The sequence below is a fragment of the Pleurodeles waltl genome, chromosome 9, assembly GCF_031143425.1.
Source record: "Pleurodeles waltl isolate 20211129_DDA chromosome 9, aPleWal1.hap1.20221129, whole genome shotgun sequence".
Classification (NCBI taxonomy): domain Eukaryota; kingdom Metazoa; phylum Chordata; class Amphibia; order Caudata; family Salamandridae; genus Pleurodeles; species Pleurodeles waltl.
In genome coordinates, this window is record NC_090448.1 from 614286578 (window position 1) to 614863293 (window position 576716).

The following is a 576716-nucleotide window of genomic DNA, read 5'->3' on the forward strand; positions in this document are numbered from 1 at the left end:
TTAATTAATCATTGTATTATTTTTTTTTTAAAACAGCCATTCATATGTAAATGGTCACATTTCTTCATCATATACTGATTTAATCGAACAACATGGCCTGAGACAGCTGCTATTCTGTCTTTAGTCAAAACAAAGGTAAGTACGTTATTCTTTTGTTGTCCACTTGTTCCGTTATGAGTCTTTATGTCTGTTAGTGCTCATAATTAGCCAAAAATTACTTTAGTGCCAAATCCATGTACTCTTATTTGTACAACAAATGGACAATCATATGTCGACGCGTGTTTCGGTGGGCATACATTTTGATCCATCAGCCACCTTCTTCAGGGCAAATCATGAAGAATAGAATAATAGACCTCCAAGAATATCCAGATAGGAACACGGAAACACATTGATAGCTCCCAGAACAGCGGATAAACACGATACAGCCAATTGGCTGAAAGACCTTAAAATAGATGGAAAAAATATGTTTTATGCCAAATAATGACAGACAGTGATATAAAACAACCACATTCAATCAAAAACATGCTAATGAGACAGCCGAAAAATTGTGAAATACCACAAAAAAGGATGTTTAAAAAACCACCATCACATGTGCTTCACATGTATGTCTTAAAAATATAATCTGCTTCTTCTTACTATATTGCTCAAAGAAATAGAAAAACGGAGACAGATGAAACCTCCTCTACATGGCTGAGGATCTCTGAAAGGCAATCAAAAGCTGCAATATTTGAATAACTCGTACTAGACCAGTCACAAACGGAACCAGCTTCATAACAAAAGCATATGCTGGAAACGTTAAAGCTGTTGACTAGAAAATATATGCTAAGTACATTCCTTATAGGTAAAGAAAGTTAAAGAATAAATAGGTAAATAGGACGTCTCATGGGATGATGTAAAAACGAGAAAGGTTCTCAGGAATTTGCAAGTAAATGTCTCAAAAACTTGATTGGGGTGTAAATAAAGACGTAGTCACCACGTTTATATCGAAAATATATTTCTATGTGTATCAAAAGGCTATAATTCTTTTTCCAGAGTTCTCAAAGACTTTATACACATGATACCGCTGTGGGTTGGAAACAGCATGAAAGAACATCGCTCATCTGAGCAGTCTAGGTGAAAAGTAGACCGTCATTTAAATCCAAACTGGATAATGCTTTAAGCCAACCTCACATGCCTCCAGTGTCAATACCTCTACATTCAAGCATCGAATTACTATGGTGTATGGAATTCTGGCATATACCCTAATTCACCCGAAGAGAAAGCTGATCCCTCAATGATTCAGCCTTTAAAACAATCAGCCCACGTGATAGTTGCGAAATCAAACAGAAAATTTTAAAAAAAGGTCTAATATTGTAAGCTGCAAATAACTTTTCTATATCGGCCATCTTGAAATGTGCCTTGACAGATACCAGTAACCAAAAACGGTCTCTCGTGATCGTCTCAGAGGGACTATGCAATTATGTATATGATAAATATAGTGAGTCTCATATGTAAAGGTGTGTACCATCTAAAATACACAACAATATGAAAATGACATGCTACTATTGTGGGTAAAAGACGTACATATGTTAAACACTCAACACAAACCGGCTAAAGGTGCCCAAAAATGCGATGATCTCAAGGCTTATAAGGAGAGAAACGTGTGTATATGAGTATATACAATCTGAATACACCACAATATCGCAATGCCAAGATTATGTCACTAGAGAAACTATACATATGTTACGAAAACCTTGTAAGCGCCAGCTAAGTATACATCAAAAATACAAAAGCATAGAGTTTCAAACAAACAGGTATAGCTGCAGCCTTCTGAATGGAAAAATGGATAAGGACTAGATGAAAACAAAGGCCCTCATTACGACCCTGGTGGTTAGCGGTAATTTGGTGAAAGGTACTGCCAACAAGCTGGCGGTACCTTTTCCCAAATTATGACATTGGAGGTTTGGCTCAAGTCAAACCGCCAATGTACCACTCCGTCCACCAGGGTGGTAACGGCCGCTGGGCTAGAGACTTCGGTCTCCAGCCAGGCAGCCGTCACAATCCCACCCTCGGGATTATAACCCCGCCTACTGCTATGGTTTTCGGCGCAAGCGTACCGCCACGAAAACCATGGCAGTAGGCACTGTCAGTGCCAGGGAATTCCTTCCCTGGCACTGATAGGGGTCTCCCCCACACCCCCTCCAGAGAGTCCTCCCCCGCACCCCTCTCTCTTGCCCCTGCACATTTACACGCCCACACGCACACACGTTCACACTCATACACACATGCATACCCACATCCACCCACGCATGCACACATACATACCCACACACCACAACACACACCAACATACATTGTCACACACACGCATTCACAACACACAACATACACTCACATTCAGTCATTCACACACTCATTCAACGCATCTCAAACCAGCATGCACCCACACAAAAATAGACACACCATCCCCTCTCCTGTCGGAGAACCCGACTTATCTGCTTGCAGGTGGTCCTTACCTGCTTGCAGATGGTCCTCCGGCAGGAGGCGGGACGTGTCCCTGCTGTCAGCAGCAGCGTCCGCCAGCAAAACACCACCAGGCTGTATCATTGCTCATAATGCGGTCTGCAGTGCTTTGTTGGTGTGGCACTGCTTCTGACAGCAGTGCCGCCGTCCGCCGCCATGACCGTTGATGGTATTCCGCCAGCCTTCTGGTGGAATTCGGTCTACAGTCATAATGCTGGTGGGCAGCTGGTAGCCACGGCAACGGTATGTTGGCTGCCGTCGCCGAGGCGGTAGGCGGTATTTCCCGCCAAGGTCCTAATGAGGGCCAAAGTGTCTAAATGAAAGGAACACCTTTATGGATAATAGTAATTAGAAACCCTATCTCCATATAAACATGGCTCCTAGAATAGCAAAAATGTGTTGATAACCAATAATATTTAGATAGCATTTTGCCAGGGCATTTCCTCATTGAGGCCACTGTTGTATGTATCTAAGTAAAACAGCCAGAATACTTTCCTTTTTTTCCTGATAGCATCAGGATCTTGTCCAGTTTTTATAACAATCCTTTCAAGTATGGTCCATCTAATCTAATGCTCACCATGATTTGTGGACAACCAGTGTGATACTAACAGCGCATTACGTTTGTTATTCTTAATGGCGGATTTGTGTTCATAATATCTTAACCTAAATTCTCTAGCTGTTTCTCCTACATAGCCTAGATTACATGGGCATAGGATCAAATAGAAAACATTTCTAGTTCTGCAATTTGTCATATGTGATAGATGTATCCATATGAGAGTATCAGACACTATGGCTCCCATACATGCTTGCCAATTCCCACATTTATGGTTACCTTTAATAGCCGCTAGGCCAGTGAAAGATGTTTGAACCAATTCCTTTCCAGTGGTCATAATTGACTTAACCAGCACGTTACATACATTTTTATTCCTCTTAAAGGCAAATACGGGTTTTGCTTAAAAGATCAGATTCCATGTCGATGTTAAGGATATGCCATTGAGAGTTAAGAATGTCTCTGATTTTGTCATTCAGATTAGATTGGCGAATGAAACATACCAATCTCTCTTCGTCATTCCTTTTTTCTGTTTTGAAACATCGTGGTACAATCAGAATATTTTGCCCTTTTTAGTGAGTCTTTGATTAATCTCTAAGGGTGACCTCTTTGTATAAGTTTTCTAGGCAAAATGTCAGCATGGTATAAGAAATCTTTCAAATTCATACAGCTACGTCGAAGGCGTAAAAACTGGCTAAAGGGAATTCCTTGTCTTTGGCAACTAGTGTGGTAGCTGTCAAAATGCAGCAACGTATTCCTGGCTGTAGGTTTGGTATACAATGAGACTATTAAGTGTCCTTTTTGATGTTTGATCCAACTATCTAAAAATTCAACTTGCTGACGATCACTTCTAACAGTGAATTTTAAATTAGGGTCATAAAGGTTAAGCCATAAGGTGAATTCTTCCAGTTGTTCTAGCTCCCTTCTCCATATAAAAATATATATTGTCGATGTATCGTGACCATAGTTATACATTCTCAAAGAATGGGGCTACTTAATTTTAGATAAATCTGTTTTCAAATTGACCAACATAGAGATTCGCTACACTAGGGTCACAGGCCGCTCCCATGCTGATGCTTTTTATCTGTTGATAAACATTTTCATTCAATTCAAAGAAATTGTTATTAAGAACTATATCTGGACATTTAAGCTCATATTGGGGATTTGTACCAAAGCCACTTAGAAATTTACTTCTCCATCTTTTTCCCCCAACAAGAAGAGTGTCTGTCAGGCTGAACAAAGGTCAGGCTGACAGACAAAATTCTTGTTAAGGTCAGGCAGCTACACGTGATAAATGTGCAGGTGCCTGTTTGCCTGAGCTGAATTTTACTAGGCTGGTAAAGGTGGGTGTGACCTCCTCATTCTGGCAAAAGTGCCTCAAGGCTCTCCCCTATGTGACAAAGGGGAGCATCACTGATTGTGTCAGACCTGGGTGCTACAGTTTTAAATGCTGAAGTGCCCAGGGCTGAATGTCAATCAGTGTACCTCGTCACAGAATGGGGTGGGGTCAGCAGTCTCACTGACCCCATCCCACCCTGTGATGTGTGAAGGACTGCTGCTTTCTATCAATGGCTGACCTAAGGTGCGTGCATGGCTCCACTACTCCCTACCTTCTGAAAATACCAGCCACCACTGACACAGACCTGGTGTGGAGTGAAATACTGTAGGAGGCCTGGCATATCATTAGGCATCATTGCCTATTATATATGGGATAACGTACCCCCTGCTGTACATTATAAGGATATTGCAAGTCACAAGGGAGGTCCATGGCCATACAGAGGACTGAGGCTTAAGGCTGAGTTCCTTTATAAGGTTACAGAACTCCGAGGTGACCTGTAATATCCTTATTATGTACGGCAGGGGGTACTATACTCCTTATAAAACTTGGTCCTCACAAACCACTTAAATCCTTAGTGCATAGGTCTTTCATTTGAAAGAGAATGAACATTTTGCCAAGATGAAGAATAAATATAGACTCTCTAGTGCAAAAAGAAGCACATCAAAAAGCTGTTAGCTGTTGTTGCAAAAAGATATGAGCATCAATTAAATAAAAGTCAGTTTAAAACAAAAAGGCGCAGTAGCTCAAAATGTGTAGAAACATGCAGAAAGATGCTAACTTTTCTATACTTGCCCAAAGAGTGCAAAAATAAACATGTTGCACGAGTGTCTCCTTTCTGATTGTGATTGTACAGCAGAGCAGATGAAAGAAAAGCAATGTTTTGTGCTTTGTTCCTTAATGAGCTGCTTTAAACATGCTCCATGATCTGGTCTGACCTGCCTTTATCCTCAGCTACTGGCTTTGGCATAAGACAGTGTAACATCAGAACTCAACTGCAATGAGTGTAATTTCTGTATAATAGGTGACTATTAGGCGACTGGGGGGTGGGGGGGTCACAAGTTACCTATTATAAAAGAATTAGAGACAGGTTTTTAAATGATAGTTTTTGTATTATAGTTTATTTCATTTCTAGGTGTCACTTTGTTATTTTGTGATTTTACCATATCTTGTCTTTAGCTTTTCTTTCCTGCCTAACCATAGTTTCGTGATATCCTGGAGGATCAGTTCTCGGTTTTTTGTTTGTTGTTTGAAAGACACTTTGGTGTTTGTGATTTAAGGTACTCTGAGATGATAGATGCCTTGTTATTTCCTGAACTTAATAATATCCTCCCTATAAATCTTGGCATTTGAAAAAAGCACTCGCATGTTGCGAGGTGAGCAATGCTCAGTAATATGATGGTTAGTTTGTTTGATATGTAGTAGTCTGATTTCTGGGCTATGACTTGCTGCGTGATGTTACAGATGAGTTGTGAATTACCAGCTGAGGAGTTCCTTGGACTGTGTTACTTCAGAATTGCGATGCATGTGTAGAGAGATACCCGTATTTTGTCGCTTTGGGTTTTCCCTATGGGGGCTCTGAGACTGCTGCTGTTGTCTGTGCTTAAATGGAGGTGTGCTCTATCTTGCGTTCGGAGAGTTGTTTTTGCATTGTTCTAGGACTTGAATCAATTGGTGCATTGTCCACGTGACAACCTGCTCCTGATTTTAATGTTCTGGCAGAATAAGTGTTTTTTCTTGTGCAGGTGACCTGTGTCACGAGTGTCCTGACTAGTGCTCTGCATGTTTATGGCACATTGCACACCAATGGACTGACTCTTCTGGGTTTTGAGGTCCACCCAATGTGGTACTACTTTGAACGTGGATGATTATCATCCTAATGACGCAGCAAGAGGCTCACTGCTGCTGGCAGCGGATTCTGCTAGTGAGGTACAGACCCTTTTTCCACACATTACTGTGAGAATGTTTTCTGGCTTTCTCTGTAAATGGTGCAGTAGGTCATGAATGGTCCCCTCTGACCATTGATTATGTGCATACTAGATGTGAGTATGGTTGAAATCGTATGTGGAAGGATACCTGTGCTGTGGGTACAAAACCAGGACAAAAAAAGTGTGATCAGGCGAAAGGTGGCAAAGAAACAGGCCCAGCCCTGAGGAACCACCATCAACAATGGAAGATTTGATCAAATCCACTCTGCAGCTGATAAATCAAAATATCTACATGTTTTTAATGTATTAATTTTGTATACATTTAGTGTAAGTTTAAAAAAGATAAAAATAAACATCAACATGAATTTCATGCTTGATGTTATCCACAGCACAATCAATGCATCATGGGGAACATAGTCCTAGTAGATTGAGTCCTGCCCACATTGCCAAATCTGAAATATACAATAACTATATACAAGTGTTAACCCCTTCACTAATAAGCCTTTACCCCCCTCCTGTGCTAAGCCTGTTTTTTTGGCTATTTGGGGTAGTTAGTGCTTAGGCCACCATAACTTTTTCTCCACATAAGCTCTCCATGGCTAATTTCTGTCCTTTTTTCAAACATCCTGGGGATTGTAAAGGTACCCAGGATGTTGAAATGTCTGGATTTCCCTGGTGGGGACTGAGTAATTAGCCAAAATACAGCAATTGTTAATGGGAAAAATGGGAAAAGGTGCTGTAGAAGAAAGCATCTGTGTTTTCCCCTGCATCAACAAAGGGTTTGCAGTGCTAACATCACCATCTCCCCAGCTTTCAGGAACAGACAGACTAGAATCAGAAAACCATATTTTTCAACACAGTTTAGACATTTTACTGGGACATACCCCATTTTTCCTATTTTTTGTGCTTTCAACCACCTTCTAGTTAGTGACAGAAATAGGTGTGGAAACCAGTGGTGGTTCCTGGAAAGCTATACATTTCTAAAAAGTGGACAACATTATGAATTCAGCAAGGTGTCATTTGTGTAGATTCTTCAATGTTTTCCTATAGAAAGTAGCAGTTGAAATAAAAAAAAATATTGAAATTGAGTTGAAAAAAACAGCCATTTCTGTCTATGTTTTCATCTGTACCTTTTTCCAACTATGGAAGATCTTTTTAAAGCAATATACCATTACGTTCGCTGGACCCTTCTGATTGTAGAGATATATAGGACTTGTAAGTTCACCAAGAACCCAAGGTACACAGAGTCAATACATGAGCTGCACCTTGCAATGGGTTTTCATTGTGTACCGGGTATACAGCAATTAGTTTAGTTAAAATATAAAGATTGAAAATCTATGTATTTCAGAAATGGGCACAAAAAATTTAGTTTAGAAGCAGTAGTTATTTGCACATCTTTGAATTTGTTGGTACCCATACTAGCATGTGAATTAGAGGGCATTTCTCAAAATGACTTCTTTTTTAAACACTGTCTTACGTTTGAAGGTGCAAATACAGAGAAAGACAACTGGTAATAACACTTGTTCTACTGTTCTGTGTTCTCCCAAGTCTCCCAATATGAATGGTACCTCACTTGTGAGGGAAGGCCTAGTACCCGCAACGGAAAACAGGCCAAAATGCAACGTAGACATATCACAATTTCCCTCTGAAAACTGACCCTTTTTCGCAATGTGCCTAGCTATGGATTTTGGGCTCTGGCTCACCTACGGAAACCTAGCAAACCTGTACATTTTTTACAACTAGACACGAAAGGCAATCCAAGATGGGGTGATGTGTGTGTCTCTTACTATATTTTTCTACCAGAATCCATTGCAAACCTCAACATTTGCCTAAAAAACATATTTTCCTCACATCTCTGTGATGCTAAGTTCTGGAATCTGAGGGGAGCCACGAACTTCTGTCAAACTAGCATTCTCCCAAGTCTCCAGATGAAAATGGTACCTCATGTGTGTGGGTAGGCTTAGTGCTCGCAACAGGAAATGCCCCAAAATGAAACGTGGACATATCACATTTTTTCACTGAAGACAAACTTGTTTTTTACAATGTGCCTAGCTGTGGATTTTGAGCTCTAGCTCAGCCAGCACCTACGAAAACCTAGCAAACATTTACATTTTTGAAAACTAGACCTAGGGGAGTCCAGGATAGGGTGACTTGTGTGGCTATTACCCCATTTTTCATACCCAGAATCTCTTGGAAACCTCAAAATGTGTCTAAAAATAAATTTTCCCCACATTCCTATGACACAACGTTCTGGAATCTCAGAGTAGCCACAAACGTCCTTCCAACCAACAATCCCCCAAATCTCCGGATAAAAATGGTACCTCACTTGTGTGGATTGGTCTAGTGCCCACGACAGGAAATGTCTGAAAAGTCAACATGGACACATCACATTTTCCAATGAAAACTGACTTGTTTTTTACAATGTGCCTAGCTGTGGATTTTGGGCTCTAGCTCAGCCTGCACCTAGGGAAACCAAGCAAACTTGTACATGTTTGAAAACTAGATAACTAGACACCTAGGGGAATTCCAGATGGGGTGACTTGTGTGGCTCTTACCACATTTTTCTACCCAGAACCTCTTACAAACCTCACAATCTGTCTAAAAAACACATTTTCCTCACATTTCTGTGATGCAAAGTTCTGGAATCTGAGGGGAGCCACAAATTTCCATCCAACCAGCATTGCCTTAAGTCTCCTGATCAAAATGGTATTTTGCTTGTGTGGGTAGGCCTAATGCCCATGAGAGGAAACACCTAAAATGCAACATGGAACCAAAACATTTTTCCACTGAAAACTGACAGTTTAAAAAAAAAGAAAATATGCCTAGCTGTGAGTTTTGAGTTCTAGCTGAGCCTGCACCTAGGAAAACCTAGCAAACCTGTACATTTTTTAAAACTAGACACCTAGGGGAATCCGGATTGTTTGACTTGTGTGGCCCTTACTACATTTTTGTACCCAGAATCCCTTGCAAAGCCTTATAAATTGTCTAAGAAACACATTTTCCTCATATTTCTCTGATACAAAGTTCTGGAATTTGAGGGGAGCCACCAATTTCTTACCACTTAGTGTTCCCATTGGTCTCCCGATAAAAATGATACCTCACTTGTGTGGGTAGGCTAAGTGCCTGTGACAGGGAAGAGCTAAAAACATATAGAGATTGAGGGGGCACCATAGCGTGTTCATAAGCTCAGTTATTTAAAATCTGTTTTTAGGCTGGCTCTGCTATGGGCACGCATACAAGCGATCAATCAATGATAGCACTTGTAAAGCGCTGCCGGGTGTGTATGCGAGGTTTAACGAGGCGGAGCATAGTTATCTTGCTCAGTCGATGCTTGATGTAGGACGCCTGACTACAGCAGAGCAGGGTATTTTTTCATTAGTTCAATTCCCAACTTAGAGGAGAAGTGCAATGAAAACTATCTTGTGATTACCCACCTTTATGGCATGTTTTTAATCATGGTAATCTTGGGCACAGGTTAAAAACAGTGTTTTTCCAAATTTGAGTATTTGGGACATCAAAGAAGTAAGAGACTTGGTAGCGTGCTCGCTTCTTGTGGTTGTTGATGGTAATTTGGGAAGGTGAGAAAGCTCTCTGTCGTCACTCTCTTTACTGATACACGTATGCACTGGTTGGATTTGGCACAAGGGTGAGTGATGGTTCATTATGTTCAATCTTACTAACAAGAGATTTCACACAAAAAAGCACTGTTAATAATTGATAGGTCAAAAAAATGAACAAATGACTCACAGCTTGTGAGCTGTAAAGCCACAACAAGGCACTAACCGCTTTACAGGCCAGTCACACTCCTTTCATAGGTGACACACACAAGATAATTCACACTGTGGGCCCAGCACATTATGACATTCACAAGAGACAATGTAGAGACGATGTACACCCAGGCAAAAAAAAGACAATTATGACTGCCAACCATATATTCATCAAGTAGACAAACATACTGGTTGGAATTGGCATGGTGGTGACTGAGGGTTCAATATATACATTTTTCTTAGCAAGAGGTTTTACAAAAATGAAATGCACTGTTTAATTATTGAAAGGACAAAAAACTGAACCAGTGACTCACAGCTCGTGAGCTGTAAAGCCGTGTCAAGACACCAACTGCTTTACAGTCCATTCAAGCATCTTTCATATGTGACACACACAAGATCATTCACGCCGCCACCCATGGGCCCAGCACATTACAACACTCACATCAACAGACAGTGCCATTCAAGGGCCCATCACTTTCATACTCCCACATGCCTGTCCCAGCAACCACACCACCTGACGGAGTGTGTGGCCTGGCATTTGGCTAGCAGTATGTGTAGTCACCAGCAGCAAGTCACTACTCCCACACAGCCAGCCAAGCGCCAACTAGGCACCAGCTCACTCACACCACCAGCCAAACATCAGCTCACGTTCACTGCCAGCCAAGCGCCAGTTCACACACACCGCCAGCCAAGCGCCAGTTCACACACACCGCCAGCCAAGCACCAGTCCACGCGCACCGCCATTACATTTTTTTTTAACAAAAAAGAAAACATAAACCAACTATAAGACTACAAACCCAACAGCTCTAACTAAATACATCACCCTAATGCCAACCGTGAAACTGAACAAAAAATATAAAACAATACAGACCAGTTAACTCTTAAGGGTGCTCCCAAAAATATTTTCCATGTGGTACATTCTAAAATAAGCAGACACACACAGCCCAGGTTTAGAAGGACAATCAGGGCAGTGCATACAACTCTCCTTCCGCTTGCATCTTTGCATCCAGACTCCACATCACTTACAGGGATTGGGATTTTTTGGGCATGGGAGGAATGTGATCAGCAAAGTGGCAATTTTCAATCTAGCCTCTTTCTCCACCACTCCAAATATGGGAACACTTGCCTGTTCCACTACAACAAGGTTGCTTATCACAGATTTCTGAAACTGAACAAACGTCATCTTTGACTCTAGAGAATAATCCTTGAACACAACAAAAGCATTAAAGGTTGCTAAATGGAAGAGATGGATAGCCAACTTCTTATATCAACCATAAGCCTTACAAACAGAAGGGTAAGATTCCAACCTCTGATCTACTTTATCTACACCACACATGTGCTTATGGTAGTCTAAAATGAATACAGGTTTGTGCACTTTAGCAACCTGACACCCAACAGTCACATTTGAAGTGCTTTCATCATGGATGGTAGTCAACATGTAGACATCCCTCCTGTCTGCAAAGTTCAGAGCTAGCAGTTCATCATTATGCAAGGCACTGCATTGTCCACTCTCAAGTTTTTTACACACAAGCACCTTTGGATAACCTTTACGGTTACAGCAGACTGCACCACAAGCAACAGTGTCCACTTTGAACAATTCCCTGAACAACTGCACACCAATGCAGAAGTTATCTAGGTACAATTAGTGACCTTTGTTAAAAAGTCCTCTACCAAGTTCCAACACAATTTTCTCACAACTCCCAATGTGGACGGACAACCAGGGGGAACAATAGTGGAATCCCTACCAGTTTAGACCTAGAAATTATAGACATATCCTGTACTTCTCTCAGACAGCATATACATCTTAATTCCATAATGTGTCCTCTTGCTAGGAATGTACTGCCTACAAATCAAATGACCCTCAAACAGGACAAATGAATCATCCACAGCTGTTGCTTTCCCTGAAACATAGCTCCCTGAAAATTGATCTATAAAGTGATCAAGGACAGGCTGAATCTTAAAAAGACAGTCACAATCAGGGTGATCTTGTGCCAAAGCTAAAGCATTATCAACAAAATGCAGCATCCAAAGTAGAAGCAAATACTGATCAAGACTTATGATTGCAGGAAATTTGGTCGTTGTCATTAAGGGACTGGTACACCTATAAGAAGACAGTGATGGCTTCCTTATCAAGCCCATCCAAAAAGCTAAACCCAAGAACTTCATCAACTTTTCAGGGTCTGTGGGAGTCCACTGGATAGCTCTACAGCAGGGCTTAATTCTGGTACTGTTGTTCAGCATACAAATTAATCTGCTCAACAATATCACTGAAAAATACATCGTCAATAAACAACTCAAAAAGAGTTATAGGTAGGCAATGCCAGCAGCACCATGTTTGGGGTAACCCAGAGTTCAGATCTTCCAATGGGAAGCATTTCACCCCCAGGCTGTTGCACTGTTGGCACATCAGTGTCCTCCTCTAAAACAGGCACTTCATCCGCACTGAGGGGGGCTTTGTCATCAGGACAGAAAATTCACTGCAGGAATCTTGCACTTCCTCCTTTGCCCCAGATACAGAGTCAGTATCATGGTCAGAGTAAGATTCAAAAAGCATACCAACAATCTGCTGAGCGGGCAACCTGTGGCTAGCTGTAATCCTTCCTAATAAAAGTAACTTGACAAATATGTCAACAACAACCAACACTGTAAGTAATAAACAAAGTGTGGCTTTATCACAAAGACATAGAATTTCACAAAGAATAAAACATAAGCTAAATATGCTGATATTATTACACCATTTTGAAAAAAACTCATTCATGCATGGCAATGATACTCCAAGAAGTAAACTATACATAAAAGTTATTTCATATTAAACACACGCAACTACGCAACAACTGCGGATCTACCACTGCCGAAACCACAACCAGGAGTCACAGCAATAGAATCAAAAGATTTGCACTAGAATAAAAAGAAGAAATAAACATTGTGATCACAAATGCAAATCATGCGCCAGTCCACACAAACCAAGCTCGGGGCAAATGGGCTAAAAATGTGGCAAAAACATTCACCCCCAAAAGGGGAGTGCCCCTTGCCCAAGGGGCCACTCCCCACAACAACAACAACATAGTGAATAAAACATCCCTGGTGTCTAGTGGCTTTTGCCACCTTTGGGGACAGATGGGCCTAAAACAAAAAAAGGGCCAATCTGCTCCCAAGGGGGGTAGAAACTGCCAAAGTATGTGCCCACTAAAGGGAGTGACCCTTGCCCACGGGTCCACTCCCCTAAATCACCAAAATTGAAAATCCCTGGCATCTAGTGGTTTCTGCCTCCCTTGGGGGCAGATGGACCTAAAAAAAAGAGGCGTTCTGCCCCCTAAAGGGGGAAGAAACGCCCAAAATAATTACCCGCTAAAGGGAGCGACCCTTGCCCAAGGGGTAACTCCCAAAATCACCAAAACACACACAAAGAAAAATCCCTGGTGGCCCAGTGGTGGACCTGCTGCACGACGCCATGCGCGATTGGGCAGCAGTAATATATTTCAAAGAGACACAGAGGGAAAGGAAAAACTCTTTCCTTTCCCGCTGGTGCCTCTTTGAAACACCCCACTCCTACGAGGAGAACAAAACTTACCTCTTTCTCCTCCCGGTGCTGGAAGCAAATGGCTTCCAGTGTTGCTGCCTGCCTGCTCTGATGACGCCAGCATGTGGGGTACATGCTGATGTCATCAGACCGCTGGGGGGGAATGGGACGGCAGTGGAAGCACTTCCTCTGCCATCCCTCAAGGAAGGGTGTTGGGGGGTCGGCCCATATGGGGAGGGCCAGCGCTTCCCCTGTGGAAGGGTGCTAGCATGGCCGGGGGCCTTCCGAAGCACATGCCCACCACGCATGCAAAGGGTTAAAACACATTGTTTATATGTTGAAAAACAACTTTATTTAGAAAATAAAATACACATTATTTAACAGAATACTTGACAGTGTGATTTGAAATAATACATTATACATTTCTCAACACAGGCACCTAACCAGAAGAACCATCAGAGCAAGAAGACCTCCCTATGCCTGATACAGTAACTGCTGAAAGCACGCAAACAAAAAGAGAAGAATCCATTGTGTGACCATGAAAATCATTGTTGACAATTTGCAAAATTGCCTTCTGTCTGTATTACCCCTGTAACACCTACGGTAAACACTCACTCAACACTACAACCCTGGTTGCAACAACCACCATGTGGAAACATAGAATATATATCCAAGGAGAAATGATACGCCACAGTGGTAATGCAGCCACAAGTCTTGTTCAAATGACAAACACACTTGAAGAATTGCAGACAGTTAATCTGGCATGCAGGTCAAATTCTGTATCAGCAGAAGGTGAAGAGGCTTTGAGTGATAGTAGTGTCTTTGTAACAGCCGGGCCAAGCACTACAAGACGTTAAGGCCATCATGGGCAGGGAGAGTGTAATGCCACAGAAACAACACTTATTCGAGATTTTACAATGTAATGAATTATAAAAGTATTACAATTTATAATTTTGCATGTAAATTATAAGATATTGGGTTGTTGTTTGACTAGGGTGCGAGCTCTGGTAAAGCAGCAACCATGATACTTGTCAAGGTTAATGCGCAAGCAAACCCCAAATTAAACTATGCTCAACTCCCTGGTAGCCTCCACAGAGCAGTCAGGCTTAACTTAGAAGTAATGTGTTAAGTATTTGTGCAACACTACAAATAGTAACAGTGAAAACACTCCACAAAAGGAGCCTATAACAGAGTTAGAAAAATAGAGTAGATTTTTAATAAATGAAACAAGACTAGCACAACAAAAATCCAATTAGGAGAACCGGGACAAAGTCAAAAGTTCAGGCCAGTCGCAATGGACTGCAGGCCAGCTACAAGGACCGAGTTAGGCCAGCTGAACTAAAGTACCTTTAATCCTGGTTTGCGGAATGTTACATGGATCCGCTTTGAAGGTGCGGCGTGCAGCTGGAGGCAGTGCATCTGTTCCAAGATGCAGCAAGGCTGCAGTGCAAGGTCATGTTGCCTCAACATTTAGGATCCTGTTGATAGCAAAGTTCAGCGTCAGGGATGGGATGCGTAGTCAGGGCGCTGCGTTGGTTCAGAAAAGCTGAGAGGCTGCGATGCGGAGTTTGGCGTTGTCATCACGGCTGCCACAGATGAGAGATACAAGGGTCTGTGCAGGGGAAGCACTGTACAGTGGTAGTTTTGAAGGTGATGCGAGTTGCAGCAGTGGCGCAAGTCTTTGCAAAGGGTCCAATCCACACAGTGGCAGCAATGGACTGGCTTTGCTTAGGTTGGCACCGCGCAGCAGAGGAGAAGCATCAGTTCTGCTGGGCACATAGGCTGGAAGAGGACTTTAGGCCCACTTCCAAGGGTCCAGGACTGGGCTAGCACCACTTGCCAGGGAAGACTCACAGATGGCAGAGTCCAGGTGCAGAGGCAAGGTTGTTGGAAGCCTGTTATATCCCTGAGGCGTCAGATCAGGAGGCCAGTGAACTAGCCCTTGGAGTCACTCTGGGTTCAACATATGCAGGTCCAGCCTTTCTCAGGCAAGAGGGCTGCTGCTCAGCACAGCAAAGTAGGAGTGGCAGTCCTTCAGCAGCACTGTAGTCCCAGAGTATCCACAGGTCCAGGAGTGTGCTGAAGTGGTGGTGTCTGAGGTTCATCTCTTATACCCTGATGCACTGGTTCTGGAAGGTGGGAAGAGCTCCTAGACAGTGGCTTTGAAGTGCTGACCGCAGTGACAGTGCAGGGTTGCTAGGCCCTTTGTGTGGACAGGACACAGCCTATTCAAGTGTAAGTAAGGCTTTGTCCATTTCATCTTTCCCATCCTACCAGTAATGGCACATTAAATCACACCTAAGCTCCCGTTGTGTGTGGCTATCTAGGAGGAATGCTCAAAGCTCAATTGTCAACTACATCTGGTCATATGACCAGAGACAGGATGCAGGCATCAAATGGCTAAGGCAAGAAAATGCCAGCTTTCTAAAAGTGGCATTTTCAGAATTGCAATTTAAAATTCAACTTCACCATAAGTAAGGATTATAACATTTTGACTTCAGAGACGCCAAACTTGAAGAGCTTATCTCTTCCCATTTGGAAATTACACTTATAAAATGTAAAAAGGCAACTATTGATACCCAAAATGAGGGATAAACCTTGCAGTAGTGAAAAACAAATGTAAGAGTTTTTCGCTACCAGGACATTTAAAACTTAAAAGTATATGTCCAACTTTTTAAACTCACTGCACTCTGCCCTTGGGACTGTCCAGGACCTACCTTAGGAATGTCTTGTAAGTATTAAAAAGGAAGGTTTAGGCTTAGCAAAAGGTTTATTGTGTGAGGTTGTGAGTTTGAAATAGCAGTTTAAACTGCACACACAGGTTCTGCAATGGCAGGCCTGAGATATTTTTAAAGGGCTCCTTAAGAGAGTGCTACAATCACTGCTGCCAGCCCAATAGTAACATTTATTTTACAGACTGTGGGTACATGTATTGCCTATTTATTGGGACTTATAAGTGTAAATTGGGTAAGAGTCAATGTAATCATGTACAGAGAGGAGAGCACACGCACTGTAGCTCTGGTTAGCAGTGGTAAAGTGCACAGTGTTCTAAGGTGGGAAAAAACGAATCCAGCAAACAAATGAGGGGGAAGGCAACAAGTTTGGGGATGACCCCGCAGGAAGGGCCAAGTCCAACATATGATACATAAAGTTATTACTTTATTTTCATCTGTTAACTTAGCCCACTGGTTACTTCTTGTCTGAGTGTCATATCTACATTTTTTTTTCAGTCACATGTAATTGTTTGGAACATCAGTCCAGCTGGGCTGTTACTCTGTGGCTCTTTCTGTATTATATTCTAGGGGTGGTAGTCGAGTGGGATGTCCTTCTTCAATGTCAGAGTCATTAGTAATAAATTCACTGGCCATGCATTTTATTGTTGCTGTACTGTGCAACATGCCACAAGTGGCTATTATTTTACATTGAAGCATTTCACTCTTGTGCCGGCAGGAAATTTCCCTTTTAACAAACCAAATGTTTCTTCTGCAATTGTCTCGTTTGCTTGTGAGCAGCATTGTATGTCCTTTCTCTAGTCCTTTTTTGGCTTAAGTATGCCATTATTATCCACAGGCTTAATGAACACACAACCGTAATGCGAAGGGTGGAATTTTTATTGGGGTCAAATTACTTCACATAATATAAATATATATAGGTAAATCATGTGACCTTAACAAGCAACAACCCATCACAAAACTCTCCTGTCGTAATACAGTCATACAGAGCTTAAGCCGATATGTACGAAAAGATTTTGCATTTCTTAACGGTCCGAATCGCTATTTTGTCAGGTAAGAAATGGCAAACTGCCTCTCCTAATGTACAAAGGCCTATGCGGCATCACAAAATGTGATTTCTAACAAGTAGAAATGCGCAAAATAGGAAATCTCCAATAGGGATTTCCTATTCTGAATTTTCTAACCGCATGTAGATAGCATGTCCTAATTGCGAAATGGGCATTTTGGAAATGCTATTCCCATTGAATCAGATTAGGTGGTAACTAGGTGTAAGCTAAAAAAATGCCCCCAAAATGCATCAGAGTCATTTCTAATGGTGGCTCTGGACCTCCTGGCGAGGAGGATAAGTACTTTTCAGGTAAGTGTAAAAAGAATATTCCCTTAATTTTAAACCTAGAAAACCATAGAAATTCACCTGTAATAGTTAGAGTTATCTCAAGCAACTATAACTCGTGCCCTAAGGTAATGATGACTTGCGCCCTAGCCAACCACTGCTAATTACTCCACAAATTACATCACTCATGACATCTTTGATAACATCATTGATAATATCAATGAAGTATTTGCAGAAAAAACTGTGCATGGTGGGGATGCAAGTTATAGTTACCTTAGGGCACGAGTTATAGTTACCTGAAATAATTTTAACTATAAAGGGTACATTTCTATGGTTTTCTATGTTTAACCCCTTCGCTGCCAGGCCTTTTCCCCCTCAGGTGCCAGGCCTTTTTTTGGCTCTTGGGGGCAGCTCACGCTTAGGCCCTCAGAACTTTTTGTCCACATAAGCTACCCATGCCAAATTTGCGTCCTTTTTTCCAACATCCTAGGGATTCTAGAGGTACCCAGAGTTTGTGGGTTCCCAGGAAGGAGACCTAGAAATTAGCCAAAATACAGCAAAAATTTAGTTTTTTTCAAACAAATGGGAAAAAAGGGCTGCAGAAGAAGGCTTGTAGTTTTTCCCCTGAAAATGGCATCAACAAAGGGTTTGCAGGGCTAAAATCACCATCTTCCCAGCTTTCAGGAACAGGCAGGATTGAATCAGAAAACCCAATTTTTCAACACAATTGTTGCATTTTACTGGGACATACCTCATTTTTACTGTTTTTGTGCTTTCAGCCTCCTTCCAGTTAGTGGCAGAAATAGGTATGAAACCAATGCTGGATCCCAGAAAGCTAAACATTTCTGAAAAGTAGACAATTCTGAATTCAGCAAGGGGAAATTGTCTAGATCCTACAAGGTTTTCCTACAGAAAATAACAGCTGAAATAAAAACATATTGAAATTGAGGTAAAAAAACAGCTATTTTTCTCCACGTTTTACTCTGCAACTTTTTCCTGCCATGTCAGATTTTTTAAAGCAATATACCGTTACGTCTGCTGGACTCTTTTGGTTGCGGAGATATATAGGGCTTGTAGGTTCATCAAGAACCCTAGGTACCCAGAGCCAATAAATGAGGTGCACCTTGCAATGGGTTTTCATTCTATACCGGGTATACAGCAATTCCTTTGCTGAAATACAAAGAGTGAAAAATAGGTATCAAGAAAACGTTTGTATTTCCAAAATGAGCACAAGATAAGGTGTTGAGAAGCAGTGGTTATTTGCACATCTCTGAATTCCGGGGTGCCCATACTAGCATGTGAATTACAGGGCATTTCTCAAATAGAAGTCTTTTTTACACACTGTCTTGCATTTGGAAGGAAACAATGTAGAGAAAAATAAGGGGCAATAACACTTGTTTTGCTATTCTGTGTTCCCCCAAGTCTCCCGATAAAAATGGTACCTCACTTGCATGGGTAGGCCTAATGCTCGCGACAGGAAAAGCAACATGGACACATCACATTTTTACATTTAAATCTGACGTGTTTTCTGCAAAGTCCCTAGCTGTAGATTTTGGCCTCTAGCTCAGCCGGCACCTAGGGAAACCTACCAAACCTGTGCATTTTTTTAAACTAGACACTAGAGAGGAGCCACAAATTTCCTTCCACCCAGCGTTCCCCCAAGTCTCCCGATAAAAATGGAACCTCACTTGTGTGGGTAGGCCTAGCACCCATGACAGGAAATGCCCCAAAACACAGCGTAGACACATCACATTTTCCCAAAGAAAACAGAGCTGTTTTTTTGGAAAGTGCCCAGCTGTGGATTTTGGCCTCTAGCTCAGCTGGCACCTAAGGAAACCTACCAAAGCTGTGCATTTTTGAAAACTAAACACCTAGGGGAATCCAAGATGGGGTGACTTTTGTGGGGCTCTCACCAGGTTCTGTTACCCAGAATCCTTTGCAAACCTCAAAATTTGGCCAAAAAAAACACTTTTCCTCACATTTCGGTGACAGAAAGTACTAAAATTTGGGAGGAGCCACAAATTTCCTTCTACCCAGTGTTGCCTCAAGTCTCCCAATAAAAATGGTACTTCACTTGTGTGGGTAGGCCTAGCGCCCGCGACAGAAAATGCCCCAAAACACAGCATGGACACATCACATTTTCCCAAAGAAAATAGAGCTGTTTTTTGGTAAGCGCCTAGCTGTGGATTTTGGTCTCTAGCTCAGCCGGCACCTAAGGAAACCTACCAAACCTGTGCATTTCTCAAAACTAGTCACCTAGGGGAATCCAAGATGGGGTGATTTGCGGGGCTCTCATCAGGTTGCTTTGCATACCTCAAAGTGTGGCCAAAAAACACTGTTTCCTCACATTTTGGTGACAAAAAGTTCTGGAATCTGGGAGGAGCCACAAATTTCCTTCCATCCAGCGTTCCCCCTAGTCTCCCAATAAAAATCTTACCTCACTTGTGTGGGTAGGCCTAGTGCCCAACAAAGGAAATGGCCCAAAACACTATCTAGACACATCAAAATTAGCAAATACAAAACTACCTGTTTTTGCAGGGGCACCTGCATTTTTGGTCCTGGGCTCAGCAGCCATACAGGGAAACCTACCAAACCCGACATTTCTGAAAACTAGACACCCTAGGGAGTCCAGGGAGGTGTGACTTGCGTGGATCTCACAGTGGTTTCTTACGCAGAATACTCAGCAAACCTCAAATTTAGCTGAAAAATCAAATTTTTCCCATATTTATGTGTGGGATCACCTCACCGGGACAAATTTCCTACCACCCAACGTTCCCCTCAGTCTCCCGGTAAAAATTATACCTCACTTGTGTAGGTGGGCCAAGTGCCTGTGACAGGGAAGAGCCAAAAACATGTGGAGGAACCAAAGCGGGTCCAAAAGGGCAGTTTGAAAAAAAACATTTAAAGGCTGACAAGTGGGGCAGAATTTTTATTGGTATAGATGAGACAATGTTGGGTGGTAGGAATTTTGTGGATTCCTGCAGATTCCAGAAGGTTCCATCACAAAAATGTGGAAAAAATGTGTGACTTCCAGCAAAGTTGGAGGTTTGCAGGGCATTGTGGGTAAGAAAATGGTGCCGGGTGCATGTAAAGCACACCACCCTGGACTCACCCAGATGTTTAGTTTTCTGATGTGTCTAGGTCTTGTGGATTTTTCTACATGGCAGCGTCTCAAAGTCTAAAAAGTGCAGCCCTCACCATTCCAAGTGGGTCGATTTTGAGAGTTACCCAAGCTCTCCTGGCCCAAATGTGAAACCAAAACCCCAAATAATCAAATGTCCTCTTGCTTGACATGGGATAAGATGTATTAGTGTGCGGGGAGAGAGCTGAAAGACTTTTACCCCCTTCAGTTGGGGTGAGGGCATAACCATGCCCATACTGGTTGGTAGCCATCACCACACAATTTTTTTTTTCTTCCCTGGCATCTAGTAGACTTTCTGCCCCCTCAGGGGTGTGGATTGGGGGTAATTGCCCCATCTGTCCACTGGTGCACAGATCAACTTTGGCCCTATTTATTTGGGGTAGAGGTATGGCCATACCCCCACCCTCTTATTTTGGAAAAATAATCTTCCCTGGTCTCTGGTGGGCTTTCTGTCCCCCTTGGGGGCAGATGGGCTTTCCAAAAATAGGCTGATTTGCCTCCGAGGGGGGCAGATTTGGCCAACAGTAATGTGCCCCCATGGGGAAAGACCCTTGCCCAAGGGGCTGCCCCCAAACAAAACACACACATACACACACACACCAATCCCTGGTGCGTAAGTGGTTTCTGCTCCCCCCGGGGGCAGATTGGCCTAATAGAAATAGGCTGATCTGCCCCCAAGGGGAGCAGAAATGGCCTAAAATATTTTTTTCCCCCTGGGGAGTGACCCTTGCCTATGGGGTCGCTTCCCTTGTGTGAAATTGGCACAAAATAAAATACTTGGTGCATAGTGGTTTCTGCCCCCCTTGGGGGCAGAAATGGCCAAAGATAAATTTGCCCCCCAGGGGAACGATTGGGCTAATAAAGGCCTTTCCTTTCCTTTGATGCCTCTCTCGCCCCTCCACGTGCTCGGAGGAGCAATGCAAAAGCATTTTTCCTCCGATCCACGCTGGAAGCTGAGCTTCCAGCACGGAGGGGCAGGCGACTGATGAGGTCAGAACGTGATCGCTTGCTGATGTCGTCAGATGCCACGGGGAGGTCGGGGCCAGGGGTGGAAGGGGAAGTTATTCCCCTTCCATCCCTGCCCAGGGGAGGGGGTGCGAGGCCCCCGGGGGGAGCACCAGCGCTTCTGCGAGGGCCCATACTTGGACGTAACGGTTACGTCCTGGGCACCCGAGCGGTGCTGCCCCAGACGTAACCGTTATGTCCAGAGCCCCCAAGGGGTTAAAATGTGATCCTATGTATAATGTCCCTGTAACCTTTGGATTTTTTAAGTAAATTTCAATGTTGTTTTTAATTCTATTTCCTAACTATAACGTCCCTGTAATCCTTGTTTTTTTTCAGTGAATTTCTATGTTTTTGTTAACGTACAGTACAGTTATATGCATTATGATAATATTGCAGTATTGAGGAATGTGAGGAGGGTTTCTGTAACAGATAAGTATAAGATGAAGTGCAGAGCGCTAAGCTCGAATTTACAGATGACAATCACTTAAAGTTACATTATTCTTACCTATAAGAAATATGTAAATTGGAGCCATCTAGCACTAAGCTGGAATTAATTGAAAAGTGTAGTAGACGTATATCCACTGTTCATATAATTTTGCACAAAACGTGTACATATGCATTCAAAAACTTATTATATCTAGCCAAATAAAAACATTAAATTATAATTTCAGCACCATCAGTAATTTATGCACTATTAGACGTATATTTTAATTTTTAATTGTTTTAGTTTTTAAACACTTTCTTTTTGCACTACGTTATCCATAATGCCTCATAAATGTCAGCTTGGGTTGCCCATATATAACAGCAAAGTGAAAAGGGACTCGCCAACCGTGAGCAAGACTCTAAATGAGTTGAAACGCATTGGAAGCTGCTTAAAAGGATGGTCTCCTTTGTCGCCAGCACCGGCAGATGAGTGGGCCATTCAAACAACTGACCGATTTGCTTTACATATATATATATGTATATATATATATATATATATATATATATATATTTATATATATGTATATATCACCTTCTGGCAGTCGCCAGTTATAGTTAGGACCTAGTTTCCATAGGAAGAACATTTTTTGTTTGGCCAATAACTTTGGCACCGCTTGACGAATTGTTACAAAATTCTTAAAATGTATACGTCAGTGGGTTCAGCTGTAATCTCAAAAATTTGAAATTTATGTGAGGGCCCACACAGCCACCCACAGCCCCGGGGCTAACATATAATATGATGATGTGTGTCCGTTGCAGACCCCAGTCCTGGGGACCACCACTTCCCTGTGGCTAAATGAAAGGTAAGAAGAGGCCACACAACCCCTCTCATGGAGCCATACATGGCCTTGGGGACCAACACACCCTAAGGCTGGCTCCTGCTATGTCCCGGGGTCCACCCCCAAGACATAGCTGTTTGCAAACACCCTGCTTCCAGTGGGCAAGAGCTGTCAAAGTGCTCTTGGGCACTGAAAGCAAAGGCATGCAGGCAGGGAAAGAGATGCAACAATTTATTTTGCGGACAAGGAGCTGCATGTTTAGCGGCTCCCTGTCTGCAAAAGCAATGCCAGCTCCCCCAGGAGGCAGGGAGCCGGATGGGACTGCAGGTGCCTTGAGGCTCCCCCCATGGTCCCACTGCACACTCGGGAGGGCACCCAGGAGAGATGGCTGGGCCCCAGGGGATGGGATCCCTGTGGCCAAAATTGGTCTGGGGAGAGGGCTCTGTGGCATGAAAACGTGCTGTCTTCGTCAAGCCCAGGAGTTAGGATCACTTGTCCTTTCCAGAAGTGGAGCTTCAAATGAGACTGCTACATTTATATTTGTAAGTGCTTCCTGTTGAGGTTTAATATCTGTGAAATTAGCATTATGGCCAGAACAGAAGCTCACCTGCTCGTTTATCCAACAAGGGTCCACAGTTTTGCACAAAATGTCTAGCCAATTGGAGTACTTTATACTGGTTAGTTAGTAAGTGCTACTTCGTTGGGTAAATGTCTAGTGAGTATTCTTCTCTACAGCTGCCTAATGGACCATTTATTTGAAGTAACGACAACTCGCACCCCAACCATGCACAGTTTTTTCTTCACTATTTTGTCTGCTAATGTTTCATTTATATTTTTAATGACGTTATAGAAGTTGTCATGAGTGCTGTAATATCTGCGGTAATTAGCAGTGCATGGCGAGGGAGCGAGTTATAGTTACCACAGGGCGCAAGTTATAGTTACTTGAAATAATTCTAACTATAGCTGCTGAATTTTTCTAGTTTAGTGCAAGTAAATTCAAACCTAACTATCACGTTCCTGTAACCTTTGGTTTTTTAAATGAATATATATATGTATATGTATGTAACATAAAGGGTTTATACTTACCTGTAAAAAAACTCACATTTTCATTGTATAGGCATGCGTGATGAAGGCCTAGTCGTGGTAAAGACTTGTGTGGTAATGGCATGCCTGGTTCCGTCATACAACATTATTCATTAAACAAAACACTATTCAGCTAGCAAAGCAGAGTTCCTTGGTGTGTTTGGTGCTTGCTTTAATGCCGTTTGTCTGGGCATCTTTTTTGTGTCTTTGAATTGCTGGTGGCATTTGTTTAGGGCAGACTTGAAAGTGGCTCAGTCTGTGGTGTCTCCACTGGTGCACCATCTTCTCTCCAGTTGTCTGCAGCTGCGTTTCATTGTCAGGGGTTCTGGTGTGTACCAGCTGGCTTGTTTGGTGCCTCTGCAGGTCCTAGCTTGTTTAATGGGGGTGAGAGAAAATTTACCCCAAGCCCCCCTCCTTGCCTTGCATGAAACCCTGAGTCCACACCGCCAGCTCCCAATACCTCAGAAACTGCTGCTGTAGACAGAGAGAAAGGATTAAGGGAGGAAGAACACAGAGACAAACAACTAACAGTGGACTATCATATTTCCGAACAGCAGGGCGGAGCTTCAGACGGCCAGGACCAATCCTGCAAGAGTGAAGGAGGAGAAAAGAACGCTACAGCTGGAGGGAATTGAGGAAATCAGGAAAGGAGAGGATCAAGGAAGCGAGATGCGAGTTGGAGGGAGCCCATCTGAAACCGAAGTGCATGAGGAAACCGCCGGCCTGGATGAAGGGCGCGACGCGTGAAGCGAAGTGTGGTACACACACCCAGAGATAGCGGCATAGCAAGTGATTCTTGAAGGGACGGGAGGGTGTATGTTTGGGGGTTGGGGAGGTCACAGTGCAGGATGGTGTCACAAGAGTTATTTTTTATTCTTCTTTTCTTTTTATTACATCACACTAATTAACAACAGCTTGATTTAGCCCTAATAGGCTCGCTCCTGTGTTTCAAGGAATGTGGCGTCTCTGACACTGTTAAAAGGGTAATCCCTGATGCCCACTGAGGTTAGCCAGATGCATGCCGGAAACCCTGTGACCAACTAGCAGGGAAAAAGTGAGAAGGAGGGAGCGGATAGGAACATAAAAAAAACCTGCCCAGAGAATTTACCAAAGCTCATTATTTGCATGTTGGTTTCTTCTTCTTTTCTGTTCTTATGACTACCATGACCCTATTTCCTACGAGGACCCTACGCTACACACACACACACATATATATATATATATATATATATATATATATATATATAAATCACACAGTACTCCATCTTGGGAGCCCCCAACCCTGCAGGGTGGCCTCGGCTAAACGGGGACGGAGATCCCATTCAAACATGTAAAAAGAAAAGAATGCCGAGGCCCGACTGTTGAGGCTTCTCACGTTAATTTATTATCCATATCAATTGGCAGCTTGCTAGGTCTCCTGACGCGTTTCGGCTTCCACAATACAGCCTTGATCACAGGTGAGTCGGTTACAAATAAACACTTCCTTTTAAACACTTCCTTATAAATTCAGGCTAGCAGTGTTTATTTGTAACCGACTCACCTGTGATCAAGGCTGTATTGTGGAAGCCGAAACACGTCAGGAGACCTAGCAAGCTGCCAATTGATATGGATAATAAATTAACGTGAGAAGCCTCAACAGTCGGGCCTCGGCATTCTTTTCTTTTTATATATATATATATATATACACATAATCAATAGAACGCACAACGGGTGACGGAGAAATCAGACGGAGACAGTTTCCTCCTGTTCTCATACTTACCACTATTTCTCTTCCTTTGAGAATCTGGGGTGGTGCCATCTGGACAGAATACCCTGAAAAACCAAAAGGAAGACTATTACTATTGGATCCATCATCACCATCCTTACTATTGTTGTTTCCTCATACTAATAACACTAATAAATACCACCAATCTGAATTCTGGCCTCCACGTTTACATATCCATTCAGTCCTCCCATAGGGGCAATTGGTGATCCAGGTGGTGAAGTTCTGGACTGCTTGTTCCAGGTTGGTTGACGGGTCGGCCTGGGTGTTGCAGAGAGTATCCATCCATTGGATCTGTGCTACTGTGTTCCAGCTGCAGAAGGGTGGGTTGGGAGGGGGGAGGTGTTGGGGGTGCTGGTGGTGGTGAGGTGCATGGTGATCCTGCATAGCTGAAGTGGAAGATGGAGTGGTCGGTCAAGGTGAGTTCTGTGGCATGGCTGTATTTGACTCTGTCACTGGTCGTGAAATCAGGTCCAGTGTGTGTCCTGCTCTGTATGTGGAGTCGGTGACCAGCTGGGTCAGGCCAATGTTGCTCATGTGTTCCAGGTGGTTAGTGGAGTTAGCGTCCATGTGGTCATCCAAGTTGGAGTTAAGGTCTCCGGGCTAGTGGAGTGATAAAGTCGGTGATGGCATCGCAAAAACTGTTGTGTAGTCCTGGGGGTCTGTAGGTGAGGGTGCCTCTGATGGTTGTTCTGTTGTCAGTGTGGATTTGGATATTGAGGCGGTTCTTGGTTGGTGTGTTGTCAACCTCGGTGGTGGTACATCGGATTGTTTCTTTGTGGATGATGGGGACACCTCTGCCGTGTTTGTTGGTGCGGTTTCGGTGTGCCATCTTGTAGCAGTTGTGCTGGCGATGTTGGTGGAGGAGAAGGGGTTGAGCCAGGTTTCTTGATGAAAACTGCATCAGGGTCGAGGGGGGTAATGGTGTCCCAGACTGTGGTGATGTGTTTGTAGAGAGATTGGCGTTGAGAAGGAGGCATCGGAGAGGTTCTGTGGGGGTTAAGGTTTGCGAAGTGGGAGTGGCACGGGTATCTGTGAATGTCCTGAGTTTCAGGTGAAAAGATATTGGTGGCAGGTGAACAGCCCTGCCGTTGAGCGAGGAGAAGCAGTGCCGCAGTTGTTGCGGTGTGTGGGGTCCAGGGCCAGGAGTTTGGCGGTGGAGTACCTGTGGGTGGTCTGACAGCAAGGGTTTTTGGCCCTTGGATGATGCAGCACAAGGCTAATGCTGGCACTACCTGTAAACACATTTCCGCTACGGTGTCCTGTAAGCTGGGTATCTTCCACTGTAAAGGTAAATAGGACTGAGTGCTCCTATACCTAAATATTTCAAAATAAATGAGGGAAGATCGGACATGAAGTGGGTATTAAAGGAAGGTCTCCTGTAATGTCGCCTGAAGCTCAAGGTCCTTATTTAAGATGGATTTCCAAAAGATCCTTTAGACCTCACCACTGTTCAGCTAAATGTTGCTTGGAGATACGGTTAATGTGTTGTGCAAATTTGCATGTTATGTATTTTACTGTATCCGCCTTGTACCGTGTCTGAATCTATTTCCGTTCCATTTCGGTGTGATTTTTGCCCATATGTTGCCCATTGGTACCCAAATGTTCACATGCGCCTCCCGTGCTAATATTCTCCAAATAAAATAGCAAAAAGGAAGACAACCTTATTTGTACATGTTGACGATTTCCCGCATCTATGCCTTAACAGCAGTGAATGTTTCGAACTGAAAATTTGAGTGTGATCGAATGTAGTGTTGGAGGTGATGTTCATTTGACTGCTGAGCTTGCAGCTGTAACTGGCACTTGTGTTGTGAATTGTCGTGAAACATGTGACAAACAAATTTGCAAGGCGTGTTCTAAGATACCATAAAAAGTAGTAGCAGTATTGACAACGCCACTACCGCACTTTGGCTGACTGACCATAACAAGAATGGCATTGTATTAACTTGAATTGCAGCCTCGGTTGCCTCCACTTTCAGCACAGTCATCGCCAGCATCAATGCAGTCCTCATACTCAACACCACTGCTGTTGTCTAGTTTTGTGTATTCGTGAAATGATGCTGTTGTACCCACTGCATAATGGATGCCAATCCAGACGCACAAAAATGCATTCCATTTATCCTTCCCTACAGTGTCATCTGTGTATAAAGGGATATCCTTCGCTTTTCTTCATTGGTTCTGGGCTGATGGTATCAGATTGGATAGTATTTGCCAAAGGAATTTCAGCACTACTCCTGTGAAAGGTGGCACTGAGGCTCCCCAGTACCTCAGGGAAACAATGAAAAAGAGTGTCATATGTTGTTAGTGTAATGAAAAAACAGATTATACTTCAATGCAGTGAGATATGTTGAAGTGGTGAAACATCAGAATCACAGATTATTAGTTGGGGAAAAAAAGGGTGCATCCCCACATCTTCTCTCAACATTTGTGGACCAGTGATATCTTGAGAGTTTCAGTTAGTCCACACCCAACCTAATTATGAAATACTAACCTTACAAAGTCACATTGAAAAACTGTTCCATTCACTTTAGCATTTAGGCCCATATGTGTACATTTAGTAAATTCCAAATAGGAAATCGCAATTTAGTGAATTCCTAATTTGCTATTTCCTAATAGCAATTGCGACTCTATAAGAATCGCTATCAGGAAATAAAAAATTACATACATTCCGTTTTGCCATTCCCACATAGTAATTTCTCTGGATCCACTATTTGGGAATCGCAAAATCGGAACTGCCCACATATGGGGCATAGTGACAAAAGATATAGGATTCATGTGCTTCGTGGAAAACATTCAGCTATGTCAGCGATGAGGCATTACGCACCACTGGTATACTGAGAGTAATGACTTCTATGTCTTTTGGTAAATTTACTTACTCTCTGAGGGGCAAATAAGGACATGGGTTCCTTCCACAAACCCAGTAATATTTGGAAAATGTGCAGTAGAATAAATTATACATTCGTAGCCTGCAACTCAGAAGAGTTTTTTGAAAAAATAATTAGTAAAGGTATCTTTTCCACCATAGAATCTAGCTAGGTCATGAAAACCCACGATAGGGCACACTAAGGTATTCAATCGCCAAGTGTAACTGCTGCTGGTAACTACTAGATGCTAGGAGGTGTAGGCTACATAGTACCTGAATGTGTGCTGGGGTAACTTCCCTGCTTTGTATATATCAGCCAAGAATTGGTGGTAACTTAATAATTAGGTTTAAAATAAACTGCCTGCTGAAACTCCATCTAGCATAAAGGTCTATTTCAAACAGGATAACCACCTATCTAAAAATGATCTCCTTTCTCCCTCCTCTTCTACTGTGCTCCTATGATGCACATCCTCCTTGCTATAGCTTAAAGTGCTGTCAGTGTGAATGGCTGACCTGCATTTTGGGTGATCTTTTATATTTTGCACCTGGTTACCAACTGCTTCTACTTGATGGTAAATTCCATGCCCAATTTCCCAATTTTGGAACAATTCACAACTCACAAATATTTAGTACATAGGTATTGTGAATCAGTAAATGGTAAACATAATTTCAGAAATGCAATATCCATCGCAATTAAGGATTCGCTACTTGTATTTTCGTGAAGTAAATTTAGTGGCCCTTGATACATCGCACATGGTCAATTTTACAGCCACAAACCATTTTGAGAATTGTTTGTTCGTTGCTAAACCTTTGGACATCAGGCTCCAAATGTGGTGACTTTTTTTGCTCTGGTTAGAATCTGCTCGCTACGGGGACTCCATCAAGAATTCTTTAAGACTGTTTAAAGCATGCTTCTTAAAGACATTTTTTGATTAGCTAGTATCATACGTTGATAGGTTGATGAAACAAACTCACTGGTAGGCGTAATCTGTTCTGAATGACAAATATTAACCCACGTGTAGATTATCCCACAATGACGTAGGGTGAAAGAAACTGAACTAAAAAATGAATAGATTACAAAATCCAGCACAGTTATGGGCGCCCTGTTTGAGGCCAGTTAAACCTAAAATCTTCGTCTTCAGAGTTCATCCAGCCATAAAAGGAGGAAATCTAACCTATCAAATCCTTAAAACTACAGAGTACATCACGATATGCTTGCTATACATTTTGATATCGTTTTTGAGGTGGTTGGTGCTAACACGATTGGGGCAAACGTTACTCGATCATAAATTTTGAGTATTTGACAGTAAAAGATATCTTGAAAACAGTAACAGCTTTTGATCAATGCTTTTTCAATGCCTTAGAGGAAACAAGTAACCTGACTTTCAAAACCAATGATTCTAGTATAAAGTTATTTTGACTACCTTGATGATAGCCACCCTGAAAATGCCGAGGCAGAGGGCTTTCATTTCCAATGTGACCACATTTTCAAATGGAGAATTACAAGACATGTTCCTAAGTTTAGTCAGCATGCCTGTTGTCTCTCAGATGTTTTAATTGACAGTTAGGAACCAGAAGACGATGAATTAAACTGCAATAACGGTACCCCACCTCAACACATTAAACATCATTTAAGAGCCATATTCTATGGGGAGGAACACTGGGTAAAATAACATTTGGGTCTCAATTTGTTAATTTGTTAAGGACTCAAGGATAAAAGGAAAAGAAAAATGTTCAAAAATTCGTTTTCTTTCATTTAAAGTTAGCATAGAACAGTAGACCATGAAACAGTGAGAAGCCAGGTTACTAACTTTAAGGTGTTGTGCGCATGATATATAAGGACAGGTTCCTCTATTTTCTGGGTGATATACACTTTGGAGAATTAAGTCAAGCTGAGTGGCGCCGCACATCACATGTGGTTCGCTCAAAACCATTGCCAAGTTGGATGTCCAGAGAGCCTGGAGAAGCTGCCAGGACCCCTTAGCAATTATTATTTTAAATTTTTTAAAATTTTCACAATGACCAAAGTACACAATAAGTAAAAAGGCTTTGGAAATTGCTAGCGCGCCTGGTCCTTAATAAGTAAACTTACAAGGGGACGCATATAAGCTCATGAACCTTTTGATTCGCATGGAGTATCCTAGCTACGTGGTAAACAATGTGTTCTAATAACCAATGCCCAAAACCAATAGCCAATAAGCAAAACATTAGTCAGTAGTTAATAACGTCAACATTCATGAATAACCACAACTCAATATACGTTTTATCAATTTTATTTCCCTATTAATTACAATACAAAATCATGAGGTTAATTCAAACTTTATTCAAATTTACTAAAAATGTATTCATTAGTGACCACCAATAACATAACCTAATCAGAACTTGAGAAAACAGACATTCTAATGCCTCAACATAAGCCAATAACGATGAATATGTCAACATAAGTAGCAGAGTTCAGCAAATCAGTCCGTCAATCATTTGTCACTGTATATGTCAGCGTCTCAGAATAGGGACCTTACCTAACCCTGATTAGCATTAGCATGTGGGACTTCATGCGAAAATCAGTTTAGAACATAAATTTGGGAGAAAAAAACATCTAGCTTAGGAAAAAAACTATAAAACAGCGCACTTGGTACCTAGAAAGGAAAGGCACAAAAAGTAAATCAGTCACTTTGTCATAGCTACCTATCCACGATATGGATCAGCAACAAAGTCAGTCTTCATCTTCAGGTCATCAATCGTTCAGCATCGCATCAGGCTCTCAAGAGCTTGAGCCTAATGACAGAATTTCAAATCTCTTTGAACATCCACGCCTAACCTCGCACATCTCCCTCTCCACATCTGTCCTGAAGTTTTCCCCCCGTGTCATGGCATTATATCAAAGTCACCCAGACTATCCCCCAATTCCTAATTGGTCAATTAGTCACCAGTTATGACTCTACCCAATAATTTCAGTTCTTCAAATCTATGAATTCTAGTATTACACGGTTCTCAAGGTGTCGATTGGTTCACTGTACGATGTCCTCATCATCCGGCTCGTCAGGTATAAAAAATGTTGCATCTTCTTCCCCAGTCAGTGTCTCCATTGTTCGAGTCCTGGGAAAGTACATCTCATCTGCTTTACACAGTCCTTGTTACATTTATGATTCCATCATCTCCTGTCCGTCGGTTCACGCATAGGATTTTTGCTGAGCAGATTTTATTAAATAATAAGCAGGTCAGGGACAGTTCAGCACATTAGCTTCTCTACATTGCATTAGTAATTCAGCTTCTGCATGAGGCCTGGCAAACTAGGCCACAACTTCGGCTAAGTTAATTCTACAATATAATGCAAAACACACGTTATATATCTCAATATGACATACTACTACATTATTGTAATACATTTTCTATATTTCATACATGTTATTCATTTTATTATCAACACAAAAGGATGATGGACGGAGTGCTGAACAATGAAAACACTAACCCCAGTCACAGATCTGGGTTTAATCCATCATTCTTTTGCTCACCATGCCACCCCAGTTTGGACCCAGCCATATGCAAATCACTCTTGACCCTGTTCCTTTGTTTTGTGATGTTGCTTTGTGCGCCCTAAGTAGCAGGGGTATGCCGAGACGTGGGTCCCTTGCTCGCTGCACCACTGGATTCAAGCTAGCCTGGCTGATGAAGGGTGATACCCTGAAACCGGTCCCAGGATGCTTGTTTCCAGTCCAGGGAGGACTTGGCCTCACAGTTCGGGCTGGACTGTTCCTATGGGGAACAGGGTCAAGACTGATTTGCATATGGCTGGGTCCAAACTTGGGTGAAGTGAAGAGCAAAATAATGATGGATTAAACCCAGATCTGTGACTGGGGGGTGAGTGTTTGAAAAGTTTCAACACTCCGTCCATCATTTTATTTTGTTTTGTGATGTTGCTTTGTGCGCCCTAAGTGGCAGGGGTATGCCCAGATGTGGGTCCCTTGCTCGCTGCCCACTGGATTTAAGCTAGCCTGGCTGACAAAGGTTGATACCCTGAAACCGGTCCCAGTATGCTTGTTTCTGGTCCAGGGAGGACCTGGCCGAGCAGTTCCGGCTGGACTGTTCCTATGGGGAACAGGGTCAGGTTTGCCTATGGCTGGGTCCAAACCTGGGTGACGTGGTGAGCAAAATAACGATGGATTAAACCCAGATCTGTGACTGGGGGTGAGTGTTTGAAAAGTTTCAACACTGTCCATCATTTTATTTTGTTTTGTGATGTTGATTCATTTAATTAGTACATTTGTGAATCTTGGTGACCGTTCTCCGAGGGCACATTTTCAAACGTGCACATTATTTTTCTACATTACTTTTTTCTTCTACATTTTATTATTATTATTATAAATGCATAAACACTCATTAATATCTCTAATTAACATATTTGCTTCAACTAAATACAATTAGAACAATGATTATGAGTATGAGCATATAAGTCTGAAATATTTAGAGTGCTATAAGAGAAACTGTAATAGAAAGAGAAACAAGTAAAGAAAAAAACAAAGGAGGGTAAGAGATCTTTATAGCATCTCGTAATGTTTCAATATTATTTCAGTTCAAGATGTGTTGTATCAGATAAGCAACAATTGCGAGACTATGTTCCCACTCGCGGACCAGGTCACAATGGGAATGTGAGGAGAAGTTAGAGAAGCATGAGTAACAAAGATACAGTTAAATGGACAAACTGTCAATAAATATAGGAACATACATAGGTTTTGTAGACCAGTCACTCAATAACCTAATCATTACTGTCCTGGTAGTTTTGCAATACAGTTTCAGAGGTGAAGATACATCACTCCATCCTGTCTTATTATAAACATCTTCCCATCATTACAAAAACATGAGTAAAATCACAATGTAGTGTCGTTGTCAAGAATCCTTCTTTCCTTAGTATGGGTCTCTACAAGAGCATAGTTTATCTCAGCTTGGATCTTCACGCAGTCCATTACCTGCTATAGCTTGTTCCCTTCAAGAAGAGAGAAAAGGGCCCCAGATTTGGTCAAGAACTAATTTTTGATCATGTAGCCTCGAAATTACACTTGCATGAGATTCCGTGGTTGTCAGGCCATGTAACTCGTCCTCGAGTTTTGGAAGGGCTAGGGGGTCCATGTCTTCCATTCTCTTAATGTAACTATTATGCTGATTGCCCGCGATGCACCAATCCATCTCCTCCAGTGATTGGTAACTGGGAATGTCGCTGATCTGTATGAGAGTGCTAAAGCCTGTGAAGGCTCAAAACCAAGACTACTAGTTGTGTACATTGTATTTCATATACCCAGTATGTTTATAGGCCATGGCAGGATCCCAGGATATGTCTGATGTCTGCACCTGGAGCACCACATTTGATTTTCTTAAATTTGCCTTGCGCAAACGTGAAGTGACCAGTACCAGTCATGAAGTATCTTAAAGAAACTGAATTTTAGTCAAGCCTCCTCCAATCCTTTATGGTTGGATTCCAATAAGTCTGAACATACCTGATCTGCATATTCTATTGCCAGTTTTGTTCATCACTGATGTTTGAGGTTTCATAACAGCTTGTAGACACAAATGAATACAAGCCTGAGGCTACTTCCATAAAATTCATCTATTGCTTAAGATATTAGTTGATTGGTGATTTTGTCAACCCTCTCGGTGACATTTAGAGTTGCTGGGCAGACAATGTGTCATTTGCAAGCATTTCCACTCCTGGCGTTTGGCTATGTTAGTCAGTTAAAAGGTCACAGAAGGATTCTAATGTATTGCTTATATGTTGCAAGCATGCATGCGTGCTAGAGGTCTGCCTCATCCTTCAATTTGTAGGTCGAGCGTAAGCATTCAACAGCATGTATACTTTTAGTATACTTCTTATGGCTTAAAGCGATTTTATTTGTTGGTTGCAGTGTCCTTTAAAAATTCTTGCTTGCTAGTGGTCAGTTCTGCCTTTTTCTCCCTCCTATTTCTGTTTCAGAGTAGTGACCAACTACTGTATCATTCCACTTTGGTTTCTTTATCTGTTGCTGTGATTTGTTATATCTTTGGTGCTCCCCTTTCAGTGTGGGTGTATTAGGCTGGTAGCTGCCTGTGTTTTATTGCAACATTCCATTCCTCCCATCTCCTCCCATGTCGGTGTAATTTTTTTTGCTTTATTCCAGTGCTGTCCTAATTTACCTCTTGCTCCTTAAGTAAGCTTATTTTTTACAAAAGAAACACCAGTTGTTAATCTCACTGCTCACGAAAGCCACAATATGCCCTTTCTGGTAAAAAGTAGCTAAACCTAGAAGATTCTCCATTTTAAGTACTGGGTTTTGGTTGTCTCACGTATACTGTTTATTTAAATTGTCTGTCCAGTAGCATTCTCCATGGTATTGGAAAAGGTAGCATACCAAAGAAATAATTGAATTGCGGGGCTATAACCTTTTTAATTCTCTGCACCTGACCTCGGGCGATAGTTATAGCTGTTTCTATTTGGTAAAATTTTACTTTGAGTTTTCAAGATGTCTCATTTACATTTATACATGCCTGTGATGGAAGTGTTCTAGCTCAGTGGTTCCCAACCTGCGGTCTGGGGACCCCTGGGGGTCCACAAAGCCTCCTGAGGGGGTCCGTGACTGCTTAGCAAATTAAATATTATTAACAGATTAGGTCCACACCTTTCAGTAATGACTCAGTGGGGGGGGGGTCCTCGGATTTCAATAATGATTCAGTGGGGGTCCCCAAGTTCCAGTAATGATAAAGTGGGGGTCCACAGAAGTCAAAGGTTGGGAACCACTGTTCTAGCTGATTCAAATGCCTAAGTATTTCATTTTGTGTTGCATCTATCTGAAGGGAGGTCAGCTACATGTATGAGCAGCACTTCTCTTTCGTTCCAGTTTATCCTCTAGCCAGAGAATGTTGAAAGGCTGAAATGATGTGCTGTGTCACCTGTAGTGGCAGCTTTGGGTCAGGGGTCACCAATATTATATAATGTGCATAGACACATTTTTTAATGCGCTTGCTTCAGATTGTATGTTGTGGATCTCCTGTGATTTCCTGGCTGCAGCTGCTAGATATTCTAGTGCAAATAAAAAGAGCAGATGGGATAGGGGATATAGTTGTCTGGTGCCCTGTTGAATATGAAACATGTCAGATACAAATCCTCCACTGTTGACCGCTGCTGTGGGACTGTGATATAGTCAGCCAACCTTTTAAATATATATTGGCCATAGACCAGAATTTGTCATGATCCTGAACAAGTATTGTCACTCTGCCAGGTCAATGACAGTTTCATTGTCAAGTAACACTGCCAGTGCCTCCTGATGTTAATTTTTTTTCCAAAATTAGTGTGTGTTTGGAGATCATATGTTGGGCACTGTCCTGGGACAAATCCCATTTGATTTCTGTGGATCAGTAGTGGCATACACAACAGCAGTATGGTGATCAATATTTTCCCTAGGATCTTCATATCAGAGTTACTGGCCGACATTGGCCTGGAAGGACGGATATTTGAATATCAAAATCCTGTTTTGGTATCAGGGAGATAAGAGCTTTGTTGAATTTGGAACATCTGTCATAGGTAGTTGTTGCTTCCACCAAATCTTTGCATAAGAGCAGAAGCACAGTAAATGGATTTATCTTGAAAAATGTAACTGGTAGGCCATTGGTATCACTTTTATGGCACCAGAAATGTATTCTTCTGTGATTTCAGCGTTCAATATGTTGGCTGTAGATTGATTCACATATAGCAAGCATAGTCTGCCAAGAAAAACTCTTGAAGAGTTATACCCCAGGATTCTGCCACGTATAGGGAGGTGTAGTATTCTTTAAATGTTGTTGTAATGTCCTGGGGGTTAGGGATTAGGTGTCCTGTGGTTTCCAGGATTACAGGGATGGTTCTGGATGACATGCCTTGTTTTAATTAAAGAGATAATAGTCATCCTGCCTTCTCTCGCTGCTTGTAGTTCTTACTTTTAAGATGACTCAATAAACATTTCACCTTCAAGGTGAAACTAAGAGTTAAAATTAAACTTTGTATTAATTATTGCATTTAAGAGGTCACGTGACGACTGTTCATAGTAGGTTTTCATTAGATCCATTACTTGCTGTTTTTGTAACCCTTGGCATTTGGCTGCATTGGTGACTTGTTAACTGACCTCAGATATAAGCCTTCCTTGCTGCCCAGGAAAGTGGTGTGGAAGAGATCGAGCCTTTGTTTCTGATCTTGTATTCTTTAAAGGAGTCTTAAAGCTTATTTTACTGTCTGAGTTCCTGTATTTCAATTACGGCATCCTCTATCTGTGTGCATTAGGTGTTTTTACTTGCAGGTCAACACGAGTTCTGAGTAAAGAGTGGTCAGCTAATCCGTGCTCAGTTATCAAACAATGAGATGGTTTACTCAGGAAGGGGGTGGCAGTAAGAAAATAGTCAATTCACGTCCCTATGCCATGGACTCAAGATAAAAAAGAAAGTGCATTGTCTCTTGATTGGGTGAATAATAGAAAAGGGTTCTACCAGGTCATGGTCTGAAAACACCTAATTAAGTGGGCCCCTGTTGGTACTATGTGTACTTTTCATTTGGTCCGGATCTGTCTAAAACAAGGTCCTGTATAGAGTTCAAGTCATCCTGTATTAGTATTTGGGATAAACAATCTTTGCTATTTGTCTGCTGAAATTTAAAAAGGTCTTTTTTTACATTAGTAGGGGCCTATATTTAAAGAATTACAAGTTGACATTGTTCAATCTATGCATTGGTAAACACAAAATGCCTGATTTAGATTCTGGCGCAGGGATTACTTTGTCGCAAGTGTGACGGATATCCTGTCCGCTGTATCACGATCTCATAATATCCTATGGAAATCGTAATACGATGTATTTGTGGTGGCCCAAAGTATCCTTTCTTACTGACCTAGGTTTTAGTGTACTGGTAGTTTTTTTTGGAAAATGATTGCCACTCCTCTTTTTCTATACATTAGTCCACAAGCTCCAAACACTACCTACCCAATCTCTTTTCAGTTTTGTAACTTCCTGTAGAGACAGGTGGGCCTCTTGTAATAGAACAATGTGTGTGTTTCTCAGTTTCAAATACTGAAGTATTTTCTTCCTTTTATTGTCATTGATTAAGCCATTAACATGAAGTGAGACAATTCTCAAATCCCTTGGCGCGACATTGCAATAGATATTACCACTGTTCAATTACAAATTAGGGATATAAATAACATACAAAACATTTACACCATCTCGGTGTTCATAACTTTAGTCAGATGTAGCATATTTCGTCAGGTGTTCCTTCACTTATTGAATGTACGCTGAGTTAGGATCCCCTGTTTCTCGAATCACGAAATCGGTTGTATGCCTTGGGTATGGGTGTACATCTCAAATTAAGATGAGGGCGTGGGGGCTTTTGGGCAATCCTTCAGTGAGGGATAAGGATTTGCTTTGTGGAGCGTATGAGGCTTCATGATTTTCTTCATCTTGGTGTACTGAAGATTGTCTAGCAGAAATGTTCTATTACTTTTTTATCTCAGTATTCTGTTGTTCTGCCATCCATAGTTACTCTCCACAGGTGGAGGATCCAAGAGGCCAAATTTAACGCCCATTTGTTTTCTAAAAGGTTGTAGAGCCAAAAACTTCTGTTCCAAAATGTTAGTTTCACTGGGGAAATCACCTTCTACTTGAAATTTTATGGCTTTTGTACTGAAACAGAATGCACCTTTTTGCAACTTGAATTATGTGTCAGGTTTGTTGGTTTAAAAAGGCATGTGGTCATCAGTCTTGGGTTGTTAGTTTGCAGTTTTTGGGCTCACTGAAATTCTAGAAGGGTTAAGTCAGAACCCAGCAATTCTGGAAGGAAAGAAGTCAGGAAGGTTAATATATAATCCCCTCCTTTTTCTGGAAAGCCAAATATATTCTTGCTATACCTTCTACCGCAGTCCTCAAGGTCTCCAACTTTAATTTTCTAACTTCAGACATCATCACTCCAATCCAGGAGTTCTTGCCATTTGCACTCCAGAGTAGTCAGAGGGGCATCTGTATTCCACAATTTTTGGTTTATGGTCATCAGCTCAGACTGCATAAGTTTGATGTGTTTACTAGTCCCAAAGGTTGACTGTTCAAATATTCACCTAGAGCAGCGGTCCCCAACCTATGGTCCTTGGACCCCCAGGGGTCCATGGCACATTCCCAGGGTGTCTACAGTCCTGGGCTGGCAAGAAGGCAATTCTCCAGCCAGGGCCTTTTTCTGTGTTTTTTATATTTATTACTTCATTAGTGCAGTGGTTTTGAAAGCACTACAAAGTTCCTTGTACATCCAGCCGCTTTCGGGCAAAAATAAAAGCATCAAGATAACTCTGGTGATTAATGTACCTGCTGGGGAGAGATGGGAGGTTTGTCTGGTGGCAGTTTTGACTCATCTACAGTAGCTCAGATGGTTAATAGGCCTTCTGCAAATAACGTGTATCATGCAAAGAACAGTATTTTATATCGATAGTACAGTGGGTTACTGCTTTTGTCACAGAGATTCTTTTGTTACAGTGCAGTTCATAAGTTACAATCGTAATCTAGCACAGTGAGCTATGAACTGCCACCAAAGAGCTGCATGCAAACTGCATAGCACTAATTTTAAAGTTATGTTTTTTCCCCAGTCTTTCACTATCCTTATGCCGCAAAAACTGTTTGCTTGTGTAGAAATACATTCTTATTATTAAAGTCAACGCTGACCACCATGTTATGTTCTGCAACCTGAGTTTGCACTTCCCCAGACCAAGCACTCTTCGAAAATGCCTACCAGTATGGATGATGTGAATCCTACACCTTGTAGTCCTCTGTAAAGAGCTCCGACACCCTACACTGGTATGAGAGGTGCTATAAAACAAATAAATTACATGTGGCCGGGAGGCTATGGGGAGACGAGAGGCCCTTATGGTTTTACTTCTTTTCCCCACCACCTATTCTCATATCTTATGTCCCTAAAAGAAAAAAAAAACTGAAATTGCTTGGGAAATGTAGAAAAGTCAGTCACTGAGATGCAGCACCAACCTTCCCATTAAACTTTTTCAATGTTTGCATATTGTTTCAATATAAAATAATTATATCTTTAGTATTTTGAGTATTTGTTTGGTGTGTAATTCTTTGGTTTTTTTTTTGCGAATTACTAAAATTTAATTTGAACCATACAAATTGCTTGGGGGTCCCCAGCTTCCAGAATTGATTCAGTGGAGGTCCTCAGGAGTCAAAAGGTTGGGAACCACTGATCTAGAATGTTTAATGGCCTTCAATTCTGACACAGAAGTTACAAGGGCCATAGTTGCCATATTGACAGTGGACTTGACACAGGAATCTTTGTTCTGTGGCTCACTATTTCAGAGAGCAATAGTTGGAGGGTTGTTTTGGTGTTCAAAATGAATATGTGACAGAACAACTAGGTCCTAAACAACTATAGCCTAAACCACTACTGCTAAAGAACTAAAAAGTCTCTACAACTAAGTACTGAACAACTACTGTCTAAACAACAATTGTGCCTGAATAACAATTGCCTGATCAACTAATATATATATATATATATATATATATATATATATATATATATATATATATATTCTAAACAACTAATGAACCATAAAAACCAAAAAGATACCTTACCTTAACATTAGTTGTTCAGGCAATTGTTATTCAGGCACAATTGTTGTTTAGACAGTAGTTGTTCAGTACTTAGTTGTAGAGACTTTTTAGTTGTTCAGCAGTAGTGGTTCAGGCAAGTAGGGGTTTAGACCTAGTTGTTCAGGATGTTTCCCGTTCAAAATAAGGTATGTTCTTCTAATTCTATTTTGTGATCAAAATAGTTATAAAAGACAGTCTGGTTGCACATATGGTGTGAGAAAATGTGGATTCATTTGTCTACAGTGCAGGTAAGTATTTTCCCATCAAGGATAGCTGTAGAGGAGTACAGTTATGTTGAAATAAAGTTACGATAGGGTCTGTATGTAAATTCATAATGGCACTGGTTTCGGTAGTAATACGTCTCCTGACATCTTTTACATAAACATACCCTAGACTGTTCATTCTGTTTCTTTCCTTTCATTGCAAATGAGAGGTGCAACTAGGACAATTTACCATTGAAACCAGTCTGTATCCATAAACATTAAAAAAACTTGTTAGACCTGCCAGCCTTAGGTTGGTCTTCACCCAGACTTTTTGCCTTACTCCTCCAATTTTGATGGTCTCGTTTTTGTTGGCCTTAGGACTCTGTGCACTTTACCACTCCTAACAAGTGCTTAAGTGCATGCACTCAATCTCTAAAACATGGTAACATGGTACTCTATCACTAAAACATTGGCTTACACCTAATTGGCACATCTAATTATTTGTAAGTCCCTAGTACAGTGATACTATATGTACCCAGGACAAGTAAATTAAACGGTACTAATGGGCATGCAGCACTTATTGTGCCGCCCACTTACAGACCCTTTTAAACATGTCTCAGGCCTGCTAATGTAGCCTGTGTGTGCATGTTTACACTGACATTTTGACCTGGTAAAATGTACTTTGTGCCAGGTTTAAACCTTCCTTTTTAAAACATGTAAGTCATCCCTAATGCAGGCCTTAAATAGCCCATAGGGCAGGCTACAGTGTATTTAAAAAAAAACACTGGACATGTACTTTTAACTCTTACGGGTCCTGGTAGTGTAAAACTCTTAAATTTGTTTTCCACTACTGAAAGGCCTGCCCCTCGTATCAGAAAGCATTAGGTTAACTTATTACATTTGATAAATTATAATTTTTGATTGAGAGCAGGTAGGAATTCTAGTTTGGTGTCTAAAGAATTGTAATTTAAAACCCTCTTTAATGCTAAAGTTGGAATTTAAGTCACAATACTGAAAATGGCACTTTCAGAAAGTTGACATTTTCCTGTCCCAACTAATTTGGTGCCTGCAGGTTGTATCCTAGGTCACATAACTAGGTGTAGCTGGACAAGGTGCCTTTGTGTATTGCTCCCAGACAGTAAGACATAGGGGGAATAAGTGATGGAAGGATGGGCCATCTCTAACTTGATAGTGGGAGGAGCTGGCACCTACCACACTTGCACATCACAAACCCTCTGCCTTTGCACACTCACAAAGGGTTTGACATTAGTCTTTTGTGCCTCCTGACAAGTTGGAGGAATAACAGGGAGGCAGGAAATTCCAAACACATCTTGGGGTGGAAAGCTCAAGACCCTTCTTCTGCTTCAAAGCTGGCACCAAGTATAACTATTGGACCATCAGACCCAACTCTTCAGCACACCTCTGGACCTGTGGAAGACTCAAAGGGACTGCTGTTCTTTGAAGTGGAAGTAGAGGCATAGGTGCTCGCTTGTCCTTCACACAGCAATGGTAGAGTCAATTGGAGAGTCTACAAAGGTATTCCTTGCCACAGTGCTTTGTGGTGGCTTAACCACTTAAGTGCTAAGTACATGATGGTCTGGTCCTTGGTGGAGCCAGCTCCAATGATGCTGAGGACAAGACTATCTTATCCTTAGCACTAAAGGGATTAAAACTGTTGTTGCTGCTTTGCACATATATCAGTTAAAGGGTCATACCAAATAACTCCCCTTTTCATATAACATTTGCAGTTAAATGTGCACATAAATGTTGGCAGCTGACTGCTGCAATCATCATACTAAGCAATGTAGTAGCACTTAGAATGAAAACTGCAAGTGGCAACTCCATTATGCCTATCATTAAGCTTATCACTGTTGCTTTTGTCAACATCTGTGTCTTCTTGTTGCACTATTGGAGTGCTCTAGGGTATCGCAGCAAGGGAAGCTAGTTAGAAATTCAGATGGAAGCCACTCATAATGTGTATTGGACCTAACCTGCAGATGGTGCACTGGTAGATCCCTGCATAGGCAAAATGGAGAAGAAGGAGAATGGTGGTGTGCTATCTCAAGATATAAGTGAATGGAAATATGAAAACTGAGAGAATAAATGGGAGGAAACCAAATCATGGAAAGATAAATTTAAGGAAATACTTATGAAAATGAAAGGAAATATTTTAAAGGAAAGATAATTGTAAGGAAAAATCCAAAATCGCATTCATCTTAGGAGGCGTTTAAGTGTAATGAGGAGTTTTGGGGTTCAGGGATGGGAGATTTTAAGGGGGTGATAAGGAGTTGTTAGGGGTCTGAGATGAGGGGAGTTAAGGCATAGAAAGGGATTTTAGGGTTCAGGGATGGGTGGTGAGGGTTATTTTTAGGGCTAATAAATGGGTCATTTTAGGGCTTGAGAGGGTTTTTTTGGTTCATGGAGGAGTAAGGGTTTTTTCGATTCAGGGATGGGTGGATTGTAGGGTGTTGGGGTTCTTTTAGGTCTCACAGATGGGTGGGGTTTACAACTTGTGAGGGTTTTAAGGTTCAATGATGGATAAAGTTTAAGGTTGGTGAAGGACTTTTAGGTTTCAGGAAGAGGTGGAGTAGGGGTGGTAAGGGATTTTAGGGCCCAATGATTGGTGCTGTTTAAAGGCAGCAAGATTTAGGGCTCAGGAATGGGTGAGCTTAGGGTGGAGAGTGATTTTAAGGGTTCGGGCATGGGTGGAGTTAAAGTGCTTTTAGGGTTCAGAGATAGTTGGAATTTAGGGGTGACAAGTGTTTTTTAGGAGTCAGAGATGGGTAGTGTTTAAGGGAGTGAGAATTGTTTTGGGTACAGGGATGTGTATTTAGGGGTGGTGATGGGATTTAAGGGATCAAGGATGGGTAGAGTTTCGGCATACAAAGGGGTTTTTAAGGTTCAGGAATGGGTGGAGTTTCGGGTAGTGAGGAGTTTTAGGGTTCAAGGATGGGTGGAGTTTGGTACAAAAGACTTTTAAGCTTCAGGAATGATTAGAGTTTAGGCAAGAGTGGTTGACAGAGGTAGGAATGTTTGGTGTTTAATGGTTATCCACGGTCAGTAATGGGTGCTGTTTATTGCAGTGAGGGGTCAGCCAATTAAAAGCATCCAAAGTAATTATTTGACAATGTAAAATTTATGAATCTGAAATAATGTCCTGTGAAGTGAAGCACTGAAACAAATACCTCTGACAAAAATGTTTCTGAAACCAAGAGCCTCAAAAATTGCATTTATACCTTAAAAACATAGGTATGTAAAAGCCAATTTTGAAAAAATGGACATTCTATGAATTGGGTTCTAATAAGTGGTAAATGTCATTCATCCTGCATATTTTCATTGAACAGTTTAAGTGAAGTGGATTCTCACATAAACCTTATCCAATGGCACGGAGACCTTAAAAAATTAACCTTGGTGAAGAACTGCTGAACTGATCAAACTGCATATACGATGAATACCTTGGTCAGTGTGTTTGAATCACTTATAAACAAGGCTATCCTAGAATGAGACTCCTAATTAGTGACAGCTGTGCTGTGGAGGACATCCAATACTGGAGCTCATGGAGACTGTGGAGGTCAGAGGCAATCATAATAAGATAAACTTGTCATCAAATGGTGGAACTATCCTAAGGTAATTTACTCATCTGTCAATATATCTGTGCATCTTGAGGACCACGGTGGTGCTCTTGAGCCTTCAAGAGATACTGAAATTGGTGTCAGTGACTAGAAGAAAGGTACCATGACGAAGTCACAGAATGTTTACCATCCATCCTGAGTGAGCTTCAACAGTCTTTAAAATTCAACGAGAAAACATATTTGCTGCACTTGTAGGGGTAGAAATGATTGTGGTAATGATTGAAAGTCAGGGGTTTGTGGCACATGAGGAGAGATGGTATAAACCATATCAAATCAGGCTGAGGTTGCAACACACCATTTATAAAGCCCTTAGGATGAAATTACATTGACTAGGTCTGCCCTTAAGGAATTATTCAAATGTGTTGCAAACTGAGGGGAATCTGAAGGTTGATCTGACTCTGCATTATCTACTGTATCCCAGATCCAACCTCTGATACACCAAGGCCCTCAGAAATCCACCTGTTCTCAAATCCCGCCATAAAACACAGTGACATGTAAAGATATTAGAAGTCTTAGCTTTCTCTAGTAAAAAACGTAACAGCGAGGGCTCTCGCACTACTGGGGGCCCACCCAACAGCACCTAAATAGGCCACAAAAAGGACTATGGCTAGCCCCCTATAAATAGGAGTTCTTTAAAGTGTAGCAGTGTTCTCCTTAGATACACTCTTCTGATTAATGGTAGCATTTGTATGGGGATAGAGTGTCCACTCACTACTCTACTACAATGCCACAGGAGGGTTCATGATAGTCTTGGGCCACTACAAGGCCATGGGAGACCTCATGATGGTCTTGGGTACACAACCCATTATCTGGCAATCTCTGAGCAAATAGTTGCTGTGCTTGGCATGCTGACCCTTTTAGAGAGCCACTGTGAATCTAAAGAAGCTTTGGTGAACAACAGGATTCACCGGATACGGAAAATGAGACAATGATATTTGTGTGTGAAGACAGCGAAGATCTATAAATACTTAGCCCACCAGACAGGGACTTTGATATTACTCTGGCACCACAGTATGCGCAAGGAGTGAAGTCTCTAGTAGTGCACACCTTACCACCTACATTGGCTGCTATACAACTTAAAGAGACATCCAGTTTAACTATTTTTGTGGATTTCACTTTGTATGATTGGTGTACAAACAACACTAGCTCAACTATGACTTGTGGACACTGAATATGGAAGTATGTCACCATTTAATTTACAATCCCCTTTGTCTGCAATAAGATCTCATCACAAGAACAATGTGAATTTGAGTGTTCCATTAAATCCCAAGAACCTAACAGCTCTATCATTACAGCCAAGTGCTAGTGACTGGGCATTGTTTAGGTTTACTGAGGATTGGAATCTCAATGGCTCCCTGCCACTCACTGCTTGGCCTACTTAGGCCCCCAATTACTTTACTTATATCTGGGTGGAAATATATATTTCCTAAGAATACCAAGAGCATAGTCTTGTAAGAAAAGAATGGAGAGTGCTTTCAAGCAAGCAGGGAAGGGCCACTGAGGTAGGCCTTCAGGTGGAATGATTGTGTGGCAACTGATCTGAACACTAATATCAAAGTCATAGATGTGAAACCATTTACTCCATGATAACATTATAATGTGGCTGTGCTCCATCTAACCATTCTCTAAAGTAGATCATCTCCTACTATATCTGCCCCCAACTACAATTAAATATTCTGGCTAGCCTCCCGTTTGATCTATCAGCTACTGACAGGGCCAGCAACCGCCACCAATTTAACATTTTTTTAAATAATTTAAGGTATTGTAGACTGGAATTGCTTGTGAAGAACAGGACTGGAGTAGCACCAATCCTTATATTACTCCCTGTACCCTTGTGATATTAGAGGGCACCTCGTGTAGACAACCGTAATAGTTCACTGAGCAAAAATGTGCAAAGGGATGATAAGAATAGGTAAACCAACAAAACCCACCTAAATCACACAAACTAGAGATTGATATATTAACTGTATGATAATCAGTATGAATTTGCTGTGGAGGACACTGAAGTCATTCCGGAACAGAAGTGACCATGATACTGTGATGCTATGTTTAAAAAGGTATGGCAGTTGACTTGCAGTCACATGGAAGAGCACTTGTGCATGAGCTCATTGTCACAAACAATAAAAGATTGTTAAAGTTGTAATGATTTTGCCTAGGAAAAATTGAGATGGAAATATATAGTCAAGTAATCTGGGACTCCAAGTGTGTCCTAGTTGCAAAGGACTAATGTCACAGTAAGGTTATAATGCTAAAGTATAAAGCATGTATGATATCTTCGAGGAGGTTTCTCACCAAGCTAGCCCTAAAATGTGTCTCATATAGAAAACATCCCCAAACGTTGGTTTTGCAAACAGTGGGAGCCGCATTCTTGTTTGTTTTGGGGACTACCTATCCAAGGCAACATCACGACAAGAGCTGGAGCCCTGCAACGTTGATTGCTAGCACCCAGTGAGCACTAAGTGCTATAGAAGCACCTTTAAAGTCCAGCAGTGCAGGAAACGTATTCTCATTTGTTTTAGGAGCTACCTGTCCCAGGCAGCATCAGGACAGGAGTCGGAGCCCCGCAACATTTATTGCTAGCACCTGGTGGGCCCTAAGCACTATAAAAGTGCCTTTGAAGTTCTGCGGTGCGGGACTCGTGCAGGCACCCTCTCGCCCAAGGGCGGGCCCATCTTCGTCTGGCAAGGCAAGGCTGGGCTGGGCTGGGCCACCCCTCTGACACAGTTCATCTAGCTTCTGCCCCATCTTGGTGAGTTATTCTTCACCCCCCCCCCCAACTAATTCTGCAATAGTGGCAAGGGCAAAGCAGCGGGAGGCCCCATTCTGCTACGAAAGCCCACTAGCCTTGACGCTATATTGGAGTGGGCTTTTGGGGTTGTGTACAGCTAAACTGAATTGTCAGAACAAGGCTGTCGCTGGGGCATGCAAACAGCCTTGGGAAAGTTTAAGAGAAAGTGGAATAACAGCAATCTGCTGCGGTCCAACGCCCATGCATGGTACCATTCTCTCAATAGTTAGCAAGGACCCTTCTTTGGTACCCCTGAGGCCCAATAGCCTTGTATACCCTTCCAAACAGAGCTGCCACGCGAAAGAAATGTAGTATTTGCTCTGTCTGGACAAAATCACAGGTGGATCCAGCAGGCCCTAGAAAGGAAACAATCCCCTTGACATTGAGAAATTTCAACCTTAGCGGCTTGCGACAATAATAGGTGCTCAATTAAGCCTTAGCAGAGCCCGTTTGGATCTATTAGAATCACGCTTGGCGTTGTTACATAAATCAAAACATCATTCATCCAATGGTGAGATAATAGGCTCTGCAACTCCAAACTTGTCTGATTATGGGAAGAGACACATTAAGAGCATAGGGGCAAATCCCCGAAAAAAAACCACGTTCTGTTACAGACTTCATTATGCATGCCACAACCTTTCCATGAAGACAGGGTTCATTCAGGCACCAATCGTGGATAAGTTGGTGATAGACATATTTTGACCACCTCCACTCAGCAACAGTCTATTGTTGCATCCTCCCTCCTTACTAAACAAGGCAAACAAAGGGTTGTGGTCTTTCCTAATCAAAACTTTAGACAGCCATGTGCCTCTGCTCAAAGACTTCATCTTCCTCCTGATTCTACCCCTTTTGTGGCTATCCTGACTAGCGTCCCCCTTCACCCCAACTCTGAAAGTGGTGGAATCCATGCATGAACTTATTCGCAAAGTGAAACACTGGTGGGAGAACAAGTGGTTATGACTCTGATAATATTATCATGTCCAGATGAGTGGACTGGGTAGGACCTGGCCACAAATCAGTTAAGGGAGATTGTATTGTGTTCAATTTTAGGCAACCTGAAATAGCTAGATGATTCATTCAGCACAGTACCCCTAATGGGGTGCAAGGGTTAGGTATTAAGGTGCTCTCACTAGGCTTCTTCTACCCCCGCTCTTGTGCAAGGGATAGGGGATCGCAGGTGTGCACCTCTCTAACATAAGGGCAGGATAGACCCTCCTCATAGAGGTCCTGTATCGCCACTGGAGTAGAGGAATAGATTTCAACCCTTGGGGGAGTTGAACTGTGATGACTGGCTTAATCCAGTGCCTGGGAGCCCCTTGCATAGCTTGGATAGGCTTCCCTCCTGCAGCATGATCTCTGTGGTTGAGTATCATAAGAAACCAGCTTCTCTACAATTTGTAGATGGAATATCGCTGGGTTGGGTAATAAAAGGGAGAGTGAGATCTGGATAGAAACAATCAGAAAGTATCAGACTGTGAAACTGCAAGAGATCTGGGATGGGTAAATTTCCTTTTTCCTACCACAAACACCCTCACCTGCAGGTAGAGCAAAGGGTGGTTTGCTCACACTGATATCCCTGTGTTTAAGATGTACACCCATTAGGATGGTTTCTGGTCATAGCAATCTATTGGTAGTTCAATTCGGCTTTGATGGCCTACCAAACATTTTATTGTTAAACTTGTATAACTTCTTTGATTGGAACCACCACAAAACACCTATATGCATTAAGTTCCTTTTTACAAGTTTCGAGGAAAACACGAATGAACGTATTCAGTTATTTGAATGGGTAATTTTAAACTACATTTATGCCCCCTGGGCTGTTATGATTTTGAAAACCCCCTTGAAATATTTTCTAACCGGGGCAATCATTTTGAATACTTTGTTGAAGGAAGCATGCTTGATGATGTCCCGGGAGATTTTAACCTGGTAACCACAAGAGAGGGTCTGGAAGGGCCCGTTGTTCCTACTTTTAAGGGCAGAGGGGCCAATACGGTTATTAATTATTTCGTTGTTTCAGGCTACTCAGTCCACTTTGTGCATAGTTTTAAAGTTCAGTGGTCTGAGTTTAGTGACCATAACCCCCTAACTCTAGATTTGGAATGGGGGGGGATCAAATGCCTTTATTAAAAACATTGGTCCAACTAATGGTGAGATTGTACCATATAACGAGGGGCGTAGGTTAAATCCCTCTATGCTACTGGTGACACTGACTTTCAGCGATGCTTGAATGACTCTGGAAATGGTGAGCTACTTTTGAATGCATACAGAAGAATTAGTGAACAGATAAATAACAACCTTAGGGCTACAGGCAGTCAAAGGATTAGCACAGACTAGAGATAGTTTGACTCTAATTGTTCAACAGCCCACCAAAACTTGATAATGGCACTAAAGAAAGGGCTGAGATAGCAAGGAGACGAAAGAATTAAAAGCATGCAATGTCAAACCGTAAGAGAGAGATGAAGGAGAAAGCCTGGGATGACCTTTTGCATCCCCTCACTTTTAGTAATAGTGTGACATTTTGGGAAATTATTACTGCCCCTATTTTCCTGGAGCAGCAAACAGAGTAGTAGACTGCTCAATCTCCACAGGTGCATGGGTAAAGCATTTCTCTGAGATTTATAGTAGGCTAGAGGAGGACTTGCCTACCCAATCTCTGGGACCACTGAGGGAGGATTAAGCCCTTTGTTTTATGGATAACATAACAACCATGTCTAATAACAAGGTCCCAGGGCCTGATGGGATCCATACTGACTTATTCAAACATGACCCTCTGGTTTGGGCAAAAATCTTAACACAGGTATTCAACCCTCCATGTAGGAAGGGCCCTCTTGCTTCATGCCGATGTTCTGTCATCATCCCCATGTGTAGAAGGGAGACTGGTTGTACCCTATGTGCTATAGGCCGATTTCCCTTTTTGATTCATCCATTAAGGTTCTGGGCAGGGTGACTTTGGCCAGACTGTAAAATTGGCTGGGACAAAGAAATGTGATTTCTTGCCTGCAGTATGGGTTTATGCAGGGAAAAGGTACACTCGATCAGTGCCTTAAACTTCATTTGATAATTGGCAAATACCCAGTGGCCAAAAGAGGGCGGATATACCTAGCCTTTATGGATTTCTCATCGACCTTTGACCATGTTAACAGAGCCAAATTATGGTTGATGGTGAACTAATGTTTGACTGTAAAATTATTCGTTTTTTTTTGAAGACCTTCACCAGAACCTAACAGCATCAGTTAGATTGAACCAAATGGTTCCTTGACATAGTCAATAACAATACATAACCGGGTGAGGCAAGGTTGTATCTTGGCCCCGCTATTGTTTAATCTGCATGTTAAACTATTTAGGTCCATCCTTGTGTACGGCTACCAATGATATTCCCCGCGTAGGGTTGCAGTTTATTCCAGCACTTATGCTGATGATACTGTCCTGTAAGCCAGAACAGTGGTGGGCCTCCAGCGTCTTCTCAAGTCATTTATAGAGTTTATGGTTTCCTTGATTATGGACATAAACTATTCGAAATCTCACACAATGGCTACTAGCCACAAGAAAAAAATTAAAAATAAAATTATTGGAGGGAATCAGGAAGTCACCAGAGTCTCTACGTTTACATACTTGGGGGAAACTTTACGAGAGGGGATCCTGGGCCCTTCAAAAAAGGGTCAAGAGAAACCTGTTGGCTAGATAAGTATTTGATTTCGCAGGAAGACTGGGGCTACACCTACACAGGAAATGGTTAAAGTTTACCAAGCTAAATGTCTATTAATCACTAGTTATAGAAGCAACTTATGGTTTACAAGGATTGTAGGTAGATACACAGAGTAAAAAACGATTTTATAAGAAGATTGCTGTCAATTTCACAGCCAGTTGCCACTTTCATAGCCCATGAAGAACTAGGGCTGGATTATATCTCGGATAGGCCGGCTCTTTCACTTCTAGTCAGATGGCTCAAAATTTGGTTGAGCACTGAATTAGAGCTGAACCAGGCCATTATAAGATATTGTCTTTCTTTGGACAAAGGCCATACCATTCCATAGCTGCTTTACATTAAAGCCTCATTAGCGAAGTTGGGGTCTCCACCCCTATTTGAGACACCTGATAGGATCAACAAACAAGCATTTGCAATGCAATGGGTCTCGTGTTTGCTCGAGTTAGAGGTATTAGCGTAGTAAATTCCTAACTGGACTTTTCTTGCCACACAAACTGAAAATAAAAAGTAAAACAGTTGACATAAGCAAGCCAATTCAAAGCGACACAGCCGCCGTGAGCGTGAACGAGACACACTAAAGTAAAAATAAGTTCGCTCACAGTCAAAGTTATCGGCAAAAGTGTAATTATACATGTAACAGGGTCGATGGCCTAGGCGGTAACAAAACCGCCCTAAGCCGGGACAAACGTAAAACATTTAACAATGATAAAGGATTTTTGAAAGGCAATCTCATGAACGAGAGATAGTGATGGGCATGCGGTGGGTGTGGTTAAAAGCCCAGATACATACCCAGATGTTCGGAAAAGAAGCGCTTGTGTACTGCCATGCTCGACCTAAAAAGACTTGTCCTGGATTAGAAAGTAATTTATAATAAGAGCTAAAACCGAGAGAGAAGAATGAGAACTCCAAAAACCCACAGTTAGGGCACATATACTTTAAAAATCAGATGCAGCTATCGAACCCTGCCTGAGTGTGGTGAGTTCATCCCACCATTGCTTCCTCTTAAAGCGCTTACATTGAACTTTTTTGCACTGGCTTTTAGCGGGACCTCGGGGTTATCATAATGTGTTAGAACGGGAGCCCTGTTCACGAGATAACTTTTCGACACAATGCACTTGATCTCATTTTGTGACCACTACAGTATTCTGAGGCAGCGATATATTTTACCTTTGCTTGGAGTGAAGGGATTTTGGCAGGCAAAACCTGCCCTGATCTATCTTTAAATGCTGCAGCTCCCTCTAGTTTGTTTTAACGTGGCTAGTTTTTTGTTGGGCGCTCTTAGAAATAGGAAAAAAAGCTTGAGTTGTTGAAAGTATGTGAAGGCTTTTTAAAGTTTTGTTTATTATATTTTAATCACTGAGTATGTATATTTATAGAAGATATGCGTTTTATTTTACTTTTGTTTTTCTTTTGTATGCGATGTGCTTATTGTTTTTATTAACCGAATAAAGTACTTTGACAAACAGTGGTGTAGGGCTACTAAAGTATGTCTGTTAACTTGAAAACTCAATCTCAGAGAATCCTAGTTGTAAAGTTCCCAGACTTAGATCAAATTCTAAAGAGCTCATTACAAAAAAGAAAGCTTTCACACATGAATAAAACCGGGACCTTATAAAGGTTTTAGAGAAGGAGATGGGTTTTAGTAAGTTGTTGCTAAGGCATGAAACGGTGTACACCGTGAGACCGATCTTCACCTCACTCAAATGAATGGTTTATCCATTTCTCATCCTTATAGACTGAGTGAATGTTTACCCTGATGGAATGCAGTATTGATTGCCCAATTAATATAGGTTTAGATTGCCATTCATAAGATAAAAGATTCTATCAGTTTCAAGTTGCTTGTAAAAGCACGACATTAATAAGCGTGCCAATATACCTCTTCTGCCCTCAAGCAGAAAATTGGGGTTCTCACACAGCAAAAATAGTCCACTTGGTACTGATGAAATGGGTGGCCTCTACTTTAGGGCCTGGACCTGACATTTTCCCTATCTTTTAAAAACAGTACAGAAATAAGGCAGAAAACTATAGATTTATTCCATTAGAAGATGCATAGTTCACTAAAACTTAAAAGTCATGGGGTCCTGTTGTCACAACTCATTGGAAAGAGAAAAATAGAATTATTTCAACAAGGTTGTGCGTTATCACCGCTTTTGTACATTCTGTTTATAAATGGGATGGCTAAGAAGCTGAATGAAGTAGGAAGCAACTTCCCAAGATTGTGTGGTAAATATGTATCAAACTTCTTTTTTGAAGATAAGTTTCACTTATATCAAAAACAACATAAGGGGTCCATAAATTGTTAAAGGAGTTTGAGTTTTTTTGAAGTTAATGAGATAGGATTGTAAACCTGCTGAAAGCCACGTTTTCTATTATAACGCTACAAGACTATAGTTCCTTATTCAACTGCGGTGAAATCAAATTGAATAGGTTTGCAATAATTGCTTATGCAAGGGTGGCAAGAAGCAAATGGAACATTTAGAACACAGCATGATGTAATCCTCAAGCAAGCAGATGCTGTTTTAGGGACATCAGAGAATTATGTATTAAATATACTCCTTGCATGGGGCAAATTTATTAGGTAACTTGAAATGATGTGCCCGGGCAGCTGCAGAAAATGTATTTAGAAAATTGTTGAACGCACTTACTAGTAGACCACTGGTTTCCCTTTTTCTATACTTCTGTCAAAACAATATTACTTCACATCTGCGCCTGAATGCCCTAGTTAGTCTTTTGATGACATATCTGCATAGTGTAGAAGCTAGAGTTTTACCATGATCCCATTACATGCTCTGCTGTTTCAAGTTCCTATGGTTAAAATATGTCCAAACAGTTCATGCGACTGGCCTATTACCATATTTTCCAAATCCAGGCTTGCTATCAAACGATGCACACATTGTACTCTTGCAAGCCTACTGGGGTCATGTCTAGCAGCTAACCTCAAGGACATACTAGGCTCAAATCTAAAGATTCAATAAGTTGCTATAAAATTTAAAAAAATATGAGGACCAAATGTACAAAGCTTTGTTTACAAATGTACATGGAGCTCGTGACTGAAAAGAAAAAGTTACTTGTGTTCTGTAACAATCTTTCTGGTGAATACCTTCAGATTCCTCACCTGTTCAATAATCCTTGGTGGGTGAGGAGACTTCTAAATTCTTTGACATCAGTAGGAGGCGCTTGCCCAGTGTCGCCACCAGGAGGAATGCCTGACTGGTGAGGTTACCAAAGCAAGCGCCCATCCGGGTGCAACAAAGTCAATTTGCATCCATCTTTTATTGTTCCTTCGAGGCGACTAGATGGAGCAACATCAGTTATGTACAGTGTAGTGCAAAAATCAAACTGTAACCTTATTAGTACTTTCCTAGTTTAACTACCCATTAAACAGAGATGAGGGCAGGACCCGTGAGGAACCGCCATGTCGACAGAATATAATCCAGAAAGATTGCTGGATACTGCTACCTGTAGCTTCCTCATTTGTAGAATAGATTCCCAAGCAACAACCCTCCGGGAGGAGAGCTGATGTATGTCAGATGAGGAAATCCTGCAGCTCAGATATGGCAAAGTGCCCATTTCTGCACGCCTCCGTATCCAAACAGTAGAATTTGACAAACATATACAATTACAGAAATGCTGCCACACTACAAATCTCCGCAATTAGAACCCCTCTCACAAGAGCAGAGGACAAAGACCTGGCTCTGGTGGAATGGGCCCAGATTTCCTCAGGCGGTTCCTTTTTGGCAAGGGCATAGCGCACTTTGATGCAGAGGATGATCTAACGTATGTCTCAACATTTCAGAAGACCACAATGATATCAGACAGGTCTCTCCCATGTTGAAATCACGGCCTGTGGAGGCACCGCTGTAAAGCACTCATGTCGCAATGGGGTGTGGTACCAAGAGAATACAGGAAGCTAGCTGACCTATCAGTACCACAACCATCAGAACTGGAATTTGTGTACCTTCTCAGAATGAGGGAACCATTGCCTAGGTGTCTTGGACCCTCTGAAGAGGAGGAAAGGCACAGAGAAGAGTGGTGTCCAGAACTGACCCTACAAACAGGAGACGTTGGGAGGGCTCCTTGCGAGACATGGGCCTGCTAAATGAAAAGCTCATGTTGAAGAGCAGAGCCACCATCAACTGTGCATGGTGCGTAACCACCTCTAACAACTCAGCTTTGATCAGCCAGCCATCTAGCTATGGAAGAAACAGGATTTCCAACAGTCTGAGATGGGCCGCAACCACCGTCAGTACATTGGTAAAGGTCAGAGGTGCCAATGCCAAGCCGATCTGGAGTACCACAAAATGGTAATAGGTGGAGCCCACCACAAAACACAGGTACTTCTGATGGGAATGTAGGATTGGGAAATGGAAGTATGCATCTTGCAGATTGGGAGACACGTTCAAGTCATTCACTTCCAGCACCAGAACTAGGGCCAGATGTAGCAAAGGGTTTTACCCATTCTGTGTCTATGGGAAAATGTGTTCGTACATATGACCCCTAGAGTCAGCACCTTGAGCTTTTCCTTCCAGCAGAAAAAGTTCAGGATTCTGAAGTTGAGAATTGGGTACAGACCACTATTTTGCTTGGAAACAAGGATGTATCTCGAATAGCATCCCCGCCAATTTCTTGCTCTAGCACTAACTCCACTACTTCCTTGGGAAGCAGCACTGACACCTGCCACTGAAGAATGGAAAGGTGATCCTCAGACAGGGAAGAGGGTTGATGATGAAAGCGGATGATAGGCCAGTAAAAAAGGGTACTGCATATCCCCTGCTATTCTGTGTTGAAACAACTTGTGAGAAGTCATGGCCTTCCAGGCCCATAAAAAGGAGGATGCCTGGCTTCCAAACAGTTCTTGATGCTCCGGCAGGGAGGACCTAGAGCTGCATTCCAGTTGGTGCTAGGAAGGAAGAGGGGGAGAAGGACATGACAGGATGTTGGAATCCTCAGTCCGTGCCTTTCCTTCTGCATTGCCTGATGATGGGATTCTAAGGCTGCTTCTGAGACTGAACAGATAGTTGCTGGTTTAAATGAAAGCCCCTGGAATAGTCTTGAAAATGGTGGAACTGCCTATAATCCTATGGGCTGTTAATGCAGGCCTAGAGACCTTCCCGTACCCCTGCTGTTCCTGAATATTTCCACGGCTGAATCTGTGGTGTCCCTGAATAAACAGGTACCATCAAACAAAAGATCCAGGGGGTGGCCTGTGTACGAAAGTACCATCTTGCCTAGCATGTTACCCCCATTTTCACTGTATGTATGTATGTATGTATGTATGTATGTATGTATGTATGTATGTATGTATGTATTAGCCCCTGTGTCACTGGGATCCTGCTAGGCAGGACCACAGTGCTCATAGTATGTGCCCTGTATGTGTTCCCTGTGTGGTGCCTTACTGTATTACTGAGGCTCTGCTAACCAGAACCTCAGTGTTTATGCTCTCTCTGCTTTCTAAATTTGTCACTGCAGGCTAGTGACTAAATTTACCAGTTCTCACTGGCACACTGGTACAGCCATATAATTCCCTTTTATTTGGTACTTAGGTACCCAGGGTATTGGGGTTCCAGGAGATCCCTATGGGCTGCAGTATTTCTTTTGACACCCATAGGGAGCTCAGACAATTCTTACACAGGCCTGCCACTGCATCCTGAGTGAAATAACGTCCACGTTATTTCACAGCCATTTTTCACTGCACATAAGTAACTTATAAGTCACCTATATGTCTAACCTTCTCCTGGTGAAGGTTGGGTGCCAAGTTACTTAGTGTGTGGGCACCCTGGCACTAGCCAAGGTGCCCCCACATCGTTCAGGGCAAATTCCCCGGACTTTGTGAGTGCGGGGACACCATTACACGCTTGCACTATACATAGGTCACTACCTATGTATAGCATCCCAATGGTAACTCCGAACATGGCCATGTAACATGTCTAAGATCATGGAATTGTCACCCCAATACCATTCTGGTATTGGGGTGACAATTCCATGATCCCCCGGGTTTCTAGCACAGAACCCGGGTGCTGCCAAACTGCCTTTCCGGGGTTTCCACTGCAGCTGCTGCCAACCCCTCAGACAGGATTCTGCCCTCCTGGGGTCCAGGCAGCCCTGGCCCAGGAAGGCAGAACAAAGGATTTCCTCTGACAGAGGGTGTTACACCCTCTCCCTTTGGAAATAGGTGTGAAGGGCTGGGGAGGAGTAGCCTCCCCCAGCCTCTGGAAATGCTTTGACGGGCACAGATGGTGCCCATCTCTGCATAAGCCGGGCTACACCGGTTCAGGGATCCCCCAGCCCTGCTCTGGCGCGAAACTGGACAAAGGAAAGGGGAGTGACCACTCCCCTGACCAGTACCTCCCAGGGGAGGTGCCCAGAGCTCCTCCAGTGTGTCCCAGACCTCTGTCATCTTGGAAACAGAGGTGTTGGGGGCACATTGGACTGCTCTGAGTGGCCAGTGCCAGCAGGTGACGTCATAGACCCCCTCTGATAGGCTCTTACCTTTCTTGGTAGCCAATCCTCCTTTCTTGGTAGCCAAACTTCCTTTTCTGGCTATTTAGGGTCTCTCCTCTGGGGGAATTCTTCAGATAACGAATGCAAGAGCTCACCAGAGTTCCTCTGCACTTCCCTCTTCGACTTCTGCCAAGGATCGACTGCTGACTGCTCCAGGATGCCTGCAAAACCGCAACAAAGTAGCAAGACGACTACCAGCAACATTGTAGCGCCTCATCCTGCTGGCTTTCTCAACTGTTTCCTGGTGGTGCATGTTCTGGGGGTCACCTGCCTTCACCCTGCACTGGAAGCCAAGAAGAAATCTCCGTGGGTCGACAGAATCTTCCCCCTGCTAACGCAGGCACCAAAAGACTGCATCACCGGTCCTGTGGGTCCCCTCTCATCCTGACGAGTGTGGTCCCTGGAACACAGGAACTCTATACAAGTGACTCCCACAGTCCAGTGATCCTTCAGTCCAAGTTTGGTGGAGGTAAGTCCTTGCCTCCCCACGCTAGACTGCAAACCTGTGTACTGCGTGATTTGCAGCCGCTCCGGGTCCTGTGCACTCTTCCAGGATTTCCTTTGTGCACAGCCTAGCCTTTGTCCCCAGCACTCCGTACTGCAGTGCTCAACCCTCTGAGTTGGCCTCTGGCGTTGTGGGACCCTCCTTTGTGACTCTCAGCCAGCTCTGGTTCACAAATCTTCTAAGTGCCTGTTCGGGTACTTCTGCGGGTGCTGCCTGCTTCTGTGGGGGCTCTCTGAGTTGCTGAGTGCTCCCTCTGTCTCCTCCTCCAAGGGGCCACATCCTGGTCCTTCCTGGTCCCCAGCAGCACCCAAAAAACGGTATCACGACCCTTGCAGCTAGCAAGGCTTGTTTGCAGTATTTCTGCGTGGGAACACTTCTGCAACCTTCAGCATGCCGTGGGACATCTTCCATCCAAAGGAGAAGTTCCTAGCTCTCTTCGTTGTTGCAGAATTCCAAGCTTCTTCCATCCAGAGGCAGCTTCCTTGCACCTTCATCTGGGGTTTCTTGGGCTCCTGCCCACCCCCCCCCCGACACTATCGCAAGTCTTGGACTTGGTCCCCTTGCCTTGCAGGTCCTCAGGTCCAGGAATCCGTCTTCGGTGCTTTGCTGGTGTTTGTGGTTCCTGCAGAATCCCCCTATCACGACTATTGTGTCCTTTTGGGGTAGTAGGTGTACTTTACTCCTACTTTTCAGGGTCGTGAGGTGGGGTATCTTAGACACCCTGACTGTTTTCTTGCAGTCCCAGCGACACTCTACAAGCTCCCATAGGTCTGGGGTTCATTCGTGATTCGCATTCCACTTTTGGAGTATATGGTTTGTGGTGCCCCTATACCTATGTTTGCCTATTGCATCCTATTGTAATTCTACACTGTTTGCATTACTTTTCTGACTCTTACTTACCTGTTTTGGGTTTGTGTACATATAACTTGTGTATATTACTTACCTTCTTACTGAGGGTACTCACTGAGATACTTGTGGCATATTCTCATAAAAATAAAGTACCTTTATTTTTTAGTAACTCTGTGTATTGTGTTTTCTTATGATATTGTGCATATGATATAAGTGGTATAGTAGGAGCTTTGTATGTCTCCTAGTTCAGCCTAAGCTGCTTTGCCATAGCTACCTTCTATCAGCCTAAGCTGCTAGAAACACCTCTATTCTACTAATAAGGGATAACTGGACTTTGCACAGCGTGTAAGTACCACAAGGTACCCACTATAAGCCAGGCCAGCCTCCTACAGCCTGTACATCTATAAAAATGTCAGGCGTACAAAGCCTAGAGTAGCTACGGAGGGAGATAAGGGACCCCACAGTCAGTAGTATCAAGACCAGACTTGATGATGTGTCCATGAGGCATCCAGGCCATGATGAATGACATCCAAGAAGTGAGCTTCAAGGAGGCAAGGAACATGCGAGACCACCAGCTGGGCCGTATCCTACAGGGCATGAGTGCATTTAGCTAAAAGACATGCAGGTTGGCAGGTTTTAAAGTCATGCTGTCAGCTGAAAATGTTTTCTTGCCCCAAGCCTCCATACATTTGGATTGCATGTCTAATGGAGTGGACAGGAAAAAATCCCAGACCTAGCCCGAGGAGCAAGAAGCCTAAATTACAGGGCTCTGTTAGGGAGATAGGTGGACAACAAGGGTGGTCCCTAGGAGCAGGATGATATAACCTTGCTAACTATCTGGTTACTTACTGACCAAACGCAGGCTTCTCCCATTCAGGCAGGACAATGTCCCACAAGTCTTCACTAAAGAGCAATAGTAGTTCAGAGGACAGAAAGAAACCCGAGGTACCTCAGTGAGGACATTAGTCTTGGTTTTAACTCAGGGCAGGAGCACTTACAAAACCTTTGTCATCTTCAACACAGAGTGGAAAGATGCGACCTCGGGAGGGGAAGGCTCTGAAGGAAACTCGATTTCCATTTCAGGTCAGGTAATCAAGGCCACTGGCCAAAGTGAGGCCTGTAAAATCAGCTGCAGGGTCACAAGACCCTTGACCCAGTTCCTTTGATCCATAAAAGTTTAGGTGGTTCTAAATCAGAAAAGTTCATGCATAAACGGACCAGTAGAGCAAGGATTACTGGTACAGTCTTCTCCTCCATCAACGTTTGGGGCTTTCTTTAGAACCAATGTTCTACCAATAGGCTACTGGCACTGAAACTACGGGAGCTGGTATTGGCACTGGCAGCACTGAACTCAGTGGTTGAGGGCTTCTAGAAAAGGGTCATCACCGGTGACCATGGGAGAAGCACTGATAGTAGCATCAGTAATGGGGTTGCTGCCACATATCTCAGGATTGACGTGAAGCGAGGAACCTGGACAGTGGCATCGGTAAATGGGGGTGGCACTGAAAGGTGGCAAAAAAGGCATGAAAATAGGCATGCCGTATGGCCACATTGAGCCAGAACATGCTCCAGAGGGGGCGTGTCCCTAACATGGCGTTTAAAATGCTGCTTTGTTCAGGTCTGGCTCAAAGTATGAAGATAACTGTGGGATTCAGACAACGCCTGTGGGAATTATCTTTGGAGGACGCCCTACGTTTCTTGTGTTTTTTGTGTTTGTTCCATCTTCTTGAGGAATGTGAGGATAAAGATCTTGAGTGGCCTCTGGTGCAACACCTATGTCTCCTGTTATCGCGGGCCCATGCCATAAAAAAATGTGCCTCCCTGTAGGAGGCTGGCCTGGTTTGTAGTGGGCACCTATGGTATTTACACCATATACCAGGTTTAGTTATCCCTTATTAGTGAAATGTAGGCATTGTCTAGAAGCCAGACTCTCTAGAGGTAGTTGTAGCTGAGCAGCTAAGGCTTATCTAGGAGACATGGAAAGCTCATGCAATACCACTGGTTGTCGCACAGTACTCACACACATGAAAGAAAAAACTCAGTGTTACAAAAAAAAAAAAAAGGTACTTTATTTTGGTGACACAAATGCCAAAATACCATAGAGACTCCCTTAGGAGGTAAGTAATACACAAATTATATTCACACTAGTATGCAGAAATGTGCATAAAACAGTTAGAAAACAGTGCAATTAGTGAAAATCACAATAGTTAGAAATGGGCCTAGGGGGAACAAAAACCATATACTAAGAAAGTGGAATGCGAATGTCAGTTTACCACCTAGGCAAGTGTAGTGTGTAGAGGGGCGCTGGGAGTATTAGAAAACACCAAAAGTAAGTAATAGAACCCATCCCAGAGCCCAGGAAAGCAGGAGTAAATCACAGTAACTTTCCTAGAACACACAAGAACACGAGAAAGAAGATTATACAAGAACCAGAAGAGACTGCAAGACACCAACAGTGGATTCCTGGACCTCAAAACCTGTGGAAGAAAAAGACCAAGTCCAAGAAGCACAGAATAGTCCAGGAATAATAGGAGCCCCTGCTAACCTGGTTGAAGGTGCAAAAGAAGAACCATTGGTGAGGAACAAAAGTCAGTACTGCACCCAAGAAGACAGATGCAGGTTCCTGATTGGTGCAGATGATGTCCCATGCCAGATGGAAGATTACAGACTTGTTTGCATCTCTGGGTTCCTCCAACAAGCGTTGGCACACGCAAAGCTTGCAGTTAGCAGAAAGTGGTGCTGCCCGGGACCAGGAGGGACCTGGTGTACTGTACCCAGGAGGGGTAGTCAGAAGGGGCTCTCAGCAACTCAGAGAACCCACAGAAGCCCAGGTAGTGCGCACAAGAGTCCCACAGCATGGGGACAAAGGAGGTGCAAGAGGAGGCCTACGCAGCATGACAACAAAGAATCACACGCCGCCGGAGAACTGTGCATCGCATGATAGAGTGCTGGGGGTCTGAGCTGCACGACGAACTTCGTGAAGGATTCAACAAGCCTTGGCAACTGCAAAACATGCAGTGCACGGGGTACTGCCTTGCGTGGGAAGGCAAGCTCTTACCTCCGCCAAAGTAGGACAGTAGGATGTCAGGATCATTGGTCCCACTTCCGTCCACCACCCATGATGCAGGATCCATGCAACTCATCAGGAGAGGGGACCCACGCAGCTGGTTGTCATTACAGAGAGGTGCCTGCTGAAGCAGGGGAGTGAGTCCTTCATTCCAAGGGAGATTCCTTCATTCTACTGGTGCAGTCTGAAGACAGGCCGTCCTCTGAGGATGCAAGACCGAGAAACAGTTGCTGTTGCTGGCAGCAGCTGAAGATACAACATTGCAGAAGTCGTCCTTGCTTCTTTGTTGCAGGTTGTAGAGTTCCTGGAGGGTTCAGATGCAGTTTCTTTGGTGAGAAGGTGAAGTAGAGTATGCAGAGGATTCCTGCTGGAGTCTTACAATCCGAATCAGAAGAACCACCCAAAGGAGAGACCCTAAACAGCCCTGAAAGGGGGGATTGGTCACCTAAACAGGTAAGCACCCATCAGGGGAGGGCTCTGACGTCACCTGCTGGCACTGGCCACTCACATGCTCGCAGAGTTCCGTGCAAACTTGGAATCCAAGATGGCAAAACCCAGCGACCCTCTCAAGGAGCTCTGAGCACCACCTCTGGGGTGATGGACAGGGGACTCCTTTCCTTTTTCCAGTTTCTAGACAAAGGAAACGGGATCACCCTGATGGGGTGATGGACAGGGGACTCCCCTTTCCTTTGTCCAGTTTCGCACCAGAGTTGGGACTGGGGGTCCCTGAAGCGGTGTAGACTGGATTATGCAAGGAGGGCACCAATTGTGCCCTTCAAAGCATTTCCAGTGGCTTGGGGAGGCTACCCCTCCCAAGCCTGTAACATCTATTTCCAAAGGGAGAAGGTGTAACACCCCTATCCCAAAGGAAATGCTTTGTCCTGCCTTCCAGGGCTTGAGCAACAGTAGGGCAGAAACCTGTCTGAGAGGTGGCAGCAGCTGGGGCTGCCTGGAAAACCTCAGATGGCAGTACTGGGTCTAAGGAGCCCCCAGAGTGCATGGAATCATACAACCAATGTTTGCCAAAGCATGGGGGTATGATTCTTACATATTTGATACCAAACATGCCTATGTTCGGAGTTATCATTATGTAGCTGGACATAGGTAGTGACCTATGTCCAGTACGTGCGTAAAATGGCATCCCCGCACTCACGAAGTCTGGGAAAATGGACCTGGAAGTCATGGGGGCACCTCTACTGGTGCAGGGCAGGGGTGCCCTCACACACAGGTACTCTGCACCCTGCCCTCGAGGCTGGAGGGCCTGCTATAGGGGTGACTTATAAGTGACCTGTTGCAGTGTAAATGGTAGTGAAAGGGTGCTGGCACCTTTTCACGCAGGCCGCATTGGCAGCCCTGCAGAAGCCTTTGCATGGGCTCCCTATGGGTTGGCAAAAGATACTCTACAGCCCATAGGGATCTCCTTGAACCCCAATGCCCTGGGTACCTAGGTAGCATATACTAGGTAGTTATAAGGGGCACCAGTGTGCCAATTGTGGGTGAAATATTAGATTATCAGTATGCAACAACCAAATTTAGTGGAAAGAGAGAGCATAATCACTGGGGTCCTGTTTAGCAGGATCCCAGTGAACACAGTGAAGCACACTGACATCAGGCAGAAAATGGGGGTAACCATGGCAAAAAGAGGGTACTTTCCTACACTCCCTCTCCTTGATTGCCTTAGTATGCATACTGAGGCAGTAATCATGGTCCAACCCATAACTAAGTGGGTTTACACCCCCAAACACTTCAGGGAGACATCCTATTGCACTGCTATTCGTTTTGCAGTAAAGGGCATCTTGAAAAACTGTGAGAGAGAAAGAGCTTCTGATCCATGTTGAAGGTGTGAAAAAAATAACTGATATTCTTGAACCAGGGTGCGTTTTGTATGGCTTTGGTGATGGCACCAGGCAGTGTTTTCAGTGCCAACACGGAGCCTGTGCCCCGTATTGACATAAAAGAGCTTTGAAGTTTCTGGATCCAGTCTGACGGCAGGGATTATTGAACAGGAGACGTATTTGCAGGTATAAGTATACCCATTTGCAAAAGGGAAGGTGCCATCAATGTTAGAAATAAGTTGTTTGGGAGAATGTAGTAGTGTATGGGACCACTACAAACTCTCACGCAGACTGAAAAAAAGTAAACTTTTCTTTTAAAGTGCACCTCGGTTTCCTTTGAGGAAAACTTGCTGCATATTTTTTTTTAAAATAAAGTTTACTTCATTGAAATGTAATCACAGACATGCCGCTCGGAAGATCCAGGCAGGCCACCATCCCTCTTGATGGCTTCCAATCTTAAGAAAGTCGCAATTTGCGACTATGCCATTAACATTCATGAGGTAGCTTGGATTCTGACTCACCATGAATCAGGTTTTTTAGAACGGGCCTGTTAAGGAAAAGGTCAGTTTTCACAAATCTTTACTATTTGCAAAAATACTGGTCAAATTTTGCGATTTTGCAATATTCTGTAAAAAGAAATATTTGCACATCTGGCTCAGGGTTCAGGATTACTTCAAACAACTGTCAAATAAGACCCAGTATAATCTGTGGGAGTGTGCAATCACCCAATAAACAGCCATGGCTATTTTTTCCTTTTAGGAATGTTTTGGCATTAGCATGTGCCAGTAATACAAAAACTGGGTCACTTCATGTGTATAATAATGTATTTCAAGAGAGTAGTGAAATCATGTTATCTGCTTCATATCTGTGGCAAATTTTACAGCTTTCCTCTACATTCCTCTACGACCTAACCTATGAAAGAAGGGAGTCCTTGTGTAACCTTAAGAATTTTGGGGACCCTAGGCAAGACATTCTTTAGGGGCGCCAGTAAGGGAAACATTTGCATTTTCATTACCTATATTCTGCTAATTCAATCCCTCATGATGCCAAACAATATTCAATTATATGTTAAACTTTAAAAGGTTCACACAAAAACAGTTGAAATAGGTATTCCTCGGCTCCCAGAAATCCTGATGACACTTGGTAGAGAGACAGAGGTAAAAGTAGGTGTGGAGGGAGAAAGGATTAGAGAGACAAATACACTAGACAGAGGTCAAATACAGAGAAAGTTCACTTTCCTAGCGGGCCCAATAGAAGGTCGGGCCCTGGAATACTGCACATTTTGCCTATGCCTTACAATATCTCTGAGCCCTGCTGCAAACACCAGTGGCAGCAACACAGCAAGACTGAATGACCACTTGCCTCCTCGTGGCCAACATCCCGCACCCTCTGAATTTGCTGCCTTTCCTAAAGGCAGTAGGCTGTGCACGTACGGGCTTAGCTGGGAAACCCACCAGCCAAATTGTACAGTACACACTCCCACCAGGGTTTCTTCTTTAGATGTACATACATGGTGTATGGTGTGTGATGCATGATTAACAAACAGCCACTATTTCAAAACTGGATTGTTCAACTTCCACACAGCGCTGCAGTTAGCCCAAACCAGCTATGAGTTAATAGGCCACCCCCAATATTCTTTTTGCATCCAGAAACTTGCCTTACTGCCTTTATAAATGCAAAAGCAAAACTACCAGTCCAGGAATGCAGAGTAAAATGCAACACTGAAAGAGCTAATCATATCTCATCTTGTAATACTCAACTACTCTATGTGAGATCGAAACACCTTTTTTATTTTTATTTTTTTTTAAAGATGCGCAGTAAATTTTATTACCTATTTCTTGTTAATTCAAGCCCTAATTATGCCAAACAATGCTAAATTATATGTAAAATTTGACAAGGTCAATTCTTGAAGATGACATTGGGTGGAGAGACAGTATCAGTGGTAAAAGGCAGGTAGAGAAGGCGATAGGTATAGGCAAAAAGACTAGAAAGATGTTATATAGAATGGTCACTTTTCTAGGGGTCCCCTAGGGGTGTGGGTGGTCGTAGGCAATTGCTTACTTTGCTCATGCCTTAAAATGTCTGCAATGCCGCAAATATCAGTGGCAGCAACTCACCAAGATTGAGTGATAACCTGCCTTCTTGAGGCTCACATCACCTTCCCTCTGAAGTTTGCTGCCTTTCCTACAGACAGTAGTCTGTGACAGATGGGGAATCCACCTCTTAAATTGTACACACTCCCACCAGGCATTCGTTTATCTGTAGATGGTTATGCGTGATGTGTTTATTCTACTCACTACAAAGCTCTGCAGTAATCACAAGTCAAGCAGGAGTTTTGAATCCATTTCTATTTTTCTTTTCGCATTCTGGAACTTGTTTTTCTGCCTTTTTAACTGGAAAAGCTAAACTACCACCCCAAGAATGCTGGATAAAACACAACACTAAAAGAGCTAATCAAGTCTTACCTTGGAAAACTCGAAAGCTCCATGCAGGCTAAAAACACTCACTTATTACATGGAATAGTACACCATCAACTGCACATTAAAAAAGATATTTCAAAGTCAGAAAGGAGATGGTGACCTCATGTGCCTTTATCTTTGTGCATCAATATGGTAAAAAATCTAGTCAGTATATTGTATTATCATAATGCGGAGTTGAGGGTATATTCTTCTATATATATATATATATATATATATATATATATATATATATATATATATACACACACATAAGTATCTTGTCTGCTCACAAGAAATAAATAAATCAGGCAAGAGCACTGTCCTAGAATTAAGTTAATTAAATCAACAGTGTATTTATTAAAACAGATGCCAGACTGAAAATATAAGTTTAGTTTTATTAAGTTAAATATGCTATGAAACACTCTTTATTATATTATTACCATGTATCTCGATGCCCAAAAGAAAATTTAATAAGATCGTGTACAATACAAAGGAGCATACTGTATGTAACCAGGACAAGACAATGTGATCAGGGGACAACCCAAAATTGTTAACATCCCGCACAACAATCCGATCATGTTTCTTTATTTTCTGTTTTTCAGGTTGAAATGCATCTTTAAAAAAGGAATGAGTCTCTCATTTGCAAACATATAAACAGGAGATTTGGCACAAGAATACATAGCCGAAAACAAGTATAACATTCATATAAAAATAACTTGAAGCCCACCGACCAAGTATGTTTCTTCATTTTTATTCGTCAATATTACTGACACTGTGTGGTAACAACACTGTAACCAGATATCATTTAAAAGGACCGATCATCAAACATTCAAAACAAGCTAGAAAACAGTGGTCATTCTGCTCAATGTAAGATGGCTGCTCTTAGTTACAAGTGCAGTAGTAGGAGGAGATTTCATTATTCCATGTATCAAATAGCCCGTTCTTATAGTCTTTCAGCTGGTAGTAGACTCCTGAAGAAAATTTCCTATTTTCTCCTGACTTTGGGAAGTTGCTCCACACCCTGATTTCACACCTGCTGCTGACCACCATGGAGGAGATCCTGTCGTTCCATAAGAGTGGCACGAAGGGAACGTCATCGCCATTCATTGCATCCAGGTATTTGCCCCCACATGACTGCTCGAAGATGTAGTGGCTGTCCTCAAACATTCGGGCGCAGATCTTGGCCCCGCTTTCGTCCTTCAGCTCATTTGGCGCAGGGCACTGGGCGGCAAGGAGGCCGAAGAAGATCTGGATGGTCAACAGCTCCAGACAAAGCCTCATCTTGAACTTTAGAGATTGGTCTGTTAAAGCTGTTCTATTTGTCACGAAGGCCACGGCTTATATTCCGTATGAAGGCTTGCTTCTCACCAATCACGAAACCTGTTTATAAAACATGGAAAATTAACCTTGTGGACGTCGAAGGTATTTTTATGTGCATGTCAACTCTGGGAACCATAAACCTGCAGTTGAGGTGGTAAACGAACAGAACTGAAATAGTCTGACCAAGGACAAACTGCCCTAGCTCCCTATCGATACATTTCAAGGTTGCACTGAGCCTTGTTAATATGTCCAAATGTACAACGCATTACGTACTTCATTATTCTGAAACAACCCTCACGTTAACACTTTTATGGCTGCTTTCTTTATATGTTTAAAAAGCGCCTCTGGGCGTGAAATAAAAACTTCGTTTATCTGACTAAAACATATCTAAATACCACGCAGTTCCGCGTAAGACACAAATAAAGCATGCACGGGGTTTCGAGACAACTGGTTAACTAAACTGAATAAAACACATTAAAGGACATGCTATCTAGACGCCTGCGCTGACTAAACTGAAGGAACAACAAAAGACCACACTGCTTGACGTTTCCTGGTCAGCTTCCAGCTTCTAACTCCAGAGGCCATGGGTTAACAGAAACGTGTAGGATTAAAAGAATACGTTTGCAACGATGCCTCTTTGAAGTAGAAGTGCTGTGTAGGAGAGGTAAACAAAAACAAGCATTTGCAGTACAATAGGTCTAGCATCTGTGAGTTAGAGCCATTGGCATTGTAAAGGACAATGTATTTTACCTATGTGTTTTGGTCTGGATGTGTGAACAGCTACAGCACTGTCTAGAGGACTAGGAATGAGGAATTACCACTGGGAACAGAGACACAGCTGCATCACTGCCTAGAGGACTAAGAATGGAAGACCTACTGATGAGATCAGAGAAGCAGTTCAGCACTGTCTAGGGGACTAAAAAAAGAGGAATTTTCACAATGGTTGCCAGACACGCAAAAGCCAATCTGCTTTGTTCTCGAGAATTCTTGCCTTTTGTTATATAGTGTTTTGGTGTTTGATTTAATTAAATGCATTTATTGCACTTTATTCTCAGTTGCTATTCTTAACTCTTTTTTTAAAAAATATAGCAAATTTTAAGTGTTGTTAAAATGTAGTTTTGTGAGTACCGCTGAAGCAGAAGCCATCTTATGGTAAGGACCTGATTCCAAGAAGGCCTGACAACTGTGTGACCTCCTGGGTGCAAACTGCCCACCCGATAATTGCCGATTTTGCAAAGTTTGGTATTTAATAGGTTAGTAATGTCATCCCTTTTCATTTTATGCATCTTTGAACAGAGGAAAATGCACACATAGCATGTTATTCACTATTATAATGTGTGAAAACAACGCTCGTCTGATATTCACTTGCACAATTTGCACCAGAATGTATCTGACGAAAATCGTTAAGTCAAAAGCTCCAGTGTACAAAAGCTGTATTTTCAATTTGGGTGGAAAAGTGACTTTGCACCTAAATAACAAACAACTAGCCTCATAATGTTAATAGCTGTACCCTTAAAAAGTCTGGTTGCAGAATATCTGCTGATTTGCAAACACCCAGGAGCTACATATGTTTATCGAAAGCTTGCATTCCGAACTGAACACTTTTTGCTCTCTGGTACCATTTTACTGCTCAAGGAACAAGCCATTTCGAGAACTGAAAACCATGGCTTCTTACAGCGTTGCACTACTAAGCGCCTCAAACCAGTGCTTAATTTGTAAATAAAAAGGTGCTGGTGTCCAAAGCCCTCCTCTTAAACACGCGGCTGCTGCAATTAAATGTGCGAACACGGAATACTGAGGCAGCATAATCCTGAAGCCATCTTGGGTCTCTTCCATCCATTTACAGCCACCCACTGCCCCTTCAGCTCACCCTTGCAGCCTTCTGCTTTCTCCCATTGTGACCCTTTTTCGTTTTTCTCTTCCTCCGTGTTTCCCATATGTGTTTTTTGCTCGCAGTAAATGCTTGAGGCAGAAAAATAAGCGCCGGCCCTAAAAAATAAGTGCTTGTGCTCTGCACTAGAAACAAGCACAAATTAAGCACTCCCTCAAACGTGCAAGTGTACAGGTGTGTGCTACCTTGTTCACACGGTGAAATATTCAAGACCTCTGATTTTTTAAGCTTGGTAGGGTGTTTAAGAACTAAAGTGGCATGTTTAGTGCATTACATTGCTATAAAGTAGTTCATATTTACAAATTGGAGCTGTTTAGAACTTAAAAACATACACAGAACTGTGGACCCTTCGAGATTTTTATGGCGACCATATCAGTTTACTCAATAGTTGACTTAGAAGCAGATGAACTACTTAAAACCCCAGCAAGGCAAATAAATTAAAGCCACTGTCTTTCATGTCACTACAACACTGGAATAATGCACCCTGCCGCCCTTCCGTTTGTCTCAGGAAATCTGAGGAATCCCGGAAATGTTAACTCTAGACTCTTAAACAACATATGGGAACCAAGCAGATAATCTTCCCTGTTTACGACTTTCAAAGAGCTGAAGCAAGAAGAATGCAAAATATCGTCTAAAAGCTTCAGTGATGCAGCCTTTGCCACATTCTAAAGAGTGATTTTATTTCCAATAGTCATTTAATTTGTGAAGATGAAAGTGGACACGCGTGAAGCAACTGCTCATTTGTGTTTTTAAGAACAGTGGTAATACAGCGTGACAATTTACAGTAAAAGCAAACATTTACCCCAAGCTCGCCTCCTCTTACACACACCCACAGATCGCCCCCACCACCAATATAGCAAACGAGCGCTAGGAGTGCCCATTATAAGGCGCGCACCTTTTACTTCTGACGCATGCACGGTGCAAAATGACATTTACAAAATGTGAGAAGTGAGCTGAGCTGCACCTCTGAATAAATGAATGGATAAGTGGATGAATGTATTACTTACAAGCGAAGGGCATTTTTGGTAAAGTAAGCAGAGTACTTTACGGTAATAGATCCCTCCTGTCACCATTGTTGCTTCGCTGTATTTAAAGTATGTTTTATTGTTACAATTCTCCGCCAGTCTCCTTTAAATTTAAGCGTAATTTGATGCCGATGTGTTCACCTGGCAATGGAGAGTAACACACACACATACATATATATATATATATATATATATATATATGGAAAATGTCACTTACCCAGTGTACATCTGTTCGTGGCATTAGTCGCTGCAGATTCACATGCTGTGCACATCCCGCCATCTGGTGCTGGGCTCGGAGTGTTACAAGTTGTTTTTCTTCGAAGAAGTCTTTTTTCGAGTCACGAGACCGAGGGACTCCTCCCATTTCGACTCCATTGCGCATGGGCGTCGACTCCATCTTAGATTGTTTTCCCCGCAGAGGGTGAGGTAGGAGTTGTGTATGCTAGTAATAGTGCCCATGCAATGGAGTGAATACGTATGTACATAATGAAGTTTAAAGTAATATATTTACAAATTTACAAATGTTCAAGATCAACTTCTAAACGGCTACAGGCTCCCGGGGAGGCGGGTGGGCGCATGTGAATCTGCAGCGACTAATGCCACGAACAGATGTACACTGGGTAAGTGACATTTTCCGTTCGATGGCATGTGTAGCTTCAGATATAGCTTCAGATACACATGCTGTGCATAGACTAGTAAGCAGTTATCTCCCCAAAAGAGGTGGTTCAGCCTGTAGGAGTTGAAGTTGTTTGAAATAATGTTCGTAGTACAGCTTGACCTACTGTGGGTTGTTGTGCCGTTAACACATCTACACAGTAGTGTTTGGTAAATGTATGAGGCGTAGACCATGTTGCTGCCTTACATATTTCGTTCATTGGAATATTTCCTAGAAAGGCCATGGTAGCACCTTTTTTTTCTGGTTGAGTGTGCCTTTGGTGTAATAGGCAGCTCTCTCTTTGCTTTAAGATAGCAGGTTTGAATATACTTAACTATCCATCTAGCAATGCCTTGTTTAGAAATTGGATTCCCTGTATGAGGTTTTTGGAAAGCAATAAATAGTTGTTTTGTTTTTCGAATTAGTTTTGTTCTGTCAATGTAGTACATTAGTGCTCTTTTGATGTCTAATGAATGCAGTGCTCTTTCAGCTACAGAATCTGTCTGTGGGAAGAACACTGGTAATTCTACCGTTTGATTCAAGTGGAACGGTGAGATCACTTTTGGTAAAAATTTTGGATTTGTCCGTAGAACTACTTTATGCTTGTGTATTTGAATAAATGGTTCTTGTATGGTAAATGCTTGAATTTCACTCACTCTTCTTAGAGATGTGATGGCAATCAAAAATGCAACTTTCCATGTTAAGTACTGCATTTCACAAGAGTGCATGGGCTCAAAAGGTGGACCCATGAGTCGTGTTAAGACAATGTTGAGGTTCCATGAATGAACTGGTGGTGTTCGTGGTGGTATAATTCTCTTTAGGCCTTCCATAAATGCTTTTATGACTGGTATCCTAAGTAATGAAGTTGAGTGCGTAATTTGCAGGTAGGCTGAAATTGCGGTCAGATGTATCTTTATTGAAGAGAAAGCTAGCTTTGACTTTTGCAATTGTATTAAGTATCCTACTAAATCGTTGGCAGATGCGTGTAAGGGTTGAATTTGATTATTATGGCAGTAATAAACAAATATTTTCCACTTATTTGCATAGCAGTGTCTAGTGGTAGGTTTCCTAGCTTGTCTTATGACCTCCATACATTCTTGTGTGAGGTCTAAGTGTCCGAATTCTAGGATTTCAGGAGCCAAATTGCTAGATTCAGCGATGCTGGATTTGGATGTCTGATCTGTTGTTTGTGTTGTGTTAACAGATCTTGTCTGTTTGGTAGTTTGACATGAGGTACTACTGAGAGGTCTAGTAGTGTTGTGTACCAAGGTTGTCTTGCCATGTCGGTGCTATTAGTATGAGTTTGAGTTTGTTTTGACTCAATTTGTTTACTAGATATGGAAGGAGTGGGAGAGGGGGAAAAGCATATGCAAATATCCCTGACCAGCTCATCCATAACGCATTGCCCTGAGATTGATCTTGTGGGTATCTGGATGCGAAGTTTTGGCATTTTGAGTTTTCCTTTGTTGCACATAGATCTATTTGTGGTGTTCCCCACATTTGGAAGTAAGTGATTAGTATTTGGGGGTGAATCTCTCATTCGTGGATCTGTTGGTGATCCCGAGAGAGATTGTCTGCTAACTGGTTCTGAATTCCTGGAATAAATTGTGCTATTAGGCGAATGTGGTTGTGAATCGCCCAATGCCATATTTTCTGTGTTAGGAGACACAACTGTGTCGAGTGTGAGCCTCCCTGTTTGTTTAGGTAATACATTGTTGTCATGTTGTCTGTTTTGACAAGAATGTGTTTGTGGCTTATTATGGGTTGAAATGCTTTGAGCGCTAGAAATACCGCTAACAGTTCTAAGTGATTTATGTGAAACTGTTTTTGCTGTATGTCCCATTGTCCTTGGATGCTGTGTTGATTGAGGTGTGCTCCCCAACCTATCATGGAAGCATCTGTTGTTATTACGTATTGTGGCACTGGGTCTTGGAAAGGCCGCCCTTGGTTTAAATTTATACTGTTCCACCATTGAAGCGAGATGTATGTTTGGCAGTCTATCAACACCAGATCTAGAAGCTGACCCTGTGCTTGTGACCATTGTGATGCTAGGCACTGTTGTAAGGGCCGCATGTGCAACCTTGCGTTTGGGACAATGGCTATGCATGAAGACATCATGCCTAGTAGTTTCATCACCAGTTTGACTTGTATCTTTTGATTTGGATACATGGTCTGTATCACATTGTGAAATGTGTGAACTCTTTGTGGACTTGGAATGGCAATCCCTTTTGCTGTGTTGATTGTTGCTCCTAAGTATTGCTGTGTTTGACACGGCAGAAGGTGTGACTTTGTGTAGTTGATTGAGAAACCTAGTTTGTGAAGGATTTCTATGACATATTTTGTGTGTTGTGAACACCGTCTTAGCGTGTTGGTTTTGATTAACCAATCGTCTAGGTACGGGAACACATGTATTTGCTGCCTTCTGATATGTGCAGCTACTACTGCTAGGCATTTTGTAAAAACTCTTGGTGCAGTTGTTATTCCGAATGGCAACACTTTGAATTGGTAATGTAACCCTTGGAATACAAACCTTAGGTACTTTCTGTGTGAAGGATGTATTGGTATATGGAAATATGCATCCTTTAGGTCTAGTGTTGTCATGTAGTCTTGTTGTTTGAGCAGTGGGATTACGTCTTGTAATGTAACCATGTGAAAGTGATCTGATTTGATGTAGGTATTTAATGTTCTGAGATCTAGTATAGGTCTCAGACTCTTGTCTTTTTTGGGTATCAGAAAGTACAGGGAGTAAACTCCTGTGTTTATTTGTTGTTTTGGTACTAACTCTATTGCTTCTTTTTGTAGCAATGCCTCAACTTCTAGTCCTAGAAGATCTATATGTTGTTTTGACATATTGTGTGTTTTCGGTGGGATGTTTGGAGGGAATTTGAGAAATTCTATGCAATAACCATGCTGGATAATTGCTAAGACCCAAGTGTCTGTTGTTATTTCCTCCCAATGTTTGTAAAACTTGGTTAGTCTCCCCCCCACAGGTGTTATGTGTTGGGGATTTGTGACCTTGAAGTCACTGCTTGTTTGGAGGAGTTTTGGGACTTTGGAACTTTCCTCTATTCCTTTGAAATTGTCCCCCTCTATATTGTCCCCGAAAACCTCCCCGCTGATACTGGCTCTGGTAAGTGGGCTTTGTTTGTGAGGTTGTGGCTTCTGTGGTTTGCCCTTGAAACCCCCCTCGAAATTGTGTCTTTCGAAATGTGCCTCTGCTCTGTGGGGAGTAGAGTGCGCCCATGGCTTTGGCCGTGTCAGTGTCTTTCTTAAGTTTTTCGATCGCAGTGTCCACCTCCGGCCCAAACAACTGCTGTCCGTTGAATGGCATATTCAGCACAGCTTGCTGTATCTCTGGTTTAAATCCTGATGTACGCAGCCATGCAGGTCTCTTTATTGTTACTGCTGTGTTGACAGTTCTAGCAGCTGTGTCTGCAGCATCCATTGCTGACCGTATCTGATTATTGGAGATACCCTGTCCTCCTTCTACTACTTGCTGCGCTCTTTTTTGGAACTCCTTGGGTAAATGTTCAATAAGGTGTTGCATCTCATCCCAATGGGCCCTATCATATCTGGCTAGCAAAGCTTGCGAATTTGCAATACGCCACTGGTTTGCTGCCTGTGCCGCCACCCTTTTGCCTGCAGCATCGAATTTTCGACTTTCTTTATCTGGAGGTGGTGCATCTCCTGAAGTATGAGAGTTGTCTCTTTTGCGCGCTGCTCCCACTACAACAGAGTCTGATGTTAGCTGTTGTGTAATGTACACTGGGTCTGTTGGTGGCGGTATATAATTTTTATCTACTCTTGGAGTAATGGCTCTCCCTTTAACAGGCTCCTCAAACACTTGTTTGGAGTGTTTTAGCATTCCGGGTAGCATAGGAAGACTCTGATATTGGCTGTGTATGGACGACAGTGTATTAAAAAGAAAGTCGTCTTCAATGGGCTCTGAATGAAGGCTGACATTATGAAATGCCGCTGCTCTTGACACCACCTGTGCGTAGCCTGTACTATCCTCTGGTGGCGATGGTTTAGCTGGATAGCATTCTGGACTATTATCTGACACTGGTGCGTCATAAAGGTCCCATGCGTCAGGGTCATCTTGACTCATTCCTGTATGATTTGGGGATTGCATCATTGGTGGAGTGGCTACCGGTGATGGTTGCGGAGAGTGATGTGGGGATGGTGGCGGTGTTACTTGTTTAGCCACCTTTGCGTGTGGCTGTTTGTCCTTGTCTTGGAAGGCAAGCTTGCGTTTCATTTTGACTGGAGGAAGAGTGCTGATCTTCCCTGTATCTTTTTGAATAAAGAGCCGTCTTTGTGTGTGATCTGGCTCTATTGCCTGTAATTCCTGTCCAAATCTATGTGTCTTCATTTGTGTGGACAGTCCTTGTTCCTCAGTGTAGGAACTTGTTTTCGGTTCCGAGGCTGGATATTTCGGTACCAAAACCTTTTCGGCTGCTTTTTTCGGCTCGGACGAAACCTTTTTTACTTCCGGCATCGTGCTCTCTCGGTGCCGACCCGTTTCCGTGCCGCTTCTTTTCTGAGCCACTATCTCGGGCCCGAGATTGCTGTGTGCCGGTATCTCGACCGGAGTCGGATGACTTCGACACCAGCTCGCCCTTTTTCGGTGCCGATGAACGGTCACCTACTTTTCGGGTTAAGCCATGGCCTGTTGGCGGTGGCGTCCCCTGGGCTTTCGCGCTTTTCTCGTGAGTTCTTGGTTTCGACGTCTTACTCACGGTTTTAGGCGTTTCCTCGGGATCGATCTCCTCAGAGTCCGACTCCTGGGTGGAGAATGTTTCTTCCTCCTCCTCGAAACGCTCTTGTCCTGTCGGCGCCGACGCCATTTGCAGTCTTCTTGCTCTTCGGTCCCTGAGTGTCTTCCTGGACCGAAACGCTCGACAGGCCTCACAAGTATCCTCCTTGTGTTCTGGTGACAAACACAAGTTACAGACCAGATGTTGATCTGTATATGGATACTTGTTATGGCATTTTGGACAGAAGCGGAATGCGGTCCGTTCCATCAGCCTTGAAGAGACACGTGGCCGGGCCGACCAGGCCCAGACGGGGATGGAAAAAAACCCAGAAGGGCCACCGGAGCTCTTCTTAATTCGGTGTCGATCTGTTGTAACTAACCCGATACCGAACGCAAACAATACCGACGATTTTTCTGAGATTCTAACTAACTTTCCAACCCGAAACACGGAGCGAAAAGGAACACGTCCGAACCCGATGGCGGAAAAAAAACAATCTAAGATGGAGTCGACGCCCATGCACAATGGAGTCGAAATGGGAGGAGTCCCTCGGTCTCGTGACTCGAAAAAAGACTTCTTCGAAGAAAAACAACTTGTAACACTCCGAGCTCAACACCAGATGGCGGGATGTGCACAGCATGTGTATCTGCAGCTACACATGCCATCGAACATATATATATATATATATATATATATATATATATATATATATATATACACACACACACACACACACACAAAATGTAAATATAAAAGTTTCAAACCTTCTATTTTTGTACAAAGGTTGTGTCTCTGGTAGCGATTTTCTGTAGGCATGGCCTGGGGATCTAGCAAGCTCGGAATTGGCGCAATATTGAACTTCTGAGACCTCAGCGGGCTCACCTGGGCAATATGAATGTAAACTCAAGGTGCTTGTTGCCGGAATGTATATACACTCTAGTCTGTTATTTGAAATATACTTTAGGATTGTTCAGCCATGCAAGGGACAGACAGGTGGGGAACTTCTCTCAAAGGTGCGTACACCACACAATACCCCTGAAGGGTGCACTTTTGAGCATGCCCAATAAAATCTGCCAGCCTTTTAGATTTTATATTCCTGGAAGGGGAAGTAAATTTTGAAAAAATGTAGAACGTGAGATCAGTAGGACATCCAAATTAAAGAATGAACAAAAGTATTAGTTATAAGCCATGGGGAAAAGTATATAGCATATTTCGTTTGTGCGCTTTATTTGTGTAAAATGTATTGAGAATTTTGTAAAACGAATAACAAAAACTTCCTAAAATTAACACATGTCAAAGCGAAAGGAGAAAAACTGTCCGAAGACGAACATACTCCCACGAAAACTGGTTGTTCGCCGAAAGTACACACTAGAAGGCGGCAAGCCAACTAGTCTAAATGCAATCCTTAAACCATTTTGCTTGAGAGTTTGAATATAGTTAATAAAAGCGGGCATTACCATGTTTACCTTTATGGCCAAGGTTGCAGACTTTGTAATTGGGGAACAGACGTCAAGTCCCAGCCTCAGCTCACCAATCTGTAATTGCGAGCACATCACTTCATCTCCCGTGACTAAATAAAACAGCAGAAGTAGCAAACATTCACCTGACCACTCACAAAGTGTACAACACATGATGAACCTCTTACCGGATGTAGTTTAACTAGCAGACGTTCAAACAGAAAGTGTGCTCAAAATACACCAATGAACATAAAAGGAATGGTTGAGAGTGATTGTCTGATTTTGTTCATTCCACAGAATGTACTCTGCTGCCCTCCATATTGTGTGTTTTTTTCTGACCGTGACATCCTCTGCAGCAGCGCCAAGCCTGGAAGAATGTAGTGTCTCTAGTCTATATTGACAGTAATTTACAGGCAGGATTTTACATGAACAGCCATGTATCAGTCACCATAACAGTTAGGTTATAAATGAAAGGGACCAAAAAAAGCATGCAGACTGTAACTTATATACAACTGCCATTGCGCCGTGCTGATCTTAAGGAAAAAGTACAGCAAAAGGTATAGCAAAGTAATTGCCTTCAGAAGGAATGTGCCTGATCAGCACCGCAGGTTGATCTTGTAATACCTGGAGAGCGGGCCAGGCAGAACAAAAGAAAGTCGTGCAGCCTTTTGAAGCGGTGCCATAATTAAAGATGAAACTAGGCGGCCGTGAAGCGGGGGCTGCGCTGATGTTAACCAAAAAGCAACAATGGGGTGTGTGCAGAAAAATAAGAAAGACGCTTACAATGGGAATACAGTTGTAAAACAAAAGTTTCCAACTTTCTCGTCACATCATTATGAAAGCACCAACGAGGGATGGGGACGTAGGGTGTTTAGTGTGGCAAGTAAGGATGCTGAGCAGCTCCAAAGATAGAGCAGAAAACAATTAATAATATATTTTTTTATGTCAGCGACATGGGAGGAGGTGGGAGGGATCAATGCTGCAATAATGGTTTTATATTTGCAGAGGGAGCTGGGGGGAATGGATACCTGCTAGAGGACTTTCCCGAGTAAGCGTGGCTGCTCTGGAACACACACCCACAGTGTAAGACAAACAGGCAAACCCCCCCCCCCAAAAAAAAAATCCCTACAGAAGAGATAAACAGGACTAAGAGTAATTATACAGTAGTTAGTCCCTGCTCCTAAAGAGAAAAAGGCAGGACAAAGAGGCATGACTGACCACTAGCAAGGAAGGATTTTTAAATGACACTGATACAAGCAAATGAAATCGCTTTAAGCCCACAGTAGGTAGTATGCTAAAAGTGTACAAGAGGCCGTACACTTACGCTTGAACTAAATAAGTAGCATACTAAAAGTATACAAGAGGTCATACGCTTACACTCAAACAGAAAAATGCTTCAGCGACCAATATGTGTAATCCTGCACCCATGTACTACTTGGTTTCCAATGCTATTATCGTTACAGAAAGCATGCATTTATTGGGGATAGAAAGACTAAAGCCGGATTGTCCGTTTCCAGCAGGGCTTCATGTCTCATCATATTGAAGGCTGAAGTCTCACTCTAGCATGAATATTAGGCAGCAATGAAGACTAGACTTTACCTCTAATCTGCACACTGTCTCCTCATGTCACCGTCTAGTGTCCACTTTAGCTCTGCAGGACCACTTCTTAGGGTGGTCTGAAACCCTTACATAAAATAAATAACAAAATAAAAAATGTGCACCTTTTATTCTTGTATGGGCTTGCAAAGTTTCCTTGACGATCGTCACTCCCCATAAGGCATGGGAATGTTTACTCTGTCAGGTGTTTGTGTTTTTAGTTGGAGGCCTGATTTAAAGTGTGGCTACATCCAGAGAGAGAGGGGGGGAAGAGAGAGAGAGAGGGGGGGAAGAGAGAGAGGGGGGGAAGAGAGAGAGAGAGGGGGGGAAGAGAGAGAGAGAGAGGGGGGGAATAGAGAGAGAGAGAGGGGGGGGAAGAGAGAGAGAGAGGGGGGGAGAGAGAGAGAGAGAGAGAGAGAGAGAGGGGGGAAGAGAGAGAGAGAGAGGGGGGAAGAGAGAGAGAGAGAGAGAGAGAGAGCGCGCTCTCTTAAAGAGGCGTAGCCTATGTGATTTAGAGCTTGGCTTAAACACATAAATTGCATCTCTGTGATCTCCGTAGTGTGCTACCCAACCGATATTTGGTTGCCTCTCTGACCTTTATGTTATTCCACCCAGATACATAACACACACAAAAAAAAAAACTATAAAAACATCCTGTAAACAGTTAACACCTTTAGGGACCCTAAGATTATGTAGAAGATGTTAACTTTAAACAGGAATCATACAGTTGATCTGGATTACCTTCACGTTTTTACGTTCCTTGTTCACAAATCAATCTCTGTTTTTGCCAGTAAGGTTACTTAGATGGTCCTGTTTCAATATCCGTTTTTAATTACTGCCGGGTCTGAGACCCAGAGGGTCACTTAAAGCTATGGCTACGCATTTCAGACATCAAACAGAAGTGTAAGATCAACAGCAAATTAACACAAAGTAAACAAGACCAGGGAGCTCGAAAGTGATGTCACAACATTAACACTTTCATTAGACTGTTTTGGGACGGACATAAAATCAAGTAGCACAGAATGTAGTTAGTAAGTACAGGCACATGCTTTCAGCTGCCGAACTCACATTAGATAGTGGACTTTTGTAAGAGTCAAAAACATGTGACAGAGTTGGCACACTCACATCAGTCAAAAACACATGACAGAGTTGGCACACTCACATGCCAAAAGACTCCCTGACCACAGAAAACAGTCATCAGCTACTTAATGTCCCTTATGTTTGGCTGAAGGACTTAATGTCAATATATTGTGGTTGAAATATGAATCTACAAAAATATTGCATCCATAATATTGATTACCACTATAGTTATCAAAGGAAGTGAACGTAGGAGTGTAGCTTTACTAATCCTCATTCCAAATCTTCCTACCTTGCCAGTACAAGTGGTAGCCGATATTGTAGAGCAACATGTTAGCCAGTCGATTTTTCGGCCACAATATTAACACCCCTTCCACATTACCTCCTAATGCACACTGTGGCTCCAAGCCATAAATCATGTGAAGCTAACTAGGGTCAGTGTTGTCTTAAGAATTTTTGGGGCCCAAGGCAAGATATATTTTGGGACCCCCATTCATAATTTTAATGTCTATTTTCTGCAAAATTAAGCATGCATAATACCAAAACAAACTTTCAATAATTGGGTTCACTGATAAATAGTTGAAATATGACGTTCTAGAGTCTGCAAAAAGCCTTATTATGTCACTGGGCAAAGCAAGCGAGACTCTGAGGTAGATGCAGCCAGAGAGGAGAGAGGCTGAGACAAGAAGACAGACTTTCCCATGGGGCCCTGGATAAGGTTGGGGGTACTGACAATTGTCTACCTTGCCCATGATTTAAAACATCTCTGACTAGGGTTATTAGTTGCCTTTGGCTAGTAAATTGTATATTACCCAGTTCATTGGAAAATTGAGAAAAGGATAACTAAACAGGCTGATCACAATGCAATCTGTAACTACAAGCATAGGCGTACTGCTGAGCCTATCACACAACAGAAACGCTACATAAAAGTTGTGGGGTGACATCCCTGGCTCACTCAAGTGCTGACAGAATAATATAACTTGGAGCCGGACAATGTAGCTTTTTAAAGTACAATGCTGATTTATTTTTAGAAGAATGTTGACTTTGGAAAAGTTCTAAGTAATTCCCCACAGTAACCAGCAATATCAGAGCGAGTGTTAATCTGGACAACCACTGCCAGCTTTAGGGCAATGTCATCGATGTAGGCGCACCTGACACTGACGTCAGGGGGGCTCTTTTTAAAAAGAACTTGTCGATTTAAAAACATGTGCTGCAGAAATCCTTGTGTGTCCAGCAGTTTTGAGGCAACAATAACATTGTCAAGATAACTGGTGAATAAAGAGGCTGCTGGAGAGAGATCAAAGCTTTTTCTAGTGGCAGTTTTGAATCATCATAGTATAGTGGAGAGGGTTAATGTGCCTGCTGCAAAGAACAGGCACAACTATGAATAACGCTAAAAAAAAAAAAGTTGCACAGAGCGCCACCAGCACTAACGCCAGTGCTGTGGACAACTACATATATTAGGGACAAACTATGCTGTAGTTTCCTAATGCTGCAAGGAAGCCTTTTCAGGACTGGCGTTAGACGAGAAATTTTAATTTAAAAAAAAAAAAAAAGGAAGAAAACTAGCTTTTTACCTTGCTTAATTTGCAGCACTTGTAACACTTTTTTAATTCTTTCTTTATTTTGTTCTTTCTTTCCTCCTTCCTGTGTTTCTTTTATTCTTTCCTGCTTGCTTTCATTCCTCTTTCCTTCTTTCTTTCATTAATTCCTTTTTCTTTCATTCCTTCAATCCCTCTTTCCTGCTTTTTTCTTTCATTACTTCTTTCCTTTCATTCCTTCTTTTTTGCTTTTTTTTGGTTTTATTTTTATTTCTTTTTCTCTCTATTCTTCCAATCTTCCTTTCCTTTTGCCTTTCATTCTCTCATTCTTCTTTCCTGCTTTCATTTTTCCTTTCATTCCTAATTTCTGTTTCCATGTTTCTTTCATTCTTTTATTACGTCTTTCCTTCTTTAATGCTTTCTTTTTCTTTCATTAATTCTTTCATTTATTCTTGCATTCTTTCTGTCTGCTTTCTTTCCTTCTTTCATTCCTTCTTTCTTGCCCCACTGCTTCCCTCCTTTAATCTGACCTTCTTTCTTTCCCTTCCTTGTTTCTTTGTCAATTTTTTCTGTCTTTCTTTTCTTGAACGCCTTCTTTTTCATTCTTGCTTTCTGTCCTTCTGCCCTTCATTCTTTCTTTCCTTCCTTCCCTTCTTGCTTTCTTTCTTTCCTACTTCTTCCTTTCCTTCTTTCTCACTTTTTTCTTTATCAAAAACAAGAACTGGAAGGCAATGGCACAGAAATAGACCTTTCTTTGGTTTGTGTTAGCCAAGACCTTTTCATTTTACTAAAACTATGTGTATGACATAGTTATAGGGATTTCAGCTGCACTTCACCCATTTGTCTGTCGTTGTGACATTCACATTTTTCTGCTCCTCACTCAGCCATGCATCAAGGGGCAATGTTTCATCCCACTTCAGCCACTGGCTGACTTCACTATGAGTAGCAGCATGCTGCTCTCTCACTAGAAGCACATTCACACAGAAAGTAGTTACCTTCCATGCCAGGGAGTACTATGGTAATGTGTGCTTTTCGAGGCGCAAACACTTTTGCTTTGGTCAATGTTTTTTCTTAGCTTTTGTCATGGCTTTTGCAAAATAAAATTTTGCAAAAGCCATGACAAAACAAAACACGAATTACCGGACAACGTCAGACCTATTGGCTCTGCCAATGTTTGTTTAACAGTGTAAGTATAAGTAATACTAGTGAGCCAGCTGTTGAAATACATGCGACTCACTCTGCGAGTAAAAGAGAAAAAACAAATGAAGTCCAGTTTAAGCACTTCCTACATCGAAGGGGACTCTGGAAAATGTTTGTGGCAAGTTGCTAACTGGTGGTGCCAGAGTGCTACGCCACTTATAGGAGAGACAAACATTAACTAGACCTGGTAAGTTGGCCTGCGGCCAGCGGCCTGTATGGAATGCACACAGGAATCAAGCTTCAGCACCGGCCAAAACGAGTACCTTTAAGGAGACTGGCCACATGTCTAAGTGCCTGTGCTTGCCTTCACTCTTCAGGTCTCTATATTCATTCACAAAAAATACAGTTTGTCTTTACTGCTCGTTCTAGCAACAGGTGGTTGGATGTGTGTGCAATGTGTCCGTACATGTGCAGATTACAAATTTACATTGAACTACATGGTCAGATGTTCTTCGGCGCATGTCGATGCAAAGGAAACTGAAATCGTAATTTTCGATCACGTTTTAATCGTGGCGTACATTGGCTATGTGTGAAAGGCAGCATGACGTTGCTAGAGTAGCGTTCAGGGTGGGGAGCTAAGGAGGAGGTTTCAGTGGCTTCAGGTTAAACAACTTTGGTAATCTCCATTTTTGAAAGAATTATTTGTGCCTCTTTTTTTTTTTTTTTTTTGTTGCACCCGGTTATGGAAAAAAAGGTCTTCCCTTGTTATTTTCTTTTTCCTATGTTAAACTGTGAGCCAGTCCACGGAGTTTAAGAGGAGAGTTGCGCACCATGAAACAATAGCTGCATATCCTGTAATACAGTAACACTTCTGCGCATGTGAAAATGTGCGTTTGTTTTGTTTCACTTAGACGCCGCAATTTGTGAGACAACATTTGTGCACAAAAGCGCTTTAACACGGATAGGGTATTTGTCACAACTTTGGGTGAATGAGTGGAGACTGAGCAGCTGCTGCAAATTGCATATGATCCACCTTCCTAAATTGAGGATGTAATCCTGGGGGTCTGGTGTCCTTCTACAAAACCTGTTAATGCCGGATGATGGGAAAAGGTTGTGGGTTGGTGTGGTACACTAACAAGGACACAGTGCAGGCCAAACTGTTGGATGTGTTGCTGTTTGTTCTGTCTTTGGTCCAGCAAGACTTACCATGAGCACTGTTAAAGCTTAACTGTCTCCGTTTTCAGTCTTTTTGTATTTACCATAGTGTCAGGAGTTGGGGAGAACAACTAGGAATGGACTGGGAACATATCAGTTAGGTCGAAACCAAATTAAGGTCCCACTGGAGTACAACAAAAAGTTTGGGAGGGAACATGTGTTTAAGATCTTTCAGAAAATGTGTCACAACAAGGCCTTGAACAAGGAGGGTTGAGCCGGCAACCATAAAAAAGCTGATATGGCTGAAGGATACCACTTAACCGTGCCCACAGCAAGGCCTTGTCGGGCGCAGCCAAAAACAAAACAACAATATTTCAAACAAGGGTGCAGATAGTTGACCAATATGTTTGTCATTGCACCAAGTCACAAATGTGTCCCAATGGCAGGTATAGGCGGCCTTTTTTAATGGACGCCTGTTAGAAATGGGATCTCTGGTTGGCAGTCAGTTTGCACTCTGTCAAAAGCAGGAGCCTCACTCTAGTCGGGAAAAGGGAGTTACACTCCTAAGACAACCCCTGCTCACACCCTTGGTAGCTTGGCTCAAGCAGTCAGGCTTATCTCAAAGGCAATGTGTAAAGTATTCGTACCAACACACACAGTAATACAGTGAAAACACTACAAAATGGACACCAGTTTAGAAAAATAGGAAATAATTATTTAAATCAAATAAGACCAAAACAACAAAAATCCAACATACACAAGTCGAGATATACATTTTCAAAGTAAAAAGCGTCTTACTCCACAGGAAACAATGGAAACATTCATTTTACACAAAGTCTCCAATCCAGAGCCACTTTAAAAACTCCAATATGCAGAAGTGCTGACCTTGCATATTCTCTGCAGTGGGGAATAGATCTAGCCAAAGTTCTCCCCTGTCTTGAGAGACCCTGAGTCACCTCCAGATGCAGCTGTCATCAGTTGTTCACAAGGCATCAAAGGCTGAGTTTGTTGGCCCTGGCATATAGAGATCCCACCAGGTGCTGCAGAACCAGGAAAGTGTCCTAACATTACAGCCATGTCCAGAGGCGCATAGCCTCTTGGCATAGGTTCCAAGACTCCACTCAGCTCTGCCTGTTGCAGTGCCCCATGGCTGTAGTGTTGTCCGTGAACACCTGGACCAGTTTCCCTTTGATGGAGGGCAGAAAAGCTTTCAATGCCAGGTACATTACCCTGAACTCCAGAAGGCTGATGTGGTGTTGACTCTCCCTGACGTCTACCTCTCCCAGATGGCAGTCCTAGCCCAGAAGTGATGCATCAGTCACCACTGTCAGCTCTGGGTGGGAAGGGAAAGGGGTCTGGTGTTTATTCAATGGTAGTCCTGTAACCACCACAGTAGATCTTTTACAGTCTCCCTCGTAATCTGTACCAGGTCGGAGAGATTCCTCTGATGACTTCAGATCCCATTGCAGAGCCTGTATATGCCATTGAGTGTACTTCACCAGCAGGATGCAAAAGGCCGTCAGACCCAGCACTCAGTGTCAGTCTAAAAAAGTACAAGACTGAGAATGAAACACCAAGATCACAGCCCAAATAATCTAGACTCTCTGCTCGGAGGGTAGATGCAGAATTGTACAGTGTCCAGAATGGCTCCAATAAAAGAGAGCATCTGAGAAGGAATCACATGTGACTTCGGTATACTGATATTGAAACCCAGTGAATGGAGGAGATTCCTCGTAGTCTGGAGGTGGGTAAGAACAGCATGGGGTAAGTCAGCCTTCAGCAGCCAGTCGTACAGATAGGGGAAGACTAGGACCCCTGACCTCCACAGATGTCCTGCAACTATTGCCATCATCTTTGTGAACACCCAAGGGGCAATGATGAGACCAAAGGGGAGTACAGCAAACTGGAAATGCTCCTGGCTCCCCGTGAACCTGCAAGTAAAGCCAATGGGGCTGCAGGATGAGAATGTGAAAATAGGTGACCTGCAGGTCCAGTGCTAACACCAGTCTCCAGCATCGAGCAGAAAGTACCTGCAGCAAGTATGAGCATCTAAAATTTTCCCTTCCTCAGGACCTCAGGTCCTCACTGGACCAAACCATGACAAAGGTCATAGATTTGTGATCGGAGCGGTCTGGATTCAGGGGGCCTGATGGGCCAGACTGGCGCTGAGGGCGAATCCACCGGCGGTACCCTTTTCAGGGGACCTTCTGAACCCGTGGGTCTGGAGGTGATCCAGAGGGGGTCCAGCTGCCCTAAAATTAGGAGACGGGCCTGATCGGATCAAACCATTGAGTTGGACAGGGGTCATTTAGGCTACAAAGAATTCAGTGAAGTGCCGAGTAAACCCAGGCTTAGCCTCTGCGGTGCAAGTATGGGAGTGGGACCTAAACTTGACGTCGTTCTAGTGCCTTGTTCGTTGACTTGCACCATAGTGGCAAAGCCAAAAAGCACTTTGACTTCCTGGTTTTCTTTTTCTTGTAAGACGTACCCGACGAGGATTTTGACCTTGGTGCCAATAGCGGGAACAACTGCATGAGTAGACCCAGGACCTTCTGCATGACTGGGTCCTGGAGGGGTGCGGTGTCATCCAGTGTCAAGCAACCAGGAGCTTCCTCGCCCGTTTCCAGAACGCTTTGGAGTTCAATGTACAGCAGTTAGGGCAGGCCCTAGTGTCATGCTTTGGCTCCATGTACCACAAGCAAACCAGCTGGGAGTCTGTGATAGCCTTCACAGCAATTAAACCCACGGGATTCCTGGGGGAGATCACTACAGCAATGGAGCAAAAGGGTTCAAAATGATCAACAACATTTCAAAACCATGCGGTAAAAAACAATTGAGGTAGCTCTTCCGGACCCACACTGATGGTGCGTAAAGAAAGGAATTGACGGTGGTGCCTATATGGGCACCACGCATGTTACTTCCAGCACGGATGAAGCAGAGCCACTCAGTGCCACCTAGCAGAGGTACTGCTCAAGATTTTCCAGATCCAGTTTGACAACTGGGGAATATTCTAAAGTAAGAATCTGCAGCCAAATGTCTCTATTAGATATCAACAATATAGCAAAAGAAAATAACAACAATCAAGGGATCACTAAGGCAATACCAAAAATCCCACCACTGAAGGCCGGGCGACACTTCTTCAGCCTGGCATCAAGCAAATCACAAGAGGTGTGGGCTAAGAACTGATGGACAAGAAGAACCTGTGCCAAAGGCTAGCCAAGGAATCCACACTATTCAAGGCATCCCCAGCATGAGGAGCATATACAAAAATGGGGTCAACAATCAAAATACTACCACCCCCACTTGTAAAGGAGACATAGACAAGAACATGTAAATGCCCAGGAGAACGAATATCAGGATCCAACAAGAACACAAGACCTGCAGTCCTCTGCACTACAAATGGGTTGCTGGGACCAAGTAGCTTTAGGGTCAACCACCAATAGCCATCCAGAAAAGGGAAAAAATGTAGAAAGCAGCACTCCATTCCTGCACCATAACAGCCACCATATGAAGCAGGAAGAGTAGGCAGACAAGAGAACCAAACCACCAACATTGTTCATGGGGATAAGGACACACCCTGCTATGTAGGAAACACCTGTGAAGGGGAATCACACCACTGAGGAGTCTGTTGGTCACCAAGACAGCAGAACACAGACTAGTGGTAACACAATTACTAGACCGCCAGGGGCAACAGCCACAATGCCTGAAAAACTAAAAGCACTATGCCCGCCCCCCTGACATCCCAACATGGACCTACAGGTCCTTGTACAAAAACCTCCACTATACAAAGAACAGGAAGGTAACCACAGCAGACTGCCATCCAACTGCCACAGCAGAACAAGAGCCACTAAGATAGAATACCTTGAAGGAGGCAGAGAATTTGGAAAAAAACTCACCAAGACAAAAAAGGGAGGAAATCACAACACCGGTAGAATAACAGTGCAAACGTTTTTACTAAGTACACAGATATGCATAAATCTAGATCCTCTGTAGGAAAGGAACCAATAACTATGGGCACACAGCCACCCGAGATGTGCTGGCAAAGAGTTTGTACAACAAGGACTCATCCTGCGGTTATCCAACTTAAATCCAGTGCCCCATCACAATAGGTGGTGGTGAGATACAAGACATCAGTGAGTCTAACAACAAGGAGACTGCACCATCCAGAGTACCCCTCACCATCAGATCCAACGGACGCAACAGAAGTGCACAAGCAAATAGAAATGCTAAAGTAGTTCACAGGATCAGAGAGGACAGTGAAACGAAACAGCTGTCGGCACTCCTCCGACTCTGGGAGAGGACCGGAATAAGGTGTACCCCAGGCAAACAGATATCTGATTACAACAAAAAAGGAACCAGAAGAGCAGAGAAACTCCACCACCAAAGCAACAGAGAAGATGCCACAGGGCCCAAACCAAAGCCAAAAGCAAACTGAAGACAGTGAAATCAGTAGCATCCTCCCAGAATGAACAAACACTGCTAACAATAAATAGTAGAAACAAGCCAACAGATCAAACAATGGACCAAATGGAGACAGCAAAAAAGACAACAAATATGCACCTCACCTCCCAACTAGTGTATCCTGACTTGTAAAAGAAAAAATGAAGGTGGAAATGCAATGGTAGTAGGGAAACAGCTTAATTGGACAACACCTGACCCACAAAATATTGTCTCCAGTAGGGCCTGGCCTAAGCAAACATCAGAAATCCCCATGTGCCCACAGTTGACACACAGGAAGGATTGTCTAATGGAATGGCAAGAAAGACATCCTAATCCAAACCTCTGCAGGGACAAAGTTACCATTGCACTAAAGAGGTGAGAACCTTCGGGGCATGACTTGGCACACGTGAGTGATGGCGATGGCGGATCTCCTGTGAGCTCCCGTGAGCACTCCTTTCCACACAGATACCCAACAACTGCAGAGGCCACCTTGGGTCTGATTCAGTGTGTGGGCTGTGTGCTGGCTTTACTGATGCTAACTGCTCCTTTGAACCAAGTGGCGCACGCCTCTAAATGAAGATCCGCTACCCAGTCTACACCATGTTGCACTTGTGACACTGGGGCAGATGGTGGTGCTGTGCAAGATCGCGCAAGCAGCAGTGGGGATTTGCCACCAAGGCCGACCTCAAAGTCACCATACATGTGGCGCCATGCTACATCGCTTACATAATTTACATCAACACCAGTGGTTGGGGACACAAAACATTGGGCTTGCACCATATTCGCTAGAGCCGCACTGAATTGACCCCTTGAAATTCCGAATTTTCTGGTCGGCCTGCATGCATCTTGTTGTAGCCGCAGTGCCATGGATGTTAGTGGTGGCGCACTCCGAGTTGCATCGCTATTAACACAGGGACTCATAGCTCGGCCTGATAGACTTTTTTTGCGCCAGCTTCTGGAAAGATGGCGTTGCAGAGCTAAATCTCTACACTGCACCCAACATCACTGTGAGCTGCCAGGGGAGTCAGATGCTTGCTCCTTTTTTTCTCATCAACACACTGAGGCTGTATAGCAGTTGTTGTTTTCAGCTCAGTGTCCATCAACCAGACCCCCCCTCCTGCTGGGCCGTCCTGTAAGGCTACTCATCAATCGCTCCTACTCGGATTCCAATGCCCTCCCTGCTCACTTTTTACGACCTGTTATATGGTCAGCCCTACAAAAGTCCTGCACCTTGAGTGCCAATTCGCCATTCACCCTGTGACATGTTTTTCTGGTGACTTTTGTGGTGGCATCAGTGCTACTGCTTGGGGGACGGTGTGCTCAGCCCTGGTGGCGGGTGGACAATGGGTAATCCAATTTTTTCCATATTCTGATCCCAACTTAGTTCTATCCAGTACTGTTTCATCCTACTACAGTAGCAGTCTCCTAACGCATGTTTTGGCTCCACTGCGTTCATGTGGAGCGACGCCTGTGTCATTTCTGTGTAATCCTGATCCATGTGAAGCTGAGTAAATACCCTGTACCTTAACGTTCTGGTGGCTTACAATGGTAGATTCTAAAGACCATAAGGAGAAGGAGAGGAAGGGCAACCTTAAAAGGTTAAAACAAGAACCCCCTTTCCTTGCCTCCTTTTAAAGAAAAGCAAGACAACTCTACTACTCTTGAGGCGTTCCTAAAAAAAAATTGAGGTACATGATATAGTCCGGAGCACCAAAAGACATACCAATCTCTTACACATGGAGGTCACCAGAATTCGGTAGGACCTTAAAGGCCTTAATCTCAGGATGTCCAATGCAGTGGCCAGAATTGGGATGGTGGAAGACTGTATCTCTGCTCAACATAAGAATCTTGCTAGAAGAGATACAATGATAACCTCGATCAAACAGGAGATTACCAATTTAGAGGATCAGAACATGCACAGCAATCGTCGGGTCCTTGATCTTCCAGAGGATGTTGAGTCTAAAGACCCTCCTGTGACTGACTTTCCAGAAAAATGTCTGTCTGTCTGTCCTTGGTCTTCCGTAGAGCAGAGACTTTGAACTCAAATGTTGCTCATCGGATCCCCACCCACAAACCCAAGGCTGCTAAATCTCCTTGAATGTTCATCTTCAAAAGTCTTTGACAACAGCATACTAAGCAGCTCCTAGCACCACTGAGAAAAATCAACAGTCCATTGAAAATGCGTCAGGATCTCTATCTCTCAAGACTTTGCAAGTGATACAGTCCTGAGGAAGAAGGGCTTGTTGGCTCTCAGGAAAACCCTTGCAGACAGGGTGATCTAGCACTCCTTTGTGGGACAATCAAGTTGTTTTCAAAGGGTGAATGCACATCTTTTTGGAACCAGTGGAATTGGTAATATTTCTTGATAATATCTTTGAATCACAGATGGAGGACAGCAGTGATAAGCCTGGCTGACTTGAATGGCGAGGACATTACTGTCTTGGCCTTGGGTTTGGATAGCGTGCTGCCAGCTTTGTCAGCATATCTACACTCATGATGCCTGGAGACCTTGCTCGCCTGTTACTTAGCTCTCTCTATCACACTGGTTTAGAGACCCCTGTGATATTGGACAAATTACATTTCTGGGTTTTGGCAACTTGGTGCAGTTCTGTTGTCTTAATATTTAACATGCTTTTTTTTGTTGCAGATTTAGAGCACCTCGGTATACCTGTCCCCCACCAGACACTATTGGTTGTTTCTGGAACTGTTCTTATTGCCTCATTGATACTGCAGTGTATATTTAATTGCCTTTCCAGTCCTCAAGCCTATTATCCTACCCTAATAATGGATCTGGTATGTTGTGCTGTAATGTTTCAATGGGTTCTGGAATCATTCTGTGGGCTTGGACCTACGCTTGTGGGTGGCTAACATGCTTCTATGTGGCAAACTCAAAGTACCAAGGCACACTGCAACCCAGCAGATGACCATAGTTTCTCTGTAATTGTTACTTATTGCCTCTTTGATATTTTTGAGATTGTGTCCTGGTATTTTCAGTTCTCAGGTTTACCAGCCCACTACTATTGGTGATTATTTAATTTACAACTCTACTGTGCTCTCCTGGGAGCTGGCATCATTTGAAGGACTGGCCTGTAGCGCCTGTTGACTTGGGTGGTCTGTTCATGATGCTCGGGTTTGGGCATAGCAATGTTAATATTTTAGATAATTTGTCCCTTTTCCAGTCAGTTGCTGCATGAGTAAGTGGCTCACCGCTCTACTATACCATTTTGCATGTACAGTTGTTGGTGTTCTTTATGACCCCCTATCTAGTGGGTCATGTTGTTCTGTAGGAAATGTGTTCATCAGCTACCCTGCAGTATACACACCTCCTGGGCATCTAGCTAGTTAGTTTGTTTTGCTCTGTAGGTGAGGGTGGGGAGGGCTCCTGCTCCCTCTTGCATGTGTGTCCTATTGCCCTGTTCACACTCTTCTGCCTCCTTGAGGAGCTTCTCTCATATTTCAGGGAGCCTTCATATTCTTTGGTTAAACCTTCCCCTTCTCCCCTCTATTTTTGATCCTTCTCTTCTTCAGAGCCATGTTCCTCCTTACAGGGCATTCCAACTTCTGGTCGTTAGATAGTCCACGATTACTACTTAAAACAATAGTTCATCATGGCCATACATGTCTGACTTATGTCTACACTGAAAGTAGTTTATCTTAAAACCAAAGAGCTCAATCACCCAGTGAAGCACAGGACAGTCACAGATTACTGCCACACTTTGAATGAGGCATAGTGTTTCTACAGGAAACAAACATCGGACAAAAAAAAAGCACTTTCTATGTGCAGTGGCTGGGTGTATGACTTATCCGGCTCCCCAGCAATGTCTAAGAAAAATAGAGTGGTTACCCTAATATCCAGGAATTCTGCCCTTCATCACTTCGGAGCAGGATGATAGTGGCAGATGGCTGATTACCCAACTCCACGCTGGTATATACGTAGGATGGAACTAAATGCTCCAAACAGTGACAACCTTGTCTTTTGGTCCAAATTGGCTGAGAAACTGGTGCTGCCACAAAGTCCCATATCATTTTAGGAGGGAACATTAATTTACTAGTGGATACTATTCAGCCTTTAAATACAGAATCCCTAAATCTCATAAAGTAATGCATTCACTTTGCATGGCCTAGTAGACGTATGGAGACCACATAATCCCACCAGAAATTACTTCACCTTCTACCCCCCCAATATTTTGTCTAGAATTGATTACATATTAATCAACAATACACTGTTACAAGATTCCTTAACTTTTCCGTGGAGTCCATTACCATTTCTGATCCTGCAGCCATCTTTATTTCTCTTAGTATCCTGTCTCCTCAAATCAAAACCCGTTCATGGCATATGAACACCAAAATTCTGGAGAACGATCCAGATGTACAGGAATTAAGCAGGGAGTTAGCATTGTTCCTAGAAGACAACAAATCCTCTGACTTGTCTCCAGTTATGCTTTGGGACACCTTGGGCAGTTTTTATCCGTGACATATGGCTAAGCAAAACAAAGAAATGAGAACACCCCTGGACAAATTATCGCCTGATATCAAGTGCCAAGACATTCTATTCAGAGGTCTTAAAGACCCTTCTGCTCTGACACACTAAAATAACGGAAATATGAATATAATTAAAGGCACACTTGTGGGCACAGTTGCAGAAAGGTACAACACTATTTTACCTAAACAAACCTGGGAAAAGACTAGCTGTTTACTTAAAATTTAAGACAAACTCCACTTTGATTTCTTTTTTTTAAAAATATTTTTTTTATATCTTTATTGTTTTAGACAGGTACAACCCAGCCACCACAGAACACCCCCTCCCAACCATGAAAGATTCACAGCCAGTATACTGTAAATACAAATAGGCCTCTAGCAGACTAGGATCATGTACCATATCATCAACAAGATCATATGACCTCAACAAATCTAACAGTTTCGAGACAACCCATGACCAAACTATTCAGAAGTAGGGTCAGTGTATTGCAAAGACAAGCAGGTCACTGTACCATATTATAAACAACATCAAAGGAACTCAGCACATCTTACATTTTGAGTCATCCCTCAACCAAGCTATTCAAATGAAGTGTGCACATCCTGTCCCACAGCAGAGTCCTCTAGTACACGTTTCAGGCTAATAGCTATCATGTTTAATTCCATAAGACCCCCCGCCCCCTCGGCCCGTCCTCTTGTGTCGTGCTCCACATTCAGCCCGCAACCAACAAGCTAGTTTTCCCATCCATCCCCTCTTGGTTAGTAAATTGCTAGTTAACCTATTCAACACAACACATTTCTTGGCAATTACAATCCCAGCTCTTATTGATAGTTTTAGTAGTTTTTGAGTAGGGGACACAGCCTATAAGGGACGGTTGTATTGCTGGCTGCAATGCCAAATCAGTTTGATCGCCCAAGGTTGCGACCATCTCACCCCAAAAGCCTTCTATTCCGGACCTGTCTACCACAAGCATATATAAGGGCCTACTGCTACTCTGCATTTAGGACAAGTCTCAGCTTTTGGCTGATCCACTTTGTGTAACCACTGGGGCATTACATAGTCTCTGTAGATACATTTATAATGAATTAATTTAAATCTCACATTGCGTGTTACTTGTCTGCAATTACTGAAGATATTCCCCTACTCACGCTCCACGAGCTCCTCCCTCAGTTCTTCCTCCCAATGGAGTTTGAGATTAACCATGCGGTTAGCTGTGCATGGAACCAGCAATATGTATAGGTCTAATATCACTTCAGTGCTACCATACGTCTGGCAATGTCAAGATCAGCATGTGTGTCTGTAGTTCTTGTGGGAATCCAGGCAAAGCCTTCTGCATCCCACCACTTTGATTTCTAATATTAAGGACCCCTTATGCTCCATCAAAACAAAAACAAGTGATAGCCTCAAAATCTTTCAGAAATTCTATTCCAACCTATATTCCCCCTCAGTCTCCACTCCCAAAGACTCCTGTACAAAATTTCTTCAGTCTTTGCCATTAAAACTCTTTCTACTCAGGATAGCATGAGACTGAATAAGCTGACAGAGCATAGCAAAATCCAGAAGGTGATTAAGCTCATTTCGCCTGTAAAGCCCCCTCATAGGTTTGCACAGAACCTTCAAGTCCAAAACTATGGTCCCATTGGAGAGCATGCTAAACTACTTTGTATCCTGGGGGAAAGGGGAGTCTCAAGCACCACATAGGTGACCACTATTGTAGTGATCCCAAAAAAGGAAAGAATCCACCCAATCCAAAAAAAAACTTTAGACTAATTTCCTTAACAAACATGGAAACCAAAATGTATGCATCCCGTTAATTGACCATTCTCACACGAGCTTTGTAAAAGACAGGCTAGCAAGTGATAATATTCTACTGGTCTGCTATGTTACTGAAAAGCCATGCCTTCCGTAAGCTCCTTTCGCACCAGCTATAGCTGTCGGCAGAGCAAAGGCCTTTGATAAGGAATCCGTAATAACTAGGTGCAACTCGGGGACGACTATATCAAAATGGTCATGGCCTTATATGCCAAGCATACCACATGAAGCAGAGAAAAATGTCAAACTATCCTCTCCGGTTCCACTCCAACGGGGTATCTTTCAAGGCTGCCCAGTGTCATCACTGCTGTTTGTAATGGCCATAGACACCTTAATTCTTAACCTGAGTACATCCACGGACAACAAAGGGATGAAGTTTGGTGATAAAACAGATGCTTTTGCAGACATTTTAATTTTCTCTGAAAAAAGGGGCATGGCTAAACCTACCACACTGATATAATTAACAAATTCTACTTTTTCAGGAAAATCTTTGAACAGGTACAAAACAGAGGTCGTGCCATGTAATGCCCACTGTACCCCCTGTTGTCCAGGAACCTCTCAGCTTCAGAGGCGATTTAAGTTCATTAAATATATAATAAATCTATATCTCATAACGAAAGCAAGACAATCAATAAAATGAAAGACCTTCTGTTGGCTTGGTTCCTCAAATTTATATCATGGCGGGACAGGTTAGAAACTCTGAAGATGATAGTGACACATTAAATTAACTACCTGGCTAGTATGTCCCCAATCCACCTATCCACTTATTTCTTCTCAATGACAGACACAATTTGTTCCAGGTTTATTTGGAGTAACAAGAGGGCCAGAACATTTTTCAAGAAACTCAGATCTCCCATTCATACAGGTGGCTGCAATCTCCCAGACTGGTTCAACTACCAGATAGCATTCCTAGCGGCTCAGCATATATGTTGGATGGAACTGAATCCCATCGATGCCCAACCCTGGATTAGGATTGAAAAACACCTTAGCTACCTATTCCCATTACCTGTGAATGTCACTATGTCCCACCACCATTTGCCCACCCCCACGTAATTGTAAAAGACACAATTAAAGCCCTATTAGTACTAGTTAAACATCTAGCCTTACATGGATAAGGAGCCCTTGTCATTTGCTGCTTTACAGGGGAAATATGCATTACCCAACTTGGATTTCTATAATTTCCAGAAGCTCAAGGCAAGAATTCCTGAACTGGACCCATTGGATTCCACTACCCTTTTCTCTGCCCTCAAGAGTATCCAATCAGGTGGACATGTAGCATCCAACATGTATAAATTAATACATGAAGGTTCGGCCCAATCAGTTCAGTTCAGCTTTATTTTGGCAAAAATACTATAAAAGCATGTTGGCAAAGGTTCTTACATTTTAAAAACACTTAAGAAAATCAATTAAATTCAGATACATCTTAATAAAACTCAGGTCAAAAAACTCTACAACCACCCAAAACCATGTGGTACAATTGTGCAAGGTATCGGTAGTATAAATAGTATAAAAAGTATGCAATACACATCACCATAAAGATATTACATAACTATAAATGCAAATGTTTGTGCAGAGAGCAATAACGACCTATCAATTCACACGTTGTAGAGTACTTTGTGTCCTTTACCCATCTGCACAAATAAGGTTCCCGTTCTATTGTCTCACTAATAATTGCAAATAATTACATCAAATAAGTTCTCTTATTCGCTAGAACTGTGTGTGTGCCAAGAATATTATCCACAGTAAAAAAAACAAAATTATATTTTTGTACTTAAAAGTTTGCTGATGACGTACCAGATTGCCTCTAAAAGCCTTGCCAGTTTGCATACCACAATCATGTGCGGACTTGTTTTGCAAATTCCTTCAGCTGCGTGATGATCCCTAATACCCAGTGATTTTCATAATGGTCTAATCCAGCAAGACCTCTGTTTCTTGTACACCGGGCAAAAAAATAAAACTTGTGCAATGCTCTCTCGGGTCATACATATCATTGGAAAGAGATCAATTGGGTTTTCTGTTTGTTCCAATCTTGAAGTAAAAGCCCGCAAAGGTAATGACCCAAGTCTAAATCTGATATAAAGTGCACGTGCTAAAGGTGAAGTTATTATATCTAAATAGTGCTCAAACTCGTAATGGCACTTAGTTAGTAAAAAATCATCTGTCAGGCTTGAAGATGTGACAAATGCCAACTCATCTACTTGCTAGCTCATCCAATAGGCATCCTTCAGAGTCTGACTGCATTCTTTGGGAGATGGGTAGGATCTGACCAATACTCACCTAGCCAAGTTTATTAAAAAAAAAAAAAAAAAATCACATACTTACACCATGGGATTTTCTCTGTTTGGGGGGCTGCTAACACCGCTCTGAGCCAAGCTCTATACGGGTCTAAAGTAACTAAGGACCATAATCTAATCCAGTACTGGAGCGGTCTTAAGGCAGCTATCTTTGCTATGGAGTGTACATTTAAGTCCATTTGAAAGGGAAATGTGGGAGAGCTCGAAGGAACTTTTAACAATGTTTTTAGATACAGATTTTCTGCTCTCTCTAGATCTTGAAAATTGCTATACCCCCATAGCTCTGCACCATATGTTGCGCCTCCTCGCCTCCATTGCTGGCGTGATGGAATATCTAGATGATCTAGCAGCGAATCTCAATATGACACCAGCTTTTTGTTTCAATGATATAATACACTTTAGTAGATGAGCTAGCCATTTGTGCATATACTCTATCCTGATTCCTAAATAGTCAAAATCAGTTACTCTTTCTAGAATTTTTCCATCACGCATTATTGTTTTCCTCATTCTACGATTTGTGTCCCCAAATACCATATATTTAGTCTTGGTGGCATTAATTTGGAGACCGTGGTCCCTACAAAACCCCCAAAATTTCTCAAGGAGCCTGGCTAATCCTGAAGCAGTTTGTGAGAGCAATAAAGTACCATCCGCAAACAAGAGGCATGGTGTCTTAGCTCCATCCAATTTCAGGGCATTGTTTTTACAATCATGTAAACAGGGTATGAAAGCATTTATAAAGAGTAGAAAACATGTGGGGGCCAATACACAACCCTGTCTCACACCCTAATGTAATAGGAGTTCGTCTGCGAGTTCACCAGCTGTTCCCCACCTTATTCTAACGTAACTCCCAGACTATAAATCTTGGATCAGTTTTAGCAAGGGTCCCGGAACTCCGACCATACCCATAATTTCCCATAGTTTATCTTGTGGGACCAGGTTGAAAGCGGACTTGAGGTCCACAAAGACGACAAAAAGTCTGCCTGCCTCCAGATCGACAATTTTCCATTTAATTGTTAGAAAACAAAAAATCTGGTCTATTGTACTTGTTTTCTGCCTAAATCCTGCCTGCAAGTGGCTTAAGGCACCGTTGTCTTCAATCCAGTCCCTAAGCCTACACAGGACCTGGTAAGAAAAAAATCTTCAGTAGGTTGTTTAGGAGGCTTATTGGTCTATAATTACCTGGGATTGACCTGTCCCCTTTCTTATGGCTTGTGACAATTATTGCACCTCTCCATGTTCGGGGAAGTTGACAGCCTTCCAAATTAATGCAGGGTCAAAAGGGCCTGGCCCCACAGAGTTACCCATTATGAGCCCGTAAATAGGTGTTATATTCAACTGCTTATCAATGTCTACCATAGCTACAGTCTCCACTTGATCTATGCTTCTAGATGTTATCAGTTCCGTTGGGGTTGGGGTCCTATCTTAGGTAATGAATGGATGGTCTAGGGGGCTGGAGGTGGGCACAGTCAATCAATGTCAGATAGATGATTAAGTTGCAGTGAGGCTTGAGTCCCAGGAAGGTTCGTGCCCTCGGATCCACACGCCTTTGTATGCACCTTCAAGTGTAGAAGTGGGCTCTCAAGTATTGTACCATTGGGACCCCCTTGCGGTTCTCTCTGAGTTCTCAGTATATCAGATGGATTAGAACGTTCACCGGAAGTCGTGGGTTGCTCCTTCGCAGATACAACTGCAGACGAATGACCCATAGGATCCAACACATTATTCGAAGCGAGAAGGCTCCCCAAGCCGCCAGAGGATTGCTCCGGACGGGAAGGACTAAAAAACAGTGCTCGAGCCATTCCTGAGTAGATTCTGTAACTCCAGAGATAACAACCCTTCCACTAGTTTGGGGCAGGCAAGTTATTTCTATAGTGTCCCAGCACCCATGCTTCTCTGTATAACACTTGACAAAGATAATGTCTGAATATAATTTAGAACAGCACTGCCTAACATGCCTAATCGAATGGATAACTTTATTCTTTAATGACAGGCTACTTTCTCATATAGTAGAGGATACTGACGGTACTTTTCACATATAGATTTGGTGGCCCTTGTCATAGATTTTGGGAGGAGGTGGTACAAAAGACAATTCACGTGGTCTGCTTGCCGGGGGGCAAGGTACTGGACTAAATCTCCTCTGAGCACTGGATCCATAGTTTGATGCAATAGCCAGGAGTGATCTTATTTTGGTGTCCGGCTTTAGAGGTCCTTCAATTGCTGTGGCCCTCTGATTTCCACAAGTGGGCAACATGGAGGCTGGACAGTCTATTTCAGTGCCTTGAATTCGCCCAGTCAAACCACAGTAGCAACCCAGACTTGCCTAGGTGTCGCTGGGCAACCTTAGATTCCTTTATAAATAAGCTATAGCATCAGCCCTTTGGCCTCCCTCTATGCCCAGTTCCAGTTATCCTGATCAGACGATGTCCTGTTTGTGGCCATAGTAACCTACAACTTGGCTCTCTTTCTCCTTTCCTGTGCCTTCTCTTGGATTACCCTCTCCAACTTTCTATTCTATCTTATTCTAACCTCTATTTATATCTCACACCATCCGAATCTCCTTGTATTTTTTTCTTTATCTCCAAGTACAGTTTTTTTTTTTAAGAACAGTCACCAGAATCACGACTACTAGAAGAAAATTGGCAGATGCACATACACATCCCTCTCCACTTAACCAGATCATATGGTTTGAATTTACCACTTATAAGGAGATATGCGTAGTAAGTTTTCTTTATCTCAAAGCTTATCTAATGACAATGTAATTGACATTGTATTCATGTTTCTGAACACCGGACAACAAGCTGGCTTACTGTAATTTGTTTGGAGCGCTCTTTCCTTTTTGTATTGTTCTATAAATCAATAAAACTTTTAGAGCAAAAAATAAATAAAAGAGGTGCGAACCATTAAAAGGTGAATCCAGTCCTCAGAGAGGTTAAAGTGGTGCACGCTGACAAAGCAATGCATGGAAACAGAGGAACCCATGGCTCTGGGGACAGAGTCTGCAAAATCAAGACCCAATTGGAGAAGCTGTATTATGGTAACTAAAACATCAAGAACCAACTCCACAAAGTGTTTATCTACATGGCCTGGAAGGAATGGGAGCACCATCCCTTCCATCTCCCAAAGGGAACAGGAGTAATGAGCCAATAAACACAAGGCATTACAAGAACAGACGTTGAGGTTCCCAGACAAAAGCACTTTCACTTATTTCCCCAGAGCATCAAAAAGCTGCAAATCCTCTGGTAGAAAAGAGATGGAAAGAGTAAAGGAAATGTCTCTGACCAAGGAAACAAAGTAGGCCATGTCAAGTCAGTAGGGGTGCAGAAGGGAACCTGACGATACCTGCATGTGATTTGATCATTAACAGCTGAAGCCAAAACCAGGCCTTCCCTGGATAGAACAGGAGCATCTCAAGGACGGACAGCAGGGGCTCTGATGAGATTAAACAAGGATGTACGATTTCAGCCAACAAGTCAGTTTTCACCTCCACCATAAGAAGGGGTAATTTCAAGACCAAAGTTGCTTTCCACAAAGTACCACTGACTCGTCAGTCCTGTAAAGACATCCAAATGGTCAGCAGACGAGGACAAAAACTAGACTGGGTCAAGCTGGATGCCATCAACTGTTCTACAAAGATCTTTCAGCCAGTACCACTAGTTCTGTGCTATTTCCAGGTCTAAACTCAGCTTGAAGGGAATAGAGAGTGTTTATTTCACAAAGGCAGAGAGTGGTTTATAAACTAGTTTCTCCAGAATTTTCATCAGAGAGGGTAGCAGAAAGCTGGGCCTAAAGTTGTTAGGGTCATCTTGTGGTAACATTTGTTTCTTTAGAAGTGGTCGCACCATTGGCATTTTCCATTCTTCTTGTTTCATGACTTGTTTTAAAAATAGATTAATCAGAGAGGCAAGGTTATCCCCCAGCACATGGATAAGATGCTACAAGGCTTGGCGGGACAGGTGTTGGTTGGGAAACCAGAGGGCTTGGAGGAATTTATGGTACTGATTTCTTCAGTGGTACATATCTCACCAAAACTCAAAAAGTCTAAATGCAGAACTGGAGCACAGAAAAGGCTCAGAGGATATATGTTCTGTTATTTGTTGGTTAATAGTCTCTATTTGGGTGGCAAAGAAGTTGGAAAGCTGGTAACATAATTCTTGTGACAAATTCATAGCTGGATCTGAGACTGGGGCTGAAAGGTAATTAATGAAACAGTTCTCCGTTCTTGTCGGGAGCTTGAGAGATGTTGTTTTTGCCAATTGTATGTTAAGTTTGTTGTTAAAGAAAGAGTTCAAATATGTTTTCATTTCAGAATGGCTGGTTCAGGTGGGAACGAGGGAATATTCCTGGACTTGGCATTATGAACGTACTTTGTGATCTTGACTGGTAGAATAATGCCCAAAAGGCTGGCCATATTCTGGATGAAGTCTGCAAGGGGGCTGTTGATTTTTTTGTTTTTGTTGTTGTTGTATAGATTGGGGTGAGAAGGATGAAGGATACAGCCGTGCTAGTAAAGCTGGGGAGATTTACAGTTTCTTGTGGAAAAAAAGGGTTTTCATAGATTTTTTTTTCTGAGTTTTTGGTACCTTTAAGATAAAGAATAAATGGTTAGATCATCAGTTTATGAAAGAATGATAGGTTGGTTTATGAAGTATTTATGGAAGGTGAAACAAAGATGGTGTCTAAAAGATGGCCCGACTGGTGAATTGGGGACTCATTTTCAAGAATACAGATAAAGATTTTAAAGTATTTGCAGAAACTGGAGGAAAACGTTTCCTCTATTCCAAACCACATATTAAAGTTGCCAAAATGATGGTCTGCTCATTTTATAGACTGAAGTTACTAATCAATTCAACTAATGGATTAAAGACATCAGTTTGGGGGTCAGTAAACCAGATTTATTAATACAGAGCCTAATTTGCATCCACATGCTAATAAAGCTCACCTAAAACAAGCTCTGAAGTTAATTCTTCTTTATAACAAGATGATTTTTGTAAACGATTTCTACTCCGCTGTCTTTTTCATCTGTTCAATCGGATCTAATCTTGGAGAAATTGGTAGGTAGGAGTTCATCTAGTAAATAGTTCTTGTAACCAGGTTGTGAGGCAACTTATGTATAGGCTGTGAAATTGGCAGAGGTCGGTGATTTCAACACAATGCTAAGCAAAAAAAAAAGAACCTTTTCGACTTTGACAGACACATCTTCACTGTTGAAGGCGATAGGCTTGATGCAGAACTGAGTAGCAATCTGGAATGAAATCTAAACGAAGAAGAACTCCAAGAGTTTAGGAAGCATGCAGATAAATTGTGGGATTCCAGATTATGGTGATAATTGTGTCCCCTTGTCTGGAAAGAATAGCTTGGCATTTGCCTGGTAGAAGGTGTGTGGCTTGTGACAAGAGCAGAAGATTAGTGAACCAATGCTGATGAGGCTATGCCAGAGCTATAGGAAAGCCTGGATTTCTCCCTCTTGGACTTGCAGATCTTTTGTGGGGGATATGTGGAAGTGGTGAAAAAGCACATGCAAATGTCTTGGACCATGCGATTGAAAACACATCACCTTCAGTCCGAGGAAACAGTGCCTGCTTGCAAAGTAACAATATTGGTGTTTTATTTTCTTGTAAAGAGATTCGGTTCTGGTTGACCCCATTTCCAGAATACCTTATTTGCCAGGTCTTGGTGAACTTTGTGACTTACAGCCATCTCTTCTGCTTAGGCTGCCCAAGTACTTTTGATTTCCAGGAGATATTTTGTAAGTAGTAAAACACTATTATTTATTTTCCAGTTCCACAGATGTTGTCTCTCATCTGCGAATGCTTGTGACTTTGTGGCTTACTACTTTGTTTTACATAAAATATTGTTGCTGTATTGTCTGTCTCCCCAAACTGGATGAGGCTGGAAGCATGCCTCTGAATTGGTCTTTATTTTCCTCCATGATATTGTCGGTTTCATTCTCGGAGAGAGCTAAATAAAGGTGTGCATCCAATATCAATAACAAAGAATGCATCTTCAATCTCTAGTGCGGGATCAGGAAAATGTGTCACTACATCATGTCCAGGAGTGACCTGCTGCAGCCTTTGAATGTGGTTTCCCAATGTGAGCAAAATCCGAATTCTTTCTCAGCACTCTATCCAGCATGGCTACAAAAACTGGATGTGATTGGGGAGCTCTAACAGAGATTTTGATTCCCTGAGAGAAGGACCTGAGAATGTAACAGGCTCTGACAGGCCTCAGTAGACGACTTGGCAATGAGTCATTTTCTAGGTAGGGGAAGAATAAGTGTGCGTAAGAATGCCACCAAAGGAGCAAAGCAATTTGCAAATGTTCTTGGGGCTGACTTAAGACCAAAAGACAGCATTCGTGACTCATAGTGGCTGTCAAGTACTACAAACTGCCGGTATTTGCGTTGCTTAGGTGATATGGCGATGTGGAAATATACTTCCTGTAAATCAAACAAAGTCATGTATTCCACATGCTGAAGCAGCTGCAACAGCTAATGAAAAGTAATCATTCTAAATGACTGTTATTGCAAGTATTTGTAGCGCTGTCTTAAATCCAAAATGGGATGCCCCTCTCCCGATTTTTTTGTTCCAGAAAAACTGAACTAGAAGCTTGGATTTTGGTATGGACTCCAGAACCTCTTGGCAAGCATGGAAAGAATTTCCGCTTGTAATAAACGCAGATGTGGGTGCATAATCCTTGCAGATGGAACAATCAGTATATCCATAGTGAACTACATGCAGTAGCCACTTGTTTGTAGTAATGTTAGGTCACCAAAAATATAAAGCTGAAATCCTTCTCCCTAATGGGTCTCGGGGTGGAGGTGCGAGATGAAGTAACTGTGGCCTGAAGCTTGTCAAGGTCCTCTTGACAGATCCTGCTGCTAGATGGTCTAACACCTCTCGTGCCGGGTTGCTGCTTGAAGTATACGAGGAGGTATATTGAGGTGAGTAGTAGGATTGACAAAATGGGGTGGTTGTGTTGCTGGTAACTGGGGTTGATTAACACTTTTGTACAAGGAAAAAGCCTGCCTCCAACTCCTCTAAAAAAATAAGTTGTCTTCTAATGTAAAGAGTTCAAAGGAACCTGGTAGTGTCTGTGCCTGATTTGATCCCCTATAGGGCTTCAACCGTTTGCCTAACGAACACGTCCTCTCGATAGAAAGGTATTTCTAAGATTTGATGCACTCTGGGCCCAAAGTGTTTTACAGCCAGCACATGAGCCTGATTAATGCTGCACTAGCTATTGGATGTACCTCTACAATTCATCTATCACAGCTGCACTTTACCTTCATGTAAAAAGGTTTTAGCTTGTAGCCATATAACTTGTGGCAGTTGAGGTGCGAAAACAGAAACAAAAGCTGGCACCTGTGTTATGTTTATTCTTTTTTTGCCTTGTAAAAGAAAAGATTCATGCTGCAAAAACATGGAGATATGGCCAGATAGCAAAAAATCCTAGTTTTCAGCTCCAAGTTCTCTACCGCTTGGCAACTTAGGCATTAGTTTTCAGATGACAATCTATACATAATGTTTAAAGAACAAAAATGGGCTCAAATACAAATAACATTCAGGGAAACATGCCAATGGAAGCCTACCGAAGTCACACTACAGAAGCATGCTCAACTTGAGAGGAAATTGCAAGACATCACAGAATGCATCTGACGACCCAAAGTAGGCATTCTGTCCTGGGCTTTGGTCACTGTAGGCATGAAAGACAACACTTGAACAAATAAAATTGCACGCTCAGGGAGAATCTGACAGCCCTCACAACATCTAAACTAAGGAGGGCCGTCTCTGCCTCTAATTAATGACTAAGGGAACCTGCAAGTCCAAAATTACAGTTCTTGTGGAAATCTGGATACAATTTTACCCCTCTGGAACAACAAGATAAAAAAGAGTAAACAATAATTTTTGCAGAAAAGGCAAAATATGCTCTAATAAACTCTGACTGGGGTAACAAGTCACTCCTGATCTGTTGGGATATCTCCCCATTTGTACTTTTATGTTCAGCCACAGTTCCTAAATAGGATAAATCAGTGTTTCCCAATCTGTGGGCCACAAGCCGATTTTTGGTGGGTCGTGAAAGTCTGAGTGATAAATACATATGCCTCCAAATTCTTTATCTTGTCACATTTGCTGTCCTTTAAAGACAGAGGTCAAATGTCAGGCAATGTCTTCTGACAAAGTTGATGTTTGTGTTTTTTAACATGAGATTTTGTGTTTACAAATTCCTCTCGCTTTGCAGTCAGAGAAAGTAAAGTAAAGCAAAGTTATGTGAAAATCTTGCTGAGGTACAGAGAGTGTGAAAGTAAAGACTGTAGGATTTCATTGTTTGTAACACACAACAAAATATAAATACATGTAAAAGAACTGCACACATTCAGCGGTTAAGAAAATAAAACACATTTTATGTAATTCTGAATTGTGACAGAAGCAAAGATTTTAATAGGATCAAAACAAATCAGGACACTTTATTTGCTGATACACAAATGATGAATATTCACTGAAACCAGATTTCCACATATTACCATTTGTGTGCAATATGGTTTTATCAGTGAAACTGTATGTTAGTGGACATATCAATAGAAAACGTGCTGCCTGTGAATGACAATCCACTGCCACATAATGTTTTATGTACATAAAAAAAAAAAAAAAAAAAAGCCTCTTGTCCATTTAAGCTAGGTGGGTAGCTAACGTTTGCCGTTTTATAATGTGGGCCACGGGTCTAAAAAGGTTGGGAACACTGGGATAATGTCTGGCAAATAAGGCCACTACTCTGACATGGCAGATGATATGCTAAAATGCTTTTGTAAAAGTATCCTGATATGTTTGTTTTGGTACAATGATTGTGCGACAGAGTGTTTTGCAAACTTGCCTCCCTGTTGTATAATACTGTTCTTCCTCCAATGCCCCCTAGTGTATTTGAGGGAAACAAGGACATGAGATGTGCATTTGATTTGGAGCAAACACATTTTCTGTCTGGCTTACCATAACTGTCTGAAGGTTGTCAACCTGTGTACATGGATGTTCTCTCATCGCCAATATAAACATGTGACTAGATTAACTAAATTGTTGGTTCAATTAATTCCCATCTGAGTACTGTAACTGCAGACTATGTGTTGAGCAGGATGAAGATAGAAGTTAATTACTTATGCTTAGTGTGGATGACTGAAAGCAAGCTGCAGTGCACACAAGAACACCTCGAATAAGTAGGCACTATGCTAAGATTTCCTTTGCTCTTCAGCTTTCTAGCCTCACTGTCTTTTACTTCCATTAGAATGACTTGGATCACACACTAGAATCATAGTGGGAAGGGTTTCTGATCTTCTCAGTTACGAGGTGTATCTAAGTAATGCTCTTATGTGCAGTCCAGTAAAGCAAGCATATGCTCTACCTGTTGACTTTAACCATTAACTTTTCTCCCACTTTAGCTAGTGTTAGAACACAGCTCAGAGAGCTACAGGGCCAGCACTATCTACTGGACCCATCCATAGGGGTTGAGGTCTTATACTCATGATGTCCCAATGCCTGACCTCCTATGGATCCTGAGCAACTGGGCTAAGTACCCCTTCAGCACTTGACTCTCAGTGGTAGTGTGGGTCGAGTAGTCCAAGGCATCTCGGAGAGAAGGAAGACACGGGGGTGAGCACAGGCTCACAACTCAAAGTAGCAGCAATAAATGACTGTCATTTTTTTATATAAAAAGGAGTATTTCTATATTAACACAAAATAAAATATGACATTCAAAAACAATACACACAGTGCCCTGAGGTCAGGGCTCTAATGTTTTATAGGCGGGTAACTGAGTCCCACTCTACTTTCACTAGTGGTAATTCCCCATTCACAGTAGACGACGTTCAGGTTAACTCGGACCAATACGGCTGCCTCCTCATCATGACAGTCTGGACCAGACTACACATTTTCCCTAGTGCCACCGCCCCCCTTCCCCATTAACCCCCTACCCCACTGCCACCCCCACCCCACCCCACCCGTATATTGAGTCACCATTTACCTCTGTACATGGAACAGGGCCCTATTTTTCCAGAAGCACTCTTTGTGGCAGCCCACCTAGCATATGGGGTCATGGCTCAATTCAGGGCAGCCCTCTTCTGGCATAAGGGGGGGGGTCACTGACTTTTCCTTGCTCAGGGGCAATGACCTGAGTGCTGCTGCAGCCGCCTTCCACACCTCACTACAGAGATCCAATCAACACGAACCCCCACAGGACCTCACTCCCTCCAGCGCTCTCTTCTTCCTCAATTCACATTAGACTTGGCAACCAAACAGGCACTGATGCTCCAGCGACAGGAGGGCTTGAAGTGCCTGGGAGATATCCCCTCACCAAGCTTGGAGACTGGCAGGCATTGGCCCTTAGTCCTAGTCACAGGCAGAATTCTTGCAGAGCTTCTCCTCCTTGCACAGCCCAAGTGGCTGCTTGAGACCTGACAGTTTGGGCAGCCTTGAGCTCCCATTCTCGTAGTACATTTCCAAGTATCAAGTATGCTTAGAGAAAAGAGAACTCTCTGTAGTTGAGGTAATATGTGTCCATATGTTAATGTTGTTCGAACTTGTATTTATGGTTCATTAATGAAAAACTTTCATTATTACAGTAAGCTATAAATAAAGGATTTAAGGTCACGCTGCACTACTGACAGTGGTTCCAGTAAAAAAAAAAAAAAAAAGTGTACACGTTTGAAAAGTTTAACAATATGAGGTTAAGTATATTGTTCCAAGACTGCTCGCTGATTAGATGCAAATGAAGTTCTTAAGCAAGAGTGATGACTCTTTGCTTTCAAAATAAAATGTTCAGAAAAAATTCAATTAGCAAAAAAATATTTTCCATACTATGAAATTTTAGGTGCTATTTCTTTGAAGCGTCATTTAGTAAAATGCTAGATTTCCAAAAAATATTCTTAATGGAAAATCAGTTTAACCATTTTCAGCAAGATTTTGGGAAGCATGAAAATAAACAAGCACTGGCAAAGCCAACCGATCAAAAAAAAATGTGTTCGTCTTTTGGTTTCACCAATGCGTGTCTCGTTTTGACATGGCTCCTGTAACTCTTTATTGTTGTGGGAGCTGCCAGGCCCTCACCATTGTAACAAACACTGGTAAAAAGCACACATTGTCACGAGTGGCGTAACAAAGGCCGCACAGCCCTCCAGGGGCCCCCTCAGCACAGCACCTGCCCTGAGTCTGGAGGGGGGTGCCCCCCCCATTGTTCTTTGCAGAGGGGGGCCATTTTGTTACGCCACTGATTGGCACAGTAGTTCTGGCAGTTAACAAAACTACTTTGTGTCAATCTGCTCCTTGTGGAAGAGCAGAATGCGATCACTCACAGTAAAGCCAGCTGATAGAGAGAGAAATGGAAGTTTAATAAAACAAAAATATCTTCGTTGTTAAAGCCAGATCTAATTAGGGACCCAATTCTTAAAGAAAGTCACAAAAGTGCACCCATGGTATATGTCTATGAATTAGTGGCTTTCGTGAATTCACAAGAACTTACAGAAATAGACCAGGAAATCGTACTCCTGGAAAATATTTGTGAACTGTATTTTAACATGAGCATATATGCATGTGTAGATTTGCTCATGTGAAAATCTATTGAGCGTTTACAAGTTCACTTTCCCTCCAACTACTTTTTTTATCCACCCTAGAAGAACTTCTACTTCTGCCACTGTAAGGAGTAAATTTCCAACCTTTCTCCTTATGGGAAAATATTAGAGAAGAGCTGGTGAAAATCCTTAAAATACGCAAGTTAGTAGGTTGGCAGACTCAAAGGCATTCCAGCCTTGGAAATATTGCTTACTGCTTCCTCCAGCCCTAGTATGTAGATCTGCAGAAAGGTGGCAAAATAAGGAAATTGCTACAGTAGGGATTGAAATTGCAAGTATTCAATCCCTACTATAGTAGCAGCCCTGACATAATCAGAGAGGCTATTATCAGAGCTCTTAGATAATGAGAATGCTGCCATAATTTGTCTACGTACTATATGGCACCAAAGGGACAAGCATTTTCTTTTTAACAGGACTTGTAGATTTAAGAAGCAACCTGCCCCATGGACAAAAATACATTTTATTAAATTGCACACTGCTGCTGGGTCTTTGAAATTTATGTTGGGGGTCTGCTGCCTTTGAAGTGCCCTTTCTTCTCGCCTTCCCTTCCTCCAGAAAGCAGTCTGTCACAGCAGGAACAACTCTCAATCTGGCAGCCCCACAACACAGCCCATGAGAGTGACTAAATGTTCACTTCTGAGTGTGAGCCACAGTGACGTGTATCAGAAGGGTATCACAAGGCTTCAGTCCTATTCTTTGATTTTCTTTTCAGTCCCACCTCCTTTCTGAGATGTGCCCAAGACCCCTCCCGGTTACCTCTCCCTGAATCACAAAATATACTTTGATGTTTACTTTAGAGCCTGGCTCTTGCTTCCTGCAGTGTGTCCCACCCAACTTACAGGAATGCAGCAATCCTCCTAGTGCTCCTCCAGTTGACCCTGGGTCTCCCAAAATGAAGCCCAGATTCTTCCATGTATTGTACAATTCACATACACACATACACCCAGCATATGCATATAGTACACAAACACGCTGCACAGCACTATATCCTTCATGTTTAGTACTATTCACAGGCACATATTCACGTATTACATGCATATTACATACATGCACAGCACTGCACCATTTATGTACTATACTATTCGTGGGCACACATACACTCAGCACATGTATAACAGACAAGCACTGCGCAACACTCACACCAAACTGATGAGGGCCAAAAGTGAGTGAAGCACACAGCAGCAGAACGTTAAATGAGTTAGCCTGTATGCCTCATTCCAGTGACAGGTAAAAAAAAAAAAAAGGGACATGTTCACTTCTACTGATCACGATATGGTGTGCTGCTTAAATCATGGCAAAGGTCTTTCACCAATTTGAGGGTGGCTCTTTGGCCACCATTCCTGGTCCAAAAAGACAGCAATCCTTAAGACAGACCTTTGTCATGGTACACACATGCATTGTCCGTGTTTGCCCATGGCAACAAAATGAGCATCAGGGATCCAGACACTGTTCCAGTTGGGACACTCGGGCAGAGGTGCACCTACACCACCAAGAGAGGGACGTTTCCGTCCTAATACCTGGACTCAGCAGACTTTACAGTGTAAACATTCTGGGGTGTCACTATGAACTTCGAACATATTTAACAATTTGCAAGACATTCGCTTGACTGCAAATACTAATGTATTCTGAGAACTGATACCTGTCCTGTCCTTTGTGATGACATGATGGGATAACATAACGTTTAAAAAAAATGAAGGCAAAAAAGTCAAGGAAATTGTAATAAAGCTGTTTCCCTAAAGTAACAGCTAAACGTTGTTTCATTATATTTAATAAGCAGGTCGAGGAGTGCTGTTTTGTTTTAAGGTCACACTGTGAGCAATGGCTCCAACTACTCGGCTCCCTTCAAGAGATTAGAGAGGACTCCCTGGAAACAATAGATCTATTCTTCCATGTGAAATTGAATTAAAATATTCTGAAAGGCTCATTGTGCACTGCATTTGCATCATAAGTCAAAATAGAGTGTTTAGATGTTTCAATGAAATGTGATCACTTTGGAGTATTTGATTTACATTTACACAGCATTAAGTAACATGCTGCATAATAAATGCACAAGCTGAGTACATGATGTCGTCATGACGCATCTAAGAGGGTACTGACGCAAGCGTGGGCCTACATATTTTCTCAAACAGCAGAAAGACTTAATTTTAAAAAAGTGAAACCCCTTGGAAGAGCACATTTAGGTCCTGAAGAAGGACAAAATCTGGAAAACATCAGTGACAGAAAAATCCATCTGTCCTCTGTTCCTTTCCTTCCCCTCTTTGAGAGTTTTACATTATTGCAGGCCGAAATAAACTAATGAAAATGCATAGTACTTTTTTATTTAACTGAGTAAAGTACTGGTAACCGGCTTTAGCAACATACATATTTCACCGTAATTTTGTTGCTGTTGGAAAACCGGTAATATCATCGTTAGTATTGATAGTCTGTAGCACAAACAATGCCCACTAAACTGATTACCAACCATTATTTCCACACCACACAATTTGCAACGTACTTTTGATGAGTGATCAAGTGTGCGTTGTAACGCTGAAACCGCACTCACTGTTATCTAAAGGGCTTTTAAATTAGCTCGAGTGTGCTTCATGTATTCTACCAGTAATACACGCATGCTTGCACCAAAGTAGCAAGGTATGCAAAGATTATTTGTGGAGCTAAAAAGCAAGCTGACACCTCTGCTACCAGTGCAAATTAATGCTGTTCATTAACACTCGCCGCCCCCATAAGGGCATGAACAAAACTACATTGCTGATAACCATCACCTTCATGCCTTTGGGAAAACAACATGTGTAACTGGCATTGCTGAATATCCGATGAGTATGGAGGGGCCAATGAGGTCAGTTACCTATGGAACAGCACCTGGAATAAATCTCACACTTTGTTTTCAGAGCATTTGACATGTTTATCTCCCCTAAATGCATTGGTATCTCAATGCTTAGGTTGAATAACACATTTACATACAGCATGTGGTCTATATTTTCGAAAACTTGCTGGGGAGAAGCACACTATCACTGAAATGGTATTGATTGTTCAGTGAATTTTAGCACGAAGGTTACTGGGTATATCGAAGGTAACATGGACACTGAAACCTCAAAAATATGAGAAACGGGACAGATGCATTTCTACTTAAGTTTCAGAAGTGTGTTACCCAAAACATTTTATAAACGAGAAGAGTTTTGACATGTTTCAAGAATGAATACAGATCTACAGAATAATGTAAAACCGCTATATTCTAGTTTGAAATTAGTTGGCAATGAGTTTGCGTTTAACCACTCACTGATCAAAACACATGGAAAAAAACAAATTCAAGGACCACTGGTAGCCATTCGTTTCTACAGTAGATCGGCCTTGGCTTACACTGTCCTTCTGGTGAAAGCCTGATGGAGGGCTTTAAGTCTACTTTCCTGAAAGCAACTACTGGTCATCATTATATATGAGTATGAGTACGTCATTCAAAGTTTAGGAGAGTGGGAGCCTACCAAAAACTGCCAAACTTGCAGTTCCTCTGCCTCATTTAGATGGGGGAAACGACAGGTTTACACCAGCGGAGTCTCAGCTAGCACTGCCAGTGTGAGTCCCTGCTGTAGTAGCCCTTCAACCACTAGGCTATCAAGTGACGAATGCACTGTCCTCCTTAATGTAGGGAGAGCAATCTCATTAGATCTTCCTATGGTGGACCTCCAGGAGGGAAATGGCAGTCTGGAGCAGGGAAAAGAAACTATGACCATGAGGCACTCTGAGACATAATGCCAGCGAGGACTCCCTGCCCAATCAACTAACGTGTAGGGAGTATGCTCATTACAAAACTAGGGCCCATAAGGGTCAATTTATAGTAGAAGCACAGTTTGTTATGTTCCCTGTACGCATTCATACATCCATTTTGCCGCAGGCAGGCATTACTACTAGAATCATGTTAAATTGGACTCTATTACCTGAAACAGCCTACTCCACAAGAAAATGAATTACTGTCAGTTTCGTGGTGAGTTTCTAGCAGGGGGTAAGTTAAGTATGTTCCTTTAGTTACCCTTTTCTTTTTCATTTGAGAATATACTTAGCTAACAGCGGAACAATTCCTTGGCTCTTAAGGATCCAATGATTAATAATCTTTGAAAAGGGGCACTACACTTAATAATATGTACGCTGATAATGCAGTATAGTGCCCGTATTCAAATAATGAACTCTGAATCTGACTACTTAGCTGTAATTGTTTTATCTCTTGTGGCACAGTATTGTTATGTACAAAATGCAAATAAAAGTATACTTAAAAAACAAAAATGACGCCCGAAAAGTGCCCGAATTTGCTCACCTGGCTACGAAGGAAGTTAATGTCCCAGGAGCAGGTGATGTACGCGGCAGGGGCTAGAAATATCAGAAAGCACCATCATGGCAAAACAGCTTTCCTCGGCCGCAAAACTCATGCAATTCTGCCTCAGCTGCACTTCTAATTCCCAAATCCAGCACCATTTCATGGCAGAGCTTTGCACTCCTGTGCCTTACTTAAAGCACTATCCATCACGTGCACCACCTCCTGTTCTTGAGAGTGAACTACTGTAAGGGACCGGAATTGTGAGAGAAGTGACATGACTGCAAACCATATAGTGAGTTGAATGTGTTGATGTGGAACTGCTTGCTGACAGATGTTTATCAGTACTGAAATATTTGGTTCTTTCACGTTATTAGTGTAGTTGAAATTGCATCTAAGTACATCGCACTGCCACCAAACATTCAACTCTCGTGTCTTTCTGGTCACCGCCTGATTATGAGGAAACACTGCAGGGAAGGCTTTGTCAGGCTATCATTTGAATCTCTGAAATCAGGCACATTATTGAGATAAAGAATAAAACCAAAGAGATCAACCTACGTCACAAATGCTGCTTCCGGTGTTTCAGGATTTCAGTAGAGGTGAACATGAAATCTTTCCCACATTCTTCACAGTGGTAATGTCTTTGAAGTGACGTTTTGGAGGAGCTCCCAGATGGCTCTTCGGATGTCACTAGAAGAATAAGAGAACATGAAGCAATCAGACTGAAATAGGTTACTTAACCGCTTCAGTAGCTCTATTGCATCGCTAATCTCTAGACAGCCTTAGAATATCCACTCTTGTGTACAGAAGATCTGGTCTGGAACATTTATAAAATAGGGTTATGCATTTAGCTATCCAGCAGTAATAAACGTTTCAGAATGTCTGATCAAGAGACTACCGGAATCAGCAGGGAAAAAACCCATTACAACTCTGGGTGGTATCAAATAACATCAAGTGTGCCAAAATCATAACAACATTAAACTCATGTCCTGCGCTCACTCTCCCCACCTGTATCGCAGAGTGCCACCGCCAGACAGATCCTGAACCTAGTCCACGTGACACCAGTGCTTAAAGCATATGGTCATCAACTGTGCAAAGAGAACACCGTGCGGGCCTTGGGTCATGCAGAGCACTCAACCCTCTGTCTTAAGTGCTTGCTAGGGCCAGGAAGGAGGGTGAAGCATTTGACCACACCCTGTGTCTTATTACTGCCACAGTACTTCACACCTACACCCAAAGTACCTGCCTACACTTCCCAGTTCGTGGGCACTGGGAGAAGGTGTGGCCTTCAGACATAAATTGTGAATCTGTAAGTCAGACGTCGCCAGCAAATACATTTAGCATTTTATTTGCAACCCCAATCTTGCGACCTGGTTCATGAACCTAGTGATGCAGATATACAAAAAGATTATCCACTTCAAGACAGAGTTATTTTTTTAATTGCTAAAATCGGATGTAAATCTGGCCAGCAGTTTTTTGTAGCAGAGAGTTAAAATTTGCAAGGGGATTTTGTAAATATACTTTATAAAGAGACTGCACTTAATAACTATTTTGAACGGCTTTACCAACCTGCCAAATTTGGAACAAACAACGAAGTTTGCCAAATTTGGAACAAACAACGAAAGTTAGAACCATCAAGGGCCTTATTTCGAGTTTGGCATACATGGTGGATGTTCCGTCTGAAGAATCTAGAGTGCCACTGACTATAATTCACTTGTAATACAGCAGGAGTTTTGAAACAAACACCTTGTCCTCCAACATTTAAACTGGGTCTCAAGTCTCCACCAAACTTAGCACAAAATCTCCACCGGGTCATTGCTTGAAATAAAAAATACAATTATCGCGGCCTATGAATATCATCCCAGCTATAACTACAGAGAAGCTACTTCTCTTAAGGTGTACGTGTGCGCAAGGGTGTATGGAAACATACATATGTACTCACACAGGCGCGCAAACACATTTCTGAAGAGGAAGACGGAGGAGAGAGAAAGGGTAGAAAGTGTGAGAGAGAAGAAACATAACCGTGGCTTAGGATTTAATATTGCCAATAAACCTCAATTACTTATGAGATCTTCGTTATTCCTTGAAATGTCATAATCGTAAATTTGGTCTTCAGAAAGAGCTGGGAAAAGCAAATGTACAACCCTAAATTTATTGCATACGAAGGAGCTCTTCTCCAGACAAGTTGTGAAAACTGCATAGCAAAATGAGCCTAGCGAGCACACACCAAGATACTTAAACTCTTCTTACTCTGATCCTGTTCAGCTTCCTGCGACTGCCTGCAGGTGTTCTCGTGGCTTATGCGCTCCATGGGAGTAAAAGGCAGGTAAAGCGCACATCTAGGACAGGTCCAGAAGGTGCGCAAACATTCACTATACAGATCTGTCTCGCTCTGGGTATAAGAGAAACAAAAGACAAATTACATTTTTCAGTATTCGCAAAACAGAATAATGGCGTGCAAGAGAACTGACATCTACCTATTATAAAGCAGAGTATATCCAGTTCACAAAATAATACAATTAAATAATTGATATTTAAAAATTTATAAAACTGCTGGAAAATATTGAGTCACAAGTAAGTGAGAAAATAAATTACCCGGGGTTTCTTTAAAAGAAAATGCACTCTTTCTAACCCTTTCTAATATATACTTAATTATTTTTTGCTCAGTTCCGAAACAGAGAAGTCAGCCAGTCATAAAACTGAACTCCAGAATGTATTCAGGCAAGCACGAAATCCAGAAGTGCTATTACTAATGTAGTATACACTATACTATAACATACCAAACAAGCATTTGCAATGCAATAGGTCTCGCATATGGGAGAGTTATAGTTATTGGCGTTGTAAATGACAGTGTCTTTTACCTATGTGTTTTTTGACTGTATGTGGTGTGGAGTGGAAATATGTGTGTTGTACTGGAATTGTTAGCTGTGGAACTGAATGGGGTGGAACTGTGTGGTGTGGAGTGTATTTGAGTAGTGGAATTACATGGCATCATAGATAGGGGTGAGAGCTGCACATAATAGGTAGTTTGTGCAGGATGTGGTGAATGGACTTGAGACAGAGGAGCAGAAAGAGTGTGTGAAAAAGAGAGAAAGAATGGTAGAGCAGGCCACAGATACGTAACAAGGGAAAACCTATGTACGCAGAAGACACCTAAGAAGAAGAGTAGAACATGGGTTTGAGGGACAGAAACCTTGAAAAGGCACAGGAAAGAAACCATGCTTAATATATGTGAGCAGGCAGTAGAGAGAGGAGGTACGAAACGTCAGGGAGGGATGAAAGGGGGCACTGGGACTGTAGGATGAGAAGGGGTAGTGGCAGTGTGAGGGAGAGATAAGGGGGCAGTGAGTGTGAGGGTAGAGGTGACAGGACAGGTGGAAGTGCAAGGGAGACGTGTTGGATTGGAATTGTTTGCTATGGAATTGTGTCATGGAATTGTGTGGTGTAGTGTGAAGCTGTGTAGTGGAAATATGTGGTATGTCAGTGACATATGTTTGACTGTTGGTTCCTAGAATGACTACTCATCCATGCTCAAAATGGCGACCATGTGTTGTGCTACTGCTACTTATTATTGCACTTTCACTTATAACCAAATTGCCTTATTGATCACTGAATGACTTTATAGGGTTAAGCTTTGCTTACTTTTTGAATGCATTTCCACTTACTTACTTTTTGATAACCAATCCTAACGCATTCCTCTAAAGAAGATTGGACAAGATACGGATGTTGAGGTCAATGGCTTACGGTGAGAGTAAATGTGAATCGAGTGAAAACAAAGGGGTTTAAAGATCAAAGATTTCAACTCTAGTGATCCCATGTTTAAATCCTAGCCTGACTGTTTTAAAAGCAGTTATGAGGGGAACTACTTTTCATCCACGGCAGCATATATCTCCTGGCAACGTCCCTGATTAATACCAAATAGTGCAAATATTCTGCAATCTCCAAACGTATCGTGAGTAGGCTTTTGAAAATGGTTATTTAAAAGCACTAAGTTACACTGATGTGATAGTTTTAAAAGGCAAGAGAAAACGTGGAACTAAACTTGCAAACCCATTAAGATTTCATTACTACCACCTAATTCTGCATCATTCAACTTTTAAACCCCAAAAACATAGATTATGGTAATTTAGGAGGGCTACACCCTGAATCGTCCTGCATGCAGGGAGCAAGTGGGGGACTTCTTTCATACTATCCTGCAGTGTGGCTGAATTGGACCATTGTGAAGGAATGAGTGCAGTGCCCTTGAAGAAGTAACAAATTGGAAAACAGATGACAGTCTCAAGTTGGCACTTCTGCAAATTTCCTTTGACTTAGATGCAAACTGGTGTAAACTGGCACTTGCTTGCTCTGGCCTAAGCATTGCACAAAAGAGATATAGCAAGAGGCTGGAAAAAGAAGGAACCACAGAGCTTAGAAGGGTGGGCACGGGGCATGGCAACTGTGATCCCTAGTATTCCAACCAGTCCCTCAGCAGAAGGAAGGGTGTATACCGAACCAGACAGAGACACATCCACCACCGCAGCGAAAAGGGTCAATGCGCCGGATGGGGGCCTTCACTATTCACATCCTGGACACATAAAAATACAGCCATGCTGTCCACCGAGAGGGGTGGAGCATTGTTTCACATCAACACACAGAGTAATTGACGTATATAGTATTCACCCTTTCTTGCACCTCCACTCTTATCGCCAGCGGTTTTAGAGTTTATTTTTTAAAAATAATATTTATTTCTCTCTCTCAGAAGCTTATGGAAGTGAAAGCACAAAAGCTGTAGACGCTCTAGCTCAGAAGGGAGAGCAGTGAGAGAGGAGATCTGCGGGGGCATGGCTAAGTATTTAGACAGAGACAAAGGACACAAAACAACCAACACAGCACAGCTCAAGCAGCGAGGGGAGTGGGGTTGGGGGACATAAAAGCCAAACTGGGAAATCCTCTCTTTGAAGTCAGAGAAAGAAAATAAAAACGCACTGGCAAACAGTGTCCGACATTTGGCATCAGTCTTTGACTGCACAGCAAATATGAGGACATAACATTTAGAGACAGGTCTGTTTACAAAAACAAAGGGAAGGGGCGAAAACACAACAAATCCTGTGAATTGCTTTTCAAAAAATAAAAAAAGAGTTCCTAAACAGATGTCAAAATGATGACCAGTGTATTTATATTGTACTTGGTCCCTGCTCAAAGGGATGGATAAACACAGGAAGGGGCATGACAAATGATTGCCATGGACAAATGAGGATAAAGAATATGAGTGGCAATGGAGCCAGCAAATGGGAAGCCCGTGGGCGGGCTGTAACCCACAAATAAATACAGAAGTATATACTACAGTATACAGAGGTCTCGAATGCTTAATTGTTTAAAGACAACCTTGATTGCCATTTCAGCTTGTATTTTATTTGCAAGCCATGCCAACATTTGAAAGCTTCATTAGTGGAGATTCAGTGGTAAAACAATTAGCATTAAACCTAAAATCCTCACTAACAAGACGTTGGAGAGGTAATCAGTCTGTAAAATGTAACTTATCATTTCCTGATGGAGGGCTAAATGGTAGTTGGAAGTGCTTACCGTTCTGACACACAAGGGAAGTGAGGCACGGTGAGAAGAAGTGATTTGCTTAAGATTGTACTATGCAGTCAAGTGAAGTAGCTAAGACTGTCTTATTGACCCTCTCTTGTTAATGCCGAGGGACTTCTGACCAGAATCATAGATTTGTATGACATAATGCCCCTATTCTGGAACCACCTTGTAAATTTGGTATCTCTTTAGAACTCCAGGCCTGATGACTTCCAGGGTGACAGTGATGGCTCTGAAAACATTCAAAACTACCACTGTAGAGGCATCTGTTGTGTTGCTCCAGTAGCAGTACATTTTATGGCCCTTTTCTTTTTGCACATGCAACTTTTAACCATACCGATTCACTGCTTTTCCTGGCCCCAAACGAGCCATCAGTCAATCTTCAAAAGCTAAAATATATCTTCTGACCACCAACTTATGTGTAGACTTATTTTTGTATTTATTTATTTCATCACATCAGGAACTCCGTTTGCTACTCCACAATCTCAGTGGATTTTCGGGTCTAACAGAATTCCCGAAAGCTGCACGATCAGTGAAAGGTACAATGCTTTGTACCATGACGTGTGTATGGACTATTTAACTGAATCTTCTTGGAAGCCACTGCGACAGTGTCATCGCTGGTTATGAGCTTGCAATGTGGCTGTTTGTGGTCTACCTGTTCTGGGTCGTGCATCTGTACAGCTGCTGACTTTTCATTACCTTCTTCTGTCTCATGAATGAAGCTGACACCACTGCTGAAATACTATACCAGTTTGGTCTGTAAAGGTTACTGTTGTGTGTATTAATGAAGTATCAGAAAACCTTCACGTTATACAAAAGTCATAACGACTGCCATTACCAATTAACTACCATTTTCTCAGCTCGTTACATATACAGTACTCAGTCTCAAAAAATGTTTCCTCCATCGCCATTAACTCCACCTATCAATGTGCGCTATCTACCACCTGGACCAATTGCACTTGTTTCAGATTTCACAACCCTGGCCTGGACATCTCGAAATGTTTACTAACAATATATGAAGACAGTGACCTAAGATGATAAAGAACACTTGAAAATACGGCGGTAAAGAGTTCACGAATTCAGATAAGGATATGCAACGGGTATAGGAAGCATGCATTTTCCGCTTAAATCATATTAGGAGAGTAATAAGTTAAAAGGCAATGAAAGTTTTGAAATAATCATGTGAAATATTTTATTGGCACTGGCACCCTATAGCCTCTGTCACCTGAATAGACAAAAGTCTCCCTGTTTACAGTTTAGAGGGGGAAAACACTTTGTGTACCAGTTTGCATTTATTTTTAAAAATAGAAATATAAAAAAACATGTTTATTAGATTGTGGTTTCCATGCCTCTTGATATACCTAACATCTAAGTCAATATTATATTTCTTACTCAGTGTAATTAATATGCACATTGGCAACGCTCCTGCTAACTAAATCCAGGGACAACTGTGAATGCTAACAATAGTAATAATACAGAAACTGGGTTATTTCCTTTCCCAAGGGGCTGTGTATGTATTCAAGATGGCCACCAACAGAGTCGTTATATGATATTTTTGGATTAAACTATGAATCCTTGTAGGGAGGAGTAATGACAAACATTAAATTAAAAACAACGGAAGCACAGAAAACAAATAGGTCGGAGGAGCAAAAATGGCGGCCGGGACGGTCGCTTGACTTGAGCGCTCCGTCCCCGGCTTGAATGAAACATCCTGAAAGGCGCCCTCCGCAGCCTTGTTGAAGCGGCCGGGACGGCGGTCCGACCGGGAAGGACCGGAGCGTCCGCTGTGTGCAGCGCGCGCCCCTCGGAGAGTGGAGAGCGGGCGAACCGGAGCCGGATCTCGTGAGCTCGCGCCGGGCGCGGCGACGAGCGGGAGGGGTTGCTCTAGCAGCCCCGGTCGCGCTCTCGCTTCGCTCGGTCGCGCTCTCGCTTCGCTCGGCCGCCTCCCGCTTCGCTCGGCCGCCTCCCGCTCCTGTGCTTGCTAGCGCCCGGGTGGGGCTGAAGCGCCGCAGCCAAACGGGCCGCACGGAGAATTTTACGAGGCTGGTGCCGGCCCGAGGGGCCAGAGCGCCATTTTGGACACCGTCGCGGCACAAGCCGCGTGCATACGCCAGGGAAGGACAGAGAAGGGGCACCCCTGCCCAGGATTGAAGACTTATCGCTATGGCAGATCAGGAGGAGGCAGGGGATTCCAAATAGGAGCAAGAGGAATGAGGTGAGGAGGGCACCTGGAGGGGGGGGGGGTGAAAAAATCTGAACCAACGCTGTGGGGAAACTCCTGGACTCTTGGACACCCCCCCCACCCCACCTCATCATTAATGCAGGAGCGCAAGACCGATGTGAGCCGCGTGTCCCACGAGCTCGGACCTATTAATCAGCACAGTACAGACGGCTGGTGCACTCTGCGGACGCGTGGCCTGCGCTGAACCCCCCTGCAGTGGGCGCCTGTCATGATTGTTCTTTGTTACACTGAGCCCATCCGCGGCGCCTGTCGTTCGCCCTGATTTGTGGTCTCTCCCATGCGACGCCGCCTCCCCCGGCCCTCAAATACGCTCCCCCTCCATTTGGGGAAACCTCTGGCACCAAGCCCTGCCATCACACATGAGAGAGAGAGTGCTCTCCTCCAGCTCCTACGCTCCCCGTACACCCCGGTGGGTCCTGCGGACAGTCCCACAGGAACTCAGCGCCGGACCACCAAATCAATCAATGGCTGCAGCATTTGTCAATGAATACAAGGCCCCAGGTTATCAACATGCCTGAATAAGGCTACAACATCCCTTAGCATCGCTGGCCAATCTCACGCTCTTAACAACGAATGTGTACACCATGCCCAGGTCTCTCAGTAAAAGTTTAAATCAACGAACTAAGTGGACTAAAAGTGCGAAATCACTGCAGATTGGGAGGAGATCTCGAAACAGCCAAAATGGCCGGTAGAGCCAAAGCAGCTAAGAACTGAGACCGAACCACTCAAGGACTAACGCCGGCCGACCAACAATCCAACCCATCCCTACAATCACTAGAAAGTACACTTCTTGCGCATTCTGCTCATTTCGAGAAAGTATTGCAGGCAATATAGGACACTAAGTCATCTCTGGAAAGCAGAATTGACGCAGTTGCGCAAGACTTGAATCTTTTGCGAGTGGACCACCGAAGCCTAGCTGAAAAAGTGAAAACAACAGAAGCTGAAATAGCCGACTTAACTCCAATAGCGCAAGGAAACCAAAAGCAGATCCAGCGCATGGATGAGGAGCTGAAGGTACTCTGGAGGAGATCGGAGGAAACGGAGAGCAGGGCGCGTCGCAATAACGTGAGGTTTCTGGGCTTTCCAGAAAGTATGCGACAACCGGAATCAGAAATTTCCCTAGAGCAGTGGCTAGTCAAGGAGGTGTTAAATGGGGCTCCATCTAAGTTCTTTTCAGTTGAAAGGGCTTACAGAATCCCGGGTAGACCCCCGGCCCCCGGCCAGTCCCCCAGGCCATTGATTGCTAGATTCTTGAACTACAGAGATCGGGATGCAATATTGCAACAATTCTGCAGTAAAGGACCATTCAAATATGAAGACTCGAACATTAACGCATACCCAGACTTTACACAAGAGGTGCAGAACCAATGCAATTCTTTCATCAAAATTAAGCAACGCCTACGGGAACACAACATAAAATATGCCTTGCTCTTCCCTGCCAAACTAAGGGTAGTAATGGAGGACCGCACCCATATATTCACAAACCCCAAAGACGCCTGGACATGGCTACACGCCAAGGGCCTAGCACACCCCCGAGAAGACAAGGAAGGGGACGAGAAATGGCAAACTCCTGCTGCAAGGAAGCGATCCAAAAGATGCACCAGGGGCCAGCCCAATGACTGGCAAGCAGCAGAAGAAAGAGCAAAAGTGCTAAAAGAGACGCCGTTACACATGCAAAGTCACAGTGCAATTACTAGGAAACCCCCAGAGCCGGGATCGGACTCAGACACGGCCAGCTCCGCATCCACGTTAACAGGAGAACTAGGTGGGCCAAAGGTCACCCCCAGAACTGCTGACGAACTTTAAACTATACGCACACGCCCAGAGAGGCCGCCAGCGTTGATGCTTGAAACCTGGAAATCTGCAGAGACTTTGTGGTACCGCCGAGGTGTGGGGACAGTGTGCCTCCAATAATATGTATCTTTGACATAAACACTAAGCTAAGGGATTGGGGGCATACGGGGGCGGAATACGATTGGCAGGCGGGGTCAGAGGGAACAAACTCATGCCTAGGTGGGGCGCCTGACGATATCAGCGGACTAAGTCTGCGGAAAGATGTGAGCCCCTTATAAGAGCCACATCTGTACGATATGAGAATCCCACTATGCAAATCCAACTGGATATGGGTTATTTCACGTATTTTAAAGTTTTGTAGATTCACAGTAGTTGAAAGTAGTATAGGGGGTTTAATAAGGGGAGTTGGGGTTAAAAGTCTAGTAGAAACGCAAGCTCCGGAATCACTTAATGCACAAAATGAACACCTGCACCCGCTATATTTAAAAACCAGCTACAGAAAGGCAGTGACCAGATGGGCCAACTCTAGAGCCCAGATCCTTAACACAGCAATGCACCCTCAGAATCCCATATGATGTCTTCCCGCAATAATACTAAAAACCAGTATATCATAGTAACATGGAATATCAGGGGTCTTGGGGCGCTGAGTAAACGGGCTAGAGTGCACGCTTGACTCAAACGACTAGGAGTAGATATTGCTATTTTGCAAGAGACACACATGTTAGAGGGGGACCTACGTGACCTGCGCACAGAATGGGAAGGCCAACTGATAGGCACGACATACTCGGCCTTCACAAGGGGGGTGTTGATCTGGATAGCGGCAGGAGTTCCATTCCTTTTGACATCACACAAAACAGATCAGGGAGGGAGATACGTAGTTGTGGAAGGCAGACTAGATGGCAGACAAATGGCGGTGGTCGGGGTATACGCTCCAAACAGTGGCATCACGGGTTTTCTCACCACTCTCACTCCAACATTGTTGTCCCACCCCATGGCCCTAGCCATCTGGGGCAGTGATTTCAATAGTACCCCATCCGCAGTATTGGATAGAACCAGTGCCTATCCGAGCTCACTAACCAATAGGAAACCCATAGGTCCCCTGCAAGAATGGGCAAACGTTATGGGACTCCATGACATATGGCGACTAGGCCATCCAGAACAAAAAGAATATTCATTTTACTCAGTACCACACAACACCCATACTAGAATAGACATAATATGGGGCACTCGCGAAATAGGGGCACTGGTCACTGAATCTGAATACTTAGCAAAGACGCTCTCGGACCATGCGCCTCTCAGAGTAACACTGAACTGGGGTAGGACACGTCAGACAGTCCCCACTTGGATATTCCAGACGGAGGCTTTACAAGACCAAGCATTTGCCGAAATATTGGGGAAATCTATAAGCCAATACTGGGAAATAAACGCTATGTCTGCAACAACTCGGGCAACAGAGTGGGACGCCCATAAAGTAGTAGCACGCGGAATATGTATATCCACTACGTGGGGAGTGAGACGCTCCTTACAGGCAGAGATTAGCAAACTAGAGAAGGAGCTAAGAACAGCGGAAAAAGCGGTAGCGCTAGGGGAAATCTCCAACGCTGTCCTCAAAGAAAAGCGCTCAAATTATAATGATGTAGATAGCAGACTCCGCTGTCACGACTATAACCACTACTTAACTAGGTTGCAAACGGAAGGAGATAGATCAGGCAGAATGCTAGCATGGCTACTCCGTGAAGATAGACAGCAAGCTCCGATAGGTGCCATTCGTGCGGGTGCGCAAGAGATGGCTACCACACAAGTAGAAATAAACGAGACGTTTAGGAATTACTACTCAAACGTATACACTAAACGCACCTCATGCACAGCTACACAACTTGAGGCTTTTCTTGCGGACTCCCTCCTGCCCCAACTATCATAAACAGATAGAGATATAATGGAATCCCCCATAACAACAGAAGAAATAGAACTAGCCCTTGCACAGCTGCCCAGGAACAAAGCGCCCGGGGCAGACGGCCTCCCCTCGGAATATTATAAAGCTTATTTACCCAGCCTGAAACCCCATTTGCTAGGAGTGTTCACAGAGGCGTGGACTAAAGAAAGCCTACCTATATCCCAAAGGGAAGCTATGATAGTGGTACTCCCTAAACAGGGCCGAGACCATACGGATGTCAAATCCTATAGACCACTATCGCTTCTAAATACAGACTGCAAAATATTAGGCAAAATATTAGCTAATAGATTAGCCCCTCACATGCACTCATTGATACACACAGATCAAAACGGTTTCATCCCAAAGCGTAACACCTTCCTAAACATTCGCAGACTGCTGAGCATAATGGGGGACACCCCCGCGTTGCACAAGAGGAAATGGTGCTCTCACTAGACATAGAAAAGGCCTTTGATACGCTGGAGTGGGATTTCTTATTGGCTACGATGGCTCGCATGGGAATAGGCCCTAATTACATCCGTTGGGTCCGGACATTGTATTCCAATCCAAGTGCGAGGGTGAAGACGGGCGGGGTGATTTCTGATAGTTTCCTGATCTCCCGGGGGACACGGCAGGGCTGCCCCCTATCCACGCTATTGTTTGCCATAGCAATGGAACCGCTAGCGGCAAGAATACGCCTCATGGAACACGAATGGGGAATAATTAGAAACGGGTTATACCACACGGTCTCATTATACGCAGATCATGCTTTAATATATATCAGAAACGGCTGTACAGTTATTCCCTTTGTAATATCCTTATTGGCTGAATTTGGAAGCCTGTCAGGCCTTGTGGTAAATTGGGAGAAGTCCTGTGTGTTTCCCCTGGCAAAGAGGGCTCCCAATAATCAGGATGCCCCTAAGCTAGGGCACTTAAAGTGGTGCCCGACAACATTTAAATATCGTGGGATAAACATATATCATGACACAGCAGATCTAAGAGACGGGAATCTGGGGAGGGCGCTAACCTCCATAAAAGGCTCCCTGCAATTCTGGAATAAGCTCCCGCTCTCGCCACCCGGTAAGGTGACGATTGCCAATATGTTGATCCTACCTAGGCTGCTATATTATTTTGCGGCCCTGCCGATAACTATTCCCAAAAGCTTTTTCGGCAATTTAAACACAGCTCTACTGCAGCTCATCTGGGGTGGTGGCAGAGCACGGGTGGCACTAACCACGCTGCAACGCCCGCTGGATAACGGCGGCCTGGGAACTCCTAATTTTGAAAGATACTATGCAGCCGCACAACTTCAGTGGGTCCAATATTGGATCCACAGACCAGAGCAGGCTGAACCCATGAGCCTAGAGCCTCGGCGGAACGGGACCCCCCTCATAAATTGGCTGTCGTCTAAGCCCCCCAAAACGGAACAGGTCAACCCATTGCTTGCAGTTGCGCACGTGTGTTGGGCTAAATATGTGCAAAAAGGAGCGGATAAATCTCCTTACTCCCCACACATACCACTAAACTATTTATTGGCGGGGATAGCAGCCGGAATGCAAGCTGCGAGGGTGTGGAGTGAAGCAGGAATACAGACAGTAGGAGACTGTTTTGAGGATGGCAAATTAATGTCGTTCGAGGCTCTCCAGGCCCTCACGGAGATAATCCTGGGTCAGTTCCTGACATACCACGCGGTATGCCACGAAATTAGAAAAATATGGGGGGCAGGTATATTGGAACCAGCGATTTCCCCAGTGCTCCACCAGCTTTTACAATATAATGACCAAATAAAAATAATATCCAACCTATACAAAACCCTCAACAAGACTCCCGAACCACAGGCGGGGAAAGCCTGGGGGAGATGGAACGCAGTACTCCCCACCCCGATCCCACAGGCAGATTGGCCAAAAGCCTTGTCCCACATCCGCGGCGTGTCAAGGAATCCCAGATTTAGGTACACTCAATTCAATTTCATGCATCAAACATATCTCTCCCCAGCCAGGATAAAGCGTATGTTTCCTGATGCTGAGCCAGTATGCCCAAGATGCAAAACACCGTCAGCACCCTTTTACCATATGGTATGGGAATGCCCTAATATACAAACGGCCTGGGTGGAAGTGGTAGGGGAAGTATCCGAGTTAACGGGGCTTGCATTGATAGCAGACCCCAGGCCCTGCCTGCTGGGACTGGGAAAGAGACCAAAAAAACAAAGATACCTACACAAGTTTACAGATCTAGCCTTTTTAATGTACAAAAGACTAATAGCGATACACTGGAAAGCCCCCAAGGCTCCCGACCTGAAATCCTGGCACTCTCTAATATTACGTTGGGCTCGCACTGAACACCAGGTACTAAAAAGAATGGTACGCGAGGGGCGACAACACACAGGGTGCACCACGTGGGAAGATCTGGTAACAAAATTGGAGGCCAAAAACGATGAGATGCCCCCTTGAACCGGGGAACACACTCTCGCAATAATTACGACACAAATCCCCCTGCATCCTCCACTACAGAAATAAAACCCAGAGGGCACCCAGGCACCACAGCACATGCGCACCACCCCTTTTCTCCCCTCTTGTAGCAACTCCGTCACTAAAGTTCCAGCGACACACGAGGAGTAGAAAACCTGGGCAGCTGCCTGCATTTATTATTCTGAATGGAGCCCCGTCAGTCAGCCAGGGTACTCATGCACGCAAAATAGGGCCCACACTGGTCACGAGTGAATACCTTTATAAGATAAATAGCAAAGGATAAACTCATGGCGGGTGCAATTAGAAATGATACTGTAAAACTGGAAGTGTTCCGTCTTGTGCCTATTGGGGGGGTTTGCGATTGTTAAATGGTTTAGATACCAGATATTGCACTGGGTTATCCTGTGGTTGAAAATTAAACAATTTGTATTACATATCTGAAACATAAAATCAATAAAAAATATTTAAAAAATAAATAAATGGAAGTGGCCAGGGGCGCAATGGGCATGTGCGGTTACTTTGTACGCCCGGGACACTTTTGTATTACAGAAAGGACCGCAGACACTTTTGCATCCATTTCTGTAATACAGATAGCGCTGGTGCACATATAGCGCAAGTGCAATCCCCAGCGCATGTTCTCTCATTTGCATGGGAGTGTGCCAACATGCAAATGAGGGAATCCCTTTGCCTCTGCCCAGGCACCCCTTTTTAGACACAGGCGCAGAGGCAAACAAGCTGACATGAGGAGCACTGATAGTGCATCCCCTTAAAGGGGGCACGCTCTCAGGGCGCCCCCTGATAGCTAGTTGATTTTCAACTGCGCTGTGGTGCAAACACAGAAAATGCATACTTTGTATAATAGGGCCACTGTTCTGTGTGGTCTAATGACATCGCAGTGTTTTAGTGCCTCTGTGTCATGCTCCATCTTTTATACATAGTTTAGTGGGGGAATGACACTTTGACTCTAATGCATATGTGCACCACAGATACATTGAACACAACTTATTTATAGGCAACTGAGACACAGGGAAGAACTTACAGAATATATGTACTTACCAACATCTCAACCAACTATGACTTCAATGTAACTCAGGAGGTCACCCTCCCGGCTGACCACATCCACCCAGCGATGCTTCAGTTAGTGCATCATCTGCTCCATTTTGAAAAGATGAATCATGTGCTGCCGCACCTTCTCCCATTTAGTCTTCCTCCCCTGCATTTGAAATGACCTAGCTACTATATTTTGGGAGGTAGTGCATGACGAGCCACAAGAACCCACCAAACCCCTGCTAATTCATGTTTCGGGCTCTGAACATCCCAGATATGTCGATTCCCAAATACAATCTTACACTAAAATATCTAAAAATATCAAACAAACCCACACAATAACGGACCCCCAAAAGACAGACACCTAACAATACACAGGACAAAACAGTACAATAAACAATTACAAAACACAATTCAAATTTTTGGGACACAAAATGGACAGCCCACACTACAACAGTACCAAAATACAGTAACACACTCACCAGCAACCACAATACACAACCTCTACCAAGCACATACAGAAAGGCCATGAGGCAAAGTGAAAGTAACTTCACACTTCCTGGTTTGCAGCACAGCAGAGATGCATCATTTCCTAGGTGGATGTGTCAGGTTTCCACCAAATGTGCTGATTTTTTAAACTTCCAATGGTAACATAGGCAATGTGTGATTTTCACACAAGGCACCACGCAGTAGTTTTGATGCCTTGGCTAGGAAGTGTCACATCTGATGGACTCAATGGCTTAAAAAATTCACATATTACTATAATGCATTGGTTTTTTTTTTTAGACAATGGGGTAAATGGGGTATAGTGTTGTGTGTGTTGAGATGCATATAAACAATTACCTACATCAGTGTATTGCATGGGACTATTCAAGGGGCCGTGCTTGATGAATATGAATGTGTTGCATGTGCATGTTGAGAGTGCCCAAATGTGTGACACATTGCATTACTGATAACCCACTACCTATGGAGGACATTTCCTCTATTTGTGTAATAAAACAGCTTACAAGAAAAAAAAAAGGTATTTTTTAAGTGACTGTATGATGTTATTCATGCGCGCCAAGGTAATATCTGAACAGATTAACAGTACAACATCTGTACCGAATGACAGTACAATGAGATAAAAAGGGGGCCCCACTTACTTAAAAAGCTGTACACCTGCCATTGTTTTTGTACGACGGCGCTAATATTTACAGAGGAGTGTATTTATTTATTTTATATATGGGTGTTAAAATCCTACAGGCATTACATTATAAGTGCACATTTGTCACTAAAAATGTAGAAATATGCTAGCTGTAACTGATTTCACACAACCCAAAATAAATATAAATACCAATAAGATAAGCAAAAAATAATAATGGACAAATACAAACAGAAATGTTGAACAAACACCGGTAATATAGGTCTGGCTTGCATTTTGACTCATGACTGAAACACTGAAAGAGCATACTATGGTGAAAAACAAAACAAAATACAATTGCTTCGGCACACAATACATCTATCTATGAGCTAAAAAAAGTGATGACTGAGGAGTGTCTGTATTTTTGTGCTGTACAATGTTCCCTCGTGTACTGCAATGCAAGCATCCCAGAGGTGAAAAGGTACAGCAAACAGCCAACGGCATCAGGCGAAAGGGAAATACCCCTCAGGTATAAACAAAAGCTCACTATACGTATATTTTAAAGAACTAATAGCAGTAAGTCACACAAACAGTTAGATGGTTGAGCCAAACCTAAAAAGTAAACAATAACGGGGCCCATAAATATAAATGATCAAATAGCAGCTACTGCATTTCACTCAGTCTGTAATCTTGTGCCGCCTACAGGGAGTGCAGAATTATTAGGCAAATGAGTATTTTGACCACATCATCCTCTTTATGCATGTTGTCTTACTCCAAGCTGTATAGGCTCGAAAGCCTACTACCAATTAAGCATATTAGGTGATGTGCATCTCTGTAATGAGAAGGGGTGTGGTCTAATGACATCAACACCCTATATCAGGTGTGCATAATTATTAGGCAACTTCCTTTCCTTTGGCAAAATGGGTCAAAAGAAGGACTTGACAGGCTCAGAAAAGTCAAAAATAGTGAGATATCTTGCAGAGGGATGCAGCACTCTTAAAATTGCAAAGCTTCTGAAGCGTGATCATCGAACAATCAAGCGTTGCATTCAAAATAGTCAACAGGGTCGCAAGAAGCGTGTGGAAAAACCAAGGCGCAAAATAACTGCCCATGAACTGAGAAAAGTCAAGCGTGCAGCTGCCACGATGCCACTTGCCACCAGTTTGGCCATATTTCAGAGCTGCAACATCACTGGAGTGCCCAAAAGCACAAGGTGTGCAATACTCAGAGACATGGCCAAGATAAGAAAGCCTGAAAGACGACCACCACTGAACAAGACACAAAAGCTGAAACGTCAAGACTGGGCCAAGAAATATCTCAAGACTGATTTTTCTAAGGTTTTATGGACTGATGAAATGAGAGTGAGTCTTGATGGGCCAGATGGATGGGCTCGTGGCTGGATTGGTAAAGGGCAGAGAGCTCCAGTCCGACTCAGACGCCAGCAAGGTGGAGGTGGAGTACTGGTTTGGGCTGGTATCCTCAAAGATGAGCTTGTGGGGCCTTTTCGGGTTGAGGATGGAGCCAAGCTCAACTCCCAGTCCTACTGCCAGTTCCTGGAAGACACCTTCTTCAAGCAGTGGTACAGGAAGAAGTCTGCATCCTTCAAGAAAAACATGATTTTCATGCAGGACAATGCTCCATCACACGCGTCCAAGTACTCCACAGCGTGGCTGGCAAGAAAGGGTATAAAAGAAGGAAACCTAATGACATGGCCTCCTTGTTCACCTGATCTGAACCCCATTGAGAACCTGTGGTCCATCATCAAATGTGAGATTTACAAGGAGGGAAAACAGTACACCTCTCTGAACAGTGTCTGGGAGGCTGTGGTTGCTGCTGCACGCAATGTTGATGGTGAACAGATCAAAACACTGACAGAATCCATGGATGGCAGGCTTTTGAGTGTCCTTGCAAAGAAAGGTGGCTATATTGGTCACTGATTTGTTTTTGTTTTGTTTTTGAATGTCAGAAATGTATATTTGTGAATGTTGAGATGTTATATTGGTTTCACTGGTAATAATAAATAATTGAAATGGGTATATATTTGTTTTTTGTTAAGTTGCCTAATAATTATGCACAGTAATAGTCACCTGCACACACAGATATCGCCCTAACATAGCTAAAACTAAAAGCAAACTAAAAACTACTTCCAAAAATATTCAGCTTTGATATTAATGAGTTTTTTGGGTTCATTGAGAACATGGTTGTTGTTCAATAATAAAATTAATCCTCAAAAATACAACTTGCCTAATAATTCTGCACTCCCTGTATTTTTGGACAAGCTTCTTTCCTTACATTAAAGTTGGTTAGTTGTTATGCCCATTTACCTCTTTTCGCAGCAGTACTTACCGTGAGACAATTATATGTGAGGAAGTTGGCCATCACGTGCCCCCCCTTGAGGGGGTCTGGTTTCATCTCAGTGTCGCTGAATATTCCCGAGAGGCTGGGCATGGTGCTGGTGCTCTGAGGCCCGACATACAGGTTCTGCATCTCCAATCCACCCAGCCTTCGAATGCTGTACTTACACTGGGCACATGACAGATATAGAGAAAGAAAGAGAAGCTTCAGTATTACAATAAAATAATGATCTCATGAAAGCATTCAACGGCTACCATAACATTTAATTCTTTAGTGGGAGAAAGCTAATCTTAAACCCTAGTGGCACAAGGTCCAAAAGTGCAGGATCCATGCCAAATGTTCAGGATAACCACTGGCTTTTTAAACTAGCATTATTTATATAATTTATTTCATATGGTTATCTTGGTAATATGGCATGGTTCTGGTAGTAATGGACCTAAGGTTTGCCACCCTTAGGCAAAGCAATGCCTGCATATAACGATGTTGTTTAACTTACACAACTGGATTTAAAGTTGAATTTACTTTTTGGTACAGGATTTCAGGCCAACTGCACTCTCCCGCTTCCCAAAAGAAGTTCGGAGAAAAACACAGCGCATATGCAGATTTTGTATTTCACCCGAAACCTCTACAAATATTGAAACGAAGGCTGCAGAGACAGGGGAAGGATCTCAGTCAGGAGATTTGCCTTGTTTTCTTCCATTGCATATACGTAATTAAAGAACCTCTGCTGTCTTCTTAATGACTGTATTGAAGGATACCATCTAGGCATAATGCCTTCCTAAATGGCTTATCCGCTCCATCTCTGGAGAGGTGTCAATGCCAATCACATTTTGAAGGGCCAATTAGTAAGCTGCGTCCATTTAGTGGGAGGGAACAAATTAGCTTCCTCACTGATATCATCATCATCTTTGCCGCTGTATTATCCAACGTCTGAGTCAGTTCCAAAAATGTCACCCACCCTTTGCCAGTATTCGTCTGTAGGCAAAGGTGTAGAATGAGACTCCTCCCTGTACTGGACCTCCTCCCACTAGTTTTTGTGCTTGCCTCCTCGAGTGCATTAGTATGGTCTTGGTTTGAAGTATAGGCTCCGAAATAGGAGCCCACACCAGTGTTGGAGTCAGTGATGGAGCTACCGTTGGAGCCCAGGGTGCGAGTGCAGCCCCAACAGAGGAAGAGCCTGCAGGTGGTATCCCAGTCAGAGGCCCAAAGGATTGATGCAGTCCAAACGTGCACTAGAGGGACCCATGGCACTATGAAAGAAAAGCACCAATGATATAGAAAGAAAGACACTAGCATGCCAAATCAGACATTTTGGTAATACTTAAAAAAGATTAAGATTTCACATACTAAACAATGATACATAAAATCTTGCAGAGAAAAATAAATAAAAAGATACTTACCTTCAGTAACTATCTTTCTTTTCAACATTCTACCTACCTTCAGAATCCTCACCGATTCAATATCCCCAGGTTCCAGACTATTTCCGGAAAGAATTCATAGCTCTCCTACGCTGGGAGGGGGCATCAATGCATTGAAAGCAGCAACAGTGTGATATCACTGGGATCATAGAGCACCCACCGGGAACACTTAAGTTAATTTCCTATATATTTTTCCAAGCTCTTGCAGGCAGGGCTGGGTGAAAAACAGATCAATTTGAGGCAGTGCAGTACCTATAAGCATCCTTCAAAATTGGGAGGTGCATGGGATAGATGAGAAATCTGTGAGTAGAGTATCCAAAGGAAAGATTATTAGCAAAGGTAAGTAACTTTTTCTTCTGATCGATGATTCTACCTGCAGATTCCTCTACTGTTGAGCAGGTTCCAATACATGACCTCTCTGAGTTCTTAGGTCTGAAGACGAGGAAATCCCGGAACACTGAGCATGCGAAATGGCTATCCCTCCTCACCGGGGCACAGCATAATGCAAAAGTGTGGAGAGATGCCCATGTCAATGCAATGCAAATCTCGGCCAGAAATACATCTGGCAAGCGCTGAGGTCGAAGACATTGCTATTTTGGAATAAACCCCTCCCCATGGAGCAGACACATGTTATTAGTCACAGCATTTTCTAGTGCCCATTACATTTTCACCACAATTACAGGCAACTTAAAAAGATAGCTGGTATTTTATTCTGGAGGAAACTACCAGTGTTGGTAAAAAAAAATAAAGCCAGCCCCCTGCTTACAAGACAGAATATTTAAAAAACGAGTAAGATGGCAGTTAAAAGTATTTCTTGGATTTTAATGGTGGTCTAAAGTGCTACATGATTAAACAGGAGATAATAGGGACGGGTGGAAATGCTCTTCATGATGAGCTTTACTGAGGTCATGATTTCTCACAATGAACATCACTTTAGGATTTCTGTTTGGCTTTCTCTCTGAACACAGCAGAACACTCAAAATGACAGGAACCAGCCAAAACAAGCAAATTACATGTCTGCCATAGGCCTATCCTTAACTGTTACTATGCATGCAAAATATGCAAAATTAGCATTACCCAAAATAAAGTCCTGCAAAAGTTTGCAGCAATTTCTTCAAAGGGAGACTAGTTTCAGCAAAGATTTCTCACAGGAGTCATTTTCTTCTTGAACAGGAACCCTTGCTTGAATCCTATGCATTTTTTAAAGTTATCCAATTCAGTTTTAACATACAATACTGTAAAATTTAATTCAGCAAACATTTGCAAAATGAAATTTCACACAGGCCTAGTCTGCACCAATAGAACGTTGAGAGGACAGAAGAGCCTTTTTTCACTTTGCTATGCGACCAGAACACTCATTACACAGTTAGTGGCCCATCTGGCTTATGACAGCCACAGTGTTGCCAGGGGTCCGTATATTTTCACTCTGAGATTTTACCTGTTTGAAGGACTGAAATCTGAATGTATAAATCTAGCAGAAATGAGGAATTACTGGGGGACTGGACCTGGAATTGACAGTTCCATGCCAATTTCTTATTTCTAAAGGGACTCTGAGGGTTCGTCTTATAATGGCCCAAATTTTTCCCATCCCCAGAATTACTGGTATGGGTAACTCTGGGGCTGAGGAAAATCAAGGCCATTTTATGGGCCACTCATAATGAGGGCCTAAGAGTCCTACTGACCTCAATAGAAAAAGTGCACTAAACAAGCATAGATGTAAATTCACTCAACTACGAGGTATAGCGGGGTGACATCATGCATCCTTTGAGACACAGTGAAATCACAGGGGTGACCTCCTGATAGAATGTTGGCTCCTCAATAACATCTTGTTTGCTGCTGTGTGGTTGGAGAAAGGAAAAGAAAAGGAAGCTACACAAAGTACTGATTGTTCTTAGAGCCACGTCAATTTTCTGTTCTTGTTTGGTCTTCATGAATCACCCATAATAAAAGAGATAGTAATTGCAGTGACAGCGGTACCAAAGGACACAATAAATGTAGATGCTGCGCCACCTAAATACTCCAACTGTGGGAGCCGAAAAATATACGTACAACAGTCTTATTTCCATTCATCTGAATAAAATTCCACATCAGTTCTCAACAGAACATTTTACCTTGGTTTTCATGAAGTCCACTAGATTTCTGGCTAAGGTAGACATCCTTTTCTTCTGGCTCCTCCATACTTTGTCATCATCGTCCCTGCTGTGCTCAGTTCCTAAGCGCGTGCTGATGACGTTTTCCCACAAAGATCGAAGCTGGACTGTCGAAGTCAGAAGCTCCAGAGCAGTCTCAGCTTCACCAACAGAGATCTCAATCCATCCATCTGCAACAATCCGACAGCAGTCAGCGCTTGTATCTATTGAACGGGACAGCAACAGCAGAGCCTGGAGTAAAGAAAATAAATGTAAGCTGATAAGAAGCAACCACCTTTGAGGAAGAATCAGAAATGCAAAAGGTTTTTTTTCTTCTTTTTTTTAGAATATTTTACTGCATTCTTCACATTGGGATTACTATATCAAAGTATTAATATCGAACTATATTTATAGTGACTCCTACTATACTGCCAAAGTAAGTACATGGGAGTTTACAACAGTAAATATATGTTTTTACATCTAATGACCTTCAGCATATAGTGACTGTAGATATGGAATCAATAAATGTGAAAGTTGATATTATTGACCGCGATATGATGTCAGACAATCTTCGTAACAGTCAATTTTAACAGTAAAGAGGGCACAGTATATATTTTACTTTTAGGTACTTGGTACAGTGCAGCACCAGCTCTGGGGTGCCTTGGAGTGTTCCACAGAGAACACAGTACTGCAGCAGCATCTTGAACCTAGGGTTCTATACACAGAACAATATAGAGTAGTATGCCTGAGCCTGATTTACAGAAAGAAGGATCTTACTGGGGTTGGCAAATGTAATTGGGAGTGTATTAGACAACACCCTTTATAGCTGATTTCTTATGCTACAGTACATTTCACATATTTATAATTTCAGGCAGGTCTTCCCCTAACTCGTATGCTTTTTTGGCTAACTGTCAAAGCTGTGATTATAAGGTGGGTTTTTAACTTCTAAGATCAGGAGCCACACTTCCTCCTGATACATCGACTAAATTTAGCATCCAAATGACCTAATGTGTACATATATTTGTGGAGAGCACATTTTGCTACTAAGAATACTTTCACACTGGGGGTCAAAAGCTGAGTTTAGCTTAAAATTCACCTGTTTATCTTTTCGTGAAAACATATGCACCCACCCCATTGCTCTTCCTTGCTTCCTGCAAAAACATTTTAAGGACACTGCTGATTCAGAGCTGCTGATTTTCTATTGAAAAGTCCTTATTAACCAATCACCAACTGACCTTAGGCTACCACATCCTAAAAGTAAAAGGACTGAAGTGTTAACACTTCAAGAACTTGGCTATCGAGGCAGTATCACCTCAAGCAGCAGGCAAGAGAACTGAAGTGTTGTCCCAAAAAGGGGCAGGCATTAAGACTGAGGTGATAATCTCGGGACGAGACAAAGGGCAATGGAAAGCTGATGCATAAAAAATGTATATAGGTTGGCTGCCAGGAGATTTAGAGGGGGTGGCAAAGTCAGACAATGACATCCAGTGAAAGGGAAATATGGGATAGACCGTGGCCTTCATTCGAAGTACAGGACCATAAGCACAACAATGACTGGTCACACGGTTGCTGCTCGGAGGCCTAATCCTTCTCTGTGCTCTGGGCATACCAAGAGTCCAAACTTCTAAAAACATACAACAAAGCAGTACCTGAACCACCCTAGCTGCTGCTTGACAGAAGTGGAATAAAAAAAAGCCACCAATGTCAATGCACTGGAGAACTGGTGAGCCTACCTCTCCTGCTAACTCTCCTCTTACTTTGTAATAAACTAATACAACCATAGAAGGTCCACTTCTGAATTTGATATAGGTTGCTAACTCAGCTCCGTAGGAAAGAAATCCTTACTATTTAGGGTCTCTAGCATCAATGAGTGTTACAGACCACTCTTGGCACATCTATAAGCACCATTTAAAGAACCAACAACACCATCCTCTATTTGCTCCTGCCAGACCACCTTTTATCATGACAATAGCTAAACCCAGCCTTCCAACACACCATCCAAAAACACCCTTCCCCTCTCTTCACCAATTACATACAACCATACAATCCATAAACTCCAGTCCACCACACATATTACCTCTTCCAGTGAACAAAACTAACACAAACATCACTAACCCTCGTCCATCTCCTTTTACACATCTCATAAAGTCTTCTCTAAAACATTTCAACACCCCCGTTCTAATACCACCCACCAGCACTAACTCACATACAAATTCTTCACAGAAAACCACTACATCAATATCTCCTCTCACTATTCCACAAAAACAAAACCACCAACACACATCAGCACATCAAAATTACACTTTTATACTTTCCATCACACCCACACTCATGACTACACAAGTAATACAAATCCTGCCCAATATTTACTTCTAAATTCTCACTCTTCACAAACATCTACCACAAGCACTCCAATACAGCAACATTGATTCACCCACCTCTCATCCATTTGCACAATTTAGAGCATTACATTATGAATTACATGCTCCTCCACCACCCCAAGCCAAAACAACATGCAACTCTTAACAACTTTGCATCCCTTGTCTATTGCACAATAAGGCTACTCCACAAACAAAACTACACCCATCATGTCACCCTCAGCCACCAGGTCCACCACCAACACACATAGACCCAACAAAATGCCTCCTAAGCCTGCTGGAAGAGGAACACTACATTGAAAAACAGGACTATTGTGACCCTCATACAGTTATCACAACTAAGAACACACCTGCTAGATGCTCAAAATATACTGCTCACCCTTCTCTGAAACAAAACAACAGCGCCACAAACACACATTTTCTAAACTGCCTGCTCACAAATGCTCGATCACTCTAAAAAAAACAAGCACCACATCTACGACCTGTTCACTGGCACACAACTTGACTTACTATTCATAATGGAATTATGGTTGGGAGATGGCATGGCCCCAGTGCTGCAAGAAGCCGTTCCTCCAGGCTATCAAACCATCACACAAAACCATGTGGGCAAGAGAGGAGGTGGACTAGCTATTATATTCAAACAAGCAATAAATCTCTATAAAACACACAACATTTCCATACAAGTTTGTGAGGCCCTCCTCACCAGATGCAACCCTACACCAACTTCCTTCTGTAACTTTCTCCTCCTTTAAAGATCTCCACCTAACAATTCAATATTCCCAGACACTTTTCTAGATACAATTTCAAAACTTATAACAGTATACTCAAACCTATAAATTCTTGGGGACCTAAACATTTGGTTTAACAAACCCAATATGCCCATCCAAAAGCTATTACCACTGGCCTAGTCACATTGAACCTAAATCAGATTGTACACAATCCCACACACATTGTTGGGCACATCCTAGAAGTCATTTTTGCAAAGCCTGAACTAGTTACCGTTGAAAGCATCACGCCAATCACATGGTCAGACCACCATTTGGTAACTATCCAACATACAACACCACACATCAACACACCCCATAGCACCTTACATATATACATCTATCAACCATGGAGCAAACTCAATTTTGAAGACTTAGAAACACAACTAACAGCCAACACAGATCTAGACACAATACATTCAGTTCCAAAACTTTATGGGTGATTACAGGAATCTTTTGAAATCCTAATACCAGTCAGAAAAACTAAACAAGACAAAAGAAAAACAACACCTTGGAGAAACACAGAACGTAAAAAAATAAAGCAGCACATCAGAAGGTTGCAAAACAAACAACATTCAAGACAAACTTCAGCTACACAAACGTAACAGAATATCCAAATCATCAATCAAAAAAGCTATAAAAAAAGGCACTACTCAGACAGTATTCTGAATGCTAAATCTGCAACTAAAGAATTTTATAAAATTCTCTATCAATTTGGAAAAAACAAAATGCAAGGAAGGGAGTCATCCCTCTACTCAAGATTTCACAAACAAACTGGCAACTCATTACACAACCAAGGCAGACACACTGGATTCCTATTTAAAACACAAGAAAACTATCAGCACCAACCCATTTCCTAAAAATTCCCTCCAAGAGTAAACCACCTCAGCCTTTGCACTCCTTCCAACAAATATCACAAGATGAATTCATGGATTTGGTCAAAGCTAGCAGGCCTTCCGGCTGCCCTTCGGACCCTTGTCCACCACACATCTTCAGAACATTCTTTTATCTACTTCTGCTGCCACACCGGTAAGAAGAATCATCAATAACTCTTTAACTACAGGAACTTTTCCTGAAGACATACATATGTTCGTAATTAAAGAAAACAAACCTAGACCCGCAGGACCCCAACAACTACAGACCAATTACAAATGGACCTTTCCTGGGCAAACTGATATAAAGAGCAGCATTCGCCCAGATGTCACAGTTCATTGAAGACTACTCTATACTTTCAGACTACCAAACTGAATTCTGCCCAGGAAGAAGCACTGAATTAGCACTCACAGCAATCTCGGATGATCTTAAAAACACAGTTGACCACAATGGATTTGCTGCACTACGTCTCTTGGACCTCTCAGGTGCCTCTGATACCTTTGACCATTACACCCTAATTCAAACACTTCACGAAGGCAACATAGAAGGGACTGCGCTCGAATGGATTACATCCTACCTTCAAAACAGAACTAATATTATCTACTCTACCCCTTCTCATCCAAACTCTACCTCACAAAAGCAGGGGTCCCCCAGGATCAATCATCTCACCTATGCTTTTCAACATCTATATGATGTCATTACCAGAATTGATCAATGATTTTCAGCTCACATGCTAGAACTATGCAGATGACACACAAATACTACTTAAATTGGAATGCCCCAAAGACATTGAAAACTCTCAAATATTCAGTTGCCGCAGAGCCGTGGATCAGTGGATGACTTGGAGCAATCTTAAACTGGATGCTTCCAAAACAGAATTCACATGTGGCGAATGGAAAAATTATGACCCACCGTGCGCCTGGCCTGACGATCTCGGACCACCTTCTCAAGTATCCAAGGAAGTTAAAAACCTTGGAATTACCATGGACTCCAAGTTAACAATGAATGTCCGAATGGACAAATTAGCACGATCAAGATTCATCACCTTGAAGACTCTGCAACGCATCTTACCCCACCTCGGATTTCCATACAAGGTGCAGGCTCTCTCTTGTACTATCCAAACTGGATTATACCAATGGCCTCTACCATGGATCATCTTCTGTCTATTATGAAAAAACTAAAACGTATTCAGAACTCAGCTGCCAGGCTAGTATAACATGTAAAGTCACAGGCCCACATCTCCCCTGCCTTGTGAGCACTGCATTGGTAACCCGTTGCCAGAAGATCCACCTTCAAGCCTCATTGTATCACCCACAAAGCTATACATGGAACAGGACCACTTTTCATCAGAAACAAAATAACCAAAGACATTCAACAAAGAAACCTCTGCTCAAGATTAGCACCCCCCCTGAAAACACCACCATAAAAGAAAAAGACTAGAGGTGGTACATCCTTCTCTGTTCAAGCAGCCAAACTATGGAATTCATTACCTCCAAATATAAGATCCACGGATAACGATTTTGTCTTCAGAAGGCTACTTAAGAGTTGGCTCTTTCCTTCATAACCACCATTATCAAACAGCAATGGACTGCATATGCCTGTGTTGATAAATATTTATAATCTGATTATGTGTATATTCTAGATATGTATAGTTCTTTAAGAAATATGTATTGTTACTATTTCATAATAATAAATTATACACATACTCTTTAAGCCTGTTCAACAATGTATATTTACTCACGGTTAAATATATATATATATATATATATATATATATATACATATATATATATATATACACACATATATATATATATATATATGTGTGTGTGTATATATACATATATATGTGTATATTATTCTATGCTTAACATGTTCATAGATCATTGCATGGCTCCTAGATAAGTTGTTATATTAGATACTTATGAATCCCTGCTTTCTTTTTTATATCACAATGAGCAAATGTTATCTTAACTATTTCACAACAAGCATTTCGCCATTGAAAATTTGAGTAAAGATAAATGAAGGATAGAAAAGTACATTTATTAATTAACATCAAATATTACAAATCTTGAAAGTTTGTTTATACAAAACTACTTTACTTCTCATAATTATATACCCATCATTATATTCCTTGCACATATAATCCCTTACTATGTATTTACATATCTATTTATTTATTACTCTAGTCCTACTGTACTGGAGAAAACTAAAAATAAATCAAATAAAATCTATAAACAAAATAAAAAATATAAGTAATTACATTTTAAAATATATATATATTTCGAAGTGAAGTCTGGAATGTGGAAACAATAATGCAGCGTTCCCAGCTGGGCTCTGGAACGCCCATATAATTATCAACGTTTCCTCTTATCTTCAAGGAAAGCCAGGACTCCTCCAGAATGCTGTCAGTATAAACAAAATTTATTGTGGAGAAAAGACTCCCCTCCAACGCGTTTCGGCCATAGCCTTGGTCACGGATGGAGTGGGTATACACACACATCTAGAAATAATACTAAACATAAAAAACAGACTACCGTCTACATCACAGTGTAAACACTAACTTTGTTAACAATGTTGTATATGAATAAGGATGTTTGCACTATTCTAAGATGGACGCTAATGTGAGGGTGTTTACACTGGGATGTAGACGGTAGTCGTTTTTCTATGTTTAGTATTATTTATAGATGCGTGTGTATACCCACTCTATCCGTGACCAAGGCTACGGCCGAAACGCATATATATATATATATATATATATATATATATATATATATATATATATATATATATATATATAAATAAACATTTAAAAAAGTAATATACATTTTACTCTGTTGTAAGCTTTACTCTGTCTCTCCATCACCCTATATCTCTATCAATCTGTCCTCCATCCCCACTCTGACTCATCCCAAACCCAACCTACTACTTTCATCTCCAAAATAACCCTAAGCTCTTCCCTCATCTACCACATCTAGCTCACCACCCCAAACCTCACTTTACTACTATGATCTCGCAAACAATTCTACTAAATTCTCCCTCGTTTATCTCACCTTTGACTCATCCAAAACCCCTCTTGCTAATATGATCTTCCTAACCCCTTTCCACAGACTTTTCCCTCCTCCACCTCTCCTTTACTCATCCCAAGCCTCATCCTAATTACTATAAACTCCCAATTAACACTTCTGGATTCTTCCCTCCTCTATCCCTCCATTACTCTAGTCAATCCATATGACCAACTCACATATCCTCTGCTCAAATTAACTCATAGTAATACTAATACTGAACTCATATTTCCCTATACTACTCCACCACTAATTCCTCTTGGGTTCCGGAGTAGCGTGCTACTCACCAAAAAGTGCCTTGATGCCTTGTCAGGGTTAGTAAGCGCTATATAAATACAATTACAAAATGAAATGATAATTCATGGAGCAAGAATGCAACAATGGTGACAGAGTTAAAACTGTCCAGCATAAATCAAGACTAACAGCTCACAAATACGGCACACAAAGATCCAGCATTACATCCTATATAAAATCCATATTTTAATTCTCTAATTAAACACCACTTCTCGAAATCCAAAAATGTGACTCTGCAAAGTAGAACAGCAAACCAGTATCAATCACAACAGAAAAAAACAGCAAAATTATTTATCTGCAGAAAAGCAGGCAATGGGGCAAAGATAGCAAGAGTTTGGGGCTTGGGATGCTCTAAAGCAAACTAATACATAGCATCCTAAAATGAATTGTTCCTAACACACAATCAGCACAATCAAAATGAATTAAAATTGAGGACAATACTACGTCACATATCCTTGTTATCATATAAACAACAGATATCTGAGTATCAGAAAATTCTACAATACTTGATATAATGGTAGCCGGAAATGATTGCATCACTCACCAGCCAAATCCCAACAACGTGGTGCAGCTCCAGTTGCTACCTACAAAACCAATTGCCACTGATCCAAAGTCAAGATAACACCATAAAATCACCTTCAAACGTTATACGTAATCCAACTATCATCTAAAATGTTCTTTCATATTCTCACAATATACAATCTACCAGGAAAAGCTCTATAGTCATATTCTGGCTTCACAACCTTTGTTACTCTACAACATTAAAATAACACTTTCCTAAAAAAGTAATACTGCTCACAGTTGGGTATTATGAAGAAGAAAAGTATTTTTGCTAGAACTATAGAGCCCACACGCTCTTGATGAATCAGTATCTCCACGCTCTCTAGAACCCTGGGGAGAGTACATCATGCAAGGACACAGCTAGAGCGAACAATACAATGTGATAACAGAGTGAAATAAGTACATGAAAATAAAGTACTAGTAAAACACAAATTATTAGGACAGAACACAACTTCCTCTTCTTTAAAACTAACACTGCATAACTAAGAACAAGACAAATCAGGAGCACAATAAAACTGTTATGTGATACAGTATTCCAACATTTATGAGCATTATTATGTTGTGCAACAACCTTGCTGACATTTGGGAGCATAAGAAACCCTCTTCCTAGAATCACTTACGCAACCAAAACCTATGTTAATGGGTTGTTCATCTGAGTGTGTTCAGAACTGGACTGGACAGTAGGGCAATCAAGCAGTGACTAAGGGATGGTCAGACAGATCAGTGTGTGGGCCAGTTTTTTGACTGTGGGCTTTTTCTATAGTCTGCTTACCACGTTTTTACTGTTGATTTCCAGGATATTAAAAAACATTGCCTGCAACAGGCACAAATGCATGCAGTTTCTCAGTAGCCTGCAGAGCACTTTTACAGTGTGTATTTACAAGTTCAAAACAACCCTAACCTGCAAACATGGATCTCTTTTTTAGAGAAGTATTTCACTCATGGGGGGCACTTTTACTTTTGTGTCCGGGACTGTTTTCTGTCTCAGTCCCACACAGAGTGTGTCACATCAATAGTGTGCAGGGTTTGCACAAAAAATAGTACCACAAAAAGAAAAAAAAATGATCAGTCTTCTTTCAAATATTAATAATTATGCCAAAACATCTTCTTTCCTTCTGAGTCTTTTGCATTTTAAGAAATGTAATGAGTGTGGTTACTAAACTAGACTGAATGAGAAACAGTTAATATGCACAAGGACAACGACTAGCCTGTTTCCTTTTAAAAATAACTTTTTATGATCAGTAGGTTTACTCAGACTTCGAGACTTTGAGTCACATCTTCATGATATGGCCTCTGTATTCCCTTTCTCCTCCCCAGACAATGATTTGATGATTAAACTGCGTCAGGGGTGGCATAAGCTATTTTATTAGTGTTGCCTTAATTTTTGTCACATGATTTCAACTTTGCTGGATTCTGGCTTTATATTTACAGAGATATGTGCCAGAGATGTAAAGTTCCTCAGACACTGAAATTCAGGTTCAGTGTGAACTTCCGACTGAAATCTAAATGAGGGTTGCAGTTTGGGTACGTACCCTTTTGTTGTACTATGGTGTAAACTGGGCAGTGCAGCCAGCAGCCACGCATTTGAGCCTTCGCTGTGCTGCCTGCTGTGCATGCACCAGAGCTGGCTCAATGAAGCGCTTGTTTTTAATCATTATCTCGAAGCCATGATCGATAATCACAGATTGGCTGTAAGTGCCCAGTATTAGTTCTTCCATGCACGGGTGTTAATTTTAGAATGACATAACATGATGTGTATTTGTAAACATTCACCCATTAGATATTCTAGTGCTGAATAACAACGGTTGTTTTACAGCTAAGGTGTAATGTCCCACTCTGAAATGGGGAACACACTTAAAAGTGGCTGTGCCCAGCACAGAGCGGGCAGTGCACAGGAACGCACCAAATTACCTGTTCTCAATGCAGGTGCAAATCAGTACCTCCACTGTGAACAGTGCATTACTGAAAGACAGACCAGGAATTTGAAGCAGCCAGTCCACCTTTCATTGTGCACGTGGCAACACGGCCTGCGTCTAAAAAGGAGTAGGAGGTTCTCCTGAAGGCAGAAGCAGGAAGTGACTGCACCTGCCTATAGAGGGGTGCTTGTAGTGTCCCAAGGGCCCATTGTCTCCTCTTCAGTGGGTGGGGGGAGCTGGGAGTGCACTGACTGTGTTCACGTGCGTGTGATACGTAGTCAGTATGCCTCCTGATGGCCTCTTTGCCTTCATCTGTAATATGGCACAGGTGCAAAGGCAAATAATTCTCTAATTTGCATGGGGCCACGCCCATATGCAAATAAACAAAAACACGCACATGTTCTGCATTACAAAAGGGGCATCATGTTTATGCAGCCACTTTTTACTACAATAGTGCTCCAAGGTGCAAAACGTTGGCACCCACGGCTCGATAAAACGGCCCCATGTGTTTATTGTTACAAAACTGAACAGTATTCATTTTACGGACCTCAGAAGGATGAAACATGTGACCGTGAGCACAAACAGTAATTTTGAGAGTACCTGTTACAATTCTCTGAGCCCCCAAGCCCTGCTGTTTCCTTTTGAAGTGTCATCTCCAAGAGGTTTTTGAGGCTGACTGGGTAAATTTCCAGCAGCCCTATCTCCCAGTTTGCTGAAATTATAATCCACCTAGTCCACCTCTGCCTTCCCAAAGGGGCACCGTCTGAGGATTCCTTTCAGGGTGCCACCACCTGGACATTATTGGGCTTCTGTGGGATAGTTCTGCAAGGTTGCTTTCCGGTACACACCAATGCAAAACAAGTTTCAAATAGGTTTTAGAAACTGTCAGTGTGTGCTAGACAGCTAATGTATAAGCTGTAGAATACAATTTTACAGGTTTTTAGTTTCTAACGCACCACACCTGGTGTCAGTTTTACTTCATCCAATCCTGTTTTTTTTGGAATCGTGTACTCCAGGTTTTTTGTTCCTAGGTATATATAATGGACTCTAACTCCAAAATTGCATTGAGCATTGACTGTATGAGCTTAGGACATTTAATGTGATGGGAAAACTCCAGATCTGATTTATCATCATTCTTTAACTTTGGGGATTAGATAGGCAGCCACATTATAACTTTTTTTTTTTTACCAATGCTTTCTGCTCTTATCATTAGAAAGTAATAACGTTATTAATGTCATAGAGAGTCAGATTAGACACTTATACAGCTCTAATAGGCCCAATGTCCTAGTGTGTCATCCGTCGTTTCTCTCATTCATCTAGGAAAATGCATCAGTGTGTGTATGTATGCTCAGTGACATCTTTCACTTTTGAACCATGGGACAAGATATGTTTTCTTCATTCATGGAAACACATATGGGTGAACTTCTAGCACTTGTATGAAATTAGCACGTAATAAGGTAATGTAGTACGTGGAAGGCTTCATCAGAGAACGAATCCGGCAGCATTAATTGTCATTATGTCCAAGTGGACAAGGTGGACGAGCAGGGTTTTGGGAACAGGGCTGGCAGAGAAGTTATCCAGAGTCAGATTAGACACTTATACAGCTCTAACAGGCCCAATGTCCTAGTGTGTCATCCGTCGTTTCTCTCATTCATCTAGGAAAATGCATCAGTGTGTGTATGTATGCTCAGTGGCATCTTTCACTTTTGAACCATGGGACAAGATATGTTTTCTTCATTCATGGAAACACATATCGGTGAACTTCTAGCACTTGTATGAAATTAGCACGTAATAAGGTAATGTAGTACGTGGAAGGCTTCATCAGAGAACGAATCCGGCAGCATTAATTGTCATTATGTCCAAGTGGACAAGGTGGACGAGCAGGGTTTTGGGAACAGGGCTGGCAGAGAAGTTATCCTATTTCCTCACCATGGTTGTTCTAACTGAATTAACGAAGGATAGATTATTTCCCTGTGTGTGAGATTCCAAACACAAACTAACAAAAACATGTTTTCCTCAAAAACATGCCCAATTACGCAACAATTGCTGATTAGTATAAACCTAATTAGACAAATCAGAAATAAAAGTATATTCGGCTGAATGTTATTTCACCTTTCACGAATATTAGAGATAATCCCATGGTAGATAAAGCCTTGGGCTTTGGGGATAGAGGTGTGCCAGTGCAGAAACTATAGTGCTATTTTCCCGGGAATTACGAAGGCTCTCTACATGGAAGGCAATTTTAGATCTTCCTCTAATGGGGGTGGGGTTTCCTGTAGTTCTACCCAGGGGACAACGGGTCCCTAAAGTGAAAAATTATCTTAGGTACTACATTTAAGAGTCAACAGAAAGTGGTACGATAGTGATTTGATTGACTTGGTACATAACTCTGGTTAAAAATTAAACCAAACCTAGCAAGAATCTTTAACCTGTTAAAGACCCACCTATTCATAGATAACTAAAAACAATAAGCGGTCAACAAAACCTTGAGCACAACCAACATTATCGCACAAATCACAAGCACAATAAACTAGGCTAGACCCCTTCATTCTAAGTACACGTCAGGATTCCTCTGTTTTTCAGTTGTATATGTGCAACTAACAACATTTATATTGTAAATTAGCTACATATGTTATTTTAAAATTGTGCCTTAAAATGAAAGGTACCCATTCGAGAAGGAATATGAGTTTGAAAAGTGTAAATATTTCCAGTCTCTGAGGCAATTGAACTCATACTGTAGCATATGACCGGTACACACCTCTGAGGGTTATTGCTTCTTGTATAGAGATCTGTGTGAAACTGTACATCCCGTATTTGAATTCCTGAAAAATAAACTCAGGTTTCTAAACTCAGAGGCTCATAAATGAGTACCACTGAGTATGGTAACAATGATGCATTGGCAGAGGCAGTAGTGCGAACAGATACCTCTGGGACATTAATCTGACCTGGCAGCTGTAGTATGAGAATCTCTGCACCCTACTCGAATGCTGGCCTTCAGAACGCTACTGTTTTCTTTACCCTTTAATATTACATGTGTTACAATGACTGTTTTAAGTCGACGACATGTCTTTAGCTTACGGTATTATCATTTGTCAGGAGTTAACCACTTCACCAAATTAAGACTGACTTTTATGAAATTATCAACAGGCCTGTGCCTCTGATAGAGTATTGGGCAGGGACCATCAGCCACATTAGAACAAGCATTTTTAGTATATCATCCCTTATACGCTTGCTCTTCTATTACATCTCTTTGTAGACTGCAGTTCCTCATCTTGCAGTGATCTGCATATCTCTCTATAATTTGTGCTGCTGAAGGCTGTGCCACATTCTCTCTCTGCAGGCTGTAATTACATCAACCTTCTATATCTTATTAATCTTTAAATCACTGTAGGATGTGAAAACAAACCTATCCATAGGTTAAGATACATTGTTGATTAGGCTGTAATACATAATGTATTATAAAATGCAGAAAAATTATCTATCCATAGTGTTAGAAATTGGGTCTCTAGTTGATAGAGGTATACACCCTCGTCCGAGTAGGGACCACAATCCTAGTCAGGGTAAGTCACAACACAATTCAAATTATCCTGTGCTCACCATCTGGTAGCTTGGCACAGTGCAGGCAGGCTTTACTTAGAAGGCAGTGTGTAAAGTATGTGTGCAATAACTCATACAGTAACACAGTGAAAACACCACAAAAATTACTCCATACCAGTTTAGGAAAATAGATAATATTTATCTGAATAAAATAAGACCCAAACGACAAAAATCCAATATGCACAAGTCAAGATATCACTTTTTAAAGGTTTAAATGAGTCTCAATCCTTAAGAATCAACAGGTGTATACTTTTAACACACAGTACCTGGGATGCGCCAAAAATAATGATGCACTGGGGCGCAGAGGAGAGGATGCGTAGAAAAATAAGGCAATACATTAGATTTTCCGGCATGGCACAGAAGATGGGTCATTTCTTTCCATGCTGCAAGAGGATGTGTCGATTTACAGGAGTGCAGCCTTGGTTCCTCCCTGCGATGTGAGGATATTTTGACGCCTATGGATCATGCAATGAAAATCCTTGACGCACTGGTAAGAAGGAGCAGGCGCTGTGTCGATCCGGTAGGCGATGCAGTGATTTTTCAGCCGCGAGGCAGGCGCTGTGTCGATTTCTACAGGCGTTGCATCGATTTTCCGACGCAAAGGGATTTTCTTCTCTTTGGTGAGTCTTTGTGGCCCTGAGACTTCAGAACAGGAGGCAAGCTCAAGCCAAGCACTTGGAGAGCACTTGTGAGGAACGCAGAGTCCTTCCAGCAGAGTCAGGGGGCAGCAACGCAACAAGAAGGGCAGCAGTCCTTTTCAGCAAAGCAGTCCAGATGAGTCGTTTGGGCAGCCAGGCAGTCCCTCTGACAGAGTCCAGGTGTAAATCCAGAAGTGTCTAATTTTGGAGGGTCACAGACAAAGTGTACATACCCCAAAATGCCTTTCAAGTATGGGAAACTTCAAAGAGTTGTTTTGAAGTGCACAAGTTCCCCTTTTAACCAAGCCCTGTCTGCCAGGATCCCTGGGGGAGGGGGGATTACCATTCCTTTGTGTGAGGGCAGGCTACTGGCCTTTTTAATGTAAGGGAGAGCCCCTCCACCCTTCCTGCCCAGGGAGACCCATGTGTAGAGAAATACCCACTTTCTAAATGTGGCATTTCTAAAATAGTAATATTAAATCCAACTTCATCAGTAAGCAGGATTTTCTATTACCATTCTGGCCATACTAAACATGATGGGGCTACTCCTTTCAGATCAGAATCTACCACTTAAAAGTATATAAGGGCAGTTTTAAGGCTGGCCTATGAGAGGAGCAGGCCTCATAGTAATGGAAAACGAATATATGAGTTGTCTGCTACTAAGACATGTAAAACACATAAGTACTTGTCCTGCCCTTTACTTACATAGCACCCTGCCCTAAGGGTTACATACAGCCTACCTTAGAGGTGACCTATATTAAGAAAAAGGGGAGTTTAAGGATGGTTAAGTACTTCAAAATGCCAATTCGAAGTGGCAGGGAAATTGGCACAAAGGCCTTGCAATGGCAGACCTGAGACATCGTTAAGGGGCTACTTATGTGGTCAGCACAATCAGTGTTGCAGGCCCACTAGTAGCATTTAATTTGCAGGCCCTGGGCACATGTAGTGCACTTTACTAGGGACTTACAAGTAAATTAAATATGCCAATTAGGTATGAGTCAATGTTACCATGTTTTTAGGGAGAGAGCACATGCACTTTGGCACTGGTTAGCAGTAGTAAAGTGTCCAGAGTCCTAAAGCAACAAAAATGAGGTCAGAAAAAGAGGAGGAGGAGAAAGGTGAAAAGTTTGGGGTGGCCCTTCAGAAAGGACCATTTTCCAACACATAGGATATTATATTTCTCCCAGTAGGCAGCAATACTGCGACTGTCTTTAGGCTGACGTACTTCATTACTCTGTATACTGTAATAGTTGATGTCTCTGTAGGTGAGAGTGATGTTGAATATCTGAATATGTACTATGGATCAATGACAGATGGTGCAAACATGGCCATGGATCCATGATCTCTAATCGGTAGTGCACATCTTGGACCACATTAACATGCATTCAACATTAATGAGAAGTGGTGCACTTCTGAATAAGCCAAATTGATTACTGATGTTTAAACGGCAATGTCCCTTGTATTGCTATATTGTGCTTCTCTGCCCTGACTGCATCTATATTTGGTATTCTGACTTTTATTTTCGGCCTTGCAGCACTCTGATCTAAGCATGTGTTCCTGATTAGCTAAGGCTCTGTACCTGTCCTGTGACCAGGATGGGTGCACCAAACAGGTCCTACCAATTGATAGAGAAAGAGTCCCTGTTATGGGCACAGCATAGAAAGTGGTTGTGGCAGCATAGGGAGTTTTCCAGATTGCTAGTGTGAACAGACCTTTTTAAATGTGTTACTGAATCTATGACTTTTAGGACCCTCTTGTGTAAAGTTCTCCTGTTATGTATGTGTATGTATGCTCAAAGCCTTGTGCTGGAACCCAGCATACGAGTCAAGTTCTTGTACATGTGTAGTGTGAGTGTAGAGCAAATGCAGTAGTTGGGCTTTGTCTGTGAGCGAATCTGAACGCTGAGCTCAGTAGAATCCATGTTGGATGCATCTTGCTTGCCATGGCAGAAGCCAGAGAATGAAGATATCTTTCCTAGACAATGGAAGTGAATTGCATGCACTCCTGTTGCTGAGATATTGTATTGTATTGTTCTAGTATTTATATAGCGCTTACTACCCCTGACGAGGCATTGAAGCGCTTTTCGGTGAGTAGCACGCTACTCTGGAACCCAACAAGAATTAGTGATGGATTAGTATCGGGAAATAGGAGTACAGTTTTAGTATTATTATGAGTTAATTTGAGCCGCGGATATGAGAGTTTGTTAGTTAGATTGACTGGAGTAATGGAGGGGTGGAGGAGGAAAGAAATCCAGAAGTGTTAATTGGGAGTATATCCCTCATTTACTCAACCCAAAGGCTTGGGATGAGTAAAGGGGGATGGAGGAGGGAAGAGTCTGTGGAAGGGTTAGGGAGAGCATAGTAGCAGGGTGAGATAAATGAGGGAGAATTTAGTAGGGTTGTGTGGGAGGTCATGGTAGCAGAGTGAGGTTTGGTAAGTTAGATGTCGAAGCGGAGCGAAGAGCTTAGGCAGAGTTATTTAGGAGATGAAAGTAGTAGAAAGGATTTGGGATGAGTCAGAGTGGGAATGGAGGATAGTTTGATAGAGACATGACATATGATGATGGGTAGATAAGTGTGATACGATGAGAGCAGGGATTCATAGATATCTAGTATAACAAGCCACCCAGGAGCCATGCAATGACCCACGAACATGCCAAGCACAGAAACAACATATATACACACACACATATATATATATATATATATATATGGAAAATGGCACTTACCCAGTGTACATCTGTTCGTGGCATGAGACGCTGACGATTCACATGCTGTGCATATCCCGCCATCTAGTGTTGGGCTCGGAGTGTTACAAGTTGTTTTTCTTCGAAGAAGTCTTTTCGAGTCACGAGATCGAGGGACTCCTCCCCTTTCGGCTCCATTGCGCATGGGCGTCGACTCCATCTTAGCTTGTTTTCCCCACAGAGGGTGAGGTAGGAGTTGTGTATATAGTAATAGTGCCCATGCAATGGAGTAAGTATGTATGTACGTAATGTGATTAAAAGTGTTATATTTACAAATTTACAAATGTACAAGTTTATTTTTATCAACTTATAATGGCTACAGGCTCCCAGGGAGGTGGGAGGGCGCATGTGACTCTGCAGCGTCTCATGCCGCGAACAGATTTACACTGGGTAAGTGACATTTTCCGTTCGATGGCATGTGTAGCTGCAGATACACATGCTGTGCACAGACTAGTAAGCAGTTATCTCCCCAAAAGCGGTGGTTTAGCCTGTAGGAGTTGAAGTTGTTTGAAATAATGTTCGTAATACTGCCTGTCCTACTGTGGCTTGTTGTGTTGTTAACACATCCACACAGTAATGTTTAGTGAATGTATGAGGCGTAGACCATGTGGCTGCCTTACAGATTTCTGTCATAGGTATATTTCCTAGAAAGGCCATGGTGGCACCTTTCTTCCTAGTGGAGTGTGCCTTTGGTGTAATAGGCAGTTCTCTCTTTGCTTTAACATAAGAGGTTTGAATACATTTAACTATCCATCTGGCAATGCCTTCTTTGGATTTTGGATTCCCTGCATGAGGTTTTTGGAAAGCTACAAACAATTGTTTTGTTTTGCGAATTTGTTTGGTTCTATCAATGTAATACATTAGTGCTCTTTTATGTCTACTGTATGTAATGCTCTTTCAGCTACAGAGTCTGGTTTTGGCAAGAACACTGGGAGTTCCACAGTTTGATTTAAGTGGAACGGTGATATAACTTTTGGCAAACATTTGATATTTGTGCGTAGAACCACTTTATGTTTGTGTATTTGTATAAAGGGTTCCTGTCTGGTAAAGGCTTGTATTTCACTTACTCTTCTGAGAGATGTGATAGCTATTAGGAAGGCTACTTTCCAGGTTAAGTATTGAATCCCACAAGAGTGCATGGGTTCAAATGGTGGACCCATGAGTCGTGTTAATACAATATTGAGGTTCCACGAAGGAACTGGTGGTGTTCTTGGTGGAATGATCCTTTTTAGACCCTTCATAAATGCTTTTATGACTGGGACTCTAAATAGTGAAGTTGAATGTGTAATTTGCAGATAGGCAGAAAATGCTGTGAGATGTATTTTAATGGATGAAAAAGCTAACTTAGACTTTTGTAAGTGTAGAAAGTAGCTTACAATGTTTTTCGCGGACGCGTGTAATGGCTGAATTTGATTATTATGACAGTAATAAACAAATCGTTCCCATTTATTTGCGTAGCAATGCCTTGTGGTAGGTTTTCTAGCCTGTTTGATGACCTCCATACATGCTTGTGTAAGGTCTAGATGTCCGAATTCTAAGACTCCAGGAGCCAGATTGCTAGATTGAGCGATGCTGGATTCGGGTGTCTGATCTGTTGTTTGTGTTGAGTTAACAGATCTGGTCTGTTTGGTAGTTTGATTTGAGGCACTACTGACAGGTCTATTAGTGTTGTGTACCAAGGTTGTCGTGCCCAAGTTGGTGCTATTAGTATTAGTTTGAGTTTGTTTTGACTCAATTTGTTTACTAGATACGGAAGGAGTGGGAGAGGGGGAAAAGCGTAAGCAAATATCCCTGACCAACTCATCCATAACGCATTGCCCTTGGAGTGAGGCTGTGGGTACCTGGATGCGAAGTTTTGGCATTTTGCGTTTTCTTTTGTTGCAAATAGGTCTATTTGCGGTGTTCCCCAGTTTTGGAAGTAGGTTTGTAGTATCTGGGGCTGAATTTCCCATTCGTGGATCTGTTGGGGATCTCGACTGAGATTGTCGGCTAACTGGTTTTGAATTCCTGGTATGTATTGCGATATTAGGGGAATGTGATTGTGAATCGCCCAATGCCAAATCTTCTGTGCTAAGAGACACAACTGTGTTGAGTGTGTGCCTTCCTGTTTGTTTTGGTAATACATTGTTATCATGTTGTCTGTTTTGACAAGAATGTGTTTGTGGGTTATTAGTGGTTGAAATGCTTTTAATGCTGGAAACACTGCTAGTAGTTCTAGTTGATTTATATGAAGTTGTTTTTGTTGAGTGTCCCATTGTCCTTGGATGCTGTGTTGGTTGAGGTGTGCTCCCCACCCTACCATGGAAGCATCTGTTGTGATCACGTATTGAGGCACTGGGTCTTGGAAGGGCCGCCCTTGATTTAAATGTAAAGGATTCCACCACTGAAGTGAGGTGTGTGTTTGGCGGTCTAACACTAGATCCTGAAGTTGACCCTGTGCTTGTGTCCATTGTGTCGCTAGGCACTGTTGTAAGGGCCGCATGTGTAATCTTGCATTTGGGACAATGGCTATGCATGAAGACATCATGCCTAGAAGTTTCATCACTAATTTTACTTGATATTGTTGGTTTGGGTGCATGCTTTGTATTACATTTTGGAATGCTTGTACCCTTTGTGGACTTGGAGTGGCAATCCCTTTTTTTGTGTTGATTGTCGCTCCTAAGTATTGTTGTATTTGACATGGTTGTAAGTGTGATTTTAGGTAGTTTATTGAGAACCCTAATTTGTGAAGGGTTTCTATGACGTATTTTGTGTGTTGAAGACACTGTTTCTGAGTGTTGGTTTTTATTAACCAATCGTCTAGATACGGGAATACATGTATTTGCTGTCTTCTGATATGTGCCGCTACTACTGCAAGGCATTTTGTAAATACCCTTGGTGCTGTTGTTATCCCGAATGGTAACACTTTGAATTGGTAATGTACTCCTTGGATTACAAACCTCAAGTATTTCCTGTGTGAAGGATGTATGGGTATATGGAAGTACGCATCCTTTAGATTTAATGTTGACATGTAGTTTTGTTGTTTGAGCAAGGGGATCACGTTGTGAAGTGTTACCATGTGAAAGTGATCTGATTTGATGTAAAGCTTTAGTGTTCTGAGATCTAAGATAGGTCTCAGAGTTTTGTCCTTTTTGGGTATTAGAAAATACAGGGAATAAACACCTGTTCCTTTCTGATGGTTGGGTACGAGTTCTATTGCCTCTTTTTGTAACAACGCTTGGACTTATAGTTGTAATAGATCTAAGTGCTGTTTGGACATGTTGTTTGTTCTTGGAGGCACATTTGGTGGTAATTGTAGGAATTCTATGCAATAACCATGTTGGATAATGGCTAGGACCCACGATACCTGTAGTTATTTCTTCCCATTTTTTGTAATAATCTGCGAGTCTTCCCCCCACTGGTGTTATGTGTTGGGAATTTGTGACATTGAAGTCACTGTTTAGTTTGTGGGGTCTTTGGAATTTCCTTCTGGTTTTAGGGAACTGTCCACCTCTATATTGTCCCCGAAAGCCTCCTCTTTGATACTGGCCCTGGTATGTGGGTCTGGCTTGTGAGGTTGAGGGTTCTGCGCTTTGGCCTCGAAACCTCCCTCTAAATTGTGGCTTCCTAAATGTGCCTCTGCTCTGTGGTGAGTAGAGTGCGCCCATGGCTTTGGCCGTGTCAGTGTCCTTCTTTAGCTTCTCTATAGCTGTATCCACCTCTGGCCCAAACAACTGTTGTCCATTAAAAGGCATATTAAGCACAGCCTGTTGGATCTCTGGCTTAAACCCGGAGGTGCTGGGCCATGCGTGTCTACGGATAGTGACAGCTGTGTTCACAGTTCTGGCGGCTGTGTCCACTGTATCCATTGCCGATTGTATCTGGTTGTTGGAGATACTTTGGCCCTCCTCCACCACTTGCTGTGCACGCTTTTGAAACTCCTTGGGAAGATGTTCAATAAAATGCTGCATTTCATCCCAATGAGCCCTGTCATATCTTGCCAACAAAGCCTGTGAATTGGCAATGCGCCATTGATTGGCTGCTTGTGATGCAACTCTTTTCCCCGCTGCATCAAACTTTCGACTTTCTTTGTCGAGTGGTGGTGCATCCCCAGAAGTCTGTGAGTTTGCCCTTTTGCGTGCTGCGCCTACTACCACTGAGTCAGGTGTTAGTTGCTGCGTGATGTACACAGGGTCTGTAGGGGGAGGCTTGTACGTTTTTTCCACCCTAGGTGTAATAGCTCTGCTTTTGACTGGGTCTTGAAACACTTGCTTTGCGTGTTTCAACATCCCTGGTAACATCGGCAGACTCTGGTACTGGCTGTGTGTTGACGACAAAGTATTAAATAAAAAGTCATCCTCAATAGGTTCAGCATGCAGTGCTACATTGTGAAAAGTAGCTGCTCTGGACACCACCTCAATGTAAGCAGTACTATCTTCAGGTGGTGACGGTCTTGCCGGGTAGCATTCTGGACTATTATCAGATACTGGTGCATCGTAGAGATCCCATGCATCTGGATCATCCTGGGACATCCCTGTGTGCGTTGGAGATTGCATCATAGGGGGTGTTGCAATAGGTGACAGTTGCGATGAGTGCCTTGGCGATGGTTGTGGCGAAAAACGTGGTGGAGTTTTTTCTTTCGCCACCTTTGCTTTTGGCGGTTTCTCTGTTTCTTGGAAAGCAAGTTTCCTTTTCATTTTAATAGGGGGAAGAGTTCTTATTTTCCCTGTGTCTTTTTGAATATGGAGCCTTTTTTGTGTATAGTCTGGTTCTCCCTGCTCCAATTCTTGTCCAAATCTATGGCCTTGAAGTTGGGATGCCAGGCCCTGTTCCTCCGAATAGGAGCTCTGTTTCGGCTCCGACGCTGGATGTTTCAGCACCAAAACTTTTTCCGCAGTCTTTTTCGGTTCCGAAGCCACTTTTTTCAGTTTCGGGGTGCCGATCTCTCGGTGCCGACTTTGGTTGGTGCCGGTATCTCGGTGTCGAGTCTGGTCGGAGCCAGTATCTCGGTGCCGAGAATACTCTGTGTCGGTATCTCGACCGGAGTCGGATGTCTTCTTCACGTGTGTGCCCTTTTTCGGTGCCGATGGCTGGTCACCGTGTTTACGGGTTAAGCCATGGCCTGCCGGCGGTGGCGTCCCCTGGGCTTTCATTATCTTGGTGTGAGTTTTAGCCGGGGCAGTTGTACTCATGGTTTTCGCCGGCTGCTCGGTTTCGGCCTCATCCGAGTCCGAATCCGGAATGGAGTAAGTCTCCTCCTCTTCGACGTCGTGTCCTGCCGGTGTCGACGCCATTTGAAGCCTTCGAGCTCTCCGGTCCCGTAGCGTCTTCTTTGACCGAATTGCCCGGCAGGCCTCGCAGGTATCCTCTTTGTGTTCGGGGGACAAACACAAATTACAGACCAAATGCTGGCCTGTGTAAAGATACTTATTGTGGCATTTGAGGCAGAAGCGGAATGGGGTCCGTTCCATTAGCCTTGAAGACGCACGTGGTCGGGCCGAACAGGCCCCGCCGGGGAATGGAAGCCCCGAAGGGCTACCGGATCTCTTATTTTATTCGGTGTCGATCTGCTCTAACTAACCAGATACCGAACACAAACAATACCGTCGAGTTTTCTGAGATTTAACTAACTTTCCGAACCGAAACACGGAGCGAAGAGGAACACGTCCGAACCCGATGGCGGAAAGAAAACAATCTAAGATGGAGTCGACGCCCATGCGCAATGGAGCCGAAAGGGGAGGAGTCCCTCGATCTCGTGACTCGAAAAGACTTCTTCGAAGAAAAATAACTTGTAACACTCCGAGCCCAACACTAGTTGGCAGGATATGCACAGCATGTGTATCTGCAGCTACACATTCCTTTCGAACATATATATATATATACACATACACACACACATACAACACACATGAATACACACACATATGCACACATATATGTACATACAATACATAATTAGAACCATGGGTAAATATACTTAGTCAAACAGGTTTAAAGAGTGTGTGTGTATTTTATTGTTATGACATAGTACCGATACATATTTTCTAAAGAACTATACATAACTAGAAAGAGACACATAATCAGAAAAAATATTCATCAACATAGGCATATGCAGTCCATAGTTGTTTGAATATGGTGGTTATGAAGGAAAGAGCCAACTCTTGCGTAGTTTTCTGAAGTCAAGAAAGTTATCTGTGGCTCTTATAGTTAGGGGTAATGAATTCCATAGTTTGGCTGCTTGAACGGAAAAGGATGTACCACCTATAGTCTTTTTCTTGTATTGTGGTGTTCTAAGGCGGGATGCCAATCTTGAGCGGAGGTTTCTTTGTTGGATGTATTTGGTTATTTTGTTTCTGATAAAAAGCAGTCCTGTTCCATGTATAGCTTTGTGGGTGATACAAAGCAGCTTGAAAGTGCATCTTCTGGCCCCGGGTAACCAGTGTAGTGCTCTCAAGGCAGGGGAGATGTGGGCTTGCGGCTTTACATGTAATAGTAGCCTGGCTGCAGAATTCTGGATACGTTGTAGTTTTTTCACAATAGATAGAGATGATCCATGGTAGAGACCACTGGCATAATTCAGTTTGGATAGTACAAACTAGATAGTAGCTTGCACCTTGTGTGGAAATCCGCGGTGGCGTCGTAAAGTCTTCAAGGTGATGAAACTTGTTCATGCTAATGGGATATGGAGATCCAGACACTGAAGTGAAGAGGATGGAGACCGAGGTACCTTTAAAAATTCCATGAGGACCTTTGTTAGCCAGAGGTTACTGATTAGTCATTAAAGAGCACTGGCGTATGGTTCACTGTATAAGTGAGACGTACAACTGGAGTTTCTGTTGCGCTAGATGAGTAGGTTTCTAGGTCAGGCCTGCTTTGGAGAGGATGATTACAACCATATACAGAAATCTCACACTTCACTGTGCCTGTGATGAATGTGCCCAGACTGGATCCAGCCACAGGGCTACCTGTAATGAGAAGCCTATGTCTGAAGAGCAGTTTGATAAGGTAATTTGAAATGAGAACCATCCCAAACTGGGTTTGAAGTTTGCCAGTGGATCCACAGCCCCTCTCTGGAAAAAATGAATAAAAGCGGAACCAAAACCATCCCACTTGGATCCAGTTCCAAGTCCTTCGTGACCAAAGAAGGGAACGTTCCACAGAGTATTTGAAGAGCTGCTGTGTGACCAGGGCTGGTGTCTGCCTGACAGCAAGCTTCCAAAAGGTGGAGGAACATCACTTGAAGAATGCACTTTTTGCTGGAGAAGTTTAGGTTATCTTAGTGACAAGAAACCTGCCTGCTTGCTGACAGAGGGAAGGAGACTGCCTGGCTCTGAATGAGGAGAGACTGAGGATGAGGTAAACTCTAGGGCATCCCAGGGACTGAAGGACATCCAGAGGAAACAAACTACCAGAGAGTGAAATTAGGAGCAACCTGTGCTGCACAGGGCCTATCTAGTCTCTTAAAATGCTCCTAGTGGGATCTGCCACAAGTAACAGCCTGTATTGGCCTGATTGGGACTGTAATTGCCTGCACCGGACCAGGTGGGACAGGATCTGCCATAGTCACTTTTTTGGCCCCAATATGTCAGCATCTGTAGTGGTGACTGCATCAGCCCGATGCGGCTATAGCTGGCATAGAGACTGTGACAGCCGAGTCAGAACTAGAGCCTGCCTGGTCACTTGGCCCAGTCTTAGCTCACACCCATCTCACAGCAGAATGGAACCACAGCAGCAGGGCCCACATCTCCGCTCAAGTACCGGGGCTGCTACACCACAGAACAGAGCAGCACGGTTTCATGTACAGATTTGTGGGCAACACTTGGCTTGCACATTGGCCCCGTGACTGTCTTCATACACTTCAGGCCCTACCTTCAGGAGTATGGTGATGCCCCCAATCTGCTTGTGAGGAGTATGAGAGACTAACCCACTACACCACCGAGGGAAGGAACTGTGAAAATGTGTGCATTTGACTTCTGGTGGTAAATTAGACAGCATCTAAGCCTGATTCATACTTCTGCCTAAACTACTTTGGCAGCAGCCATCAAGTGGTCACCGGGAAGACAAGGAGCACACAAGAGAATCCCTATCAGATCCACTACCTTGCATACAAAGTTAGATTGTGTATTATTTAGAACTGCTGTTTGATTAAAAAGAACTATATTTTCTTAAATGACCAGCACTGAGCTGCAAATTGAAGTTACTGTCTGCTGGTTGCTAAACTCTGAACTTGTGTCCCCACACACTACCTGAGAAGTCTGTGACTGCTCGCCCTCTACCCTGGAATAATCAAGTGCAGAATGGGTGTACTTGTTCCAGTTTGCAGAGCCATAGTAGGACATACCCCAGAACACCAGAGCCAAACGACCTCAACCACCAAGGCTGAGGCCCAGTAGCTCAAGTCTGCCATCTGGCCCATGAACAAGCCTTACGACTGGATAATGGGGAAAACATAAATGTGAAGTTAGGATTATTTAGCAGTTGTGGAAATATAAACATAATATAGGCAATACTGAGAGATGTGGCAAATGTAAACAGGCATAAATGATGGCAAGTCCTTATATAAAGTGGTCACGACTAGCATGATGTTGGCCAGCTTTGGAGTATTTACTAAGAATGGTGTACTACAGATTTTTCTTTGCATTTCTATTACATTATCACCATTTGTGTCAGCGGCTCAGACCTGTAAGACTGGCGCAGCTGTGTGTATTCATCCAACCATGCACTTACTCACCATTTATACAACCACAAATTTACCTTTTTAACAATTCATCCGTTTATCGTCCATTCACTCTGCTGTTAATTACCCATTCACTCAGTCACTCACTCATCCATCCATGCACTCACAAATCCACCCAACCACTGACTAATTTTCTCATCCATCTAGTCAAACAGGCACATAAACGTGTTAATCAATGTAGAATCACTTTAAATATAACACAGCCAACCCTACTGGCTTTGCTAGTGCTCGTTTAGCACTGCTCTATATTTATTTAACAATTTACCAGAGACTCTCGTCTGGTGGTGCGGAGCAAATGAGGCATGTGAATCTAAAAAAGATACAATGATTCAGCAAGGAGCAATTGGGATGGACTTGCACTTCTAGACCTTAAGACTTAACAATACATAAAAAACACTTTTTCAATGTTTTCAGCATCCTTAATACCAGTCACAAATCAGGAATCCAATATATGTATACATTAAACCCTCAGAAACCACATGTCGATTTGTTTGGAGCATGTACACTCACTTTCTCTTTCTTTCAGTCTTTTTACCTATATATGCTACTGTTTACAAACAAGGACTTATTTCTTAATGTAACTCCTAAGTGGGGATACAAATGTGTTAAAACAGATTTGTGCTGCTGGGTCTTCAAAAAAACCTGCAAGGAAACAGAACTAACGATAGCAGATGTACGTTTACAGGGTTTAGCAAGTAAAAATAATATACACGTCACTGATGTGAAAAGATGAAGTACCTATGTACTGAGACGTAATGAGACATATAACAACATGTATACCGGTTTCAAAAATGTCTAATATAAAAAATATACAAGCTATATCATACCATTTAGGTATTTCGAGCAGAAATTCACGGTGCTAATTCCAAATACTTGAAAGGTTATTGAGGTTGATATTCGGATGCATTCATGCACTTATACGAAATAAATCACAAGCAAGAGGAAGTCACATCTTGAAAAACACATCACCATGTACATCCACGACTCCAGCTAGTGGAGTAGGCGGAACTATAGCTATAACAAAGCTGGTTACTTATTAAAATAAAGTGAGGCATAACAATGTTAAAAAGTAGGTGACTTACTTGGAGGGCGGGAATCCGAATGCAGTTAACCACGTAAGGCTTGTTGGTTTCCAACAGGGACACGAAGGCCAGAAGCTGGTGGTGTTCACTCATTCCTTTCTTAGAACCTGCAAAACACCACCAATGTTATAAGAGCAGCGAGCCCAATAAAATGCACAGGAGACAGGTTTGACTATCTGCTTGTAAGGTAACTCTATTAAACAAGAAACCTTGGGAAATACCCTTACCCTACTGTTCGTTTTTTTATATTTTTTTTTTTATATATATATTTTTTTTTTTTAGCAAAGTCACAGAACCACAATGGTGCTGCCATTCGATGCAGTATCTACCACCTCAGTGACCTAGACTAGTACGGTTAACATCTTTCAAAAGGCTCCTTTTGCTAGGAATTCTCGTATTGCCGCAGTTCGTTGTTTTTTCATTCAATTTTCTTTTTAAGTGTAAAAGATAAAAATGCAACATCATTGTTGAAAAATATAAACAAAAACTGTTTTGCTGCTAAGCCTGCAGACAGTCATCGGAGAGGAACCTCTAAGCACCACACATTTTCTAATGTTGGCAGTACAACAGTCTCCTGAAAGGATGAGTTTTAAGCGCCTGAGGTTGGCTGTGGGTCATTTTGTAGTTTAAAAATACTGAATTCATATTTTACTAGAGGAAAGTTATGCATATTTTCAAATACCATTAAAAGCAGTTTCACATAATGCAAGCGTATTAACATTAGATTTGACTGGTGTAACCAATATTATGTTTAACTCGAGGTAGCGCTCAAACATTAGATTTCTATACAGGCATCTTTACTCCATATATTTGTATCTTAACTGAACATCTTAAGATTTCTCAGTACCTTGCCTGTCACTGCCTGGGGCATCATCGTCATCATTTTCAACCTGGAGCAGTTCAGGGTTACTGGCAAACACGCTTGTGGGATGCATAATTATGCCCTGTTTATTTTTGGTGTGAAAAATCTGAAACATAATAAACAATATTTATATTAAAGTTAGGAAAATCTTTTTTAGCCTTATTGGTCAAATACAGCTCTGTATGTTTTAACAAACTACAAGAGAAAACACAAAGATGGATTTACATATGAGCTTTCATGCAGGGCCTGGAAACAGATTTAACAGCACCCTTCACGAACAAACACTGTCAAAGCCAATAAGTTTAACGCAATAAACCAAACCAAATGGCTCTGCAGAGCTTGTTTAATGTAGAATCGTGTCATTTAACGACTTGCTAAGAGATCCTGTAAATATGTTGTGTGTGTAACTCAAAGCATTGTCCCATGGTACATCAACAGTCAGGCTTCAATCATCACCCTGAATAACATAAAATAAATTACATTTCCATTACAATGCTCAGTGGCACAAACGAACAGTGCCATGCCAATCTGCTTTTCACTTTCAGCAAAAAGACTTTGGGTCTGATTTAGAAGTCGGTGGAGGGAATACTCTGTCACAAACGTGACGGATATCCTGTCTGCCGTAGTACAATCCCCACAGGTTAGAATGGGATCGTAATATGGTGGACGGGATATCAGTCACGTTTGTGATGGAGTATTCCCCTCCACTGACTTCTAAATCAGGCCCATAGTTTTTTCAACATGTTTGACGCAAACATTTATTGCAACCTTATCTTAAAAATGCAACAATTCCCATTAAACATGGTGGTATAAATCTTGTGACCCTTTTTATTAGAAAAAATACTCCAGATTGTTGGAAGGTTACAGTATGCCAGTTATTATCTTGTATGCCTTTTCTTTTCTTCTTTTTTTTTTTTTTTTTACATATTCCTAAATACCCCTGTTAGCTTTAGGCTTTCTGAAACTGTAAAGATCACCCTCCCACGGTTCTGTTTGTCTTCTACTTTATTTCAAGTGCATTAGTATGACAACATGTTCAGCACAGCTCCACACTTCAACTCTCTACTTCTTCCTCTCCTTCAACCCCCACTGTTCCATCTGACCTCACCGCTTACCTCATCACATTCCAGACCCTACTCCTGGCACATATCCACAGGTTATCTCCACACATATCCCCCCTTACAATACTTAAATAACATAACAAGCAAATATATAAAAAAAAATCTACAACATAAAAAAAAACAGATCAACAATTAAGAATTTCACAAATATGCCTCACAAAAGATGAAGGTCTAATTTTACATAAAGAACAAAATTCACTGGGAATTAAATACATAAACATCTTCCCTTATAAATTATTATTATTTTTGTTTCCTTATCAAAGGGAGATCATCACCTAGAAAGAAAAACAATTTTAATGATTAACTTTACATATACTCCCATACTCCACGATGAGCCATTTTCCAAAATTACCACATTGCGTTTAACATCAGTTACCATTTGAGGAGCAGAATATTTGCTATCATCTTTTAAAACAATTCCACCCTTCCTTGTCACCACCCAATTGCCCCTTCGTATGTGACATTGTTTCCCACCCATTTTCTTGTTATAATGTTGGATGTTCTTCCTTTGCATCTCTTCAACTTTTCCTTTGATCAATTCTCTATTTACTATTACCTTTCCCCTTGCCTTCAACCAATAGGACACTCTTTCACGCCTGGCTCTCTTCCTTTCAAAGACACAAATGATGACACTCCCGTTACAGAATGAGGGGTTGTTCTGTATGTCCACATCATTCTACTCAACTCTCTCCTCCGAGGAAGATGATTAGCCAATGATAACAATGTTTTCCATCACTATGCAGTTCACCCTTTCCACTACAAGAGTGGCCTGTGGACGGACCAGAGCAACTCTTTCATGGACAATTACCATCTTTTGCAGATAATTAGTCATCTCTAGTGATACAAATTGTACACCATTGTCTGATACAATTGTTTTAGGTAATCCTTCTTCCATGAAAGTTTCTTCAAAGAATTCTATTACCTTTGAAGTATTCACCTGATCCACAGTTTTGACTACAAACCACTTAGTATGATTGCCCACCAATAACATTATGTACCTACTCTTCACACCCAATCTCGAAACAGGACCAATAAAGTCTACAGCCAATTTTTCCCAAGGTCTGCCCAGAAACTTTATTGGCGCTAATGGAGTTTGCCTTACCACCTTAGTTTTATCACTACTGGCACACACAACACAATTCTTCACTGTTTCCTCCACTTGCCGGTCCGTGCCTGACTACGAAAATGATTGTCTTACTTTTCTCTTCATCATTCCCCGACCCAAGTGTCCTTGATGAGTAATATTAATGATGTGCTTACGCACTCCTTCTGGAGGAACAATTTGATTCCTCCACAACAGTCTTCCATTCTGTGTACTTTATTGATCTCTGACTTTGAAATAACCAGCCACATCACTGCACTGTTCATCCTCACTTCTCCATCCATTGACTACTCTTTCTTCTACCCACCTCATAACTAGATCATTCGCCTTCGCACTCTACCACTCATGTACACTTACAGCCACCTCTCCTAAAACCGTTTCCACACCACCTTCAAATCTGTCCTCCACAATTTCATCCACTTCTACTGGCATTCTTGATAGATAATCTGCCACCACATTTCTATTTCCTTTTACAAACTTTACAACAAAGTTGTAATCCATCGCAGTTAATAACCACCTCGAAATACGTGGTGTAACATTTCCTTCCAACCCACGTCCGCCTTTAAAAATATATGTTAACGGCTTATGATCCGTCCTTAATCTGAAGGGTACACCCCACACATAGAATCTAAAATGATTGATCCCCCAGCAACAAGCTAAAAACTCCCTTTCTATCACAGAATATGAAATCTCCGCACCCTGCAGTCTTCTTGATGCAAACCCAACCACATATTCTTGATCATTTTTGACTTGCGTCAAGATCGCTCCAATGCCTACATTACTAGCATCAGGAGTGATATAAGTTTTCGCATGTCACATCAAACACTCCTAAAGTAGGAGCTTCCAAAATACACCTCTTTATTTCTTCAAAAGCATGCCTACAATCTATATTCCAATCATACACCACCCCTTTCTTCATAAGTTTCCTCAAAGGCTCAACTATTTTCATAAAATTTCCTATCAACTTTGCACAGTACTCCGCAAGACCTAGAAAAGACCTCAACTCATCCTTACTGCAAGGTTCAGGCGCATGTTCAATTGCAGCCACCATACTTTTCTTTGGTCTAATACCTTGACTATTTGTAACGTGTCCCAAGTATGTCACCTCAGGCTTCCGAATCTGACACTTCTCCTCTTTAATGGTCAGGCCTTTTTTTTCCAATCTATTCATAACCTCTGCAAACAAAAGATCATGTTCACTCTCACTTTTCCCCACAATGAGTATGTCATCTTGGGAACACAATGCTTCAGCCATATCCCCAAATATATTTCCCATTATCCTCTGAAATACAGCAGAAGCAGAGGCAAGCCCAAAAGGCATCCTTTTGTAATGGAAAGCTCCTAACGGCGTTACAAAAGATGTCAGGTGTCTAGAATCCTCATGCAGATTTACCTGATGATATGCAGATGACATATCCAGAACACTAAATACATTCCCTTTCCCTTCAATAGATAATATTTCTGAAATATTCGGCAAAGGTTGCCTATCGACCCATATATTTTTGTTTAGATTGCTAAGATCGATGCATACACAAATCTTTCCTCCTTCCTTCGGCGCCACCACGACTGGGGCAAGCCATTCCGAAGATTCGATGGGCTCAATGATGTCATCCCGTAACAGTCTATCCAACTCCTATTTTAAGGGTTCTCTCATTAAATTCGGAACATTCCGTACCTTGTGAACCACAGGCTTTGCATTTTTTTTCAGTACTATTTTGTGAGAGAAACCCTTCAACAAACCCATTTTTGACAACAAAAACTTCTGGATGATTTACAATCAGATTATGCTGCAACTTTACATTTACTTCCTCTATTCTCTTTTTTACTGTAAGCATTACTGGCTCCTTCGTATTAGGATCCAAAACTATGCCTAAATCTCTTTGATGGCGCCAGCCCAATAAGTTTGTTCCATAGTCTGTGATATATATCTTTTCATGAACGGCTCTACCTTTAAAAATAATTGTCATCCATCGCATTTCAATTATCCCAATCCTTTTTCCTGCATAACCCACAGCCTTTATATCTGGTTCTATGAGTTTATCATTCCGTGAGTCCATCCACTCAGACTCAAATACTTATTTTGAAATGAGGGTGAACAAACTTCCTGAGTCCAATAGTACCTTGACTGGCACTTTGTTCAAAAATATTTGAGCATACAGTTTCTCTAATATATCAGTGCTTTCCATTTTTACTTGTTCTTCTGACAGCTCCGTAACTGAGCTTTCACTTCCATTGTTTGGATTACCAAGGTCTTCCTCCACAGTTAAAATTACTTCCTGAACATTCTCACACACATCCTGGAGTTCTTGAATTGTTCTGCTGCCACCGCTGTTACACTTGAATTTACATACTTTAGCAAAATGTCCTCTTTTGCAACAATTTCGGCAAATCGCGTTCCTAGCTGCACATATTTTACTAGACGCGATATGTCCTGGAGCATCACACCAATAGCATTTTACTTCTCTCCATCCGAACTTCTTCTGCTTCTCTCCACCTTCTCCTCTCACGTCTTGAAAGTTTTTGGGAATTTTGTTTTTTTCCCCCCATCAATTTGTAAGTCTTTTTTATTTCTAACTTCACAGACGATACTCTGTTTCATTTACTTATTGGGTTCATCTATTTCTTGCAGCCAAATTACAGTGTGTTCCATCCTCTTGGCTTATTGTAACGCCTCCTCCAAATTGGGATCCTTCATCAATAACTTTTCTCTTATTATACGTACACCTCACGATCTGATCCCTTATTGGAGAATCAGTCAGTTGTTCAAAACGGCAAGATAACGTAAGTCCTCTTAGAGTTGCTACATAGGACGCTATGTCTTCATCCACTGTTTGCACTCTTGAAAAAAATGTATGACGTTCAAGAACAAGATTAGTTTTCGGAATAAATTGAATATCCAGCATCTGCATAGACATATCAAAAACGTTTGTAGACTGTCCATCACCCATTCCTAAGGACACTTCAGGTAAATCCTCATAGATTCTTCTCCCCTCGATGCCCAGATGGTGTAGAAGAATTGCTGGTCTCCTAAGTGGACCGTAGCGATCACCACCAAACGTCAACCTATATGTCACAAATAACTTTTTCCATTGTTTCCATGGTATAGGTGGTTCCCCAGGTGTAGCTAAAAAAGGTGGAGGTGAAGTCATAATCTGGTCTCCCATTTTGCTTAACACGTTTGAATTTTTTTAGTTTTTTGTTAATGTACTTGATGTACTTGGAAATATAAAGTGTATATGTTATTCCTTTTTACTAACTCTTTAATTATATTTCCATTTCTTGCATTGCTTTGTTTGTAGTTGTTTGTGTATATCAGTCCTCTATATTTCTCCTTTTTCCTTTTTCTCACTATAGTCCATCTTTTATTTTTGTTATTAACTTGGTCCTTCTTTTGTTTCTTTTCCAGGAAATGAAATCGGACACTACCATACAAGCAGATGGACAGGTAGGTCGTTAAAATTTCCTTTGTTAGACTACAAATACGCTGATCTTCATCCGTAGAGTCAAGCGTTTCAAAATTGTATTTTCTCATGCTCGCTGCCCCCACGGTAAATGTTGCTAAGCGCAATGGTTTGATACACGGTTAAGGGTGAAACGCTAGAGTTTAACTTTAACTTTACCGCGCATGGTGCACTCACATTAGGTGCTGCTGAGTGCGATGATTTTGAACACGAGTGTCAAGCGTTTCCCTTTAAATTTTATCGCATTCGTGGCAGGCTCACAGTAGGACTCCTGCGCGATGAATTCCTTTGAATGCTTCTTAGATAGGCAGATTCTGTTCACAAATGTTCTCGTTCTAGCGCTCGTGTTAAACATCCGTTTATCAATTAAAGACGATCATTTGTTTTTTACTGTTAATCTCTGTATTACCTTGTAAGTCGTTACTTCTCTGCAAAATGTTGTGGAGATGAAGCGAAAATGACAAAGTTCAATTGAGTGCTATGAATTCATTCCAGGAGTGAAGATGTCTAAAGGAAAATCTGTCTCCTGCACGGGTATCCCTTGTCACCAATGTAAAGATCAGCCTTCCACGGTTCTGTTTGTCTTCTACTTTATTTCAAGTACGTTAGTATAACGACATCTTCAGCACATCTCCACACTTCAGCTCTCCACTTCTTCCTCTCCTTCAACACCCACTGTTCCATCTGATCTCACCGCTTACCTCATCATATTCCAGACTCTACGCCTTCCACATCTCTACAGGTTAGCTCCACAGTTACCCTTTTCCCCTGTGGTAACGAAATCTGAGATTACCAAGCAAAATTAAAGACCTGTCCAGCGGCATTTGCATGTCAGATGTTAAAAGTATCCAACTGCAGACCATCCAGCATGACAAGAAGCCGTCCACAATAGACTGCTGCTCAGGGCTGACAAAAACGGGAACATGCTGCCAGAGCCATTAAAAGAACGGGGTGTCACAATGGGTGAAAGTATACCTGAGTGCCAGACTGAAAAGCAAATTTGACCTGACTGGAGCCAGCACTTCTCCAACACAGAAAAATCTCTTCTGGACTATTAATTTGCGAAACTTGGTACCACTGCTTCAAGTGAACAATTTAGGATTTGAACAGTAGTCCCATGTTGACAATAATGGACCTGCTTGGTTACCCCTTCAGGTCACAGAGCTAGTTCTGGACTTCTATCCTCCCATGGACAGGCCTAGGCCTCAGTGTGTATGCTAGATTAACAAATTACCAGTGCCGATAAAAAGACAGGAGACCAGTTTCAAATGCGGTTCTCTCAGGACAAGGGTGTTTCCCCGTACGCCATGCAGGGGTCATCCTCGTTCCACAAACGCATTCAAAGTGCTCTCCTTCACAGTCCTCTCTGATATTTTCTGTGTGATGAAGGCTACCTTCCATGAAGACTATACACTCCTGTTCCCATCATGAAGCCTCCCAGAGAAACACTCAAATTTTAAGTTGACAAGGAATCCTCTCCAATGATTTCAAAACAGCACACATGGTACAACTTCTCAAATCTCACATAGACCCTGCAGAATTTGCTGCATAGAAGCCTATCCCTCACCTCCTCTTTCTCAGAAAGAAAATCAAGAAGGGATGGTGGAGTCGATAAGGCCTTTTAGCCATAAATTGGGAAGTATGGGTGGCGAACAAAAGCGCCACAAACAATGCACATGACTTCAGAGTCCACATCAAGCCTTGAAAAGAAGCGGAGTTGGTAAGTGCAGAACAGAGTTTAGTAAGGCAAAACCAAAGTGAAATTCTACCAACTCGCATTAGGTAGTAAGAATGCTTCAGTGGGCTGGGACCCTCTCTTGAGACAACCATGCCACAAGATTTGAATGCCAGTGTTAAACAGGCACCCTCTTGCCCTATGGAAATAGTTTTAAGGGGTGTGTGTTTAGTTGTGATATGATCATTTTTGTGGCACAGTCCCACAGTTTGTAAGGTCTCAAAGCTTTTGAATCAGGGCAGTTTTCTTTCTTGTGGCCTGGAGACATGGTCCTATTGTGTCAGTGAAGAAAAAACCCTATTATTCAAGCACCTGGAGACAACTCTGGTTTGTGCGAAATATGTCCTTCTTATTCTTGACCAAGAGCCCATCTCACCCATGAGGCATCAGTTCGAGCAAATTCTTTCTTCACTTGAGGCCTCTTTGGGGGGAGAGACACCGGGTTCAGCGTTGACGATTCCGGTCAACATGATCCTCTCCCAAAGCAGTTACCGGTGTCATGAGTTTCGGGCCCAGAATAGAGAACAACACTTGGGGCCGAAATTACCAGGTCCATTAATGCACGCGGTTCCACAAGCCCAGACCCATTTACAGAGCACGTTTAACCATCACCAAACTGAAAATGTGCACAGTTAAGAAATGGGTTTTACTGGGTGTACTTCCCGGTAAAACCGGAGAACAGTGATATTGCCTACTCCTCCTCGCTCATAGTGAGCGGCTAAAGGATATTTACAGTCTTAAACAGAGAAGTATTTTTTAACAACTCGCAAAAACAAAATCAACTGATGTATCTAAAAGTGTGTTCATCAAAACAGGATTATAAATCAGGATTTATGACTGCCGATGAAGAATGTTATTACTGCTATCAGTGCAAAATATGTACGCTGAACACAGGAGAAGCCGAACATATTATGTCTTCAGCATTGTCCCATCTGCTTTTAACACACGCATTTAAAAAACATATCAGACTGAACTTATTTTACTAATTTACTGAACAACGCTCTTTATTTTTCGACTTCTAAAGCAGGACGGCTCTACATCTGTTTGTAGGCCATAGAATAATAATATGCTTCTAAAGTATGCAAAGGTATTTTTTTTACTGGCCCAACAGCAGACGTTGCAGCCTATATAGTACAAAATATTTATTGAAAGAAATAAAAACCGATAGATGGCAGCATTCACAAATGAATCCAATATTAGGCCACAAACCACTCAGAAGAAATAAGTTACTTACCTGTAACTGTAGTTCTCCAGTTTTGGAAGCTTTCATTGATTCACGTGCTTGAATATTTCCCCGTCGTCGAGATGGGAGTCCCCAGTGGAATATACAATGTAGGCCTGAAAATGTACATATACAATACATGGTCTTGGCCTCAATAGAATAACCTATCATAGTTGTTTTGTAAAACAGACCCAAACTGATACCTTGAGGTCAAACAATGCCTTAAATTTTATCTGCAGTGAACATCCTCGATCGTGGCATTTAGTTCGCCCAGAAGAGGGCATCCTGTTACTAAGCAGACTATTTCTACATGGATCTCAAGTGCAATAGCCTTTTGCCTTCAAAGGGCTCGTCGACCCCTGGACGCCAGAGTACGTGCGCATTCTACCAGGGCAGTCTCTACATCCTGTTCACTCTTCTCTGGGGTGTCACTGCCGGACATCTGTAAAAGCAGCGACGTGGAGAATGACACACGCCTTCACAAAGCATTACTTTCTGGATGCTGAGGTGCTCCGAGATGTAGCAGTGGGTCAAGCAGTCCTTAGACATTTGTTCTGATAAGGTGAGCTGTTTGTTTTCCACCATCCGCTCCTCATATAATATCACATTTTCTGTTCAGTATTAACGTACCTCTCATGCATATATTAATTTATGTTTCAGAAGATTAACTTTTGTTACTTTTCATTTACCTGTTTAATGCGAACGATATTTTATGATGAGATGAACAGTGTTTGTCAGTACAGAAAATGTGTTGTACTGCTTGCTAGTCTTATTCAAGCATGTGACTCTATGAAAGTTCCAATACTGGAGTAAGAAATAAGTTACTTACCTGTAACTGTAGTTCTCCAGTATTGGAAGCTTTCATAGATTCACATGCGACCCACCCGCCTCACCGGGGGAGCTCACCTTCTTTCTCTTCTCAGTGTTCTTCATTATTACAGCACTTATGCTTGGAAAATCTGAAGGAAGGCAGCTCCTCACAGGAGGTTCTAAGGGGTGAGGCAATCTAATTGGTTCAAATTTCAGTTTGGGTCTGTTTTACAAAACAACTAGGATAGGTTATTCTATTGAGGCCTAGACCATGTATTGTACATGTATATTTTCAGGCCTAGGTTGTATATTCCACCGGGGACTCCCATCTCGACGAGGGGAAAGTATTCAAGTATGTGAATCTACGAAAGTTCCAATACTGGAGTAAATAATGTAACTTCAACAAGAAAACTATTTTCAGTCGTGGGGCGGTCACCAATATAAACAAGCATTGGTAATGCCAATGGGCCTGGCTTTAAAAGAATGCTGTATGGTCATTTATACGGCGGCAGCACCTCCGCAATGGCGGAAGAGCGTTGTCCCACTGGCTCAGAGCCAGCAGATGAAAAAAAAAACCGATATTTTATTATCATTTTATTTTTCACCTGATGGCTGAGCCAGCGTGTGCAGTGTGCATGGGAGGAGGGAGGAGGAGTGGAGTAGTGATGTGCACTTAAATGTGCAAGTGAGTTTGGCTGGCCGTTCTAGGCCGGCCAAAGACATGCACAGTTAGGTTTCTCCAACCCAGCTGTATTGCACAGCCGGGTTGCAGAAACAGCACACACTCCCTGTGCCTGAGCGAGCAGTAAACCAACTCGCTCAGACCAATCCCCACGCTTCTCTCTTGCTTGGCAATAGCAAGAGAGCAGCTCAGAGATTGCATAGGGAGTCTCTGATGGTGTCCCAGGGACTGCTGGGAACAGGAAGCAGAAGAGCGTGAGGCATCCAGCAGCACCAGGTAGGTGTTTTTTTTTATTATTATTAAATTCCACCTCTCCACACCCCCCCCCATCCCCACTCCACCAGCCACGCCTCTTTTAATTGTGTTGCCACCACTGAATTTGAAACATTACAAATAAATTGCATGGGTATAGCTATGTATCTGTGTGGAAGCAAAGAAAGTTACAATAATTTTGGTGCAGGACAGAGGTCTTGAACCTGTGGGGTGCACCCTACTGAAGAGCGTAGCTGCATTCCTAGGGGGGCACAAATGTGTCTCCAACTACTTGTAAATGAAAACAGCCTGTAAGCGAGATTTTGTTTATTTGTCACATCTCCAAGCTGTCTTCATTTACATAAAAAAAAAGACTTGCCATCCGGGGCGCCACGGAAGAACATCAGTGAGTGGGGTGACAGAGTCAATGAAGTGGCTAAATAAAGCAACATATTTTGTAACTATTTTGTTATGTTTTCACTTTCAAGTAACCACAGATAAAATAAAGGGGCATTTTAAATGAAAAAATAAATTTAAGTCAAACTAATGGATGGGAAATGTATTATTTTAGGTTGTGAAACCTCAGTTTGCTAATGAGCTCACTGCAAAGTCCTTGTGTATGACAAGACAGTCACACAAATAATCCTAGGCGCACACTGGGGAATAGTGACTGTTTATCGATAGTCCTAGAAGGTCCCCAATGGTAACAGACAGCACTGTGAATATGTCATCCATTATTTATATGTGTATATATTTTGTTAATAAGTAATCTGACTAAATCTCAACACATTTTTATAGGAGTCCATTAAAAGCACACTGCAGAACTCACCTGGTAACATCCTCATATTACCTTTCCAGAAGACTACATATTTGTTGCTGTGGAGCTCTAAGTGACCCCACCAGTTAACTTTTATACTGGCTCCCAAGCAGGTTTTAACTCTTGTGAGTAACCAATTGCACACATGTAACTTTCAGGTAGCAGAGATGAGGTCCATTTTCCCTTTTTTAGTTTTTTACATAAAGTGGCAGAAAGCCTACTTTGTGTCTCAGGCCTAGAATTGATGGCCCTGTGGACTGTGCAGAGCAGACTTGTAGGTATGATTGGTGCTGCTGGTGCAGTGGCACTCGGTCCCAGTGGTATGAGGGACCACCTCAATTCCATATCTATTTTAATATTCTACATAATTTGCCTTAGGGACAAGAGCACTCTTGCTCTGCCAGAGTTGATTTAGGGCTCTGAGTAATGGTCTGGGGCGGGGAAAACTGAAGCAGAGGAGACATCTACATTTGGGCATCAGAGAGATGGCAGGGATGGAGCAAGATGGGAGCCCAAGTTTTTAACAAAGGGCAGAGGAGACATACCACTTGGCGAGGCAGTAGCTGGTATCAGTGAAGCAGGTGCAGTGGAACTGGGGTCCAGGTGTATCACAATTATGTATTTCTTTGGAAAAAAGGTATGGGGCTCATTTTTCTTGCTAGCCTTAGAGCAGAGGGAACCTTTGCTGCAAAAAGGGGGTTTAACACATGGGAGATTATTTTTTTGCTGAAAGGGAGGATAAGTGGCCTAATGTTGGAGCAGTTGTCTTTAGAACTGGTGAACCAGGTACAAGTCCAATCGTTGGCTCAGCATCCTGGGCAAATCACTTAACCTCCCCTGTGCCTTAAAAAATCTGACCATGTGTAATTAAATTGGTGGTCATATAAAGTGCTCCAATATACTTGGGCCGTTTGTGCTACATAAAGCTGAAATCCCCCCACCCCCCCCAAAAAAAAAGCACAGTGAGCCTGTTTCAAGATTGGAATGATCAGGCATGGTGGGAAGGAGGTGAAAGAGGCAGAGGAGTTTGCCGGGTACTAAAGGCCATGCAATCTTTACTGCATCAACTGGAACAGGGCCAAGCAGCGCAAGAGGCTTACAACACGCCAGTTATGGGTAGCAGACATTTTATTTGGTCAATTTATGTTTGATGAATTTGCTCTTTGATAAGTCTCACATTTATTATGGATTATACGCCACAGAAAAAGTCTCCTTGAAATTATCTCATAGGCCCCACACACTGTGCATAGCCCTGACCCTCCCCCAATCCTTGCCATAAAGGTTTGGTGGGGGGCCCTGACTTCAAAACATTTTATTCTGGGGGATTAAACGAAAAAGGTTTAAAGATCTTTGGTGTAGGTTAAAGGGTCAGGTGGCAGTTGCGCTGTCAAGCCAGCTCTAAAATTCAATGTAGGTTCATGACTGTCTTCCTCCCATCTGGGCTGCTGCCAGAGATAAACATCATACATTATCTAGTTATATGACATTTTAATACCATTCTAATGTCATGTGTGTGCCCCTGAAAGTTCAAATTTACGGAGAAGGATTAATAAACATATTGATCAGAGCTGCTAGAGTGCAAGCACTTCTTTGTGGAAGCACAAAACTTCTGCCCAATCAAAACATGTACTCCTGAATCCCAACATGTGATCAAGCCAGACAATAAAAACATATGCATCATTTCGGACGGGGTAGGTCGCAGTAGAAATCTGCATACTAATCTAGGCCCAACAACAGTCTTGAAAATGTTTAAACTGAACTAGTAACTTCCAGAAAAGGCAATGGCTAATGGTTTTAGACTCCGTATTTTGAACTGGCCAGCACTTAATTAGAATTAATTATCCGATATATATGCACAATGTTGTTTTAAACAGACGCTATTGAACTTTGAATATGAAGTAATAAACCAAAACAATGTATTTAAAAAAAACAGCTGGACCGACATTTTTAGCTAGTGACATCAGGAGTATTATTAATTAGAGATTTATCACAAGAAAAAAATATATCAATCTCTGTTGTTTTTGGAGTATTACTTTAGCTCCAAAGTGTACCCCTCTAAGTAACAGGAAAATGTGACATGCACTGTCTACCCAGCGTCCAGCCCTTCTCTCCCTCACCGTACTCACTTTCTGTAAAGCAATTTTACCCAGCTCACCGTCTGGCCACAGCTTCTCACTCAGTCATTACTCTTTAATGTCTCCACAACCTTTCTCTACTACTTAAGGACAGTCAGCACACCTTCTTTTCCATGAAATTTGAATGCTCAATGCTGTCCCTCATTTTCAGCCTGCACAGACCTCACCCAACTCATGGTGTGGAGTGCACCCCTCACTTGTGCCGGCAAATCAGTCCTTCACAACTCATCATTTGCACAGAACATCTAACCAGTGTCAGTTAAAGTGTTTTGGGAGCCCCCAGCAACACACATTTTAGAGGCCCAAGTACAGAAGAAACGTAAATGATTATTACCCTTTCCCAGTGCTTAGCTTAATTTGCAAATAAAAAGGTGCCAGTGCCCAAACCTCTCCTCTGAAACATGCGGCTGCTGCAATTAAATGTGCGAGCACAGAATACTGAGGCAGCATAATCCTGAAATCATATTGGGGCCTCTTTAATCCATTTACAGCTGCTCCCTGCCCCTTTAGCTCACCCTTGCAGCTTTCTTCCTTCTCTCTCTGTAACGCTTTTTCGTTTTTCTCTTCCTCCGTCTTTCCCATATGTGTCTTTTGCTCGCAGTAAATCCTTGAGGCAGAAAAATAAGTGCCGGCCCTCAAAAATAAGTGCTGGTGCTCCGCAACGGAAACAACAAGAACAACTTAAGCACTGCTCTTTCCTGATAATTCCAGCACGCATGATGACAAATACTAAACTTTAATTACACTTTAACAGGGCCACACAAAAACAGTTGAAAAGTGTCTTACAGGGGACCCCAAAATCCTTAAGATGACACTGGGTAGACAAACAGAGTCAGAGGTAAAGGTATGTAGAGACAGAGAGAGGATTAGATAGACAAACAGAATAGACAGAACTAAAAGACGGAGAACGTTCAATTTCCTTGAGAGACCCTTGGAAATGGGGGCTCTGGGCAATTATCCACTTGGTCCTTACATTAAATCTCTCTGCAACTAACTCACACTATTCACTTTCTGCACAGGAGGTCTCCCCAAAACAACTTCTGCAGTGTTACCCCACACGCACTGTCTAAAATGGTACTTCCTAACTGACCCCTGCAGAGCACTTATCTCACCCTCCTTACTGACTGCACACCTGTCTACAAAGCACTTCCATCACACACACACATTCACTGCCTGCACACGGATTCCCACTCACCCTACTCACTGCCCGCAACATGCTTCTCACACTCGAACCTACTCAATGCCAGCATAGCGATCATCCCATTCACCTTGCTGACTGCATGCACATCCCTTTTCTTCCTCGCCCAATACACTGCCTGCATGCTTCTAACACTCCCCTTGCTCACTGCTTGCAAAACACTTTTCTCACTCAACCTATTTACTGCCTGAAAAGTGCTCATCTCATTCACCTTACTGGTTGCCTGCACAGCACTTTTCTTGCTCACCCTACTCACTGCCTGCGCAGTGCTTGTTTCACTCACCCTACTCAATAACTACACATCACTTCTCTGGCTGTACTGACTGCCTGCAAGGAGCGTCTCTCATTCAACTTATTCATGTCTGCCACTTCTGTATGATAGCTTTAATTTACCAGTGTGCTTATTATTCTGAAAACAAGTGTGCAGTCTAACTACGGAGCCCTTTATCCCTCAAATCATAAGAGTGATTTGACTCAATCTTCTGGCAAGTCAGAATTCTGTCTCAGCAAATCATGCTCCCAACATGGTGACTAGATTATTGTGCTGTGGCTCGTATCCAGAGACATTTTAAGGCATCGGCAAAGTTACACAACTTTCAAGTTAGTACACCCCAAACCAGGGAAAGCACACACCATTTGTGCAGTGTCCAAAGCTCAAAGAAGTCAAATGATAAGTATATTGCACAACCGTAAATATCATAATACATGGTATCAGTGCTTAAGGGGATGCACAATTAGCACCCTAGATTGCGAGGTACTTGAAATGCAGCCAGTAGTAACCCAGATGGATGTTTCAGATGTCTAAGAAATAATTTTGAGTATCTGCTCTCAACAAACAGAACTAGCCCTCAAGAAATATGTATTGTAAATATGCCTGCCTTTGCCAGTACATGCACATGAAGAAAGTAATGAAAGTATCCACTGTCCTCTTGCAGCAGCTTCAAAAACATACCATAAACAGTCCTGTATGGCTGCACTGTGTACTCGTTCTTCTGATTCCCATATGTGTTTAAATGAAAAAGTATTTCTGGAATATATAACCTTTTACATTTTTGCAATGCTGGCAGATAAGTTTTACTTTTTCGGCGCTCTGACGTGTTTGTCCCTCCTTGGGGCGGTTTGGTTACCCCCTTGGACATCAACTCTGTTACATGGATAATTGAACTTTCGCTGATACGTTTGAATGCGAGCAAACTTCTTTTTCCTTTTGTGTGTCTCCTTCACGCTCATGCCATGGCACTTTGAATCGGCTCACTTTTGTGAAACTGAATTACTTTTCGGCTTAAAAGTATGTGTCACAAAAAGTCCCGTTAGGAGTTTACAACGCTAATAGCTCTAACTCGAGAAAATGCGAGACCCATTGGAATGCAAATGCTTGTTTAAATCTGCATTTGCTCCAAACTTACAAAATGAGGACTAAAACATTTTCACATGAAAATCTTATCTGGAACAGAAATAAGGGGCTAGTTCTAAACTAAATTTACAACTTGACCAACAGATACAAGAAAGGTAACAGTGGAATATATCAATCGCACATAGCTGTAGTAATCGTTCAGGGTTAGTGAGTCCATGTGATACGTATTTTATACACAGGTTCCCAATTTGTAGTGCGTGCTACATACAGTGCGCCTAACACCTTGCTACGTAATGGGTGTCACACATGTTGTAGCCCAATTGGGTTACAACCAAATTACAACAGCAGGACAGCACCAGAGCACCCCAAAGCAGTGAAAGTAAGGAATATCACTCCATTTCAAGAAAAAATATTCCAATAGTAAATGCATCATCTTTATGGGGTTATTTCCAACCTTTTCAGTGATCCAAAAGCATACACAGTGAAAACTCAGCAGATTTTCTGTTTCCAATGAAAATCCATGTAATGTACAGCCGACAAGTGTTTCGTCTGATGCAAACTTTTGCAAGGCTTCATCTAACCCTCCATAAGTACTACCTGGAATAGTAAGTGTTTGGACATCAATGACAAGACCCCAGTAACAAGCAGTAAAAAATTAGTCAACTTGTATATTTCAATAATATTCCACGGGGCTGCAAGTCTGCCCTAACAAGGTCAGTTGCATTATGCTAAACAGTAAACTGACAAATATGGCTTGATAAGCTGTGAGGTGCAAAACTGATCTTGGAGATCAGCGTTGTACCTCGCAGCTTATCAAGGATCAATTGTCAATTTACTGTTTGGCATAATACAACATTGTACTGGCCACTTTAGGGTGGACTCGCACCCCTGTGAAATATATTGGGAATATACACGTTGACTGATTTGTTTTACTGGTTTTTACTGGGTTCTTGACACTCACTGTCCACACATATATTATTCCAGATACTAATTACGATTGTAAATTTAGAACTTATAGTCTTCAATTTAAAAAAATCATTCAGCTGTGGGGTCCTAGAGCAAATGCTACGACAATACTGCACTATTAATTGTAGCAAAGAGCCTAAATTTGAAACAATATAATCCTCCCTGTGAAAAGGGTCATACCTGGTCGGAGTCCTTGCGACAACTGTTGAAAGCATCTGGGAGAGCGATCTGGGGGTATAGACCACGGCACACAATAAGTTTTAACAGGGTAAGTTGCTGGCCAGAAAGATCCTGAGACTGGCTTGACGCTGCATGGAGCTCCTCCACATTGTGGCGCAGTTTAAACTTAACATCCTGTGAAGAGGAGCAATTAACCCCATTAGAGTTAGTAGCTTAGTTCATACATGTACAACTGTAGCAACCTCTTGTTTGTATTTTCTGTTTTCCAATAACTTGCACTACCTCTGTGCCTATCCTCCACATCAGTGTAAGAAATACTACCAGACATAAGAAGACGTTCCTTACCATAGTCATCACTGTACCAGTAGTCCATTTACCCCTTTCCAAAATGCTTAAGGTACATTAGAACCATAAAGTGAAAGAGCAAGCATTAACCATTTGGAAGTCGGGTGCATAAGCACCACACTCTTCATACTGTCAAGGTAACATTGTATTCCACTCCTAACATCCAGAGTAAGAAGAGGTTTCTCAGAATCAGAGAATGGATTCTATGCAAAAAGGAGGGAGCATAATTTCCTGGTTGAAAGGATAATTCTAGAGGACATTAGCAAGGTATAGCGGTGTTGAGCTCAGAAAAAGAAAGAGCCTCAAGCTCACTCACTCAACAAGCAGAGATAACAACAACCAAAATACAATATTCCAAATCAACGGTTCAAGGTCAGAGCTCGCAAATGGCTCAAAAGGCCTACTGGTCAGAGCTTAATGGAAAGCTTATTAAACATGAGACCTTCTGGACATTCCTTTCTGAATTGTTCCGTGATCTTGCAATTATGTGTCAGTATTGGAAGGTCATCTATGGTTGTCCTACTGTGGGAGAGTTCAGTGTAGTTAAAGTTGTGAGGTTCTGCATTTCCTTCGAATTGTTATGAAAAAAAATCTTTACATTCTCAGTTCGTTTGGTTTGTAATTTTATAATATCCAAATGAAACTGTAGATACGTTTCACGCAAGCATTATACCTGCTCTAGTGCTTTTTCAAGGCAATCATTAATGAAGTGAGAACAAAAAAATAGAGACAAATGCAGGACATAATCAGAACATTTTGTTTTTGCTTGAGTTCAGAAGGCAATACACAGATGAACACTGCAAACTCCACGGAAATGGCGTGATCATTGGAAACTGTGAATCACTGCTAATGACAATAAGCCTATGGTGAGTATTCAGCTAACTACCCATAATGTGAAAACAAACGTATAGTGCGTGAAGACAATACTATATTTGGATGAAGCAACCTGCAGAATTTGGAAATTACAATTGTGTAGTAAGTCACATGTCCACACATACATTTCTAATAAATGTTAGCTCTTATTTATCTGTCTCTTTGTCATCATTGTCCTAATTTTGTTGTATAAGCCAGCTGCTGGTGTTTTAAACTATGCATAGCCTGTTCTCCAAAAAACATTCATGTACAGTCAATATTACGATTGTTAAAAGGGTCATTTTGTCTAAGTCCTCTTTATTGATCTTTGGCTTATATTGATTGCACATTTTTAAGCTTGAGACTGTGACAAGGATTGACATTTTAGTAGTGCATTTTCCATTTTCAAGAAATACGAGAAAACATAATTTTTATTTTTCTGCCGGCCCTATTTCATAAAGAGATTTGCATTAATTACAGGATATTTCAGGTCACTTAGCTCGGGTCTAGTCAGGGTGCACTGATAAAGTGCCAATCTGTGTGTAACTCATGCTAGAACTGCATTGTTGCCGCACACATTTTAGTGTAAATTGTGACACCGGACATAAATTGTAAGATGTCTCCATTGTAGTGCGAAAGTCTTGGTGGTTGTTTGGTCACCTTGGGAATATAAACTGAGATATTAATGTCAGTAGATGTTATTTATTAAATAATTTTTTGCCACCCATATAAGAGTTGAGGTTTTAGATGAAAGTAAAATTTGTTAAACTAGGTAGATCACTCTTGAAATATAGATCTTGTCACAAATATATGGCTCATATCATTGTAGCTATAATACTGTTGCTTTTTGTTCTATATATTATCTTCATGAACAGAATCAGCATTATTACTATGAGAGCCTAATTCTGATACGAAGACAATTAGTGAGGTGTGTATATTTGGCCAACAGATTTTTACATTGATTTAAGTACCTTTCTATGTCCCTCTTTCCTAAAAGTCAGGTTATTATTCCTTGCTGAAGTCCTCTCGACATCAGGACTAATAATCATGATTTAGAACTTCAATGATACCACAACATCGAGGGTGTGGCTTAGGTGCCAAATATGACAGACATTCTTTAGGAGAGTTCCTCTGCACCGTGCCGATAACCTGATCCTAGTCGCCTGCTCCTCAGGGAAAAACTGCCTAGTTCAAGCTGGTACCAGCAGCATTTTCCGGTACCTCCCTTCCTATAGTCACATCATCGCCAAAACATGTTTGGCAGAGAGTGACGGCTGGAGGGGAGCTGGAGGCCTCTTGGAGAGTGAGCCAATCAGGCTGTGCGGCAGCTGGCCTGCAGTCTTCTTAACGGGGTAGAGGAAACTATTAATTTAGACATTGCGGGGGCACATGGACAGCTGGCCGGGCCTCCTCCACCTGTACCTGCATTGTGCTGTACACACTTGCTGGACGGAGCACTGCTGCCTGAGAGGGGCTCTTCACTGGTGCTTGCTGGGCCATAAGGGCAGCGGATGTTGAGGGCCCTGTGCCGGAGCCAGACGGAGCACTGGAGTATGCGTCTGTGTAGGTAGCGGACAGGCCAGCAGTGGAGAGAAGAGACACCTCATGCCTACACCATGCTGCTGGATTCTGGTTGGGGTGAGGAGAAGAGCTACTGCCCAATCTTGGGCTCCTCGCGGGTGTTTGTGGCCCCTGGGGCCAGAGGTTTTGGGGGCCGTGAGTCAGGGCAGGACATCACAGAGAGATTTAATTGGGTGTGGGCCACAAATGTGCCCGCACTGAAGAGAGAAGATGGAGGTTGGCCGTGATAATGGCCCGCGCTGCAGCAGATACCAAGGGATTCCCCAAGCACGTCTACACGCCTACAGCGGACAGCATCTGAGGCAGTGCGCACCTCTGTTAGCTATGCCCCAGGGGACAAAGGCGAGTTCTGCAGCTGTGTGGGGAGTGACGTTGTTGAAGTGCAGGACAGAACTGGTGGTGGCTGGGTGGTAGAGGAGGTGAGTTGGAGGGCTTGGCTCTGGTCTGCCCTTTGTTTCCTCCATCGGCAGGGAGGACCCAAAGAAACTTTGATCGGTGGCTCCCACATGGTGGCCCTGGGCAGTTCTTTTTCTTCCCTGAGACATTTGTGACCTGGCCCTTGTAATCCTGTGGGCTTTGGAGTTCTTGCCCAGTTGAGAATTGAGGCGGACATGTGGCAGGTGGCCCGGCGCTTTAGGGGCCTCTCTGGAGCTCAGACCTTTCTGTAGCCTTGCTGGGTCAGGCCACACTCTGCAGTGAGCTCATGCTGCGTGGCATAATGGAACACTGGCCTTGAAGAGGGAGGCCCTCCGGGTCTCGCATAAATGGGGCCATGCCCTATTTGAGGCGGGGGCTGGGCCTGTGACAACACTACACCTTCTGGCGGAGGCACCTTGGCCGGCTCTACACTGATAAAAACTTTCCCAGAGCGGAGGTGATACATATGTTACAGTGCACAACAGCTGCAAGCCCTGGGCTCCTACAACACTTGTTCTGCTCATCTGTTGGCCTGGTGATGCTGGGTGGCCTTGCGAAATGTGAACTCCAACTTTCTTTGACTTCTATGTATGTCCTCCCTCTTTGGTGTGCCCAAACATGGCAAAGTGAGAGACAAGCCTGCGGGTCCTGCCTCTCAGCAAAAGATAGACAAATTCACCAAGAAGGCGACCCCAGCAGAAGGCGCTGGTGCAACTGAAGGCGACACCCCTCTGGCTGATGGGCTCCAGACAGCCTCTATTTTGTGAGCAATCTGAGACCTTAAACAAACAATGGAAGGTAGAATGGGGGAACTTAAGGTCAACTTTACCATGATTTTACAGGATTTGCAGAACGCTGTACACAGGGTCACATAGGTGGAGGGTGGTCTCTGAGACTGGAGAGATGCAGTGGAATTGCACGAGTTCCACCTGATGATCCCCATTATGTTTAGTGGGACAGTTGGAAGCCTGGGGGGAGGATGCCGAGGGCAGGTTGTGACGTGACAGTTTGTGCATCGTTGGTATCCCTGAGGGCACAGAGAGGACCACGCCCACATCCTTCATATACGACTAGTTGAAGAGTTGGGTGCCAGCTACAGAAGTCCCTAATTGCTTTATAGTTCTGCAGGCCCATCGTGCACTGATTGCTAGGCCCCCGGTGGGTGCCCCACCCGGTACTTTCATTGCTCAAGTGCTTAACAAGGCAGATTGTGAAGCCATCCAAACGGCGGCTTGCAAGGCAGGCTCACTGATATGCCAATCCTCTCCTGTGATGATTCTCTCATACTATTCACTGAAAGTCCAACAGCAGAGCCAATCCTTTCAGGAGGCGAAGCAAAAGCTTAAAGTTATGGACATCACGTATATGCCTCAAAGTTATTTTTTTAGGACAAGACCTTCTTCTTTGAAACACCTGAGGCAGGTTGGCACTGGATAGAGGAGCGTCCCAATTTGTGCACTTCGGGACCTCCTTCCCAGGAGAGTGTGAGGGCATGGGGAGGAGGATGGGGACCACGGGCAAGTAGCGCAAGGCATTGAGGCAATGGCTGTACAGCAGAGAGCGCAGGGTGCAGTCCCTTGGGCCCTTGATATCTCTGAATCGAAAACATGCTTCTAAGGAGAATGGGGGCCTGCCAGTACATCTTGCTTGCACTGATGTTTCACTGGCCCCTCCAGACCACACAGTCTTAGATGACATGGGTCAGCGGGTGCCTATACAACATATAGCGAAGGTGCGCTGCAACTACAAACTAGCCCAAACATTACACCCCCCTTTATATTTTCTCTTTTGTGGGTTTGAGCTTGTTTTGTTACGAGGCTTGTCCTCTTTGAGTAGTTTGCTCAGAGGGGAGCTAAGTATCTCAGGATAGCCCAGTTTGCTACTGTCCCTAGTTGTACCACAACAGGTACTTCTTGTTCACGAAGTATGGGGTGGAAGTTGCAGGTGGGGAGTTTGTTTTTGTTTGATCTACTGGCAGTGCTATACACGATTAAAAGGGACTTATAACAAGATCACTGACACTACTGCACTGTGTCAGGCCTGGATAGAACAACCAGATAGAGTGCAGCGGTGTGATTAACCAGGTAAGCTGTTGATCCTCTTCTGGAACGTAAACGGTATGCTTGACAAGATCAAGCACGTGCCGTGCTTAAAGCTACCCACTGCTCTGGTTCTGACACCTTCATGATCCAAGACACGCATCTTCTGGGCAATAAATGTCCCTTTCTGGCTCGTCGGGAAAACTCAAAGGTCTATCACTTGGGCATCCACCGAGGCATGGCCATCCTGATTCTAAAACATATTCCCCTGGCAATGTCCAAAGTGTGGCACGACAATCTGGGCCACTACATGGTGGTGATGGGTAGACAGTAGGGTTTCCCGATCTTTGTATATGCTCCCGAACCCCTAATGCTGAATGTTTTAATAAGCTGGACAGTATTCTCAGGAAACTGCCAGATGCTCCATGGATCCTGGGGGGTGACCTCAATGGGGTGTGCAATCCAGACTTGGATCATCCTAACCCTCCTGCAGCAGCTGTCTATGGCCCAAAACTGCTATCTGCCTTTTTACAGAACTTGTCCTTTATAGATGTGTGGAAGGCGCACCAACTGACCGAGCAGGGGTATACCGTCCACTCTGGGGCCCACTGGTCCTTCTCCTGTTTGGATTACTATCTTATGCCTTGGTCAGGAGGGCCACCTTGTACTTGATGCCTGCTTATTGGTGAGGGGCCTCTCGGACCTCTCGCCAGCGGCTGTAAACTTGACTTGGGGTTCCCCATGATCTGTGACGGGCTGGCGCCCACCGAGGAGGCATGTCTGGCAACACATAGCAGTGTCTATCAGTGGGAGACAAAGCAGGTAAGATGATGCATTTGTTATGTATAGAGAGGCACTCCTGTAGTGTATCTTGAAAGCGACTAGAGCACCCAAACAATGGGTAGTGAGGCTATAGCACCTGCATTCGTGTCTTATTACAGAGGGTTATATAGTTCCAATGCAGCGGGCCCCAGGCAGACTTTCCCCAGTTTGTGGTGCAAGTGCCATGCTGCGCTTGTCCCCGTGGATCGTGGATCCTTGGAGGCAGAGGTCATTTGTGAGGAACTCGGGATGGCTCTTAAGCAACTCAACGAAGACAAGGTCCTGGGGCCTAACGGCTTCCTGGCTAAATTCTGGCATTTACTTTGGCCCCACTCGGGCCCTTTGTTGTTGAACACTTTCAAATAGGCTCTTTAGAAAGGTGAAGTGCCTTGTGACCTTAGACCTTAGAGCGGAAGAGATCATGGTGATCCCAAAATCAGACCCTGGTGCCACCAAATGCGGAGGCTCTTCTTTCTGAACTTGGAGGTAAAAATTTGGGCCAAGATGTTGGCCAACTGGCTTGTGGGATGGATTATTTGTCTCATCCGCAGTGCCCACAATGCCACTGAGCTGAGCAGTAGGTTATCCAGTCACCAAGCCCTGCTCATGATCGACTTTTGAAAGGCATTCAACTCCGTCGACTGGATGCAAACATGCGTGATCAGGGTGAACAAGTGAATGACTACAACCATCTCAATCACAACAAAAACAAGAACAAAATCCAAAGATTTGGTAAATGGCTAACTGCAAAGGAAAACCTAGCCTGCCAGCCCAGCAAAAGCACTCACCCACAGATAAACAAAACAAAAAACCTAGGATAAACCTTAGATGCAGACCTTATTGTTGAAACCTAAATTAATGCTGTAGTTTAATCCTCGACAAACATGCAGAGAATATTAAAATATTTTTCCCCCTTCCTAGGCTTCCACCAGTGGTCAAGTAAGAGCTGACTTTGTGCTCCTGTGTGCAAACTACGCGAAAGATTTATACTTAGTAGTTCAGAAAATCACATCCAATCAAGTTATAATGGGTTCATAATTAGCAGTCAGACCACCTGTAAACCTCAAACACTGCAAACACATCACCTTAGCTCTTGTGACTTTACATTAGCACCCAGTGCATTGTCGAATCTCACTGAAAGCACTTGTGGAATTCCTCGAACATCCAAATAAGTAAACTAGAAAACTACCTTCCTTTTTGGAACGCTATTAAAACATGGCTCTTTAAACATTTGCCGCTAAGTAATACCTAAGCAATCCTAGAAAATACCTATCAACCATGATACAAGTAAACCACAATAAATTAGAGGACAACTCGACAACAAGCAGCATCACATTCACGACAACATGACAGATCCCATAACGGCCTCACACATCTCACCCAATCCTCCCTACACAGGTTATCCTACAATTACACATTTCTACAACCAAACATGTAGACCTACTTGTACCGCTCTGAAAATTCAATAGTGGGAGTTCGACGCTACACAATTACAAACAACATAACATCTGAAAGTCTGCGATAGCTACTAATTAAATTCTAGGGTACAAGGCGCCTCAGCTGATACAGCAAGGGAGTGGGTGCAGGCAAGATGGCTTAGTTAGTTGTTAAAAGCAAGGTACAGAGAACTGCTCGAAGTTGCAAGACAGCTAAGATCAAATCGCATCAAAGCAAAATCATCCTTCCATCTTTTCAAAGTCATCAAAAACAATGATATTACATTTGGCAATAGCAAACACTTCGTTTCAACACAGATACAGCAGAGTAGTAAAAAGCACAATATAAAAATAGTCCATAAGGGAGATGAAGAGAGCCCTGTTCCATCAAATAATTATTCTAAAAGCCTGACAAGATTCAGCCACAAAATGGTCACTGCAATTGTGAATCAGCTGGGCCATTATTCATTTATGTTTCATTGTCTTGAACAAATGCTGCATTGACTGAGAGTTTGTAAAGGCGAAAGTAAAATCTCTCACCGCTCCAGCCAATAGACAATTATTTAGCAAACCATTTGGAGGGTTTGTCTATTGGTTAACATAAGTCATAAGGCTATGCAAGTTCGTTTTCAGCCTCTAACAATAGAATGCTCAAAATATATCCGTGGGGTTGTTTTTCTGCACCAAACAGTTCTAAAACGTACAGTTTTTGTGTTCATCAGAGTTTTAACTGGCATGCTTTATCTACATGTGCATGAAGTCAAATTATTCTTAAAAGTAATAGAGTTTACGGCCATTCAGTTAATTTGTGCTAATTACTTTCTCATGTTGTGCCTTGAATATGCCTGCGCTGCTCAAATTCACCTTCCCAGAAGAGTCACGTATCAAAAAGTCGTTTATTTTTTATCAGGTCGGAACACAACAGTATTGCGGCAATAACACACCTGTGGTAAACATCAGTGCTCACTTAGGATAGCAGCCCTATATCACAGGTAAAGATGCACATGCGTCACTGCCCAGCCAGCACAAAACGGATGCATCTGCAGTAGTAGCTGGAAACTAATAGGTCGACTGTTGGGTGTTCCCACAGCCTGAAAAACAGAAAGTCCCGAGAGCAAAACAGCTCCCATTTTTGGGGACATGAGTAAGCTTACTCAAGTAAGTCGCCTGAGTGATGTTGATTACAGACCCCTTGATCATGAGAAGAGCCCTCCTTGAGCCAGCCCCCAACTACAAGGAATAACAGGTAGAAAGCAGAGCTGATGTGATTAAATGTCACCTTGTTTGTTGGTTTAAAACATTATGAACTAGTTGTCTGTGAGGATTAGCATTCTTTTGATACAGACGCAGGTGACTGTGCCAGGTCAACAGTCTTCATCTGAGCATATTCATGCACATGAAGTAGCCCTCGGAGGTCCAAAAGGAGTTCCAACACCTATATTGTGATGAATCAATAGTGACCAACACATGTGAACCATTCCCAGTTAAGGGTAGAAGCACTGTGTAAGAGACCTGGAAAAAGGCAGACTGAGTGCAACTCCTGATCACACCAAGAGACCAGATGCATCTGCATTCTGCACATCGTCAAGTTGGCCAGGCACACTGCTTGAATGAAGGAGACATTCAGCACCGAGTCCTTTTGTTTCCATAAAGTGGGACAGAAGCTTTGTAATAGAAGTGGGGCAAAGCTTTATGGAGGTCCAAACCCTTCCTCTGGGGTAGCAGAGAGGGTGAATGAAAGGAGGGGAGGCTGTGAGGTCAGCCCATAATGGGCGGCAAGATCCTCTCCAGTGAAGGAAAGTCTCAATACAGTAAGGAGAGAGAGGATATCAATAGTTCACAGGTACCCCAGGATTGAACCATAGAGGCAGGGCCTCAGGCTGACAGAACATAATTGTTCCAGCAGAGTGGAGTCATCACAAAGTAGCCAAGTACATATTGGAATATGTCCTACTGACACAAATAGAAAGCCAAAGATCCCGCCAAATTATTGAGTATGAGGGGCTCAGCGTGGGTATCTAATTAGAGGTAGCTGCTGAGCCTCCGGGTTTGTCTTTTGGTACCTCATGCACAGCCCTTGATATCCCTTGTCGCAAAGCACATTGAGCTAGAAGAAACGAAAAGTAAGCAGGCATTTACCAGCCAATTTTGTGTTTCAACTTCCTGCCACCCAAATCAGCAGCAAATAAGAGCCTGGTGTACTGTGGATCGAAGAAGCGGGGTAAACACTAAGATGTCATAAGAGGTTCAAGGGTCGAAGAGTTCACCAAGTCCGTTTCACTAAACCTGTCATTTGGGTGATTTGATGCCCATTGACTGCAGCCCAAAACAGGAGCACACTGCTCAACTGCAACAAACCTAAATAACTTACTAAGTTGATACTGCACCAGGACAAGAAAGAAAACACGCTTTAAATACATGTACAGCCAATTGCTCATTTGAGGCACAGACACCATGTGGGGGTCAGAGTCGCCAACTTAAAGGAGTTGTTTAGAGGAAAAGAACAAAAGGCTAAGACCAACTTTGAACTGAACTAGTCTGACAGAATTCATACAGAACACCACATTCTGCCAGTAGCATGAACAAATGAGGGCGAATTAGGAGAAAGGGTTATTTCAGGAGTACAGAAGTGCACGGATGGGAACTCCATCTGAGGTCACAAGAAGGGCTGTACTCTAGAAACTTCTGTAAAGGGGACCCTTGATCGAGTCAAAAAGAACCCTCAGTACTCATTGTCAACCTCGTAGGGTGGGAACCACCTCTTATGGGAGCGTACATCGCTCTATCCAAGTTAAACTCTATCAATTCGAAGAAAGAATTGCACCAGTATGAAGCATAAGAGGACGACTGTGGGCCAAAACATTTTGTAAACTTCAGAATTTAGAGGCCAGCCGTCTTAATTGGTAGCCCACACCTCCATCTACATGGCTTGATGAACAGCATATACACTCTACTGATAAAAAAATGAGTTTTGTGCACTAGAGCATCTTCACTCCCACAGGACATAGATATAAGACGAGGACAACATATCAAGGGTTTGTTCTGGCCAATCCCAAGTCTGAGTTACCCCTCTACCCCTTAATGAGACACTTTAAGAGTACAGAAGGCTCCTATGGCAGACTTGATTGCAATGTGGATAAACCAGTCTAAACTAAATAGTGGTCAGTATACATAAAAAGGTTGCCAATATGGGCTCAGTAAATAATAAGTTCGAGGACAAGGGTAAGATGTGGAATTGAAGGACGGATTTGGCAGACAGAGAAAAGAAATGTTGTAATTTTACTGTGATATTATACAAAACATTTTTTAAAACAGCAACATAATGTTAAAGTTGAAAATGTGTCCATTCTGCAGGGTCACCCCAATTTTTTCCCTCAACCCTATATTCACTGGCTATAGAAGCCTGGGCACTTCACCCCAGCTAACCAGTGTTAAGTGCTTGTGCTCCTCCCTTCAACATGAGGACATTGGTATAACATGACTGGCATCTTTAACTTACCTATAGGTCCTGGCATATGGTAACAAGGTGTACCAAGGGCCTATAAGTTAAATGTTACAAGTAGACTACAGCACCCATTGTGCCCTCAACTACAGTGACAATGTAAGCATGACTACTGCCCTACCACCATTAACCCGGCTGTGCAGGTTTAAACTGCATATTTGACATGTCATAATACCCCCTTTGACAGGCCTAAACTTTCCTCTTAAATGTTTATAAGTAATCTATAAGTTGGCCTTATTTCCCATAAGCCAGGGTGTATGGTATTTAAAAGTTGGACATGTAAAAGTTAAATGCTAAAATGTCCTTTCCGTGACTAGCACCACACAGCTATTTTCACTGAGCAAGGCTGGCTGTTTCATATGAAATCATCAAGTGGCAATATTAAATACTAATACTGTATCTCAGGAATGGGGCTAGATAGAAAACTAATTACATAGATAGCTCACTTTGAGGTCCTGCAGTGTGGGACAGCACGGGAGCCTCCTGAGGCCATGGAGGAGGGCCGCAACACTGTCGCACCTGACACCCATTGCCTGCAAGCGCTACATAGGGCACTTTGAGGTCCCGCACCATGGGAGAGTGTGGGAGGATGGACAACAGGAGCTATGTGTCCCATCAACCTGAGGCTTTGGAGGAGGGCCGCAACACTGCAGCACCTGACACCCATTGCCTGCAAGTGCTACTTAGCGCACTTTGATGTTCCACAGTGCGGGAGAGTGCAGGAGCATGGGCACCAAGGATTACGTGCCCCAGCATCCTGAGGCCTTGGAGGCGGGCCACAACACTGTAGCTCATTGTCTGCAAACGCTACATCGCGTACTTTGAGGCCCAGCAGCACCGGACAGTATGGAAGCACGGACACCAGTGAATACGGCTCTCAGCATCCTGAGGCCTAGGAGGCTGGCAGCAAAACTGCTGCATCTGACACCCAGTGCGTGCCAGCACTATATAGCGCACTTTGAGGTCCTGCAGCGCAGGATGCACGCGGTCCACGCCTGACTAAAGCCCAGGCCAAGGACAGACCTGTCCATGCCCAGAGGAGGCTGGGCTGGGCCATCCGTCTTTTATCAACAACCCCGGTGGTCCTGGAGGTATTGTTTTAAGTATTTCTGTGTGACCTAATCATTGCACTACGTAGCGATGGGTAAGAGAAAAGCACTTGAACCGGACCCCCCAAAACCTCCTCCATTCAACATGATGGTACAGAGGTCTAAGGGGGTCATACCCACCGAAATACAGCTAACGGAGAGGCGTTCATCCACGGGCTTTGGAAATGCACCTGGTGTAAATGTAGCCCCTTTAACAAAAAATGTGACAGGACTCCGATCTACTGTTTGCTCTCAATCAGTGGGCATGATCAAACTGATAACTTGTACCCTCCCGCAGATTTGCCACAGTCATCTGTGAGTGCCAAACGGCCCAGGTTAACGGTGCGAAATAATTCCACAGAGGTCGACTGTCAAACACATTTTTCTCTCACACCCTTTGCCTTGGTGCAGTCAGCCTCATTGCCCATGAAGGTCAGCAAAGGAGTGGCTGCACTAAAACTACAGTGGACAGCACAACTGATGGAGGATTGCCTTGCCAAAATCAAGGATATCATATTAGCAGAACTCTTTCCTGTTGTGGGCCCCCTGACAGTCACTAAGCAAGAACTGAGTGACTTAAAGCAATCACAAACTTTAGCTATCCAGGCTTCAAGTATGGCCCCCGGGGGGTAGCCAAGGATGGGTGCCAAGTCAATGCAACCCTCTGGTTTTATCTACTAGACTCACAACAGAAAGCCAATGCCCTGGCTTCTTAACATCTACCCACAATTAGAAATGTGACTGTCCGTCACTCTGCCTACCACAAGGAGGAAATGTGAGCAATTGGGAGGGGCCAAAAAGTAGCAAAGCTACCTTGCTGGGAGAGTCCGAGAAGAGTGGACCTTTTCGGAACCAAAGTCAACCTGGGGTAGACCTCCCACCTGCATTCTGCCTTTATGTGGCAATACCAACTTGTGTCCCTTCTCTGCGTAAGGGCCAGAGGGAATAGAATGAAGAACTGACTAATAAAACATTGAAATGGCTTGTACAGTATAGGGACTATCACTTATGCCTGGCAAATAACATCTTACTGACATGAATGTTAGGATAGGTTGGACCAGGGCCGGTGTATCGCCCAGGTGACTGTGTCATCATTAATTTTAATCTCCAGTGGTAGTGCAGAGCCTGCTCTTTGATCAACTGAGTAACTAGTTAGCAGGGACAAATACTGCTTTCTTGCCACTAGGCGATTTTTAGAAGCCAAGCCACTTTTTGCAGCAGGATCCCACATTGCAGAAACAAGGTAGAAACAAGGGGTTTATCATCTTTGCCTGACCATGATTCCTGTGCCCCCACAGGCACTTCCAATGTTTATAGTCCCAATTTCTAAACATTTTTATTATTTTAGCTTGCATAGATTTGCTAACTTGTAGCACCTGCGATATTCAGACCGCTTCTGTCAATGTTAGCACGGTGGAGAGTGGCATTGGAAGTCCTATTTATCAGGGAACTGGAAGGGAGTGGCAGATCAATGTTAAATTGTGTGATTGCTCAACAAAGTATGAATTTAACAATCGGTTGCAGATTAGGCCTGAAACTGTGCCACTGATTCTTCCATAGATTTGGCTGGGCATGACAACAGAATAGGCAATTTAGAGACAGGAGAGCAACATCCCGATACCAACCCAGTCATGAGCTAGTACAAAAGCTCAGCCTTGTCATTTCAATAGCATGGGTGATAGATAAACCAGGGATAGCATCACTTCATCCACTCAGGTCAAACCTTTACAGACCCAGGGAGTATCACTCTGTCCAGGTACTCTTGGGGACTCTGTTGATAGTCAAATAGCACCCCCTACCAAGCTAGTTTCATGGAATGTAGCAGACTTAGTATCCAAATTAAATTGCCCAGCTTGGTTTCAGTTCATAGACAACGCATTACTTTTGCCTCTTCCAGGAGACTTGGTCTTTGAAGCCTGTGTTTTGCAGGGGCTTTATTAATTTTAGACAGGAAGCTTTAACTTCAGGCAGAGCAGGCCCTCAGGGGTCTTGAAGATTTGGGTTAGAACCACCCTTACAAGTGTGGCCAAGGAGTTTAAGATGTGTTCTCGTAACATTCTATGCATCAGCTTGACATTCCCGCATAATGTAGTTTACAATATTTATAACGTATTGCACACCAGTGGGGAATAAAGCTGAGTCTTTGGTTTTAAAGCTACTGTAACTCCCACTTGGCAGCTCTACCAGCTGTGGTAATAAAATGGTGTGGGAGTCGGGGTTATCCATTAACTTAAACCCTTCAATGCATATAGTGAGGCTCTCACCTTTGAGGAAGATAGACTGTGCAATCCCTACCATCAAGAAATGGTCCCACTAGCACTCTAAATGCACCAACACTTAATCAGAGTTTACGAGCCTGCAGTATCAGAACTACTTCTGACAGGGAGGGAAAACATACATTCATCCTCACTCAGAGTACTAGCCTCATTGACTATATACTGGTGGATGTAAGGATCTGGCTCTATTTTAATTGATAAAGCTGTAATAGCCCAACATGACAACGATCACAATGTCCTAGTCCTTGGAGATCTAAGCTTGTCTTAGCCAAACAAACTCCGTCAAGCCATTCGACAGGAGGCTGAGACTGACTAATAATTGGCAAAGGGGCGAATTATAAAGAAGTAGCTGAAAGCATAGGGGATTTACTCTGTCTGAATTTGGTGGGGATCAAGGAGATAGTTTAGATAGGAACAGCACCGTTCACAAACAGATGTTTCTGGGATTAAAGAAACACTTCCTTGTTGAGACAAAGCAGCTTGTTGGAAGGAAAAGTCCTCCTTTCTAGTATACAAACAAAGAATGCTGAAGTGCCAGGGCAGCACTTACTGCTGCAATAAAGCAGCAAGATAGAATGTTGATACAGGCTATGAGGGTGGAGTACAAAAGCACCTTAACAAAAGCAATAAGAGCTTGGTAATGTGGTAAATACGAAGGATGGCTGGCTGGGGCCAGATGTGGGGACCATCAATCCTTTTGGAACACTGTGTCCACAGGGAGTCGAGATGGCTATTGCTCCATTGAGAATCATATCACTGCACCAGAATGAGGCGCTCCCTTCTCCAGTTTGTATACAACACCAGGGCAATCTTTTAACTCACCAGAATGGTCAACCAGGCCTAAATGTACTAATATCAACTGGACCACGCATATGCGCAGAGGTGCCCCCTAGCACAACCTGGTAAATAAGTAAGGCAATTAAGAAGGTCGTTCCTAATAAGGCGCCCAGGCTAGATAATACCCACCCAGGAGACCTGCAACTAAATGCGATCGATTGCTGGAGCTCCTACTTTACATTGTACTTTAATGCCATTATGAAAGGGGCACCCATCCCCACATCTTGGGCGGAACCAGGAATAATACTGATTTATAAAAAGGCCTCTCAATCACTACCGATAAACTGTTTAGCAGGATCATACTGGATAGGTTACAGGATTCGTAAACTGCAAATGGAATTTGACCCACCTGCGATCTGGTTTTTGTGAGCCCATTACCACTACAGATCAAGTACTCCGACTCCAGCTTTTACTTTGGAAAAAAGTTGCTTCAGGGGTTTGCCAACTCTACGTTGTATGTGTTCACTTAAAGTCTGCATTCAACTTAGTAACCAGATTTACACGCTGGCAGGTGCTAGCTGACAAAGGGATCCCCCAATACATTTTGGATATCATTATTAGGCTCCCTGAGCACAATTGTGCACAGGTAAGATGTGGTCAGTTGGGATAATTGACAGATCCATTTCTTGTTAATCATGGGGTCAAGCAAGGCTGCAGCCTTGTTCCTATTCTATTCACACTGTATATTAATGATTTGGTTCCCTATTTGGACCAGTGCCAAAATGATGCACCAAGCCTGGCAAATAGCAGGGTCTCTGCTCTCATGTTTGCTGATGACACGCTTAGATTTCAAAATCACCAATGGGGTTGCAAAAAACACTTCTCCGCTTTGATTGTTTCTGCAGGCAGAGGGGATTGGAGAACAATGTAGGTAAAACTACGTATATGGTGTTACACTCCTGTCATTCCACAAGACCTAATCGCATTTGAAAGGGAACCCCTGGATCAGGTGTATATGGGTTATCTAGGGGTTATACTAACAGATCAGCTTGATTGGCATACTCACAGTGTGAAGCGCAGGCATAAACTTGGACAGTCAATTGGGGGAATAGTGAAAATTAACAGGGGTGCCCAATTCTGTCCCATCTGCCTGGCACTTCAAGTTTACAAACTTCAGGCCCTAGGAGCAACCCTATATGGTGCAGAGTTATAGAGTCATTGGGTCGTGCATGCCCTGGTGGCAGTCAAAGACTGATATGTGCGTCAACTGAAGGGTCTCCCCTTCAGCACCCTCCTTCTCCCACTTAGATTGGACATGGGCCCCAGACCAATCGTGGATGGGATTGGAGTGAGAGCCATCTTGTATTGGAGAAGAATATGGTTAACTCCAGAGCTAGGTTTTTACCGTATTTCAGGATCAGTTAACATTCTCTGGATCAAGTATGTAAAAGAGAATTTTATAAGGATAGGGAATAAGAGTCTTTGGGCGGCCTGAAGGGAAGCATGTGGGATTTCTACATCATCCACCACATACAACTACCGGCAGAATGAGAAGCACCCAGGGTTAGCCTACACTTGGTCCCCTAACCAATGCCTTCATTACGATAAAGGATGGATTTGAGGAAGGGCAGTTTCTAGATGAGATTGAACCTGCAGCTGCCAGGAAGCTTTCTACAATTTCAATATGGAAATCTTCCGGTCAGACCGTTAACTGCCAAGTAGGCAAGTGATTTAAGATTAGTAGATGGCTAAGCCCCTCCTGTGGAAAGCATAGGTAGAGCATGCCATGTTTTTATGCACAGCTTATCTGAGCAATAGGAAAAAATGGATTATACCAGTGTACAGGGATTTAGGTGTCAGGAACACAAGGGGACATTAAGAATTTTGAAGTCAAACACCAGGCAATGCATAGTTTTTGCAGTCTCGTGGTATTTCTTGTCGATGTGGGGAGTAAGGCAGATACAGAGTACCCAGCAAGGCGAATCTGACATTGTTGAGGTACCCCTTGTGAATTAAATGTCTCTTTTCGTCGTATATTATAATTATATAGCACTTTATCTGAGCAAGGACATAGCTTAAGCCCATAGTAGCCTTACTTTGACACTTTGTACTTTTTTTTATCCGCCAGGAATTAATCTTTTAGTGTATGAATTTTAAAGCACCGGATTTGAATATTTATTGCATTCCTGTTTTACTCTTATGACAGGGCAAATTGGCGAAATTAAGATTTGATGATGATGATGATTAAATAACTATTTTAATAGTTATTAAACATAACTTTTGTTTGTGAAGTCAGATTTTTCTAAATGTTACTTTGGCCAGTCAGTAATTAGCAGTTAAATAGGTCTGAATGAGACAAGAATATGTTCACAAAAGCAAACACGGTGACCTGAAAAGGCAAAGATGACCCATATGACCTTGACAGAACATGCAGGGGGGCTGAAAGGATGCTTTTTGACAAAACGTTGAGTCCTGCTTGAGTGTCACATCTTGCTTGCCAAAACTGCTGTGGCTTTTATATGACACTTGGTGTGCATTTCAAACAGGCCTTCTTGTCACAGTCATATGTTAGTAGTCACTTGAGCAGGGACCTTATTTTGTCCCCTTCCAGCCAGTCAGGCCCCAATCACACTAAGATTGTTGAGAGTACAGGGACAGAATAAAACTGTCTTTTAGAGTTAGATTTGGGAGGACAGTAGGGTTACCATAGTGCACTTATACACCAAGCACTCAGAGCCGAAGTACAGTGTGGGTGACAACTCTGATCACCTTGAAAATGCCAAAATGGGTATGGTTAGCCCCAGGAGCCTTTACTCCATGGGTTATGGAGTCGTCATGCACCATTCCCACCCACTAGTTTCTGCCAGGCATACATTAGGTATATCTATGCACATACTCCAGAGTACTCCTGGACTTGTAGAAGATCAGAAGAGGACTGAACTTGCCATCTGAGACCTTAGAAGAGTCTAGACGACTGAACCTACTCGTCCTCTTGAACCCAGGACAAAGATGATGGCTGACCCTCCTGTCAAAACTACAGGGACACAACAAGCTACAAGAGAACTTTACCTGCAACTGCCTAGCTGACCAGTGGCAACTAGGCCTGGACTGAAATGTCATGTTAGCTTCTGTCTGCCACTCTGTGGTTCTCTAAGGGCCTCCCCTGAGGTGGAAGGAGCCTTAGAAGTTTACCCCTGTGGTGTTTAGGAACTTAAAAGACTAATGTCAGAAGGTAAAATCTTTGACCAAGACAACCCTGGTTAGAGTGCCTGACCCGCGCTCTGCATCAAATTACACTTAGGTCTGGTTCTACCAAGACCACTGACTACCACCGCCACTTTGCACTTCTTGGCACTATTTCTACTTAAAACTTTAACAATTCACATTGATGTTGCTCCTTCTTGGGTTTTTTTCATTTTCATTATTAAATTGTCATTCATTTTTCTAAGTCGTTTTGGGATTTTGTAATTGTGTTGTGTTTTAACTTTATTTCTGTTTTAGTAATGCATAAACACTTTACACATTGCCTCTAAGTTAAGCCTTCCTGCTCTCTGCCACAGCTATCAGGGGATGAGCTCGGGTTGATTTAGCTACTTTAGTTGTTCACTCTGACAAGGATTGTGAATATTTCTTGAGGTGGATACCTAGCCCTCTCAAATAACAACCCAATTTCTTACTGTTACAACTTTTTTAGCTACTGAATCCTATTTCTACCAACCTGAATATCAACATTACTGTTCTTGTTGGCACAATCAGTTGTCCCCTCATCACTTGAGGAGCCCATATCCTCCTCCTCTAGTCGCAGGACTTTGCGCTTACGCCCATCTGTTTCCTCATGCTGTCGTTTCAGCTGATAAAGCTGTTTGCGTTCTCTGTGTTTCTGCTGCCGACTGTAGCTGTCACCAGTCTGAATGGTTTTGTCTTCCAGCAGTCGATGGTCTTTCAGCAGTTCCTAAATCAGATAATAACACAGACACATTTAGGAGTATTTTGTTTCAGCAAAGTGGATGCTTTTCTCTTAATACAATGATGTCACAGCTGAAAGGTTTTAATAGCTTTCCTGGTCATGTTTATAACAGGAAATGCACGGACGGTCATAAAACAGGACAGGTTTATTTTTTCCTAGAACAAATTTTCCTTTATTATTATGAAGAAAACCTTATAATTCGCACCATGCTAGCCTCAAACATGTTACCATGTATAGTATTATGCTTCTATATGAATTAATGTTAAACTTCAAAGCTGTGCTACTTTAGTTCACTGACAGAGTGTAAACAAAGAGAGAGGAAAGGTGAGAAATAATATAGGAAATCCAAAGATAGATCCATGGAATCAGACCTTTGATGAAGACAAGATTGTATAATTCATATACAGAGACTCACTTGTTCAACATTTCTTCACACTTTCCTTGTTAGTGACACCAATAAGGATAATCTTGACAATTAAGTAATTAAACTCTTTAATTTTAGAAGAGTGCTGAAGACTTCCAATAATCCATTGTGCCCACCTATCTTTGAAATGTAAACAATTCTGCAGCTGCCAAACCCTTAAAACCTCTCATAAGCTAGATATTTCTGACATTTATGTAGCAGGGTTCACCTGTAGTGCCTTTTCACTCCCTCCTTCTTTAATTATCAATTTTACTCTATTAGAAATCTGGGTTTCCTCTGATGATTTATGTAAGAAGCAGTGACATCCCTAGTGGTTAGAACTGAGCTATTTTTTTTCTTTCTTTTTTTAAATTCTTCTTTAATGGCATTTATTGGTATAGTAACAGTAAGATGTTATTATGTACTGATATTCAGTACAGCACACTTGAAAACTGTGACTATGGCGAAACAATAAGGAACAAAATCGGATACATGAAAAGTAGTGGCAATGAAAGTACATGCTCCAGATCAATTTCTAACCATATAGAAAGCTGGCCAAGAGAGGGATAGGTGAAGGTATGAGCAGTTCTAATGAGACTACCATTCTATTAAACCATATACTTGATCCCAAAGGAGTATATAAAGGAACTTGTCAACTATTAAAACAACAACATTGGGGCTTCTGAGCAGTGGTGAAAAAGGGGTGGTTGTTCTTATCGCCCTGACTCAACTAAGTGTGAACACATGTGTGGGGAAACGTGTGGAAAGCACAACCAGGGTCAATGAGTCTGGGACCCTCTACTGTCAGTGTACGCTATCACAAGGTGAAGGCCCTTGTATCTGAGGGTCCTGTTCAGTGTGGAGTTGCATGATTACAGTGGGATTTGGGGGGGGGGGGGGGGGGAGAGGGATGTCTAGTTCGAGCATACCATACAATCATGTATTATGTGGGGGCCTCTAATTTGTTTCACAATTTAAGAACATATGTGTCCCACAGTGTAACCACCCCTGATGTCCCTCTGCATTGAGTGTCATGAATCATGGCATTGGCTTTTGCAGCAGCACATCTATGTGTCACACGCAGTCAGCAATTAATCGAGGGAGGCTGTACAGCCTCCAAGACATAGCAATGAGACAGTTAAAGAGGGCCAGGCAAGGTCGACAAGTTTCATATAACTTTTGATATGTTTCATCCACTTAGTGACCCCCAGCAAGCAAAGCAAGGGCTGTGGTCATAGGTGCACGTCAATCACATCTGAGATATGCTCCACCACTTTCTCACATTCTTGTGCCAGTGGCAGGCGTTCCCACACCAAATGTAAAAAAGTTGAGTCAGGATGACCGCAGCATGGGCACAGCGGACCCAGCCACCGGGAGCATTTTGGGTAACCTTTGTGGTGTGAGATATGTATGGTGCAGGTAGTTGAACTGGGTAAACTTGAGGTGCGCTTTGAGCGAGTTGCGTTTCACTTGCTCCATGGCCATTTCCCACTGTTTAGGCATCAGCGCAGCCCCCAAGCATTCCTCCCAATTGCATCTACTGGGCAGAGCTCACCCAGTGTCAGCCTTCTGTAAGGTCATATACAGCACTGTCACTGCCTTAATACCCCGGCCATGTGCCAAGATACATCGCAAGCCTTCATGAACGATTGGCTCCTCCATCACCACATTCCAAGTGTTTCTGATTGTCAAGAGGAGTGCATTATATGCTAAAAATGCTCCTGGCCCTAGCCAGAAGACGTCTTGCAGAACTTGAAAAGAGCATAGGGCACCATCTTCATATAGTTCGCCATTGATGATGATGTCCACTTCACACCACAGGGTTGTATCGTGTCTTCCCCTTAGGGCCTGAGCCCCCGGCATACTCCACAATGGCAGCTGCAGTGTGTATGGCACCATCACTCGTCTGGGTATTCCAACAGGTCCTGGCGATCCATGCCAAGGTGCTCAGGTCCTCAGATGGGCCGCCTCCTGAAAGTAGCCAGTCTAGGATCCCCATCTTAACCAGCTGCTCCTGAAAGCCCCACTCTCGGACATTTGATTACCCGCTAGCCACCACATGGGCTATTGTAGATGTGCACCTGCAAAATAGAGCTTGGGGTAAGGAACAACCAGGCAGCCCTTCAGCAACGGATGCTAAAGCATCCCCTTTCACAAGACCCGTCCCAGATTAGGTCAGAAATCAACCTACGGAGATCTCCAAAGATCACTCTGGTCTGAATTGCCAGGATTGCCGTAAAATGATTAAGAACCGCCGAAGCACAATTATCTAGGCTATGGAAGCTCGGCCCACTGGAGGGGCAAGTGCATCCAAAAGCCCGAAGATTGACATGTTGATGCTAGCATTCTCTTGTGGCTGCTGTCCAGTAGGTCTCTTTCCGTATGGTACATATCGATGCCCAAATAACGGAATGTCTTGCATTGCCATGGGAGGCAGCCACACCTCTTCTTCATGTCGCATTTCGCGCAGAAAGATGATGCAGGATTTTCTCCCGTTGACCCGAAGGCCCCACATCTCTCCAAAACAATTGAGCAGGTATAATAGCATATCATCTGCATACAAGGATACCATATCCTACATGTCCTACTGCTGTGCCCCAGTTTGGGCCCCTTGCCAACAACAGGGCAGCAAGCAGCGCCACTGGTCCTACTGTTATGCCCCAGTTCGGGGTCCTTGCCTGCAACAGGGCAGTAAGCAGCTCCATGGCCAATGCAAAGATTATGGGCGATAAAGAACAGCCTTGGCACATACCCCTGCTGATACCAAACTGCAATGACACCTGATGCCCTGTCTTCACTCTGGCCCTATGAGACAAACCCATCGCAAAAATGCTGGCCCCATCCCAAAGGCCTCCAACACAAGGAGCAGGAACGACCACCCCAGGGTGTTGAGAGCCATTTTGAAATGGAGGGCAACTGCCACCGGCAGGACTCCTTCTCTAACCATCCCCATGATGTGACACAAGCGCCAAGTATTGTAAATGACTGCATATGGGGCACAAATCCACACTGGTCCGCGTGAACCAGGGTCGGAATAAGGGGGAGCAGCTGATTAGCAAAGTACCATTCTCAGGATTTTATAATCAATGCTGAGCATTGATAGAGGGCGGTAGGAGGTAACCTCTAGGGGATCCTTGCCTAGTTTGGATAACACTACAATAAGAGTGTCTCTGAGGGATTCAAGTAGGAGTCCGCTCTGGTTGGCCTCCTGATATTTGCAGTAATTTAGGGGCCAGAGTGGCCCTATAGGTAGAATAAAATTCCAACGGGAACCCATCGGTTCCGGGGACCTTTTTGCAGGCCATGTGATGGATCGCCAGCTGTATATCTTCTATCTGTAGGGGGGAGTTCTAGCTCCTGGACCTGTAAGGGGGTCATACGGGGAAGGTCAGCTGCTTGGAAATGGTTCCTCAACCTGTCCAGGGGTAGGTCCGGGGGGGGGGGGGGGGGGGGTGTAAGGGGTTGGGTGTAAAATGTCAAGTAGTACTGGGCGAATATCTCACTGATATCTGCCTGCGTGTTGAAGATATCACCTGCGGGAGTACGAATGTACGAATCATTCCCACCAGGGTCCTGGGTTGGCCTTGTGCAGTAGCCAGGCCAAGGTGCATCCTGATTTATCGTCGTTATCATGCCAGTGAGGCCCAGTAGTCTATGTTACTGAGACGGCGCACTCTTCCATGTGCTGCTTTTGAAGTTCTATTAAGCACGTCTGCGACGCTTGTACAGAGACTGCCTCTATTTCCATTTTCCACAGCTGCGTATCCAGTTTCAACACGCTGCGTTGCAGCGAAGAGCGCTCCCCCCATGAAGTTTTGATGCAATATCCCTGCATAATCGTTTTTATTGCATCTCACTCCACCCCTCTGGAACCCACAGATACCTAATTTTCGGTAAAATACTGATGTGTGTGCCAACTGTATCCCTGTATGTCAGGTCATGTCACCTCTACGCACAGCTGCCATGCTGGGATTGATGCCCTATCAATACCCCTTTGGAAACTAACCACAACAGGGCTATGATCAAATAGGGTTCTGCCCAGATATTCAGATCCAACCACCCAAGGCCAAAATTCCGTCTTACACAGGATGCTGTCCAGCCTAGTGTGTACCTGGTGGACAGGGGCATAGTAAGAATATTCCGCCTGTTGGATGCCCCAGCCACCAGACGTCCTGCAAATGTTCAGCCTTCATCCATGACCTAAAGTGTTTAGTCTCTTGGAGTCCTAGTGTCCCCGGGAGTGGGGGCATGGACTGGTGCATATTTGAGTCATGCACACAATTAAACCCCCCCTACCCCCACCAAATAGACGGTAATAGAGGATTTAGGAGCAGGGCCTGTGACAGCATGCAGAGAAATTCACCCTGTGGTATGTTGTGTGCGTATATTGCTATTAGCAACAGGGACCTACCATCTAGTGTCCCTTCCATCAGCAGATATCTGCCCTCAGGGTCTAGTTTGTACATAAGGTACTCTGGGTGCAATCCAGATCAAGATCTATTGGCGTAGGTGGAATAATTAGTACCAAGTACCTGTCCGCTCCACCTTCTAGTGACTTTTTCTAATTCTGTGGCAACCAAGTGTGTCTCCCGAAGAAATGCGATATGTATGTGCCTACGGCAAAGATAGGCATATATCCTATGTCGCCTAATTGGTGTCACCAGGTCTCTGATGTCCCAGGTCATGACACTGTAAGAGATTGACATATTTGGTACGAAATATCCAGGGTTCAACATCTAAGGCACCCCCACCTCCTGCATATCCACCCCACACTTGAAACCCTTAGTATTGTTTCGCTCAGCCCAAACAAAAAGCAAACAAGGAAACAAAACAAAAAACTCCCTCACCCTTTGCATGGACGCTAATGGGAATCATGCAACAAAATCCCCCAACAGTGCATGATATAATCAACACTTGTTCACAGTGTGAAGCAGTCCTTACAGATGTTTTTAAGAGAGCATGGCCAAAAGTTATGTGTCCAAAATTGGAGTCTGGGTGTAGCCCGCGACTTCAGGCCCATACACCGATAACTGGTAGCATTGGGGCTCCCATCAATGGATGCACCTGTGACCAGTGGCCTCTGTATTTCTTACATCTCCTCACTCACCTCCAATAACAGCCCGTAGCTCTATAATCTCTCACAAATACCATGTTATGGGGCTGGAGCTGCTGCCCGGCTGATCTTACCGACCAAGTTGTGGACTCGCCCTCAGACGGTGTGGAGTCAAGGGCATCTGGTATTCAGTCTTGGTCAGTATCGGGAGGCAAGGACTTGAAACCTGTTGAAGCTGTGGAGAGACACCTCTGCCACCACCTGCATTCTCTCTCTTGTGGCCTGCTCCTGAGATAGGCGAGAGCGTGGCTGGCACTGATGTCATCTGCGCTTGGATCCTCCTTCAGACCATAGCCACACAGCGTCCCCTGATGATACCGTCGGGTACTGGATTCCCTTACAACGCAGCCACTCCCAAGCTGCCTCCGAAGTGGGGAACGAATGTGTCATGTCAGAGCCCACAACCTGAAGCTTAGCAGGAAAGAGTAGCGCAAATCTTTGTCTCATAGGAGACGCAGCGATAGTGTTTCCATTATATAGCTTGTGGCCATTGGCTCAGAATACTTGCAGCAGGAGGTCTCTATCCCTGTAATTGAGAAGACATACTATTACAGGGCGGAGTGAAGCTCCTGGTGGAGGGGGACGACCTGGGATCCTATCTCCCCTCTCAATACAGAACTTGGGAATTTGGTTTGCCAACACTGTAGTGGTCCACCAGTGTTCAAGGAACAACTCCATACTGGGACCTTCCGATCCCTCAAGGAAGCCCAGGAATCTAACATTGTTTCTCCTGAAGCATCCTTCTGCATCTTCTGATCACATCTTGAGGTCTCGCACTTCGATTTGCAGAGTTTTCACTTGCTCCTGTATTGTGATCATCGAGGGGGCGCAATGATGTCAGGGACGACTCTGCCTCATCCATTTGTTCCATGAGCTTAGCGTGATCAGCTCTCAGTAAACCCGTCTTGATCTGGATCGCCCCTAGCTCAGCCTCCAAAGCCACTTTGGAGCCCTGAACACCCTGCATCACCTTGTTGAACATCTGTGTGTTTTTCAAGGGTGCATTCCAGTTGCCGGATTGGGTCCATCAGCACGGAAGGGGTTACCAGCAAATCCATGATGGTCTTCTGTGTAGATGGTTTGGGCCCCTTCCGTCACACCATACCCTAGTTTCCGCCACCTGTGGCGTCCAGCGCAGCAATAAAAGATCATTTGGGTCAGTGACTAGTCTGATCATCTCCTCGTCACAAATTGGCTCGACCAGAGTACTGACAAACAGGTATTAGCGTCTCAAGGATGGGTCCAGAAGTGTAGCAATATGGCATATTGGCATGAGAAGATACCAGGCTGTGGGTCAGGGCCGGCAACTCGTGCCTTCAGTCCCCCCAAGGTAGTTATCAATAGGGACTCTGCTCCGGGAGGTCTTCGCCAGGGGGTCAACCATGCTTGGAAAGGGCTTAGGACACGGTCTGAGCAACCCAATAGCAAACAATAAGTTCAATAAAGGCAATGAGTTAGGGTGCATGGTTCCCAAATTGGTCCCGGGTTAAGAAGCTCAGTGTCCCAATAGTGATAATTCCAAGTTTCACCCGCACCTCCCTGCTGGGAGAGCAAAATGGATGACGCAGGGGTCTCACAGGTTATCAGAATACAGTCTTGTGCTAGCCAGTCTCTTATAACTCCATGGCACAGAAGCAGATAAGGGGAGTCATGTCATGGCCGTTGCACTACCCGTGGTCACCAAAGCACGGTACAACTCTCACTCAGGGCATCCACTGAATAAAGCACAGTTCCATTAAAGTGCTCCCCACATGTGTCTGCTGCATTATCCACTGATGCGCCTCTGTTTCACACACCGCCTGGGGGCCCATGATGTACCTCTCCCGCTGGGTGGCAATTCAATCCCGCAGCCGCCAGCAGACCTCCAGAGCTGCACAGTTGTGCTATTTGCTGCTGCCGCTCTGGTCTTCTACGATTTGGCCCCTCGTGGCATCCAAGCAAACATGGGTATCAGCGTGGCCACCGCGCTTCAGGCAGCAGCGCGCACGCTGGCTGATCAGCACAGCCGTGATCCAGCCCTGCCGCCTCAGGCCTCGGTGGCCACTGTCTCGGGCCTGGGCTCCCGGTATACCTGCACCTGCGGCCGCTCCTATGGTGTCTTCAGCGTTCGGCTGCCCAAAAAGGGAGATAGAGTCAGTCTCTCATGGGATCCCAAATTAGGTGTGAGCCTCAACACTAGGCCCGTTAGGCTGCCTTCCTCGTGGTTCCGCCCACTGCGGCAGGCGCAGCCTGGAGCACGTTCTACTTGCCACTGTAGGAACGAGGAGGTGATCTCCTAATTTGGGGGGTGGAGGGGCTCCTCCCTAATAAAGCAGGATTAAGGTTGATGGGCCCAAAGAGAAGAGAGCATCACTGGCAAGCCGCCGCTTCCAGTGCCATCTTAGCCAAGGAATTGAGCAACATAATTAACAAAAACACACAAATTACTTTTCAAACATTTTCAGTTTCTTTAAGTAGTGTGCGAAATGTGTGTAACTTCCATTTGCCTTACTACGTGAAATTTAGTAACAATTATGTGAAATTAAACAAAATGCAAATCTGGTGTGTAGCACTATATAGTGGCTCCAAATTAGGTCTTCCTTCCCTTTTGGCAAACAATTTGCACAAAAAATACAAGTGCTGTGAACAGATTCTCTTGTTCAGTTTGTCTGAATTGCTTCCATGCTCCCCAAAAAGGATCTCTTCCAGAATAGACTTGAAATGACACAATCTGACACACTGGTGTATTTTCCAGAATTTCGCATAACGCAAATGGCAGCATTTACAAAAGCTTAATAAAAATTCAGTCAATATATGCTTACACTATTCAAAAGTAGTAACTTTTACATCCTCTTCGGGTCTGCCAAAGGCAAAACTCTTCATCGGGCAATGCAGCTCCTGCCAGCATGATCTTGCCAATAAACTGTATCCATTAATATTAATTAAGGGATGCGCAAAAACTAGAGGCCCTTATTTGTCACATTAACCTAAACCCATCCCATATTGGCACACTTCATTTTCAAAACTCAATTTTCAAGTTAAGAATCTTGGTGAAAATGTTTTAGAAGTTATATGAATTCATTCATCAATCCTGTGAAAACTACATCGAATGTGGTCTTCGGGACGTTTTTCCTCGGCCTAGTGCTAGAAGTATGCTCTGACCTGCAAGCCAGTATTGATGGAACACAGTGTAAAGCAAACCAAATGCTTCATAAAACTTTAAAATTTAGCAGAGCTTTCAAGTCAGTGATGTAAACTGTATCCGGACCCACTGAGATTTGCATTAACATGGGGGGAAAAGTATTTTAGCAATATTTGGGAAGGGTTTCAGTCTTTAACTTTAAACATCCTCATCTTGTACCGTTGTTATTTTTTTTAAGATGTAATGTATTTTTTGTTTGCTTGGAAAACAAATATATTGGTAGGTTTGTACTCTTTAAAACAAGCCACCATCTAGCAAACACCTTAAAGACACAGCAAATCCACATTGTCCATTTCTTTAACCAGCTTGTTTTGTATGCTGTCATTTATCTGAGAATACCAAAGGTAGCTTTACTAAGGAGACCAGTCTGATTACTGGATGTGTCTTTTTTGTTCTAAAAGAAAGTGTCTCCCAGTGATGATCAAAATGGCATAAAGTACTGTGACTGCTGTCAAATGTTTGCAAAGTGATGACAACTTGGATGTTTTAGCTGTGAAGTTAGGTGTGATAACTACATATTAAAATCTATTTTGGCAATGGTCAGCACCTTAGTACTCCATACTTGCATTGTGATATTTCATAAATCGAGTAGGCACTCTCGCAATTCACAAAAACAATTAAACTGCGTGCACAGTGGCTCTATGGTGCTAGCTTGCAGATTTTTAGGGCAGTTTCTCAAGTTGTGATAGCAGCTGATCCGAAATGTGACCAATCACATCTTTTGCGATCCCATATATACTCAGAAGAAAAGCAAGAAGTGTATCTCCGCCTTCTTCCTTATCTAAGCAAAAACTACAAACAGGAGAAGACGGGTACGCTCTACCAGATCTCTAGGTAAACAAGGCCAATGGAAGAATACCATAGCACAACTTGATGACTACTGGACTCTCCTTTTGTGAGTCAATTAAATAAAAGTGAGGGTCACACTTCTCACAAAGCTGAATAGGAATTGATTCAATAACATTTTGCCTGCATAATTATGTAATAATTGGCATCTATCCAACCAGCAAAACTCGTCTTCTAATCTAGGTACCAATCTCCTGGGAATCAAATTCTGATTGGTCCAAGTGGATTAATAACCAATTGCATGTAACACTTTGTGAACATACAGCACATATCACTGTGGCTGAAACAGTCCAGTATTTGCCTAGAAAAGACATGGATTTGAGTGTTGCTCTCCTCCAGCGGTATAATTAGGCCTCTTATAGGCTCCGGATACTTGCCAGCTCAGTGGTTTCAGCTTGCCACTAGAAAAAGAAATTATTTTAAAAGTTCCAAAGTTGTATCATAGAAAGGCTGGTTGAGCATTTCATCGTTCCGAAGGCAAGAATTATTAATTTTGTTACTATTAATACAAGCACTGAGAAAGCCAATAGGCCTCGCCCTTAAAAGGCTATGCCAGCACATATTTACATTCATGCTGCTCAGAAACTACAATTTCAAATTCAAACAAAGAAGCAGAAAAAGGACAGCGGGCTTTTGTTGCATTATTTAGTTTTATAGCCTGCCTACAGAGCAAGATGTCTTTTTGCAACATTACAGCCATGTACCTAAAATCCTTAGAAACAATCACTGGTAAAGCCAATACGTCTGCCATTGGCTGCCAGCCTTTAAGAATGAAACACACAAAAGGTAACAAGAGGAATGCTTTTCTAACCACTGGCAATCGCGGTAACATCTCAATCTTTCACTGATTTACTAACCCTGCCACCTTGGTTGGTCACAGCCATATCCAAATCAGCTTTGACCCTGCTACTTATGACAACAGTCTAGTCTGAACTGCCAGGTCAGGGCAAACCAGAACCCAGGAAACCCAGGACTGGTTTCACCCAGATATGGGCTCATAAGCCATGTATAGCTTAGTTTCAGTGAGACAGTGAGCACAGGACGGACATCTGTGCATACCCTTGCCACATAGGGCAGTACGTCAAACACACAAAACGCGGCAGAGGAATGCTAGCAATTTGTCTAACCACTGGCAATCGCTCAGTGCAGAATCACAACCCAGTGTTCTTTTCTTCACCATCAGTTTGGACCCAACTATATACAAATCAGCCTTGACCCTGCCCCTCTTGGGAACAGTCCAGCCCGAACTGCCAGGACTGGTCCTTACTGAACAGGAAAACAAGCAACCTAGGATCGGTTTTACCCTGATAAGGACTCATCAGCCAGGTATAGCTTTCATCCAGTCTCTGTTTTCCCAGTGCTTGTTCTGTTTTATCACAGATTTTGCAAAATGTCATTATTGTTGCTGAGGTGCCAGGCTCTCGTCATTATGAAAAAAAAAACATCGGCTAAATGCAAAACTGTTTTTTGGTCTCAATAAGCATGCATTGTTATAGAAGTCCCTATCCCTGAAGAGAGCTACGATGTGGGCAGATGTGCTCCTTGTGAAAGAGTAGAATGTCGTCACATAGTTAAGTTAGCCAATAACTGGCCCGTTACCTCATGCTGTTTGTCGTAGACGAAAAATGTGAGTGACAACAAAAGACCAATGGCTACAAAGGACTGGGGAACTGCCCATATAAATACATAATATATATACGTTAGTATTAGCAAAGCATGACTTTAAAAGGCGATCAGAGTGTTATGCTTTGTCCAGTGGATGGCAGAGCGGCCGGTGTTGTAAAACAAAAAAACTTAAATTTACTCCATCTGCACCCACTGTTGAGGAGATAGTCCATACCTCATTTAACAAATGTAAGCACTGTGTGCAGTGCCATATCATCAGTAATATTTCCCTTCAAGTATTTATGCGGTCGATTTGCACATTTCCCTTGGTCTTGTGATGCCTTGCGATGAAAAATACCAGCTTATACTTTATTTTACATTTTAATCAAATTCCAAATATATGATGCTATATAGCTGCACTTCTGACGTTAGAACGAACAAAGAAATATTTTTTAACTAACAGCTATTTTCATAAACTAAGTCGTCAAATTCAAGTTAACACAATTTAAAATAACAAAATCATAACATTAAGGATGATATGAAAAGGGAAGCAGCTCACTCATTCTGACAGATGAGCTCATTTTCAACAATCGCAATTCAGACAGATATGCAACATAGAAAGGAATAGCAGCTATCAATCAAAATTCTATTTCCAATACTGTGTCCCACTGAAACCCTTTCGTGGACGGAGCGTCAGGCTGGTTTTATTTTCCTGGAGCAGTACACAGTACTACAACTTTGAAGCTTGTCAGCAGGTTAGCGGATATTCCACTGCGTGGCAAACGCTGACTCACTTGACGCCGGTATTTCCACCGGGATGATTGCCGCTTTTTTTTTTTAATTCAGTGTGCTCCTCACATACCGTGCTCCCCTTCCCAACCTGCTGAAGGACAACTGCAACGCTGTACAATTTGGTGCTGCAGTGCGGACGGCGAAATGTTAGTCGGTGGAAGCAACGCGGCACAAAGTCTGCATACCTTGTCAACCCAACACCTAGTAAGAGGACAGTATGAGGATTACATACTTCATGCACCGCAGTCACTGTACAACTGGGGTGGTTTGTGAGAAGAGGCAAGTGGTTACTGTATGTGCATCACCTACAGGCGCACGCATCTGCTCTACCGACATGGCGGTGAGCGAGGAACACCTGTACCAACAGGATCATGGGCAGGGCGAATAAGTTACCTCCGGTAGGCATCTTTCTGGTGGATACACTATCTAAGGCAGATTCCTTGAAAATATTCTACAGACATCAGACTGGTTCTGAAACTTTAAGGCACTACTCCTGCGTGGCGGTGTAAGAGCTACCCAATGGCAACCTTTCCGGCACCCAGACAGATGTACAGTGCATCAGCAGATTTGCATTGCCAGTGTGCGGATCACTACACTGCAACCTTTACAGCAGAAAAAAAAAGAGTCCAGCTCACCTAAGTAGGAGGGTCAGGGAGAAATCTGTGATTAGACAGAGTATCCACCAGAATGCCTCTTACAAAAGGTAAAGTAATTTGTTCTTCTGATGGATAATTCTAGCCACAGATTCCTCACCTTGTGAACAGATACCATAGCAGTACTTCCCAGGGTGGTGAGTGGTCACGTAACCATGACTGCATGTGTTTTGCGTTCTCCGACAAAATCTGAATACAGTCTGACAGATTTCACTGATGCTGTGCCCGCAGGTATTTGAGGACCCACGACAACCAGCAGGAGGCCAACAACCAAATGAGCCTCAGAATCATCTGCACTAAGATCCAGTACCAAGGCTGAAACATTGGGATCATATCTGGAATGTCATGGGCTCTTTGCTTTGGGTGTGGGAGGGGAGGGAGGGGGGCATAAAACAGTACCATATCGAGAGCCACACCAGTGGATATCGCAAGGCTTCTTGTTCCTTAGCCTATATCGCAGTAGTCTGGTATTTTTGCTATTGTCTACAGGTCATCATTTCTGTCTTTGCAGTATTTCGCTTTAGATGGTTATTCATCATCCAGGTGTTTATGGCTCAAAGGCAGTCATCAAGTTTCATATTGTCGAGTCTTCCAGACCACCCATTTTTAAAAGTGATTTAGGTGTCATCTGCATAGCTGTAAAAAGTAAGGTTGAATGATTTAGGTTTGGTAAGGGGTTAGGTAGATGTTGAGTAACAGAGGAGATATGTTGGATCCTTGAGTGATGCCTCAGTCCTGTGTGCGAGGAGTTGTGTGAAAGGTGTTACCAATGCTAGTTCACAGTCACAGCTGAGAGGCCAACAATTCAATGGGCATTAGTTAAACTACCTTCTCACCTTTCATATATAGTATGCAATACAAGAATTTGCTGTGCGAAAGCACTGCCCAACTGTAAGGGACATTGAGTCATATTGTTCTTAAGCCAGAAACTTTCATGACCGTTCCTATCCCTAATACATTAAGTGGTGGTCACTACCTAAACCTGCCAGCCATTCTGAAGGACGGTCCAATCAGACAACTCCATATTCCAACATGGTATGGTTCTTTGATTAGCCTACTGTGTTGGGGCAGATTCATCATACATGAGATACAACTTACATTTGACTGACATTGCTCAATTGTATACCAGCTAGCTATGAAAATGGCCTGGTGAGATAATGTATATGATCTGGAGATTTTTCTTTTGTTTACAGGTGCCAGATAGTTTGTTAGGTTAATGTGCCGCCATATCACAAAGGGCTGCTATAAGAGACTATTTATCTTTCAAAACTGGTTAAAAGTCTAGATAACCCTGCCAGGTGTCATAATGATGAGGATTCAACTCTGAGCCAAATATAGTGGAAACTATAATCAGGTCATCAGAGGCTGGAAGCATTTAAATAATAAACAACCTCTCAACATCTTTAAAGAAGACTGGTCTAACAATTTCTGACTTGTATATATTATAATTTAAGATGCGAGTAGTATGAATCCGTTTTTATATGTATTGACTCCTTCAGAAATCTGCAGTCTTTATCTGATTTACAGTCATAGCAAATACATTGCTGTTAAGAGATCCTACGTAACTAGTCTACTAAATACACAAAACTAAAACGTTTAAAACACACTGTTCACCACTCATTTCCCACAATGTTCTTGATGAATATGCTCCAATCTCTCTGTAAAGTAATTTTAAATTATTGGGTTAAAGTAAAACTTCACATACGAAGTTGGGAGGGATTACATTTCCTGATGCAGAATGTCCCAGATAGGATCTCTTCCCGCAACAAAATGAGTGTGGAGGCTCGACATCCACCACCTGAGGTAAGAAGAGTGGGAGGGAGAGCTCTGAGCTGAGATCAGCTTATTATTTGTAATTAAAACAGAATCCTTAATCTTTGCTTTTCACAAAGCTTGAACAATTTAAAAACCAGACAAAGTTGCAAGCCAGCCTACTTTACACCCTTCTACTTTAAATCCCACCTAAATGATAGGATTCAAAGCTGGAATGTGGAAGGTTGATTGACTGTGCTATTATATGGACCTTAAAATAATCCATGCATTCCTCCACATAGAATCACTCGGTGTGAATATCAAAACCAGAATATCAATGATACAGAATATCAAATCCAAAATATCAACAAGTAACTATAGTTTTTGCATAACTTGCTCCACATGTATGTATCGATGATATATATGGATGTCACTTACCCAGTGTACATCTGTTCGTGGCATGAGACGCTGCATATTCACATGCTTTGCACATCCCGCCATCTAGTGTTGGGCTCGGAGTGTTACAAGTTGTTTTTTTCTAAGAAGTCTTTTCGAGTCACGAGATCGAGGGACTCCTCCCCTTTCGGCTCCATTGCGCATGGGCGTCGAATCCATCTTAGATTGTTTTCCCCGCAGAGGGTGAGGTAGGAGTTGTGTATTACAGTAATAGTGCCCATGCAATGGAGTAAATATGTATGTACATAATGTAGTTTAAGGTGATATATTTACAAATTTACAAATGTTCAAGATCAACTTCGAAACGGCTACAGGCTCCTGGGGAGGCGGGTGGGCGCATGTGAATCTGCAGCGTCTCATGCCACGAACAGATGTACACGGGGTAAGTGACATTTTCCGTTCAATAGCTGCAGATACACATGCTTTACATAGACTAGTAAGCAGTTATCCTCCCAAAAGCGGTGGTTCAGCCTGTAGGAGTTGAAGTTGTCTGAAACAAAGTTCGTAGTACTGCTTGGCCTACTGTGGCTTATTGTGCTGTTAAAACATCCACGCAATAGTGCTTGGTAAACGTATGAGGCGTAGACCATGTGGCTGCCTTACATATTTCAGTCATTGGAATGTTTCCTAGGAAGCCCATAGTAGCACCTTTCTTTCTAGTTGAGTGTGCCTTTGGTGTAATAGGCAGTTGCCTTTTTGCTTTGAGATAACAGGTTTGAATGCATTTAACTATCCATCTAGCAATGCCTTGTTTGGAAATTGGATTTCCAGCATGAGGTTTTTGGAAAGCAACAAATAATTGTTTAGTTTTCCGAATTTGCTTTGTTCTGTCAATATAGTACATTAACGCTCTTTTGATGTCTAATGTATGTAGCGCTCTCTCGGCTACAGAATCTGGCTGTGGGAAGAACACTGGTAATTCTACTGTTTGATTCAAGTGGAACGGTGATATGACTTTCGGTAAAAATGTAGGATTTGTTCTTAGAACTACTTTATGCTTGTGTATTTGAATAAATGGTTCTTGTATGGTAAATGCTTGAATCTCACTTACTCTTCTTAGAGATGTGATGGCAATTAGAAATACAACTTTCCATGTTAAATATTGCATTTCACATGAGTGCATGGGCTCAAAAGGTGGACCCATGAGTCGTGTTAAGACAATGTTGAGGTTCCATGAAGGAACTGGTGGTGTTCTTGGTGGTATAATTCTCTTTAGGCCTTCCATAAACGCTTTTATGACTGGTATCCTAAATAGTGAAGTTGAGTGCGTAATTTGCAGGTAAGCTGAAATTGCGGTAAGATGTATTTTAATGGATGAAAAAGCTAGCTTTGATTCTTGCAAATGTAGTAAGTAGCTTACGATGTCTTTGGCAGATGCGTGTAAGGGTTGAATTTGATTATTATGGCAATAATAAACAAATCTTTTCCACTTATTTGCATAGCAATGTCTAGTGGTTAGTTTCCTAGCTTGTTTTATGACTTCCATACATTCCTGTGTAAGGTCTAAGTGTCCGAACTCTAACACTTCCGGAGCCAAATTGCTAGATTCTGCGATGCTGGAATTGGGTGTCTGATCTGTTGTTTGTGTTGAGTTAACAGATCTGGTCTGTTTGGTAGTTTGACATGAGGCACTACTGAGAGGTCTAGTAGTGTTGTGTACCAAGGTTGTCTTGCCCAAGTTGGTGCTATTAGTATGAGTTTGAGTTTGTTTTGACTCAACTTGTTTACCAGATATTGAAGGAGTGGGAGAGGGGGAAAAGCGTATGCAAATATCCCTGACCAACTCATCCATAACGCATTGCCCTGAGACTGATCTTGTGGGTACCTGGATGCGAAGTTTCGTCATTTTGCGTTTTGTTTTGTTGCAAATAGGTCTATCTGTGGTGTTCCCCAACTTTGGAAGTAAGTGTTTAGTACTTGGGGATGAATCTCCCATTCGTGGATCTGTTGGTGATCCCGAGAGAGATTGTCTGCTAACTGATTCTGAATCCCTGGAATAAACTGTGCTATTAGGCGAATGTGGTTGTGTATCACCCAATGCCATATTCTCTGTGCCAGGAGACACAACTGTGTTGAGTGTGTCCCTCCCTGTTTGTTTAGGTAATACATCATTGTCATGTTGTCTGTCTTGACAAGAATGTGTTTGTGGCTTATTATGGGTTGAAATGCTTTTAACGCTAGAAATACTGCCAGTAGTTCTAAGTGATTTATGTGAAACTGTCTTTGCTGAGTATCCCATTGTCCCTGGATGCTGTGTTGATTGAGGTGTGCTCCCCACCCTATCATGGAGGCATCTGTTGTTATTACGTATTGAGGCACTGGGTCTTGGAAAGGCCACCCTTGGTTTAAATTTATATTGTTCCACCATTGAAGCGAGGTGTATGTTTGGCGGTCTATCAACATTAGATCTAGAAGTTGACCCTGTGCCTGTGACCATTGTGATGCTAGGCACTGTTGTAAGGGCTGCATGTGCAACCTTGCGTTTGGGACAATGGCTATGCATGGGGACATCATGCCTAGGAGTTTCATCACCATTTTGACTTGTATTTGTTGTGTTGGATACATGGCCTGTATTACATTGTGAAATGCCTGTACCCTTTGTGGACTTGGAGTGGCAATCCCTTTTGCTGAGTTGATTGTCGCCCCTAAGTATTGCTGTGTCTGACACGGCTGAAGGTGTGACTTTGTGTAGTTGATTGAGAAACCTAGTTTGTGGAGGGTTTCTATGATGTACTTTGTGTGTTGTGAACACCGTTGTAGCGTGTTGGTTTTGATTAACCAATCGTCTAGGTACGGGAACACATGTATTTGCTGCCTTCTGATATGTGCAGCTACCACTGCCAGGCATTTTGTAAAAACTCTTGGCGCAGTTGTTATTCCGAATGGCAACACCTTGAATTGGTAATGTACCCCTTGGAATACAAATCTTAAATACTTTCTGTGTGAAGGATGTATCGGTATATGGAAATATGCATCCTTTATGTCTAGTGTTGTCATGTAGTCTTGTTGTTTGAGCAGTGGGATTACGTCCTGTAATGTCACCATGTGAAAGTGATTTGATTTGATGTAGGTATTTAATGTTCTGAGATCTAATATAGGTCTTAGAGTCTTGTCCTTTTTGGGTATGAGAAAGTACAGAGAGTAAACTCCTGTTCCTTTCTTTTGAATTGGTACTAATTCTATTGCTCCTTTTTGTAGCAACGCCCTAGAAGATCCATGTGTTGTTTTGACATATTGTGTGTTTTCGGTGGGACGTTTGGAGGGAATTTGAGAAGTTCTATGCAATAACCATGCTGGATAATTGCTAGGACCCAAGTGTCTGTTGTTATTTCCTCCCAATGTTTGTAAAACTTGGTTAGTCTCCTCCCCACAGGTGTTATGTGTTGGGGATTTGTGACATGGAAGTCACTGCTTGTTTTGAGGAGTTTTGGGACTTTGGAACTTCCCTCTATTCTTTTGGAATTGTCCCCCTCTATATTGTCCCCGAAAACTTCCCGCTTATATTGGCTCTGATAAGTGGGCCTTGTTTGTGAGGTTGTGGGTTCTGTAGTTTGTCCTCGAAACACCCCTCTAAACTGCGTTCTGCGAAATGTGCCACTGCTCTGTGGGGAGTAGAGTGCGCCCATGGCTTTGGCCACATCAGTGTCTTTTTTAAGCTTTTCGATATCAGTGTCCACCTCCGGCCCAAACAACTGCTGTCCGTTAAAAGGCATATTCAGCACGGCTTGTTGTATTTCCGGCTTGAATCCTGACGTACGCAACCATGCATTTCTCCTTATGGTTACTGCTGTATTTACTGTCCTAGCAGCTGTATCTGCTGCATCCATTGCTGACCGTATCTGATTATTTGAGATACTTTGTCCTTCCTCCACCACTTGTTGTGCCCTTTTCTGGAACTCCTTGGGTAAGTGTTCAATGAAATGTTGCATTTCGTCGCAATGAGCCCTATCATATCTTGCCAGCAGTGCCTGTGAGTTGGCAATACGCCATTGGTTGGCAGCTTGTGCTGCAACCCTTTTCCCCGCAGCATCGAACTTGTGACTTTCCTTGTCTGGAGGTGGTGCGTCTCCCGAGGTGTGAGAGTTTGCTCTCTTGCGAGCTGCCCCTACTACCACAGAGTCTGGTGTTAATTGCTGCGTGATATATACAGGGTCTGTTGGCGGTGGCTTGTACTTTTTTTCTACTCTTAGAGTTAAGGCCCTGCCCTTCACAGGTTCCTGAAACACCTGTTTGGAGTATTTTAGCATTCCGGGTAGCATAGGTAAGCTTTGGTATTGGCTATGAATGGAGGATAGTGTATAAAACAAAAAGTCATCGTCAATAGGTTCTGCATTCAAGGTGACATTATGAAATGCTGCTGCTCTTGACACCACCTGTGTATAGGCTGTACTGTCCTCATGTGGCGACGGCCTCGCTGGGTAACAGTCTGGGCTGTTATCTGACACTGGCGCATCATAAAGATCCCATCCGTCGGGATCATCCGGACTCATTCCAGTACGAGTTGGGGATTGCATCAGTGGTGGAGTGGCTACTGGTGATGTGTGCGTTGATGGTGGTGGAGATGGTGGCGGTGTTGTTGGTCTTGCCACCTTTGCCTGTGGCTGCTTGTCCTTTTCTTGAAAGGCAAGTCTTCTTTTCATCCTAATTGGGGGAAGAGTTCTTATCTTTCCTGTGTCCTTTTGGATGTGGAGCCTTCTCTGAGTGTAGTCTGGCTCCATTGACTATAGTTCTTGTCCAAACTTATGTCCTTGCATTTGGGAGGACAGTCCCTGTTCCTCTGTGTAGGAACCTGATTTCGGTTCCGAGGCTGGATGTTTCGGAATGGAAACATTTTCGGTAGCCTTTTTCGGCTCCGACGACACTTTCTTTATTTTCGGCGTCCCGGTCTCTCGGTGCCGACCCGTTTCGGTGCCGCCCTCTCGGTGCCGAACTTGCTCGGACCCGCTGTCTCGGGCTTGAGTTTGCTGTGTGCCGGTATCTCGACCAGAGTCGGATGACTTCGACACATGCGTGCCCTTTTTCGGTGCCGACGGTCGGTCACCTATTTTTCGGGTTAAGCCATGGCCTGCTGGCGGTGGCGTCCCCTGGGCTTTTGTGGTCTTCTGGTGAGTTTTGTGTGTCGACGTTTTACTCACGGTTTTAGGCGTCTCTTCGGGATCGAGCTCTTCCGAGTCCGACTCCTGGATGGAGAAGGTTTCTTCTTCCTCCTCCAAGTGTCTTTGTCCTGTGTGGCGCCGACGCCATTTGCAGTCTTCTTGCTCTTCGGTCTCTCAATGTCTTCCTCGACCGAAACGCTAGACAGGCTTCACAAGTATCTTCTCTGTGTTCTGAAGACAAACACAAGTTACAGACCAGGTGCTGATCTGTATAAGGATACTTGTTGTGACATTTGGGGCAGAAGCAGAATGGGGTCCGTTCCATCAACCTTGAAGAGACACGTGGTCGGGCCGACCAGGCCCCGATGGGGGATCAAAAAAACCCCGAAGGGCCACCGGAGCTCTTCAAAAGTCGGTGTCGATCTGTAGTAACTAACCCGATACCGAACGCAAACAATACCGTCGAATTTTCCGAGATTCTAACTATCTTTCCGAACCGAAACGCGGAGTGAAAAGGAACACGTCCGAACCCGATGGCGGAAAAAAACAATCTAAGATGGAGTCGACGCCCATGCGCAATGGAGCCGAAAGGGGAGAAGTCCCTCGATCTCGTGACTCGAAAAGACTTCTTCGAAGAAAAACAACTTGTAACACTCCGAGCCCAACACTAGATGGCGGGATGTGCAAAGCATGTGTATCTGCAGCTACACATGCCATCGAACATACATATATATATATATATATATCCAAGGTATGTAGATGTGAAGTGAGGAATAGTAAACCTATATTTCCCTCTATGCACTTCTCTTTTAATATTATCTCCTTGATATTCTTGTACCTAAATATTCGGGTGGGAGGGGGTCACTATTTAGTAGTTTAATCAATATTTGGGAACAAAATGCACCTAAAGAGCACAGCCTTAATGTCTGTTCATAGTTGAGGGCCTTGCGCCCCTAAATATATACTCCTGCACTATGGCACTGCGCTTGCATATGGCTCTGCTTGTCACTTCCGGAGTAGAACATCATAAGCAGGGAAAAGTGCTTTAAGTTTTCCAGATCCAGTCTGATGCTTGGGAAATATTCACAAGGTGAGGAATCTGTGGTAAGAAGTATCCATCAGATAGGTGTAACAGGTTCTCCTGACATCAGAACACATGCAAATGCAGCCTTATAGTTGAGACTGCATATGTCAGTGTCAGCAGCCTGGTTAAGTCATGCTTGTCTTATCCTTTTATGTCCTGATTGGTCCACTGCCCCAAACTCTGTCACTAATTCATGAGTGATGAAGCCATTCTGTGAAACTGCTCGGGAACTGGAGCTTGTACGAAGCAGGCAGAATTTTAATAACTCACACTACATAAAAATTAGATCGATGAATATTGTCATTATGAGAAGAAGAGGATGAACAGTCCACAGAACAGCAAAGAGGCTTAGAGTCACTTGAGGTAATATATGTCCAAACGCACAAGGGAACATCCAGGTATGTCTTTCCTCACACAAACCTTGTAGCACCTCCAATGGTACAAGATGTAGAAAGCCTATGTGCTTTAGTCAACACAAGTTTAATGCTGCTAACAATCTAAAGCTAACCAAAACATGTAAAATAACATGTAATGGAGAGAGAATGAAATGTGTTTGCTGTTTAAGCAACGCATGTGATGCAAATGAATTACTATTTCACCTTCAAAACATTTCCTTTTAGAATTTTAACAAAGCCCATGCCATGCAACAGTGGTTATTTTCTATTCAAAACCTTTCTTCCAGTGTGGTATTTGCATATATATGAAGGGGCTAAATTAAAATTCATTATTGCCCTGTCACAATACATTTCAACTGTCAACTAAAACCTCCATGTCCATTGATGTTTGACTCAAGTTACAGAATACAAACAGCCAAGAATTTCCAATAAAAGACCTGGAACAATTGGGCCACATGTATCAAGTATTTTGCGCTCCCAATTCGCAAAATCAGGCCATTTGTGATGAGAAAGATGCATTTTGGTATGTATTAATCCCAAATTGCTATTTGGCAACATGTTACCGAATTGCAGTTTGGAATTGCAAATACATACCAATTAGGTATTTGGAAGGGGTGTGTTTAGGCATTCCTTTCAAGTACCGAAGCAGAATGGGATGTATGAATGTTTTGCAACAAAATTATAATAACAAAACATTCACACATCACTACCAACTCAAAGTTGGTGGTAACTCATTCGCAAAGGGGAAGGGGTCCTCTTGGCTCCACTTCAACAACATTTAAAAAACATTTTTAAGAGCAGGCAGTGGTCCCAAGGACCACAGCTCGCTCCTAAAAAATAAAAATGAAACTTTTAGTTTTTTCTTTTCAAATGCATAAGGTTTTCCTTTAAGGAAAACGGGCTGCGTTTAAAAAAAATTGCTTTGTTAAAAAGCTTTTACAGACATGGTGGTTTGCTGATCCCAGCAGGCCAACGTCCCCGTGAAGGCTGCGATTCCCAATGGATCACAAACTGCGACCCACCACATTAATATGCATGAGGTACGTCTATTTGCGACCCACTAGGAGGCACTAATAAAACTCAAGAGTGCCATACATTAGGAATACTGATTTCATAATTGCAATTCAGAGAAAATCGCAATTAGGAAATCAGTATTCCTAATGTTAGTACATCTGGCCCAACTTGCTCTCTGCTATTGAGCAGTAACTGCTGCCTCTTTAGGCCTACAGGCAAGCCAGGTGTACCATTAACACAGGAAATTAAATGTTACTTGAACCATGATCAAGAAACGTATAAAATGCTCTATAATGTTTATGTATTATTTTTTTAATTAAACATATTTTTATGCATCTTTTTCACAAAAAATATTTTTTAATAAATAATACTTGACATATTGTATAAAGCATTTATATCATAAAACAAGTAAGCATTTGATTATAATGAAAATGTATTGTTCTCAGAGAGTAAAGCCTTTTCAAAATGGTTTCCACATTCATCCAATATATGTTACTGCATGCTGAAAATAATGCACCTCGTGCATCGTAATTAAATCATCCCACAAGAGTTGGAGTAATATATCCAATACTCTACCACATAATAGTGAGACACAAATACTTAGCTGGCCTGATCAAGAACGAAACAGATTTCTTCTCTAAGCAATGGCTGAAGGATGTTAACTCAAAAAAGGTAATAGTTGAGTGGGCTTACCTAGAGCCCACCTTCTATCTATTGTACACCAGATACAAGACCTAAAAATAAATAGAATTGACAGATGGGAGCCAAAGAGATTGTTTTCAAGTCCATACACTTCAACTGATTTTTGTGTGACAATGCAGACTCAGTTGAAATTAAGGTATGGCTACTCTTAAGGTTGTACAAAGTTACTAAAGTTTATGCTTTGAAAATTTGCATCAATTGCATAGCTAACATCTGCTGTTTGTACTGGCCTGTAGCACTGTTGGCAGGCTGACAGTCTCCTTGTGCATGATTATGTTTTTGTTTTATATATACAAAGTCATTCTAGTGAGCGACCGCGTCTTGTAGGTCTAATGATCGTATTTTCACTTAAGAATTTGGTGTTTACTTTTAATTGCTTTAAAAGAGTGTGCAGATGGGTTAAGCAGTGTGACTAAGGGCCTCATTATGAGTTTGGCGGACCCACCGCAGGACCCCCAAACTCGCGGGAAGGAGGCCACCGCCATGGTATTACAATGCTCCCATCATGCTGACCGGCATGAACATTGTACTACATGGTTCATGCCGGGCCAATATTGGTCTCAGCTCCCTAAAGGGAGCCGAGGTCAATATCGTAGCACTCAAGCACCTTGGAATGCGCAGTGTCTGCAAAGCAGACAGTGCACATTCCGATGGTGCTGGGCGGAGGGGCCCCTGCACTGCCCATGACATGGGCATGAGCAGTGTAGGGGCCCTCCTATGGCCCTGGCACTGGCTTTCTGCCAGCCTTTTTATGGTGGGGTACCCGCCATGAAAAGGCTGGTGGAAAGCTGTGTTTTAATCAGCCAGGCAGTGCTGAGTTCAGTGCCACCCTGGCTGAGGACAACTCAGACCGCCATAACCACGCCAGGAACCATTTTCCTGGCGGGGAGGCAGTATTTAGGTGGATCTGCCCGCCAGGGTTCTAATGTAGCAGTCGGACTGCCTGGAGTGCGGCGGTCCGACCATCACCACGAGTGAGGCCCTAACTTCTGTGTATGGACCTTGTCTTTATCTCATTTCACAAGGGTGACAAACAAGTTGTCTATTGCTGGACAGGTTAGGTTAGACAGTGCTCTTGGTGCAGCACTGCTCTATCAACTAATAGGCTAGTCATTTTCTAGGAAATGTGAATTGCAAGCAAAGCATGCAAATGTATGTCTGACATACCACAAAAATGATAAAAGGAAACCTAATCGGGATTGCCTTGAAGAGTGGTCAAAGAGGTGGCAGCGTGGATTCCATGCAGCCAAATGAAAATTCATGCATGTAGAGATCAGCAACGGGAGGAGCAGCACAAGATGGAAATAGGCTATTGAATAAATGACTGGCTAAAGCTACGAGTCTCAAAAAACAAATTTGAGAGAGTGTACTTTCATACTTTAGAAGAAAGGAGGAAGGGGGCATGGAAGACATTGACCTTTGCAACAAAAAACATTTTTAAATCAAGACGTATTTTTAAGACCTCAAGAGTTTTCATAAATTAAAAATTGCTATCTGATACACTAATACAGGAATTGGGATTTTCAGCAGAAACATTATCGCCCTCATTATGACCTTGGCGGTAAATAACGAATACCGCCGTGCTGACTGCCGCCAGCATACCGCCACGGAGACGGACATCCATCCACCACATAATGACACAGACAAACAAATTCGACAGAAAACAGCCACAACCACAATTCCGCCAGATCCACTGAACGTGATAAACTGTTGGTACTACCTGTCAGGAATCCCCAGGGTGTCTCCTGCGTTATCTGTCAGCATCCCCAGGGATTAGGGTTAAATCATATCTCTGTTCTTAGTTAAACCTTTATGTTTCTAAGTAAACATAATGTGCTGTGTTACACATCAATGCTTCTTTTACCAATGCTTGTTTGCTGATGTGAGTGGGTGTAGACATGTGCTTCTGATTAGGCGTGGTGACGTTTATTTTCATCCACGCGAGGAAACTCAACTGCTTTCCTGATTGGCTATAAATAGCAGAGTGAAGCCTTTTGCTTCCTAATCTCAGCATCTGACTTGGCAGTCCAGCCCCTGCTGTCATCCTCGTATTCAGGACTTTTGTGGAAATTATTTTCTTTGTTCCTGTTTCAGCTGACGCCAGGCATTCCTCCAGCACCACAGAAAAGTCTGCAGCTATGTGTCTATTATTCTCTAGGGAGTTTGCTCTTTGTGTGCTGCGCTTTCCTAGAACAGCTGGTGTATTTCAGACCTTGTATTTTGGCAGAGTGCTTATCTTGAAGAGACAAATGCATTTCTGAACATTCTACATTATAATTGTAGTTACTTGCCTAAATGTGCTTCAGGAAATCAGGCCTTTAGTTCAAGTATAACAAAAAGTGACAGTGCAATTTTAAAGGAGCATTTACGTGACTTTTATTTCTCTAATAGCACAACTCTTGGATTTAAATTGTGTCATTCATGCCTGTTTTTCAATTTTGGGGAATTTGTTTTTTTAAGCCTTTTTCACACACAATGAAACCAAACCAAACTGTGCCACTCTGTCTGAACCCAGAGTGGACACTTGTAATTCTTGGATTGTTTTTGTTCCTTTTAGTTTAACCCTATGCATGCAGGAAAGTTATATGTGATATAATTAATGTCCTTATTTGTCTCTCTTTTGCATGATAAGTGCAACCAGAGTTCTAATTGTAGTGCGCAACAGTAAAGCTCTGTGAAGCCAGCCCTAATGTCCCAGTACTTATTGTTATGGTACTCACTTTAGGTTTTTGGTAATGCAGTGTTAGTAATTGTGCCAACAGTTATTATTAGCCAAGAAAAGTGCTGGAGCATCCCGGTGTTCTTCTACCGCTCCTGTGCCCATATCAGAAAGAGAGAATCAGTTTCAAGGAAGTTGAGTGCACTAACTCTACTATCACTGTCAACAACGACCTGCCATCTCTCCCCCCCTCCCCCCAAGATACATGGGTGCCTGGCTGGACTGGGCGGCAAGACATGGTAGTGTTTGTCTCTTTCTCTTCCACTTCCCCTTTCCTTTTGAGACACCTGCTGGGGCTTCTCTGTCCAACAGGCAGTGCCGAGAGGTGTTACAGGAGGTCGGCCATACCAACGCCCCGCAGACATCCTGTTTTTTGGGTGAGTGGCCCTGTCACAACACTAGCACCCCTACCGTTAGGCCACCAAGACGACACCCTCCAAATTATGAACCTCCAAATCACCACAGCAGACATTCAACAATGGTAAACCATTGGCAGTGAACACCGCTGCGGCAGATAAGGCCACCCAAAGACAAAACAAGACAACATTGGCCAGTACAAAAAACCCACACCTGACACAATTACACACACCCCACTAATAGCACTGTAAAACACACACCCACAAACCTTTGCTAACACGAAAAGACCTCAATAGCTAGCCATGCAAATCACAGAGACAACTATACACACACACCACAACCACCCATTCAACCGTCACACACTACACACCCCACCACATTACTCAATACCCTCTGCACAACACACACATACCACAGAACACCCTTGTCCCCACAAAGGCACCCCCGTTTCAATTATGAGTTGCAGGTCATAGTTGAAGAAATATTCAGGGAAGAGCCACAGCTGTTTGGAGCACAGATCGAAGCAGATCTCCATTGCCAGGAAGATGGAGCTATGGCGGAGGATCGTGGACAGGGTGAACGCTGTGGGATAGCATCCACGAACTAGGGACGATATCAGGAAGAGGTGGAACGACCTACGGAGGAAGGTCTGTTCCATAGCAGCAAGACACTAGCTTGCCATCCAGAGGACTGGCGGTGGACCCCCACCTCCTTCTTCTACAGCTGACAGCATGGGAGGAGCAAGTCTTGGCAATCCTGAGGGACTCACTGGAGTTGCCGGAGGACTGGATACTGGTGAGTCAATTTTACTACCTATCCCCCCCATACCTGCATGCCACCACCACTCCTCACCTTGAAACCCTTCACTACACTCCATCCCACACAATGCACCACCACAATTAACCTAAATGCCAAGCCCTGCATGCCATACCCACTGCATGCACATCCTTTCAAGCCTTGCATGTACACCCACCACCAATGCATGCACGGCATGGAGAACTAACAATCCCACAATACATCACCATACACAAACAAAGGTGGCAGTGCTACAGCAATAATATAGGAGAAGCTAGGGATGCAGAATATGTCACATGTAGCCTAATACACCACTTACATCCCCACAGGTGCTCCAGCCAATCTCAGTGGTGAGGAGGTGCCAATGCTACCCAGTCCCACACCAGAGATGCCACTCTGGAGTTCAGTATCTGGATGAACTCCCTGGCCCATCAGGGACCACTGGTCAGTCGGATACCTCAGCCCACACCCAGTCTATCAGAGAGCCTCCTCCCTCAGTATCCAACACCACATCAGCCACCCAACGTCCCCAGACCTCTGTCCCCAGGACACGTCATTCAGCAGAGTGCCCACCTGTACAAGGACCAAAGTCCACACCTCACAGGCAAGACAATGAGGGTCCTGGGGTAAGTGGCATTGGGCACATCGTTCAGGGGGACACAGGCACAGGGGGCCAGGGACACTCAGAGGACAGCTATGCGCCAGGGGGAGGACAGGCCATGGAACCGACTGTCCAGGAGGCACTCACTAATGTCATGGGATGACCAACAATCCCAGGACAAGATGGGTCAGGTGATGGACATCATGCAGGGGAACCAGTTGCTGCAGGAGGAACACCACCAGAAGATCAAGAAAGAATTGCAGGCCCTCAACACCACCATGGTCTCCACAGCAGGGGTGCTGGGTGATATAGTCAACATCATGAGGGAGTACACATCACACCAGCGGGCTCCTTCCACTAGCCAGTCAACTGACCAGCCCTCCACATCTGCTGCAGCTAGTGGACAGGAGACCTTGCCACAGGACCCACAGGCCACCAACAAGCACTCCTCCCCTGCAGAAGGTGAACCACCCCGCAAACGTTCCCTGCGACCCAGACAGACACCAGAGACACTTGCCAAGACCACCACCAGGAAATGAGCCCCTCCTGAATGTCCCCATTGTGTTCCACTGTGTCACCTTGGCCACTTTGAAATGCCATTGCTCCTCTTCCTGTGGCCCCTTGGACACTGGACCTGTGCTACAAACAGACTGGACCACTACCCTGGACTATTCCCTACCATCACCCCCACTCTACTGCACTTCCCATTGTAGAATTATTTTCAGTAAACTCCCTTGGACACAACTTGAGCATTAGTGCTTTATCCACAGGTAATGTAAAATGCATAGAACTGTAATGAACTGCATGATCCTATGTAAATGTCCAGAAACATGTTGACCCATCCAACAAATGTGTCTCAGCAGTCTGTACACATCACAGCAGTACACTGTTGGAACAACACCCACATCTGCAATAAGGGAAGACATAGGTGACAGTCAGGTGGGATGCAAAGGGAATGACTGGCATCATGCTGCAGTCACACAGTACAACACTAAAATGTAGTATTGCTTAGTTCAACAGTCTTACTTGAGTGTCATTGGAAGAACTGCTGGATCAAATGTGACCTGTTGTCCACATCCTCCTGCTCTTCCTCCTCCTCACTGTCCTCAGTGTCCACTGCTGCCACAGCTGCATTGTCACCCCCTCCTCCTACTGATAGGGTACATGCCATCTGAGGGCCAAATTGTGCAATATGCAGCACATAGCAGCGATTCTGCAGACCTTCTCAGGGGAGTAGCATAGGGATCCAGCTGTCAGATGGAGGCACCTGAACCTAGCCTTCATGTTACCGAAGGTCCTTTTTACAATTCCCCCTGGTATGCCCATCAGCATCACTGTACCTATTTTCATCCTCTGTTCTCGGATTCCTAACAGGAGTCATGAGCCAGGGCAGCTTTGGATAACCGGAATCACTTGCAAGATGTAAAGGATACACATGAGCCCTGCGCAATGGCATGGGTCATGACTCCTCAAGGCATACACTCACAAACATTGGGTGGGGACACAGGCTCACCTATTAGCCACACTCTGTGCCTCTGTAGTTGTGCCATCAGCTGTGGGACATTGCTATTCCTCAGGACAAAGGCATCCTGCACCGACCCTGGATACTTGTTAGTGACGTGGGAGATGTACTGGTCAGCCAGGCACATCATCTGGACATTGAGTGAGTTGAAACTCTTCCGATTCCTGTACACTTGTTCATTGGCCCTGAGGGGGGCCTAAGGCAATATGGGTCCTGTTGATGGCCCCAATAACATGAGGTATATGTCCCATTACATAGAATCCAGCCTTCACAGCGGATAAATCATCTACCTGGGGGAATGAGATGTAGCTGCACATGTATTTCAGCAAGGCAGACAAAACCCTTGCAAGCACAATCGAAAACATTGGCTGTGGCATCCCTGTAGCCAAGCCCACTGTCACCTGGAAAGAGCCTGTTGCCAGGAAATGGAGCACCAAAAGTACCTGCACAAGAGGGGGGATTGCTGTGGTGCTATGGATAGCAGGAAGCAGATTAGGCTTCAATTGTGCACACAGCTCTGCGATTGTGGTCCCATCCAGACGATAGGCAAGTATGATGTGCCGGTCCTCCAGTGTAGCCAAGTCCACAAGGGGTCTGTACACGGGTGCTTGCCTCCTCCTATTCCTTACAGTGGTTGGTACCTAGGGGACCCTAATGTAGAAAAGGAGTGTCAACAAGAACCATGAACACATTACAGCAATGTACATAGAGCATGTTTGTATGTTGGACACTGGAACTGTGATGCACTTATTAATCTGTACCAGCATAAGAAAATGGTACCAGCCTGTCATGTATTCAAGGACAGGCGGAAGTGACCTCACACCGCTGGCGTTGGCATCATGGTGGAAGGTGGTCCGCACTGTTGTGCAATTCTTCACTGGCTAACATGCCCATCTATGAAGTATGGGAACCAATTATGATAAACGCCGGCGGTGACAGTGTTCACTGCTGCGGACGTGACCGCCATTTCCTTCTAACACTTCATTTGATTCCTGACTTTCCACAGAATGACATCTCAACTGCGTGTGCTGTTGTGATATGTGTCTGGAACCTGCCATGGCTACAGAGGAAAGGGCCCCAGCCTTCACGTTGGCGGAGGTGGAGTGCCTTGTTGACGGGGTCTTACCCCAGTATGGCCAGTTGTATGGGCCTCGAGACCAACTGGTGGGTACACCATGGGTACACGTTGCATGCAACATGACTGCATAGAGATGTGTGTGTGTGCTGGCAGTGTCTCAGGTGGGGGGAGGGGGGGTATGGCTGGTGGCAGCGTCAATGCAGGGAGTGCCTGATGAGGGGATATGCTGTTTTGTGGGCCATATGTGTGACAGACTGGACTGTCAGGTTCATGGTGTACCACCTCCTGTGTTTCCTCTGCAGGTCAGCACCCATCAGAAGAAGGGATTGTGGTGTGCCATCGTCAAGGACATGTGGACCCTGTGGATCTATAGCAGGTGGAGCACCCACTCCAGGAAATGGAGGGAGGACCTGAGACACTGGGCCCGGAAGACTGCGGAGTGCCAGCTGGGGACGGCCTCCCAACGAGGGAGGGATGCCCGTTGGAACCTGACCCCCCTGATGACCAGCATACTGGCAGTGGCCTATCCAGAGCTGGATGGGCGCTTGAGGGCATCACAGCAGCCACAAGGGGGTGAGTACAGTGTGTATGTCAACCATCTCTGTTGCCTGGCATGAGATTTGGGAGCAGGGTACTAGTCAGTGGATGCCCCAATATGCTAGTTGAGATATTTCTGCGTGGTCAGCTCAGCATAATAAGGTGTAAAGCATGTATTAGATAGTTAGGTAGGTGGTTTCCCCTGTCAGGCAGGGCTTAGATGGTCCCAGTTGGTGTGTAGCTGGCAGTATTTGGCTCCTATCCGCTGTGGTACCAATGGTATGCCAGTGTGGTCCATACTGCCCATTTGCAATCTCAGTGTGTGATAGTGAAGTGTCTGTCATCTGTGCTGTTGGTGCTGAGATAGACCCTGTGCTCCCTTTCTCTCCCACTCCCTCTCCCTCTCTTTTTGTAATCCTGTCCATGTGTGCATTAGCATCATCTGGCGAAGGAGCAGGGGCACCAGCAAGTGAGGGAGCTGCGGAACCCAAGAGGCAGAGTCCATTGATGCCGAGGGGACCAGTGGGATGGAGGGCGAGGGGAGCACCACGGCAGGGACAGGAAGTGACACCACTGACTTTGATTCATCCTCCGATGGGAGATCCCTGTTAGTGGTGGACTCCCGTGGGACGGAGGGCGAGGGGAGCACCACGGCGGAGACTGGAGGGGACAACACAGACTCTGATACCGCCTCCGACTGGAGCTCCCTGGTGGTGGCAGACACTTCTGTAACCACCCCAGCTACAGGTTCTACCGCCACCCTCTGTACCAGCACCACCCTCTCAGTAGACTACCACCGAGTTGCCTGTTCCCGCTTACCCAGGAGGGTGGGCATCTCTTCACCCCAGGCACCTCAGGCTCTGCCCCAGTCAGCCCTGCTGCCCTCAGGGAAGAGGTTATTGACCTCCTGAGATCCATCTCTGTAGGGCAGTCAACCATTGTTAATGCCACCCAGGGGCTGGCTTCACAGATGCAGCAATGCAAAGCCTTCTTGGAGGGCATCCACGGTGGGTTGGCGGCCCAACAGAGATCGTTTCAGACTCTGGCCTCTTCACTGATGGCAGCCAGTGTCCCTGTTTCATCCATCCCCCCTCCGACTAGCGCTACCCAGTCCCAATCTTCTCACCACTAAACCATCCCACGCACACATTCTGACAAGCATGCACCGAAAACAACACACAAGACTCGCACAGACAAACACAAGCAGGACACTTCAGTCCACAAGCACACACAAAGCCAACAGACAGATGCACACAAATCATTCATTTCCTCCACTGTCTACCCCTCCTCCTCCCTCACAGTCACATCCTCACTCACACCTACATGCACTGCATCTTCAGTCCCAGATCCTGCCACCTGCCCGGCCTTGCCCACAGTCACAACAGCAGACCCGCAGACATGCACCCCACACACCACATGTGCAGTCACCACCACCACCACCTCGTGCAGCACACCCACCTCACTAGCAGACACCACCACAGCATCCATCCACATGTCATGTTTGTCCTCCCTCACCCTGTCTGCCTCCCTCCAGTAACACATACAAGATCGCACTCAGACCCCCAACAGCCATCCACCTCAAACATGCACTGTCCATGCACCTGCACCCAAGTCCAGCACACCTACTCCTCCTACAACCACTCCCTTTATCTCCATTCCCATCTCTCCTCCAACATCTCACCTCATTGGCCCTAAGCTTTTCCTTGCCCACCTTGACCTCTTCCCTCCCCCGCCACCCTCTCCTGCCCATAGGAGGAAGGTCACACCACCCCATGGCCAGTACCTCAAGCACCCAGTGCAACACAGCTCCCCCCTCAAAGTCTCCAGCTGCCATTAAGGGGCACATGAGTGAAAAGCCGGACCCCCGCAACATGGACACTCCCCCCACCCAAACGGAGGGCTAAAGTGACGTCCCCTCCCACACAGACTAGCAAGACCATGGGACCACCTCCAAAAGCCAGGGCCAAGGAGACCCCAACAAAGTCCCTGCCCAAGGAGGCCCCCCAGACATCCAAGGCCAAGGAGGCCCCCCAGACATCAAAGGCCAAGGAGGCCCCCCAGACATCAAAGGCCAAGGAGGCCCCCCAGACATCCAAGGCCAAGGAGGCCCCCCAGACATCCAAGGCCAAGGAGGCCACCCAGACATCCAAGGCCAAGGAGGCCATCCAGACATCCAAGGCCAAGGAGGCCACCCCGACATCCAAGGCCAAAGAGGCCACCCAGAAATCAAAGACCAAGGAGGCCCCCTAGAAATCAAAGGCCAAGGAGGCCCCCCACAAATCAAAGGCCAAGGAGGCCCCCCAGACATCCAAGACCAAGGAGGCACCCCAGAAATCAAAGGCCAAGGAGCCCCCCCCCCAAGAAATCAAAGGCCAAGGAGGCCCCCCAGACATCCGTGGACAAGGAGGCCCCCCAGAAAACCCTGGACAATCAGCCCCCTCCAGAACCAGTGGGCAGCCAGCTCCCTCCTCATACTGTGGGCAGAAAGCCCCCTCCTGAACTAGTGGACAGAAAGCCCCCTCCAGAACCAGTGGGCAGAAAGCCCCCTCCAGAACCAGTGGGCAGCCAGCTCCCTCCTCATCCTGTGGGAAGGCAGCCCCCTCCTCCTCCTGTGGGCAGCCAGCCCCTTCCTCATCCTGTGGGCTGGAACCCCCCCTCCAGAACCAGTGGGCAGGCAGCCCCCTCCTCCTCATGCTGTGGGCAGGAAGCCCCCTGCAGGACCAGTGGGCAGCCAGCTCCCTCCTCATCCCGTGGGCAGCCAGCTCCCTCCTCATCCCGTGGGCAGCCAGCTCCCTCCTCATCCCGTGGGCAGCCAGCTCCCTCCTCATCCCGTGGGCAGCCAGCTCCCTCCTCATCCCGTGGGCAGCCAGCCCCCTCCTCATCCTGTGGGCAGCCAGCCCCCTCCTCATCCTGTGGGAAGCCAGCCCCCTCCTCATCCTGTGGGCAGGAAGCCCCCTCCTCCTCATCCTCATCCTGTGGGCAGGAAGCCTCTTCCGCATGCTGTGGGCAGGAAGCCCCCTCCAGAACCAGTGGGCTAGGAGCCCCCTCACAATGAGTTGCAACCCCCACCCACCCCACCCCCTGAGTTGCCTGCCCATTTCCAACATGATGCCCCTGAACAGTGGAGTCCCGATGTTGTCTGGAGTCAGGTTGGGGCTTGGACTTTGCCCTGCAGCCATTATTGACTTTGGATTAACCTTTGGGCCTGCATTTATTTATTTCTGCAGTTTTGCATGTTTTTGCATTTTACATATTCATACAAAAGGAATACCTTGGTTGGAACTGTGTATGTGTCCTGCTTTTCTTTACTCCGAGGTTCTGTTACTGTTTATTCTTGAGCATGTGTTTCTGGGTATGTGTACAGTGTGTGTTTTGGGAGTATGTGTCACTCCTCCCACCCCCCCCTCTCCACCCTGGTGTGCTAGGCAGCTGTACTCACCGTCGGCGGCGGTGTTGGTGCTTCAGAACGGCCATGGCGTGGTACAGCATTGGGAATACTTGCAGTTCAGGTTCCATGGCGGCCGCGGACTCTTGCGTGTCCCTGGAGGTGAGTGGCTCCTTTTAAATGATGTCTTTCCGCCAGGCTTTTGGTGTCGTTGCTACTGCCCCGGAAATCGTGGCGGTGTGCCATGTCATATTATGGTGGGCGGATCCTTGTCTTCCGCCTGCCTGTAGGTGGCTACCGCCGTGTTCGGTGTTGGTACTGCGCTGGCGGTTGGTGTGGTACATTGGCAGTCTATGGGATGGATCACCGCCATGGTCATAATTTGGCGGTCATTACCGCTAGCCTGTTGGAGGTGATACCGCCATGTTAACCCTGGCGGTCAGAACACAACCAGGGTCATAATGAACACCTATGTCATGTTGAAGCATATTTATGGACATATTGTGCAACCTCTAAATGTATCTGTATTCATCACAGTATATGAATTCAAAACAGCATAAGATAATGAAAGTCGTAAGGATGTAAACTATGTGCATCTGTGGATTGTGAAGGCTTACAAAGGGTCAGACTGCATCGGTCTTTTTCTGTTCATATATGTTTATCTGTACAAACTCTAACGAAGTGAAGATGCACTCAAAACTCAATTTGAAACAATTTATGATTCAGTCTGCCAATTTTATTTTCTTCAATTGTGAAGCCAACGCTGTGAGTCATAGGGCTTTCTCAAGACTTCCTACTTTTAGCATTTGTTAATGCACCCAGTATACAGTTGGCAAAAAGTCTCAAAGCAGTGCAGGCAGAAATAACAATGTGACAGTCAACAATCCACAAGTTCAGGGTAACTCATGGTGCTCAATGTCCCTAACAAATCAGCATGTGCAGTTACAAAGCATGAAGGTGCCATTCTGTTCATCAGTCAGTATTTTACTCAGATTCCATCACTTTAGTACTTTCAATTCTAAAAATTCTCCCATCAACTTACCTACCTAAAAAATGTCCGCAACAAATTATTATTTGCTTCTCCCTTTTTAAACCATACAATTAAGAAAGGCGAGGCACATCACACATAAGCAAGAGTAGGCTTTCAGACTTCTCCTTCTAAGACGCCCCATTCCAGTTTTGTGGCAAGTACTGCATTCAGCAAACAGCATTTCACATTAGTCACCTTACATTTGTTAAAACCACTACCAACGCAGTATTCACTTTGGGATATGGAACGGAGGAAAACATGGGTTCTGCAATTCTTAGGCAGTTCTGACCAGAGTACACAACACCCACTGTCTAGTGATTCTGGAGTATATGCAGTCTACATATGTTTGGTATTCCAATTTGGGATTTTCATATAACCGACTGGCAGCTTCAGAAGGTTTTCTGTATTTGTGCAGAGAACCATGTGTGCTTCTTGGATTCCAGCTGCATGGCATGTGAAATATTCCACATCTGCCTAAGAGTGAAGACAAATGTCTTATGGAAGTTAAGACATACGGTATACCCCAGATGCAAAGTAGGCTACTTCTGCAGGCCTATGCAAAGGCTGATTGAAGCATTTTTGTTGTCCTTCTCTAACCAGTACGTAAAGGAATGAGCTGAGACCGGTGGCTCCGATTTCTGAACCCAAGATTAGCCATAAGACTCCCGTCCCAGCCCAATACAAACCAGACACAGGAAGAAAGTATCCAGGAGTGTGACAGCTGCAGCACAAATGCCCAGTCAAGTTCCTGACAGAACCTAAAGCTCCATTTTCTGCACAAGCAAACAGGGCGTCTATTGTGCTATCCATATGAAAAATGGGCGGCGGGGTGGGAATCCTAAACATCTCTAATATATCCTAGCAACCATGGTTCAAATTGTCAGGATTACTCACATTACCTAGAAAACATTTGGTGCTTTAAAAAGCGTACCCCATTCATGTTTGAGAACGAAAGAATAACTATTATATCAACTTGTTATATAATGCTAGTCTCAAATGTATGGCCCATGACAGGTGGCAATGAAATGCAATAATGTTATTGCTGGTTCACTTGACTATCAAATCTTTCCTGTAACTTTTTAGCAATGCTGAAGTACGTTCTCAGGATGGGATAGCAACTTAACCGAATCACACGCATATGAACACAGGCCATCAAACCCTGTTCATATTTGGTTTGTGCAATGATCATAGACTCCTCTACCGGTGCCGAAATTAAAGAGTATTCTGGGATGAAGTAAAGGCACTTAGTTAAGAGATGATAACTATTAATGAAAAAGACACACTGCATTTAAGACACAGCTGAGGATAGTTCCACTTGTAAGTTGAGAGTTAAACTTTGAGTGAAGCATGTTTAAACCTTCCAAGGGTTCAAATGCTTTTCTTGCAGGAAATGTATCCAAATGGGCTTTTTTTTACGGAGATGGCAAAGGCAGCCCTGCATTTGTGGTGAACCTGAATACTCAAGCACCAAAAAGGAGTAGCATGCATAAATGAAATGTGACGCCATATGGGTGTGATTTTGCCTAGCCAAGACATCACCATATCGTGAATTCACTGTCGTGGGAAGTTCCACACTTCCACTATAAATGATCTGGTGAAATACTGCATCTGGGTGGTTTAGTGCACTGTTATAGCCAATTACTGCTTATCAGTGGACCCATACGTTGTCTATTCTGATAGTTAAAAGAAAACTTCACCTGTTTATCCATGCTTTAAGTAGCTGGAGATGCATTCCAGCATGTCACTTCTTGCTTCGCTAACTCCACTGCGGTCACTTTCAGTGTGCCCACAAGAGTACTCAGCCTCAAAATTATTTGGAAAGTGATTCCCGGACTACCAAAAGCACTGTTAAGCAATGCAAATTGAATTATTAACCCTTCGGCCAGATGATAAGAAGAAAAGATTGGTGGCTCAGACTTTCAGTGGAGTTTGGACACCTTGAAATGGTAGCTGAAAAGTGAGAAAAAGCACAACCGATGAGTGGTAGAAGGAGGGCTCCTTTCTAGTATGATATTGCCAAGGGTTTGTATACACTGGATTAAAATTCAGCTCTAGTGGAAATTGAGAAGAATACATTGAGATGAGAAAAATGCCAAAAGTAAAAATAGAAAAAGAATAGATCTAAAAAAATAAAATATATATTCAAATCGTCTTTCCCAGGGGAATGCCCTGATGAGCTGAATGTGAAAACTGCCATGGTATGTGCCTTGTAAGCCAAATTGAACAGAGAAACATGTAGTGACATGGATGGGCTACAAAAATAAAAATTCTCTGAAACTGTTCCAGGGGTGTATGTGAAGATGCCATACATATGAACATGAACACATACTTCACGTACAACCATCGGGCACACACGAAACATAGCAGAATTGCAGCTCCAAGTGAGGACCAAGCACATAAACATTGATACAGGAGCTCGCCAGTGCTCCAGAAATATTGATTTAAGCATCAAGTTTGCCACAGGGGAGAATCTATGATACTAAGATTTTTTTTTGTACTGCAGGTGAATGATGTTACTAAGCATGCCTCTGAGACTTTTTTTAAACCTTCACCTTCTATTGATGCATCAAAATATTTAAGGGTCATACTCAATTATTGCAACAAAATGCATATTAAGCTTGTTACTTAACTACTGAATAACCTGTTGTGAGCTATACACAATGCAGCCTTCCTCATAAAGCACGCCTACCACAATCCCCAGAAATATTTAACTTCCAATGGCTGCTGATTAATCCAATTGCACTGCGACTGACACGTAAATGTCAGGATGGTGATATGCCTTGCTACCTCACTAGAATAGGCCTGGTCCACCCAGAGCAAATGTACATTATTGGCCATCTGATGGCTAAACTACAAATGTTTTTGCCAAAGATCCTTTTCCTTCCAAAGCTTCTCCAACTGGAACACCTTCCTGGTGCATCTTAATTGAGAACATGAATGGTTCAAGTTCAGAAGAAGGCTGAAAATATACTTGCTCCATACTGAATATGGATGCTACTGTACAGAAGTTCTGCAGCATCAAGACAGTGTAACCAATGCATGTCACCCTGCAAACCTCAGTTACACTTTGCTTTCTGAAGGAACAATCTGGTGGAGCAAGGACTCTACATATCAAAACAAAAACAACAAAACAGACCATTGCAGGGAGTTCAGGTTTCTTTTCACAGCAGGATGAAGGATGAAATAAGAAATCAAGCAAATTGAAACAAAGGTGTAAAACGTTACCATGTTATTATTGCAGTTAATCTGGCATTTCAGTTTAATTTCCACTTCGTATTACATAGAGATTCATTGAAAACACTTTGTAATTGCATTTTAAACACATTTTTCCCACCTTAAACTGGCGTCTCAAGTTTGCAATTTCATATAACCTCTGCTCTTCCAGGCCTCGTCGCCGGCACCATTTTCTTGAATTGCAGCCTCTGTCAGATTTAATCTGCATAAGAAACAAAGACATATACTGAGAAACATACAGTATTTTCTTTATCAGTGTATGTTTCTCAGTCTCAGATGATGAGAGCTTCCAATCGGATCTGTTTGGAAGGTAATAAATATCATCAGTGTGTTAAGAACATTTTGCTGTGTCACGGACAATGCTGTCTACTGACCCCTCTTGTGTAAAGTTATGCTTCTACGCAAATCCCAGAATTCTGAGCTGACAGTCACTGTATGTGTCAAGTATGTGTATATGCATAAAGTGTACAGCACACATATGGTAGTGTGACTCTATGTAGTGATAAAGGCAGTTTTGGATGCCTCCTGTTTAGATATGTACAATATGGAGGATGAGGATAGATTCTCCAGGCAGTGGAAGTGTAGCACCTGTATTTCTGTGACTGGAGGGTGGAGGATCAAAACTGGAGGAAGGGAAGACAAGGTGTCCCTAGTAGAGTGCACCATGTGTGCCCAGGGCCTGTAAATCAAATGATACTAGTGGGCCTGCAGCACTGATTGTTCCACCCCCAAGAGTAGCCCTGTAAACATGTCTCAGACTGCCACTGCAATGTCTGTGTGTGCAGTTTTAACTGCCAATTCAACCTGGCAAGTGCACCCACTTGCCAGGCCCAAAGCTTCCCTTTTACTACATGTAAGTCACCCCTAAGGTAGGCCCAAGGCAGCCCCATGGGCACCGTGCAGTGTATTTAAAAGGTAGAACATGTACTTGTTTTTTTACACGTCCCGATAGTGAAATACTGCAAAATCGTTTTTCACTATTACAAGGCCTATCTCTCTCGTAGGTTAACATGGGGATTGCCTTGAACTATCTTTCAAGTGTAATTTCCTAATGGGTGCAGATAGAGGTATGGCGTTTGGGGCTTTCTGAACTCAAGTTAAAAACGATTTTTTGGTAAAGTTGGTTTTAAAAGTGTAAGTTTGAAAATGCCACTTTTAGAAAGTGGGCATTTTCTTGCTTAACCATTCTGTGCCTCAGCTCGTCTTTGGAATACTTTTCTGGGTTGGGATGACAGTTGGGCTGTTTGTGAATTCACTCAGTCACACAAAGGGAGCTAAGGTGTGCCCTGCATAGCCTGATGGGTCTTCCTGGGCTAAAGTGGTAGGAGAAGCTGCCACTTTCAATTGAATAGGGCTGTGCCTGTCCTTACACAAAGCAGTCTCCAATCCCCTGGAATGTGTCTAGCGCCAGGGCAGAAAAGGCAGGGTCTTGTGCACTACAAGGACTTTCCTTTGAAGTTTGCTCACTTCAAAGTCATAAATGACTATATGTATAGGACCTCTGAGACCACAATTTTAGAATGGGCTGAGCTGGAATCCTGTTAGGAGTCTTGGGGACATCAAAGGCTGCACCTGCCAGTACCTGGGCTCTCCTGCTGAGAGTCCTGATTTGCCACGTTGTGCCAAATCCAGTCCCTGGGCCCATGGGAGTGAGTTCTGGTGCAACCAAGAAGAAACCAAGTACATCGACTCCAGAGCGACTTCGAAACCAGTGTCCGACTCCGCACTGCTGTCTGCACCTGAGCCGTGGTACCCTCTGAATGCAACAGCTGCGACTGATGCCAAAGGCCCAACGCCATCGCAGCACCTTCGAAGACACCAGACTCTGACTCCGCCGCAGCACGTGTAACCCCCAAGGTTTGATCGGGTCACTGCGAAGTCGACGCCTCGCATCTTGATCTAATGGATTCATAGACCCCACAAGGCCATAAGGACCGACGCCTCACCTCTGATGCCGCATCACCTCCCCTGCAACCATAAAAACCAACACCTCACCTCTACTGTTTCACAGTAAGGAACGGGTGCCTAGCCTGCTGGTGGCAGTAAGGAACAGACGCCACACCAGTTCCAGAGACGGCTCACTTCCCCAACTCCATGCAACGTCTTTGATTCCTCATTGTTTTCAAAGGTACTGTGCCTGGGGTCCGTGCGACTCCGTGACTGGCCCGCACTCCCTCACGAATGGCATCGGACTGTTAAGAACCACTTAAGACGTCATGATAGCCCCAGTTGGAGCTATTATGTTTCTAAGCGCTTTACTGAGATTTAATCTTTAAAAATATGTATCTTTGCTTGTGTGTGTTGGATTTTTGTCGTTTTGGTCTTGTTTTACTCATATAAATATTTGCTATGTTTATAAACTGGGGGTGCAGTACTTTTGTGGTGTCTTCACTGCCACTGTGTTACTGTTTGTGTGTGTGTGTGTGTGTGTGTGTGCACAAATATTTTACACATTGCCTTTGAGATAAGCGTGACTGCTCGTGCAAGCTATCAAGGGAGTGAGCAGGGGTTATCTAAGCTGTGTGACTCCTTTGCCCTGAGTAGAGTGAGGGTCCCTACTTGGACAGGGTGTAAACCACTGCCAACTAGAGACCCCATTACTAACACTAAGGCATTTAGGTATTTAACCTCAGTGGTGTGAGTAATGTACCTTCTCAAAGTGTAGAACCCAGATGACAGCAATCCTTGGTATGCCATGTTTTGTTGAATTTCGTGAACTGCTGGTTATATATTTGCTGCACTGAGCTTTTAAAGCATGTCACTGCTCTTCTTTTGCACTGTAATAAAATATTATAACTGTAATAAGAAGGAAAAGTGAAACTGATAAAAAAAAAACACAATAGTGGTGCATTAGCGCTGCAATGTTGCCATTTCCTATCCATTACCATATACTATCTTGAGTTTGACTCAGTATGCGTCGTTGCACAAGCCATATTTTATGATTTCAAGGAAGTGATAAATCAATGAGATTACAGTTTTGTAAAACTATCAGTGTACATGTTAGAGGCCTATTTTCATACTACGCTAATATGGACAGAATCTGCAATCACGTATCTCAACATGGATTACTGTACAAACTGGAGGAGTTCCTTTGTGATCTCATAGTCTAATAGAGAATGTATGTCTGGTGATATTGGTATTCACAGCACACATTACGTTTGTCAGTATATTGTTGAAATACCAAATGGAATGTGATGCTTAGCTCAGTACAAAATAAATAGAGATGCTGAAACCAGAAATTAATTGAGGGCCTTGTTAGCAAGGACTGCTAATTAGTTCTTTATGAGCTCTACCATAAGGTAGATGGCAGAGGTGAGAGATGTAATTGCAGTTTCTGTTACTCAAGGTGAGAACATTTCTAGGTGGGGCTTGTTATTTTGTCTGTCCCTGATTACTGCTTCATAAAGGCTGAGGCCAGACAGAGAACTCATGCTTTACTGTGCCTTTGTTTTGAATGGATCCGCTTGGAACCAGCATCATTCCTACTTGCTGTGACAGCAATCAACTGGCACAGAGGAACAGCCAAAGAGAGAAATCTGATTCAGAACCAAGTCAAAGCAGGTCAGAAATCTTAAGACAGTGGATCCACATCCTCTGTCTAGAAAATGTGTGAAAAAAGTGGACTCCAAACCCATAACATTTTGTTCTAGTTCCAAGTTCATGACCAAGAAAGGGAGTGCTCCGTAGAGTACTCGAAGGGCTGTAGTGTGACCAGCGCTCTGTGTCTGCATTATAGCTACTCTGTCAGAGGTGAGGGGATATCACCTGAAGTCTGCACTTTCTTTTCGAAGAGGAGACGGTCTGCGGAGAGCTTAGATGCCAGCCTACTGAAAGGGTGAAAAAAGTGTCATAGGCCCTTCAAAGAGAAGCCCACCACACCAATACAGAAAGCAAGTAACTATGGGAGAGAGTAGCCAGGAGCGACCGATGTGCGATGGGGTTCCCCTCTCTGTCTTAGCGGTCCCTGTTGTGAATTGCATCAAGGCTTCCAAAAAGTACCAAGCTTCATGTGTGACTTACTATCCAACCAATATTGGAGAGACTGGTGTTGCCTCTGTCAAAACAATTAGTCATCAGAGTGGGAGCCCCGTACGGCTCGGAAGTCACACCTGCCAACCCAGAGACCCGTTTACATCTGATCTAGGGAGGATGCAATTGAAAACAGCAAGAGACACTATTTGAGCTACTGTGTCAAAATTTCATCAAGTACAGACCACAGAGAAACAATAGGGCCTAAAACTGTGAGACCGATATCTGCAAAACAAAAGTAAGACTTATCGAGTCAAAGCAGAAAGGCGAAAGCTAATTTTACTACAATAAGCTTAAACTCTGTTTCGTAAAATTGTATTAGGGCATCCACATCTCAATATCATCTTCTATATTTTTGCACATTTAACACTCGTACAAAAATCTACATTCATAGTGTGACGAAGAAAGTAATGTGGATATCCTCACCTTCAGCCAGAAAAAAATAAAAGTTTTGAATAAACAGCAGTGGAATATTCTTTAGCGAGTGAACTCATTATTCCACTGATAGAGAGACAAGTTTTAACCTGGAGGAAAATCGAACTTCTTGGCAAGCATAAGTTAAAGATTTCGGCTCAGAAAGATAAATGAGCCCAATAGGGAGCTCTATGCATGAGACTTATTTCTCAAGACACTGAAGGGATTGGCCGGGCTCATAGCCTCCAGTAAGCCAATCATTAAAACGGCAGGGTGAGTGTGGTGAAATAACAAACACAATATGAATTTAAATAAAAATAGGGTCTCGCATGAAATAACGGCATGCCTACTGGTAAGAGTGATTTTATTTAGAGTCTGTAAAAGGATAAGCATATGTTAAGTAAATAAACTGAATATTTTTATTATGGATAATGTGATTAGAATTTGGAATACTGATGTGTTCCCATCATCCTTAAAATACAGGAGAAATAGATGTACTTCTGTAACCCCCATAATTACAACATAGGCATGACAAAAAAGTGTCCTATTTGGAGTTTGGTGTGGACACAGAGTGATAAAAGCATGAACAGTTAGGATGAAAAAAGGAGACTTCATATGCATTGACTGTACACGAAGTAATAGTTATTGATATCTACTGTAAACTACAAAGTAGAATATTTCTCCGTTTTTTTAATATTTTTTTTTTTTTTATTTTTTTTATTATATTCAGTGTGTATGTAAGAAACCACTGAAATGCCACTTCAACAGTTTTGGGGATTTTCTTGTCTATCTTGTATTAATTGTTATGGTGCAAAATGAAATGAGTAATGGGCCGTGTAATACTGTAATTGTTGTGTGCACTGAATATTATTGATTTTCTGAAAAATGTTATGGATTTAATGTAAACAAATATGAATGAGTTAAAATAAGTGAGTGTTAAACTAAATGAGCAATTACATTTATATATTTATTAGCGAATTTATTATATGGTTTCTGATATACTAGGATGGTTAACAAGGAATTAAATCATAGGTGAACAATGCAGATTTAAATAATAAGCACAGGTCGTGTCAGTGGGGAAGTTTTATGTTTGGTGTTACAAGCCTGTCCCCTTTGTGTATGAGGGGATGCTCCCTGTTTTTTTACTTGATATTGTTACATATGGGAAAATGGGTCTGGAGTTTGTGGGGCACGTCTGCTAGTGCAGGGGTGCCCTCACACACAGGTACTTGCACCATGCCCTCTGGGCTGAGAGGGCTTACCATAGGGGATGACTTACAGTGACCTGGTGCAGTGACCTGTAGTGACAAAACAGGTGCATGCACCCGTTTCACGCAGTCTGCAATGGCAGGCCTGCAGAACCCTTTTCCATGGGCTCCCTCTGGGTGGCAGAATAACTGCTGCAGCCCATAGGGATCCCCTGGTGCCCCAATGCCCTGGGTACCTAGGTACCAAATGTCAGGGACTTACATGGGGGGACCAGTATGCCAACTGTGGGGAGAAAAAGATATAGTTACCAAGTTAGTAGAGAGAGCATAATCACTGGGGTCCTGGTTAGCAGCATCCCAGTGAACACAGTCAAATACACTGACACACAGGCCAAAAAGTGGGGGAGACCATGCTAGAAAGAGGTTACTTTCCTACAGATACTTCTTTTTATAGGTTTTTATCCAAAGGATAGACTCATATTTAAGAGGTGTGCTTGCTAATGGTCTAACTTGAGTTCTTAAAGGTTGTTGTTTCTATTTAAGATCTCTTCTGTACCAAATATTATTCTTTTTTATGTGTTGTGCTCCTTATACCACAATACCTCACAGGCAATAAAGATAGAAAAATCTTTGCTCACTTAATCACCGAACCCATCATGATCCTGCCTAAGATATCAAGGGACATAGGGCCAGCTTGCATGCCCTTCCTTTTCATAAATCCTTCTTCGATCTTCAAATTTGATTTTATTATTTCATTTGTGCCATTTCTGTCAAATTTCCAGCAGCATTTTGAACTTTCACTATTCTACAGGAAAGTTTAAAGAGGATCGCTTGTGGAAAGAAATTGCTTTCCAGACTTGTGTCTATAACAGAGTCAGGAATCAGCATGAACAGAGGTGGAAGAGCAAAACATAATCCAAGATTGCTATCTACTGGTGGAAATGAGAGTGCATTTGCAAAGGTATGTCTGACAGTATGTTTTTATAATGGATTTTCATTTACTCTTGCAATAATTCCAGAATTATACTGCCTTCAAGATCATATCCTTGTCTTACTTGTAACCAAACAATACTTGTATTCCTTTGGCAGTCAATTTCATCTAAATGTCCATCCCATCGTAAGAACCCATCATGTTTAATTTAAAGTCACTATCATTAATCATGCTCATGTGACAATTCATTGGTTTAATTGATTCTAACACTGTAGAGAACTGGCACCATTATGTCCCGTCCAGGTCTCGATAATAAACTCTTACACGACACTGGGGCATTGAATGAACTGAACAGCCTTGTCTTCTATAGATGTTGTCCCACAAACTGATAAACCCCTGGCAGAAGGGCCATACATTTTGGAATGTTTAGCAAACCCCTGCAACTCAGCAGAAGGTAACTTGAACTACCTGGGAGTTTTAGTATTCCAGATAATCAATAAAATGTTGAAAGTGATGCAGTCCTGCAACATTCCAGGACAATATCTTATGGTGCTTGCTACAGAATTTGGAAATCGTCCTCAGCAAGAACCTATGTATTTTTTTGCCAAAGCTGTAATCCAATGGCATAGTGAAGCACCCACTTTACCAGCTTAAGTCGGGATGCCACTGGAGAAAAAAAAATGTTTTATGGCCCTTTCTTCCTTAGATCTTTGGCAAGCTGTGCATCAAGAATAATTACCATGGCAAAGCTGTGGGATGAGGGCCAGAGAGTGCCAAAAAAACCAATAGGTGACTGACAGACAGAGATTGTTTTAAATGGTAAAGACAAAATAAGTGAAAGTCAAATAGAGCAGATGGAAAACCTCATAAAATAAAAATGGAATTAAAGAGAGACATAAAAAGAAAGGTACAAACAAAGATAGTAAATAAATACGATGAAGCATGGAAAAAGGGACAGCAAGAAAAAAGATACAAGGAACACATTACTAAAATGAAAACTGGAACAAGGGAAATAAATATGGAGAGCAGGAACATAGATTGGAACAATGGAAAAAAGAAATGGGAGATGGAGGAGGGGTGGAAGGAAAGAAAAAACAACAAATGAAGTAACAGAAAAACTAAAAAAGGTTGGAATGAAGGGGAAATGGAAACAAAAGAATAGTAAGGAGAAAGGAAGGAAAAAGAATTGAAAGAATAATGGAAAGAAAATTAAACAGGAACAGAAAAAAGGACAGAAAGGAAAAAAGAATGATAGATGGAAGAAACGAAGGATGGACGAACAGAAAGAAAAATAGAGCGAGGACTAAAATGAAAATGGAAAGAATAAAAGAAAGAACAATAGTAAGCCGCAAGGAAGGATGGACAGAACGGAGCACACAATAAAAAAGAAAAAACGAAAGTAAGAAGATAGAGTGAAAGAACGAAAAAAAGTAAATAGAAGGTAAATGCAGTTTTTGACCAAACTCCTTTAAAAACATGCTAAAAAATGCATTAGTATCAACAATTATTTGCAAATTTTCCTTGGGTGAATAGTTCTCACTGACATTCATAGCAAAATTTGGCGTCACTAATTTTGCTCTGATATTTGATATAATAGTGCTCAAAGTGGGGGGTATTTTATTTTCTTGGCTACTCTCTTGCTGTTACCATCCAACACAATATTTCATTGCTTATGATGGACCAATGTCATGAGTTGCTGCTCGCGGCTGATTAAATCACAAGGGATTTGCAGCTCAGTGGCCGAGCAGTTAATGTGGCTGTAACTACATATTGCTCCCCTTAAAGCCGCTGTCAATTTTTCTACCGTTTCTCGCCTATCTGTACCACAGCGGCAGTCAACCCAGTAGTGGGGCACGGTGTTTCAATAACACGTTCCCAGGCATAAAAGGTACTAAACAGTTACATACCATATCCACAATTTCAATGGTAGCCCAGATTACTACTGTTTATTATCCAGTAGAGCTTGCACCTACTATAACTACATCCCTATTTGATGTACCAGTTCTCCATCTTATTGCGACAAGTAAATTATATTCCCTCTAATTATTGTCACATGGGCTTTTAGAGCTGTACTCGGCCATGAAGAATAATTTACTCCTTTGCTCCCAATATAAAACACCATCCTCTTCTGAGCTACTTCTCTGAATAGATTCTCTGAATACTCTAGAGGACTTTCCTTAATGTTTGCAAGACAAGGTATTTGTTGCTCGTGAAACAGACACTATGACTACTACATTCTACGTTAACAAGTGTCATACCATACACTGTCCTACTAGACTGTGAAGATAAATCCTTTTCTTTGGAATGTGAGTGGCCTTCATTTGTGTAGCCTCATTGTCTCCGCTGCTAACTGACGATATAAAGCGGCTGGGCACCTGAATACTGGGACAGGAGTTTAAGTATGAACCAGCAAAGTTCGTGGACGTTTGAACACCAGAGTGAGAGGTGGCTGAATCTACGTCCGTTTCCTCAAAATATACTACTCTGTGATTTCTACTTTAGTATTGCCCTTAACATTGTTGTCATTGAAGAGGGAAATAATGTAGATGATGCTGTATTACGTTTATTACCACCTGACAAAACCTGAATAAAAGTAGACTATATTTTTCAATTTTCTAGCTTTGCCTGCCGCTTCTTGTTTTCTCTTGACGGTGAATCTACACTGCCCTGTTTGCTTGAAGTTGCATATTACCACTTGCCTTGGACATCTTCCCAATAAATGTTTGTGTTAAAGTTGGTGACTAACTCAGTGGATGAATGATTTGCCCAATTATGGACCTGACAAGGCCATTTCAATAAAAATAAGTTTACTAGGGAAATTTGAAACTGATTAAAAATTATGATGTGCCTGAAAGTTTTTCTCATGGCCCCTTGGGATACTGTCCTTTCCTTGGCCGCTGTCTTCTAATTTATAAAAATATATAATCCATCCCTCAATGATTGCAATATTGATGGCAAAAAACATACTTTCTCAAAAACGGGGTGGGGGTGGTTGTAGGGGGTAGAGACATTTTTATATTTAAAAAAAAGAATATTTATCAAACAGTTTGAAAAATCTATTGATTTCGCTGTCAATGACGGAGACACCGATGTCAGGGATTGTGATAGGTTAACAGGTCCAGTTAAAGTTTTAGCTAGTCAGACTGCCAATTTAGGGCTTTCATTGCTGCAACTAGGGATTTATTAAACTGACTCAAACTGTTTATTTTAGCCGCTTGAATTTTACGATTCCTTTTTTTAGAGTCTTCCTGATTCATCAATTCATCCTAGCTCCCCACTGAGAATTCACAGTAGTTTCCTGATGTATTAGTCTCCACAACTAACTGTTTCACCTTGGAATCAAGTATATTAAAACCAGATGTATCCATAATTAAGTCTAAAGAATCTTGCACTTGGCAGTCAATAACAGGACTGTGTAGCAATTAATGATATAACTTCATCCCCTACCTAACATGAGCAGATCATTCACATCCGATAACTGGTGAATTCATTCACGTGTTGTCGTCAAGGGTCAAGTAGGTCACAAACAGTCTGATCAGCACAGAATATTTTACTACTACTGACATGCTTCTCATTCGTAGGCTGGGAACTAACCTCAAATATTCCAATAACAATACCAGTTTCAGAAAATAAAGAGTTAAAGAATGAAGTTATTTTGGCTATTTCTACATTGCTGGAAACGGACTGAAAGTATGGCCAGCCGATACGGATTCCTCCATTCTTTTCTTAAAGCTACTCATTTTTTTATAAATACACAGTGGATTCTGGCAATACGTTTTCCTTTTCTTAGTAAATTAAGCTCATAAAAAGAAGCCAGTTTCAATAACCAAATGAAAGACTGGATAAAGGGACTAAGAACAGCACCAAGCTGACAGACCGGAAGATGGACGGGATTTAAGTGCACAAAAGTCCAAGCAAGATACAAATATACCTTTCTCACCTGTTACAGGTATGACACCAACTTGCTCACCTTACCCTTGCGATACAAATAACGAGCACTTGAATGGGGAACTGACCCCACACTCAGCCTACAGTGCCTCGCCAACCGTGAACTGGCAGAAAATTCACCAGCAGTCGGGAGTTAGATGATAGGATGCTGACAGAGTGCCAAAAACTGAAGCAGAAGTGAAGAGGCAGAGAGGAGGGCCATGAGTATGACACGCACCTAAAAAGTACTTGGTAGAGACTTCTGGGTTCACAAAACTAAAGTGTGCTCATAACAATTCTCATATTCGATTTCGTGTGTTCATTTGTTTGCAAATACATTCATGGATTCATTGTTCTCCCTCCACAAGGGGTACAGGGAGCCTGGGTTTTGACGTCTCTTCCCAAAATGGAACTCTTTTTGAAATAGGGCTGTTTTTTCTTACTTTATGAAGAAATGAGGACTGTGGGGAAGCGCATGCTCAAATCTGTTGAGGCGCTGTTATACCTGGCATCTTTTGGCGTGTTTCCCCTGTCTTTTTGCTTTCTGACGTCCTGTTTTTGTGACTTCGTTTTTGCCTGTGTGTTGTTTCTGTGCATTTTATCACTGCTGACCAGTGCTAAAAGTGTAAGTGCTCCCTCTCTAAAGTGTGCTATTGATTGATATTTCCATGACTGGCTTATTTGATTTACTAGTAAGGCCCTAGTACTGTGTACTTGTATGCCCACAGCCTATAAATCAAATGCTATTAGTGCGCCTTCAGCACTGGTTGTGCCCACCACACAAGTAGCCTTCCAAAGGTGTCTCAGACTCACGACTGTGCAATGTCTGTGCGTGCAGTTCTAAACTCCCATGTCGACCTGGCAAGTGCACCCACTTGCCAGGCTTAGCCCTTCCCTTTTATTGCATATAAGTCATCCCTAAGGTAGCCCTATGGGCAGGGTGCAGTGTATTTAGAAAGGCAGGACATGTAGTAGTGTGTTTTTACATGTCCTGATAGTGAAATATTGTGCATTTTGAAAGGCCATCTCTTCCATAGGTTAACAAGAGGTCTGCCTTGAAACATCTTTCAAGTACAGATTCCCATGGGAAGACGATAGGAAGTTGGAGTTTGGGATCTCTGAACTCACAATTGAAAAATACATCTTTTAGTGAAGATGGTTTGAAACTGCAACTTTTAGAAAGTGGTCATTTTTTTGCTTAACCATTCTGTGCCCGCCTCTGGAATCCACGTATGTGTAGCTGACAGAAGGGCCTCCTGCATACACTCTGGACAGTCACGCAAAAGGAGCTTAGGTGTGCATTGCATATCTTGAAGGGCCCTTTCAAGGCTAGACTGGTGGGAGGAGCTGACACTAGCACCTGAATATGGCTGGACCAGTCCTGCACAAAGAAGTCTCCCCCTCTTGGAGAGTGTCTGGGACAGAGCAGGAAAAAAGCCGATCTTGTGAGGAGGAATTCTTTTCTTTGAAGTTTGCCTCCTTCAAAGGCCAGGACTAGTATAAGGAGTGGGGCACGGACCCCGGAACTTTAGAACTTTTTTGGACTGTCAAAAAGAAGAACTGGAGAAGTTGTCAGGAGGGACTTCCACTATACTGCATGCTTTTCTGTATTGGCATCCTGCTTGCTGCTTCTCTCTTGGGTAGAGAAAGGACTGGACTGAACTTTCTGAAACTTATTGCCAGAGTTTCTCCTAGGTCATGAAGTAGAGTTTGGCTCCTGTTGGGAGTCTCAGGAACATGAAAACTTCAAGTTTATCTGCCAACTGCACTGGGAACTGTGTGCTTTGTGCTGCAACAGAAGAAAAACACCTACACCGCAGCCAACAACACCGCTGCCTGCACGTGACGTGACGGCACTACATCAAGCATCACCCTATTTCATACAACAGCCCTGGTCTCACCGGCGCCAGACTCTGTGCTTGAGCCACTGCTTGAACTGTGAACTGTAGGCATCGCACATCACATCATCTCGCTTTACTACAGTCCCGGATTCACAGGCGACGATGCTCCACGCTGACATCAACAATGCTGCCTGCACCGTGGCCTTTGGACACTGCTCATGGGGTACACAAAGCATAGTCCCATCCCACACCGAAACCCTAGTCCACCGACATCAGTGCCATCGACTCCAGCCTCATCAACTGACGCCGCTGGCTGCAGCTCAACCTATGGGCAGCACACAAGGCAGTGACCCACTGCGCATCACAACCTTTGGTCTACCAATGACAGTGCTTCAGCAATGACGCTGCCCACACCGCGACCTGTAGACACCACACATCACACCGCCCTGCTTCACACCGCAGCCCTGACCTCACTGACGCCGCCAGATGCCGTCACGGAGCCGCTGCCTGAACCATGGCCTACAGCACTGCATGTCACATCATCCCACTTCACATCGCAGGCCCAATGCCAGCGTGCCTAACTTCACCCTCACAGAGTTTGATCTGCAACGTGTGTGACTTCAAGGGCTCGACAACTCCTGCACCAATCTCCAGAACCAACGCCAGAGACGCCACAACTTTGGATCTCATCACGAGGACCGCGACGCCTTGCATTTTCAAGGTACTGTTTGCGGGTCTCCCCAACACCGTAGCTGACCCGCCACCTTGCAGCCGGTCTGAATTGTTCTAATTGTTGCTCACGACGCTGTGATAGCCCAGTCAGAGCTATCAACTTCAAGGAACTATATTTTAAGCTAACTCTTACAAAATGTGTTCCTTTATTACTGTACGTTGAATTTTCCTCATTTTGGTCTTGTTTCACACAGTTAAATAATGTCTATTTTTCTAACACTGGTGCAGTGTCATTTTGTAGTATTCTCACTGTATCACTGTTTGTTATGTACAAACGTTTCACACATTGCCTTTGAGATAAGCCTGTCTGCTCGAGCCAAGCTACCAAAGGGGTGAGCAGGGGTTATTATAGGTGTGTAACTCCCTTATTCTCACTAGAAGAAAGGTTCGCTACAAGGACAGGGTGCAAGCCATTCCCAACTAGAGACTCCCATTTCTAAAAGGCGCCATTTCTTGGTGCTCTTTTATAAGGTAGAAAATATTGAGGGTATTCATTTATCCCTGCATTTCAAACTATGCACTAAGCCAAATGGCAACCTAATATGAAAATCAGGTACATACAGAAATATATAACATTAAACATATACACAAAATACTCTTCTGTTTCAGCATATATGAGAAAAAGTACATTTACATTACATTGAGAATGTTCTATGGTTTAGTCTCACTGGGATTCAGATGTAAATATTCTATAGATCCAAGAAGCCCAGGAAAAGTCTTTGGACTCTTAACTTATTTTCAATTTGGTTTGCCTGTTTTTTTTATTTAAAGGTAAGTCCGGAGATTTAAGCAAACTGGTATTATTTTGTCTGGTTGTTTATTTCTTCACAAACCACACAACTGAATAACATTTTACACGTTACTTAGAAGCGATATATCACTCAAAATATAGTTAAATGGGTGCTGATCATAGCTGAATAACTTGAGATACATAATGGGAAAAATATATTTTATAGCAGGAAATATATGGAGCGGTTCCCAAAACAGTAAAAGGTGAGCAATACTCTAAGAATGAGGTGCTGAAACTATTGCTGAAGAAGGATCAAGTGGATGTCAGACATCTCTTCTAAGCCTGGTAGTAGACTTGGTGATTTTGAAATTTAATGAGGGCTTTGAATAACTGAATACCATTAACTTGGTCATAATTACACTGGTTATTAACACCAATTGTAAATGGTAGAGATGTGGTATGTAGCAACATGTAAAGGAAGTTGTTACTATTGAATCACAGACAAGGAGTGGGCATATATATGTCTGAAACCACAGCGTTTAACTGTATATTTACATGTATAAACTACTACAGTGATAGGATCTACACTAGGTGTATTATACCCAAAGGTAACCAAGATTACTGTTCCTTGGCACGTTGGAGTAGTGTGGAAGAAGTGGTGAGGCAGAAGCTGATTTAATGCATCTGGCTGGCATTTCCAGGAGTTCACTGATCAAACAACAAGAGTTTACAATCTTAGAAACGTATTGATTATGCTAGTAGGAATGGCTATACCCCTTACCCAGATATATACAAGATTCATTGGGGCAGTACCAGTGATAGTCAAATGGAATAAAAGCAATGCACTTTATATAAGGCACAGTACTGACAGTAAATGATTGACTGCTAGAGTTCACCAAAAGTAATACGCAGTAAAATGCAACACACAAAGTAAAAAAGCAATAGATAGCTGGGTATAAGTAGAGCATACTTGCTCTGCTGTGGCAAAAGAGTAATAGACGTTTTAAAAATAAAACAAGTGGCCTACAAATTAGTTAGTGATACTATATTAAGTACAAAATACGTAAACAATTAAAAGAAAGTCTAAAGGAGTATTCTGGTGGTGACAAAGAATCCAAATTTGAAAAAATTGAAACTGTAATCAAATCAACTGGGAACTACATGGCTGAAACCAAAACAAAAAGAAATATGCACCCAATTCATAACTTTTGGAAAGTGGGAAATATTTACATGTCTGTTCGAGACACACTTTAAAGCAACGTGATTTCTGAGGCTGCTGTTGAAATAAAACTGTTGCTATGGACATCACCTGCACCCACTCGTTGAAGGCATTGAGCAGCATGAAAGGATCTCCATGATTACTCTCCAAGTCTTTTCTAGCAGTACTGCAGTCTGGGTTGTTCTGTGCACTTCGTAGAAATGGTGACTGAACACTTAGAGCAGCTGCGATAGTGAGCACCGGCTCTACTAGACTGAAGAGTGAGCCCAGAATCAGCATCTTTCCTGCAAAGAAAAACAGGTTAATAGGGAAAGAAAGGAAATGATTGCTGTAAAACATAATGGAAGATATATAAAACTGAATGATTTCTTTTCGGTTATATCAATTTCTTTAACATTCTGTCCATATCACTTTCTGTGTGTTCTTACTCTCATAATGAGCAATATTACATCACTTCAATTAGAAAGACGTATGTCTGGGGGCTAAGTTGTTGACTTCGGAACCTGGATAATCGGGTTCCAATCCCTGCTTTGACACTTTATCATTTTTTTATCATCTTCTTTATTCTTTCACTCAATTAAAACTCTAAAAATATCATAATTAAAACCATGATAATATTGCAATTATAACAACATCTTAAGAGTGGGGATAAGTTAGGTTAAATGCGCATGTGTGTTGTCACTAGAGTGATTTTCATTTTGTTTTTATCAAATCATTTAAAATAAAAGTGGAAGGTAATGTAATTATGAAGATGTGTAATGTAATTGTGCATTGGAAAATGTGTTAAGCCACAACGTGTTGTACACAGTCTCGAATCGTCTTCTACCCACTCCTCTTCCAATTAATGTGCAGTGCTCCTTTGCTTTGCTCTAAAACTAGATTTGCATGATATGAACAGCAAAATCCACATTTATGACATTACTTTCTACTTAATTACAATGGAGGGTCCATAGGGGTTTAAGGAATACTCCAGATCTTCATGTGCAGGTTTTTCTCTGATATATTTTAGGGTAAAAGTGAATATGGCTGTGCAGGCAATGATTTTGAAATCTGCTTTCTCTAATCTGTATTTCTCATTTTATGGAATTTTCAACTTTCTGTTAATACCAATTGGTTAGATACTACCTGCAGTAGCATAAGCAGCTTGTTGAAACCATAAATTTCAACAAAAGGTACACACCATTTTGCATATGATTTAGTCCCATCTCACTGAGTCATGCTGCATTACTTATATCAAATAGTATAACTTTTATTTTGAACATTCGTCATTTTTTTGTTCTTTTATTTATATTGCTTAAAGCTTACATTCTATGGACTGTGTTTTTTTCTCTGCCACTGTGTTATTCCATTAGGTTGTTAAAGAGTTATCAGAATTTCTACATGTGGCTTGGTTATATTCAGAAGTAAATGAGGTTTGGGAAGAGGTGCTAGTCAAACTGCATTATGTTTCAGTGACGAACTGCACTACATATCACACAATGGTTGTATGACTGATGCAAGATGGATGACGGACTCTAACAGAGCTCTGCCACGATGCCCAATTTATTCACTTGCAGGCACTGCATCGGACACTGAAGGGCAGTGGATTGTGGCAGTCACACTTGGGAATCCCTGCGGAGCCCAGCGGCAAGAGAAGGGGACAGGGGCTTTGCGCAAAAGAGACAAACGTGCTACTGGCGCGCACAAGAGGCCGCGGCAGATGAGATAAACAGGCCGCGTAAGAGCAGGGAGGTGGAAGCGACACTGCTCCAATGCGGGCGCAACTCCTGAGGACACAACACCTGTCCCGAGACTGCTGAAGAGCCGGCGGTGAGTGGACCCGCTGCTGAACACGCAGGGGGAGAGACCAGCTGGGAGTCTCCCTAGTGCGACCATGCTTGCTGGGCCTGGCAGGCTATGCCGGTGGGCCCATCTGAGTGCCAGTTCGGACCTCGGCCTTCCTTTGACTCCTCCCCCTACCCTCTAGCTCCCATCCCCTACCCCCCCAGGGGTACCTGCCCACCTCCAGACACGCAGTGGATGGAGGTCGCGGATAGGAGGAGTGAAGGAGTGGATGCAGCTCTATTTTGCACCAGGAGGAGGCTGGGCCCCTGAGGGCAGGACTCCTGCCGGGACAGACCAGCTGGAGGAGAGTTGGTGAGTAGGCCTGTGGTACATGGAGCGTTTGGCCCACTGCAGCTTGGGACAATGAGAGTGCCCCTAGCTCTCTTTGTAGGTGGGGAGCCTCATACCTGCTTGGCTGCACACATAGTGGCGCTTCTGGGGCCCAGCACGCCGAACTTGCCTGAGATGGGCTGACCTCCCACTGGCAGGAAGCCCCTGCATGACTTGTCTTCAGAGTGCCGGGGGTGGGTGTTGGTGTGGAGGGGAGGGGGGGGGGAGGGGGGAATTTGGGGCAGCTGGATCCTAAACCTGCTCACTCCCAGACATGCTACTGAGTAGGGTAGCCACAGGGAGCACGCTACGTATTGCTGCTGTGAACTACAAGGAGTAAATTGCTACATAGCCCTTTGGACCATCACGCTCTTCAGACCTACAGGGGGGTGCAGCGTGTCCAAAACAGCGTGCTTCCAGGTGGAGAACTTGGTCCCTCTTCCCTCTGCTGGTTGGTTCCTTGCGGCCCGCAGAAGTTCTGAGGCCATGACCAGACGGCGTCTGGGGAGCTGGTGGCCAGCCATTAGTGTCTAATAATAATTAATACCCTACCTGGCCACACTGACCAGAGTGCCCTGCTCTTGGTGACAGACATTATGGGCCGACTGCACTCCAGGCTGGAAGTGGCTCCCTTGTGATGGGTTCTGGCTCCCCGACTTCAACTGGACGGAAGCTAGATACCATTCTGGTGGCAGTGGAGTGCCTTGGTGCAACCCTGGATTAAACCAGAACATCCTTGGAACACAAGATTGACACTGTGGTCGCTGACCTCACCTTGCTTCATGTGGACCACCGTAAACTGGCCAATACGACCCGTTCGCTGGAGCGCACCCTGCACAACTTTACTCCTAGGATCCAAGAGGTGGAAACCTCCACACAAACTTTACTTGATCGGGTGATTGCCCTGAAAAGTAGAGTGGAGGACCCCAGGGCGCTCCAGGCAAAATAATATCCATGTGGTCGGACTCCCACAGGGGGTCGAGGGCAGTGATGTTGCCCCGGATGTGGAGCAGTGGATACATGAATTGGTTCCAGCTAGAGTGTTCACTCTATTCTTTTCCATCAAGCGGGCTCACCAGCCACTGCCACCAGAGGCAAATCTGCACCCTCTCCCTCTTCCTATGCAGACAGAGACTCCATCTTGCGCAAGGCAAGGGCGCTCACGATCATCCAAGTAGACAACGCCAAACTCATGTAGTTCCCTGATTATACCATAGCCGTACAGATGCAGAGGAGCTCCTTTTTATCAGTGAAGCTTCAACCGCGAAACCTCAGTTTGAAGAACTCTCTCATTTTCCATGCAAAGCACTTTTCCTCATGTGTTGTGGACCAGGGAAAAACGTGATTCTTTGACCCTCCTGAGGCTGCCTGGGAATGGTTGGAATCGACACGCCAGGTCCTCCGACAGCATCACAAGAGACTCAGAGTGGAGCACAAGGGAGGAGGTCTGGCTGTCGATTGGGCGAGGGTGCTGCAAGACTCCCTCTCAGCAGTCGGTGCACACTCCTGACCTAGAACAGATTATGCAGACTGACGGCGCGCCCTGCAAATTGCGGAAGCTGTCAGAGAGATGACACAGACCCGGGACCTGAAGAGGGGTCCTGAGGGCACCGGCAGTAAGGATGACTCTCTGAGCAGTGATCGTTTAGAGGCCGACTCTGTGGCCCCGCCAGATGAGAGACCGCAGACACAGGATTAAATAAATTGAGTGGACAGCTGTCGTAAATTCCACCTACACTGTATTTCACAACTGTTGTTACAAATAATTTGAGTATGCATCTGTGTAATTGTTAATGGCCTGCAATTGTCCAGTGATCTGGGAAATGTTATCCCAGCCCTTCTATTTTTCCCTACCTTTTCTCACCTACCCCCCCCACTCTTCTTTTTTTTTCCCCTTGCCTCCTTTGTCACTAAAATGGTGTACAAATCTCATAAGTGATGCTGTGAATGATGCCATGCCAAACATCCTGTTTTTGCCTACACACTGGCAGCAGCTGTGACCTCTGCTGTTGCACCCCTCTTGACAAGTCCCCCTTGCAGATACTTTTTTCCTTGCTAGTTGGCCCGAACTGCAAAGTTCGGCAGTTTGGGCCGATACCAGTTTTTCCCTCTGCCCTTTTGGCATTCATATATGTGTTTTGGCGGCACCTATTTATTTTCCGTCGCATTGGTTTGTTACCGGACAGAGCCCGGTCTCCTGCTTCCCCCCTGCAGACCGGACACTGATCAGTGGGTGCCCATGTGGCTGCTTCGCGAGCGGATGCGGCACTGAACCCTCACTAACCACCAATGGCACCCACTAACATCCTCACATAAAATGTGAGAGGTATACACACACACTAGTGCGCAGTTACTCCATCTACTCATACCTCAGAAGGCACTCCATTCACACTGGGCTTTTGCAGGAAACGCACCTCACACCCCCAGAGGTCACTAGGCTGCAGCGGCACTGGCGCGTGCAGCTGTTTGTAATGCACATCTCCTCATATGCTAGAGGCACTCTCATATGAGTTAGGCCGGGCACCCCCTTTGTGGCCTAGGTGCCGGTTGTAGACATGCAAGGCTGCTATGTATTTGTACGTGGGTGCTTAGATGGCTGCGCACTCCTTTAAGGGTCTATTTATGCACCAAAACAGAACAAGCGTCCTTCTTTAACGAGGTATCTGGCGTACTATCCTGTTGGAGTGGTCTCCCATGGCTTACAGGAGGGTACTTCAACAGTGTTGTTGACCTGGGGCTTGACCGCTCCTTCCCGCCATTGCCCACTGCACCCGCGATACATGCTGTGCGCTCGCTGCAAAAATGGATCCAACACTGCCACCTGAATGACATTTGGCACCAACAAAATAACTAGGTTTGGGTATACTCGTTCTATGCAACTAGACAGAATCTTTTGCACGGACAACCTGATACCTACAGTGCTGCAATATTTGGGCCTTACCCATTCTGACCACAACCCACAGTATTTGCAGCTGACATGGGACAAATCTATTCCTGTCATCCATACTTGGCGTCTAAGGCCTGAGGCATTAGAGCACACCTCCTCCCAGATGTCTCTGGGTAAGGCCATCACTGAATACTTTGACTGCAATGGCAAGATGGCTTTGTCAAGGTTCCTGGAATGGGGCGTATTTAAGGTCACCATACAGTGTCATTGTCTGTGAACGCAATGGAAGATGCGCAGATCGATTGTATGCGACTTAATGCGAGTGGAAGGAGCACTTTTACAGCATGAAACAAGTGTGTGACAGGACCCGGTGGGATGGTGCAGGCTCACGTAGAGACAAGGAACGTGTGTCCTTGGTAGAGAGGTTGCACTGCCTCAACTATGCAGTGCACTCAGCTCATATGCCTGCTACGGCAGACAGGTCAGGTCGGATATTAGCCTGGCTGATACGCCAGGAAACACTCTAGCAACCTAATCCTGATGTTGCGCTCTGCAGCAGCACCCCTGTTACAGACCTAGCAGGAGGTGCACGATGAGCTTATGCGCCATTATACACTCTTGTACCAATCGTCTGTGTCGGCAGATCCTGCGGACTTCGACACATTTTTCTCCCTGCTTTCCCTTCCCTGAGCTGGACTATCCTTTAAAGTTGTTTGAGCTACAGGAGACCAAATGCGCTCTTGCCACCAGAAGGACTCCAGGCCCTAATGGCCTTCCAGCAGAATTTTATAAGGCTTATGCCCCTGCGATTGCCCCTCGCTTGCTATGTATGTATGAGGAGGGACTGCCAGTGGCTACTTTATCAGATTCCCAGTGTGAGGGCTTGCTGTTCTCACTTCTAAAGCCTGGCAGAGACCCAACTGAACTCAGTTCCTACAGGCCTCTAACAATGCTTAACACATATTACAAGATACTGGCTAAAACTCTGGTGACCAGTTTAGCGCCCCTGGCCCCAAAACTGGTTAACTCAGACCAAAATGGGTTTTGTATAGGGGCGTTTCTTCCGTGTCATGAAATACTCCACGCAGGCTTGGCCAAATGCTGGATGTCTTGTACTGTATCTTGTAACGTCCTTTGATTTGCTGGAATGGCCCTATCTGTTCCATGCTCTGCGCCAGTGTGGGCGTGGCACCCGCTTTTTGCGTTTCGTACAGCTGTTAACGTGCAGCCTCTGATCAGTGTCAAAACTGGCTCTGCCATTTCCAGGCCAATCTCAATTGGTAGGGGAACCCGTCAGGGTTGTCCCTTCTCCCCCCTACTCTTCTCACTGGCGATTAAGTCATTGGCAGCAGAACTTTGGTGTCAGGAGAAGCCTGGGGCATCCCACTGGATTACGGGTTACGGGTTACATGCTGTGTCCCTTTATGCAGACAACCTCCTCTTATATCTTAGAAACATCTCCAATCACCCCATTGAAATCGCTGAAGCACTGCAGCACTTCGCCTCTCTGTCCGGCCTGCTCGTAAACTAGGCTAAGGCATGTTTGTTCATCTTTACTCCAGAGTCGCAGGCCCTAGGCCTTGCGCTCTCTGGTATTTCTATCCTCTGGTAGCCTAGTATTTTCAGATAACTGGGGGTTCAAGTATACCATTCTCTGACTGATTTGTATGAATGGAATCTCAAGCACACGGTCATATGTATTCGATCCCAAATGACCTTCTGGCAGACGTTGCCACTGTCGGTGATGAAGATGGTGGTACTCCCCCGACTCTTATATTACTTCTCCAACCTACCCATATACGTCCTGGGGAGTTCTTGAGGGAGGTCGAACCCAGAATCAGGGAACACAGATCACTGTCAAGTAGCACTGGCAAAACTTTACGCGCCGCAGGATCGGGGCGGCCTGGCGGTGCCAAATCAGGAACAATATTATCTAGCATCTTAATTGCAGTGGGTGGCTAGGAGGCTCTCGGGCCTGCAGTTATCAGATACGGCGATTACGCTGTCACCATGGATGCTAGCTAATGTGTCTTAGCTGTTCCACCCAATTACGTGCACAAGGGCACCAGAGCCCCAGTTCCTGGGCATTGCGCACTGTTTTCACAGGCGTGACGACTCCTCACACGCCAGCGCTAGCCTTACAGGGCACCCCTAGAAGCACCATGCCGAAATCCACAGCAGAGCTGGAAACCTGGCACACCACAGGGCTGCACACTCTGGGTGATCTGTACAGTGACAGTACTCTGATTCCCATCGACGTATTGACAGAAAAGACTGGTTTGTCGCCGGGACAGTTCCTTCTCTACAACTCCTTATTGGCATCCCTGACACAACACTAGAACTGCCAACCCACTTGGCGATACAGTAACTGGAAGTCATGGGAGCGGGTAGACACCTGGTGCGCTGGCCAGCTAACTCGGTGCAGGCTCACACTATATCTACACATGCTGCCCTGCACACTAACTGGAAGGGTGATCTTGCCCGACTTTTCACAGATAAAGAATGGACATTGGCTCTACAGAACCCCACTAACATCCAGTGTAATGCACGCTTTCACCTGATCTAGTTTTATATACTACATAGGACTTATTTCACCCCTGCCAAAATTAACAGGTATTTGCAACGTACCAATGCGCCCTGCCCCAGATGTGCGTTGGTTGCGGCAGACCTATTACATATGCTGTGGTCCTGTACCCTGGTAGGGTGTAGCGACCCGCCTCTCCGTTTGCACAGTGCACCCGGCGCTACAAACCTGGGAAGCATGCATAATGGATCTATTCTCTACAGCTAAGAAACATAAGGCGACTACAAGGGTTCCGGACTTAGGACTTCTGACAGCTAAGACATTAGTTACTTACCTGTAACAGTGGTTTATCCAGTATTGGTATCTTTCATAGATTCACATGCTTGAATCTTCCCCGTCGCCGAAGCGGGAGTCCCACAGTATCCTTTAAAGCAGTAAATAATAATAACCAAAGAGTCTACAATACAAATACGCCTGAAATTTGCTAGACTATCCACGTCATTTTTTTAAATGGACCAAAGTTGAACCATAACCAATCAGGCGACAGCACCCTCTAGAAAACTCCCAATAGAAGCTCCCTTGCTCAGATTTTCTGCATTAGAGTGAATTATGTTACCCGAGTAAGTAAAAGGGAGCCTCTAAGGGGAGGAGGGCGTGTCACATGTGAATCTATGAAAGATACCAATGCTGGATAACTGCAGTTACAGGTAAGTAACTAATTTCTTATCCAGTATTGGATCTTTCATAGATTCACATGCTTAAATCGGAATAACAAGAAGTATTATAAATTAAAGCCGATGGTGGGCATGAAATAATTTTGTATCATCTATATCATCAGTTATACATAGCAGTCAAAGTAACACAATACTGTATGCAGAGATGTTGAACTTGTAACAACAATAACAGTAATAATAATAGTAATAATAAAATTACAAGAACAGTAAATATAATTAGCAGAAAAAGAAATAACATTCTTTATTACCATAGAGGCTCACCTTAGTGGAACAGGTGTCGTAGAACTGCTTGGCCCACAGCTGCATCCGTTCTATGCTTGGACTGAAGACAATATTGCTTCGTGAAGGCGTGGGGAGCAGCACAGCATATTTGTTCTACTGGAACTCCAGCAAACAGAGCCGCGGATGTAGAAACAGCCCTTGTTGAATGTGCTCTAGGCCACCTTTCTAGAGGTTTTCCACCTGCAGGATGGCAGAACTGAATGGTTGTAGACAGCCACCTTGCTATCGTTGGCTTTGTTACTGCAGAACCCAGTCGCCCAGGTTTGTAGGAGAGTAACAATTGACCCGACTTGTGAAAAGTTTTGGTTAGTTGAAGATAGAACTTAAGATACCTCTTCATATCCAATGTGTGGAGGGATTTTTCTGCCAACGATACTGGCTTGGGAAAGTATGTTTGGAGAATAACTGGTTGATTGAGATGAAATTGAGAAGGCACCTTAGGTATGAATTTTGGGTTTGTTTTGAGAACGACAAAATCCTCAGTAAAACGCAGAAAGGGTTTTTGTGTAGTGAAGGCCTGGATTTCACTGATCCTTCTAGTGGAAGTGATTGCTAGGAGGAAAGCTCACTTCCACGTAAGGAACTTGCAGTCTGCTTTATGCATAGGTTCAAACAGGCATTTCATTAATTGTGAGAGTACACCTTAAGGTGCCACTCAGGAGGAGGCACCATTACTGGAGGAAAAACCATGAATAAACCTCTCATGAATTGCTTAATTAATCGTGATGAAGAAGGGGAGGCCGTGTCTGAAGAGCGTCTGTATGTGGAAATTGCTGCCAAATGCACTTTCACTGAGGAATGCGCGAGCCAGGATTTCGTAGCATTAACAGGTAAGGTAATATTTGTTGCTGAGAGGCCTCATACGGGTGTAAATTATGTTTCTGACACCAGCAACACAATTGTTTCCATTTAAGTCGATACGTTTTGTTTGTGCTGTCTGCTCTCACTTTAGAAAGTATGCTTCTACATTCTGGGGTAATCCTGAGATGCTAGAACTCATGGAATTCAGGAGCCATGCATGCAGGTGCAGTGACATCGGGTCTGGTTATAAGATCTCCCCTTGTCGCACTGATAGTAGCGTTGGACGGAGACGTATCAGCGTGGTTTCTGACATCAGAAGAAGCTCCGTGTACCAGTTATTGCCTGGGCTATCTGGGAGCGATTAGTATTAAGTGACAGGACTCCACCTTCATCTTGACTATGACTTTGGGAATTAATGGGACTGGAGGGTACAGGGGGAAGCGTACGCATAAATCCCTGACCATCGCATAGAAAGGGCATTCCCCCAAGACCCTGGGAGGAGATACCGACTTGCGTAAAATTGGCATTTGGTATTGCAGTTCGTTGCAAAAGATCCAGAGCTGGTCTTCCCCATGTCGCAAATATTTTGTCTAGTTGGGCTTGATCCAGCTCCCATTCGTGGCAATCGCTGTTGGTCCTGCTGAGTGCATCCTCTAACGTGTTGCGCACTTTCACAACGAGTTCAACCTTCAGGGAGATGTTGTGTTTTGCTAGCCAGTCCCATAGTACCTGAGCTTCCTTCGAGAGCTTTAAGCCTCTCGTGCCTCCCTGCTTGTTTATGTAATACATGCTGGTAGTGCTGTCTGTCTGCACCAGCATTCAAGACCCTTGAATCCTCAGGAGGAACACCTGTAACATGAGGAAAATAGCTTTGAGTTCTAAGCTGTTGATATGCATCAGCTTTTGATGACTTGACCATTTCCCAATTCTACAGATCTTGGAGATGACCTCCCCATCCTTCCATTGAAGGATCCGTAGTAATTATGAACTGTGGAATTTACCGGCACGTACGTGAGGCCTTCAGAAAGATGAGACTGGTGAGTCCACCAGTCTAAAGCCTGTATCATCTTTGACATAACAAGAATGCGATCCTCGAACAACCCTTGCGATTGGTTCCACTGAGCCTTTAACTCCTACTGCAACAGTCTCATTTTGAGATGTGCATTTAGTACCAGGATGATTGTGGAAGATTTCACACCTAGGAGCGATTTGTACAACCTCACTGAAATTAACTTTCTTTCTGATATCATTTTGGCTAAGGATGCTAGACGATTTTGTCTTTCCTGTGTAGGAAAAGCCTTCTTCTGCTGCGTGTGCAGAAAAGCTCAGGGAAAGGTAATTTCCTGAGTTGGTACTGTGAGGGATTTCCTCTTGTTGACTGTGAGATCTAGTTTTTTAAAGAGTGCAATGCAGTCTTTGGTCGCTCCTAGTGTTCTTTGTGGAGTTGACGCTAGTAGCCATTCGTCTAGGTATGGAAAGACCTGGTGACCTTGCTTCCTGAAAGCAGCTGCTACTGGGGCTAGCACCTGGTGAATATGCGTGGAGCAGATCGGAATCCGAAGGGAAGGACTCTAAACGGATAGTGAGTACCAGCCACTGTGAATAGAAGATGTTTGAGATGCTTCGGATGAATAGGGATATGGAAATAAGCATCCTCCAAGTCTAGAGATGTCATATAGTCTCTGTTATTTAGGAGATTTATTATGTCTGAAAGAGTGATCATTCTGAAAGTTTGTTTGCAGAGGAACTTGTTGAGATGCCGGAGATCTAGAATAGGTCTCCATTCCCTTGTTTTCTTCCGCACGAGGAAAAAAATGGGAAGAAAAACCTTTCCCTCTTTGGGCCACTGGAACTTCTTCTATTGTTACCTTGAGAAGCATCACTTTGGTCTCTTTCTTTAGTAAGTGAAGATGCGAGGAATGCGTCCCTTTTGGGGGAGTGATTGGTGATTTTAATGTGAATTCTAAGGTGTGGCCATAAGCTACTACATCCAATACCCATTGATCTGAGGTGATAGTCTTCCAGTTGTGGAGATATTTGGATACGTTTGCCCCTACTTGATGCTGGGAATATTGAGCAGCTGGTACTTCGACTAGGTCATTGTTTACGTCCTGTGTCTCTGGGTTGATGTGTGGTTCTGCGACGGGCTTCCTGCTTGGAGAACCCAGCTGTAGTTGGCTGGCGACAAGATTGTAATGCTCTGAATTGTTGGTAGGGCTGAAACTGCTGGGAGCGATAATATGCACCTCTATAGGAAGAAGAAGAAACATGTCCTCTTGCCCCCCTGAAAGGCAGTCATCTATACTGCAAAGCGCCTAAGGCTCTAGCCGTGTCAGTGTCTGTCTTAATGGCAAGAAGGGCTTCATCTATGTGCTTGCCAAAGAGCATATCCCCATCATATGCCATATCTAATATCTTTGTTTGCACCTCAGGTTGAAATGAAGTGGCTTTGAGCCAACCCCAACACCTCAGAACAGCAGCTCCTGCCAACTGTCTAAACCCTGCTGAGGCTATGTCCATGGCAGTGTCAATGATCTCAGAAGAGGCTCGTTCTCCTTCCTCCTTCCTGCAAGATCTTTTTTGCATCCTGTCTTTGATCTTCAGGAATGAGATTGATAATAGGTTTTATGTCGTATCACATCTGTCTATCATAACGTGCCAGGATGGCTAAAGAATTAGCAGCTCTCACTGCAACAGCTGACAGGAGAGAAAATCTTTTGTCTATAATGTCAATGCGTCAACCGTCTTTCTCTGGTGGTACTGAAATGGGAGCTGCTAGATTTTTAGATTGCCTCTGCGCAGCTTGTAAGATTACAGAATCCGGCCTAGGATGCCCTGTGAGGCATGCAGGAGAATCATCAGGAGCCCTGTATTATTTGTCAATACGAGGCAGGACCGCCGGCACCGTAGCAGGGTTTTTTCATAATCCTGACACCTTCCTGCCATAATTGGTCACTGATAGGAATGGACCTTATTGATTCACGAACCTTATCTTTGAAATCGTATAAGAAGCAATCTGAATGCTTCACTGCGATGGGCAGATGAAACCCTTCCGCCCTGGTGCCTGCTCCATAATAGAATGTAACCCCCCCCATGTCTTCCGGAGGGGAATCGGCCGGAGGGTGTTGATGTGGAGATGGAGTAGGAATGATGTAATTCTCCTAGTCATCTGGTTGAGAAGGTAATTCGCCTTCTTCTCTGGTGTCATCGCCTGAGGGGAAAGGATCGTCTCCAGGAGGGGAGACAGCGTGTGATGGCGGTGTCATCCTGGGCGTAATTGGAGAAAGAATACTTGATGCCTGAACAGAAACTGTATGTGGCGGGTTGGATGGTGGCACCCCTGTTTGTGTAGGGAAACACCATCTATAGTCTGATAGCATGTCTTGGAGATCCTCTATTAATGTACGAGGCATAAATGCATGTTCCTATGGACGATACCACTCTGGGTAGTACTATTCAGTGTACGTCTGAATAGAAAGTGTACAATAGCATCCCTCAAAGTCCTGACCTTGGTCACCCTTATTATATTCTTCCTCCTCTTCCTGATATTTTACATGTTCAGAAGGACTATGAGCCGGCCCAAAAGGTCCTTCATTCTCAGACTCTCCCATGTCTAGAAGGTGGCTTGGAAGAAGGGGTGAAATGTTTGTTGTGTATGCCAGAGTTGGTTTATGTCAAGTTTAAAATTGTATTTTTAGCCTCGTCCAAGGTGATGTGGTTGGTGGTACCATCGACGATGGTATAGTCGACGGTGGAGTTGCGATGATGCAAACGTCCACAACAGGAGCGTCGACCAAGAGCGCTTCAACTATGGGAGCGTCGCTGACGATGATTTTGTCGACTGTGTAGTCGGCAAAGTCTTTGGTGTCTCAGAGGTTCTCGTAGACGAAATTGGAACCTGCATGGAAGATGTTGTCATCATCTACGCAGATGGCCTCATCGACGATACAGTGGTAACGGTGGTCATCGACGATGTTGCCGTTGATGGTGATTTCGTCGTCAACAGAATGAAGACAGTAGATTTTTGTCTTTTTTGCTACAGAGGCTCACAGGGAGTAGCTGGAGCAGATAAAGCTACCTCTGTAGAGGAGTGTTTTTTTTCTCTCTCCTTTTTTTAATCCTTTGACTGCTTGTGAAGATTGAGGGATTTTCTGCTCTCCTCAGAAGTTCCCTCCAGAGATCTAGCCCTTTTATGAGACTTAGGGACAGGGTCACTATCCTCATCACAAGATGTTTTTTGGGCTTTAGTTTTCTGTAGCCACAGCAACAATCTGCCTTCTCTGTCTCTCAAAGATTTTGGTGGGAAGGTTCAACAGATTTTGCACTCTTTTGCCTTGTGAGAAGAGTGAAGGCAATAGATACAATTTTTATGTGGCTCATCCACATTAACTCTCTTTTTACCACAGGTCTCGCAGAGATGTAAGAGGCCTTTAGAATCAGATATAATTGGATTTAAATGAAAGTCCAAACCTTATCTGAAGTTATCTGTGGAAAAGACTGAGCAGAGCTCAGGTAGACTCCCTTCACACTCAACGTCCTGTGAAAATCTGAGGAAGGGAGCTTCTCTTGGGAGTGTTCTAGAGGGTGCTGTCACCTGATTGGTTATGGTTCAACTTTGGTCCATTTAAAAAAATGACATGGATAGGCTGGCAAATTTCAGTCCTATTTGTATTGTAGACTCTTTGGTTATTATTTACTGCTTTTTAGGATAACGTGGGACTCCCACTTTGACGACGGCGAAGATTCAAGCATGTGAATCTATGAAAGATGCAATACTGGATAAGCGCCTTATCACCAAAAGATGGAAAGCATCAGAGCCCCCCTTGCTCGTCGCATGCATCAACGCAATCTCTTCTAGTGTGGGCACAGGCAGAAGGGGTGGCGCTGTACAGAGAAGACAACGTGGGGTTGCACAAAATACCCCCTGGCTTCTAGCTGTAATGCCATGCTGTCTGAGCTCAGGGCGCTGATACTTGAGACAGGTGGTGAGCCCGAAGCCCTGTAAGCAGAACGGGGGTATCGCGGTGGCATGGACGGATACCTCGGGCGCTGCCTCAGTCACTTTTGTATGGCCTCCCTACCGGCCGTGCCCCAGGTGGGACAAACCTGCTCTGGCCTTACTGTTGGGTTGCTTGAATAAAAGGGGCAGAATAGGATACAGGGGGATGTGAAATGCAGGAAACTACAGCTCTGGGCTCCAGTTACAACCGTTGTAATTGTTGTTGTTACCAAATGAAGTTCTATGTTTTACAAACATGACCAATCTTTCTTCTTCAGTTGTAATGTCATGTGCAATTATTCATTAACTGCCACTTTACATTATCATGTGTCCTGATGACGGGCCGAAAGAAACCCTCTGTGCAGACATTCTGTCCCGACTCCCATGTATATTATACTTGTAATTGAGCTTATGTATACTGGATGACCACGCATGGGTGGGTTGGGCCGAATGCAATCAGGGCTGCATGCCTGGCTATCTCTTGCTACTTTTATAAGTCTGGCTTGAAACTATCCAAAACTTGAATAAATTTTGTTTTTTTTAAATGGTTGTATGACTTGTGCAAAAGCCAGAGAAAGAAAAACTAGGACTTGAGTTTGCAATGCTATGGTACTTAATAACCAACAGAAGAACTTCCAACAATCCACTGCTTTTAACTACTCTGGCTGCAAATAACTAACTGGTTAGACTTTATATAAGATTGGTCCTCAGCAGAGAGGATGCAGCTGAACTTAACCAGACAAATGAGAAGCTCATAAAAGATCCAGACGAATGAAGAATGCTACTCCAGTTTTTGTGGACCCACCATCCCACCATGATTAAAGAATACAACAAGTAGGTAGTTCAAACAAGCAACATGTTTAGATAATCTTTAAAATAAGAAGTCAATCCAATCCATGTTGCTGTACAGACCAATGGTTTTGGGCATAGTTTGCTTACAAATATGATGCAGCTGCATATACTGATCATCCGAGAACAAATCTGGAAATATACAATGTTGATGCAAACTTAGTATAGCAAGGATGAGAACAGTCAGTACTGCAGCCTAATTTGTATTCATGATCTGAAATACACATAATATCACATTATTTAAGCTTGCACAGTTTCCCCAGCACAACATATGTTACACAATTAAAAAGTGCTATAAATGCTGGGAACCTTTTCTGTGATGCTATTAATGAACAGATCATTCATGGATTGAAGCACACATTACTCACCTACAACAACATCCACAGGTAATTTTGCCAGCAAGTTTCCAATGGGTGTGAGTTCTTCAGATTCATCAAGTGCTCCTTGGTCTCGGAGGTAGTGAATTGCAGTTTCCAGGCTAGACAAGGGTGGCTGCTCAATGAAAGGGAATATGCGAGGGTTTCCCAACCCCATACTTTTCATCTGCAACCAATATATACAGAAAGCATTTAGAAGGTATGTCAATGACTGATACCAATGTACACAAACAGTGGATGGTTTTCTCATGACATTTCACTGGAAGTAAATAATTGCAGGTCAACAACGTTTTTTCATTCTCTACTGCCTGGCTGGGGCCATATGAACTAACCTAAATGTGATAATTTTCAAAAACCAATACAAATGTGCAAACCATGTTCACAATGTGCAATGGCTTTGAAAAGGTAAAAAGTAAGTGCAATGCTAGCACAGGGATGCATTACAGACAGAACAGAGACTATCAAATGGATTTTGCCAGCTCCTATCCTAATATAGTTAGCAGAAAGTCTGCAAATAAGAAAGGAGCTAATCGCAAAATGACACAGAGTAAATATAAAGTTAGTCGATCAGCCAAAAGCCAGTTGTCCTGAAAACTGGCACAGAGGAGTTTTGGGGTTGACTACCTTTCTGTGTTACGTGGGATGCCTAGTTCTTGACCCCAAGCCACCAAGGGTCAGGAAAGCAAATGCTGCTCCACCTGTGAAGGAGGTGCTCTGGTCCAATAAAGGGAGGGTTCAAGAGGGTGTTGCATATTCTGCTTTGATGATCAACAGCCTGCCCCACAATGCAGTTCTGCATGATAGAAATGACTGAGGATGCAATCGTGGTCCGACACAATGAGTCCTTGGAAACCAGCACCACAGACACTAGCACGCTGGTGGTCGGTAAAAGCAAGAAAAAACAGGTCTTCACTGGCCTCAGTTACATGGAACACTAGTGGAAGGAACCTGTAGTGAGGTTGACAAAGAAGGGGCTACCTCTCTGCCATTTTGAGGGATCCTTGAAGTTGAATGAATATTTACTGGTACCCCCTGAAAAGATCAGTGCATCATGCCACACAAGATAGTAGGTTTCTTGCATCAAGGGAAAGGCTCTTTCCTGTCACTGAACGAAACATCCTATGAACCCATCAACTTGATTACAGAAGCTTTTTTGACCACCTCTGTTTTCTGAGCTGTAATCTACCTATTTCATAGATACCTACCCAGACACAGTACACAACTGAATCTATTTTAGGTGCCAGTATTACCCAGAGCATTTAACTTCCTATTAAGTCTTGTGGTAACACGATCTAGTGATGCTTTACTGTTCGCCCTGTCTTTAATGTTGAAAGTCTGGGAATAAATCTGTGACAATGTTCTTTGTCTGATTTGGAAGCAGAAACAAAGATGATGGACCTTGGATTGCGTCCTGCCTTCTCACCAATGTCCCCTAGTCATCATATATACTAGTACTGTACAGAAATAACTCATGTTGACCTTAGCTTCTCAGGACGATCTGCAGCACTACCTGAGAATAAGGCTGGCTAGCAGATCCCCATATTAATGAAACTGATTAGGCTAGGATGAATCCTTGAAACACCTAAAATCACTGCTGCTATGTCCTGTTCAGCAGAAGAAAAATTGAACTGCCTGGAGAGGAACAAGATGCGAGGCAATAAGAAGGTCCAGCTGACTGAGATCTGCAAGGAGGAAACCTGTAGGTGTGAGCCTCCTGAGAATACCATGAGAACATGCAGCTAACCTCACCCTGAATGCAACCAGAAACTTAAGACTTCTAGTTGTATCACTAGAGATTTAACTATTGTATTGTATTGTAATATTATTTATATAGCGCTTACTACCCCTGACGAGGCGTTGAAGCGCTTTTCGTGAGTAGCACGCTATCCTGGAGCCCAACAAGAATTAGTGATGGATTAGTATTGGGAAATTATGAGTACAGTTTTAGTATTATTATGAGTTAGTTTGAGCTGCGGATATGAGAGTTTGTTAGTTAGATTGACTGGAGTAATGGAGGGGTGGAGGAGGAAAGAAATCCAGAAGTGTTAATTGGGAGTATATCCTTCATTTACTCAACCCAGAGGCTTGGGATGAGTAAAGGGGGATGGAGGAGGGAAGAGTATGTGGAAGGGCTAGGGAGAGCATAGTAGCAGGGTGAGATAAATGCAGGAGAATTTAGTAGGGTTGTGTGGGAGGTCACGGTAGTAGAGTGAGGTTTAATGAGTTAGATGTGGAAGCGGAGGGAACAGCTTAGGCATAGTTATTTAGGAGATGAAAGTAGTAGAAAGGATTTGGGATGAGTCAGAGTGAGAATGGAGTATAGTTTGATAGAGACATGACATATGATGATGGGTAGATAAGTGTGATAAGATGAGAACAGGAATTCATAGATATCTAGTATAACAACCCACCCAGGAGCCATGCAATGACCCACGGACATGCCAAGCACAGAAACAACATAAATATATATATATATACATATATATATATATATATATATATATATATACATACACACACACATGAATACACACAAATATGCACATACAATACATAATTAGAACCATGGGTAAAATATACTTAATTGAACAGGTTTAAAGAGTGTGTGTGTATTTTATTGTTATGACATAGTAGCGATACATATTTTCTAAAGAACTATAGATAACTAGAAATATACACATAATCTGAAAAAAATATTTATCAACACAGGCATATGCAGTCCATAGTTGTTTGAATTTGGTGGTTATGAAGGAAAGAGCCAACTCTTGAGTAGTTTTCTGAAGACAAGAAAGTTATCTGTGGCTCTTATAGTTGGGGGTAATGAATTCCATAGTTTGGCTGCTTGAACGGAGAAGGATGTACCACCTATAGTCTTTTTCTTGTATGGTGGTGTTCGAAGGCGGGGTGCCAATCTTATGCGGAGGCTTCTTTGTTGGATGTATTTGGTTATTTTGTTTCTGATAAAAAGCGGTCCTGTTCCATGTATAGCTTTGTGGGTGATACAAAGCAGCTTGAAAGTGCATCTTCTGGCAACGGGTAACCAGTGTAGTGCTCTCAAGGCAGGGAAGATGTGGGCTTACGGCTTTACATGTAATAGTAGCCTGGCTGCGGAATTCTGGATACGTTGTAGTTTTTTCATAATAGATAGAGATGATCCATGGTAGAGGCCATTGGCATAATCCAGTTTGGATAGTACAAGCGACATAGTAGCTTGCACCTTGTGTGGAAATCCGAGGTGGGGGAAGATGCGTTGTAGCGCCTTCAAGGTGATGAAGCTTGTTCGTGCTAATTTGGCCATTTGGGCATTCATAGTTAACTTGGAATCCATGGTGATTCCTAGGTTTTTAACTTCCTTGGATAATTGAGAAGGTGGTCCGAGATAGTCAGGCCAGACGCACAGAGGGTCATAATGTTTCATTCACCATATATAAGTATTTCTGTTTTGGAGGTATTTCGTTTGAGATGGCTCCAGGTCATCCACTGATCAACGGCTCTGAGGCAACTGAAGATTTGTGAGTTTTTAATGTTTTTGGGGCATTCTAATTTAAGTAGTATTTGTGTGTCATCTGCATAGTTGTAGCATGTGAGATGGAAATCATTGATCAGTTCTGGTAAAAATATCATGTAGATGTTGAAAAGCAAAGGTGAGATGATTGATCCTTGGGGGACCCCGGCATTTGTGAGGTAGGGTTCGGACGAGAAGGGGGGAGAGTGGATGATATTTGATCTTTTTTGAAGATAGGAAGTAATCCAGTTGAGAGCAATCCCTTGTATGCCGGCTTCGTGGAGTCTTTGAATTAGGGTGTTGAATTAGGGTCAACCGTATCAAAGGCAGCCGAGAGGTCCAAGAGAAGTAGTGCTGCAACTCCATTTCGGTCGACTGTGTTTTTAAGATCATCCCAGATTGCTATGAGTGCCGATTCAGTGCTTCTTCCTGGGCGGAATTCAGTTTGGAAGTCTGAAAGTATAGAATTGTCTTCAATGAATTGTGACATCTGGGCGAATGCTGCTCTTTCTATCAATTTGCCCAGGAAAGGTCCATTTGTGATTGGTCTGTGGTTGTTGGGGTCTTGCGGGTCTAGGTTTATTTCCTTTAATAATGGTCGTATGTATGCCTTTTTCAGGTCTACAGGAAAAGTTCCTGAAGTTAAAGAGTTGTTGATGATTCTTCTTACAGGTGTGGCAGCAGAAGTAGATAGAAGAATGTTCTTGAAGATTTGTGGTGGGCAAGGGTCAGAAGGGCAACCGGAAGGTCTGCTTGCTTTGGCCATATCCATAAATTCACCCTGGGATATTTGTTTGAAGGACTGTAGAGGTTGGGTTGGTTTATTCTTAGAGGGTATTTTAGGAAAGGGGTTGATGCTGATGTTTTTCTTCTGTTTTAAATAGGAGTCCAATGTGTCTGCCTTGGTTGTGTAGTGTAGTGAGTTACTAAATTGTTTGTGAAATCTGGAGTAGTGGGATGACCTCCTTCCATGCATGTAGGTTTTCAAAATTAATTGAGAATTTTATAAAATTCCTTGGTTGTAGATTCAGCATTTTGAATTCTGGCTGAGTAGTACCTTTTTTAATGATGATTTGTATATCCTGTTAATTTGTGTAGCTGCAGTTTGTCTTGACTGTTTGTTTTGAGCCAGGTCTGCTCTCAACTTTCTGATTTGTTGCTTTATCTTTTTAAGTTCTGTGTTTCTCCAAGGTGTTAGTTTTCTTTTGTCGTGTTTAGTTTTTCTGAGTGGTATTAGGATATCAAAAGCTTCCTGTAGCCACTCAAAGTTTTGGCACAGAATTAATTGTATCTAGATCTGTGTTGGCTGTTAGTTGCGTTTCTAAGTCATCCAAATTGAGTTTGCTCCAACTATGTGCCAGAAGAAACAGTGCGCTGTGCTTACTAATGAACCACCATCTCTTTCGACATGCCCATGTATACCCAACATAATCCTTCCTATGGGAGTGACCAACTTGGTTCCATGAGACTGATCATAGTCTGAAGAATTTCAGAGAAGGTTCCCTTGGGTTTATATGAGTTTGTGTTGCAAATTTCTGCTCTTGAAGTACATTTTAGAGTTTTGCCTACTTTTGACCATAGATCATGGTGCATGTTTCACTAGACACGTCAGGTCAAGCATATCTTGACACAACTGACCTACAAATATGGTCCCAGGTTTGCTGAAGTTTAAAGATCTGGTAATAACCCACCTTAATTGAGTGCACCATTATTCTCATTAAGCGTCAACCAGTTCAGTGGGTGCCACCACCCCTAAATTTGCTACATGCAATGACCCCCCCCAAGACCCTTGAATGCCAAACACAAGAACTGAAGAAATCCCAGGCATCCTCAACATTCTTGGTGATTAGCAAGCCATAACTGTCTGGATTAAATGTACTGAGTTAAACGGCTTATCATTAAATTTCTTTGTGTACTACAATATGGTTGTACACCTGATTCTTGTGGTTTGTTGTATGTGGTGAGAAAGGGGATGGGACATGCTGTTGGACATGGTGGAGGAGGAGGAGACAACTTGCTGGACTTTTTCAACAACCACAAGACCTTTATTCCCCTGCAACAACAGGCGCAAGCCACTTTGATTACAATACATATTTAAGCAGTCTTCTCTTAATGAAGTAAAGGATGCGCCTGGGCAAAGCACAGGCCAGGAGCAAGCCTGTTTTTCTGCAAGACACTACTGGGCTCTGTTTCTTGGCTCAGGGCCTTTTCCCATACACCTCCCCAGGCACCATGGTAAATATAAGGCTTCTCTGCACCATTTAAACGTTTTCTCAGGTAAAATAGCCTTTTTCCTCATAAATGTTTTTAGAGAAGTCTGTGGGTGTCTTAAATCAAGAAATTGCCCACACCGTGTCATGTATCAAAGCCATACAAAATGCATATGGTAAGCCTGATAATGATAGTACCAACACGTTACATAGTAAACAAGCTAAGACACCTGATACTGTACCTAATGAAAATATTAACGTAGTCCTTGTAGTAGTTCAAGCAAATGTACACAGGTCAGTGGGGGAGATTTTATCTTTGTTGCCTGCTTCAGGAAGACAGACTAGAAAAAAAGTCTTCAAGAATGCATCAGAAAGAGGCCCCTAGTTGATCAGATGCTGGAATACATTTTTGGCCTAGTAGAGCCATTAATTCAACTTACCTCAGCCCAGAAACACTGTTGACAACTTAATGTTTGCATCAGAAGCTCTCTCATATACAGTCTATTAAGAAGAATGATCAAGTAACTCAGACTGATAACTTTTTGGAGCAAACTTTAAATTCTTCAATGCCTGATTCCATTGCTATCATCCCAGCTCCATCACTTCCAATAACACTGGGACCTTTGCACTGAATCCTCTCAGAATGTTAAGTCGTTATTCTAGTTACACCCTTGCATGGGCAAACAATAACAATGATTTCAATTATTCACATCTGATGTATCGCAATCCATCTGTTCCCTGGATGCAACTCTTTATGTGCTGGTGTTAAACAACATACTCCCCTCCATCGTTCTCAAAGCGAGAAATTTTCTCATCCAAACAATACTTCTTCCCATTGCTTCAATGCAAGCTGTACAAACATGTTTCATGCCAATACCAATATGGTAAGAAGGAATGGTTTGGTGGAAATGTTAGAGTAGGGTGACTATTTTTTATTTAACCAAATGTATTGGATTTTCTGATTTTCTCTGGTAAGTACATTACAAGAAAGGACATCCTGCAGCAGTTGCTACATTGCTAAGAAAGTACATGGAGAAACAACGAAATACAACCTTACAAAACAATAGCAAGCCTGGCCATATGAGGTGAGACATGAAAATAAAGATGTAAAGGTGTCAGTGTTTGTGTACACTCATAAACAAGTCATTCACTTCTCACAAACGATATCTGTCTGGGGTTATGTCTGTGTGATGGATTCCACTAGACAGGACTGTCATCTTTTGAGAAGCTTTTGAATGAAAGGATCAATTCATCCCACATGGAAGCACTGTGAAGTTTGCAAAGTCTGCAGGCCTGTTTACAGTGTAGGGATAAGGACTGTCTCTGTCCACCAAATCACTGTATCATGCCACTGAATAATTCTGGGCATGGATGAAGCCTTCCATCTCATTGATATTTATGCCTAGCCAGGAGAAGGACCAAGTCAAGGAATCAGTCTCCCAGCCCGCCAGATTAATGGCACTTTTAGAGCCCTAATATGCAACACTCTATACAGTTTAATTCAAATCACCAATAGTTTGTGAGAGAATTGTACAGATCTCAGTCCAGAAAGTCTTGAACAGCGGACAATCCTATATGTGTAGTATGTCAGAATTTGAGGAGTGGCATCGGGCACTGTCTAATGTGACATGTGGTTAGTTTTTGTTAAGCCATCAGGGATATGGAATTCCTGTCGTTTGACGTCCAGGACATATTGTTTGGGGTCAAGGTTAACAAGTTGTCATGTTTATTTTGTCCTTGAGACAAGTAGGCCAAACCCCCTGCAGCACAAACCCTTTGGCTGCCACTTTTACAGAGAAGGAAACTGCAGTTGAGGTAATGTGTGTCCATATGTTAATGCTATTCGAACTTGTATTTATGGTTCATTAATGAACAGCCTTCATTATTAGAGTGCGCACTGTAAATAAACATTTTAAGGGCACACTGCACTACTTACAGTGGTTCCAGTTTTTTTTTTTCTTTAAAGTGTACACACATTTGAAAAGTTTAACAATATGAGGCTAAGTATAATGCTCCCAGAATGATCTGTGATTAGATGCAAAAGTTTCAAGAAGCCTGTAAGCAAGAGTGATGATTCTTTGCTTTCAAAATAAATTATTCAAGTAGGGAAATAAAAGTTTCACTACTATGAAATGTGGGGTACTGTTTCTGTGAAGCGTCAATTAGTTAAACGTGTTGATGGATGCTAGTATTTCCCAAAAATATTCCTAATGGAAAATCAGTGTAACCATTTTCAACAAGATTACGGGAAGCATGAAAATAAACAAGCACTGTCAAAGCCAACTGAGCCAACATTTTTTTTTTTTTAGTATTTTGGTTTCGTCAATTCATGTTTTGTTTTGACATGGCTTTTGTAACACTTTATTGTTGTGGGAGCTGCCAGGCCCTCACCATTGTAACAGACACTGGCAAAAGAAAAATAACGGTTTTTTGTCTAAAAAAAGCACCAATTGTCACAAGTGGCGTATGAAAGGCCCAGCAGCCCCCCTCCAAGGTGTCCCCTAAGCACAGCACCTGACCTGAGCGAGTCTGGAGGAGAGGGTGCCTCAGATTTTGCTACGCCACTGATTGCCACAATAGTTCCTGACACTGAACAAACCTGCCTTGTGCGCTGATATACACCATGTGGAAAAGCAGAATGCAATCACTCACAGTAAAAAAGCCAGCCAATAGTCAGAGAAATAGTAGTTTAATAAAAACAAACTGTCTTTGTTAACGCCAGACCTAATTAGGGACCCAATTCTTAAAGAAAGTCACACCCATGTTATATGTCTTTGAATTAGTGGCTTTCATAAATTCACAAGAACTTATAAAATTAGACCAGGAAATGGTACTCCTAGAAAATATTTGTTAACTGTATTTTAGCATGGGCAAGTATACCTGTGTATATTTGCTCACGTAAAATCTATTGAGCGTTTACAAGTTCACTTTCCTTCCAACCACTTTTTTCCCAACCCTGAAAGAACCTCTACTTCTGCCATTGTCAGGAGGAAATTCCCAACCTTTCCATTATGGGAAAAGATTCAAAAGCTGGTGAAAATCCTTAAAACATGCAAGTTGGCAGGTTTGCAGACTCAAAGGCATTCCAGCCCTGGAACTATTGCTTACTGTTTCCTCCAGCCCTAGTATGTAGATCTGCGGAAAGGTGGCAAAATATGGAAATTGCTATAGTAGGGATTGAAACTGCAAGTATTCAAGCCCTACCATAGTAATAGCCCTGTCATAAGCAGAGATATTATTATCAGAGCTCTTACATAACAAGATTGCTGACATAATTTTTTGCTGCACTACATGGCACCAAAGGGAGAAGTCAATTTTTTTCACAGGACAAGAAGATTTAGGAAGCAACCTGTCCCATGGACAAGTACATATTTTATTACATTCCACACCCCTGACTGTGCTGTATGTACGGAAATTATGTGTTACGGGAAACTGTGAGGATATGCAAGCATTCTGTATCATTCCCTTTGCCTCAAGGGGCAGCCAGTTTAGATCCCACTTCTGGAGGACGGTTGCAAAAGGGTCCACAGCCCTGTTCAAGATAGCTCAGACTAATCAGGAGATGAGTCTTCAGCCAGATTCATGGGCAAACAGAGATTTAAAAAAATGGGTTCATGGCTGGTACAGTGTCAGTGATTCCCCAGAGGGACTCCAACTACGCAACCAGTCACCTGTGTTTTAAAAACTGTCCTGCCAAAAGCCCCGTGGGCTCTGACAGTGTAGGAGAGTGAATCAGAACTCCATCCTGGAAACAGTCACCTATGAAACAGATCCGAGAGCCCTCTCATAGTCCTGCGGCACAACATCCTGTGGCTCACTGGAAACTACGCATGCCCTTTGGGGATCTCCAAATCATAATGGCAGTTGAAGAGACCCACAAGGCCCTATGATAGGAACTATGGGCTGTACAAAGCAGCATATTCAAGGCCTTAGGTAGGGTTGATATAGGAATAAAAAGCTTATGGGCAGTGGTTTGAGACCCCATTCGTCACCGCCGCACACTTCACACAAGTGCAGCCAGACAGCGGGTTGACCACCGACACTGCGCTACCAAATATTAATGCTCAAATATCAGGGCCCCAAGTCTTCCTTGTTCTGTAGGAGCTGCAGTTTAATCAGGGCCACTCTACGCCACCCTTTTTTCTAGATCAAGTGCCCCAACATGATGTTCTGGGAGCTAAATAACCTGTGAGGCACCATGTAACTGTCTGTTGATTGGCATGCTTCAGTCTCTCCCCAACTGGCCAAAGGCTCAATCACTAGCACAGTGCTCTGGATGATGAGAGATGGGAAGGAAATAAATTGGCCAATCTTATCTCTGGCTGATGGTTCAGAATAGAGTAGTCTAATCAATCTTAGGACCTTGTTTCCCAACTTTGCCCTGTGTAATAAGAAAAACATGTTGTTCCGAACCAGCATATTGAAGGACTTCTCTAAATATAGCACTTAACAGAAAGAGTAGGGTCAATGCAGAGGAACCTCCTCAGGCACCTACCAGGTTTAAAGCCATTCTGGTAGGGATGGACTAGGGCTGGCATTACCACTAGTAATCATGTTGCTAAGATCTTACTTAGCATCTTATAATCACTGCCCAGCATGGCCAAAGGCCTGTAATACGTGACTTCAAGGTGTCACACTCCAGCCTGGGGAGACGGCCCAAGAAAGTTTTGTGTATATATTGTGGCAGTACTAAGAGGGGAAGGCGGAGTTGTACAATTGTTCCAGCTTTGGAACCCACAGTTCTGCATAAGTCTTATAAAATCTGATTGGCAGGCCATTGATTTTATGTGTAAAGTCAAATAGGCACAATGGATCTCCTGTTCCATAACCAGACATTCTAAAGATTCTATATGCTCAGGAGGCACCGCTGACAAGGTTATTGCATGTACAAATTTGGCACTGTTAGTCTGCAGTGGCGAGCTCTCAGGGCACTACAATGCCAGATAATTGGTGTATAAGCTGCATGGGTAGCTTTCTGAGAGTAAACTATAGCATAAAGGTCAAGGTGTATGGCCGCAATGGGAACAGCAGCAGAGTCCTGCCGAATCAGCTATGCCAGTAATCTCACTGGCTGGTCTCCTCTGCATGTTCAGTGGCCTGGTACGCCTTGTAATCAATGCAGAGCAAGGACTCAATCAGTTGCACATGACAGTCCCTTGCAGCTAATAACTCTTCTCTGGCTACTGCCTTCTCCAAGCCACTTAATCTGACCCAGGTCACAGACGGTGGTGCTGAGCCTCCTCCAATGATTGTCTGTATAAAATAACCCCATACCACTGTTTTAAGCCCATCCCATTCCACAAGGCGGGTGGAAGCGTTGTTATTATTTTCAGCAATGTAATGGGTTTTTGTTTCTCTAATGGTCTCCCGGAAGTCTTGGTCCTCCAAAGTGGAAGGTTGTAACCTCCAAGTTGTGATCGGTGAGAGCAACTGCAAAACAATGGATTGGGATGCGGCTCGAGTAATTACCAGTGGCTAAGATTAATTCAAGCATTTCATCCATCCCTTTTTGTATTCTTTTTGTGGCATAGGAAGCAGCCAAGCCAGATGTGAAGGTTGTGGGGGAAGTGGGGTAGAGGAACAGAAGGCGAATTCTGGCACTGGGATGAAGGGCCCTAGAGCTATCAATTAGCGACCAGTGCAATAGCCATTGTGCTTGGCAGTCAGCAGTATATGTTGTAAATGTACAAGGTAAGGGAGGATATGACCTGTCAAGAATGACTTGCAAAAAGCAGTAAAAATATTCACCTAATTATCCAGGAGAAGTGTGACCACTGAACCAGCTGCGCAAACAATTCTGTTAAGAACTGCGAGTGACTGACCTGAGTTTGATTTGTCTCCCCAACCTTACAAATTCTGCTTGACCGCTAATAGCTTTCCACCACTCAAGGCCATCAAGGATATTCTCTCGTGCTTGGTGAGGCCTTTGTTCACAGCTGTTACAGTGAGACAAAACTGGTATGTTGGAGCTCCAGGCTTTTACCAGCCATTAGAAGCCTGGACCACTCCATTGCCTTCTATGGAGCACCCAACATTCCAATGTACTAATTTTGCAGGCAAGGTGGATGATCCATGCTGCGCGCATCAATGGAGATGCCATATTTATGGTTCCAGAAACTCCTTCACTTTCTATAAAGAGCCTGCGGGGGCTGCTTATCAGGCTCACCCTATCTATTAATTGTTCTGTGATCGAAAAAAGGACAGAGGCTACTAACATCCAGCTATTATGAGTTAGAAGGGCTGGGAGTGTCTTGCTCAAAGTTGTATAGTGATATTTCAAAAAATTTTACAAATATTTTCACCTTGGATTGTCTAGTAGATAATGGACTAAACATAAAGAAGTGTCTTTCTCAATAATTCCTGGGAGGATCTCAATGTCACATTAGATAAACTGATGAAGTATTCTGATAATTTAATTATGAGTGTCAGTTTACTGTCCTTTTCCAGTGTATTAAGTCATTTGAACTGTTGACCAAATGCAATTTCTATCACTGTAGCTCAGTATTTTTATCTCATTATTTTAATGGGCTTATTTTGCAGCTAAATGTACCCCTACCACAATTAATTATATTTTTGACACTGGTTCTGTGATGGAACACATTGAAATTTATAAGGTGGTGTCAAGTCATTAAAGTAATTGTAATCTGTTGATTAGTATTAATTTTCAGGGGTCGTGAGTGAACTTACTGGAGTGTTGGGGGTCAGAGGTCCCGTTGTCCCCGCTAGTGATTTTCCAGGGGGTCTTTGATAACTCTGGGGATAGGAGGGCTGATCAAACTTTTCTGGGAACTGTTCTGATGGTTGTCAAACATGATTTTGCAACATGCTGGAAGGCTTCCACTTCTCTCACCCTCTCTTACTGACGGACTGGTGTGCACAACAAGAGAGATCAGTTTTCGAAGCCCGGGGATGTCCCTGCAACAAACTTGTATATGGGGAAAATGGCTTGGGCAAACACCCTAAGGTTATTTCTAGAACTAAAGAAATTGCTGGGGTATTATTATTATACTATACTGTTTGGAAATCTGTGTTGTGCTCAATCGCTCATGCAGTACTGTTGTCCTCTTGAAAAAAAAATTAAGATTAGTTAAAAAAAAAAAAAATTTAAGGGTTTACTAAAACACTCTACTGACAAGAGACCACATATGGAAAATGTTACTGATGGAGATAGAAGGTTTTGTTATGTTTTAATTTATCCTACAATTGTCTGGAAAAGTGTGATCACCATAGTTTTTAAGGATAACATCCTTGGCATGATTCATCAAAGGCTTTTGATAGTGTTACAGCTTTTAGTTTGATAGCTCAAGCCATCTACACCGGATTTGGAGCGCATACAGTTCACAAACGTAATTGCAGTATGGATAATGGTTTGATAAGCTGTAGCAAGACTAACCAGAAACTGAGACTTTCAGTGAATCATTCTCTCAGGAACCAAAGAAAGTTTAGGGTTTGAAGCCTGGTGTATTAAAACGCTATTACTTCTCGTAAATGCATCTTGCAGTAAAAGGCCAGAGATAACCTAAGTGCGGCTTGCAATACTAGAGAGCCTTCTGGATGGTGATTAATGGTAACTATTTTACTGGCGATAACGAGGTACTGAGGACACCAGCTCTTATAACTATGCAGTCCTGGGTAAGTCACTGTAATGCAACTAACTTCAGTATGCCGGATGGTACTCAAAGGGAGTCTGAGATTAAAAGTTTTATCTTTATTCTTTACAAATTTTCAGTTCCCCAGAAGAACAACCCTCACATGGACTCAATGGGATCCAAAGGACTCTGCCAGTTCTCTTAGCTCTTGGACCACTTTAATTATTGTCCCAGTCTTCAAACAAATGAGACAGAGGCAACCCAAGAGGTTAATAAACCAGTTCACTGTATAATTCAACTGTAGACATAGTTGCCAGAATATTGATAGCTTGAATTCTGGGTTGGGCAGCTCTGGTAAGCTCATAGTCAGTAGGGATTCAGAGCATGACTTAAGGAGAGCATTGTGGGTAAGATAACCTCATGGGATCCAGGCAAGGCACACCACCCTGGAATCCCCTGGTTGTCTAGCTTACAAAAAAAGCAGTGGTTCATAGGTCTGCATGGGTGGCACCACAGAAGCACCCCAAATACCGCAGCCACCCTTACTGCTCATCTATCAACGTAGTGCTTTGGGGCTTTTGTCTCTTGGCCCACCCATACAAGTAGGGTACCATTCATATCAGGGGACATGAAGGAACTCGGGGTGGTAGGAAATTTGTGGCTCCCCAAAGATGCCAGAACTTTCTGTCACAGAAAACTGAGGAAAATGTGTTTTTTTTAAACCAAAGTTTGACATTTGCAAGGGCTTCTGGGTGAAATTACCTAGTGAGAGCCACACAAGTCATGCACCCCTCGACATCCCCAGTTGCCTTATCTTCAAAAATGTGCCTGTTTGCTACGTTTCCTTAAGTTCTGGATGAGCTAGGGCACAAAATCCACAGCCTCCGACACTGCAAAAAAAAAAAAAAAAAAAAAAAAAGGGTCTGTTTTGAGTGGAAAAATGTGATGTATCCATATTGCGTTTTGGACCATTTGTGATGGACCATTTTATCGGGAGACTTTGGGGAATGCTGGGTGGAAGGAAGTTTGTGGCTCCCCGCAGCTTCCAGAACTTTAATTCACAGAAATGTGAGAAAAATGTGTTTAGTCAACGTTTGAGGTTGGTAATGGGTTCTGGATAAAAAAAAATAAAAAAACAGGTGAGAGCCACACAAGTTGCCCCACCTTGGATTACCCCAGGTGTCTAGTTTTCAAAAACTGGTTAGTTTGCTAGGTTTTACTAGGTGCTGGCTGAGCTAGGGCCTAAAATCCACAGCTGCCACATTGAATAAAAGGGTCAGTTTTCAGTGGAAAAATGTGATGAGTCCATGTTGTGTTTTGGCCCGTTTCCTGTTTTTTATCGGACAACGTGTGAGTACAGATTAGTAGAAAATGTGTTATTGCCAAATTGGATTTTACGGCATTCGCGTCTTCCAAATGTAGGACAGGGTGTAGGAAAGAAGATAATTGAAAAATACTCTCTAAATCATATGCTAGTACGCGTACCCAGTAATTCAGGGATGTACAAATAACCACTGCTCCTAAACTCTGAATATTGTGCTTATTTCAGAAATACATAGGTTTCATTGATACCAATTTTACACTCTACTGATTTCACCATATTAATTGGTCTATAGTCTGCAGGGAATGAAAAACCATTGTATGGTGCAACTCAGTTATTGGCTCTGTGTACCTTGAGTTCTTGGAGAACCTACAGATCCTACCTATCCCCACAACCAGAAGCAGACTTAATGGTATATTGCTTTTGTAAGTCGGCCATCATGGCAAAAAGTTACAGATGAAGCAGTTGTCACAAATGGCCATTTTTTTCTACTCATTTTCAATATTTATTTTTTTCAACAGTTGGGTAAACCTTGAAGGGTCTACAAATATGAGCCCTTGCTAAATTCGGAATTTTGTCTACTTTCCAGAAGACTACAGCTTGCCTGGATTACCCAGAGGTTTCACACTGGTTTCCACCACAAACTGAAAGAATGTTGAGAGCATAAAAAATAGGAAAAATGTTTGGGTTTGTCATTTTTAGGAAGAAAACAGACACTTATCTGGAGCACTTTCTTCTTATTTTTGCCAAATATCTCAAAATGTAGCGTTATGTGCCTATTCTTTAGGTCCCCTTCAGGAGAATCTACAAATCCAATGTACCTTTGGAATCCCCAGGATGTTCGAAAAAAGGATGCAAAAGGGATAAGCCCATCAGTTAAGGGGTTAAGGCTAGATATGCCTTAAATGTACATCCATAGCCTTTTATAGTGATGTGTGGGCAGCATTGACATTTCATACCAGCAAACTGATGTAAACTGTTTTTGATGGCGTCTTTGGGTTTGCCTTAAGGCCCATCACATTTGATTTGCCATTAAGACAGAGGGCTTTACTATCTGGAAGATGTCTGAAGGGTAGCACAAATCCTTTTGATTATTTTTCTCTGGGCAAATCCAGCAGATAAACTAACTGTAACTATATCAAACTGAACTAAGTAGACAAGATGCACTGATAAAACATACATCAAATGAGTTTCAAATAAAATTGGTTTTCTGACTTGTTTGACAGTCCCTGAAATACTAGGAGAACTTGTTGTAGGACACAGTTTCTTAACCTTTTGACTTTGTGGACTCCCAATTAATCTTTACTTGAGTTCAGGGACGCCCACTGATTCATTATAAAACCAGGAACTCTGCCCTAACTAATTTCTATGATTTGAGCCTTAAACCAATACGCAAAAATACAGGAACAAGTATACATCAAACAAATAGAGAAATTATAGAATATTTTGTTTAATTTACACATATAGAAAAAAAAATCTAAAATTTAATATTAATGGGAAGTTTAGAATTTAAATTCTCAAAACCCACATGCTATGACAAATCCTAACAATCTACTTTGTCTTTTTTGATTCCTATACATACTTTCTTTTTGCAGGCGATTCAACTGAGGCCAGCCATTACTCATATTATATTCTATATCCTGTACTTGTGTTGCTACAACAAATCAAACTAAGAATACCTACTTAACTTTTGTTTCCCATTTCAAATTCCTTCACATTTACAGGCAGTCAAATTTAAATTTTGCTTCTTTATTTGCATATGTTTATTAGTATGTTAAGGTTATTTTATTTCCGTAACATGGTGTCACAGACCCATAGGGGTCAGTGGACCACAGGTTACGAATTGCACGCCTAGGAGAATTTTCATGGAGAAAACAGCTGTTCTAAGGGATGCCACTGAGTTTGTTAAACCAACAATTATGTATTTTATTTTGATAAAACTACCAGTGGATTAAAGCCTTATTTGCACACAAACTTAAATGTTTACAAACAAAATCTTCTAACTAGATTCACAATGGGTATTGTGAGTGTTGGAAAATGGGTTATTGGTAGGGCAGGTAGGTACCTACACCTAGCAACAAGCCACTAACCTCCACATAGGTACAGTTAGGTCTCAGTAAATTAATCCCAGCTCAACCCTTGGTAGCTTGGCAACGAGCGTCAAGGCTTAATTTAGGAGACAAAGTGTAAAGCATTCAAATATCACAAAACAGTAATTAAATAAAACACAGGAAACAGTTTAAAAATCCAAAACCAATTTATAAAAATAGTTTATATTTTTATCTTTAAAATGAGACAAAAACGATTAAAATCGGTTCAGGGGAACCGGAGATATGAATTTTTAAAGAATTATTACTTTTCTAGCGCTTAGAAACAAAAAGCGCCAATCGGGTCATCTGGTTGCACCTCGACCGGGGCAAAGTCAAACTTTCAGGCCGACCGCGATGGAGCCCTGCTCGGCTACAGGTCGCGGGAGGCCTCGGTTAAAAAGTTACCTTCTGACTTAGTCTTTATTTTGAAGTTTTTCTTCACCGGGACGAACCTGCCAGTTGAATCCGACCTCCTGGAGCCCTTGTCCGGATACGCGATGTGGGTTTCCTCGGTGGAGACTTTTACCTTCGGACTTAGTCGTTTTTTCGAGATGAAAATCCTTCGAACGGGGTAAACCTGGATCTTGATCCGACGTCCATGGAGCCCTTCTCGGATACGATGGCTGGGAGGTCCCGGTCAACTTTTTACCTTCGGACTTAGTCTCTTTTTTGGATGTTTTTCTTTACCGGGACGAACCACGAAGTCAGGCCGGGTCACGGTTGAGGCAAGCCGGCTAGAATTTCCGCGGCGGGTCGGTCCCTCTCTGGAGCTTTTTTACAAAATTTTCCAAATCTTTTCCAAACTTCTGGGGCTTCACCCAGATGTTCTTTTAAGGTTCTTTTGGGGTCCACAGCTCACCCCAAGGGTCCAGAAGTTCTGTGATGGTCCTTGGGGGGTGCGGACTTCAACTCCCAGAATGCACCTGGCGCAAACTCCTTTTTGGCCACTGGGCAGTGGTCAACTGGTCGCTTTCTTCAGGAGTTGGTGCAGGGGACTCTGGTTTAGCAATTTTTCACCTGTAGCAAACAGGGAGTCCCTCCTTGAACCAGTTGAAGCCAGGCAAAGTCCTTCTTGTGGTGAAGCCCAAGTGTGCAGCTGGTGCAGTCCTTCTGAGTGCAGGGTCCAGGTGCAGGCCAGGGGTCCAGCAGGGCAGTCCTTCTTCTTCTTTAGTTCCTTTCTTGTTGAATTCTGGAGGGGATCTGAGGTGTGGGTGCAGGTCTGCCAGTTTTATCCTTGCTCCTGGGTGAAAAGCAGGGGGGCCCTGGTTCTCCAATCAGGGACAGGGTCGTCCCCCTGTGATGACCACTTCCTGGGAAGTGTGGCAAAAATCCATCCCAGAAGGCAACAGTCTCTAAAAATCCAACATGGATGAATCTGATTTTTGGAGGTTACATCTGGCTGAGCCCACCCACTGGTGTGGCTAAGAATCATAAACACACCCCTCTCCTAATCTAATCAAGGGGGCACCTAATTGTCTGGGGTTGCAGGATGTGGGGGTGTTGCTGGGTGCTGCAAATGTCCTTCTCTGCCTTTGAAGACCAGTTTGGCAGCCCTCCCCCTTCCTGCCTCACCATCTGCTGAGGGGAGATTCTCTCCCCCAAGCACATTCCTTTGTGTGAAGCCTGGCCACTTCACACCTCATCAAGGCAGCCTGGCAGAAGCTGCTGCAGGCTGGCCAATCAGAGCACAGCAGCAAAAACAATGCAGAGCTGAAATTGGCAACTTTTTAGGTAAAGTCTAAACTTTTTACCTGGACAAGTTATATTAAATCCAACAACTGGAAGTTGTGGGATTTATTACAACAATCAATTTGATACCAAATTCTTGGTATGTAACATTTAAGGAGACTTTAAAATTTAAAATAAAGTCTGCCCATTCTAGCCTATGAAGGCCATTTACTTCAATGAGGGAAAAACGAATTTGGCTGTTTTTACCTCACCAGGGCGTATAAATCTATTTTTATAAAGTCCCTGCTTATAGTTACATGGCACCCAGCCCTAGGGGCACATAGGGCACACCTTAGGGGCGACTTATATGTAAAAATAAGGTAGTTTAAGACTTTGGAAGTACCTTTAATTCCAAAGTCGAATTTGCATATAACTTTAATTTAAAAGCAGCCAGCAAGGTAGGCTTGCTTTTAAAATGACACTGGGCACCTCAGCAGTGCACCTAGGTGTGCACCACCTATGCTGTGGTCCCTAAACCTACATGCCCTACCATATACTAGGGACTTATAGGTAGGTTGACTTAGCCAATTATAATTAGCCTAATTTGCATATCCATTTTACACAGAGCACAGGCCCTGGGACTGGTTAGCAGTACCCAGGGCACCATCAGAGTCAGGAAAACACCAGCATAAAGTGGAAAATGGGGGCAAAAAGTTAGGGGGCCTCTGCAATCAGCCATGTTTTCCCACAGTGAGCCATTTACTAAAGGATGGGTTTCAGGCAAATCTTTATCTTTAAGCCCATGTGGCAACTTATCTCCCCAAACCATAATGCACTTTATATTCTTTTGTGATTTTTATAGACCTGCTCGTGTGGCATTTCTTGTTCCATTACAATGTGCACAGAATCTTATGAGCTTGCTGTGTAGCATTTTTATTTTAGCAAATGTTGCTTTCTATTGTAACTTGTTACATAGTGGCTGCACTTTTAAAATTGGTATTAATTTAAGGTCAAAGTGGATAGTTGTCATTCTCAGTTATGTGTATCTTAACTTGTTTTAGAATTAATTTTATTGTATCATATTTTTACACCTATTCACACTTGTTCTAAAATATTATATGAAATGTTGTTTGCGATTATTGCTGTTTTCATACGGCTATTTTAACCAACTAAACACACCACTGATTGATTCATTCATTAATTCACTATGGTTGTACTGACATCAGGACAGATTGCCAATTGCTATTAGTTCTTTTACCATCCCATCCTTGCCTAAACTTTAGATCATAAGATACCTAGGTCACATTACTCCTAATGCCAGTTTGATTACTGTGAAACACTACACTCTGCTTGGCTAACATTTCACTAATTCAGAAATACATGAACAAATGAAACAGCACATGGTGATGTGGTGACTCAGTGGTTGTAAGTACAATTTGTCCACCCTTACTCACAAATGAATACCTCACACATTTTGTGACATATATTGTTACATCGAAGGAAAAAGGTCCTGGAATCAACCTACACTTTGGAAAAATATACAATTCGCTCTTAACTCCAAAAGTCTGTATTTGATTTCAGTGCATGGAATAAAAATACTCTAGCTGCCAGGGATGTTTCAAAAGCAGGTCTGCGCACAAATGAACTAAACAGATATAGTAAACAGCATGGAGCTTCTCATTATAACTCCCAGCACATTACCTTTACATATGTGTTGAAAATAGAAAATCTTCTGCAGCCAGACTGGCCTTAATCACTGTGAATTCATGATAGTTAGTCACAGAGCTACATATTGATTATCAGGGCATCCAAATTGTCATGTTAACTGCAAAATCAGTAAAGAAACACTGTATAACCAATGTCTACATAAGATCGAAAAGACAACCAAGTACCGATAACAAAATTTGGGACTTGAGACCCCTCTTTTTTCTTTTTTGTGGAATGTTAATACTCAATATGATAGAAGCCCATTCAGAAATGAGGAATATGATCTTTCAAATGCAGCTCAAGATATATCTGAAATAGAAATCCTTAGTAAATGTACCATTTTAATGAAGGTGACTGAAGATCTCCATTATTTTTTTTATAACCAAGAACTTCCAGGCTGTGTTTAGGAGCATACAAAAATATTCTCCAGCACTCTGTACAATTAGGTGACTTAAAAGAAAATGCTGCATTAAAAGCACTGGTGAACACTTAATTATGATCTTTGATTCACAATGTGGATATCTTGATATGCTTGAAAAGAGCGGCCATAAACGGCTTGCCCAGAGCCTTGGAGTAGATATGTCTTGTCCTTCGACCTAAACTGCAATTTAAGGTAAGATGTAAAGTGAGCTCAGGTATGCCGACGGTCAGGTGCAAGGGCCTAAATCTGAACAAGATCAGTCCCATGTTAAAGCGCAGCCAACTTTGCTGGATGAGACATGGGGGCTGATTCTAATTCTGGCGGGCGGCGGAGGCCGCCCGCCAGAATTCCGCCCCCATAATACCGCTCCGCGGTCAGAAGACCGCGGAGGGTATTATGAGTTTTTCCCTGGGCTGGCGGGCGGTCTCCAAAAGACCGCCCGCCAGCCCAGGGAAAAACTCCCTTCCCACGAGGATGCCGGCTCGTAATCGAGCCGGCGGAGTGGGAAGGTGCGACGGGTGCAGTAGCACCCGTCGCGTATTTCAGTGTCTGCAAGGCAGACACTGAAATACCTTGCGGGCCCTCTTACGGGGGCCCCTGCCGTGCCCATGCCATTGGCATGGGCACGGCAGGGGCCCCCAGGGGCCCCGCGACCCCCCCTACCGCCATCCTGTTCATGGCGGCTTTCCCGCCATGAACAGGATGGCGGTAGGGGGGGTCAGAATCCTCATGGCTGCGGAGCGCGCTCCGCAGCCATGGAGGATTCAAACAAGCAGCGGAAAGTCGGCCGGAGACCGCTGACTTTCCGCTTCTGACCGCGGCTGAACCGCCGCGGTCAGAATGCTCGTTGGAGCACCGCCAGCCTGTTGGCGGTGCTCCCGTGGTCGGTGGCCCTGGCGGCCACCGGCCGCCAGGGTCAGAATGACCCCCATGGCCTTTTGTGGTGGGAGTGCATGCAAAGAAAATGAAAATGCTGATAATAAGCACCTTAGAATATCAATATTCACAATGCTGAATTGACACAAAGCATGCACAATTACCTGCAGCACTAATGCATCCAGAGCAACTCTCTGAATTTCCGGCACTGGGTATGCAACAAAAGCATCATAATCAGATTCTGCATACAAACGATAACACACTCCTGGACCAGTCCTCCCTGCACGTCCTTTTCGCTGTTCAGCACTTGCTCTGCTAATCCAGAACTCCTGCAAACGCTGCATCTTTGCTTTGGCATCAAAACTCATCTCCTTTACTTTTCCTACAAATAAAAGTGGACTGTATCACTAATGTTGTCGTATGAAAATGATAAATACATTTTTCATCAATGTTATGTACAGTGCACTATGTCTGTGAAGCCTAACCTCACTTTCGCTAGAGTCTTCAAGAGGCTAACCCACCACATTTCCCTTGATCCCCACTAAATCCCAGGACTTTGAACTCAGTTTCCTTCTAATTTGCTGTTCTCTAGGAGCTGAATGGTAAATACAATTTGTATTGTGACATTCACTCAACTCCACCAATGTATTAGTAGGGATATATACCTTCATACATAAATATCATCTTATGTGACTTTTTCTTACCAACAACAAAGAGGAAAATGTTCTCACCACCGATGAATTTCTTTAAAAAGAGTTACTTTAACACAGTATGTGGAAAAACTTTCAACCAGAAAAATATTTTTGGTTGAAAACATAAAGCTCACCTGTGGGAACACTCCTTTTACTCCCCTGTAATGATATCAATGACTGAAGTCATAATATAATACTACAATTGTCCTGTGGGACTCATATCATAATACCTCTCATACTTCCGAGGTATAGCACGCAATTAAATCATTCAATCCTAACTGGATAATGTAAAAAAAATAATACTAATAATTACAGGACACTATTTTCTTTCTTTCTACAAATCAATAATTTGCTTTGTAGAAACAAGGTGCAATATATACAATGTAATGATAGTGCAGACAATGCAGGGCTCAAACAGTGAACATACTATACAAGAAAACACTGTACAAAACCCAAGGTTGACCAATGATTTAGAACAGCTATGATCAGAGATAGTAACTGTGTGTGTATACAATATCTCCTAGCGAAATCAAAATGCTGAACAACCAAGGGAGGACATTTTAACCTGTATCAACTTATCAGGTCTCATCAGAACCTTGTCACCTGGCTAATTTATCACACTTTGTGCGAGCCTAGGGGTATTCAAAGAAGTCACCCCCTGAATGTTCAAACCTATCACAAATAAATAATCTGATGCATCCAGTGGGCGGCCACAACTTTATAAATCAATTGAAACTAGAATTCAGACTGAGGCTTAGGGGAGAGTCTGCCCTTCCACTTGATCTTAAGGAAATTCTACAGATTCAAGACAAAGAACAATCAGTGGTTCTAATCCTGCTAGCCTATTGACTGCTTTTGATATAGTCGATCATATCATCTTGTTCGGTCGTTTGAGGGAGATCGGTTTGCAGGGTATGATCCTAGGTGTGATTTCAATTCTTTTTTTTTACTAACCATACTCAACTTCTATCCCTTCTCCATACCTCTCAGAGAAGGCCACTGTGGCTTGTCAAAAGGTTCCTCACTGTCTCCACTGCTTTTTGACATCTATCCCTGCTCTTTATCACACCTGATCAGATCCTTTGGGCCAAAAGCTTTGGGTTATGCTGACGACACATAAATCATAAATAGATTAGAAAAGATGACCCTAAAATCAGCAACTGGACTGAAAGACAGTTGAACTGAAATACATAAATGGATGAATTCGAACATGCTTAACCTTTATGCAAGCAAAACTTAAATGCTGCTTTTGTGGGAAAAATATTGCATTCAATGGAGTAAGCCTTTTTGCCCATGGGACTGGGGCTCCCTTTAATGGCCAAACCCAAAGCTAAAAGAGTAGGGGGTCAATACAGATTCTTCCCTTTCCATACTGGTTAAGTCAGTCGTTTCCACCTGCTTTTTGAAGACTCTCAACAAGCTTAATTCCATCACAATCAAATTTTTGGGGCTTGAATTTTGAGCAAATAATGCTAATTCAAACCTATCACTACACTGGCTGCTCTTATAAGATTCTGTGCAGTTTCAGTCCTTATTTGCTGCACACAGGATATTGTACAGCCAACACCAATCTGACCTAAAATATTTGTTGACAGCTTACAACTACGAGTGTTAGCACGTCTGACCTTAATAAGTAAACTTACAAGGGAACACAAATAGGTCGATGAACCTTTTGACTTGTAATTAATATGTTCCCACCCTAGATCCGGAACATGCTGATCAATAATCAATCATTAACTTCAACCATCAATGATAATCAATGGCCTTAATAATCAATGGAGTTGGTAAATGTCACACACCATGACCTCTCAGTCATGAATAACTACACCTTTAGTAAAAGTTCAAATATTTATTTCCCGATATTAACAATGCTAATGTCACGTAAGATAATCTAAAAATCAAATGATACACATACAGAAACAACACTGGCTGTCCAAACCTGTGAAAGAACTGCACTCTAATCACAGCTTGAACTATTACACATTCTAAGGTTACAGTGCAAATTAATAATAAGAACAATGGCGCAAATTATATCACATACATTTAGATTCACCAAAGAAATTCATCAAACGTTATTCCCTATCTCTGGCTTTCATTAGTGAGAAATCCTTAACTAACACCAGATTAGCATCTGTATGTTGGGCTTTATGCAAAACAATTCAGTAAACACAAATCCGGAAAACATCTAACTATGCTGTATCAAACTGTGCGGTTGGTACCTAGAAAGAACATGGGTACAATAATACTTCTCCTCAATTGGATCGGCAAGCTAAGATAGTCTTCGTCATGAGGACATCAGTTCGGTCAGCAAGACATAAGGATTTAGCATCAAAGTTCAGAAACGCAGTCTTTAAGCATTAAAGTTAAGCACGTCTCTTGTCACAAGAAAATATTGACCTTTCAGCCAGCAAGAAAATGGACGATGGGCTGTCTTCCCTTGGTGCAGTCCTGTTAAGTTAAATTCCCTAAAACTATTTCCCAAGTCCCTATTGGTCAAGGGATTGCGTGTTCACACTTTGTCCAATAAAACTAAAAAACTTCAAATCTATGAATTCTACCACCACTCCCTTCACATATCGCTGATTGGCTTCTCTTGTAATGTTCTCATCGTCCAGCTCGTCAGGTAACAATATTGTTGCAGCTTATACTCCAGTCAGTGTCTCCATTGGTCTCCTCCTGAGAAAGTCAGTCTTACACAGATTACACTCATAATGTTACATTCTAGCAAGAACAGCACCTTCTAGCAACCAGTTCTCATGAGAATGACTTTTAGCTACGAGCACATTTAGGGAGTACAATGTTAATTCTCTGAACAGCCATTATTAAACGTTAATAAATACAGCTTGACATGAGGCCGGGCAAATAGACCAAGACCTCCGCTGAGTTAAGGCCCACAGTTAATAAAGCTAATACATAATGCATAATCCTTAATATGACATATTACTACATTAATCAAAGATATGTTCAACATTTCATATTAATAAACCATAAATAAGTATACTTCATGAACATTGGCGGCCGCTCATCGTGATCACAATTTCAGAATGCATGCTTTCATTTTCTGTTATTAAATTTTCTACACAAATCCATTACTCATAGTACAAGAACTCTCATTAATAATTTTTATTAATATCTATATAGACTCAAAAATAAACTTCCTCTTCAGAAGCAGTGAGGTGCACACTTGTGAAGTGGTGATGACCAATTTTTTTTAATTTGACTACACCAGCAACCTGATGCGTTTCTCTCTCCTGAGCCTGTTCACAGACTCAAACAATGCCAGTTAAATTAACTTGCAGATAAGACACACAGTATTTGCATAATTTGTATATACATTCAAAATAGATTCCCATATGGGTCTTGAATGCACTGCATACTGAAATGTGTAGTCCACTGCAAATAATCCAATCCCTCCAATGGGATTTTTTTTTTTTTTACACAATATCATAAATCCAAAGTCAAACTTTACTCCACATTAAGCCCACTTTTGAAGGCTGCACAGACCCATTCCGCAGCAATCTGCGACAGTGCTTTCCGCACAGCGTTCCGCACATGTTCCACATTTGGTCCTGTTTCAGTGGAATGGGAGCTCTGACTGGTGCTGTGTGCCTCTGCGGCAGAACCAAACTGTAAAGAAATGGCTCCCTGTTGCAGTTACCCCCCCACTTTTTGCCTGATACTGATGCTGACTTGACTGAGAAGTGTGCTGGGACCCTGCTAACCAGGCCCCAGCACCAGTGTTCTTTCACCTAAAATGTACCATTGTTTCCACAATTGGCACAACCCTGGCACTTAGGTAAGTCCCTTGTAACTGGTACCCCTGGTACCAAGGGCCCTGATGCCAGGGAAGGTCTCTAAGGGCTGCAGCATGTCTTATGCCACCCTAGGGACCCCTCACTCAGCACAGACACACTGCTTGCCAGCTTGTGTGTGCTGGAGGGGAGAAAATGACTAAGTCGACATGGCACTCCCCTCAGGGTGCCATGCCAACCTCCCACTGCCTGTGGCATAGGTAAGTCACCCCTCTAGTAGGCCTTACAGCCCTAAGGCAGGGTGCACTATACCACAGGTGAGGGCATATGTGCATGAGCACTATGCCCCTACAGTGTCTAAGCAAAACCTTAGACATTGTAAGTGCAGGGTAGCCATAAGAGTATATGGGCTGGGAGTCTGTCAAAAACGAACTCCACAGCTCCATAATGGCTACACTGAATACTGGGAAGTTTAGTATCAAACTTCTCAGAATAATAAACCCACACTGATGCCAGTGTTGGATTTATTAAAAAATGCACACAGAGAGCATCTTAGAGATGCCCCCTGTATTTTACCCAATTGTTCAGTGTAGGCTGACTGGTTCCAGCAGCCTGCCACACTAGAGACATGTTGCTGGCCCCATGGGGAGAGTGCCTTTGTCACTCTGAGGCCAGTAACAAAGCCTGCACTGGGTGGAGATGCTAACACCTCCCCCAGGCAGGAGCGGTCACACCTGGCGGTGAGCCTCAAAGGCTCACCCCTTTGTGCCAGCACCGCAGGACACTCCAGCTAGTGGAGTTGCCCGCCCCCTCCGGCCCCGGCCCCCACTTTTGGCGGCAAGGCCGGAGAAAATAATGAGAAAAACAAGGAGGAGTCACTGGCCAGTCAGGACAGCCCCTAAGGTGTCCTGAGCTGAAGTGACTCCAACTTTTAGAAATCCTCCATCTTGCAGATGGAGGATTCCCCAATAGGATTAGGGATGTGACCCCCTCCCCTTGGGAGGAGGCACAAAGAGGGTGTACCCACCCTCAGGGCTAGTAGCCATTGGCTACTAACCCCCCAGACCTAAACACGCCCTTAAATTTAGTATTTAAGGGCTTCCCTGAACCTAAGATTTTAGATTCCTGCAACTAACAAGAAGAAGGACTGCTGAGCTGACAAACCCCTGCAGAGGAAGAACAGAAGACACCAACTGCCTTGGCCCCAGACTTACCGGCCTGTCTCCTGCCTTCCAAAGAAACCTGCTCCAGCGACGCTTTCCAAGGGACCAGCGACCTCTGAATCCTCTGAGGACTGCCCTGCTTCGAAAAAGACAAAAAACTCCCGAGGACAGCGGCACTGCTCCAAAAGAACTGCAACTTTGTTACAAGGAGCAGATTTAAAGACCCCTGCAATTCCCCGCAAGAAGCGTGAGACTTGCAACACTGCACCCGGCGACCCCGACTCGACTGGTGGAGAACAACCAACTCAGGGAGGACCCTCCGGCGACTCTACGACTGTGAGTAACCAAAGTTGTCCCCCCTGAGCCCCCACAGCGACGCCTGCAGAGGGAATCCCCAGGCTCCCCCTGACCGCGACTGTCTGAACTCCATTTCCCGACGGCTGGAAAAGACCCTGCACCCGCAGCCCCCAGCCCCTAAAGAAACGGAACTTCTGTGCAGGAGTGACCCCCAGGAGGCCCTCTCCCTTGCCCAGGTGGTGGCTACCCCGAGGAGCCCCCCCCTAGCCTGCCTGCGACGCTGAAGAGATCCCTTGATCTCTCATTGACTTCCATTGAAAACCCGACGCGTGTTTGCACACTGCACCCGGCCGCCCCCGCGCTGCTGAGGGTGTACTTTCTGTGCTGACTTGTGTCCCCCCCGGTGCCCTACAAAACCCCCCTGGTCTGCCCTCCGAAGACGCGGGTATTTACCTGCTGGGAGACTGGAACCGGGGCACCCCCTTCTCTCCATTGAAGCCTAGGTGTTTTGGGCACCTCTTTGACCTTTGCACCTGACCGGCCCTGAGCTGCTGGTGTGATAACTTTGGGGTTGCTCTGAACCCCCAACGGTGGGCTACCTTGGACCAAAAACTGAAACCTGTAAGTGACTTACTTACCTGTGAAAACTAACAATAACTTACCTCCCCCAGGAACTGTGAAAATTGCACTGTGTCCACTTTTAAAACAGCTTATTGTGTTTTATGTAAAAAGTATACATGCTAAAGTAATGATTCAAAGTTCCTAGAGTACTTACCTGCAATACCTTTCAAATGAGATATTACATGTAGAATTTGAACCTGTGGTTCTTAAAATAAACTAAGAAAAGATATTTTTCTATAACAAAACCTATTGGCTGGATTTGTCTCTGAGTGTGTGTACCTCATTTATTGTCTATGTGTATGTACAACAAATGCTTAACACTACTCCTTGGATAAGCCTACTGCTCGACCACACTACCACAAAATAGAGCATTAGTATTATCTCTTTTTACCACTATTTTACCTCTAAGGGGAACCCTTGGACTCTGTGCATGCTATTCCTTACTTTGAAATAGCACATACAGAGCCAACTTCCTACATTGGTGGCAGCGGTGGGATACAAGACTTTGCATTTGCTGGACTACTCAGCCAATACCTGATCACACGACAAATTCCAAAAATTGTCATTAGAACTTGATTTTTTGCAATTTGAAAGTTTTCTAAATTCTTTAAAGTCCTGCTAGGGCCTTGTGTTAGTCCCTGTTAGCATTTCTTTTAGAGTTTAAAAGTTTGTAAAAGTTTGAATTAGATTCTAGAACCAGTTTTAGATTCTTAAAAAACATTCCAACTTTTAGAAGAATAATGTCTAGTACAGATTTGAATGTGGTGGAACTCGACACCACACCTTACCTCCATCTCCAGATGAAAGAGCTATGGTCACTCTGTACAATAAGAAAAATAACAATGGGCTCCAGACCTTCCAAACTACAGCTCCAGGAGCTGTTGGCAGAGTATGATAGAGCCAACCCATCTGTAAGTGGCAACACAGATGATGATGATAGTGACTTGGAGGTTGACTCCCCACCACCAGTCCTATCTAGGGAGAACAGGGCCTCTCAAGCCCTGACTCCAAAAATAATAGTCAGAGATGCTGGCTCCCTCACAGGAGGGTCCAGCCTCTCTGAAATCACTGAGGATAACTCCAGTGAAGAGGACATCCAGTTAGCCAGGATGGCCAAAAGATTGGCTTTGGAAAAACAGATCCTAGCCATAGAAAGGGAAAGACAAGAGATGGGCCTAAGACCCATCAATGGTGGCAGCGACATAACTAGGGTCATAGATTCTCCTGACATGTTGAAAATCCCCAAAGGGATTGTAACTAAATATGAAGATGGTGATGACATCACCAAATGGTTCACAGCTTTTGAGAGGGCTTGTGAAACCAGAAAAGTGAACAAATCTCACTGGGGTGCTCTCCTTTGGGAAATGTTCACAGGAAAGTGTAGGGATAGACTCCTCACACTCTCTAAAAAAGATGCAGAATCTTATGACCTCATGAAGGGTACCCTGATTGAGGGCTTTGGATTCTCCACTGAGGAGTATAGAATTAGATTCAGGGGGGCTCAAAAATCCTCGAGCCAGACCTGGGTTGATTTTGTAGACTACTCAGTGAAAACACTGGATGGTTGGGTAACTGGAAATGAAGTGCATGACTATGTTGGGCTTTATAATTTGTTTATGAAAGAACACATTTTAAGTAACTGCTTCAATGAAAAGTTGCATCAGTATCTGGTAGACCTAGGTCCAATTTCTCCCCAAGAATTGGGAAAGAAGGCAGACCACTGGGTCAAGACTAGGGTAACCAAAACTTCCACTGGGGGTGACCAAAAGAAAGGGGTTACAAAACCTCCTCAGGAGAAAGTGGGTGACACTAGAAACAAAGAAAAAGAGTCCTCTGTAGGCCTCCAAAAACCAGACCAGGTGGGTGGGCCCCGAGACACAACCCAAAACAAAGGTGGGTACCAGGGTAAGAACTGGGATGCCACTAAGGCATGGTGCCATAACTGTAGACAGACAGGACACCACACCAAGGACACTTCTTGTCCCAAAAACAAACCCCCTAGCAAAATCCCAGGGGTGACCAGTGTAGCCATTGGGGATGACTCCTCAGATGAGGAGGTCTTCATAGCCTTCAACTGGAAAAAGGGCCCAACAGGTGAGTTGGAGATTCCAGAGCGAAGTAGACACTTCCACCACCTACTGGTGAATGGAATCCCAGCCACTGCCCTGAGAGACACTTGTGCCAGTCACACTATTGTGCATGACAGGCTGGTGTTCTCAAACCAGTACATACCAGGTGAGACTGCCAGAGTAAGAGTTAGCCCAGACAGGGTCACTGATAGGCCTGTGGCTTTTGTGCCCATAGAAGTGGGTGGGACATTTAGCTGGAGAAGGGTGGTAGTCAGTACAGACCTCCCCCTTGATTGTCTCCTTGGAAATGACTACCCAGAGGTTAGTCAGAGCCCAAGAGAGAAACTGGTCCAGTGCCAGTCCTCTCCCAAGGATTCTGGAGTTCCTGCCTCTGCAGTAAATGCAAGTAGGCCCCAGAAGAAAAAGAAAAGGAAACAGAGTAGGAAAGGTGGACAACCTTTAGCCAAGGTTCCAGCAAGCCAAGGAGATTCTGCTCCAGTAGGGGAGAACTCCAAAAGTGGCTCTGATAAAGTCCAACCTGACCCACAAGAAGTCCTGGCTAGTCAGGCAACTGTTAAGTCTGAGTGGGTGGCCCCTCAGCTAACAGAAGAAAGAGTGGAAGAAGGGTGTTTACTACAAGATGTGGTAACCCCACACTCTAATACAGCAGACAGGCACCCTGAACCCAAAGAAGCCGGTAACTTAGCCCCTTCCCTTGTAGGTGAAGAGCTAAAGGTGTGGTTCTGGGCACTGACAGCTGTCAGTGGCCTCTGCTGGGTGTTAGCCTTTATGGCTGCAGTATCCTTGGCATGGTGGTCTGACCCCATGCCAAATAGCAAGTTAGGCCCCCTGACCCTGTTGGTCATGGAGGGGTTACTCCAGCTCTGGGTAACCTCTTTGGGTAAGCTAGGGGTGACCCTGGCTAAGATAAGATTAGCAGAGGTGGATACCTCTAACCCCAAAATAGAGAGAATGGGTGGAGACATAAAAAGCACAGACAAGAGGCAATTCAGACTAGGTCCTATTACTGTGGAAGTGGGTCAGTTCCCCAGAGGGAATGACCTGAACAGGAGGATGTAAGGCAGAGTAGGCCCTGCAACAAACCAGCCTATTTCCTCTACTCTTCCTCGCCTGACAGACTAGGAAGACTCTTCCAGCTTTGGCTGAGTCTCCTGGCCTGTGGGCTGGGGGCGGCTTGTGTAAAGAAATGGCTCCCTGTTGCAGTTACCCCCCCACTTTTTGCCTGATACTGATGCTGACTTGACTGAGAAGTGTGCTGGGACCCTGCTAACCAGGCCCCAGCACCAGTGTTCTTTCACCTAAAATGTACCATTGTTTCCACAATTGGCACAACCCTGGCCCTTAGGTAAGTCCCTTGTAACTGGTACCCCTGGTACCAAGGGCCCTGATGCCAGGGAAGGTCTCTAAGGGCTGCAGCATGTCTTATGCCACCCTAGGGACCCCTCACTCAGCACAGACACACTGCTTGCCAGCTTGTGTGTGCTGGTGGGGAGAAAATGACTAAGTCGACATGGCACTCCCCTCAGGGTGCCATGCCAACCTCCCACTGCCTGTGGCATAGGTAAGTCACCCCTCTAGTAGGCCTTACAGCCCTAAGGCAGGGTGCACTATACCACAGGTGAGGGCATATGTGCATGAGCACTATGCCCCTACAGTGTCTAAGCAAAACCTTAGACATTGTAAGTGCAGGGTAGCCATAAGAGTATATGGGCTGGGAGTCTGTCAAAAACGAACTCCACAGCTCCATAATGGCTACACTGAATACTGGGAAGTTTAGTATCAAACTTCTCAGAATAATAAACCCACACTGATGCCAGTGTTGGATTTATTAAAAAATGCACACAGAGAGCATCTTAGAGATGCCCCCTGTATTTTACCCAATTGTTCAGTGTAGGCTGACTGGTTCCAGCAGCCTGCCACACTAGAGACATGTTGCTGGCCCCATGGGGAGAGTGCCTTTGTCACTCTGAGGCCAGTAACAAAGCCTGCACTGGGTGGAGATGCTAACACCTCCCCCAGGCAGGAGCTGTCACACCTGGCGGTGAGCCTCAAAGGCTCACCCCTTTGTGCCAGCACCGCAGGACACTCCAGCTAGTGGAGTTGCCCGCCCCCTCTGGCCCCGGCCCCCACTTTTGGCGGCAAGGCCGGAGAAAATAATGAGAAAAACAAGGAGGAGTCACTGGCCAGTCAGGACAGCCCCTAAGGTGTCCTGAGCTGAAGTGACTCCAACTTTTAGAAATCCTCCATCTTGCAGATGGAGGATTCCCCAATAGGATTAGGGATGTGACCCCCTCCCCTTGGGAGGAGGCACAAAGAGGGTGTACCCACCCTCAGGGCTAGTAGCCATTGGCTACTAACCCCCCAGACCTAAACACGCCCTTAAATTTAGTATTTAAGGGCTTCCCTGAACCTAACATTTTAGATTCCTGCAACTAACAAGAAGAAGGACTGCTGAGCTGACAAACCCCTGCAGAGGAAGAACAGAAGACACCAACTGCCTTGGCCCCAGACTTACCGGCCTGTCTCCTGCCTTCCAAAGAAACCTGCTCCAGCGACGCTTTCCAAGGGACCAGCGACCTCTGAATCCTCGGAGGACTGCCCTGCTTCGAAAAAGACAAAAAACTCCCGAGGACAGCGGCACTGCTCCAAAAGAACTGCAACTTTGTTACAAGGAGCAGATTTAAAGACCCCTGCAATTCCCCGCAAGAAGCGTGAGACTTGCAACACTGCACCCGGCGACCCCGACTCGACTGGTGGAGAACAACCAACTCAGGGAGGACCCTCCGGCGACTCTACGACTGTGAGTAACCAAAGTTGTCCCCCCTGAGCCCCCACAGCGACGCCTGCAGAGGGAATCCCCAGGCTCCCCCTGACCGCGACTGTCTGAACTCCATTTCCCGACGGCTGGAAAAGACCCTGCACCCGCAGCCCCCAGCCCCTAAAGAAACGGAACTTCTGTGCAGGAGTGACCCCCAGGAGGCCCTCTCCCTTGCCCAGGTGGTGGCTACCCCGAGGAGCCCCCCCCTTGCCTGCCTGCGACGCTGAAGAGATCCCTTGATCTCTCATTGACTTCCATTGAAAACCCGACGCGTGTTTGCACACTGCACCCGGCCGCCCCCGCGCTGCTGAGGGTGTACTTTCTGTGCTGACTTGTGTCCCCCCCGGTGCCCTACAAAACCCCCCTGGTCTGCCCTCCGAAGACGCGGGTATTTACCTGCTGGGAGACTGGAACCGGGGCACCCCCTTCTCTCCATTGAAGCCTAGGTGTTTTGGGCACCTCTTTGACCTTTGCACCTGACCGGCCCTGAGCTGCTGGTGTGATAACTTTGGGGTTGCTCTGAACCCCCAACGGTGGGCTACCTTGGACCAAAAACTGAAACCTGTAAGTGACTTACTTACCTGTGAAAACTAACAATAACTTACCTCCCCCAGGAACTGTGAAAATTGCACTGTGTCCACTTTTAAAACAGCTTATTGTGTTTTATGTAAAAAGTATACATGCTAAAGTAATGATTCAAAGTTCCTAGAGTACTTACCTGCAATACCTTTCAAATGAGATATTACATGTAGAATTTGAACCTGTGGTTCTTAAAATAAACTAAGAAAAGATATTTTTCTATAACAAAACCTATTGGCTGGATTTGTCTCTGAGTGTGTGTACCTCATTTATTGTCTATGTGTATGTACAACAAATGCTTAACACTACTCCTTGGATAAGCCTACTGCTCGACCACACTACCACAAAATAGAGCATTAGTATTATCTCTTTTTACCACTATTTTACCTCTAAGGGGAACCCTTGGACTCTGTGCATGCTATTCCTTACTTTGAAATAGCACATACAGAGCCAACCTCCTACACAAACCCCTTCAATGTTAAAAAATCAACTTCCTCTCCAGAAGCAGTGAGGCGCATTTGCAAAGTGGTGATGGCCAATTTTTATTATTTTTAATACTATTTCGCTCCGCAGAGTTTGTTCACAGGTTCAAACAATGACAGTTCAAAATATATAGACATTCCTTTGGTGCGGTGAGCAAATTTTTGTAGCTTATAGTTAAGGATGAAGATATCATCCCTTCATAAAGGCCAATGGTAGAGCAGATGATCTACCTTAGGAGAACTCTGGAAACCTTCAAAAGTAAAGAGGCAATTGTACTTTATCTTTAGATCACTGCTCATCAGCCACAGTAGTCCGGAGAAAACAGTGAATCCAGAAGCTTTCCTCCTTAGGAGTGTGAACAGAGTAGGAAATTAGAATATAGTGTGGTTACTAAAATATCAACATGGAGAACAACGCTGAATTTCAGCAAGATGCAAGCAGCAATATTCCTACGTCTCCTGGAAACACTTAATCACACACCACACATTAAGCCAACAATCAACAGTTTTCTGAATAAGAGAGTGCTAGGGAGTACCTCGTCATATTATATAACTGAACTGAAGGTAATGAGACTCACCATGGGCACCCAGGCGGCAGAATCTCAAATAAGGGAAGAATCTTGGTGGAACTTGTTGACTCATAACAAAGGTAAATGCAGTGCCAGTACCCAAACTTTATTTTTTAAGAGGCCCTGGCCCCGTCCACTATAGATGCCAAGTCTTTAAACATTCTGAGCATTCTGACACTTTGGTGGGAATAGTGCAAAGGTGCGTGCACTGAATTAGCTGGGCGCTTCAAATGGGGCAAGAATGGGATATGGGCTTGTCCGAGTGACAGCATAGATGGCTGAGGAGTGGAGCAGCCCTGTCATTACAAAAGCAGAAGCAGATAAAGAAGCTGCTGCACTGAGATGGTGTTGCAAAGGGAAAAGATATGGCACTGGATGGGTGGAACCCCTATAATGAACTGCCAAAAGGGGACCAGGAAGCGCATCCTGGTCCAAGGGCTTGAGGCACACAGAGGTGGGAAGGAGCATTTCAGTTGCCATCAATATCAGTTTTCAGCTCACTGCATCCAGCAGACCAGCATGTGCAGGTGGCGGCTGGAGGAAGAAAAGAAGCCCCTAGGGCAACACTAAGCCAGGGCACCATGAAAAAGCATCAAGAGCACTGCAGCCCATTCCACCCAGCTTCCTATTCACTATCGCCAACCAGAACTAGATCTCCATTGTCATCTGCCACTCAAGAGGAAGAAAAAAGAGAAGTCTTTGTCTGGCTTACAAAGAAAAACAAAAACCAGCATTGCCTAAGTACCTCCCACCCCAGTCAAGAATGCCAGCGTGCACCAAACTGCTGCTGCCATCCGAGCCTGAAGCAGAGGTGCAGGTATATCGAAAAGAAAGAGATGGGCAAAAACAGAAGCGGTAAGATTAGAAGTAGTTGAAAGACGGACCCTGCAGCAAAAAATAGATCTACGTCAGAAAAGTAGCGGCTGAACCGAGCCTACTGGGGATGAGATCAATGTGTCAAGGATCAATGAGCTATGTAGTACACTATCTATGCAGTTTCTAGAAAGGGAGAAAGGGGAAATGAAGAGAAAAAGAAACTAAGTCTAGGCCAGGAGAACTGAGGTAACTGATATGGGGAAATGATTGCTCAAAACCAAGAGTCCTCACACACACAGGTGTGTGTCATGCTTTACTAACGGGCAGCTCCTTGTTGGGCAACGCTGAAATGCCATACGGGCTTCTCAAGGAGCCTCTTTTCCGGAGACATATGAGCATGAGATGACGATGTGAGGTGTAGGAGGGAGGTGCTCTAGATGTAGATTGGTGTAGTGTGAATGCTGCTTTCAGTAAAAGGGAGCATATTCCACAAATAATTTATTAGAATATTCTCACTGCTGGAAATCCAGCAGGCAGGATTGGAACTGGTAAATCAAAAAAAAAAGGAAAAGGATAGGAATGAAAGGTGTAACTTCAGGAAAGTAAAAAACAGAGCTCAACGCTTTCAGAATGATGATATGCATAATAGTGGGGAAGTTCCTGCAAAGCCCAAAAGCACTATGGCTATATGAATAGAAAACTCACAAAGCAAGTTTTTCAGGGTGATGCATGGCTGAGGTACAATCAGAGCTTCAGGTACAAGATGCAGCCTTGGCCTAGCACTTTATGATATCACAAAGACCGAGCAGGGTATACACATGAAATGGTAGCGGCCAGAGAAAAAGTAAATGGGAATGAGCAGTTCTTCTGGTACCCCCATGCGTACAGAGGGATGGACATCCAGCCAACAACTGTGGAAATGGAAGAAGAATGGTTAGGAGGAAGGAACCCCTTCCACCTCTCCCACCCCAAGAAACAGTAGTGGAGAAGCTTGCTCTTATTTGTACAGGGCAATAATTGGAGGGTGGGAGGTGTCTGGTGGAGAGGAGCTGGAACCTGAGAGAGTCCTACGGACAGCCACGCTTAATAGTGCCAGCACCCATCACAGTAGCATCACTTAAGAAGCTACTCAACGAATACAATAGGGCACTGGCAACCTAGATTTCACATTCAAAGGGCCCACTTGGAAAGGCTCAGCAGGAATCTAAAAAAACAGTGAAGGAACACACATCACTTGTAAGGAAACTGCTGGAAAGGGAACGGATGAGGGAAATGGACTGCCTGTTTGCTCCTGTTCCCAAACTTCATAGTGTCTCCTCTATGGGTGGTCCTAAAGAAAGAGGCTGGGCAGTTTAGTTTAATTCACCATTTGTCCCACCCTGAAGGGGAATCTGTCATGAACTGGACTGATCAAGATCTGTGTTCAATAGCCTATGCAACTTTCATTGAAGCAATAGACCTGGTGAGAACGGGGGCAATTGAGCCTTAAAGGCCAAAGACACTGAGTCTTCCTTCCACTACATCTAGGCAGTTTTCACCTACTGGGCTTCGAGTCTGAGAGGCAAATACTATCTTGATAAGTGCCTGCCTATGCTTTGTTCTATTTCTGGAATAGGAACTACACAAACAGCACCCCAGTGGGGGTAAGCTGTAATATTGGGAAGAGTTACTGTTTGTAGAGACAGATGACACAGGCCGGTGTAAGACCCTATTGTAATCCTTGCGCCTCCCTGACGAATTGGGAGTGCTGCTGGTAAAAAGACAAGATGGTAGGAACAGCACCTAAGTGGACCTTTTCAATGGATCGAGCTTAATTCGGTACTTGGAGTCTGTAGCCTGCCCAAATTACAAGGTGGTAGAATTGAAGCAGGCTGATGAGGCCATGGCATCAAAATCAAAGGGGATGCTAGGATAGGTACAGGATTTGCTGGGAAAGGTGAACTGTGCAGGGAAGGTAATCGCATATGGCAAGGCCTTTGCAAAGTGGCTGGGTAAGCTCATTGGCAAGCTTCACAAAAACACCACCATGTCAGCCTAAGGGGTGGTGTCAAGCAAGACCTGCAGATAGGGAAGACGTTGCCAGCAGATATCAAAGGTACCCTGATTTGGATGAGCCATGGTTAATAGCTGAGCAGCTTGAGATTTTCATTGAAGCAGCAGTCAGCGAAAGGTTTGAAGCAAAACTGGGCATCACCTGTTGTGCTGGAAGATGGACACAACAATGAAGGGAAATGGGTGTTACAAAGTACATTATGGTATTGAAACGTTCCCCAATAGTGGTCACCTTCCACATATGGAAGAGCAAGCTGGAGAATTAAATAATTACACTGTTGTCGAATAACCATGTGGTTGTGCAGCTAGTGAACAACAGTGTGGCTAGATGCCTTTGGGCCCTTAACTTGCGGTGATCTCTGGTGAGGTGCCTACTAAGCGTAACTGTAGAAATCAGAAAGAGGCACACTCAGACTTAGTTAACACCATTGCCTTGCCACTTTCTGGCCTACTGCTTTACAAATTCAACCAGCTGGCCCCGCGGGCGGACCCAGGAATTACAGCTTTTCCACAGGTTCTGTGGGACGTAGTAGACTTGACCTAACATGACTGGTTGACAATGTACTGTCTCCCAAGACAGCAGGCAAGCACTGTAAGTGCCTGGCAATGTTACACCAAATCACAAGAGCTGGTGGCAACCAGAGAACAGTAGCAGTAGAAAGATTCATGTCGTGGGCTAAAACCAATGGGAGGAGGAATACATGAGTGAAGTCACACCTGCAGAAGCATTTTTCCCCAAGTTGGAAGCTGGTGTAGACCCAAAAGGGAACCACAATTGCAAAGCAGCCATGCAGGGTTGGGGATCACATACAAGCGGCGCTCAGAATAGGATAATACTCTCTTCAATTCTTTCAAAATGAATGGGCCTCCTAAGGGCAGTACAATCAGTATGAACCAACACCTTTAAAGGCACACTATCCAAGTTTGTAGGTGCAGTAGTTTTTTTGGAGCACTCATGGTCACTGAGCTTGTGGCACCACAAAGGTAATGTGGCTAACCAATACCAACATAGTCTGTGCAGTAAACTGGTCATGAGACCGGTGCAGTTCATTCCAACAGGGCCAGGATTCTGGAATCAGAGGCCATGCTGGACATGCTGGTGATTCACTGTGATAATACGGGGCCATTAGTTGTGTGGTCTGCACAAGTAATGGGTCCTCATTCACCCTCTAGTGGCAATCAAACACCCCCTGAACTGCTTGCCTCTCTCAGGATAGTGAAGCAGAACATTCCAAGGCCTACTCAAGGGAGGTGATTTGAGCGTGTTATCACCATTCGCTGGCACGCAACAATAACACTCAATGAATGATGGGCCAGTCTCTGCTTTTTCTTTATCAACTGTTAGACCACATAACCTGCAGCCACAAATTCATCCCCTTCAGGGTGCTGCACTGTATCTCAGCTGTAGAGCTGAAGCACTGCCGGGGAAGTGATTGAAAATCATAGGCAGGGATCAGGGTGTTAATCTTCTACGTGACCCTCTTAAGCTATGGTGACCATTTATGAGAGATTCTTTGTGGCTCCTTTGGGGGAGCTGTGGCGCTTCTGCAGCTCCCCAGCTCTGTTAATTATTGGTAGTGCCCCTGCTATCCGGGGGCCACCACAGTTCCAGAACATCAGGCAGAGCAAAAGCCCCACAGGGCATTATGGGGCACTCTTCCCCCAGGAAGCATGGATAGTAATTCATGGCTCAGACCACTTGTTTTGATGTGCCACACAACAACCTTTTATTTACTTTCTGTTTTCCCCTTTTGTCCCCTCAGACACCCCAAATGCCTTTCGTCGTTAGAGACAGACCCGGGAAACCACCACTGGCTGCCCTGACAGACTCCATGAGAGGCAGCCTCCTCTCTGCTGCCCCTGTGCCGAGATCACTCATCTCTCCCTGCCCGCTCCTGCAGGCAGGGTGCCCGCATTGGTGGTGGCTGTCTGCTCCCCCTTTCCACAGGGACAAGGAGCACGGCAGGCTCACCTCTTTTAGAAGGAGTGCAACAGCACTCCCCTTCTCTCTCTCCCCTCCCTGCCGGGACCAGAGTTGGGACCCTGGGCTCCTCCTTCTTCCATTCGGGGGAGCGCAATAAGACTCCCTAATGCAGCTATGCACAGTGGACCTGGCGTTAAGGTTGCAGGCCCCTCCCTTGTCTCTTGGGGGCACAATGGCCTCCCCACTTCTTTTGCGGTGGTGGAGAGGGCCCAGAGTTGGGACCCTGAGCCCCAGTGCATTAAACCCAGCCTGGGGGTTAGGATCCCTGGGCCATCAGAGCTTTAGGAAGGGGTACACTCAATGCATGCCCCTCACAGGTCCAAAAGTTCATGCCAGTTCTTGACCGACCACCAAGCCCTGGCCCACTCCATGAGTTTGAAATCATCAGGCAGTAGATGTCAATGGGGGTCAAAGGTCAAAACTTTTTCCTCCTCACATCTCGGGCCAAGTTGAGCCAGTTTGCTCTTAGGTCAATTTTGCTGCTGGTGGCAACTCCTAGCCACTTAGAATTGTTGGGCGGCCTGGCCTCTAAGGTGACAAACTTTGCAGGAAGCTGGTTCCACAGGATGCCTGCACCAGTCCTTCTCCTCTGGTGTTTCTTTCCTCCTTGGTGCAGGTAAAGTTCTTCCCTCAGCTAGTCCTCAGGCAGTGTAAAGTGACCGGATTAACTGGTCCTAGGGGTATATCCACTGGTCCAGGGGTCAATTTTAAGTCAGGGTCCTCAGTTCAGGTGGGCATCGGGGGGTTCCTCCTTCCAGTTGTCCATGTTTTCCACCAACAATTCCAGTGTCCAGGTCCAACAAAAAGCACAATAATAGTGCCCTCCCCCTTGTGCAAGATGTTTGAAGTGGGGGGTGGATAATTCTAGAAACCAGCCACACCTGGCCAATACTAGGTATGCAGATTTTCTCTCCACCCTGCCCCTACCCTCCTGCAGAGCATGCTGGGACAATTCATGATGGCACTGCTCAGGAATTACTAGTCACATCTCCTCTGGGGGACTCAGCTTCGCTACTCGCTGACTTCACTGCCAGGTCCTTTCCCACCAGGATGACCCATAATTGTACAGAGATCTTCCTGGAACTCTTAGATTTGATTTTGACGTGCATGTTCCACTCCATTTTGATATGTCACTGGACTCTGTAGGCCAGTGGTTCCCAACCTTTTAACTTCTGTGGACCCCCACTTTATCATTACTGGAGCCCAGGGACCCCCAATGTGTCTTTTTTGTAATCTGGGGACCCCCCACTGAGTCATTAATGAAAGATGGGGACCTAATCTGGTAATATTATTTCATTTTCTAAGCAGTCGCGGACCCCCTGAGGAGGCTTCGCGGACCCCCTGTGGTCCCCGGACCACAGGTTGGGAACCACTGCTGTAGGCCAAAGAAAAGCAAAACTGCACTCTAAGACAGATTCAACCCTATGTGTATAACAGAGTGTCATTGCAGACAACACAGTAAACCACAGACTTTCCCTGAGTGTAAACTAACATTATAGAGCCTAGTCCATGTCAATATTTAATCCTGCAGAGTCCCCTCTGTACCAGGCTACCTGCATGCAGTTACCGGGCTGTGCACACATGCAGCCCACACATGTGTGCACACCTGTTGACGTGTAACCAGTTACCCTTGCTGCGTTTCAGCAGCCTTATCCTAAAAGGCAGACACTGTTAGTAAACGTGCAGTCCATTTCCTATATGAAAAGGTTCCCAACATTCCCTCGAGTCATCAGTCCTAAAAAGCCATTACACTTCCCAGTGGGAATATATTCCAGCCCATGGCATGCAGTGCCTGCTATTTTTTATGGTTTCTACTGGAAAGTGATATAATCTTATATAGAAGAACCCTAATGAAGTCCTTTTAGGACTAAACGCATTGACTCAGCTGGATTGTGTTACCAATAAAGTAGATTTTTTATACTAAATTATGGCTCCCATCTAATGATGATTTAAAAGAAGAAGAACATTTTCTTCAGCTTGGGTATGTATCATCTTTTGGATATGCTGAACTTCTAGAACAATTCATTTTGTGAACTCTGGTGTTCTCTTTTCTTTCTTAGTCTTATTCACGCGAGTGACTCAAACAGAGGAGTCACAGAAAAGGTGAGCACTAAGATATGTAAATATAAACACTAACACCCAAGTGTTGCCTTGGACGGCCACACTGTTCTAAATTGGTGAATACCATTGCAGTTCAATCCAGGCTAATTTTGGTTGTTTCTCCTCCCACATGCTCCTATCACTTACATCTATATCATATGTTGCATGCTTCTATCTCCCTTCTCTCGAGTGCAGTTATCTGTAATTTATCAAATGCAAATATCAACACCTTGATATGTAATCAATTATATAACACAAGTTTAACCCTCTAGCAGGCTCATGATTCTCAATATTCTCTACTGCAAAAAAGAAACAAATAATTCCCCAAATAACTAGTACAAATATGGATGAATAGACATAATATACCAATAAAGTCATAATAAAGAAGGACACATTTACTTTCTTAACTCTGTTCCCACCAACACCTTTTTCAAGGTCTTTCAATATAGCACAGGGGTCGAGGTGATCGTTGCCGCACCTTCATCTATAGTTATATGCACGGTTAATAACACTATTGGTGCTCAGCTCTTGAGGACCAACCCCATAGGCCTGAAATAACCATAGGTTTTAAACATTAAGAAAGGACCCGGCACATCAAAGTGTTTTTTAGTATCCAAGACATTATTGTCCCATATCTTTAAGTTGCATTTGAAATCACACAGTTCCACAATCCAATCTCATAGAATCACTGTTTTCTATTGGTCCAGAATAAAAATACATAATCCATAGCCAACGCGTTTCATCCTAACGGACTTCTTCAGGGCTCATGATCCAAACATTTGACGCGCTCCACAGCAGAACGCCATCCAAACAATATGCCAGCAAGGTATCAAAGTTTATCGTACTAGTTGAACACCCAGCGTTGGACATTCATAACCCTGTGCTACCCCACTTGGTCCTAAACTGGGCATCGCTAGAGCCACAAACTACCTAGAGACTAGATCACTGCCTCAAAATGTCATTCACAATCACACAACTATTCCACTGCTAAGCAGTGGTTGCTCATGGCAACATTCACTCCTGACATCCTAACCCTCTTCCCACTTCCATCTCTAAATAATGACTACACTAATTCCCTCCTACTTTTGTCTTAATGAACATTTTTCACATGTCACATATGCTTCATTCGCCAACAATGTTACACTACCATCATTCCACAGTGTGGTAATTTGACAGTTACCAACACCATAATTTCATCAGTAGTTTGTTCAGGTGCTGGCTCATCATACGTCTCAAGCACAGCATTCATTTGCACTACAATCCGACACACTTGCCACTCTGCATTCTATTTTGTCCAGTGTTGCTGCTGAACCAAAACTGCTTCCTCTTCACACAGATATGTTCTCAGTTCTTCAAGCCATGGCTCCACTTCCATGAAAAGTTTCTTTCCCACTTTTAATTTTATTCCCAAACACCAACAGGACACATGAAGAGGTGGGACTTGCCTTTCTAAATTACACTGAGTGTTGAGGGTTGTATGTCGGAACAACGCATAGCTTTACCACGCATACCGTTATATTGCAGGCATTACAACAAATGCATCTTTACCATGCATTCCTTTACCATGCATATCGTTACAACAACATGTCTTAGGGAAAGCGTTGGACTTTGGAGGTATAATTTACTATTCAAACTCCTGTCAGTACAACAATAGGGAAAGCGTTGGACTTTGAAGTCCACGCCACTTTCCCTAAAGCATGCCCTTGTAACCATATGCTTGGTAAAAGAATGTGTGGTAACACATTTTTTAACGCTTGCTGTGTAACGGCTTGTGTGTTCGGGCTGCTTTATAAATGCTGTTTCCCAAGTTTTGAAAGGGACATCAATATGTATTTCAAGTTGAACAACCTTAGACTCTGCTTTACCGACTCAAACATTTGTGTAGGTCTTGTACATTTTCGTGTAGTGAGAGAAGATCACTATGAAACTGTTATCATATTTAAGTGTTCCCACCCTCCGCAATGTTACAAGATGACGTCTCTATCTCTGTAAATAAACAGGTGGGCAATGATGGTCCTGTGAGGAGTAACTAGCACTAGGGCCAGTACCCTATGTGCTCTTCTATCACAAAGGGGACAGCCCCTTGGGCACCGTGTTCAGTATTGAATATTCAAGGAACAGCTCCAATGAGCTGTCATATACTAGTTCCTGAAATCCCTGCATTGGTAAGCTATACCTAGATGAGCATACCTCAGCATCTGTCGTTCATTCTTGCACTGTATTCGTTTTCGCTACCAGTGTTGTGAATTCGCCTTGCAATTGTGTTTCCTTGGCTAGCAACTGGCGCACAGTTTCTTCTGTAATGCGCACATTCTTTGTCAACTTGTGCATGTCAGTTCTTAAGAAACTGACATCCATGGAGGATGTATCAATCTTTATTTTCAGTGCCACCCTAGAGTTCTGAATGGCTGGTATGGTGTCCTTTGGGTGACAGCTCCATCTCCACAGTCTTCTGGGGCTTTCACACCCATCCCTGCACAGTTTCAGTGCTGCGCTCCAGCTCTGCATCCTAACTGATTATGTTGCTTTGGGTATGCCTTACCACCCTATCAATTACAATTTATAGGCTTGATGAGTGCCTTGGGCATCACATTTGGAAACTGCAACACCCTATTTCAAAGTACTCTCACTTCCATGTATTTTCTCCTTCTAACACTCCTTGTGCCCGACTCCAATTGTTTGATCTTTTCACTGGGTCCCTCTAGTCATGAGGATGTCCACCTCACTCACACCTTCATGGTCCCATAAGGCTGTCAAGAATTTATGCAGTATAAGTGTGGCTTTCCTGGCCATTCAGGATCAGTTGTACCGCAGCCATCTCACCCTCAGGCTCTCAGTGTAGTCTCATTTGGCACCATGTGTGCTCAAGCAGTCAGTTCTATTCCACCTTAGTTTTACAATTCTCTCTTGAAAGAGAGTGTTGAAGTTGTCTTGCCTGACTAAATTTGCTATTCTGTCCTGGTGATGTTTTGCTCTTTAAGAGTGAACCATTGTGCTTCTCTGTCTTTTGCTCACCACCGCCTCTACATATGACAAGACATTCTCTCTGTGTCTCCAACCCCAGACCATTTGATAAGTATTCTGACTGCCTCCGCCAAGTACATCATGCTTCATGTGCAATCTGCAATCCCATTCATCTGTGCACTCAGAGGATTTCTTCAGGGTTTTCAGAACACAGAGTTCTTCAGACTGTGTGCCTGATCTGCCCACACTCATGTGCTTCCTCTAACCTGCTCTTATCCGTTAACCTTATGCATGTGGGTGGGCCAGCTCTCTCCTTCCCACATGCTCCTTTTCACATCAGCCTGCTCATTTCAGATTAAGTAGCACCCCAAAAGTGCAGGTATATCCACAATGTGTTTTCAGCCAGTAACTCCAAGGAAAAGTCAATCAAAGGAAGGAGGAGGGCGCTCGTTGCCTGGCATACAGAAACACATTTGACCACAGATGCATTAAGGTAAATACCCTGCATGATACAAGACATTTTAATTTACTAACAAGTATTGAAGTTTTCATTGCTGTTTGCACAGTCAAGTGGTCTGTATTCCTGGATATATGCGTTTCTAGATTACTGTCATTCAGTAATATATCAATTTAGAGATACTTGGAAATGCTCTCCTAAAGTGCAAGGGGTGGGTGTTTCCACATGGAAATGCCGGCCAGTAACTACAAGGATAAGCCAATGGAAAGGGGGAGAGGACACTGCCTAATGTACCTGAACCCTCTTTCTCCAGATGCAGTATGGTAAAATACATTCTAAAATAAAAGTTACTTTAGTAATTTTTAGAAAGGATTCTGCCCGAGGAAGGCTTTTAACTACACCAGTTTATTTTTAAAATGTTGCAATTCAAATCCTTATTGACGACTGCTTTTCCAGGCAGCACTTACCAGAATCCAACACAAAACGCACACCATCTATTGTGACTGACGTTTCAGCAATGTTGGTAGATATAATGCACTTCCGAACACCAGCCGGGGCCATGTCAAAAACCTATGAAAGTAAAAGAAAACGTCACATTGAGAAAAGGCACATGCATGGTCAAGTAAAGGGAAAAGCAGAACACATGCACTTCTGAACAAAATCTGCACTGTATTCTCGTGTTTTGCTACAGAATGTATAAGGGTCAAGATGCCATGGAAGTAGTCACAGGTCTTTTGGCATATGTAAGAATTACCTGGACACTTTAAAAAGTCAAATTTTAAAACGGATCTCAATCAGCTTAAATCCCAAAATAATGTATAATCATGAAATATCTCGTAAGCCTGTGAGCACACTTTCCGGATAGAGGGGCAGCAACAGTACAGTGTTAGAACACAACCTTACACCTTCAAGCAGCCCAGTAAGAACAAGATGAACCCATCAATCCCCTGCTGAAAGTAGAAGAAAGTTAGTAGAGGACTTCAGGAATATCATTCTCAATTGACTAGAGCCCAATTACTTTGCCTCCGTTTTCAGCACAAAAACAAAAGTAGGCAGAGAAGGAAGAGGATAGAACAGGCAGGAAAGAAGAATAAATGAGATGCCTTCTAGTGAAGCCAAATGGCTAAGAATGCTGCACTGACTTTCCTTAAATATGGTTCATTACCTTATCCTGCTCAGCAATGGAAAGAGTGCTGTGGAGAGGAAGCACAATCCATCGCCTGGTGTGAGTGGCATAGGTCTGAGCAGCTTCCAGAATGGTGGTAATCTCTGTGACGCCACTGAGGAAGATGAGTAGGTCTCCTCGCTCCTCTGGTGGATATTTATGATCGATGGCCTGCATCACTCTCAGATAAGGTCTGGGGTCTAACTTTTCAGATTTGGAATTTGCTTCATCTTGTGGAATTGGCTGGTATATGACCTACCAGAAAAGAAAACAGGAAACATGATCTTGTACTGACACTTTGTCATTCACATGTCAATCAAAATTAGCAAAAGAACTGGCTTTGCAGTTAGGGTAATGGTAGTGAAAGATCGGGTCACGAGTGGCGTTTTAAATAAAATTTCTGTCTCTGGCTAAATGTAGTATTTCAGTACAGACCTCCAAATATCTCAAGTTGCCCAAACATCATATGTGTCACAGAATTCCTCAAAGTGTTATCCAGCATCACGTGTCCACATACCAGTATCAAAATGCTCCTCAAACTATTGCCCCCTATCAAAGATTTCTAAAGTATAAGTTTAGGCTATCTGGAATTCAATGGAAAAATAATAAGCAGCAGCACTGGAAGTTAGCATTACTGCATTGCAAGCCCGTTGGCGTTTGACAAATGTATAAAGAACTTCGCTCTTTTGTTCTGTGGTCTCTTTTTGAATTCCTTTCCTCTTCAGTGTCATCTACCTGGAAATAGACTACTTAGCATCAGTGTTTACCTTTGGCAACCTAGCAACAGGCAATGGCATGAATGCAGTAATGAAAACAGGAGAGCTGAACAGAGTTGTCAACCTAGGACAAGGATTTGGAAAGAACAGTTCAGGCACATTCAAAATATGAACAAACACTGTCAAAGTTAACAGGCCAGTGTGAGATATGGGTGGCAGCGCTGCCTCAAAATTAATAGTAAGAGATAAGATGCCAGGAAACATTTAGCTTGTTTTACTGGGCTTCTTCTTTGGACAAGGCAAGTTCTATAGTTGTCTAGAAAATCCACAGCTTAACCCACAGGAGTTTTCTTTGATAGGTTCCCCTTTTCCCAAAATCAGATTATTTCCTCCATTCTTTTCCAGGCACCCAACTTTTTAAGGCAGGCGACCCTCTCTCCACGAACCCACAGGAGAATTAAGGGTAGATATAAGTGGAGACGAGGACAGAAATAATTAAATTACAAATTAGAATAACAACTCTTGTACTACTGTCCTGATCTTTTTTCCTTGTCTTCCTCTTTTTAGAGTCTTTTACCAGTGACTCCGGAATTCTTAGTTTGCAAATTCTTCTCTCATATTTGCTTTGCCTGTACTTCTTTGCCGTACAACCCTCTGGATTCCTGACTGAAATGTCCGTCTCTGGTGAATTTCTGTGGTTTGTAGAGTATAAAACATTACGTTGTTACTGAACATTTCACCCAACTATAATGTTACTTTAACCTTTGTTTTTTTTTAGTTATAGTTTCCTTAGGGCGTGTATTAGTTGCTTGAAAGAACTCAAACTATAATTGCTGAATTTCTATGGTTTTCTACAAGTAAATTCAGGACCCAACTAACACATCCCTGTAAACTCTGTTTTTTTCAGTGAATCTCTATGGTCTTATTAATGTATAGTAATTTTAATTGCTATATGTGGAGCTATCCATCACTGCGCACAACCTTGCACCCTGCACTGCCTTCTCCCGTGCGCAGTAGGGGCTGTCCTCAAGGGCTGGCCTGCAGCCAGACCCTGCGGCCAACCCCCCTAACCAACCAACCTGATGTTCTGCAGCGCCCTTTGCGCATGCATAGTGAAAGTTCGCTGTGGCCTCTTTGGGTGTGAAAATAGGTGTGTGAGGCTATATCAGTGGATAAGAGTGGCTGTCACAGTGTCTGTCTGGGTGTGAGAGTGCATACATCAGTGTTTTAGTGGGTGCGTCAATGTGTGCGCGGGTCTGCGAGTGTGTGCATCAGGGTGTCAGTAGGTGTGTAAGTTGGTGTGTGACGGTCTGAGGGAATGCGTAACTGTCTGAGTGGATCTGAGTTTGTGCATGAGCCTCTGACTCGGGCTATGAGTGAGTGCATGAGTGTGTCTGTGAGTCGGAGTGTAAGTGTCTGTGTGAGTGGGAGAATTGATTGAAAGAGGCAGAGAGAAAGTGAGAGGGGGAGAGAGCTAGAGATACTTAGGCTTTGATGTCTGATACATTTAGAATGAGTTATTTGTCTCCAATTTAAAATATATATATATATATATATATATATATATATATATATATATATATATATTTTTTTTTTTTAATATGAGCTGTGCTTTGGAGGTTTATTTTATTATTTTTTTCTAGCCCTTTATGGGCTTTCATATCATTTATTTCCCACAAAGAATCAAAAGCCCTTTACAGGCTATCTGGCACCCCGGGTAATGCCTTAAGGGCTCTCCTGCTGTCCATATACACATTTTAAATTAAATTATTAAACAAATATATATGTATATATATATATATATTTTTTTTAAATAAAGTGCCTTCTACTGGCTACCTGGCACTGCAGGGGAAGCCTTAAGGCTTCCCTTGCAGTGCCACTGCTTCAGCAAACAGGGAGCTGCTTTGACAGCTGCTCCTTGCTTGCTAAAGCATTTGATCTCTGTCCCCTGCACCTGGGCAGGGGACAGAGATGAAACTTCGGATTTTGACAGTGGGACCTGCAGCCAAGCTACAGCGAACATCTATTTCCAGGGGTGGGCACCCCCAGGACATTGCAGGAGATGGCCCTGGGGCGTGGCCATCTCCAGGACCATCAGTGACTCAAAAAGGGCGCAGGGGTCCCAAAGTTGACCGCCTTTCTTTTTTTCTCTTTTTCATATTAAATTGAAAGTCGTGGGGAGGTCCCCAGGGCAGCGGGGGGCCCCAGGCCCCCCACATATAAAACAATAAAAGCTCCAGGGAGGTGGTGGTCCCTGGACCTGTGGGAGAGTCAGGAGGCCCCCCCACACTAAATATTTAATGCCCCATGACCTTTCCCACCTGGGGGCAAACAAAAAAAACAAGCACGGGAGCACACACTTTTTTTTTTCATTGTTTCGCAGCAAATGCGCTAATCTTGCAGCAAAAACATGTATTTCTAACAAATGTTTTTTTTGCTCTGCACCTCGTGCTAAGGTGTCAGGGTGTCCCTAACCTGGCCCCTTTTTTTTTTTTCTGGGACTCGGCTTCCTGATTTGAAGTGTTGGCAACCAATAAGAACTGTGCATTTCCGTGCACAAGCTCATCTTTCTTTGAGAATACTTCACGGCCAGAGATATACAAGTTTGAATTTCCCTACATTTCTGAAAAACGACTGAACGGATTTACTCCAAATCTGTGTGATCTGCGTAGTGACAGCCTGCTTTCTGCCAAATTTGGTGTAATTCTGTCCAGTGGCTCGGCCTCTAGTCATGTCTAAAGAATCTTATGGAAATAAACATGGGAGACGCAACATTTTTTGGGCCACTTTTTTCTCGAACCCCCCCACTTGACAGATCACCCTGAAATGTTCCATCCACAACAAGAATCACCATAACACTTTTTTTGGAAACTTTCGCGAAGATTTGTCAAACAGTGCCAAACATATAAGCAAATCAGAAAACGCTTTTCCAATGGAAACATAGGCCCTCATTTGGACTTTGGCGGTCAACAGACGACAGCCATATTACGAGTGCTAGCTGCTTTCCACCACAACTGAGGTGGAAAGCAGCCAGCAGTCATGCTGGCGGTCGGCGCTGCAGAGGAGGGTTCGGCGCTGCCACACCAGCAGGCATCCGCCCTCCATATTAGTTGGTTGAGGTGTGCTCCCCACCCTATCATGGAGGCATCCGTTGTTATTACGTATTGAGGCACTGGGTCTTGAAAAGGCCGCCCTTTGTTTAAATTTATAGTGTTCCACCACTGAAGCGAGGTGTATGTTTGGCGGTCTATCAACACTAGATCTTGAAGTTGACCCTGTGCCTGTGACCATTGTGATGCTAGGCTCTGTTGTAAGGGTGGTATGTGCAATCTTGCGTTTGGGACAATGGCTTTGCATGAGGACATCATGCCTAGTAGTTTGATCACTAATTTTACCTGTAATCTTTAGTTTGGGTGCATGGCTTGTATTACGTTTTGAAATGCCTGTACCCTTTGTGGACTTGGAGTGGCAATCCCTTCTGTTGTGTTGATTGTTGCTCCTAAGTATTGTTGTATTTGACATGGCTGTAGGTGTGATTTGTTGTGGTTGAGTGAGAAACCTAGCTTGTGTAGGGTTTCTGTGACATACTTCGTGTGTTGTGAACACCGTTCTTGCGTACTGGTCTTGATTAACCAATCGTCTAGGTACGGGAACACATGTATTTGCTGCCTTCTGATATGAGCTGCTACTACTGCCAGGCATTTTGTAAAAACTCTTGGCGCTGTTGTTATCCCGAATGGCAACACTTTGAACTGGTCATGTACCCCTTGGATTACAAACCATAAGTACTTTCTGTGGGAAGGATGTATGGGTATATGGAAATACGCATCCTTGAGGTCTAGTGTTGTCATGTAGTCTTGTTGTTTGAGCAATGGGATCACGTCTTGCAGTGTCACCATGTGAAAGTGATCTGATTTGATGTATATGTTTAATGTTCTGAGATCTAGTATAGGTCTTAGAGTTTTGTCTTTTTTGTGTATGAGAAAGTACAGGGAGTAAACTCCTGTTCCCTTCTGATGAATTGGTACTAGCTCTATTGCATCTTTTTGCAACAACGCTTGGACCTTTAGTTGTAAGAGATCCATGTGTTGTTTGGACATGTTGTGTGGTTTCGGTGGGACATTTAGAGGGAATTGAAGAAACTCTATGCAATAACCATGCTGGATAATGGCAAGGACCCACATGTCTGTTATTTGTTCCCAGTTGTTGTAGAAATTGGTTAGTCTCCCCCCCACTGGTGTCATGTGTTGGGGATTTGTGACATTGAAGTCACTGTTTATTTTGTGGAGTTTTGGGGCTCTGGAACTTCCCTCTACTCTTTGGGAACTGTCCTCCTCTGTATTGTCCCTGAAAACTTCCCCGCTGATATTGGCTTTGATAAGTGGGTCTTGTTTGTGAGGGTGAGGGCTCTGTGCTCTATCCCCGAAACCCCCCTCTAAACTGTGATTTTCGAAATGTGCCTCTGCTCTGTGGGGAGTAGAGTGCGCCCATGGCTTTGGCCATATCTGTGTCTTTTTTAAGTTTTTCTATGGCAGTGTCCACCTCCGGCCCAAACAACTGCTGTCCGTTAAATGGCATATTCAGGACGGCTTGTTGTATTTCCGGCTTGAATCCTGATGTACGCAGCCATGCGTGTCTCCTTATGGTCACTGCTGTATTTACAGTCCTAGCAGCTGTGTCGGCTGCATCCATTGCTGAGCGTATCTGATTGTTCAAGATACTCTGGCCTTCCTCCACCACTTGTTGTGCTTTTTTTTGGAACTCTTTGGGCAGATGTTCAATGAAATGTTGCATTTCGTCCCAATGAGCCCTATCATATCTCGCCAGCAATGCCTGTGAGTTGGCAATGCGCCATTGGTTGGCTGCCTGTGCTGCAACCCTTTTCCCCACTGCATCGAACTTGCGACTTTCTTTGTCTGGAGGTGGGGCGTCTCCTGAGGTGTGTGAGTTCGCCCTTTTACGAGATGCCCCTACTACCACTGAGTCTGGTGTTAATTGCTGCGTGATGTACACAGGGTCTGTTGGTGGCGCTTTGTACTTCTTCTCCACCCTTGGAGTTATGGCCCTGCCCTTCACAGGCTCCTGAAACACTTGTTTGGAGTGTTTGAGCATTCCTGGTAACATAGGGAGACACTGGTACTGGCTATGTGGGACGACAGTGTATTAAAGAGAAAGTCATCCTCTATAGGTTCTGCGTGCAGGGTGACATAATGAAACGCTGCTGCTCTTGCCACCACTTGTGTGTAGGCAGTGCTGTCCTCAGGTGGTGACGGTCTCGCTGGATAACAGTCGGGACTGTTATCTGATACAGGTGCATCATAAAGATCCCAAGCGTTGGGATCATCCTGACTCATCCCTGTGTGAGTTGGGGACTGCATCATTGGTGGAATAGCTACTGGTGATAGTTGTGGTGAGCGTTGTGGAGATGGTGGCGGAGTCACTTGTCTTGCCACCTTTGCCTGAGGCTGCTTGTCTTTCTCTTGGAAGGCAAGTTTTCTTTTCATTCTTATTGGAGGGAGAGTACTGATCTTCCCTGTGTCCTTTTGAAAGTGGAGCCTTCTTTGAGTGTAATCTGGCTCCCCTGCCTCCAGTTCTTGTCCGAATTTGTGTCCTTGCATCTGTGAGGACAAGCCCTGTTCCTTGGTGTAGGAACACGATTTCGGTTCCGAGGCCGGATGTTTCGGTATGGAAACTTTTTCGGCAGTCTTTTTCGCCTCCGAAGACAGACGGCGTACTGATCTCTCGATGGCGACTCATTTCGGTGCCGCCCTCTCGGTGTCGAGATTGCTCCGACCCGGTGTCTCGGGTCGAGTCTTCTCTGCGCCGGTATCTCGACCAGAGTCGGATGACTTCGACACATGCATGCCCTTTTTCGGTGCCGATGCTCGGTCACCTATTTTTCGGGTTAAGCCATGGCCTGCTGGCGGTGGCGTCCCCTGGGCTTTAACGGTTTTTCCATGAGTTTTGTGTTGTGACGTCTTACTCACGGTTTTCTGCGTCTGTTCGGGATCGACCTCGTCCAAGTCCAAATCCGCGACGTAGAAGGTTTCTTCCTCTTCCTCCAAGTGTTGTTGTCCTGTCGGCGCCGACACCATTTGTAGTCTTCTTGCTCTTCGGTCTCTTAAAGTCTTCCTCGACCGAAATGCTCGACAGGACTCACAGGTATCCTCTTTGTGTTCTGGAGACAAACACAAATTACAGACCAGATGCTGATCTGTATAAGGATACTTGTTGTGACATTCGGGGCAGAAGCGGAATAGGGTCCGTTCCATTAGCCTTGAAGACGCACGTGGTAGGCCGACCAGGCCCCGCCGGGGAATCGAAAACCCCAAAGGGCCACCGGAGCTCTTCAAAATTCTGTGTCGATCTGTTGTAACTAACCCGATACCGAGCGTAAACAATACCGTCGACTTTCCGAGATTTTCACTAACTTTCCGAACCGAAACGCAGAGCGAAAAGGAACACGTCCGAACCCGATGGCGGAAAGAAAACAATCTAAGATGGAGTCGACGCCCATGCGCAATGGAGCCGAAAGGGGAGGAGTCCCTCGATCTTGTGACTCGAAAAAGACTTCTTCGAACAAAAACAACTTGTAACACTCTGAGCCCAACACTAGATGGCGGGATGTGCACAGCATGTGTATCTGCAGCTACACATGCCATTGAACATATATATCTATGGAAAATGTCACTTACCCAGTGTACATCTGTTTGTGGCATGTTCCGCTGCAGATTCACATGCTGTGCACTGTTCCTGCCATCTAGTGTTGGGCTCGGAGTGTTACAAGTTGTTTTTCTCCGAAGAAGTCTTTTTGAGTCACGGGACCAAGTGACTCCTCCCTTTCGGCTCCATTGTGCATGGGCATCGACCCCATCTTAGATTGTTTTCCCGCATAGAGTGAGGTAGGAGTGGTAGAATGAGAATAGTAAAGATGTCCATCCAATAGAATAGATATGTATGTACATAGTTTGTGCTAAAGGAATGTTTATTTACATATATAAAATTTCTAATTGCAACTTAAACGGCTACAGGCTCCCGGGGAGGTGGGAGGGTGCAAGTGAATCTGCAGCGGAACAAGCCACGAACAGATGTACACTGGGTAAGTGACATTTTCCGTTCGATGGCATGTGTAGCTGCAGATACACATGCTGTGCATAGACTACAAAGCAGTAATCCTCCCAAAAGCAGTGGTCAGCCTGTAGGAGTTGAAGTTGTTTGAAATAATGTTCTTAGTACAGCCTGTCCTACTGTGGCTTGTTGTGTTGCTAACACATTTACACAGTAGTGTTTGGTAAAGGTATGAGGTGTAGACCAAGTGGCTGCCTTACTAATCTCTGTCATTGGTATGTTACCTAGAAAGGCCATTGTTGCCCCTTTCTTCCTAGTGGAGTGTGCCTTTGGTGCAATGAGTAGTTCTCTTTTAGCTTTCAGGTAACAAGTTTGTATGCATTTAACTATCCACCTGGCTATACCTTGTTTGGATATAGGGTTAGCAGCATGGGGTTTTTGGAAAGCAACAAACAATTGCTTACTTTTACAAAATGATTTTGTTCTATCTATATACTACATTAGTGCTCTTTTTATGTCTAATGTATGCAGTGCTCTTTCTGCTACTGAGTATGGCTGTGGGAAGAAGAATGGGAGGTCCACAGTTTGGTTTAAATGAAACTGTGACATGACTTTTGGCAGAAATTTTGGATTTGTGCAGAGAACCACTTTATGTGTGTGTACTTGTATAAAGGGTTCTTCGATAGTGAACACCTGTATTTCGCTAACTCTTCGTAGTGAAGTGATGGCTACTAGAAATGCTACCTACCAAGTTAAGAATTGGATTTGGCAAGAACGCATGGGTTCAAAAGGTGGGCCCATGAGTCGTGTAAGTACAATATCAAGATTCCACGAGAGTACCGGTGGGGTTCTTGGAGGTATGATCCTTTTTAGTCCTTCCATAAAGGCTTTAATAACTGGTATTATAAATAGTGATTTTGTGTGTTTAATCTGCAAGTAAGCAGAGATTGCAGTGAGATGAATTTTGATGGAAGAAAAAGCGAGATTTGCTTTTTTGTAGGTGTAGTAAATAACCCACAGTGTATTGTATGGAGGCATCTAACGGTGGGATTTGGTTTGCTTGGCAGTAGAAGACAAACCTTTTCCATTTATTAGCATAGCAATGCCTTGTGGTAGATTTTCTTGCTTGTTTAATGACTTCCATACACTCATTTGGAAAATTTAGATAGCCAAACTCTAAGACTTCAGGAGCCAGATTGCTAGGTTGAGCGTTGCTGGATTGGGGTGTCTGATCTGTTGTTTGTGTTGTGTTAACAGATCTGGTCTGTTTGGGAGAGTGATGTGAGGTACTACTGAGAGGTCCAACAGTGTGGTGTACCACGGTTGGCGTGCCCACGTTGGTGCTATGAGTATTAGTTTGAGTTTGTTTTGACTCAGTTTGTTGACTAGGAAAGGAATGAGTGGGAGGGGGGGAAAAGCTTAAGCAAATATCCCTGACCAATTGATCCATAGAGCATTGCCCTTGGACTGAGGGTGTGGGTACCTGGATTCGAAGTTTTGGCATTTTGCGTTTTGTTTTGTTGCGAACAGATCTATGTCTGGTGTCCCCCACTGGTGAAAGTATTTTTGTAGTATCTGGGGATGTAGTTCCCACTCGTGAGTTTTCTGGTGATCTCGACTGAGATTGTCGGCTAATTGATTGTGAATTCCTGGAATATATTACGCTATTAGGCGACTGTTCATGGGAATTGCCCAATGCCAAATCTTTTGTGCTAGGAGGCATAGTTGTGATGAGTGTGCTCCCCCTTGTTTGTTTAGGTAGTACATTGTTGTCATATTGTCTGTTTTGACAAGAATGTGTTTGTGAACTAGAAGAGGTTGAAATGCTTTTAGTGCTAGGAAGACCGCTAGCAGTTCTAAGTGATTTATGTGTAGTTGTCTTTGTTGACTGTCCCATTGCCCTTGTATATTGTGATTGTTGAGGTGTGCTCCCCACCCAATCATTGACGCTTCTGTTGTGAGAATGGCGTGAGGCACAGGGTCTTGAAAAGGCCGCCCTTTGTTTAAATTTACAGGGTTCCACCATTGAAGCGAATAGTGTGTTTGGCGGTCTAGCAACGCTAGATCTTGGAGTTGACCCTGTGCCTGCATCCATTGTTTTGCAAGGCACTGCTATAAGGGCTGCATGTGTAGCCGCGCGTTTGGGACAATTGCGATGCATAATGCCATCATGCCTAGGAGTTTCATGACAAATCTGACTATGTAGTGCTGATTTGGTTGTATGTTTGATAGCATGGTTTGCAATGATTGTACTCTTTGTGGGCTTGGAGTGGCAATCGCTCTTTGAGTGCTGAGTGTTGCTCCCAAGTATTGTTGTAGTTGGGATGGTTGTAAGTGATATTTTTGGTAATTTATAGAGAACTCTAGTTTGTGTAGGGTATCTATTACATACTGTGTGTGATTGTGACACCGTTGTTGAGTGTTGGCTTTTATTAGCCAATCGTCGAGATATGGGAATACGTGCATGTGATGTCTCCTTATATGGGCTGCTACTACAGCGAGGCATTTTGTAAATACTCTGGGTGCTGTTGTTATCCCGTAGGGCAATACCTTGAACTGGTAATGTTTGCCCTGTATGACAAACCTGAGGTATTTTCTGTGAGATAGATGGATGGGTATATGGAAATACGCATCTTTTAGATCCAGTGTTGACATGTATTCTCCGTGTTTTAGTAAGGGGACTACATCTTGTAGTGTGACCATGTGGAAGTGTTCTGATTTGATGAATAGGTTTAGAGTCCTGAGATCTAAAATTGGTCTCAGTGTTTTGTCCTTTTTGGGAATAAGGAAATATAGGGAATAAACCCCTGGGTTTACTAGTTCTATGGCTTGTTTTGTTAATAGTGCTTGCACCTCTATTTGTAACATGTCTAGATGTTGCACCAACAGTTTGTGCGCTCTTGGGGGAATATCTGGAGGGAAATGTGTAAATTCCATACAGTAACCATGTTGGATAATTGATAGGACCCATGTGTCCGTGGTTATGTCTGACCAATGTTTGTGGTAAAATGTTAGTCTTCCCCCCCACTGGTGATGTGTGTTGGGGAAGGGTGACAGGCAAGTCACTGTTTGTTATTGGTGGCCTGGCTAGTGGGCTGAAACTTTCCCCTTGATCTTGGGAATTGTCCCCTGAAGGAGCCGCAAACCCCCCCTCTCTGATTTTGGGATTGGTAGGTGGGTTTTGCTTGAGAGGTGGATGCCTCTGAAGGCTGTTGTCTGAAACCTCCCCTATATTGCAATTTCCTGAATGTCCCTGTATATTGGGACGAGTAGAGCGCGCCCATGGCTTTGGCCGTGTCAGTGTCTTCCTTCATCTTTTCGATGGCTGTGTCAACTTGGGGCCCAAACAGTTGTTGCTGGTTAAAAGGAATGTTCAGTACTGCCTGCTGTATCTCAGGTTTGAACCCTGATGACCTTAGCCAGGCCTGCCGTCTAATTGTGACTGCTGTGTTCACTGTTCTTGCGGCAGTGTCAGCGGAATCCAATGCGGAACGAATTTGATTGATCGATATTGCTTGTCCTTCCTCTACCACCTGTTGAGCCTGTTTTTGATATTCCTTGGGGAGATGCTGGATGATATCACTCATTTTGTCCCAGTGAGCTCGGTCATAACGTGCGAGGAGGGCTTGTGAATTTGCAATACGCCACTAGTTGGCAGCCTGTGGCGCCACTCTCTTTTCCGCTGCGTCAAATTTCTGACTCTCTTTATCTGGAGGTGGTGCATCTCCCGATGATTGTGAGTTGGCTCTTTTCCTTGCAGCACCAACCACTACAGAGTCTGGGGGCAGCTGTTGCGTGATGAACACTGGGTCCGACGGGGGGGATTTGTACTTCTTCTCCACCCGCGGTGTGATGGCTCTCCCCTTGACTGGCTCTTGAAAAACTTGCTGAGCATGTCTAAGCATGTCTGGGAGCATAGGCAAGCCCAGGTAGGAGGCATGCGTGGAGACCAGAGTATTAAAGAGGAAGTCGTCCTCCAATGGCTCTGAATGCATGCTAACATTATGGAATGCAGCAGCCCTGGCCAAGACTTGGGTGTATGAGGTGCTATCCTCCGGTGGAGACGGTTTTGAAGGGTAGCACTCAGGGCTATTGTCCGAGACAGGGGGATCGTAGAGGTCCCAGGTGTCTAGATCGTCTTGCGACTGCACAGTGTGTGTGGGTGACTGTGCAGTGGGCGTGGCAATAGGTGACCCTGTCCTTTGTGGGGAATGTGGGGGAGAAAGTTCTGGCGAAAAATGTCTAGTTGGCGATTTTTCCCTGGCACTTTATCTCTTGGCTGATCAGTCTCTGATTGTGGTTGGAAAGCCAGCTTTCTCTTGAACTTGAGAGGAGGGGCAGTCTGAATCTTCCCAGTATCCTTATGATCTGTATCCGTGCCTGCGTTTGGTCAAACTCTTCAATTTTGAAGCTCCTCTTCAAGTCTGTGCCTCTCTTTTAGCTGCTTAGAGAGCCCATGTTCCTCGGTGTACAAGGTCTTTTTCGGCTCCGAAGCCGGTTTTCTCAGCACCGAAATGCCCATGCTGATGGAAGGCCTCAGCTCCGAAAGGCTCTTTTGAGGCTTAGTTGACTCGACAAGTCGGTGTCGAGATTTTTCGACGCCGGGTTCTCGGCTCGAGTCCGAAGACTTTGGTACGATTTTGGCCTTTTTCGGTGCCAAAAGGTGTTGCTTGTTCACTGCTTTGCTTTTTATAGGTCGAGCCATGGCCTTCAGGCAGTGGCGTCCCCGAGGCCTTTTGTTTTTTCGACTGACTGTGGGGTTGGGTCGGGGCAGGCGTACTCACTTGTTGGCGTCCTGTAAGCGGTCGGTCTCCGTCAGAGCCCGATCCCTGGATGGAGATAGCCATCTCCTCCTCTTAGACATTGAGGTGTTCCGAAGTTTTCGATGCCATCTGCAACCGCCTCGCCCTCCGATCCCTCAAGGTCTTCTTTGATCGAAAGGACTTGCAGGCCTCGCAAGTATCTTCTCTGTGCTCCGGTGACAGACACAGATTACAGACCCGATGCTGGTCTGTATAGGGATACTTAGCGTGGCACTTCGGGCAGAAACGGAAAGGGGTTCGGTCCATTAGGCCTCGACGACGTCTGTGGTCGGGCCGACCAGGCCACAGCTTGGCGCGGAAGCCCCGAAGGGCCACCAAAAGTGTGTCTCGTCGGTGTCGATGGAAGATGTTTCCCAATCGCAAACAATACAGATGCTTTTCGAGGATTTTTAGTCTTTTTCCGATTCGAATAATGGAGCGAAGAGGAACACGTCCGAACCAGATGGCGGAAAGAAAACAATCTAAGATGGAGTCAATGCCCATACGCATTGGAGCCGAAAGGGAGGAGTCACTCAGTCCTGTGACTCGAAAAGACTTCTTAGAAGAAAAACAACTTGTAACACTCCTAGCCCAACACTAGATGGCAGGAACAGTGCACAGCATGTGTATCTGCAGCTACACATGCCATCGAACATATATATATATACATATATATATATATATATTCACAGTTATAGTTATATTTAGCTCAAGTAACTATAACTCGTGCCCTAAGGTAACTAACGATAACTCAGGCACAAAGGAACCTCACCTACCCTTTTATCCAACAAGAATCTACAGTTTTGCACAAATTATCTAACCAAGTGGAATTCTTTCTACCTCCTTGGGTAAATGTCCAGTATGTATTCTACACTACAGCTGTGTTATGGAGTGCAAGGAAATGTTACTAGTGACCTTGTGTGAGTTATGGCAATATGATTGTTCCAGGTGTGTCTTTCTCTAACATTCTGTGAAAACATGATTCCTACCATAAAGTGGTCAACGATACTAAAAATACTTAAATATCGACCAAACTAGGGTCTTTCCTGTTATCTATTTGACATAAGTGCTTCTTTTTTTGTGGAGTTGTCCTCATATGCCTCGGATTTAAGAATACACCAATAAAATCAGCAGGAAACGTACTGGAGGACTTTGGTAAGCTGTCCATCATCCTGGCAAAAGGCAGGAAGACCTGTGCATACTACTAAGGTGGACAGTGTTGGGGCCAAGCATGCGGAGTTTCCAGATGATTTGCACATTTGCATACTCGTAGCAATTTAAAGGGAGAACCTTGGACTCTGCTCGTCACAGTCACATACAGGTTAAGCTCCAATAGATCAGCGATGCATTCACATTCACAAAGGATTTCATATCATTTTTCAATACGGAATCACTGAGTAAACACACTTAATAGAGGAGGTGTGTTCCGACCACCCAACCCACCCCACACACCCTCCTGGGCCGATTTCCCCAGGGCCTGCCCATGTCTCCTGGGTGCCCCACCGGGGCACTCAGTGTCCAATGGGACTGCGGGGGAAGCTTCAAGGCCTCCTGCGGGACCCGGAAATACTATAGCACACAAGGAGCTGCTAAACATGCAGCTCTCTGTTTTCAAGAGCAAAGATTAATCTCTTTCCCTGCCCGCATTTCTGCAGGCAGGGAAAGAGACAAAGCCTCTGCTTCCAGTGGACGGGAGCACTCTGACAGTGCACGCCTACTGGAACCGGAGTGTTTGCTTTTGCCAAGCAGAAGCAAACAGCTATGCCCCGGGGGTGGGCACCCCGGGCCATAGCAGGAGTCGGCCCTAGGCAGTGGCAGTCTCCAGGGCCATCTATAGCTCCACGAGGGGGGCCGCGGGCCCCCTTCCAATGTTTAATTTAGCCCCTTGGAGGTTGTGGTCCCCGGGGCAGGTGGTCATCGTTGGACCCTCTTCATTATTTTATTCCAGCCCCTGGGAGGTGGTGGTCCCCAGGGGTTCACGACCCCCTCTAATTTAAATAAATTACCCTGGGGAGGTGGCGGTCCCCAGGGTTGCGCGTGGGTCGTGCAGGTCCCCCTACATTTACTGAACATGATTTGACCCGAGAAGTAGCAGTCCCTGGGACGCCTACATACATATCTTGAAGTGCCCTCAGGAGGTGGGGGTCCCCACGGCTACCATAAGCCCTAGGAGGGGACCCAGTGCACATCCTCCTTTTTCCATCCCCCAGTGCCCCCAGGACCTGCCTTACCCAGGGGCAAAGATCAGGAAAAGAACAGGAGAAAAATCTGCAAATCTATCAACAGATTTTGCAAAGATTTCTTTTTTTTTTTAATGCTTTTTAGCCCTGGCGGTGACCCTGGAGTAACCATAGACCAAGGCTAGGGGCTCAGGGTGACCCTACCCTGGCCCCTTTTCTTTTTTTCTTTAACCTTTTTTTCACGGACTCGGCTGAAGCTGAGTCCCAAGATGGCTGCCAACACTTACTAGTTCAAATGTTGCCAGCCAATCCGAACTCAGCACAAGATCAAGAGGGTTTGTGGAGCCTTCACGTCCCTATATATATACAAATTAGATTTTTCTTTAATATTAAAAAACTACTGAATAGATTTACACAAAATAGCAAACAGGCATTTGCAATGCAGTGCTTCTTGCGCTTGCTTGAGTTAGAGTAATTAGCGTTGTAAACTCCTAACCGGACTTTAATTGCCACAAACTGAAAATAAAAAGTAAAACAGTTTCACGTAAGCGAGCCGATTGCCGTCATGAGCACGAAGCAGACACACAAAAGAAAACAGAAGTTTGCTTGCAGTGAAACATATCGGCAAAAGTGCAATTATACATGTTACCAGCAAAAGTGCAATTATCCATGTAACCAGCAAAAGTGCAATTATCCATGTAACCGGCAAAAGTACAATTATCCATGTAACAGGGTCGATGTCATGCAAAGCGCTCAACTACTGCCCAGTGAGATCACGCTGCCTACAAAATGAAGAGATAAAAACAGTCCAGAAGCCATACAAAAAACATGGAGCCTTGTATGTTTTTAGTAGTTGACTGGTGCGCTCGAGGAGGGCTAAACACCGGAAATGGCATGACGTATGCATGACTTTCACTAATGAAATTGAGCAAATTTTAAAAGGCAAGCCCATGAATCAACCAAACTCATGGGCATCACATGGGTGTGGTTACAAGCCCACAGAGAGATTACAACAGGGACGGAGCGCTTTGAACACTCGACCCTAAAAATGGTGCTTTCTGGACCAACAGCTGTCTTTCTACCAAATTCGGTGTAATTCCGTCCAGTAGTTCGGGCTGTTGTTGTGTTCAAATACCCTATGGGAATTAACATGGGGAAAACATGTATCGCCCCCTCCCCTTTTCTCGTCCCCCACTTCACTGATCACCCCAAAACATCCCAGACAGTAGCTGAAGTGAATGTCAAATGTTCTGGAAAAATTTCAGGAAGTTTCATCAAGGGTGCCAAAGAAATAGGCAAGTCAAAAAACACTTGTTCTACTAGCTCGTAACTATAACTACCTAGTGGCAACCACCACTAGGTGATAGATAGATAGATAGATAGATAGATAGATAGATAGATAGATAGATAGATAGATAGATAGATAGATAGATATATTCATTCACAGGAAAAAACAAAAGGTTACAGGGACGTTATAGTTTGGTTCTGAATTTACTCGTACAAAACAAGAGAAATTCAGCAGTTAGAATTATTTCAAGTAACTATAACTAACGCCTTAAGGTAACTATAACTCCCATCCTTGCCATGCACAGTTTTCTTATCAATAACTTTATTGCAAACTGTTGCAGTTATAATATCAAATATGTCACAGAAAATGTCACCAATGATATAATATGTGCAGTAATTAGCTGTGCATGGCGAAGCCAAAGTTATAGTTACTTGAAATAACTAGAACTATAACTGCTGAATTTCTATGGTTTTGTACAAGTAAATTCAGGACCAAACTATAACATCGTTCGGGCTGTAGCCATGTCTAAAATTCCAAATGGAAGTTGCATGGGGGACACCCTCCCCACTTTTTCTCTGCCTCCATTTCACAAATCACTCTGGAAACTTTCAAGAGAGAAGCTGAACTGACTGTCATACTGAGTTTGAAAATATTTTGTGAGGATTCGTGAAACAGCACCAAAGTTACTGCAAAACAAAAAATGCTTTGCCTATGGAAACTAGGTCGTAACTAAAACTACCTACTGGCGACTGCCAGTAGGTAAGACGCATATAAATGCTGGGAGCATCTTGCTAAGTGGTAGTTGTAGCTATATCATTCAACTCAGTAAATGAGAAAGCTTTAGTGTGACATCGGTCTGTATGCAAGACAATGCCTATACTCTCCTCTTTGTTTAGCCTGTACCTTCTGCTTTTCTTTATGCTCTTTTTTTCCTCACTCATACACCCCACTTACTTCTTTCCAGTCACTCTTTATAAAATGGGGGACAGACTGGGGAAGTTAAAACACATCAAGTCCCCAGCCAGACAACCACCAAGGAAGTCACAACCCACCCTTAGATTGTTGGGATTCAAAGAAGTGGTTAACCTGGCCTACCTCCACGTCGCAGTGGCTACTGAGTCCTCGGGCCTTAGTTGCATGCTTTGAATTTGTTCCTACTCTGCAAGGTCTCCTGAATCTTCCATCCTATTCCCTTCTTCTCTTTGTCCCCTTTCTATGGTTGCACTCTAAAACGTCCAGCACTCTCTTCTAATTATACAATACCCTATCTCATAGAGTTGTGGGATACCAAGGAGGTGTGGACCCCTACTTTAACTCCGTTAAGATACTTATCCGCTTTGACACAGTTCGACATGGTCTGAACAAAGATGCGGAATGGCACTACTAGCTACTTTAGTCGCTCACACAGACACGAGTAATATTTTATGTTGTTCTTTTTCTATGTAATATCATGGTAAAGGCATCCATGGGACAAAAGATTGTTCAAATTATGTATTTTCAATTTGTTAAAATGGGCAACATAACATTACATGATTTTTCTTTGTGCCTTGGTTATATACATACAATCATCAAATTTTCTGAGTTAATGGTTACATCTGGTACCACCTACCCGTTGAGTTACTGGGGTGGCATAATGGGCTACTACAGTTTCCTGAACGGACATGTGCAGAATAAACAATATATGCCTTCTTCTTGTGTAGGAATGTGGAACAGGAATCCATAAGATTTGGATAACAAAGATGCAGAATGGCACTACTAGCCATTTTAACAGTTGAAACGGACAGGTGTAATAGCTTTTGTCGTTCCTTTTCTATGTAATATCATGGAAAAGGCATCATTGGGACATGAGGTTGTTCAAATTATGTATTTTCAATTTGTTAAAATGGGTAACATAATATTGCATGATATTTCTTTGTGTCTTGATTATATACATACAATCATCAATTACTCTGAGATAAGGGTTACTTCTGAACGGACATGCGCAAAATAAACAACATATGCCTTCTTTTTGTATAGGAATATGGACAGCAAATCACAAGATTTGGAGCTGCCTAAAATTATGGATCATTAACCTGGCAAAATGTACGGCAGAATACTGCATGACATAAATCTATGTCTAGATCTCACAATAAATGTATACAATCTATTAATTACCTTTAGACATCTTTACATCAGGCACCACTTGCACATTTAGTAACTCATGTAGCAGGAGAAATGGCCCCATAATAAAAACTACAAAGGGACAATTGAATATAACAAAAATATATTCCCGGTCTCTACCGATATGGTGCCCACCTAATTAGTATTTCCACTCCGCAAATTAGGGACCCATCATGAGATTATATTCTTGCAACAGATTAGAGATTTTTTCTTCTCTTTTTCTATTCTTTTTATTTATTATGATCCTCTTTTCCCAAATTTCTTTTCCAAATTAGCCATAGCCTCGATTGCTAAGGCTCACGATATCGGCATTTCTACATAATATCCTTTTAATATAGCTGCCGTTGTGACTTTTGAGAAAATGCCTCTTGATACAGACAGAAGTAGGACAAGATCGCCGTCTCAATCAAATATGACGCTATGGCTCATGATACTGGTATTTCTACATACATTTTTTCAATATGGCCGCCGCTGTGCCTTTCGAGAAAATGCCACTTGATAGCAACAGAAGTAGGACAAGATCTCAATCTCCATCAAATATGGCGCTGAACTAGGACACCAGATCACAGCTTAGTTTGTTCGAGGCCAGGGATTTAACCTATAATATTTTCAAACATGTTCTCCCGTTTTTTGCGTAAATGGAAAGTGAAGTTTAAAAATACTTCTTTCAGGATACTTATAATCACCATTATGTAGCAATCCGCAGCCACATTTACATGGGGTCCAAAGCTATGATAAAAATAACCTTAAATATCGGCTATCGCAATTTGTTTTTCCCCACGACTGATCCAAAATTTATATTTAACTTTACAAACACATCTTTAAGATTACCGGTTCTTTTTCCTCCTCTCTGGTCACACATTATGTGTTGATGTTATAATTGACTATAAGTGATCAGAAAAATATAATTTTATGGCAAGACCGGAGGCTCATATTATGCATTTTCTTTTCTTGTTTAATAAATAGCAGCAGTCAAGAATAAACAACAACTCCCAGCAGGCCAAAGGACAAAGGGCCAATGGGAGACAAACAGTAGTTTAAGTAGTCCACCAATCACAGGTCATCACACCCCTAAATACTTATCTTGACTGTGAACAGCCCTCTTTTCTTGCTGCTCGTAGTCAAGATATGTATTTTACATTTACGCTCCATTATATTGTCATTAACTGTTTATACTGGGAATGTGTTCTTTATTTATGTTTCAGGGCTTTTACCGCGTTACACAGCCTTTTATTGGCCTTTCTCCTGCGTGTCAGTGTGTGGCTGCATTCTTTCAGCTTTGCGCGGCTCTACTCGCACGCGCGTGTTGTTTTCTAATGCCGGCATTCTAAACTGCTGTTTCTGAGCAGCGCCGCTTCATATTCTGTCAGCGCGACTCAGAAACTGCAGTTTCACGTCTGTCATCGGTGTTTTCAACCTTTGGACATATTTTCCTTACCTCAACACGGCTCCGGTTTCATTTTCTGGATAGGTTTTCCCTCGGGCCATATTTTCTCCGCCCATATGCGGAGCTTAGTTGTTTCCCTTTCCACAGTCAAAGGGATATTAACCATTTCAGTGCCTATTATAGTTCTTTGTTGTTATTCATTATTTAGTCCAATTTTTCTATGGAAATGGAGGGCTCTTTCAACAAAAATGGTTTTGGAGGAGGAAGAACAAATTAATGATCAGCTTAGTGGTTTTATTCAGAGTTCTGTAGAGCAAGCTGTATCAACCTCTATAAATAAATTGTCAAAAAATTGAGAGAACTCAATTTTAAATTTGTTTTCTAAGACAATTCCGGCCCATTCTGCAGGGGAAAGCAGAAAACGCCCTATTTCTAAAAATATATAAAAAAAGGCGTTGATTAGTGAGGTTTCCTCACAAAAGGCAGAGGACGAGTTTCCTCATAAGGCTCCTATGAAGGAGGGTTCTAAGATTTTCCTCTCTCAACCGTCTCTCAAGTGCACTAAAATATCTAAAAACATTACTGTGCCTATTGTGATTGCCAGTATTTTAAAAACTGATAATGCTGGTACAGATTCCGTCTCGGACACAAATTTTTCAGATGACGAAGATTCTGTTTTCTCTCCTCCTCCAAAGAAAAAAAAAAAATGATGACGCATAAGGCTACCGAGCCTCTAGTAGTTGTGAATGCGGAAGGGGTTCCTATGTTCAACCCAATAGATATACATCACCCCCATTCAACGGAGTGGTTCCCCGCGGACCATGTGGGTGATTATGTGGCATCTAGACTATGCACCTCATTAGATGAACAAACTAGAGCCAAGCTCCGTTCCGAATGCCCTCGTCCTTCTTTGGCATCCAAGATTACAACCACTCCAGCTATTGATCCTTCCCTTATAATCTTTTTTACAAAGTTCGGTAAGGATCCACGCAAAGGCGTGGATAAAGCCTGGTCCACTTGCCAGGATAAACTGTTGGACGTGGTGGGTCCTCTCACCCGTATTTTCGATTTGGCCGAATCTGCCCGCCTCACTAACTGTATCATTGATCCAGTGGATTTATCCCTATGGGTGCAAAGATCCTTTTGTCTTTTAGGCAATGCCAACGCGGCAATCACTCATGAGGGCAGGAAAGGCCTCCACCTCAAAACGGATCCAAAGTTGGTCAATCTGGCTGGATCGGACCCAGGGATCAAGGCGGAAGGATTACTTTTTGGTGATAATTTTATCAAAGAATTAAGCAGATATGTTTCTACTTTTGCTTCATTGGACAAGGCTCAGCAATTGCTAAAAAAGATGTTTCACAATCTGGTTTTTGCCAGGGCCGGCAGAGGCAGGAACCACTTTACCGACCACTCGTACAATCAACAAGGTTCCCGTGGTGCCTTTAATGCCTCCTATCAGCAGTACAGACCACAGTTCTATCCCCAAAGAGGACGTGGTTTCCGCAACAAAGGCAGCCGAGCTTCCAGACTTCAAACCCAGACCGGTAAGTCTTTGTTCTGGACCTCCTATTGTAGGGAGCCGTCTTTTGTTGTTCCTTCCAAAGTGGCAGTTGTTAACGTCAGATCCATGGGTTATAAACACTGTTCAAGGTTACAACATAGAGCTCTATACAAAACCTTTTCAGACTTTTTTTCCTCAGCCTCCCAAGTTTTCCCAGGAAATGTCTCTAGCGATTTCAGCAGAAATATAGGCTTTATTGCAAAAACATGCCATCCTTCCCTGCCACCCAGATCCCTCAGGTTTCTTCAGTTCGATCTTTCTCGTCCAGAAAAAGAACAAAAAGATGCACCCAGTCATCAATCTGAAACATTTCACCAATTTCTGGTTTATCGTCACTTCAAAATGGAGACTATTCTCATCTCAGGGATTCTCTTCTTCAGGGCGAATGGATGGTTTGTTTGGATCTCCGGGACGCCTACCTGTCAGTTCCTAAGCACCCAGATTCCAGAAAATACCTACAATTTGAATGGATGAATCAATTCTATCATTTTTCTTCCCTTCCTTTGAGCCTTTCTTCAGCACCCTGGTGTTTCATGAAACTCATGAGGTAGGTAGTGGCTTTCCTCAGAGCACAGGGTATTCGACTGATCATTTATCTAGACGATATACTCATTATGAACCAGGAGCATACTGTTCCTCAATCTCATCTTCTCCTAACCTCCTCTCTTCTCACCGATCTCGGTTTCTTAATCAACAACGAAAAGTCTTCTCTTGTTCCAGTCCAACGTATAGAGCTTCTAGGATTCCTCATAGATTCAGTGTCAGCTACTTTTCTTCTTCCCTCCGTAAAGGTAAAGTCTATGAAGTCTGAAATTATCCACATCCTATGCAAATCCTTTATATCCCTCAGATCTTTGGCAAGGATCGCAGGCCTTCTCTCCGCTTCCATCTAGCCTATCATTCCAGGTCCTCTACATTACAGAGCCCTCCAAAGACTCAAAATACGTCTTCTTCGAAGGGGCCTTGCTTATTCAGACAACGTCGTTTTAGATCACAATTCATGTGCAGAACTCCAATGGTGGATAGACCATTTAGACCCCTGGAATGGCAGGACCATCTTTGCGTCAGCTTCAGATCTTGTATTAGAATCCGATGCAAGCCTCTCCGGATGGGGAGCCCGATGAGGTACAATCTCGACTGGGGGTACATGGTCTCTTCAGAAGTCACAGTTGCACATCAACTGTTTAGAGATGCTTGCCGGCTCCTTTGCGGTCAAAAGTCTGGCAAGAGATTGAGTATGTTGTTCAGTCTTTCTCAGGTATATAAACCATCTGGGTGGTACAAGATTCAAACCTTTAGCAGAATAAGCGAAAGGGTTTTGGGAGTTTTGTCTTCAGAGAAAAATCTCAGTCCAGGCGAAATACATCCCAGGCAATCTCAATACGGTAGCGGACTGACATTCTAGTTTCCTCCAAGACTCCAGCGATTGGAAGCTTTATCCCGAAATTTTAAAGGCTATTTCTCGCAAATGACGTCCATTCCATATAGACATTTTTGCATCACGTCTCAACACTCAGTTGCCCCAATTCTACAGTTGGCGACCAGATTAGTTTGCTCTAGCCTTCGATGCCTTTTCCCCGGATTGGTCAGCATCCCTCAACTACGCTTTTCCTCCTTTCATTATGATAAACAGGCCCATAGTGCACATCAGACGCCAACGAGATGTGGTAGCTCTTGTAGCTCCTTTCTGGCAATCCCAGGTATGGTTTCCTTCCCTTCTGGAATTAGCAATAGAACCTCCTTTTCTTCTTCCCTCCTTTCCGGAACTTCTTAACTCTTTCGGTCTGTCTCACAGCTTGATTCTAGGCAACCTTCTTTCCCTTTCAGTGTGGAAACTGTCAGGGATCCCCCATCCAAACCCTTCGATTTCGGCAGAAGCTTCAAGCCTCATTGAACATTCCTGGGGATCAGGCACAAAAAAGGCCTACAGCTCAGCCTTATCCTTATGGCGTAGCTGGTGCATGGGGAAAAATATAAATTCCCTTTCAGCAGATGTAACTTTCATAGTTAATTTCCTTGCAGCCAAAGCTAGTAAAAGTAAGTCATACCGTACGATTAATTTGTACAGATCGGCGATCTCCTCCTCTCACCCTTACATTAATGGTAAGCCTGCGGGGGAGCACCCTCTAGTTTGTCAACTTTTGAAGGGAGTAAAGTTTTCTAATCCTTCTTTACCCAGTTACAGTTCTTTATGGGATGTCAATGTTGTGTTTAACCTGTTTTTATCCTGGCGGGACAAAGATATGCTTCCATTGAAAAAATTGTCTGCAAAACTGGCCATGTTACTATGTTTGGTTTCTTTTAAACGTCTTTCAGACGTTAGAGCTTCAGATATTACTGCTCGTTATTTTAACTAATTTGTCTTCAGTATTTTATCCTTTTTTCCCAGACCACTCTAAACTATAAAAATATATGAACAACAAACAACCGATTTGAGATCTTCTGCTACTTTCCAACTCCTGATTTCCTTCAAAAAACCCTTTAAACCAGTTTCTTCTCCAACTTTGGCCCTTTGGGTTAAATGGATTATGTCCTTAGCTGGCATTGACACTTCTGCTTTTCGCGCCCATTCTACAAGAGGGGCTATGGCTTCCAAAGCTTTTTGGGCTGGCTCCCGTTTAGAAGATATTCTCAAATCGGCTGATTGGTCTAACGATAATTTGTTTAAGGTGTTTTATTGCAAACCAGTACATCATGTTGCCTTAGATGTTATTAGTAAGCTTTAAACTTGAATAATATGAGCCTCCGGTCTTGCCATAAAATGTAGATTTTCCTCGTAATTTATGACGGAAAGTCTTAATTTTATTAAAGACACAGAGGCGAGTATTATCCCACCTCAACAATTAATACTATGATTGTTTACTCCCCCCCCCTTCCAGCATCAACTACTATTGCACAACCTTCATCGTGATCATCATTCTTCAGAGGATCATCAGTGCCCATCTTCGTTGGCTTCACTGCTTCATCTACATCGTCTGTATTTGGATGTCATCCTTTCTTCTTCCGAAATCCAGTTACTGAACTTTTGCCAAGACTTTCTAGCTTTGGTTATGACCTTTTGCATTATTTGTTCTATTGTACTTGTTTTATACTATTTGACTCTCCCTGAAGAAAAGAAGGCTGTTCACAGTCAAGATACGTATTTAGGGGTGTAATGAACTGTGATTGGCGGACTGCTTAAACAACTGTTTGTCTCCCACTGGCCAGTTTTCCTTTGGCCTTCTGAAAGTTGTTGTTTATTCTTGACTGCTGCTATTTATTACACAAGAAAAGAAAATGCATAATACTCGCCTCCGTGTCTTTAATAAAATTAAGACTTTCTGTCATAAATTACTAGGAAAATCTACATTTGATTAAAGTTTTCCTTCGATGATATCGCAAGGTCATTAGTTCTGTTAAGCTGGTGTCTACTGATATAGTATTTATAAATTGCATCAACTATTTACAGGGGTGACAGAAACATATGTGATCTTTGTACATTTTTGTCAGTACAAATAGGCTTTCTGATCAACAGTATATAAGGAACTTTTAAAATGGATATATTCTAAAGAACAGATGAATAGGTATCTTATAATTCTGTTGAAATTGGCATTGGTGGAGGGCTCATCTATATATATATATATATATATATATATATATATATATATATATATATATATATATATATATATGTGAGATGTAATCATTTCTCACTCTCACCACATTCTTTTCACTTCTTCATGGTTTCATTCTTGGAATAATTGTAAAAAATATAAACACGGGACAGAGGCTATCTTGTTCAATCCTTGGGACTTGCCTTTTCAATTTAACGTTCGTGGGTGATCACGGTTGTATCTTCTTGCTGAATATTACTCTTCTTCATCTCTAGAAATAGTGTCCATTTTTCTTCTATTCACTTGCCAGCACTTATTTATAAATTAATTCCATACTTGTTTCGCTCTCAAATATGTGTCTTTTTTTAGATACAAGTATAGCCATGGAGATAACTGCTTCTCTGAAAAACTTGACTTCTTCTCTGAACTCTGGGTGATGGTTTAAACATTCCTTCTTTCCCTCTAATAAGAGAGTTTTTCCTCCAATCGACTTTCGTATTGTTTCAGCCTTGAAAAAGCCCCAGGTTTTCATAGCGCAGGGGGTGATACACGTGTTGGCTGTTGTTCCTGTCTAAATATTTCACAATAAATATCTACTGGATTTACTGACTTGGCTCAACGTATTATTCAAAACCCTTTTACAAAGTGAAGATTTGGACTAATATTTTTGGAATATTGATGGGCCTACCAACACTTTGTTGTAAACCTTTCTATGGTTGTCTCCACCAGTTTCATGGCACACCTCCTTGATTCTGGACCTTGTTTTAAAAAGACATGCATCTGTGAGTGCTGTATTTTCTACTGAAGTGTCTTCCCTCCTGTCCTCTGTCTGAGTCTTTTTCTTCTTGCTTGAGTCTCTTTCTTGTGTGTAATTTTTCTGGGTTTTTTCAAGGTGATTGTAGTGGTTGAGAGGTTGGTAGCCTGCATGGGATTCCTGTCCAGCAGACAGATAAGTCATTTTCACAATCTGGCTTAATTATTCTAATGTATGGGAACTGCTTTATTCCCAGGCACTCCTGGTTTTGACAGTTCTTGTTCTGTTTTAAGCAGCAAGATTGTTTGCAGTATGTGCACGTGTGCTGCAATGAAAAAAACAAATGAAAATAAGATTGCTTGGTCTAAAATGCATTTATGACAAAGATTATGTGTAATTATTTAGCGTATTTGTGAGATGTAAGATGGTCTGCTGTGTACTCTTATTCAAGTACTCCATAGGAGGTGGAATGTTAAATCGAGCAACCAAAAGCATGAGAGGGAGAGAGTGAAATTCTCCTCTAGGAGAAGCCGAAGCCCACTCTATTTATCTATATTTTAAAGAACTGGTGATAATAGGTCTTGCAGACAGCGGTCAGTGTTAATTCCCTCTACAAAGATAGAGCACCTGCCTGGGCGATCATCTGCCACAGCTATGATATGAAGGTGCCTCCTTACCCACAATGGTACTGCCTATATTTTACTTTCAGCATAACAAAGTAATTCCCAGCAAGGGACTCATTCACGTAGGTCCGGTCATCAAAGACGGAAAGGGTACATAATCCCCCTACTTTATCCTTGTGGTTAGCTGTAGAGGGATCGGGCAGCTTATACAGGTTTTTTTAAGGAGTTTCCTAGGCCTGACTGTTTGGCAGGCCTGTTTTGTACTTCCATTCCTTCTTTTGTATACCAATTTACAGTCGGTGACAGGTATGTTAACTTATGATGATTACGATGTATGTACAATCTGCCTATTTGTGTTGTTTCCTCTTTGAAACCAATGACATTTTTTAAATTTATTTTTAAACATGAAGATCCTGGGTGTTCTAGAGGCTATGATGTGGAATCGATGGAGGGCAAAAAGGATGGAGAGACAGCTATTCCTATTTGTTAGCGTTTTCTCCTGCAGGAGTGCCCAACAAAGCAGGACATGAGGTCCCTGCATGGTATTTGTGACTGGGCAAGACAGCGGATGCTGATTGTTGAATGCGCACAGAATAAACCACTTCTGGTATGAGGGGTGCCTGACAGTTGAAGCATAGGTGGCTTTTAGAGTACTGGACACTATTTCTTAGACTGCAGCATTTGGAGGCAGAGAGGTGAAGTATTCCAAAGAGGTAACAAAGTTTCAGTGAGCTGTGAGGCTCAACCTCTGCATGACAAAACAAAATTCAGGATCCCACTGAAAAAAAAAAAAAAAACAGTTTCAAATGAGGAGACTGACACGTGGAGCAAAGGAACTACTTCTGTTACTGGAGTTGCTGGGAGAGTTGGTTAACATTTAAAAAGAAGTTAGATAAGTCTGAGTAAACCGTCAACAACTGTAGAAACACAAATGGTGAAGTTCAAAGAGAAAATGAAAAGGTGAAAGTTCGGTGTACCCAGCAGAGTTTAGGTTGTGAAAGGTGAAAGGGCAAACCCAATGCCCGAAGGCAATGATCACAGAGTTACTACTTTTCAAGAAAGTTGCTTTGGAAGCAAAACCCACAATTGAGGGTCAAACTAAATTACAGGACACTGGGCGAAGAGAAGCAAATGCAAGTATTGCAGAGAGTGAATTGACAAAGACTGTGATGACCAAATCACGTAAAGAGGAATGGCTTTTCTTTGCAACCTCCGGTCCTCTTCCCGCATTCCTTTCCCATACTTCCCTGTGGAGATTTGGATACTTCCTCTAAAATAGTGAGTTATAAGATAAAATTGGGTATTATATTTAAGTGTGTGCGTGTGGTGTTTTGATTTGCCCAGTGGTCTTGTTTAGAGGGATTCAATGTTATCATGCGGTTACTTGACCTTTGTGCTAATTGTTCTTTTTTGGGTAAACTGGTATCTACCAGGAGGACTTTTGATTTTTGTTTTTTTTTATTGACATACACAAACAATGAGAGATGGTGTGTGGCTGGACTGAAAAAGATGGCAGACTGTAGGAAAGTGCCCACCTTCTAGGCATGGTTACCCCCACTTTCTGCCTGTTGTCAGTATGTTTGACTGTGTTTGGCTGTGTCTACTGGGTTCCTGCTAACCAGGAACCCAGTAGTTGAGCTCTCTCCTCTAAACTGTAAATTTTTCCTCCCACAACTGGCATACTGGTTCCCCCATGTAAGTCCCTAGTATATGGTACCTAGGTACCGAGGGCATTGGGGTTCCAGGGGATCCCTATGGGCTATAGCAGTTATTCTGCCACCCACAGGGAGCCCATGCAAAGGGCACTGCAGGCCTTCCATTGCAGCTTGTTTGAAACGGGTGTATGCACTCGTTTTCACTACAGGTCACTACACCTGATCACTACAAGTCACCCCTATGGTAGGCCCTCTCAGCCCAGAGGGAAGGGTGCAGGTACCTGTGTGTGTGGGCACCCCTTCACTAGAAGAAGTGCCACTACTCCAGATCCATTTTCCTGTGCCACTACTGCTTTGGTGGAGGTAAGCCTTTGCCTCCCCATGCAAGACAGTACCCCCTTGCACCACGTCTCTTGCAGCTACCAAGGCTTGTTTGCATCTCCTCCAAGAGATCTTCAGGCAACGTGTAGCTCCAGCCCCCAGCACTCCATCCTGCAAGGCACAGCCTCCTGTGTGGTTCTCCTGCGGCATGCTATCCTCTTTTGTAGTGCTGAGGGGGCTTCTTCTGTGATTCCTTTGTCCCTGTCCTGCTGGACTCCTGTGGGTGCGCCCTCTGCTTCTGTTGACTCTCTGCAATGCTGAGGGTCCCCTGTGACTCCCCCTCATGGGTTGAGTACTCCTGGGCCTTGCTGGTCCATGGAAGCACCTCTTTTCCACTAACCGCAAGCTTAACTTTGCCTTGTTGGTGGAAATCCTGCACCGACACCCGTCTGCCATCTTCCTTCCAGCGTGGGACATCTTCTGCATCCATCAGGAACTCTTCTCTGGTTTCTGGGTGTCTTCTATGTCCTCTTTTTCTCCTTCTGGGTGGTTTGGGGGAAAACCTAGTGTTTTACTCCTGCATTTCTGGTCGCTGGTGGTACTGTCGTTCTTACCTTTGTGGTTTTCTGATAACCCCAGCTCCCCTCCACACATTTTACTTACCAAGGTAGGGGACTTGGTTGGCATTTCATGTTTTTAGTATATGGTTTCTACTCCCCTTAGGGTCACTATTGGTTATTGCTATTTGCACGTTTTTCTAACCTTTGTATTCCTATTTCTAATTGCTAGTGTATATATTTAGTGTATTACTTACCTCCTAAGGGTGGGCCACCTGTCTAGTATTTTGTGGTGATTTGTGCCCAAAAAAAAAATTGTACAACTGAGTGTTGTCTTTCATGTTTGTAAGTGCTGTCTGACTACAGTGGTATTCCATGAGCTTTGAATGTCTTCTAGATAAACCTTGACTGCTCATTCACAGCTACCCCTAGAGAGCCTGGCTTCTAGACACTGTCTACACTTCACTAAGAAGGGATACCTGGACCTGGTATAAGGTATAAGTACCATAGGTACTCACCATACACCAAGCCAGCTTCCTACACAGACGCACTCTAAATATGCTCCAGGACCTTCTCCGCCCTCTGTCTAAACCCAGCTCGGTCAGTGGCAACATCCAGACCCACCCCACTCCCTCGTCACATATACACCCCAGGGATCATAGAAAAACACCAGGTGCAGGAGAGGATGGCTTCAAATTGTTCCAATGCCTGCCTCTGAGCATTGCCTTTGTCATGGCTGGGTCAGCGGCTGCCCAGAATTCCATCCAGCAAACTCCGTGGCAGCTGTGAGACAGCATCAGCGGAAGAGGCGTGCCCGCAGTAAGATTGACGCAACGGTTGTGGACCTAGACTACCAAGAAGCAACCAGTCTGCACAATATCTGGTGACCGCCTAAGAACACTACCATACTCCAGTAGGCTGGAGAGCAACGGTTGGCAGGGGGTGGGGGCGTTCAGCAATTCCCTACTGGGCCCTTTATCGACACCACACCCTCTGGAGGGACCTTTCCTGTCTGTTTAAATCCAGGTCCCCATCAATATTTGCGACCTGCGGCCCTACAGCTTACACCCTGCCTCCATCCAAATCTACCTTGGTGACAGCCTACTGGAACGGCCAGTGCCTGAACACCTTAACCTTGGAATGGCTTGTAAGTGGACATTCCCTGACTGACACACACACACACACACACACACACAGGTACAAGGTAGCCCACTGACCTCCCAGGGAGGAGAAGCCCAATCAAGGTCACCCACCAACTACTGCTGGAACCAACTGCTCGTGCTGCCTCACCAGGAGATGAGGGCAAATGGGTTGGATGGGGGCCAGGAGAACCTCTCTTCCAACCATCTCCCCCTTCAACCCCCCAGCTGTGGATCAGGACTCTGGCAAATCTCTACACGAGTGATCTCCTGCAAACCGCTACCCATCTAGAGGGAATGACAAAAGCACTGGTGTCCAGACCAGGATGGACAACTTCAGGCCCCACAGGGACAGACCCTCTCCACCCCACCCCCCTCACCTCCATGCTCTGCTGACTCTGGGAAGCTGTCAACAACTCTATAATACATCCAGATTTCAAGAGAAAACCTGGAGATGAAAATCAGTGAAATCCAGATCAATGTTGTCCTCCTCTGTCACGATCTCGGCAATGTCTCCTCAAGAGTATCTGAAGCAGAGAGACCGCTGTCAACTTTAGAGGACAGAGCTGAAATCCACAGTGGCTGGACATTTAGCCACTGCCACCAATCTCGAAAACCATCCAGAAGATGTGGAAAACAGATCGAGACACACTAACCTCAGTTTCAAGGGCCTTCCTGAAGGTGCAGACTCCAACACACCTGGCAGATTACTTGAATCCCAGCTGACCTTTTGGATAATGAAGAGGTGCCTTTCCCTCTGGTTTGTGATTGAGCAGGCTTATCACTCACTGGCCCAAGTGCCCAGCCCAGGGTCCCCTCGGTAGCCACTGATTTCCCAAACCTAAATTACTGTGACAAGGCATAATCCGTCCATAAGCATGTTAGTTTGGCGACCTGCAGTACCAATCATGCCACATTATGATCTTTCTGGATTATAATCAGGAAGGCTCTCTCTTGCGGATATCATTTGACAACATCAAGCAAAAGCTCTGCACCATGCATGCTCATCTTCTCCGCCATGCTCAAATTACTCTTCAATGGTCGCTCATTCTTCTCCAACACTCCACCCCACCCTGGGTCAGCCTGGGAGTGGGTGGCTGAAAGCTAGGACCTCCGAAACCTATCATAAGATGACTATCCGAATCTTTGGCTAACGCAACAACCCGCCTTTCGCTGAGGGACCTAGATGTGCATGCCAGAAAGGATCCTGCAGGGTGCACCTGGGCTTACCGGGCTCCTTTGGTCTGGAAACCCACCTAGTGGCTTGCGATCAGGCAACCTAGCTGACATGGACCCCATCAAGCTGATCGGGCCAGGACCTGGGTCCCACACACGTACATCAATGCGCACTGACTGCTAACAGGGAAAGGCCAGTTACCATTCTTATACTCTTCCTTTGTACTGAATGGGTAATATATCCTTCTTCACAGAGGTTCATCTCTAATGCCTGCTAACTGCTAACACTATGTTTTGGTCTGTTGGGCATTATGGGGCGACAGATGCTTCTGGGGTAGATAGGTGGGGAGGGAGTTTATTGATGGGGTGTTTGTTCTGTTGTCCTTGTTCTCCATCCATGCTTCTACCCGATTGTCAGATCTTCCACTTGCAACCCATGTCTACACAAAGATCCCCCACTATGTCTCACCACCTTCCTGGCTGGCCTTCTTGGGAGACCCGGTCTCACCAACAACCTGCCACATATGCCGTGCAGCCAGTATGATGTTTTTCTCACTCATGGCCTTGAACATGACCAGACTGCTGGACCGCCATTAATAAAATGCAGCCCTTTGCCTCGCTAAACATACTTGCCCTTCAATGCTAATGTTGCAAGAGGCACATTTACTGGGGTCCAACTGCCCCTTTCTGAGCCACATTGACCATGACTGAGCATTCATTTCACTCGTGATTCACTAGGGGCTCTAGGAGAACCACCATTCTACTCCATAATAACCTTCCGCTAATTGTGACTGCCACAACGTCCGAACCACAGAGTAGATTTATCGATATGGAGGGTTTGCTGGAAGGCCAGAAGTGGAACTTCCTGTGTGTGTTTATGTGCCTCCTCAGACACCTAATCTAAACTTAACGTCTCTGAAATCCACTAACCTTAATTTTTTGCATGGTAGTACCATAACTGGTTGCAACTTTAATGACTCTCCCGAAAACAATCTAGACGTATCCGGGCTCCCTATGACATCCCGTCACCAAAATCCAAGCAACTTCTGGCCTGAATGGACATGATTGGCCTATACGATGTTTGGTTTGGCACCCTGAGGCCAGGGAGTATACCAACACCTATTCCCTCCATAAAACTTTGATGCATATCGATCTCCTTCTCCTCTCAGCACCTGAAGTGGTCCACATCAACTATGCCGCCATTCTTCTGAGAGGTATTTCAGATCACTCCCCTCTAGTCCTTCAATGCGAGAGGCCAGATACGACCCTAATACCAGTCTGGCATCTTAATGCCCAACACCTCATAGATGACCGGTGCCCCAACTTTAGTCTCCACCGAACTGAAATCCTACTCTGACATGCAATCCGGCACGGTTTCCTTCTCAGGCATGCCTTGGGGGGTTGGGGCAGTAAAGCCCCTATGAGAGGGATCGCACGAGGACACCTTTGACAGTGGGAGAGAGACAAATTGCACCATATATCTGTACTAAAAACCAAAATGTTACAATTGGAATGAAAATGCAAAAAAAAAAAAAGGGACACTGAATCCCTTCACCACCAACTGCAACTCGCTAGGACCTCTCTGTGTCAAACTGCCCTTGACGAGGTCTGCCTATGTTGGTGGGCGTCGAGCTAACAGGTGTACTAACATGGAGAGCAAACTGGAAAATTGTTGTATTGGCTTTCTACCAGAGACCTCGCCTCTAGGACCATTCCAGAGAACTAGGGCCTCATCAGACATGACTGCCTGCTGCACCCAGAAAGTCACTGTCTTTGCTGACTATTATTGTGAAATCAAAACACACCACTTGGGACTGAGACATGAACAACAGCTACCCTTATTAGCAGATACTACTCTCCTCAAAGAGCGGACCTGATGCCCCCCATCATTGTGGAGGATGTTGAGGAAGCAAAACGTGGAGAAACTCCAGGCCCCAATGGCTTTCCCTTTGAATATTATCATAAATTCTGTACAACTCTGACTCCAAACCTACTCACCCTTAACCAGGAGGTGTACTTGAAGGGGACATTCCTAGAGCACCTAGATACAGTGATCACTGTCATAAACCCTAAGAAGGCCTCCCTGAACCCTACTGTGTAGCTTATTGACACATCGTATTGACCCACCTCGCTGATTAATGCTGAAGTTGAACTATTCATGAAGCTCCTTGCGATTAGACTCCATCATGTCCTAAACAATCTGGTCCACCCGGACCAATGTGGCTTCATGCCAGGCCGCAGCACCTACCACTCTATTAGACGACAGTAAGTGATGATGAGTCACCTCCGGAAATTAGGAGGACTCTGTGCTCTCCTTTTAATTGACTTCAAGAGGCTTTTGATTCTTTCCACTAGATCTTCCAGAACGGGGTTAATGACAGCATTGCGTTTCTCTATTCCCAATCGTCAGCACAAGTGCTAATCAACAAGTGCTATCGGTCCCTTTCCTTATCCATCTTGGAATTCAATAGGGTTGCCCACTGCTTTTTATCCATTCCGCAATGGCCATAAAGCACCTCACCAGGCTAGTGCAAGGCCCAGCTCTGGGAATGGAGCTCTGGAAATGATAAACACATCATATTTATCTGTTTTTAACTAAACTTCAGCTGTTGGGACCCAGATCCCTCCACCTCATTGATCTGTATGAAGAGGTCTCCAAGTGAATAAGGCTAAATCCCTATTAGTTGCTGTCCAGGGTGATAATGACAACATTACATGGCACACATCGATTCCATACATCGTCTCAGCTGTCAATATTTGGGTATTTACATAGCCCAGGCCTGATGTGGAGCCTTAAACTTACCCCTTACTTGATCAAAACCAAACAAGAACTTCTACAATGGGCCCTTTTGGCACTTACTATATTTGAGAGGTGCCCTCTTCAAAATGATGTCAGTCCCCCCCCAATCCTTTTACATCCTCCAAAATTATCCACTAATAACCCCTAATGATTGGTTACGTGTTCTTACGTCCACAATTCAGACATTCTTCTTGGGCGGACGATGGCCCCACATTGGAATGGACAAGCACAGCCTCTTAGGCTACTACGGTGGCATGGGAATGGCGGACCTGTGCCTTTCTTTCCACGCAGCACACCACTTAGTTATCAACAACTGGCAGCACAGTGGTGCACCGGACAGAACTCTCCTCCCTGGAACTAGACAAGGTGATGGGGCTGCTTTATGGCGACCAGATTTCAAAAGACATTCTGGAGGTTGCCAAAGTCACCTTCCTGCACGGGCACAGGGAGCTGCACTTCACCAGGTGGGACAAAATGCTCACACAAAAAAGCCCACTCTGGTGCGGTGGCCACCTACACTATACTACACACTTAACCAGCTTCTCTAATTGGGATACAACTGACATCACAAGCCTGGGAGATGTCTGACATAGTGATCACTGCACATTATCAACGACCTCGAACTCCACTTCAGTTTGTCCCGGACCAAATTTCACACATTCCTACAACTCCGCCATGCCCTTACCAGTAACAACATTCCATTGACTGACTTCCCCGGATACAATCCCCTCAAAGCCAAACTCTTGTTGAGTGACATCTGGAAGGGCGGCACCTCCCAACTATACTGCACACTTGTGCTTAATGCATCTGATTGTTTTGCCACCCTCAGACAAAAATAGGAAGAATGGGTCGGCCCTCTGGAGGACTCCGACTGGCAGGATGCCCGTATGCCCACTCTAAAACTTGCAAACGCCTCTCATTTTCGATTAATTTAATTTAAATTACCTGCACATGAAATATCTCACCCATATCGAACTGGTGAAAAAACACAGCCCACCTGATTTAACTGCATCTGGCCACTGCAGATTTCTTCTATACAGTCTGGCAATCTCTCAGAATCGCTGGCAACTGGCACAGGATTTGGTGCCGTCCTCATATGAGTCCTCTATCAAGCGACTGATTTGACTACCCAAATTGCATTGTTGGGTATCCTTGAGGGGCTGGGGGGCACCTGGATTGAGCAGACTATGGTGGGTATGACCACCCTAGTTGTGAAACGTGATTTAACCAGCAAATGGAAATCCTTAACCTCCCCCACCTCCTTTCCATGGCTTTGGTCTCAGCAATCTGGATTCTTGAATGTCAGACACACAGGACCTGACCTATGTATACTGTGTCCTACTGGCTATTGCTGGAAAGCATTGAATAGATATAATAAAGAAATATAAGGGACAATATCTATGTGCATCAGTATCACCAAACACTGCAACTGTGCGCTTTCTGCAATAGATTCCCTCCATGATATCTTTAATGGTTCTACTGAAGGCAAGCTGTAAGATTTCCCAAACAGATTTTTTGAAGAGTGGCTGCATGTATGTCCAAGGAGTAAACAAGAAGACTGAATGAACAGGAACTCGTGTACATCTGAAGAAAAATCAGTACACGTTTAGCCCATATATTTGTAGAGTACCTCATAATTATTGTCTGCTGGTCAATTTTTAAATATTACCTGCAGGTTAAATAGTTGAAGTAACTCACAGAAGTTACTCTTTTCCAGTATATACAAAAGGCATTATGAAAGCCTTGATGCAGACACTGATTCTCCTAAGCTAATACCCTACTATGAAACACATCCATAACCAGGAACTTTCCCTGGTTCAGATATTTTTCTTTACATTCACTCCACATTTAGTAGATATACCAAGAGGGAGTTTGGGATGGGGGTGTAAAAGTCTGGTTTATTTAAATCAAATAAAACGTTGTCATAAAAACAAATGTTCCTGAGGATCTGGTCTGGATAACAGATCCAAAATATGTTTCTTCAGAAGTAGTGTAGACTAGGCGATGTGACTACAATCAAGAGGAATTTGATAGTACAGAGCCATGATCCACTCTGAGCCCATACAACATGAGCACAAACACCATACTGGGCAAAAGCTACTATTCCATATAGGACTTTGGCATGCAGTAGAGAACCCCATAAGTAATAGTGGCCTCAAAGGTTAAGGCACTGTACAGCTACCACTGAACTAAAGGGTTTTGTTTTATTCAACTATATCGCCCCACCTGTTAAGGCCCAGATTGTGGAAGGACCATCCACCACCCCGTGAAGGCTCAGAAATGAAGTAGGAAGAATAGTTTAATGGTTCATATGTATATGTGATAAGATCTTTGGCAAAATGAATCAGAACAACCAACGTTCATAACCATCAACTATGTATTTCTGAGTTAAAATCCATGACATCTCAGACAAATATACACATTTATAAACCGATGACACGAATTGTCATGCATCACATGGATACATGATCATTAAACCTATCCCAGATTTTCTAGACAATATAAAATCTAGCCATTTTGTACTATTCAAATACAAAAATAGGAGGACTTTGAAAACAATTACTCCGCAAATAATTTTAAAAGGAAACAAAGGAAGGTCAATAACTATTGATCATACATTCAACTTGTTCAAAACATGTTGAAAACAAGAGGTTGGAGCAATAATTAGAAAGTATTTGATTAAAAATCAACGAGCTTCATCTTCAAACGTGACTCAATTGGTGAAATTCAAGCCTAATGGGTTATCGAATTGTTTGGAATACCAGTCGTATCTGCAATTTCACCAGTTACAATACTTTGCTTATAACATTTTATGTGTTGGATTCAGTATACTTCAAGTTTGATGGATTCAGATTTACTTAAATTAGTATACACTTTGGTTATTTATGTTATATAAGCATAGGTAGTGGAAAATATTTATGAAGCACACAATTGATGCAAAAGCTCACATTTCCTGTGCTGGGCACTAATCACTAGTACTCCCTACAATTCATTCAAAATGTTATTTAGTCACTGGGTCAGTTATTTCTTCACAGGCTATACATTGAAACTGATACCATACCAACATCAATTATTCACATAACATCAATAATTGCCACGAAAAGATGTGTTTAGGCAAAATAGATATATTTCAAAAGAGTTAAAGTGACAGCAGGCACATTAATGGACTGGCAAATGTGGTTAGCCACTTGTAAAGTCTAAAAATCATGGAGTCTAAAGGTTGAAGAAGACACATTTTCCTAAGGATCTCATAACAGAGAGAGAATAGAAGGAACTGTGTTAGTGTATCTACAGCTTGATCATCGCAATGAAAAAAACAGCACACGGTTTATCAGAATGCTGTAGCATACTTAGCAATAGATTCGCCCATGAGAAGAACTCATACTTCAAAGTGAAAAAACATAGTTGAGGTATTAAAATTAAGGTAAATAAGGGTAATGTTCTCTTTGAAACATTGTTTTGTCATGCCACGAGCACAATCAATTTAAAACAAATAGCATCAGCAATCATTGCCAAACGTCTAAGGTAAAATGGAGATTTTCAGCATGAACTAACCAGCATAAACATTTTGGATTCCTAACAGTCTGAACCTGGAGCTAGTCTTGCAACAAATGGACTATGGGACGTGACCAGAGACACATCCAATAAAAGAAAAAACATGTTCTAACCTATGATGGGTAGCCATTGATACATAATGGAGCATGTAGCAGGTTTTGAATTGTAGAAATTATGTCATGAATTCCTGCACCTACAGACCTTCTACTGGCCCATATAAGGAGCCCGAGTAACTCGACCATAATTTTTAATTAAATATTAATGGCAATAACAATTCTCCTTTTTAGCTTATTTGGCTTTTTAAGAATAGCTACTACGTGTCAAATGGAAAAACAAAGTACTTAGTTGCAATGTTCCTTCTGGCTGGGTGCAGAGGACACATTTCTCGGCTTTACCGGAAAGTTGACAGTCTTCTTTATCAATGCAAAAGGAATATGTGAGGCCCTCTGTTAGTCTGCTGCTTCAGTTTATTGACTATACACGTTTAGTTATTTGTCATAGGCTCTGGCACCATTGTCTTGTTTTCCATTTGTCTGAATACTTCGCTTCATTAATAAGTTTCTTCTTTTTTGGCAACAGTTCATGACTTCTAGAGATTGGTATCCTATGGATGAGAAGCAGAGGAAGGGCTGCCATTTGCTTTATTATACTTACCACGGTTTAATAAAATATAGGAATTATTGTAAAATCTAAGGGACTGTAAGCAATGACAGGAAAGTAGAGAAATAGGGAATGTATAACTGGATCAAGAGGGAAAATAGAGACTGAAACATCCCCACTCAAGACCAGTCTGAATGAACAAAATAAGCAACAGGATGTCCAGTGGTTGAATTAGGTGGGAATGATCAGCTGAGTCACTTTCGGAAACGGACAGGTCATTTTCCCATAGTCCAAGCTTTGCACAGGACATGTGCGGCCAAGACTAGCTGGCCCAGTGACACTGTGACCACAATAGGACTGCTTCTTCCAATGTCAATATATGACAGTTGGATGACCAGCACTGGGTCTGCCTCTACTGGGGCAGCAGCAAAAGCGGAGCTCTTGATGCCACAAGCCTAAGTGCATCAAAAAGTCCTTTTGATGAGAAAACATCAGACCTTTCAGGTTTCAACACAGATGCGTGGGGGAGGAGAGAGCAGACATGCAGTTGGTTCGACATAGCTAGGGTAACTGCATAAGTGGTACTTTCAGAAGGACCAACCAACTTGCCCTTTTGGAACACAACGTAGGGTTTGAGGGAGAGGGACAGCAGTTAACATGTACTAGCTGAGATAACAACAGTAAGGAAAGCCACAATATTATCACTTAATGACACTGGGCTAAAAGTCCTTATGAGATAACTGAAATTGAATCCTAAATCGATGTAGTCTTCTGATAACAGTTGTTACAAATGTCAGCTAACCAAAGCATGTAGAAGAGAGCACACTTTATTCTATAGTGATCACGTGAGCTAGAAAACAGCTCCAAGACAACCTTCAAATCTCATCTGGTCAGGTATAAAACAAAAACAAAATATTGTCCAGACTGCAGAACAGTAGGTTTATTGCGTTCTACAAAGCCATGTGAGTATTTGCTGTTTTGTGGTACTCCGTGGCTGTCTAGAAAACCTCTAGGTACCCATGAGATAGATCTCAGGACTATCAGTCCAGGTATCAGAAACCAGGTGATTTAGCTCAGGTGTATAAGTGATTAGTTTGAATTCAAAAGTGAGAAACGCAATTAATTTGCTTTATTGTTTTGTAAAAACAATTTATTTTAAAAACAATAAGCACAGAGAAGATGGTTGAAAATCTCATTTAAAAAGTAATGTGTTATTTTAAAACCCAGGTCAAGTAGGGCCCCATGCCAAATGCTCCTGCAATTCTCATGGTGTTAGTAATGGAAATAAGCAGCCACACATGAATTATGAGAGAAGCAGGAACAGCACATATATGGTACTTTTCAACCAGAGATTTCAGCTGATTTAAGTGTGGAAAACGCTTTTCACCCTGTTATCCTGAGGAGTTTTCTATCTGGACCTCTTATAGTGCCTAGATGGGAAGAATCAGGTCGAAGAAAAAAAAACTGAGGATAAGTTTCCTTTTACCAACACTTCCTAGAGAGACTAGAGCCATATTCCATTTCATCATTGAACGGCAGGTATCCACTTTTCTTTAAAAAACATTATGCATCTTCTCAGCTTCTCTTTTAGAATGTTTACAGTTTTCAGTCATGGTATATGTTGCAGTACAAGGTAAGCCTCAAAAGGACCATTTAAATGTAATGTTTTAGTTACTGAAGTTAAGCTACTTCTTAATGGAGGGTACTCTTGTGCATTTCTGGCTCCACTGACAAAAAAAAAAGTTAGTAGGGGCTTCAGAAATCTAAAAAGAAAAGTCTTAAGGAGGCATCCCATAGGGAACACTAGACACAGTTCAATCATCTATTGACGTGGGTTTGTACTGCAACAATAAAATTTTGTTTCTCCTTTCTGCTACCATCAAAATACAAGACATGGGTGGGAAACAGGGTGGTGTAACCAACGCTAAACAAAGTCAGAGCCAATGTAAGAGATAATACTAGTCACCATTGAAATACTAGAGACATACGACTCCTCCTAAACTCATGAAAAATATGTGTCACCAAATTGCATTCACTAAAAACACCAGTCAATGTACACAGATCTCACCTGGATAGGGAAAAGCCGCCCAGGAACCTGGACCACTGGGGCTCCATCAAAGTATTTAGAGAAAAGCTTGATGTTAATGGTGGCAGACATGAGAATAATCTTCATGTCTTGGCGAAGAGACAGCAGCCGCTTTAAAACTCCCAGCAAGAAGTCACTATGCAGGTGTCGCTCATGAACCTCATCGATGATAAGGACCTGGTACTGCAGCAGCTCTGTTTCATGCTGAATTTGGCGGAGCAGCAGGCCTTCGGTCAAGAATATAATCTTTGTGGCTGTAGAACGAGTACTTTCAAATCGAATCTGGTACCCAACCTAAAAAAAAACAAAACAGTCTTCAATGGTGATAAATTACATTAAGGAATAGTTATTCCTATGTCACAACAGGGTTGTTAGCGAGGATGACAAAGCACGGTGACTAATGTGTACTCTTCAAGCCTATGAAAATCACAAATAAATCAGGATTGCATGAAAACTACACAAGGCATCTGTCAATGTGGAAAGCCTCCACTTAACACTATGCAGAATGGAATTTTCGCGATATGAAAAAAAAAAACTGATATGCACACTGCTTTTCTCACAAAAGTTACTAATTCTTAAGAAAAAGGGGCACGTGCATTTCCAAAAACTTAACTAGTTTCTACAAAATTGGTGCAGGCGTTCCACTCTAGAGCAAATGAAAACAATGTAATCAACAGATATTCGCTTCTGAATAGCTGACACTTTATTGCTGTTTTTGGCATAGGTTAATTTGTGGAAATATTGGATTAAGAGTGGTAGGTACCCACACTTAAGAGAGAAAATTATGGAATGAATTTACCACTGACAGCTCAATTACCAGGGGCTCTGTACCAACAGTGCATTAATACTGCACCTGATGTAACCTTACAATTACAGAAACGTTCTGAGTTGTGCAGCATGAATGGGGATTAACATGGAAATTAGTATCACTACACCGTTTGCATACATTCTGGATGATTTTCCAGACAAATACTTCATCTGCTTTTTCCAGACACTGCTGTGCTCAATACCTGGTACTTATGGCATAGGCAGTAGGAACTTCCCCAGAGAAATACAAGCTAGTCTCAAGTAGTACCAAATAACATTAAAGATAATAACACAACATACAAAAATGCCAGAACCATTTTTTTTTTTTTTTTTTTTTTTTTAAATCAAGCATACTTTAATACGCAAAATGATACAAATGGTTAAAATCGAATTAAGGGAACAAGAAAAGTGGATTTTCAGTTTTAAAGCAAACAGCATTACAACACACCAAAACACCAATTGAACAAGTTACTTACCTTCAGTAACGATTTATCTGGTAGACATATTCTAGTTGCAGATTCCTTACCTTAGAATTTCCCCCAGGCATCAGACTGGATCCAGAGATTTTTCTTCCAGCAGTACACTTGCGTGCCATCAGGTGGCGTCAGTCGACTTTGCGTCTGTCGTTGGCCTCGTGGTCACCCTGATGACATTGGGGGTCGTACATAGGCACAGCCTCGGTGCCGTGATGTCAGTTTCTTTTCACAACTTTCCACGCCAAAGCGCAGAGCCATGAAGAACACTGAAAATGGTGCGTCAGAACTAAGGCCTTGAAAAGGGAATCCCTGTCCCTAGAAATCAGTTCACCAGCGCGGAGGACGGGTGGGTGGGTAAGTAATCTGCAACTAGAATATGTCTCTACCAGATAAATCGTGCCAAGGTTAAGTAACTTGTTCATCTGATAGAAACTTCTAGTTGCAGATTCCTTACCTTAGAATAGATACCCAAGCAATTCCTTCCTCAGTGGTTTGCTGCAAACTAAGATCATAGTAAAAGGTCCTGAAGGACCGAACGACCAAAGTAGTCGTCTCTGTAAACCTGACTGTCCAGGTAGTAATGTTTAGTGAACGTCTGCAGGGATGCTTAAGTTGCTGCCTGGCAGATATCCAAGACAGGAACTCCGCGTGCTAACGCTGTGGTAGCAGCAGTTGATCTTGTGGAGTGAGCACACAAGCCCTCAGGGGGTTGCTTCTTTGCCAAAGCGTAGCACATTTTGATGCAAAGCAGTACCTATCGTGAGATGGTACTCTTTTTCACCGCCTTCCCTTTCTTCGCACTCACATATCCAACAAAGAGCTGATCGTCCATTTGGAAATCTTTGGTACGATTGCAGTAGAACGCCAATACTCTTTTTGGATCCAGACAGTGGAGTCCTCTTCTTGAGAAGGATGTGGGGGTGCGTAAAAAGTAGGCAAAGTGATAGATTGGCCTACATGAAAAGGTGTAACTACTCTGGGAAGGAAGGAGGTCCTCGCACGTTGCACCACTTTGTCAGGGTGAACAGACAAAAATGGAGGTTTTGAAGAAAGAGCCTGAGGCTCACTTACACTGCAAGCAGAGTTGATGGCACTAAGAGTTTTGAGAGTAAGGAGCTGTAAAGGACAATTGTGTAACAGCTCAAAAGGAGCACACATTAAGTAAGTAAGGACAAGATTGAGGTCCCATTGAGGCATGATAAATGGAGTGGGGGGGGAGAAATGGGTGAGTCCCTTAAGGAATCTACTAACAATAGGAGACTTAAAAAGGGAAGGTTGGTCTGGCAATCTAAGAAAGGCTGAAGTAACCGATAAGTAATCCTTAAGGGTGCCCAAAGCAGAGCACTTCTGGGCTAAAGAAAGGATGAACAAAAGAAACTCAGAGAGGGGAACGACAGACTTGTTAGTACACCATGCCACAAAATTATGCCAACAACAGGCGTATACCGTTTTGATGGAGGGATCCTGCCAGCCAAGATAACGTCACAGACTTTGGGCAGAAGGTCAAAAGCTGTCAACTGCTGCAGCTCAATCTCCACACATGAAGGCGAAGATTGAACAGGTTCGGGTGAAGGACCGCCCCATGTTGCTGCGACAGAAGATCCTCTCGAAGGGGCAGTCTGACTGAAGGATCTGTGGCCATGCTCAGTAGCTCTGGATACTATACTCTCCTTGCCCAGTCGGGGGCCACAAGAATTACTTGGGCCCGGTCGTTCTTGATCTTCTTCAGAACTCTGGACAGAAGTGGCATAGGCGGGAAGGCATAAAGGAGGCCTGAGATTCACTCAATAAGCGTCGCAGAGCGAGTATCGGCTTGGAAACTCCCAACACGCAGAAAAGCTGACATTGCATGTGCTCTACGGAGGCAAACAGATCTAGTCAAGGCTCTCCCCACTGCTGAAAGAGACCTTGCGCCACCTCCGGATGGAGACGCCATTTGTGATCGACTATGCATCAACGGCTGAGTTGGTCTGCTCTGGCGTTCAGAGACCCGCCAGATGTTAAACCACCAGGGTAATGCTCTGATGTGTCAGCCATATCCAGAGGCGCACAGTGACAAAGGATCCAGGACCCTACTCCGCCCTGTTTGTTGCAGTACCACATGGCAGTCTTGTTGTCCTTGGACACTTGCACCAATTTTACCTTTGAGAGAGGGAAGGAATGCTTTCAAAAGCAAACATGATCATCCGGAGCTCCAGAAGATTGAAGTAGAGTCCAGACTCCGCAAGAGACCAAAGACCTCTGATTTCCGCCTCTCTCATGTGGCCGCACCATCCCAGGAGTGACACGTCTGTCACTACTGTAGATCCAGTTTGGGAAGGGAGAGGGATCTGCTGTTTCCCAATCCTGATTCAAAAGCCACCACTGGAGATCTTTCGCAGTCCTCTCTGAGATCTGGACCACGTCGAAGAGATTCCTGTGCTGCTGCGCCTCCTGGAACTTCAAGCCCCACTGCAGAGTCCGCGTATGCCATCTGGCATGTGTCACTAGCAGAATGCAAGAGGCCCTAGCCTGAATATCCTGGACTCGCTTTTTTCGAGGATAAACTCAAAACTGCACTGTGTTCGGAATAGCTCAGATGAAAGAGAGAATCTGAGAGGGAGTTAAGTGTGACTTTGGCATGTTTATAGGGAACCCCAGCGTGTGCAGAAGGTTTGCCGTAATCTGAAGGTGGAAGACGACCTTCTGGGGCATGTCTGCCTTCAATAGCCAGTCGTCAAGGTAGGGGAAGACTGAAACCCTTAACCTGCACAGATGAGCAGCAACCACTGCCATCACTTTCGTGAGCACCCGAGGGGCGCTAGTAAGGCCGAAGGGAAGCACTGTAAATTGAAAGTGCTTGTGACCTACCACTAATCGCAGGTAGCATCTGTGGGCAGACAAGACAGGGATATGGAAATAAGCATCCATCCAGCGAGTCCAATGCTACCATCCAGTCTCCTGGGTCCAAGGCAGACAAGACCTGAGCCACAGTGAGCATTTTGAACTTCTCCTTCTTGAGGAAGAGATTGAGGACCCGAAGGTCTAGAAAAGGACATAAGCCTTTGTCCTTTTTTGGGCACCAGAAACTAGCGGGAATAACAACCACAACCTACTTCTGGCACAGGGACTCTCTCTATGGTTCCCTTGGCCAAAAGAGCCACGACTTCCTTGCAGAGAAGTGCCAGATGATCCTCCGGTAGGTGGCCATAGGATGGAGGGATGGTAGGAGGGGCATTCTCAAAGGGGGGGGGGGGGGGGGGAGTAGCCCCTTCAGACGGTCCGTAAAACCCACCTGTCCATTGTGATGGATTTCCAGCGGGGCAGGTGATTGCGAATTCTGCCGTCAACTGGTCTGAGATGGAGGGACTGACTAGGAAGGCTTAGAGACTGTAGCTGGGACAGGGGTGGACTGGGCAGACCTCTGGTTCCCTCTCCCACAAGCCTATGGGATTCCACGTTCCCGGTCATGCAGGAGCTGAGAAGCGTGGGCTGCACGGTGGATGGGAAAGGGGCGCAACAGGGAGCTCCTTCCGTGGCCACGAAAAGGGCAAAAGGAAGACTGTTTGGGACAAGGGGCAACCGAAAGGCCGAAGGACTGAGCAGTAGCCTGGGACTCCTTTACCTCTCAAGTGCTGAGACCACCTTGTCTCCGAAGAGACGGGTGCCATCAAACGGCATGTCCAGCCTCTTTGATTCCCTATCTGGGGGAGCAGATGGGAATGCGCCAGATGATGAGGATACTTGGATAACAAGGCTCTCAGGCGTGGGGACAGTAATTTAGGGTCGCACAGGGCAGGCCAATGGTGGTGAGCTATTGTCCTATTCACAGGAGTCCCTGTGCTGGATCTGGACCAAATACCCAGAAGGACATCAGCAAGGGCTTCATTAAAAAGGGAGGAGAGGCTCCGAAGTTAAAGCCCCAGGCTGAAGCCTATGTCAAGAGATTAGTCCTGACAGATACAGTTCGAGGCCAAGGACCTCAGCCGCCCTACTGATCACAACTGAATAGGAGGCTCCCTCTGCTGTAGCCACGGTAGGAGGAGAAATCAAGCTAGCGTTTGGAGAAGTATCCAGAACACTGGCTCGCCAAATTCCTGTGCCCAGTTTATGTTAGGATCATTCTAGCTGGAATTCATAAGGGCCCAGTGACCCCTCTAATCCCTCCTCACACTTGTACCAATAGGAAAAAAGGTCTGAATCTGACCTGGGATGAGTAGGCTCCAGCGAAGTCAGACGCGGCGTCAGCCGATGTCATCCTGGCTCAGGGTCGTCAGGAAGCAGGATTGTGTCGACGACTACTTAGCCGGCGCTGGGGAAGGTCGCGAAAATATGACCGGTGTCGGCACAGATCCGGCAGTGAATCCGGTGGAGGCCTCAGAGGCTGAGGCAGAATTCACAGGCGCGTAACCCGACCAGCCCTCAGCTAAAACCGCTAGGCCCCAAAGGCGCCACAGGGGGCTTGGACTGCCCAAATATGAGACGCATGGCCTCACAGAATTCGTTTAGTTGGGCAGGGGGTCACTACGGCTTCCGGAAACTCAAGGAGGGGTGGAGCGGAGCCAGAAGTAGACTCTGTGGATGGAGGCCTAGAGCGTCGGCACTTGTCCCGCATCACATTAGCCGAGTGACGGGGTGAAGTCGATTAATGTCTAGCCTTCTTCTTACCCGAGGGACCCCAAGACTTCGAGGACGAGTGGTGGTGACTCCATTAGAGGTCTCAAGACCTTCCTCTCGAGCGAGATGAGGAGCGATGCGGAGTCGAGCGCTGGGCTGCCATGAGTTTTAGGGACTGCGCCCTCAAAGCCTTCGGGTGCATGGCCTGGCACTCGGAGCACGACTTCAGGACGTGGTCGCACTCCAAACACCACAAACAGACCTGGTGCGGATCTGTCACCGACATCATGTGGTGACAGTCCTCCATACTTTCAACCCAGTCTTTGGGGACATCCTCAACGCACCAAAAGAACATGACAAAAAGTGTTGAAATTGGTCAAAAAACGACCAGGATAGCTTTCTACAGATCAGTGTGGCATAGAAAGAAAAGAACTGACCTCACCAAGGCGCATCTATGTACAGTCCCGACGTCATCATGGTGACGACAACGATGGACGAGGAGTCGACCAACACCACCTGACGGCGCGCAAGGGTACTGCTCGAAGAAAAATCTCCAGATCTAGTCTGACACCTGGGGGAAATTCTAAGGTAAGGAATCTGCATTTCTAAGGTAAGGAATCTGCAACTAGAAGTCTCTATCAGATAAAGCTAATATTTGTGATAGACCGTGACCCTAGGTGCAATTTCAGGTTGACCGAAATGGAGCTCAAGTCAGGGAAAGTTTGTTGGTTCCGGTGGTCAAAAAATCTTTACTTTTAGACTTTTTGGTTTTCAGTTTATTCCAACCAGGTGAGGTAGGGTGCAAAAGCCTGCAAGTGTACAGCAAAATTGGAGGATTTGGCATCAAGCTACCAATGAAGCCTTTACTTTTGGTGCCGAAAGTTTACAGTGTAGCAAAGTTAAAATTCATAGGAGTCTGGAATGCTTTTTCACTGTGATGATTTTATTTTTTACTTTACCTTGGTCCCAAGTCTTATATTGGCTCTCAGATTTCTCCAATAGGGCAAGGCAGGAGTCAGCAAGTGTCCCATGAGTTAGATTACATCTTTGTGGAAGTCCTGCGATAACCTCAAACTCTGCTGGAAAATTCTCTCAGTCTTCCAAAAAGGCCAGTCCTTAATAAGTGAGGATGCACCTCTCTCTGGGAGCTTGTGGTTCCATATCCCAGTCCTCCAGAGTTCGAAACATGACTACGATCTAATTCTTCTTGATGCTGGGAAAGTAACGCCTGATCTATCCCAAAGCTACCAGGTCCTGAGAGAAGGCTTCTAGGGTACAGGTCTTCACAGTCAGGGCTTCCACAGGGTACAGTGCAGTCCACTTCCGAATGGAAAGCCGGTTCTCCCCCCCACATAATGTGCCCTTCTTTAGACTTGTATGCACCTAAGGCAGTTCACAGCGGGCATGCAGTTTGGTACTGGACAGAAGTCCCTGCACCTGGGCTCAAGTGGAAAGAAGGATTCATGTCAAGCTTCCTCAGGGGAAGGTCAGGCAGGATTTCTTTCTTCTGATGTTTCTTACACACCCAAGAACCTTTCCACCAGCTGCTGGAGGGTGCTATTTCCATCCAGAAAACTAGCAGGGTACTGGGAACTTCCCTACCCTGTAGGGACATGTTTTCTTTAATTTTTAGCCTGTCCCACTTTTATACATTAAGCACCAAACCCTGTGGTGTTAATGTCTACATGTATATTTTCCTACATGACAGAGAATCTTTCTTCTGACATGACCTACTGCATTGTTTCATACTGGATACCCCATTAGGCACAATGGTTTATGTGGTTATACAAGTGGATGGTGTAACTATGCACTGCAGCTCACATATAACATTTAACTTCCAAGCAATTGGTACAGTTCCTACTCTAACTTACCATGCACTTACTGGAAAGTTAAGAATGGCAATTGGATGCAACCATATTTAACTTAAGTTTATGCGGGACAGACAACATCCACTGTGACTATGAATGCAGTGCGATAACACACGTAATAGTGTGGTGAATCCTTTTTAGTTTCCCACTGGGACACAGGAGTCAGCTTAGCCTTTGGCGTGCAGGCCTGTTGCCCTTGTCACCTAGTGACCTTTTACCTACTTAGCATGCTCTGTTTTATTCCATTTATGTTATTATTTCTTTTAGCTTTCACCAATGCTTATATTTTAGAGGACATGTTTTACTTTTCATTATCAGTGCCATTCTGAGAAGGCGTCATTATCGGCGGCACGATCGGTGATACATGTAGGTATTGTCATCATGTCCGGTTCTCACTTACGTGTGTTAGAACATCATATGCACTTTAGGGATTGTTAAGGCAATTGCCACATTATCAGTTGTTTAGGAACCTACCTAGTCAGGGATCCTACATGATCTGTTTAAATACACCTCACAGAGACAAGATGCCATCTATGCTGCACGTCACCTCGCTGCTGAACTTAGCTTTGTGTCACCACGGAGTCTGACCTAGCGACCTCATTCTAAGGTAGCAACTGTTGAGGGGCACTTCTCATGGACATGGTACTGGCAAATTAGGTTTATCATACCTAGCTCTCATTAGTTTAGAGATTAGGTTCTCTTTGCTAGGAATTTTACATCTCAGGTTTATTGCAAAATGAGGGTGGGGATGGAAGGGGATCCTTTACAACTCTCATCTTCATAATTATGCTTCTTTTATTATTCGTTATCCTAATCATTGCAGCTCATACATTTTTACCGTAGATTGCAGTTTTATCAATAAATATAAATATATTGAAAACTCTCTGGCATCTCCTTCATTGTCTGTGTGACTGAGACTTATTACTAACATGAGAAAAGTGTAACTTCCGTTCCTTCACGACTCGCCTGAGATATCACAATCCAGAGTGCATGCGCAAGGCTGCCAGAATCACCTTTTACTGTTTGGATTTTTGGGGAGGTACTGTTGGTGGGCCAGAAGGGTTGGGCCGACAGTTGCAACTTGTTGTAGAAAGGGCTTAGTCACCTACAAACAAAAGAGCTGCCATCCCTAAACCAGCAGTCTCGACTAGGAGCGAGAGTTCAAACAGGACATGGCACCACCAATGATGGTGTTTTGGCACTAATTTACGGATATCCTAAGTATCTCCATCTCACACGCAGCAGGTACCCTATGAACCCTTATACGAAGATGTCCGTGGTCTTGGGGATATATCTCCTGAGCTGAATAGAGAGCACCTAACTAGGCTGTATAATGTTCAAGCTTGAATTCTTAAAAGGACTTTCTCCCCAATTGGTGTTCCATCTTTGCATCCATTATTCAACATAGCTAACGCCATAGACATTTCAGAAAATGTCAGACGTGCATTAACATCTAGATGCCCATAGCTTAACAGATGCAGGAAGGGAGGTCACATTTATTGTGGAAGCTAATGAAGCTTACCAAACAGAAACATTCTATTCCTGGGTCACCGTTCCTGAAAAAGATGACAGCACACATACATTTCACACACATAAAATATTGAATTTAACGCAGCAGTAGAAATACCGCTGTCTTATCAAGAACATCAAAATTGGTCAAATGGCACCCTACCACATATAATACAACCCATGAGGCTAGGTCCCTTAAGTAATGACAGACCAACGTGACCTATGTTTGCCACATACACACAACATGCTGGCTTACAGGCAATGCAAATAGCTGATGTATGCGCACTTTATAATGAGCCAGTACAACTTTACACATGTCTAGTACAATTCGCTATGTGGACCTTGAACACCGCCCCAACAGGGGCTGCGCAAGTTGGTCACCAATTGGCCGTTGCCAGGATTAACCTACAAACAGTACATTCTATCTTGGACAAAGCATCCACAGAACGTAAGAAGATTCCATTCTGGATAGCTCAAAAAAAATAACCAGCTGGAAGCAGTGCCCCATACGGGACCCCAAAATAAACATAATATTCTCACAATGAGCTTGCCGTTCAGCATGGTTCCCTCAGTGGACGGCTGCACCACGTGAGGTACAGTCTTCGCTACAATTTACACTACCATGCAAGGTACCCCGACATTTGCCAACTTACTGGAATAGTTTAAACAAATTCAAAATGAGCATGGAACTGCTCTAGCACTAGATATGGGGAAGAAACGGATGTGTAACTTCAACAGTCTCCTCAATAATACTCAGTAACATTAAAGGGGAAGAAGTAGCGTTGGCTGTTCGTCAGCGGCTCTGGGAGATTCCACAGTTGGAACAGATGCATCAAATACCGAAAATTATTTCCGACAACTATACTAGTAAAGGACAAAATACTTTGGGAGTCAAGCTGAAGAAGCCTGAAATTCAGAGTACCACCCCTAAGGACGGTACTAAACAAGCATAAGAGGGTTCCAAAAAATGCTGGGATAATCAAAATCAAAATAAAGACAGACATCAGAGAGCAGACTCTCTGCATCCAGAAAGCTCAGAAAGGAGATATAATTTCAGAAATAGAGAAACTTTAAAGGTTCCTGACAGATATACTGATACATGTCTATTTCGTTCCTTTCAGGACATGCTGGATAGATGGAGTGAGAGTGAGCTACGTGAAACAGAAGAAAGACTCACAACTTTACTCGGACAAGAAAGAGGACAAATCCCCACAACAAAGGCCACAATTCAAAAAGGAGAGGGTGGAAGCGATTTCAATAACACATGCCAGCAAACTTGAGAACATTGCTGAGAAACAAGATGTGGGCAGTGACCATGCTGGACAGTGCAGCAGAGGTCACAATATGCCACCCAAGTTTGAAAGATCACCTAGATGTCACAGCAACTAATGACTTTCTTGTAGACCACGGACGGGAGCGTTCTCCCACCCGGCACGGTTTATGATTTAAATATCCAAATTGAGGGAGACATAGAGTGCACTATAAGTGTAATCTTTGGGGAAGAATTTAATTGTGATATCCTATTGGCAGAGAGTGACTGGCCACCCGAGTACGTCAGCAAGCTCCCACATGTGGAAGATGTTATTTTGCCTTCCTTCAGAGATCTTCTTCTGGATGCAGTAAAAGAAGCCTATGCTGTTGACTGGGCTTTGGCGCAGGCACCAGAGCTGTACCGCAACCACATAGGTTGGGATAAGGATTCCCCCTACCATGTAATACCAAGTTCAGCCCCAATATCCTGTTAACCATGACGCTAAAGCTCCAGTGAGAGAGACCCTCAGTCAGCTTGAGTACCAGGGAGTAATACAGCCCTGTCTCTGCAATGAATAACCCGTTATTGCCCATTGCGAAACCAGACCATTCATATAGAATAGTCATACATTATAGACACTTAAACAACTACGCACGCACATATGCAATACAAAATGCACACAGCACCGCACTAATTAACAATATAGTGCGTAAAAAATTACAGCACAATCTTGGTCATTTCCAATGTTTTTTCCTGCCAAAACGTAGCGCATGATAGTCGGGACCGGAGTGCATTCTCACTTGGCTCACAAAAACGCTTTTGCCGTTTGGCACAGGGCTATAAGAACATCCCACGATTGTTTTCTGTCTGTGTAACATCAATATTGCATGATATCAATCCTGAGGCATTGTCCTATGTGAAAGACATCTATCTCACAGGTGACGACATCAACATTCGTCTCGCCAGGGTCGACCGGTTCATTTTAGGATTCCCCACCTTAGGCTACAAATTAAATTTTAAGAAAACTAAAAAAGCCTTTCTCTGTGTATTGTTTCTGGGATACAAGCTATCAGATAAGGGCAAGGGTCTTGCCCCACACTTTTTAGAAAAATGCGCTCAACTTCAACAACCAAATACCAACAAGAAACTGCAGTCATTACTTGCGTTACTGTAACTTTGGCAGAACTTACATACTAGATTATGCACAACGCATACAACCACTCTATGATTTAATTCACCCAGATTTCTCAAGCAGACACTGAACAGTTGAACACATGCACACCCTTAGAGGATTGCAGCAAGACATTCTAGAAGCAAAATACTTACACACACACACACACACAATAACAAAACAAATTTGGTCATTAGAATAATTGCTGGTGCCATCAGGTTCACCTATGTCATCTTTAATGAGGGCGACACGGTGACTATGGCAAATAAATCACATTTATACTCCAACGCATAACGCTCTGCAGCCACAGAAAAGGTCCTGACTGCTGGAGAGATGTCTGTCATCAAGGAGAGGCCACTTGCCCAAAGGAAACACATTATTGTCGTTAACGCGGTGCCTTAGGAGCTGTTACCAAAGCAAGCATTTCTAACACTAAAGCATTACATCCACGCTGGATTCAATGGGGAACCTCCCTGACTGCCACTGATGTTGATTATATATTTGACCCAAAACTTCAAATAGAAGAATTTCTCTAATATGAACAGGAGTACCCACACCTACTCACATCTTGCCAATTGACAGATATCAAGCTGTCAATTACACTGATAGTTCAGCACAATCTGCTGTAGTTACAAAACATCAATACTCAGCCACTTGCGCATCTGTGAGGGGAGCGATGAAGGATGGAGTATTCTTCCCTCAACATGACTACACAGACCCCGGGGACTACATCACTCAGTTGGCTGAGCTTAAATCTCTTATCTTGACACTGGAACACATGGATCCACAACATCTCATATTGATTGTGTGTAATTTGTATAACTGTGTCTCAATCATTGGTGGCTGATTGGGTTCAGAGGCTCAAAAGGGGAACACCATAAAATACAGAACTCTGTGGGGGGGGGGGGAGGGTGACTGATCTGAAGGATAAGCAACCAGATGTTCATGTAGTACATACATTGGGCCATCAACATGTAGGAGTATACGTAGTAGGAAACGCTGCCGAATGAGCAGTAGCTACGGCTTCGGTTACTACAGTGACTCGTTCTCACACAAGATTAGATAATGAGATTCAGGCTGCTGTAAAAGCTTCAGCTGAGGGCAAGCCTCTCCCAAAAGCATACCCCATGAAATAGTCCTACCATATCAGTGCACAGAATGTTGCTATTGTGACAATTCCTGGGGTAGGAGTGTAGGAAAGTACTATCTTTCTTGGCATGTTACCCCCATTTTTACATGTATGTCAGTATGTTTTTGCCTGTCTCACTGGGATCCTGCTGGTCAGGACCCCAGTGCTCATAGTTTACGGCCTAATCTGTGTGTCTGTATAGTGCTTACCTGTGTCAATGAGGCTTTGCTAATCAGAACCTCACTGCTTATGCTTTCTCTGCTTTTAAATTTGTCACTATAGGCTAGTGACTTCATTAACCAATTTCAATTGGCACACTGGACCCCCTTATAAGTCCATAGTATATGGTACCTAGGTATCCAGGGCATTGGGGCTCCAGGAGATCCCTGTGGGCTGCAGCAATTCTTTTGCCACCCACAGGGAGCTCGGACAAATCTTACACAGGACTGCCACTGCAGCCTGAGTGAAATAACACACACGTTATTTCACAGCCATTTTACACTGCACTTAAGTAACTTATAAGTCACCTATATGTCTAACTATCACTAACTGAAGGTTAGGTGCAAAGTTACTAAGTGTGAGGGCACCCTGGCACTAGCCAAGGTGCCCCCATATAGTTCAGGGCAGTTTTGTGAGTACAAGGACACCATTACATGCGTGCATTACATATAGGTCAATACCTATATGTAGCTTCACAATGGTAACTCCGAATATGGCCATGGATCATGTCTAAGATCATGGAATTGTCCCCCCCATGCCAAATTTGGTATTGGGGTGCCAATCCCATGCATCCCCGGGGCTCCACTATGGACCCTGGGTACTGCCAAGCCAGCTCTCTGGGGTTTTCTCTGCAGCTACTGCTGGTGCCACCCGCACAGACAGGGTTCTGCCCTCCTGGGGTCTGGGCAGCCCAGTCCAGGGAAGGCAAAACAAAGGATTTGCTCTGAGAGAGGGTGTTACACCCTCTCCATTTGGAAATAGGTGTTAAGGGCTGGGGAGGAGTAGCCTCCCCGAGCCTTTGGAAATGCTTTGAAGGGCACAGATGGTGCCCTCCTTGCATAAACCAGTCTACACCGGTTCAGGGAACCCCCAGTTCCTGCTCTGGCGCAAAACTGGACAAAGGAAAGGGGAGTGACCACAGTCCATCATTACCCCAGGGGTGGTGCCCAGAGCTCCTCCACTGTGTCTCAGACCTCTGCCATCTTGAATCCAGAGGTGTGAGGGCACACTGGAGGCCTCTGAGTGGCCAGTGCCAGCAGGTGATGTTAGAGACCCCTCCTGATAGGTGCTTACCTGACTAGGTGGCCAATCCTCCTCTGAGGGCTATTTAGGGTCTCTCCAGTGGGCTTTTCCTCAGATAACGACGTGCAAGAATTCACCAGAGTTCCTCTGCACCTCTCTCTTCGACTTCTGCCAAGGATCGACCGCTGACTGCTCCAGGACAGCTGCAAAACTGCAACAAAGTAGCAAGAAGACTACCAGCGATATTGTAGCGCCTAATCCTGACGGCTTTCTCGACTGTTTCCTGGTAGTGCATGCTCTGAGGGCTGTCTGCCTTCACCCTGCACTGGAAGCCACAAAGAAATCTCCTGTGGGTTGACGGAATCTTCCCTCTGCTCCAGCAGGCACCAAACTTCAGCGTCACCGGTACTCTGGGAACCCTCTTATCCTGACAAGCATGGCCCCTGGAACACAGGTGGTGGACCCAAGTGACCCAGACTGTCCGTGGTCCAACTGTCTGAATTTGGAGGAGGTAAGTCCTTGCCTTCCCTCTCCAGACAATAATCCTGTACACCGCGTGAACTGCAGCTGTTAGGGCTTCTGTGCACTTCTGCAAGGAATCCTTTGTGCACAGTCAAGCCCAGGTCCACAGCACTCCGTCCTGCATTGCTCAACTCCCTGAGTTGACCTCCGGCTCTGTGGGACCCTCTCTTGTAGTGTTGAGACGACCGCCGTGCTCAGTCTTCTTGAACCCATGTTCAAGGACTTCTGTTGGTGCTGCCTTCTTGTGCGTGGGCTCTCTGTGTTGCTGAGGGCCCCCTCTGTCTCCTCTCCCAAGTGGCGACATCTTGGTCCTTCCTGGGCCCGGTCAGCACCCTTTTTCTTCAACCACGACCTTTACAGCTAGCAAGGCTTGTTTGCGGTCTTTCTCCAAGGAAACAACTCTGCATCCTCCAGCACTCCGTGGGACATCGTCTGCACGAAGGAGAAGTTCCTAGCACCTTTCGGTGTTGCAGAATCTTCAGCTTCTTCCATCCGGAGGCAGACATTTTGCACCTTCACCCGGGGTTTAGTGGGCTCCTGTCCCCCCGTGGACAGTTTCGTGACTCTTGGACTTGGCCCCCTTCCTTTGCAGATCCTCAGGACCAGGAATCCGTCTTCAGTGCTTTGCAGTCTGTTGTGGTCTTTGCAGAATCCTCTATCACGAGTTTAATGTGTTTCTGGGGAAGTAGTAGCACTTTACTCCTACTTTTCAGGGTCTTGGGGTGGGGTATCTTGGACACCCTTAGTGTTTTCTTACACTCCCAGTGACCCTCTACACACTACACTAACCTAAGGGTCCATTCGTGGTTCGCATTCCACTTTCTTAGTATATGGTTTGTGTTGCCCCTAGGCCTATTGCATCCTATTGTATTCTACAGTGTTTGCACGACTTTTTGACTGTGTACTTACCTGATTTTGGTTTGAGTATATATTTTGTGCATTTTACTTACCTCCTAAGGGAGTATATCCTCTGAGAAAAAGTACCTTTATTTTTAGTAACTCTGAGTACTGTGTTTCTTATGCTATAGTACCTATATGATATAAATGGTATAGTAGGAGCTTTGCATGTCTCCTAGTTCAGCCTAAGCTGCTCTGCTATAGCTACCTCTATCAGTCTAAGCTGCTAGAACACTACTAATCTACTAATAAGGGATAACTGGACATGCCACAACGTGTAAGTACCATCAGGTACCCACTATAAGCCAGGCTAGCCTCCTACAGTTGGTCAAGACCAAACCGACAAGAATCCAATTAAGAAATCACACATTCCAAAGTTAAACATAAGCAGTGCTTGTAGCAGGTTATGTGACAAAAGATGATGTGGTGCACTCTAAGATGTGAGTGCGCTTTAAGTACAGTACAGGAATATTTCAGACGTGTTCTTCGCTAAGAGCAACCGAATGTTATGTTCTCAAATTAACCTCTTTGAGTGCAGTAGCAAGGAATCTGTTAAGAGTGTGTGTGTTGGGGGGGGTGAAAGGCGGGGACAGCGGCACCAACAGGAATCACTCCGCCGCCACTGGTTTGAGAGTTAAGGGGGAGTGTGGCAGTCAGCCGAACTGAAGCCTTTCTGCGGTCCTTGATAAAGTAGGCGGCAAGGTGCAGGGAATCCTCTCTTAGATCCGTGGTAAAGCAGCCAGTGAGCTGCAGAGAAGCCGCTCTGTCATTCTTAGTAAAAGCAGGCAACAAACTGCTGGGACGCCGCTCTGTGATCCTTAACAAAGTTAGCGGTGAGCTGCAGGGATGCCGCTCTGCAATCCTTGAAAGAGAAGGCTGCGAACTGCAGGGGAGCCGCACAGAGCTTTTGATAAAAATCGGGTGGCAGGTTGCAAGGAAGCTGCTCAGGGGTCTTTGATGTTGTGGAGACCCTTAGTAGAACCAGTGGCAGGTCAGCAAATCCTTGGAGTCACTCTGGGGTTAGCTGTTAATTCTTGGCCTGCAGGGCAGAGATCAACAGGTAGCAGAGCAGCACAAACAGGCAGAGGAGCAGTTCCTGGTAACAGTCAATCCTGGCAAGGTGGCGATCCTGGTACACAGCAGTCATCACTCCAAGAAGTTTCTTCAGTCCTGAAGTGTACTGATTTTTGGGGGTCAGACACCCAGTACTTATAATAAAAAGTGCCTTTGATGTGGGGGACAACTTCACAGGGTTTCTGTGAAGTGCACAGGCCCACTTCTAGCCCAGCCCTGAGTCCAGACTATCGGTGGGAGGTAATCAGCCACTTTGTGTGGGCTCTGGCCACTACCCTTTTGAAATTTAAGTGGGGGCCCTTCCCATCCTCCTCCCCAGGAAGTCCAATCAGTATGCAGAAGAATGCTGATGCAGCCGAGTGTCCCTTGTTGTGGGTGTCTGGAGGGAATGTACAAGTGTAGCTGTCACCTAGTCCAGGTCAGACATGTACTGGAGACAGGCTGTAGGCACACATGGCAGTGAGGGCAGAGGAATGTCCACTATTTAAAAGTTGTATTTCTAAAATAGTAATAATAAATCTGACTTTACCAGTAAAGAGGACTTATCATTACAATATTTTAATTAATTCCCAAAGGTGGCCTATGAGAAAGGCAGGCCCCACAGTAATGAAAAACAACTTTGGGAGCATTTTTATTACCAGGACATGTAAAAAACGTAAAAGTACATGTCCTGCTTTTGCTATTGGGCAACCCGGGGCCTACCTTAGGGGTGATTTATATGTCAGGGAAGGGGTGTTTAAGGCTTGGCAAGAAGTTTTGAATGCCAAGTCGAGGTGGCAGTGAAATTGCACACACAGCCTCTGCAGTGGGAGGCCTAAGAAATGTTTATAGGGCTACTTAAATGGGTGGGACAATCAATGCTGCAGGCCCACCTGGAGCGTTTACTTCCCAGGTCCTAGGTAAATGGTATACCACTTTACAAGGGACTTACAGGTAAATTAAATATGCAAATTGGGGATACACCAATATTACCAGGTTTAGGGGAGAAGCACATGCAGTTTAGAACTGGTTAGCAGTGGCAAAGTGCTCAGAGTCCTAAGGCCAAAGGAAAGCTACAGCAACAAAACAGGAGGTAAAAGGTAAACGTGTGGGGTAAAACCACCCTAAGGATGCCAAGTCTGTATATATGTATCTATATACCAAGAAAGCAAAAAGGTCACACGTGACATTGCATTATTTCTGATGTCACCACTAAGTACCCACACACAAAAACAATTCTATAGCAGGACCGGAGGCGAGGATTATGCAGTCCTTTCTTCACTTTATTGATAACAGCAAGTTCAAAGTTCAAACACATTACACTACAACTCCCAAGATGCCCACAAAAAACCATGACAATGAGTAACCAATCCCAAGTCCATAACAGTGTATATATAAATAACTGGCGGGCGCAGTCCTTCCTCTTTCTTCATTGCTGCCCGTCAGTTAAGTCCTCGCTCCTTCTCGCTTTCGGGGGTTCGGGGATTTGCCTTGTGCTTAGTGCTTTTTGCTGACAGATTTGCTGGTTTAACCTTGTTTACCTGCAGCGCTTGGTCGTGTGCGCACCGGATGCGAGGTAGCAGCATTCCTCGCATTCCCGGTCGGTCATCTTGCGCGGCAGGCTTTTGCCCGAGCGCGTGGTGCGTTGACGGCCTGTCACCGCTAGGGGCGTTTCTCGCGCTCCTGATCTAGGGAAGGCAGCGCTTCGCACGCTGATTACCTGATCGCTTTCTGGGCCTGGCGAGCACCCGCCCTCAGGGGGTGCTTGCTGCTTTGGCCCCCAACCCTTGCCGACACCGCATAGCGGTAAGAGCAGGCCAGCCTGCATTCGGATTTCCCTTTGGGGACCTCAATATTCTGTTTTTTTGTGCACGAATTTTACTTGGTGGTATCACAAGTTTTTTCTTGGAGCACGGCAAGGGGGCTACCCATTGTATTTAGGTTGGGTGTTATTTATTGTGCTCACACCCCTCTTATTGACGGCCCTTGGTGGGGTAAGTGGCGATTTGCTGCTGGTTCCTGTGGGTCCTTCCCGTATTTTTGCACTGAGTTGGTTTTGTTGTGTGCGATGAATTCTTCTTCCCCCTCAGTGGATTCCTTTTTGGATCACGCCTACGCCCCATCTTTGGGGTCAGAGGAGATTTGGCCACCTCAGAGTAACATTCATGAGGGGATGGACAAACTTGTGTTGCAAGCGGTGGCGAAAGCCTTAGCGCCTCTGCAGGATAGGGTGGACAGGCTTATACAGAATGTGTCCCACTCAGCGAGCATTTTGGGAGATTCGGACCCTAGGGCCAGTACATCTAAAGTTCCTTCTTCCTCTAGGAAGCGTGACCCGGGGCACCTGGAGGGTTTCGCCCGGTTACGGTAGGCCTTTGCCAAGAGTGCGTGTATGCTAGACCCTGTACCCTGCCGGGAGGATGGCCCACCCGGAGAGCATGGCAGCGCTGCTGCTCTGGCACTAGATCCCTTTGTGGGATCACCCCATCCGGAAGAGGAAGGGGTCGCTCCTCCGGCCGCTCTCAACAGTCAAGCCCCTCCAGGACCCAAGACAGGCGCAACAACGGCTGGAGTGATGACCGTCAGGGGACCTTCTTCCCCAACAAGGGTTCCGGCCGAGGACGCTCCTCGCGTTTTCAACAGGGAAATTCCAGTTCCCCAGGAGGAAGTACAGGTGAGCACCCCTCTTTCTTCCCCTCTAGAGCTGGGAGGCAGGATTGCGCTCGTCGCAAACAATTGGGCCCGGCTTACGTCGGACCCTTGGGTTCTACAGACGGTCACAGGTTTTCGCATAGAGTTCTATGGGACACCTGTTCAACCGGTTCGTCGTCCTCCCATTCGATTCAGCGTACAGGATTCACTGATGATCGGTGCGGAAGTCTGCCTTCTTCTGGGCAAGGGAGCCATTGTTCAGACCTCTCTTCATCCGAGGGGGTTTCTGAGCAATATTTTTCTGGTCGAGAAGAAAGACAAAGGGTTTCGCCCAGTGATAAATCTCAGGGCGTTCAACGAATGGGTGGTTTATCGTCATTTCAAGATGGAGGGTATCCATCTTCTCAGGGACCTTTTATGTCAAGGGGATTGGTTGATACGTTTGGATCTCAAGGACGCGTATCTTACGGTCCTCATTTACCACCCTCACCGCAGGTTTCTGCAGTTTCAATGGCGGAGTCAGGTCTTCGAGTTCACGTGTCTTCCCTTCGGTCTTTCGTCAGCACCTTGGTGCTTCACAAAACGGCTGAGACCGGTGGTTGAGTTCTTGCGGACTCAGGGCGCAAGAATGATTATTTACTTGGACGACATCCTTCTGATGGACCAGTCCAAAGCACAACTACTGTCTTACACGAACATGACTATTGCATTACTACAAGACCTGGGCTTCGTGATCAATTCGGAGAAGTCATCTCTGTGCACATCCCAATCCACAACGTTTCTGGGGTTTGTGGTGGACACAACGTCAGCAACGCTGCACCTTCCGGGGCACAAGATCTCCAAGATAAAGAAGGAGATCACCAGGGTGCTCCGCAGAGACAGGACTTCCCTCCGGCAGATCGCCAGGATTGTGGGACTCCTGTCATCGTCGATCCAGGCTATATTCCCGGGTCCTCTTCATTAAAGGGCCCTGCAGTGGCTGAAGGCTTCTCATCTCCGGAAGGGGCATTCCTATTCAGCCCTGGTAGAGCTCTCTTCCGAGGCTCGTCTGGAGATGCAGTGGTGGTTGGACCACATGGAGGCATGGAATGGCAAGGCCATTTTCGGCTCTCTCCCCGACCTGGTGATCGAGTCGGATGCCAGCAGGTTGGGCTGGGGAGCCAGATGTGGTCAGATTTCCATGGGAGGTCAGTGGACCTCGGAGTTCTCCACATCAATTGCTTGGAGCTTCTGGCAGGGTCGTTTGCGATCCGCTCTTTGACTCGAGACAAGGTTTCCTGTTGTGTCCTTCTTCGGATGGACAATATATCAGCTGTCCAGTATATCAACAGACTGGGGGGCATTCGCTCCAAGGTTCTAGCGGACTTGGCAAAGGAAATCTGGAATTATTGTCTTCAGAGGCAGATTTCAGTCACGGCGGAATATCTTCAGAGAACTCAAAATCAGGTGGTGGATTGGAATTCCTGGTACCTCAAGGATTCCAGCGATTGGCGTCTGGATCCGGAGATATTTCGATCCGTGATGGACCGTTGGGGTCCTTGTGCGGTGGATTTGTTTGCATCCCGATGGAATGCTCAACTCCCGACTTACTTCAGTTGGAAACCCGATCCGGGGGCGAGAGCAGTGGATGCCTTCTTACAGGATTGGTCGAACGGTCAGGGCTATGCGTTCCCTCCGTTCCTGTTGATCCCCAGAGTGGTGGCCCAGGTGCGTCGCCAGCGAGCGTCCCTGACACGGATATCTCCGATCTGGAGGGCTCAGCCGTGGTTCCCCACTCTTCTTGAGCTGTGTTGGATGGCTCCTATCAGACTCCCCTGTGTTCTGGGAGTCCTCCAGGACCCTCAGAGTCGCCATCATCTTCTGGTGCTTCAGGGTCATCTCGATCTCATGGCATGGAGGATTTCAGGGGACGTTGGGAAAACGTCTGCCTTTCACGGGAAGCTACAGCCCTTATTAGACAGGCATGGGCCCCAGGTACCATCAAGCGATATAGATCGGCTTGGAAGAGATGGGCCAGTTGGTGTATGGAGAGGGCGGTGGATCCCGTGGGGGCCCCCATTGAGTTTATAGTAAATTTTTGGGCGGAACTTTTTTCTTCTGGTTTGTCCTATTGTACTATTAATTCTTTTCGTTTGGCGATTTCGGCGGGCCATAGTACTATCAGTGATGTTCCAGTGGGGGAGCACCCCTGGGTGAGTAAACTCTTGAAAGGGGTTCGTTTGTCTCGTCCTCCCGAACCTCGTTATTCGGGGTTATGGGACGTAAACCAAGTTCTTAATTTTTTATCTGCTTGGCCGGATAATTGTCTCTTATCCAGGAAACAGCTTTCCGCAAAGTTGGCGATGCTCTTGGGCCTGGTCTCTTGCAAGCGTGTTTCCGATGTGCGGGCTTTGGATGTGTCTGCCAGGGTCTTCACCCCAACCAGGGTTACTTTCACTGTTTCTCGACGGACGAAAACAGGTACCAGGTTTGTATCTTACCCCAGTTTGGATTCTCATCCTAGGTTATGCGTGGTGAGATGTCTTCAGACATATGAAGCGGTCACGGAGGAGGTTAGACCTCCCGGGGACAGGCAGCTTTTGATTATTTTTAAGAAACCGTTTAAGGCAGTGTCTTCGCCTACCATTGCTAGGTGGGTTCGTTGGATTATGTCAGAATCTGGCATTGACATTGGACGTTTTGGGGCTCACTCTACTAGAGGGGCCATGGCTTCCAAGGCTATTTTGGTCGGTGGGCGATTGAAGGATATTATGAGTTCGGCTGATTGGTCTTCGGAGTCGGTTTTCAAGAAGTTTTATTTTAAACCACTCCATGAGGCCGCCTTGTTGGTGGTAAGTTAGCTTTGAACCTGCATAATCCTCGCCTCCGGTCCTGCTATAGAATGAAAAATTTCCTACCTATCATGAAGGAAACTTTCAATTCTATTAAGGACACGGAGGCGAGGATTATCCCAGCCATATACTATTTTTTAGTATTACCCACCTGGGACTGAACTGCCGGCTTGGTGATGTAGGAGTCCTCTTGGCTGCTGTATGGTATTTTTTCTTGGTGTTGATTAAATATTGGATGCATTTTCTTGTGCTTTGTTATGGCTATACTTCTGAGATAGATATTTACTTATGTATATATTTTAATAATTAACACTTGTTAGCTCTCTTTGGAGTTTTACTACTTTGAGTTTGTTCTCTTGCTATGTCTAATCTCTTCCTTGTCTTGTAGGAGGTGATTCTAAAGGAAATTGAAGTTGCGAGTTCCTTAACTTTCTACAGTGAAGAAAAGGAAGGACTGCGCCCGTCAGTTATTTATATATACACTGTTAAGGACTTGGGATTGGTTACTCGTTGTCATGGTTTTTTGTGGGCATCATGGGAGTTGTAGTTTAATGTGTTTGAACTTTGAACTTGCTGTTATCAATAAAGTGAAGAAAGGACTGCATAATCCTCGCCTCTGTGTCCTTAATAGAATTGAAAGTTTCCTTCACGATAGCTAGGAAATTTTTCATTCATATACTTAATGCCTTAACACTTCATCTCATCTGTAGAAGTAATCACTACAGACATTGTTTGACTCTGCATGAAATTTTCCCAAAAAGAAGTTGTTTGTCTACCTTAGATGTGTTCTGGAAAATCTCCTATGATTTGTCTAAGAGGGTAGAGCTGCCAGGAACAATCACACTTAATACTTTGTGTTTTTTTATCCAAGTACACAAAGGGAAAGCAAGTGAAGGGAATATACACCAAGATCTTGAGCAGAATTTTTATCATATTTTGCGTTTTTTGTGTAGTTGTACAGCTTTACTACAATTTTGTAAGTTATGTTTCAGGAGTCTTACTGCCCTGACTTAAGAAATAAATTATTTCACACGCTACATTACGCATTGCACTGCACATCCAAATGCTACTTTGTTATGTCACTTACCCGAGATCCATACTGGTTGAGGCTCTCAATGCCAACACGTTTTGCCAAAGAGATACAGGCGATTCTTCGTGGTTGGGTACAAGCAATGTGGCTGAGCCCTGCTGCAAGTAAATACTGGGGGACCTGAGTCGATTTTCCACACCCTGTGTCTCCAGCTACCACCACTACTTGATGCTTTCTTACCATCTCCACAATCTTGTCTTGGTATTGAAAGATTGGCAAGTTTGAACGCTCCTTCTGCATTTTTGCCAGTTTCATAAAACCCTGCTTCTGTGTGAAGTCTAGGAAGTGCAGCACTGCCATGCGGAACTCAATGAGTCTGTTTTTAGGGACGGTCTCACATTCCCTTGACCTGTGTCCATACTTTTTGCGGTCCCTACTGTCCCTGTTATGTCTCGAGACCAGATGTTCCATGTCCTTACTGAGAATAGAAATGTTAATTCTGTATCGTGGGTCATAATCCTTTGGAAGATCGGAAAGCTTGTGTCCTTTGAGTGCTTCCTGATCAAGTTCACCACAATATTTCTCAGTCTTCTGGATGCTCTGAAATCGTTGATATCGTTCAAAAAACTTCCAGAAGTCCCTGTATTCTTCTGTGCCTTTCCGGATATAATCATGATCCCTAAAGAAGAGACTTTCGAGTTGGACTCGCACTGATGGACAGCTCCAGTCCCACTTATTGCTTTCTTGTTCTTTTAGAGAAGACATTTTTCAAAAGGTGATGTGATTCAACATGGGTCGCATTGTCAGCCTTATGCGCTGATTTTCTCTAAAGGGTCATCGATGAGATACTGAGGAATCATGTGTCTTTTGTGAAAGATACAGTCCATCATTTAAGAGATGCTCACCCCACCCCTTGTAACTCATAAAAGAGTAGGCAATGGTACTCAATTTACTAGTCCTGTATTACATTTTCTACATAAAGATAAACTTATCACAGTTCTTCTGTCAGGCATGGATGAACAAATGGCTACTAGTGATTGTTTTTTCAACATTCCTCTCTCTAAATCCTTACCCCCTTTCAATACAAGCCAAATGAATAGTAACGCTTTTTTTTTTTCTTCAAATCTGTGCTTCGAGAGTTCTCATTTAATCATTATCGATGAATTTAACACCAACTGTGCTGTTTTTGTTGGTGAGCTTCCAGGTCGTGTGGCATAACAATACTATTTGTGGTCCTAAAAAAAAATAACAAAAACAGAGACATGTCATGTAACATATAACAAGTGCATAGCCTAAGTCAACAGTACTTGATGTTATTCCAAATACCTCTGAAGGATATGTATTTAAGCTGTAACTTTTTAGTGATAGGGCCTTTCTTTATGTGCTCTACACTTGTGGTGAACCATCAAAAAGTATTTATGTTCTATAAACTAACTCTTACATCTACTCATCATCTGGTTCAGACAGTTTTTTTCCATATATACTTTTTCCTAAGTATCTTTGATGGAAATGCTGACAGAATGTAGTGTCTACTATGAATACAGATGAATTTAAAGTTTTGATAGAGTAGTCTGAAAGTGGTGGTAAACCTCAGTTGATTCTGCTACATTCATTCTGATCTTGGTTAATAAGTTAGAAAAATGGTGAGATCAAAGCAAGCATAATATGAAGTGGCCTTGGCACCTAACACTATTTTTTCCTTGGCGGTTAGTGTTTCCCTTATGTACATTACTGTGCATCAACGTGCTGGTGTTGGCCTAACCTTCACAGTAATAACATGTGCACGAAGAAAACAATTTTACAAGTAATTCTGGATTTAATATGTATTTTCTTATTTATTCTTAATTTCTCCATTACAGACAGTTCAGTAAGTGTGAGTAGACTTATTATTTTGTACATATGTAAACTTCTCTGTATAGCATAGCAGAAATCTATTAGTACCACCCATTATGCTTCTTCAAAGATATTCAGCCCAAAGTATGGCTCTTAAATATGCAGTCCTTTTGGCATGGAAATTGTACAACTTAAAGCTGAAGAACAGTTGTCAGGGGAATAACCAACAAATCACAGCACAAAACCTGCCCTCACACCCATCACGAATGACACTGGCATGAATCTGGAAAGAGGAGATGCAGCAGCTCTCACCCTCCTGGAGTTCTCTGCACCATGTGACATGGTTGCCCACCCTGTCCTCATCTAATGTATACAAGACAGTGGAATCCAAGGATGCACAGTCTGATTGATCTACTCTTTCCTGACTAGAAAGACCCAGTCAGACAGCCTAGCACGTAAACCTTGGATGCCTGTGGCCTCATCTGCAGAGTTCTGCAAGGATCTTCCCAGAGCACAACCCATTTGAAAGCATACATGATCCGTAATAGCAGCAGCATCAGCTCTCACAACGTTGTCTTCTACTACGTAGACAGCACTCAAATAATTTTTCCCCTTATCGACAAGACGCCTAGTACTCCAATTAAGTTCAATGCCTGCATGACTGACATTGCCCTCTGGATGAAGACCATGGGCCTGATTAGAGCCTTGGCGGATGGGATACTCGATCACAAACATAACAGATATCCTGTCCCTCGTATTACAAGTTCCATTATAGCCTATGGAACTTATAAAACAGCAAGTGGGATATCCGTCATGTTTGTGGCAGAGTATCCCATCAACCTAGTTTGTAATCAGGCCCCAACTGTCTGAAGCTGAACACTGACCAGATCAAACTCATGATGTTCTCGAAGATCACTTCACCATGGGACTCCACTTGGTGGTCAACAGAGCTAGGATGAGCACCCACCACCCACGCCAAGAACCTTCGGATCCTCATCAACAGCAAACTCAACATGACCGCCTGAGTCAACGCAATCATCGCCTCATCTTTCCATATGGCTCCCAACCAGCACCCGGAAAGCTGTCATGGACGCCCATGTCACAAACAACACCCTCTAGGGTGACAAAAATCACCATAATGCTGCAGACAATCCAGAACTCAGCAGCCACAATCACTCTCAACCACCTACGCCGGACTCACTGCAAGAGCTCCACTGGCATCCCACCCACAACTTTCAAAGCCTTACATAACAGTGGCCCAGCATACCTCAACAATTGCATCTGCTTTCATAAACTTTCCAGACACCTCTGCTCATCTGCAATCCTTCTTGCACATGTCCTATACATACAAAAAAACAGATTCATCAGTCAAACCTTCTCCTACATCGCTCCTAAAGCATGGAATGACCTACCGTTAAATATACAAGCCTTCTCCTCACTTCTTTAATTCTGCAAGAAGCTGAAGACCTGGCTTTTTTTCGAGTAGTCCCACTTGACCAAGAGGATACACGTCTGGGTGATAGTGCACTCTATAAATCTACATAACATGTTTCTCTCTTATTACAGGGTATTACATGAGAGTTAGTTTAGGGCATATGTTTATGTATAATGTGCATCACATGATAATGGTTCACAGTGTTGATATCTGCACAAAGATGGGCTTGCACTGATGTTAAGTGTTGATTATGTTGTCACAGTCGTAAACAGGATGTGAGATACTGTACGCAAAATTATTAAAAGGCTTTCATTAAACTTGTTACTACTGGGATGTTTACCGCCTGGAGTACAGCCAAATTGATTTAAAGTAAACTTTTAAGTCAAGACGAAAGGTTATCATGTTTCTAGAATACTGGATTGGGTGAAGATGAAAATCAACCAAGATGACACATTAACGTCAATGGATATATTAAGGAAACATATGAGAATCTTCAGAAGAAGGGACTATTGAAGTCCACTCTATGGCATTTGTAGTAGATTACTGTGAAAACATTTTGGGGTGGATGGAGCAGCAAATGTTGAAAATGGGATAATTCCTTTTAAACCACTGAACGTGTTTAGCATTCATAAACAAACATTATAACAATATTGAAAGAGTAAAACCTTGCGCTGCCTGAAGGACTTCAAACAACAGATCATCCTCAAACACAATTAACAAGCGGCAAAAGTAAGCACAAAGGACATATAGGCCTAGAGAAGTTCTTTGGTCTGACGATTTTATACTACCCTTTTCCCCGCCGTGGTCCCCCCTAAGAGTAAGTTGAGAATGGGACCAACCTTTAAGAACCGAGCCTGGATTAAGGTTGACATATCCTCATTGCAGGATATCCTAGTAGCTACCAAAACTAATTTAAATGGTGATACAGTCAGACATGGTCAGAGTGAATAATTGGGTCACTGATGCTGCCAATATAGCTGCCGCTGAAGCTAGCTTAAGGACCCCTAAACAATAACCTTCTGACCGCTGTTTCACAAATGAACTAGCGGTGGAAAGGAAATACTGTGGAAAAATTGGAATGTCTATGGAGGAAACAATATGCTGAAACCAATCAAATTTGGTATAAAGCTGCCCTGAGCATTACAATGCACTTTCTATTCTAACATAATTGAGGAAGCAAATACCACCACAAAAGATTTTTTTTTTTATTGTGGCGGATTTCACTGACTCTAAACAGCCCTGCCAAGTACCATGCATCAGTGGATAGACTAATGCCTTTTAGTGCTGGTGTTTGCAACGCTGCACTAAAATGTATTAATCATGCTTTATAGAGCCCTATGGACCCTTCCACGATGAGATATATGCTTAATGAGGTGAAGATGTGCTGTCAGCTACAGTCAGTGTGCTAAAATTGGCTTTCTCTTCCTGCCACTATACTGTTGCTGCCTCTTCAGCATCTGTATCCTGGGTGGTGCCTTGCGTGTTGGTTTTCCAGCAATTTGGCACCCCGATAGGTAGCAGATTGACCTAGGCAGACATTGATGCGGCAGGCAGCACATTTGTTTTAAATCTGCCTGCCGCAGCCATCAGCAGACAAGTGTTGTGCCTTCGTCCACGACGCCTTGCAGTGCTCTCTGTACTGTGGGGAGGATCATCAAGCAGAGTGTTGTTTTCCAGTAGCCCCATGCAGTATCTGGAGTCCTGCCGACAGGCAATGCATCAAAGTCCCGCACTTGGCCCATTCCTATTAGTACACATTCTACATACTTACACCAGCTGTGTTTTTGCCATTTTTACTGGGAATACTTGCCCACTGTTTCGTTTTGTTGTTTTGCATGCATGGAGTCTATTTTACATAATTGACCTCGTAAATCACAGTGGTTAGTCATAATTCAAAATGACAAGTCCATAAAACATTATTACTGTGTCATAACTCATTCTCAGTGCCACAAATCTTTCTTGACATGGTCATAAATCATAATTGGGAGACAGGTCATAAATCATTGTTGATGAGTCATACATCATCCCTGACATGCATAAATCATTTGGACAGGATCATAAAACTTATCTGTGTTAAAGGTTATAAAACATCAAATGACATATCCTAAAACATCTCTGCCACATATCAATCAAGTCCTTTTTCATTTGTTTGTTATAATTCTAACACCTTTGATTGTCGAGGCCACCCTCCATGCCGCTTTTTGGGGTCATAACGTTTTGTTGGTCTTTTTTTGGTTCTTTTTCTGATTGTGCAGGGGGGTGGGTAGCCTCTTACTGCTGTTAGGCTCAACTTGCTTACTTGTCTATCCACTTTTGTGCCCTGCCAACCAGTGTTTCTGGGCTTTGAGTGATGTGCTCTTCTTACTCCCCTGTCTGCCTACTTACCCTGCCGAAAAGCATCCCAAGGTAAGTGGCCTTTTTCTGGCATACCACCCTCCAGTGTGCCTCCTTTACCACCAATGTACCCTTTTACCGCCACATTGCCAATGGGGCTCAAGTCCCCAGGTGGCTCCCCCTTTCGTCTTTTGGGGTTTGCTCCTTCTTCCTCTTTCCAGTGCAGCCCTCAGCTAACCATCCGGCTCTCACCAGGGCATTGCAGGCTCCGGGGCCATCAGGCTTCCCAAGAATCACTGTTATGGCAAAACATTCCTTTCTGACAGCCTAACGGATGAATTTATGCTTTCACAAAGCTGTTTAGAGGGGCTGTCTCAGCCACACTGATGGTGGTCTCCAGACCATTGCCTTCTCTTGTGATACCATACTCGTAAGTTCAAACCAGGTTAGCTTATGCCTCTAGCCCTCCACCCCTGTCACTTGAATCATCCTCCGTACTCTGGTCCTGGATGGTCTTACCACCTCCAAGATCCTTGGGGCTGGGTACTTTATCCCGGCTTCTATAAAGACTGCTGTATTTTGTATGGTGACTTGTACTTTTTCAGCGGCAGGCCGTTACCTGCCTGGCTAAGCTGCCTAACCAAGGGCCTGAGGGCCCACTGTAACCCCAGCTGTCAGCAAGGAGTACACCCCTGCTGACTGAAGCGCCAGGGATGCTCCCTTTGGTCCCCCAGTGCCATACCCCGACCAGAGGGAGGAGGTATCCAACAGTAGTTGTCCATGTCAGGCATGTGTTGACTCTAGATACTCAGTTTTCTTGTTGCCTCTCGTCATCTTTTTCAGGACATTTCTCCCCTGCCCATGTTTTTTAAAATTAGTGGGCTGGACTACTCCTGATTATGCTCCCAGGGACGAGTGTAGCACTCAGGGCACCAGGCCCTTGATATTATTGCATTACAAGATACTTTGGAGATATTTAATTTCTTGTGTGCTGACCCAGTCCCACTAATGTACATTCTGCAGGGACAGCGCAGTCCTTTTAACCCTCCCGTGACCCAGCTGAGGGTGCGGTGGTGTCTCCCTCATGGACGGAGGGGGGGTTCAAATCACTACTTGGCGCAGTGCCTTCATGCCAAACTTGGTGTGCTTTTCTTCCCCTGATGGGGAGAAGGACGCCACTCGCCTCGTTGGTTTGACGCTAAGGCGGCATAAGCCTTTAATTTATGGGTCCCCGGTGGCTGTTACTGTGCTGCCATTGATGCCCCCTTTGGGGGCGGCCTCTGCCAAAACTTGTGTGAATCTCCCCCACACCAATGAGATTCAGAAAATAGGTGAGCCATGCTCTTGCAGGGGCTTGAGAAATTGTTTTCCAGAATAAGACATTTATTTTGTTTAATAAGCTACATGATCTGTCACTCTTCTGCTGCAGGAAACACAAATCTGCCCTGCATTCTCAGTGGCTGGTGAAGTAACGAGCAATTGCACACATATTACTAAGAATACTACAGCTGGTTTCAGTCTAGTTCTGTTAAATCTCAGCCCACAGGTTATTCCATTAAAATGGCTTATGCCTGACTAAGTTCACTCTATTAAAAACATTATGGGCACTTTAAATATTACATGGGAGCTGTGAAAATACCACAGAGGTCAGCTACCTTCAGTGTGTCACATCCTGCATGCGCTATTTAACATTAGACCTACTATTGCAGAATGGTGCACTGTAGAAATGTCTGTGGGCTAACTTGACAGACAGTGAAATTGCACAACAGATACCGCTCCAGCTCAATGCAAGATATCACATACTCTACACAGATCTCTATGACAGGATGGTTTAGCAGACACATAAGGGATATGGCAAATGGTCAGAGGTGCCACCTTTGGAACTGGGGAACCAGGTCTGACTCTTGGTGTCATCTCAACATCCTGTGATTCAGGGCAAATCACGTAGGGCCTAGGCAATTAACTTAGGGCCTGCTTTAGATATTTCAATCCCATTATTTCCTATGGTATGTAGACTTTGGCAGACAGGATATCCGTCACCGTTGTGACGGAGTAACCTCTCTGCCAATATCTAAATGAGGCCCTTAATCTCCCATTTCCTTAAAAAAAAAAAAACTAGCTCATGTGTAAAGCACACCAATGCCCTTGGGCAGATTTCAGGCTGTATAAAAACTGCCAGTAAACAAACAAAACACAGACTTATCTACAACAGAGTACTGCAGCAGAGGGTGATATTATAGATACATCTCTGAAACAAAGCAGAGTACCACACATATATGGTAGAGAAACGTCTGATAGAATATGATAGGAGAGACGGATCATACGAAGGCCATGCTAGAAAAGGGTATCAGGCAAGAGACAGACCACAGGGAGGCAGTATTATTGAGCTGCAGGCTCTATATTTACCTGTCTGAGCCAGAGTAATGTAGCAGAGACAAAGATCAGAGAAACATCTCTGGAAGATGTAGAAGAGATAAACATGAGAAACATTCGTGGTGGTGGACTGCCTAGACAGAATCACTTTAGAGAGACTGAGCAAAAAGCACAACCAGTGAATAACAACAAGAATTTGAGTTTTTTGAGAAAGTGACGACAACCAAGCCCAATGCCCGTCCATTTAGAAGACAGATGGCTAACCCAGTCCACCTACAAACATCTGATCGGAAAGTAGAGGATCTTCAATGTTTTTCCTGTAGTTTAGCCATAACAAGGGTCAACAGGACTGGCAAAAGAACAAAATACAGAGTATGTGAGTCTCAAAGGGAAAATATGTTTTTATCTGCAGCTAGTTTCTTCCAAGATGAAGTTTTAAACTGAGTAGCTGATCTAAATAGTGAGGTGAATGTATTTGCAGCAGATTTGTATGCCCAGTCAAACTACATGCCTGCATACATTTGAAAACATGTATGTACAATGAGCTCCCAGAAGCAACATTACCACCAGGCTTCAGTTAGGTTTGCACTCTTTGAAAACGCAAATGAATTTTTAAAGCCACTTGAGTGCTGGCTATGGGTTCACATTCAGTAAGATCAGAGAAATGGCCAACACTGATGAAACTGTAATGATTCATAATAATTAAATTAACATTTTTCTGGTGAGAATGTACAATGACAGAATGTGCTTTGGTCAGTCTAACAAAAAGTATGAGTTACTTATGGTGTTCTCAGATGATTTGACTCCTGAAGTTCCCGCTCCCAAAATAGTATCACAGGATGCAGTAAAATCAACAGCAACCATTTTATGAAATGTCCCGAATGATTTAGATTTCAGACTTAATTACACATTTTGTGATTCCTTAGAACGCCTTAAATCATGGGAGTCAACAAGAATGCCTGATGTGGTCTTAACATTTTTACATCATTAATATCAGCAAAGCAAAACTGCAGGGGGAGGAAGTAAAAGGTTCAGCTGACTGCCTAGGCCCCTGACCATGCGGGCATGGGGTCGACACCACACAACAGCAGACCTGCCAACTTCAAGACAAATATCACATTGTGAGAAGGGGGTGGGGCCCTGTGGCAATGGTACAAAATATGGCAATCCACCTTCTGTTCATACTTCCCAAACGTGCCTCAATTTCCCATCAACGTATCCAGTTGCACTGGCAACCTGTAAAAACTATTCCTAATATCTGATGCTATGGTATAACTTTATCTCATAGACAGATAATAGTGACAAAGTGTGCCTACAGTGAGCAGAAACACAACGGCGAGCTATATTTAAAAAAAAAAATCAGATATGTTTGTCTCGTGGCAATGTAGCACTTGATACAGTGTGTCTTTGTGCTTCCGATGTGCAGCTCTGCCTGGAAAAGCTCCAAAAATCCAGCTGGGCTCGCAATTTGACCGCTAAGACGTGCTGCCAGCCCAGGAACACCGTGGACAAAGAATTGCGGTTGTCTGTGAAGTTGGGTGTTTGCAGCCAGGTCATGACTGAGAGGTAAAAATGCAACTACCTGTCCCCTGTAGGCTCCTTTCCCACCCACAACACACTGAATGCGTAGGTAGCACTGCATGTGCCCCTGTGTCGGAACTTTCCACCAGGACATAGGTGAGTGCAAGCCTGAAGTCTACTCAAAAATAGTTGCTGCAACCAGAATCAGGCCTGCTCTCACTCTTTTCCAACAATGCTTGCCGTCACATGCCTGCCCCGTCTGAGCTAGGTACGCCATGTGGAAAATCTTACATTCAAAGCCCCTAACAATATTTGGTAAGGTCCTGGAGGGAAGGTGTGCGATGGTGTAATGCTATGCTACATGTGCATTCCCCTTGACTTTCCTTACCTTGTTCTCTGTTAGCATTATGCATGTGTGTGTTTCCACACACTCTGTAATTAGAATACTGGGAGGCTTAATGCTCAACGGTGTTTTGAGCTTGTAGTGTTCCCCCATTCCTGGGAAGAAATCAAACGCATTTCTGTTGAGCTGAAGTACATCGTTAACAGAACTTTACGCGGACCATACCCTGTCAGCTCTCAGACCCAACATTAATTAAAAAACAACTTTGAAAATGGTCTCTATAATTATAATCTTAACTTTACTGGCAAGAATGTGGATCCATTTCTCGACAGACAGGAACAATCCTTAAGGTGTTTCATCAGTGATGCAATCTATGTTTCTATTTTAATCTGCTTTTTTCAAGATGTCTTTATACATGTTTTTATTCATGCAACATATGAATCTTGTATAGTTCATACTTTGAACTAAGTCACCTCCAGGTGTCTGAGTACGTTCAGGTTTTGAGCAGGTGTTACGACCACGCATGAATGAGAGCTCTGACGCTGAGGCTGAAGGCAGTGCGAATTTCTTACAGTGAATCATAAAGGTGTGCAGCCTACATGCACATCCAATCAATATTTGGCTTCTCTGCAGAGTGTCCAACCCCGGTGGTCTCATAAGTGTCATTTGTAATTTTGGAAAAGTATGAGATATGCAGATGAAGATGACAGAAAGGTATAGGAGAAAGAGAGCTCAGGTATTCAAAAGTAAGAGACCTGCTTAAGAAAGTCGTACGAAGGAGAAAATTGGAGTGTCTGAAATACAGCAGAGGCCACTATCACTTCCACAGGCATTAGTAACGTTTAATTGACATTCTCAATGCTACGGACGAAGAGAAATGGTCGACATTATATTACACTGGCCTACACAGCCATAAGGGTTATCACATCTAAACCTCTAACTTCCTTTAGGGCTAAGTAGGAGGAAGCGGGGCAAGACTCTTGAAAGGGATTTCTCGCCATGCACCTTTGTACATGACCCCCCCCCCCCTTCCCTCCGTAAGTCACTTACAACACTCGTCTTTACTACATCTCCTCGCAACTCTCCCAAAACGAACAAGCACATTCAACAGGAAGGCGATCTTTCTTCGTCCTCACCCTGCAAATACCGCAATAGCACATGAAAGGCACTACAGAAGAAGACTGGGGCCAGAAACACAGAGATGTGGGATGCAGACACCGCATGTAAACGAACATTAAGACAGAGGAAGCAACCCCACTGAGATAGACCTCAGCCAACAACCCTGAATCCATACCCGAGGCTGAGATACTAGAAAGACAGACCTCTGGTGTAGACACTGTGGAGATTGGTAACCATGATAAAATAAACACACCGAGATACAGCTCTAAAACGGATACACTGGCAAGACTAGTCATTTCTCCAGCTTAGAAAATGCAGAAAGACGTCAGACACTTGCATAGAAAGAAAGATAATCATGAACACCACCTGTACGAGGCTTACAAACACGAACAGTAGTTAAACTCCGACCAACATCAGCTGTCTGCTATTGGTCATTTTACTGACTACATTGTTTCGTAATTCAGCACTTCCGGGTCGCACGGCAGCCAATCGCTTGGCTTTACATATTCTAGGACCAGTATGTGAGTGGTTGGACCCGTCATATATAAAACGATTTAAGGTTGGAGACTGTTGTGCAATCCTGATTGTAGTTCAACCAATCCTGCTTATTCGCACAGATTTCTGATGTGCTTATTGGCCTAGGAGTCCACACGTGCCTCTACAAAGTACTAAAGACTATCCAGTCGACTTGCCGGTGTACTCCGGTTGTCGGTCCTACTCTCTTTTGCTCTTCTATGCCCACCGCTGCTTCCAGCAACGGAGGAAATATAGCACTCCTGCAGCAGGTACAACAGAGTTTAGAATCCAGTTTCCAGCAACACTTCTTTCCTTTCCCCAGTTCTTCGGAGCCTCCTCAACTCCTCTCCCTCCACGCACACCCTAGTCTTCAATTGTAATTGCCGTTCACGTACCTACCACCCTTTAAGGTAAAACACTTTCACGGTGCGGCGATGACTTTTCTTCGGCTGAGCGTCACCGCTTCTCTATACGTGGACCCGCGCTCCCTTTGTGTACCATGACCCGTTGAAATGGATGCATGGCCATAACCTGGCTCCATGTTTCCGGATAGCTGAGCCCGCTTCCTGATATATGTATATTTTTTTTGTCCTCATCTTTCATGATGCTGGCTGCGGTTATCTAATCTTGGGTGGTAGGGAGGTGGTTGGGCTTTGCCGCGTTCCGAAATGGTAGGCGGAGTGCAGGCTTACTTTTTATCCCATATTTTTTGTATTTGTAATATACGGAGACTTGTAGCTTCGCACTATCCCTTGCACCCGCTTCCTTCTGAGGAGCCCTATTTTGCCATTAGTAGTGGTAGATGTTTAACGCACGCATTTCCGTGATGATTCACCGGTGTTCTGTTCTGCTAGCTTTTTACGGAATATATCGCACTGCTATTAGTGATTGGCCACCTGTTGGTGTATATAGTGATTTTTGTCTAAATACTTTATTTCAGTTTACATTCTATTTTAAATGATCAGCTGTTTGGGTTTAAATAGGACGTCGTATCGAATGAGCAAGGACAGAAGTCTAAGGAAGAAATCGAAGTGGGTTGAAGGTTTACGTAGTTTTTTCTTTTGGTGGTGGTCTAGATTGATTCTCAAAATAATGGATTATTTTTTTTAAATTCTGGTGGCACGTTTAAGTTCCTAATAAGAGTTTGAGAGCTTGTGTGGATCGGAGTTGGAACAGGTTTGTTACAGTAAGAAAGTTTTTTTTGTTTTTTGGCGGGGAAGGGTGAAATATCGAATGCTCTCGTCTTTTATTGAGTGTATATAGTGGGGGTGAGTAAGAGTTCCCGATTTATAAAAGTCTAGCATAAACCGACAGGGACAAGGGGTTATGTATATGGTACTATGCATAGCAACGAACGGATAGTCTCAGGAACTTTGTAATATGTTTTATGGGGGTTTCTTCTGAATGCATCTTATCTACTTGTGCCGTCCAGATGAATTACTATGTAGTAATCCGAAAGAAGGGTCTTGCATCAAATTTTTTTCTGTAAAAATATAATTTCAGTACGCATGGCAGTTTAAGGATGGCCCTACCCACATATTACATGTTGGGTTTATAGGAGGGGCCTTCCAGTCTTTCTGTAGCTCCTGTGTGAATGAGTGACATCCTCGTATCGGGTCTTCTCACGTTAGAACTTTTCTTTCTTAGGAAGCCCTGCATGCTGCAGCTTAATGATTTACCGTTGTTGATGCCATTTTCAGCTTCTAGGTTCGAGCTAGGAATATTGTATAAACTGCTTGTGCAGTACACAAATGTCTACTATGGACTTATAATTGACTAGCGGACAAACTGTTAAGTTACACTGAGGACTGGTATGTTCTGGCTCGACCCTGCGCTTACACGGCTCTGTGGCTATGAAGTTGTGGTAACGGTGGCCCGCTGTGACTGCAAGTGAAGTAGTGATGGCAGGACAAGCGACATGATTTTCGTGCCTTCTCTCCCCGGGGATCAAATCTCAGCTAGAGTTTACGGTTTATAAAGCGTTTTGTATGGGTGAAATCGGGCAGCCAGGATTAGTGCATTGAAGTAATCCTTGCCTTCGAGACCGCCCAACCCCCTCGTCTTCAGAGATAACATTGAGTCTCACTGCCTGCAGAAGCCATCGGTGGCATGCGGAGAAAGTATAGCTAAGTTTTGAAGGGAAATAATTACGACGGACTGGCGTGTTTCCCAGACGGGTGTGCCACCTACTGTCACGGATTGATATGTCGGGAAGCCTGCCCGCACGCTGATGTGTATTTGCGGAGTTCTATGGTAATGACCATTTGCACAGTTCTGAAATGATACCCTGCAAGCCCAGCGTGTTAAGTTTTGGATAAAAAAAAATCATTTCTTGGGAGCAAAATGGATGGAATTTTGTAGTCGGTTTTAGTAGGCCAATAGCATGTCATCTACAAGCCAAGTGCGGCGAGTTTATATAGAAAATCTGATGTAGTAAAGATGAGCTCATGTTAACCCGAAGTCATATTTTCTTCTGAAACATTATCTATTATAAATGGACTAAGCTCGTAATGTTGCCGAAAGTAGGGTGTTTAGTGGGACTCCACTATAAAGAAGCGCACATGCAACACGGGTCCAGTAAACATTCATTTTACACAACGGATTATTTGTCTGCGGCTGCTTAATCCCTACTTGAGGTTGGAACCCAGATATCGGCTGGTCAACAGTTCTTAAAGGTTCACGGTGACTCAGAAATGTAACTTGGCAGCATTTCCCATGAGAAGGTTATAGATGGCTACTGCAGAACGAGATTAATCAGAGTAAAGAGTATCAGCTCTTTGTGTTAGGCTTGTAAACAGTTTCCTTGTGTACCTGCTGGTTAAGTCCCACATCTGTTCAGAGCTACTAATCTTGTGCAACCTCACGCTTTTCTTAGCCTTAGTCCTGCCTAACGTAATCTCTCCATTATTATTTTAATATGTATGTGTGACTAATGTTTGTATTTGCCCTTGAAACGTTTGTTTTGGATGCCTGATCCGGTGCAACATTTCTGAAATGCTAGGTTTGAGAAAATCTACTCTTCAGGAAGTGCACCTAGGATATAGAACCTAAAGTATTAAGTTATGCCTTTGAGGGTTTTTTCTTCCTGAAACTTATTTGCCATAGTCTTGATTCTCGTTTAGCTGCAGTGTTTTCTGTTCTCAGTTGGTTTGTAATTTTTAGAATACATGGAAGAGTACATAATCCATGTATAAAAGCCAATCTCCGATTTGTTTGTTGCAGGCACGTTCTAGCTCAGTCCCTTGCAAGGAAGGCATGAAGTTGCCTAAACTGCAATAACTAAGGACCTTTTTAGTTCCGATGTCAGGGTCTCCGGCCAGATCCAGCAGCCCAGGGGAATTTCAGGAAACGGTGTATAAAGATGCAGATTCAAATACGAAACAGTTTTTTTCCTTCTGCTGTTTATATCTGCTCGATGAGCAGAAAGGGAATACTTATGGAAATGTTGTTTTAACGTTTTGTGTAATTATAGGGAAAAAATCTGTGCAGGCTTGTACATTCTGAGCTACAACTTTTTTAAAATCTGACTTGTATTAAACGAATTCCAGCATCCTTAAGCAACATATCTTAACTGCATTTTGGTGTTTATTTGGCACTAGATAGCGCAATTACGTTTACGGGCGTTCTTTCATATGAAGAGCAACGCTGAGGATTTAAGCTTTTTGTGGGAAGGGTGATGGTGTGGCCGTACTTACAAGGAATAAAGTATCTTCTAATACATTAGAAGGCTATTGCATGTCACCTTGAGTTATGTGAACTTATAATTGAACAGCATCTGCTTTCTTGTTTTACATGATCAAGGATCTCCTTGGTGACTTGAAATATCCATATAATGTACGACAATGAAGTAGTCTTTCGTTCACCTGTAATTAAGAAATAATGTATCTGCTCAACTAAGTTATTGCAGTTGAATTCTGACCTCTCAATATGGTGCGAGCAGCCAAGGTGAAAGGCATGCCATCGGGAACATCATTCGGCAGAAGTTTAAAAAAGGAAAACAGGAACTGGCCATCTTCTGATCTTCTTTTTTTAATAACAAAATGTGACCAGTAGAAAGGTATTTATGGCACCATGTTTTTCCATGGTATAGAATGACCAGAACAATCAGATCTCTGCATGTATCCACACAATCTGAGTCATAACATTCTTAATCTGATTTGAATTAGAATTTAAATTTTGCAAACACGTTTGCAGTGCAGGTGATGCTTTATCCATGTCTGTAATATACACAAGTGCAAGATACCAGTGATGTAAGTGGTTTGTGGGAGGGGTGATGGTTTGAAGATGTATAAGGAATAACATAACCTTTCTAATACATTAGAAGGATATTGCAATTCGCCTCATTCTTCAGCCTCCTTTCTCTGTCCATTGTAATCCGCAGTGACAGACGATACTCATGTGTGGAAGGGGGTACTTTATCCCCTACAGTAGTTCGAGGAATGTAGGAGACATATTTGTCACTCTTTAGGATTTGTGTATTTCACAACTCGGAACAGACCTGTTTTCTCCTGACCTGGCTTAATCAGGGAGCCTAGTCAGATCTCCAGAGAAGCCTCCTTGCTGTGCCCGAATAATGGGATAGCCTTACAGTGATCGAGAAGTCAGACTACCTTAGAAGTTATATAATCTGCAGCTCTAACTTTATTCTAGAATCTCCAGTTTTGTGGTTTAAATTGTGCTTTTGAATAGGCTAGCTTCTGCTTTTTCTGAAAAGTGCATTTTTTTTTTTTTTTTTTTGTAACTCGGTCCGATTAAAAAATGGACTGATGCATTTTTGTTAAACCTTAGTTTTTGTGTGAAAAGTTTACGTTTAGATTTGAAGCTGACTTGTGTAGGGAGCCCAATTTGTTTACTTCGATGTACACCTTATTATGAACCATGTTAAGTTTTCTGTCACCCTCTTGCCTTCTTCTAGGAACATGTCTGGTAATGGTATTAGAGAACGTACCTTCATTTGCATCAAGCCAGATGCCGTTCAACGGGGCCTGGTAGGAGAGATAATCAAGCGCTTTGAGCAGAAGGGCTACCGAATGGTGGCAATTAAGTTTATGCAGGTGAGAGTAGTCTTTGGTTTGTTTGCATTTTGTGTACACAAGTGATAGGGTCTAAGCATACACCGTAATTGGGTAATGATCTACTCTGATATTGGGTGTGAACTGCTGTACTCAGATCACTGGCATGACCAGGGTTGAGGTCTCATCACCCAGGTAACAATACTTTCTTTGCCACTTGCAGGCTTCCGATGAACTTCTGAAGGAACACTACATTGACCTGAAGGATCGCCCTTTCTACTCCAGTTTGGTTTAATACATGGGCTCCAGCCCTGTTGTTCCTATGGTGAGTGTAGAATGGTCTATGATGTGTATATCCCTACTACTCTGAAAATATGGAGTTACTCTTCCATTTAAAGTTTTTTTTTTAAATGGCATTTGTGTGCTGACCTAGAATTCTAATTTCCTCATACCAATAAAGATTCTTGAGTTAGCTCCAGCCAGCTTCCTAGAATGTGGAATGAAAAGACCAAAGTATGTCCTAAAAGATCCGTGTTGTATACCCTGAGGTAAACCATGCCCTAGTTTCTGGGAACTACCTGGTGTAAATCCTCTTGGATGAGCCTGCCTCGGTTTTCAGTGCACAATAGTCTTGCAGCTGAACCAGTATGAACTCCTTTTTACTCGTACATCATGTTGTCCTAGCCCTTTGTTTCCTCCCTAGCTCTCTATAAATTGGTAATTAACATTGGTAACCTCTTTCTAGTTCATAGTCAATATTGTAGCCAGATTTCTCCTCTAGAATATTCCCTAGCACCATACTGGGTCCAGAGACTTTTTTTAAGCAATGCTCCCGGAGTACAAGTAGGTGGCATTATATGGCTTCATGGTGACTTCATACAGTGTTGTGGAGCTTCACATAAGCCCCACCCCTGCTTGCTGACATCCATTTCTTGATCTTTTTCGATTCCCTCACATATAACATTTGAAGGAAAAAATATATTTACAGGTGATGGTGCGACTACTTAACTTGGGACCTTAAGGTGATCAGCAGACACCTCAGTAGAGGTGGGAGGACAGTGAGGAATCTGCATTTAGACTATTCACCAAGTAGCACCATTGTCTGAATATTTCAAACTGAAGATTCCTCATCTTAGGAATGGATGGGACCACCCAATGGTGGAGGGTCCTCTTACATGTTGAGAACCAAATAGGCTAAAGTCCCTCCTGTCAGATAGGTCTCAAGGTGAGTGTTTCATGAATGTGTGGGAAAGTGCCACTGTTGGCATGGCTACTCCCCACTTTTCACCTGGTGTTGATGCCAACTTTTGACGGTGTGCTAGGATCCTGCTAACCAGGTCCCAGCACCAGTGTTCTTTCCCAAAATCTGTACCTTTGTTATTTTCAGAATTGGCACACCCTTTGCACAGAGGTATTCCCTTTGTAAAATGTATACCTGGTACAAAAGGGCCCCAAGGCCAGGGAAGATCCCCCAAAGGCTGCAGCATGTATTATGCCACCCTAAGGGATCCCTCACCAAGCACATGCACACTCCCTTTGCAGCTTGTGTATGCTGGTGGGGAGAAACAGGCAAGGCAGTTGACATGACCACCATTTCAGGGTGCCATGCCCACAAACTACTGCCTGTGGCAAAAGGTAAGACACCCCTACAGCCCTAAGGCAGGGTGCACTATACCACAGGTGAGGGCATAGCTGCAGGAACCATATGCCCCTACAGTGTCTAAGTTAATTCTTGGATACTGTAAGTGCAGTGTGGCCATATTGAGTACAGGGTCTGGGAGTTTGTCATTATGAACTCCACAGCTCCAAAATGGTTTCACTGAATGCTGAGCAGTTTGGTATCCAACTTGGCACAGTGAACTCCCACTGATGACAGTGTGGAGTTTATTGAAAAAATGCACCAGGGGCATTTTAGAGATGCCCCCTGTATGTTAGCCAAACTACTAAAGCTGGACTGACTGGTCTTTGCCAGCCTGTCACTTTCAGACATGTTTCTGACCACATGGGGTGGGAGCCTTTGTGCTCTCAGTGGTCAGAAAAAAAGCCTGTCCTCGATGGAGGTGCTTTACACTGTCCCCTGCAGGAGCCGTACCAGCTGTTGGTGAGCCTCAAAGGCTCAAGCCTTGGGTTATAGTGCCCCAGGGCAACTCCAACTGGTGGAGTTGCCACCCCCTGGACAAAGCCCCACTTTTGGCAGCAAGTCTGGTGGGAAAATTAGGGAACACAGCGAGAACCGACCATCCCATCCAGGAGCACCCCAAAGGTGTCCAGAGATGAGGTGACACCCCCACTTTGCAGAATCAATACCCTGTGTGACTTCTGGTTGGAGACTGCACTCATTGTCTACAGCTGGCATCTCCCTTTGGTATTAAGGTACTGATAGGTGGCTGAATACCAAAAAGATGCTTGTCTTGCCACTTCAGATGTATAGCCTCCTGGCACAATGTACTACACCACCATACATATTACTGTACCACTTTAGTCATGTTGCTTGTTAAGATATGTGCCGGCCTTCCCTTTGTGGTTGGTAGTAAGGCTTTCAAGGCCAAACTGTTTTCCTGTCGCTCAGATTGGTGTTTCTCTGCGTCTTAAGAAAAGAAAAAACTCAGCTGGTTTGTACAGTCTAAGCAAAGGTCTGCTGAACATGACTTGAACCAAGTGGCCATGACAGTAAGGGTGTCATTAAATGGTAGCAGTGGCTCAGACTTAGTTTGCCTTGTATTCTAGCAAGTCCAGTTGGTTTTGGCTTCCAGAGTAGGCAACTGTAAATCTAGGTGTTATCCTGCTCTGTGCACTTTTTTCTGTTAGACCAGATAGTGAGACAAGCTCTGAGGTATCTAGGCCCTTGGCATTTTGCAAGTCAAAATACAGCCCTCCTTTATAATGAAGGGTAGACCAGGTTTTCCCCCTCCTTGTCAGTGTTAAGACATTGGCTATGATCCTGGAACACGTTTGAGCCAAAGTTGACTTATGTTGTCTGACAGAGCTGGTTTGAAGGAAGAAGCTGAAAGTCTGGCCGCATAACCACTGGGTGTGCTTTAGTTATTTAATACTGCAGGGCTTGTGTGATCAGGTATTCGTCCTCATTGCCTACTTGAAGGTAGCAACTGTTGCCGTGTCAGTGATGGCTTGGGGAATTTGGGGCCTGCAAGAATTGACAGAACATCAGATTGTTTACGTGATATTGCAGTCTCTTGCCAGATTAAGTGGAGGTATAGAGGCCTGCTTGACTTTCTTGTGCTTATGGTATGTTTTCAACCTACCAGCAGATTTTGAGTGTGACTACCTTTGTGCGGGGCCTAAGATGTGACTGTAATCAAGAGCAGAACCTTTATCAAATGCAGCCTCTTGAGCCTGGCAACTTAAAGCTTTGCCTATTGATCCTACATTGTCTTTGGGTGCGTAAGGTTGCACTTAATGCCTGACTGAGTTTGTGTAGCGCAAGGACCAGAGGCACATGTCGTTTAGGTCCATGACACATTTGTCTCCAGCAGTTTGGGGCTCAGCTTGAATCCTGACGTTTTCTGGGGAAATTACTTTCTTGGCACACCGTTTTTAGCCTGCTTGGGGTCTGTCAAATATGTGGGTGGAAGTGGAGCTCTGGATCAGTCTAGGGGCACAGGAACCTAGAAATAGTTTTTGGTGCACATTGGATAGGGCTTGTGTGGCTCTTTCAAACTGCTGCAGAACCATATGGTGCCACCTACTCGCACATAAGCATTGCTGAAAGTCTTTGGTTACACTACCTGTGGGCACACATCTATTGGTGTCGAAGCAATCTGTTGCAGTAGTTTGTATAGTCTACATGTTGAAAGTAGAATTATGCTTAGTTTGTGTAGGCACTGATGTTCAGGTCTTCAGGCATCTTACATGGTTACATTCAAGAACCCAAACTCTGTTAAGCTGATTCTTAAGTTTTATAACTTAAGTCCAGAAGGATTAAGTAAGCGGGCGTTTCATTGATAAAGACCACCTAGCAAATAACCTGTTTATGCTCCCCTCCTTCCATATCGGCCTTATTGGTGGCTCTGTCAAAATAATCGCCTGGGTGATGTTTAATAGCTTACACTTGGGCAAACTATTCCAAAATCTTGTCCTTTTCGGTTTGGGTTCTGCCAGGGTATGGGTACAGTGGAGCAGTGCTTTAACCTTTATTGGCAAGTATACTGTCGCCAGGTGCTGCTGCTGTTATGGATTTGTCAATAGCGTTTGACTATCAATCGACCTAAACTGTGGCTGATGTTGTTGGATTTGTGGGTTGAAGCCGCATTAGTGAATTTTGTGTGTTAATCACACAGAATTTAGTAGTGAGGGTTTGGTTCTACAGGAAAAATGTCTTGACTGTTAACCCCTTCCCTCCTCTTACCCCTAAGGGTACACCAAGGGTTTATTTCAGACCCCACCTGTCATATAAACAACCTGTGCCCCACCATAACCAAACTATCCAGTGATGGTCTTGGGGTCCCTATACTGGTACTGCTTTATGCAGGCAATGCAGTACTTGGGGCATAGACCCCAAGGAATTGCGTATGCTGGTCAGCGCTCAAAAAATCATGTTACTCGACCTAACTGTAATGTACTTGACCCGTAAACAGGTCTCCAATTGTGATCCTAGGCAAATAGTTTAGTCACCTTGTTCTTAATCTCATATGATCGCACCTATGTGAGCTCAGCATTTCTGCAGTACAAAAACAATCTTGTCTTTAAGTAGACTAAAGCTTTCTGCATGTATCACAAGGATCTAGCCCATATACCCATGAGGTCTAGCCCACATAACCTAGGACTTTAGTTTACTAACAACATTCCGATCAGGGCAGAAGTGTTTGTTTTTAATAAATATATTACTAAACCATGATGTGGTAACATACTGTCATCTACACACGATCATTCCAAGAAATGTCCAATAACCTCTCTGCTAATTACTGAAAACTATAGTGTATTAATCTCTGAAAATTCTGTTTCAGAAAACATCCTTTGCACCTCAACATGTAAAGTATTCTGATTCATTTTCATCCTACTGAAATATTTTTAATCGCACAAAACAAAGGACCTTCCAAACTACTGAAATATACTTACACATTTAAATGTGTTCGGAAAAACCTGACATCCTATATCCTTATATTTTTACATTTTAAGCAGGCGGTCCCACAGTTCACCTCAAAGTCCTGGAACTCTGCAGTCAGAAGGAAAATGAATTGTAAGAAAAACTGACTTTTGACCTCTATCTGTGAACACAGAGCAAATTTGACATAACACTATTTAAAGGCATCTTTTATGGCCCCTCCACTTTTCAACTGAACACACCTGTTCAGTGGCAACTTGCCAAAAGGGATGAGAATAGCTCGACCTGATCAAAAAAGATGAGTGGTCAAGTGGATTTTTCGAGCTCTGCTGGTCGAATCATTTAACTCTTAAGGGGGGTTACTTGACCTGCTCACCAGCTTTGGGGAGTCTCACATTATGGCATGTGGGCCAGACAAGAAAACTTTGCAGATTAATGGTGAAGGGGCACTCATTTGGCACGGTGTATGATTTTAACTACCTGGGTGTTTTTAACAATGCCGTTTTGGGAACAGCAGATGGGCGTCTCGTCATTTTAATGGTATCGCGCTTCCAGTGTGGATTTGGTGCTGTAGCCTTGGTGAAATCCAGATTGTGTTGAATGAAGCAACTGGTTGGTCTCAAAGTAGCTGGAGAGTTGAACACATCCCTATTTTGGTTCATGGTGGTGGATACTGCGTCAATGTTAATGAGCTTCCTTAGTACTTTGGTCTACTGGGGGTGCCAGACATCAGCATATCCCTGTGATGGGCTCTCAGAACAGACTTTTAGCCATTTTGTTTCTTTAAAAATGTTATAAACCCTACTTTTCTATCACTATTAAACTATTTTAAAACCCTTGTTTTTTAGCAAACTTTGGGATGCATCTCCAGTCTCTTAATGACATTTTGTGGCATTTGCTCCTTTCTAACTGCAACCGTAAGATGCAGGAACTTTAAGGGAGTTTAAGCCGTATATCTTTTCTTAGAAGTTAATCAATCAACATTAAAGTGCATCAAATCGTCTTGAGGTGCTGGAGATGTTGGCTGTTGCATGGTTTGTTCACTCAAATATCCAGGTCTTGAGTTATTTCCAGAATTGCTGGGGTGAGTGGGTGGTCCTGAGGTGCAGTGAAAGGCTGCTCAACGCCTTGGCAGCCAGGCGAGAAAGTGCCTCCTCTGTCGGTTGGCGGATCTGGGGGGGGGGGGGGGGGGTGTATTGGTGAGGAAGCAGAGGTCAGGAGTTTGCTGATGGATGCTGTTTCTTCATTGTACAGGGCTTTGTGCGTGGGTCAGCATCTTTAACTGGTATCTCTTCTGGATCGGGAGTCAGTGTGGCTTCTTGAGGTGGGGTGTGATGTGGGTTCTTTTGATGAGGATGAGCTGCTGCCGACTTTCATAGGGTCACTGAAGTTTTTTTTAATTCATCAAATAGTAATGCATTTTATATTTCATTTTTAATGTCTATTTTGCCTATGTGACTGTTTTATGCTTTTTTTTAATTTATGTACCTTTTTTTTTTATAGCCTCGGTAAGCCGGACAGAGTAACTTGGCTTGACTATCAGCAGACTCTGGCCTTTCACATGACCAAATCTTAATTTGTCAACAGCCATCCATCTGGCCACAAAGAACAGACTAGGTCTTCCATGGCTGTTTATCATCTTGCACAGTGCAGTCTGTGCACGTTCCGCTACAGAACAGTGTCTTTCCAGATGCATATCATGCTGGGCGACTTGTAGAGCAGCCACAGTCTACACCACAATTAATTTTGTAAGGATTTTTCTGGAAAGATGCATCATTGATCCTTTATTTGAATCACCACTAACTTTCTCCTTCAAGTTTGCCCTGGCAAGTTTTAATTACCTTTTGGGAGGGAGGAGGGGGGTATGTGGGGGAGTGCTATCCGTACTCTAGTTGGGAGGGACAGCAAAAGAACAAGTACAGGCATCAAAATCCTGTATTTATTTCTGCTCTGCCTACCTTTGTGTAGGCATATGCTGCTCTGCAACTAGTCAGCACATGACAAACATGGGAACTGGGGCTCGGATTGACTGCACAGGTAAGATGGAGCCTCCATGCAAGCTGATCTGTTGTACTTGATACTTGCACATACGGGGACATCTCTTCAGCCTCGCACTCAGTTGAGTAAAAGCAGCACCATGTATTAGAATCACCCTGATAATGTTTTGCAGTTCTTACAAGCTTTAATGTTTCCCATGTGATTGCTTGGGTAGTTTAACTTGAGAATTCACTCCACGTGAATGCCATACATTTACTGGTAGAATATGTACAGTAGGAGCTCTGTGCAGTGGAATTCCAGTGGACAAACATAATGGGTCGTGTTTAATTGACCATGTGACAATTATTTTTTGCTTGAAGGTTACTGCTTACTTTTTTCAGGTCTGGGAAGGATTTAATGTGGTGAAGACTGGCCGGGTAATGCTGGGAGAGACCAACCCTGTTCATTCCAGGCCTGGGACCATCCGGGGAGACTTCTGCGTCCAGGTTGGCAGGTACGTGATGGAAATGGTGTGCATGTGGCCCAGGGAGGAACGTCTTTGCCGACATCAAATGAGTCACTCACTCCCTGTGGATATGAACACATGATGAAAAGGTTTCCCTGACAAGCGCTTCCCTCTGTATTTTTGTCATTGCTCTCATGTGATTAATTGCTGCTGTAAGAAAATGTGCAGTTTTGGTACAGAGGACTAATTAATGCATTTACTCCCCCCCCCCCCCCCCCCCCTCCCCTTCCTGGGAAAAGTTCCCTTGGCCCCAGAGTGCACGGCCAGTAAAAAAAAAAAATCCAAAAGAGAACACGATTGACTTAATACAAAGTGTGTAGTTTTAAAGAATTGCAGGTGAGACTGACCACGCAATGGAGACTTGCATTATTTGCGCTAGTGCTGCGTTTATGGGAGTGTTGGTTTTAGTCGATTGCAGTCTGTTAAAGGCAGCTTACTCGCGGGCTTTTCTGGCAGTTGCTTGCTAATGTGTTCTGATTCCAGATTGGTTGGCCTCCCTTAAACCCCAACCCGCCTGCCCCCGACCCCCACACAGCTTTTTTCCTTTTTTCAGTTTTCCTCGTTGCAGAGGCATTTACTTTGATAATTCAGTGGCAGCCATCCTTTCAGACTCCTTGTAAGCAGATTGGAACAATGTGTACAGGGAACGGGCATCTGTTTTTATCTCCTGCTTTATGTAAAGTGTTTAGGCTTTGTCGACTTGCTTGTTTAACAAGCCTTTTCCCTCTAAGATAAGCATATTCCCTAAGCTGGATGGAGGAGACCCCGCCTTTAAAGCGGGGGCAAAGTAGATGAGGTTCCGTTAGAAATTCACTTGGCTCTTTTGCTAAGAGTAGCTTTTTTTTTCAACGTGAAAAATAACCTTTTGAGCTGAGGCCTGCCTCTGGTCTTCTGTTAACACTATCCAGTGCGCTGAGAGCAAGTTACCCCCTCCCACCCCCAGTGGTCCTTTTTGATAGATCTAACCACTGAGTGCCAGAAGGGAGGTAGACACCTGTTATCAGTCTGCCAACAGCAACATTTTCATAGATTGGACGACAGATTTAAGGTGTAGTAACAGAATTGCCAGTGTTTGTATGATCAGTTCCTTTGTAGTATTGTTTTGTGCATAGATTAAAGTACCTTTTTGTAAACTGAGTTGGAACAGTCGGTTCTAGAGCTGGTGTTTGGGTTTTAAGCTTGTGCTTTTCAATTATTCATGAGGGCTGTGATTATGTATCGCAGTCACTTGCTGAGGGCGTATTTGGCCCAGTTTGCAGAACCATAGCAGCGCGGATGGACTCCGGGACAACGTAGGCAAATTACCCCTGTTCCCATGGCAGAGGCCTTGCAGCCATGTTTGCCCCAGGCCTTACTAGAACATTGCCTGATATGGAAGTGACTGCCATGCGAGGCTGATTTGAAACCTGCTCGTTCAAATCGTATGTCATTTAAGTGAACAATGAAAGCTTATCTATTTGTGGTCTGGTTTTTTCCATTCTTATTTCAACTCTTTTCCCTAGTAGTCCAACCTTAAGCTTTTTGTGTGGGATGACGGTAAATTAATACACGCACATTAATCTCTTCTGCCTCCTAGTCCCTTTATTGCTGACTGGGGGCACGGACCTATCTTGTTCTGATGCAGGCAGGTTACTTCAACAAAACCATCCAAGATGTTAAAACTACTTGTATCGAAAGCAGTTTTTACCAAGCCCACATGTCTATCAATTTGCTGTTATTTTTTTCCAGTATGTGTAGTCTTCAGGTTTCTCATATCTGCACTGTCCTCGGTTTTGTGAACCCTTCAAACTGTCGTAATGGTGTGCATCAAATGTTAGGTGCTGCTCTTTGCACTCTAATGTCTATTTCCTCCCATAGGAACATATGCCATGGCAGTGACTCTGTGGAAAGTGCCAAAAAGGAGATCAACTTGTGGTTCAAGCCAGAAGAGCTGATTTCTTACACTAGCTGCGCCAACGAATGGATCGAGGGGAACTGAGGCAAAGGGTCCCATCATCGCCTCTTCGTTTAAAGATCATTCCCTTGGGGGAGCACCTTAAGCTTTTTATTGCCTTGTATTTCTCAGCTTGAAGCAATTTGTAATAAACACTTTGCCGGGCGTCTTTGCTTTTATGGATGTTTTGTTACCTCGCATGTTCTTGTTTAGTTGGGTGCAATGTAAACAGAAGTTTAAAAGGGTGATCAGTTATTTTTTAAAATTCTTTTTTGGTATTTCAATGTGTCAGCAATGGTAAGACTGCCAACAGCATGTGCGCTACAAACCTTGCTACGAGGAAGGTCCTGTGTGGGTCCCCAACTGGTGCAGTCTCGCTTTATGTGGATGACGCCCTAGCGTACGAGAGACCAGACAACAGCTGCTTTTTTTTTTTTGCTTTCTTGGATCTCTGGAACCAAGACAAGTCTCCAAGTGAACTAGGGCAACTCCTCTTTCCCCAGCGGAGGGTTTAACACATGGCTGCAGAAGACTTGGAGACTGACCGCCTAACTTGGCAATATGAGATGCTCTGCTACCGTGGGGGGGGGTGAATGTTCAGACCTTGACAGGAACTATGGCAGGAGCCCGACCTCACTGCAGCTGTCCTGGAGCCTCTGGATGCAATAGCCCTTGTTCTTTCCCCCCTGCTTGCCCCCCTGCAATATATTTTAAAAATGCTGATACCACCACACCTTCTCTATTACTTTGTAGCAGTGCCAGTGATGCGCACCAGGGTCTTTAGTGACCTAGAGACAAATTTTTGACCTAATCTGTTCAGGAGACCACAAAAGGAGACTTCACAACCAGTTATTAGAAAAAATAAACTGTATTGCATAAAACAGAAGTAGACCAAAAAGACATAAATCAGTAATACACTGCTAAGCAAGCAGTTGGCAGATCATCATGAGTGCAAACACAAAGAATAATTTCCCACTTGCACATGTCATAAAACACATCCTCTCCGTGCGCACAAAACAGATTATGAGAATATTCACATTACCCAAGTGAAGCAAAAACAACACATTACATCAGGTTGGGAAATATAGCAAACACTGAGGATGAAAGAACACAGTGAAATGTGGCATCTTCCTTGGGTTGTGAAGCCCCCCCCTCCCCCCGGCAAAGGCTAGGGTTCCAGGGGGCAGGGGGGCTCTTTTTTTTTTTTTTCTCCTCCTTCGCAACTCCCCCCTGCTTCCCCTCTCTGGAATCATGGCTGGCCCCTGGGAGAGCACTGGGGACACCCAGAGATGGGAAAACAGCAGCATACCAGACCACAGTGTCACTTTACAGAGTGGCAGTCCCTTCAGCCACCCAACAATCAGTAGGCAGCGGATCCCTCTTGGCACTACACTAGTCCTCTGGTGTAGTATGCAGAGCAAGCAGCGTCTGGTTACAAATCCCACATAGTGCCTTGAAACATTGGGCACAACCCACTATACTTATACTCAGAAAGCCCAGCTTCTAGAAGTGGGTAGAAGTTTCCTACCGGCTCTAACCAGTTCCAGAAATGCCTATTCTCCTCCACATTGGCTCCAGACATCAGTAGGGGGTAAACAAGCTTGTCAGGGCAGGACACAGCTTATACAAATGCGAGTGAGCACTACCTCTACCAACCCAGGAAGACCACTTAGTATGCAGATGTATCCTCTGTTACAACTAGCCCCTCCTGTGTGATGGCTGTCTGGAAAGTATGCACCAAGTGAAGCTGTCACTCTACTCCAGTTGTTGATTGGAGTCATGCTGTAAAATCACAAGAGTCATAAGCACAGAAAAATGCCCACTTTCTAAGAATGGAATTTATAAACTGTTAATATGGAATCCGCAGTAAGCAGCATTTCTCACTGCCATTTCAACCAGACCGAATATGCCCACGCTCAAAGATTAGAAAATACCACTTAGTCATAAGCAGGGGCATTCCTAATGCTACCCTATGAGAGGCAGCAGTGAGAAACTAAATACCAGGACATATCGCACAAAAAGGCACATGTCCTACCGCTTACCTACACAGTGCCATGCCCATAAGGCTACCAAGGGGCTTCCTTAGGGATGACCTCAATGTAGTAAAAGTGGAGTTCCTGGCAAACAAATATAGATTCCGAACCACTGTGGCGGTAAACTGCACACAGGCTCTGCAGTGGCAGGCATGAGACAGGTTTGAAAGGCTACTTCTGTGGGTGGCGCAAGTTGTGCTGCAGGCCAGCTAGTAGCATTTAATGTACATGCCCTGTCTATAAGGGATACCACTATACAAGAGGCTTGCAGGTAAATTAAATGAGCCAATCAGGTGTAAGCAGTCATATCAAATTTGGAAGGGAAAGCACATGCACTTTAACACTGGTCAGCAGTGATAAAGTGCCCAGAGCCCTAAAGCGAACAAAAAATCAGAAAAAGGGGAGGAGGCGGGCAAAAAGTTGGGGGATGACCCCGTAAAAAGGGCCAGTTCCAACAGGCTTGTTTCACTGTTTTATTGAAAGTGATTACGTTGTCATTTAAAAAAAATATATATAATTACTGGAAAGCAAAAAGCTTTTAACTGTAGGAATAATGCAAATACCGTTTCTGAACACAACACTTTGCAGGGTTGGCAACTATGTATTTCTAGAAGGAAGACCACTTGAACGTCCTTGTGCCTTAAAGCCTCAAACTTAATTCCAAAATTGTGACTTTCACTCCAGTGAAAGTAAGCTCACAAACTGGTGAACAGTTATGTTTTCAGCGGTTTGTTCTGGTGGCTGCTTCAGTGACTGACTGCAATACCACCAGTGTGCCCTTGGTCAGAATTAAGTGTTTCCAAAACCGGATTAAATTGTCCAGACGTCTTCCAGCATTTAATCAGTTTACAAAAGCCATACAGTTGTTAAATTCTTTAGCTTACTGTCATGTCTTAGAGTTCGGTCAAACAACTGTTACTTCCTCTGAGGTCAATGGCGAATTGGCCAAAATGAACAAAATACAATTCACAAGTGTAAATAATTACCAAAAATCAGCCTGAATGGATGTTGATTGATTTGTGCAGTAAAAACCACACCACTGAACCCATTTTTATGCTAAAGTGCCAGCATGTAAGCAGCATAGATTAAGTAATATTCCTTTTATTGATTTTTACCATGCTACTTCACCCTTATACGCAGCAAACTTAACCCCCAAAGAAAAAAAGCACACTGCAGATCGTATGCAGATAATAAAATACAAGCCCCTCCACAAATTTGTGAACCAAGTCTATAGAGCATGAGCACAAGATAAACAGATAAAAGCGGTCAGCAATTATCGGTTGAAGTATTACAAAGGTTACAGTACGTCTTCTTTTAGCTCTTAAAATGCATAGGGTTAGACTAGAACCGGGAGCCCTGTTGATTCGTAGCCAGTGGGAAAAAGTTCAAGTGAATACTTCAGTGAAGTGCGGAGCAAGCCATACCCTAGTGATATCCAGCCATCAATAGGTTCAGCCTATAAATACCAATACATTTTGCAGTGCAGATGCATAACAACATTGTTTTACTTATAGCATATCTATAAACATTGCTATAAAGTGCAAATGCATAATCACCATAACATATCCATAATACATCAGGTGACCTGTGGAAATCATCAGTAGCAAAGAACATGAACTAAAGCATCAATCAGTTGTGAAGTGCAGGTGCATAACCGTAGTATGGTCATAGAGTAGCTGCTAATCTCAACAGTGTTCTAAATTGCATCTCCATAATCACTGTAAATCATCGTATAACAATAAACGTTATCTGTGAAGAAACAAAAAGGGCCCATGTGATCTTAAGACTGCCTAGTATGTCACCCAGACAGCTACCTCTATTGCCTTCCACCTTGATTATCTCATTGCCTAGTCAAACCTTCCAACCAATTAACAGGTGACCAAATCATGACCTCACACAGCTGCTTGTTGCGCCCCTTGTATTATATAAATTGGTTTCCACCTTGTATACTGCTTAAATTCTAGACCTCCACATTGAAAATGATTGGGGCTCTGGATTAAGCATTCTGATGAAGTGCAGAGTTGGGCCACCACCATAGCAACAAATAATACATATGCCTCTTTACTGCATCATTGTCCTCAGAGCCATCCATCACCCCCAAAATCATTAATACTGGGATGATCTGGACCTGCCCTCCAATGATAGATCCCATAAAGGTCCCAATATCACGCATCAAAGAATCTAATTTGGGACATGTAGGAAGTTGGCTCTGTATGCACTATTTCAAAGTAAGGAATAGTATGCACAGAGTCAATGGCTACTAGCCCTGAGGGTGGCTACACCCTCTTTGTGCCTCCTCCCTGAGGGGACGGGGGCACATTCCTATCCCTATTGGGAGAATTCTCCATCTGCAAGTCAGTCACCTCAGCTCAGGATGCCTTAGGGGCTGGTCTGACTGGCCACTGACTCCTCCTTGTTTTTCTCATTATCTCCTCCGGCCTTGCCGCCAAAAGTAGGGCCGTGGCCGGAGGGGGCGGGTAGCTCCACTAGCTGGAGTGCCCTGGGGTGCTGTCACAAAGGGGGTGAGCCTTTGAGGCTCACCGCCAGGTGTTACAGTTCCTGCAGGGGGAGGTGTGAAGCACCTTCACCCAGTACAGGCTTTGTTATTAGCCACAGAGTGACAAAGGCACTCTCCCCATGTGGCCAGCAACATGTCTGGAGTGTGGCAGGCTGCTAAAACCAGTCAGCCTACACGGGTAGTCGGTTGAGGTTTCAGGGGGCACCTCTAAGGTGCCTTCTGGGGAGTATGTTACAATAAAATGTACACTGGCATCAGTGTGCATTTATTGTGCTGAGAAGTTTAATACCAAACTTCACAGTTTTCAGTGTAGCCATTATGGTGCTGTGGAGTTCGTGCATGACAGACTCCCAGACCATATACTCTTATGGCTACCCTGCATTTACAATGTCTAAGGTTTGGCTTAGACACTGTAGGGGCATAGTGCTCATGCACTTATGCCCTCACCTATGGTATAGTGCACCGTGCCTTAGGGCTGTAAGGCCTGCTAGAGGGGTGACTTATCTATACTTCATAGGCAGTGTGAGGTTGGCATGGCACCCTGAGGGGAGTGCCATGTCGACTTAGTTGTTTTATCCTCAGTAGCACACACAAGCTGGCAAGCAGTGTCTGTGCTGAGTGAGGGGTCCCCAAGGTGGCATAAGATATGTTGCAGCCCTTAGAGACCTTCCCTGGCATCAGGGCCCTTGGTACCAGTTACATGGGACTTACCTGGATGCCAGGGTGTGCCAATTGTGGAAACAAAAGTACAGGTTAGGGAAAGAACACTGGTGCTGGGGCCTGGTTAGCAGGCCTCAGCACACTTTCAAAACAAAACTTAGCATCAGCAAAGGCAAAAAGTCAGGGGGTAACCATGCCAAAGAGGCATTTCCTTACACAACCCCCCCACTCCCCCCAAAAGAAAGAGGATGAGACTAACCTTTACCAAGAGAGTCTTCATTTTCTAAGTGGAAGAACCTGGAAAGGCCATCTGCATTGGCATGGGCAGTCCCAGGTCTGTGTTCAACTATAAAGTCCATTCCCTGTAGGGAGATGGACCACCTCAACAGTTTTAGATTTTCACCTTTCATTTGCATCAGCCATCTGAGAGGTCTGTGGTCAGTTTGAACAACAAAGTGAGTACCAAAGAGGTATGGTCTCAGCTTCTTCAGGGACCAAACCACAGCAAAGGCCTCCCTCTCAATGGCACTCCAACGCTGCTCCCTGGGGAGTAACCTCCTGCTAATGAAAGCAACAGGCTGGTCAAGGCCATCATCATTTGTTTGGGACAAAAACTGCCCCTATCCCATGTTCAGAGGCATCAGTCTGCACAATGAACTGCTTGGAGTAATCTGGAGCTTTTAGAACTGGTGCTGTGCACATAGCTTGTTTCAGGGTGTCAAAGGCCTGTTGGCATTCTACAGTCCAGTTTACCTTCTTGGACATTTTCTTGGAGGTAAGTTCTGTGAGGGGTGTCACTATAGATCCATATCCCTTCACAAACCTCCTGTAGTACCCAGTCAAGCCAAGGAATGCCCTGACTTGAGTCTGGGTTTTTGGAGCTGCCCAGTCCAGAATAGTCTGGATCTTAGGCTGGAGTGGCTGAACTTGGCGTCCACCTACAAGGTGTCCCAAGTAAACCACAGTTCCCTGCCCCATCTGGCATTTGGATGCCTTGATAGAGAGGCCTGTTGATTGCAGAGCCTTCAAAACCTTCTTCAGGTGGACCGGGTGATCCTGCCAGCTGGAGCTAAAGACCGCAATATCGTCAAGATAAGCTGCACTAAAGGACTCCAAGCCAGCAAGGACTTGATTCACCAACCTTTGGAAGGTGGCAGGGGCATTCTTTAAACTAAAAGGCATAACAGTAAACTGATAATGCCCATCAGGTGTGGAGAGTGCTGTCTTTTCTTTTGCTCCTGGTGCCATTTTGATTTGCCAGTACCCTGCTGTTAAGTCAAAGGTACTTAAGAATCTGGCAGCACGTAATTTGTCAATGAGTTCATCTGCTCTTTGAATGGGATGGGCATCTGTCTTGGTGACAGAATTAAGTCCTCTATAGTCCACACAAAACCTCATCTCTCTCTTTCCATCTTTGGTGTGAGGTTTGGGGACTAAGACCACTGGGCTAGCCCAGGGGCTGTCAGAATGCTCAATGACTCCCAATTCCAGCATCTTGTGGACTTCCACCTTGATGCTTTTCTTAACTTGGTCAGACTGTCTGAATATTTTGTTTTTGACAGGCATGCTGTCTCCTGTGTCCACATCATGGGTACACAGGTGTGTCTGACCAGGGGTTAGGGAAAAGAGCTCAGCAAACTGTTGTAGGACCTTCCTACAGTCATATTGCTGTTGGCCAGAGAGGGTGTCTGAGTAGATCACTCAATCAACTGAGCCATCTTTAGGGTCTGTGGAGAGGAGATCAGGGAGAGGTTCACTCTCAGCGTCCTGGTCCTCATCTGTTACCATTAACAGATTCACATCAGCCCTGTCAAGGAAGAGCTTGAGGCGGTTCACATGGATCACCCTCTTGGGGGTCCTGCTAGTGCCTAGGTCCACCAGGTAGGTGACCTGACTCTTCTTTTCTAGCACTGGGTAAGGGCCACTCCATCCGTCCGGAAGTGCCCTGGGAGCCACAGGTTCCAAAACCCAGACTTTCTGCCCTGGTTGAAATTCAACCATTGCAGCCTTTTGGTCATACCAAAACGTCTGGAGCTGTTGGCTGGCCTCAAGGTTTTTGCTTACCTTTTCCATGTACTCTGCCATCCTGGAACGTAGGCCTAGTACATATTCCACTATATCTTGCTTAGGCTCATGAAGAGGTCTCTCCCAGCCTTCTTTCACAAGAGCTAGTGGTCCCCTTACAGGATGGCCAAACAGAAGTTCAAAGGGGGGAAACCCTACTCCTTTCTGAGGCACCTCTCTGTAAGCGAAAAGCAGACATGGCAAGAGGACATCCCATCTCCTTTTGAGTTTTTCAGGAGCCCCATGATCATGCCTTCCAATGTTTTGTTGAATCTCTCAACAAGATCATTGGTTTGTGGATGGTATGGTGTCGTGAATTTGTAAGTCACCCCACACTCATTCCACATGTGTTTCAGGTATGCTGACATAAAGTTAGTACCTCTGTCAGACACCACCTCCTTAGGAAAACCCACTCTGGTAAAAATACCAATGAGTGCCTTGGCTACTGCAGGGGCAGTAGTCGACCTAAGGGGAATTGCTTCAGGGTATCTAGTAGCATGATCCACTACTACTAGTATGTACAGGTTCCCTGAGGCTGTGGGAGGTTCAAGTGGACCCACTATGTCCACACCCACTCTTTCAAAGGGGACCCCCACCACTGGAAGTGGAATGAGGGTGGCCTTTGGGTGCCCACCTCTCTTACCACTGGCTTGACAGGTGGTACAGGAGACACAAAACTCCTTGACCTTCTGGGACATGTTGGGCCAATATAAGTGGCTGACTAGTCTCTCCCACGTCTTGGTCTCTCCCAAATGCCCAGCAAGAGCAATATCGTGGGCTAACGTCAGAATTAACTCCCTAAACTGCTGAGGCACTAGCACTCTCCTAGTGGCACCAGGTTTGGGATCTCTTGCCTCAGTGTAAAGGAGTCCATCTTCCCAATAGACCCTATGTGTTCCTGTTTTCTTTCCATTGGACTCTTCAGCAGCTTGCTGCCTAAGGCCTTCAAGAGAGGGACAGGTTTCTTGCCCCTTACACAACTGCTCCCTTGAGGGTCCCCCTGGGCCTAGGAGCTCAACCTGATAAGGTCCTAACTCCAGAGGCTCAGTTCCCTCAGAGGGCAGAATTTCTTCCTGAAAAGATAGGTTCTCTTTTTCTTGTTGTGTTGCAACTGGTTCCCCAGTTGTCTTTCCTTTCCTCTTGGAGGGTTGGGTCCTTTTTCCAGGCTCCAACACCACTTTTTCACCCTGAGCCTTGCACTGTGCCCTTGTCTTGACACACACCAGTTCAGGGATACCCAGCATGGCGGCATGGGTTTTCAGTTCTACCTCAGCCCATGCTGAGTACTCCAGGTCATTTCCAAGCAAACAGTCTACAGGGATATTTGAGGAGACCACCACCTGTTTCAGGCCATTGACCCCTCCCCATTCTAAAGTTACCATAGCTATGGGATGTACTTTAGTCTGATTGTCAGCGTTGGTGACTGGATAAGTTTGTCCAGCCAGGTACTGACCAGGGGAAACCAGTTTCTCTGTCACCATGGTGACACTGGCACCTGTATCCGTCAGGCCTTCTACACTTGTCCCATTAATTAAGAGCTTCTGCCTGTATTTTTGCATGTTAGGGGGGCCAGGCAGGCAGTGTGGCTAAATCCACCCCACCCTCAGAGACTAATGTAGCTTCAGTGTGACCCCTGATTTGCTCTGGGCCCACTGTTGATCCCACTTGGAGATTGGCCATTCCAGTGTTAGCTGGAGTAGAGTTTGAAGTGGAACCTTTCTTGGGACAGGTCTTGTCTCCAGTTTGGTGTCCAGGCTGATTACAGCTACGACACCAGGCCTTTTTGGGATCAAAGTTTTTACCCTTGTACCCAAAATTGGATTGTGAAGAGGCTCTGGGCCCACCCTCCTGTGCAGGTTTTTGGGGGCCTGTAGAAGACTCTTTACTATTTTTCCCTTTGGATGTCTCAACACTCTTCCCCTGGGAGGCTTTGTGACCCCTTTCTTTTGGTCACCCCCTGTGGAAGTCTTGGTCACCCTAGTCTTGACCCAATGGTCCGCCTTCTTTCCCAATTCTTGGGGAGAAATTGGTCCCAGGTCTACCAGATGCTGATGCAGTTTATCATTTGAACAATTAACAGGTGCTCTTTCAAAAATAAATTCTAGAGCCCATCATAATCAATTACACCACTGCCTTGAATCCAACCATCCAGTGTTTTCACTGAGTAGTCAACAAAATCAACCCAGGTCTGGCTCGAGGATTTTTGAGCCCCCCTGAACCTAATTCTATACTCCTCAGTTGAGAATCCAAAGCCCTCAATCAGGGTAGCCTTCATGAGGTCATAGGATTCTGCATCTTTTCCAGAGAGTGTGAGGACTCTATCCCTACACTTTCCTGTGAACATTTCCCAAAGGACAGCACCCCAGTGAGATCTGTTTACTTTTCTGGTTGCACAAGCCCTCTAAAAAGCTGTGAACCATTTGGTGATGTTATCACCATCTTCATATTTAGTTACAATCCATTTTGGGATTTTCAACATGTCAGGAGAATCTCTGACCCTATTTATGTTGCTGCCACCATGGATGGGACCAAAACCCATCTCTTGTCTTTCCCTTTCTATGGCTAGGAGCTGTCTCTCTAAAGCCAATCTTTTGGCCATCCTGGCTAGTAGGAGGTCATTTTCATTGAGGCTGTCCTCAATGTTTCCAGAGCTGCTGGACTCTCCTGTGAGAGAACCAGCATCTCTGACTATCACAGTTGGAGTCAGGGTTTGAGGGACCCTGTTCTCCCTAACTAGGACTGGAGGTGGGACTCCATCCACATCACTAGTTTCTTCCTCTAGGAGGTCATCCTCTGAGGGGTTGTCTTTGGCAAACTCTGCCAAAAGCTCCTGGAGCTGTAATTTGGTAGGGTTTAAACCAGCTTTAATATTTTTTAATTTGCAGAGAGACCTTAATTCTCTCATCCTAAAATGGGGGTAAGGGTGATGTCGAGTTCATCACATTCTCTTCTGCATTAGACATTGTTTCTAAAAGTTGGAATACTTTAAGAATCTAAAACTATCTCTAGAAATTAATTCAAACTTTTACAAAACTTTTAAACTCTAAAAGAAATGCTAACAGGGACTAACACAAGGCCCTAGCAGGACTTTTAAAAATTTAGAAAAATAGCTCAAATTGTAAAAATCAGTTTAAATGACAATTTTCTGAATTTAGTCGTGTGATCAGGTATTGGCTGAGTAGTCCAGCAAATGCAAAGTCTTGTATCCCACCGCTGCCACCAATGTAGGAAGTTGGCTCTGTATGCACTATTTCAAAGTAAGGAATAGTATGCATAGAGTCCAAGGGTTCCCCTTAGAGGTAAGATAGTGGCAAAAAGAGATAATTCGAATGCTCTATTTTGTGGTAGTGTGGTCGAGCAGTAGGCTTATCAAAGGAGTAGTGTTAAGCATTTGTTATACACACAAGCAATAAATGAGGAACACACACTCAGACAATTCCAGGCCAATAGGTTTTTGTATAGAAAAATATATTTTCTTAGTTTATTTTAAGAACCACAGGTTCAAGATTTACATGTAATACTTCAAATGAAAGGTATTGCAGGTAGATACTTTAGGAACTTTGAATTAGCAAAATAGCATATACAGTTTTCACATAAATGACATATAGCTATTTTAAAACTAGACACTGCAATTTTCATCAGTTCCTGGGGGGAGTAAGAGTTTGTTAGTTTTTGCAGGTAAGTAAACCACCTACAGGGTTCAAGTTTGGGTCCAAGGTAGCCCACCGTTGGGGGTTCAGGGCAACCCCAAAGTTACCACACCAGCCACTCCGGGCCGGTCAGGTGCAGAGGTCAAAGTGGTGCCCAAAACGCATAGGCTTCAATGGAGAAGGGGGTGCCCCGGTTCCAGTCTGCTAGCAGGTAAGTACCCGCGTCTTCGGAGGGCAGACCAGGGGGGTTTTGTAGGGCACCGGGGGGGACACAAGTCCACACAGAAAGTACACCCTCAGCGGCACGGGGGCGGCCGGGTGCAGTGTGCAAACAAGCGCCGGGTTTTCAATAGCAAGCAATGGGAGGCCAAGGGATCTCTTCAACGATGCAGGCAAGGGGGGGGCTCCTCGGGGTAGCCACCACCTGGGCAAGGGAGAGGGCCACCTGGGGGTCGCTCTTGCGCTGGAGGTCGGATCCTTCAGGTCCTGGGGGCTGCGGGTGCAGAGTCTTTACCAGGCGTCGGGTCTTTTGAAGCAGGCAGTCGCGGTCAGGGGGAGCCTCGGGATTCCCTCTGCAAGTGTCGCTGTGGGGGCTCAGGGACGTCAACTCTGGCTACTCACGGTCTCGTAGTCGCCAGGGAGTCCTCCCTGAAGTGGTTGTTCTCCACAAGTCGAGCCGGCATAGGCTCATGAAGAGGTCTCTTCCAGCCTTCTTTTACAAGTGCCAGTAGTCCCCTTACAGGATGGCCAAACATAAGCTCAAAGGGGGAAAACCCTACTCCCTTCTGTGGCACCTCTCAGTAGGCGAAAAGCAGACATGGCAAGAGGACATCCCATCTCCTTTTGAGCTTTTCAGGGAGCCCCATTATCATGCCTTTCAATGTCTTGTTAAATTTTTCTACAAGACCATTGGTTTGTGGATGGTATGGTGTGGTGAATTTGTAAGTCACCCCACACTCATTCCACATGTGCTTCAGGTATGCTGACATGAAGTTGGTACCCCTGTCAGGCACCACCTCCTTAGGAAATCCCACTCTTGTAAAGATACCAATGAGTGCTTTAGCAACTGCAGGGGCAGTAGTGGACCTAAGGGGAATTGCTTCAAGGTATCTAGTAGCATAATCCACTACTACTAGTATGTATTGCTTCCCTGAGGCTGTGGGAGGTTCAAGTGGACCCACTATGTCCACACCCACTCTTTCAAAGGGGACCTCCACCACTGGAAGTGAAATGAGAGGGGCCTTTGGCTGTCCACCTGTCTTACCACTGGCTTGACAGGTGGCACAGGAGACACAAAACTCCTTTACCTTCTGGGACATGTTGGGCCAATAGAAATGGTTAACTAACCTTTCCCAAGTCTTGGTTTGTCCCAAATGCCCAGCAAGTGGAAAATCGTGAGCTAAGGTCAGAATTAACTTCCTAAACTCCTGAGGCACTGCCACTCTCCTAGTGGCACCAGGTTTGGGATCTCTTGCCTCAGTGTAAAGGAGTCCATCTTCCCAATAGACCCTGTGGATTTCTTTGACATTACCTTTTTCATGCTCAGCCGCTTGCTGTCTTAGGCCTTCAAGAGTGGGACAAGTCTTTTGTCCCTGACACAGCTGTTCCCTTGAGGGTCCCCCCAGGGCCCACGAGCTCTACCTGATAAGGCGCCAGCTCCATGGACTCAGTTCCCTCAGGGGATAGAACCTCTTCCTGAGAAGAGAGGTTCTGTTTCTTGTGCTGTGAAGAAGCTGGTCCCCCAGTCTTCTTTCCTTTCCTCTTGTAAGGTTAGGCCATTTTTCGAGACTCCAACACTTCTTTATCACCCTGTGCTCTGCATTGTGCTCATGTCTTGACACACACCAGTTCAGGGATACCCAGTATGGCTGCATGGGTCCTGAGCTCTACCTCAGCCCATGCTGAGGACTCCAGATCATTCCCTAGCAGACACTCTACTGGAATTACAGAGGAGACTACCACCTGTTTCAGGCTAGTGACCCCTCCCCATTCTAAAGTTACCATTGCCACGGGATGGACATTAGTTTCATTGTCAGCATTTGTAACTGGTTATGTCTGTCCAGCCAGGTACTGTCTTCGGGAAACCAGTTTGTCTGTCACCATGGTGACACTGACACCTCTATCCCTCAGGTCTTCTACCTTATTTCCATTTATCAAGAGTTGCTTCCTGTATTTTTGCATGTTAGGCGGCCAGGCAGCAAGTGTGGCTAAATCCACCCCACCCTCTGAGACTAAATTAGCTTCAGTGTGGACCCTGATTTGCTCTGGGCACACTGTTGATCCCACCTGGAGACTGGCTATTCCAGTACTAACTGAATAGTTGTTGTGGGACTATTCTTGGGACAGGCCTTGTCTCCAGTTTGGTGCCCATGCTGTCTACAGTTGTGACACCAGGCCTTCTTGGGATCAACGTTTGTACCCTTATACCCATTTGTGGACTGTGAAGAGGCTAGGGGCCCACACTCCTGATCAGGTTTTTGGGGTGCTGTAGAAGAATCTTTGTTTCTGTCCTTGGAGGTCTCATCACCCTTCCCCTGGGGAGGCTTTGTGACCCCTTTCTTTTGGTCACCCCCCTGTAGAAGTCTTGGTCACCGTTGTCTTGATCCAGTGGTCTGCCTTCTTTCCCAATTCTTGGGGAGACATTGGGCCTAGGTCTACCAGATGTTGATGCAGTTTGTCATTGAAGCAATTACTTAACAGATGTTCTTTCATAAATATATTATAAAGTCCATCATAATCACTTACACCACTGCCAGTTATCCAACCATCTAGTGTTTTGATTGAGTAGTCAAAAAAATCAACCCAGGTCTGGCTCAAGGATTTGTGAGCCCCCCTCAACCTAATCCTATACTCCTCAGTTGAGAATCCAAAGCCCTCAATCAGGGTAGCCTTCATGAGGTCATAGGATTCTGCATCCTTACCAGGGAGTGTGAGGAGTCTATCCCTACACTTTCCAGTGAACATTTCCTAGAAGAGAGCTCCCAAGTGAAATCTGCTTACTTTTCTGGTTGCACAAGCCCTCTCCAAAGCTGTGAACCATTTGGTGATGTCATCACCTTCTTCATATTTAGTTAAATCCCTTTGGGGCTTTTTAGGATGTTAGCATTCTCCCTGACCCTATTTAAATTGCTGCCACCATTTATGGGAGTTTAACCCATTTCTTTTCTTTCCCTTCTATGGCTAGGAGCTGCTTCTTCAAAGCCAATCTCTTTGCCATCCTTGCTAAAAGGATGTCCTCTTCATTGAGGCTGCCCTCAAAGGTTACAGAGGTACTGTTCTCCCCTGTGGAAGAACCAGGTTATCTGACTATGATTTGAAGAGACAGGGTTCTAGGAGCCCTGTTCTCCCTAATTAGGGCAGGAGGGGTGGGTTAATCCTCCTGTTCACTAATTTGCCCATCTGAGGGAGGATCCTCCATATCAGAAGGGTGGTCCCTTGTAAACTCTGCCAAGAGATCCTGGAGCTTTGCCTTGGTAGGGTTGGACCCAGTTTTTATCTGTTTTATTTTACACAGAGACCTCAACTCTGACATCCCTAGATGCAGGGAAGGGATGAGTTTGAGTTCCATCACCATCTCATCTGTTTGACTCATTATGACTCTAAAAGTTGTGATTACTTTTTAAGAAACTAAAAACTACTTCTAGCACTTAATCCTAAGTTTTACAAACTTTTAAACGCAAAAAGAAATGCTAACAGGGACTTACAATTGGCCCAAGCAGGACCTTTAAAAATTTAGCAAAATAGTAAAAAATTCAAAAATCAGTTTCTAATGACAATTTATGGAATTATGTTGTGTGATCAGGTATTGGCTGAGTAGTCCAGCAAATGCAAAGTCTTAGACCCTACTGCTGATCCACCATTGCAGGAAGCTGGATCTGTATATACTATCTCAAAGTGCGAGATAGTGTGCACAGAGTCCAAGGATTCCCCTTAGAGGTTGATAGTGGCAAAATTAGATAATACTAATGCTCTGTTTTGTGGTACTGTGGTCAGGCAGTAGGCTTATCAGAGGGTAGTGTTAAGCATTTGTTGTACACACACATGCAATAAATGAGAACACACACTGAAAGACTTAACTCCAGGCCAATAGGTTTTTATATAGAAAAATATTATTTTCTTAATTTATTTTAGATCCACAAGATTCAGAATTCAAGTAAGTACATAAATTGTAAGGTACTTGGCATAGGTAAATATGGAACTCTGAATTAAAATGGTAATGTACACAGTTTTGTCAAAAATCGCATTAAGCTATTTTAAAAGTGGACACTGCAAAAATCAACAGTTCCTGTGGGAGGTAAGTAATGGTTAGTTTTTCAGGTAAGTAAACCACTTACAAGTTCAGTCTCTGGGGCATAGGCAGACCGCTGTTGGGGGTTCAAGTTGACCTCAAACATCCAGCACCAGCAACACAGGGCCGGTCAGGTGCAGTGGTCAAATTAGGACCCAAATAACATAGGCACCTATAGAGATTAGAGGTGCTCCGGTTCCAGTCCCAGTCTACTAGCAGGTACGTACCTGCGTCCTCAGGGAGCAGACCAGGAGAGTTTTGTAGAGCACTGGGGCATTACAAACAGGCACACAAAATACACCCTCAGTGGCACAGGAGCGGCCGGGTGTAGTGTGTGAAGTAGGAGTCGGGTTTTAGGTAGAAATCAATGGAGAGACCAGGGGGTCACTCTGGCGATGCAGGCACGGCACAGGGGGGCTTCTCGGGCCAACCAGCGACTGGGCAAGGATGAGGACTACCTGTTGGACACTCCAGCACCGGTAGTTGGTTTCTATCGGGCCTGGGGGCTGCGGGTGCAGTGCTTCTTCCAGGCATCGGGATCTTTGTTACCGGGCAGTCGCGGTCAGGGGGTGCCTCTGGATTCTCTCTGCAAGCGTTGCTGTGGGGTGCAGTGAGGTTGTCTCAGGGTGTCCACATAGTGGGAGTCACCTGGGGGTCCCCTCTGCAGTGTTGATTCTTCTGGACTCGAGCAGGGAGCGTCGGGTGCAGAGTGTTAGGGAGTCACGCTTCTGGAGTGAGGCTGGAGTCCCTTTAAAGATGATTTATTTGTTGTTGTTAGGACAGAGCCGCTGTCCACGGGAGTTTCTTGGTCCTTTGGTTGCAGGGCAGTCCTCTGAGTCCTCAGAGGTCACAGGTCCTGCTGGAGGCGTCGCTGTGCAGGTTCTTTGAGTCTGGAGACAGGCCGGTAGGGCCGGGGCCAAGTCAGTTATCGGTTCTGTTGCCTCTGCGGGGCTTTGAGGTCATCAGTCCTTCTTTTTGTGGGTCATCAAGAATCTGATTTCCTGGGTTCAGGGTCACCCCTAAATGCTCAATTTAGGGGGGTGTTTAGGTCTGGGGGGCAGTAGGCAATGGCTACTGTCCTTGAGGATGGTTACACCCTCTTTGTGCCTCCTCCCTGTGGGGAGGGGGAGCACATCCCTAATCCTATTGGGGGGAATCCTCCAAAGCAAAATGGGGGATTTCCTAAGGCATGTGTCACCTCAGCTCAGGACACCTTAGGGGCTGTCCTGGCTGGAGGGTGATTCCTCATTGTTTTTCTCATTATCTCCTCCGGACTTGCTGTCAAAAGTGGGGGCTGTGTCTGGGCGGTGGGCATCTCCACTAGCTGGAGTACCCTAGGGCGCTGTAACACCAGGCTTGAGCCTTTGAGGCTCACCGCCAGGTGGTACAGTTTCAACCTAGTACTAGTAGTTGGACTGGTATACAGGGGGCATCTCTAAGATGCCCTCTGTGTGCATTTCTCAATAAACCCCACACTGGCATCAGTGTGGATTTATTGTGCTGAGAAATTTGATACCAAACTTCTCAGTATTCAGTGTAGTCATTATGGAACTGTGGAGGTCGTGTTTGTGAACCCTGCCTTAGGGCTGTAAGGCCAGCTAGAGGGGTGACTTACCTATGCCACAGGCAGTGGGTTGTGGGCATGGCACTCTGAGGGGAGTGCCATGTTGACTTAGTCTTTTTCTCCCCACCAGCACACACAGCTGTGAGGCAGTGTGTATGTGCTGAGTGAGGGGTCCCCAGGGTGCATAATACATGCTGCAGCCCTTAGAGACCATCCCTGGCCATAGGGCCCTTGGTACCAGGGGTACCAATTACAAGGGACCTATCTGTGTGCCACGGCTGTGACAATTGTGGAGACAAAGGTACAGTTTAGGGAAAGAACACTGGTGCTGGGGCCTGGTTATCAGGGTCCCAGAACACTTTCAATCATAACTAGCATCGACAAAAGGCAAAAAGTTAGGGGGTAACCGTGCCAACAGAGTCATTTTCCTACAGCAACCATCTATTAATTTATCCCAAAACCATTTATAAGTGTGTGAGTGTATTATACTTCTTATCATTCTTCCCCATTAGTCCAACACCCTGGCCCAAAAATTATAATAAAAAAACTGTATAATTAGATGCTATAAAATAAATATTACAGGTCAAAGTAGGTGTGATAAATGTGTACACAATAAATAAACCAAAAAGTATAGAAATACGCTGAGAACAGAAAAAAAAGTATATATATAGCATTACCTAAGCAATAAATATTACTTACATCAATAAGTTCTTCTAAGTAAAGAAAAAATATGTTTTTACCTACTATACTTAGTTCAATAATATTCTTGAGATCATGATATTTCTTCCATGATATTATCAACCTATGATTTGAGTCATCATGACGTTAGAATACCAGTACAACTACTCTCCAGATATGTCTCTCCTCTGTTCTTTTCGTAGCTTTCCTCCAGTGTGAAATTAAGCTTTTGAGGGCAGTCTCATCCAGGTCTACATATGTGAGTCACTCAGAGCTGGCTTTGGTAATTTGTCTTCAAATTGTGTTTTTATGTGGTCTTGTTTGAGGATAGTTTCTAAAACAGTATCCATGGGTCACTACAGTCAATCACAATGCATTGTACGGCAAGTGCACGTCATTGTCACCATTTGTCTGCTCGTTTGGACATGATGATAATTCACTTTCTTTCATTGCCATGCTGTACACCGACAATTATCTTCAAATGTTGGAAGTGTTTGAGTCGTGGTAATATCTTTTGAGTACCATTGTAAGGAAGGTCTCAAAATCTTAAGTAGTACCGTACTCAACTCAATGCAAGCCCCCTATCTCCAGTACTACCCTCATTCTCCTTGCAGAAGTTTGTGAGTCCGAGGCAGGTCCAAGTGGTAGGCAGTAGATCATGCATTCCTTCATTCCACACCTGGCAAATGATTCCATCCGAAAAACAGCCTATCACTTGTTCAAATATTCTTACTGGATCAGCCTTTATGGTGCTACTTCTTTAAGATATAGGCCCTCATTATGAGATCTGACCACCGGGCAGCCGCCAATGCGGCCGCACTCCCTCCGCAGTCATTATGAGATCCCCGCTGGGCCGCAACACAGGAGCCGGCAACCACAGTTGCACCGTCGCACTTTTCACTGTCTGCTATGCAGACAGTGAAAAGCTGCATGGGGCCCTGTCTGGGGGCCCGCAACTCCCCGTACCGCCAGTCTTTTCCTGGCGGTTCAAACCGCCAGGAAAAGGCTGGCGGTCGGGGACTTGTAATCCCCTGGGCAGCGCTGCAAGCAGCGCTGCACAGGCGGATTATCACCACTGGGGCAAATGTGGCGGGAAACATCTGCCGCGGTCATAGTTCCCTGGATTGCACCGCCAGCCTGTTGGTGGTGCAATCGCCACAACAGCCATGGCGCCAGGGTTGTAGTGACCCCCATAATGCCACTTTCCTCCAAATCTGATGTACCAGATCAGATCCTTCTCACAGAACAAAGAGAGTGGTTTGAAATATCTTTAGTACTCTTCCATTGTGTTTCTATACTCTAACCAGAGATTAATGTTCCCTGATCTTTCATAGATTTTGCATGCTTTCTACTCATGCTGGGACTTCCACATCAAATCTTATGTACAGCAGTATTAAATACTTCAGTACCGTTTCCACTTCTGTGCTTAGATTTGCATACGTGCAATTGAGGTGGATACTCTGTAATTGAACCCACACTCCAAAAGAGGCCACCATGTGTGACGTAATATCTCATGAGCGAGCTTCAGAATTTTGTGACTTTTCAAGCATTTTGGTATGTCAATAGCTGGTATTTTTGTGTTGCAGAAGATATTTGTGTCTCCCTTGTAGAACTTCCCAAATTGTTGTGGACCGGAAGGCATGTCATAGGCTGAGTTGCAGTGGTAGCGATAGCCTTTGCAGGAAAAACTACCGTAAAAAGGAGGTCTCAGAGTCAATGTCTGGTAATGTCTGGTTTGGTGTGTACAAACACTATAGCATTAAGTGGGTCATTAGGAGTTTTTCTGATGGAAACATCTGTCCGCCAAACTCCAGATGAGGAGACCACCACGGTGCTGGCGGTCTCCCCATGGCCCCATTACAACTTTCCCACTAGGCTGACCGACAGAAATCAAGATATCCGCTGGTCAGCCCAGTGGGAAAGGTGCAGCAGCATTGTTCCTGGCTCATAATTGAGCTGGCGGCAATGCTGCCACACACAGCGTGCACCAGCACCCTGGAAATGCACATGGTCTGTACAGCATTTCAAGAGTGCTGGGCAGGGAGACCCCTGCACTGCCAAAGCCATCAGGATGGGCCCACCTGGGGCCCTGTGTACTTGTTCTCCACCAGCCTTTTCATGGTAGTCAGACTACCATGAAAAGACTGGCAGAGAACAAGGTTGTAATCAGCACAGCGGCGCTGACTTCAGCACCACCATGGCTGATTGCAACCACAACCGCTGTCATCCTGTCAGGATCATTGATCCTGGTGGAGACAGTGGTCTTTTGACGGTCTAACCGCCAAACTCTTAACTTGATGGTCAGACCGCTAACGCCGCGACAGTCCGGACTGCCACCGTGAGTCTGGTGGTCTAGTGACTGCCAGACTCGTAATTAAGCCCTAAATGTATGTGTTAGAGAACTATATAACATTTTACTGGGTGGTCTGTTTGACTAAACTATGTGACTCTACAGAAGGTCAGTGCAGGGCAATTGTGAAAATCTGTATAGAGTTTAAATTATTTTTCGCTCATGATCTTGTTCTACTAATGAAAACCCTCTATGTGAGTTGTTTGTCAGCATAGCCTCTAACCATAGTCTGTTTTTATTGATAGCCTATATCTCCAGCCCAATATCATGCAGGCATGATGTCACATAACATCCCTGCCAGAGAGACTTTTGGTAGAAGTTATTCACCTTGCCCATACAAACAAACATCATGTGTACAAGTTCCTACCAACACTTTTCAAACTGAAGAAGAGGTTCATTTATTGGCTTAACAATGTATTCATAAATAATAAATGGGGTGTTTATTGTTTGTTATTTGTCATTTGAAGGATGCTGTCCCTTGTATATGTATAGAGGTCTATTATCCAAACTCTGTAAGTAAGATCAGCTTGAACATGCCTGCTCCATCCACAGCCAAGTGTGTGTGTTCCTTGGTTTAGCATTCTTTCCAAAATGTATAGACCGTGACTCCAATCCTCATCCATCTGAAATGTTACTTAGCTTTCTTTATTGGGCCAGTGTGTCTTTTCTTTTCACTTGGGGATTTCTGACCCAGTGACCACACAGGTACCAGTTCAGTAGGGTAATAAAACCTTTTCGGAGGCCCCCTACAAGAAATGGAGAGGGGGGCCCATAAAGCCCACATTTTCTCAGTCCCAAACCACTCTGTAAAAGTACTTCATCTTTGCTGCCTGCCTCCGCATGACATCAGCAGTAGTTTCCATGATACATTTAGCGGCAAAGAGAAATAAGCATTGGCAAAGCCAATAGGTCTCGTCAATACGAGAGCTATTTGCTTTGCGAACGTGTTTTAGCCATGTTGTAAACCAGCGTGGCATCTGTTCAACATGGCTAAAAGTTAGTGGCATAGAGGAGACTGGCATGGCATAGAGTGGCGTGTCATAGAGTGGCACAGTGTGTTGTAGTGTGGCGTAGAGTAGAGTGGAATGCTGTAGAGTGGAGTGGCATAGTGTGTCATGGAGGGAGTGAAGTGGAGTAGCATGGGAGGGTGTAGAGTGTCAGAGTGGAGTGGTGTAGAGTATAGAGTAGAAGTGTTTTGCAGAGTGGAGTAATGTGTTGTAGAGTGGTGTGGCAAAGAATGTTGAAGGTAGAGTGGAGTGGTGTAAAAGGAGTTGCGTACAATGGAAAATAGTGTTGTGACGTGGAGTTGAGTAGAGTGGATTGTCATGGAGTGGCATTGAGTGGCGTAGAGCAAAGTATTGTGGAGTGGAGTGGGATAGTGTTGTAGAGTGGAGTGGCATAGTGTTATTGAGTGGAGGGGCGTAGAGAGATGTCATGGAGGGAGTAGAGTGTCCTGGAGGGGCATGTTTTAGAGTGAAATGTTATAGAGTGTTGTAGAGCTGAGTGGAGTGGCATAGACTGGAGTAAAGTGGCATGGACTGGTGTAGAGGGATTTGCATAGATTGGAGTACAGTGTTGTGGAGTAGATTGGCAAAGACTGGAATAGATTGTCATTGAGTGAAGTGTTGTAGAGTGAAGTGTTGTTGAGTGGAGTTGAGTAGATTGTTGTAGAGTGCAGTGGGGTAGAGTGTCATAGAGTGGAGTGGCATAGAGTGTCATGGAGTTGTAAAGAGTGTTGTGAAGTGCCGTGGAGTTGAGTAGAGTGAAGTGTCATGGAGTGGTGTACAGCAAAGTGTTGTGGAGTGGGATAGTGTTGGAGGGTGAAGTGACAGAGGAGGTCATTATGACCCCATCAGTCGGTGATAATGTGGCGGTAGTACTGCCAACAGACTGGCGGTACATGCAGCCACATTATGACATAGGCGGGTTGGCTGCAGCCAACCCACCAATTTAACACTCTGACCACCATGGTGGTAGCAGCCGTCGGGCCGGAGATAACAATCTCCAGCCCGGCGGCCGCTAGTGTTCTGCCTGCGGTATGTTGACCCTGCCTACCACCATGGTTTGGTAGGCCCTACAAGTGACAGGGAATTCCCTCCCTGTCACTGGTAGGAGGCTCACCCACCCCCCCAAACACTCCCCAGATGCCCCCAACGTCCCCTCCATCCACGCTCTCCCCTTCAAATCCCCCACCCCCATTCACACACACTCACAGACAAGCACCACACATACACACACTCACACAGGCATATATTCACTCATGCATCCATTCACTGTCGCACGCATCCGTACACACATTCACACTGACACGCAGACATGCATTCACATTTCCATTCATGCACACATACACCAATGCACACAACACTACACACACATTCGCATTCACGCACACACTCACACATTCATGCACACACCCTCACACACAAAACCCCCCACCCGCCCCCTGTTGGAAACCCGACTTACCTGCATCCAGGGGCTTTTCGCCAGGGACGGGACGGGGCGCTGCTACCGCCAGTAGCACCCGCCAGCAGAACACCGCAAGGGCCGTATTATTTGTCATAATACAACTGGCGGCGGTCTACTGGCATGGCGCTGCTGGTGGTAGCAGCGCCACCTTAACACCATCCACCAGTATGGCCACAGCCGGATTTCCACCCTTCTTGTGGTGGAAATCCAGCTGTGGTCATAATTAGGCGGACAGATGTTAGCCGCGGAAGTGGTCTTTTGGCGGCCATCGCCGTGGCGCTAGGCGACATTTACCGCCATTCTTATAAAGAGTGCCATAGTGTTATAGAGTGTAGGGGCGTAGAGTGGAGTGTCATGGAGGGAGTAGAGTGGAGCACAGTGGAACTGCATAGAGTGGAGTAGATTTTCGTGGAGGGGCATGGCATAGAGAGGAGTGGAGTGTCATAGAGTGTAGTAGAGCTGAGTGGAGTGGCATAGAGTGGGTAAAGTGGCATGGACTAGTGTAGAGGGAGTTGCATAGAGTGGAGTACAGTGTTGTGGAGTAGAGTGGCGAAGAGTGGAGTAGATTGTCATTAAGTGAAGTGTTGTATAGTGAAGTGTCATTGAGTGGAGTGTTGTAGAGTTGAGTAGATTGTTGTAGAGTGCAGTGGGGTAGAGTGTCATAGAGTGGAGTGTCACAGAGTGTCGTAGATTAGAGTGGCGTAGGGTGGAGTGGTGTAGTGGAATAGAGTGGAGTAGTCTGTCTTAGAGTAGAGTGGAGTGGCATAGAGGGTGTTGCATATAATGTCATATAGTGGAATGAGTGTCGTAGAGCAGCATAGAGTGTTGTGGTGTAGAGGGGAGGGGTAGAGTGTACATGGGAGTAGCGTGTGGTAGAGTGGAATGGCATATATTGGAGTAAAGTGTTGTAAAGTGGAGTAGAGTTGAGTGTGATAGTTTAGAATGGGGTAAAGTGTCATGGAGTGGAGTGGCATAGAGTGGGTGCTTAAGGGCTTAAACCTGAGGGGCCCAGGTCGAAGTAAATGAGTGATGGTTTCCTCGTCACCCAGGGGAGGGCCTTGAGGCACCTTTGGTGAGCCGAGGAGGTCACACCCATAGGAGCTGTGACCTCCTCAGCCCAGCAAAGTTCAGCTCAGGCAGCCAGGAGTATGCGCAAATCACGCATGTCTGCTCCTGGCTGCCTGACCTGAACATGAAGAGTGTCTGTCAGGCTGACCTTTGTTTAGCCTGCCAGACACTCTTCATGAGGGGCAAAAGGAGGGGGGGTTGGCCCCTCCGCCCTAAAGGACGGGCCGCGCCTGATATATATATATATATATATATATATATATATATATATATATATATATAGACATACAAAGCCACATTTAAACATTCTAAGCAAATATGTACGTGGGTATATCTAGAAAGATAGATAGACATGCACAGATACTTGTATTTTATTGTCCCAGCGAAACAAAAAATAGAAAGCCATATATTTTTCCCCTTATCAGAACATACTTTAATACAGTTAATGTAAGAATAAAACACTTTGAAATGTGCACAAGAGCTGCCTTAATGACTCAATTGATAATTTAATTAAAAAAACAGAGGTCATATTAAAATAAATACAGACAATTTCATATATTAACGCTCTTTGTATATTTTCCGTATTACTGCAAGGACTCTATATCTTTATGAAAACAGAGTTTGCAGCATGACTAACCCCACAATGCCTAGGGGTGATGCAGGAATGGCTAAATTCCTGAAGTTACTGAAGGCACTTGTAATCCTGGCATTCCTGTCTCCCTTGGCTTCTGCTCTGAGATGTACATTCTGGTTGGATGACACTGTATGTAGGGCTCTGCCTTGGTGTCTACCGCTGCCCTGATGGAGTGAACCATACTCATGTGATCAGGCAGTCTATGGTGTGGACTCACATCCCTCTCACTGGGCTGATGCAGGGCCACGAAAGCAGAGTCTAGTAAGGGTGTGCCAAGGCATACACTTGGCATAGGGCAAGTGGACCTCTCCACCCACCCATATGCCCTGCCTCGCAGTACACCCCAGACAGAGACATCTGATTTAGTCCCACCTCAATGTTTGGACCTTAGAAAGAGACCCTGATGTGAGCCTGCAGATTCCTGTGGCAATGACAGACTCTGGCCTGCCCATACCTGACTCATTACTTGGGCCATTGCAAACACTGCAAGAATGCAGCCATCGGTCTTGGCTGACTAAATCCAAGGTGGGAGGGCTGCATTGACAGCATGGGGCAAAGACTGCCACAGATGACAACATGACACATTGGTGGGCACCTATGATGAACCCCACATACCCTCACTACAGCAGCACTAGTGATCAAGTGATGTGCTTCTGCTATCCTATATATCAGTGGTATTCAAACTTTTTAATGTCATGCCCCTCCCAGAGGAAAAAAATAATTGTGCCCCTCCGAATTTTTCACTATTGTTCTATTAAATATAGCTACACTTATTTTTAAACATTGCAGTTAAGTTCTGCTGCTGTTTTAAAAATGCAATGAAATACATAGGGGGTCATTCTGACCCTGGCGGTAACTACCGCCATGGCGGAGGTCGGCGGTAGCACCGCCAACAGGCTGGCGGTGCACCGCTGGGCATTCTGACCGCGGCGGTTCAGCCGCGGCCAGAAACGGAAAGTCGGCGGTGTACCGCTGACTTCCCGCTGCCCTTGAGAATCCTCCATGGCGGCGGAGCGCGCTCCGCCGCCATGGGGATTCTGACACCCCCTACCGCCATCCGGTTCCTGGCGGGTCTCCCGCCAGGAACAGGATGGCGGTAGGGGGTGCCGCGGGGCCCCTGGGGGCCCCTGCAGTGCCCATGCCAATGGCATGGGCACTGCAGGGGCCCCCGTAAGGGGGCCCCACGAAGAATTTCAGTGTCTGCTTTGCAGACACTGAAATCCGCGACGGGTGCAACTGCACCCGTCGCACCTTCCCACTCCGCCGGCTCCATTCTGAGCCGGCGTCCTCGTGGGAAGGGTGTTTCCCGCTGGGCTGGCGGGCGGACTTTCGGCGGTCGCCCGCCAGCCCAGTGCGAAAGCCAGAATGACCGCCGCGGTCTTTCGGCGGGAACCGCTTGGCGGGCAGCGACCGCCGTCCGCCGCGGTCAGAATCACCCCCATAATGCCGAACACAATTCTGGTCAGGCACATGCCCCCAGCTTGGATGTAAATGACAAAACAGGTTAGTGATGGTGGTTTACTGCTGCTCAGTTTTTTTCTTTCACTTTAAAACAAAGCCCTTTTATTAGCATAATGCTGCTTTTGGCCAGAGCCTGCCCCCCCTACCCCGGATCACTTGAGGCCCCCCAGTTTGAAGACTCCTGCTATATATTCTCAACGGTTCTGATATCTTGCAGTTGCATTAAGCAAATAACGCAAGAACGTTTTAATGCTTCACTAAACATCAAATCTATTCACAGTGGCTGCACCATTTGGAAAAACCCTTGCTAAAGACATTTGAGTAGGAAGCTAGACACAAAAATCATACTTTTGATTCAAGTGCAACAGATCTTTCAGGTCTGGTGCCTAATTAGGCAGTTTAAAACATGTTTATTGTTTGCATTCAGGGAGTCCTAGTCCTAAATTTAGAATAAGATAACCAGAACCACATGTCCCAGAATGCAACTAAACTAGGTAATGGAATTAGAGACTCCCACATGGAACTAGGAAACCAGAGCTCAAATGTCACTCATAGGCAAACTAGAAAGCCATAAATATCACTCATATTTATTCTTTGACCTTGACAGCTATGTACACAGTTTTACTTAAATATTATGTTGGGGCCTTTTCAGAACATTAAAACGTGTACAGACAGCAGCTGTTTTTCTCTGGGAAAGGTGACAACCTTAATTACCTCTGCATTAGTCTGTTCTGTGCTGCCTCTTCCCCTCTCAGAGGAGCAGCGCCCTGTGGAGGACGCTCTCTGTGAGGAGGCCCAACCTCCCCTTGTAAAGTGCCTGCTATGCTGGGATTGAAAAGAAACAAATACATTGCTATTTTGTTTTCCTTCATGTCAGGGTCAGTGCGAGTGAGCTCTGAGCATGCTGCACACAATAGCTGCTTTAGAGAGACACACAGCACTGCATAAACAAGCTGAGTGGACCACCCTTCATTTACAGAAGACTGGGGACTCCCCCGCATCATAGGGGCTAGGGAGGTGTCCAGTACGGCCCCGCTGCCGACATCTCTCGCTACGCTACTTTTTTAAGTTGCATTTTTCAAATTTGTATTATTTAAATTATTTGCAACTGGTCTGCCGGAGCTGTGGAGTTAGGGAGCTCCCATGCACTGCGGAGGCCTCCATTATACTCCTGTTGTAGAGACCTGTTTACAAGCAAAATACACCAAAGAGACTGGAAGCGGAGTCTTTAAGCTTCTACTATGACTATTACGTTGCTATACATGAAAGCTCAAATTGAGTCATTTATTCATATTAATGCACTCAACGCATACTTCAGAAAGATTTGGCATTAAACAGACACACGAAACTGGTGATAAGTAAATGTAATATGTAATAGATTACGTCCTATTTACAGCATGAATCACCTGAATTCTCCTGAATGCAATGGTTACTTCGCTCCTTTTTCCAGTCACACTGACAGTCGTTTGATCTTACCTTAGCAGTTTTCATTATGGCAGCTTGTCAAGTCACCAATTAATGTAAACCTAAATCTTACATTCTAATGGATAAGCATCAACTTTTCACTCAGCCTGCTTAATATTATGGAATGGGCTTCATTATTTATTTTTAATTTGTATTCCTCATATTGATGCCACCATTAAGCTCCAACTACTTGTGAGCTCATGAAAGACACATACCTCTAGGCCATGGGATGGAATAGATTCCCAGCCTAGCCAGTCAGGGGCGACTAATCATCGGACCAGAAAGCACTTTGAACACATAAAAACTTCAGAAGGTCCCAGAAGCCTTTATCATTCCGCTTTACTTCTCTTTTGTATACTTCTCTAAAGAAAAGGACAATATCTTTTCCATTAACGCCAACTAGGTGCATTGGCTTGAACCCAACTTCTACAAATTTCTCTCCTTGAAAGTAATATCAGGTAAAACACCCGGCCTCGATGGTGTGGATTGAGGGGGGCAACCAATTTTCTGAGGCAAAATCCCAAACATAATTAAACGGGGGCTCACCTCAATTATACGGTTCAAGGAATCAGAGATTGTCTTACCCACCACAGTCCAAAATCCCTCTAGTTTCAGACAAGAGGCGAACATATGAACGTGGCCCACCTCGCTGCTACCACACCTCTTACATTGGGAGATTGCACTTCCTCTTATCTTTGCCAGTTTTAGGGGCCTCCAATACGCTCTACTGAGGGTTAAAAAATAATTTCTTCTTAAGGTGGCAGATTTAACCACTAAATATAATATAGCAAAGGATACTTGTCATAACTGCTCCAGCTCCTCATCAGGCAGGTATCCACTCCACCTGGAATAGAGTGGTTGCATTGAGTTCACCACTGCTGTTAAAAGATACTGGTTCCATGTGCGACTTCCTTCTTTATGGCCCACAGTGTGTCTGTAGATCTAGCTTAATTTGAGTTTGTTCAGGGCCCAGAACCCCCTGGCTCCTAAGCCATCCATTGACCTGGAAAATCCTAAACGTAGATATAGGCGGTCATTATGAACATGGCGGGAAAGACCGCCAACAGGCGTGTCGGCGGTGACCAGAATCCCGCCGTTGGCGGTGACTGGAAACCCGCCATATAATGATTGAAAAACCCAACCCCGCCAAAAATTCCCAGACCACCACTGTAGGAAGTTGGCTCTGTATGTACTATTTCAAAGTAAGAAATAGCATGCACAGAGTCCAAGGGTTCCCCTTAGAGATAAGATAGTGGCAAAAAGAGAAATGTTAAGCATTTGTTGTACACACACAGGCAATAAATGAGGAACACACACTCAGAGACAATTCCAGGCCCATAGGTTTTTGTATAGAAAAATATATTTTCTTAGTTTATTTTAAGAACCACAGGTTCAAGATTTACAAGTAATATTTCAAATGAAAGGTCTTTCAGGTAGGTACTTTAGGAACTTTGAATTACCAAATAGCATATACAGTTTTCACATAAATGACATATAGCTATTTTAAAACTAGACACAGTGCAATTTTCAACAGTTCCTGGGGGAGGTAAGTATTTGTTAGTTTTTGCAGGTAAGTAAACCACCTACGGGGTTCAAGTTTGGGTCCAAGGTAGCCCACCGTTGGGGGTTCAGAGCAATCCCAAAGTTACCACACCAGCCGCTCAGGGCCGGTCAGGTGCAGAGGTCAAAGTGGTGCCCAAAACGCATAGGCTTCAATGGAGAAGGGGGTGCCCCGGTTCCAGTCTGCCAGTAGCTAAGTACCCGCGTCCTCAGAGGACAGGTTTTGTAGGGCACCGGGGGGGACACAAGTCCACACAGAAAGTACACCCTCAGCGGCACGGGGGCAGCCGGGTGCAGTGTGCAAACAAGCGTCGGGTTTGTAATAGAAATCAATGGGAGACCAAGGGGTTTCTTCAGCGATGCAGGCAGGCAAGGGGGGGGGGGCTCCTGGGGGCAGCCACCACCTGGGCAAGGGAGAGGGCCACCTGGGGGTCGCTCCTGCACTGGAGGTCGGATCCTTCAGGTCCTGGGGGCTGCGGATGCAGTGCCTTTACCAGGTTTCGGGTCTTTGAAGCAGGCAGTCGTGGTCAGGGGGAGCCTCGGGATTCCCTCTGCAGGTGTCGCTGTGGGGGCTCAGGGGGGTCAACTCTGGCTACTCACGGTCTCGCAGTCGGCGGGGAGTCCTCCCTGAAGTGATTATTCTCCACAAGTCGAGCCGGGGGCGTCTGGTGCAGAGTGCCAAATCTCACGCTTCCGGCGGGAAACGCGTGTTGTTTCAAAGTTGCTTCTTTGTTGCAAAGTTGCAGTCTTTGGTGAACACAGCCGCTGTTCTCGGGAGTTCTTGGTCCTTCTAGATGCAGGGCAGTCCTCTGAGGCTTCAGAGGTCGCTGGTCCCGTGTGGAAAGCGTCGCTGGAGCAGTGTCTTTAGAAGTGGGGAGACAGGCCGGTAGAGCTAGGGCCAAAGCAGTTGGTGTCTCCGTCTTCTCTGCAGGTTTTTTTCAGCTCAGCAGTCCTCTTCTTCTTAGGTTGCAGGATTGTGAGTTCCTATGTTCTGGGGAGCCCCTAAATACTGAATTTAGGGGTGTGTTTAGGTCTGGGTGGTTAGTAGCCAATGGCTACTAGCCCTGAGGGTGGCTACACCCTCTTTGTGCCTCCTCCCTGAGCGGAGGGGGCACATCCCTAATCCTATTGGGGGAATCCTCCATCTGCAAGATGGAGGATTTCTAAAAGTTAGAGTCACCTCAGCTCAGGACACCTTAGGGGCTGTCCTGACTGGCCAGTGACTCCTCCTTGTTTTTCTCATTATCTCCTCCGGCCTTGCCGCCAAAAATGGGGCCGTGGCCGGAGGGGACGGGCAACTCCACTAGCTGGAGTGCCCCGGGGTGCTGTAACAAAGGGGGTGAGACTTTGAGGCTCACCGCCAGGTGTTACAGTTCCTGCAGGGGGAGGTGTGAAGCACCTCCACCCAGTACAGGCTTTGTTACTAGCCACAGAGTGACAAAGGCACTCTCCCCATGTGGCCAGCAACATGTCTGGTGTGTGGCAGGCTGCTAAAACCAGTCAGCCTACACGGATAGTCGGTTAAGGTTTCAGGGGGCACCTCGAAGGTGCCCTCTGGGGTGTATGTTACAATAAAATGTACACTGGCATCAGTGTGCATTTATTGTGCTGAGAAGTTTGGTATCAAACTTCACAGTTTTCAGTGTAGATATTTTGGTGCTGTGGAGTTTGTGCATGACAGACTCGCAGACCATATACTCTTATGGCTACCCTGCACTTACAATGTCTAAGGTTTTGCTTAGACACTGTAGGGGCATAGTGCTCATGCACTTATGCCCTCACCTATGGTATAGTGCACCCTGCCTTAGGGCTGTAAGGCCTGCTAGAGGGGTGACTTATCTATACTCTATAGGCAGTATGAGGTTGGCATGGCACCCTGAGGGGAGTGCAAATGTCGACTTAGTCGTTTTATCCCCACTAGCACACACAAGCTGGCAAGCAGTGTGTCTGTGCTGAGTGAGGGGTCCCCAGGGTGGCATAAGGTATGCTGCAGCCCTTAGAGACCTTCCCTGGCATCAGGGCCCTTGGTACAAGGGGTACCAGTTACAAGGGACTTACCTGGATGCCAGGGTGTGCCAATTGTGGAAAGAAAAGTACAGGTTAGGGAAAGAACACTGGTGCTGGGGCCTGATTAGCAGGCCTCAGCACACTTTCAAATCAAAACATAGCATCAGCAAAGGCAAAAGGTCAGGGGGTAACCATGCCAAGGAGGCATTTCCTTACACCCCCCCCCTCCACCCCCAAATGAAAGAGGATGAGACTGACCTTTCCCAAGAGAGTCTTCATTTTCTAAGTGGAAGAACCTGGAAAGGCCATCTGCATTGGCACGGGCAGTCCCAGGTCTGTGTTCCACTATAAAGTCCATTCCCTGTAGGGAGATGGACCACCTCAACAGTTTTGGATTTTCACCTTTCATTTGCATCAGCCATCTGAGAGGTCTGTGGTCAGTCTGAACTACAAAGTGAGTACCAAAGAGGTATGGTCTCAGCTTCTTCAGGGACCAAACCACAGCAAAGGCCTCCCTCTCAATGGCACTCCAACGCTGCTCCCTGGGGAGTAACCTCCTGCTAATGAAAGCAACAGGCTGGTCAAGACCATCATCATTTGTTTGGGACAAAACTGCCCCTATCCCATGTTCAGAGGCATCTGTCTGCACAATGAACTGCTTGGAGTAATCTGGAGCTTTTAGAACTGGTGCTGTGCACATTTCTTGTTTCAGGGTGTCAAAGGCCTGTTGGCATTCTACAGTCCAGTTTACCTTCTTGGGCATTTTCTTGGAGGTAAGTTCTGTGAGGGTTGTCACTATGGATCCATATCCCTTCACAAACCTCCTGTAATACCCAGTCAAGCCAAGGAATGCCCTGACTTGAGTCTGGGTTTTTGGAGCTGCCCAGTCCAGAATAGTCTGGATCTTAGGCTGGAGTGGCTGAACTTGGCCTCCACCTACAAGGTGACCCAAGTAAACCACAGTACCCTGCCCTATCTGGCATTTGGATGCCTTGATAGAAAGGCCTGCTGCTTGCAGAGCCTTCAAAATCTTCTTCAGGTGGACCAGGTGATCCTGCCAGCTGGAGCTAAAGACAGCAATATCGTCAAGATAAGCTGCACTAAAGGACTCCAAGCCAGCAAGGACTTGATTCACCAACCTTTGGAAGGTGGCAGGGGCATTCTTTAAACCAAAGGGCATAACAGTAAACTGATAATGCCCATCAGGTGTGGAGAATGCTGTCTTTTCTTTTGCTCCTGGTCCATCTTGATTTGCCAGTACCCTGCTGTTTAGTCAAAGGTACTTAAGAATTTGGCCGCACCTAGTTTGTCAATGAGTTCATCTGCTCTTGGAATGAGATGGGCATCTGTCTTGGTGACAGAAGTAAGTCCTCTGTAGTCCACACAAAACCTCATCCCTCTCTTTCCATCTTTGGTGTGAGGTTTGGGGACTAAGACCACTGGGCTAGCCCAGGGGCTGTCAGAGTGCTCAATGACTCCGAATTCCAGCATCTTGTGGACTTCCACCTTGATGCTTTCCTTAACTTGGTCAGACTGTCTGAATATTTTGTTTTTGACAGGCATGCTGTCTCCTGTGTCCACATCATGGGTACACAGGTGTGTCTGACCAGGGGTTAGGGAAAAGAGCTCAGCAAACTGTTGCAGGACCTTCCTGCAGTCGGATTGGTGTTGGCCAGAGAGGGTGTCTGAATAGATCACTCCATCTACTGAACCATCTTTAGGGTCTGTGGAGAGGAGATCAGGGAGAGGTTCACTCTCAGCTTCCTGGTCCTCATCTGTTACCATCAACAGATTCACATCTGCCCTGTCATGGAAGAGCTTGAGGCGGTTCACATGGATCACCCTTTTGGGGGTCCTGCTAGTGCCTAGGTCTACCAGGTAGGTGACCTGACTCTTCTTCTCTAGCACTGGGTAAGGGCCACTCCATATGTCCTGAAGTGCCCTGGGAGCCACAGGCTCAAGAACCCAGACTTTCTGCTCTGGCTGAAATTCAACCATTGCAGCCTTTTGGTCATACCAACACTTCTGGAGTTGTTGGCTGGCCTCAAGGTTTTTACTTGCCTTTTCCATATACTCTGCCATCCTTGAACGTAGGCCTAGTACATAGTCCACTATATCTTGCTTAGGCTCATGAAGAGGTCTCTCCCAGCCTTCTTTCACAAGAGCTAGTGGTCCCCTGACAGGATGGCCAAACAGAAGGTCAAAGGGGGAAACCCCTACTCCCTTCTGAGGCACCTCTCCGTAGGCGAAAAGCAGACATGGCAAGAGGACATCCCATCGCCTTTTGAGTTTTTCAGGGAGCCCCATGATCATGCCTTTCAATGTCTTGTTAAATCTTTCAACAAGACCATTGGTTTGTGGATGGTATGGTGTGGTAAATTTGTAAGTCACCCCACACTCATTCCACATGTGCTTCAGGTATGCTGACATAAAGTTGGTACCTCCGACAGACACCACCTCCTTAGGAAAACCCACTCTGGTAAAAATACCAATGAGTGCCTTCGCTACTGCAGGGGCAGTAGTCGACCTAAGGGGAATTGCTTCAGGGTATCTAGTAGCATGATCCACTACTACTAGTATGTATTGGTTCCCTGAGGCTGTGGGAGGTTCAAGTGGACCCACTATGTCCACACCCACTCTTTCAAAGGGGACCCCCACCACTGGAAGTGGAATGAGGGGGGCCTATGGGTGCCCACCTGTCTTACCACTGGCTTGACAGGTGGCACAGGAGACACAAAACTCCTTGACCTTCTGGGACATGTTGGGCCAATAGAAGTGGTTGACTAGTCTCTCCCACGTCTTGGTCTGTCCCAAATGCCCAGCAAGAGCAATATCATGGGCTAAGGTCAGAGTGAACTCTCTAAACTCCTGAGGCACTACCACTCTCCTAGTGGCACCAGGTGTAGGATCTCTTGCCTCAGTGTAAAGGAGTCCATCTTCCCAATAGACCCTATGTGTTCCTGTTATCTTTCCATTGGACTCTTCAGCAGCTTGCTGCCTCAGGCCTTCAAGAGAGGGACAGGTTTCTTGCCCCTTACACAACTGTTCCCTTGTGGGTCCCCCTTGGCCTAGGAGCTCAACCTGATAAGGTTCCAACTCCAGAGGCTCAGTTCCCTCAGAGGGCAGAACTTCTTCCTGGGAAGAGAGGTTCTCTTTCTCTTGTTGTGTTGAAGCTGGTTCCCCAGTCTTCTTTACTTTTCTCTTGGAGGGTTGGGCCCTTTTTCCAGGCTCCAACACCACTTTTCACCCTGTGCCTTACACTGTGCCCTTGTCTTGACACACACCAATTTAGGGATACCCAGCATGGCTGCATGGGTTTTTAGTTCTACCTCAGCCCATGCTGAGGACTCCAGGTCATTTCCAAGCAAACAGTCTACAGGGATATTTGAGGAGACCACCACCTGTTTCAGGCCATTGACCCCTCCCCACTCTAAAGTTACCATAGCCATGGGGTGTACTTTAGTCTGATTGTCAGCGTTGGTGACTGGATAAGTTTGTCCAGCCAGGTATTGACCAGGGGAAACCAGTTTCTCTGTCACCATGGTAACACTGGCACCTGTATCCCTCAGGCCTTCTACACTTGTCCCATTAATTAAGAGCTTCTGCTGTATTTTTGCATGTTAGGGGGCCAGGCAGCCAGTGTGGCTAAATCCACCCCACCCTCAGAGACTAATGTAGCTTCAGTGTGACCCCTGATTTGCTCTGGGCACACTGTTGATCCCACTTGGAGACTGGCCATTCCAGTGTTAGCTGGAGTAGAGATAGAAGTGGAACCTTTCTTGGGACAGGCCTTGTCTCCAGTTTGGTGTCCAGGCTGATTACAGCTACGACACCAGGCCTTTTTGGGATCAAAGTTGTTACCCTTGTACCCAAAATTGGATTGTGAAGAGGCTCTGGGCACACCCTCCTGAGCAGGTTTTTGGGGGCCTGTAGAAGACTCTTTACTATTTTTCCCTTTAGATGTCTCAACACTCTTCCCCTGGGGAGGCTTTGTGACCCCTTTCTTTTGGTCACCCCCTGTGGAAGTCTTGGTCACCCTAGTCTTGACCCAATGGTCCGCCTTCTTTCCCAATTCTTGGGGAGAAATTGGTCCTAGGTCTACCAGATGCTGATGCAGTTTATCATTTGAACAATTACTTAACAGGTGTTCTTTCACAAATAAATTGTACAGCCCATCATAATCATTTACACCACTGCCTTGAATCCATCCATCCAGTGTTTTCACTGAGTAGTCAACAAAATCAACCCAGGTCTGGCTCGAGGATTTTTGAGCCCCCCTGAACCTAATTCCATACTCCTCAGTGGAGAATCCAAAGCCCTCAATCAGGGTAGCCTTCATGAGGTCATAGGATTCTGCATCTTTTCCAGAGAGTGTGAGGAGTCTATCCCTACACTTTCCAGTGAACATTTCCCAAAGGGGAGCACCCCAGTGAGATCTGTTTGCTTTTCTGGTTGCACAAGCCCTCTCAAAAGCTGTGAGCCGTTTGGTGATGTCATCACCATCTTCATATTTAGTTACAATCCCTTTTGGGATTTTCAACATGTCAGGAGAATCTCTGACCCTATTTATGTTGCTGCCACCATGGATGGGACCAAAACCCATCTCTTGTCTTTCCCTTTCTATGGCTAGGAGCTGTCTCTCTAAGGCCAATCTTTTGACCATCCTGGCTAACAGTAGGTCATCTTTTAGGAGACTGTTTTAATCTGTTTCTGTGATTTATATTGTGTTTAAAAGCTGTCTGCCCCCCTGTTTTTTGCCTTTAAAAAAGCCCGATTTCAGAGTGCGCGCCCAGCAGTATTCCAGTGTTTTTTTTTTTATAAACACATTTTTATTGTTTTTCAGACATCTATGGAAAAGGAAGGAAAAAACACAGGTTCCAGTACAAGGCAAGGCCGCATGGAATTTGTACATCTTATCATTATTTTAGTATTGTTGTTACCCATCAACAATAATGGGTTGTGTTGCTATCAGCAGATCTAGCCATCGTAGTGTCCCCTTGAAACATTAAGTATCTTATTACGTATCTGGTTTATGTCATCATTTCTAGCCATCGTCCCCATATCTTTTAGAATTTGTGTGGGCACCCTCTAGACTCAAATACCAGTTTCTCCTGATTGGCACACCAATCCACCCACTTCCTCCATTTCTGGATCAATGGGCCTTCTGGGGACGTCCACACTGCAGCAATATCTCTATTACCGTCTAATAATGCCGTAGCTGTCAGTGTTTATTTAGCACGTGTTCCTACCATTTCTTCCTTTACCCCCAATAGGATTAGCTTGGCTGATATTTGTATTTCTTGACCCAGTGCCCTTCCTATATCTCGGATCACCCCTTCCCAGTACTTTTGTATTTTCTGACAGGTCCATACCATGTGAAAGAAGTCTGCTGGTTCATTCGGGCGTCTTGGGCATTTGGCAGAAGGGTGGGCTCCCATTTTGTGCAGTTTGGATGGTGTCACATAGGCCCCATATAAATAATAGAATTGTATCATGGCGAATCTTGCGATATTGCCAATACCTTGGGCGCCATCAAGGCTTCCCTCCATTCCGTTTCTTCTAGGGGTCCGAGCCATGATTCCCACTTAGTCCTAAAAATGACTAAGTTATCAGGAGTGTTGTTGATTAGTGTTTTGTAAAGTTGAGAAATGCCTTTCCCCTCCATATTTCCCATGAGTATTTTGGCTTCCAGTGGGTTAAAGTCCGGTATAGGGCTTGTGGTGGGCAGATGGGTTCGCAGTGCGTGTCTTAGTTGAAGGTATCCAAAGAACTGTGTCTGGTTTAATTGAAATTCTGCTTGTAGGTCTTGGAATAATTTCATGGCCCTCCCTTTCCATATGTCCCCAACCAGGGAAATGCCTATTAGGTCCCATGTTGCGAATCCCTCCAGCGTGGCGTAGACATACATCCATTTCCTTCTCGGTAGCGGAGTCTGGAGGGTGATAACAGTATTCCAGTGAGTGCGGCGTAACACGGCTCGCCATGCCAGGAAGACCACTTTGGTTGTTTCCTCCATGTCACATGCAAGCGATGGTCCATACAGCATGTCAAGAACCTGTGGAAACCCCAGGAGTGTCAATTCTGTCTTGTATGCCGGGTCTTCCCAGCCCCCATTAAACCAGTCATGGACCACTATCAATTGGGTAGCCAGGTAATACAGATAGGGATCTGACGCACCCAAACCTCCATCATACATTCCTCTCCAGCAATGTTGTATCGCTACTCGATGTCTATTACCTCTCCATAGAAATCTTCGGTGATGCTTTCGAGATTTTTTAACCAGGAGTGGGGGATGAGGATAGTAACATTTTGGAATATGTCGAGATTGCCGCCCCAATTTCTTCCTCTCTAATGGGTTCCTTCCTCTAAAAGCTGTGCTTCTATCATAGGTAACTGTGGGAGGGGGATCTCGTCAAGTAGTTGACGTGTTTGATGTGAATCTATTTGTGTAGATGCTTGGTACAGTGTATGATAATAGTTGTCAAAAGCATTCACAATTTCGGTATGACCCGTAACCAGGGCCCCATCCCCGTCATAAATTTCAGGGACGATCTTGGAGGCGTGATCGCGGGAGATCAACCAGTACAGCATCTTCCCGGTCTTGTGCCCCCAGCCATAAATCCTTCCAGTGCTGGCCCTCCATAAATGTTTCGCGGCCTCCAGGGATTGACCCCATATCTCCTCTCAGATTAGGAGGAGTTGTCGCATCAGTTTCTCGCTTGGGTTTATTATGTTGTCTCTTTCGAGGTTTATTACTCAGAGCTCTAGCTGTGTGATATGTAGCGTTTTGGCCCGTTCCTGATGATGTATCAGATTTTTAGCTATACCTCTTAATACCGCCTTCCCTGCCGCCCATAGAGTGCCCTCTGAGGTTACCGAGCCTTCGTTTAGGTGGAAGTATTCTGCTTGTGTCTGACGTAATTGTTCCTTAAAGTGTTCATCTTGCAGATACCATGCATTTAGCCGCCACATGGGGCGACGCCGGGGGCGGGCCAGGCCTAGTATGAGCCGGAGAGGGGCATGGTCAGAGATTCCTCTGGCTAGAATCTTGATGTGTGAGAGGGTTGTCCAATCTGTGCGCGGAAGAAGCATCAGGTCTATTCTAGATTGGGAGCCATGGGTTGCTGAGGTGTGGGTGAATTGTCTCTGCCTCGGATGCCATATCCGCCAGGCGTCACATAGTCCGGTGGCAGATAACCACCCCTTAATTTTGGTTGCCAGTGTACGTCTATATGTGGTGAGTGGGCCTTCTACATCTAAGGTCGGGTCCGAGGTTGTGTTGAAGTCGCCACCTAGTATAGTCTGCCCAGGGTGTAGGTCAGAGAGAAGTTTTGTGAGTGCCTGGAGGGAGGGTTGAGCTGACCAGGGAGGGAGGGGCGTAGATACTTATTATATTAAATGTGATTCCTTCTACCTTACTGGTAATGGCTACAAACCGCCCCTGTTGGTCTCTCCGTACTTGGGTGTGTGTCATAGGGAAGGTACGATGCAATAATAAGGCTACTCCTTGTAACCCACATGTGTATCCCGCATGGTACACTCTATCAAATCCTCGACGAGTCAGGAATGGGTATTTATCCCCCAAAAGGTGGGTTTCCTGCAACATGAGTATTTCTGGATGGTATCTATGTATGAAGGTGAATACTGCAGTATGTTTAATTTTGTCTAGGAGCCCGTTGATGTTCCATGACATAATTTGTACTTGATTCATGGGGGGTGTGTGATAGTAGGTGAATTTTTGCAGTTGTTGAGCCAACCTTTACCTATTAGTTTGTGCGACTCAGAAAGACTTATTTATCTATCTTCCTGCTGCTGATTCTCAGAATCCGGGAAAAGGAGTACTTTGGTTACATTGCAGAGGAGGTCTCCCCTGGAGCGAGCCTCCCGCAGGACCAGGTCTCTGTCTTTGGAGTTGAAGAGGCAGATTATTACTGGCCTGGGTGGGGAGCCGGGCAGAGGCCTTGCGCGCAGCGACCTATGGGCTTGTTCGTTTGTGAACCGTGGCGTGAGGTGGTCTTCCGGCAACCAGGACCAGAACCACTCCTCTAGGAATGTATCCAATGATGATTCTGCAGTGGCCTCAGGAAGACCCACTAGGCGAAGATTGTTACATCGAGATCTGTTTTCGGCGTCTTCAGCCCCCCTGTGTAGATCTGAGGTGCGTTTGGTCAGCATTGAGATTTGGTTTTTTAGAGTTGTTATTTCATCTTCTGCCATGGAGATTCTCGACTCGGCCTCTGTGATTCGGGATACTGCATTGCGGAGATCTTGCCAGTTCAGGGCGACATCTACTCCGACCTCCCCTATTTTTGATTCGACTGTTTTCTGGGAGGCCTGAAACGCCTGAAAGATTGCCACCAGGTCGCTGGACGATGTTTGTGGGTTATTACCACCATTTATGGTTGGGCCTACCGACCGTGGGCCCACTGTACCTGTGGTGAATTGGTCCATACGAGTTTGTGCCGTTGTTTGTTTGAACGCTTTGTCTTTGCCTATGATGTTGGATGTGGTTCTAACCTCTCTAGGGTTGCAGTGATCAGTCAATTTTGTTCTGCCCTACTGTAGGGCCCGATGGGAGATCCGTGGGGATCTAATCTGATTCCCCCTGTGGTATATCCTAATTTATGAATCTATTAGATAGTTCCAGGGGTATTGGGGAACACAGTGTTGCAGAGTTTATTTCATCTTACTATTTCGTTTTGTTATTGTCCAATCCCCTTCTATGTCCTTTGCCCCGGCGGCATTTTTATTCACTCGATATGGTCCTGGGACTCCTCCCTTGTCCAGCCGGTAAGGATGCCTGGCGTCCAAAGGAGGGGCGGTCAGAGAATAAGGAAAGGGTGAAAAGGGAGGCACTACTTGTAATCCCTAACGTGTCACCTTCAGACTGCACCACACCGTGGTCCGAAGGACGGAGATCGGGCCCCTCTCTGCTCACGGGCCCGAAGGTCCAGATTCACCTCTCGTTATCCCAGTGTTTGTCCCAGCTCACGTTTGTGGTTGATGCTTGTTACTGTTACTTAATTTCTTCTTTCCCCTCTCCCGGGGAGACCAGTGGGGAGCGCGTCACCGCAACACGGTCCGTAGTTGGCCGCCCTCGAGGCGATGTAATGTCTAGGCCCAGGACTGCAGCCAGCCCTGGGCTCCAAAACCCTCTACCGGGCTCCAGTCGGGGGGCCCCTCGCTGCCACGGAGTCTCTTATCTTGCGGGGAGGGGGGGCAACGAGCACGCCGGTTCGGTCCTCCGGCTGATCACACCCCTGGTAGGCCCTCCATCCCGGCCCCGCGTCCCGACCTATAGCAGCATCAGTAGGGGTCCCCGTGCCCCGGCGAGCACCCGTCCGCTCAGGCGGCCCTCCCAGCGGTCTGCAGGTCTTCCTCCTAATATCGGGCTCTGGGCCTGGCAGGGCCCCACACAATTCGCAGCCGAGCACCCCGGCGTCCGGCCCACGGAACGCCCACCTTCCCAGCCCTCGGTCACCACGGGAACGGGGGGAAAAAATTAGGGGGACCAGGGAAACGCGGTGCTGCCGGCCCGGGGCCTACCTTGATTTCTCCCAGTCACAGTGGCCCGGGCAGCGACCCGCAACTTCTCTTGCTCAGGGTCGGCAGCCCTGCCTCCAGGCCATCCAGGCTGCCGCCTCCTTTCCGCCGCAGCGGGCCGCGCCTCAGGTCCGTCCCTCAGCCGCCATCTTGATCGGGGGAAACAGTGGTCGAATGGTGGGCAGCCAAAACCTCGGTCTCAAGGGGCCGTGAGGGCCGGGAACCCGCCACATGAGACGGGGCACAATAAAGGAACCCCGATGAAGCGTTCACGGTGTTGATGTGTACGGATAGTGATATGGACTGGACTTAGTTGATTGGCTCTTTGAGTCCCTGTTGCACCTGAGCCCCGCCGTCCCACACCTGCTCTGGCCCCTTAAGTTTGTGGAGGGAAGCCCAAGATAGCCACCTCCATTTTGTGAGCCTCAGCATCTTCCCTGTGTCCTGATACAGCCCAGTGTTCAAGGATTGCAAGAAGACCTAGGTAAGGAGCCCTGAGATTTGTCTGGGTAAATAGTATTATTAGCTAAAAAGTGTTTATTTCAGCTACCTGTGTCTGGTTTACTGAGGACTCTCTGTGTTTCAGGCAGCCTGGTCTCTTTTAAAGTGGTGTTTTTTTTAAAATTTGTTTTTGCCATGACTATGTGAATTGCCTTGCTAGTTTGTGGCACATACCCCCCTCTTTTTCTTCTAAGAAAAAGGCTACATACATCTTGCAGAGTGTGTTTTTAGGAGACTGTTTCAATCTGTTTCTGTGATTTAAATTGTGTTTAAAAACTGTCCGCCCCCCTGTTTTTTGCCTTTAAAAAAAGACCGATTTCAGAGTGCGCGCTCAGCAGTATTCCAGTGTTTGTTTTTTAAACAATCTCTCCCTTACCTGGAAAGTAGACTCTGCTAGCTTGGAAGTGTGGATTCCGCCTGTCTGTATCAAAGGAGATTCTGAATAGAGCAGCAGGTGCCTTTCCCCCTGCACACAGGGAATGGACTTAGCAAATTGGCTCTCTGAGTCCCTGTTGCACCTGAGCCCCTCCCTCCACACCTGCTCTGGCCCCTTAAGTTTGTGGAGGGAAGCCCATGACAGCCACCTCCATTTTGTGAGCCTCAGCATCTTCCCTGTGTCCTGATACAGCCCAGTGTTCAAGGATTGCAGAAAGACCTAGGTAAGGAGCCCTGAGATTTTTCTGGGTGAATAGTATTATTTGTTCAAAAGTGTTTATTTCATCTACGTGTGTCTGTTTAACTGTGGACTCTCTATGTGGACTCTCTGTGTTTCAGGCAGCCTGGTCTCTTTTAAAATGGTGTTTTTTTTAATTTGTTTTTGCCGTGACTGTGTGAATTGCCTTGCTACTTTGTGGCACCTAACCCCCCACTTTTTTTCTTCTAAGTAAAAAGTCTACATACATCTTGCAGAGTGTGTTTTTAGGAGACTGTTTAAATCTGTTTCTGTGATTTAAATTGTGTTTAAAAACTGTCTGCCCCCCTGTTTTCTACCTTTAAAAAAGCTAGATTTCAGAGTACGCGCCCAGCAGTATTCCAGTGTTTGTTTTTTAAAGAATCTCCCCCTTACCTGGAAAGTAGACTCTGCTAGCTTGGAAGTGTGGATTCAGCCTGTCTGAATCCAAGGAGATTCTGAATAGAGCAGCAGTTTCCTTTCCCCCTGCCCACAGGGACTGGACGTAGCTGATTGGCTCTCTGAGTCCCTATTGTGCCTGAGCCCCGCCCCCCACACCTGCTCTGGCCCCTTAAGTTTGTGGAGGGAAGCCCAAGACAGCCACCTCCATTTTGTGAGCCTCAGCATCTTCCCTGTGTCCTGATACAGCCCAGGGTTCAAGGATTGCAAAAAGACCTAGGTAAGGAGCCCTGAGATTTTTCTGGGTAAATAGTATTATTTGTTCAAAATTGTTTGTTTCAGCTACCTGTTTTTTTTTTTTTACTGTAGACTCTGTGTGTTTCAGGCAGACTGGCCTCTTTTAAAGTGGTGTTTTTAAAAAAAAAATGTTTTTGCTGTGACTGTGTGAATTTCCTTGCTAGTTTGTGGCACATGACTCCCCCCCTCTTTTCATTCTAAGTAAAAAGGCTACATACATCTTGCAAAGTGTGTTTTTAGGATACTGTTTTAATCTGTTTCTGTGATTTAAATTGTTTTTAAAAACTGTCTGCTCCCCCTGTTTTTTGCCTTTAAACAAGTATGATTTACGAGTTCGCCCCCAGCTGTATTCCACTGTTTGTTTCTGAAAAAATCTCTCCCTTACCTTGAAAGTAGACTCTGCTAGCTCTGAAGTGTGGATTCAGCCTGTCTGTATCCAAGGAGATTCTGAATAGAGCAGCAGCTGCCTTTCCCCCTGCACACAGGGACTGGACTTAGCTGATTGGCTCTCTGAGTCCCTGTTGCACCTGAGTCCCGCCCCCAACACCAGCTCTGGCACCTTAAGTTTGTGGAGGGAAGCCCAAGACAGCCACCGCCATTTTGTGAGCCTCAGCACGTTCCCTGTGTCCTGATACAGCCCTGTGTTCAAGGATTGCAAAAAGACCTAGGTAAGGAGCCCTGAGATTTTTCTGGGTGAATAGTATTATTTGTTCAGAAGTGTTTATTTCAGCTACCTGTTTCTGTTTTACTGTGGACTATCTGTGTTTCAGGCAGCCAGGTCTCTTTTAAAGTGTTTCTTTTTTTAAATTAGTTTTTGCTGTGACTGTGTGAATTGCCTTGCTAGTTTGTGGCACATAACCCCCCCCCCCCCCTTTACTTCTAAGTAAAAAGGCTACATACATCTTGCAGAGTGTCTTTTTAGGAGACTGCTTTAATCCGTTTCTGTGATTTAAATTGTGTTTAAAAACTGTCTGCCCCCTGTTTTTTGCCTTTAAAAAAGCCCAATTTCAGAGTGCACGCCCAGCAGTATTCCTGTGTTTGTTTTTTAAACAATCTCTCCCTTACCTGGAAAGTAGACCCTGCTAGCTTGGAAGTGTGGATTCAGCATGTCTGTATCCAAGGAGATTCTGAATAGAGAAGCAGCTGCCTTTCCCCCTGCCCACAGGGACTTGACTTAGATGATTGGCTCTCTGAGTCCCTGTTGCACCTGAGCCCCAACCGCACCCACACCGGCTCTGGCCCCTTAAGTTTGTGGAGGGAATCCAAAGACAGCCACCTCCATTTTGTGAACCTCAGCATCTTCCCTGTGTCCTGATACAGCCCAGTGTTCAAGGATTGCAAAAAGACCTAGGTAAGGAGCCCTGAGATGTTTCTGGGTAAATAGTATTATTTGTTCAAAACTGTTTCTTTCAGCTACCTGTGTCTGTGTCACTGTGGACTCTCTGTGTTTCAGGCAGCCTGGCCTCATTTAAAGTTTTGTTTTTTTTCAAATTATTTTTTGCCGTGACTGTGTGAATTGCCTTGCTAATTTGTGGCACATAACCCCCTCCCCTTTTCTTCTATGTAAAAAGGCTTCATAAATCTTGCAGAGTGTTTTTAGGAGACTGTTTTATTCTGTTTCTGTGACTGATATTGTGTTTAAAAACTGTCTGCCCCCTGTTTTTTGCCTTTAAAAAAGCCCAATTTCAGAGTGCGCACCCAGCAGTATTCCAGTGTTTGTTTTTTTAAACAATCTCTCCCTTACCTGGAAAGTAGACTCTGCTAGCTTGGAAGGGTTGAGTCAGCCTGTCTGTATCCAAGGAGATTCTGAACAGAACACCAGCCGCCTTTCCCCCTGCCCACAGGGACTGGACTTAGCTGATTGTCTCTCTGAGTCCCTGTTGCACCTGAGCCCGGCCGTCCCACACCTGCTCTGGCTCCTTAAGTTTGTGGAGGGAAGCCCAAGACAGCCACCTCCATTTTGTGAGCCTCAGCATCTTCCCTGTGTCCTGATACAGCCCAGTGTTCAAGGATTGCAAAAAGACCTAGGTAAGGAGCCCTGAGATTTTTCTGGGTAAATAGTATTATTTGTTCAAAAGTGTTTCTTTCAGCTACCTGTGTCTGTTTAACTGTGGACTCTGTGTTTGAGGCAGCCTGGTCTCTTTTACAGTGGTGTTTTTTTAAAATTCGTTTTTGCTGTGACTGTGTGAATTGCCTTGTTACTTTGTGGCACCTAACCCCCCCTTTTTTTCTTCTAAGTAAAAAGGCTACCTACATCTTGCAGAGTGTGTTTTTAGGAGACTGTTTTAATCCGTTTCTGTGATTTAAATTGTGTTTAAAAACTGTCTGCCCCCTGTTTTTTGCCTTTAAAAAAGCCCAATTTCAGAGTGCACGCCCAGCAGTATTCCAGTGTTGTTTTTTATGCAATCTCTCCCTTACCTGGAAAGTAGACCCTGCTAGCTTGGAAGTGTGGATTCAGCATGTCTGTATCCAAGGAGATTCTGAATAGAGAAGCAGCTGCCTTTCCCCCTGCCCACAGGAACTTGACTTAGATGATTGGCTCTCTGAGTCCCTGTTGCACCTGAGCCCCGACCGCACCCACACCGGCTCTGGCCCCTTAAGTTTGTTGAGGGAATCCAAAGACAGCCACCTCCATTTTGTGAACCTCAGCATCTTCCCTGTGTCCTGATACAGCCCAGTGTTCAAGGATTGCAAAAAGACCTAGGTAAGGAGCCCTGAGATGTTTCTGGGTAAATAGTATTATTTGTTCAAAACTGTTTCTTTCAGCTACCTGTGTCTGTTTCACTGTGGACTCTCTGTGTTTCAGGCAGCCTGGCCTCTTTTAAAGTTTTGTTTTTTTTCAAATTATTTTTTGCCGTGACTGTGTGAATTGCCTTGCTAATTTGTGGCACATAACCCCCTCCCCTTTTCTTCTATGTAAAAAGGCTACATAAATCTTGCAGAGTGTTTTTAGGAGACTGTTTTATTCTGTTTCTGTGACTGATATTGTGTTTAAAAACTGTCTGCCCCCTGTTTTTTGCCTTTAAAAAAGCCCAATTTCAGAGTGCGCACCCAGCAGTATTCCAGTGTTTGTTTTTTTAAACAATCTCTCCCTTACCTGGAAAGTAGACTCTGCTAGCTTGGAAGGGTTGAGTCAGCCTGTCTGTATCCAAGGAGATTCTGAACAGAACACCAGCCGCCTTTCCCCCTGCCCACAGGGACTGGACTTAGCTGATTGGCTCTCTGAGTCCCTGTTGCACCTGAGCCCGGCCGTCCCACACCTGCTCTGGCTCCTTAAGTTTGTGGAGGGAAGCCCAAGACAGCCACCTCCATTTTGTGAGCCTCAGCATCTTCCCTGTGTCCTGATACAGCCCAGTGTTCAAGGATTGCAAAAAGACCTAGGTAAGGAGCCCTGAGATTTTTCTGGGTAAATAGTATTATTTGTTCAAAAGTGTTTCTTTCAGCTACCTGTGTCTGTTTAACTGTGGACTCTGTGTTTGAGGCAGCCTGGTCTCTTTTACAGTGGTGTTTTTTTTAAATTTGTTTTTGCTGTGACTGTGTGAATTGCCTTGTTACTTTGTGGCACCTAACCCCCCCTTTTTTTCTTCTAAGTAAAAAGGCTACCTACATCTTGCAGAGTGTGTTTTTAGGAGACTGTTTTAATCTGTTTCTGTGATTTAAATTGTGTTTAAAAACTGTCTGCCCCCCTGTTTTCTACGTCTAAAAAGCACGATTTCAGAGTGCGTGCCCAGCAGTATTCCAGTGTTTGTTTTTTAAAGAATCTCTCCCTTACCTGGATGTTAGACTCTGCTAGCTTGCAAGTGTGGATTCAGCCTGTCTGAATCCAAGGAGATTCTGAATAGAGCAGCAGTTTCCTTTCCCCCCATTTTGTGAGCCTCAGCATCTTCCCTGTGTCCTGATACAGCCCAGGGTTCAAGGATTGCAAAAAGACCTAGGTAAGGAGCCCTGAGATTTTTTCTGGGTGAATAGTATTATTTGTTCAGAAGTGTTTATTTCAGCTACCTGTTTCTGTTTTACTGTGGACTATCTGTGTTTCAGGCAGCCAGGCCTCTTTTAAAGTGTTTTTTTTTTTTTAAATTAGTTTTTGCTGTGACTGTGTGAATTGCCTTGCTAGTTTGTGGCACATACCCCCCCCCCCCTTTACTTCTAAGTAAAAAGGCTACATACATCTTGCAGAGTGTCTTTTTAGGAGACTGTTTTAATCTGTTTCTGTGATTTAAATTGTGTTTAAAAACTGTCTGCCCCCCTATTTTCTACCTTTAAAAAAAGCCCGATTTCAGAGTGCGCGCCCAGCAGTATTCCAGTGCTTGTTTTTTAAACAATCTCTCCCTCACCTGGAAAGTAGACTCTGCTAGCTTGGAAGTGTGGATTCAGCCTCTCTGTCTCCAAGGAGATTCTGAATAGAGAAGCAGTTGCCTTTCCCCCTGCCCACAGGGACTGGACGTAGCTGATTGGCTCTCTGAGTCCCTGTTGCACCTAAGCCCCGCCCCCACACCTGCTCTGGCCTCTTAAGTTTGTGGAGGGAAGCCCAAGAGACTGCCACCTCCATTTTGTGAGCCTCAGCATCTTCCCTGTGTCCTGATACAGTCCAGTGTTCAAGGATTACAAAAAGACCTAGGTAAGGAGGCCTGAGATATTTCTGGGAAATAGTACTATTTGTTCAAAAGTGTTTATTTCAGCTACCTGTTTCTGTTTTACTGTGGCCTTTGTGTTTTAGGCAGCCTGGCCTCTTTTAAAGTGATGTCTTTGTCAAATTTGTTTTTGCCGTGTCTGTGTGAATTGCCTTGCTAGTTTGTGGCACATACCCCCCGTTTTTTCTTCCAAGTTAAAAGGCTACATACATCTTGCAGAATGTGTTTTTAGGAGACTGTTTTAATCTGTTTCTGTGATGTATATTGTGTTTAAAAACTGTCTGCCCCCTTGTTTTTTGCACTTAAAAAAGCCCAATTTCAGAGTGCGCGCCCAGCAGTATTCCAGTGTTTGTTTTTTAAACAATATCTCTCTTACCTGGAAAGTAGACTCTGCTAGGTTGGAAGTGAGGATTCAGCCAGTCTGCATCCAAGGCGATACTGAATAGTACAGCAGCTGCCTTTCCCCCTGCCCACAGGGACTGGACTTAGCTGATTTGCACTCTGAGTCCCTGTTGCACCTGAGCCCACCCCCCACACCTGCTCTGGCCCCTTAAGTTTGTGGAGGGAAGCCCAACACAGCCACCTCTTTTTGTGAGCCTCAGCATCTTCACTGTGTCCTGATACAGCCCAGTGTTCAAGGATTGCAAAAAGACCTAGGTAAGGAGCCCTGAGATTTTTCTGGTTAAATAGTATTATTTGTTCAATAGTGTTTATTTCAGCTACCTGTGTCTGTTTTACTGTGGACTCTCTGTGTTTCAGGCAGCCTGGCCTCTTTTAAAATGGTGTTTTTTTTTAATTCGTTTTTGCAGTGTCTGTGTGAATTGCTTTGCTAGTTTGTGGCACATAACCCCCCCCTTTACTTCTAAGTAAAAAGGCTACGTACATCTTGCAGAGTGTATTTTTACGAGACTGTTTTAATCTGTTTCTGTGATTTATATTGTGTTTAAAAACTGCCCCCCTGTTTTTTGGACTTAAGAAGCTTGATTTCAGAGTGCGCGCCCAACAGTATTCCAGTGTTTGTTTTTTAAACAATCTCTCCCTTACCTGGAAGTTAGACTCTGCTATTTTGGAAGTGTGGATTCAGCCTATCTGTATCCAATGAGATTCTGAATAGAGTAGCAGCTGCCTTTCTACCTACCCACAGGGACTGGACTTAGCTGATTGGCTCTCTGAGTCCCTGTTGCACCTGAGCCCCGCCCCAACACCTCCTCTGGCCCCTTAAGTTTGTGGAGGGAAGCCCAAGACAGCTACCTCCACTTTGGGAGTCTCATCATCTTTCCTGTGTCCTGATACAGCCCAGTGTTCAAGGATTGCAAAAAGACCTAGGTAAGGAGCCCTGAGATTTTTCTGGGTAAATAGTATTATTTGTTCAAAAGTGTTTATTTCAGCTACCTGTGTCTGTTTTACTGTGGACTCTCTGTGTTTCAGACAGCCTGGCCTCTTTTAAAGTGGTGTTTTTTTTTTATTTGTTTTTGCCGTGACTGTATGAATTGCCTTGCTAGTTTCTGGCTCATAATCCCCCCCCCCCCATTTTTTCTTCTAATTAAAAAGCTACATACATATTGCAGAGTGTGTTTTTAGGAGACAGTTTTAATCTATTTCTGTGATTTATATTGTGTTTAAAAACTGTCTGCCCCCCTGTTTTTTGCCTTTAAAGAGGCCCGATTTCAGAGTGCGCGCCCAGCAGTATTCCAGTGTTTTTGTTTTCTTGATAAACAAATTTTTATTGTTTTTCAGACATATATAGAAAAGGAAGGAAAAAACAGGTTCAAGTACAAGGCAAGGACGAATGGAATTTGTAAATCTTATCATTGTTTTAGTATCTTTGTTAGCCATCAACAATAATGGGTTGTGGTGCTATCAGCAGATCTAGCCACCGTAGTGTCCCCGTGAAACATTAAGTATCTTATTACGTATCTGGTTTATGTCATCAATTCTAGCCATCATCCCCATATCTTTTCGAATTTGTGTGGGCACCCTCTAGACTCAAATACCAGTTTCTCCTGATTGGCACACCAATCCACCCCCTTCCTCCATTTCTGGATCAACAGGCCTTCTGGGGACATCCACAGTGCAGCGATATCTCTCTTAGCGACTAATAATGCCATAGCTGTCAGTGTTCGTTTAGCACGTGTTCCTCCCATTTCTTCCATTATCCCCAATAGGATTAGTTTAGCTGATTTTTGTATTTCTTGACCCAGTGCCCTTCCTATATCTCGGATCACCCCTTCCCAGTACTTTTGTAGTTTTTGACAGGTCCATACCATATGAAAGAAGTCTGCTGGTTCATTCGGGCATCTTGGGCATTTGGCAGAAGGGCGGGCTCCCATTTTGTGTAGTTTGGATGGTGTCAGATAGGCCCCATATAAATAATAGAATTGTATCATGCGGAACCTTGCCGATATTACCAATACCATGGGCGCCATCAAGGCTTCCCTCATTCCGTTTCTTCTAGGGGTCCGAGACATGATTCCCACTTAGTCCTAAAAATGACTAAGTTATCAGGAGTGTTGTTTATTAGTGTTTTGTAAAGTTGAGAAATGCCTTTCCCCTCCATATTTCCCATGAGTATTTTGGCTTCCAGTGGGTTAAAGTCCGGTATAGGGCTTGTGGTGGGCAGATGGGTTTGCAGTGCATGTCTTAGTTGAAGGTATCTAAAGAACTGTGTCTGGTTTAATTGAAATTCTGCTTGTCGGTTTTGGAACGATTTAATGGCCTTCCCTTTCCATATGTCCCCAACCAGGGAAATGCCTATTAGGTCCCATGTTGCGAATCCCTTCAGCGTGGCCGAGGCATACATCCATTTCCTTCTCCATAGCGGAGTCTGGAGGGTGATAACGGTATTCCGGTGAGTGTGGCGTAACGTGGCTCGCCATGCCAGGAAGACCACTTTGGTTGTTTTCTCCATGTCACGAGGATGCGATGCTCCATACAGCATGTCAAGAACCTGTGGAAACCCCAGGAGTGTCAATTCTGTCTTATACGCCGGGTCTTCCCAGCCCCCATTAAACCAGTCATGGACCACTATCAATTGGGTAGCCAGGTAATATAGATAGGGATCTGACGCATCCAAACCTCCATCATACATTCCTCTCCGCCAATGTTGCATTGCTACTCAATGTCTATTACCTCTCCATAGAAATCTTCCGGTGATGCTTTCGAGATTTTTGAACCAGGATTGGGGGATGAGGATGGGAACATTTTGGAATCTGTATAGGAGTCTTGGCAAGATCATCATTTTGTATAGGGCCACCCGCCCCATCACATTCAAGGGGAGGGTTTGCCATCTCTGCATGTCCGTTTTGATTCTTGTTAGCAGAGGAGATAGATTTTTGGCCCATATTAATTCGGGCAAAAGGGTTACCCAGATCCCTAGGTATTTAAAACTTAATTTGCGTATGGGTATGGTATTTTGCCAATCGAAGCAATCATGTGTGTTTGCTAGTGGGATCAGGATTGATTTGGTGGAGTTCATCCTGAGACTAGTTCGTATTTCCTTAGAAGGCAAAGGGTCCTTGGACCCGTTATACTGGGTTCCTCCATATATAGCAGATCATCATCTGCATATAGAGCTATCCTGTCTTCATGAGATGGACCCCATTTCCATCCACAGTATACTGAGCCCGCTCTGATCATCTGGGATAGAGGCTCAATGGCCAGGGTAAACAAAAGAGAGGATAGGGGACATCCCTGTCGAGTACCTCTGCGGATGTCGAACCTGTGGGATATGGTCCCATTAACCTGTACACAGGTGGTAGGGTTAGTGTATAATGCTTTAATTAGGTGGCAAAATTGTTTTTCTATGCCTGCCCGTCGGAGCACCAGTAAAAGGAATCCCCAGTCAACCGAATCAAGAGCCTTTTTAAAATCTATGAGCAAGAGGTCCAGGCTTTGGGGCAACCGGCGTCTCTCCGCCAAGGCTATGTGTAGCCGGTAGATACAGTGTTGTGTACTGCGGGTTGCCATAAACCACACATTGGTCAGGATGGATTAGCTGCGGCAGGACCCTTTTGATGCGAGTGCCAAGGATAGAGGCGAAAATGTTAATATCTGTGTTAATCGATGATATTGGTCTGTAATCCGCGCAGTGAGGCGAAGGGGGCTGGGTTTTGGGGAGCACCACAATCATGGCTGTATCTAGTTCAGGAGGAAAGGATCCACCTTTTCCTATTTCTGCGAAAAGGAGTAGGAGACGTGGGGTCAGGTCTTCTCTAAACACCTTATAATATTCTGGGGGAACCCATCGGGACCAGGCGTCTTGCCAGCGTTTAATGTCGAGATTGCCGCCCAAATGTCTTCCTCTGTAATGGGTTCCTTCCTCTAAAAGCTGTGCTTCTATCATAGGTAACTGTGGGAGGGGGATCTCGTCAAGTAGTTGACGTGTTTGATGTCAATCTATTTGTGTAGATGCTTGGTACAGTGTATGATAATAGCTGTCAAAAGCATTTCTAATTTTGGTATGACCCGTAACCAGGGCCCCATCCCCGTCATAAATTTCAGGGACGATCTTGGAGGCGTGATCACGGGAGATCAACCAGTACAGCATCTTCCAGGTCTTGTGCCCCCAGCCATATATCCTTCCAGTGCTGGCCCTCCATAAATGTTTCGCGGCCTCCAGGGATTGACCCCATATCTCCTCTCAGATTAGGAGGAGTTGTCGCATCAGTTTCTTGCTTGGGTTTATTACGTTGTCTCTTTCGAGGTTTATTGCTCAGAGCTATAGCTGTGTGATATGTAGCGTTTTGGCACGTTCCTGATGATGTATCAGATTTTTAGCCATGCCTCTTAATACCGCCTTCCCTGCTACCCATAGAGTGCCCTCCGAGGTTACCGAGCCTTCGTTTAGGTAGAAGTATTCTGCTTGTGCCTGACGTAATTGTTCCTTAAAGTGTTCATCTTGGAGATACCATGCGTTTAGCCGCCACATGGGGCGACGCCGGGGGCGGGCCGGGCCTAGTATGAGCCGGAGAGGGGCATGGTCCCTCTGGCTAGAATCTTGATGTGTGAGAGGGTTGTACAATCTGTGCTCGGAAGAAGCATCAGGTCTATTCTGGATTGGGAGCCATGGGTTGCTGAGGTGTGGGTGAATTGTCTCTGCCTCGGATGCCATATCCGCCAGGCGTCACATAGTCCGGTGGCAGATAACCACCCCTTAATTTTGGTTGCCAGTGTACGTCTATGTGTGGTGAGTGGGCCGTCTACATCTAAGGTCGGGTCCGAGGTTGCGTTGAATTCGCCACCTAGTATAGTCTGCCCAGGTGGTAGGTCAGAGAGAAGTTTTGTGAGTGCCTAGAGGGTTGAGCTGACCAGGGAGGAAGGGGCGTAGATACTTATTATATTAAATGTGATTCCTTCTACCTTACCGGTAATGGCTACAAACCGCCCCTGTTGGTCTCTCCGTACATGGGTGTGTGTCATAGGGAAGGTACGATGCAATAATAAGGCTACTCCTTGTGACCCACATGTGTATCCCGCATGGTACACTCTATCAAATCCTCGACGAGTCAGGAATGGGTATTTATCCCCCAAAAGGTGGGTTTCCTGCAACATGAGAAATTCTGGATGGTATCTATGTATGAAGGTGAAAACTGCAGTACGTTTAATTTTGTCTAGGAGCCCGTTGATGTTCCATGACATAATTTGTACTTGATTCAGGGGGGGTGTGTGATAGTAGGTGGAATTTTACAGTTGTTGAGCCAACCTTTAGCTACTAGTTTGTGCGACTCTGAAGGACTTATCTTTCTATCTTCCTGCTGCCGATTCTCAGACTCTATTATATCTGTTGAGTCATTAAGCATCCTGCCCTGTGCCTCAATTAAAAAAAAATATGAATCTTACCTTCGCATACAAATTCTAACATTGGCCTTTAGAATGAGGCCGGAAGCCCCTTGCCACCCAACTCCCTCCCCACCCCATACTTCCCCCCAGAAGCATCTGTCGCCCATATACATAGCCCCTCACTTCTAAAACTGGTGAGATGGCTTTCGAGTGGTAAGGCTGTGGTATTGGTGGCGGTGGACCCCTCCCTAGTATCGGTTCATGCATAAATGTATAATACTCGATGTGTGATAAAGTTAGGCATAACGCTTCTATTTCTGTGTTCATTGTCTTAAGTCTTTCCCAGAATAAGTTCCACCTATGCAGTAACAGGATTGGACTACTGGACAAGTCAGAGTCTCCTTGTGTCTCTAGCTGGATCTTGGTTGTGTCCTGTGGTTTCAGGCTTGTCAGGGTGGCTCTGGAAGTCTCTTTTGATTGTGGGTGTCTTGGTTCCGATCGATAAGTCCCGGGAGGGGAGTCCGAGCTGGATCTATGTCTTCCTCTTCGTTTCCGAGAGCGTGTGCGCTGACTGCGCATGGGTTGTTTTCCCCTTGGGTGAGCTGGTGTTGTCTTAAGCGGTGGCCGTGATCCTGTTCTGTGCATATCTAGTGGGGTTTCTTCCGTTAGCCAGGTCCATGCCGCGGTCAGCTGCTCACAGAAGTAGGTTTTCTTATTATAGATCACCCGGATGCTGGCTGGAAACAGGAGACTATACTGGATGTCCATTGATCTAAGCTTTTGTTTCACTTCCATGAACAAGCAGCATTGTTGCTGTACCTCTAATGTGTAACCTGGGAAAAGGAGTACTTTCGTTCCATTGCAGAGGAGGTCTCCCCTGGAGCGAGCCTCCCGCAGGACCAGGTCTCTGTCTTTGGAGTTGAAGAGGCAGATTATTACTGGCCTGGGTGGGGAGCCGGGCGTAGGCCTTGCGCGCAGCGACCTATGGGCTTGTTCGATTGTGAACCATGGCGTGAGGTGGTCTGCCGGCAACCAGGACCAGAACCACTCCTCTAGGAATGTATCCAATGATGATTCTGCAGTGGCCTCGGGAAGACCCACTAGGCTAAGATTGTTACGTCGAGATCTGTTTTCGGCGTCTTCAGCCCTCCTGTGTAGATCTGAGGTGCGTTTGGTCAGCATTGAGATTTGGATTTTTAGAGTTGTTATTTCATCTTCTGCCGTGGAGATTCTCGACTCAGCCTCTGTGATTCGGGATACTGCATTGCGGAGATCTTGCCAGTTCAGGGTGACATCCACTCCGACCTCCCCTATTTTTGATTCGACTGCTGTCTGGGAGGCCTGAATCGCCTGAAGGATTGCCGCGAGATCGCTGGACGATGTTTGTGGGTTATTACCACCATTTGTGGTTGGGCCTACTGACCGTGGGCACACTGTACCTGTGGTGAATTGGTCCATATGAGTTTGTGCCGTTGTTTGTTTGATCGCTTTGTCTTTGCCCATGATGTTGGGTATGGTTCTAACCTCTCTAAGGTTGCAGTGATTGGTCAATTTTGTTCTGCCCTACTGTAGGGCCCGATGGGAGATCCGTGGAGATCTAATGTGATTCCCCCTGTGGTATATCCTAATTTATGAATCTATTAGATAGTTCCAGGGGTATTGGGGGAACACGGTGTTGCAGAGTTTATTTCATCTTACTGTTTCGTTTTGTTATTGTCCTATCCCCTTCTGTGTCCTTTACCCCAGTGGCATTTTTATTCACTCGATGTGGTTCCTGGACCTCTCCCTTGTCCAGCCGGTAAGGATGTCTGGCGTCCGGAGGCGGGGCGGTCAGAGAATAAGGAAAGGGTGATAAGGGAGGCACTAATTGTAATCCCTAACGTGTCACCTTCAGACTGCACCCCACCGTGGTCCGAAGGACGGAGATCGGGCCCCTCTCTGCTCACGGGCCCGAAGGTCCAGATTCACCTCTCAGTATCCCAGTGTTTGTCCCAGCTCACATTTGTGGTTGATGCTTGTTACTGTTACTTAAATTCTTCTTTCCCCTCTCCCGGGGAGACCAGTTGGGAACGCGTCACCGCAACACAGTCTGTAGTCGGCCGCCCTGGAGGCGATGTAATGTCTAGGCCCTGGACTGCAGCCAGCCCTGGGCTCCAAAACCCTCTACCGGGCTCCAGTCGGGGGGCCCCTCGCTGCCACGAAGTCTCTTATCTTGGGGGGAGGGGGGGCAATGAGCACGCCGGTTCGGTCCTCCGGCTGATCACACCCCGGTAGGCCCTCCATCCCGGCCCCGCGTCCCGGTCTATAGCAGCATCAGTAGGGGTCCCTGTGCCCCGGCGAGCACCCGTCCGCTCAGGCGGCCCTCCCAGTGGTCTGCAGGTCTTCCTCCTAATATCGTGCTCTGGGCATGGCAGGGCCCCACACAATTTGCGGCCGAGCACCCCGGCGTCCGGACCACGGAACGCCCACCTTCTCAGCCCTCGGTCACCACGGGAAGGGGGGGAAAAAATCAGGGGGACCAGGGAATCGCGGTGCTGCCGGCCCGGGGCCTACCTTGATTTCTCCCAGTCACAGCGGCCCTTGCCGCGACCCGCAACTTTTCTTGCTCAGGGTCCGCAGCCCTGCCTCCAGGCCGTCCGGGCTGCCGCCTCCTTTCCGCCGCAGCGGGCCACGCCTCAGGTCCGTCCCTCAGCCGCCATCTTGATGGGGGGGAAACAGTGGTCGAATGCTGGGCAGCCAAAACCTCGGTCTCAAGGGGCCGTGAGGGCCGGGAACCCGCCACGCGAGACAGGGCACAATAAAGGAACCCCGATGAAGCGTTCACGGTGTTGATGTGTACGGATAGTGATTTTATGACAGGCGGATGACGGAGTGGTCCTGAGCACTACAAAAGTGCGACCGCCATCTTGACGCCCTTAACACGCCCCCTCTAGTGTTTGTTTTTTAAACAATCTCTCCCTTATGTGGAAAGTAGACTCTGCTAGCTTGGAAGTGTGGATTCAGCCTGTCTTTATCCAAGGAGATTCTGAATAGAGCAGCAGCTGCCTTTCCCCCTGCCCATAGGGACTGGACTTAGTTTATTTCAGCTACCAGTGTCTGTTTTACTGTGGACTCTCTGTGTTTCAGGCAGCCTAGCCTCTTTTAAAGTGGTGTTTTTTGTTTTTTTATTTTTTTCCCCGTGACTGTGTGAATTGCCTTGCTAGTTTGTGGCACATAACAGCCCCCCTTTTTTCTCCTAATTAAAAACGCTACATGCATCTTGCAGAGTGTGTCTATTACCTCTCCATAGAATTCTTCCGATGATGCTTTCGAGATTTTTGAACCAGGAGTGGGGGATGAGGATGGGAACATTTTGGAATCTGTATAGGAGTCTTGGCAAGATCATCATTTTGTATAGGGCCACCCGCCCCATCACATTCAAGGGGAGGGTTTGCCATCTCTGCATGTCCGTTTTGATTCTTGTTAGCAGAGGAGATAGATTTTTGGCCCATGTTAATTCGGGCAAAAGGGTTACCCAGATCCCTAGGTATTTAAAACTTAATTTGCATATGGGTATGGTATTTTGCCAATCGAAGCAATCACGTGTGTTTGCTAGTGGGATCAGGATTGATTTGGTGGAGTTCATCCTGAGACTAGTTAGTATTTCCTTAGAAGGCAAAGGGTCCTTGGACCCGTTATACTGGGTTCCTCCATATATAGCAGATCATCATCTGCATATAGAGCTATCCTGTCTTCATGAGATGGACCCCATTTCCATCCACGGTATACTGAGCCCGCTCTGATCATCTGGGCTAGAGGCTCAATGGCCAGGGTAAACAAAAGAGAGGATAGGGGACATCCCTGTCGAGTACCTCTGCGGATGTTGAACCTGTGGGATATGGTCCCATTAACCTGTACACAGGCCGTAGGGTTAATGTATAATGCTTTAATTAGGTGGCAAAATTGTTTTTCTATGCCTGCCCGTCGGAGCACCAGTAAAAGGAATCCCCAGTCAACCGAATCAAAAGCCTTTTCAAAATCTATGAGCAAGAGGGCCAGGCTTTGGGGCAACCGGCGTCTCTCCGCCAAGGCTATGTGTAGCCGGTGGATACAGTGTTGTGTACTGCGGGTTGCCATAAACCACACATTGGTCAGGATGGATTAGATGCAGCAGGACCCTTTTGATGCGAGTGCCAAAGATAGAGGCGAAAATGTTAATATCTGTGTTAATCGATGATATTGGTCTGTAATCCGCGCAGTGAGGCGAAGGGGGCTCGGTTTTGGGGAGCACCACGATCATGGCTGTATCTAGTTCAGGAGGAAAGGATCCACCTTTTCCTATTTCTGCGAAAAGGCGTAGGAGACGTGGGGTCAGGTCTTCTCTAAACACCTTATAATATTCTGGGGGGAACCCATCGGGACCAGGCGTCTTGCCAGCGTTTAATGTCGAGATTGCCGCCCCAATTTCTATCTCTCTAATGGGTTCCTTCCTCTAAAAGCTGTGCTTCTATAATAGGTAACTGTGGAAGGGGGATCTCGTCAAGTAGTTGACGTGTTTGATGGGAATCTATTTGTGTAGATGCTTGGTACAGTGTATGATAATAGTTGTCAAAAGCATTCACAATTTCGGTATGACCCGTAACCAGGGCCCCATACCCGTCATAAATTTCAGGGACGATCTTGGAGGCGTGATCGCTGGAGATCAACCAGTACAGCATCTTCCCGGTCTTGTGCCCCCAGCCATAAATCCTTCCAGTGCTGGCCCTCCATAAATGTTTCACGGCCTCCAGGGATTGACCCCATATCTCCTCTCAGATTAGGAGGAGTTGTCGCGTCAGTTTCTCGCTTGGGTTTATTATGTTGTCTCTTTCGAGGTTTATTACTCAGTGCTCTAGCTGTGTGATATGTAGCGTTTTGGCACGTTCCTGATGATGTATCAGATTTTTAGCTAAACCTCTTAATACCGCCTTCCCTGCCGCCCATAGAGTGCCCTCCGAGGTTACCGAGCCTTCGTTTAGGTGTAGTATTCTGCTTGTGCCTGACGTAATTGTTCCTTAAAGTGTTCATCTTGCAGATACCATGCATTTAGCCGCCACATGGGGCGACGCCGGGGGCGGGCCAGGCCTAGTATGAGCCGGAGAGGGGCATGGTCAGAGATTCCTCTGGCTAGAATCTTGATGTGTGAGAGGGTTGTCCAATCTGTGCGCGAAAGAAGCATCAGGTCTATTCTAGATTGGGAGCCATGGGTTGCTGAGGTGTGGGTGAATTGTCTCTGCCTCGGATGCCATATCCGCCAGGCGTCACATAGTCCGGTGGCAGATAACCACCCCTTAATTTTGGTTGCCAGTGTACGTCTATATGTGGTGAGTGGGCCTTCTACATCTAAGGTCGGGTCCGAGGTTGTGTTGAAGTCGCCACCTAGTATAGTCTGCCCAGGGTGTAGGTCAGAGAGAAGTTTTGTGAGTGCCTAGAGGGTTGAGCTGACCAGGGAGGAAGGGGCGTAGATACTTATTATATTAAATGTGATTCCTTCCACCTTACCGGTAATGGCTACAAACCACCCCTGTTGGTCTCTCCGTACTTGGGTGTGTGTCATAGGGAAGGTACGATGCAATAATATGGCTACTCCTTGTGACCCACGTGTGTATCCTGCATGGTACACTCTATCAAATCCTCGACGAGTCAGGAATGGGTATTTATCCCCCAAAAGGTGGGTTTCCTGCAACATGAGTATTTCTGGATGGTATCTATGTATGAAGGTGAATACTGCAGTATGTTTAATTTTGTCTAGGAGCCCGTTGATGTTCCATGACATAATTTGTACTTGATTCATGGGGGGTGTGTGATTGTAGGTGGAATTTTGCAGTTGTTGAGCCAACCTTTAGCTACTAGTTTGTGCGACTCTGAAGGACTTATCTTTCTATCTTCCTGCTGCTGATTCTCAGACTCTGTTATATCTGTTGAGTCATTAAGCATCCTGCCCTGTGCCTCAATTAAAAAAAAATATGAATCTTGCCTTCGCATACAAATTCTAACATTGGCCTTTAGAACGAGGCCGGAACCCCCTTGCTCCCCAACTCCCTCCCCACCCCATACTTTCCCCCAGAAGCATCTGTCACCCATATACATAGCCCCTCACTTCTAAAACTGGTGAGATGACTTTTGAGTGGTAAGGCTGTGGTATTGGTGGCGGTGGACCCCTCCCTAGTATCAGATCATGCATAAATGTATAATACTCGATGTGTGATAAAGTTAGGCATAACGCTTCTATTTCTGTGTTCATTGTCTTAAGTCTTTCCCAGAATAAGTTCCACCTATGCAGTCACAGGATTGGACTACTGGACAAGTCAGAGGCTTCTTGTGTCTCTAGCTGGATCTTGGTTGTGTCCTGTGATTTCAGGCTTGTCAGGGTGGCTCTGGAATTTTCTTTTGATTGTGGGTGTCTTGATTCCGATCGATGAGTCCCGGGAGGGGAGTCCGAGCTGGATCTATGTCTTCCTCTTCGTTTCCGAGAGCGTGTGCGCTGACTGTGCATCGGTTGTTTCCCCCTTGGGTGAGCTGGTGTTGTCTTAAGCGGTGGCCGTGATCCTGTTCTGTGCATATCTAGTGGGGTTTCTTCCATTAGCCAGGTCCATGCCGCGGTCGGCTGCTCAAAGAAGTAGGTTTTATTATTATAAATCACCCAGAGGCTGCCTGGAAACAGGAGATTATACTGGATGTCCATTGATCTAAGCTTATGTTTCACTTCCATGAACGAGCGGCGTTGTTGTTGTACCTCTAATGTGTAATCCGGGAAAAGGAGTAATTTCGTTCCATTGCAGAGGAGGTCTCCCCTGGAGCGAGCCTCCCGCAGGACCAGGTCTCTGTCTTTGGAGTTGAAGAGGCAGATTATTACTGGCCTGGGTGGGGAGCTGGGCGGAGGCCTTGCGCACAGCGACCTATGGGCTTGTTCGTTTGTGAACCGTGGCGTGAGGTGGTCTGCCGGCAACCAGGACCAGAACCACTCCTCTAGGAATGTATCCAATGATGATTCTGCAATGGCTTCGGGAAGACCCACTAGGCGAAGATTGTTACATCGAGATCTGTTTTCGGCGTCTTAAGCCCTCCTGTGTAGATCTGAGGTGCGTTTGGTCAGCATTGAGATTTGGATTTTTAGAGTTGTTTTTTCATCTTCTGCCATGGAGATTCTCGACTCGGCCTCTGTGATTCGGGATACTGCATTGCGGAGATCTTGCCAGTTCAGGGCGACATCTACTCCGACCTCCCCTATTTTTGATTTGACTGCTTTCTGGGAGGCCTGAATCGCCTGAAAGATTGCCGCCAGGTCGCTGGACGATGTTTGTGGGTTATTACCACCATTTGTGGTTGGGCCTACTGACCGTGGGCCCACTGTACCTGTGGTGAATTGGTCCATACGAGTTTGTGCCGTTGTTTGTTTGATCGCTTTGTCTTTTCCCATGATGTTGGGTGTGGTTCTAACCTCTCTAAGGTTGCAGTGATCAGTCAATTTTGTTCTGCCCTACTGTAGGGCCCGATGGGAGATCCGTGGGGATCTAATCTGATTCCCCCTGTGGTATATCCTAATTTATGAATCTATTAGATAGTTCCAGGGGTATTGGGGGAACACGGTGTTGCAGAGTTTATTTCATCTTACTGTTTCATTTTGTTATTGTCCTATCCCCTTCTATGTCCTTTACCCCAGCGGCATTTTTATTCACTCGATATGGTCCCGGGACTCCTCCCTTGTCCAGCCGGTAAGGATGCCTGGCGTCCAAAGGAGGGGCGGTCAGAGAATAAGGAAAAGGTGAAAAGTGAGGCACTACTTGTAATCCCTAACGTGTCACCTTCAGACTGTACCCCACCGTGGTCCGAAGGATGGAGATCGGGCCCCTCTCTGCTCACGGGGCCCGAAGGTCCAGATTCACCTCTCGGTATCCCAGTGTTTGTCCCAGCTCACGTTTGTGGTTGATGCTTGTTACTGTTACTTAATTTCTTCTTTCCCCTCTCCCGGGGAGACCAGTGCGGAGCGCGTCACCACAACACGGTCCGTAGTTGGCCACCCTCGAGGCGATGTAATGTCTAGGCCCCGGACTGCAGCCAACCCTGGGCTCCAAAACCCTTTACCGGGCTCCAGTCGGGGGGCCCCTCGCTGCCACGGAGTCTCTTATCTTGGGGGGGGGGGGGCAACGAACCCGCCGGTTCGGTCCTCCGGCTGATCACACCCCTGGTAGGCCCTCCATTCCGGCCCCGCGTCCTGGCCTATAGCAGCATCAGTAGGGGTCTCCGGCCCCGGCGAGCACCCGTCCGCTCAGGCGGCCCTCCCAGCGGTCTGCAGGTCTTCCTCCTAATATCGGGCTCTTGGGCCTGGCAGGGCCCCACACAATTCGCAGCCGAGCACCCCGGCGTCCGGCCCATGGAACACCCACCTTCCCAGCCCTCGGTCACCACGGGAATGGGGGAAAAAATCAGGGGGACCAGGGAATCGTAGTGCTGCCGGCCTGAGGCCTACCTTGATTTCTCCCAGTCACAGCGGCCCGGGAAGCGACCCGCAACTTCTCTTGCTCAGGGTCCGCAGCCCTGCCTCCAGGCCGTCCGGGCTGCCGCCTCCTTTCCGCCGCAGCGGGCCGTGCCTCAGGTCCGTCCCTCAGCCGCCATCTTGATCGGGGGAAACAGTGGTCGAATGCTGGGCAGCCAAAACCTCGGTCTCAAGGGGCAGTGAGGGCCGGAAACCCGCCACACGAGACGGGGCACAATAAAGGAACCCCGATGAAGCGTTCACGGTGTTGATATGTACGGATAGTGATTTTAGGAGAGGCGGATGACGGAGTGGTCCTGAGCACTACAAAAGTGCGACCGCCATCTTGACGCCCTTAACACGCCCCCTCTAGTGTTTGTTTTTTAAACAATCTCTCCCTTATGTGGAAAGTAGACTCTGCTAGCTTGGAAGTGTGGATTCAGCCTGTCTGTATCCAAGGAGATTCTGAATAGAGCACCAGCTGCCTTTCCCCGTTCCCACAGGGACTGGACTTAGCTGATTGGCTCTTTGAGTCCCTGTTGCACCTGAGCCCCGCCGTCCCACACCTGCTCTGGCCCCTTAAGTTTGTGGAGGGAAGCCCAAGATAGCCACCTCCATTTTGTGAGCCTCAGCCTCTTCCCTGTGTCCTGATACAGCCCAGTGTTCAAGGATTGCAAGAAGACCTAGGTAAGGAGCCCTGAGATTTGTCTGGGTAAATATTATTATTAGTTCAAAAGTGTTTATTTCAGCTACCTGTGTCTGATTTACTGTGGACTCTCTGTGTTTCAGGCAGCCTGGTCTCTTTTAAAGTGGTGTTTTTTTTAAATCAGTTTTTGCCGTGACTATGTGAATTGCCTTGCTAGTTTGTGGCACATAGCCCCCTCTTTTTTCTTCTAAAAAAAGGCTACATACATCTTGCAGAGTGTGTTTTTAGGAGACTGTTTCAATCTGTTTCTGTGATTTAAATTGTGTTTGAAACTGTCCGCCCCCCTGTTTTTTGCCTTTAAAAAAAGACCGATATCAGAGTGCGCGCTCAGCAGTATTCCAGTGTTTGTTTTTGAACAATCTCTCCCTTACCTGGAAAGTAGACTCTGCTAGCTTGGAAGTGTGGATTCCGCCTGTCTGTATCGAAGGAGATTCTGAATAGAGTAGCAGGTGCCTTTCCCCCTGCCCACAGGGACTGAACTTAGCTGATTGGCTCTTTGAGTCCCTGTTGCACCTGAGCCCCGCCGTCCCACACCTGCTCTGGCCCCTTAAGTTTGTGGAGGGAAGCCCAAGATAGCCACCTCCATTTTGTGAGCCTCAGCATCTTCCCTGTGTCCTGATACAGCCCAGTGTTCAAGGATTGCAAGAAGACCTAGGTAAGGAGCCCTGAGATTTGTCTGGGTAAATATTATTATTAGTTCAAAAGTGTTTATTTCAGCTACGTGTGTCTGATTTACTGTGGACTCTCTGTGTTTCAGGCAGCCTGGTCTCTTTTAAAGTGGTGTTTTTTTTAAATTAGTTTTTGCCGTGACTATGTGAATTGCCTTGCTAGTTTGTGGCACATACCCCCCTCTTTTTTCTTCTAAAAAAAGGCTACATACATCTTGCAGAGTGTGTTTTTAGGAGACTGTTTCAAGTGTTACCTGGAAAGTAGACTCTGCTAGCTTGGAAGTGTGGATTCCGCCTGTCTGTATCGAAGGAGATTCTGAATAGAGCAGCAGGTGCCTTTCCCCCTGCCCACAGGGACTGAACTTAGCTGATTGGCTCTTTGAGTCCCTGTTGCACCTGTGCCCCGCCGTCCCACACCTGCTCTGGCCCCTTAAGTTTGTGGAGGGAAGCCCAAGATAGCCACCTCCATTTTGTGAGCCTCAGCATCTTTTAAAGTGGTGTTTTTTTTTAATTAGTTTTTGCCGTGACTATGTGAATTGCCTTGCTAGTTTGTGGCACATACCCCCCTCTTTTTTCTTCTAAAAAAAGGCTACATACATCTTGCAGAGTGTGTTTTTAGGAGACTGTTTCAATCTGTTTCTGTGATTTAAATTGTTTTTAAAAACTGTCCGCCCCCCTGTTTTTTGCCTTTAAAAAAAGACCGATTTCAGAGTACGCGCTCAGCAGTATTCCAGTGTTTGTTTTTTAAACAATCTCTCCCTTACCTGGAAAGTAGACTCTGCTAGCTTGGAAGTGTGGATTCCGCCTGTCTGTATCGAAGGAGATTCTGAATAGAGCAGCAGGTGCCTTTCCCCCTGCCCACAGGGACTGGACTTAGCTAATTGGCTATCTGAGTCCCTGTTGCACCTGAGCCCCTCCCTCCACACCTGCTCTGGCCCGTTAAGTTTGTGGAGGGAAGCCCATGACAGCCACCTCCATTTTGTGAGCCTCAGCATCTTCCCTGTGTCCTGATACAGCCCAGTGTTCAAGGATTGCGGAAAGACCTAGGTAAGGAGCCCTGAGATTTTTCTGGGTGAATAGTATTATTTGTTCAAAAGTGTTTATTTCATCTACCTGTGTCTGTTTAACTGTGGACTCTCTGTGTTTCAGGCAGCCTGGTCTCTTTTAAAATGGTGTTTTTTTTTTAATTTGTTTTTGCCGTGACTGTGTGAATTGCCTTGCTAGTTTGTGGCACATACCCCCCTCTTTTTTCTTCCAAGTAAAAAGGCTACATACATCTTGCAGAGTGTGTTTTTAGGAGACTGTTTTAATCTGTTTTTGTGATTTAAATTGTGTTTAAAAACTGTCTGCCCCCCTGTTTTTTGCCTTTAATTAAGAAAAGACCGATTTCTGAGTGCGCGCTCAGCAGTATTCCAGTGTTTGTTTTTTAAACAATCTCTCCCTTACCTGGAAAGTAGACTCTGCTAGCTTGGAAGTGTGGATTCAGCCTGTCTGTATCCAAGTAGATTCTGAATAGAGCAGCAGCTGTCTTTCCCCCTGCCCACAGGGACTGGACTTAGCTGATTGGCTCTCTGAGTCCCTGCTGCACCTGGGCCTCGCCCGCACCCACACCTGCTGTGGCCCCTTAAGTTTGTGGAGGGAATCCAAAGACAGCCACCTCCATTTTGTCAGCCTCAGCATCTTCCCTGTGTCCTGATACAGCCCAGTGTTCAAGGATTGCAAAAAGACCTAGGTAAGGAGGCCTGAGATTTTTCTGGGTAAATAGTATTATTTGTTCAAAAGTGTTTCTTTTAGTTACCTGTGTCTGTTTAACTGTTTACTCTCTGTGTTTGAGGCAGCCTGGCCTCTTTTAAAGTTGTGTTTTTTTCGAATTCGTTTTTGCCGTGACTGTGTGAATTGCCTTGCTACTTTGTGGCACCTAACCCCCCCCTTTTTTTCTTCTAAGTAAAAAGGCTACCTACATCTTGCAGAGTGTGTTTTTAGGAGACTGTTTTAATCTGTTTCTGTGATTTAAATTGTGTTTAAAAACTGTCTGCCCCCTGTATTCTACGTTTAAAAAAGCATGAAATCAGATTGCGCGCCCAGCAGTATTCCAGTGTTTGTTTTTTAAAGAATCTCTCCCTTACCTGGAAATTAGACTCTTCTAGCTTGCAAGTGTGGATTCAGTCTGTCTGAATCCAAGGAGATTCTGAATAGAGCAGCAGTTTCCTTTCCCCCTGCCCACAGGGACTGGACGTAGCTGATTGGCTCTCTGAGTCCATGTTGCGCCTGAACCCCGCCCCCCCACACCTGCTCTGGACCCTTAAGTTTGTGGAGGGAAGCCCAAGACATCCACCTCCATTTTGTGAGCCTCAGCATCTTCCCTGTGTCCTGATACAGCCCAGGGTTCAAGGATTGTAAAAAGACGTAGCTAAGGAGCCCTGAGAGTTTTCTGGGTAAATAGTATTATTTGTTCAAAATTGTTTGTTTCAGCTACCTGTGTCTTTTTTTACTGTAGACTCTGTGTGTTTCAGGCAGACTGGCCTCTTTTAAAGTGGTGTTTTTTTTTTTAAATTGTTTTTGCTGTGACTGTGTGAATTGCCTTGCTAGTTTGTGGCACATGACTCCCCCCTCTTTTCCTTCTAAGTAAAAAGGCTACATACATCTTGCAGAGTGTGTGTTTAGGATGCTGTTTTAATCTGTTTCTGTGATTTAAATTGTTTTTAAAAACTGTCTGCCCCCCTGTTTTTTGCCTTTAAAAAAGTACGATTTAAGAGAGCGCCCCCAGCTGAATTCCAGCGTTTGCTTTTGAAAAAATCTCTCCGTTACCTTGAAAGTAGACTCTGCTAGCTTTGAAGTGTGGATTCGGCCTGTCTGCATCCAAGGAGATTCTGAATAGAGCAGCAGCTGCCTTTCCCCCTGCACACAGGGACTGGACTTAGCTGATTGGCTCTCTGAGTCCATGTTGCGCCTGAACCCCGCCCCCCCACACCTGCTCTGGACCCTTAAGTTTGTGGAGGGAAGCCCAAGACATCCACCTCCATTTTGTGAGCCTCAGCATCTTCCCTGTGTCCTGATACAGCCCAGGGTTCAAGGATTGTAAAAAGACGTAGCTAAGGAGCCCTAAGAGTTTTCTGGGTAAATAGTATTATTTGTTCAAAATTGTTTGTTTCAGCTACCTGTGTCTTTTTTTACTGTAGACTCTGTGTGTTTCAGGCAGACTGGCCTCTTTTAAAGTGGTGTTTTTTTTTTTAAATTGTTTTTGCTGTGACTGTGTGAATTGCCTTGCTAGTTTGTGGCACATGACTCCCCCCTCTTTTCCTTCTAAGTAAAAAGGCTACATACATCTTGCAGAGTGTGTGTTTAGGATGCTGTTTTAATCTGTTTCTGTGATTTAAATTGTTTTTAAAAACTGTCTGCCCCCCTGTTTTTTGCCTTTAAAAAAGTACGATTTAAGAGAGCGCCCCCAGCTGAATTCCAGCGTTTGCTTTTGAAAAAATCTCTCCGTTACCTTGAAAGTAGACTCTGCTAGCTTTGAAGTGTGGATTCGGCCTGTCTGCATCCAAGGAGATTCTGAATAGAGCAGCAGCTGCCTTTCCCCCTGCACACAGGGACTGGACTTAGCTGATTGGCTCTCTGAGTCCATGTTGCGCCTGAACCCCGCCCCCCCACACCTGCTCTGGACCCTTAAGTTTGTGGAGGGAAGCCCAAGACATCCACCTCCATTTTGTGAGCCTCAGCATCTTCCCTGTGTCCTGATACAGCCCAGGGTTCAAGGATTGTAAAAAGACGTAGCTAAGGAGCCCTAAGAGTTTTCTGGGTAAATAGTATTATTTGTTCAAAATTGTTTGTTTCAGCTACCTGTGTCTTTTTTTACTGTAGACTCTGTGTGTTTCAGGCAGACTGGCCTCTTTTAAAGTGTTTCTTTTTTTAAATTAGTTTTTGCTGTGACTGTGTGAATTGCTTTGCTAGTTTGTGGCACACAACCCCCCCCCCTTTACTTCTAAGTAAAAAGGCTACATACATCTTGCAGAGTGTCCTTTTAGGAGACTGTTCTAATCCGTTTCTGTTATTTAAATTGTGTTTAAAAACTGTCTGCCCCATTTTTTGCCTTTAAAAAAGCCCAATTTCAGAGTGCATGCCCAGCAGTATTCCAGTGTTGTTTTTTATACAATCTCTCCCTTACCTGGAAAGTAGACCCTGCTAGCTTGGAAGTGTGGATTCAGCATGTCTGTATCCAAGGAGATTCTGAATAGAGAAGCAGCTGCCTTTCCCCCTGCCCACAGGGACTGGACTTAGCTAACTGGCTCTCTGAGTCCCTGCTGCACCTGAGCCCCTCCCTCCACACCTGCTCTGGCCCCTTAAGTTTGTGGAGGGAAGCCCATGACAGCCACCTCCATTTTGTGAGCCTCAGCATCCTCCCTGTGTCCTGATACTGCCCAGTGTTCAAGGATTGCAAAAAGACCTAGGTAAGGAGCCCTGAGATTTTTCTGGGTGAATAGTATTATTTGTTCAAAAGTGTTTATTTCATCTACGTGTGTCTGTTTAACTGTGGACTCTCTGTGTTTCAGGCAGCCTGGTCTCTTTTAAAATGGTGTTTTTTTTTTATTTGTTTTTTTCCGTGACTGTGTGAATTGCCTTGCTACTTTGTGGCACCTAACCCCCCCTTTTTTTCTTCTAAGTAAAAAGTCTACATACATCTTGCAGAGTGTGTTTTTAGGAGACTGTTTAAATCTGTTTCTGTGATTTAAATTGTGTTTAAAAACTGTCTGCCCCCCTGTTTTCTACCTTTAAAAAAGCTAGATTTCAGAGTGCGCTCCCAGCAGTATTCCAGTGTTTGTTTTTTAAAGAATCTCTCCCTTACCTGGAAAGTAGACTCTGCTAGCTTGGAAGTGTGGATTCAGCCTGTCTGAATCCAAGGAGATTCTGAATAGAGCAGCAGTTTCCTTTCCCCCTGCCCACTGGGACTGGACGTAGCTGATTGGCTCTCTGAGTCCCTATTGTGCCTGAGCCCCGCCCCCCACACCTGCTCTGGCCCCTTAAGTTTGTGGAGGGAAGCCCAAGACAGCCACCTCCATTTTGTGAGCCTCAGCATCCTCCCTGTGTCCTGATACTGCCCAGTGTTCAAGGATTGCAAAAAGACCTAGGTAAGGAGCCCTGAGATTTTACTGGGTAAATAGTATTATTTGTTCAAAAGTGTTTATTTCAGCTACCTGTGTCTGTTTTACGGTAGAATCTCTGTGTTTCAGGCAACCTGGGCTCTTTTAAAGTGGTGTTTGTTTTAATTTGTTTTTGTCGTGACTGTGTGAATTGCCTTGCTAGTTTGTGGCACATAACACCCCCCTTTTTTCTTGTAAGTAAAAAGGATACATACATCTTGCAGAGTGTGTTTTTAGGAGAGTGTTTTAATCTGTTTCTGTGATTTAAATTGTGTTTAAAAACTGTCTGCCCCCCTGTTTTCTGCCTTTAACAAAGCCCGATTTCAGAGTGCACCCCCAGCAGTATTCCAGTGTTTGTTTTTTAAACAATCTCTCCCTTACCTGGAAAGTAGACTCTGCTAGCTTGGAAGTGTGGATTCAGCTTGTCTGTATCCAAGGAGATTCTGAGTAGAGCAGCAGCTGTCTTTCCCCCTGCCCACAGGGACTGGACTTAGCTGATTGGCTCTCCGAGTCCATGCTGCACCTGGGCCCCGCCCGCACCCACACCTGCTCTGGCCCCTTAAGTTTGTGGAAGGAATCCAAAGACAGCCACCTCCATTTTGTGAGCCTCAGCATCTTCCCTGTGTCCTGATACAGCCCAGTGTTGAAGGATTGCAAAAAGACCTAGGTAAGGAGGCCTGAGATTTTTCTGGGTAAATAATATTATTTGTTCAAAAGTGTTTCTTTTAGTTACCTGTGTCTGTTTAACTGTGGACTCTCTGTGTTTCAGGCAGCCTGGCCTCTTTTAAAGTTGTGTTTTTTTCGAATCTTTTTTGCTGTGACTGTGTGAATTGCCTTGCTAGTTTGTGGCACATAACCCACCCCTTTTCTTCTATGTAAAAAGGCTACATAAATCTTGCAGAGTGTTTTTAGGAGACTGTTTTAATCTGTTTCTGTGATTTAAATTGTGTTTAAAAACTGTCTGCCCCTCTGTTTTCTACCTTTAAAAAAGGTTGATTTCAGAGTTCGCGCCCAGCGTTATTCCATTGTTTGTTCTTGAAACAATCTCTCCCTTACTTGGAAAGTAGACTCTGCTAGCTTGGAAGTGTGGATTCAGCCAGTCTGTATTCAAGGAGATTCTGAATAGAGCAGCAGCTGCCTTTACCCCTGCCCACAGGGAATGGACTTAGCTGATTGTCTCTCTGAGTCTCTGTTGCACCTGAGCACTGCTGACCCACACCTGCTCTGGCCTCTTAAGTTTGTGGAGGGAAGGCCAAGGCAGCCACCGCCATTTTGTGAGCCTCAGCACCTTCCCTGTGTCCTGATACAGCCCTGGGTTCAAGGATTGCAAAAAGACCTAGGTAAGGAGCCCTGAGATTTTTCTGGGTGAATAGTATTATTTGTTCAAAAGTGTTTATTTCATCCTCCTATGTCTGTTTAACTGTGGACTCTCTGTGTTTCAGGTAGCCTGGTCTCTTTTAAAATGGTGTTTTTTTTTTATTTGTTTTTGCCGTGACTGTGTGAATTGCCTTGCTACTTTTTGGCACCTAACCCCCCCTTTTTTTCTTCTAAGTAAAAAGTCTACATACATCTTGCAGAATGTGTTTTTAGGAGACTGTTTAAATCTGTTTCTGTGATTTAAATTGTGTTTAAAAACTGTCTGCCCCCCTGTTTTCTACCTTTAAAAAAGCTAGATTTGAGAGTGCGCGCCCAGCCGCATTCCAGTGTTTGTTTTTTAAAGAATCTCTCCCTTACCTGGAAAGTAGACCCTGCTAGCTTGGCAGTGTGGATTCAGCCTGTCTGTATCCTAGGAGATTCTGAATAGAGCAGCAGCTGCCTTCCCCCTGCCCACAGGGACTGGACTTAGCTGATACGCTCTCTGAGTCCCTGTTGCACCTGAGCCCCGCCCCCCACACACCTGCTCTGGCCCCTTAAGTGTGTGGAGGGAAGCCCAAGACAGCCACCTCCATTTTGTGAGCCTCAGCAGTTTTAAAAACTGTCTGCCCCCCTGTTTTCTACCTTTAAAAAAGCCCAATTTCAGAGTGCACGCACAGCAGTATTCCTGTGTTTGTTTTTTTAAACAATCTCTCCCTTACCTGGAAAGTAGACCCTGCTAGCTTGGAAGTGTGGATTCAGCCTGTTTGTATCCTAGGAGATTCTGAATAGAGCAGCAGCTGCCTTTCCCCCTGCCCACAGGGACTGGACTTAGCAAATTTGCTCTCTGAGCCCCGCCCCGCCACACCTGCTCTGGCCCCTTAAGTTTGTGGACGGAATCCGAAGACAGCCACCTCCATTTTGTGAGCCTCAGCATCTTCTCTGCGTCCTGATACAGCCCAGTGTTCAAGGATTGCAAAAAGGACCTAAGTAAGGAGGCCTGAGATATTTCTGGGTAAATCGTATTATTTGTTCAAAAGTGTTTCTTTCAGCTACCTGTGTCTGTTAAACTGTGGACTCTGTGTTTCAGGCAGTCTGGTCTCTTTTAAAGTGTTGTTTTTATTAAATTTGTTTTTGCCTTGACTGTGTGAATTGCCTTGCTAGTTTGTTGCACATACCCCCTCCCTTTTTCTTCTAAGTAAAAAGGCTACATACATCTTGCAGATTGTGTTTTTAGGAGACTGTTTAATCTGTTTCTGTGATTGAAATTGTGTTTAAAAACTGTCTGCCCACCTATTTTCTGCCATTAACAAAGCCCGATTTCAGAGTGCGCGCCCAGCAGTATTCCAGTGTTTGTTTTTTAAACAATCTCTCCCTTACCTGGAAAGTAGACTCTGCTAGCTTGGAAGTGTGGATTCAGCCTGTCTGTATCCAAGGAGATTCTGAATAGAGCAGCAGCTACCTTTCCCCCTGCCCACAGGGATTGGACTTAGCTGATTGGCTCTCTGAGACCCTGTTGCACCTGAGCCCTTCCCGCCCCCACACCTGCTCTGGCCCCTTAAGTTTGTGGAGGGAAGCCAAAGACAGCAACCTCCATTTTGAGAAGCCTCAGCATCTTCCCTGTGTCCTGATACAGCCCAGTGTTCAAGGATTGCAAAAAGACCTAGGTAAAAGGAGCCCTGAGATATTTCTGGGTAAATCGTATTATTTGTACAAAAGTGTTTCTTTCAGCTACCTGTGTCTGTTTAACTGTGGACTCTGTGTTTCAGGCAGCCTGGTCTCTTTTAAAGTGGTGTTTTTTTTAAAATTGTTTTTGCTGTGACTGTGTGAATTGCCTTGCTAGTTTGTGGCACATGACTCCCCTCCTCTTTTCATTCTAAGTAAAAAGGCTACATACATCTTGCAGAGTGTGTTTTTAGGATACTGTTTTAATCTGTTTCTGTGATTTAAATTGTTTTTAAAAACTGTCTGCCCCCCTGTTTTTTGCCTTTAAAAAAGTACGATTTGAGAGTTCGCCCCCAGCTGTATTCCACTGTTTGTTTTTGAAAAAATCTCTCCCTTACCTTGAAAGTAGACTTTGCTAGCTTTGAAGTGTGGATTCAGCCTGTCTGTATCCAAGGAGATTCTGAATAGAGCAGCAGCTGCCTTTCCCCCTGCACACAGGGACTGGACTTAGCTGATTGGCTCTCTGAGTCCCTGTTGCACCTGAGTCCCGCCCCCAACACCAGCTCTGGCCCCTTAAGTTTGTGGCGGGAAGTCCAAGACAGCCACCGCCATTTTGTGAGCCTCAGCACCTTCCCTTTGTCCTGATACAGCCCTGTGTTCAAGGATTGCAAAAAGACCTAGGTAAGGAGCCCTGAGATTTTTTCTGGGTGAATAGTATTATTTGTTCAGAAGTGTTTATTTCAGCTACCTGTTTCTGTTTTACTCTGGACTATCTGTGTTTCAGGCAGCCAGGTCTCTTTTAAAGTGTTTCTTTTTTTAAATTAGTTTTTCCTGTGACTGTGTGAATTGCCTTGCTAGTTTGTGGCACATAACCCCCCCTTTACTTGTAAGTAAAAAGGCTACATACATCTACAGAGTGTCTTTTTAGGAGACTGTTTTAATCCGTTTCTGTGATTTAAATTGTGTTTAAAAACTGTCTGCCCCCTGTTTTTTGCCTTTAAAAAAGCCCAATTTCAGAGTGCACGCCCAGCAGTATTCCAGTGTTGTTTTTTATACAATCTCTCCCTTACCTGGAAAGTAGACCCTGCTAGCTTGGAAGTGTGGATTCAGCATGTCTGTATCCAAGGAGATTCTGAATAGAGAAGCAGCTGCCTTTCCCCCTGCCCACAGGGACTTGACTTAGATGATTGGCTCTCTGAGTCCCTGTTGCACCTGAGCCCCGACCGCACCCACACCGGCTCTGGCCCCTTAAGTTTGTGGAGGGAATCCAAAGACAGCCACCTCCATTTTGTGAACCTCAGCATCTTCCCTGTGTCCTGATACAGCCCAGTGTTCAAGGATTGCAAAAAGACCTAGGTAAGGAGCCCTGAGATTTTTCTGGGTAAATAGTATTATTTGTTCAGAAGTGTTTCTTTCAGCTACCTGTGTCTGTTTCACTGTGGACTCTCTGTGTTTCAGGCAGCCTGGCCTCTTTTAAAGTTTTGTTTTTTTCAAATTATTTTTTGCCGTGACTGTGTGAATTGCCTTGCTAATTTGTGGCACATAATCCCCTCCCCTTTTCTTCTATGTAAAAAGGCTACATAAATCTTGCAGAGTGTTTTTAGGAGACTTTTTTATTCTGTTTCTGTGACTTATATTGTGTTTAAAAACTGTCTTCCCCCTGTTTTTTGCCTTTAAAAAAGCTCAATTTCAGAGTGCGCATCCAGCAGTATTCCAGTGTTTGTTTTTTAAACAATCTCTCCCTTACCTGGAAAGTAGACTCTGCTAGCTTGGAAGGGTGGAGTCAGCCTGTCTGTATCCAAGGAGATTCTGAACAGAACACCAGCCGCCTTTCCCCCTGCCCACAGGGACTGGACTTAGCTGATTGGCTCTCTGAGTCCCTGTTGCACCCGAGCCCGGCCGTCCCACACCTGCTCTGGCCCCTTAAGTTTGTGGAGGGAAGCCCAAGACATCCACCTCCATTTTGTGAGCCTCAGCATCTTCCCTGTGTCCTGATACAGCCCAGTGTTCAAGGATTGCAAAAAGACCTAGGTAAGGAGCTCTGAGATTTTTCTGGGTAAAGAGTATTATTTGTTCAAAAGTGTTTATTTCAGCTACCTGTGTCTGTTTAACTGTGGACTCTGTGTTTGAGGCAGCCTGGTCTCTTTTACAGTGGTGTTTTTTTAAAATTCGTTTTTGCTGTGACTGTGTGAATTGCCTTGCTACTTTGTGGCACCTAACCCCCCCTTTTTTCTTCTAAGTAAAAAGGCTACCTACATCTTGCAGAGTGTGTTTTTAGGAGACTATTTTAATCTGTTTCTGTGATTTAAATTGTGTTTAAAAACTGTCTGCCCCCCTGTTTTCTACGTTTAAAAAGCACGATTTCAGAGTGCGCGCCCAGCAGTATTCCAGTGTTTGTTTTTTAAAGAACCTCTCCCTTACCTGGGAAGTAGACTCTGCTAGCTTGCAAGTGTGGATTCAGCCTGTCTGAATCCAAGGAGATTCTGAATAGAGCAGCAGTTTCCTTTCCCCCCATTTTGTGAGCCTCAGCATCTTCCCTGTGTCCTGATACAGCCCAGGGTTCAAGGATTGCAAAAAGATCTAGGTAAGGAGCCCTGAGATTTTTTCTGGGTGAATAGTATTATTTGTTCAGAAGTGTTTATTTCAGCTACCTGTTTCTGTTTTACTGTGGACTATCTGTGTTTCAGGCAGCCTGGTCTCTTTTACAGTGGTGTTTCTTTTAAATTCGTTTTTGCCGTGACTGTGTGAATTGCCTTGCTACTTTGTGGCACCTAACCCCCCCTTTTTTCTTCTAAGTAAAAAGGCTACCTACATCTTGCAGAGTGTGTTTTTAGGAGACTGTTTTAATCTGTTTCTGTGATTTAAATTGTGTTTATAAACTGTCTACTCCCCTGTTTTCTGCTTTTAAAAAAGCCCAATTTCAGAGTGCGCACCCAGCAGTATTCCAGTGTTTGTTTTTTAAACAATCTCTCCCTTACCTGGAAAGTAGACTCTGCTAGCTTGGAAGGGTGGAGTCAGCCTGTCTGTATCCAAGGAGATTCTGAACAGAACACCAGCCGCCTTTCCCCCTGCCCACAGGGACTGGACTTAGCTGATTGGCTCTCTGAGTCCCTGTTGCACCTGAGCCCGGCCGTCCCACACCTGCTCTGGCCCCTTAAGTTTGTGGAGGGAAGCCCAAGACATCCACCTCCATTTTGTGAGCCTCAGCATCTTCCCTGTGTCCTGATACAGCCCAGTGTTCAAGGATTGCAAAAAGACCTAGGTAAGGAGCTCTGAGATGTTTCTGGGTAAATAGTATTATTTGTTCAAAAGTGTTTATTTCAGCTACCTGTGTCTGTTTAACTGTGAACTCTGTGTTTGAGGCAGCCTGGTCTCTTTTACAGTGGTGTTTTTTTTTAAATTTGTTTTTGCCGTGACTGTGTGAATTGCCTTGCTACTTTGTGGCACCTAACCCCCCCTTTTTTCTTCTAAGTAAAAAGGCTACCTACATCTTGCAGAGTGTGTTTATAGGAGACTGTTTTAATCTGTTTCTGTGATTTAAATTGTGTTTAAAAACTGTCTGCCCCCTGTTTTCTACGTTTAAAAAGCACGATTTCAGAGTGCGCGCCCAGCAGTATTCCAGTGTTTGTTTTTTAAAGAATCTCTCCCTTACCTGGAAAGTAGACTCTGCTAGCTTGCAAGTGTGGATTCAGCCTGTCTGAATCCAAGGAGATTCTGAATAGAGCATCAGTTTCCTTTCCCCCCATTTTGTGAGCCTCAGCATCTTCCCTGTGTCCTGATACAGCCCAGGGTTCAAGGATTGCAAAAAGACCTAGGTAAGGAGCCCTGAGATTTTTTCTGGGTGAATAGTATTATTTGTTCAGAAGTGTTTATTTCAGCTACCTGTTTCTGTTTTACTGTGGACTATCTGTGTTTCAGGCAGCCTGGTCTCTTTTACAGTGGTGTTTTTTTTAAATTCGTTTTTGCTGTGACTGTGTGAATTGCCTTGCTACTTTGTGGCACCTAACCCCCCCTTTTTTCTTCTAAATAAAAAGGCTACCTACATCTTGCAGAGTGTGTTTTTAAGAGACTGTTTTAATCTGTTTCTGTGATTTAAATTGTGTTTATAAACTGTCTACTACCCTGTTTTCTGCCTTTAAAAAAGCCAGATTTCAGAGTGCGCGCCCAGCAGTATTCCAGTGCTTGTTTTTTAAACAATCTCCCTCACCTGGAAAGTAGACTCTGCTAGCTTGGAAGTGTGGATTCAGCCTCTCTGTCTCCAAGGAGATTCTGAATAGAGAAGCAGTTGCCTTTCCCCCTGCCCACAGGGACTGGACGTAGCTGATTGGCTCTCTGAGTCCCTGTTGCACCTAAGGCCCGCCCCCCACACCTGCTCTGGCCTCTTAAGTTTGTGGAGGGAAGCCCAAGAGACTGCCACCTCCATTTTGTGAGCCTCAGCATCTTCCCTGTGTCCTGATACAGCCCAGTGTTCAAGGATTACAAAAAGACCTAGGTAAGGAGGCCTGAGATATTTCTGGGTAAATAGTATTATTTGTTCAAAAGTGTTTATTTCACCCACTTGTGTCTGTTTTACTGTGGACTCTCTGTGTTTTAGGCAGCCTGGCCTCTTTTAAAGTGGTGTCTTTTTCAAATTTGTTTTTGCCGTGTCTGTGTGAATTGCCTTGCTAGTTTGTGGCACATACCCCCCGTTTTTTCTTCCAAGTAAAAAGGCTACACACATCTTGCAGAAGGTGTTTTTAGGAGACTGTTTTAATCTGTTTCTGTGATGTATATTGTGTTTAAAAACTGTCTGCCCCCTTGTTTTTTGCACTTACAAAAGCCCAATTTCAGAGTGCGCTCCCAGCAGTATTCCAGTGTTTGTTTTTTAAACAATCTCTCCCTTACCTGGAAAGTAGACTCTGCTAGCTTGGAAGGGTGGATTCAGCCTGTCTGTATCCAAGGAGATTTTGAATAGAACACCAGCCGCCTTTCCCCCTTCCCACAGGGACTGGACTTAGCTGATTGGCTCTCTGAGTCCCTGTTGAACCTGAGCCCCGCCGTCCCACACCTACTCTGACCCCTTAAGTTTGTGGAGGGAATCCAAAGACAGCCACCTCCATTTTGTGAGCCTCAGCATCTTCCCTGTGTCCTGATACAGCCCAGTGTTCAAGGATTGCAAAAAGACCTAGGTAAGGAGCCCTGAGATTTTTCTGGGTAAATAATATTATTTGTTCAAAAGTGTTTATTTCAGCTACCTGTGTCTGTTTAACTATGGACTCTCTGTGTTTCAGGCAGCCTGGCCTCTTTTTCAAATTTGTTTTTGCTGTGTCTGTGTGAATTGCCTTGCTAGTTTGTGGCACATACCCCCCGTTTTTTCTTCCAAGTAAAAAGGCTATATACATCTTGCAGAATGTGTTTTTAGGATACTGTTTTAATCTGTTTCTGTGATGTATATTGTGTTTAAAAACTGTCTGCCCCCTTGTTTTTTGCACTTAAAAAAGCCCAATTTCAGAGTGCGCTCCCAGCAGTATTCCAGTGATTGTTTTTTAAACAATATCTCTCTTACCTGGAAAGTAGACTCTCCTAGGTTGGAAGTGTGGATTCAGCTAGTCTGCATCCAATGCGATACTGAATAGTACAGCAGCTGCCTTTCCCCCTGCCCACAGGAACTGGACTTAGCTGATTGGCACTCTGAGTCCCTGTTGCACCTGAGCCCACCCCCCACACCTGCTCTGGCCCCTTAAGTTTGTGGAGGGAAGCCCAACACAGCCACCTCTTTTTGTGAGCCTCAGCATCTTCACTGTGTCCTGATACAGCCCAGTGTGCAAGGATTGCAAAAAGACCTAGGTAAGGAGCCCTGAGATTTTTCTGATTAAATAGTATTATTTGTTCAATAGTGTTTATTTCAGCTACCTGTGGACTCTCTGTGTTTCAGGCAGCCTGGCCTCTTTTAAAATTGTGTTTTTTTTTTTATTTGTTTTTGCAGTGTCTGTGTGAAGTGCTTTGCTAGTTTGTGGCACATAACTCCCCCCTTTACTTCTAAGTAAAAAGGCTACGTACATCTTGCAGAGTGTATTTTTACGAGACTGTTTTAATCAGTTTCTGTGATTTATATTGTGTTTAAAAACTGTCTGCCCCCTGTTTTTTGCCTTTAAAAAAGCCCAATTTCAGAGTGCGTACCCAGCAGTATTCCAGTGTTTGATTTTTAAACAATCTCTCCCTTACCTTGAAAGTAGACTCTGCTAGCTTGGAAGGGTGGATTCAGCCTGTCTGTCTCCAAGGAGATTCTGAATAGAGCAGCAGCTGCCTTTCCCCGTGCACACAGGGACTGGACTTAGCTGATTGGCTCTCTGAGTCCCTGTTGCACCTGAGCCCCGCCGTCCCACACCTGCTCTGGCCCCTTAAGTTTATGGAGAGAATCCCAAGACAGCCACCTCCTTTTTGTGAGCCTCAGCATCTTCCCTGTGTCCTGATACAGCCCAGTGTTCAAGGATTGCAAAAGACCTAGGTAAGGAGCCCTGAGATTTGTCTGGGTAAATAGTATTATTTGTTCAAAGGTGTTTATTTCAGCTACCCGTGTCTGGTTTACTGTGGACTCTCTGTGTTTCAGGCAGCCTGGTCTCTTTTAAAGTGTTTTTTTTGTAATTAGTTTTTGCTGTGACTGTGTGAATTGCCTTGCTAGTTTGTGGCACATAACCCCCCCCCCTTTTCTTCTAAGTAAAAAGGCTACATACATCTTGCAGAGTTTGTTTTTAGGAGACTGTTTTAATCTGTTTCTGTGATTTAAATTGTGTTTAGAAACTGTCTGACCCCCTGTTTTTTGCCTTTAAAAAAGCCCAAATTCAGAGTGCGTGCCCAGCAGTATTCCTGTGTTTGTTTTTGAAACAATCTCTCCCTTACCTGCAAAGTAGACCCTGCTAGCTTGGAAGGGTGGATTCAGCCTGTCTGTATCCACGGACATTCACGATAGAGCAGCAGCTGCCTTTCCCCCTGCCCACAGGGACAGGGCTTAGCTGATTGGCTTTCTGAGTCCCGGTTGCATCTGAGCCCCGCCCCCCACACCTGCTCTGGCCCTTTAAGTTTGTGGAGGGAAGCCCAAGACAGACACCTCCATTTTGTGAGCCTCAGCATCTTCCCTGTGTCCTGATACAGCCCAGTGTTCAAGGATTGCAAAAAGACCTAGGTAAGTAGCCCTGAGAATTTTCTGGGTAAATAGTATTATTTGTTCTAAAGTGTTTATTTTAGCTACCTGTGTCTGTTTAACTGTGGACTCTCTGTGTTTCAGGTTGCCTGGTCTCTTTTAAAGTGGTGTTTTTTTTTTTATTTGTTTTTGCCGTGACTGTGTGAATTGCCTAGCTACTTTGTGGCACCTAAACCCCCCCCCTTTTGTCTTCTAAGTAAAAAGGCTACATACATATTGCATAGTGTGTTTTTAGGAAACTGTTTAAATCTGTTTCTGTGATTTAAATTGTGTTTAAAAACTGTCTAACCCCCTGTTTTCTACCTTCAAAAAAGTCAGATTTCAGAGTGCGCGCCCAGCAGTATTCCAGCGTTTGTTTTTTAAACAATCTCCCCCTTACCTGGAATGTAGACTCTGCTAGCTTGGAAGTGTGGATTCAGCCTGTCTGAATCCAAGGAGTTTCTGAATAGAGCAGCAGTTTCCTATCTCCCTGCCCACAGGGACTGGACGCAGCTGATTGGCTCCCTGAGTTCCGGTTGCACCTGAGTCCCGCCCCCCCCCCACATCTACTCTGGCCCCTTAAGTTTGTGGAGGGAAGCCTAAGACAGCCACCTCCATTTTGTGAGCCTCAACATCTTCCCTGTGTCCTGATACAGCCCAGTGTTCAAGGATTGCAAAAAGACCTAGGTAAGGAGCCCTGAAATATTTCTGGGTAAATAGTATAATTTGTTCAAAAGTGTTTATTTCAGCTACCTGTGTCTGTTTTACTGTAGACTCTCTGTGTTTCAGGCAGACTGGGCTATTTTAAAGTGGTGTTTTTGTTTAAATTATTTTTTCCTGTGACTGTGTGAATTGCATTGCTAGTTTGTGGCACATAACCCCCCCCCTTTTTTCTTCTAAGTAAAAAAGCTATATGCATCTTGCAGTGTGTGTTTTTAGGAGTCTGTTTTAATCTGTTTCTGTGTTTTAAATTGTGTTTAAAAACTGTCTGTCCCCCTGTTTTTTGCCTTTAAAAAAGGACGATTTAGGAGAGCACGCCCTGCAGTATTCCAGTGTTTGTTTTTTAAACAATCTCTCCCTTACTTGGAAAGTAGATTTTGCTAGCTTGGAAGTGTGGATTCAGCCTGTCTGTATCCAGCGAGATTCTGAATAGAGCAGCAGCTGCCTTTCCCCCTTCCCACAGGGACTGGACTTAGCTGATTGGCTCTCTGAGTCCCTGTTGCACATGTGCCCCGTCCGCCCCCACACTTGCTCTGGCCCCTTAAGTTTGTGGAGGGAAGCCAAAGACAGCAACCTCCATTTTGTGAGCCTCACCATCTTCCCTCTGTCCTGACACAGCCCAGTGTTGAAGGATTGTAAAAAGACCTAGGTAAGGAGCCCTGAGATTTTTCTGGGTAAATAGTATTATTTGTTCAAAAGTGTTTCTTTTAGCTACCTGTGTCTGCTTAACTGTTGACTCTCTGTGTTTCAGGCAGCCTGGTCTCTTTTAAAGTGGTGTTTTTTAAAAATGTGTTTTTGCCACGACTGTGTGAATTGCCTTGCTACTTTGTGGCACCTAACCCCCCTTTTTTTTCTTCTAAGTAAAAAGGCCACATACATCTCGCAGAGTGTGTTTTTAGGAGACTGTTTTAATCTGTTTCTGTGATTTAAATTGTGTTTAAAAACGGTCTGCCCCACTGTTTTCTGCCTTTAACAAAGCCTGATTTCAGAGTGCGCGCCCAGCAGTATTCCAGTGTTTATTTTTTAAACAATCTCTCCCTTACCTGGAAAGTAGACTCTGCTAACTTGGAAGTGTGGTTTCAGCCTGTCTGTATCCAAGGAGATTCTGAATAGAGCAGCAGCTACCTCTTCCCCTGCCCACAGGGACTGGACAAAGCTGATTGGCTCTCTGAGTCACTGTTGCACCTGAACCCCTCCCTCCACACCTGCTCTGGCCCCTTAAGTTTGTGAAGGGAAGCCCAAGACAGCTGTTGAAGTAAGCCTCAGCAAGGCCTACTAGTGCAAGGGGTTCACCTTTCTCTGCACAAAGTCCTCAGACCATGTAGGAAGAAGTTGGCACAGAAACTGAAAAAGAGGAACAAGTCAAATAACCTAATGAGGTGGTACTGCATTTCAAACAGCACCCTTCGGTAATGTTTGAAGTAACACACTGAACTGAGAGAGCATGGTCCTTTTATACCCACGCAGGGGCTAAAAGGAGGTGGTTCAATTATAGAAGCAAGACTGTGCATTTCCACATCACCTTACATGTTTGCAAGTCAACAGGTAGGAGGAGCTAACAGTTTTCAAGGACTAACAGCTGCAGACCTTACTGAGCATGTGCGAAAGTGGGAGATGCTAAATATAACTTGTCACTAGGCAGATTTTCAAGAGTAGTTAACAGAAAGGTAGGACAGAGCATATGGTGAGCACATGGCAGCATGTGGCAGAGAAAATGGCTGCCAAGAATACAAAATGGATTCGTGAAATGTTTACAATAGTTACTAAATACAAGATTTCTTCTGCTAATGCTTAATCTAATCGCTGCTAAACTACAACACAGCCACCTCCATTTTGTGAGCGTCAGCATCTTCCCTGTGTCCTGATACAGCCCAGTTTTCAAGGATTGCAAAAAGACATAGGTAAGGAGCCCTGAGATTGTTCTGGGTAAATAGTATTATTTGTTCAAAAGTGTTTATTTCACCTACCTATGTCTGTTTTACTACAGACTCTCTGTGTTTCAGGCAGCCTGACCTCTTTTAAAGTGGTGTCTTTTTCAAATTTGTTTTTGCCGTGTCTGTGTGAATTGCCTTGCTAGTTTGTGGAACATACGCCCCGTTTTTTCTTCTAAGTAAAAAGGCTACATACATCTTGCAGAATGTGTTTTTAGGAGACTCTTTTAATCTGTTTCTGTGATTTATATTGTGTTTAAAAACTGTCTGCCCCCTTGTTTTTTGCACTTAAAAAAGCCCAATTACAGAGTGCACGCCCAGCAGTATTCCAGTGTTTGTTTTTGAAACAATATCTCCCTTACCTGGAAAGTAGACTCTGCTAGCTTAGAATTGTGGATTCAGCCTGTCTGTATCCAAGGATATTCTGAATAGAGCAGCAGCTGCCTCTCCCCCCGTCCACAGGGACTGGACTTAGTTTATTTCAGCTACCTATGTCTGTTTTACTGTGGACTCGCTATGTTTCAGGCAGCCTGGCCTATTTTAAAGTGGTGTTTTTTTTTTTATTTGTTTTTGCCGTGACTGTGTGAATTGCCTTGCTAGTTTGTGGAACATACGCCCCGTTTTTTCTTCTAAGTAAAAAGGCTACATACATCTTGCAGAATGTGTTTTTAGGAGACTCTTTTAATCTGTTTCTGTGATTTATATTGTGTTTAAAAACTGTCTTCCCCCCTGTTTTCTGCCCTTAAAAAGGCTCGATTTCATAGTGCGCCCCCAGCAGTATTCCAGTGTTTGTTTTTTAAACAATCTCTCCCTTACATGGAAAGTAGACTCTGCTAGCTTGGAAGGGTGGATTCAGCCTGTCTGTATCCAAGGAGATTCTGAATAGAGCACCAGCTGCCTTTCCCCGTGCCCACAGGGACTGGAATTAGCTGATTGGCTCTTTGAGTCCCTGTTGCACCTGAGCCTCGCCGTCCCACACCTGCTCTGGCCCCTTAAGTTTGTTGAGGGAAGCCCAAGATAGCCACCTCCATTTTGTGAGCCTCAGCATCTTCCCTGTGTCCTGATACAGCCCAGTGTTCAAGGATTGCCAAAAGACCTAGGTAAGGAGCCCTGAGATTTGTCTGGGTAAGTAGTATTATTTGTTCAAAAGTGTTTATTTCAACTACCCGTGTCTGGTTTACTGTGGACTCTCTGTGTTTCAGGCAGCCTGGTCTCTTTTAAAGTGGTGGTTTTTTTTAATGTGTTTTTGCTGTGGCTATGTGAATTGCCTTGCTAGTTTGAGGCACATACACCCCTCTTTTTTCTTTTAAGAAAAAAGGCTACATACGTCTTGCAGTGTGTGTTTTTAGGAGACTGTTTCAATCTGTTTCTGTGATTTAAATTGTGTTTAAAAACTGTCTGCCCCCCTGTTTTTTGTCTTTAATAAAAGTCCGATTTCAGAGTGTGCGCTCAGCAGTATTCCAGTGTTTGTTACTTAAACAATCTATCCCTTACCTGGAAGGTAGACTCTGCTAGCTTGGAAGTGTGGATTCAGGCTGTCTGTATCCAAGGAGATTCTGAATAGAGCAGCAGCTGCCTGCCCACAGGGAGTGGACTTAGCTGATTTGCTCTCTGAGTCCCAGTTGCACCTGAGCCCCACCCCCCACACCTGCTCTGGCCCCTTAAGTTTGTGGAGGGAAGTCCAAAACAGCCTCCTCCATTTTGTGAGCCTCAGCATCTTCCCTGCATCCTGAAAAAGCCCAGTGTTCAAGGCTTACAAAAAGACCTAGGTAAGGAGGCCTGAGAGATTTCTGGGAAATAGTACTATTTGTTAAAAAGTGATTATTTCAGCTACATGTGTCTGTTTCACTGTGGACTCTCTTTGTTTCAGGCACCCTGGCCTCTTTAGAAGTCGTGTTTTTTTAATTTGTTTTTGCTGTGACTGTGTGAATTGCTTTGCTAGTTTTTGGCACATAACCACCCCCCATTTTTCTTCTATGTAAAAAGGCTACATACATCTTGCAGAGTGTGTTTTTATTAAACTGTTTTAATCTGTTTCTGTGATTTATATTGTGTTTAAAAACTGTCTGAAATTGGGCTTTTTTAAGGCAAAAAACAGGGGGCAGAGTGCACGCCCAGCAGTATTCCAGTGTTTGTTTTTTAAACAATCTCTTCCTTACCTGGAAGGTAGACTCTGCTAGCTTGGAAGTGTGGATTCAGCCTGTCTGTATCCAAGGAGATTCTAAATAGAGCAGCAGCTGCCTTTCACCCTGCCACCAGGGACTGGACTCTGAGTCCCTGTTGCACCTGAGCCCCGCCCCCCACACCTGCTCTTGCCCCTTAAGTTTGCGGAGGGAAGCCCAAGACAGCCACCTCCAGTTTGTGAGCCTCAGCATCTTCCCTGTGTCCTGATACAGCCTAGTGTTCAGGGATTGCAAAAGGACCTAGGTAAGGAGCCCAGAGATTTGTCTGGGTAAATAGTATGATTTGTTCAAAAGTGTTTATTTCATCTACCTGTGTCTGTTTTATTGTGGACTCTCTGTGTTTCAGGCAGCCTGACCTCTTTTAAAGTGGTGTTTTTTCAAATTCGTTTTTGCTGTGACTGTGTGAATTGCCTTGCTAGTTTGTGGCACATAACCCCCCCCCCTTTTCTTCTATGTAAAAAGGCTACATAAATCTTGCAGTACATAAATCTTGCAGTGTGTTTTTAGGAGACTTTTTTAATCTGTTTCTGTGATTTAAATTGTGATTACAAACTGTCTGCCTCCCTGTTTTCTACCTTTAAAAACCCCGATTTCAGAGTGTGCACCCAGCAGTACTCCAGTGTTTGTATTTTAAACAATCCCTCCCTTACCTGAAAAGTAGACTCTGCTAGCTTGGAAGTGTGGATTCCGCCTGTCTGTATCCAAGGAGATTCTGAATAGAGCAGCAGCTGCCTTTCCCTCTGCCCACAGGGACTGGACTTAGCTGATTGGTTCTCTGAGTCCCTGTTGCACCTGAGCCCCACCCCCCCCCACACCTGCTTTGGCCCCTTAAGTTTGTGGAGGGGAGCCCAAGACAGCCACCTCCAGTTTGTGAGCCTCAGCATCTTCCCTGTGTCCTGATACAGCCCAGTATTCAAGGATTGGAATAAGACCTAGGTAAGGAGCCCTAAGATTTTTCTGGGTAAATAGTATTATTTGTTCAAAAGTGTTTATTTCAGCTATCTGTGTCTGTTTTACTGTGGACTCTCTGTATTTCAGGCAGTCTGGCCTCTTTTAAAGTGGTGTTTATTTAAAATGTGTTTTTGCTGTGACTGTGTGAATTGCCTTCATAGTTTGTGGCACATAACCCCCCCCCCCCTTTTTTCTTCTAAGTAAAAAGGCTACATACACCTTGCAGAGAGTGTTTTTAGGAGACTGTTTTAATCTGTTTCTGTGACTTAAATTGTGTTTAAAAACTGTTTGCCCCCCTGATCTTTTTCTTTAAAAATGCCAGATTTAAGAGTGCGCGCCCAGCAGTATTCCAGTGTTTGTTTTTTTAAACAATCTCTCCCTTACCTGGAATGTAGACTCTGCTAGCTTGGAAGTGTGGATTCAGCCTGTCTGTATCCAAGGAGATTCTGAATAGAGCAGCAGCTGCCTTTTCCCCTACAGGGACTGGACTTAGCTGATTGGCTCTCTGAGTACCTGTTGCACCTGAGCCCCGTCCCCCAACACCTGCTCTGACCCCTTAAGTTTGTGGAGGGAAGCCCAACACAGCCACCTCCATTTTGTGATCCTCAGCATCTTCCCTGTGTCCTGATACAGCCCAGTGTTCAAGGATTGCCAAAAGACCTAGGTAAGGAGCCCTGAGATGCTTCTGGGTGAATAGTATTATTTGTTCAAAAGTGTTTATTTCAGCTACCTGTTTCTGTTTTACTGTGGACTCTCTGTGTTTCAGGAAGCTTGGCCTCTTTTAAAGTGGTGTTTTTTTTTAATTTGTTTTTGCTGTGACTGTGTGAATTGCCTTGCTAGTTTGTGGCACATAACCCCCCACCTCCCTTTTATCTTCTAAGTAAAAGGGCTACATACATCTTGCAGAGTGTGTTTTTAGGAGACTGTTTTAATCTGTTTCTGTGATTTAAATTGTGTTTAGAAACTCTCATTCCCCTGTTTTTTGTCTTTAAAAAAGCCCGATTTGAGAGTGCGTGCCCAGCAGAATTCCAGTGTTTGTTTTTTAAATAATCTCTCCCTTACCTGAAAAGTAGACTCTGCTAACTTGGAAGTGTGGATTCAGCCTGTCTGTATCCAAGGAGATTCTGAATAGAGCAGCAGCTGCCTTTCCCACTGCCCACAGGGACTGGACTAAGCACTCCAAAACACAACATCTAATTACAGTCCATGCCGCATAATTCTATTCATGGCATGTAATTCTGAGGTGCAAAATTCCACTGCACTCCATTGCGCAAAACAACTCCAAGACACATAATTCTACTCTCTGCCACATCATCTCACTCAGCGCCACATAATTTCACTCCACATCACATCATTCCTCTCTACTCCAAGACACACAATTCCAGGCCACACCACTCAATTCCAGCACATGATTCCACTACACACCTCATAACTTAGCTGCTCACCAGATTGTTCTGTGCCATGCCAACTACTTCCACACCATGCCACATAATCGACTCCATACCACACAATACATCACTACCCAACTGCACTCCATGCCACACAATTTCACATCTCACAATTCAACTTCATGCCACACAATTCCATGCCATGCTACAATTCCATGCTGTTTTCCACTCCATGGCACACAATTGAGTGCCATGTTCATAATTCCACGCCACATAGTTCTACTCCCTCACAGGACACATAATTCCATGCCACACCACATAATTTAACACCATGTCAAATACTTCCACTTCACACAATGCCACTCCACATCAAAAAGTTGCTCTCAACATTACACAATTCCAGTTGAGGTCACACCTTTGCACTCCACACCACACATTCCCAATTCTAACAATTCCATCCCGCCACACAATTCTACCACACGCAACACAATTCTATGCCACATAATTACAGTCCTCGCCTCTTAATTCCACTCCATATTTCCGTTCTATTCCAGGCCACATGATTCCACTCCAAGCCACTTAATTCCACTCCACATAATTCCACACAGCTCAATGCCATGCAATTTCACACCAGAAATCCACACAACACCTCACCATTTCAGTCCATCCTGCAATACATAATGCCACTCCATGCCACATAATTCACTACACTTTATGCCACACAATTCCACTCCAGCCCTCTTAATTTCACTCAACCTAATACCACACAAATTCGTGCTAGAAATCCAAGCCATGCCACATAATTTCAGCCCACTGTACAAGACATAATGTCATTCTATGCCACATAATTCCACACAAATCACTAATTCACATAATTCACTGCACTCCATGCCATATAATTCCACTCCTCGTAATTCCACTCTATGCCACACCACATAATTCCCTCCATGCTGTATAAAACAAGCTGACTCCGCATAACATAGCTCAGCACAACACAATTTCAAACCATGTCATGCAGTTCCACAGAACATAGTCCTACTCTGTGTGGCACAATTCTACACCTCTCAATGCTGCAAAGTTCCCCTCCAGTACACATAACTCCACTCCTCGGAATTTCTATCTGTGCCACATCATTCCACTCCACATCACACAGTTACAGGGCACACAGTTATTCTTTGCCACCTTGCCACAATTTCATGCCACATAATTCCACACCATGTCAGATAATTCCACTCTTCTCCACATGATAGACCTATATGGAACATATTTACTTTCCACGTTACACAATTAAGTCCATGCCACACAATTCTACTCGTACCACACAATTCCACATCCCACAGTTCCACCCCCTCCACAAAAGTCCACTCCACAGAAAATAATTCCACACCACATAATTTAGTCCCACTCCACATGATTCCACACCACATAATTCAACTACTTGTGACATAATTTCACTCCACATAATTTCAGTCAAGTCTCTGCCACATAAAGCCACTCTGTGGAACACAATTCCATGCCACACAAACTTGTGCCACATCATCACACTCCACAATGTATAATTCCACCCCACATAACTCAACACAATTCTAGGCAATGCAATTCCACACCAGATTTCAATGCCACATAATTTCAGCACAAGCCACACCACATAATTACATGCCATGCCAAATAATTCCACACCAGGTATTTTTTACTCATTTTACAGAATTCCACTCTGTTCCTCATAATTACACTATACTCCAATGCATATAAGTGCACTCCATATAATTCCATTCCAGTCAATCCAGCACAATTCCACCAGACATCACACAATTCTACATCACAAAATTCCATGCCACACCATAAAATTATATATCATGTCATTCAGCCTCGCATAAATCTACTCCATACATTTGAACTTCACTTCCCACAGTTGCACTCTACTCCACACTTTCACACCACACAATTACAAACCATGCCTCACAATTCCAGGATACATGATGCTACATTATTTCACTTCACTAAATATAAACTCCCCACACTCCATACAATTTCAATCTGCACCACATAATTCCACTGTACCACATAGTTCCACTCGGTACCACATAATCCCATTATGCTACATATAATTCTACTCCACTCCACTACACATCATTCCACTCCACTCAAAACAACACAATTGCCTGCTTCACAATTCCTTGCCCATGGCTCTCAAATTCATAACACACCAATAATTTAATCTATCCCACATAATTCCAAGCCACACCACTTAGTAAAATGCCATAACTCCTAATTACAACCCATTGGCACATAATGCCAATCCATGCCACATAATTCATATCCACACAGTTGCATTCCACACAAGCAATTCAACTTCACCAAATTCAATGCCACGCACCACAATTCTATGTCATATAATTTTACTCCAGGCCACATAGTTCATCTCCACTACACGTAATTACAATCTACACATTTCCACTCCACGACATGTAATTTGACTCCACGCCACATATTTGCACTCAACTGCACACCACATAATTTCACTCTACGTAGTGCAACACAGTTGCTGGGACACAGTTCCACACCATGCCATATAAATCCCCTTCATACTACAGAATTGCATGCCATGCCACCTAATTTCACCCCATCCCACAAAATTCTAGTCAACACAACATAATTCAAAAGCACACAATTGCACTCCTCACCACAAAATTCCACTCGTCAACAAATAATTCTACTCCATCCCTCACAATCCCATGCCACACAATTCTACTCCATTCTATACAACATAATTCCACATTGAATACTTCTACACCATGTCATATAATGCACTCCACCCAGTGGCAATGCACATCATACAATTGCACTTCTCATTCCACAATTGTGCTCCATGTGACACAATTGCATTCCATGCTACACAATCTCAGTCAATGGCACTCAATTCCACACCATTCAACACTATTCTATGCCACATAATGAAACTACGCATGACATTATTCCACCCTACCCTCATAGATACAGATTTAAGAGCACCGAGCGACTCCTTGTGCTCCATTAAAGTAATGTTTTCATACTAATGTGGCCCAACAAGGCCATAAGTGCTGTGCCAAATATACAAAGTGGCGCAATGCATGCATTGCACCACTTTGTAGCCCTTTACGCTGCAATATGCCTGCACCAGGCCTTATGTATACAAAATGGGCATTCCCCAGATAGGGACGCTGAAAAAATGGCGCAAAATAATCTAAGATATTTCTTTGCGTCATTTTTTGGGCACTTTTTATATCTGCTCAGAACAGGTGTTAAAATGAGGCACACCATTGTTTACAATTAGTCTCAATGGGCATTGCAGGATTAGTGTCAATCCAATTTACACTAATCCTGCAAAGCTCCGAACTTGCGCTAGATCCTAACTTCCGGCATGGTGCGCTGTATACTAGATTCGGTGCACACATAGTGGCGTTAGGGGAGCACTAAGGGGCGCAAGAAAAGTGGCTCTGCACTGGGTGCAGCAACACTTTTCTTCAATCTGTCTAGAAGTTCTACTTCGCATAGTCCCAATCCAGTCTACATCACATAATTCCATTCCTCTCCCTTCAGTGTCCCACGATTACATGCCACACATTTTCACTTCATACCACATAATTACACAAGACGAAACACCACACAATTTCATATGGCGCAATTCCGTGCCACACAGATCCACAACAGAATTCCGCAGCAGATACTTCCATTTAATGTAAGTCCTCACCCTACCACAGAATCCCACACCATGCCACATAATTCCAGTGCACCCCATGCTGCAGTCCCATGCCACACTGCACAATTCCATGCCATTTATTTCTACTTCATGCCACATAATTCTATTTCACACCATGCAACATAGTTCTAAACCATACAATTGCACTCCAAATCACACAACTGCACTCCACTTCATTCTACACTGCACAATTGCACTCCACGCCACACAATTGCACGGTGCACAATTCCAAGCCATGCCAAATAATTCCTTTACATGGTACATAATTGCACACTATTCACATCCAGTCCACTGAATGCCACTCAATCCCTCTCCATTAACCATAATTCCACTCAGCGCCACATAATTCCATCTCTGTTACATAATTCCATTCTGTCACATAATTCCACTACATACCACATAATTCCACTCTATAACAAAACTCCACTCCTTTCAATGCAACATAATTACATAGTACACATTCACACCACATGCCACATAATTCCATCGCACCCCACAGCTTAACTCCAATCTATATAATTCATTTCCACATACTTTCACTCCACGTCATACAATTGCACTCCACGTCACACATTTGCACTCTATGCCACAGAACTCCTCTCCACGCCACACAATTTCATGTCTCACAATTTGACTTCACGCCACACAATTCTAGAGCTCATAATTCCACTCCACACTACATAATTCCTCTCCTTGTCACATATTTCCACTCCACCACATGCAACATACTTCCACTCCACTCAACGCAACACGATTGTACTCCACAGAATTCCACGCTACGCCACACAGCTCCACACCCACTTCATAATTACACTCTATGGAACATACTTCCACTACATAATTCCATGGAATGTCACCTAATTCGACTCCACACAATTGCCCTCCAAACCACAGAATCCCACGTCATACCATATAATTCCATGCAATTTCATGTCTGACAATTCCATGCCATACAATTCCATGCCTAGCAACATTATTTCACCAATATATGATAGCTTACCATTGGTTAGCTTCAGTGTCGCTCTCATTCTCCTTGTTACTGTTCATTATAGCATGCATGTGCCATGCCGTAATCTCGCCTTTGCCTCCGCCACCCCCTCCCAACCCCCCGGATCACTGACCAAGCACTTATGTTTTTTCACTGCTCCTGTTTCTGGAGCTATGTTTTTTGGGTTCACGCACTCCAGATGAGTGTTTATGATTTCAGACCGTCTCCCATAGCCCCATCCATTTGTTCCTTTTCCTCCTGCCCACCCATCCGTGTTGCTTCTTTTCCCTTCTGCATGCCCCCTACACGTGTTATTTCTTCCACCCCACATGCCACAGTTTCACTCCATGTCGCATAGTTCTACTACACTCCATGACACACAATTCAACTCCACATAATTCTACTCTGATTCATGCCAAACAACTGTATCACCCTCATCCCAGCACAATTTCCTACAGCACAATTCAATACCACATTATTTTCCTCCACACCACATAATTCCATCCAAGACCACCCCACATAATTCCTCTCAAAACTAAACAACATAATGCCACAGCTTCTCACATCATTCAATCCACTTCTCGCCACATCATTCCATTCTACACAATTGCACTCCTAGTCACACAAATACACTACACACCATGCAATTCCACATCTCACAATTGCACACAATTCCTGCCCACACAACTCCAAAACACAACATCTAATTACAGGCCATGCCGCATAATTCTATTCCATGGCATGTAAATCTGAGGTGCAAAATTCGACTCCACTCCATTGCGCAAAACAACTCCAAGACACATAATTCTACTCTCTGCCACATCATCTCACTCAGCGCCACATAATTTCCCTCCACATCACATCATTCCTCTCTACTCCAAGACACACAATTCCAGGCCACACCACTCAATTCCAGCACATGATTCCACTACACACCTCATAACTTAGCTGCTCACCACATTGTTCTGTGCCATGCCAACTACTTCCACACCATGCCACATAATCGACTCCATAACACACAATACATCACTACCCAACTGCACTCCATGCCACACAATTTCACATCTCACTATTCAACTTCATGCCACACAATTCCATGCCATGCTACAATTCCATGCCGTTTTCCACTCCATGGCACACAATTGAGTGCCATGTTCATAATTCCACGCCACATAGTTCTACTCCCTCACAGGACACATAATTCCATGCCACACCACATAATTTAACACCATGTCAAATACTTCCACTTCACACAATGCCACTCCACATCAAAAAGTTGCTCTCAACATTACACAATTCCAGTTGAGGTCACACCTTTGCACTCCACACCACACATTCCCTATTCTAACAATTCCATCCCGCCACACAATTCTACCACACGCAACACAATTCTATGCCACATAATTACAGTCCTCGCCTCTTAATTCCACTCCATATTTCCGTTCTATTCCAGGCCACATGATTCCACTCCAAGCCACTTAATTCCACTCCACATAATTCTACACAGCTCAATGCCCTGCAATTTCACACCAGAAATCCACACAACACCTCACCATTTCAGTCCATCCTGCAATACATAATGCCACTCCATGCCACATAATTCACTACACTTTATGCCACACAATTCCACTCCAGCCCACTTAATTTCACTCAACCTAATACCACACAAATTCGTGCTAGAAATCCAAGCCATGCCACATAATTTCAGCCCACTGTACAAGACATAATGTCATTCTATGCCACATAATTCCACACAATTCACTAATTCACATAATTCACTGCACTCCATGCCATATAATTCCACTCCTCGTAATTCCACTCTATGCCACACCACATAATTCCCTCCATGCTGTATAAAACAAGCTGACTCCGCATAACATAGCTCAGCACAACACAATTTCACACCATGTCATGCAGTTCCACAGAACATAGTCCTAGTCTGTGTGGCACAATTCTACACCTCTCAATGCTGCAAAGTTCCCCTCCAGTACACATAACTCCACTCCTCGGAATTTCTATCTGTGCCACATCATTCCACTCCACATCACACAGTTACAGGGCACACAGTTATTCTTTGCCACCTTGCCACAATTTCATGCCACATAATTCCACACCATGTCAGATAATTCCACTCTTCTCCACATGATAGACCTATATGGAACATATTTACTTTCCACGTTACACAATTAAGTCCATGCCACACAATTCTACTCGTACCACACAATTCCACATCCCACAGTTCCACCCCCTCCACAAAAGTCCACTCCACAGAAAATAATTCCACACCACATAATTTAGTCCCACTCCACATGATTCCACACCACATAATTCAACTACTTGTGACATAATTTCACTCCACATAATTTCAGTCAAGTCTCTGCCACATAAAGCCACTCTGTGGAACACAATTCCATGCCACACAAACTTGTGCCACATCATCACACTACACAATGCATAATTCCACCCCACATAACTCAACACAATTCTAGGCAATGCAATTCCACACCAGATTTCAATGCCACATAATTTCAGCACAAGCCACACCACATAATTACATGCCATGCCAAATAATTCCACACCAGGTATTTTTTACTCATTTTACAGAATTCCACTCTGTTCCTCATAATTACACTATACTCCAATGCATATAAGTGCACTCCATATAATTCCATTCCAGTCAATCCAGCACAATTCCACCAGACATCACACAATTCTACATCACAAAATTCCATGCCACACCATAAAATTATATATCATGTCATTCAGCCTCGCATAAATCTACTCCATACATTTGAACTTCACTTCCCACAGTTGCACTCTACTCCACACTTTCACACCACACAATTACAAACCATGCCTCACAATTCCAGGATACACGATGCTACATTATTTCACTTCACTAAATATAAATTCCCCACACTCCATACAATTTCAATCTGCACCACATAATTCCACTGTACCACATAGTTCCACTCGGTACCACATAATTCCATTATGCTACATATAATTCTACTCCACTCCACTACACATCATTCCACTCCACTCAAAACAACACAATTGCCTGCTTCACAATTCCTTGCCCATGGATCTCAAATTCATATCACACCAATAATTTCATCTATCCCACATAATTCCAAGCCACACCACTTAGTAAAATGCCGTAACTCCTAATTACAACCCATTGGCACATAATGCCAATCCATGCCACATAATTCATATCCACACAGTTGCATTCCACACAAGCAATTCAACTTCACCAAATTCAATGCCACGCACCACAATTCTATGTCATATAATTTTACTCCAGGCCACATAGTTCATCTCCACTACACGTAATTGCAATCTACACATTTCCACTCCACGACATGTAATTTGACTCCACGCCACATATTTGCACTCAACTGCACACCACATAATTTCACTCTACGTAGTGCAACACAGTTGCTGGGACACAGTTCCACACCATGCCATATAAATCCCCTTCATACTACAGAATTGCATGCCATGCCACCTAATTTCACCCCATCCCACAAAATTCTAGTCAACACAACATAATTCAAATGCACACAATTGCACTCCTCACCACAAAATTCCACTCGTCAACAAATAATTCTACTCCATCCCTCACAATCCCATGCCACACAATTCTACTCCATTTTATACAACATAATTCCACATTGAATACTTCTACACCATGTCATATAATGCACTCCACCCAGTGGCAATGCACATCATACAATTGCACTTCTCATTCCACAATTGTGCTCCAGGTGACACAATTGCATTCCATGCTACACAATCTCAGTCAATGGCACTCAATTCCACACCATTCAACACTATTCTATGCCACATAATGTAACTACGCATGACATTATTCCACACTACCCTCATAGATACAGATTTAAGAGCACCGAGCGACTCCTTGTGCTCCATTAAAGTAATGTTTTCATACTAATGTGGCCCAACGAGGCCATAAGTGCTGTGCCAAATATACAAAGTGGCGCAATGCATGCATTGCACCACTTTGTAGCCCTTTACGCTGCAATATGCCTGCACCAGGCCTTATGTATACAAAATGGGCATTCCCCAGTTAGTGACGCTGAAAAAATGACGCAAAATAATCTAAGATATTTCTTTGCGTCATTTTTTGGGCACTTTTTATATCTGCTCAGAGCAGGTGTTAAAATGAGGCACACCATTGTTTACAATTAGTCTCAATGGGCTTTGCAGGATTAGTGTCAATACAATTTACACTAATCCTGCAAAGCTCCGAACTTGCGCTAGATCCTAACTTCCGGCATGGTGCGCTGTATACTAGATTCGGTGCACACATAGTGGCGTTAGGGAAGCACTAAGGGGCGCAAGAAAAGTGGCTCTGCACTGGGTGCAGCAACACTTTTCTTCAATCTGTCTAGAAGTTCTACTTCGCATAGTCCCAATCCAGTCCATATCACATAATTCCATTCCTCTCCCTTCAGTGTCCCACAATTACATGCCACACATTTTCGCTTCATACCACATAATTACACAAGACGAAACACCACACAATTTCATATGGCGCAATTCCGTGCCACACAGATCCACAACAGAATTCCGCAGCAGATACTTCCATTTAATGTAAGTCCTCACCCTACCACAGAATCCCACACCATGCCACATAATTCCAATGCACCCCATGCTGCAGTCCCATGCCACACTGCACAATTCCATGCCATTTATTTCTACTTCATGCCACATAATTCTATTTCACACCATGCAACATAGTTCTAAACTATACAATTGCACTCCAAATCACACAACTGCACTCCACTTCATTCTACACTGCACAATTGCACTCCACGCCACACAATTGCACGGTGCACAATTCCAAGCCATGCCAAATAATTTCTTTACATGGTACACAATTGCACACTATTCACATCCAGTCCACTGAATGCCACTCAATCCCTCTCCATTAACCATAATTCCACTCAGCGCCACATAATTCCATCTCTGTTACATAATTCCATTCTGTCACATAATTCCACTACATACCACATAATTCCACTCTATAACAAAACTCCACTCCTTTCAATGCAACATAATTACATAGTACACATTCACACCACATGCCACATAATTCCATCGCACCCCACAGCTTAACTCCAATCTATATAATTAATTTCCACATACTTCCACTCCATGTCATACAATTGCACTCCCGTCACACATTTGCACTCTATGCCACAGAACTCCTCTCCACGCCACACAATTTCATGTCTCACAATTTGACTTCACGCCACACAATTCTAGAGCTCATAATTCCACTCCACACTACATAATTCCTCTCCTTGTAACATATTTCCACTCCACCACATGCAACATACTTCCACTCCACTCAACGCAACACGATTGTACTCCACAGAATTCCACGCTACGCCTCACAGCTCCACACCCACTTCATAATTACACTCTATGGAACATACTTCCACTACATAATTCCATGGAATGTCACCTAATTCGACTCCACACAATTGCCCTCCAAACCACAGAATCCCACGTCATACCATATAATGCCATGCAATTTCATGTCTGTCAATCCCATGCCATACAATTCCATGCCTAGCAACATTATTTCACCAATATATGATAGCTTACCATTGGTTAGCTTCAGTGTCGCTCTCATTCTCATTGTTACTGTTCATTATAGCATGCATGTGCCATGCTGTAATCTAGCCTTTGCATCCGCCACCCCCTCCCACCCCCCCCGGATCACTGACCAAGAACTTATGTTTTTTCACTGCTCCTGTTTCTGGAGCTATGTTTTTTGGGTTCACGCACTCCAGATGAGTGTTTGTGATTTCAGACCGTCTCCCATAGCCCCATCCATTTGTTCCTTTTCCTCCTACCCACACATCCGTGTTGCTTCTTTTCCCTTCTGCACGCCCCCTACACGTGTTATTTCTTCCACCCCACATGCCATAGTTTCACTCCATGTCGCATAGTTCTACTACACTCCATGACACACAATTCAACTCCACATAATTCTACTCTGATTCATGCCAAACAACTGTATCACCCTCATCCCAGCACAATTTCCTACAGCACAATTCAATACCACATTATTTTCCTCCACACCACATAATTCCATCCAAGACCACCCCATATAATTCCTCTCAAAACTACACAACATAATGCCACATCTTCTCACATAATTCAATCCACTTCACGCCACATCATTCCATTCTACACAATTGCACTCCTAGTCACACAAATACACTACACACCATGCAATTCCACATCTCACAATTGCACACAATTCCTGCCCACACAACTCCAAAACACAACATCTAATTACAGGCCATGCCGCATAATTCTATTCCATGGCATGTAAATCTGAGGGGCAAAATTCCACTCCACTCCATTGCGCAAAACAACTCCAAGACACATAATTCTACTCTCTGCCACATCATCTCACTCAGCGCCACATAATTTCACTCCACATCACATAATTCCTCTCTACTCCAAGACACACAATTCCAGGCCACACCACTCAATTCCAACACATGATTCCACTGCACACCTCATAACTTAGCTGCTCACCACATTGTTCTGTGCCATGCCAACTACCTCCACACCATGCCACATAATCGACTCCATACCACACAATTTATCACTACTCAATTGCATTCCATGCCACACAATTTCACATCACACAATTCAACTTCATGCCACACAATTACATGCCATGCTACAATTCCATGCCGTTTTCCACTCCATGGCACACAATTGAGTGCCATGTTCATAATTCTACGCCACATAGCTCTACTCCCTCACAGGACACATAATTCCATGCCACACCACATAATTTAACACCATGTCAAATACTTCCACTTCACACAGTGCCACTCCACATCAAAAAGTTGCTCTCAACATTACACAATTCCAGTTGAGGTCACACCTTTGCACTCCACACCACACATTCCCACTTCTCACAATTCCATCCCCCGCCACACAATTCCACCCCACGCAACACAATTCTATGCCACATAATTACAGTCCTCGCCTCTTAATTCCACTCCATATTTCTGTTCTATTCCAAGCCACATGATTCCACTCCAAGCCACTTAATTCCACTCCACATAATGCCACACAGCTCAATGCCATGCCATTTCACACCAGAAATCCACACAACACCACATAATTTCAGTCCATCCTACAATACATAATGCCACTCCATGCCACATAATTCACTGCACTTTAAGCCACACAATTCCACTCCAGCCCACTTAATTTCACTCCACCTAATACCACACAAATTTGTGCTAGAAATCCAAGCCATGCCACATAATTTCAGACCACTGTACAAGACATAATGTAATTCTATGCCACATAATTCCACACAACCCACAACATTCCAGCCCATGGTACATAATTCACCGCACTCCATGCCATATAATTTCACTCCTCGTAATTCCACTCTATGCCACACCACATAATTCCCTCCATGCTGTATAAAACAAGCTGACTCCGCATAACATAGCTCAGCACAACACAGTTTCACACCATGTCATGCAGTTCCACAGAACATAGTCCTACTCTGTGTGGCACAATTCCACACCTCTCAATGCTGCAAAGTTCCCCTCCAGTACACATAACTCCACTCCTCGGAATTTCTATCTGTGCCACATCATTCCACTCCACATCACACAGTTACAGGGCACACAGTTATTCTTTGCCACCTTGCCACAATTTCATGCCACATAATACCACACCATGTCAGATAATTCCACTCTTCTCCACATGATAGACCTATATGGAACATATTTATTTTCCATGTCACACAATTAAGTCCATGCAACACAATCCTACTCGTACCACACAATTTCACATCCCACAGTTCCACCCCTCCACAAAAGTCCACTCCACAGAAAATAATTTCACACCACATAATTTAGCCCCACTCCACATGATTCCACACCACATAATTCAACTACTTGTGACATCATTTCACTCCACATATTTTCAGTCAAGTCTATGCCACATAAAGTCACTCTGTGCCACACAATTCCATGCCACACAAACCTGTGCCACATCATTACACATCACAATGCATAATTCCACCCCACATAACTCAACACAATTCTATGCAATGCAATTCCACACCAGATTTCCATGCCACATAATTTCAGCACAAGCCACACCACATAATTACATGCCATGCCAATTAATTCCACACCAGGTATTTTTTACTCATTTTACAGAATTCCACTCTGTTCCTCATAATTACACTATACTCCAATGCATATAAGTGCACTCCATATAATTCCATTCCAGTCAATCCAGCACAATTCCACCAGACATCACACAATTCTACATCACAAAATTCCATGCCACACCATAAAATTATATATCATGTCATTCAGCCTCGCATAAATCTACTCCATACATTTGAACTTCACTTCCAACAGTTGCACTCTACTCCACACTTTCACACCACACAATTCCAAACCATGCCTCACAATTCCAGGATACACGATGCTACATTATTTCACTCCACTAAATATAAATTCCCCACACTCCATACAATTTCAATCTGCACCACAAAATTCCACTGTACCACATAGTTCCACTCGGTACCACATAATTCCATTACGCTACATATTATTCTACTCCACTCCACTACACATCATTCCACTCCACTCAAAACAACACAATTGCCTGCTTCACAATTCCTTGCCCATTGCTCTCAAATTCATAACACACCAATAATTCCATCTGTCCCACATAATTCCAAGCCACACCACTTAGTAAAATGCTGTAACTCCTTATTACAACCCACCTAATTCGACTCCACACAATTGCCCTCCAAACAACAGAATCCCACGTCATACCATATAATGCCATGCAATTTCATGTCTGACAATTCCATGCCATACAATTCCATGCCTAGCAACATTATTTCACCAATATATGATAGCTTACCATTGGTTAGCTTCAGTGTCGCTCTCATTCTCATTGTTACTGTTCATTATAGCATGCATGTGCCATGCCGTAATCTCGCCTTTGCCTCCGCCACCCCCTCCCAACCCCCCGGATCACTGACCAAGCACTTATGTTTTTTCACTGCTCCTGTTTCTGGAGCTATGTTTTTTGGGTTCACGCACTCCGGATGAGTGTTTATGATTTCAGACCGTCTCCCATAGCCCCATCCATTTATTCCTTTTCCTCCTGCCCGCCCATCCGTGTTGCTTCTTTTCCCTTCTGCATGCCCCCTACACGTGTTATTTCTTCCACCCCACATGCCACAGTTTCACTCCATGTCGCATAGTTCTACTACACTCCATGACACACAATTCAACTCCACATAATTCTACTCTGATTCATGCCAAACAACTGTATCACCCTCATCCCAGCACAATTTCCTACAGCACAATTCAATACCACATTATTTTCCTCCACACCACATAATTCCATCCAAGACCACCCCATATAATTCCTCTCAAAACTACACAACATAATGCCACATCTTCTCACATAATTCAATCCACTTCACGCCACATCATTCCATTCTACACAATTGCACTCCTAGTCACACAAATACACTACACACCATGCAATTCCACATCTCACAATTGCACACAATTCCTGCCCACACAACTCCAAAACACGACATCTAATTACAGGCCATGCCGCATAATTCTATTCCATGGCATGTAAATCTGAGGGGCAAAATTCCACTCCACTCCATTGCGCAAAACAACTCCAAGACACATAATTCTACTCTCTGCCACATCATCTCACTCAGCGCCACATAATTTCACTCCACATCACATCATTCCTCTCTACTCCAAGACACACAATTCCAGACCACACCACTCAATTCCAGCATATGATTCCACTACACACCTCATAACTAAGAAGCTCACCACATTGTTCTGTGCCATGCCAACTACTTCCACACCATGCCACATAATCGACTCCATACCACACAATACATCACTACTCAACTGCACTCCATGCCACACAATTTCACATCTCACAATTCAACTTCATGCCACACAATTCCATGCCATGCTACAATTCCACATAATTCCACTCTATAACACAACTCCACTCCTTTCAATGCAACACAATTACATAGTACACATTGACACCACGCCACATAATTCCTATCCTCACAGTTGCATTCCACTTAACAATTCAACTTCACCAAATTCAATGCCACACACCACAATTCTATGTCATATAGTTTTACTCCAGGCCACATAATTCCTCTCCACTACACATAATTGCAATCTACACATTTCCACCCCACGACATTTAATTTGACTCCACGCCACATATTTCCACTCAACTGCACACCACATAATTTCACTCTATGTAGTGCAACACAGTTGCTGGGACACAGTTCCACACCATGCCATACAAGTCCCCTCCACACTACAGAATTTCATGCCATGCCACCTAATTTCACCCCACCCCACAAAATTCTAGTCAACACAACATAATTCAACTGCACACAGTTGCACTTCTCGCCACAAAATTCCACTCCTCAACACATAATTCTACAACATCCCTCACAATCCCATGCCACGCAATTCTACTCCATTCTATATAACATAATTCCACATTGAATAATTCTAGAACATGTCACATAATGCACTCCATCCAATTGCAATTCATATGATACAATTGCACTTCTCATTCCACAATTGTGCTCCGGGTGACACAATTGCGCTCCTTGCTACACAATTACACATCTCACAATTCCAGTCCATGGCACTCAATTCCACATCATTCAACACTATTCCAAGCCTCATATTTGAACTCCACACCACATACTTCCACACTACACTCATAGATGCAGATTTAAGAGCACCTAGCTCCTCCTTGTGCCACATTGTCTTGAGGTGTTTTCTGAAGAGCAGGAGGTTCTGATTCTTGTGGAGGTTGGTGGGGAGGGAATTCCAGGTTTTGGGGGCGAGGTAGGAGAAGGATCTGCCTCCCGTGGTGGCACGTTGGATGCAGGGGACTGTGGCGAGTGCGAGGTCGGCAGAGAGGAGGTGGCGAGTGGGAGTGCGGAAGTTCACTCTTTCGTTGAGGTAGGTTGGTCCAGTGTTGTGGAGGGGTTTGTGTGTGTGGATGAAGTTTTTGATGGTGATCCTCTTGTCGATCGGAAGCCAGTGAAGGGATCTGAGGTGTGAGGAGATTTGTTCATGGCTTGGGAGGTCCAGGATGAGGCTGGCCGCTGCGTTCTGGATTCTCTGGAGTTTTCGCTTGAGCTTGACTGTGGTGCCGGCGTAGAGGGCGTTTTCGTAGTCTAGCCTGCTGCTGATGAGTGCAAGGGTGACGTTCTTCATGGTCTCTATGGGAATCCATTTGAAGGTTTTTCGCAGCATGCAGAGGGTGTTGAAACAGGAGGAGGTGATGGCGTTGATTTGCTGGGTCATGGAGAGGGAAGAATCCAAGATGATGCCGAGGTTGCATGCGTGGGTTGCAGGCATTGGTGGGGATCCTAGGGCAGTGGGCCACCAGGAGTTGTCCCATATAGTTTTGTTGGGGCCGAAGATGATGATTTTGGTTTTGTTGGAGTTTAGCTTGAGGTGGTTAGCTGTCATCCATTTGGCGGTGTCAAGGAGTCTGGCGTGGAGGTTGGTTTAGGCGGTGGTAGGGTTTCGGGTGAGGGAGATGACGAGCTGGGTGTCGTCTGCGTAGGATATGATGGTGATTCCGTGTGGCCAGAGGATGTTGGTGATCAGGCCATGTAAATGTTGAAAAGGGTGGGGCTCAGGGAGGACCCTTGGGGGACTCCGCAGATGATCTTGGTGGCTGGAGAGTGGAAGGGAGGGAGGAGGACTTTCTGGGTTCTTTCGGTGAGGAAGGAGGCAAGCCAGTCTAGGCCCTTGTGTCGAATACCTGCGTTGTGGAGGTGTCTGCGGAGTATTTGGTGGCAGACAGTATCGAAGGCAGCGGATAGGTCCAGGAGGATGAGTGCGACGGTCTCGCCCTTGTCGACTCTGGTTCTGATGTCGTCAGTACATGCGATGAGGGCGGTCTCAGTGCTGTGGTTCTTGCGGAATCCAGACTGGGAAACGTCGAGTGCGTTGCTTTCCTCTAGGAAGTGAGACAGTCACAATTCCACACCAAGCAATAAAATTCCAAGAGCATACACACCGCTGGCCACGTCATGGTGCTTTTTTACCTTCTCCTGACCCGCCCTCCACTCCCTCCCTTGTTGTGTTGCTTGCCTGTCCCCCATGTTGATTTGCTTATCCCTCCTCTAGACAAAAAAGCACTATGACGCGGCCAGCACTGGCAGCATAGTAAGGCTTTATTCTCAGATTTTCAGTCTTGCTGAACAGTAGCTGTGATGCTATACAACATGGCTAAAAAATCACTTGACAAAGCCAATAGCTGTCGCATTACCGAGACCTTTTGGCCTTGCTAGTGCTTGTTTAAGAAAGAATTGAATAATCAACAATCTTCCATTACCTCACCTACACTTCTTGTTAAGATACCATTTTCTCCTGAATTCAAATTGTCTCTGTCAGGATCATCTTCTCCTTCTGGAGGTAACAAAGTTCTTCCCGTATTTGGGAGGAGACAGTTGTCCATCCATGGCATTCCTTGCCATTGGAGCATCAGCAGAACAAGTCTTGTGTTGATGGTCTCTTCATCCTGCAGCTATGATGAAGTTCACTTAGGATTCAGCACAGGTCTTTCCGAGAACACTTTCCGAGGGAGGCAATCACCACGCTTGCTCCAGTGTGGCACTAGGCTCAGCACCAAAAACAATCTTTGAACTTATGCTGACTTTTTTGTCCACTTTCTGCCGTTTTAATTTCCTCACAAGAATTTTAAGAATTGTAGTCTGGAACATCGAGAAGGGAATATCATTAGATTTTAAAAACGTGCCAAAGTATTGAGTACAATACTGTAAAAAGGTTGTATAGCCCCATCTGTGTACCTTCAAGATACACATATCTTCAGGGTATAGAGTTAGGGGTATAAAATCTATACATAATCACCTCTTGCTATTCATGTTCTCCATCTTATGGATACAATTGTATAATACAAGAATGTTCCCTGCTCGACATTCAGGAACCAAACCAATGGTAAGACCCATCTGGGAGGGACAGTGATTAATAGGCATCATCCATGTCTACTTCAGTCATCACAGGTGCATAGTGGACATTGAGCCACAGCCGGTGTCTGCTCATTACCAGGTTCCCAGAGGCATCGCTCGCAAGAGAATTATAAAGTTAGCTTAGTGGTGAAGATGGTGCCCGTAAAACATGCACCTGATCTTAATATTCACTCTATATTGTAATTGTATTTATATAGCGCTCACTACCCCTGACGAGGCGTCGAAGCGCTTTGTATCGCCTCCAACCGATAGGCGCATGAAGATAACTGAGGGGAGTTCACAGCTTTATGAAAGATATAAAGGATGACATTGTCATACATCCGTAATAGTAAACAAGCGACTCTGACTGCACAGCATTGGAGCTTAACATCTTAAATGGGTAAATCTGTACCCTCGTCCCATTAAAATATAGAATAACAAAAAATAAAATATTATTTTAACATGCAATATAACACAAGTACATTGTTTTTGGTACTCTGTGGTTCATGCATTGGCAGTTTGTTGACATTCTGTGGTATTGAGAGCAGGTGAAGAGGCGCAGCCAAGATGATGTTTAAGACGTCATTTCCTCCTGACATTTGCAACAACTCCAGGCAGAAGTGCTGACTTCTTTTCACATTGTAGTGCAGATTTTACCCGCTGGAAATTAGTTTTTTTGTAAAGTAAATTATGTTTTGTTTCACGATGACAGAATGCTTTTCTAATACATGTTTGTTTTTTACAGGTTGGAAGTAACAGTTCCGGCCTTCACTTTACACGTCTTTTAGCAGATCCTAAAAGAATTGAAATCCCTTCTTTTTTATTTAAAACTATTTTAGAGTGAAACATTTTTAACTATTCTCATCCACTATAATGCTGGTAATATTGAAAACAGCGCTGAGCAGGATTTAAGGGACAAGGAATGAAGAGGGAATATATTGATAAATGTACACATAGCACATTCTTGCGTGCAAGGTTGTGGAAGAGGTTTACAGTGCACGTAATGCCGCTTTCTTTGGGGCGCCTTCTCTAAAGATCTGCCTTGAAACGAACATTGTACAGCTGGATAACTTTGGGATTAGTGATTATCTAGTGAGGTGCCTGATAGCCCCACTTTTCAGCAGTATATTGCCCCTGTTGTCTCCGTGATGTTCCCATGATGCACTTCGGGCAGTGTCATCTTAAGACATGTATCTTGCAAATGTGTAAAGGCTGATCTCTGCTATTCTGAACTGTCCCTTAGTGACTCTAAAGGACTGAAGAGCCCGAGCCTCGGGGACGTTATAGAAAGTGCAGCAGGTGCAGTGACACCGGGTCTCTGGGCTTGTAAGCCACCGACTGGACGCCAAAAGTAGCTGTTTTGGGGCCAAATTTAGTCAATGGCACCTCTGCTGCGCCAGTGCTCGGAGCCAGAGTCATCAGCAGGGATAGGACATGGCGGTCATACCTTCAAATAGCCTGAATATTATTATTATGTTTACAGTACAATTTAGAAATAATATTTTAACTCTGTGTTTTCTTTTGCTTAGGATGCAGTACGAAAGGCCCATAAAACATCGATTCAATAATCTGTTAAAAAAAGAGTAATACCTGTCATGCATCTCAAATCCTCAAAAAGCAGAAAAACATCAAACGGATGCCATTATACTACCACATGTTATGTACATTAATGTAAATGTTCATTGAGGGGGCAATTAAACTAATGTGTGTTTTACTCTATTTTTCAGCTGACAGAGGCCTGTTTGATTTACCAGACGCAGGACGGAGCTGGAGTGAAGGGGAGCGACTATCTGCAGAGGGTGTCAGATCTAGTGGGGGGGTTTCAGCAGGAGAAGGAGGGCCAGGGAGAAAGTGTGGGGGAAGATGCCGCCAAGGTGACCACTGAATTTAAGTGGACAGCGCGGGGCCTGTCTGTCTGTCAGTACAGAAAGGATGGTCGCACAGAATCTGTGTTTACCCCGGGTCTGGTGACTATGACATTATACACCGGAAGTACGATCATCACGGCGGTGATGACAGACAAGAATGTCGCTTTCAATGTGTCGCCTCAGGATGGCTCAAACTTTCACCAGTTTCCTTGGAGCGCACCCCTGGAGCCGTGGTGGGAGAGTAGTTATGGTGTAGAGAAGTGGGGGTGGGCCCCAGATTATGTTACGCAGCCACGGGGCAGTCAGAGTGGAGGCGAGCAGGAGGGGAGGGGTACAGAGTGTGGGTGCCAGCAGGGGTGGGGGGAAGGAGAAAGTACAGGACAGCAGGCAGGCGGGGGGGGCAGCCAGGGGGCGAATGAGGCTGAAGGAGGGTGGAAGCAGCAGTGGGACTGGGAGGGGGTGGGTGGCGCGGATCAGGGGTTTTGGGGTGCAGGAGAGACAGAATCCCCTGGAGAGGCAGAAGAGGCAGGACACAGGTGGGGGGCAGGAGGGGTCAGCCAGGGACGGGGTTCAGGAGAGGAAGGGTCAAGGCAGCACTGGGACTGGCAGGGGCTGAGCGGTGGGGAGCAGGGGGCCCCGGGTTTCGGAGACCCCAGGCACCAGTGGGGCTGGTATGATGAAGAGATTCAGCGGCAGTGGGGAGAGTGCGGAGGGGAGACAGGGCCACATGGGGGCGCTGGAGGGGTCAGCCAGGGCTAGAGCTCAGCAGAAGAAAGAGTCTGGCAGTGGGACTGTGAGAAGCTGAGTGCGGGGTGGCAGCAGGAGGGACTGACCAGGAAGGGCCCCAAGGAGGGAGGCGTAGAGGGTCAGTGAAGCAAAGAGGAGGAGGGGAAGCAGGAGTAGGAACAGCACCTGGAGGTTGAGGAGGGACAGTTCAGTGAAGGTGAGGGAGCTGGAGTCAAGAGACAGTCTAGTGAAGGTGAGGGAGCTGGGCTGGAAGGACAGTCTAGTGAAGATGAGGGAACTGGAGTAGAGGTAGAGTCTAGTGAAGGTGAGAGTGCTGGTCTGGAGGGACAGTCTAGTGAAGGTGAGGGAACTGGAGTGGAGGGAGAGTCTAGTGAAGGTGAGAGTGCTGGTCTGGAGGGACAGTCTAGTGAAGTTGAGGGATCTGGAGTGGAGGGAGAGTCTAGTGAAGGTGAGGGAACTGGAGTGGAGGGAGAGTCTAGTGACGGTGAGGGAGCTGGGTTGGAAGGACAGTCTAGTCAAGGTGAGGGAGTTGGAGAGGAGGAAAATTCTAGTGAAGGCAAGGGAGCTGGAGAGGAGGGAGATTCTAGTGAAGGTGAGAGTGCTGGTCTGGAGGGACAGTCTAGTGAAGGTGACGGAACTGGAGTGGAGGGAGAGTCTAGTGAAGGTGAGGGAGCTGGAGAGGAGGGAGATTCTAGTGAAGGTGAGGGAACTGGATTGGAGGGAGAGTCTAGTGAAGGTGAGAGTGCTGGTCTGGAGGGACAGTCTAGTGAAGGTGAGGGAATTGGAGTGGAGGGAGAGTCTAGTGAAGGCGAGAGTGCTGGTCTGGAGGGACAGTCTAGTGAAGGTGAGGGAAATGGAGTGGAGGGAGAGTCTAGTGAAGGTGAGGGAACTGGAGTGGAGGGAGAGTCTAGTGACGGTGAGGGAGCTAGGCTGGAAGGGCAGTCTAGTGAAGGTGAGGGAGTTGGAGAGGAGGAACATTCTAGTGAAGGCGAGGGAGCTGTAGAGGAGGGAGATTCTAGTGAAGGTGAGAGTGCTGGTCTGGAGGGACAGTCTAGTGAAGGTGAGGGAACTGGAGTGGAGGGAGAGTCTAGTGAAGGCGAGGGAGCTGTAGAGGAGGGAGATTCTAGTGAAGGTGAGAGTGCTGGTCTGGAGGGACAGTCTAGTGAAGGTGAGGGAACTGGAGTGGAAGGAGAGTCTAGTGAAGGTGAGGGAGCTGGAGTGGAGGGAGAGTCTAATGAAGGTGAGAGTGCTGGTATGGAGGGACAGTCTAGTGAAGGTGAGGGGATTGGCGTGGAGGGAGAGTGTAGTGAAGGTGAGGGAACTGGAGTGGAGGGAGAGTCTAGTGAAGGTGAGAGTGCTGGTCTGGAGGGACAGTCTAGTGAAGGTGAGGGAACTGGAGTGGAGGGAGAGTGTAGTGAAGGTGAGGGAACTGGAGTGGAGGGAGAGTCTAGTGAAGGTGAGAGTGCTGGTCTGGAGGGACAGTCTAGTGAAGGTGAGGGAACTGGAGTGGAGGGAGAGTCTAGTGAAGGTGAGGGAACTGGAGTGGAGGGAGAGTCTAGTGAAGGTGAGGGAGCTGGAGTGGAGGGAGAGTCTAGTGAAGGTGAGAGTGCTGGTCTGGAGGGGCAGTCTAGTGAAGGTGAGGGAACTGGAGTGGAGGGAGAGTCTAGTGAAGGTGAGGGAACTGGAGTGGAGGGAGAGTTTAGTGAAGGTGAGGGATCTGGAGTGGAGGGAGAGTCTAGTGAAGGTGAGGGAACTGGAGTGGAGGGAGGGTCTAGTGACGGTGAGGGAGCTGGAGTAGATGGAAAGTCTACTGAAGGTGAGGGAGCTGGTCTGGAGGAACAGTCTAGTGAAGGTGAGGGAACTGGAGTGGAGGGAGAGTCTAGTGAAGGTGAGGGAACTGGAGTGGAGGGAGAGTTTAGTGAAGGTGAGGGAGCTGGAGTGGAGGGAGAGTCTAGTGAAGGTGAGGGAACTGGAGTGGAGGGAGGGTCTAGTGACAGTGAGGGAGCTGGAGTAGATGGAGAGTCTAGTGAAGGTGAGGGAGCTGGTCTGGAGGGACAGTCTAGTGAAGGTGAGGGAACTGGAATGGAAGGAGAGTCTAGTGAAGGTGAAAGTGATGGTCTGGAGGATCAGTCTAGTGAAGGTGAAGCAGCTGGAGTGGAGGGACAGTCTAGTGAAGGGGAAGGAGTTGGTCTGGAGGGACAGTCTAGTGAAGGTGAGGGTGCAGCAGTGGAGGGACAGTCTACTGAAGGTGAGGGAGCAGCAGTGGAGTTTCAGTCCATTGATGGTGAGGGAGCTGCATTGGAGGGACAATCTAGTGAAGGTGAGGGTGCTGGAGTGAAAGGAAAGTCTATTGAAGGCGAGGGAGCTGGAGTACATGGACAGTCTCGTGAAGGTGAGAGTGCTGGGCTGGAGGGACTGTCTCGTGAAGGTGAGAGAGTTGGTCTTGAGGGACAGTCTAGCGAAGGTGAGGGAGCTGGAATGGCCGGACAGTCTAGTGAAGGGGAGAGTGTTGGTCTGGAGGGACAGTCTAGTGAAGGTGAGGGAGTTGGAGTGGAGGGACAGTCTTGTGAAGGTGAGGGATATGGGCTGGAGAGGCGTTATAGTGAAGGTGAGAGAGATGGGCTGGAGGGACAGTCTAGTGAATGTGAGGGTGTTGGAGTGGAGGGGCAGTCTAGCAAAGGTGAGGGAGATGAAGTGGAGGGAAAGTCTATTGAAGGTGAGGGAGCTGGAGTGGAGAGACAGTCTAGTGAAGGTGAGAGTACTGGTCTGGAGGGACAGTCTAGTGAAGGTGAGGGAGCTGGATTGGAGGGACAGCCTAGTGAAGTTGAGGGAGTTGGAGTGGAGAGACAGTCTAGTGAAGGTGAGGGAGCTGGAGTGGAGGGACAGTTTTGTGAAGGTGAGGGAGTTGGAGTGGAGGGACAGTCTTGTGAAGGTGAGGGATATGGGCTGGAGAGGCGTTATAGTGAAGGTGAGAGAGATGGGCTGGAGGGACAGTCTAGTGAATGTGAGGGTGTTGGAGTGGAGGGGCAGTCTAGCAAAGGTGAGGGAGATGAAGTGGAGGGAAAGTCTATTGAAGGTGAGGGAGCTGGAGTGGAGAGACAGTCTAGTGAAGGTGAGAGTACTGGTCTGGAGGGACAGTCTAGTGAAGGTGAGGGAGCTGGATTGGAGGGACAGCCTAGTGAAGTTGAGGGAGTTGGAGTGGAGAGACAGTCTAGTGAAGGTGAGGGAGCTGGAGTGGAGGGACAGTTTTGTGAAGGTGAGGGAGATGGGCTGGAGGGACAGTCTAGTGAAGGTGACGGAGCTCAACTGGAGGGACAGTCTAGTGAAGGTGATGGAGCTGGGCAGGAAGGACAATCTAGTGAAGGTGAGAGAGCTGGAATGGAGGGACGGTCTTGTGAAGGTGAGGGAGATGGGCTGGAGGAGCATTATAGTGAAGGTGAGAGAGATGGGCTGGAGGGACAGTCTAGTGAATGGGAGGGAGCTGGATTGGAGGGACAGTTTAGTGAAGATGAGGGAGTTGGAGTGGACGGAAAGTCTAGTGAAGGTGAGGGAGTTGAAGTGGAGAGACAGTCTAGTGAAGGTGAGAGTGCTGGTCTGGAGGGACAGTCTAGCGTAGGTGCAGGAGCTGGTGTGGAGGGACAGCCTAGTGTAGGTGAGGGAGCTGGAGTGGAGGGACAGTCTAGTGCAGGTTAGAGTGCTGGTCTGGAGGGACAGCCTAGTGTAGGTGAGGGAGCTGGAGTGGAGGGGCAGTCTAGTGCAGGTGAGAGTGCTGGTCTGGAGGGACAGCCTAGTGTAGGTGAGGGAGCTGGTGTGGAGGGACAGTCTAGTGTAGGTGCGGGAGCTGGTGTGGAGGGACAGTCTGGTGAGGGTGAGAGAGTTTGGCTGCAGAATAAGCAGGTGAAGGCGTTAGAGGAGGAGGGCCTGGTGGGTCTGGGCGATGAGGAGACACTACAGCGCCAATTCACAGATGACTGCACTGAGGTAAAATATTTCTTGTAAATATAGGATGATTTGTAAACGCACGCACACAGTGTGTGGAATAGTTGCAGCATCTCAAGGTAATATTCCCTCCTAACAGACCAGATACATGTAGAGACATGTACTGAGTGTGGAATAATACAGGAATAGCTGAGTCCTCACTCTGTTTGTCCACCTGAAGCTCAGAATATGCTAGAAGGGAGGAATAATCAGCTAACAATGAGAGCTGATTAAAGCTGTCAGTCAGTCAGTCAGTTCCGTGTTCAGTCACTGATCAGTGACCTTTCCTCTGATTTTTCAAACAACTGCATATGTGGAACATGTCAAACGAATGAGAAATCCATCCATGTGAGCATGTAGTGAACCCCCACCCCCTCCATGATCCTTTGCATACCACAGCATCTTCTGACATTGGTTAAACAAAGGCCATCACAGCAGAGTCAGACCATAACCAAAAGTAGTTACAGCCTCTGCCAATGAGCAACACCGGCGTTTACCTTTAAAAAATGACTTGTCTTTAGATATGTCCGTATCCAGTCACATTACGAACATATTTGTCAGGTTTCTGAAAGCATCACATTTATTCATATAGAGCGTGTTCTGATTGGCTACGAGGTAGTCTTTGTTATGTAATCTTATTAATCTGCCACTTGAGTCACTTAAGGATAGGGAACATTTTGGTTCACTTTTTCTGTTTTTTCCAATTTAATGCCAGAGAGGTTTAGTCTCTTAAGAGTGATATTAGCAAAAAGTAAACCCCTCCCCCACCCCAGAAGAGTGTACTTGGAGGCATTGTCAGATCGAAGACACCCATAGTCTCTGTGCTCATTATTTACTGGTCCCCGCATCCTTCCGGTAATCTGCACGAGGACAGGTCTTCTACGTCAGAGGTCAGCGGGGGCGTTGAAGTATGCGTGGATGTCAGTGTGCATGGAAGTGCATTCCACCCTCGTCCAGGCTCCAGCATCCTATTTCTGTAGCCTCAGTGTTCATCACTCTACAGCAGGGGATGGATTTACAATGAAGATGTCTTTTTCACCTTTTCTACTCAAGGTTTTTACGTTTTATTTTAGCTTCCAATGCCGCTCTTCTTTCATGTGGACTACGAGTACTTAAAACCACTAACTGAATTGGATGCAATTATTGAAATATTCAATAAAATAATATATTTCTGTTCACATGAAAGCTTAGATGCAGAATTTTCTCCAATGAAGCATGTTTCTTTTACTTTTCTTTGTCCCAGCCTGAAATGGATGTGAGCGACTCATGGTTTCTGTCAGAGACTCTGCATAGCCTTAGATTTCTGCGGGTCGCTCTTTTATTTCAGCTTGTTTGTACCACCAAAAGTATCTAACCTTGGGGAACCCTCTTCAAGGTCATAAGCATGTGTCTAAAACTCTCTTTGTGTTTATAATCCGAGTCTCCCCATCAGTTTCTGGTTGAGATGGATGCTTGCTGTGCTACAGACGTTTCTCCAGCGTGGGATACTTCACACGTGGTTGCCAGAGCAACCATGGAGAATGATCAAGCAAGGATGAGTTAGGAGTTGGAGTGCGTCACCGGGATTGTAAAACTGTCACCTTATCTACTAAATAACAGCTCGTTCTGTTGTTCATCTCGCTGTAAGTGGGGTACCTCAGATCTATCACTGTAGTGGTTTCACGCCGAGTCTTCAGGTAAAATCCACAGCTGTGTTTTGAACCTTGGGATTTGGGTGCACCGATCATTGCCAAGAGTTGAGCAAGACACAATAATGGAACTCTGTGGGAGTCAGTGGTTGCTCTGGCAGGGGGGAGGTAGTGGGGACTGACAATAACATCAGTCAGGACCCGATTCACAAAGGTAGACTTAGTCCTGAAGTGTAATTGAAATCTGAAGTCTAACTTTAGACCTGAAGTCCAAACTTAGACTTCAGATCTAGCCTATACTTTAGGTCTAGCATTAAACTTAAGGTCTAACATGGACTTCAGGTCTAAAGTTGGATTTCAAGTCTAAATGTACCTTGTTGAATCAGGCCCTCCGTGTCTGAGTGGTAGACGCAAGGGTAGGTTTGTTTGTAAATCACAACAATAATTTGTATTGTTTACTTTACAGCATCTTGCACCTGAGGCTCTGGAAGAAGGTAATGGCTGTATCTTCTAGAATTCTTTATATTTGTTATTGAAACAAGCATTCTTTGGGACACGTAGGACCATCCTTGCTATACTAAGGTCCCCCTTGGAAGAAAAAAGTGAAGTCTGCCTACTACCCATCAACTTAAACAGGGCATAACCATTCACATTTATATAACCAACAGCAGGATATAATTGATTATCTAATAGACAATATAAAGTCCTTGAACTGTGCATATTTCATAGAAATTGCTCTTTATTGTCACAGATGAATGTTCAGTTTGAGAAATGCATTGTCCCAGATCAGTTTCCAATTTGGCATGGTTCTTCTTACAAAATAATACATGACAACCTGGATTCTTCATACAGAGTAATTTTTAACAGCCAACACATGTTTTGTGAAAAATCGCTTCTTCGGGGCTCACTTATGAATACAAATAGAACTATCTTGAGGGCCTAGCTTGAATTTCTTTATCTCCCTTGATAAGGGTATCTGATCCGACTGCTTCAGTATAAAATTACTCTGTATGAAGAATCATGCTCGCCCTGTAATATATTGTAATAAGGATCAGGTCAAATTGGAAATTCATCTGTGACAATGAAAAGACATTTCTCCACCTAACTGGGCTTTGTAGGACTAGCGGCGATAGCCGTGTAAATCAGTGAGGGTCAAGCCATTTTACCAATCTCCTTCAAGGAGACATAACTACTAGTCTTGCTTGTCTAAAAGATTGAGTCAGCCTCCGTTTACTGTGATATTTTTTCTCTTTTTGTCTGTAGTTGCCGGTCGTCTCTCTTTCTCTTTCCTCATTCTTCTCTTCCTCTTTCTATTTTACTATGTCCTATTGCCTCTCTGTCCCCCTTTTGTAGCTCTCCCGCTCTTTCTCTCTTTTTATATCCCTCCCTTCCTCTACCCAACCAAATGCTCTCTAATTTTATTGTATTTATTTTCTTGTGTAGGCAATGGGAAGCAGACTTATGCAACGCTTTCGTAAGTATGCCTGATAACCTTCTGAACTGTTGATGCTGGTGAAAGTGTAAGAGGGTGAACTGACTGCCACCACTTACCAGCACTCACTCCTTTTAGCTTTCACACCCTGTGTGTCACCACCAAGTTCTCTTTGAGCTATATCCCATGTCACACCTCTCACGTGCAGTGCTGGAGCTGTAGTACAGAAAATCAGAGTAGAAAACAGAAGGGGTCCCTGACTAGATAAGGAGAGAAATCGAGGGAGCAACACTCTGAAGGCGACACATGCGTCTCTCCTACTGTATTCACAATATATCACATCAATAGTTGCTCTACATATTTTTAGAATTTTTTTTTATTTTATTCAACAGATAACTACTTCATTATACAGTTTCCAAGCAGAAAAAAGCAAAAATTCCCTAAGCTAACCTGAAATAAAAATAAAGCACATCAACATACTTAAGACAAGACAATAATAAAGAAAAACTCCAATTAGGGACCGACAAACACAAAACCACAATAGCAACAGACCAACATACAACAACAAATATCACATAATGATAACCACACCTATATATCAAGCAAATAGTTCATTACTCATAATTTATCACAGATAATGGCAAATCCATGTTCTATACCAAAACTACAGTTGTCAGTCTTTTGTCCAACTACTAATAGGGGCACATTCAGTGCCAGCAGATGATTATTAATTTCGAGCGCTGCAGCCCTTTCGTGCGCCACTTGGTGATCCTCGAGATTCGCGTACTAGTGATTATTGAAATAGTTGTCCATAGTGAACACTGTAACTCTTTCATGGGCCACTTAGAGATCCTCCAAGATCATGGTAGGCAACATAGACTTCTTACTGCCACTCAGTAACCTTTCGCCAACTCTTGGCCGTTGCCTAGCCGTTGCTATTGGCGACGCGCATTTCGGCTATTGTGGCTTTGTTGGCCCTTAATTGGAGTATTTCTAGATTATTGTCTTGTCTTATGTATGTTGATATGCTTTGTTTTTATTTCTAGTTAGCTTAGGGAACGTTTGCTTTTTTTCTGCTTGGAAACTGTATAATGAAGTATGTATATGTTGAATAAAATAATATTTTTTTCTAAAAATATTTATAGCAACTGTTGATGTGATATATTGTGAATACAGTGGGAGAGATACATGTGTCGTGTTCAGAGTATAGAAAATCAGATGCAATTAAAATGCAGGTTATATTAGAGATTAAGGGCCTTGTTTATAATTTGATAGACACGATACTCTGTCACAAAAGTGGTGTATGTCCCTCCACTCCACTGCAAATGTATTAGAGGCACTTGTAATTCAGCAGATGGGATATCTTCCACGGTTTCACAGAGTAACAGTCCAACAAACTCTAATTAATACCAAAATGATTTATTTTACTTACTTTATTTTGGGGTTCTGTGGCTTGTGCAAACTGTTCCATCCACAATGCTTTGCAGGTGAGCAATATATAGTAGTTTGGGCTTGTATAATATATAGTTCTCAATGGAGTCAAGTAAAAACAGTTCAATGAATTGGAAGGGGTACCACTTAATGGTGATAGGGCCAGCTGAGATAAGGTTCCGAAAGAAGCGTCCCATCAGGCAGGTGAGATAGTTACTTTTGAGCGTTTGTCTATTGTGTTCAGCACTGTGCAAAGGGGTACAAGGTAGTGACATTAGTATATAAAATTATAGCAGGACCTCAGTCCCCCATTGTGTTAATCGAGCATCATTCATGAGCACTGACTTGAGAAACATTATAAAAAGCACAAAAAGAGAAAGTCTAGATGCTCCCTTGCTCAGAAGTGGAATCTTATTATTTCTGCGATATGAGAGATGGCGCCCTGCACCCTGGTACTCAGTGGTTAGTACTGTTCTCACCTGAGCAGTGAGAGAGGTATGACAGGAGGAACTTCCTTAACTACTGGATTTCATTTTTATAGGGAGTGTACTCTTTGAGAAAGGTGTGTGTGTCTGTGTGTGTTTCTGATGTATACATCTACCTGTGGATTGCTCACCTTTTGAATACCCCCAATGCGCCACCAGAAAAAGCGTTACGAAGGTGAGAAAATTGTTTGTTGGTATAAGCAAAGCCAAAGTTGAATAAAAACTGCAGCTTCTTTTCACATGTTTTGTTTTATAGATCCAGGGAGACGCTGGCCAGAAGAAAATGGTGGCACAGGTATACAACTAATGTGTTAATTAGTATATATTTTAACTGAAAAGAGAAAATGGCGTAACAAACTAGGAGTTTCTTAATTCCTTGAATATAAGTGAGCACAGACTGAGATCCAGTCACCAGGATATTATGAAGCACACAAACATACACACAAAGAATACAAAAACAGACATGGGGCCTGAGTCACAAAGGTAAACTTACTTTTGTGTAAGTTTAAATATTTTTTGGTATTCACAAACTACGAGTCAATGTTAAGTTTCTGCTGTGGAGAGTCTGCATTTGGGGCAGAGAACTTCACACATAAAAATTGAGGATAGGCCTATCTTTTTATGTGCATAGCTCTCCCCCCAACTGTTGAGTTTTTGCAGTTGTAAACTTACTAATAGGCCAGGCCTATATTTTTATGTGTGTAGTTCTCTGCTCTGACTGCGGATCCTCCGCAGTCCTAAATTTAGCATTAACTTGTAGTTCGTGACTACCAAAACATGTAACTTACACAAAAGTTTGTTTACCTTTGTGAATCAGGCTCCATGTTTTCTTGTATACTTATTGAGCTTTAGCAGGACCTCTCACAGCAGTGATGTTCGTAGCATCCCAAGAGTGGAAATAACGGAGTTACTTTCTGGGTAGCTACTTTAGGACAACACATGGAATATGGTGGTTGAGTTGTGCTGTGCAGGACAAACAGTCATGTATGCTATGTAAATGTACATACGGAATGGCAGTGAAGGAGGGTCATTTTGTTGATGGACGGCATTGATTGAATGTTGGATACCTTGAGTCCTTAAGAAAAGGGGGTGTATTTGTATTTATCCACTGAGCTCCACTAGGAGGTCATACACACACCTGCAAACACAAATATACTACCACTCATTGTGCTGTGGTCTGTGCACATAAGAAGCATCTGCTAAAAATAAATAGGTTCATTTTTATAAAGGGACTGTGTATTATAGACTTTTTAAGACCTCTAGTTAATACATGTCACCCATGACGAGTACAGTTCAGTGACACACTGGGTTTTATCTAAGTCATACTTTTCTTTTTCGCTTTACAGATTCTTTTGTTGTTGTTTCCACAAGAAGAAATAGGTGTTAATTGGTAGTGGTGCCTTCAGGTGCGTACCTTTCTTGATTTCCACCCTGGAATGATTTAACCATGAGCAGTAGATGTGAGTGATACCCAATCAGTTTCTGACCGTTTCACACAAACCATCAAGTGAAAATGATGGATTTCCCATTTTGCGGTTTTGTGCATCAGTGCTGTTCCTGTACCACTCCTCTAAGAAGATCATAAATTCTGCAGGTACTAGCCTCACCATGTCATACCTGCTCGAAAAAACCTGTTGTGTCACAAGCTCTTATTTTTCAATAACTGCTTGGTTTGTGTGTGGAACCTGTGCAGGTGTGGAGCATCATCTTTGTGATAGCCCAATTGTGGCACCACAGACAACTGTGTCTACTTTAGTCCTATTTTGTTACTGAGGTTCCTTTCTCTGCACTATGACCCCCTGATCCTGCTATTGCTATGTCAAAAAGCACACAGATACTTGTTAACCTTTGTGGTGCTTAATGTCCTAGGGCTTGTGTACTTTGACAGGTACGCAAAAAAGCAAGAAGCATTTTCTCAGAAGTGGTCCCAACTGAGCCTGACTTTGCAGACGTCCCTTCATATATTTTAGTCTATGGTTTCTTTATCTTGATCAAACAGAGAACAGCCTTCTACAAGGGTCATACACGTGGATTTAAATCTTCTTGGTTAGCATGAACCCTGTGACCCAGTGGATGAAGAAGCTATTGAGAAATTGTCATATCTTGTTGTCTAATTAAACATCAGAAAAGTCTGCTTCAGTGAACCACTAAAAAGGAAACTTATGAGCAACAGGAGAACCACACTTTGAAGTACTATCTTGTGCATAAACACAGGATTAATGACTTAGGGCCTCATTTCAACCTTGGCGGTCTTTAAGCAAGACCGCCGAGGTACTGCTGTGCTGAAGACCGCCAGTGCAGGTGGTTTTCCGCACAGCGTATCATGACTGCTGGCAGCCCTCCACCCTTTTTCGGACAGAGAGCCGCCAGCAGCCATACTGGCGGTCGGTGGGGAAGTGGAGGCTGCTCCACCTCCACCACCACGTCATCAGAACACCGCCCACCGAATCACGTCCCATGATTTGGTGTGGCGGTGTTCAGGTGACGGGGAGCTGGCTGAGGATGATCACGGAGGATCACCGGACCAGGTAAGGTGATCGTCTATTAGGGGAGGGGGGTGGGGGGTGTTGTGTGCGTGCATGAGGGTGTGAGTGTGTAGAGGGTGTGTGTGAGTGTGTGTATGCATGTGGGGGGTGTGTTGTGTGTTTGGAAAATGTGTGCGTATCTGTGTGTATGTCTGTGTGTATGTGTGCGTGTATGTGAAGTTGTAGTGTAAGTGTGCGTGTAGGGGGTGTGTGTGTCAATGTTAGGGGGGGGAGGGGGGTCCAACCACCTTTGGGGGTGACATGGGGGTCGTGGGTTTGGGGGGAGGACACTGGGGAGGGGGAGAGGTGTGGGGGAGGCCCCTGTCAATGCCAGGGAACAAACTCCCTGGCACTGATAGTGCCTACCGCCATGGATTTTGTGGCGATACAGAACCCCAAGAACTCCAGGGAGGTATGCGGGGTCGTGATGCTGCCGGCAGTGTAGTAACGGCCGCCGAACTGGAGACCGAAGCCTCCAGCCCAGCGGTCATTACCACCCTGGCGGTCGGAGTGGAGAAGTGGCGGTTTTTCATGGCTGTCACCGCCATGCTTGTAATCCCAATTGTTTTACCGCCGGCTTGTTTGTGGTATTACCGCCACTTCTCCACTGACCGCCAGGGTTGTAATGAGGGCCTTAGGCTTTACTGCTACTGATCCACCTAAAGCGTAGGGGGCTTTAAGTCTTGCTAGGTACATTATAAGGTATATCCCCTCCTCAGCAAGCAAGACTGTCATGTCTAGCTACCTAGAATGTTGTGGGTGAGACATGCAATCAAAGAACTATTTCCAGCCATTCCTATAGACGGAGAGCCTGATGAAGCAACAGTGATTTATTTAGGATTACAGACTGACTAACAAAAGAGTACTTTTCCAATTGGTCTTTATTGAAGTTTGGTAATATACAATGGGAAGGCAATATTTTGAGACATTTAGTAGTCTGACAACACTGAAGAATGCAACCTTTTGTCATTAAATATGTGAGCATTTGGAGTGCACTGTGATCTCGGGTATCCATGTACACTGACGTGAAGTATGGGTGAGTTGGCCTGATATGTGCAATATGTTTCTCTGTGTGAGAGGGCGGCCCTCAGCCATAAGAAGTCTGAGTTCGGACCGATGGCCATGACCAGTGTATTGACTCCAAGCTCTGTGTGCCAACTGCCCGAGCAGCCCCAGGACACAAGCCCTGACCAGCAGTCCTTCAGGGTGGCCGCCTGTCCGGGTCAGGCTCCGATGTAAGCCGTATCAAATCCCATCCAGTGATTTGGTTGGCCGAGCCCGCCTGTACTACCAGTCTAGCGGTGGACTTCGTTCTGTCATGCCGCCAGAGGAGACTGAATATCAAAGGCATTACCAAGGGTTTCAACTTACACAACAACTTAAAAGACCTGCCTGATCAGGTCTCTTAGACAAAGATGCTGCCATATTACATATCTGGACACAAAAGCATAGTGGCTCTTTGAGACACCAACCAAGAATGGTGAATATTCAATGCACCAAATTGGGTTACTGGTTTAGGGGGGTGAAACCCTACTCAAGCAGTAACCACAATCTTTGTCAGGGTGAAGTCACAGACAAACCCCAAATTAACCTTTGCTCAACCATCTGGTAGCTTCGCACAAGAGCAGTCAGACTTAACTTAGAGGCAACGTGTAAAGTATTTATGCAGCACGTCAAACAGTAATAAAGTCAAATACAACACAAGAAAAATCCCACACAAATTACAAAAATAGAGTAAAACTTAATAAACAATTTAAGATCAAAATAACACAAATCCAATCAGTAGAACCGGAGATATGCAATTGTAAAGATTTTAGTGAATTTAGCCCCAAAAAGCACTGAACCAAAACTGTGGTTATCTGATCGTACCTGGCTGGGACAAAGTCATATGTTCAGGCCAACTGAAATGGAGCATGGGCCAGCTGCAGGGACCCAGTTATGCCTGCAAAACAAAGTAGCTTAAATCCTGGATGCAGAGCGTTGCGAGGCCTTGTGCCGAGGATGCATAGCGCAGCCGAAGCGATGTGAGGTCCTGGTATGTAGACGCATCGAGCATCGTCTCTTCCAAGGAGCTTCAAGGCGAGGACCTCCATCATCATCAAGGGGGCTATTGACCAGGGGGTTTGTGATGTGAGGGCCTGCGTTGACAATATGTTGCGCTGCAGGGCTTCTGATGCAGAGTCCTGCATTGGCGTCATGGATGCCATCGAAGAGGGGCTTACAATCTGAGGACCAGCACCAATGATGCTTCACTCACCGGCTCTGATGCAGACTTTTCCAAAGGCAATGTGTCTGTTCCATTGGGAGCAAAGCTGGGCTGACAGAGCACCTTCAGGCTCACTTCCAATGGTCCAGAACTCAGGAGGCACCACTTGGGAGGGTATCACTCACAGCAGGCAAAGTCCAGTTGTGGTGTTCAAAGTGGCTGGAGCCTTCTCTCCCCGAGGCGGTGGTCAGGAGGACAGCCAACTTTCCAACTTGGCGGTCATGGATTCAAGAAGCAGATCAAGTCCTTTGTGCAGGCAACACGGCAGTAGATCGGAAGTCCTTGTTGCAGAGCAACACAACAGGCCTCCTTCTGAGTTCCCCCATAGGTCCAGATGTGTACTGAAGAGCTGGGTCTAACAGTCTAATATTTTTATCTGGTGCCCACTTTGAAGTAGGAGAAGGTTTTGGAGGTTTCCACCCTCCCGCCCCCCACCCCAAGGGGTAAGGCATCCCCTTACTCCTTACCCTGACCCCAGCTTGACTTGGTTCACAAAAGACCAGTGTCAGAACCTTTCTGAAAATGCTCCAGAAGAGCCTTTTTAATGTGCAAGCCTGATAGGTAACAGTTCTTCCCTTTCATCAACCCAGAGTGGCCTATCCTACCAATACATATCTTCTCTTCGTCTCACTCTCAGGGAGCAATACGCAGGGACCAAATGCCAGTTGCAACTAGTCATTAGCTGTGACCCAGGGACAGGCTTCTGCCACCAAATGGATAGGCCAAGAAAATGCCAAATTTTGAAAAAGTGACATTTAAGTATTGTGGCTAAAAATGAAACTTTACTATTAAAGTGGACTTTTCATTACAATTCTTTAGAAGCCAAGTTTGATATTCCCACCTGCTGCCAATTGTTAGCTATCTCTTATTAAATGTAATAAGTTGATCCAATGTTATCCTTAAAGAGAGGTAGGCCTCAAAGCAGTTATTTGACTATCAAAACATGTAAAATCTAAAAGTACATGTCAAAACTTTCAAGTATATTGCAATTTGCCCTCTGGGTTATTTAGGATCTACCATAGAAGTGTCTTCCATGTAATAAAATAGAACAGAGGGGAGGGTTGCGCCTGGCAAGAGTTATATTTTGCCAAGTTGAAAAGGAAGTTTTAAATTGCACGCACAGGCTACAATGGCAGACCTGAGACCTGTTTTAAGAACTACTTAAGTGGGTGGTACAATCAGTGCTGCAAACCCACTAGTACCTTTTAATTTACTGGCCCTGGGTGAATATACTACCAATTTACTAGGGATATCCAAGTAAATTAAATATGTCAATAGGATGTAAGCCAATGTTAAAATGTTGCATACTTTACCACTGCTAACCTGTGCTATGGTGCTTGTTCTCTCTCCTTTAAATATTATAACGCCAGCTAAAAAAGTGAGCAAAAACAGAAGGCTGTACAACAAAAAAGTTTGGGTAAATCCACATCAAGGATGTCAGGATCAACAGCACCTTTTTGGAGGAGGCAAACTGGTGTCAGTTCCCTGCCCCTAGTGAAAATGTTTACTGCAATCCTAAAAGGCAAGATGGGCTCATCTTCAGTGAAAGACAGAGTTGCATTTTATATCTCTCATCTATGCTCTGTCTCCAATTCAAACACTGGAGAAAATGCATTTATTATTTTATTGGGTGGACCATGCTGTCATAGACATGGTACATCAATATAGTGGACTCATTAAAACCCAGACTGTGTAACCAGTCTATAATTGTTCATATAATGTGTGTCACTTAACATTACTTTGTGTTGAAGTGTTTTCAGGTCATTTTGTGGTTTCTATCTCTCGATCTAATTATATGTACCTTTTGTGTTTTTTTTATTCAACAGGCTATAGATGGTTGTCATCAGCAGTGGAGAATTTGTTAAATGCCTAACTGATCAGAGGAATCAGATTTTTAACATATACGAATAGATATATTTTCATTTCTGTATTATGCATTTAGTTAATGTTTAGTTTACAATAGTTTTTAATAGTATTTCCTTCTGTATGCATTAGGTCACTAATAGAATAGAGTAATAGGAATAAAAAATTGAGAATATAAAAACCCAAGAAGCAGGAAAAGCAGCGCTACATGCTATCCACCTTCAAATTCAGGGATAGTATGAAAAATTTATATTTGAAGGGGGTGTTTGCTGAGCGCTTCCTCACCATTCTTAAGAACATAACAAATAACTAAAAAATATAGTGAATAAAGTGTGATTTTAGTATTCTATGAAATTTTTCTAAATATATTTCTGCTGTTTTCAAAGCAAGTCAATACTTGCAATTCTATATAGGAATGTTAAAATAAACATAAATAGGTACCTTAATTTACTTATCTTTATCCGAATTTCACTAAACTGGAACTTTCAAGCAAGTTTAATGTACTGACATTTAACTAAAATAAATAGGAAGACATTTTGAAAGTAACAAAAAATTTGTGTATGTCTAGGTTAGGTGATGGGAGGACAGAGCTCTGGGGGATCAAAATGTTAGGGTTTCACCATGTAATTAGATGAAACAATGGTCCTGATGTCATTTGGACTTATAGTCCCCAAAATAACATGTAGCCTATCAACTGTAATGATTATGTAGGCTGTACCCTAACCTTTCTCAATAATTCTGATTATGGTGGGTGATCTCACTATATAAGAAATAAATATTTCCACATAATCGCCATACATTTTGGAAACATTATCTTTGTAAGTCCATAAAATACCAGCTTAACATAGAATTATCTTCACCGTATTCCTTCTTATAGTCATAAAAGGTAGAATATCTCTTCACCCGTGCGAGATCCTAGAACGCAAATTTAAAGACAATATACCAGGTTTATCCCATTCAAGAAGAACTAGGGTAAGATTATCAAAATATATTTGAGAGTTCCCCTCACCCACAACGTTTTGTGGCATTCTTAATCCTCTGCAACATTTTGTGTGTTTAAGCATCATTTTGAATGATTTTTCAAAACAGATGCTTAATTATGCATGTTTCGAACTCTTTCAGTTCATGGATCTTGCACATGTGAATATACATATATTTACAGTTCTAAATCAGGCCCAAAGTTTGTTAACCAAACTATTTTGAAAATAACAAAAACATTCTTTGCATGTTTGCTAACGTAAGTGCTTAGCGATAATTCAACCTAACATTTGTGAAAGGCAATTCGGTGACACTGTAAAAAACATCAACATAAAAATATATAAAACTTTGATTTAATGTTTCATAAAATAAAATCTAGTAATTGGCAAAATGGAACAGAACAACTTAAGTGCATTTACAATTAGATTAAAACATGATTTTGATGCTTTATTGTCTTTACAGTTTTAAGCAAAGCTTGCTAGCAAAATGAAATAACTGTCTTAAATGTAGACAAATATTTGTATTGTATCTCTTCAAAGTGTGCACTAAGTTGGTCTTGATTTAAATAAACTTTACATTAAATTTATAATATTTCTGTCTCAGTGTTTCTCTGTTACTATCAAAGGTTTGTTATCCTAAAGCGAGTCTGTGAACATTGTAAGTAGGTTTTGGAGGTCAACATCCCCATGGCAGGTAACATAATCTTCACTTTTGTCAATTTTATGGTAGAATAATACAATACTTGCTTTTGAAGCCACAGCTGGCTGTTTAGGGAATATGCTTACAAATACATCTGATCGAATATATAGAATGATAAAGAAACTCTTGATAGTTGCTCTTTACCTTTCTTGTGGCCAAGTGTGGCACAGTGGTTACAGCGGCAGACCCTGATGCAGAGATCTGGCCCTGGACCAGGGCTCAATTCCTGCCTCGTGGGTCTTGAGATCAATTCCCTTGGACCAGATAATTCCTGCCACGGTGCCTAATTTAATTAATGGGTCCCACTCTGTAACTCTGGGCAATAGCTTGCTTAATCTCTACAATGGCCCTGACAGCACTTGGATGTCTGGCTTCACCCTGGGGGTTGCCCAGGGGTGGGTGCCTCACAGGGAAAAGCCAGGAGGGGTTCCACAGCGGTATGCATACAGCACCTTGAGACCCTAATGGGTGAGTAGTGCGCTATATAAGTGCGAAGTTTACATTTTACATGAAATGCTATCATTGAGATAGATTGAAGGGCACAATAAAATATGGAACAGAAATGTATTCCATACATTCCTGAGGTTTGTCTCTCATATTCCCATAAGACTTGGGTGTAAGACCTTTATGGTAAGAGAATATTGGGTACTAAATATTGTGCTATAAACATATTAATGAGCGCTGTATCAATAACTTACTATATCTAACTCCACATACATGTACATTGACAATATATTAATCTTCAAGGTATATAAATGGTGAGCTACTTTGCTGTCGATCATGGGTGTTAACAAAACCCGTGGCAGTATTTTCTGCTCAACTGAAGGGAGAACAAGGTATATATCTCACATCAGTATAGATTCAGAAGAGCAATTGTATGAAGCCCTTTAAGCAGATAGTTCACTCCCCAGACCATAAACCTCTTTCCAGACCTTTAGGGTCTCATTTCTGCTTTGATGGTCATTATCTTCCCTATGAGGGGAAGAAGCAAACAAAATAGAAAGTCAGTACGTTGTTCCCTTGCAGGAAAACAGCTCCCAGGAAGGCAGGTTATCACAGGAAGAAGGCAGATGAAAAGCTATCCTTAATTCCATACTGCCATATCTGCAAGGTACGTTGATGTGGCCTAAAGAATGGTAAATTTATGCTTATATTTACCATGATGATATAGTGGTAGTTGATATTATAGAGTCCATCTATTATCAGGATGATATTAAAAACTGGATAATACATCAGCTACCTGCTTAGCAATGGCCTTCGGCCCAGTGCCCAGCTCCTTTCATGCGTGGCATGAATGCCCTTCAGTTTTACCTGCATATGGTTCAGATGTTTTCAGTTGTTTATCACCTGTTTTATGACAATAAATCCCTTGTTTATGCAGAGCTGAGGGTACTTCACAGCATTTAAAATAAGCCAAATCGTAACTAGGTTGCTTCCATTAAACGCTGTTATAGATCAGAATTAAACACACTTGAAAACTCTACTCAGCCACATTGGTTGAGTAAGCTGATACCATTCTGAAATGTATTTAAACCTTCAACTCTGCTGATATAATAAATATTAATTAATGTTACTGGCACGTATCTTTGCAAATCAGCCAATTGATTAAATTGCTGTTATTCCTCACAGAATGTGAGGGGAATTGCTGATGGAGTGCTCTTGCATAGACACACAGTCAATAAATGGGGAACACACACTCAAAGACAATTCCAGGTCAATAGGTTTGTATATAGAAAAATATATTTTCTTAGTTTATTTTAAGAACCACAGGTTCAAGATTTACAATCAATACTTCAAATGAAAGGTACTTCACTTAGGTATCGTAGGAACTTTGAATCAGCAAAATAGCATGTACAGTTTTGGCAAAAATGGAAATAAGCTATTTTAAAACTAGACAGTGCAAATTTCAACAGTTCCTGGGGGAGGTAACTATTTGTTAGTTTTGCAGGTAAGTAAACCACCTACAGGGTTCAAAGTTGGGTCCAAGGTAGCCCACCGTTGGGGGTTCAGGGCATCCCAAAGTTACCACACCAGCAGCTCAGGGCCGGTCAGGTGCAGAGGTCAAAGTGGTGCCCAAAACGCATAGGCTTCAATGGAGAAGGGGGTGCCCCGGTTCCAGTCTGCCAGCAGGTAAGTACCCGCGACTTCGGAGGGCAGACCAGGGGGGTTTTGTAGGGCACCGGGGGGGGACACAAGTCAGCACAAAAAGTACACCCTCAGCGGCACGGGGGCGGCCATGTGCAGAGTGCAAACAGGCGTTGGGTTTGCAATAGGATTCAATGGGAGACCCAGGGGTCTCTTCAGCGAAGCAGGCAGGCAAAGGGGGGCTCCTTGGGGTAGCCACCACCTGGGCAAGGAAGAGGGCCGCCTGGGGGTCGCTTCTGCACTGGAGGTCGGATCTTTCAGGTCCTGGGGGCTGCGGGTGCAGTGTCTTTACCAGGCGTCGGGTTCTTTGAAGCAGGCAGTCGCGATCAGGGGGAGCCTCTGGATTCCCTCTGCAGGCGTCGCTGGGGGCGGCTCAGGGGGGTCAACTCTGGCTACTCACAGGGTCGCAGTAGCCGGGGAGTCCTCCCTGTAGTGTTTCTCTGCAGGTCGAGCCCGGGGCGTCGGGTGCAGAGTGTACACTGTAGGGGCATAGTGCTCATGCACCTATGCCCTCACCTGTGGTATAGTGCACCCTGCCTTAGGGCTGTAAGGCCTGCTAGAGAGGTGACTTACTGATGCCACAGGCAGTGTGAGGTTGGCATGGCACCCTGAGGGGAGTGTCATGTCGGCTTAGTCATTTTATCCCCACCAGCAGACACAAGCTGGCTAGCAGTGTGTCTGTGCTGAGTGAGGGATCCCTATGGTGGCATAAGACATGCTGCAGCCCTTAGAGACCTTTCCTGGCATCAGGGCCCTTGGTACCAGGGGTACCAGTTACAAGGGGCTTACCTGGGTGCCAAGGTTATGCCAATTGTGGAGACAATGGTACATTTTAGGTGAAAGAACACTGGTGCTGGGAACTGGTTATCAGGGTCCCAGCACACTTCTCAGTCAAGTCAGCATCAGTATCAGGCAAAAAGTGGGGGGGGTAATTGCAACTGGGAGCCATTTCCTTACAATTACCGAAGGTGCAAAACTATCACAGTTCGAAATTGCAGTGAGTTGTCACTAATGCTGAAAGTTGTTGCTTCTGTAATTGATGGTTGCGGAGTCATGCGCAGATCCGCTTTCTAAAGGAACTGTAGAGCATAGGAGGCTGATTACGTAGGGCAAGAACCTCCACCTTAATTCCTGCCTCTTAGTTTATTGTTCAGTTTGCAGTAACTGAACTTTTTAGAGCTTCCGACCCTCGCTCTGAGTGATGGTCAGGAAAAATTAGAGTCCTTCAAAAGACACATGTGCTAGTTCGCATTTGCATGCTATCACAGTTTTAACGGGGCTCACCAGATTTCAGCCCCAACCCTCAGTGACCTTCAACACTGTGAGGCCATGGGTTTCATAAACCTGTCAGTAAGCCAGGGTACACCACACATTTCAGAACTCATCACAGGGTGGGGTTGGACAAGCAAGCTTCCTTAGTCCCACTCTATCCTGAGAGGAGATGGGAAGTGTGCGAAATGCAAACTAGCCTGATACAAGAGGATATTTTGCACAAGTGCTTCATTACGGGGAAAACCTGGACTATGGGCTACTATATACACCTCCGTAGAATCAATATGAGAACATAATATATATTGTGCGCACAATGTGCAACTCTCACCCCTACAAAAAAAGAGTTGTGACAACTTAAAGTATGTGGATCACCCCGCGTAGCCTTTTCATACCAGTATAACACATTAAAACATCATATAGCAAATTGGTGTATGCCACTTGTAATCAATCGACCAAAATACCCCCTCCCCCCAACAAGGGACAGCAGAATTCGACATACAAACGCTTGAGGTATCAGAGATATGAAAGATATGACTGAGCATTTTCAAAATGTTTACAAGGACGGCAGAAAGCAGATTGGTTACAGCACTCTTGGAAACAGTCTTTTGCCACTACGGCTATAATGCGCATTGTGCCGGCAGGCCTCAATCAGCACCACCACCCGTGCATTTAAGTAGAGTTTATCACCATAACCCCACTGGCATAACAACTTTTGACATCCCTCCAATCTAGAAGGGTGCTCCCATCAAATGATAGGGCGACGTATAGCGAATTGGCCCGCCTATGTATCTGAACAATGGCGTAGCCCCCAATGTTCCAACCAGGCATTTAGAGCTAGATAGTCCAAGGCCATCGGAAGGTAAACCATCCTCTCTCGGCAGCCTATTGCCCACAAAATCACACTCCGTTAAGGGGTCAGTCCAGCCAAGAGTCCATACTCTTTCCACAGGGCAAGGAGCTACCCGGCGGAACCCGCCCTCCCCCCAACAGCACTGGGCATGATCGAGTATGGCCCCCAAAATGGTCTGGATAAATAACTCTTGGCCCCTGATGGACAAATGCACTCCATCAGGAAGGAATAACTTGGGTCTGGTTACATGGATCAAGTTGTGCCGGACCGTGCCCATCGATGAACCAGCTAGGATTCTTTGTATTGAACGATTCAACTTTCTCACCAAATCATTGATTGCCCTGGTGGACACCCCTCCAGGCCGCACCCAATCATGGGATAATCTCGGACTACAGCATGGCTGCTGCCGGTAGCCGAATCTGCACCCTTGACAGGGTGGAGAAGAGAGCCTCCCAACCCCCGCCTACCCAATGGCACCATATTGTTGCTTCCCACATGGATGATGATTATGTCAGGAGGGGGACCCTTCCTTCATTCAGGGCCCTCTCAAGATTGTGAAATAAATCTCTTAACTTGAGGCCTCCAATACCCGCCCAATGATGCTGGAACCCTACCTCCCACTGGGCCTTCTCCAGGCCAGAGTCAGTGAAATATTGGGACGCTCTTTGACTGAAGGAGCATGTGCACCAACACACATGAATTGTACAGCGCCCAACAGCGCCCGAGGACTGGAACAGAGGGTAAAAAAGGAACCTAGGCATTAGAGAAGCCTAAACCAAATGGAGGCACACATAGCATTGCGATTTCCACCTGCCAACCCTCTCGATGGCGTCCCCCGATAGGCCTAGTGAGAAGGCGTGGCTGAATAGACTAAGGCCCATATTTATACTTTGTTAATGCCGCATTTGTGCCTCTTTTTGACGCAAAAGTGGCACAAACTTACAAAATACAATTGTATTTTGTACGTTTGCGCCGCTTTTGCATCAAAAAATGATGCAAATGCGGCGCTTACAAAGTATAACTATAGGCCTAAGTTCATAGGGAGGTCAGCATACCCATTTCAAAACTCCCACAATTTGTGCCAGCCTCGCTGCATCAATAGGTCTCCTGGCATCTTCCTTGGGGGGGGGCATACGTTCCCAACCCATGATAGCCCTCCTCACCCTAGGATCTTTGGTCAGGTCTGTCACCCCTTTGAGCCCAGCAAAGAAGACAAATGCAGACAGCTGTCTCCGTACTAGGTACAGAGACTTGCCACCCTCTCTTTGCTTCACCAGGAACTTTAGGATGCCCTGCACCTCTGCCGCAACAGGGGATTCAAAGGAGGCATTGTATATTTGCCAAGCCGACTCATGCGTACCTTTGGTTTTGCGTGCCAAGGATGATGTGATCAAGTCAGAGGCGATGAGGCACCAAGCTTCCATAACTCCTGAGGGAAGAATGGCATTGTCTCGTCTGCTTGTGGCGACAGTGCTCTGAACTCTGCCAACTTGGAATGAAACAAGGCATCAGCCCCTGCGTTATTACCCCCCGGGACATGCTTTGCTGAGAAGAACACATTATGCGTTAAGCAACTGCGGACAAGGGCCTTAAGCAAGAGTAACACAAATGGACACTTTGCACTCTGATTATTTATTGCCATGACTGCCGACAAGCTGTCTGAACAGAATACTATCCTGCTGTTGGCCAAAGTGTCTCCTCAGATCTGCACCGCTACAATAATAAGGAAAAGCTCTAGGAAGGTAAAGTTTTGGATGAGCCCAGAGGCCCTTCATTCTTCTACCACTGGCACCCCCAGGGCTTGGGCCAACTGTTGGAAGCCCACCAGGGCCTTCTCACAGTATGTAGAGCCTAAGGGTCCCATTAACCGAAAGTCATCCAGATAGTGCACTTGCTTTCGGGGTGCCCCTGGGACCCACAGAAGGAGCAAATGTGTTTATATTTGTATGCTGGCCCGTTACTGCATTCCTTTTTTATATATTGCCACCGTGCAAGTTTATTGTCCCTCTAACTTTTATCAGACCAAAAGGGCTTCCAAGTGATTGACCCATAGGGGGACACGGTGAATTTGGGGTGCTACAGATTATTCTCCCTTTGATCCTAATCCATTTCTGGCATGACCGCCTTCATCCGACTAAACTTAACTTCGTATAGGAGCCAGGAGGAACCCTGAAATTCTGAGGCTGCTCTAGTAATAAGTGTAAGGAAATACCTCCTTGGCATGGTTACCCCCTGACTTTTTGCCTTTGCTGATGCCAAGTTATGATTTGAAAGTGTGCTGAGGCCTGCTAACCAGGCCCCAGCACCAGTGTTCTTCCCTAACCTGTACCTTTGTCACCACAATTGGCACACCCTGGCATCCAGGTAAGTCCCTTGTAACTGGTACCCCTGGTACCAAGGGCCCTGATGCCAGGGAAGGTCTCTAAGGGCTGCAGCATGTCTTATGCCACCCTGGGGACCCCTCACTCAGCACATACACACTGCTTGCCAGCTTGTGTGTGCTGGTGGGGAGAAAATGACTAAGTCGACATGGCACTCCCCTTAGGGTGCCATGCCAACCTCACACTGCCTATGGCATAGACAAGTCACCCCTTTAGCAGGCCTTACAGCCCTAAGACAGGGTGCACTATACCACAGGTGAGGGCATAGGTGCATGAGCACTATGCGCCTACAGTGTCTAAGCAAAACCTTAGACATTGTAAGTGCAGGGTAGCCATAAGAGTATATGGTCTGGGAGTCTGTCATACACGAACTCCACAGCACCATAATGGCTACACTGGAAACTGGGAAGTTTGGTGTCAAACTTCTCAGCACAATAAATGCACACTGATGCCAGTGTACATTTTATTGTGAAATACACCCAGAGGGCATCTTAGAGATGCCCCCTGAAAACATACCCGACTTCCAGTGTGGGCTAACTAGTTTTGCCAGCCTGCCACACACCAGACATATTGCTGCCCACATGGGGAGAGTGCCTTTGTCACTCTGTGGCTAGTAACAAAGCCTGTACTGGGTGGAGGTGCTTCTCACCTTCCCCTGCAGCAACTGTAACACCTGGCGGTGAGCCTCACAGGCTCACCCCCTTTTTTACAGCACCACAGGGCATCCCAGCTAGTGGAGATGTCCCCCCCCCCTCTAGCCACTGCCCCACTTTTGGCGGCAAGGCTGGAGGAGATAATGAGAAAAACAAGGAGGAGTCACTGGCCAGTCAGGACAACCCCTAAGGTGTCCTAAGCTGAGGTGACACTGACTTTTAGAAATCCTCCATCTTGCAGATGGAGGATTCCCCCAATAGGATTAGGGATGTGCCCCCCTCCCCTCAGGGAGGAGGTACAAAGAGGGTGTAGCCCCCCTCAGGGCTAGTAGCCATTGGCTACTAACCCCCAGACCTAAACACACCCCTAAATCGAGTATTTAGGGGCTCCCCAGAACCTAGCAAGATAGATTCCTGCAACCTGAAGACGAAGAAGGACTGCTGACCTGAAGACCTGCAGAGAAGACACCAACTGCTTTGGCCCAAGCCCTACCGGCCTGTCTCCCCACTTCAAGAAAAACTGCAACAGTGACGCGTCCCCCAGGGTCCAGCGACCTCTGAAGCCACAGAGGACCCCTGCATCTAAAAGGACCAAGAAACTCCCGAGAACAGCGGCCCTGTTCCACAAAGACTGCAACTTTGCAACAAAGAAGCAACTTTTAAAGACCACACATTTCCCGCCGGAAGCGTGAGACTTTCTACTCTGCACCCGACGCCCCCGGCTCGACCTGCTGAAAACTAACTCTACAGGGAGGACTCCCTGGCGACTGCGAGCCCGTGAGTAGCCAGAGTTGACCTCCCTAAGCCCCCACAAAGACGTCTGCAGAGGGAATCCAGAGGCTCCCCCTGAACACGACTGCCTACTTCAAATAACCCGATGCCTGGGAAACACACTGCACCCGCAGCCCGCAGGACCTGAAGGATCCGAACTCCAGTGCAGGAGCGACCACTAGGCAGCCCTCTTCCTAGCCCAGGTGGTGGATACCCCGAGGAGCCCCCCCCCTTGCCTGCCTGCAGAACTGAAGAGACCCTCGGTCTCCCATTGAATCCTATTGCAAACTCAACGCCTGTTTGCACTCTGCACCAGGCCGCCCCTGTGCCACTGAGTGTGTACTTTCGGTGCCTGCTTGTGTTCCCCCCAGTGCCCTACAAAACGCCCCTGGTCTGCCCTCCGAAGTCGCGGGTACTTACCTGCTGGCTGACTGGAACCGAGGCACCCCTATTTCCATTGAAGCCTATCTGTTTTGGGCACAACTTTGACCTCTGCACCTGACCGGCCCTGAGCTGCTGGTGTGGTAACTTTGTGGTTGCCTTGAACCCCCAACGGTGGGCTACCTTGGACCCAACTTTGAACCCTGCAAGTGCTTTACTTACCTGTGAACCTAAAAAATACTTAACTCCCCCAGGAACTGTTGATTTTTGCGCTGTGTCCATTTTTAAAATAGTTTATTGCCATTTGTGCCAAAAATGTACATACTATTGTGATGATTCAAAGTTCCTAAGATACCTGAGTGAAATACCTTTCATTTAAAGTATTGTTTGTAAATCTTGAACCTTTGGTTCTTAAAATAAACTAAGAAATGTATTTGTCTATGTAAACACCTATTGGCCTGGAATTGTCTGAGTGTGTGTTCCTCATTAATTGCCTGTGTGTATACAACAAATGCTTAACACTACCCTCTGATAAGCCTAGTGCTCGGCCACACTACCACAAAATAGAGCATTAGAATTATCTCTTTTTGCCACTATCTTACCTCTAAGGGGAACCCTTGGACTCTGTGCATGCTATTTCTTACTTTGAAACAGTACATACAGAGTCAACTTCCTACATTGGTGGATAGGCAGTGGGGTACAAAATTTTGCATTTGCTGGACTACTCAGCCATTACCTGATCACACGACTACATTCCAAAAATTGTCATTAGAAACTGATTTTTGAAATTTGAGCTATTTTTCAAAATTCCTGCTAGGGCCTTGTGTTAGTCCCTGTTAGCATTTCTTTTAGAGTTTAAAAGTTTTGTAAAAGTTTGAATTAAGTTCTAGAGATAGTTTTAGATTCTTAAAACGTATTCCAACTTTTAGAAACAAAATGTCTGCTGTAGAAGAGATGGTGGTGGAACTCAACCTCACCCCTTACCTGCATCTTAGGATGTCAGAGTTAAGGTCTCTCTGCAAAATCAAAAAGATAAAAACTGGTTCAAACCCTACCAAAGTACAGCTCCAGGAGCTCTTGGCAGAATTTGCGAGAGACAACCCCTCTGAAGAGATCCTTACAGAGGGGGAAGCTAGTAAAGTGGAGGATGATTTCCCCCCTCCACTCCTAGTTAGGGAAACCAGGGTTTCTCCAACCCTGACTCCACAAGTGATAGTCAGGGATGCTGCTTCTCCCACAGGGGAGTCCAGCAACTCTGGAAGCATTGAGGGCAGCCTCAATGAAGATGACCTCCTGTTAGCCAGGATGGCCAAAATATTGGCTTTGGAGAGACAGCTCCTAGCCCTAGAAAGGGAACGACAAGAGATGGGCTTAGGTGCCATCAATGGTGGCAGCAATTTAAATAGGGTCAGAGATTCTCCTGACATGCTAAAAATCCCCAAAGGGATTGTAACTAAATATGAAGATGTTGATGACATCACCAAATGGTTCACAGCTTTTGAGAGGGCTTGTGCAACCAGAAAAGTAAACAGATCTCCCTGGGGTGCTCTCCTTTGGGAAATGTTCACTGGAAAGTGTAGGGATAGACTCCTCACACTCTCTGGAAAAGATGCAGAATCCTATGACCTCATGAAGGCTACCCTGATTGAGGGCTTTGGATTCTCAACTGAGGAGTACAGGATTAGGTTCAGGGGGGCTCATAAATCCTCGAGCCAGACCTGGGTTGAATTTGTTGACTTCTCAGTCAAAACACTGGATAGTTGGATTAATGGCTGTGATGTAAATGATTATGATGGGCAGTACAATCTGTTTATGAAAGAACACCTTTTAAGTAATTGTTTCAATGATAAACTGCATCAGCATCTGGTAGACCTAGGACCAATATCTCCCCAAGAATTGGGAAAGAAGGCGAACCATTGGGTCAAGACTAGGGTGACCAAGACTTCCACAGGGGGTGACCAAAAGAAAGGGGTCACAAAGACTCCCCAGGGGAAGAGCGTTGAGACATCCAACGGTAAAAGTAAAGAGTCTTCTACAGGGCCCCAAAAACCTGCTCAGGAGGGAGGGTCCAAAGCCTCGTCACAATCCAATTTTGGGTACAAGGGTAAAAACTTTGATCCCAGAAAGGCCTGGAGTCGTAGCTGTAATCAGCAGGGACACCAAACTGGAGACAAGGCCTGTCCCAAGAAAGGTTCCACTTCAAACCCTACTCCAGTTAACACTGGAATAGCCAGTCTCCAGGGGGGATCAACAGTGTGCCCAGAGCAAATCAGGGGTCACACTGAAGGTACATTAGTCTCTGAGGGTGGGGTGGACTTAGCCACACTGGCTGCCTGGCTCCCTAATATGCAAAAATACAGGCAGCAACTCCTAATTAATGGGACTAGTGTAGAAGGCCTGAGGGATACAGGTGCCATTGTCACAATGGTGACAGACAAACTGGTTTCCCCAGGACAATACCTGACTGGACAAACTTATCCAGTCACCAACGCTGACAATCAGACTAAAGTACATCCCATGGCTATGGTAATGTTAGAATGAAACAGGTGGTAGTCTCCTCAAATATCCTTGTAGACTGTTTGCTTGGAAATGACCTGGAGTCCTCAGCATGGGCTGAGGTAGAACTCAAAACCCACGCAGCCATGCTGGGTATCCCTGAACTGGTGTGCGTCAAGACAAGGGCACAGTGCAAGGCTCAGGGTGAAAAAGTGGTGTTGGAGCCTGGAATAATGGCCCAACCCTCCAAGAGAAAAGGAAAGAAGACTGGGGAACCAGCTTCAACACAACAAAAGAAAAAGAACCTCTCTTCCCAGTAAGAAGTTCTGCCCTCTGAGGGAACTGAGCCCATGGAGTTGGAACCTTATCAGGTTGAACTCTTAGGCCCAGGGGGACCCACAAGGGAACAGTTGTGTAAGGGGCAAGAAACCTGCCCCTCTCTTGAAGGCCCTAGGCAGCAAGCTGCTGAAGAGACCAAAGGAAAAAATCACTGGAACACATAGGCCCATATTTTTACTTTTTGACGCAAAACTGCGCCGGCGCAGTTTTGCGTCAAAACTTTTACCGCCGGCTAATGCCATTTTGGTGCACCGTGCCGGCGTCATATTTATACTTTGACCCATGGCGGCGCAAACCACAGGTGGGAGTCATTATTTTTGACGCACACCACAGCGTCAAGTCGTAAAGCAAAATGACGTTAACGCAGCGCAATAGCGTGAAAAAAAAAACGCAAACGCCGCCATTACACCAGAGGAGAGCCAAAATGGATCCCAGATGTCACTACAGACCCGAGGAAGATGACAGCAGACCAGGAACCAGCCAGGATGACCCACACAAGAACCAGGACACTTTTAAGAAGAAAAGAAAGTGTTGCTTTAGTGCAGAGGTGCAGGAAATTCTGGTTAAAGAGGTGACGGAACACCAGCACCAACTGTTTGTCACATCAAAGTTGCCAATCAGTAGGAGAGAGGCAATATGGCAACAAATTGTCAACAAGATTAACAGTGTGGCTGAAGTACTCAGAACTGTCATCGAGTGCAAGAAACGCTGGCATGACTGCAAGCGCAGGACCAAGGAAAAGATGGCCAGGAACAGGAAGGCAGCACTGCAGACTGGAGGGGGGAGTCCAGCACACCAGGAGGCCCCGGACCACATGGAGGAGATGGTCGCAGGCGTCATCCCTGAAGAGATCGTCACAGGGATTCAAGGATAGGACAGCGCAGACTACCAGGAGACAACGCACATGCAGGGTAAGTCGCATGGGGAATTATAATGCAATAATGTCAACTGTGAGCAGGGGGGGATACCGACCACCAAATGCATGGAAGTCATCTAATACACGGAGCGGCATGGGTAAAGGGGCACGGCATGGGGGCATGGCCCGTTCTGAGAAGACCTGGGGCACACCATTACACAACACCAACAACAGTCCCATAGGGGCAGGCTGTCATGCCAACAATGGAGCAAAGGGAAAGCCACGCCAGGAGGGAAGGCCACAACGTCAAACTGACATCCCGGCACACGTCAGCCACCATACCGCCTACATTAACTAGGGCCCTCTTAACAACCTCTAGCCATACCGACAACTGGAATGTAACTGCGACAATAGTTGCCACTACCACCTCTGCTCTGTGTGTAGCTCAAGTAGCCAATGGCAGTAACTTCCCCATGGATCATACACACCTAAATTAGGGGGTGAGGAGGACAACTTCATCAATCCCCAAAAACAAGACAAGGGCCCCAGTACTCTCAAATGTCAATGCCCATAGTTGTCACAAACATCAGCCAATGTAACCAACAATAGGAGCTACACAGCACTAAGGACACACCCATGCTGCATATGTCTGGGTCCATCCTGTGCCTGGGTAACAATGCAACATCCCAAATGTCATACTGCTCAGACAACAGCATTGGGTGGGGGACACATGTAACTGGTCACTGAAATACACCTGCACAGTCAGAGGAGGAAATAGGACACTGATACGATTATCAGGGCAATCCAAAGTAACACACATTCCCCAACATCAGCAGGACACATTACCAATGTCAACATCCATATCAGATCATAACATTGCCATGCATAGGATATGCCACATGTCAATTACATTTAAGTGGATGTGAAAGATCAGAGATTGGGGCAGGTCCAGATTGTCAAGTGTGCTGCCAGGGCCATCAGTACACCCAAAGCCAGTCAAAAGGTCTCACCACGAGAATGGATGTAGACTGAGGCTTGAGTAGGAAAAGAAGGTGGCAAATCTCGATTTGGCATAAACCAACACCTAGAGGCGATAAGGCTGACAAGTCTGATAACTCGATAATATACATGTGACATACAGGTGGGCCATAGGCCTGGAAGAATGCCCATCTGAAGGACTGGAGAAATTAACACAAAACAAGATCACAAAGTGAATTCATCAAAAGGCAGGCACGTCACATCAAAATTGCCACAACACAGACACACGAATTGTACCCTGTTTTATTGCAGAAGAAGATGGATCTCCTGCGGATATGCCTGTCCCAGATTTCCCTGATGACATGGATGACGAGCCGATAAACATTCCCCAGGAGACTATCCAAAAGGTCCAGGACACCCTCCAGACCCCACCTTTAGTCACAAGGAGGAGCACAGAACAAGCAGCCATCGCAGAGGATCCACCCACCACCCCAATTGTAAGACCTGCCAGCTCCAATACAGCTGAGGACTCAGACGACACTGGCTCCAGCTTTGAGAGAACTGTAGTTGGAGTACAGCGGGAGCTGGCCAAGGAGGTGCGGGTGGGGATGCAAAATATGGCAGCCAGCCTTGAGGGGATACGTTCGTGCATGTCATCTGCTGATCAGGCAGCAGCTATGCAAGCCCTAACATCTATACTGCAAGGACTACAAGAAACTGTCAAGGAATTTACCACTGCAGTAAGGGAGTTGCCACAACACCTCGCACCCCAAACCTTCCAGTGCATGCACAAATGCAATCATGACCCCCTCAGGGCAGACCTGGCTGCCTACCATCGTGATGTGGCTGCTATTCTCAAGAACCAGCAGACCCTCCTTGCTGCAGTACTGCCCTTAAGACCTTCACAGGGAGCAGCGACCAGGATGTCTGACTCCATGTCTTCTAACACTGAGGTGTGTGTTGCCCCTTCACAACCAACATCAATTACAAGGACAGAGGAGACAACACACACATCAGAAGAAGAAGACATGGAACAGATCACATTCACAAGGAAAATGACCCGGAAGCACTAGTCCCTGCCACATGGCCCACATTTACCAAGGTCCTGCGCTTTGTATCTTCCCAGTCTTGCAACAACTTTACTCAAACACTGTTCTGCAAACCACTGTATGTCTTGTCACCCAGCCCAGTGATTGTCTCTCTCCTACTCATTGGCAAATCCTGTCCCTCTGCACTGTCTGAAACATCAACCCCAGCATGTCAAAAGCATTTCCGTAACCCCTTGTGTAGGATCACAATGTAAGATGTCACTATAATGGACTCACAATCATGGAAAATGTACAGATAGCACTACAGCACTTTTCAATAAATAGCACTTACACAACAAATCTGTCTCTGGGTAATGTGACATATCAACTGTGCAGTAGATAACTGAAATGTGCCTACTGTCAAATTACGTAGCTTGTCAATACAACCGTCCTGATAATATGTAGTCAGAGAATTCTGCACAGTGCCCATGATTGCATCATACTCTGCCCATCCTGAGGGACAAATCTGATGAAGTGAGAAACCATACACCATCATGCTGTGTTGGACAGAAGCATGCTTCCTCAGGGGATAACTAAGTCATGAAATAGTGCCCGGAAAATGTTGTCAACATGGAAAAATAACACAAATAACATGCCACACAAATCTAAGTAAACACTACAAAAACTGCATAAATGAAGGTGTCCGAGTTAACATACAAATAGGTAATCATGCCGAACTGTGTCACAAATGATGTATGAGGGTCATGAAGACAAGAATACAAGATTGCCAATGAGAACTCATCTTATAAGGGTGTGCATGATCATCACACTGCAGTCAGACCTAAAACTGTTTCCCCAATACCAAGTCTGGAATCACTGTTTGTGACTTTGAAAACACACTTATCAACAGAAACACATTGTCATCCATATTAACTGTGATTGGTGGTTGCAACGAAGGGTTGAAACTTTGCAAGGTAGCTCTGGGCTAGCTGCCAATCGTACAGCTCAGTTGGGATTTGTTTGTAGCATAGGACACAGATGGTATAGTACAAAATTGATGTACACTGAATCCAAACCCACGATCAAGTACCATTCAACACATACTATTAAGGGTTAACCAAATATTTATTAAATGCTAATCACAAATGAGGAAACTGAGGGAAAAATCTTACCTACCCTAATCTACCCTGACTACTCATTACCCACAACTGTCCCTAACTAACCTAAGCTACACTTACTTATCACATGTAACAAAACGTTCTAAACATCTACCCCCTACCCCCCTTATGAGACGGGACATATGGAGGACAACACATACTAACCTAAACACATACTATACTATCCTATACAAATATATGTTTTTTAGTTTTTTTTGTGTGTAATTTTGTTTTTGTTTTTTGGAATTTGTTTTTTAAACAAACAAGAACACCAACATAGCCCGCCACCCACCCACCCACACATGTAATAAGTAAAAATAGAAACAATCAGGACCCCCCACCCACTAACACTAACTAAACTAACAGCCTATACTAACCTAACACTAAGCCCCCTAAGCACACTAACTATAAGAACAAGGAAAGAGGAGGGAGAGGAGGGAATCATGTCCATATCAAAAAGTTTAGAGGTTGGCCTTCCGGAGGGTCCTCTTAATGGACTTAACACGCCAGTTAATGTGGCGCACATCCTGGCTCAGGTGGCTCAACTTGCGCAGCACTTTGTCCATCTTACGGTCCATTTGGTTGAAGGCTGCAGGGTCAACAGATGGAGCAGTGGCAGTCTGGGTACCGGTGGAGGAGGTCTGTGTGGGTGTGGTGCCAGGCCTAGTGGGCTGTCCTGCACCGGTGGCAATGCTGGGGCCTGGAAGTCCAGCAGATGTCGGACCAACAGTGGCAGCTGTGGGTGGGGCCACCTGGCTCGGATTGGTGGTTGTGCTGGCGGTGGCTGTGGTGGGCAAAGTAGGCCCACCCTGTGGGAAGGCTCTCCATGCGCTGGAGGCCCCTTCATGGCGACATCGCCGGGCCATCCTTCGGAACCCTGACTCCACCAGCAGGATGTGCTGGTATCGCATGGCCCGGCGCTGAAATTCACGGACCTGGTCTGGAGTCATGTTAGCAGCTGTGAAGACAAATGCTGATAGTCTACATTAGTAACTGCATTGTGTGAAATGGCACAGGAAGTTAATCAGACAATACATCTACTGTACTTGTAACAGCTCATATCACAATACAGATCATTGAATGTCCCTGAGGAAGTACATGGCAAGCCAGACTACAAAGGTCACATCACACATAGCACATCCATAACCTACAAGATGGGTAACAACTGGCTTTGACTTGCAATCTGAGTTCTGGCAGTTATCAGCTAAGAATCATGCTGCATATCCTCCGCCAAGACCTGGGCTACAAATGTCAGTGTAACGGAAAGCAAAACTAAAGCCACATGGTCTGCAAGTTGTAAAAGGACATGTATGGGTAACATACTGGTAGCATCAGTACTAGGTACCCCATTCACAAACCCATGCCCGTGTTTGAGGGGGGGTGGATAAACAACTATAATTTGCCAACAACATGTACACTGAGGAGTGTATAGAAAACTCCACACATTTTTGTCTCTACAGACACACCACAGGTAAGGTCTATCAACAATTAGGAGTCAGCAAATCCTAGAGCACTCACAGGGCCACACATGTCAGGAAATGCAGAACTTGGTACACAACATATACCTCCAGGGAGGCCTGACTTACATCAGACACAGAGTTGCTAGAACACCCATGATCATGAATTGCATGCACACCTAGGCCATTGCACTCAAGTTCAACATACTTGCAGCACTCCATGTGGAAGTACATGCTGCTAGGAGGTTCTACCTACTGTTTCATAATTACGTATGTAAATAGGGAAGCAGATGTCTATTGGAAAGCAATTTGCTATACCAATCTTAGAGAATGAGGGTCTGACAGGCTGACTTAATCGGAGCTGACTTCCAGTGCGACTCTTGGTGATACAAGTGTCATCCACATGACTAACCCCTGTACTCACAGTGGGGCCTACAGGAATGGCCTACAATCCCTACATGATACCACTGGAGACGCATTGGCCAACTCAAAACATGTGAGAAACTGAATTCCCACTCATGGAACAAGAGAAAAGCTTGCCCAACGCATCACACCTTGCTATGAGTCCAACTCACACAAGTCCATAACCAGCAAACACATTACATAACAGAACTATCAACACTTACTGGAGTGGTCGGGGTCCTCAAATGTTGCCACCTCTCCCACAGTGTAGGGTGCCGGTCCACCTGTAATGTATGGAAGGAAGAAATGTGCTCAAAATCTGTGCACAGCGCAACAATTTCATAAACATACACAATGTGTAGGCTGAATAAGGAACTGGCAGCCATTCAGACATGACGGTACTGCATCTGATATATCACGGCCAACATGTACACAGCATGGGTCTCCTGTGACAGTTACACACATATCTGCACACATACATTGGCCTTAACTATCATGTGGTTGAAAACATGCCCCGTAATTGGTGAGCAGAAAAAAATATGGAGTGTAATCGTCTCTTCATGTGCATCCAAGAGAGACATCCAAAGTCTGATTACTTGAGGACTGCATTACCAGTCAAACATGCCTTGTGGCCATGACACACTAATGACACATAGGTCCAATGTACAGAGGGAGGGGCAGGGACTTTTGTAAGCCATCCTGTTACAGTTTATTCAATTGATGTGGCCCAGCTATGGTGATTTGCACCAACCATGGAGATGTGAAGCCATGTGCATACACTTGGACTGCCATCCATATTTGGAATGTGGCACAACTAACTCCAGCAAACATTCTAAGATGTTAGCTGAGGGCACCTTACACCTTTTCACAATGTTTTCAAATCCGGATCTGACATGTATCCATAAAGATCAAGGAACACAATAATCCCACACATTCATAGTACTTCCATGAACGCTTTCCTTCCACACTCACCAGACTCACATGAGACATACGTCTGAGCCACTTTGCTATTATCAATTGACGTGAAGGCAGCACTCATTTTCTGCATCATGTAGTGATTCTAAAGTCAGTCTAGCAATTGCGTCAACAAAGTTGGCCTAAATGTTGGTACATCTGTACTTCTCTGTCAATAGTACCCTATATAGACATCATTGGCTCCTATTTTGTTTGCTTTTCTGACAAAAAGGCTGCACCAATTTCCTTCATGGAAAAGTAACCCGTAAGTTTGCTGAGCACGTGCTACCTGACAGCTAGCAATTGTGATCCTTGCCATAGTGCATCAATTTTCCCTTTATATTTCCCCAGCATTACACACAGTCAGCAAGTTAGCTGGCAGACATTGTACTAATCCCCTTATGTCACTACAGAGCATTTAATCGTGCACATTAACATGATCGTACTCACCAACAGTGCCACCAATCATGATTCCCAGGTGGTCCAAGAGATCCTGCTCCCTGGTGATGAGGTCAGCCCACTGGTGCTTCAGCTGGTGGTCACTCCTCTGGCTGGCACACACACGCTACAGGTAATGCAGCACCTTTCCCCATCGGATTCTGCGCGCCTCTGTTGGATACCCCTGTATCACCCTGCCTGGATCATGAGCGGCAAGAAATGCAACACAAGCCAGATGAACCCCCCCCCCAACCCCTCTCCCCCCATCCTGCCAAGCCGTGGCCTAGCAGACATACTTGGAAGTGAAAGGGAATAGGGGTAAAAGAAATAGAAAGGGGAAAAGGGGGAAAGTAGGGGTACAAAGACAGATGGAAAGTAAACTTAACCACTAAAAGAGCCCAACTATCCCCAAACTAACACTACCCACAACAGACTCCCACAAACAACAAAAACACAAGATAAATGGACAAATGTAGACAAAACACAGTAGTACAGTATACAGCAACAATATGTATTTCACAAATTGACAATAGAGATAGCACACAGGACAAAAAAGCACAAAATCTCAGGACAACACTCTCTACACAGTCACACAGTCTAGAAGAATCACAGCCTGCAAAGTGAAAGTGAAAGTGAAAGTACACCCACTGTACATGATCTGTAAACAGGATATCCTATTACATCACTTCCTGAATAAAATGTCCACCCTTTTTCGCGTTAAGCGTCAGATTTTTTTCATGTATACAGTTTGTGCGTCATTTTTTTTTATGCACAGGAGTGAAAATTAGCCCGCATCCACATATTAGTACATGACCTGTACAAATATCTGGATGCGGGCTAAGTTTCACTCCTGTGCGTAAAAAAAAATGACGTAAATACAGTTTTGGTAGACAAAAAATGACGCATAACGCTACAAACGTCAAAATTACAGTGCATTAACTGGTTTTGGGCAATTTTTCTTGTTTTTGGGTTATGTTACATTTGGGACACATCAGAGATAGGCTGATTGAAGACAGTATGGTGTTGATGGTGTAGGTTCACATGTGTGACATCATACTGCAGCGGACCATGATCCGCTACTCCCTTCACAGTATTTTTACTGTTGGCTGACGCAATAGTTGGTCATAAGTGTGGCCTACATATATGTGTTGCAGAAATTGTGCATGTTTGGCATAAGGAGAGGATAGCAATGTGACACACATATGTACAATACCTAAATGCCTTTGGCTCAAAGTGTGTGCTTTGGCAACTAATGTATTTGTTGACCAAGTGTGTGTGTATCACATGAAGCATATTTGTACATATGCTTGTATGAATGTGACATCCATGTGTCCAATCCTTAGATGCAAGTCATTGTGGAAATGAGCGAGGGCATGTGTTAGTCATACATGTAACAACACCCGTAAAGTGGACTTCCAAGATTTAGGGTCAAGTAGACACTACATGTGACATAGCATGCACCAGATGGCTGGCAGAAGCTTGTTCATGTGAATGGTCCACATTTTCTACATCCTATGTCCTAGAGTATTAGTAAGAGCTTCCTAGGCACTAGTTGGTGAATCCCACAGTGAGTCATACACATGCATTGAGGAAGTGGGTACCATGTTGTTTGCACAAACAGACAAGGGTGAATCTCAAATGTATGATGACACCACAGTTGAGGCCATAGAAGTGAGCCCCAACTATCAAGTGGCTGTGGTGGACCAGCATACAAGACAGCACGTGTCCATATATTTCCAGTGATCAATTGCACATAGGTGTCTTTTTCATGTGTGTGGTCCAATGATGATACTGTATATTGTTTGGGGTGTAATTTGTTACAGTTCGGTCCAGGACTCATCATGAGTCAGTGGCAGCTATTCCTGTATCTACTGAGTATCCTTGGTTGATCAATGTGAGTAAAGTGGATGTGGACATATGAACCAACATTTGGATGGTCCCACCCTGTCACTAAAGACGTGTAATGAGACAGTCAACAGGGCAACCTTGGTGTGCTGAGTGAGATAATTTCTCAGGTGTCATGTTCCGGCAGGTGTCATTACAACATTTGTACACAGGTTGGCTTCTGCACTTCCCACTGCATCTGGGAACATCATAGCCTCTGTGCTGATTATTCTCTCAGCTATTCACCACACACGGCCCATAACTATGTTGTGAGCACTGTGATTTTGTGTGTGAACTATCATGGTCCTGATATTTGTGTATTTTTCATGGACATTATCAGAGGTTGCTGGTTGTGCTGAAAGCCCTGTACCCAATCCCTGCCTACGGCCCTAGGACACTGTCACACTTTGTCATTCATGCATAAATGCAACCCAGACAAGGGCTGGGCCATGAATTTTGCTTTCCCAGAGGACTTAACTCAAATGGTACAGTTAAAAGGCAGATGATGCTATACAATGTATTTGCGTATGCATTGAAAAAGCCCATGCCCAATACCCCCTGATGAATGAGAGGTTTGCTAACCCAAGTGTGGTACATATGTAGACACAGGGATACTTTAGTGTGATGCACAGACAGTTGCTAGTCAGGCTGACAGAATGCAAGGTAATTCAGGATCCAGCTACTTGACAAGTTACATAATCATTGGTCTGACTAAGACTGTTTGGAGGACAAAGTAGAGAGCTGACATGTCAAACTGTGTATGTCCTGTGTTTTTGAAGGTGACAAATGAACCCAATGGCTGTGTTACACGGCTTAATTAGTATCAATGCTTAACGGTGTATTTGACATAATGGCAACTCCTATGCTGTTCCAGGCATCAGCAGGGGCAGTGCTTTTTGAAATGGGTGGTGTGCATGGAGGCGATCACAGGTGTGGGCTGCATCTGTTTCTCATCCAGTCCTGTAGGTGAGAGTTGCATTCTAAGGGCCAAATCACATTTTCACAAGGGGAAGCAATCTACATGTGCTAACAGGGCTTTGAAACTAGAAGACAGTGTATAAATTAACCTGATGTCCATGCAGTCAGATATTCTATGACAATGGCATACCATAGGAAAGGGGGTAGCACACTGGTTTGCTAATGTTGGTCTGTGTGTGTAGAGGAGGGAATATCAGGGTACACATTTTAGTATTCCAGGGACCTCTTCCGACAGGTGGGTTGTGACCAGGTGCATGGGTGTGTCAGGAGTTAGGAAATGGGCTGACATGTACATGGAATGTCATGTGTGCAATGCTGCTCATATGTGTGGCACTTGTGTTGTCTATGTTCTGCTTCTATGGGACTCTGGTCACAGATATTCCTTGCAAATATTGGATGCAGTTGGACTTACTGCTGTCAAGGGTCTGGTCAGGCATTCCTGTTACTGATGCCAAAGCACATTGACTGCCTCATGTATGAGGCTTGTTTTACCCTTATTGAGTGATGGTGTCTTAGTTGTGTGCCATATGCTGCGTTGGATCTTGATTTCAACATGTATGTGTGAAATAGTTGTGGTCCTCTGCTATTGGCCTTCAAAGGAGAAATGTACATGATATATGCCATTAACCCCTTCGCTGCCAGGCCTTTTCCCCCTCCTGTGCCAAGCCTTTTTTTGGCTATCTGGGGCAGTTCGCGCTTAGGCCCTCATAACTTTGTTCACATAAGCTACCCACACCAAATTTGCGTCCTTTTCTTCCAACATCCTAGGGATTCTAGAGGTACCCAGACTTTGTGGGTTGCCCAGAAGGAGGCCAAGATGTTAGCCAAAATACAGTGAAAATGTTCTTTTTTTCAAACAAATGGGAAAAAGGGGCTGCAGAAGAAGGCTTGTGGTTTTTTCCCTGAAAAGGGCATCAACCAAAGGTTTGCGGTGCTAAAATCACCAGCTTCCCAGCTTTCAGGAACAGGCAGACTTGAATCAGAAAACCCAATTTTTCAACACAATATTGGCATTTTACTGGGACATACCCCATTTTTACAATTTTTTGTGCTTTCAGCTACCTTCCAGTCAGTGACAGAAATGGGCATGAAACCAATGCTGGATCCCAGAAACCGCAACATTTCTGAAAAGTAGACAACATTTTGAATTCAGCAAGGGGTAATTTGTGTAGAAACAGAAAATAACAACTGAAAAAGAAAAATATTGAAATTGAGGTGAAAAAAACATCAATTTTTCTCTACGTTTTACTCTAACTTTTTCCTGCAATGTCAGATTTTCAAAAGCAATATACCGTTACGTCTGCTGGACTCTTCTGGTTGCGGGGATATATAGGGCTTCTAGGTTCATCAAGAACCCTAGGTACCCAGAGCCAATAAATGAGCTGCACCCTGCAGTGCGTTTTCATTCTATACCGGGTATACAGCAATTAATTTGCTGAAATATAAAGAGTGAAAAATAGCTATCTCGAAAACCTTTGTATTTCCAAAAAGGGCACAAGATAAGGTGTTGAGGAGCAGTGGTTATTTGCACATCTCTGAATTCCGGGGTGACCATACTAGCATGTGAATTACAGGGCATTTCTCAAATAGATGTCTTTTTTACACACTCTCTTATATTTGGAAGAAAAAAATGTAGAGAAAGACAAGGGGCAATAACACTTGTTTTGCTAATCTATGTTCCCCCAAGTCTCTCGATAAAAATGATACCTCACTTGTGTGGGTAGGCCTGGCGCCCACGACAGGAAATGCCACAAAATGCAACGTGGACACATCACATTTTTTTTTTTTTTTTTAAAAGGTGTTTTTTGCAAAGTGCCTACCTGTAGATTTTGGCCTCTAGCTCAGCCGGCAACTAGGGAAACCTACCAAACCTGTGCATTTTTGAAAACTAGACACCTAGGGGAATCCAAGATGGGGTGACTTGTGGGGCTCTGACCAGGTTATGTTACCTAGAATCCTTTGCAAACCTTAAAATTTGGCTAAAAAAAAAAACACATTTTCCTCACATTTCAGTGACAGAAAGTTCTGGAATCTGAGAGGAGCCACACATTTCCTTCCACCCAGCGTTCCCCCAAGTCTGCCGATAAAAAAGATACCTCACTTGTGTGGGTAGTCCTAGTGCCGGCGACAGGAAATGTCCCAAAACTTGTAGAGATAGAGGGGATAGCACAGCGAGTTTATAAGGACATATTCTTCTTTTATACATCTTTAGACTGACTCTGCTTTGGGGACCCACATAAGTGAGGTGTCATTTTACTTGGGAGACTGAGGGGAACACGGAGGAGTAAGAATTTTGTGCTGGAGCGGTGATCCTACTAAGAAAAGTCAGGAAAATATGCTTTTTTAAGCAAATTTTGAGGTTTACAGAGGAGTCTGGGTAAGAAAATGTTGGGGGATCCACGCAAGCCACACCTCCCTGGACTCCTTGGGGTGTCTAGTTTTAAAAAATGTCTGGGTTTGGTAGGTTTCCCTAGATGAAGGCCGCACCCAGGACCAAAAACATAGGTGCCCCTTCCCCCCCAAACACAGGTAGTTTTGTAATATATCATTTTGATGTGTCCACATACGTCTGTGATGTGCCAAACACTAAAATTGTGAAAAGAAACACACTTAGGTTATGTGAAAAAGACCCCTCACCAACCAACCAAGTTGGTGGCATGCTTCATCATCGGGGTCCCACCCGAGGCACCTAGCGTGTCACAGGTGTGCTGCGACGCCTGATTACAGCAGAGCAGGTTTTGTCATTTTTACCACACATACTGGTTGGATTTGGCACGAGGGTGAGTGATGGTTCAGTGGATCAAATTTTATTAACAAGAGATTTCATAAAAATGAAATGCACTGTTAACTGAAAGGCAAAAAACGGAACCAAAGACTCACAGCTCGTGAGCTGTAAAGCCGCGACAAGGCACCAACCGCTTTACAGTCCATTCACACACCTTTCATACATGACACGCACAAGACCATTCACACCGCCAGCCACGGGCCCAGCACATTACAACACTCACATCGACAGACAGCGCCAGTCAAGGGCCCATCACTTACATACACCCACATGCCTGATACAACAATCACACCAGCTGATGGGAGTGTGTGGACTGGTGTTTGGCTGGCAGTGTGTTGCAGTAGACAACAGCAAGTCAATATGTACACTCTCAGCCAAGACCCACTCCACACACAATGGCATTTTTTTTTTTTTTTTAAACAGAGGAGCCCCTAACTAAGTAGAAAGAATGACAAAACTACAAACACAAAAGCTCTAACTAAGTACATGACAGAAATGCTAACCATGAAACTGAACACATGAAAATACAAAATAGACATGAGTTTACACTCATGGTTGTTCCCAGAAATTCTTCTGGGTGTGGTAATTCTTAAAACAACCACCCACACACAGCCCAGGCTTTGAAGGACAATCTGGGCCGTACTTTCGAGTCTCCCTCCGGATACCTCTTCGAAAACACACTCTACATTTCTTAGCTGGAAAGCCTTTTTTGGGTGTGGGAGGAATGTGCTCAGCAAAGAGGCGATCTTTCAATCTAGCCACATCCTCCACCACTGCTTCTCTAGGAACTCTGGCCTGTTCCACCACAATAAGGCTCCCTATCACTGACTCCTGAAATTTCACAAATGTCATCTTTGACTCTGGAGACCGATCCCTAAACACAATAAAAGCATTAAAGGTTGCTAAGTGGAAGAGGTGAATTGCTAACTTCTTATACCAAACGTAAGACTTACAAATAGCAGTATAAGGTTCCAACCTCTGATCAACTCTATCTACACCTCCCATGTGCTTATTATAATCTAAAATGCACACAGGTTTGCGCACTTCAGCAACCTGGCCCCAAACAGTCACGGGGGAAGTACTCTCATCATGGATGGTACTTAGCATGTAGACATCTCTCTTGTCTGAAAATTTCAAAGCTAACAGCTCATCATTCCGCAAGGCACAGCACTGTCCCCTCTCAAGTTTTTTTTTTACAAACAAGCTCCCTTGGATAGCCTTTCCGGTTACAACGAATTGTGCCACAAGCAACAGTGTCCACTTTAAACAATTCCTTGAACAACTGCACTCCAGTGTAGAAGTTATCTACATACAAATGGTGACCTTTGTTGAACAGTCATCTACCAAGATCCCACACAATTTTCTCAGTAACTCCAAAAGTGCGAGGACAACCAGGGGGGTCAATATTGGAATCCCTACCAGTGTAGACACGGAAACTATACACATATCCTGTACTACTTTCAGACAGCATATACAATTTAATTCCATATCGTGCCCTTTTGCTAGGAATGTACTGCCTAAAAACCAAACGACCCTTGAAGAGGACCAAAGACTCGTCCACACTTATCTCTTTGCCTGGAACATAGACCTCCGAAAACCGATCTACAAAATGATCAAGGACAGGCCTAATCTTAAAAAGATGGTCAGAATCTGGGTGAACTCGTGGCAAGGCTAATGCATTGTCAACAAAATGCAGCATCCTAAGAAGAAGCAAATACCGATTATGACACATGGTCGCAGGAAATATAGCTGTTGCCATCAAGGGACTAGTAGACCAATAAAAAGCCAGTGACGGCTTCCTTATCAACCCCATCAAATAAGTCAAACCCAAAAACTTTTTAATCTCCTCCAAATTTGTGGGAATCCACTGGGCAGCTCTAGAGTGTGGCCTAAGTCTAGCAGCGTTGTACCTCAAATGCTGCTCCGCATACAAATTAGTCTGCTCAACAATCTCTTCCAAAAACACATCATCCATGAATAACTCAAAGAAATTGACAGGCAAAAAGTTCTCTGTATTGGCGCTACACCCCGGGAGACCAGTAAAGGCAGGCAACTCTGGCTGCTCCATGTTTGGGGCAACCCAGAGATCAGGTCTTATAGCGGGAAACCTTTCAGCCCCAGGTTGCTGCACTAATGGCACATCAGTGTCCTCTAAAACAGGCCCTTCATCTGCACTGAGTGTGGCTTCCTCATCAAAAGATTCCCCTCCAACAGAAACATCACTGCCAGAATCTCTCACTTCCTCCTCTGCCTCAGATGCAGAGGCCGTCTCATAATCATGATCAGACAATGACTCAAAAAGCATACCAACCACCTGCTGACCGGTCATCCTGCGGCTAGCCATGATCTTTTCTACTAAAATTAACTGGACAAATTCACCACCAACAACCAGCACTGTGTAAGATAAGTAACAAAATGTAGCTTTGTTAGTAAGAGTTATAAACTCAAAAACTAAACCGCTCACTTGCCTGAAAAAGCTTGATTCACCAGCAACTACTCTGCACAGACACAGCAATCACCAATGATATCCCACTAAAAAAGAAAGAAAGAAAGGCAAATTAGAAATAAGACAAAGTAAATATAATTGTGCACAAATCTAAGGACAATTTCACACACAATCCTGCATTTAGTACACCCCCTACAAACATGTCATTCATGCATGGCAATAATACTCCTTTGGAGTTATTTGTTTTTACTTACCTAAAACATGCAACTGTGCAAACCGCAGGTCAACCACGGCCAAAACCGCAAGGAGCCAAAGCAAATAAGCAAAAGCTTTGCACTAGAACAAAAAGGAGGAAAACATTTTTTATCACAAATGCAAATACTTCATCAGTTGACAAACACCCCACCATCAAACATTTAGAAATTGGTGCCAAAGTGGATTCTGTCATAGGGGCCAATGGGCCTACAAACAAAATAGGCCTATCTGCCCCAAGGAGGGCAGAAAATACCTTTAGTAGTGTGTCTCCATGGAGAGCGACCCTTGCCCAAGGGGACAGCCCCCAAACAAAAAAAACAAAACACACACAACACTATCCCTGGTGCCTAAGTGGCTTCTGCTCCCCTTGGGGGCAGATGGACCTATAAAAAAATAGGCCGATCTTCCCCCAAGGGGGGGGCAGAAAAGGCCAACAGTTCTATGCCCCCTTGGGGGGGGCGCCCCTTGCCCAAGGGGGCACCCCCCATATAAATACACAAAAATAAAAACATCCCTGGCGTTCCAGTGGTTTCTACCCCCCTTGGGGGCAGATCAGCCTAAAACCCTTTCCTTTCCCCTGGTGCCTCTTTTTGCAAACCCCCCCACCCATCGGGAAGAGAAACTCACCTCTTCCTCCCTCGCCGCACAGGAAGCAAATGACTTCCTGTGCGACGGGCACCCTGTAATGAAGTCAGCGCGCGACTGCGCGCTGACGTCATTATGGGGTGTGGGGGTGTTGGGGGTGGAAGGGGAAGGGCTTCCCCTTCCATCCCTGCCTTTGGGGGGGTGGGGAGAAGCACACAGAGGGAGCGAGAGTGCTCCCTCTGGGCTGTGTGCCGAGGACGTAATGGTTACGTCCTCTGCACAGCAACACTGTGCCACAGGATGTAACCATTACGTCCGCGGCACAGAACCGGTTAAGAGTGTGTGTGTATGTGACCATTGTATGTTAGGCATCACATTAGCTCTGTGATGTTCTGTGTCCCTCTCAGTATATCAGCAATGCTCCATGAGGCAACACTCTTATTCTGATAAGTAGAGATGAAGGTGTGCAAAAAGGAATAGCCAGACCATTATATGGTGATTAGAATAGGTATTTATTTAAATTTGTTAACTAAAGTGGTGAAGGTGATCATAATCAAAAGAAATTGTTGACGATCTGTTGCCACCTGCGTATACCAGCGGCCGTGTTCTGTAGTTCCCACCTCATGTTGCAGGCCAGCATCCTCTTCTTCCTCCTCTTCAGGCATGTGTGGCTCTGGTTCCAGGAGGGGAATGTTCCTTTTGATGCAAATGTTGTGCAATATTGCACATGTTAGGATGATCTTACAGACCATCTCCGGGGAATATAGGAGGCTACCACCAGTGATGTCGAGGCACCGGAACCTTGACTTGAGGATGCCAAAGGTCCTCTCGACAATGCTGCGTGTCCTATGTGCATCGTTGTAGGCATGCTCTGCAGCAGTACTTGGGTTGCCAAATGGTGTCATAATCCATGGCTGGATGCCATACCCCTGATCAGCTGCAAGATATAATGATTGGGATCATGTTGCTGTAGCTGGCAGTATTGAAATGACCTTTCATGGCAGTAGTTGTCTTGTGTTGTCTGTGACTCTTTTGTGTAATAATGTAGCATCCTATGCCTGTAGGATGTACCATCTGCATTGTGTTGTTTCCTTGGCTGAACGAGTGTGTCTGCTAACCGTTTGTCAGCAGTATGTTTTGGGATTTGCAGTACAGTGTGCCCTCCCTAGCATTGTGACTTGTGATACAGGTGTCCGTGTGTCTTCACTGGGAGTGAGATGATAGTTCCATACACAGTTATAATTGACAGTGTTGTTAACACGTTCATATCAATGTACCCTGGACATCCCATACCTTTACACTTAGGCAATGGATTAATGTAAAGGTCATTGGGACACTTACATTTTGCAAGGTGACATTTGGGCAACCCACTCCACACGTTGTGATCTTTGACGTCTTAACATTAGGCTGTACAGTAATTTCCGATGTGTGACAGGTTCAATGGTGACCTAAGAAACATGGCTAGCGATGTCACGACCTCAGTATGTTCCTGTTCACATGTTGCTGTTGTGGTGTATGTCCTAGAGGGTTGCTGTGCAGTGTGTATATAAGTAGGTTCTTGTACTTACCAACAAGTAGTCCATTGCCATACGATCCATCCTGGAAGTGTTCATTGATGGTGCAGTGACGGAAGATGAATGAGTCATGTACACTCCCAGGATATTTAGCCACGATGTTGGTGATAAATCCCTGGTGATCGACTATGGCCTGCACGTTGATGGAATGTGTGTGCTTCCTTTTGCGGTAGAGGTGTTCAGTTGCAGCAGGTGGCACAAGGCGTACATGATTGCACCAAGGACGTGTGAGAAGCCACTGATGAGGTAGAACCCCTGTTTTGTTTCCTGCTGCTTCTGCAGTGTGGTAGGGAAGCAGATGTGGCAGGGTGTCAGTCCAATGATGGCATCCAGTACTTTGGGCAAAAAGGCGGAGAATGATGGTTGTGATATTCCGGCAACCAGGGCAACAGTTGTTTGGAAAGAGCCACTTGCCAGCATATGAAGTACGGAAAGCAGATTGGTTTCTGTTGGGATGGTGCGGGTTGTCACCAAAGTGGGGGCCAGCAGCGGTTCAATGTAGCGCAGCAGCTGCTGAATGGCCTGCCAGTTCAACCGGTACCTCTGGATGATGTTGTGTTCCCTGAGGCCCTAAAGGGTGGTTCTCGGGCGGAATATCCTCTCCTGCCTTCTGTGCTACCTTTGGGGTCCCTGCTGGTGTTGTTGTAGCTGCTGTTGTTGCTGCTGAGCTCTGCGTCTGCGTGCACGCTGGATTAGAATCACCTCCATGGCTCCCTGTTGCTGCTCTGCTGCTTGTTCTGTGTGTTCTGATTAAATACAGGTGTGTTTGCCCCATTTTAATGCCTGCCCTGACCCAGGCTATCATTTTGACGCAAATCGGGCTGTGCGTCATTTTCTGGCTCCGCCTCCCGGCCGTGCGTCATTTTTGCCCGAAAGCATAAATACGACGCACGGCCGTTTAAGCCATTTTTTGGATGGGAACGCCTACCTGGCATATAATTAAGGCAATGCGGGTTGCCACATCCAAAAAATAATGCACACGGCGGGATTTTGTCGTCCGCGGGCTCGGGCAAAGTTTAAATACAGGGCAACGTTTGCACGTAAAAAAATTTGATGCACAATCGGCGCAGACGGAGTATAAATATGCCCCATAGGGTCTATTGGGAAGATGGACTCGTCTACACTGAGGCAAGAGATTCCAAACCTGGTGGCACTAGGAGAGTGGTGGTGCCTCAGGAGTTTAGGAAGTTCATTCTGACCTTAGCCCATGACATTCCACTTGCTGGGCATTTGGGACAAACCAAGACTTGGGAGAGGTTAGTCAACCATTTCTATTGGCCTAACATGTCCCAGAACGTAAAGGGGTTTTGTGTCTCCTGTGCCACCTGTCAAGCCAGTGGTAAGACAGGTGGACACCCAAAGGCCCCACTCATTCCACTTCCAGTGGTGGGGGGGTCCCCTTTGAAAGAGTGGGTGTGGACATAGTGGGTCCACTTAAACCTCCCACAGCCTTAGGGAACCATTATATCCTAGTGGTAGTGGATCATGCCACTAGGTACCCTGAAGCAATTCCCCTTAGGTCCACTACTGCCCCTGCAGTAGCTAGAGCACTCATAGGTATTTTTACCTGAGTGGGATTTCCTAAGGAGGTGGTGTCTGACAGGGGCACCGACTTCATGTCAGCATACCTGAAAAACATATGTGGAATGAGTGTGGGGTGACTTACAAAATCACCACACCATACCATCCACAAACCAATGGTCTTGTAGAAAAATTTAACAAGACATTGAAAGGCATGATCATGGGGCTCCCTGAAAAGCTCAAAAGGAGATGGGATGTCGTCTTGCCATATCTGCTTTTCGCCTACAGAGAGGTGCCGCAGAAGGGAGTAGGGTTTTCCCCCTTCGAACCTCTGTTTGGCCATCCTGTCAGGGGACCACTAGTTCTTGTAAAGTAAGGTTGGGAGAGACCTCTTCATGAGCCTAAGCAAGATATAGTGGAGTATGTACTAGGCCTACGTTCCAGGATGGCAGAGTACACGGAAAAGGCAAATAAAAACCTTGAGGCCAGCCAACAACTCAAGAAGATGTGGTATGACCAAAAGGCTGCTATGGTTGAATTTCAGCCATGGCAGAAAGTCTGGGTTCTGGAGCCTGTGGCTCCCAGGGCACTTCAGGACGGATGGAGTGGCCCTTACCCAGTGCTAGAGAGAAAGAGTCAGGTCACCTACCTGGTAGACCTAGGCACTAGCAGGACCACCAAAAGGGTGATCCATGTGAACCGCCTCAAACTCTTTCATGACAGGGCAGATGTGAATCTGTTGATGGTGACAGATGAGGACCAGGAAGCTGAGAGTGAATCTGATCTCCTCTCCACTGACCCTAAAGATGGCTCAGTAGATGGAGTGATCTATTCAGACACCCTCTCTGGCCAACAGCAAGCTGACTGTAGGAAAGTCCTACAACAGTTTGCTGAGCTCTTTTCCCTAACCCCTGGTCAGACACACCTGTGTACCCATGATGTAGACACAGGAGACAGCATGCCTGTCAAAAACAAAATTTTCAGACAGTCTGACCAAGTTAAGGAAAGCATCAAAGTGGAAGTCCACAAATGCTATCAGGGACTAACACAAGGCCCTAGCAGGACTTTTAAAAATTTAGAAAAATAGCTCAAATTTCATAAATCAGTTTCTAATGACAACTTTTAGAATTTTAGTCGTGTGATCAGGTATTGGCTGAGTAGTCCAGCAAATGCAAAGTCTTGTACCCCATCGCTGATCCACCAATGTAGGAAGTTGGCTCTGTATGTACTATTTCAAAGTAAGAAATAGCATGCACAGAGTCCAAGGGTTCCCCTTAGACGTAAGATAGTGGCAAAAAGAGATAATTCTAATGCTCTATTTTGTTGTAGTGTGGTCAAGCAGTAGGCTTATCAGAGGTTAGTGTTAAGCATTTGTTGTACACACACAGGCAATAAATGAGGAACACACACTCAAAGACAATTCCAGGCCAATAGGTTTTTATATAGAAAAATATATTTTATTAGTTTATTTTAAGAACCACAGGTTCAAGATTTACAAACAATACTTTAAATGAAAGGTATTTCCCTCAGGTATCTTATGGACTTTGAATTATCACAATAGCATGTACGGTTTTGGAAACAATGGCAATAAGCTATATTAAAAATGGACACTGCAAAAATTAGCAGTTCCTGGGGGAGGTAAGTATTTGTTAGTTTCACAGGTAAGTAAAGCACTTACAGGGTTCAAAGTTGGGTCCAAGGTAGCCCACCGTTGGGGGTTCAAGCAACCCCAAAGTTACCACACCAGCAGCTCAAGGCTGGTGAGGTGCAGAGGTCAAAGTGGTGCCCAAAACACATAAGCTTCAATGGAAATAGGGGTGCCCCGGTTCCAGTCTGCCAGCAGGTAAGTACCTGCGACTTCGGAGGGCAGACCAGGGGGGTTTTGTAGGGCACCAGGGGGGACACAAGCAGGCACAGAAAGTACACCCTCAGCGGCACAGGGGCGGCCGGGTGCAGAGTGCAAACAGGCATTGGGTTTCCAATAGGATTCAATGGGGAGACCCGGGGGTCTCTTCAGCGATGCAGGAAGGCAAGGGGGGGGCTCCTCAGATAGCCATCACATGGGCTACGAAGAGGGCTACCTGGGGGTCGCTCCTGCACTGGAGTTCGGTTCCTTCAGGTCCTAGGGGCTGCGGGTGCAGTGTGTTTTCCAGGCGTCAGGTTCCTTGAAGCAGGCAGTCACGGTCAGGGGGAGCCTACGGATTCCCTCTGCAGGCGTCGCTGTGGGGCTCAGGGGGGTCAACTCTGGCTACTCACGGGCTCGCAGTCGCCGGGGAGTCCTCCCTGTAGAGTTACTTTTCCGCAGGTCGAGCCGGGGTGTCGGGTGCAGAGTGGAAAGTCTCACGCTTCCGGCGGGAAACATGTGGTCTTTAAAGGTTGCTTCTTTGTTGCAAAGTTGCGGTTTCTGGTGAACAAGGCAGCTGTCCTCGGGATCTTCTTGGTCCTTTTAGACGCAGGGTAGTCCTTAGGTTTCAGAGGTTGCTGGACCCTGGGGGACGCGTCGCTGTTGCAGTTTTTCTTGAAGTGGGGAGACAGGCCGGTAGGGCTGGGGCCAAAGCAGTGGGGGTCTCGGTCGTCTCTGCAGGGCTTCAGGTCAGCAGTACTTCTTCATCTTCAGGTTGCAGGAATCTATCTTCCTAGGTTCTGGGGCCCCCTAAATACTCAATTTAGGGGGGTGTTTAGATCCGGGGAGATATTAGCAAATGGCTACCAGCCCTGAGGGTGGCTACACCCTCTTTGTGCCTCCTCCCAGTGGGGAGGGGGTCACATCCCTAATCCTATTGGGGGAATCCTCCATCTTCAAGATGGAGGATTTCTATAAGCCAGAGTCACCTCAGCTCAGAACACCTTAGGGGCTGTCCTGACTGGGGAGTGACTCCTCCTTGTTTTTCTCATTATCTTCTAAAGCCTTGCTGCCAAAAGTGGGGGCAGTGGCCGGAGGGGCGGGCATCTCCACCAGCTGGGATGCCCTGTGGCGCTGTAACAAAGGGAGTGAGCCTTTGAGGCTCACCACCAGGTGTTACAGTTCCTGCAGGGGGAGGTAAGAAGCACCTCCACCCAGTACAGGTTTTGTTCCTGGCCACAGAGTGACAAAGGCACTCTCCCCATGTGGCCAGCAACATGTCTGGTGTGTGGCAGGCTGGCAAAATTAGTTAGCCCACACTGGACGTCGGGTATGTTTTCAGGGGGCATCTCTAAGATGCCCTCTGGGTGTATTTTTACAGTAAAGTGCACACTGGCATCAGTGTGCATTTATTGTGCTGAAAAGTTTGATACCAAACTTCACAGTTTTCAGTGTAGCCATTATGGTGCTGTGGAGTTCGTGTATGACAGACTCCCAGACCATATACTCTTATGGCTACCCTGCACTTACAATGTCTAAGGTTTTGCTTATACACTGTAGGGGCATAGTGCTCATGCACTTATGCCCTTACCTATGGTATAGTGCACCCTGCCTTAGGGCTGTAAGCTCTACTAGAGGGGTGACTTATCTATGCCATAGGCAGTGTGAGGTTGGCATGGCACCCTGAGGGGAGTGCCATGTCGACTTAGTCATCTTGTCCCCACCAGCACACACAAGCTGGCAAGCAGTGTGTCTGTGCTGAGTGAGATGTCTCCAGGGTGGCCCCTTAGGGGCTTACCTGGATGCCAGGGTGTGCCAATTGTGGAAACAAAGGTACAGGTTAGGGAAAGAAAACTGGTGCTGGGGACTGGTTAGCAGGCCTCAGCACACTTTCAAATCATAACTTGGCATCAGCAAAGGCAAAAAGTCAGGGGGTAACCATGCCAAGGAGGCATTTCCTTACACAACCCCCTCCCCCCCCAAACGAAAGAGGATGAGACTAACCTTTCCCAAGAGAGTCTTCATGTTCTTAGTGGAAGAACCTGGAAAGGCCAACTGCATTGGCATGGGCAGTCCCAGGTCTGTGTTCCACTATAAAGTCCATTCCCTGTAGGGAGATGGACCACCTCAACAGTTTTGGATTTTCACCTTTCATTTGCACTAGCCATCTGAGAGGTCTGTGGTCAGTCTGAACTACAAAGTGAGTACCAAAGAGGTATGGTCTCAGCTTCTTCAGGGACCAAACCACAGCAAAGGCCTCCCTCTCAATGGCACTCCAACGCTGCTCCCTGGGGAGTAACCTCCTGCTAATGAAAGCAACAGGCTGGTCAAGGCCATAATCATTTGTTTGGGACAAAACTGCCCCTATCCCATGTTCAGAGGCATCAGTCAGCACAATGAACTGCTTGGAGTAATCTGGAGCTTTGAGAACTGGTACTGTGCGCATTGCTTGTTTCAGGGTGTCGAAGGCCTGTTGGCATTCTACAGTCCAGTTTACCTTCTTGGGCATTTTCTTGGAGGTAAGTTCTGTGAGGGCTGTCACTATAGATCCATATCCCTTCACAAACCTCCTGTAGTACCCAGTCAAGCCAAGGAATGCCCTGAATTGAGTCTGGGTTTTTGGAGCTGCCCAGTCCAGAATAGTCTGGATCTTGGGCTGGAGTGGCTGAACTTGGCCTCCACCTACAAGGTGTCCCAAGTAAACCACAGTTCCCTGCCCTATCTGACATTTGGATGCCTTGATAGAGAGGCCTGCTGCTTGCAGGGCCTTCAAAACCTTCTTCAGGTGGACCAGGTGATCCTGCCAGCTGGAGCTAAAGACAGCAATATCGTCAAGATAAGCTGCACTAAAGGACTCCAAGCCAGCAAGGACTTGATTCACCAACCTTTGGAAGGTGGCAGGGGCTGAGATTGTCCATTAGGTGTAGAGAATGCTGTCTTTTCTTTTGCTCCTGGTGCCATTTTGATTTGTCAGTACCCTGCTGTCAAGTCAAAGGTAATTAAGTATTTGTCAGCACCTAGTTTGTCAATCAATTCATCTGCCCTTGGAATATGGATGGGCATCTGTCTTGGTGACAGAATTACGTCCTCTGTAGTCCACACAAAACCTCATCTCTCTCTTACCATCTTTGGTGTGAGGTTTGGGGACTAAGACCACTGGGCTTGCCCAGGGTCTGTGAGAGTGCTCAATGACTACAAATTCCAGCATCTTGTGGACTTCCACTTTGATGCTTTCCTTAACTTGGTCAGACTGTCTGAAAATGTTGTTCTTGATAGGCATGCTGTCTCCTGTGTTCACATCATGGGTACACAGGTGTGTCTGACCAGGGGTTAGGGTAAAGAGCTCAGCAAACTGTTGTAAGAGTTTCCCACAGTCAGCTTGCTGTTAGCCAGAGAGGGTGTCTGAATAGATCACTCCATCAACTGAGCCATCTTTAGGGTCTGTGGAGAGGAGATCAGGGAGAGGTTCACTCTCAGCTTCCCGATCCTCATCTGTTACCATCAACAGATTCACATCTGCCCTGTCATGGAAGAGTTTGAGGCGGTTCACATGGATCACCCTTTTGGGGGTCCTGCTGGTGCCTAGGTCTACCAGGTAGGTGACCTGACTCTTCTTCTCTAGCACTGGGTAAGGGCCACTCCATCTGTCCTGAAGTTCCCTGGGAGCCACAGGTTCCAGAACCCAGACTTTCTGCCCTGGCTGAAACTCAACCATAGCAGCCTTTTGGTCATACCACATCTTCTGGAGTTGTTGGCTGGCCTCAAGGTTTTTACTTGCCTGTTCCATATACTCTGCCACCCTTGAACGTAGGCCTAGTACATAGTCCACTATATCTTCTTTAGGCGCATGAAGAGGTCTCTGCCAGCCTTCTTTTACAAGAGTTAGTGGTCCCCTTACAGGATGGCCAAACAGAAGTTCCAAGGGGGAAAACCCTACTCCCTTCTGAGGCACCTCTCTGTAGGCGAAAAGCAGACATGGCAAGAGGACATCCCATTTCCTGTTGAGTTTTTCAGGGAGCCCCATGATCATGCCTTTAAATGTCTTGTTAAATCTTTCTACAAGACCATTGGTTTGTGGATGGTATGGTGTGGTGAATATGTAAGTCACCCCACACTCATTCCACATATGTTTCAGGTATGCTGACATGAAGTTGGTACCTCTGTCAGACACCACCTCCTTAGGAAATCCCACTCTGGTAAAAATACCAATGAGTGCTTTGACTACTGCAGGGGCAGTAGTCGACCTAAGGGGAATTGCTTCAGGGTATCTAGTAGCATGATCCACTACTACTAGTATGTATTGGTTCCCCGAGGCTGTGAGAGGTTCAAGTGGACTCACTATGTCCACACCCACTCTTTCAAAGGGGACCCCCACCACTGGAAGTGGAATGAGGGGGGCCTTTGGGTGTCCACCTGTCTTACCACTGGCTTGACAGGTGGCACAGGAGACACAAAACTACTTGACCTTCTGGGACATGTTGGGCCAATAGAAGTGGTTGACTAATCTCTCCCACATCTTGGTCTGTCCCAAATGCCCAGCAAGAGGAATATCATAAGGTCAGAATGAACTCCCTAAACTGCTGAGGCACTACCACTCCCCTAGTGGCACCAGGTTTGGGATCTCTTGCCTCAGTGTAAAGGAGTCCTTCTTCCCAATAGACTAGGGGGGTGATTCCAAGTTTGGCTGGCGGCGGGCGCCGCCAGCCAAACGGGAACTGCCAGAATACCGCTGCGCGGTCAAAAGACCGCCGCGGTTATTCTGAGTTTCCCGCTGGGCGGGCGGGTGACCGCCAGAAGGCCGCCCGCCCGCCCAGCGGGAAACCCCTTCCCACGAGGATGCCGGCTCCGGATGGAGCCGGCAGAGTGGGAAGGGTGCGACGGGTGCAGTTGCACCCATCGCGATTTACAGTGTCTGCTATGCAGACACTGAAAATCTTAGTGGGGCCCTGTTAGGGGGCCCTGCAGTGCCCATGCCATTGGCATGGGCACTGCAGGGGCCCCCAGGGGCCCCACGACACCCGTTACCGCCTGCCAGGTTCTGGCGGTCAAAACCGCCAGAACCAGGCTGGCGGTAAGGGGGTCGGAATCCCCATGGCGGCGCTGCCTGCAGCGCCGCCATGGAGGATTCCTCAGGGCAGCGGGAAACCGGTGGGACACCGCCGGTTTTCCGTTTCTGACCGCGGCTGTACCGCTGCGTTCAGAATGCCCTGGGATGCACCGCCAGCCTGTTGGCGGTGCATCCGCGGTCCCCTACCCTGGCGGTCTCGGACCGCCAGGGTAGGAATGACCCCCTATGTGTTCCTGTTATTTTTCCTTTGGACTCTTCAGCAGCTTGCTGCCTAAGGCCTTCAAGAGAGGGACAGGTTTCTTGCCCCTTACACAACCGTTCCCTTGAGGGTCCCCCTGGGCCTAGGAGCTCAACCTGATCAGGTTCTAACTCCATGGGCTCATTTCCCTCAGAGGGCAGAACTTCTTCCTGGGAAGAGAGGTTCTCTTTCTCTTGTTGTGTTGAAGCTGGTTCCCCAGTCTTCTTTCTTTTTCTCTTGGAGGGTTGGGCCCTTTTTCCAGGCTCCAACACCACTTTTTCACCCTGAGCTTTGCACTGTGCCCTTGTCTTGACACACACCAGTTCAGGGATACCCAGCATGGCTGCATGGGTTTTGAGTTCTACCTCAGCCCATGCAGAGGACTCCAGGTCATTTCCAAGCAAACAGTCTACAGGGATATTTGAGGAGACCACCACCTGTTTCAGGCCATTGACCCCTCCCCACTCTAAAGTTACCATAGTCATGGGATGTACTTTAGTCTGATTTTCAGCGTTGGTGACTGGATAAGTTTGTCCAGCCAGGTATTGACCAGGGGAAACCAGTTTCTCTGTCACCATGGTGACACTGGCACCTGTATCCCTCAGGCCTTCTACACTTGTCCCATTAATTAAGAGTTGCTGCCTGTATTTTTGCATATTAGGGGGCCAGGCAGTCAGTGTGGCTAAATCCACCCCACCCTCAGAGACTAATATACCTTCAGTGTGATCCCTGATTTGATCTGGGCGTACCGTTGATCTCACTTGGAGACTGGCCCTTCCAGTGTGAGCTGGAGTACAGTTAGAAGTGGAACCTTTCTTGGGACAGGCCTTGTCTCCAGTTTGGTGTCCTTGCTGATTACAGCTACGACACCAGCCCTTTTTGGGATCAAAGCTTTTACCCTTGTACCCAAAATTGGATTGTGAAGAGGCTCTGGACCCTCCCTCCTGAGCATGTTTTTGGGGCCCTGTAGAAGACTCTTTACTTTTTTCCTTGGATGTCTCAACACTCTTCCCCTGGGGAGAATTTGTGACCCCTTTCTTTTGGTCACCCCCTGTGGAAGTCTCGGTCACCCTAGTCTTGACCCAATGGTCCACCTTCTTTCCCAATTCTTGGGGAGAAATTGGTCCTAGGTCTACCAGATGCTGATGCAGTTTATCATTGAAACAATTACTTAACAGGTGTTCTTTCACAAATAAAGTGTACAGCCCATCATAATCATTTACACCACTGCCTTGAATCCAACCATCCAGTGTTTTTACTGAGTAGTCAACAAAATCAACCCAGGTCTGGCTCGAGGATTTTTGAGCCCCCCTAAACCTAATTCTATACTCCTCAGTGGAGAATCCAAAGCCCTCAATCAGGGTAGCCTTCATGAGATCATAGGATTCTGCATCTTTTCCAGAGAGTGTGAGGAGTCTATCCCTACACTTTCCAGTGAACATTTCCCAAAGGAGAGCACCCCATTGAGATCTCTTTACTTTTCTGGTTCCACAAGCCCTCTCAAAAGCTGTGAACTATTTGGTGATGTCATCACCATCTTCATATTTAGTTACAATCCCTTTGGGGATTTTCAACATTTCAGGAGAATCTCTGACCCTATTTATGTTGCTGCCACCATTGATGGGACCTAGGCCCATCTCTTGTCTTTCCCTTTCTATGGCTAGGATCTGCCTTTCTAAAGCCAATCTTTTGACCATCCTGGCTAACTGGAGGTCATATTCATTGAGGCTGCCCTCAATGCTTCCAGAGTTGCTGGACTCTCCTGTGAGAGAAGCAGCATCTCTGACTATCACTTGTGGAGACAGGGTTTGAGGGACCCTGTTCTCCCTAACTAGGAGTGGGGGTGGGAAATCCTCCACGTCACTAGCTTCCCCCTCTGGGAAGGTATCCTCAGAGGGGTTGTTCTTAGCAAACTCTACCAAAAGCTCCTGGAGCTGTACTTTGGTAGGGTTTGAACCAGTTTTAATCTTTTTGATTTTGCAGAGAGACCTTAACTCTGACATCCTAAGATGCAGGTAAGGGGTAAGGTTGAGTTCCACCACAATCTCTTCTGCAGCAGACATTATGTTTCTAAAAGTTGGAATACTTTTTAAGAATCTAAAACTATCTCTAGAACTTAATTCAAACTTTCACAAAACGTTTAAACTCTAAAAGAAATGCTAACAGGGACTAACACAAGGCCCTAGCAGGACTATTAAAAATTTAGAAAAATAGCTCCAATTTTCAAAAATCAGTTTCTAATGACAATTTTTGGAATTTAGTCGTGTGATCAGGTATTGGCTGAGTAGTCCAGCAAATGCAAAGTCTTGTACCCCACCGCTGATCCACCAATGTAGGAAGTTGGCTCTGTATGTACTATTTCAAAGTAAGAAACAGTATGCACAGAGTCCAAGGGTTCCCCTTAGAGGTAAGATAGTGGCAGAAAGAGATAATTCTAATGCTCTATTTTGTGGTAGTGAAGTCGAGCAGTAGGCTTATCAGAGGGTAGTGTTAAGCATTTGTTGTACACACACAAGCAAAAATGAGGAACACACACTCAAAGACAATTCCAGGCCAATAGGTTTTTATATAGAAAAATATATTTTCTTAGTTTATTTTAAGAACCACAGGTTCAAGATTTACAAACAATACTTTAAATGAAAGGTATTTCACTTAGGAACTTTAGGAACTTTGAATTAGCAAAATAGCATATACAGTCTTCACACACATGGCAATAAGCTATTTTAAAACTAGACACCGCAATTTTCAACTGTTCCTGGGGGAGGTAAGTGTTTGTTAGTTTTGCAGGTAAGTGAACCACCTACAGGGCTCAAAGTTGAGTCCAAGGTAGCCCACCATTGGGGGTTCAGGGCAACCCCAAAGTTACCACACCAGCAGCTCAGGGCCGGTCAGGTGCAGAGGTCAAAGTTGTGCCCAAAAGTAATAGGCTTCAATGGCGAAGGGGGTGCCCCGGTTCCAGCCTGCCAGCAGGTAAGTACCTGAATCTTCGGAGAGCAGACCAGGGGGTTTTTGTAGGGCACTGGGGGGGGACACAAGTCAGCACAAAAAGTACACCCTCAACGGCACGGGGCGGTCAGGTGCAGTGTGCAAACAGGCGTAGGGTTTGCAATGGAGTTCAAAGGGAGACCTAGGGGTCTCTTCAGCGATGCAGGCAGGCAAGGGGGGGCTCCTCGGGGTAGCCACCACCTGGGCAAGGTAGAGGGCCACCTGGGGGGTCGCTCCTGCACTGGAGGTTGGATCCTTCAGGTCCTGGGGGCTGCGGGTGCAGTGTCCTTACCAGGCGTTCCGGTTCTTGGAAGCAGGCAGTCGTGGTCAGGGGGAGCCTCTGGATTCCCTCTGCAGGTGTCGCTGTGGGGGATCAGGGGGGTCAACTCAGGCTACTCACTGGCTCGCAGTCGCTGGGGAGTCCTCCCTGTAGTGTTGGTTCTCCACAAGTCGAGCCGGGGGCTTCGGGTGCAGAGTGCAAAGTCTCACGCTTTCGGCGGGAAACATGTGTTCTTTAAAAGTTGCTTCTTTGTTGTATAGATGTTTCTTCTTTGGAGCAGAGCCGCTGTCCTCTGGAGTTCTTGGTCCTTATAGATGCAAGGTAGTCCTGAGGCTTCAGAGGTCGCTGGACCCTGTGGAACGCGTTGCTGTTGCAGTTTTTCTTGAAGTGGGGAGATTGGCCGGTAGGGCTGGGGCCAATGCAGTTGATGTCTCCGTTTTCTCTGCAGGATTTTCAGCTCAGCAGTCCTTCTTCGTCTTAGGTTTCAGGAATCTAGTTACCTAGGTTCTGGGAGCCCCTAAATACTCGATTTAGGGGTGTGTTTAGGTCTGGAGAGTTAGTAGCCAATGGCTACTAGCCCTGAGGGTGGCTACACCCTCTTTGTGCCTCCTCCCGGTGGGGAGGGGGTCACATCCCTAATCCTATTGGGGGGAATCCTCCATCTTCAAGATGGAAGATTTCTAAAAGTCAGAGTCACCTCAGTTCAGGACACCTTAGGGGCTGTCCTGACTCTGGAGTGACTACTCCTTGTTTTTCTCATTATCTCCTCCGGCCTTGCCGCCAAAAGTGGGGCCGTGGTCGGAGGGGGCGGGCATCCCCACTAGCTGGGATGCCATGTGGCGCTGTAACAAAGGGGGTGAGAGTTGACCCCCCTTAGCTCCCCCAGCGATGCCTGCAGAGGGAATCTAGAGGCTCCCCCTGACCGCGACTGCCTGCTTCTAAGAACCCGACGCCTGGGAAACACACTGCACCCGCAGCCCCCAGGACCTGAAGGATCCGACCTGCAGTGCAGGAGCGACCCCAAGGTGGCCCTCTCCCTTGCCCAGGTGGTGGCTACCCCGAGGAGGCCCTCCCTCTTTGCCTGCCTGCTTCGCTGAAGAGACCCCTGGGTCTCCCATTGAAACCTACGCAAACCTGATGCGTGTTTGCACTCTGCACCCAGCCCCCCTGTGCCGCTGAGGGTGTACTTTTTGTGCTGACTTGTGTCCCCCCCGGTGCCCTACAAAACGCCCCTGGTCTGCCCTCCGAAGTAGCGGGTACTTACCTGCAGGCAGACTGGAACTGGGACACCCCCTTCTCCATTGATGCCTATGTGTTTTGTGCTCCACTTTGACCTCTGCACCTGACCAGCCCTGAGCTGCTGGTGTGGTAACTTTGGGGTTGCCCTGAACCCCTACCGGTGGGCTACCTTGGACCCAACTTTGAACCCTGTAAGTGCTTTACTTACCTGAAAACTAACAAACATTTACCTCCCCCAGGAACTGTTGAATGTTGCACTGTGTCCAATTTTAAAATAGCTTATTGCCATTTTTGCCAAAACTGTACATGCTATTGTGATGATTCAAAGTTCCTAAGATACCTGAGTGAAATACCTTTCATTTGAAGTATTGTTTGTAAATCTTGAACCTGTGGTTCTTAAAATAAACTAAGAAAATATATTTTTCTATATAAAAACCTATTGGCCTGGAATTGTCTTTGAGTGTGTGTTCCTCATTTATTGCCTGTGTGTGTACAACAAATGCTTAACACTACCCTCTGACAAGCCTACTGCTCGACCACACTACCACAAAATAGAGCATTAGAATTATTTTTTTTGCCACTATCTTACCTCTAAGGGGAACCCTTGGACTCTGTGCATGCTATTTCTTACTTTGAAATAGTACATACAGAGCCAACTTCCTACATTGGTGGATCAGCGGTGGGGTACAAGACTTTGCATTTGCTGGACTACTCAACCAATACCTGATCACACAACTAAATTCCAAAAATTGCCATTAGAAACTGATTTTTGAAATTTTTGCTATTTTTCTATATTTTTAATAGTCCTGCTAGGGCCTTTGGTTAGTCCCTATTAACATGTCTTTTAGAGTTCAAGCTTTTTGTAAGAGTTTGAATTAAGTTCTAGAGATAGTTTTAGATTCTTAAAAAGTATTCCAACTTTTAGAAACAAAATGTCTACTACAGAAGAGATAGTGATGGAACTCAACCTCACCCCTTACCTGCATCTTAGGATGTCAGAGTTAAGGTCTCCCTGCAAAATCAAAAAGATAAAGACTGGTTCAAACCCTACCAAAGTACAGCTCCAGGAGCTCTTGGCAGAGTTTGCTAAAAACAACCCCTCTGATGATGCCCTCACAGAGGGGGACACTAGTGACTTGGTGGAACTCCCACCTCCAGTCCTAGATAGGGAGACCAGGGATTCTCCAACCCTGACTCCACAAGTGATAGTCAGAGATGCTCCTTATCTCACAGGAGAGTCCAGCAACTCTGGAAGCATTGAGTGCAGTCTCAATGAAGATGACCTCCTGCTAGCCAGGATGGCCAAAAGATTGGCTTTGGACAGACAGATCCTAGCCATAGAAAGGGAAAGACAAGAGATGGGCTTAGGTCCCATCAATGGTGGCAGCAATTATAATAGTGTCAGATATTCTCCTGACATGCTAAAAATCCCCAAAGGGATTGTAACTAAATATGAAGACGGTGATGACATCACCAAATGGTTCACAGCTTTTGAGAGGGCTTGTGCAACCAGAAAAGTAAACAGATCTCACTGGGGTGCTCTCCTTTGGGAAATGTTCACTGGAAAGTGTAGGAATAGACTCCTCACACTCTCTGGAAAAGATGCAGAATCCTATTACCTCATGAAGGCTACCATGATTGAGGGCTGAGGAGAACTGAGGAGTACAGGATTAGGTTTAGGGGGGCTCAAAAATCCTCGAGCCAGATCTGGGTTGATTTTGTTGACTTCTCAGTCAAAACACTGGATGGTTGGATTAATGGCAGTGGTGTAAATGATTATGATGGGCTGTACAATCTGTTTATGAAAGAACACCTTTTAAGTAATTGTTTCTTTGATAAACTGCATCAGCATCTAGTAGACCTAGGTCCAATTTCTCCCCAAGAATTGGGAAAGAAGGCGGACCATTGGGTCAAGACTAGGGTGACCAAGACTTCCACAGGGAGTGACCAAAGGAAAGGGGTCACAAAGACTCCCCAGAGGAAGAGTGTTGAGACATCCAAGGGTAAAAGTAAAGAGTCTTCTACAGGGTCCCAAAAATCTGCTCAGGAGGGAGGGTCCAAAGCCTCTTCACAATCCAATTTTGGGTACAAGGGTAAAGACTTTGATCCCAAAAAGGCCTGGTGTTGTAGCTGTAATCAGCAGACACCAAACTGGACACAAGGCCTGTCCCAAGAAAGGTTCCACTTCTACTACTACTCCAGTTAGCACTGGAATAGCCAGTCTCCAGGTGGGATCAACAGTGTGCCCAGAGCAAATTCAGGGTTCACACTGAAGCTACATTAGTTTCTGAGGGTGGGGTGGACTTAGCCACACTGGCTGCCTGGCCGCCTAATATGCAAAAATATAGGCAGCAGCTCTTATTTAATGGGATTAGTGTAGAAGGCCTGAGGGATACAGGTGCCAGTGTCACCATGGTGACAGAGAAACTGGTTTCCCCTAGTCAATACCTGGCTGGACAAACTTATCCAGTCACCAACGCTGACAATCAAACTAAAGTACATCCCATGGCTATGGTAACTTTAGAGTGGGGAGGGGTCAATGGCCTGAAACAGGTGGTGGTCTCCTCAAATATCCCTGTAGACTGTTTGCTTGGAAAAAACCTGGAGTCCTCAGCATGGGCTGAGGTAGAACTCAAAACCCATGCAGCCATGCTGGGTATCCCTGAACTGGTGTGTGTCAAGACAAGGGCACAGCGCAAAGCTCACGGTGAAAAAGTGGTGTTGGAGCCTGGAATAATGTCCCAACCCTCCAAGAGGAAAGGAAAGAAGACTGGGAAACCAGCTTCAACACAACAAAAGAAAGGGAACCTCTCTTTCCAGGAAGAAGTTCTGCCCTCTGAGAGAACTGAGCCCATGGAGTTGGAACCTTATCAGGTTCAACTTTTAGGCCCAGGGGGACCCACAAGGGAACAGCTGTGTAAGGGGCAAGAAACATGTCCCTCTTTTGAAGGCCTTAGGCAGCAAGCTGCTGAAGAGACCAAAGGAAAAATCACTGGAACAAATAGAGTCTATTGGGAAGATGGACTCCTCTACACTGAGGCAAGAGATCCCAAACCTGGTGCCACAAGGAGAGTGGTAGTGCCTCAGGGGTTTAGGAAGTTCATTCTGACCTTAGCTCATAATATTCCACTTACACAGAATTTGTGACAGACCAAGACTTGGGAGAGGTTAGTCAACCATTTCTATTGGCCCAACATGTCCCAGAAAGTAAAGGAGTTTTGTGTCTCCTGTGCCACCTGTCAAGCCAGTGGTAAGACAGTTGGACACCCAAAGGCCCCCCTCATTCCACTTACAGTGGTAGGGGTCCCCTTTGAAAGAGTGGGTGTGGACATACTGGTTCCTCTTGAACCTCCCACAGCCTCAGGGAACCAGTATATCCTAGTGGTAGTGGATCATGCCACTAGGTACCCTGAAGCAATTCCCATTAGGTCCACTACTGCCCCTGCAGTAGCTAAAGCACTCATTGGTATCTTTACCAGAGTGGGATTTCCTAAGGAGGTGGTGTCTGACAGGGGTATCAACTTTATGTCAGCATACCTGAAGCATATGTGGAATGAGTGTGGGGTGACTTACAAATTCATCACACCATACCTTCCATAAACCAATGGTCTTGTAGAAAGATTTAACATGACATTGAAACATGATCATGGGGCTCCCTGAAAAGCTCAAAAGGAGATGGGATGTCCTCTTGCCATGTCTGCTTTTCTCCTAGAGAGGTGCCTCAGAAGGGAGTAGGGTTTCCCCCTTTGAACTTCTGTTTGGCCATCCTGTCAGGGGACCACTAGCTCTTGTAAAAGAAGGCTGGGAGAGACCTCTTCATGAGCCTAAACAAGATATAGTGGACTATGTACTAGACCGACGTTCCAGGATGGCAGAGTACATGGAAAAGGCAAATAAAAACCTTGAGGCCAGCCAACAGCTCCAGAAGATGTGGTATGACCAAAAGGCTGCTATGGTTGAATTTCAGCCAGGGTAGACAGTCTGGGTTCTAGAGCCTGTGGCTCCCAGGGCACTTCAGGACAGATGGAGTGGCCCTTACCCACTGCTAGAGAGAAAGAGTCAGGTCACCTACCTGGCAGTCCTGGGCACTAGCAGGACCCCCAAAAGGGTGATCCATGTGAACCGCCTCAAACTCTTTCATGACAGGGCAGATGTGAACCTCTTGATGGTGACAGATGAGGACCAGGAAGCTGAGAGTGAACCTCTCCCTGATCTCCTCTCCACAGACCCTAAAGATGGCTCAGTTGATGGAGTGATCTATTCAGACACCCTCTCTGGCCAACAGCAATCTAACTGTAGGAAAGTCCTACAACAGTTTGCTGAGCTCTTTTCCTTAACCCCTAGTTAGGCACACCTGTGGACCCATGATGTGGACACAGGAGACAGCATGCCTGTCAAAAACTAAATATTCAGACAGTCTGATCAAGTAAAGGAAAGCATCAAAGTGGAAGTCCACAAGATGCTGGAATTGGGAGTCATTGAGCACTCTGACAGCCCCTGGGCTAGCCCAGTGGTCTTAGTCCCCAAACCTCACACCAAAGATGGAAAAAGAGGGATGAGGTTTTGTGTGGACTACAGAGGACTTAATTCTGTCACCAAGACAGATGCCCATCCCATTCCAAGGGCAGATGAATTAATTGACAAACTAGGTGCTGCCAGATTCTTAAGTACCTTTGACTTGACAGCAGGGTACTGGCAAATCAAAATGGCACCAGGAACAAAAGAAAAGACAGCATTCTCTACACCTGATGGGCATTATGAGTTTACGGTTATGCCCTTTGGCTTAAAGAATGCCCCTGCCACCTTCCAAAGGTTGGTGAATCAAGTCCTTGCTGGCTTGGAGTCCTTTATTGCAGCTTATCTTGACGATATTGCGGTCTTTAGCTCCAGCTGGCAGAATCACCTGGTCCACCTGAAGAAGGTTTTGAAGGCCCTGCAAGCAGCAGGCCTCTCTATCAAGGCATCCAATTGTCAGATAGGGCAGGGAACTGTGGTTTACTTGGGACACCTTGTACGTGAAGGCCAAGTTAAGCCACTCCAACCCAAGATCCAGACTATTCTGGACTGGGTAGCTCCAAAAACCCAGACTCAATTCAGGGCATTCCTTGGCTTGACTGGGTACTGCAGGAGGTTTGTGAAGGGATATGGATCAATAATGACACCCCTCACAAAACTTACCTCCAAGAAAATGCCTAAGAAGGTAAACTGGACTATAGAATGCCAACAGGCCTTTGACACCCTGAAACAAGCTATGTGTACAGCACCAGTTCTAAAAGTTCCAGATTACTCCAAGCAGTTCATTGTGCAGAGAGATGCCTCTGAACATGGGATAGGGGCAGTTTTGTCCCAAACAAATGATGATGGCCTTGACCAGCCTGTTGCTTTCATTAGCAGGAGGTTAAACCCCAGGGAACAGCGTTGGAGTGCCATTGAGAGGGAGGCCTTTGCTGTGGTTTGGTCCCTGAGGAAGCTGAGACTATACCTCTTTGGTACTCACTTTGTAGTTCAAACTGACCACAGACCTCTCAGATGGCTAATGCAAATGAAAGATGAAAATCCAAAACTGTTGAGGTGGTCCATCTCCCTACAGGGAATGGACTTTATAGTGGAACACAGACCTGGGACTGCCCATGCAAATGCAGATGGCCTTTCCAGGTTCTTCCACTTAGAAAATGAAGAATCTCTTGGGAAAGGTTAGTCTCATCCTCTTTCGTTTGGGTGGGGGGGGGGGGTTGTGTAAGGAAATGCCTCCTTGGCATGGTTACCCCCTGACTTTTTGCCTTTGCTGATGCCAAGTTATGATTTGAAAGTGTGCTGAGGCCTGCTGACCATGCCCCAGTACCAGTGTTCTTTCCCTAACCTGTACCTTTGTCTCCACAATTGGCACACCCTTGCATCCTGATGCCAGGGAAGGTCCCTAAGGGCTGCAGCATGTCTTATGCCACCCTGGGGACCACTCACTCAGCACAGACACACTGCGTGCCAGCTTGGGTGTGCTGGTGGGGAGAAAATGACTAAGTCGACATGGCACTCCCCTCAGGGTGCCATGCCAACCTCACACTGCCTATGGCATAGACAAGTCACCCCTCAAGCAGGCCTTACAGTCGTAAGGCAGGGTGCACTATACCACAAGCGAGGGCATAGGTGCATGAGCACTATGCCCCTACAGTGTCTAAGCAAAATCTTAGACATTGTGAGTGCAGGGTAGCCATAAGAGTATATCGTCTGGGAGTCTGTCATACACGAACTCCACAGCACCATAATGGCTACACTGAAAAATGGGAAGTTTGGTATCAAACTTCTCAGCACAATAAATGCACACTGATGCCAGTGTACATTTTATTGTGAAATACACCCAGAGGGCATCTTAGAGATGTCACCTGAAAAAACACATCTGACTTCCAGTGTGGGCTGACTAGTTTTGCCAGCCTGCCACACACCAGACATGTTGCTGGCCACATGGGGAGAGTGCCTTTGTCACTCTGTGGCTACTAACAAAGCCTGTACTGGGTGGAGGTGCTTCTCACCTCCCCCTGCAGGAACTGTAACGCCTGGCGGTGAGCCTCAAAGGCTCACCCCCTTTGTTACAGCGCCACAGGGCATCCCAGCTAGTGGAGATGCCCGTCCCTTCCGGCCACGGCCCCACTTTTGGCGGCAAGGCCGGAGGAGATAATGCGAAAAAACAAGGAGGAGTAACTGGCCAGTCAGGACAGCCTCTAAAGTGTCCTGAGCTGAGGTGACTGACTTTTATAAATCCTCCATCTTGCAGATGGAGTATTCCCCCAATAGGATTAGCGATGTGCCCCCCTCCCCTCAGGGAGGAAGCACAAAGAGGGTGTAGCCACCCTTAGGGCTAGTAGCCATTGGCTACTAACCCTCCAGACCTAAACACACCCCTAAATTGAGTATTTAGCTGCACCCAGAACCTAGGAAGATAGATTCCTGCAACCTGAAGACGAAGAAGGACTGTTGACCTGAAGCCCTGCAGAGAAGACGGAGACACCAAATGCTTTGGAGCCAGCCCTACTGGCCTGTCTCCCCACTTAAAGAAAAACTGCAACAGCGACACGTCCCCTGGGTCCAGCGACCTCTGAAGCCTCAGAGGACTACCCTGCCTCTAAAAGGACCAAGAACTCTAGAGGACAGCGGCCCAGTTCCAAAAAGACTGCAACTTTGCAACAAAGAAGCAACTTTTAAAGCCCACACGTTTCCTGCCGGAAGCGTGAGACTTTCCACTCTACACCAGACACCCCCGGCTCGACCTGCAGAGAACAAACACTACAAGGAGGACTCCCCGGTGACTGTGACCATGTGAGTAGCCAGAGTTGACCCCCCTGACCACCCCAGCGATGCCTGCAGAGGGAATCCAGAGGCTCCCCCTGACTGCGACTGCCTGCTTCTAAGAACCCGACACCTGGGAAACACACTGCACCCGCAGCCCACAGGACCTGAAGGATCCGACCTCCAGTGCAGGAGCGACCCCCAGGTGGCCCTCTCCCTTGCCCAGGTGGTGGCTACCCCGAGGAGCCCCCCCCCCCTTGCCTGCATTGCTGAAAAGACCCCTGGGTCTCCCATTGAAACCTATTGCAAACCCAACGCCTATTTGCACTCTGCACCCGGCCGCCCCTGTGCCGCTGAGAGTGTACTTTTTGTGCTGACTTGTGTCCCCCCCGGTGCCATACAAACCCCCCTGGTCTGCCCTCCTTAGTAGCAGGTACTTACCTGCTGGCAGACTGGAACCGGGGCACCTCCATCTCCATTGAAGCCTATGCGTTTTGGGTACCACTTTGACCTCTGCACCTGACCAGCCCTGAGCTGCTGGTGTGGTAACTTTGGGGTTGCCCTGAACCCCCAACAGTGGGCTACCTTGGACCCAACTTGAACCCTATAAGTGCTTTACTTACCAGAAAAACTAACAAATACTTACCTCCCCCAGGAACTGTTGAATTGTGCAGTATCCAATTTTAAAATAGCTTATTGCCATTTTTGCCAAAACTGTACATGCTATTGTGATGATTCGAAGTTCCTAAGATACCTGAGTGAAATACCTTTCATTTAAAATATTGTTTGTAAATTTTGAACCTGTGGTTCTTAAAATAAACTAAGAAAATATATTTTTCTATATAAAAACCTATTGGCCTGGAATTGTCTTTGAGTGTGTATTCCTCATTTATTGCCTGTGTGTGTACAACAAATGCTTAACACTACCCTCTCATAAGCCTACTGCTCGATCACACTACCACAAAATAGACCATTAGAATTATCTCTTTTTGCCACTATCTTACCTCTAAGGGGAACCCTTGGACTCTGTGCATGCTATTTCTTACTTTGAAATAGTACATACAGAGGCAACTTCCTACAATGAGATTCCTACCAGTCGGGAAGAGTCAAGATGGGATGAGTTGAGATGAGATTCCTACTTGTCGAGATGAGTCAAGATGAGATGAGATTCCTACCTGTCCAGCAGAATCGAGATGAGATGAGTCGAGATGAGGTGAGAGTCCTACCTGTCGAGTAGAGTCGAGGTGAGATGAGTCGAGACGAGTTGAGATAAGATTCCTACCTGTCCAGTAGAAGAATCAAGATGAGATGAGACTTGATGAGATGAGATTCCTACCTGTCGAGTAGAGCCGAGATGAGTCCAGATGAGATGAGATCAGTCGAGATCAGATGAGTCGAGATGAGATGAGATTCCTACATGTCCAGTAGAGTCGAGATGAGTTGAGATGAGATTCCTACCTGTCGAGTATTCGAGATGAGTTGAGTCGAGATGAGTTGAGTCGAGTCGAGTTGAGTCGAGATGAGATTTGTAGGAAGTTGGCTCTGTATGTACTATTTCAAAGTGAAAAATAGCATGCACAGAGTCCAAGGGTTCCCCTTAGAGTCAAGATAGTGGCAAAAAGAGATATTTCTAATGCACTATTTTGCAGTAGGGTGGTCGAGCCGTAGGCTTATCAGAGGGTAATGTTAAGCATTTGTTGTACACACACAGGCAATAAATGGGGAACACACACTCAAAGACAATTCCAGGCCAATAGGTTTTTATATAGAAAAATATATTTTCTTAGATTATTTTAAGAACCACAGGTTCAAGATTTACAATCAATACTTTAAATGAAAGGTATTTCACTCAGGTATCAGGGGAACTTTGAATCAGCAAAATAGCATGTATAGTTTTCATAAAAATGGCGATAAGCTATTTTAAAACTAGACAGTGCAAATTTTCAACAGTTCCTGGGGGAGCTAAGTATTTGTTAATTTTGCTGGTAAATAACCACCTACAGGGCTCAAAGTTGGGTCCAAGGTAGCCCACCGTTAGGGGTTCAGGGCAACCCCAAAGTTACCACACCAGCAGCTCAGGGCCGGTCAGGTGCAGAGGTCAAAGAGGTGCCCAAAACGCATAGGCTTCAATGGAGAAGGGGGTGCCCCGGTTCCAGTCTGCCAGCAGGTAAGTACCTGCTACTTTGGAGGGCAGACCAGGGGGGTTTTGTGTGTTGCACCGGGGGGGGGAAACAAGTCAGCACAAAAAGTACACCCTCAGCGGCACGGGGGCGGCCGGGTGCAGCGTGCAAACAGGTGTCGGGTTTGCACTGGAGTTCAATGGGAGACCCAGGGGTCTCTTCAACAAAGCAGGCAGGCAAGGGGGGGGGCTCCTTGGAGCAGCCATCACCTGGGCAAGGGAGAGGGCCACCTGGGGGTCGCTTCCGCACTGGAGGGGGCTCAGGGGTTCAAATCTGGCTACTCACAGGGTCGCAGTTGCCCGGGAGTCCTCCCTGTAGTGTTGTTTCTCCGCAGGTCGAGCCGGGGGCGTCGGGTGCAGAGTGGAAAGTCTCACGCTTCCGGCGGGAAACGTAGAGTCCTTTTAAAGTTGTTGCTTTGT

General features: G+C 44.5%; 3 protein-coding genes and 1 pseudogene across 6 annotated transcripts; 2 read left to right on the plus strand and 2 right to left on the minus strand.

The window, feature by feature from the left end:
- Nucleotides 1-326: 326 nt before the first annotated feature.
- On the minus strand, nt 327-387666 carry DHX34 (DExH-box helicase 34). 4 transcript variants are annotated; one of them, XM_069207613.1, is made up of 18 exons: nt 387563-387661; nt 376296-377473; nt 353186-353497; nt 313180-313434; nt 312482-312584; nt 288743-288960; nt 267183-267357; nt 251675-251868; nt 236654-236755; nt 197955-198188; nt 179102-179275; nt 162052-162172; nt 161205-161311; nt 134557-134826; nt 131019-131195; nt 114748-114889; nt 113056-113187; nt 327-442 (listed from the first exon to the last, which is right to left on the minus strand). In XM_069207613.1, exons 2-17 carry the CDS (start codon nt 377001-377003, stop codon nt 113057-113059), a joined length of 3423 nt encoding a protein of 1140 aa, XP_069063714.1. In that variant the 5' UTR covers nt 377004-377473; nt 387563-387661; the 3' UTR covers nt 327-442; nt 113056. The 4 variants fall into 4 exon arrangements, with proteins under 4 accessions (XP_069063714.1, XP_069063713.1, XP_069063715.1 ...); XM_069207612.1 differs by lacking the exon at nt 327-442 and adding an exon at nt 66331-67335; XM_069207614.1 differs by lacking the exons at nt 327-442; nt 236654-236755; nt 251675-251868; nt 267183-267357; nt 387563-387661 and adding an exon at nt 66331-67335 and having other exon boundaries at nt 376296-377142.
- LOC138259709 (syncollin-like) lies at nt 66838-67236 on the minus strand. Its single transcript, XM_069207599.1, has one exon. The coding sequence runs from the start codon at nt 67234-67236 to the stop codon at nt 66838-66840; it is 399 nt and encodes a 132-aa protein (XP_069063700.1).
- A 326-nt stretch (nt 387667-387992) lies between the features above and the next one.
- LOC138259719 (nucleoside diphosphate kinase B-like) lies at nt 387993-402391 on the plus strand (annotated as a pseudogene).
- Nucleotides 402392-509394: 107003 nt separating this feature from the next.
- Nucleotides 509395-522930, plus strand: LOC138259710 (uncharacterized). The gene is made up of 2 exons (XM_069207600.1): nt 509395-510064; nt 522884-522930. The coding sequence occupies exons 1-2, from the start codon at nt 509395-509397 to the stop codon at nt 522928-522930; spliced, it is 717 nt and encodes a 238-aa protein (XP_069063701.1).
- Nucleotides 522931-576716: the final 53786 nt, after the last annotated feature.

Excerpts from the sequence above, each read along its gene's own strand:
- LOC138259709 (XM_069207599.1), bottom strand. The coding sequence starts at position 67,236 with ATGAGGCTTTGTCTGGAGCTGTTGACCATCCAGATCTTCTTCGGCCTC.
- DHX34 (XM_069207613.1), bottom strand. The coding sequence starts at position 377,003 with ATGTCTTCTCTAAAAGAACAAGAAAGCAATAAGTGGGACTGGAGCTGT. Across the intron at positions 198,189-236,653 it reads ACTTGAGACGCCAGTTTAAG|GAACTGCTGAAAGACCATCG; the intron begins GTGGGAAAAATG and ends TATCTGATTTAG. Across the intron at positions 134,827-161,204 it reads TTCGGATTCCCGCCCTCCAA|GCTCTGCTGTTGCTGTCCCG; the intron begins GTAAGTCACCTA and ends TCTTTACTCCAG.
- LOC138259710 (XM_069207600.1), top strand. The coding sequence starts at position 509,395 with ATGGAAGGAGAGTCTAGTGAAGGTGAAAGTGATGGTCTGGAGGATCAG. Across the intron at positions 510,065-522,883 it reads GGAGAGACAGTCTAGTGAAG|GCTATAGATGGTTGTCATCA; the intron begins GTGAGAGTACTG and ends TTTATTCAACAG.